At 41.4% G+C, this 576,716-nt stretch overlaps 10 protein-coding genes, 2 long non-coding RNA genes and 2 pseudogenes across 52 annotated transcripts in view; 6 read left to right on the top strand and 8 right to left on the bottom strand.

The window, feature by feature from the left end:
• Positions 1–203: 203 nt before the first annotated feature.
• Positions 204–4,908, bottom strand: LOC138990380 (uncharacterized). The gene is made up of 4 exons (XR_011466435.1): positions 4,867–4,908; positions 3,680–3,749; positions 652–712; positions 204–559 (listed from the first exon to the last, which is right to left on the bottom strand). It is a non-coding gene; the product is annotated as an uncharacterized lncRNA (long non-coding RNA).
• Positions 4,909–8,150: 3,242 nt separating this feature from the next.
• On the bottom strand, positions 8,151–16,033 carry LOC138990379 (putative ankyrin repeat domain-containing protein 19). Its single transcript, XM_070380926.1, has 4 exons — positions 15,826–16,033; positions 15,489–15,662; positions 10,305–10,411; positions 8,151–8,807 (listed from the first exon to the last, which is right to left on the bottom strand). Exons 1-4 carry the CDS (start codon positions 15,829–15,831, stop codon positions 8,666–8,668), a joined length of 429 nt encoding a protein of 142 aa, XP_070237027.1. The 5' UTR covers positions 15,832–16,033; the 3' UTR covers positions 8,151–8,665.
• Positions 16,034–26,308: 10,275 nt separating this feature from the next.
• YME1L1 (YME1 like 1 ATPase) lies at positions 26,309–59,548 on the bottom strand. The gene is made up of 19 exons (XM_005906489.3): positions 58,699–59,548; positions 53,056–53,187; positions 45,892–46,054; positions 45,337–45,435; positions 45,005–45,114; positions 43,552–43,702; positions 43,068–43,151; positions 41,682–41,764; positions 39,321–39,411; positions 38,666–38,818; positions 37,958–38,090; positions 37,148–37,210; positions 35,944–36,056; positions 34,953–35,108; positions 33,890–34,041; positions 33,130–33,256; positions 32,964–33,037; positions 31,838–31,924; positions 26,309–30,483 (listed from the first exon to the last, which is right to left on the bottom strand). The coding sequence occupies exons 1-19, from the start codon at positions 58,729–58,731 to the stop codon at positions 30,340–30,342; spliced, it is 2,148 nt and encodes a 715-aa protein (XP_005906551.1). The 5' UTR covers positions 58,732–59,548; the 3' UTR covers positions 26,309–30,339.
• Positions 55,469–56,078, top strand: LOC102285109 (cytosolic iron-sulfur assembly component 2A pseudogene; annotated as a pseudogene).
• Positions 59,549–59,714: 166 nt separating the features above from the next.
• MASTL (microtubule associated serine/threonine kinase like) lies at positions 59,715–83,334 on the top strand. 4 transcript variants are annotated; one of them, XM_070380927.1, is made up of 13 exons: positions 59,715–59,996; positions 65,797–65,934; positions 67,600–67,739; positions 68,453–68,541; positions 70,317–70,423; positions 70,617–70,767; positions 72,306–72,478; positions 73,421–74,566; positions 75,616–75,757; positions 76,769–76,783; positions 79,127–79,240; positions 79,335–79,436; positions 82,164–83,334. In XM_070380927.1, the coding sequence occupies exons 1-13, from the start codon at positions 59,811–59,813 to the stop codon at positions 82,319–82,321; spliced, it is 2,661 nt and encodes an 886-aa protein (XP_070237028.1). In that variant the 5' UTR covers positions 59,715–59,810; the 3' UTR covers positions 82,322–83,334. The 4 variants fall into 4 exon arrangements, with proteins under 4 accessions (XP_070237028.1, XP_070237029.1, XP_005906548.1 ...); XM_070380928.1 differs by having other exon boundaries at positions 75,619–75,757; XM_005906486.3 differs by lacking the exon at positions 76,769–76,783.
• Positions 60,010–63,308, top strand: LOC102284832 (chromobox protein homolog 3 pseudogene; annotated as a pseudogene).
• A 6,110-nt stretch (positions 83,335–89,444) lies between the features above and the next one.
• Positions 89,445–120,519, bottom strand: ACBD5 (acyl-CoA binding domain containing 5). Of its 3 annotated transcripts, none has more exons than XM_070380930.1 (14): positions 120,445–120,519; positions 118,954–119,122; positions 115,082–115,202; positions 113,560–113,632; positions 111,224–111,338; positions 111,094–111,126; positions 106,580–106,714; positions 105,472–105,675; positions 104,327–104,433; positions 103,112–103,379; positions 101,133–101,332; positions 99,768–99,812; positions 98,790–98,899; positions 89,445–90,955 (listed from the first exon to the last, which is right to left on the bottom strand). In XM_070380930.1, the coding sequence occupies exons 2-14, from the start codon at positions 119,027–119,029 to the stop codon at positions 90,943–90,945; spliced, it is 1,500 nt and encodes a 499-aa protein (XP_070237031.1). In that variant the 5' UTR covers positions 119,030–119,122; positions 120,445–120,519; the 3' UTR covers positions 89,445–90,942. The 3 variants fall into 3 exon arrangements, with proteins under 3 accessions (XP_070237031.1, XP_005906546.2, XP_070237030.1); XM_005906484.3 differs by lacking the exon at positions 120,445–120,519 and adding an exon at positions 119,312–119,498; XM_070380929.1 differs by lacking the exons at positions 111,094–111,126; positions 120,445–120,519 and adding an exon at positions 119,312–119,494.
• Positions 120,520–137,948: 17,429 nt separating this feature from the next.
• ABI1 (abl interactor 1) lies at positions 137,949–225,812 on the top strand. 11 transcript variants are annotated; one of them, XM_005906473.3, is made up of 11 exons: positions 137,950–138,213; positions 170,632–170,799; positions 200,094–200,270; positions 202,328–202,342; positions 203,076–203,176; positions 204,324–204,464; positions 207,851–207,951; positions 212,558–212,731; positions 215,677–215,763; positions 219,596–219,781; positions 223,973–225,812. In XM_005906473.3, the coding sequence occupies exons 1-11, from the start codon at positions 138,097–138,099 to the stop codon at positions 224,146–224,148; spliced, it is 1,443 nt and encodes a 480-aa protein (XP_005906535.1). In that variant the 5' UTR covers positions 137,950–138,096; the 3' UTR covers positions 224,149–225,812. The 11 variants fall into 11 exon arrangements, with proteins under 11 accessions (XP_005906540.1, XP_005906535.1, XP_005906542.1 ...); XM_005906472.3 differs by having other exon boundaries at positions 137,951–138,213; positions 212,555–212,731; XM_005906478.3 differs by lacking the exon at positions 215,677–215,763 and having other exon boundaries at positions 137,949–138,213.
• An 89-nt stretch (positions 225,813–225,901) lies between these two features.
• PDSS1 (decaprenyl diphosphate synthase subunit 1) lies at positions 225,902–266,110 on the bottom strand. Of its 5 annotated transcripts, none has more exons than XR_011466437.1 (12): positions 265,952–266,110; positions 259,542–259,606; positions 258,327–258,447; positions 255,337–255,467; positions 244,858–244,999; positions 242,425–242,536; positions 242,197–242,306; positions 235,139–235,219; positions 234,931–235,044; positions 229,645–229,725; positions 227,448–228,758; positions 226,219–226,356 (listed from the first exon to the last, which is right to left on the bottom strand). XR_011466437.1 is itself a non-coding variant. In XM_070380940.1 (11 exons), the coding sequence occupies exons 1-11, from the start codon at positions 266,108–266,110 to the stop codon at positions 226,216–226,218; spliced, it is 1,257 nt and encodes a 418-aa protein (XP_070237041.1). In that variant the 3' UTR covers positions 225,902–226,215. The 5 variants fall into 5 exon arrangements, 3 of the variants coding, with proteins under 3 accessions (XP_070237041.1, XP_070237043.1, XP_070237042.1); XR_011466436.1 differs by having other exon boundaries at positions 227,448–228,846; XM_070380940.1 differs by lacking the exon at positions 227,448–228,758 and having other exon boundaries at positions 225,902–226,356.
• A 15-nt stretch (positions 266,111–266,125) lies between these two features.
• LOC102285665 (protein adenylyltransferase SelO) lies at positions 266,126–299,145 on the top strand. Of its 6 annotated transcripts, XM_070380937.1 has the most exons (21): positions 266,636–266,756; positions 268,307–268,824; positions 270,696–270,814; positions 271,442–271,570; positions 273,168–273,232; positions 273,318–273,374; positions 273,481–273,579; positions 274,197–274,264; positions 275,179–275,266; positions 277,891–277,960; positions 280,637–280,709; positions 282,439–282,522; positions 283,289–283,418; positions 284,415–284,459; positions 284,560–284,641; positions 284,747–284,839; positions 287,743–287,822; positions 288,855–288,898; positions 291,490–291,594; positions 292,941–293,020; positions 298,852–299,145. In XM_070380937.1, exons 2-21 carry the CDS (start codon positions 268,800–268,802, stop codon positions 298,972–298,974), a joined length of 1,659 nt encoding a protein of 552 aa, XP_070237038.1. In that variant the 5' UTR covers positions 266,636–266,756; positions 268,307–268,799; the 3' UTR covers positions 298,975–299,145. The 6 variants fall into 6 exon arrangements, with proteins under 6 accessions (XP_070237034.1, XP_070237036.1, XP_070237037.1 ...); XM_070380934.1 differs by lacking the exon at positions 268,307–268,824 and having other exon boundaries at positions 266,263–266,756; XM_070380933.1 differs by lacking the exons at positions 268,307–268,824; positions 291,490–291,594 and having other exon boundaries at positions 266,126–266,756.
• Positions 299,146–299,392: 247 nt separating this feature from the next.
• APBB1IP (amyloid beta precursor protein binding family B member 1 interacting protein) lies at positions 299,393–376,992 on the bottom strand. 2 transcript variants are annotated; one of them, XM_070380932.1, is made up of 15 exons: positions 376,578–376,992; positions 376,143–376,259; positions 338,311–338,382; positions 336,138–336,225; positions 333,743–334,029; positions 332,072–332,149; positions 327,641–327,800; positions 325,280–325,401; positions 318,901–318,987; positions 317,256–317,399; positions 315,146–315,256; positions 310,314–310,412; positions 309,464–309,578; positions 303,510–303,613; positions 299,393–301,869 (listed from the first exon to the last, which is right to left on the bottom strand). In XM_070380932.1, the coding sequence occupies exons 3-15, from the start codon at positions 338,380–338,382 to the stop codon at positions 301,360–301,362; spliced, it is 1,977 nt and encodes a 658-aa protein (XP_070237033.1). In that variant the 5' UTR covers positions 376,143–376,259; positions 376,578–376,992; the 3' UTR covers positions 299,393–301,359. The 2 variants fall into 2 exon arrangements, with proteins under 2 accessions (XP_070237033.1, XP_070237032.1); XM_070380931.1 differs by having other exon boundaries at positions 299,394–301,869; positions 376,143–376,355.
• Positions 376,993–401,734: 24,742 nt separating this feature from the next.
• CCNY (cyclin Y) lies at positions 401,735–511,694 on the bottom strand. 2 transcript variants are annotated; one of them, XM_070380943.1, is made up of 10 exons: positions 511,162–511,694; positions 439,274–439,348; positions 435,624–435,658; positions 428,445–428,545; positions 414,856–414,891; positions 413,067–413,124; positions 412,855–412,974; positions 408,158–408,324; positions 404,557–404,719; positions 401,735–403,927 (listed from the first exon to the last, which is right to left on the bottom strand). In XM_070380943.1, exons 1-10 carry the CDS (start codon positions 511,313–511,315, stop codon positions 403,811–403,813), a joined length of 1,026 nt encoding a protein of 341 aa, XP_070237044.1. In that variant the 5' UTR covers positions 511,316–511,694; the 3' UTR covers positions 401,735–403,810. The 2 variants fall into 2 exon arrangements, with proteins under 2 accessions (XP_070237044.1, XP_070237045.1); XM_070380944.1 differs by lacking the exon at positions 511,162–511,694 and adding an exon at positions 480,099–480,227.
• Positions 511,695–511,901: 207 nt separating this feature from the next.
• Positions 511,902–519,371, top strand: LOC106701355 (uncharacterized). The gene is made up of 2 exons (XR_011466438.1): positions 511,902–511,986; positions 516,867–519,371. It is a non-coding gene; the product is annotated as an uncharacterized lncRNA (long non-coding RNA).
• A 19,082-nt stretch (positions 519,372–538,453) lies between these two features.
• Positions 538,454–576,716, bottom strand: part of CREM (cAMP responsive element modulator) — a 67,715-nt gene continuing 29,452 nt past the window's right edge. For 2 of the 15 annotated variants that reach the window (XM_070380945.1, XM_070380947.1), the window contains 7 exons: positions 569,569–569,715; positions 566,403–566,500; positions 566,119–566,261; positions 557,696–557,884; positions 547,252–547,287; positions 543,312–543,468; positions 539,059–539,622 (listed from right to left, as the gene is read on the bottom strand). In XM_070380945.1, the coding sequence (XP_070237046.1) occupies positions 539,478–539,622; positions 543,312–543,468; positions 547,252–547,287; positions 557,696–557,884; positions 566,119–566,261; positions 566,403–566,500; positions 569,569–569,715 (915 nt within the window). In that variant the 3' untranslated portion in view covers positions 539,059–539,477. Of the gene's footprint in view, positions 539,623–543,311; positions 543,469–547,251; positions 547,288–550,672; positions 550,811–550,832; positions 551,271–551,568; positions 551,721–557,695; positions 557,885–566,118; positions 566,262–566,402; positions 566,501–569,568; positions 569,716–576,716 lie in introns of those variants that run through there. The other 13 variants (XM_070380946.1, XM_070380949.1, XM_070380948.1 and 10 more) reach the window with 13 other exon arrangements.

A 576,716-nucleotide genomic window follows, 5' to 3' on the forward strand; every position in this document is an offset into this window, starting at 1 on the left:
ACTGAAATGAACTTCCAGAGGGAACTATATTCAATATAGATACATACATACATGTGTGTGTGCTAGTCCCTCAGTTGTGTCCAACTCTTTGTGACCCCATGGACTGTAATCCACCAGGCATTCATCTAGCTGTTTTTCCTAATTGCTTTGTAATTTTTTTCTTTCATAATGGCATACTTAGTATGACAACATTTATAAATCTGAATCATGCAGATATATTGCTCTTATTATCACATCATTTTGTATCATGACTTTGAAGTCTTCCATTTCTGCAGTGGGATCCTTTTTGTCATCATAAGGATCAAGGGAATGGTGTGTAAAAAAGTACAGGGGAAAAAAGAGTTAAAAACAAAACAACTTACCTTTGCAAGACCAAGGCCTGCTAGAGTCTTGAGTGGTTTTGGAAGAGGATCAGGCCTTGGGAAGGCAGGATGAGAGAAGCCCTGGACTCCAGGTGATGGTTTGGGAAGGGTTTCAACCACATCTTCAATTTCACTATCAGAATTATTGTTCTCAGAGAGGGTGGTACTCTCTCGTCTCACAATGCCACATTCTGCTTCTAATACAGTGAAAACAGGGGAGAGTACATGAGAACCTCTGTCATTTCAAATCAGTGAATAATACCAGGAGGACAGTCTTCAAATAACTTACGGTTTCTCTTGGATTGCTGAAAAGCCTTCATTAGCTTTGCTAAGTTTGGTTTTGGTTCCTTCTGGAGAAGAAAATAAGAGCTTGATGAATAACAAGTATCAACTTGAATAAAAGAATTATAACCTCCCCCATTACTATATGATCTAACACAAAGAACACAGGCTCTGGAGTCATTCAGATGTGGATTCAAATCCCAGTTCTGCCACTGACTAACCTTCTCATAGGGTAAGCATTATGACAGATGACATCAGAAACCCCAGATGTTCCTCTCCTTACCCCTAATTGACTGCTGTACAAATACTATGACACCCACTAGATTATTTCTCTACCAAAATGTTCTAGAAAAAAAATTTATCCCTGGCAGTTTAGAGTACTATTGAAAAACTAAGACATTTAAATTAATTACTATATTTTGACATATGCTTGCATGATTTCTATATGCATGAATTATCACTTGGGAAGGGAAATATGAAAGTTTAGATTTTAGTAGAACCTTATTTAGATAGGTTACAAGTGCAAACAGGATAAGCTACTTCTATTCTGTTTGTTAAACAACTAAAGACAAATGATTGTTTCAATTTGGCTCTTTCAAAGAAAAAGGGGGAAAAAAACAAGAGTAAACCTGTAGGGAAATGATCATGAATGAAAGCCACAAACACACTAAACAGAAAGCCATAATCAAACATGTTCACAATAGAGGCAGAGAGAGATGGACTGAAAGAACAGACACTGAAGAAAAGTATTCTGCAAGGAAAAATTAGGTTAACAGTAAAAAAAAAAAAAAAAAAAAAAAGGTGGGGGAGGAAAAGAAAGCAAAGAGAGAGATATTCCTAGTCAAGTACAAACTTAAGGGAAAAAAATAAGTATAATAAGGTTTGTGGAAAAACACATATATTTAAAATTCATATACAATAGATCAGTAATATATCAGTATTCTTAAGGATATACTATGAACAAAGCCTCTGTTTTATATGCTTTTATTAATATATAAATTATGCATCTATATTGTTCTTCAAATTTTATGAAAATATCAACATACATTGTATATAAAACATATATTTAAGACAGAGGCTTTTGTTCATAATATATCCCTAGTATAGCAGTCAGTATTACTCTAAAACTTTTTGTTTATAAATACTACCATATTAGAGTTGAATTTTGCCACTATAAAAAATGTCATTTGATTAGCCACACATGGTCATCTATCACTACCTGAATGTTGTAAAGTATTACTTGAGAGAGAGAAAATTGATTAAGAAATATTCCTAACTATTTACTGGGAAAAAGAACTGGTAATCAAAATTCTGAGGAGAATGTATGGCTTGAAAAGAAACATTTAATGGAACACAAGATGGGGCTAAAAAGGTCAAAAATTTTAACCTAAAATTCTCATCTCACAGTTGGTGGACACTGAAAAAAATACTATAACCTTTTACTTTTCATGTATTTCTTATTTATTTCCTTGTTATGCAGGACCTCCTTCCTCAACATAACTCAACTGAACTATATTACCTGTAACATTATATAGGATACCATTTCTCTCTTCATTTATTCACATTCAAAAACTATTAACAGGATTCTTACACTCGAGACCTATGCTACATGCTCCAGGAGATGCACAGTTGTTTCCTGAACTCCACTAGCTTACACTGATACGGGGCTATAAGATGAATACTTCAATCACAGTAATACAAATGTCTGAAATCTGAAGTTTTAGAATGTGACACAAGAACTTGGAGTAGGTTTTTTTAAAACTACAATAGAAAAAAAAACTCAAGTTGTAAGTTTTATCTTACGGTTATTAAAAGTCTCTGCTTCTATGAAGTGAAAGTTGCTCAGTCGTGTCTGACTTTTTGCAACCCCATGGACTATATGGTCCATGGAATTCTCCAGGCCAGAATACTGGAGTGGGTAGCTGTTTCCTTCTCCAGGGGATCTTCCCAACCCAGGGATTGAACCCAGATCTCCTGCATTGTAGGCAGATTCTTTACTGTCTGAGCCACAAGGGAAGCCGCTTCTATAGCTGGTTATTATTTTAGGCAAACATGCATTCTTCAATGAGATGAAGAGTTGTGAATATACTCTTAATGGAATGCTTGAGAAAACACAGTGGAATCCCTTTATAATATGGATTTTGGAGAAACAGAATTTTAATTTCTAAATCTCTGTAACTTCAACTTTTATTTTAGTCTTAATGCAGAGCCAAGACAGAAACAGAGAAAGAAAAAAAAAAAAAGCCCTCCTAACAACTCTGCTGCTGCTGCTGCTAAGAAACCAAAATAGTGTCTAGTCGTGTCCGACTCTGTGCTACCCCATGATATAAACAGCCCACCAGGCTCCCCCATTCCTAGGATTCTCCAGGCAAGAACACTGGAGTGGGTCGCCATTTCCTTCTCCAATGCATGAAAGTGAAAAGTGAAAGTGAAGTCACTCAGTCGTGTCCGACTCTTTGCGACCCCATGGACTGCAGCCTACCAGGCTCCTGTGTCCATGGAATTTTCCAGGCAAGAGTACTGGAGAGGGTTGCCAATGCCAAGAAACCAAAATAAAGTGTCCAGGGGTGGTGGGTAGTGGGGGGGGCAACTAGATGATATATGCTATATAGTTTTGGAACTGAAAGGCTCCAGGAAGATTCCATGATTATTAAAATAAGTAATTATATCCACTAAAGACATCATTATGAGTGTTGCAAAAGTCATGTCCTTATGGTTTAAAATTCACAGTAAGACTCTGTCCTTGACCAAAATTCATATTTCCTTCACTGTGGGAAAGCTTTTCCCAGTACAATTTTCCTGTCACTCTATATTTTCCAGCCCATTGTTTTCTTCACCCACCTTCAGTATTTACCAAAGTTAAAAAAAAAAAAAAAAAATCAACTAGTCATATTTTTATAAAATAGTTTGCTCTGAAAAACTTTCCATTACAAACATAAAACAGTGAGAGGGACACCATTGCTGAATTTAAGAGTAAACACTACATGAAACTGAATTCAGAGCATGAAAACTAATTTCACAAGAGTGCACTTTACCTTGGTTTCAGAACCTAAGACGTCATCATCTGATGTAGGCCATGAATCCACACCAGGTTTGTTGGAAAACCTTTAGAGCATAAACACAATGAAAATGAGTGAGTTCATTTCTCTAAATGAAAAAAAAAAAAAAAGAAGTAAGTGAAAGTTTGGCTATCTATGTAGTAAACGAAGTTTCTTGACATAATTAAAATTTGGCCTCTGTTTTAAAACATTTTTTGAAAGATATTTTGATGTGGACCATTTTAAAAGTCTTTATTGAATTTGTTGCCATGTTGCTTCTGTTTTATGTTTTGGCTTTTTGACCCCAAGGCATGTGGGATCTCAGCTCCTCCTACCAGAGATTGAACCCACACCACCTGCATTGGAAGGAGAAGTCTTACTAACCATCTTAACCACTGCACCCCCAGAGAAGTCTCCAAAAGAGATTTTAGTTACCTATTTCTGCTTCCATCTCTCCCAACCTAGGACATATCTAGGTAAGACTCATTCTTAGTTTCCATAACAAAGACTGACAGCCAATATATTGGCAGAGCCTGAAAATAATATGTTTTCACCAAGTCCTAATAGCTGAACTGAAAATCTAACTGATGGACTGACGTAACTTTTGTTTGCCCAAACTGCAATAAACCTGGTGACTTAAAGCAGAAGGACATACTGCTCCTTCTCCATTGTCTGTCCCTGGTTCAGAGCCTAAACTGTGTCCATCAAAAATGGCAGTCTTGGTCCTTCAGCAGGGAAATCACTTATGGAGAAGGCCCCATTCCTCCCCTTCACTGTAAAGGAATACAGGAGTTCCCCGCAATGTCTAAAACTTAAAATGGACACAAGTCAAAGAAATAATTTATATGTTTCACTTATATGCTACACGGGTACTTCTCAATCTCTGCTGAGGGACAGGAGAGTGGATGTTGGAGCCAGGCAGGCCAGCTGTCAAATCACAGGTCAACTCATTTTAACCATGGAATCATGGTCATTCATCAACCTCCCCAAACCAGTTGCCTAATTAAGTAAAAGAAGGACACAGTTACTTTACAAAGCTGTTCTGATGACTCTATGAGGTCACAAATGTTAAGCACATAATGCAGTCTCTAACCCAGAGCAGAACACTCAACAAACATTAGCTTCTCTTCTCTGTGTGTTCTCTTAGTAACACATACAATTTTTAAAAATCCGTCAAATCCTACCTGCTTAAAGAGTCTTCTTCAGAACTCTTAGCCGCTATTAAAGAAAAAAGTAAGACACATTTTAAATCAACAAAAGAAAAATACAGACGATTAAAACCTCAAGACTGATGTTTTGTTTAAAAGTGTTCCTTTGGGACCACACCTGGAGACCACACTAGAGGGAGTAGTGATTGTATTATCCTCATGGGCCACTAATACCTAAGAACCATTGCTCTCCTTATAGTCATCAAATGTAGAACAGAAGGAACGAAGGAAGAACTGCTGTTTACAATGACCATAATCCTAACCAAACTCCAGGAGACTGACAGAAAATGATACTGCACCATTAATAGAATCAGTGCGATATGCTGTCAATAGCACGCTGAAACAGCACAGTGTTCCTGGACTTCCACTGCCTGGAGCAGTGAACAGAGGAACAGGTGTCTTGCTGGGACACAACACAAATTCTCTGGCTCTTCAGTTCAGGATGAAAACGCCCTCTCACAGGGAAGCTTGGTCTACAGGCACTGAACTTCAGAGCGTGGGAAAACATAGGAAACAAAGTCTTCCTGGCCCTCTTTCCAGATGTAAGAGAAGTATGGGAGATGTAGTGATTCCAGATTTAGAAAGGATGATCTCTTGAAAGGGAGGTGGGGGAGGGCAAATGGGTGAAGGGGGTCAGCTGGGTGGTGGGGATGAGGACTAGACTTGTGGTGAGCAGGCAGTAGGGTACACACAAGCTGAACTTCTTAATGTTTTAAATATATGTGTATACGTACTAATACATGTGAAAAGTACACTCTCTTGAGACTATTTCCTTCCATTGTTCAAGGGGATCTGGACCACCTAGAGCAGGATGGTCTAAACAGTGCTCTGTTCTACTGAGGATATATCATTATATCAATCCTCCCATTATATGGCAAATGTTGATAGAAATCATGCTTTTTCAGCTTGGAAGGCATTCGTCATCAGATCCTAAGCTGATGAATAAGGGGAGGAAGGGAAGGATGGAAGGAGCTACAGACTCTGGTGCTGTTGGACAACATTTCACATGTGTCGTCATGATCTGATGCTGGAGGGATGACTCACATGGAGGGAGAGGGGTCCTCCAAGCTCAAGCCTGGAGGGCAGGGGCAGTGATTTTTAAATGTTTGCACCCTGTAACATCAGAACAATGCTTGGTACGTAAAAGACACTTGATAGTTATCTCTTCAGTGAACAAATGAACAAATAAATAAGAATGATTTCCTTGAAAAGTCTGTTTAGAAAACTATAGAAAGTAACCAGGGACAACTCTATTCTGTTCTGAGCATATCGAAGACCAAGACTCTATGTCATCTCTGTATCTTCTCTAACCTACAGAAGTCCTTTGATGGATGTTGTTGTTGTTCAGTCACTGAGTCGTGTCCAACTCTTTGCGACCCAATGGACTGTAGCTCACCAGGCTCTTCTGTCCATGGGATTTCCCAGGCAAGAATACTGGAGTGGGTTGCCATTTCCTTCTCCAGGGGATCTTCCCGATCCAGGGATCAAACCAGTATCTCAGGCATTGCCAGGCAGATTCTTTATTACTGAGCCATCTGGGAAGCCCCTTTTGATTAGATAGAGGTCTACTAAGTTTAAAGGTGTTCTCAGACAGCTTGTACAATGTGCTAGATGCCACATCAAGGGGACATAGTGGTGTTTTTGCTAATGTGAAGTGTTTGGGGTCTTTTGTTAGAATCTGCAGAGTCCCAAGTTGATCTATTTGAAAATCTATTATGATACTCTTTTAAAGAATGGCAACAGAACATGTTGTGCTTACAAAACTATACTATCGTGACAATCATCCAACACACAGAAGGAAACATCTGGTTCTAATGAAGCCAACCTATCTCACTCTTTTTGGATCTGTGAGGAATAAAGTTGGTAATAGAGACCTTGTTGGCACAATAGGCAAAATAACCGGTGGTTCTCAACTAGGCATTGCTTTTCTGATCTGTACTATTCCAAGGTATCTTTCGAAAGTAATCTCTTCCTGGTACGCTGCACACTGGCTCAGCATTGCAGTTCTTACTGTTTATCATTTCTTATCCTACCAGGAAGGGATTGTTGAGGTTTCCAGTTTAAACGATGGTAACTTTTTTAATGAGACTAATCACTACACAGTAACTGATAACTATTCATTCACTAAATGCAAACTATTTGTAAAAGTTAAAGTTCCACTTTTATAAGAAGTCCAATGTGTTATAATATGATTATAGATGAAATATATATCATACTAACAAACATTTTTTCTAATTTACACAAAAATCTAATACAGGATTTTAGCGGCTGTGATTAAATACATGGAATTCTTTTCAGACAATACTGTCTCTGATGTTAAATTACCTACAATTAACTTCTTTAACAATTCTGAATACTAGACTATTAAGATATTAATTTAAAAATAAAATACACGTGCATTTTACACTAATTTTATCATAGTTCTTTCATTATTGAAACTTCCTCACTCCTACTTTATCTATGGTAGAATCACCAAGAGTAATTCATTATTAGCAGATGACGTACCTGGGTTGCTCTTTTCGGGAGTAGTTTTAGGCCTCTTTTCTTTATATTCAGAGATCAGTTCGCAAATGCTATGTGTTAAAAATGTGATAAATAATATTTTAACACTAATATGAAAAACAACTACAAAATATGTTAAATTCTTAGATTATTTCAGACAGACAATGTCAGCGATAATATCAAAACTACAATTGTCCCATACATTTCAAGTTTCTAAGTTCTACAAAGTTTTACTTAGTATGTATTTAAAGGAGAAAGAAAAAGAAGATGAAGTAGTCATGAACTGAGGGCAATATAGCTCAGTAGATTAACTAGATTTAGCTTGGCATACGAAAACTCTTTCAAACTTGCAAATCCTAGCTCTGTAACCAACTGCTCTTTGTTTCTAGAGAAGTTGCTTCTCTTGAGTTCAAAGTCTTCCTCTACACAACTGGGATCTTACTGCCTTATTTCACAAGGGGATTAAGAGGATTTAATGAGATAATATATCCCCAAAATGCTTGCAGAATGGAATAATTTGTTCTTGAACTTTATTGCTGGAACTACTTTGAAATCCCAAATAAAACCAATGTCTGTTTTCTTATATGTTTAGCATTCAAGGGCTGCAGGAAACTGTTATTAATTATGGTGATCAGTTGTTCTTTGTGGTTTGTAATTTAGGGAACCTCAGCTCTTATATAATTTGTACCTAAATTTATTTATAAAATATGAACTCACTACATTAGATAACATAATTATCCCCCATTATTGCAGCTAATCACACCAAGTGCAGAAAACTAATCACAATCAAGACCTGGCCTGGACCGCTACTCTCCATTCTCTACCTGCTCAAACTCTCAACCAGCAGATCTTTCTGACAATGATGCTTAATCTCCATGTTCATCTCCGATTCACTTGGAAGACATTACCCTACTCTTACAATGGATCCTGGCAAGTCCTAGGCAGGGCTTACCTCTCTAAATTCCTCTCTGAACTAACTTACTTGAGATTTAAGGATTTCTGGTAAATGAGGCAGATAAATCCTTTGGAAGATTTTCATTCTTACAGGAAACAGATCCCATGAGGGGGCCAACTGTAACTATGGAATCTCAGGCAAGTTGACACCCACTACTCTGGGAAGGATGACAGGGAACCTATGACCTAAGGAAAGGTGCCCCCACAGGATAGAAGCTGCCTGCACCAAACAGACAACTCTCACTGGTCATGTAACAAGTAACAGTTAAAATTCTTTTTGGCTGCAGTTTAGTGATAACTGGCATTTTAATGTAAACACTTACATATTAAAACCACTAATAGCAGCATATTCTTCCGCAGTCCGTCCAAAGACATCTTGAGAAAAGACGTCAACACCTCGCTGAAGGAGAAGACTGACTACATCGGTACATTCATAATTGACAGCAAGTATGAGGGCGGTTCTAAAACAACAGAGAGATGACGTCACCCTCAGGAAGTTGAGTTAACTTACAGAAACAGCTCGTTTGATATGTTTTACCAAGTTAACATCTTGCCCTTCCATGAAGAACTGACCATTTACATGCTCAAGTCTACATCCTTGTAAATTACTTCCACGGCTAAAATGAAGGGATGGAAAAGAAGCCTCCTGCCCCACTGGGATGGCACGCAGCAGCAGTTACTATTTCAAAAGTCCCTGATGAGGACTCCCCTGGTGGACCAGGGGCTATGACTCCAGGCTCCCAATGCAGGGGGCCCAGGTTCCACCCCTGGACAGGGAACCTCATCCCACATGCTGCAACTGAGAGTTCCCACAACTAAGACAGCACGCAGTCAAATAAATAAATGCTTTAAAAAAATAATAACAAAGTCCTTGATGGACAAGAAACTATGCTGAGGTCACTTATCTGAGGCAGGTGAGTATTTAAAGGACAAATCCCCCGTTTCCTCCTTAGTCTGATATATTATGCTTCAAAGTCAGCTAGAGGTTGGGTTAAGCAAAGGCTATTTGCAGGCTTAAAACAAAAATATTAACAATAATGGAAATAAAAATAGTCACCGAGGCACTTAATGATGTTGACAAGCATGTGCTCTTCACTAAATGAAATGCTATATATACACACAGCCGCCTTTGAAGGATGCATTACTATTTGCCTTTTTGTACCAGGAAACTTATTTGCTGATGATAAGTACTGTGCCCAGGGTCATAACCCTAATAGGCAGGAAAGCTAGGAGTTGAACCCAGTCTGAATCTAAAGCCCATCATTTTCGTCTGTATCATCCACCTCTGACTTATCTTTGTTAAAGGAACTGTTTGTCCAATTAAACCTATCATTCTTCCTTCTACCTTCATTTAAAATGAAAACATCAAAATGTACTAGAAATGAAAAAGGATAAAAACTGATGAGCCGAGTATCTGGTGACAGTGATTACTCATCACTTTTTTGTTGCTGTTTAGTCACTAAACTGTGAAGGACTCTTCTGCAATCTAATAACATCAGTATATTTCAAAGAAAGTAACTGAAAGCAAAGAGTCATCCAAAAGACAAAATCAAGTCCTTTATGTTTAGTATGCATCTTTTAAGGAAAAATATATACGAAGTAGAGGTTAAACAATCGTTATAAAATAATTAAGAAATTCAATGCTGTCATAAGGTAAACTGAAAAGCAGAATCCATATTTTATAAAGCTAATGAAACTAGTATGAAATCCCTCAGCTACTACAAGATCAACCAGAAAAAAGAATAGGTTGCATATGACATCACTCGATATTATAAAGGAATATGAATCCTGCTATATATTCCTGCTATATAGTTTTTCACGATTCCCAGTGAGAATAATTGATTTTCTACCTAACTGATGAAGTGTTGATCACAAATGAAACCTGTTATTAATTTAATCTTGATCTTAGCACCCGAGAACAGCACTAAGGTTTTTAAAAAGAAAAAGAACAACTGTACCTTTTCATCTTATCAACCGCATGTATATCTGCTTCTTTTTTTACTAAAAATTCCACCATTTGCTGTTTCCTTTCACTTATGCCAAGTAAGAGTGGTGTAAGGTCATCCTGTAAAACAGGAAAAACCATTTGTAATGTACACAGTTAACCTATTTCTAAAGTGAACGGAAAATCATGCAATAGATTCTCTGAACTTAAACATATAATTCAGAAAGTAAATAAAAGGAGCCCCTCCTCCTCATCCCCTGGCGCGCCTTCTATCTCTTCAAGATGCTCCTCCTCCTGGCCTTCCCTGGGGGTCCAGGGGCTAAGACTTGAGTTCCCAAGGCAGGGGGTCCAGGTTCCATCCCTGGTCAGGGAACTAGATTCCACGTGCCGAAACTAAAGATCCCACGTGCCACAACTAGACCCAGTGCAGCCAAATACGTCTTTCAAAAAGATAACTAATAAAATGCTCCTCCTCGACCTCTTCCAAAGATGAACCACAGAGTCATTCTCTAAAACTCACTTTCAACATTTACTGGTTCCAAGGATCTTTGCTTCTATCATAGTATTTATCAGGAATATTGTAGTATTTACTTGCTCTATTACTAGTCTCAACACTCCTCCAGAGAGAATCAATCAGCTACTAAATCAACTGCATATTTTAGGAACAATGCTGAGGCAGGACTATATAATATTATCTGTAGCATGCATAACCTATCCAAGGATGACCAGGAGTAACCTCATGAGGTTTACAGACATTCCAATGGGAATATTATCCTCTACATGAACACGCAAAGAGAAAGGTTGTTTTGTGTTTTTCTTTCTTCCAAAAAACCAACTGTAGGCACCATGTTTTTTGGCTTTCTCAGCAAAGTCTCCTGAAATTTAATCTTACTCATTCTCCTTTGCTTGTTCCTTCCCCCGCCCTTAAGTTAACCTGACAGGTCAGCTTTAGCTAGATGCTGTTTTGACACAGAACAACACTGCTTCTCTTCAAAGACCTTTCTTGACGACTCTCATGTAATTACCTCCAGACCTCCAGGAGGAAGCTTCCTTAATCCCAGTGTTCTGGTCTCTGTCTTGCTTTACTGTTCTTAGTTAAAGATTACAAGGTCAGTTCAGTTCAGTTCAGTCGCTCAGTCGTGTCTGACTCTTTGCGACCCCATGAATTGCAGCATGCCAGGCCTCCCTGTCCATCACCAACTCCCAGGGTTCACTCAGACTCACGTCCATCGAGTCAGTGATGCCATCCAGCCATCTCATCCTCTGTTGTCCCCTTCTCCTCCTGCCCCCAATCCCTCCCAGCATCAGAGTCTTTTCCAATGAGTCAACTCTTCGCATGAGGTGGCCAAAGTACTGGAGTTTCAGCTTTAGCATCATTCCTTCTAAAGAAATCCCAGGACTGATCTCCTTCAGAATATAAGTTACCAATAAATATGCACTCAGCATTTTCTCAGGAGTTGCTCTTCCATGAATTCTCCCTGCGCTCTCTCTCATAATCCTGTGTGTTTGGGAGACTCATTCAGTGTGAAACTGCCACAACCAACTTAAAATTCTAATTTGAAAAATTCAATCCCATCCTTAAGAAATTCTTTTAAAATATGAAATCAATTATAGATTAATTAGACTGTATTTAAAATCTTGAAATAGTTATCAAAATAAACTATAAAACAAGAATTGGAAACTCAAATGCTTATGGAGGGAAAGCTGGTGGCCTGAGTAAGTGAAAAAGCCAGGTGAGGCTGGCAAACCTGCGAACACACGCCCCATACAGAAGGGGAGGCCTCCACACGCAGAGCAAACAGGGGCGGCCTCCACACGCAGACCAAACAGTAGAATGGGCTCAAGGGGGACCAGATTGAGTTCTCCAAGAAGCCTGAAATGCAGACTTCCGCATGAGTTTGCTAAGTTTTAAATGTTGACTCAGTCTGTGGAGGTAGGTAAGCTAAACATATCCAAGGACCACATTTGCTCTGTAGCCCACTTGTGGTTTCACGTTTTGCCGTTTCCAAACAGGTGGGCATAAAGCAAATATTTGTATGTGAAAGCTTTCCTTTCTTTAGTATCATGTGTTTCACAAGAAAAGTGGGTCTCAATATGTAATAAAAATTGCTGTTGACTCATAATTTTATTAAAATAAATTTAAAAAACAAGACTCAAAATTCCCACTTTAAGAATGTTTCCACTGCTTGTTAAAACTACAATCTGTTTCTAGAATTCTCCCAGATTATTAACCAAATGGATAATGAGTTCCTAAGACTGCTGAAACTAAATCATTAAAAGAATCCCCATCTGTACTAACTTCATGGGTTTTGATGTTTAAAGCTGTCGTCTTGCTTATGCCAGGGCTCAGCAAATCTAACACACACACTGCAAGAGTCTGTCCTGCTGACACCAAAAGAAGGCTCATGAGTTACTATTACTGCAGTCAGGAAAACACTGTTGGTAACAAACATCTGTTGACCTCATGACCTGGTTGATAACAGAAGGTGTAAAATTCTTAAAGGGTCAGACTCTACAGACGAAGTGACTTCGCCATGAGCAAATCTCTAAAGACTCTTGGAGTGTCACTGAATAATTAGTGGTTGGAAGAAAAAGGAGTTATATTATTCAAGCCAATAGATTTTGCCAAAAATATTCCTTTTAACTTCTCAGTCACAGAGGCAGAGGAAAAAGTCTGGCTAATATTGTTGCAAAGGAGGGAGCTGATGGAAGTAGCCAGCATTGATCAAACTCCAACTCTTCTATCGATTACTTATTTTTGAGATAGGTGCACTTAGAAATTATCCTTAATCACTCCATAGTTCTTCACCAAGGATCGTATCAGAATCTCAAGGAAATATTTCTAAATACACATGTCCAGGCTTTCCTCGATTTATTTCATCAAAATCTTCAGGGAACAGCCTAGGCTTGTAAATTTTTTTATAAACTTTCCCAAGTGATTGTGGTTTTCACCAGCACACTCTAGCTGAGAATTAGCACAGCAAACATTCCAGTCTCATCTCTCACCCACATGGCCAATTCCTTCTCTTACTTGAGGATTTGAAGAAAAAAGAAAAGTATAAGAGATAAGAGTCATCAAAACAGAATTAAATTTTCCTGGGTAAATAATGGTAGAACAGGGACTAATCAAACACAAAAGGCAACCTGATCTCATTGTTTATAAACCCCTTACTTTCCATCAAGACCTTCTAGATTGAGAGCAGAGTCCAGACTCTTGTCTAACTGGCTGTTTCTGCCAGAATAGGATAATATTTCTGTTAAATATTTGTTCTTCTCTTTTTTTTCCCAACTTAATCACCACCTGTTCACTGCTGATCTGATTTCTGCAAAGTCTTCCTAAAATTGGTATCTAGGCAAGTCTCCAATTCACTCAATCTCTTTCTCAAAATAACAACTATTGTCCTGAGACTGAAAAGCACCTTACCAAAATATATAAACTGAAGGGGAAAAAAAAAAAAAAACCAAAACCTTGGGACTTCTGTGGTGGTTCAGTGGCTGGGTCTCAGTGCTCACAGTGCAGGGGGTCTGGGTTCAATCCCTGGTCAGGGAACTAGATCCTGCATACTGAAACTAAGACCCAGCACAGCCTAATAAATATTTAAAAAAACACCTCTTCTTGGCATACCCCAACTGCCAAAATTCCAACTTGATCTGCATTTTTCACCTGCTCGCTCCTTTGCCTTTCCTTTTAGCCTCTGAAGCCTTGGGCAATGAGAGAGAAATCATTTTTATATAAATCATTTTTTCATAAAATTGGAATGTGTTAGCAGCAGCAAGATTTCTATTATGTTGTCAAATGCTTGTTTGAGTTTTAAGACAAAGTCTATTTCCAAGGCAAATTTTGCTTTACTGTGTTATTTTAGACTAATTAGAAAAAAAAATTTTTTTTTCAATAAGGGAAAAATACTTGGAAAAAGTTTTACCTTTAAAAAGTGCAGTGTTATCACAAATATCTGCCATTAACACAAAAAAGAATGCTTTACTCCCTAATGCTTCTTGAGCAATATCGTGATTTAAAGTGATATCTTAGACAATCAAGTGCTTTCAAAATATTTTCACTCAGGGAAGGCTGGAGCTTCCAAACAAGGAAAACTGAGCCCACCTGTGAGAGTTGGGGAGCTCTCTCTGCAGCTCCAGGCGGGGCTGCAGCCACAGGAGAAAGAGCAGGAGGGCAGCTTCACCATCATCAGCTGCCCACACTCAGCTGCAACCCCACTGAGCGCCCCCCAGGGCTGAGCGTGGGAGACCCACTTGTACCTGGAGAACCAAGTGGTCACCAGCACAAGTGAACACCCTTGCTGGGTGTCAAACGTGACCTGACCCACGTGACCGGATCTCAGAACCGGGGTCCTGGAGGGCTCAGGGCTCCAGGCCTGCTGCCTCCCAGCCCACTTGCACCCCCCAGCTCCCCCTGCTGGGCACTGGTTCTCCTTCCTCCTACCCCCATCCCTCCTCCAGCAGCTGAGCCCATTCCCTGAGCCGCTGGAAGCAGCCACCCATCACATCACTTCACTCCCCCCAAGCCTTCATTTTTTGTAGGACTGAGCACCAAAGAATTGATGCTTTTGAACTGTGGTGTTGGAGAAGACTCTTGAGAGTCCCTTGGACTGCAAGGAGATCCAACCAGTCCATTCTGAAGGAGATCAGCCCTGGGATTTCTTTGGAAGGAATGATGCTAAAGCTGAAACTCCAGTACTTTGGCCACCTCATGCGAAGAGTTGACTCATTGGAAAAGACTCTGATGCTGGGAGGGATTGGGGGCAGGAGGAGAAGGGGACGACAGAGGATGAGATGGCTGGATGGCATCACTGACTCGATGGACGTGAGTCTGAGTGAACTCCGGGAGTTGGTGATGGACAGGGAGGCCTGGCGTGCTGCGATTCATGGGGTCTCAAAGAGTCGGACACAACTGAGTGACTGATCTGATCTGATGTGAGCCTACCACCCACTCCTGAGCACGTTCTAGTGGGAAAATCTTCCTTCTGGGGTAGAAGGGTGGCTGAGGGAGCTTTGCCCTTTCTGTGGGCTCTGATATTTTCCACCCACCTGCTGGCTTGACTTTGGAGTTGTTTCCATGGTAACAGGGCCTGCTGGACACTACTCAGTCTACCTATTTACATACTGTTATCAATAAAACACTTCTGGTTTAGAAAAATGGTTTGCAAATATTTTGTGAATAAAGTTAGTTGAGCTATACCTCGTTCCTGGCTTCTATATTGGCATTATAGGAAAGCAGCTTTGCTGCGAGTGATACATTCTGGCAAAAGACAGCATAGTGGAGAGCGGTGTTGCCATTGACATCCGTGACATTTGGGTCGGCACCATGCTCCAGCAGAAGAGTCGCACACTCCTCTTCTTGACATTCTATGGCCTGTCAGTGTTGTGCCAAGAAACAAGAGTGTGAATTCTAGGAATTCAAAGTAAATAGTCCACAAGCTTCACCAGTTCCCTATATTTCAATGAGATACATTCATTTTTAGTCTCAGTAGTTAAATCACATCCATCTCATGTGGACATGGCTCGCTGCCCCATACCTTCATCAGCGTGGTCTTGTTTTCACTGTCACCGAGGTTAAGCTGGCATTTTCTCTCCAGGAGGAGAGCTACCACCTCTGAATGGCCATTGGCACAGGCCAAGTGGAGCGCAGTCCTATGAAAGCAAGACAAGTTTTTAGGAAACTGTAGTGTAACTGTTTCAAAACAAATAACTGTTTGTGTGATTGAAAACACTCAATAGCATGGTACTCCTATCCCTCTGAAACAAATATTTCATTTTCTTCTGGAGAAAGAGCAGCATATATTAGTTTAGCTCCTCTTACACAGTAAAGAAAGAACAGTCTACTTGAATAGAATGCGTGAGACCTTGAGATTCAGCTCAACTTGGGTTTAAATTTGACTTTGTCACTTATTAGCCATCACTCACCCTCTCTGTACCTCAATTTCCTCACCAACAAAATGGAGAGAGAGTAGTAGTTATCTCACAGGACACTGATGCGATGCTTAAATGAGATCCACGCACAGGGTTTAGAACCATCCCTTGCACAGATAACAGCTAGTAATTGTTAGATTGTATTATCATATTTACTACTATTACTACTATCTTACAAGGACAACATCTGAATGAAGTCAAAGGATATTACACCTCCTTTGCAGATATGTTTTGAGGATTAGAGACAACATTGTACTTCAATGATTCTAATATGCTCATTTTCTCACATTTTAACATCTCTGACATTGGAATATAATTTATAATTCATAGTCTTTACAACTATAAATTGTAGCATTTTTGTTTGTTCATGTCTCTTTTTTCCTGTTGGTTAATTCCCGTGAGGTGTTTCCATCTAAGCTTGCTTTAGAGATGACGTGTGTTATATATTATTATATCATACAGTGCACCACACAGTGACCCACAGCTGTTACAGGTTACACTGCATTTAAGGGACTATAACATCTTAGCTATATTCACCATGTTGTACAATATGTCGTTGTAGCTTGCAGGACTTTAGTTCCCTCACCAGAGATCGAACCCTGGGCCCAGAGCAGTGAGTCTTAACCACTGGACGGCCAGGAAATTCCCAAGATTCCCTCGACTTCTGAAAAGACTGAAAGTGTCACAGGATACCAATCCTCACAAAAAATTCTAAATTAAATTGAAAATGACAAATTATTTTTATCTGTGCCACATTCCTATTAGTGCCAGAAAGACAAGTCCTGTCTGCTCATCCAACTTCCCTACACACAGCTTGATCTACAGAGATTTTTAAATTTGAGGGGTTGCTAAATCAACTTTCAGATTTCTTTTCTTCTTTTTTGGGGTGGGAGGTGAAACCCAGGAAACTCCAGAATTCTTGCCTTTGAAATCATTCTTAGAAAGGTCTCTGGGGTGGGATATACGTATACTTACAACTGATTTATGATGTTGTACAGCAGAAACCAACACAACATTGTAAAGCAGTTACCATCCAATTAAAAAAATATTAAGGTTAATAAACAGTAGAACTAGAAAAAAAAGGTCTTTGTCAGCACACAAAAAATGTATAGATAGGAATTTCAGTTTTCTTCTGGTACTTTTCTCACCCTGTGTATTTAAAATTTTTGATCCATACTCCATCTGAAACTTTTGGTGAGATAAAAATCTAGTTACTTTTCTCTAAATAGTTACCAGGTTATTTCTCCCACATCTACACATAATTTATCTTTCCTAATAGAAAATGTCACCCAGCAAATTTTGATATCTAAAAGGGCAAATCTTTGCCTATGTTTGGGTAGTTTAATTTCATTTATCTATTAAAGACAGTCAATAAATGAATACTTTGTATTTACAGCCATTCTTTAAAACCACAATCTTTTTATTTGTTTAAAAATCCCATGACCAGAGATCCTGTTGGACTGCAGTCCTGTTCAAGGACACAGCCACTTTCATTTTTCACTTTCATGCATTGGAGATTTTGTTCTCCTTCAGAAGGAACAAATGGGCTGCTGTCTATAAGTCTACTATATCTGAAAACTTTGTAATTTTATCACAACAATCTAGAAGGGCAAATCTTGTCTACTATAAAAACTATTTTTCTCAAAATAGTTTTGTTTTGGTTTCTTTAAAACCATATATGTTGAAGACCATACATGAAAGAAATCCTAAGAAAATGTTTTCCTATTCAAGGACACAGCCAGCTCCCTACTTCAAAGCTTCTAAGGTCCTTCAGCAAAGAAAATATATACCTAGGCATACACTGATATAAAACAGATATTGAATTGTATCTTAAGAATTTTTAATCCAGAAGTTGATCTGGCATGGGAGTTATTTTGTTCACTATGCAGTTTTCTATAATATATAACCTTAAGGTATAAAAATGTGTACATTAAAAATAAGATGCTAACAACATCAGAAATCTGTCCACTGCCATGATCCACAATAGGCAATCCATAAAGAAGTATTTTCATAAATCATATGAGAAAAAATGTGAGAGCCAGGAGATTCCAGATTTCTTGAAAACTATATAACTTAAGAGCTCTTACTCATGAGTACATCATGCTAACCCATGCATAATAACAAATAAAAAGAAAGATGAAGAAGGGAAAAAAAGATATTTATGTTTCATTTCATTACTCTGATTACCGACATTCAGTTAAATGACTTCAAAACTTATCAGTAAAGTGCTCTATAAGGGAAATTATAAGTGGGTCCTAAATGAGCTAAGGCTTTTTGCTGCCTATAAAGTCTGCAGGGCGCTGGATCCCAGGAAGGTGTCCAGGAGCCTTGGAGAGGAAACTCACAGGAGGGACCTCTGCCAGGCCCTTCCACCCCGCTTACCTGTTCATCTTGTCCCTGTCGTTCAGGCCATTCTTCCCCAGCAACAGAATCTGCTGCACTTTGGCTACGTTCCCTACAATGGCAGCTTTGTGGATCTTTCCAAGGTCCTTGTCTCGTCCTTGTCTCGGATGCGATACCCAGGCTGGAAGTGGATTCTATGACCGCCTGTCTCTCCCCGGACTGATGGAGGAGCCTAAGGGCGACTCGCCCTTCTTACTCCCGAAGCCAAAAATCTTCTTCATCACAGAGCCCACGGGCTTCAAACACACCTCACCTCTCCCTCGGCTCTTCCCTGTCCCCGAAACCCAATATTAATGCTACAGATAGCCTAAGCAGTTCCCCTACAATATCCCGGTTGGGAAGCTCCGCGGTTTTCCAATTTTTCAGCCCAGAAGAGTCGTAGCTAAGCGACGCCGGGAAACACAGTGCCCTGCGCGCCTCGGAAGCGGGCATTCCCACGTGTAAGCACGGAGACGTCGGGCCATACTGCCCAGTGCGTATGTGCTAGGTCCTGCGGCTCAAGTCTGAGATTGACTGTGGGCGGTGCTAGGCACATTTCAATCAACTCAACAACAACTCTAAATCTACTTATCCCTCAGCTTATTCATTTCCACATCCCTCTTGGACCAGCGAAATTTAGCAAGTGTAACTACAGAAAACTGTTTTCATGGTTCCAGAATTGTGGTAACAGGTATTATCAAGTGCAAATTTAGTGGAAATCAACTCAGGTTCTCCAGATGAAACGAAACCGTGTTTCCGCATCCCTCTGATCCTCCCGTGGGCCAGCCTCCATCTACACATTTTCTTCATTTTAATTTTTTGCTTTTATTTTCCCCAAATCTTAAATCAACCTGTCAAGCGAGTGTATGCTCCTCGGTTCTTTGTCTCGTCACAACAAAGATTTGGAGTGACGGACATTAAAGGCCCCTCGGAGTGTCAGAGCTCTGAACCCTTTGGCTCCTCTTTTTATGTTTTTTTCTTCCCCCTGGGCCTGCCCTATGCAAATTGGGCTTAGTCAGGAGTGCTGTTCTACCTGAAGTCCTCACCCCGGTCCTCAGACCTTCCTTTGACCTTCCTCTGTTCTATTTTCGCAGGCTTTTCCGTTGTCTTTTAGCCACCGCCATTTTGGACTCTTTTTCCCTATTCTAACTAGCTAACAAACCCAAGATTTATTTTGGAGCATAGTGTAACATTTGAGAACTTTTAAAAAAAAATTATCATTCACGTGTCTGAAATAATCCATCTTTTCTCATCTAGTTTAAAATACCACTTTTTAACTCTGATGTTCTGTCTCTGGGTTTTCCATTCTGTTCCATTGAAGGGTCTGCTGCTTCTAGCATAGGCAGTATATAAAATATATTTTAATATCCTTTATGGGTCCAAAGTTCCTCCCCTTATTTGTCCTTTCCAGCATTCTCTTGGCAATGTTTATTTCTACTTTATTTGAGATGACTTTTTAATCACCATGCCAGTTAAAGAGAATTCTCAGTGAAATTTGTATTAATTAGGTTAAGAAAAGTAATTTTAACTTGACAATCACTTGTATCAGTGTATCCAGGTAGTTGTTATGTCTCTGTCCTATTTTATGTCCTTCATTAACCTTTGGAAGCTTTTTTTTTTTTAATGTAAATCCTATACCCTTCTTGATGTATTTATATCTGGGCTTTTTAAAATTTTTACTGTGATGGTACTTGATTTTTCATAATTTATGAATGATTACTGTTTTGATATCTGGGTATTCTTTTGACAACCAGAATCAAGAACTTTTAAAATTATAATCTTGTCATAGGAAGAGTTGAGTTTCTGGTGGTACTTAAGGAAGGCACAAACTGTTGGTACAGATTTCACCAGAAAGATGTAATACTGATAATATGCAAGATTGTAAAAAATCAAGCAAATGCAAACAAGATGGGCTTTTTAAAAAACTGAAGTGTAAGACCATTGCAACAAATTAAAAAACACTTAATATAGCTAAATTTCACTAAAATCCTATTAGCCAGATTTTTCAGTAATTTGCTAACTAATTTGTGTGTGTACGTGCTCAGCTGTGTCTGACTCTAGGGACATCTTTTTTGTTTCCTCTTAATAATCTCTTTGTTCATTTGCTTTATTCACCCACATCTATTTCCCACTCCGAAGTGTGTGTAGTCATCATAATGGCCTTGCAGAATATTATCAACTCCATTTTTATGAGGCATCTTATGCTCTATACTTGTTCCATCCTCTTTAACATTTCCCAAACTTTAAATCTTTTCTCGTTTCCATCTGTCTGCAACTTGTGTGTTTCCATCTTTATTCCATTTCTTAGAAATAAAGCAAAACAGGTTGAATGCATACTGCCATAAACAGGTGAATATACCGAAACTTCTTTTAATGTAGTTATTGATCCAGTAGTTACAATTGGACTAAACCCGGTATTGTGGGTGAAGCAGAAGCAGGCTCACAAGTTAATAGAAAACAGGCTAACCCAAAACTCACCAAGTTCCTGTTCCATTTATTAATGATTTGAACTTAATGACTTTAAAACTTTTGATTAACCAAATTCAAAAGGAACAGATACCTCCATTGCACAAGATGCACCAGCAAAATCTGAATATATGGCAGCCTTATTTTACAGCAAAACAAATTAATTTATGTACTTATTCTTCAGAGGCCATTTAATGCCATTTTGTTCTTTGTAGACTGAATGAATTGACAACAAGTTTTTGGGATTAGTGACTCAGAAGCCAAGTGTTCAAACCTTCAGCAGAAATTGCTGCTGGAATGCACCAAAGAACTCTGAAAAGAGGCTGGGTCCCTGTTGAAGTGATGTTCCAGAATAGTGTTTTCACTGATTAAAGAGCAATGAACAAAAATGAAAACAAAAAAATATTTCTCAGGGCTATCCAGCTTAGCCACACCAAATGGTTTTGGTGTATGTGACTGGTATCAATTCTTGATCACCAAGCATTTGCTTCCTACAATAGCCCAACCAAAAAATTATCTTTTGTCTTCTGCCTTCACAGTATTCTCCAGGGTGACCTATGAGACCAGTAAAAACTATAGTGGTATCTGAAAAAGACTCCTGACACTTCCTGAAGCAGCCTGGAATGAGGGTCAAAGCCACTACCAAGCTGCAAGGAGATCAGAACTACACACCAGGACTTCAGGTAGGTTGTCAAGATTTGGTTTACTCTAGTGTTTTTGTATGGACCAAGATACTCAAGGAGTCATTAGGTCATCTCTAAACTTCTCTATCTCCTTGGTCAAATGCTGTCTGGATCCCCAAGCAATGGAAACCTAAGATTTCCCATTCCCAATTTCTATGGAAACAGATGCCCTCTAGAAAGCTGTTGCCTAGAATACCCACAACTAAAACTCCTACTAAGCCTATCTAAGATTCAAATAATACCCTGATGGTGAATAAGCACATTACTGGAAAACAATATAGAATTGAGAACTTATTAATATAACAAAAACTACACAAATCAATGAGAAATGATATGGATTATTAATAAATGGTTTGGGAAAAATCAATTATTGATAAGAAGTAACTACACATCTCAAGGTATCACCAAAATAAACTCCAGGTTAGTACATGTTTAGTCTTTTTAATAAAAACCATTAAATATTTTAGAAGAAAATATGGATGAGTGGTATGATGTTTAGAAGATCTTTCCAAAAAAATGGAAATTAGAAAATATCAGTACATTTGGCCACATAAAACTTGAGACCAAAAAATTCAGTATAAATCCAAATATAGAAAAGGAATGAAAAGACATAACTAATGAAACATTCTTAGCTTACAATTAAGGAACTACTTGTTTTTTTTTTTTTTTTAATGATCAAAGGATACCATCGGTTCACAAATTAACCATCAGATCAGATCAGATCAGTCGCTCAGTCGTGTCCGACTCTTGGCGACCCCATGAATCGCAGCACGCCAGGCCTCCCTGTCCATCAACAACTCCCGGAGGTCACTCAGACTCACGTCCATCGAGTTGGTGATGCCATCCAGCCATCTCATCCTCTGTCGTCCCCTTCTCCTCCTGTCCCCAATCCCTCCCAGCATCAGAGTCTTTTCCAATGAGTCAGCTCTTCGCATGAGGTGGCCAAAGTACTGGAGTTTCAGCTTGAGCATCATTCCTTCCAAAGAAATCCCAGGGCTGATCTCCTTCAGAATGGACTGGTTGGATCTCCTTGCAGTCCAAGGGACTCTCAAGAGTCTTCTCCAATACCACAGTTCAAAAGCATCAATTCTTTGGCGCTCAGCCTTCTTCACAGTCCAACTTTCACATCCATACATGACCACAGGAAAAACCATAGCCTTGACTAGACGGACCTTTGTTGGCAAAGTAATGTCTCTGCTTTTGAATATGCTCTCTAGGTTGTTCATAACTTTCCTTCCAAGGAGTAAGCGTCTTTTAATTTCATGGCTGCAGTCACCATCTGCAGTGATTTTGGAGCCCAGAAAAATAAAGTCTGACACTGTTTCCACTGTTTCCCCATCTATTTCCCATGAAGTGATGGGACTGGATGCCATTATCTTCGTTTTCTGAATGTTGAGCTTTAAGCCAACTTTTTCACTCTCCTCTTTCACTTTCATCAAGAGGCTTTTTAGTTCGGGTACCAGAAATTTTCTACTCTTACTTGACATGGATAGCAGTTCAATTTCATCATCTTGCCTCAAGACATTTGCTCTTCAGTTCTGTGATAATTTAATCCACTGGGATCTTGATATTCTCACTGCCTTACAGCTCACCAAATTTACCCATTAAGTGGATGACTTCATACTGATGGTACTAGGTGCATAAGAAATAGGATATAGTTTGAAAGTCCTGGTAAAAATTTATGTGAGAATTTATGTTAACCCACTTTTAAAAAACAAATCAGCATTATCCATTTAAAGAAATACCCCCAAATTAAGCACAAAGCTAAACTATCACCTTGGTATCACAAATTTTTATAAAATATATATTTACAAAATATAATGTTAACAGTATAATCAGTTCTAACAGTGACCAACAGCTTTGGTGGATAAATGAACTTTGTGATTTAGGATACTGAGAAGCATAGTAACAGATCACTTTTCTTAAAAAAGGTTTATTTTAAAAAGGTCTATTTTTTTAAATAAAATCTAACCAAAGGAGATAATTTTCTATGTATTCCTCCAACAACTGTTTCTTCAAATTATGTATGAGGATTTGAGATTTTATGACACCAAGAAGCAGCATGAACTTAAGAATATTAAAATCTAACAAGGATGAAAAAGTATACAGAAAGTGGAACCAAACCACAGCACAGGTAAGCACTTGCCCATCTGTCAACTTCCCAAACAGGAAAAAAAAAATCACATTGAAAGTGAGTGTTAGTCGCTCAGTTGTTGCAACTCCATGGACTGTAGCTTACCAGGCTGCTCTGTCCATGGAATTCTCCAGGCAAAAATCCTGGAGTGGGTGTGACCTTTCCCTTCTCCAGGGGATCTTCCCAACCCAGGGATCGAACCCAGGTCTCCTGCATTGCAGGCAAATTCTTTACCATCTGAGCCACCAGGGAAGGCCAAAGTTTTGCTAAATTTTTAAGTTAGTTTTCTTTGTGCTGTAACAGTAAACACTATCTTTCACCAAAGTTAAAAATTAAAAATTGTGAACCTTTTGGCCTCGCATTGTTAACACTGACAACATGCTTCTACCTGGCAGGTGCTATGCTTTCTCCCCACCAGGGAACACTGCACCAGGCTTTGCAAAGTTTGACTCACAAATTTCTTAACAATCATTCAGTTATTTCGTATTTTTTATTATAGTGGATTTAGGTTTCTTTTTGAACAATGATGCATTTCCTAATAATATAAAAAGAGTCTCTCTTGTTCTTCCTGAAATCCTTTAGCAACCATCTTCTTCAATCCTATTTTGTCTTCTTCCTCCATCTTCTCTAACCTCTGCGTCTTTCATCACCTAGTTCAGAATTTCTAGGAGAGCTATACAGACATTACTAACATCTCAAGTTTACTAACAACTGGTCTTTAACATGTGAAAGGAGGAAACTGGTTGATCAAAGATGAAATACCTCTTGTGTGAATCAACCCATAATACCTTAAGGAATTTCATATGCTACAGGTCTTGAAGTTATTATTTTATCCACTTAACAGATCCTTCTATGTACAAGATACTGTTAACCTGGCACTCGATCCTACCTTGCATATTTTATCTTCTACTATTATATATAAAATAAATAAGGACTTACTGTATAGCACAGGGAATTATACTGTATCTTGTATTAACTTATAATGGAAAAGAAGCTGAAAAAGAATATAGATATATATATATAACTGAATCACTTTGCTGTATACTTGAAACTAATACATTATAAATTAACTATACTTTGTAAATTATTTTACATTGTAAATTAACTATACTTCAACAAAAACTTAGAAAGTACAAAGACAGCAGAAGCTTTGTTAGTTTTTCACACATGTATCCCATACATGATTATGATGGAATCTACCGATCCTGAAAAATCTTATGAATTGTATGACCCAAGAGTTTTCAAACAAAAATCTGTTAATGTATGTAATCACTATTTTTGACTCATGGAATATAATTAGAAGGCAACACCATCTCCTACTACCCTTTGAAATTTTCAGAGGTTCTTTCCTCAACCCAGGTTGAAAAACCTTACTCTCAAATAAGAAGAAGTCCAGAATTGCTTTCACTCACAAAGTACTTAAAAAGAATGTCCAATCTCTAACTATAAAAACACCAAGTCAAGGTTAACCAGCTCAGCCACACTACAGGATGCCCACGTGCAGTAGGGGTGGAAGGCAGGCATGGTCCTCTTTAGCTTTCCTGCCTAATTCCATTCTTCCTCCTTTAGATGGCAGTTTATGGTTTCCGACCTGCCAGGATCAAAACTGCAGGGAGTAGCAGAGTTATGTGAGATGGTTTTGAGCAGTCTGGATCTGGCAGTTATTTTAAGCTATTACTCTCAGTGGTATTTCTGTGCCCACAGCTTTCTCACCTGTAACTCCATTGACCTAAGTGTATGTAATCCACTCTGTTGACTTTTCTTCTTCGCTCTTAAGGAATCCAGAGCACCATTTCAGATTATCCTTTTCTGGGGCCCGTCCACACCTCTAAGTGCCCTTTTGTATAGTATCTAACGTGGATCCCCCAATATGGCTCACTTTCTCGCTAGACCAACATTTGGTCCTCCGTAAGCATTCAAAAGGAATTTGTCAAAGCAAATGCAGAAAATGCAGAATAGTCTCAATACATTAGCAGTTCTTCTCCCGTCCTGAGCCAGAGTTACAAGTTTTAGATTCCAGGTTCCCTGGGCATGTTACACACCTGCTTCCAGAACTGCAGAAAATTAGATTCCTAACAAGCTCCCCAAACTAGGTTTTACATCCTCTCTCTCTCTGTAGCCCTCCCTCTTTGACAGCTCTGTAACCTTTTTTCATGAAATGCATTCTCAAACTCATAACAGATTAGCCACCCATTATATTCTTGTATGAAGCACTGACACAGAACTAAATTAAGTTTCTATTTTAAAAGACAGGAGGGGGTATAGGGGAATTACATTCTTGCCTATAAGAACAGGGATCAGTGTGACAGAATAGGGGGCAAGGGAGAATTTGCATAGAAATAAAAACCTCAGTTCAAACGTATCAACTCTCCAAAGTTTATGTCCATGACTAAGTGTTGTTTCTTTCAATCCAAAGATCAAGTCTACATTCCAACACATTTTATTAAAATATTACATACTTACATTAAAAAATGTTTATAACTAGGCAGATTGAAATAACTCAGTATTTACTTTTGAAATGAGTATGAACAAATACAAAGAATATCTAAAAATAAAACACATATCAATTATCAAAAGTAGGTATAGGTTACTTGTAAAACTCTGGCACTGTGGTAGCTTTGAACAGATAGCTTTGAAAAGTTTGAGTCCTCTTGAAATCTATCCTTATGAAGTTAATTTGGGTGGAATGTGATTCAGAATAAGTTGGAAAATTCATGTTCAGCATGATGAGGGGAGGAGACTGATGAATCATTTCAAAAAAGCAGCTATAAATCTGGACAAACTGTTGAATAAAATAGCCATCTCAGCACTCTGGAAATGAACTGAATATCTACAACAAACTAAGAAGTGCTTACTCCTGACAACCAGTTCAGGGAAGAACCTGTGAGCCTGTGGGCTTCCTGTGCTGCCGCATCCTGGACCTTTGCGGGCAGTGGTTCAACCAGCGTGATGGCAGATCCTGGGAACAAGGTCTGCTGCCACTGCCAGAAAGGACTCACCTGACTTGACGCACTATAAAACGGTGAGCTCAAGTTGTCAGCAAACAGGGTTCGCTGAGGTTATAGTCCCATGTGGGGCAAACAACGGAGTAGCGAGGGATTTCACTGCAAGTTCTGAGAGGGAAGACAGCCATCTGCGTTTTATAAGCACTTCTAAATACTCTGGGTTTACAGGCATGCAAAGCGGAAACAGAGGCCATCCACATACTCACAGTTGCCCAAACCTGCACACATGCACAAGGGAGAGGAAAAAGCCCACCAGAAAGCAAAGACCAGACAAGACTTGCAAATGAGCTGAACACTGAACGTACTTGCCAGCCCACACAGATCCACTGGCAGAGTGGAGGCCTGACTGATGGGGTTTGAACACAACCTCTGTCCAATCCTTTGGCTAAATACTAAGCTATGCAGTCACAGCAGAAACCGTTAGGAAGCAAGAGTTAACATTTTTTAAAAAAAGGAGCAGACACACTCGTGGCTGTACACTGTCATGGAGACAGATTTCACAAATTTACTGATGGCAAATTACTAAATAAGAACAAACCTCTAGGGAAAAATTTCAGAATCAGTAATTGCTACATTATCTGAAATTCAACAAGATTACAAAGAAAGAAGAAAATGTACCCTTAGTGAGGAAGAAAAGTATTCAGCTGGAATTGAGTATCTCCAGATGCTGGAGTTAGCAAAGATTTAAAAGCAGCTATTATGAGCATGCTCAAAGAACTAATGGAAGTCATGTTTAAAGAATTAATGAGACCTATGATGAAAATGATGCAATGCATAAAGAATCTCAATAAAGAGATACAAAATATAGCAAAGAACCAAATACAAACTCAGAGCTGAAAAATATAAGATGTAAAATGAAAAATTCAGTTGAAAGAAGAATCAGTAAAGCTGAAGAATCAACAGAAAGTATTCAATCTGAAGGAGAGAGAGAAGCAATGAAAAAAATGAACAAAGCCTCAGAAACCACATCAACATCAAGTACATCAACACATGTGAAAAAGAATCCCAGAAGAAGAGAAAGGGTAAATAAATATATTTGAAGAAATAATTGCCCCAGACTTCTCAAATCTGATGAAAAACATTTTATCCAAAGATCCAGGAAGCTCAACAAATCCCAAGTAGAACAGCGTCAAGGAGATACACACTTAATACCCATCAAACTGTTAAAAAGACAAGGCTAAGGGGAACTTCTTGAAAGCAGCAATAGCTATTTACTATTAACATAATCATACATAATCACTGACACTGACCTCTCACCAAAAATAATGGAGGTCAGGAGTTTGTAAGATGACATGTTCGAAGTATTTAAAGAACAAACTTAATTAATCATGTACTCCATATTCAGCAAAAATATTCATAAAAAAACAAAAGGCAAATAAAGACTCCCCCAGATAAAGACTGAGGATTTAAGATTATATAAAGCAGTAGTTATGTCACTGTACTGTCAAGTTGCTATAAGACATACAAATGTAACATGACAACCACAGCACAAAGAAGAGAAAAAAAGGAGATATATCAGAACAATGTTACTATATTTTTACAGAATTAAATCTGTATTATTTTGAAGTAGGCTCTAATTAAGAGTGATAAATTCATATTGTCATCCCTAGAGCAACTGCTAAGATAGAACTCAGAAGAGGAGGGAGGGAATTCCCTGGTGGTCCAGTGGGTAGGAATCTGTGCTGTCACTGCCAAGGGCCTGGGTTCAATCCCTGATTGGGGAACTTATGGGGAAGTTCCCATAAGGCATGTCACACAGCCAGGAAAGAAAAAAAACACAAGATTCATGTGATAAAGGACCTGTCTTCAGAATATGTGATCTCTTACAACACAGAAGACAACAAACCAAAGCAGGGAGGGAAGATCTGAATGGACATTTCTCCAAAGAGGACATACAAAAGGCCAAAGGTCTACCAGAAGATACTCAAAATCACCAGTCCAAGGGCAACGTAAATTAAATCTACGATGAGACTCTACTTCGTACCCACTAAATGACCGTCAAAAGATAAGACTGTAAGAAACGTACAAGATATGGATAAACTGGAACATTTCATACACTGGTAGCTGGAACACAAAATTATATACTTAAATAGTTACTTCTAAAACAGTTCATCAAGTTCTTATGAAGTCAAACAGAAACTCAGCACCTCAGGCAGCAATTTCTGGAAGTCTACCTATGGAAATGAAAACGTGTCCACAAAAAGACATGTATACACATTCGTATAAACAGACAGGGGGCAGGGAGAAGAGGAGAAAGGGAGGAAGGGCCAGAAGAAACTGAGGCAAATGAAATCAGTTGGTGAATCTGAATCAAGAGTATAAGGGAGATCCTTGTATTATTCTGATAATGTTTCTCTAAGGTTGAAAGTACATCAAAATTTTAAATTACCCAAACAAAAGGGCAAGAGTATCATGCAGCAAGCTCCCTCCATCAACCTCAATGAAGACCATAAACAATTTAAAAGTTACTAGAAAACTATAGGTAATTTTAATAAAATCACTTCAAGAATATAATTTGGTTGTAAAACCAATACAATGTGCTCTAAAATAATTTTTCTACTGAGCTAAAGTCATCTGTAAATCCTGTAACAACACATTAATATTCACAAAATCGGACTGAAAAGTAAACACAACTTTCCATTTCTAACACAGAGTAATTCAAAAGTTCACTCTGAAGGGGACTGAGTGTTTGGTTTTATTTTGGTTTCACTGCCAAGCATAATTACATTATTATTCGGAATTTGAGGTGTGTTACTTGTTTATTTAACAAAATACTGTTGCTCTGAAATAAGCTTCATTTTCAGAGTGATAGTAATGTTTTTTAAAAAAAATCATGAAAATGCAAGCTGGATTTTTTAAAAGTTATAATCATTCAAATTCTGATTGTATCCATAGGTTCATAATTCTCTACTCTTATTTTTTTAAAAAAACACTTTATATACGATCAATCTAGATCATAATTAAGTGCATCTTAATGAAGTTTCCACTAATGAACGTAGAACTACGATGTACTAATAGCCAAACAGCATCATTTCTTTATCAAAGATAAATGGTACTATCTAGAAACAAAGACAATCCTTCATGAATTTTTACTTTGCTAAGTAAAAATACCTCCCAAGAGCTAAAGGCACACTTTCTATTCACATCTAACACTGTAACCAACCATAAAATCATTACTGATTTTCAACTTAATAACCAATTAACACTTCTCAAACAAGCTGTTTTCAATCCTGATAGCTCTTTATTTTCTTTAATAAACTTGCTATTTGCAATAGGTGTTCATCATGAGAATAATCAAAATTAGATGAATGTGACAACAGAGTGACAAAGTGTTTCACACCTCTGAATGATACCAGGTCAAGAATGGGAGAAAGAGTTGCAAAATAAGACTACTTCAATGCTACTTATGGTCTTGCAATAAAACCAACAATACATCCAATTCAAGAGCTATCATCTCACTTCCAACTTCTTCCCCTCAAGAACAATTTGAATCTCTTTGGCATCCAAAGTCTCGTAGGTCAACAAAGCTTCTGCCAGATTCTTGTGCTCTTTCGCATGAGTCTTCAAGATATGTTTTGCTCGCTCATATGAATCCTGAAATACAAAGCAGATATGTAAAAGGCAGAAACTTGAGAAGCAAAACCATAAATGGGAAAAAAAAAAAAACCCTTTACATACTCTAAAAAAATATATAAGATCTACTGATTTCTATCTATAAAACATAAAAGCATTTAAAAGCTTGGTTCCCTGACAATAACTTTCATACTTTCCAGTGCTGTATTTTTAACCTCCTAATCTATCCTATAGATAACCAAGGTCCACTTACACAAAAAGCTACTGAAGAAGTAAAAGTATACACTACTCATTTGCATTCTAAGTAAGGTCTATAAACACAGAAATCTATTTCTTTATTCAATATACATGCTAAAAGTAAAGGGAGTTTGTTCACTTTGTCTCTTAACATTTCACCAATTTACTCAATCTAGAATGGCCAGAAAAGACACAGATTTTCATTCTTTTACTTGGTAATACACTCACTTTGCAAAACTGTAACAGTCTATCACTAGAGGTGACCTTTGACTTTCATACTTATTTTTTTTGCAACCCACCTTGAACTTATCACTTAAATGCTTCAATTCTCCTTTCAAAGCGAGTCTGAATTAAGTTTATCAGTTTATGAATAACGGCAATAATAACAGTTCATTTTTGACAGTATCACATTTGCCTGTGCAAATGTCAACATTTGAATAACTAATCATTTTTGCCCTTATAAAAATGGATAGAAAACATAAAAATGAATTTACCAAAACCAAGAAACACAGGTATATAAATATAATACAATTACTAGACATTGTGAACATAACCATAATGTCCAAATGAAATAACCACATTAAATATATAAATTATTAGAAATATATTATGGAATATTATAGCTAATAATCAAGGATTAGCAGAAAGTTTAAAAACTTCCTTGGAATGAACCCCTTACTTTATAACATGTAAAACTATCAGGTTTCACACTTTTAGGCTCATGTACATTTGAACCTGGGGCTTCCCTGGTGGCTCAGATGATAAAAAATCTGCCTACAATGCGGGAGACCAGGTTCAGTCCCTGGGTTGGGAAGATCCCCTGGAAAAAGGAATGGCAACCCACTCTACTATTCATGCCTGGAGAATCCCATGGACAGAGGAGACTGGCAGGCTACAGTCCATGGGATTGCATTTGAGCCTAATACAACACATAATACCCAAGTAAGCCTGCCATCTAGTGGAAAGAGTACCTACTGTACTTCCGGTAGCAATGGTGCCCGTATTAACTTTATGAGCTATATCGACATTTCTAAAGAACTGTGGAACTTTAGCTATTTTGCATGCACCCAAATACTCAGGCACATTTTGACTAAACAGATAAACAAACATTAAAAGAAAAAAAAAAAAAGATTATTACCCTCAAAAGGATTCTGATTTCCTGTTCAATAGCAGATTGAGTTTCTGGACTCAGTTTCCCTGTATCACTGTAGGTCATAACTCCAAGCTAAAATCAATGAAAAGAAAGAAATTCAACATAAAAACCTCTAACTAATGTATGTAACAGAGGGAGGACTATACCATATATAAGAAAATAAGTATCACGGGAGCAAGGAAAAATTACAATACAAAAATGCCCTTGAGGGCAAAAAAAAATTCATTCTTCTTCTGAAAGTAGAATAAGTGAAGTGAAAGTCGCTCAGTCGTGTCCAACTCTTCGCGGACCCCATGAACTATACAGTCCATGGAATTCTCCAGACCAGGATACGGCAGTGGGTAGCCTTTCCCTTCTCCAGGGGATCCTCCCAACCCAGGGATCTAACCCAGGTCTCCCGCATTGCATGCAGATTCTTTACCAGCTGAGCCACAAGGGAAACTATAATACTAAAATGTACAGAGAGAATTTTAAAACCCAAGTATGGTTCTAAGTGGGCTTCCGGTTGGCACTAGTGGTAAAGAACCTGCCTGCCAATGCAGGAGATATGAGACATGGGTTCGATCCTGGGTCGAGAAGATCCCCTGGAGGAGGGCATGGTAATCCACTCCAGTATCCTTGCCCGGAGAATCCCATGGACAGAGGAGCCTGGTAAGCTACAGTCCCTAGGGTTGCACAGACTCAGACGTGACTGAAGCAACTTAGCATGCATGGTTCTGAGTACCTTCTTGGAAAACTTTAGCAGCTATTCTAGTCCAGAAATTCACAGTCACAGTATATTGGAATTGCTTCACGGAGCCACAGTGATAAAGCAGATATATAGAGTATGTGGAAAGGGCAAATTAAGCAAGCTCACAGAAAGAGCTAAATAATTTATATTATCATTTGGTTAATTCATGAATAACTGTTACTGTCTGAGCAGCTGGAATAGAAAGAATGTGTGCCATTTCTCAGAAAATGAGATTTAATTTATAAAGTACGCTTTGTCAAATCCATTTGGAATGAAACAGGAAAATCTATCAATTTATAATAGAACCCTCTCTCAGAAAGAGATACTACACTCTTCACATTATCATGTGATACATGAGGGAGGGTTAAAATTAGCTATTACCTTTTCACTCATTCCAAATTTGGTGACCATGCGCTTTGCTATTTTGGTTGCATTATCAAAATCACTGGAAGCACCTAAAATTTTAAAATATACATATAACTCAAGTTAAAAAAAAATCTTTAAATGAATGAACACAATTTGAACTAAAGTCATTATTTACAGTAACCTGTTGTAATATGGTCACTTCCAAATATAAGCTCCTCTGCCACTCTTCCTCCCATGCTGACATCCATCTGGGCAAGCAGCTGAGCTCTAGTTTCATTCCACCGATCATTCTCAGGCAACAGGGACACCTAGACAATTGAAAAGCAAAGAGAAAATTCACACACAGTTTTGAAATACATATTAATAACCTGAATTATCATTTGTCTCTCTTACTTAATACCATGATGCTGAAAACTCAGCAACATTTCATAGAGACAGTCATGGTGACTGATGACCAAACCAGAAATGTATAAAATGAGGAAAGCAGAAGTGCATTTTATAAATAAGTAGTTAATGGTGCAATACAGCTGTCTGTCCTTCACTGAATAAAAATATTTAAAATGTCTATAATTAGAAAGATATGAAAATGAAATGTATGCTCAATGAGATAAAACTTGGAAAAACTGAACCAGTCATTATGATACATAATTTCTTCTGGGGAGAAAACAGCAACTACACATTTACGAATTATATTTTGTTGTCATTCCTGAATTAAATGTCATAATTTAAATATACTATCTGAAATATTAAAGATATCCTTTATTAGCAGATAAATTTCACACATATGTCTGAATTCAAGACAGTTGAGGAAGTTAAAGAAGAACATATCAACATACTTAGGAAGTAGCTGAATTTTCTTTTGAAATGTTTTCATCAGTAATTTCCTTCATAAGGTACTAGGGAGCATTATCCAAAAGAAAAGAAAAACTAAAGGTACTCACGTGTCCAAGTGTTGGCCCTCGAGGCATGATTGTAGCTTTGTTGATAGGCATTGCATCTTTAGTGTAATATGCAATAATAGCATGACCAGATTCATGATACGCTGTGATCGTTTTGTTTTTGTTATCAATTTCCACACTTCTACGCTCAGGGCCTAAGAATAAAAATTTACTTAAGTAAAATACTCCATTAGGAAAGAATATTTAAGTGAATGAAATTCATATGCCTCAAAGTCATTCTTAGAGTAATATGATTTAATATCATTAATATTTTAAAACATCGTGAAAGTTTAAAAAATGAGTAGACTCCACTCTATAACACATGTAAACCATAATTTGTCAACTGAAAACCAAATTCTAAGAACTATAATTTTACTTCTTATATCAAAAGGAAAAAACTATTTCTAGAAAATAAACTTCTAACAGGAATAACATAACAACCTGTTTTGAAGCCAATTTAAATAATCTTTATTTTACTTTATTTTTGGCTGTGCTGCGTCTCTCTGCCGCGTGGGCTTTTCTCTAGTTGTGGCGAGCAGGGACTACTCTCCGGTTGTGGTGCACAGGTTTCTCAATGCAATGGCTCAGGTTCTATGCTTCAGTAGCTGTGGCGTGTGGGCTCAGTAGTCGTGGCTCCTGGGCTCTAGAGCACAGGCTCAGTAGTTGTGGCACATGGGCTTAGTTGCTCCATGGCATGTGGGATCTTCCCAGATCAGGGACTGAACCTGTGTCTCCTGTATTGGCAAGTGGCTTCTTTACCATTGACCCACCAAGGAAGCCCCCTGAAGCCATTTAGGGTTTAAAATAAAACTTAAATACTGAAAAATAGTAAAAAGTTAACTATTCTTTAATCAGCAATATCAGATAAGAAGAAAACCATGGGCACCTTCAAAGAGTATAATATACGGTGTATTTGTTCTGTAAGAGGCCAAACTTTGTGCTATGTTTGAGTATATATTTGCATGTTTCTATACCTTTTGTTTTTATAACCTTTCTTTCAAAATTAAGAATTTTTTCTCTAACACAATGAACAGCATAACATAGGAAAAAAAGAAAAGAAACCTACCCATTAGGATTTTATCTTTGGAAAACTCTAGTTCCTTCATAGTAACCATTTCTTTTCCATCAACAGCTGCCTTTAATGCAGCCTGGTTTACAAGATTCTCCAACTCAGCTCCAGAAAAGCCAACAGTACCTCGAGCTATGATTTCTGGATCAACAGCTATATGCAGATAGAACACAACATTGAAATTTCAAAAGCAGTAATAAAAAGCTCTGCATAAAGAACTCACTTTGCAAAAGAAAAAATAAAATAGCAATCATAAACTATAATTTAAAAAAAACTTTACTAAATTCTAAGAGGAAAAAGGAAAAATTGCTACTGAACAGACCATAAAAATTGTCACTGGGACAAATAACATAAGTTCTTGTACTTAAATAATTTTGTGAAAAACAAAGAAAGGTAAAGTTGTCAGATAACGATTTACAGACTTTCAGTTATCACCCAACCACAAATTGAAAAAGCACATTATCAGTTTCATCTTGAAATAACTCTGGACACAGAAGTCCATGTTACAAGAGGAAACATGTTTGATTTTCTGAACTGATTCTGGCATCTCTGAAAATACTGCAGTTTAATAGCTGCTTTTACTACTCAGGTGGGTCCATACTATTTCCATGTATTTTGTTTTATACTTTTGCTTCCCCTCTTTTGGCCCCAAAGTGATTACATCGTGAGGTACTATGCTCATAATATAGAGGTACTTGTTCTATTATTTTATATTTTAAATTCACCTAGAGAAACATTTATACATAGATTCATCAATTATCTATCTCAATATTCCAAAGAAAACTTTCTTTCAAATCAGGATTGTAAATTATAGAATCTCTGATACACACTACTTAAGAAATAGACTTTAAGGACAAATAAAAGGAGAGAAAAAAAAAATTTAAAGAAATTTGTCTTTTAAGACATCCTGAGTAAGGACCACAAACAGGGTAAATTGATATATTACCATTTCACAGAGATAATGTTTGTATCATAGAATTAGACTTACACTGATCAAACTTTATTTTATTGAGGTACCACTTCAAGATTTCTGTTCGACCTTTCACATCTGGCCTTGGAACTGTAACCTGCATGTCAAAGCGACCAGGGCGTATTAAGGCACTACAAGGAGAATACAAAAAGAAAATATAATTAATAAACTGTGCTGAGGATCTGGTTATAAAAACAGGACTGACATCCTATTCTGAACATAAATATTCAGATTAGTTCCTTGTAAAACATGGTTGAAATAATAATTTCAAAAACTGGAAGGCTAAACAAAGGTTCATATAGATAAATGTGTGCATCAGGATAGTATACAACCCTTCAGAGACAAAGACAAGCAAGTCTGTCAGTAAAGGAACAAATTATTCTATAGCAGCCTATTGTGTGAGCCACACACCCATCTTACTGTTGTATTCAGTTCAGTTCAGTTCAGTTCAGTCGCTCAGTCGTGTCCGACTCTTTGCAACCCCATGAATTGCAGCACGCCAGGCCTCCCTGTCCATCACCATCTCCCGGAGTTCACTCAAACTCATGTCCATCGAGTCGGTGATGCCATCCAGCCATCTTATCCTCTGTTGTCCCCTTTTCCTCCTGCCCCCAATCCCTCCTAGCATCAGTCTTTTCCAATGAGTCAACTCTTCGCATGAGGTGGCCAAAGTACTGGAGTTTTATAAAACGTTAAACTAGACTCTTAAGCAAGAACCAACTATTAGATCAAATGAAAGTATGAATAACTTAAACAGTAAAATCAATAAAAACCTTAACTACAGTAAATTTTACTTTTAAAAATGTGCTGTCTACCACCCACCCCCAAAAGCTCTGTGTTTAAGTCATAAAAAGATTCTTTTAGTAGCTTTACTGAGATACCATTCTCACATCATAGAATTTGAAGTGGACAATCCACTGGGTGTTAATAGATTCAGAGTTGTCTAACCATCACAATAATTTTAGAGAATATTGATCCCTTCCCCCACTTTCTCCAGCCAAATGAAACCCCAAGTCTACTGGCAGTTATTTCCCTCCTGTTTGCCCAACCTCTGGCAACTGCTAAATTACTTTCCATTGCTATGGATTTGCTTATTCTGAACATTTCATATAAAAGGAATCATATAATATGTAATGTTTTGTGATGGGTATTCTTCACTTAGCACAATGTTTTTAAAGTTCATCACTCTTCTAGAATATATCACAAAAATTTTAATACTTACTTATCTAATGCCTCTGGGAAATTTGTGGCACCTATGATGATAACTCCTTCATTGGGTTTAAAACTATTAAGGAAAAAAAGTATCTTTTCACTGAAAGTTAAAACAGCACACACACAGAAATGTTCCTCACAACTGTTTATCTTCAATTTTATTAACAGCAAAGAAAAGGAATTGTCTTTTTAATGCCCCAAATACGAAGACATCACTCACTGCTTTTTAAAAGGTCAGTGCACTTCAATAAAACTTGTTAATAATACATCACCAAATCATCTGTGGTTTCACAGTAAATTTTCTACTTAGGAAGAGATAACCTGACACCAAAGCTTGAGTTCCTGACTAATTTTTTGAAAAATTATTTTCAAGTTTACCAATTCCAATTATTTACTCTTAAACTTTCAGAATGTCTTGTATGACGTTAAGAAACTTCTCTGCTTCATTCAAAGCAAGTCCACCTCTTTTTACATTATGGAAACTGATGCAAGCTTTTGATCTACAGCAACACTCAGAGCTAGTCACAAACAGTGAAGGAATGAGGGTATTCTCCTTGCACATCTCCAAACAGATGACGACTTTCAGCTAGAATCACTGCTTTTCTGTCATACTACAGTAAATGAAAATTTTACTTTTCAATTTGAGAGTAGTTAATACATCAATGACCAATGATCCCATTAGTAAAACAATACAATAGTCAAAATAGCTTGTCTTTACTCCTTGCACATAGGATATTGTTGCCTATAAACTTAAATTTTTCCTATCTCTGAAATGCTACTAAATATACCACCAAATTCTCAAGACAGAAAAGTCAATTACCCATCCATTTCAGCCAGAAGTTGATTTATAGTCTGCCGTGAATATGGATGCATTGGAGATTCAATTCGCTTCCCACCAACAGAATCCAATTCATCAATAAATATAACACAAGGGGCATTTGCTTTTGCTTCCCCTAAAGACAGAAAGGATTCAAATAAGTTTAATAAAATCAACACCTTTAAAATAAAATTAAATAAATAGTTAACAACGTGTACGAAAATTAAAAAGCCGATAAAAGACACTCATTAGGGAGCAAATACATAAAAGAAGGTCTTTCTTAACTGCTTTAAGAAGAGTAGTCTCAAATGAAAAAAAAATTGTAACACTGAGTATTCATTCTTCCTAGTCATACAAACCATATATAGTCAGATTTGAGGCAAATAATTTTTAAATATATACTACAGAATTAATAAATAAGGTGAAAACAAAACACACCAAAAAAAACAAAACAAACGAAACCACAGGTTTTCAACAGACCCCAGCCTCATCCAGCAACCTAGTGATTCCACAAACTCTTCTGACTAATTGGAATGAAAAGTAATAGTTTTATTTTAGCCCACACACTAAGTTACCTGAGATTAGCATCCTACAATGGCTATTTCAGCCAACTATCAAATCAGAAACAAGAAGCAAAGACAGAGTTTAAGAAACCCTCTTTTCCTAACATTAAGAGAAATTATTACTATATAAAAGATCCACTAGACCTACTAAAAAGATTTCTTATACGGCTGGCTCCCACACCCACAAACATCTCATCAAATTCTGATCCAGAAGCATAATAAAAAGGAACATCAGCTTCTCCAGCAACAGCTCGGGCAAGAAGTGTCTTCCCTGTTCCTGGTGGTCCAACTAAAAGAATTCCTAAAGAAAAAAAATAAACAAGAATGGTTCAAATTAAAAAACAAAAACACAACCTGATAAGAACTTAAAACAAATAATTATGAATTAATAAATACAGTGCTGTGGTTGAAGGCACACCAATGATCAATATTTTCAAACATGGTGAAACATATTTGTCTCTATAAATGATTCACTTTAGGACCTACTTCGTAACTAATTTTCCTGTATTATTTAAATACTATTTACACATTGGGATAAATGCTGGTATCTGAATATGACTTTGGATTAGATAAAGTTGGAATTCTTTGTACTATTTATTGTTGCAATTTACTTAAAAGTTTGAAATAACAAACTTTTAAATTATCAAAGACAAAAGATAACAAAATAGTATGTTCAGAATGAGCACTTGTAAAATAGCAATTAAGAATTACTAATAAACTTTCATCAGGTAAATCTGATAAAAGTCAAATTAGTGATATATTACACTGTTTTGTCAAGTCATGGGAAAGCGAAGATACCTTACCTTTTGGAAGTTTACCTCCAAGAACAGTAAATTTTTGTGGATTTTTCAAAAATTCAACAACTTCCTGTAATTCCTGTTTAGCTTCCTCCACCTGAAGTGATATAATTTACCAAATAATTTAAAATGTTAATTATCTTACTAAGACACCCTCTTTGAATATTGTAAATTTAACCTGATATTAATTTGGCTTTTTGTCTCAGTGAAAGTATACAAAAAGGCCCCTTTAGAAATACTCACACAAAGGGTTTTCTCCTGACCCTCAGTACCAGATACATGAAATCTCCTTACATATCCCAACAAAACCCCTTTCCAATTGCTTCCTTTGGTTAAAAAAAAAAAAAAGAACAAAAAAACCCTGTTACATTCAAAATTCTAGTTAAATGTCTCAGTGGCATTTAATATAGAATTGCCTAATAAGTTTCAAATCTAAAACTTTTTTGGACCCGGTTATAAGCTTCAAGGACAAACTATCTGGACTTACTATATATTAATAAGTGAGTCTGTGTTTAAGTTATAACATTAATTTTTGACTAGTTATGAAGTCATTTTTATTATAAAGAATTACTACTAGAATATAAACAATTTAGTTCCTAACAAATGCCAAAGACAGTGACTAAAATTAAGCTATAGTGTACTGCTTTACGTACTAGAGAAGAAGATGGCGACCCACTCCAGTGTTCTTGCCTGGAGAATCCCAGGGACAGGGGAGCCTGGTGGGCTGCCTTCTATGGGGTCACAAAGAGTGGGACACGACTGAAGTGACTTAGCAGCAGCAGCAGCAGTACTGCTTTATAAATAGTTGTGGTAAAAAAAAAATTTGAAGATTTAATTCCCCAAATATAAAATCTTACAGAATTGAGATCCCTAGCAAAAAAAAAAAAAAAATCCAATCTGGCCAACAAAAATTGCAATCAGAATATTAGATCATCTTTAAAACTCTGATAAGGATTAAGAAAGCTATCTATTAGAAACAGTGAGCAATTTTCCTAGTCAGCATATAAGCAGAAGTCACAAATGCAAATTCCTAGTGGCAAAATGGTATCAATAAATGAGTGAAGAAGGCCAGATGTAGAACAGCACTGGTGGAAATGTGCTCAACTGGAAAGCAACAGTCCCTTAAAGACAACCACAACATGGCTCTGCCAAAGAATACAACCTGGTGTTCCAGAATTCCATTTTCAACAAACACTGGAAATTTTTTCATGGGTGCGAATTCAATTTAAAAATGTTGGCCACCAGTGTAAATGAAAAATACCTTTTTTGTATGTATACTTTCATGTATTTATTTTAAATTACCCTCACATAATAATATATTTGTAGACAACCTACAACCTCATACCACACAACTTTTAATAACTCATTGAGAAAACTCATTTACATTGGGCAGTGATAAAAAGAAAGTACTTGGGAAGGGGCGAACAGGAAACATGTTGATGGGCCAAAGTCCCACAAGACTTACCCCTCCCCCCTGCCACACACCCCTCAGATGTCAATCCCACATCTAGGTTGTCATCTGTGCTTCTGCCTATTGGCTATAAATTGGAGATTCTCAGAATCCCTCCTTAGGTTTAATTTGGTAGAGCAGCTCATAGAACTCAGGAAACCAGGTTAGGTACTATCGGCTTATTATGAAAGGATATACCCTAGAACAGCCAGAAGGAAGAGGGAGGTAGGCAAGGGATACAGGAAGGGGTACAGGCCCTCCACGTCCTCTCTGAAAATGCTACTCTCCTCACGCCTCTGTGTGTTCACTAACTAAAAACTCCTCCAAACCCCAACCTGTTGGGACTTTAATGGGAGTGTACTCACATAGGCATAATCAATTATTAACTCCTTTCCAGCCCCTCTCCCCTCTCTGGAGAACAGAGAGTAGACGTGGAAGTTCCAAGATTCTAACCACAGCTTGATCTTTCTGGTGACCAGTCCCCCTCCAGGAGCCCACTCAGAGCCACCTCATTAGAACAAAAGACACTGTGGGACTTCCTTGGCGGTCCAATGGATAGGACTCCATGTATCCACAGCTGTGGGCCCAGGTTCAATCCCTCATTGGGAAGCTAAGATCCCATAAGGTACAAGCTGTGTAGTCAAGGGGACAAGGAAAGAAAAGAACAGAAGACACTGCCATCACCCAGGACATTCCAAGGAACTCAGAAGCCCTGTGTCAGGACCTGGTGTCAAAGACCAAACAGTAGAACAAAAGATACTCCCAGTGCTCTTATCCCCTGGGAAATTACAAGGGTTTTAAGAGCTCTGTGCCAAGAACTGGAGGCACAGACCATACATGTATTTTCTATTATTTCAACCTTTCTAATAAAAAATACAATAATGTTTGAAGAGACCAAGGTAAACTTTTTAACTTACTCCTTTAACATGTTCAAAGGTAACATTTTTCATCTGTACAGGATCTACAGCAGAATCAAGCCCTGTTGTTGTCCGGAAGCGGACTAAAGGGACAAAAAAAAATGCTTACATATTTGATAGATTCATAAAATTTTAACTACCTTATTTTTCAGATGCAAGAAAGTCCAGAAAAATTAAATGTCTAAGATGACAATGCGAGGAGTAGGAATTAGGTCTTCTGGATTTTGAGACAATGTTCAAGGAATGAATGATTCTCATTAAAATGACATCTTTGCCTTTCCAGTTAAAACTAAGAATTTTCCTCTTCTCCTTATATCTAATAATAAAAACGTAAACCAATGGTTCTCAAGCTCCATTGTGTGCAATTAAGAAACACAAAAGAATAATCATCAGAGCTCTTCCCACTCTTCCACCACCCTGCTGATACCACCTATCAATCCATACACTGGTTCCTTTTTTTGAAAAAAATAATTTAAAAAAAATACAGAGAGAGACAAGAGAAAGCAGATCTAGATATAAAAAAGGCTATTCCTGGATGTTAAAACCTCATCTCAGGTTTGATAACTTTTAAAATAACTGTACATCAAGTTCTAGGAATAATTTCTGATCCAGGTCAATCAATGTTCTTAACTGTAAACCATTTTTTTTTCCCTCTCAAGGTAATCATCATAAAGAAAGGGGAAAACATGGTATAAACACTGAATGACAGCTGGAAAAGTCAATTGGATCCACTTAAATCTGACATTATTACTTCATTTTAGACTGGCAAACTGAGAAAACCTGGGGCTGTAAAGTAATTTTCTGTGTGTTAATTTTAAATACATTGAATTTATTACTGTGCCTTTGAAACAGATGTTTATTTTCACTCTGAATTGCTATTATAAAATTCTTCTGCATGTTCTTAGAATTTTATCATTGGTTAAATATCATTTCCTAAAAATCTGGGGAATTAATCACGTCTAGAAGTAAATTTAAAATTACTACTCTAATATAATCCTTGGAACTTTAAAAAATATTAGTTATATCCTTTAAAAAGTACAGTTTAATTTATACAGTGTCTGAAGGAATTTTTCTTATATCCATCCTTAAGATAATGCAAATATAGTAAGTCCTCTGACAAGGTGGATGATACATAATCATAAGAGATTAAAATTTTTCTATCTCAATGCAAAAAACAATCTCAAAGTAACCCAATCTGAGAAGTCTCAAATTTGGATTAAAGACCTAGACTCTGGAATTATAAATATAAATGTTTTCTTATCTCTAAGTCTTAGACTAAGGAAAAGAAATGAGTATATAAAAAAGATTTTTTAAGTCAAATGTAAAATATATTTTAATATATAAATTAAAAATATAAAAAATAAGTCAAATATAAAGAGTCTCTACCAGATAAAAATGGGTTCTTTAAGAGTCCATAAATGCCAACTACCAGCAGAATAAAAACAATCAGACGAGTTCTTCTTAAAGAATCTGGAGGAAAAAGAAAAAAGCCTTTAATAAAATGTTATCAATGAGAAATGACAGCTCAATGAAATGCAAACATGAGGTTACTGGTGGTAATCACATTTCATAACACACAGTTCTGGAGCCAGCTATATTTTGCATAATCTCCATGATCGCCTTTCAGCACGTGTTATCAAAAATCTCACAAAGCCTCTTGTACTTCTATCACTGACTTAGGTTCACTTCAGACAGTGAAAGTACCAGGACATATTCTCTTTCCACACAGCTTAAGATACAAACATAAGGAAATGTAACCAATAAAAAGTTGCATAATTGTTAGAAACGTTATTATAATCACTTAGAGGCAGGACTATAATTTCCTTTCAGATATTCCTCTCCAAATATGGATGGTGTCTAATCAACTTACCATTGGTTTTTTGTGTTAGCGCTTGAGCTTTCAGGAAACCCTCTGCAAAACCAGTTTTAAATGCATCTTGGTGAGCTTCAGGTATGTTTTTGGTTTTCATGAGTTTATCCAAACTCTCAACGTCTGATCCTCTGTCTCGCAAAAGAAACCCCTAAATACACAAACAACACATCAGTATCGTTGACTATAGGTAATATTCCCCCCCAAACATAACAACTACTCACAAAAAAAATTCATTAAAATTCTACATTTTAAAATTTTTATTGTCAATGTGAAGAATTAAGACTCAGCAATAAATAGCCAATGATTAGGAAACTAACACTGGCCCATATACTTCTAGCGGTTAGTGAATATAAACTATGTAAACCACTAACTACTGAATAACAGGTCACAAATTGACTTAGGGTTTGATAGCTTACAATAGGTCACACTCCGTTATTCCTGCTGGAAGAAAAACCTCACTCATTTATTAAATGTTTACTTAGCACCTTTCATATACTAATACTTGACCGTGTGTAAGTTCTGAAGATGTAAATACCAATGATCGGAATGTTTTCAGTCTACTGGGAAAAGATACACAAATAACTAAGTTTTTGAAGTTATTTTGATATTAGGTTAGAGGAACTAGGTATGGTGGTAAAATAAATGCTGTCTAAGAAGTCAGGAAAAACCTTACAGAGGATGGGATAACTAAACCACAGAAACACAGGGCAGACACAATTTGACAGTGCCATGAAACAGCAGCCTCTAGTACTCAAGAGCGATAAGCAATCTTGTTTGACAGGACTTTAAAACACCAAGAGAGGAGAGGATAGAGGGAGAAAGGAGGTGGTACACTCAAGGATGAGAAGTTAGGCAGAATGCCAAGTGATGAAATGTTAGGCAGAATGCCAAGTGATGAAATGCCTTATGTGCCATGGCAGAAATTTGACAATACAGCAGAGGAATACAACCATTACACTATTACATTTTAGACAGTCCAGCGGATGGCAGTCTGGAGACTGGACTAAAGCTACCAAAAGTGAAGGCAGGGAGACTAAGTAATCATCGTCTGTCTATGCAGTGGACCTGGGGATGAAGAGATTTAAGAAATATTTAAGAGGCTGGATTAATAAGATTTTAGTAATTATGGATGCAGGAACTGAGAGAAGATGGACAAATTATAGTTAACCACAGTGTTTCTAGACTGGATGGATGCTACTTATTAACATAAGAATACATAAGCAGGTGTAAATTGACAGAGGAAAAAACAAAGGAAGATGTCTAACAGGCTAGTGAAAAAATAAGTTTGGAATCCAGAAATGTTGTAGATATGACTGCATAGAATATTAATCCATTATCCTAAATGAAAAGATGAAAGAAAATCAACTAGCCAAAAATATATATCAGATATTGAACATTCTTTCTGAAAAGTACTGCTTTTTCAAACAACAACAAAAAAAGGTCTAATTACCTTCACAAATGATGGCGCTGTGTGCTGGGTTTCTGCTAATCTTTCAGAGGTGGACTGCAGACGTCGTGTCCTTGATTTCAAAGTTTTAAAACCCCGAGACTGTATGAAACCTGAATGAAACGGTATCACACTCAGTTTTCGTTTTAAATTTTCACAAGGAAAATGTCTACTAAGAACCAAAACTTTGACACTAGTTATTTCCAAATATTCTGCAGATTCTACTGTGAGCCACAAATGAATGTTTCTAATCATTAATATCACTAAGAAAGACAAATCAGAATATATTAAACAAATCTATTTTTTTCAATATAAATATAATTATTGCTTCATACCTGGCCAGTACTGAAGATCTGAACAAATTCTTTTAAGAGTTCTTGAATGTTGTCTGTACAAGCAAGAGGAACGTAAAGTACTAAAAATATCTAAGCAACCTGGAAAGAAATTGTAAAAACTAAACTTTCTAATTGTCAAACAATCAAATCATGAAATACAACAAATGATTTTACCAAATATTAGAAAAACCAAAACAAGTTATTTCCAAGAGACAATTTCAAAACTAGTCTACAATGTGATGAAACACTGGAAACCAGAAGTATGTTAATAAGTAACATGAAAGTGTAAGTGGCTCAGCCATGTCCGATTCTTTGCAACTCCACAGACTGTAGCCCTCCAGGCTCCTCTGTCCATGGAAATCTCTAGGCAAGAATACCGGAGTGGGTTGCCATTCCTTTCTCCAGGGGATCTTCCTGACCCAGGGATCAAACCCGTACTGCAAGTGGATTCTTTACCATCTGAGCCACCAGGGGAACCCCCTAACCTTGTTATCTATTAAATTATCAACAGTACTAAAATGGCTTACTTTCAAAACATAAAATATATTAACTTACCATATTTATTTTCAAAGAAGGACTGTGCAGATACATGAGATGTATGCCAATGGGAAGAAACATTTTTGTCCTTATAAAATCCAGGAAGTAGACTGTCTACCAGTTGATCAATCTGTCCAATTTTTAATTCAGATAATCCAAGGTCCCTTAAATTAAGTACAGGCTGTAAAAGATTGAGTCAACCATATAAGCATTATTATTTTTTAACTTTTTATTGACATATAGTTGATTTACAATGTTTCCGTTGTTTAGTCGCTAAGTCATGTCCCACTCTTTTGTGACCCCATCAATTGTAGCCTACTAGGCTCCTCTGTCCATGGGACTTTCCAGGCAAGAGTACTGGAGTGGGTTGCGGTTTCCTTCTCCAGGGAACCTTTCTGACCCAGGGATGGAACCCACGTCTTTTCAGTTATATATATACATACTCATGTGTATATATACACACATAAACACACACATATGTGAAGTATGTGTGCTCAGTTGTGTCTGACTGTCATTCCATGGGACCTCCCAGGCAAGAATACTAGAGTGGGTTGACATTTCCTTCTCTGGGGCTCTTCCTGACACAAAGATAGAACCTGCATCAGCTACATCTCCTACATTGGCAGGGGGAATCCTTACCACTAGCTCCACCTGGGAAGCCATATGTATATATATGGCTTTCTACCACATATAAAATTTTATATATATATATAACTTTCTACCATAAGTTACTACAAAACATTATATAGTAGGTCCTTGTTGTTTAGCTCAGGTAGGCATTATCACATCAAAGTATTTAACTTAAAGAGTACTTATTAACTAAAATAATGTGAATTTTTAAAATCTAATAAATGTATTGATTCCCTTTTCCTTCAAATATTTAAAAAATAAATTGGTATGCATATTTTTATAGTTCTAGCTTTACTGAAGTCAACCATGTGAGATCTGACAAAGCTTTAAAAAAAAATCATACTCCCAATAGTATTAGCAGTCCATGGAGCTTTAATGGCCATAAACAAAAGCCCATTCAATAAACAATTGCTGAGATCCTTATCTGAACCAAAAGGTTCTATAAATTACCCATATCTAACTCCTAGTAAAGAGAAATATTGAACAAAGCAAAAGATGTGTGAAAACCAGTCAAGAGAATACATTCACTTTAAAACCATTCTGAAATAACTAGAAATTAAATAGGAGTGAGCTATTTTCTTGTTCAAACGAGCAGACAGGGAGCCACTAAGGACAAGTAACAATTTAAAGTCCCAACAGCTAAAACTTGAAGTCAGTCAGTCAGTCAGTTCAGTCGCTCAGTCGTGTCCGACTCTTGGCGACCCCATGAATCGCAGCACGCCAGGCCTCCCTGTCCATCAACAACTCCGGAGTTCACTCAGACTCACGTCCATCGAGTCAGTGATGCCATCCAGCCATCTCATCCTCTGTCGTCCCTTCTCGTCCTGCCCCCAATCCCTCCCAGCATCAGAGTCTTTTCCAATGAGTCAGCTCTTCGCATGAGGTGGCCAAAGTACTGGAGTTTCAGCTTGAGCATCATTCCTTCCAAAGAAATCCCAGGGCTGATCTCCTTCAGAATGGACTGGTTGGATCTCCTTGCAGTCCAAGGGACTCTCAAGAGTCTTCTCCAACACCACAGTTCAAAAGCATCAATTCTTCGGTGCTCAGCTTTCTTCACAGTCCAATTCTCACATCCAAACATGACCACAGGAAAAACCACAGCCTTGACTAGATAAACCTTTGTTGGCAAAGTAATGTCTCTGCTTTTGAATATGCTATCTAGGTTGGTCATAACTTTCCTTCCAAGGAGTAAGCGTCTTTTAATTTCATGGCTGCAGTCACCATCTGCAGTGATTTTGCAGCCCCCAAAAATAAAGTCTGACACTGTTTCCACTGTTTCCCCATCTATTTCCCATGAAGTGATGGGACCGGATGCCATGATCTTTGTTTTCTGAATGTTGAGCTTTAAGCCAACTTTTTCACTCTCCACTTTCACTTTCATCAAGAGGCTTTTGAGTTCCTCTTCACTTTCTGCCATAAGGGTGGTGTCATCTGCATATCTGAGGTTATTGATATTCCTCCCGGCAATCTTGATTCCAGCCTGTGCTTCTTCCAGTCCAGTGTTTCTCAAGATGTACTCTGCATAGAAGTTAAATAAGCAGGGTGACAATATACAGCCTTGACGTACTCCTTTTCTTATTTGGAACCAGTCTGTTGTTCCATGTCCAGTTCTAACTGTTGCTTCTTGACCTGCATACAAATTTCTCGGGAGGCAGGTCAGGTGGTCTGGTATTCCCATCTCTTTCAGAATTTTCCACAGTTTATTGTGATCCACACAGTCAAAGGCTTTGGCATAGTCAAGAAAGCAGAAATAGATGTTTTTCTGGAACTCTCTTGCTTTTTCCATGATCCAGCGGATGTTGGCAATTTGATCTCTGGTTCCTCTGCCTCTTCTGAAACCAGCTTGAACAAAAAACTTCAAGTAAGAGAAGTAAAACTAAACAAAACAAGTAAAATATCAACTTTTTATGACTGATGTAGTCAGATCCCTGGATTACATAGCTCTGGATTGATGTTCAGGTGCTAGACAATTATAAGCTTTGTAACAAGTCCTTCACATTCTTAGAATTCCTTTCCTCGTTAGGAAAATGATTATAAAATATATCCTGATTATTTCACAACAGGATAGTATGGATCAATGGATGAGATCATGCCTTGCCCATCTACATAGCCTAATATATACAGTAAGACAATTAAAGTCAGAATGAAATATTTAATAAGTGCTTTTTAAGGTAATAAAAACTGTACAATATAAGGCACATTATTATAATGGAACCAGAAAGACTACAATATTTAAAAGCTACAAAGATATTTTACCTTCTAAAATGGGGAAACCAAAAAGTCTATTTACAATACAAAAAGAAACACAGATTTTTAACTAAGAAGATTATTCACCTTACTTATTGGGTATCAGGTCCTAGGAACACAAAGAGAAATAAAGTACATATGAGTATGATAATTACCATACTACATGGTAACTCCTCTTATAGAGGTATTTTTTTTTAAGTGGTAACAGAACACAGAACAACCAATTTCCTAAGTCAGATAAGGTTTCCCAGAATTAACACTTAATTCACAAATGATGGGGAAACTTCGGGGAAGAGGACAAACAAAAAGTCATCGGAGGGCCTGGAATGTTTGAGATGCAGTCAAGTTCAGTGACTGAAGAAAGCAGTAGAAAGAAGGGCTATGGCCAAATTGTGAGGAGCTGTGTTTGAATCTAATTCTATACCTAATATCATTAGTTTTGTTTTAGAGGAAGAAGACAGAAGATAAAGATGATAAGCTGGAGAAAAGAAAGCTGATATAACAAGAGAAAAAAGGCATGAACCTGAACTGAGCCCTAAGAGGGATGCAAACACCAAGTGGCAGACAACAGACATCTGAAGAAACCGGTGAAGTGCAGGATTATGAGGGAGGGGGGTTCTGGACGGATGCGCTGGTTATTGATCTGCTGTCTCTCGGCTCCTCTTGGTCCTCTCTCTGGCTCCACAATCATGTATCTGGGTCTCTTTAAATAGTCTTCCTTTGTTGGCCAGAACATTAAGTTGTCAGTAGAGGGCACTGGAGAGACTTCGTAGGAGCAGTTTCTGTTCCTGGTTCAGGCCACGTATTATGTTCACTCAACAGGCTCCTGGGTGCAACACCCATGGTTTCTCCAGCATCTGGCTCCTGCAGCTTCTCTAAAGCCTGGCTCCTGTGTGCACAGCTGCCAGCAGTACTTGGCAGCTTTCCCACAAAGAGCTTCTCCTGGTACCCAGGTGGCAGATTTCCATCAGGTTCAGATTGCACAGCACCAGCGACTTCTATGCCATTTAGTGAGCCAAGGCCATACCCTCTCCAACAACCTCAGAACCTCAGCCCAAGGGTGGAGAACTCTTCGTGGGTAGCTCAATCCTGGGAGTATTAGCTGCTCCTTGAATCTGCAAGTCCTATATATTTCAAGTTCTCTTTACTTATTATTAGCCAATCCCTAGTTATGCCAATCCCCTGTAAGACCAATGTTTTTAAAACAGTCAACTAAAAATACTTATTCTGTATATTAAACTTGCACTGTTCAAATGACTATGTGGTCTCTCTCTCTTGGTTGGACCCAGACTGACAAAGAGGTGCTAAAACCACTGTAAGATCAAATACACTGGAATCTGAAGAAGTAGTTCAGTTTTAGACATCTTTATTTTGAGGTCCTTGAAGTCTGTCCAGAGGGTATTTTAATAAGCCACCAGATGACTATTTTAAAACTTTAGAGATACTTTATAGAGTTGAAGGTAGATGTGGGAGTTATCAGCATATAGAAATATATAAACATTAAAATAGATAATCTGGGAGACTGTGGAGAATGAAAATTGGATTACAGGTAAATGCATCCACTATTTAAAAGGCTGGCAATAAAAAGAAGTCCAGCAAAACAGAAAGAGGAAAAAAAAAAATCAATGCAGTATCACTCAATTTCTGAGTACTCTGAAAACAGTGGGTATTCTTAAGGAAAAGTTGAAAAAGTTGCAGATTTTTTAAAATGCCTGTATTTATTGCTAAGGAAAGCAACAAAATACACCAAGCCTTCAAAATGGTAAAAGTAGTAGCCAAACTACAATGGGAGATGGTATAAATAAAAGCAACAATTTAAGTTCAGAATACTACTTTTTTATAAGTCTGAAAGCAAAAGGCACAGAAGTCAGACAGCTTGGAAGGAAGTTAAAAAGAAAGTTTTTTTGCTTGTATTGTGAAGTGGATGTCTGGATGAGTAAGACTTGATGAAAGCAAAGGCATCGCAGAACAAAGGAGGTCAGAGTAGAGATGAGGAAGGATGCTTAAGAAAAATGGAAATGTTTGTGAAAAAATAACAAGCAGTCACCAGTGATAAACCACAGGACTAATGAGGGTAAAGCAGAGGATAAGACACCAATTCCGTATCTGAAACCATCAGTCTTAAGCTCAACTTTGGCTTCTAGAATTTAGTTACTGTTTAAGCTAAAATATACTTCACCATGGATCTAGCCATTTCACTTAATGAAATAGTCAAGTATTTAGTACCATGGAAAGTACAAGTGGTGCTGTTTATAGCAGAAAAAATTGGAAACAGTACCCAACAACAGACCATAAAATGAACAGTCTGAAGTCATAAAAACTAACGTATGGTATAACGAGTTCATAAGACCATTAAATGATGAAGGAAAAATCTTAATCTGCATATACAGTATGATCCAACGATTACAAAATATAAAAGTACAAGGGAGAAAAGGAGAAGTAGGATCAAACATTAATTTCTCCCACTTACATAATATTTTCCAAAATTTCTGAAATGAACATAGTAGTGCTGCATGTAGCAATTTTGACACACGCAGTCATATCATTGGGAAAGCTCTCTCAGACTGTAACTGAGAAGGGTGTCACAAAACAAGAACGGACCACCTATAGAAAGATGCAATAGGAATTTGGCAGATAGTATAAAAGCAAACATAAAGACAAATTTTTCACCTACATAAAATTGTATTTCAAGACTTAACCTCACAACCATCCCCTCATCCCACTCCCACCAAAAGCAAATATGGAAACACTGTCAGATTTCATTTTCTTGAGCTCCAAAATCAATGCAGATGGTGACTGCAACCACAAAATTAAAAGACACTTGCTCCTTGGAAGAACAGCTATGTCAAACCTAGACAGTGTTAGGAAAAGCAGAGACATCACTTTGCTGACAAAGGTCCGTCTAGCCAAAGCAATGGTTTTTCCAGTAGTCATGTATGGATGTGAGAGTTGGACCATAATGAAGGCTGAGCACCGAAGAATTGATGCTTTCAAACTGCGGTGCTGGAGAAGACTCTTGAGAGTCCTTTGGACTGCGAGGAGATCAAACTAGTCAATCCTAAAGGAAATCAATCCTGAGTATTCATTGAAGGATTGATGCTGAAGCTGAAGCTCCAATACTTTGGTCACCTGATGCAAAGAATTGGCTCACTGGAAAAGACCCTGATGCTGGGAAAAATAGAGGGTAAGAGAAGGGGGCAACAGAGGATGAGGTGGTTGGATGGCATCATTGACTCAATGGACATGAGTCTGAGCAAACTCAGGGAGACAGTGATGGATAGAGAAGTCTGGCTTGCTGCAGTTCATCGGTTTGCACAGAGCTGGACACGACTTAGCGACTGAACAACATATACTATCCTCTGCCACAGTCCCTCAAATGAGGACTAAGGATATAAGCCATTTACGGGCTAAAGAAGCTTCTGTGAAACTTAGCCACATATTAGAGTGTCTACTATGAAAAATGTATTCTGAGCTACAAGCAACTATCTTAGTAACAAGTCTTGTAAACACAAGTTCCTACATTAGCAATTTGGTATATACCAGACCACGATGATTTTACAATTCTCTGAATACGCAAAGCACAGTTTCATAGCTAATACATTTCATTTTCAGGTATCTGTGTTTCAACTGTTCAATTACACTGAAAGCTTCTATAAGGCAGCATATAATAATGTCTTGCTCTTCTGTCTTCCCTGAGACTTGTGGGGCAGTTGTGGAGTTAACTGTGGGATCCCTGCTCCACTGAAGCAATACAAAAGAATACTGAAATGGTATCACACAAGTAGTAACATAGGAAGTGAATACGAATACACTGCCACGTGCAATTTTTTATAAGATAAATGTTAAAAATAGGACAAAGTAATATTCTACACATACAACAAAGCCGGAATTAGATGTCTTTAATCCTACAACAGAGATTAAGCTGAAGACAGAAGTCACCCTGCTACAAATGCCTAAACATAGAAAGTTATTTCAGGCATGTTTACAATGTACTAAACCAGAAGGCAATGGCACCCCACTCCAGTACTCCTGCCTGGAAAATCCCATGGACGGAGGAGCCTGGTAGGCTGAAGTCCATGGGGTCGCTAAGAGTCAGACACGACTGAGCGACTTCCCTTTCACTTTTCACTTTCATGCATTGGAGAAGGAAATGGCAACCCACTCCAGTGTTCTTGCCTGGAGAATCACAGGGATGGGTGGGCTGCCGTCTCAGGGGTCGCAGAGTCGGACATGACTGAAGCGACTTAGCAGCAGCAGCAGCAAACCAAAAAAGCTTTCTCACACATCCAGGGTAAAAACTCTTACCTCATTGCTGGGGGCCTCGTGCTCAGACACTACATCTCGATGCTGGTTTTGCGAAATGGATGCACTGACAGAAACTGGTGTGGTTTTCGGTGAATGGAAGGCATTGATGAGATGACTCAGAGGAACTGTAACCTAAAAAAAGATAAAAGCTGAAAATCAGCAGTGCTTTTTAGAATAAAAACAGCAAAAAAAAAAACTTTTATCGTCAGAACTGGGGACTGTACAAAGTTAAACATACATTCTTTATCAAAACTATACATTAAAAATTGTAAATACTCAGATTATTGCTGGTCGAAAACTACTAACTTTCAGGACAGCATTGGGGCTATATACAGCAAAAGTACTAAAAATACATATATTTCATTGTTGTAGCAACCTAACTCTAAGGGATTTATTCCAAGGAAATAATCTGGTAAGTAATAATCTATGCTTGCATATGCCTAGATGACAATTTTCATCAAAGTATTTTAAAATTTATGGAAAGCTAGAAATGTCCAAGAATAGGGGAGTGGCTAAATAAACAATACCACAACAAAAATGAAATATCTCACAGACATGAAACGAGCAAGCATATATCCAGAATTTTGTAATTTTCAACTTCCCTACTACACCACCCCACCCTATTCTGGGCCACCAGCATCTCTAAGTGGATTTTTTTTTTTTGGTATGTGGATTTTTACAAACAGCAACCTAACTTCTCTCCCTGAATCGCCTCTATTAAAGCCAGTCAGATCTCATCACTCCTCCACTCAAAACTCTCCAATGGCTTTTCTCACAGTAAGAGTTGATGTCCTGACAACGATGACGCCCTGGCTCTCTCTCACTTCTGTGACCTGATCCACTATTAAGTTCCCCTTCAGTCTCTCTGCTCCGGCCCCCTTGGCCCCCTCGTTGTTCCTGGAGCACGCCTGGCAGGCTCCCACTCAAGGATTCTGCACTGCTGTGTATTCCCACCTCTCCAGTTAGTCAGAGAGTCTGCACTCATGCTTCCTTCAGTACTTAACTCAAAAGCAACCTTTTCATGTGTCTTTTCCCTGGCCAACCTACTAAACAACCCTCTCCTAAGAAATATTCCTTACTGCCTTCCTCTGCTCTATTTTTCCTTCTTGACATTTATGTTATCTAACACACTTTATATATTTACTTGTTTATCTATATATTGTTTACTAGAAACCTCAACCTAAGTCCCCTTATTAGCATAAATCCTGGTGGGTGATCCAAACAGGGGCTTTAAGAATAAAAACACGCCTATTACACAGGAAATTTCAAGGGCTTCAGGAGCTCTGTGCCAAGAACTGGGAACAAAGACCAAATATTTTTATTTATTATACCACATTCTCCCACTGGAACATAAGTTTCATGTCACAAGGGATTTCTTTCCTGTATTTTAATATTTTTCTCTTTTATTTATACATTAATTTACTGTAAAGTGTTTTTACATAATACTTACACACCTTAGATTTTATTTTTCTCTAACTTCTCTATTTCATTCAATACTGTATCCCAGTGCAACAATAATGTACACAGTAGTTGCTAAATAAACATTTGTTGAGAAAATGAATGAACTAAATGGGCTCTTACTATATGACAGGTTTTATACTATATGCTTTACTTAACTCTCTCATTTAATCCTCGTAAGAGACAAACACGTTAGTTACTTCTATTTAACTGATGAAGAGAGCAAGAAATTAGATTCAATGTCATGTTCCACGTCATTCAGCAAGAAAGTATAATATTAGAGGAACGATTCTAACCCAGATAATCTGACTTCAGGTTCCACTTAAAGATTTTTCATCCCATGGTTACTGATGCAGAAGTAAAGTCATAATATTGTTATATGAAAAAAGCAAGCTATAAAACTTTATGTAACTTTTTTTTTAAATTATGCATACAGAACTTTCCTGGTGGTCCAGTGGTTTGATCCCTGGTCTGGGAAGATTCTACAAGCCACAGGCAACTAAACCAGTACGCCACAACTACTGAGCCCAAACGCTAGAGTCCGTGCTCCTCAACAAGGGAAGGCCTCACTCGCTCCAAGTAAAGAAAGCCCAAGCACAGCAATAAAGACCCAGTGCAGTCATGAATAAATGAATAGTATGCATACACATATTTGTATAGAGTTAAAGGGATGAAAGAAGTTATTCTAAAATGCAGTCTCTTGGAGTTGTGGAATTATGGGTGATCTTTATTATCTTGTATTTTTCTTTTCAGCATTTTTGGCAATGAGTGTGTATTAAGAGTCAGTAAGAAATAATAAGCTCTTTTAAAGCTGCAGGAATCAAATTAAGATACATATTTTCTGCCTATACCTTTAAAAAGTTTTATTTTACTTACTTATATTTCTTCCCATTCAGTAAAGAATTTAAACTGCTGTTTCCCTAGGTCCTCTGGAACAATGCATCTGGTCCCACCTATTACCTGCTTCCCTGGACCTTTAGGCTTGTCTTGGCTCATTTGAAGACCAGGCAGTTGATAAATCCTGAGGCTAGCTGCTCAGACTGACTCGGGTGGAATATAAGAATGGGGCAAGTGTCCGGACTGCTCTCCTGGACACTGAGCAGAGTCCTGTAGCTCTCAGATCTCTCTGAGTGGTGAGCTGACCAGCAACCCCGCATCATGGAAGAGAAAAGAGCTAGAAGTTTATGACCTGATTCAAACTTTCTGGGACCCAGAGAAGCCCAATACTTTAGAAGAAATGGAAGTGGTAACAGAAAGTTGTGTGGAGGTTCAAGAGATAAATGAAGACGACTATTTGGTCATTATAAGGTTCACACCAACAGTACCTCATGCCTCTTCAGCAACTCTTATTGGGTTGTGCTTAAGAGTAAAACTTCAACAGTGTTTACCATTTAAATATATGTTGGAAATCTAAATTTCTGACGGAAACCACTCAACAGAGGAAGTTATGAACAAACAGATAAATGACAAAGAGCTAGTGGCGGCTGCAATGGAGAAACCCAACTTAATGGGAAATCGTGAAACAGTGTCTCCTTGCCCCTAAGAGCTGTTTTAAGAGCCACTAAACAGTAATCATTTGATATATTTGTTTAAACTCTTTGTAAAATGTAGAAGATTCATGTTTAATACATAGGTGATTTGTACCTCAGAGCATTTTTTAAAGGATGATTTCCAAGCAAGACTTAATTATAAGGTAGTAACCTAAGTCTGTTCAGTGTCCAACATTCTCAGGATTTGTAGCACTTAAATGATCAGCCAGAAAAATATTTTTTAGTTATGTTTAAGATGAGTCGCTATTTTTCTGATCCCTATTATGATATACCTGCTTTTCATGTCAAATATTTACCATGCCCAAATGTATTAAATCTAAATCACTCTGTAAAATAAATAAAATAGACATGATTCTTGTTAAAAAGAATTTAAATTGCTAAAACATGGTCTGATCTCTTCTCAATGAAAAACTTGACCCTCTGTCATACAATTTAAATTCAACTGTATTAAACCAATTAAGCAACCAGGAAATACAAATTGTGTTCTGGGCTTCCTGGTGGTGCAGTGGTAAAGAACCCACCTGCCAATGTAGGAGATGCAGGTTCGATCCCTGAGTCAGGAAGATCTCCTGGAAAAGGAAATGGCAACCCACTCCACTACTCTTGCCTGAAAAATCCCATGGATAGGGGAACTTGGCGGGCCACAGCCCACGGGGTTTCAAAAGAATCAGACGTGACTGAGTGACTAAACGTTACTATCTTCCACAGTATAAAATGCCTAAGAGTCCTACATGGCCCAGTTAGGACTGCCTGTAGTACATACAGCTCCTTCACTATCTCTACCAACATCACACACCACTAACTCCACTTAGCAATGATAAATTCTCCTAATATGGGATCTTCTTGATACCATGGACTTCCCCGGTGTCTCAGTGGTAAAGAATCCGCCTGCAATGCAGGAGACGCAGGAGTTACTGGTTTGATTACTAGGCTGGGAAGATCCCCCGGAGGAGGGCATGTCAACCCACTCCCGGATTCATGCCTGGAGAATTTCATGGACAGAGGAGCCTGGCGGGCTACAGTCCATGGGGTTGCAAAGAGTCAGACATGACTGAAGCAACTTAGCATACATGCACACTTGATACCAACTTCCTGCAGGTTCCAAAAGGTTTAATATTCAGAAGACCAAGTCAAATTTTTTTTCAAGTGATTGGCAGGACTCCACCAGACACTAGTAACACCTTCTTGCAGCCAGCTGATCAAACCAGAAACATCTTTTTCCATCATCCCTGATGAAATTCTATTCTTTTTTCAAAATAAATCTCATACCCTCCTTTTCATAAACACTGTCACCCCTTAGCAGTGCATTAGCCCCTCTCTGGATTACTGCAATAACATCCTTATCTGAAAACACCTCCACTCTTGTTCTTCCACATTCTCCACACAGCAAGAAGCCAGTATTACTCTGTAATAGACTGTTTTGTAAATCTGATCATGTCACTCCTTAACATGTTTAAAAAAATTCAGTCGTTTCCAAAAAATTGTAAATGAAATTCAAAGTCCCATATAACTCCCTGTATGATATGTCAAGTCCTCTTTCCAACCTCCTTTCTGTCATTGGCCCTTTAATCACCAACCAGGCTCTAGCCACACTGGCCTTATTTTTGTTCCTCCAATCAGCTAGGCTTGTCAGGATCTCAGAACCTCCAGAGGTTCTGTCTATCTGTTCCTGTCTATTCACCGGGCAAACTCCTACTCATGTTTTATTTCACGTCATCATTAAAGTTCCATATTTTCTTTGTCCACCTAGTACATTACTGAAGCCCTATAAATAAATTACTTTTTTTTTAACCCAACGAGTACTAGCAAAACAAAAGCGAGTGGAGGTTACACAAAGGGACATAATTATAATCTTAAACCAAAAAAACTAAAGAATGTCAAAGATATTTTGAAAACTGAATGTATACAAAAACTGTTTATTTGCAAAACTGTGAAGAACTCTCAAAAAAAAAGTTATCATCAAAAATGATTTTTAAATGAACTAAGAACAAAACAGTCACAGGTGATAACTCCTGAGAGAATTAAAAATAAAAACCCTTGGAATCTTTTTTCTCTGCTCTTTTGCTTCATAAATGGAAAGATGACAAGGAGGCTGAATCAAAATTTTAACTGCAAGTAATAACTTAAAATATATGTATTAGTTATTGTTGATAAAAAAAAAAAGAGAGAGAGAGACAAAGCATTCATAGAAGCTTGCAAATTTCTTCGCATGTCTGGGTTAAATGCCATTTAAAAAAGAGAGTCTGGGTTGTGAGTACCAGTCTCTGAAGACGCGGAAAGACAGAAAAGAAACATCACTTGCTCCCTCTACAGCTATGGTAGACTTTCCCCCTACCCACTCCCCAAACCCCACCCCAGAAATGCTTAGCACTAAACAGTGCCAGATGAATTTCCAGCAAAAATTCCACGCAATCAAATCGGTAAGCCAAGATCTCCATCACGTTCGTACTATACTTAGGGTTCTTCGTCAGCCTTTTACTCAGCGTCGCCCGATCTTTTCTCAACACCAAGACTCCAACTGGATTAAACACTTTCCTCCTACGACCCCTTAAGGGAAACTGCTTCCAAGAAACGCAAATGGCAAACAGCCCGGAGCAGGGCTGGGACAGAAAAATAAACTGGATGCCGGACCCACCTGGGGCTGCACGGTGCTCGACAGGGAAAACATCTTCTCCAGGCCGTCAGCGACCTCACCCGCCTGCCAAAACTGTCCCTCTTCTCCGGTCCGGCGGGGAGGCGCTGAGCCCTCTTTTCCCTTCCTTTTCTCTCTCCGTGCCCTCACTCTTCCTAGAAGCGGAAAATGGCCTCCCCAACCTACAGCTGCTGCAACGACAGACAACCCGCCCCGGAAGGCAAGGCGCTAACGCACCAGTACTTCCGGGGCAGGTGAGGTCGCCACCCTGGGCAGCTGACGTCCCCGAAATAGTTCACTTTCACATTAAATAATACACGCGCCGGAGCCCCAAAGCTTTCTGGCTGTTGTTTTCTTTTTAAAGAGGAACGGCATCCACCCCGTTAAATCTTCCTCCAGCTTTCTTATCAATACTTCCGATATATTCTCCTGTTGTGACTGGGCCTTGAGCCATAATAAGCTCTTTTGCTGCAATTTAGTGCTCTTTATCTTCCCCACAATAAATAAAAAACTTCCTGTTCCAGATAGGCAAGTTACACCCAGTTAAAATGCAAAATTACAGGACCAGGCATGCGCTTCCTGCTCTCCACATGCGCTTCCAGTTTCTCCACATTCTATGATTTCACTGGTCACGGATTCACTGACCAGACCGAACTGGTTTACATTTCTCCCGCGGGTGAGAGGCCCCAAAGGAGTCTGGTGGGTTAGTGCAGGCCCCACCAGCCTCCTTTGGAGATCGGGATAAAAAACTCTTCAAGTCCGGTTATTCAAATTACAGCCCCCAAAGTCCCTTTCCCCATAGGCCAAAAACTGTCGTGCCGTCCCCAGTCAGTGCGAATGAGGTAAATCAGCCGCCGTCAACCTGGGGCAGCCTGTGGTAGGTTCAAGAAATTCCCGGAAGCCCCGCCTTCACGTCCATCGGTTTCTGCGTAGGCAAAACGCAGGTGACGGAGGCGGAGAGGCGCATGGATGGGCGTGGCGTGGGCTGCGACGTAGTGACATCACTGAGTACGTGCGGCGTGGGTGGAGCCTCACTTTGAACCTAGTTGGCGGGAGTTGCGGCTCTGGAAGGGGCCTTCCCCGGTGATAGAACCTTGCATCGGGGGTGGACTGTGATGGAGCCCACCATGGGCGGTGAGATGGAGAGTGGAGGTGGCGCGGCAACAGGAGAGTGCGTGAATAGGATCCCGGTGCCAAGACCTCCCTCCATTGAGGAGTTCACCATAGTGAAGCCTATTAGCCGCGGCGCCTTTGGGAAGGTGTATCTGGGACAGAAAGGTAACAGGTTGTATGCGGTGAAGGTAAGAGTCGAGGATTAAAGAAAGCTAAAGAGGCTGGTCCTTCGGCCCTACTTCCCGCCCTCTGAACTGGGCAGGCTCCAGGGCCGCTGGAGCGACTAGATTGGATGCCTGGCTCGCTGAAGCCTCCGGGTCCCGCGAGATGATTTTCTTATTTGAGGAGACAGCGCGGGCAAGTCGCTGTTGCCTCTGCCCCGCCCTTCTGTTCCCACCGCATAAACCTTAAAAGATCTAGGACTTCTGAACCCTTTTTACTAATTTGGGCTTTGCCAGGATTAAGGTTGAAACTTTAAATTAGAAATAGTTATTTCCAAATTACATTTTAACTACCAATTTGATGTAGATTCATTTCTATTTTTGTTGAGGCGTAATTGACATATACCAATTTCAGGTGTACAACTTAAGGATTCAGTATTTGTCTATGTGGTGAAATGATCGTCATCATAAGTCTAGTTAGCCATGATGAAACAGCTGCATATTTTTTTCTTGTGATGAGAACTTTATCTTGCTGCTGCTAAGTCGCTTCAGTCGTGTCCGACTCTGTGCGACCCCATGGACTGCAGCCTACCAGGCTTCTCCGTCCATGGGATTCTCCAGGCAATAACATTGGAGTGGGTTGCCATTTCCTTGTCCAATGCATGAAAGTGGAAAGTGAAAGTGAAGTCGCTCAGTCGTGTCTGACTCTTAGCGACTCCATGGACTGCAGCCTACCAGGCTCCTCCATCCGTGGGATTTTCCGGGCAACAGCACTGGATTGAGGTGCCATTGCCTTCTCCCATCTTAGCAGCATTCAAATATATAATGCAATATTGTTAACTATTGTAAGCATGCTATGATATAGATGAACTTTTGACCTGTATAACCAAAAGATATCATTAAACAAACCCCACTTTTCAAGCCTTTCATTATAAATCTGGAATGTAATTTTATTTAAAGACCAAGCTGAAATATTCCTGAATCACTCCTTTATCCTTACAGTAGCATGTGCTGTGCTTAGTGGCTCAGTCCTGTCCAACTCCTTGCAACCACATGGACTGTAGCCCTCCAGGCACCTCTGTCCATGGGAATTCTCCAGGCAAGAATACTGGAGTGGGCTGCCATGCCCTCCTCCAGGGGATCTTTGCAACCCAGGGATCGAACCGGGGTCTCCTGCAATGCAGGTGGATTCTTTACCAGCTGAGCTACCCGAGAAGCCCAACAGTAGTATATATCATTCCAAAGCATTCAAGACTCAAAGTATTCGAAGCTGTTCAGGCCACTGCTGATTCTCAGCTACTCCCGTAGCTTCAAATTAGTCACATCTCAGGAGTGAGTGATAGTAATAAAAGAGAAGCTAGTAGACTGAGTACTGATGTGGTTTCAATTTCCTGTTGGACATTACCCTGTGAACTAGCAAGCACCTCAAAATTATACTTGCCCAGGTTTGAACATGGTCCTCTCCACCTAACCACCTCCTGGATTTCTTCTCTCCCTGTAATAACACCACCATCATTCAGGCTAGGAACTTGAGTCTTTTTAAATTCCCTCTACTGCATCTGTATATCCTCTCTTCAACTCTGCCTGTCAATTCTGTCTCATATTCATTTTTAGTACCCCTTTCATTCCATTCTCAAGTTTGCCCAAATACAGACTTAATTTTTTCTTTCTTTTTTTTCTTAAAGTACAACTTAGTTTTTAGTAAATCAAATATTGGGTAACCATTAACACATTACAATTTTAGAAAATTTCCAGTACCTGAAAACTACGTCTCTTGGTTATCTGCAGTGTCTCCCCACTTAGCCACAAGTAACTTTCTATCTCTATTGGTTTGTCTTTTCTGGACATTCCATATTAATGGAATCACACAATACATGGTCTTTTGCATCCAACTTTCTTCACTTCCTTCACATGTTTTTGAGGTTCCTCAGGCCTTCACTGGGCTTCCCTGTGGCTCAGCTAGAGAAAAAAAAAAATCCTCCTGCAATGTGGGAGACCTGGGTTCGATCCCTGGGTTGGGAAGATCCCCTGGAGAAGGGAACGGCTACCCACTCCAGTATTCTGGCGAATACTGGAGCTGTATAGTCCATGGGGTCACAAACAGTCAGACAGAACTGAGCAGGCTTCACTTTCACTTTCTCTGTAGCCCCCGCCTTCAAGCTTTTCCTAACCTTTCAGACCCACCCTATTGAAATTAATTCTCCATCACTTCATATTACAAAGATTTCTTGCTTTTCCTTCTGTTATACTAAGCAGTCATTATTAGCTGTTGAAATGAAAATGCCAGTATATTTTTTCATAAGTATTTATGAATATCTACTTTGTGTAGGATATGGATACAGTGGTGAACAAAAACAAATATGCCCTCATGAAGCTTCCAGTCTAATGGAATGATAAGGAAATCATGTTTTAGACTGGCTTTGTCAATTTTCCTCATTTTTCTTATGGGAAGGCTCTACAATTGGAATTTACAGTGTATTGATGATTTTATTAAATGCTTTAATGAATCTTTGGAAGAAATACACCTTTTTTTTCTTTGTAATCTTCCTGAGAATTGATCTCAGTGTTCCTAACTATTCAGTTTAGCGCTCCAATTTTAACATAGACTATAGTTTTGCTTCCTTACCAATTACCTTGAGACTTAAAAAGAGTAATTAGTTGTTTTCTGTAACAAAGCATCTGACACCTAAGTGTGAGTAAACTCTAACCATTTTTAAGAATTTTTCCGGAAGATGCTGCAGACCCGGGACCCAGAGAAGCTCAGAGGCGGTGAATAATAGCTCTTTAAGTCTGCAATAAAAAATGGCCTCCAATAAAACTACATTGCAAAAAAATGGGAAAGAAACAAATTGGAAAGAGTAAAAAAGTTGAAGAGGCAGAACCTGAAGAATTTGGACTGCTGTGTAGTGAATGAGAAGGTGTAGTATTTCCTGAAGTGGAAGGGGTTTACAGATGCAGATAATACTTGGGAACCTGAAGAAAATTTAGATTGTCCAGAGTTAATTGAAGCATTTCTTAATTCTCAAAAAGCTGGTAAAGAAAAAGATGGAACAAAAAGAAAATCTTTGTCTAACAGTGAATCTGATGATAGCAAATCAAAGAAGAAAAGAGATACTTCTGATAAACCAAGAGGTTTTGCCAGAGGTCTTGATCCAGAATGAATAATTGGTGCCACGAACAGCAGTGGAGAATTAATGTTTCTCATGAAATGGAAAGATTCCAATGAAGCGGATTTGGTGCTGGCAAAGAGGCAAATGTGAAGTGTCCTCAAATTTTAATCGTAAATTTTATGAAGAGAGACTAATTTGGCATTCTTGTCCAGAAGATGAGATTCAATAATTGTTTGCATTGATTTTTATGTATATTTTTATATATATATATATATAAAATGTGGGTCTTGGTTTTTTGATTTATTAGTGTGAAGAAATAACTACATTCTAATGAAAATCGGGTTTGATATGTTTGTTTTGAAGTAGTATTGGGGAAGTTACACTAGGTTGTTTTTTTTTTTTGGTCTGTAGCACTAGTTGCTTTGGACAAATAAAAGCTTTCTATAGTTGCTTCCTTCAGCAGAAAAGAATTTGATACCATAGTATATTATTTCCTCAGCATTAGAGAACAGCTTTTCTAAATGTTGGGGGATATCTCCATAGTCATTACTTAATCAAAATTTAGAATTTGCATTTCACTCATATATGCCTAAGGATCATTCTAAGTTTTTGTATGTGTATACATAAAATACATATGTAAATTGTTTGGGAGCTTTTTTTGTTGTGGTGGTTTTTGTTTTGGTAAATATATTTAAACAACAGCTTTTCATAACCATGGATAAGCCCATGTTTCTGTAATTCCATCATTTTGAGCAATATAAGAAATCCCTTCAACTTAAACTGAAAACTTAAGTCTTAACCTTTCAAATTAAATAGTTTTGTAATTAATTAGGTAAATTAAGCAATTTAAATAAGGTAATTTTTTAAAGCATCCCTATCAGAATCTGCATCCATATCTGCATATAAATCAGCATATAAATGCAGAAGCCCTGGAAGGAAAATTTTTATCACTATCAACAACCTCCCCAAGCAAATGAAAAAAGTAGAAAAATTCTGGTGTGTTTTAAATAGCAAAGCAAAACTTAGTAAAGTGGACACTTGATGGTTCCTTTGTGTGAACCATTGTTTTACAAGAAATTGAAGTCCCTTTGCTATATTTAGGAAAGGTTGTGATATATGGATGTCTCAGATTTGTTCATGGAAACCTAATCAAATAGTTTTAAAATACTGGTAATTTACGATATACAGGAATATGCCCTACAGAAATATGTCCATAGGGCATATGAGATCTTAGTTCCCTGACTAGGGATAGAACCCAGGTCCCCTGCAGCGAAAGGGCAGAATCTTAACCGCTGGACTACCAGGGAAGTCCCAAGAATGTGTAAACACACATCCTGTCCTATAGTGCTTCCTGCATTTTAGCTGGTCCCAGTCTGTGAAGCAGACTCCCTGGTAGCTCAGTCAGTAAAGAATCTGCCTGCAGTGCAGGAGACCTGGGTTGGATCTCTGAGTCAGGAAGATCCCCTGGAGAAGGAAATGGCAATCCAGTCCAGTATTCTTGCCTGGAGAATCCCATGGACAGAGGAGCCTGGTGAGCTACAGTCCGTGGGCTCGCAAGAGTCATGACTAAAGCGACCCAGCACAGGAATAAATGAGCAAACTTTTCTAATCTACACTTGACCTGCATGTTTTTTCAAACTTTACCCCAACTCATTCCTTACATGAAGGCTCAATTTTCTCAGTATTTTGGGTTACTAGTTGAGCAAAAACCAAGAAAAACAACTTTGTAGTAATCAGAATGTTATTCAACTGTGTATTATGTACTTTATTGTAAATACTGATGAATAGTGGTCAATAGTTTTATATTCCTTAAAAAAAAAGAATTTTTCCAGGGGGAAAAAAGTACATTCTTTCTCTATTTCTATCCATCAAGGAACCAAAAAAATTTTTTTAATGGATTGGCCAATTATTTCTCTATGCCTACATTCCTGATTAAGTAAAAGTCACTCAGTCGTGTCCGAGTCTTTGCAACCCCATGATCTGTACAGTCCATGGATTCTCCAAGCCAGAATACTGGAGTGGGTAGCTATTCCTTTCTCCAGGGGATCTTCCCAACCCAGGGATTGAACCCAGGTCTCCCGCATTTCAAGCGGATTCTTTACCAGCTCTGCTACCAGAGAAGCCCTACAGTCCTGATTATCTGGGAGCATATTAGGAACTATTTTATGACTTGTAAGAACGGCAGAAGTGAAGAAGTGAAATGAAGTCGCTCAGTCGTGTCTGACTCTTTGCGACCCCGTGGACTGTAGCCTACCAGGCTCCTCCGTCCATGAGATTCTTCATGCAAGAATACTGGAGTGGGTTGCCATTTCCTTCCCCAGGGAATCTTCCCAATCCAGGGATTGAACCCTGGTCTCGCGCATTGAAGGCAGATGCTTGAACCTCTGAGCCACCAGGGAAGCCAAGAACAGCAGAACAGAATTTATTTTCTACTTACTGGTAGGGTAGACGGGGAGCATTTGCTTACATCTTTTTCCTTCTCAAAAGGGATGTGATACTTTTACCACTTGATACCAAGATGAGAGGTTCTATGTTAAAGAAAGTTTTATTTTCACTAGCTGTTTTCCTAGCAGAGTTTCCTGCTGGCAGTGTGAGGGCCAAACAACATGTCCATGCTTTCTCTCTGGTTGTTTTCATGGTGGAAACTTGGAAACCTGAGACCACTCTGCGATAAAAAATAAAAAACTATCTGTCTGTTGTCACATTATGTTATACAGGTTGTCAAAAAGGCAGACATGATCAACAAAAATATGACTCATCAAGTACAAGCTGAGAGGGACGCGCTGGCCCTAAGCAAAAGTCCTTTCATTGTCCATTTGTACTATTCCCTACAGTCAGCAAACAATGTCTACTTGGTGAGTAAATGACATGTTTTTCTTCATTCAGGAACCACTAAACCCAGTGACTTAAGAATTACTGTCTTTGGGTTCAGAGTACCTAGGTTTGAATTCCAGCTGTTGAACTTACTAGCTTTATGACCTTGGCCAAGTTACCTTACCAGTTCTATTTGTTAAGGTTCTTCAGGGAAAAAGAACAATAGGGTGTCTGTGTCTGTGTGTATAACGGGGGATTTACTTGAGGGAATTGTCCTTCATGGTTGTGGCAATGGCAAGTCCAAAATCTCTGGGGTAGGCTGACAGGCTGTAGACCCAGCGAAAATTTGATGTTGCAGCACAAGCACAAAGGCAGTGAAGAGGCAGAATTCCCTCCTCTTTGGAGGAGAAAGACAGGATCCCTCAAACTTTTTTCTCTCCAGGCCTTCAGCTGATTGGATAAGGCTCTCCCACATGATGGAGGATAATCAGCTTTTACGCAGAGTCTAATGGTTGAGATGTTTATCTCATGTAAAAAATACCTTAACAGCAACATTTAGATTGGTGTTTGACCAAATATCTGGGTGTCATGGCTTAGCCAATTTGATGCATAAAATGAACCATCATGCCTCAGTTTTCCCCTCTGCAAGGTGGGGATAACAATAGTACCTACCTCAAAGGTTGTTATGAAGTTCCAATAGGTTGATATAAACCTTGTAGAACAGTGTGTGGCACATAGTGCTAAAAATATTTCCTAAGTAAAGGATGCATAATAGAAATACTATATAAAGTTTGATGGGTAATAAGGAAATGATATTAGGAAGTGGTGGATTTGGGATCTATGTACTTAGCAAGTTGCTTGCTTTTCACTGAACATGACAGCTTACACTCTTAATTCTAATGAGGAATTTGGGTAGGGGGCAGGAAGAGGTGAGGATGGCAGGTATTTTGACTTCCAAGTTCTAGAGGTTCATGAGGAAATAATCAGATGTTGTGGAAGACCATTCTGTGCCCCACTCCCAGTCCCACCCACTCTCCAGCAAATAAAAAGAAGAAAAATTATTCCAAATTAAAGGAGACTAAAGAGATATGGTAACTAAATCCCATGCATGGTCCTGGCCTGGGAATGAGGGACGAGGAGAGAGGCCGTCAGGAACAATATGGAATTATCAGAGAAATTTGAATACAGACTAAACAGGTAATAGCGTTATTTTAGCATTAAATTCCGTGCATTTTAAAGATTAATACCAGTTGCTAATGTTGCCTTATTTAAAGTATTTGCATAAAAATACATGCACATAATGTATTTATGTTAATGTTGTTAATAACTTATGTTTATTATGTAACATAATCATGTTAATGATTAGCATAAATAAGTATTGTTATATTCATATATGTGTAGAAGAAAGCAGATGTGGCAAAATGCTAATGATGGGTGAAAATAGATGAAGAGTACATGAGAAATTATTCTGTTCTTCATACCTTTTTGGTAAGGCTGAACAGTTTAATTTAAATTTTAAAAAGTGTATGGGGAAAAAAAAAGTGTATGGGAGCATGAACAAACCTGGTATTGATGTGTACTCAGTGACACCAAGAAAATGTCTGTTACAGAACCATGCTAAATGTATAATCATTAATGCTCAAATAAGATATTTTTAAGTAGTCATATTGGTTTTATTTCACAGTATTTCTATTTCATTTTGACAGGTAATGGAGTATCTCATTGGTGGAGATGTCAAGTCCCTTCTGCATATCTATGGCTATTTTGATGAAGAGATGGCCGTGAAATATATATCTGAAGTTGCACTGGCTCTAGACTACCTTCACAGACATGGAATCATTCACAGGTAATGACTGACTTTTCTCCCAACTATTACTTAAGCACAAGTAATCAAATTATGTATTTACTATTTGAGTCTTAGATATTTGCATAACCCCCAATATATGGGTTATCTTAAATTTAGTAGTAATTTGTGCGAATTTAGAAATTCCATCAACTCTTTCATCTCCCTGCGTGTGTGAATGTGTTGCTTTGTCCATGGATATCCCATTTTATTGTGGAGAATATTCACTCTTTTTTCCACTCTTTTAGCTGTACATCATGCAAAAGTACAATAGTTTATAATCCCAGCTGATTTACAGTGCTTTCCTGTGTTCAAAGAAAGGTTAAGTGACTCTTTTTGATTAAGGCTTAATCTCACACTCTCTTAATCTCACAGAAAGAGGTAAGTATGATTTGACCTGGTTTGAGGTTTATTTTACTTAATGAAATTTATTTTACCTAATGAAATTTATTTTAATATAATATCTAGTGAATAATGCTGAAGATAATCTAGCATTAAATATTTAACTCCTTTATATTCAGATATTCAAATTTTAGTTTGCTTTTTTTTTTTTTAAGTTTGCTTTTGAGAGTTCTTTTCTGTACTGTCAAAGCCACCAATAAGAGACAATAAATAGGGTTTGATTCTTCTTTAACTTTCTGGTTTTTTTTGCTGGAAATTTTAAAATCAACACTAGCTCTTTTTTAGTTATCTGCTACTTGTCTTTTTATGTGCAGGGATTTGAAGCCAGACAATATGCTTATTTCTAATGAAGGTCATATTAAACTAACAGATTTCGGCCTTTCCAAAGTTACTTTAAATAGAGGTAAGAAACATAGCAAGTAAGTACCTTTTTAAAAGTCGAACACATTTTAGACACTACCATTTCATTAGTTTATATTGTTTTCTGTTAGTTAAAAATGAATAAAATGGCTTTGGGTGTGTACCCAGCAGAAGAATTACTGGATCATATAGACCAAATTCTATTTTTAATTTTTTGAGAAACTTCCACTGCATTTTTCATAGTGGTTACACAGTTTTACATTTTACAGTTGACCAGCAGTGCAGCAGTGCACAAGAGTCCCAATTTCTCCACATTCTTTCCAGTACTTCTTATTTTGTTTTTTGATAGTGGTCATCCTAACGGGTATAAGTTATATTTCATTGTAGTTTGGATTTGCATTTTTCTATTGGTTACTTATGTTAAGTGTCTTTTCATAAGCCTCTTGGCCATTTCTATATCTTCTTTAAAGAAATGTCTATCCAAGACTTTTATTCACTATTTTAATTAGATTACTTGGATTTTTTTTGTTACTGAGTTGTAGTTGTCTTTATATTCTGTATATGAACCCCTTATTAGATAAATAATTTACAGATATTTCTCCCATTTTGTAGGTTGTCTTTTCATTCTGTTGCTTGTTTCCTTTGATGTTCTGAAGTTGGTGAGGTTTGAAATAGTCCCATTTGTCTATTTTTGCCTTTTTCCTGTGCTTTCAAAGTCATAACCAAGAAATCATTGCTGTAGCATTTTTTAAATTTGTAAAATATATTTTAAGAAGTTTATTGTAGTTCCTACAAGCTTCCCTTGTAGCTCAGTCAGTAAAGAATCTGCCTGCAGTGCAGGAGACCAGGGTTCAAACCCTGGGTTGGGAAGATCCCCTGGAGAAGGAAATGGCAAACCACTCCAGTATCCTTGCCTGGACAATCTCATGGACAGTGGAGCCTGGTGGGCTGCAGTCCATGGGGTTGCAAAGAGTTGGGCACAACTAAGCGACTAATATTTACTTACAGTTTCATCAGTGTGAGGTATAAGTGAAGTTTAAATTCAAACTTTCGACCTACATTTTAAAGTCTTACACCACATACAAAGTATTACACTTCTCTTACTATTTTTGATATCTAAAGAAAACTGTACAATATTATGTGTGAGTGTTGAATCATTTTACAGTGTTACACATTGAAAGCTGATAAAAATCTGCATTACTTTCCATCTTGCTTACATAGTAAATTAACATGAGTGGTCCATAATTTGTATTAATTCCTTAAATTGATTCTGCTGTTGTTGTTTAGTCACTCAGATTCTGTTATTGAAATTTATTTTGTATTCTTAGTACATTGATTCCTCTCTTAACTGTTTTCTTTTTACCACCTCCTTTTCTAATGCTTTATTTACCAAGAATTATTTTGTTGGCAGTTAGGTAACACTCTTGTATTTATCTCTTTTTTTAAAAATTTATTTTTATTATTTATTTATTTTTACCTTTTGACCCCTTTCATCCATTTCTTCCAACCCTTAATGCCACCTCTGGCAACCACAAATCAATTCTCTGTATCTATGAGCTTGATTTTTTGTTTTGTTTTTTAAATTCTATATATAGAGAAAGCATATGGTATTTGTCTTTCTCTTGTCTGGTTAGTTCTACATGTTAACTGTATAGCATGATGGTTTTCCTGGCTGTGTTTGTCTTGCACAAGCCAACTTTGTAGTTGATGTTAATAATGTGGAAAGTGGGGCAAAGTCCAGAACAAATAATTGTTGACTTTAGTCAATGACAGTTAAAGTTTTAAAAGAATATCATATACTTTTCTTTCCATACATAGATATCAACATGATGGATATTCTTACAACACCATCCATGGCGAAACCTAGACAGGATTATTCAAGAACCCCAGGACAAGTATTATCTCTCATCAGCTCTTTGGGTTTTGTAAGTACTCGATAAGAAAAAAACTCACATGATATGCCCTAACATGATTGCCATTTACACGAATTCAAATATTAAGCATGTTGCATTACTTCAGCAGTTCATCTACCTAGATGTCATAACAGTCTGTGCGTTTAGGTGGTGTTTTTGTGACAACAAATCGTAGCATTTGTTTTTGTCTTCCTCTTTTTCATAGCACACACCAGTTGCAGAAGAAAATCATGACACTGCAAATGTTCTTTCCACTCAAGTATCTGAAACATCACCACTTTCTCAAGGACTAACTTGTCCTATGTCCGTAGATCAAAAGGACACAACTCCTTATTCTAGCAAGCTACTAAAATCATGTGAGTATAAAAGAAAAGGTAGTATACTCCATTAAATGTGCCCTTGAGGAACAAAGTATTTTACCATTTTAAAATTCTGAGTATCAGTAATTTTGAAATGCAGACATTCAGATAGCCTGTGGATTTGCTCTGTTTTGTCACCCAAGTGCCATTTCTGCCCAGGGTTATTGCAGATCTTTGTTGTTGTTGTTGGCTGCACTGGGTCTTCAATGTTATGCACAGGCTTTCTCTGGTTGCAGTGAGCTGGGGTTATTCTGTAGTTGCGGTGTGTGGGCTTCTCATTGCGGTGGCTTTTCTTGTTGCCGAGCGCAGGCTCTAGAGCCCTCGCTTAGTTGCTCCACAGCTTGTGGGACCTTCCTGGACCAGGGATCGAACTGGTGTACCGTCCATTGCAAGGTGGATTCCTAACCACTGGACCACCAGGGAGGTTCCTGTTGCAGATCTTTACATCAACAAAATAAAATGTCAAGCTAATTTTTCAATTAGCTGCAACACTGTAATGATCATTGGGTGAATTTCACTGTACTGAGTCTATGGAAATCTTAGTGGAGAGGATATAGTAATACTGTGTGCCTTTATAAAATGATTTCTAAAAGGTTCTGAAATAAAATCAAGATGATATAGTTTTAGTTATTACACAATAAAAGACAAAAGTCAAAAGTAAAGGAAGCAAGTGGAAAATCTGTATGGCACTTAACTTCACCCTCTAACTTATCAACAGTGGACAGTTTAGTTCTGTGCATGCGTATTTTCTTCATCTTAGAAATGTGAATAATGATCCTCTAAAGAGTAATTAGTGTTCGTTGTTTTCATAGATGCTATTTGTTGTGAATTTGGTCCTCAATTCTGTATATCTCTTGGATGGATAGATAGACCGAAAGGAAGAATTGCCTCCTTTTTACAAATGAGAACAAACGAGTCTCACTTTAAGTTCAGGAGCAAAAAGTTTTAGCATCATTACTTGTTTCTAAGATACAGGAACTTGTATTATATAGATGGTGCTGCTTTCTGGCACTGGCTCACACTTAGCAAAGTCACTATTATTTCTTTTACCCAGTAGTATAAAGAAGTCCCTATGGATGTATATAATTCCACACTGGTAAGCATGTAAACCTCAACATTAAAATAAAGCTCTGGTTTTAACTAAATACAAATTGAATTGAGTAAGAGTAGTCACATTCCAGCCTTTTAGCACACCCAGATTTAGCCCATCAGTAATGAACCTTCATCGAGAAAAGTTTCAAATTGGATAATGGATATTCAAAATGAATTTTCTCCTAATTATAAATTTGCTCCCTGTCCTGATTTCTACTTTATAAATACTGAGTTTTGTCTATTAACTTTCAGAATAGTACTTGTTTGTCAAAACAGCCTGAAGCTATCCTTGTAGACGAGATAATGTTTACATAGAAATAGTTCTGATACGAAATATTTACATACTACTTACTTAACCCAATTACCTGTAAAGATTCAGGATTCGCAGGGAAGTAGGAAAGATGTGACATAAGTTAAGCCTCGGTGTTTTCTCTTCCCCACAGGTCCTGAAATGGTTGCCTCCCACCCGGGGATGCCTGTGAAGTGTCTAACTTCCCACCTCCTCCAGTCTAGGAAGAGGCTGGCAACATCCAGCACCAGCAGTCCATCCCATACCTTCATATCCAGCATGGAATCTGAGTGCCACAGCAGTCCCAGATGGGAAAAGGATTGCCAGGTCAGAGTGCCACTCACCTTACCCAGAACCAACTGTGTGTGATGATAGAAACACTTGACACCTTTTCATACAAGTTCTATAAGGACATGAAACCGTTATGTGAACAGCAGTGAAGATACTCTTCATTTTCCTGTATATTCTGTCAAATTCTTTTGCAGTATTTCATTTCTCATTCAAATGTGAAATTATTCTTGTTCAGTATATGAGATTACAATTGTTTTTTTTTTTTTAATTTATGTTTTGGTCATACTTCGAGGTATGTGGGGGTCTTAGTTCCCCAATCAGAGATTAAACTCATGATCCCTATATTGGAAGCATGGAGTCTTAACCGCTGGTTCACAAGGGAAGTCCTCCAATTTTTTAATTTTTGCAGTATATTAATGGTAAATGTTTGGCTTCTAGGCATCTAGATGGAATTCTTTTTTAAAATTCTCTACCCAAACACAGACATTAGATTGTTGAGTTTTTTTAACCTTTGTCTTATTTTATAACTTATACTACCTCCTTCTATAACTGTTTACTGCCAGTTTATCACTTAATGGAATGGTAACTCTTCTGAATCAGAAATAACTTCTAGACCACAAAGGTGATACAGATGTGTCTTTAAAAGTGTCTATTCTAAGGAGATTGCTTGCCAAGTGAACAGATACTGAAAGTTATTTTACTTAATTTATGTATTCTATTCTGGGCTTTTAAAAGCTATTAAAGCTGAGAGGAACTAAAAATGTGATAACCTTTCCTATATAGACTGTGGATAAAATGTTAGATTAGAATTATATTAATACCCAAAGGAAAAAATCTTTCCACTTGATAAAATAAATTGGACTCTATTTGCTCCTTAATCTCAGTAATATGATTTTCTTTATTACAGTGGCTAAGTCCTAATCACTGGGCCACCAGGGAAGTCCCCTAATTTTTAAAGTGTTTTTTCCTCCCTCTTAGGAAAGTGACGATGCAGCAGGCTCTACGATGATGAGTTGGAATACAGTTGAAAAGCCTTTATGCACAAAATCTGTAGATGCCATGGAGACCAAAAGTTTCAATGAAAGGGATCTTGAGTTAGCTCTTTCTCCCATTCACAACAGCAGTGTCGTTCCTGCCACTGGAAACTCTTATGTTAACCTTGCTAAAAAATGTTCTTCAGGGGAAGTTTCTTGGGAAGCAAGAGAACTAGATGTAAATAATATCAACATGACTGCTGACACAAGCCAGTATTGTTTCCATGAGTCAAATCAGCGGGCTGTGGATTCTGGTGGGATGACTGAAGAGCACCTTGGGAAAAGAAGTTGTAAAAGAATTTTCGAATTAGTTGACTCCAGTCCTCGTCAGGGAATTATACCAAATAAAAAAAGTTGCTTCGAATATGAGTGTAGTAATGAAATGAGAGATTGTTATGCAACTCAAAGGACAGGCTTCGCATTTGAAGTCCAGGACCTTAAGCTGTTGGTATACAGAGATCAGCAAAATGACTGTGTGAATAAGGAGAATGTGGGCAGTTCTTTTACTGATAAACACCAAACCCCAGAAAAATCACTTGTCCCGATGATAGAGAAAAACCTTATGTGTGAGCTGGATGACGATTGTGACAAGAATAGTAAGAAGGACTACTTAAGTTCTAGTTTCCTGTGTTCTGATGGTGATAGAACTCCTAAAAGTATTCACATGGACTCCGATTCATCTTTTCCTGGAATTTCCATCATGGAAAGTCCCTTAGGAGGGCAGTCTTTAGATCCAGATAAAAACATCAAAGAATCCTCTTTGGAAGAATCAAATATTGAAGACCTACTTCCTGTATCTCCCAGCTGCCAAGAAAGTACCTTGCCAAAAGGTGTTGAGTGCCCTACCATCCAAGACAGCAATCAAAAAATGTTGGCTCCTTCTTCAGAGGTCTTAAAACCATTAACCTCTAAAAGAAATGCTGTGGCATTTCGGAGTTTTAACAGTCACATTAATGCTTCCAATAGCTCCGAACCTTCTAAGATGAGCATCACTTCTTTAGATATGATGGATGTTTCGTGTGCCTATAGTGGGTCATATCCCACGGCTATCACCCCTACTCAGAGAGAAAGATCTGACATGCCGTATCAGGTATGTTACCACTGGACACTCCATGCTGTATCAGGTGTGTTATCACTTGCTAATGTGTGGCCCTCTAGATTTTAGAAAAATCAACTATGACACTGATCTATCAGCTGGACTATATAATATTAATCAAATGGTCTTGTTCTGCTTATTGGGAATCTGTGGCTCTGTGGAGGTTTTACAGAAAGGTGAAGCGGGTAGCAGTGTTTAGCATTTTTAATTCCAGTGCCTCCTTCATTTGTATTGTCGTGCATACTTTCACATATTTACATTTCACATGTTTACATATTTACAATCACATTTTCACTTGATCACAGTAACTCTGAGATACAAAATTAAAATCCATCTACTTTACTGCCTTCTAAGAACATATTTAGATGATCTCTTTTCTTTGTAGAAGAGAGTTGAAAAATAAAAATTTTTTTTCCCTTAAACTATTATCTTTTAAAACCCAAAGTTTCTTTTTTTTTCTTCCTTTGGAGAGACATCTTAATATAGAAAGTACACACCTTGAATGTAGGGTTACAAGACTTGAGTTTTCTATTTAGAGCTTAGTGAGGGACTTAGAAATTCTTACCCTCAGAGCCTGTGTCTGCCACCTGTCCTGCTGGTCCAACAGAGTCCTTGTGAGACGACAAAATATCTTAAAAACATAAATGCCAATTGGCACCAAAGGTTATTTGCATATAGTTCCATCTTATGCATTGTCCTAGTAATTCAATCATTTTTCAGCTGTAGCCTCCCTCCAGGACACTTTGTAAGCTTGTATTGATCCATCCTATGAAGAAATTTTTCTCATGGATTTTTTTCATTGTTTCTTGCATATCCAGATCTTACTGAAATAACTGATGTTAGCTAAGCAATTGAATTGCATTAGTATCATTAGGATTTTTTAAGTAAGACGTTTCATAATTAGTTCTGAGACCATTTCCAAAGCTGATCAAGGATTTGACTATTTTTCATGCCCAGCAGCCTTGCTTTTCTTTGGTGTAAGCATTTCTGTTCACTGTGAAAGGAATGAAGGTATTCATTGTGCCTTAAACTCTTGAAATTAGCAGACCCCAAATCAGGTCAAATCAGAAACTCCATACCGAACTCCAAAGAGTGTGAGAAGAGGGGCAGCCCCAGTGGACGACGGGCGAATCCTGGGAACGCCAGACTACCTCGCACCCGAGTTGCTGTTAGCCAGGGCCCATGGTAAGACGCACGCGTCTTGAATTTTTGAAGTATCTATCATTATAGTTTCTTTTGAGATAAATTGTGTTAAATTTCTTTGGAACTTAGATTGCCTAAAGTAAAACAAGATGAGATCATGCAGTACTCTTTTTCTCACATACATGGCATTTATTATAGTAAATAAAGACACACAGCCATTCATCCTCAGCCTGCAGGTTTAGTCTCAGTGACCCAGAGAAGCCTCACCTTCCACCGCCTCTACTGTCTTTGTTCTAAATGTCTTCCCAGGTCTATTCTTATCTGGTTTCAGGAATACAAAATTGGTCCTGTGCTTCTGTTCGGTCTGTAGATGCCTCTTCCTGTTCAGAGGCTGCACTCACTATACCCTCAGCAGGAGGGTCCAGCCAGAGAGGAACCATCCCTCAAAAAGCAACTCAGAAATAAAAGTTCCTCTGGGCACTTAACTAGTTTTTGGACATTGTCCCTTTTGCTAAGTCACAGCATTGCTAGCTCATTTCCTATATTATCATTTGTACATTTTCTCAAATCAATACAGTATGAATGGAAACCTCAGATGGCAAGGTTTACTTGATAAAATCTTGCCACTGTTTTAGTGGCAAGATTTTTATTTATCATAGCTAGCTAGTGAAATGTTCTAAAATTTTTATTTCCCATAAAAGTAACTTGACACATAGTTTCAAAAATAAATAATAGAGAGCAATTTATCATTTTAAAGACAACAATAACAGTTCCCTGCTCTCTTAACTACTAAGGGGAGTTAGGGACCCCAGCCTGAGTTTCCATAGCTTCTTCTTTTAATACATATGCTTGTTTCAGCTCTCTTATATTTGTAGTAAAATTACCTGAATTATTGCTCCCAGAGTAGGCTGTTTTCTACTTGGGATAAGCTCTCTTCTTCATCTGTTATCTCTTGTATCAGGCACACTACCTGGTTTCTAGTTCAATTAATGACATAATAATGAACTTATAACTTTCAAACAATGTACCTAACTCCTGTTTTCTTACATGCAGGATTTCTGACTTCAGGTGAGTGAATTTCTGCATAAAGGAACGTGGCAAAGCACATTTATCTGAACAGTCAAAGTCTAACTAGATCACATTGCATGAAAAATTTTTCTTAATTTAAGCTCACTTATGAAATACAAAATGAGCTTCCCAGGTGGCGCTAGTGGTAATGAACCTGGCTGCCAATGCAGGAGACGTAAGAGACACAGGTTCGAACCCTGGGTTGGGAAGATCCTCTGGAGAAGGGCCCAACAACCCACTCCAGTATTCTTGCCTGGAGAATCCCATGGACAGAGGAGCCTGGTGGGCTACAGTCCATGGGGTCACAAAGAGTCAGACATGACTGAAGTAATTAGCATGCACACAGCGTGTACATGTTTATCTTTATCCCATGAAATACAAAAATGAACTGTCTTCTGAGCAAGAAGACATCCAGAGAGATTTCTCTTCTCTGTGAAAACAAGTGTCGGCATGTGGAATTTTTTTTATTTCAACTGAAGAAATAGGCTTGATAAAAATATTAAAGTTAATAGCTACAAAAGGGCTTGAATTTTCTAAGCCTTTCATTCCATTATTATTAGAAAACAGAGAGGAATTAACAGTATTAACATACAAATTACAGACGTGGATTTTAAACTAGAAAGCCAATCATGTAAAACAATTCTGTTTTATAGTTCTAGCTATTTATTTTATAATTGATAATATATCACAATATGTGATCTTTTTAGACTCTGACTCAAGTGTATGGGTATGTATGACATATCCATGGAGAAGTCATGTATGTTTCTGACATGAGTACATTTTTGGCTGAGCTGGCAAAAGGGTCCTAATTTCTAACCTAAGTAAAATAAATTAAAATGCAGGGTTTTTCCTGATTTCCTCCTACTTTCCTATATTTGGTTATCTAATCTGTTGAAATAATTCTTTCTCAGTGCTGCTTAAAAGGCCTACTAATGGAGGTGGTTTGTGTATTTTTATAGTGATTACAATAGAGATAGAAGCCTGTAGACTGTTTGTACCTTGTGTTCCATAGGAAAAATGGGATCATGTGGCTTGCAAATGGAAAGGTATTCTAAATGCATGCGATTATTTTTTCTAATGGCAGAGTCCACAACGCTTTTCTATTGTTTTTTGTTTTGGAGGCTTTTTTGTTTGTTTTTCTACTTGTTTTAAAATGAAATGGTATTTGCTTAACCACAGTAGTGAATTTTGTGAAACTGACTTTAAAGAGTTAATTTTCAGACAAATTAGTTCTAGACTAGAATCTCAACTCTAAATTTATATTGAAGTTAATCATTTTTGGACTGAAATTAACTTTCGCTTAGGAAACATTTTGTTCATTCGTAGACATAACTAAGCAAAAGTAAAAACCAGATTATAAGGTCTTGTTTAAACATCTAAAAAAAAATCTTTGTAGGGTATGCCCTGGTGGTCTAGTGGTTAGGACTTGGTGCTTTCACTGACAAAGCCTGGGTTCAGTCTCTGATTGGGGAACTAAGATCCCACAAGCCTCATAACACAGCCCAAAAAATAAAAATAAAAAAACATCTTTGTATAGAAATGATGCTTTCATTGAAGGTTTTATTTAGAAGTCAGTTTTACCTACTTATTAAGACTTATCTTCTAATTCCCTCCTCAAGCTATAGTCTAAAAGGGTTTTTTTGTTGTTGTTAAACTAATTTGTCCCCCTCTGTCCTTAAAAAGAGTATAGCAACATTAAAACACCCTGTAAGTAAGGCTTCCCTAGTCACCAGGTTATCCTCCAGTTACCATTAATATTACCTACTCATCTCATTCCTTTGTAAAACAAGTAGATACAGAGTCATCCGAATGTTATTATTTCCTGATCTGAAACTGAGGAGTACTCTAATTTTAAAGAATAACTTTTAGATTAAATGCATTTCTTCGTTGTGTTTTAGGATTTAGCACAAATAAGTCTCCAGGATATTGGAAGTAATTAATAAATGGCAAAAGATAACTTTAACTTTTTTTTTTAATAGCCACGTTAATTGTTAATCTATATTCAGGACTTCCCTGGAGGTCCAGGGGTTGACTCTGCACTTCCAAATGCAGGGGGTACAGGTTCAATGCCTGGTTGGGGAACTAGGATACTGGATGCCACATGGTATGGCAAAAAAATTTTTTTAATAAAAATAACAAAACTACTATTTTCCAAGAAAATAATTACCACACTGCCTAAAGGAAGGTAATTTGGGGTTTTATACCTTAAAGAGCCAGAGGGAAACCTTAGGAAGTAAGTCTTTGGGCCTTCATTGTGCCCAGATAAAAACATATTAATGTTTTAGTTGATCAAACATTTGTAGAAAATGCTTGCAAGTTCAGCTGCTTCTTCTTAAATTCCAGGTCCCGCAGTAGACTGGTGGGCCCTTGGAGTTTGCTTGTTTGAGTTTCTAACAGGAATTCCCCCTTTCAATGATGAAACACCACAGCAAGTATTCCAGAATATTCTGAAAAGAGGTGATTCTTTTTCTCCTATCTATGAAGATAGATTCATTTATCTCTGTGTATTGTTCCTTTGACCAGTGATGAACATGTTAATTTGTATCTGTAGATATCCCTTGGCCTGAAGGTGAAGAAAAGTTATCTGATAATGCTCAAAGTGCTGTGGACATACTCTTAACCATTGATGATACAAAGAGAGCGGGAATGAAAGGTAAGGTTTGGAGTTAGTCACCAAACCGTGGTGACTTTACCCTTGATTTGCTTCAGGGATGAATGTTAATAACATCAAGTTCTAATATAATACTACTGATAGTCTGACAGCTAAACTTAGTTGATTTTAAACTTTCAGTTTATTTTTGCCCTCTCAGTATTCATTGGTATATTTGTCCTTACTCAGAACATTAAAATTCAGTGCAATCAGGTTGCAGTCTTGAATTTTATTACTCTCAAGCAGGTTCTCAAAACAATCTCATCTTGTCAATGTCTTTAAGTTTTTCAGAGCCTGATAAAGTTAACCATCAACTAATATAGGAAATTCTTTTAGTCAAAACTTCCTGTTCTGTGATTTCTTACTGCTTCATTTCTGACATTATTGATTGACAAGTATTTTTATGTACTCTGGCTCCTTGTTGCATTATCTTCACAGCTAAGATGCCTCAAAGACGACAAAATGGGCTCATCATGACCCATTCAAAGGTTTTTTCCAGTACTGGAAACTCGAATTAATTTTAAACTCCAATTTTGAAACTCCAGTAAATCTCATTAGTAGTTGCCTTAAAATTCTTTTTGTCACACGGTATAGATAGAGACGGCTAAGCACTTATGTCTCAAAATACACTTCCATGTGAAGTACGATATATTAGGAAAATGGACTTTAGCAGTATGTCATTTGTATCAACTTCTAGTTTTCCCTCTAATCAGATCAGCAAACCCTATAGAGTGACTTCTAGGTGTCACTGTTGTTACCTGAGGCACTGGAGGTAACCTAGGGATGAACCAGACTGCAACTCCTGTGCTTAAGTTCTAGAACTACACTCTAGTGAAAAGACAAGAAGTAGACAAATACAATCATAACGCCATCCAGTAGTGACTACACAAAGAGAGAAAGCAGAGAGGGTACAAAGTGAAGGCAAGAGATTTATTTTTTAGACTGGATGGTCACGAAGATTTCTGACAAGTGGAGTTTGAGCAAACACCAGTGTAAAGTAAGGATGCAGACATTTGAAAACTGAGCTCTGAAAATTGCTTTAAGGGACTTCCCTGGTGGTCCAGCGGTTAAGACTCCAAGCGTCCACTGCAGGGGCCACGGGTTCAATCCCTGGTCGGGAAACTAAGATCCTGCATGCCACATAGTGTGACCAAAAATAGTAATAATGAAAATTAAAAATTGCTTTAGCGCAACAGTTCTCCTCGGGAATGATTTTGCTCCCCAGAGAACATTTGGTGTTGTCTGGAGACATTTCTGGGTTGTTACAGCATTTGGGGTCATCTAGTAGGTTGAGGCCACGGGTTCACTCAGCATTCTACAATGCTCAAGGCAGTCCCTACAACAGAAAATTATCTGGTCCCAAATGTCAATCATAACAAAGTTGTGAAACCGTTGTTTAGTAATTTGCTTAGCACATTCTTACCAGACCTCAGATACTGTTCATTTGTTCAATGAATAGTTGACCTAGTAAAGCAGACGGGGTTATTCTTCAGTTTAGTTAATCTTAACCTAGATTAGACTTCCTTTGCAGATGCAGCTTAAATAAAGAGATACAATGAGAGAATCATGAAACATCATATCACATCCAATATTACAAGTAACTCTAAAGTAACCAATGCTCAGTTATTTATTTTGAACAGTTGAGACAAATTCTCTAAATGTGAATTACTGTTGCTATTTTATCCTTTTTCCTACCAGTCTTTTAGTTTATGGTAAATCCAACATATACACATACTGTTTTTCCAACCCACTAGCCCCAGCACAGACACACAATTCCCTACTGTATGCGTAGTCATCTTCTGATATTTTCCTCAAATTTGATTGCTCTTTTGGTTTGCATACTGCCTTAATTGACACTTTTTTTTTTTTTTTTTTTTTGCCATCTTTACTGTTGCCTGATGAAGTGAATAGTTGAGGAGAGGGGACCTTTGTCTACCAACTGAATACCTGTGTGACCAAAAAAAGCAAATTCTTATTTTAGTCGACAGAGGAAAATGTAGTGAAGATGTGATTTTGTAAGTGGAAGTCATAGACTCAGATGTGCCCATACTGCTGGGTGGCCAGTGTGTTGTAGAGATGAAAGTTAGCGAAATCAAAGAACCAGGAAGAGAAAGAATGTGTCAGAAGTGTCATTGGTGTGTATGCTGAAATTAGCAGGAAGGATAAGGATGGAGCACAGGGAAGACAGTGTGGGAGTGGAGGATGACCTTCCTGCTGAAGTGATGTAGGCGGGCGATGCTGAGCTCCAAGCAGTCAGCAAGGCCTTGAAATAAGAAGTGGGGCATTAATCACTTAAGATCAGTGATGGAGGAACAGGAAGTAGGCCAGGTTCCCTTATCTCATGAAGTGTGGGATTCTTCCATCAGGTACAGGCAGTGAGAAAGAGAGGCTCCTGTTAAGGCCAGTCATCATTCACTCTTTGGACCAATTCAGACAAGGCACCTGTCATATGCCAGGCGATACACAGAATAACATAGCATGTGCTGTTGGGAAGCGTGTGGTTGAAGAGAGGGATGTTTTTAAAATGTCTCTGAAACGGGCATAGTAAACCAGGGCAAGGTCCATGTGAGACAGTCTGTCCTCGATGCCTGTAAAATATTGGGTTAGCCAAGAAGTTCACTTGGGTTTTTCATACTATCCAATGGGAAACCCAGATGATCTTTTTGGCCCACCCAATAGTACTTTGGTAATGGTGTCATAATATTGTTTTGTTTGATATTTTTTCCCAAGAGCTGAAACATCATCCTCTCTTCAGTGGTGTGGACTGGGAAAATCTACAGCATCAAAAAATGCCTTTCATACCCCAACCAGATGACGAAACAGATACATCTTATTTTGAAGCCAGGAATAATGCTCAGCACCTGACTGTATCTGGATTTAGCCTTTAGCTTTAATCTATTAAATTTTTCCCTTTAATCTAACCTTGCCTTATAGCATGAGCTAGCATAATTACATACACCTTAGTACTAGATTGATCTAAGTGGGAAAAATCATTATTTTACCTGGATCAGTGAGCTTTTCATGTGTGTTACAGCTTCCACAGCATTAAGAAGGCTATCAAGAATGTAATCAGTAATTTATCTTAGTCCCAGAGTTGTAAATAGATCTTCAAAGCTTTTTTCATCTTATTTATTTTGTTATTGCACTTTATAAAAATTAATGTTTCAGTAAAACTGTTAGAAATATGACCTCTTTAGAGAAAGAGTAAGCCTCGAGCTTGATTTTCTTTCTCATCTATTCATGTCGGTCTACCATTCATTTGGTGTTAATACAACAAAACATTATAATATAGTTTTATTTTATTGTAATTTATCTGTACTTGATTGCCTGCAAAAGCTGTAGTCTTGAGGGCAATCATGTAAAGCTACCATTGTGACCTCAAAAATGCAATTGGAAAATTCCTTCACTCAGTACTATAACTCCTTATGGGAATGAGAAATAAAAGGATTAGGGTTTTGCCTCACTTTGCTATGAATGCAGTTTTGTTGCGTTGGCTGCTTCTGGTGCTTTCTCTACAATACAGATTACTTTAAAATAGTAGTAGAAAGCTTAGGTGAGATATACTGTAGCAATTTTAACAGCTTGTTCAATTTTAACAAAAACATGATGGTTTACATTTTTAAATAATTCATTTAAAACATAAGCAGCATTACCAGAATAGCCTGATTCTTTTTTTTAAAAAATAACTTACTTTCACTTAATAAATGTAATTGTAAGATACTTTGATACATTCTCTGTCAACATCACTCTTTTCAATATAGATACACTAAGATTCAGCTTCACAAGTCATTTCTTAAATTCATTGAGGTTTTCTGCATACTTACCCACCAAAAGAGAAAAACTCAAATTTAAATGTACCATGTGTAAATTTTCTGTTAATATATTAAATACTGTTGCTCATTTTGCAAAATGGCTCAAGTGTTTTTACTTTCTATCAGCATCCTGTTATTAATGTAGTTGACAAAGATTAAAACTGTTTAGAACTGTTGCAGCGAAAGAGACACTGTAATAATCAGTGCCATGTAACTGAATCCATGATTTAATGGTTTTACTGAGCTTGTTCTAGCAATGACTACCCAGGTTTAATCCTCCTAATTGTCACCTTTTCTAACAAGAATATGTTCAAAATACAGTTGTTAAACCTTAGTTTAATGTAAATTACATCTTTCCCTTAAATTAGGTAAAAGCTAAGATTATCCTCCCATGGAATTTTCAAGTAGTAGAAAAAACAGTGGTTTTGGAATCAAGCACAAATGGTTTAAACCACGGCTCTGTCACAGTAAAAAGCTGTAGGTGGGTTAAACTCTAATCATCTACCTGTGTTGTGTAGAAAGGAGCTTCCCAGGACACCAGTCTTACCAGGAACTTGAAACATTAGTGAAAGATCAGGGGAGATGTGCAGTGAACCTTATTCAGAAGAAGTGCCCGTAAGTGCAAGAGTTAAGAGAAGTGTGCTATTAGAGCCCTAGCAGGTGCAGCAATGGCCACCTGGAATTCTGCATCCTGCAATGGTGTCTGTTGGGACCAAGTTATTTATTATCTAAACTTAAACCTTTGGGGATTCCCAGTGGCTCAGTGGTAAAGAATCTGCCTGCAACGCAAGAGCTACAGGAGACACAGGTTCTATCCCTGGGTCAGGAAGATCCCCTGGAGGAGGGCATGGCAACCCACTCCAGTATTCTTGCCTGGAGAATCCCATGGACAGAGGATCCTGGTAGGCTACAGTCCATGGGGTCGCAAAGAGTCAGACATGACTGAAGTAACTTAGCATGCATGCAAACCTTTAAGACACCTGTCAAGATGTTCTGGGTTTAGATACTCATTAAGAAAAAACTTGAGACAGAACAAGAATGAAAAAAAAAATGGAAGTGTTTTGGCAACTGTGTGGATGTGTGTGTCTTTAAAGAACACAGATTGCTCTGCCAGTAGAAATCTGTGCATCCATTACTGTGTATAATTTTTATTAATTAAAAATAATTTTCTCCCCACTTACACTAATTGTTAAACAAATACAGAAAATGCATTTACTTTGGTGTACCTCTGTCAGAATCAAATAACACGAAGTACATGAATACCAAGTACAGACTCAAATAACACGTTAAGTACATTAAATGGTATTTAATAAATGATCACTATGGCGCTAAGTACCGTACTACTCAGAATATTTGTCTTAATTTGGGGTTTGGGAAATAGTCGCTGTATAAAACTCTGCTATTATTCTCCAAAACATCTTGAAGACCATTTTCAGGTCTGGTCACTCTTATTTGTCAGGAAGAACCATCTTATTTTTAACCAGTTCCAAACAGACTCAGAGTCCAAAAGACTGTGCAAATATTTACCGTTTCCACCTGGCCTCCTTTCAGTTAATACCATGCCAGCCGTGTGTGGGTCATTCTAACTGTGCAAAGTGGAAGGGTCAGGGCAATGTTTAAAGGAGGGAGACTGAACAGAAGGCTATTGGACCAGCCCATCTGGATTCAAGACAATTTTAGAGGTAGAATCAACAGGACTTACTGATGGATGGGATGAGAAGGGTGAAAACAGGAGTTCTGAGCCTGTTTATTACACAGCAGCATTGTAGCCGATACCTTTCTTGTACATACCAAGTTATGTGGAAAAAACATACTGCGAGCATCCAAAGAGAAAAAAGACTGGTAAGAGATAATAGAAGATACATCTATTGGTCTCTGCCTCTTATTCCCAGCACAGAGTTCCTAAAACCTTTTAATCTCCAAAGTGATAAGAACACCAGGAGCATTTTGTTGTTGTTGTTCTCATATTTGATCTTTGGCTGATTCCTCACCCAGGTCTCCTAGATCCCTTGGGATTTCCTGGGTGATAGCAGTGCCTTTTGTTCTAATGAGGTGACTCTGGGTGGGCTTCTGGATGGGGGGAGCAGAGGGTGGGGGGAGGGGGGTCACCAGAAAGACCCAGCCATGATTAGAAGCTTGGAATTTTCTGGGACTTCCCTGGAGGTCCAGTGGTTAAGACTTGGAGCTTCCACCGCAGGGGGCAAGGTTTTGATCCTTGGTTGGGGAACTAAGATCCTGCATGCAGAGCAGCTCTCTGAACCCTGTACTTGGGGGATTCTGATGGAGGCTTAGTCACATAGGCAATATCAAACATTAACTCTGTTTCCTTTCTCTAGAGAATGTAATTTTCTGCCCCACCCTGCATTCTCATTGATGAACACAAGGAGGCACTGGGAGAATGGTGCCCCTAGAGAGGCATGGAAGCTCCACACCACTTCCTGCAGCCCTTCCATCTACAGGTTCATCTGTATCTTTTACCACATCCTTTGGAAACAAAGTGATAAACGGTAAATTATTTACACATGAGCTGTGCAAAGGGAGGGGGAAAAAATAAAATCTTCCATTTTCAGTAGGTGGAAGTAAACAGATAATTCCCAAAACAGAAGTATCAAAAAGTAGCAGTTCACACATCTAGAACCTTGGAGCTAAGTTCCAAACAGCCAGAAGTGCTGAAAGTAGTTGCCTCCAGAGCAGAAATCTATGACACTTTTTAAGGGAGGGAATAGTAACCAGAGGATAATGAAACGACTAGCTATTGTTAAAAAGGAAAAAAAAAATTGGTACATTTGCACCAACATTACCAGTGCCTATCTCTGCAAAAGGGATTTGGATTTTTATGTAATATAGTGAAATAATAACCCAATTATTGGTGTAATATATTGATACATAAGATCTTATGGAAAAATTCAAATGAACTTTTTGGCCAACCCAATATTACTATCATCATGGTAGCTATCAGTTTAAAAGCATTTACTATATCCTGAACTATATCTTATCTATGTACTTTATGCATACATTAACCCTATGAGATATTTTCATCAACATTGTATAGCTAAGGAAGCGGAAACACAAGGTAAGGGACTTTCCATGACTGCACAGAATTTGAACCCAGACAGTCTGGCTTCAGGGCCTGCGCTCAGTCCTGACAACTGCAAGTCATCTACGCTAGTCAGGACTCTGGTCCAAGTATCAGAAACCTAACTTAAACTGTCTTAAGTAAGAAGGCAAATTTATTAACCCATGTAAACAAAACTGTGTAAACCCTATGTGTAAACATAGGGATAGGGTTTTCAGAGTTAACTGGATTAATGGAGTTGAACTCACAGTTTTCTGACTCTTGTTTAAGTTCCTAGGTCTAGATGTTAGCTTATTTAAGCCTTATTTAAATAAGGCTTATTTAGAAGTTGGTTATTTAAGGCTCCTCCAAGTGGCAAGATAGACATCCTCAGGATCTCTCAGTTATAACCTTAGAGGCTGTAATTTAAAGAGAAAGAGAATGCAACAATGAGACAACCACTACACGCCTATCAGAATGGCTAAAATCCAAAACACCAACTCCCAGTGCTAGCAGAGATGTGGAGCAACAGGAACTCCCACTCACTACCGGTGGAAAGGCAAAATAGTACAGCCACTTTGGAAGACAGTGAAGTGAAAGTCACTCGGTCATCTTGCAACCCCATGGACTGTAGCCCGCCAGGCTCCTCTGTTCATGGAATTTTCCAGGCAAGAATACTGGAGTGGGTTGCCGTTTCCTACTCCATTTGGAAGACAGTTTGACGGTTTCTTACAAAATTAAGGGTGACTTTACCATGCAGTCCAGCAATGCTCTATTAGTATTCACCCAAGTGAGTTGAAAACTTATGAGCACACAAAAACCTACTCAGAGATGTTGACAGCAGCTTTATTCATGATTATTAAAATTTGGAAGCAACCAAGATGTCCTTTAGTACATGAATAAAGAAACTGGTACATCCAGACAATGGAATATTAATCAATGCTAAAAAGAGATGAATTACCTAAATCAGAAGGCAGTAAACTACAGCCCATGGGACAAATAGGGCCCCTTACTTGTTTCGTAAATAAAATTTTATTGAAACACAGCCATAAAAACAAAAATGAGCTATGAAGCTATGATATTACATGGAGGAAATGTAGATTGCAAAGTGAAAGAAGCCAGTCTGAAAGGGCTACATACTGTTATGACTCAAACTATGTAAGATTCTGGAAAAGCCTCTCTCTCCAAGCTCTGTGAAATAGATCCGGAGAATAACTCTTATTGCTTCACTGATGGTCATACAGCCCTCCCTGGGATTGTCACTGTGGTCAAGAGGAGAAGGAGATAGACAGGGGCCAGATCTGAGGGACATGCCCATTACTGTGGCTTGGGGTGGAGCAGAATTGCAGGGAGGAAGAGGAGAGTGATGTTTTATCAGCGGGGGGAATTTGTGCTGGGCAGGAAAAATGACAGTGGCTACACCTCACCTGTATTATGGATAAGTTTAAAAGTTGTTTGTTTCTTTGGAAAAAGGAAAGAACACTTACCATTTTTCAGCTTGAAAAACATGGTTCCATTGAAAAGGAGGATTAATGGAGAGAAAGACAAGATCAGGGTGAAAACAAGGAGAGAAAACAAGGACTAAGAAGTAGAAAAGAAAATGAAGAGAATTTAGGACAGTATTAAAGGCCAAAAGACATGGCCTTTCCTGTGTATGGGCAAAACTTATAAAATTAGTATCTCTATAAACTAGAACAATTTTATTCTCAGACAAAGATATGAGACCCAGTTCTAGCCAAGAAGATGGTGAAGGGATGTCCTGTGAGACTTCCAGGAAAGTTACAAGTTTCTTTATTAGATAAGGATCTTTGCCTGCTGGTACTGTAGACATTGGACCGAGATGTACAGCAGTCATTTGGCAAACACAAAGAGAAGACCCACGCCCTAATGATGACAGGACAGAACAACAGACGGAACCTGTGTCCCTGAGGGCACTGCAGGAGCACATCACTAGCCCTGGACTTCCTAACTCCTTGTAGATGAGGAAAACAACTCAAGCTGCTGCAGTTAGGTTCCTATTACAGGCAACAGAACACTGATATCTTAAGGATTACAAACAGCTGTCATCACTTTTATCACTACCTGGAGAAGTTATGGAGAAGGCAATGGCACCCCACTCCAGTCCTCTTGCCTGAAAGTCCCATGGACAGAGGAGCCTGGTAGGCTGCAGTCCATGGGGTCGCTAAGAGTCGGACACAACTCAGCGCCTTCACTTTCATGCACTGGAGGAGGAAATGGCAACCCACTCCAGTGTTCTTGCCTGGAGAATCCCAGGGACGGGGGAGCCTGGTGGGCTGCCGTCTATGGGGTTGCACAGAGTCGGACACAACTGAAGTGACTTAGCAGCAGCAGCAGAGAAGTTACAAGTTATACATTTGTATTAAAAACACCATTTTCTACCTAAGACCAATGGTATGCATTTAAGATGGCTGATGAAGGCTGCACTGAGAGGCTGTGGGAAGCGACTGAGTTGGAATAAAAATTGAAACTTAAGATTTTCACATGATCAACAACATTTTCAACTAAATGAGTTAACCACCACCCCGTTTCTTTCTTTTTAATGATGTGTAATAGCATGGCTTTATTTTGAAAGAGGAACAATTACTTTCTCTGAATCCCTACTATTTATTCTTATTTAAGCCTTAGTATATAATCAACGCACTTCTGACAGTAACAAGAAATAAAAACCATAACAATTCTCATTAACCTTTTATTTTTAACTTAATTTTACAGTAAAGAAACAGAAAAGTATTATCATTAAAAAAATACCATAGCTGTCAATCTTAAATGAGATTCTTGTTAAACAAAGCAGTAACACTATGTCATGTAATTACATCTTTACTTGTATATACAAGAACAGTGTGCAAAGTGCTTTTCAAACTATAAAATAAGACTTTGGAATAGGATACAATTGGTTATCCCTAGGAGCTAGTTACCTCCAACTGCTTGTCACGAATCACAACTGCTTACATTCTTACTCTGCATCTTATTTCCTTATATACTAAGAGGAAAGCCACCATTTTCTGATACCAGATAGAGGGCTAATTTTTTAGAATAATTCCAGATCCACAGGTTTAAATTTTATTGTTACATATAATTCAGTTACTGGCTTCATTTTTTTCCCCTAAATAAATAGAGGACAGCTTTTTAAAAGCAAATAATCAGTAGATCCATTTAGACAGACACATTTTAATCAAGATGGGATTAAAAATTTTAAAAAAAACACCAAGTTACATGTAAGAAAAAAATCAAGGGAAAAAACAGTCTTCAGAAAAGCAAATCATATTCTTTTTCTTCAGGTAAACAAAGAACCACCCTCTATACTAGGACAGATTACTTTCTCTCTTATCAAAAACACTCTGAACACATGATGCTAAAGCCAACATCACACATACCAAGAATATTTAAAAATCATTTGATAGTAAGCCTTTGAATCAGAGAAATCTTGGAAGTATAAGTAAGGTACATCTACATGAGCAGGGAGTTTCAAAAGGTATACAGGAAGGACAATTCCCAAGAAAGCCTTCAAGAATCTAAGTTACAGTCTTCTTCTTAATCTATAGGTGGGGGGTTGGGGAGAGACACTTAAATTTACACTAGTTGGGTGTGTCTTATTCAAATAGAAGCTTATGGCCTGCTAGCTTGCAAATCCCTCCAACACCCCTTGACAAATAGGTACGTCTCCAATATTATACCCCGAAGAAAAACTGAGGCACTAAGAGGTTAAGAGTCCGGTCTGTGTGGTTTATACCAGTTGCAGAAAAGTGATTTTTCATGTGTTTCCTTTTGACCTTTGTAAAAACAGTATAAATAAGTTTTCATTTTATATTTCAAAGCACCCTATGAAGCAGAAACAAGATATTCTCAGTTAAAGGAAAATGATTACAAAGGAATCCATGTATATAACTGAATACAAATCTTATTAATGATCTGCAGACTCAGAACACACTGACAAACCTACTTTAAGCCCACTCTTCATCATTTCCATTAGCCGGTAAGGTCTATTCTGTGAATCATTTGTAAAAATGAAGCCTAGTACACAGGGCTCTGCTTTGTCATGATGCCTGAACACTGAAGTCAGAGCTGTGCATGCCCAAGTGGGATCTTGAGCAGCCCACAGAGTGGATGTGGAGAAGATTCTTCCAGTCTTTTTCTAGTAAACTGCATGGCGGTTCAGTGACTTAAAAAGACGGTTGATTTATTAGTTGAAATTCACTCCTGGTTTGCATACTTTCTCCTATTTAATTTAGAAAGTTAAAAATACCCAGTTATAAATCTGTTCTCATCATCACAACTATACCTGGGAAAAGCAGCTTATCATTCTCTATGGGAGATAATCAGGTAAACATGTTACCAAACAGTAATTAATAATTTAATGTCCTTCGAAGTCAAGGCTAGGGGAAATCTATGCTACTTATCACCTAGTTGAGATTGATTATTCAAGTATCAGCAATATTAGTCCTTAAAATGTTTATCATTTGTGTAGTGCAAAATATATATATATATATATGTACACAAACCAAACTACTGGACAACAAAAATGTAATCATCACAAACTAGGATTTTCGTGTAAGCTCCACAATTGGTATCATCCCGAGGTTATCCAGGGCCAGTAGATTTCTTCAACAAAATGTCATTTTCTTTAGTTCAATTTTCTTTGAAAAGAGGAAAATAAACAAGGTCTTATGAATATAAACGCAACCTGAATATGAGACACATCCATACCAAACAATTTGCTGAATGGTAGGTAACATAATAATAATACTCAAATTCAAAATAAGACCATGAAATTACAAATGATTCTTATGCAGTTACTTCATGTCACTTAGAGCGCAACAAGAAAGATCCACCTGCAAGTGATGACATTACCAAGTTACAGTTTCCAACAAACAATTTAAATGCACCTTCCCTGGGAGAGAGGTTCAAGAGGGAGGAGACATAGGTATACCTTTGGCTGATTCATGTTGATATTTGGCAGAAACCAACACAGTATTGGAAAGCAATTATACTTCAATTAAAAATAAATTTAATAAATAAATGTACACTCCTCTTATGGCTTCTAGAATCTCATCTAGTTGGCTATTCCACAGTTCAGACTTTTGCAAATTATTTCATAATTTTATCAAAATGGAAAAGTTCTGAAACAAAAAACTTACTAAAACAACAAAAGTTTGCTAGATGCACAACCTGAACTGTTCATTTAATCAACACATATTATGTATCTGATACTTCCTAGGCACTGTGCCAGTGACTGAGGATCACCCATCCATAAGGCAGGCTCTCAGCCCTCAAAAAGCTGTTTAATTGATGGGATGGGGTGGAAAGGACACGTGAACCAACAACTCAGATACGTATAATGTGACAGTTTTACTAATAGCAGGGTCAGTTACCAGGGAAGGATAAACTTGTGAGCACAAGACAACAATCACATGTGATCTGAATTCTGGGAAAGGACCCACAGCTGTAAAACTTGTAAACAGTCCTCAGCATTGCAGAGGCCAAAATGCCTGAAACTGTCATTACACATTGATTCCTCTCCTCTGTAGAAGGGCTTCCCTCATTCACATGGCAAAGAATCTGCCTACAATTCAGGAGACCCAGGTTCAATCCTAGGGTCGGGAAGATCCTCTGGAGAAGGAAATAACTACCCACTTCAGCAGTCTAGGCTGGAGATTCCAACGGACAGAGAAGCCTGGCAGGCTATAGTCCATGGGGTTGCAAGAGCCAGACATGACTTGGTGACTACACCACCACCTTTGTAGAAATAATCTTAGGCAATGCCTTGGCAAGGATGACCTTGTACATAACTAGACATTCTTTATCCTCTGAAGAAATCTTATGTACATCTGGGTGTGACATTTTAAATAATCAGATGGATTTTCACATAACAGGAGAAGATTACTCATGGCATGAAGGAAAAAAAACCCTGGAGGAACAGAATCATGGGTGGTTGTAAAGACTGCCTGAGTGAGGTGTTAGCAGAAATGCTGACAGGGAGGTGCCTGAACTCACGTGATGCAGATTGCCATACAAGGTCTTCTAAAGATTTACCAAAAAGCACATGACTTGATGTATGAAACCCCCAATCTTCAACTGTAATAGGGTAATAGACATAAGTCACTATTACTATCTTCAGAATTTGGGGATTTTTTTCAGGCACTTATAAACTTTCTCTCCTTTTATAAAAAATTAACTTGCATAATGGAGGGTATAGGGGGTAAGAGAAGTTACAGAAAATAACAGAAAAGAAAGCAGGAATAGCATCCTGCCTTCCCCCAGCCCACTGAACTCTGCTCTGTCAGGAATGCTGAGATGTTTCTGTGCCCCAGAAACCTAGGCGTGACTTTTGTAAAACACTTATTTATTTTTAATTAATTAAAAATATGCTTGCTTCAAAGTACAGGCTATCACAATTAAGCTAATATCACAATAAAGTGAGACAAGCAAATTTTCAGGTTTCCCAGTGCATAGTTTACACTCTACTGTAGTCTACTAAGTCTGCAATAGCATTATGTTTAAAAATACCTGTACATTCCTTCAATTAAAAATTGTGAAGTCAGTAAGTCATGTCTGACTGTGCAATCATACGGTCTGCAGCACACCAGGCCTCCCTGTCCTTCACTATCTCCTGGAGTTTCCTCAAACTCATGTCCATGGAGTCAGTGATGCTATCCAACCATCTCATCCTCTGTCATCCCCTTCTCCTCCTGCCCTCAGTCTTTACCGGCATCAGGGTCTATTCCAATGAGTCAGTTCTTCACATCAGGTGGCCAAAGTATTGGAGCTTCAGCATCAGTCCTTCCAGTGAATATTCAGGGTTGATTTCCTCTAGGATTGACTGATTTGATCTCTTTGCTGTCCAGGAACTCTCAAAGAGTCTTCTCCAGCACCACAATTCAAAAGCATCAATTCTTTGGCACTCAGCCTTTTTTATGGTCCAACTCTTAAATCCATACATGACTACTGGAGAAACCATAGCTCTGACTATTGGACCTTTGTTGGCAAAGTCATCTTTGCTTTTTAATATGCTGTCTAGGTTTGCCATAGACAAACCTTTTCTACCAAAAATGCTTTATTGCTAAAAAATGCTAACCATCATCTGAACCTTCAACAAGTCATAGGAATAACATCAAACATCACTAATCACAGATCACCATAACTGATTAAAAAAATAATGAAAAAGCCTGAGATATTTCAAGAATTACCAAATAAGACCAAGAGACATGAAGTGAACAGATACTGGGAAAATGGTGCTGATAGCCTTACAACAGGGGTGTCACAAAACTTCAGAGTTTACAAACTAGAATATGTGCAAAGTGCAAAAAAAAAAGGAGACAAGGTCTGCTTGTAACATTTTAAGACTAGTCTTGTGGACTTAAAATGTCTGTTTTCAGTGATTTCCCTGGCGATCCCGTGGTTAGGGCTCAGTACTTTCCCTGACGTGGCCTGGGTTTGATCCGTGGTCAGGGAACTAAGATCCCACAAGCCATGTGGTTTGGTCAAAAAAGAAAGGTCTGCTATCAGTACTTAAGACTTAAGTCATGGACAACTCTAATAGCAGAATGACCAGGTTAGGTATCTGAGGGAATATGGTACCACAGGAAGTACCATCTTAGGAGGCTGGCTGTTCGGGGCCTAATTTTGAACAGGGCTACAGATGTTACTCTTCATAGCATGCAGAAAGAATGTTTTTCAGATACCCTGCAGATTGATATAGGATCTCATTTACTTTTATCATTTTCTAATGTAAGCTATTATATATAGAATGGATAAACACCAAGGTGCTACTGTATAGCACAGAGAACTATTTTCAATATTCTATAACAAAACATAATGGAAAATAATATAAAATGTATATGTATATGTATAATTGAATTACTTTGCTATATAGCAGAATTAACACTAAATCAACTATAAAAAATGTACATTCTTCTATACTGGGGGGAAAAAAATCAAGCAGTGGACCTTAAGTATTACTTTCCATGTAAAAAAAATTTTTTTTAAAAGCTTAACACAAATAGATAAGCAGTTACTTTACATGTGTATAGGATTATCTCAGTGTATGCTTGCATCCAGATGCATATATGTATATACGTTAAATAAAATCAAAGCCTATCCATGTCACATGGTACTTCAGCTGCTCTACCAAGAGTGGGCATTTAACCATGTATTCAGCACATATTTACTGAAAGCCAGATACGTGCCAGACACTGTGCCAGAGCATGGCATACAGAATGGGCCCTCTCCTGGCCACACTTTTCCCATCCTAAGACGATTTTTAGATCTTTGTCTTCATCGCTAACACGGACCTGTCTCCTCCAAACCAAGCACACTGTTCTCTAATCTTCTTTCCTATGACACTAAAAACCTGATAAACACTGCCAGATTCAGTTCAGTTCAGTTCAGTTGCTTAGTCATGTCCGACTCTTTGCAACCCCATGGACTACAGCATGCCAGGCTTCCTTGTCCATCAACAACTCCCGGAGTTTACTCAAACTCATGTCCATTGAGTCGGTGATGCCATCTAGCCATCTCATCCTCTGTCGTCCCCTTCTCCTCCTGCCTTCAATCTTTCCCAGCATCAGGGTCTTTTCAAATGAGTCAGTTCTTCACATCAGGTAGCCAAAGTATTGGGAGTTTCAGCTTCAGCATCAGTCCTTCCAATAAGTATTCGGGACTGATTTCCTTTAGGATGGACTGCTTGGATCTCCTTGCAGTCCAAGGGACTCTCAGCACCACAGTTGAAAAGTATCAATTCTTCAGCACTCAGCTTTCTTTATAGTCCAACTCTCAAATCCATACATGACTACTGGAAAAACCATAGTTTTGACTAGATGGACCTTTGTTGGCAAAGTAATGTCTCTGCTTTTGAATATGCTAGGTTGGTCTAACTTTTCTTCTAAGGATCAAGTGTCTTAATTTCATGGCTGTAGTCACCATCTGCAGTGATTTTGGAGCCCCAAAAAATAAAGTCTGCCACTGTTTCCCAATCTATTTGCCATGAAGTGATGGGACAGGATGCCATAATCTTCATTTTCTGAATGTTGAGTTTGAAGCCAACTTTTTCACTCTCTTTCACTTTCATCAAGAGGCTCTTTAGTTCTTCTTTGCTTTCTGCCATAAAGGTGGTATCATCTGCATATCTGAGGTTACTGATATTTCTCCTGGCAGTATTGATTCCTGCTTGTGCTTCATCCAGCCCAGCATTTTTCATGATGTACTCTGCATGTAAGTTAAACAAACAGGGTGACGATATACAGCCTTGACATACTCTTTTCCCGATTTGGAACCAGTCTGTTTTCCATGTCCAGTTCTAATTGTTGCTTCTTGACCTGTATACAGATTTCTCAGGAGGCAGGTCAGGTGGTCTGGTATCCCCATCTCTTTAAGAATTATCCAGTTTGTTGTGATCCATGCAATCAAAGGCTTTGGCATAGTCAATAAAGCAGAAGTAGATGTTTTTCTGGATCTCTCTTGTTTTTTCAGTGATCCAATGGATGTTGGCAATTTGATCTCTGGTTCTTCTGTCTTTTCTAAATCTTACTTGAACATCTGGAAGTTCACGGTTCATGTACTGTTGAAGCTTGGCTTGGAGAATTTTGAGCATTATTTTATTAGTGTGTGAGATGAATGCAATTGTGCAGTAGTTTGAACACTCTTTGGCATTGCCTTTTTTTAGGATTGGAATGAAAACTGCCAGATTAAAACATGCCTAAATCCCCTCAGACAGCATATTAAAAAGCAGAGACATTATTCTGTCAACAAAGGTCTGTCTAGTCAAGGCTATGGTTTTTCCAGTGGTCATGTATGGATGTGAGAGTTGGAAATGAAACTGAAAATGAAGATTATGGCATCGGGTCCCATCAGAAAGCTGAGCACTGAAGAATTGATACTTTTGAACTGTGGTGTTGGAGAAGACTCTTGACAGTCCCTTGGACTGCAAGGAGATCCAACCAGTCCATCCTAAAGGAGATCAGTCCTGGGTGTTCATTGGTAGGACTGATGTTGAAGCTGAAACTCCAATAATTTGGCCACCTGATGTGAAGAGCAGACTCACTGGAAAAGACCCCGATGCTGGGAAAGATTGAAGGCAGGAGAAGGGGACGACAGAGGATGAGATGGTTGGATGGCATCACCGACTCAACAGACATGGGTTTAGATGGACTCCGGGAGTTGGTGATAGACAGGGAGGCCTGGCGTGCTGCGGTTCATGGGGTCGCAGAGTCGGACACGACTGAGCGACTGAACTGAACTGAACTGAAAGCCCCTCAAAGCCAAACCTTTATTTCTGATTCAAACATGGCTCCACCTCCAACCCCGGTTGGTTTGTTACATGTGTAACCAAACAATACATAAAAACACCATCTCATCAAAATGCAATTACACAGCACTAAATAATTTACAACTTGGAAGGACTAAACACCCAGGATACATTGAAAACTGGATACAGATTCAATAATAATAAAACAGAAAATTAAAAACAGAGCAAAGTTTTCCCATTCAGAGACATCTGTCAACAGATAGAAGGCATACTTAGGAGGACTGTTATATACTTTCACTAGTGAGGAACATTAAAAAATAATCATCATTTTAGAAAAACTGTAATTTTCAAAGACTAAGCAAAGTACAGTTTGTTTTTTCAGTTTTTAATAAAGTGACAAGCTGCTTCAACCTTAAGTGTGAAATAATACTGAAGTAATAAGCTTTATGTTTTTTTGTCCTGTGCCCAGTTTCTCTATTCTCCAGTCCCCAACTTTCAACAAAGGAAAACATGAAAAAGAATTCTTGAATGCACTACAAAATATATACACACTTTCCATTAGCACCACTGTTCCCAGCTGCTTAAATTCAGCATAACCACCTACTGAAAAACAGTTTGACTCTTTTTTCCTCCTGTTTTCAGGGATGTTAGGATTTAAAACACTACATAGAAACCAACCATCACAGTAGAAACATCAATTGTGTGGGAAAAGAAAGGATTTAAACTACGGTCTATATCTTAACAGCTGAAATAACACATATACAGATGGCTTAGAAAGGGGTAAATGACACTGAGAAAGCAGCTTAGGCTTCTGAAATCCCACCTAAGTTTCTGTAAGTCAGCAACTATATTCCAAGAACACTAATGTATCAGAAAACTTACTGAGTTCATTTATAAAGATAAATCAAACTGTCATAACATAAGCAGAGAACAAAGAAGACTAAACTGAGGTCACGTGCGTTTTCAGTTTCTCTACTATGAAGTACTCTCACTAGAGCACTTAAGAGTAGTAAGCCAGTTACCCCTGTTATGTAAGAGAAGGGTAAATATTTGGTTTTTGCTTTTGTTATCATGTGCAGTAATTAGAAACGTCAGTTCTTTGATAGAGATACAACAGACATACAATTATTTAAATTTGTAGGTTTTTTTAAAAATGTGTTTCTACTGCACATGCATAAGAGAACACTTAAAATCTTACCACCAAACACCCCCTGTCTTTTCCCCATTGGTTCTGACCTAATGAGAAATGGTGACAAAACAACAAAAACATAATCAATGAGGCCAAGAACGACCAACATTTGTCCCTCTGCCCATCCAGGGAAAATAATTCAGTTTATGTAGTGTCTCAAAAAATTGCTCTGAAGATTTTCTTGAACCCAATAGTTTTGGCCTCACATTACTCCTCATCTAGACAACCTCAGAGTACTTGCCAATGATTCTATTATTTTCCGTCTTATCTGAATTACTTCCTGGCATCCAATCTGGAATTCTGGTTCTCAAATTAGAATAAGCCCTACTTCTGGAGACAGTCCACCACCAGGGTGAACATTTTCTAAAGTGCCAGTGTCTATATTTCTAAGGTACAGAAAATGAATGCAGGCATTTTTCATCTGTTGTCCTTTAATATTAGCAAAGGGCCCAAAATAAACATCAGATGTTAAGAACATTATTTCTCCATAAAACTTATGCCTGTAATCAATCATTTTCTTGTTGCATGAATCAAAAGTGTGCAAATTCTTTAGATGCTCTCAAGTGAAAAAATTTTAATCTAACAAGTGTCTAGCAACCTACCAGATATCATTACCAAGGTAGTCGCAGTCTCAGATCAGTACAGGATGTTCAGTATGACAATCCATCTGTAAGATGGACCTATTTCCCTGACTACTGCTGAAAGCTCTGCCTGCTGTAGAAGAGTTTGCATACCACTTAGAATACATACTGTGTAGAATTATATACCAGTGTGTAAACTGGTAATATAAACAGGCTTCCCTGGTGGCTAAGACAGTGAAGAATCCACCTGCAATGCAGGAGACCCAGGCTCGATCCCTGGGGCACAGAGATCCCCTGGAGGAGGAAATGGCAACCCACTCCAGTATTCTTGCCTGGAGAGTTCAATAGACAGAGGAGTCTGGTGGGCTACAGTCAATGGGGACGCAAAGAGTTGAACATGACTGAGTGATTAATACTTTCACTTTTTTCACTTTACAATTATAAAACTATCATATTACCTTCTCCTTCTTTGGTAATATAAATGCACCAACCACTGAGCAATAAAAGGCCATATGATAGCGAAGGTTAATGCACCAGGAGACATCTCGAAGGGCCACCAAGATGGTCTCTGAGAAAATAAAATAAGCTGGTCACCAATCTGTTACATGTATAAACTTAAAAACACATCTAGTTCATAATTTTTAAAATATACAATAAAAGATTTCATTCCTCCTAGAGGGAGGGAGAAGGCAATGGCACCCCACTCCAGTACTCTTGCCTGTAAAATCCCACGGGCAGAGGAGCCTGGTAGGCTGCAGTCCATGGGGTCGCTAAGAGTCAAACACGACTGACTGACTTCACTTTCACTTTCCACTTTCATGAATTGGAGAAGGAAATGGCAACCCACTCCAGTGTTCTTGCCTGGAGAATCCCAGGGACAGGGGAGCCTGGTGGGCTGCCGTCTATGGGGTCGCACAGAGTCGGACACGACTGAAGCGACTTAGCAGCAGAGGGAGGGAGATAATTTTAGAGCATAATTCATGTAGACTCTCAGAAGTCCTTCAGACTGACAAGACAAACATAGATATATAATTTTTTAAATCTTCTACTTTGTATAGTAGTGTAGCCAATGATTCAGCCATACATATACATGCATCCATTCTCCCCCAAACTCCCCTCCCATCCAGACTGCTACATAACATTGAGCAGAGTTCCCTGTGCTATACAGTAGGTCCTTGTTGGTTACCCATTTTAAATATAGCAGTGTGTACATGTCCATCTCAAACTCTCCCTTCCCCCCACCCTTCCCCCACAGCGACCAGAAGTTTGTTCTCCAAGTCTATGATTCTCTTTCTGTTTTAAAACAAATATATTTTAAACCTCAAAGTTCAAAATGGTAAATATTATTTTGAAAACTTTAAGAATATCATATAATCTATATTTATTGTAACCTGTTTGAAACCCTGGTGCTTAGCTTTAAGAAAAGAATTTCTTACCGGTGAAGTGGGCTGATTACTGGTCTGTAATGCTGATGATTTTGCCTATAAATACAAACAAACAGTGATTTAGCTTTGACAGAAAGAAAAAATACAGTACTTTTTTCCTATTTCCTGTCTTTTAAAAGAAGCCTGAAATATTAGTTTATTGTCAATTTTTCTGCTAATTATGATTATCCTGAAACTCACAGTAACCAAATTAAAAGTCCCTAAAGTTGCCAGCCAAATAGTTATCTTTGGCATTTTATGTTTTATAGTAGTTCAAATATAAAATTATCAAAATAAAACCTTAAATTAATGAGCCATTACTTCTTTTACATTCTTTTTAAATTACCTACTCAACATTTCTTAATTCCTTAAATTCCACATAAACTACCAACTTACAAACATTCGAGGAGAACTGCAGCCCTGATCATTAAGAATGCAAAAATGTAAAGATCAAGTGAACAATATCCAAGTATTTGTTTTGGAAATTCATGATCAGCTATAGCAAACCACAGTGGAGGTCAAATTATAATTTTTCCTTTCTCTCTGCTTAGAAGTTTTCATCTTAAAAATAATTTACATTAAAGTATGGGGAAGTTAGTATATTGACCCTAGAGCATTTTAAAAAGAGGTCAAAATAGAGGACCATGCTTACTATAAAACGATGACACTTCAATGATGGACTCTAGGACATTAGCTACAGTCTCTGTTAGTGCCTAAAACTGTACTATTCAACAATTCTTATTCTCCTGTTCTTCTTCTTCCTACTTCCAACATGGTACTCCTAATTTTATAGACTGAAAATTTCCTATTACTTTAAGTGGTATTTGGCTTTTGGCACAGTCTTTTCTGAAATAATATTTTCAAAAGTAGATCCTTTTAAAAATCATTAATCTCCACTGATGTGTGTAAATCAGATTTCTTTTTTAATCTAACAGCAAATAATTACTGTGCCCCCTACTTGGAATGAGGCTGCATGCTTAAGCAGCAGTAAATAAAATAGTTCCTACAATCATGGTGTTTAATAGCCTAACAGGAACGAGATATTAAACACACAGTACCAAAAAAATCACACATTCAACATTGAAAAACCATTTTGTAAAACTGTTACTGTGTACCATTTTATGCTTCCAGAATCTCTTTCTTAGCAAAACCATTCAAATCAGTGTGTTTGAATATTTTTCTCAGTGTGTTTGAATACACCTCTTGATAAAACATCATCTGAGCCCTGTTCCCTAAAAATAGATTCTTACTTAGCTGCTAAAATAAGGTTTGGGTATCATTTGTGTGGTCCATTTAAATCAGATTAACGCAGATTGCAGCTGCACACTGTTTGACAGGATCAACAGCAGATAAGACAAGACAAATGCAGAAGCCCACCTGTGATGCCGCCAGCATCTCCAGTTTGTGGAGTCTCTGGAGGACGTTCTGCATGTCCTCCTGCAGGCGCATGAGCACAAGCGCGATCTGCTCGTTCAGGCTGCCCCTTGAGCCTCTGTCCGAACCCCAGCGTTCCCCATCACCTCCACTTCCCACTTGCCGACCCTTGCTTCCTTCACTCAAATGCTGCATCCTGTGCCCTATTTTAAGAGACCAAAATAAATTACTTTTTGGCTCAGTGGTAAAGAATCCACCTGCCAATGCAAGACACACAGATTTGATCCCTGGGTTGAGAGGATCCCCTGGAGCAGGAAATAGCAACCCACTCCTGTATTCTTGCCTGGGAAATTCCATGGACAGAGGGGCCTGGTGGGCTATAGTCCATGGGGTTGCAAAAGAGGGACATGACTTAGCACCTAAACAACAACAACAATCATATTTATAAAAGTAGAAATGGTGGGGTTTGGGTTTTGTTTTGTTTTTTTCATTTTTCCTGTTTCTTTGAGATCTAAATTTCCAAAGTAGAGTGGAAGCAATAATAAAGTACACAAAATAAACTACTAAAATCAAAGAAGTTGACATAGGTGGAAACTTCCATTTATACTTACTGTTTTTTTGCTAAGGTTTTATAATGTACCTAATAAATTAGTACACAACTCAATGTATATAATATATAAATAATATACATATTTGGCTACATTCTTAAGAATTATTTACTAATATAGTAACAAGATTGAAAAATATGAAAACTGTTTCTTTTAGAGTACTGAGAGCTACATCAAATAGCCATGTTTTCTTATTTGGTCATTGTAAGCCTCCCAAAGGTTTTTAACTGATTTTTCTTATAAATGCCATCATAGTTAGACATATGGAAATCTCACTACTATTAACACATGGTTATCTATCCATCCATTTTTTCCCAACACATATATTTACAGAATTGGCATTACCCCTTATACGTAATTTTGTGTACTACTTGTTAAAAGATATTATGAATATTTGTGTGTTCATAACAAATTTTATTTTAAATAATAAAATTTTATTCCAGTCCCAATAACACTGAAATGGCTACGTGAATTCATTTGTAAGACAAAGAAGTAATTTACTCAATTGTTCTCCACTTTTGGATAGTTAGGATGACTCCAAATTTTTACGATTACAAATAACATTGCAATGAATATTTTTGTATATAAATAAATTCTTGTCCAAATTTCTGTTGATTTCTTTAGGTCAGACAAATTCAAAGAAGAATTTCTGGATGAAAGGATAACAACTCTGTTGTGGTTTTTAATAAATGTTGCCAAGTTATTTTTCAGAAAGACTGAAACTTTTGTTTGTTTGGTTTTTTTTTCGGCTGAGCTGCGTTGGGAATCCTAGTTTCCCAATCAGGAATCAAACCCATGCCGCCTTACATGGGGAATGCAGAGTCCTAACCACTGAATTGCCAGGGAAGTCCAAAACAGTTTTATATTGCAGTGTGTAAAAGGTACTACTGTGTTACCTTACCCTTGCAGAAATGGGATATCACAAGTTTTATATGTTTGCTTGTATAATGTGTAAGTTTTCAACATTATAAGGGAATTCCCTGGCAGTCCAAGGGATGAGACTCCATGCTTCCACTGCAGGGGGCAGGGGTTCAGTTCCTGATTGGGAAATAAGATCCTGTATGCTGCATGGCATGGCCAAAAGACAAAAATAAAAAAAGAAGTGACAGGACACACATTTGGCTACCTTAAAGAAGTATATAAAAGATGTGGAAATAGATATGTTTTCCCCCATATCTTCAAAGAATACAGTGTTATGCCCTGTACAGTCAAAGGAGAGAACCAGACATAAAGGAAAATGGTCAGATGTTCTGAGGATAACTCTCAACACTCCCTTTGCCAAGGGACAGTCCTGGTGCCTCTCCTATCGAGAACCTCTCCATTTCATTAATTCCTTTATAAAGGCAGTGAGAACAAAAAACAAGTACCACCTACCTCTCCCTCTCCTAATGTTAGAGAACTCCTCACTTTCTCCAGCCCGTTTCTCGCGGTGCGGGGCTCCACTGTTACTCCCGCCGTCCTCTCCCCCACGCTTTACTTCACCTTTGCCTTCAACCGCTGCGCCCTGCATGTCCTCAGGGCTGCCGTTCCCAGGAAGTCCTTGAACAGCTTCAGGAAAACCAGAACTTTCCAACGGTTGACTGGGATTACCACCCAAGTAATAGGAAAATGGTCCATTGTTTGATATAAAGCCGTCTAAAGACTACAAATGGAAAACAGTTATACATCACCAAGTTCTTATGACAACTGAAGAATTACTGGCTTTATAAAGTGGGTTTTTTTTTAATATTATCATAGAAAATATTATTTTTCTAAAAAATGTCAACTCATTTTCTGCCTCCCATCTGCAGGGAAGAAATGGGATGGAGATGATTCATCTATGAGCAAAGAACTGAGATACTTGGCAATGAACTGTTCTCATGAGTCATTCATCCAAGAAACATTTAAATACCTAGAGTTAATGTGTTCAAAAAGCACTGTGACAACATTGTAAATCAATTATACCTCAATAAAGTTAAAAATAATGAATTAATGAAGTTAAAAATTAAATAAATTGAAAATAATTTTAGAAGGAACTGTGTTAGAATATGGGTGAGGAAGACTGGGGGGTGGGATATATAAACAACAAGCATAAATACAACTGTCAAAACCACCTTAGCTGTTACCAGGAAAAGTTGTCAAAAAGGAAAAATAAAATTCAGGTACTTTAATGGTTTTTCCAAAGTTCGCTTTCAATACCAAATCTTAATTAACTGACATTTTAAAAAGTATTTCCACTCAAAATTTTAGTCTAATACGTCAACATGAAGAACAGATTTATTTAAGTTATTCAATCTTCTTGACTGTTAATGTCTCAGACATAGCATAAGGACTAGCATAAGGAATTCACCTTCTGACTCCCATCTCACCTCTCTCAGAATATTTATAAATGTAAATACATTATAAATTATAATATTTAAATATTTTGAATAGTCAGAAATTTTATATATTTTTAAACTCACAAAAAAACAAAATATAAATGTTTAAACATTTTACAGGTATGTTTTCAAAGTGGTGAAAAGCATACACATCTGTTATTAGCAGAAGTTATGCATGGAATTTGAATATATCACTTTGAAAACTTACCAATTAAAAAAATGTTATTTTTACCTCTTCTTGCCCAAATTGCTCCATGGAATCACAGTAAACTTCACTGTCTGAATCACTTGTCAAATGCTGAATTCCTGAAATATCTTCAACATGATCACTGTTTACATCTAAATATAAACAAATGTCCAGGTAGAATAGTTATTCTAATTGAATAAAAATGCATTTCATTTTCAAAACTTATTGGCTCTATATTATTTTCATATTGGGATAGAAATATGAAAGTTGATTTATTTTAACTTACCAAAAATTTAAATTCAATCTAATTTTATGTAAAAAGATTACAAAGTATTTTATCATGGAATTTTACAAAGACACTGTCCAGATCAAGCTCATAAAAACCTAATAACACGTAAGAAAAAAACTGACTACCTGCTAGGGCCCTAAATCTGGGATGCAACCATGCATATTTGGTTGTTATATTAAGAAATGGTATTTCTTGGTTTCTTGAGTGAACTGCAGCAATGTCAATAATTCACTGTATATATGCCGCTGCTGCTGCTGCTGCTAAGTCGCTTCAGTTGTGTCCAACTCTGTGCGACCCCATGGACTGCAGCCCACCAGGCTCCCCCGTCCCTGGGATTCTCAAGGCAAGAATACCGGAGTGGGTTGCCATTTCCTTCTCCAATGCATGAAAGTGAAAAGTGAAAGTGAAGTCGCTCAGTCGTGTCCGACTTAGCGATCCCATGGCCAGCAGCCTACCAGGCTCCTCCGTCCATGGGGTTTTCCAGGCAAGAGTACTGGAGTGGGTTGCCATTGCCTTCTCCGACTGTATACATACTATATGCTCATCCCTAGAGCCCTAACTTATGAAAAGACTGTAACTTACCTTGCCGACTTGAGAACAAAAGTGTCATAAAATTAGAGTATGAGTTAAAAGAAACATCAGTAATAAAAGCAAAAATTTCCAAGATTTTAGTTTAAAATGCCATATAAAAACACAATAAAAAATGTCTCAAGAAAAATGTAAGCCCCAGCCCTAATTCAGTCTTTCAAAGAGATAACCCTTATAACAGTAATAAACCCTAAGATGTTATTCATAAGAGGTTTTTTAAAATTCTCAGCTACTCCTAAATATCTTAAAATTACTAAGAGTATTTTATTCATAAGCAAGAAGCCAGAGAAACAAATTTTGATGGGGACAGTACCTTGGTGAACGAAGACAACAGTTTTTCCAGTTTGCTCCAAGTTTTCATCTACAGATTTTACTTCCTCAGTGCATCGGCCATTCAGGGAAGGACTGGTATGAATGCTATTCTGTACGTCCTGCACAAAGCTGTCTTTATCATAGCCATTAGTGACAATGATTTCCAAATTCTTATGGTCTGCAGATTTCTTCATCATTTTCTTATCTGTCATGTAAAAAGGGAGAGATTCATAAAAGTTAACTGTAGGAAAACTTCTATACACTATGTTCTAATATTGGGTAGTCATTCCCCTAGCCTAAGATAATCCTTTGGAAGGGCTTCCTACTTGGATCAGGGAGATAGGGTGCTCTTTGAAAATGGGTTAATTATATGCTGAGAGCTCACCCAAACTGTTGGTTTCAAAACTGCTTCAGTTGCATGTGAATCTTCTCAAATCCCTTTCAAGAGTTACTCTCAAGGTTCTTTCACTCTCTCAGGCACAGGCAAATTGCTTTGAAACACGGTCAAACTAAGAGGTCTACATAGCCAATAAAAAGAGCCTTCAAAGAAGGTATTATTTGTCAGACTTTATTGGAAAGTGAAGGCAAAACTAAGCTGTATGGTTTGTTTTAGTGTCTTTCTGCCCCCTTTCTAAAACAATATCCTGAAGAATCACTGGTACTCTTCCTCACAAGGCCCCCCCAGTGCAATACCCCAGGATTCCAACATTCCCTGTTCATCAGAATCTCTGCCTGTATCCTATTCTCTGGAACCCATGCTATTCTTGACAAGATATTGAGGGTTTAACTTGTCTTCTCTCCTTGGTAACAATATGCATATTTATAAATGGAATACATTTCTAATGCAGCATTTCAGGCACTACATTTACAAGAGTGACCTATCCTTAGCCTTCAATTAACATCAGCCCACCTATGCTTAAGGCTGGCTGTCCCTGAACTTGTTGTGAACTTTCTGTGAAGCCTCTTGGTCCACAACAAACCTGGTTAGAGGTCAAGAGTCCAGACCCTCCACGTGCCCTGATCACAGACAATGCCAAGTTAGTCCACACCTCTCCACAGCCTTTCATCTTAGTTAATGCAAAGTGATCAGGCCATCGCCCAAAGATTACCGCTATCACGTGGTTCTGGTCTTTTCGGGTCTTCTTGGGCTGCTTCTTCCTCAGATTCAGCTCCACTATCACTGCTTTCAGCTTTACCATTAACAGTTTTGGCATTTGGAGTAGAAGCTAGAACATTACCAAGATCTAAAATACAAAATGACCGTTTCAACTTTATGCTGTAACACATAAACATGTTGTAATTTACAAATAATACCTTGTGTAATTCACAAATAATAAAATAATCTTGAAGTAAAAAGTTAGAATGTTAATATATAATTAACAGTATTTTCAACTATATATGTGTACATTACATATACACTGTACATATATATATGTACAATATATATACATTATATTAATTCCTCCAGTTCACAACAAAATGATAACACTATCTTAAATTCTTTCTAAACAAGGCAGAGGATAAATTATTTTAACACTGATCAAAATGTAAAGGTAAGAGATGAATGATCTTTATAAACAGTAAACAAAAAGACAGTTATTACATACATTAGAACGCTGAAAACAAACACCTTTGGCCCTAAAAGCACTCATGAATATTATGGTTGGACTGCATTAAAAAGTTTTTTTATCCTTTTATTACCTTTAGGGCTTCAGGTGCACAAATTACATTACTATGTGTTTACACAGTAAATGGAAAGTTAATCTTTTTTTTTTTAAGCATGAGTTTAAAAAAAGAAAAAGGATTAGTTAATGTGATCAATCACCTAAAAGGGACAAATTGTCCTATTACCCAAAGTCATACCTTTAGAGTAAATACATCAAAGGTTCTCAAACATTATCATGGATAGGAATCACCTGAGATCTAGTTAAAATGCAGGTTCTGAATTGGTAAATCTGGGGTAATCTAAGATTCTAGATTTCCATAAAGCTCCTATGTGATGCCAATGCTGATGGTTACTGGACGACATTCTGAGACACTGGGGATTATATTTCCATAACTCTGAGATATTGAAGACATCCTAAGTGGCTCTTGGCCAAAAACAGTGGTCTTCCTCCACAAACATCTGGGCTTTATTTTCAATTATACAGGTCCCTTCTGGATGCTTCCATGCATCTCAAATAACCTATCAAATCTCCACTCATCTTTAACGGTCAGGCTTATAGCCTTATTTAAATCTCTCTAATCAGTAGCAGTAACAAGTAAAACTTCAACTCTATAGTCAACACTGAGCTCTATTCCCTCTCAGAGAATCATGATGATAACACATCTTTTGAATCTCCCTTACTCTGCCCCTGACAACCAGAAAAAATAAATAAATAAAAACTGACAATAAGTAAAATACAGAAACACCCACCACTCACAGGCACCTTCAACAAAGAAAGCAACAGGGAACCACCTAATCCCTCTCATCAAATGGATGTTTGTTAGAGAAACACCAGACAGCAACAAAAGCAGCCCCGTATCACCTGTGATGAGAGCTGCAGAAAGCATGAACAATTATTAATAAGAGCTACTCAACATCCAAAAATCAACATAGTACACCGTGCTGCTGCCGCTGCCAAGTCGCTTCAGTCGTGTCCGACTCTGTGCGACCCCATAGACGGCAGCCCACCAGGCTCCCCCGTCCCTGGGATTCTCCAGGCAAGAACACTGGAGTGGGTTGCCATTTCCTTCTCCAATGCATGCAAGTGAAAAGTGAAAGTGAAGTTACTCAGTCGTGTCCGACTCCTAGCGACCCCATGGACTGCAGCCTGCCAGGCTCCTCCGTCCATGGGATTTGCCAGGCAAGAGTATTGGACTGGGGTGCCATTGCCTGCTCCCATAGTAGCCGACTAAAGGACAAAACCCACGTGATTATCACAATGGATGCAGAAAAGGCACTTGACAAAACCCAACACTCAACAATATAATACTGAAGACATTGAGAATATAAGAGAAATTTCTCAATCTGATCAAGGGCATTTATGAAAACTTACAACTAGAATCATACTCTATGTTGAAAGACTGAATGCTTTGTTCCTAAAACAAGGAACAAGACAAAGATGTACTATAAGTTCTACCTGGGGCTATCAGGCAAGAAAAACAAACAAAAGGCATCCAGATTGGAAAGGAAGAAGTAAAATGGCCTCTGTTTGCAAATGACATACTCTCATACACAGAAAATGCTAAGTAATCTACCAAAAAATCTATTAGAAATAATAAATGGTTCAGTAAGGTTGTAAGATACAAGATCAATACACAAAAATCAATGTATTTCTACAAACTACCAATAAATAATCCAAAAATGAAATTAAAAGAGTCAATTTACAATAGCTGCAAAAAGAATAAAATAACTAGCCACACATTTGACCAAAGATAGTGTAAGAACTATACACTGCAAATGATAGTACATTGTTGAAAGAAATTAAAGAAGATCTAAAGAAACGGATTGGAAGGTAATATTGTTGAGCTGACCATACTCCCCTAAATGATCTATAATTCATTATAATCCCTAACAAAATCTCAGCTAGGCAGTTTTCTAAAAATTGACAAGCTAATTCTGAAATGCATAGGGAAATGCAAGGAATCAAGAACCGGCAAAATAATTTTGAAAAAAGAACAAAGTTGGAAAGCTCTTTCCTGATTTCAAAACTTAATATGTATGTTCTGAAAAAGCCCATGTGACATAGATAATCTGTTCTACTTGACCTACTTTTAATAAGAACAAAAAGAACTACTTAATAAGATTCTTTAAAAAAAAAAAACATAAAAAATTCAAAGATTACAAACTGTCTTGCAATTTGGCAATATCTTACAAAAGTGGACACCCATCAAACGCTCATAATTTGTGACTTAGCAATTATTATTTCTAATATAATTTATTACTTATATAGTTCCACCTATGTAAAATGACATTTGTACATGGTTACTTTCACCAGCAAGCTTTGAAGATCAGAAGAGAAAACAATCTAAATTCCTTTAGAGTGGCACAGGTTAAATAAATTATGGTGTAGGTCCACATCCCTCATAATCCTTGGATCTAGATATGATTTGAAATCCAGAGTTTTCTAACTTTGCAATGGTCATATACTGTATATAATGTATATTATACAATACCTTCAAGAGAGTCTAAGGCAGCTCTCACAAAAAAATTTTAAAAAATAATATTTTTACAGCAAAACATGAAAGTGAAGTCACTCAGTCGTGTCTGACTCTTTACAACCCCATGGACTGTAGCCTACCAGGCTCCACCATCCATGGGATTTTCCAGGCAAGAATACTGGAGTGGGTTGCCATTTCCTTCTCCAAGAGATATTCCCAACCCAGGGATTGAACTCGGGTCTCCCACATGGTAGGCATTGTAGACAGGCACTTTACCGTCTGAGCCAAAAACATAGTAATAGGCAAAATTAGAATAAAAACTTAAAATAGCCTCATGTCATTTCAGATCAAGGTTTGCTCCTCCTATACATATTAGGACAAGTTTTTCTGCCAAATGGGTTAACAAAAAAGCTTTATCAAGCCTTTCGAAATTTTTAATTATAGCTAAGGGATTATGGATCTGAGACGTCATTATCTGAAACTTCATTATTTTTTTCAACATTTGCCTCTGGCTGTAGGCTGGACACAGCCAAAGCAGGTCCAGAGTTATTCCCTTCTGCATCCTACCAACACACTTCAGAGAAAGAAAACACTGATAGTCTTTTCTGACTTGAGTAAGTATTAAATACAAAGAAGGTAATTTGTTAATGCTTGACCCCTCGAGTAGACAAATCAGATACAGAGGGTGTGGTACTGAGTCATACACAGTAAAAATTACCATCAGTTATGATGGTAGACACAATCTGCAGGCCTCATGACAGGACAGAAAGATTATCATTTCCATCAATTAGTAAAAGATGGAATGGGATGCCAGGGAAAAAGAAAGTAAGGATGGCCAAGCTGATTTTTATTTAAAACATATATGACTGTCATTTAAAATGACTCTTACTGGCTCATTTCACTCTGCTTTCTAAAACAATTTGAAGAGCAAATGTTGACAGTTAATACCAGCAAATCTGCAGAATATTCAGCTCCTTCTAGTACATAAAAGATAAGCCTTTCAATTCTTTACTGAGAACATGAAAACAGAATTCTAAAAAAAAAAATGACAAGTGAGGTGAATTCACTGACGTCTTGTTTTAAATGCTCTAAAACTCCAGCTACACTAAAGTTAAACCATACTATAAACATAATCACTTAAAATTAGCTAGCAAGTCATTTCAGCCATAGCACTGCTAATACAATTCATAAAGCAAACAGAAAATATAAAAAATGAATCATAAAATCAAAACCATGAATTCTGTTACAATTCTGTATACAAATGAACCATCTGTCATATTTTAATAACTCAGGGTTAAAAATTAGGGTTTATAATATTTTGGAACTTGGTACAATGCATTTGCTTAGAAAAAAAACTCTTGAGTGAAAAGCTCGTTAAGTTATATAAATTTGTGCAGAATTCTTCTGACATGTAAATTTTGAACAAAAGTTTCACATGGAAAAAAAAAAAAAGTTTCACATGGATTTCATTTATTCCTACCTTCTAAGCATTTAGAGATTTTCTCCAGTCGGACTGGCATGTGAAAGTGAAAAAAAAATTAGACATATAAATATTAATACACACATAATATATCAATCGCTGAATGAAAAACTAGGTCAAAGAGCCCAACCTGAGGTTAAATCAGAACTTCTGCCACTTTTTTTGTCTTCTACAATTTCATAAAATGGACCAATGACATGTAGCAGTTCTTCAACTTTTTCAGTCATCGGCATAGTTTCGAGAATCTGTAATGAAACGAAACAAATCTTGTGAAAACCAACTACTAATGTGATCCACGCTAGGACCAAATAATATATTTATAATTTACTTACTGATAAACTTTGAGAAGAAATTTACAGACTCCTCGAAGTATCTATGTTAATTACATATATTAATGTATATACTACCCTAAAAAAATTTCAGGCTACGATTTAAAAGCGTTCTCATTTTGAAAACTACTTTACATAAACTTCGTGTAAAATTTTACATGATAACCTATATATTGTGCATTAAACACTAAAGGCACTAATGTAAAATAAAATAAGAAACTGTGGGACTAAAGTGAAATTCTTGTGTCCAGTATTTAAAAAGGTACTTAAGGAAGGCAGGAAATGGTAACCACTTTCAGACACCTTCATAACTATGGGCCAATTTAGAATCATCAGAGTTAAAAGGCAAGGTAAATTAAATGAAAAAGCATTCAAATAAATAGTCATAAGCTGGTGACTGACAAATTATTTCTATATGTGGAATTTTTTAAATTTATTTTTAATTGGAGGATAATTTCTTTACAATATTCTGTTGGTTTCTGCCATACATCAACATGAATCAGCCATAGATATACATATGTCCCCTTTCTCTTAAATCTCCCTCCCACCTCCTACCTATATATGGAATATTTTACAGGTATTAAAAAGTCTAAGATTAGTTCTGTGTGTGCTGATTGGGAAAATACCTATAATTTTTTTTTACAGGCAGAAAGCTAGTTGCTGCACAGTATGTTTAATATGGTACCACTATCGGTTTCCTTTCCACTTTTAAATAACAGGATATAAATGTGTACATATATATATATATCTTTTCTGTATCAATCTACAAAACATAATTAAAATTACCACTCAAGAATTAAAATGGAGGGAATAAGGAAAGATCATAACAAAATTTTAAGGAAAAAAAGAAAAGAATGGTATCAAGCCAAAGCTGTAGATTATCTTTCTCTCTGCTTTTGAAAGGCTCCTTTGTTGTTCTACTGATACAGTTAACAACCAAAAGAACTAAGCTCTGACCTCTGTTACAGATAAACAAAGTCCACCAAATAAAACTGAAAATGTAACAAAGTCCACAACTCTGAGCAGTGTAGAAGAGATTACACCAAAGCAAATCAGTCTGAATCTACCAAATAAAGACTACTACTAAGAGATTAATACTGTCGAAGCACCGGCAAAAACTATTCCTTTTTACAGATTTTCTTTATGTTCCAAGGTTATTTTACATTCTCAGACAAATCTAGATTTCACAACTTCTGATCTATCACAACATACAAATATTCCTTTATAAAAAGGCATTAAGATCATCTTTAAAATGACAATTAAAATGATTTCATCAAATTGCTTCTGGAAGAGCTAATTAATAAAGAATGCCCTCCTTACTAGTTACCAGACAAACTAAAAGCATCCTTATCTTATTCTCCTTCTGAAGAATTTTTGCACATAAAAAATCTTGTTAGTAAGAAATCTACTGATAGGAACATCTCAATTAATGAGTCAACACTTGTATGAGAACACTGTTGGGCAGTTTTATTACCTATTTCTCATTAAAAGTTTCAAAGCAGAAAAAATGTTTTAAAGACAGTCCAGGTAAGTCCCAGACTCCTGAGAAAGGGAAATCAATATTTTAAAAGGTTCCTATTCATATACTTTCTGCAAAAGTCAACTATAGAGAAAGACAGGAAAGATGAAAAAAGAAAACAAAATACCATGTCACGATGTGATGTACCTTCAAGAAAAAACTGCACCTTAAGATGAACTTTGATACAGATAAAGCCTTGATAAACTCAATAATCTCAGAGAAGGCAATGGCACCCCACACCAGTACTCTTGCCTGGAAAACCCCATGGATGGAGGAGCCTGGTGGGCTGCAGTCCATGGGGTTGCTAGGAGTCAGACAGGACTGAGTGACTTCACTTTCACTTTTCACTTTCAAGCATTGGAGAAGGAAATGGCAACCCACTCCAGTGTTCTTGCCTGGAAAATCCCAGGGACGGGAGAGCCCGTTGGGCTGCCGTCTATGGGGTCGCAGAGAGTCGGACACGACTGAAGTGACTTAGCAGCAGCAAAGTCAATAATCTAGATTCTATATTCTAATGTAATACAATCTCCTTGTTTCTTAAAGCAGTTAATTAGACTGATATAAAAATTAAGGCGGCCCTGAAAAGTTTTATTTTCTATTATGAATTACTTTCCCTACCTTTTTCATTTCTTCAACATAAGCAATCATGGCTTCCTCTTTGGTCATATCACCCAAAGAACTCCACGCATCCCTAGAAATGAAGATACCCAAATAACAACAGAAAGACACCTGATTTCAATTGCTTAGAATACAATTTACAGTTACTGCTATAGGGTCATTAATTTAAAATAGGCTTTACTTAAAGCTATTAATACAAACATTAACATGTTTCCAAAGGATCTCTTTAAATGCACCAAACTTGAAGAAAAATATCACTGAGCAAAATGGAAAATTGAGTAGTATCTAAAACTTTATTAATAAGTATAAAATATATATAAATATATATATCATAGATTACAGAGACCACATTATACAGACTACAGGCCACAGACACTATACACTGTTGATGATTATTTGCTAAAAACTCTTTAAAGTCTTTATCATTATAAAGAACACTGACAAAAATGAACATTTTTAGAAAATTTTACAAGCATTGTCACAGTCAGGTTTCAAATGAACAGAAGTTTTGGTTAATTTAAATAAGAGTCTAACTTAGACACTTGAAAAATGGAAACGTTTTCTTCTAAAAAAAAATGAAAATGTGAGAGACAAGAAAAATTTAGTCTTAGATGATGAGAAGAGCCTTTGAAATTTTTGCCTAAAATGAAAACCTCTCTTTTTAGAAGTATTTTCCAGAAGCAGTTTAACTCCACCAAAGGTCAATTCTGAGGAAAATCATTAATAAATAAATTTTCCTCAAACGGTTTAAAAACCATATTGCTGTTACCTTTAAGCTAGTATCTTAGGACTTTTCAAAAAGATCTTAGAGGAAAGTACAGAACTAAGAAATCCTCAAAGGAGTTTAAGGACTTTCAGTACAGGGTGAACTTAGCCATCAAAACATATGGCTCTTAAGACTTACTCTGCCAGTTAGCAATACTCTATTCCTGACTTACATGATGTATGGTCATGATATTCTGTTTAAGAACGTCAAATGTTGGTCTGTTGGAAACATGGCAGAGGTATTTTGTGATTCTGTTAAATATATTAAAAATCAAATTTCTATTCAAGTACGGTGGGACAGGAGTGATAGCTGAGATAAAAAGTAAGCCAGAACCTGAGTCATGCTCCTAGTTACTTATTATCTTAAAGGCTTGAAGCAAACCATGTCACCTGACAAGCCAAAGTCAGCCTTTTTCTTGGTAGGTAAAAGCAGCAGGAGAGTTTGTTTTTTTTAAATGCAGTTTGTGAGACAGTCTTGGCATAATAAAAAGAAAAAAAAATTCCATAAAGAAAAAGACTAACTGAAAATGCTTTTTATCTTTGCTACACCCACCTCTTGTGGTTTTATTGTTTTTCTCTCTTCCCCAAGACCTTCCTATTTGTGTGAAATTGTGTTGGAGCACATGGAAGATAAAAATGGATCCAACACTTGGAAAACTTTATGCACAGAATAATACATAACCACATAAATAACAGTCATATGACAATTATGTTATTAAACTTAAAAATTCTTTCATAGCTTTCTTCATAAAATTACCATTTGTATCTTCCAACAGGATCCCAGAAGCCAGGCTTTGACAGTTTACAAGGTCCTTCAGTTGCCTGCTTATAGAAGCTATAGAACTTGAGCATCATTTCATTTGTTGGCTGGAATGAACCTGTTGAAAACATACATTAAGTAAGACCACTTGGAGAATACAATTGATCATTTAATGCAATAAATTAGCTAAGCTATACTAATAGTGATTTTTTAATACTTCATTAATAGTCCAAACTATTCCTATTTTACAGCAACAAAAGTTATGGCTCAGTTTCTTTATTCCTTTGATTTAAAAATAAAATTCCCTGGCTACCCAGTAGTTAGAATGCAATTCAGGGGACACAGGTTTGATCCCTGTTTGGGGAACTAAGATCCCACATAACACATAGCGTGGGCCAAATCAAAAAACTCTGAGATTTTACACTTTCATAACATTGTCCAGCAATTCAATAAATAAAAGAATAAAGGAACAAATATGCTATAAGTGTAACGAAAATAATTGGTAAATGTCACTTAAAAAAACAAAATATAGAAAAACTGTATCATGCAACTATAATTAAGGTATTTTTATCCAAAAATTGTGACAAATCACACTGACTAGAATAAATGAAAAAGTGAAATATATACTCTGCTAACTCAAATTGCAACAGCAAGAGATTCAACTTCTTTTGATTTCCGATTTCTCGATGGATTACAAAGTTGGGCTACAGCCAACCAGCATGTACTGTGGTAGAAAAAGAATTAATCCAATATGAAATACGTTTCTCATTTCCTACCTCCATAGTTTTTAGACACATCAGTTTTTTAAGGATCAGACTTCATACATGTTTCTAGCATATCAGGAAACATTTTTATATTTAAAAATTTCAAATTGTTTGAATTAATGCTGTAAGTTGCAATACTATTTAACAACAGAGAAAAACTAGAATATAAATGTTTTATAATAACAAGCTAAATAATTTTGATACACATATATGACAGGATTATTTATAACTACTGCCCTTAAAAATGTTGCTGTCTTTTGTGTACTAATATGGAATTACGTTCAGGCCATAAATGGAAAGGTTATAGACAATTTTATTGTCTCATTCCATCTTCAAAAAATAAATATATATGCAAATGTATTAGTTGTACATGTGTGTGTAAGATCCAGCTTGTATTCATGCATGTGTGATCTAGATATATACATATCAAATTATTCTTACTGAATATCTCTGGGACTTAGAAATGGGGAATGAGGCAACTTTCACTTGCACTATTTTTATATTACAAAGTACGTGTTATTTTGTAATAAAATTTAAAATACAGAAAATAAAGACAAGTAGAAATCATTTAAAAATTTACTGTAGAAAAATATTAAAAATAGCATGAAAAATGCTTCATGATCTACTATGAAATGAGAACAAAACAGCAGTTTAAAACAGCATAACCAGCACAATCCATTTCTGCAAAATAAATACCTACATACTTAAAAAGCAGAGTAGAAGGAAACACATCAAAATGTTAAAAGAGGATATAGCTAGATCATAGGCATATAGATTACTTCTAGTTTCTTTTTGCTCATTTTTATTTTTTCAAAATTTACATTTAGTGTATATTACTTTTATTCCAAAATTTATAATAAAATTAAAACTGTAAAAATATTTTTAAAACTTCATAGATTGCATAATAAGCTGATAACATGTAGTTATCGAAAGCTAACAGTTTATACACATTGTAATTGAATTGTAATTTAAAATTACAAAACAGACAAGCTGAGAGCTGATGGTTCAGATTTGGCCAGGAATACATAATTAATTCCAAAATTACAATAATCACTAAGTACACACAACATGCTCATTTAAGAATATCCATTAGATAGAGTGCTTCAGTGATACAGTTTTTACACAGCAGAGGGGGAAAAATGGAGAAACTATAGTTTAAAATGGTTACCTATTTCACTAACACAAACCCAAATATAAAACACCAAAAACTTCATCTCATAATATCTTTAAAAAAAAAAAAAAAAATATCTTTAGTAAGTCAATCAACTGAGATTTAAAAGTTTATCGGTTAAGGTGACTAACATATACATTAGGTTACAACAAAAACGAATAACATATACTGAATGTATCCTGTGTATAAGACACTGGATAAAGTATAATCTCTGTCCTCAAGGTGCTCATGCATAATATATTTGATATATATGTGTTTAAAATACTATATAAGAAAACTAATTTCTAAAGGCCAAGAGTATACCAAACAAGATGCTATAGGATTCTTCATAACTTTATACCATAATAAAGATTAAGCAACAAGAAACAAAAAACTGTAAGTTTATTTGCAAAATAATCCAGGACAGATGACATAACTTAAAAGTTTTACTATAAAAATAATTAGTGATTCATTATAACAACAGTTCTGTTTCAATTATTATCAATTTCATTTCAGGGAATAATAGTACAGTACTGAACACTGCCTAACTCTGTTGCCATTTGGCAGAGGTTCTTGACTTTGCAATATCTTCTTAAACGTTATAAAATACAAACTGTATACTTACATGGATTTCCTAATAAGCAATACATGATCCTAGTAAAGATAGCAAACTATCACCAAGTCTATCCTATCAAATCTCAAGAAGTATAAAAACACGTGTTTTAGAAATAAAGATGACGGTACCATTTAAACAAAACTCTTAGCATCATGTCTTCCTATAAACTCTCTCAATCAGACGTTTTAAAAATCAATACCTAAGTTCCTGTTATTTCTTTACATTTTGTTCATTCACTCTTCTCTTTCAATCCCTCATGTGTCCTCCGATATGATGTTTGCAGATTACGAAAGCAAACTTATTTTATGTATAATTGTTTTCAAAACCTTTTTATCTGCACTTAATGAATGTTTGTTAACAGTACTGAACTTAGCCCAATGATTTACTGAACTTAGCCCAATGGATTACTTAGCCCAATGATCATGAAAATAGTGACCATGACATTAAATACTGTAGTAATGCAGTAGTGTTGTATTCAGTTAGTTTTACACTCTGGCACAATGATAGCACTTAAAAGCATCACTTTAAAAATATAAGTTTACTGTGAAAGAGAATTCATATAATGCAGAAAGGTAAGTGAAAAGTCAAAGTCCCCCTCTTCAAGCCTTTCCACAGGGGGAAAAAAAAAAAATCTGAATAATGGCCTTAAACTTCCCAACATTTGTCAAAGACATACAATTACAAGTTCAAAAAGCTCTGCAAAATCCTGAACAGCATAAACAGGAAGAAAACCATACCAAGACAGGTCATAATCAAACCACATAGAGAAAAATCTTGACAAAAAGTCAGAAAAATGACAGGCCAAATATCAAAGAACAACTCCAATGACTTTTCAGCTAAGTGGCCAGACTCCAAATGAGTGCAAAAGAGAGAACACTAGGACAACGAAAACAGTTTTTTTTTTAAAGCAGTAAATATTTACCCACTTTTTAAATAAGAGAAATCGTTTTACATGCGAATACAGTGGTTCTTTTCCTTTCTTTTCCTTCATATGAAAAGTTTTCAGAAAGTAGACTTTATGAGTATGCGACCCCGGGCATCTCTATCCTAGATTTTATTTTACCATACCCAAACCGCAGTCATTAAGTGACAAGATTTTTCAACAATACCAACTACTTAAGATCTGGATACTGTATCTGTTTCAGGCTTGAAAGATCAGCAGGCAGTTAATTCACATCTGATACCTCCCTTCAACTGCATGCAGAAATCAAGGAAGAAAATAAGTAGGTTAAATAAGCAAGACCAGAAGCAGAAAGAAGGTTCAAGGAGGTGAGATTCAGAAAACTGGGGCCTCGGGCCTCTGCAGGAGGCTTCTTCAGCGGGGCCCAAGTGGACGTACCATTTTTCGGCAAGCTCTGTATCACCTTCACAGCCGCCTCAAACCGGGTTTCGTGAACGGATCTCGTGTCCGCCATCTCCAGCCGCCAGCGCCGGCCGCGGTCCCAAGGTCCGTCGCCTGGAATCAGGCAGCAGCAGCAGCACCAGCTTTCCCAGGAGCCTGCATGAAACTGAAACATGGAGCGCAGCCGCGGATCAACATTCCCGAAGGGAGGAGGACTCCAAAGCGCAGCTGGTCAGCTCCCCGTGGCCCTGCCCTCTCCAGGCCACACCGTCCGAGATGGCCCGGCTCCTTCCTCCTCCCCGGGGCGTGACCTACGCTGGGGAGGCCGGGCCCCCCGGACGGAAAAATAACTCACCGAGAGGAAGAGCATATCTAGCAGAAGGCGGAGGGGCCCAGGGCACCGGTGGTCGCGGTGCAGCCGTCCCACCCACAGGACCCTGGCGGAGCAGCCACACCCCCCATCTCGGCGAGGTCCGTCAGTCCGTCCGCGACCTCCAAGCAGCCCCGCCCCAGAGCTTTGGGGGTGGGGGCCCCACTCTCTGCTGCCGCCGCGCAGTAAACTCCACCCACCAGCCCGGCGGCTGCGGCGGTGACGCCTGCTGTTTGCCCCTCCCCGGAGGAGTTGGGCCGGAGAAGGCAGAAAAGGAGAGCAGGGAAACTGGATCGCTGGAGGGCCCTGGGATCGCTGTTTGAACAGGCCTGAGCGAAGTGTCCTTGCCAGCGCGACCGCCACGGGGTGCAGCGCGCGGGGTGGGGGGTTGGAGGGGGGTGCGCTGCGGGACAAAAAAAAAAAATGACTGTGGTCCCCAGCGTCTTAGGTTAAGGTTTGGAGAAAGGTGATGGGGCTTAAGCAAAGTGCTTTAGATCCAGAGAGGCTTGGTGCGAACCTTAAGTTCTGCCATTTAAAGTTCTGTGACCGACCTAGGGGCAAGTCACTTCGCCTCTCCCGATGGCACTCTTCCTAACACCGGTAGAGGAAAGGATTTAGGGATGTTGGGTGGAGGTGCTTAGTAGTGCTTGGCTCGCAGGCCTTCGACAGCTTTAGCCGCCCCGATACAAGGACATCTGAGCAACAACCAAAGGAGAGGGGGAGGTCGCCCGCTACTTAGACGGGGCGGGGGGAGGAAGAACACCTTCCCCGGCATCACCCCCCCGACTTCGAGCCCCAAGGAGCCGGGCACGGTGCCGCTCCAGCCCGCGCTAACGGGAGACAAGGCGTGGGTCAGGGGCGAACGAGGACAGGCGCGGCAGCCCTAGAAAGGGGTAGACCCCGGGCCTTCGCCTTCCTAGCGCATCGAACCGTATCGTCAGGCACCTAGGAAGCGGTCCCAGGCCCACAGTGGAGGCGCTGCTTTGGGTTTTGGGGAATGGAGCCCGGCGGCCCGGAAACCCCAAAGTCGCCAAGGTCCCTCTGTCAGTTCGGGATGGGTTAGGAGGGTGACTATTCCAAATCTACTCTTCCCCTGGAGCCGCAGTGCCAGCCTTTACCTTGATTCTGCGGGGGCAAGGCCTGTCCGTTAAGGTCCCCGATGCCCGCCCCTCGCCGTCCCCCACCCCCGCGGGCTTGTGGGAAATGTAGTCCCCTCTCCCGGCACTTCCGGACACCTCCCTCCCCCCGGCGGGAGTTCTCCCACCGGTTCCGGTTCGGTTTCTCGGTCCTGTAGACCCTGAAGCCGTAGGGCCGGAAATCCCGCCTTCCTATGTTCCTTCCAGAAACACTACATCCGCTTCCATCCGAAGGGAATCGACCCTCTGTGGTGTCTTTCGGAGGAATCCCGGTGGGACTGGACTTGATTCGAAGAACTGGGGTCTCATTACTTGCTCCTGATATTTACTAATTGAAGGCGGGAGGAGAAGGAGATGGCAGAGGGTGAGATGGCTGGATGGCATCACCGACTAGATGGACATGAGTCTGAGCAAGCTCGGGGAGTTTGGTGATGGACAGGGAGGCCTGGCGTTCTGCAGTCCATGGTGTCGCAAAGAGTCGGACACGACTGAGCGACTGAACTGAACTAATGTTTAGTAAACGTTGAGGTCGTTGCTGTTATGTTACCGTCTAGGTAATAAAGACTGCGGCTTACTGAGAGTCTGATAATACTTGCCAAGCGTATAACATATTCCAGAAACTCTGTAGAGTGTTAACCAATGAGGAAATTGAAACATATTAAAGGATTTGTCCAAGAACAAGTAGCCAGTGAGTACAGGAGACTGTAGGGAAGGCTTCCCAGGTGGCTCGGTGGTAAATAATCGGCTTGCCAGTGCAGGAGACATGGATTCGATCCCTGGGTGGGGAACATCCCCTAGAGAAAGGAATAACAACTAACTCCAGTATTCCTGCCTGGGAAATCCCATGGACAGAGGAGCCTAGCGGGCACAGTCCATGGGGTTGCAAAAGAGTCGGACACCACTTAATGACAACAGGAGCGAAGCCAGGAGTCAGTCAATCCCAAAAACTCTTGCTTTACATCTTAAAACTTTTTCTAGAACACTAAAGTGTAATAGGCTAACAATTTTTCTAACTTATTCAAACAAGGAAAATTTTCTGTGTTTAATATCTACTGCTTCCTCTACTCTTTGCTTGCTCTTTTATTTTATAGCCTTTCCACTTTCAATCAGTTGTGCATACTTGGGAAAGGACGTGGGTATTTATTTCACATCTAAGACTTCATTTTGGCAACTGTTCATTAAGGTTTCTATAATAAGCTGTAAGGTTTATGTAATAAGTTGGTCATTAGGTACTGATGAGTAAGAATTTTTCTGCCAGTCACTTCTCTTGTATATCCATTTTCTGGTACTATGGATTTTCAATCATGGAGAATAGCGTAGAGAAAAGAAATTGAGGTTATTCAGTTAAAGGTGTTTAAAAAGTAGCTCATTTATGTAGCTGTTCTGGTTTAGATTTGGTACTTCCTACCGAAATGTAATGATGAGTGTGATAAATTAAATCAGTTCCTAAAGCACCTTCTAGTTATATATCTACCCATGTGTACTTAGTCAATTCAGTCATGTTGAACTCTGAACCCCTACGGACTGTAGCCAGCCAGGCTCCTCTGTCCGTGGGATACTCCAGGCAAGAATACTGAAGTGGGTTGCCATGCCGTCCTCCAGGGGATCTTACCAACCCAGGGATCAAACCAGTGGCACATCTCCTGCATTGCAGGTGGATTCTTTACCACTGAGCCAACGTGGAACCCCTATATAATCCTGTAATTCTACCTAAAATGTATTTCATGGAACACTAATGCCTTTTAGTACTTTCAGTATAGTGACTAATATGAAGCATTCTTTTTTTGAGATATACTGATGTACAACAATCTATTAGGTGTACAGCATAATGATTTTATATTTGTATATGTTATAAAATGATTACTGCAGTAAATAAAGCATTCTAGATCATGTCTTTCTACTAATATTTAATTAATATTTAATTAAGACTGGGCCCACTTCTTATACATGACCATAAGTAAGGTAAAATAGTACATTTAAGGGTTTTAAGAAACATAAAGGAGTAAATATTAAAATAAGTTAAAAGGATTCTTCTAGATGCTCCTTCCTTTACAATTTTAGGGAACCCCCTGGTGGCTCAGATGGTAAAGAATCGGCTAGCCTGCAATGCAAGAGACCCAGGTTCAATTCCTGGGTCAGAAAGACCCCCCCTGAAGAAGAGAATGGCAACCCACTCCAGTGTTCTTCCCTGGAGAATTCCATGGACAGAGGAGCATGCAGGCTACAGTCCATGGGGTCGCCAAGAGGTGGCTAACACTTAACTTGCAAATGTTTTTAAAGTCCTTACTGTCATGTAATGTAATTGACACTGAAGTTACAGAGCATTTTTAAGGTACTCAGTCTAATGTGGTAAACAGATATGTCAATTATACTCAGTAAAACTGAAAGAAAAAAAACCAAAAACAGTACAATGTATATGATCAGCAGCAAGTTTGTTCATATAATGGGACCATAGATATGAGTGAAGGTGAGTCACAGCACTGGAAAGCGATGATTGGAAAGGTGAAAGCGATGATTGAGGCCAACTTGAAGGTCACATCTGCCATGCAAAGGAGTTTGTACTTTGTTTTGAACCCACAAAGACCATTTTTGTATCAGTTGCAGTTTGATTCCACAGTTTCCCTGGTGGCTCAGACAGTAAAGAATCCACCTGCAATGTGGGAAGTGAAGAGGAACTAAAAAGCCTCTTGATGAAAGTGAAAGAGGAGAGTGAAAAAGTTGGCTTAAAGCTCAACATTCAGAGAACGAAGATAATGGCATCTGGTCCCGTCACTTAATGGGAAATAGATGGGGAAACAATGGAAACAGTGTCAGACTTTATTTTGGGGGGGGCTCCAAAATCACTGCAGATGGTGACTACAGCCATGAAATTAAAAGATGCTTACTCCTTGGAAGGAAAGTTATGACCAACCTAGAGAGCATATTCAAAAGCAGAGACATTACTTTGCCAACAAAAGACCATCTAGTCAAGGCTATGGTTTTTCCAGTAGTCATGTATGGATGTGAGAGTTGGACTGTGAAGAAAGCTGAGCGCCGAAGAATTGATGCTTTTGAACTGTGGTGTTGGAGAAGACTCTTGAGAGTCCCTTGGACTGCAAGGAGATCCAACCAGTCCATTCTGAAGGAGATCAGCCCTGGGATTTCTTTGGAAGGAATGGTGCTAAAGCTGAAACTCCAGTACTTTGGCCACCTCATGCAAAGAGTTGACTCATTGGAAAAGACCCTGATGCTGGGAGGGATTGGGGGCAGGAGGAGAAGGGGACGACAGAGGATGAGATGGCTGGATGGCATCACCGACTCGATGGACGTGAGTTTGAGTGAACTCCGGAGTAGGTGATGTACAGGGAGGCCTGGAGTGCTGGGATTCATGGAGTCGCAAAGAGTCGGACACGACTGAGCAACTGAACTGAACTGAACTGGGTTCAATCCCGGGGTTGGGAATACCCCTGGAGAAGGAAATGTCTACCTACTCCAGTATTCTCACCTGGAGAATTCCACGGACAGAGGAGCCTGACAGGCTACAGTCCATGGGGTTCCAAAGAGTCAGACATGACTGAGCGACTTTCACAGTTTGATTACAAAAGCAAAACTACTATGAATTGGGGAGGGGGGAGGGAGGAGGGTTCAGGATGGGGAACACATGTATACCTGTGGCGGATTCATTTCAATATTTGGCAAAACCAATACAATATTGTAAAGTTTAAAAATAAAATAAAATTTAAAAAAAATCTACTATGATTGATACAGTGTAAGAGATTAATTGTGGGGATTAGAGTTTCCATGACTGTGGGAGGCCTCTGGAACACTTTGCCTGTTACTGGACCTGATGCTAAAATGGTTCTAGATCAGCATATCTTGTAGTCAGGAACTGATGTGAAAGAAGAACAAGCTGAAACCCCCTAAGCACAAACTGGAACCCATCAGGACAAACTGAATCCAACATTACCTCTCACTGCTTCTAAACTCAGTGACGTGCACAACCTTCAGAACAAAATGGTACCAGTCTCCATGGAGATGAACTCACCCCTGACCTAAGACAGAGCGGTTGTGTGTCAGGCTGCTACTCCAGCCTGGTGTCCTTCAGAACTGCTTCACTTCTACCTACCAAACATCACATAAATTCATCTGGGAGACACAGTTCTAGCCTCTCTAAGAGTAATGGCCCAAGACAAATTCACCACAATTATTATTCTTGGAGTGGCCAGATTCTACTCCAGAAATACATAGAAAGATAAACATTAAAGACTTTAACATAAATCAAAAGAGAAAATGAAAAGACAAAAATCCGATCTTGACTATTATTCGGAAGTACTGTTATGGACTGAATGTGTCCCCCAACTTCATACGTTGAAGCCCTAACCCCTAGCGTGACTGAATCTGGAGAAAAGACCTATGATAAAGGTTAAATGAGGTCATGGGGCAGAGCCCTAATCCAATAGGTTGGTGCCATTGTAAGAAGAGGAGGAGACAGCAGCCCTCTATCTCTCCCATAAGCTAGCATCTTGATCTTGAGCTTCTCCAAGAACTGTAAGAAATAAATTTCTGTTGTTTAAGCCACCCAGTCTGTGGTATTTGTTCATTATGGCAGACTAAGTGAACAAAGACACCAGGAATACTTCTGAAAGACAGCCAAAGAGGAAGAAGAAATGAGGCATAAATGTAAGAGACAAAATTATTTTTGGATAATAGAATTGTCGATCTAAAAAAATGATATTGAATAAGCTAAAATGCTATTAAAATTGAGTTCAGGAAGATGAACAATTTGGGATAAATATACAAAATCTATAGCTTTCTAATGTTGGAATGCAAAAATTAAGCCCACATAGAGACTTAAATATAAAAAGCAAAACTACAGATTCTTAGAGGATAAGGCAGTCTTAGCTAATACAACAAGAAAGAAAAGTATAAATAAGATACAATGATCAGGAAAGAAAAAGTAAATATTTCATTATTTTCAGATGAGATATTTGTCCACATAGAAAATTTAGGGCAATTATTACAGTGAAGAAAGTGTCCAGCAAGCTTGTTGAACATAAAGTCAATCAATAATGATCCCTTGAGCCAACAATAATCAATTAGAAAGTGTAATAGAAAAATACTGACAATAGCAATAAAATTCAAAATACTCTGAACAAAGAAAAATATGTAATACCTTTATGGAGAAAAATTATAAAATTTATCAATGGGCATGAAAGACCTGAATAAATTGACGCATGATGGTTCTACCCAAAGCTACAAAGATGAAAACTATTCTCAAATTAATGCATAAATAACAATGTAAAGTCAGTTATAATCCTCATAGGACTCTGTGGAACTTTATAACCTGACTCTTAAAAGCCCTACAAGAAGATCTAGAACAGGCAAGATGATTCCAGAAAGAATACGATGGAAGGTTATATTAATCAGAGTGGGCTATCTGCTACAATCAACACCTGCAGTATCTCAGAGGCCTAACACAGTGAAGTTTATCTCTCACTCAGGTAGGGTGGACTCCGCTCCATTTAATCATCCAGGAAGGTAGGATTATCAGCCTCCATCATCCCAAAGACCTCTGAGTCCCCCACTGGATCTGCTGCCTCTAGCCAGAAGACACTAAGAAAGAAGACACAGTCTCAGGGGAGACCTTTAAGCGCCAGCTCTAGAAATGGTGAATATCACCTTACAGCTCTGAAAGTGGCAAATATGGGTCCCACTCCATACAATACTAAACATTTTTAGTCTACTTAAATTTCTCCCTAAAAGAATACTGGGCTTACTGAACAAATAGCCATCTCTACCACAAAATATTGGCACTGGCGAATAGCATACTTAAGAATAATTAGTAATTAATGACTGTGATATTGACTGAGGAAAGCTAGATTAATAGGACAGAATAGAGAAGCCAGAGATAGACAGGAATTAAAAACTAGTGGAGAAAGAATGAACTATTAAGTAGCAATGGAACAATCCCACATGGAAAACAAAAAAATTAAAATCCTTACTTCAGAAATGGGCTTCCCTGGTGGCTCAGACAGTAAAGCGTCTGTCTGCAATGCTGGAGACCAGGGTTCGATCCCTGGGTCGGGAAGATCCCCTGGAGAAGGCAATGGCAACCCACTCCAGTACTCTTGCCTGGAAAATCCCATGGGCAGAGGAGCTTGGTAGGCTGCAGTCCATGGGGTCGCAAAGAGTCAGACACGACTGAGTGACTTGACTTTACTTCAGAAACACACATAATAAATTCCACACAGATTAAGGATCTAATGTGTAAAATGTATCTTTAAAGTCCTTAGAAGAGAAATAAAACAGCTGCTGTGTCTCACAACCCCAGAGGGTACCATTCATGTTGTAATTAACTGATATTGGCTGATGCCCCATAAAGTCATGCAGCACAGTGGTCTTGCTTATGATTAAGTGTTAAGGAAAAGTTTACATAACGAGCCCTCAAAATAGAATTGTAAAAAGAAAATATGGGGACTTCCCTGGTGGCTCAATGGTTAAGACTCCATGCTCCCAATACAAAGGGTGCACGTTCGATCACTGGTAAGGGCACTAGAATCCCACATGCTGGGTCGAACAGTCAAAAATAAATAATTTTTTTTAAAAGAGAAAACATGGATACTTATCTTAGGCTCTCATTAACTAACTACCATAGACTGAGTGACTTAAACAGCAGACATGTATTTCTCACAATTTTGAAGGCTGAGAAATCCAAAATCAGTGTACCAGCAGCCTGGGGCTCTTGGTGAGAGCCCCTTTTCCCTGGCTTGCAGGTGACTACTCTTTTGCTGTCCTTTCCTCAATGTGATGCAAGTTCATAGAGAAGTCTCCTTCCCTTCATCTTCTTATAAGGGTACTAATCCCATCATGAGAGTCCCAAGTTCATGAACTAATCTAAACCTAATTACGTCTCAAAGTCCGCACCTCCAGAACCATCACTTTGGGGGATTAGAGTTTCAGGTTTCAGCAATGAAAGAACAATGGACCATATTAGACTCTGAAGCCTAAGAATTTAATGTGAAGTGGAAAAAAATCAATTTGAAGAATATATAAAATACAAAAACAGAATTGTGAATTATTTATACAAGCTTAATATGTAAAATTAATTTTCAATAAAAAGATAAACATGAAATTCATGTTAGTGATTGCCTGGATGGGTGGAGGGACTGGATATGGTGCACAAAAGGTCTACATTCTTATCTGAATATTTTATTTCCCTTTACAAAACAAATACTACTATGAAAAGTGTAATAATTTTTAATTTTACAGAATTTTACCCAGTTGCCCCACATTGCTTATTGAATAATTCATCTCTTTTCCCTTTCTATTTGAAATAACCCCCTTTAAGATACTAGTTCCCACAACTCAGCAGCAGCAAAAAGAAACATTTAAAAAGAAACAAAGGAGTTGAAGAGACATTTATCCAAAGAAGATAGGCAAGCGGCCAATGAGCACTTGAAACGATGTTCAACATCACTAATCAATAAGGGAATGCAAATCAAGATCACAATGAGATACCACTTGACATCTATTAGAATGGCTATTATCAAAAAACAGAAGATAGCAATTTTGGGAGGATGTTGAGAAGTTGGAACCATTGTGCATTGCTGATAGAAATGTAAAATAGTGCACCAGCTCTGGAAAACAGTATGGCAGTTCCTCAAGGAATTAAATATAGAATTGTCAGGGACTTCTCTGGTGGTCTGTGGTTCAATGCTGCACATTCATTGCTAAGGTCCAAGTTCAGTCCCTGGGCAGGGAACTAACACCCTGAAAGACGTGTGTGTGTTTAGTCGCTCAGTTATGTCTGACTTTGCGACCCTTCAAACTGTAGTCCACCAGGTTCCTCTGTCCACAGGATTTTTCAGGCAAGAATACTGGAGTGGGTTGCCATTTCCTCCTCCAAGAGATCTTCCCTACCCAGGGATCAAACCAGCATCTCCTGTGTCGTCTGCATTGTAGGTAGATCCTTTACCCACTGAGCCATCTGGGAAGCCCAGAAACTGAGACCAAATCTCTCTCTCTTTATATTAGAACACACATATATATTAGAATTATCATATGACCTAGCATTTCACTTCTGGGCATCTATTCAAAAGTATCAAAAGCAGAAACTCAGACATGTATTTGTTCAATCTTGTTTGTAACAAAACTAGTGACAATAACCGAAAGGTGGATCCAAGTGTCCCTGAACAGATAAATGGACAAATAATATGTGGAATATACATACAGTGGAATATGATAAATAAAGGAAATTCTGATGCATGCTACATGGATAAACGTTGAATATGTTGTTGTAAATGAAAATGTCCAGTCACAGAAGGAAAAATATACATCCATGAGGTACAACAGTCAAATTAGTTTAGACAGAAAGTAGACTGCTGGTTGCCTGGGGCTGGGTGGAGAGGTGAATGGGAAGCTATTATTTAATGGGAACAAAATTTCACTTTGAAAGAATGAAATAGTTCTGGAGATGCACGAAGGTGATGGTTGTACATTAGCATTGTGAATATACTTAACAGTACTAAACTGTACACTTAAATTGGTAAATTTTGTGTTACTTATATATTTTGTCACAATAAAAACTCAACTTTATAAGTTATACGCCCTTGGAAATTCTGAAAACAGTGGAAAATGGAGAAATATTACTTCACAGAAATGAATTTTGCAAGGCAAATCTTTTTTTTTTTTAATTTAAGCCTTTGTATTTATTTCAGCAAAGCCAAATCCAGTAAACTGTTTTCATCCAGGATTAATCAGAACTAAAAGGTTGGACTGTTTTTCTCTCCATAATAGGCCAGTGTGTTTTAGATGAGTAAGTGGATCCCCTGGAGGAGGAAATGGCAACGCACTCCAGTCTTCTTGCCAAGATAATCCTGTGGACAGAGCAGTCTGGTGAGACTGTAGCGTGCATGCTTAGTCACAAAAAGAGCTGGACATGACTGAGCATGCACCCATATGCATACAGAAGCAAACAGAGCAACCAACAAGCAAATACAAAGTTTCATTATATTTGAGGGCTTCTTTCTGGACTTCCTATTCTTTTTGTCTCTTCATGTGCCATTACCAAGCCATTTAAATAACAATAGCATCTAAATACAGAGAAGGCAATGGCACCCCACTCCAGTACTCTTGCCTGGAAAATCCCGTGGACCGAGGAGCCTGGAAGGCTGCAGTCCATGGGGTCGCTGAGGGTCGGACACGACTGAGCGACTTCACTTTCAATTTTCACTTTCATGCATTGGAGAAGGAAATGGCAATCCACTCCAGTGTTCTTGCCTGGAGAATCCCAGGGACAGGGGAGACTGGTGGGCTGCCGTCTATGGGGTCACACAGAGTCGGACACAACTGAAGTGACTTAGCAGCATCTAAATACAGAGAAGGCAATGGCACCCCACTCCAGTACTCTTGCCTGGAAGATCCCATGGACCGAGGAGCCTGGTGGGCTGCAGTCCATGGGGTCGCTAAGAGTCAGACATGACTGAGTGACTTCACTTTCACTTTTCATTTTCATGCATTGGAGAAGGAAATGGCAACCCACTCCAGTGTTCTTGCCTGGAGAGTCCCAGAGATGGGGGAGCCTGGTGGGCTGCCGTCTATGGGGTCGCACAGAGTCGGACACGACTGAAGCAACTTAGTAGCAGTAGCAGCAGCAGCATCTAAATATGTTTTAATAATATATAGTGCTAAAAAAATAATAATATATAGTGTTAGATTTCCTTATGTAAAATAAAAACTATTCACTGAAGGGTTGTGGTGATAAAGTTTCAAGACACTTTAAATGTCCTTCCACATGGAACTGAGTGAATAATTATGGCCCATCCATTCAGTGAAATACCATAAAGTATGATGGGACAATTTGAAGGAAAGTTATGACCAACCTAGATAGCATATTCAAAAGCAGAGACATTACTTTGCCAACAAAGGTCCGTCTAATCAAGGCTATGGTTTTTCCTGTGGTCATGTATGGATGTGAGAGTTGGACTATGAAGAAAGCTGAGCACCGAAGAATTGATGCTTTTGAACTGTGGTGTTGGAGAAGACTCTTGAGAGTCCCTTGGACTGCAAGGAGATCCAACCAGTCCATTCTGAAGGAGATCAGCCCTGGGATTTCTTTGGAAGGAATGATGCTCAAGCTGAAACTCCAGTACTTTGGCCACATCATGCAAAGAGTTGACCCACTGGAAAAGACTGTGATGCTGGGAGGGATTGGGGGCAAGGGGAGAAGGGGACGACAGAGGATGAGATGGCTGGATGGCATCACTGACTCGATGGATGTGAGTCTGAGTGAACTCCGGGAGTTGGTGATGGACAGGGAGGCCTGGCGTGCTGTGATTCATGGGGTCGCAAAGAGTCGGACATGACTGAGCGACTGATCTGATCTGATCTGATAGCAAGATCTTCATGATATGGTTAAATGAACAAAAAAGCAGGAAGACAGAACACCATGTACAATTTAGGTAACAAAAAAATTGTTTTTATGTGCATAGAAGATCTACAAGGTCTATAAGAAATTGGTAACATTTGTTGCCTTGGCGGCTGGTTGCTAGGACTCAGGTGGGATTCTCAGTGCATAATTTTTTAAAAATATTTCTTTAGTTGGTTGCACGGGGCCTTAGTTGTGGCACATGGGCTCTTAGATCTTTGTTGTAACACACAAACTCTTAGTTTCAGCATGTAGAATCTATTTCCATGACCAGGGATGTAATACAAGTCTCCTGCATTGGGAGCATGGAGTCTTAGCCACAGGACCACCAGGGAAGTCCCATGTAAGATTTTTTAAAAATTATTTTTCTCTATTCATTTTTAAAATAAAAATATAAGATGCTTAGTGCTTAGTCACTCAACCCTGTGGACTATAGCCCACCAGGCTCCTCTCTCTATGGGGATTATCCAGGCAAAAATACTGGAGTGGGTTGCCATGCCCTCCTCCAGGGGATCTTCCCAACCCAGGGATTGAACCCAGGTCTCCTGTGTTGCAAGCAGATTCTTTACCATCTGAGCCACCAGAGAAGCCCAAAATATAATATACATACAGTAAATTGTGCAAAACACACTGCTTTTAAGAGTAAGTTTGAGCTTCCCTGGTGTCTCAGTGGTACTGGGTTTGCCTGCCAATGCAAGAGACATGGCTTCGATCCCTGATTTGGGAAGATCCCACATGCTGCTCAGCAACTAAGCCTGGGTGCCACAACTATTGAGCCTGTGCCCTAGAGCCCAGGAGCCACAACTACTGATCCCATGTGCCCTGGAGTCTGTGCTGTGCAACAAGAGTGAGAAGTGTGCAACCACAGTGAGAAGCCTGCACAGCGCAACTGGAGGGTAGCCCCTGCTCACTGGAGCTGGAGAAAAGCCTGGGCAGTAATGAAGACTTGGTGCAACCAAAAATAAATAAATTAATTAAATCAAGAGTATAGTTTGATGGTTTTTATTTCCACATGCACCCCTGTAACCTCCAACCAGATTGTGAAGAGATGTAGAATATTCCTGGTGCCCCAGAAGATTTCTTCATGCTCCTTTCCAGCACATGCCTTATAACAACTAACTACAATTCTGAATTTTGTCATCATCCATGACTTTAGCCTGTTTTTGAACTTCATAGAAATGAAATCATACCCAATGTACTCTTTTCTTTTTTGGCAGCACTGTGGGGCATGTGAGATCTTCAGTCCCCAACCCAGAATCGAACCCACGGCCCCCTGCCTTGGAAGCATGAAGTCTTAACCACTGAACCACCAAGGAAGTTCCACCACAATGTACTCTTTATGTCTGATTAATTTCACTTAACATCTTTCATCTCTGAGAGTACACCTAGTGATTCAGGCATCCGTGTTCCTGCATTTATCAGTAGTTTGGTCGTTTTACTGCTGCATGTATTCATTATATGAATTTTCAGTTCAGTTCAGTCGCTCAGTAGTGTCTAACTCTTTGCGACTCCATGAATCACAGCACGCCAGGCCTCCCTGTCCATCACCATCTCCCAGAGTTCACTCAAACTCATGTCCATCGACTCAGTGATGCCATCCAGCCATCTCATCCTCTGTCATCCCCTTCTCCTCCTGCCCCCAATCCCTTCCAGCATCAGAGTCTTTTCCAATGAGTCAACTCTTCACATGAGGTGGCCAAAGTACTGGAGTTTCAGCTTTAGCATCATTCCTTCCAACGAAATCCCAGGGCTGATCTCCTTTAGAATGGACTGGTTGGATCTCTTTGCAGTTCAAGGGACTCTCAAGAGTCTTCTCTAACAATTTATTTAAATCTTTGAATACATTTTTTTCTGCTCTGTTAATAACTGTGATTTTTAAAAATTTATGACAAGAAGTTTATGATAATAACACATGCTTAGTAAAGAATCATATTTGTTTAATTTAGTGGTAGGAAAAAATGATTTTCAAACTGTGGGTTATGATTCAGTAGTGGATCATGAAATCAATTTAATAGTCCTTACCAACATTAAATAAATTGAATTAGAATAGGAAAAAATTGGAATACCATAATTAGTTTGGTGAAACTTTTATACCAGCATGTATATATATATATATATTTATATCTTGGTTCACATTATATATATAATATTATTTTTATTTTGAGTTGTGTCAAAAGATATTGAAAACCCATGACTATAGTATGGTGCTGTGTTTTACAGTTTTATCCCCACAAATCCTAATTTAGTCTTAAAAGAAATATTGTTTTATTACAGACTATCATTATAAGGGAGACTAATTTAATAAAAATACAAGGTTAGTATACTCAATTACCCTATGAGGGATCACTTCATTGATTAGACTTTATATGAACGATAAATATTTTAAGAGATGGTTTTAGCTGGAAAGTAGAAAGACCTCTAATCTAAAAGTCAGAGAACTTGACTACTATTTTCAGGGCCGTTAGCTAAATCTCTTAACCTGCATAAACTTGAATTTACTTTTTTGGTAATGATAGAAAAAAGCTTTAGGTCTTTTATCTCTGAGTTGTAAGCATTAAAGAAATCTTACAGGACTTTGAAAACAGTAAAGTGGCGTCACCTGCCCAATCATTCTCCAGTGTTTTTGAAATGTTGCAGTGTATGGAAATATTTAGTGATTTCCTTGGTTAAATCTGGCTCATGTAGAGACCAAATTAAAGAATATCAAATTTCAATAACTTGGATTAAATGATGTGTGCATTAATGATAAGTAATAACGAAAGACTATTACATCTACCTTGGATTATTGTGTAGAGTACTTCATTTGTTGATCTATGGACCTTAGAATCCTTGATTCTGGGAATTCAAGTGCTGGTGGTCCATTGGTTAGGACTCAGCACTTCCAATACCAGCCTGAGTTCAGTCTGGTTGGGGAACTAACATCCTGCAAGCTGCATGTTCAAAAAAAAAAAATCTGGTGAGTGGGAGTAGTTACCTGAAAGGGTAGGAGACATGAATTTTCCTTGTAGAGGGCTGAATATGTTATGGCCGCTAGGAAAGGAAATATCCAATAAATACCCACTGATGGGTCAATTTTTAAACATTCGGTTGTCATGTTATTATTCTTATAGTTACTGTGGTTCTAAATGACCTCACAGGGAGATGAAAAGATGAACTTTTAAGTGACTTTTAGTTTGTTTTTCAGCCTTTGGACAAAATTTTTCATAGTCCATTATATTAAAAGCATGTAATGTTTCTCTTGAAATGTAAGTTCTTTAAGACTATTTTAAAGCAGTTGATGATTTTTGAAAAAGCAAAATGATCTTACACTATGTACAGAACCTGTACAAAACTTCAAAAGTGTAGGGACATACACACACATTCTCCTAAAGAATGAGAAATTAGGAAGTGATAGCAGTAAAAAATATTATGTTGGTTTTTATTTTTAAAAATTAAAAAAAATTTAATTGAAATATTGTTGATTTACAGTTTCCCTGGAGGCTCAGTGGTAAAGAATCTGCCTGTAATGCAGAAGACCCGGGTTTGATCCCTGGATCGGGAGATCCTGTGGTGGGCATGGCAACCCACTCCAGTATTCTTGCCTGGAGAATCCCTATGGACAGAGGAGTCTGACAGGTTATATCTACAGAATTGCAAAGCGTCAGACGTAACTGAAGCCACTTAGCAGCAGTAGCAAAGTTGATTTACAGTATTATCTTAGTTGTGTAACCAAGCAAAGGGCTTGTGTGCTCATGGCTCAGAAAGTCAAGTTTGCAGCAAAGCAAGGATTTACTGCAGGGCACCAAGCCAGGTGATTGGGAGATGAGCCTCAGATCAAATGGCTCAGATGAGCTAGCTTAGTCTTTGAGTTACAGGTGTTCTAAAGGGGAGGAACAAAGAAACTGGGATTACTCATTGCTCTGTGACATTTCTGTATCTGTGATTTTAGGAGTCAGAATCTCTAATTTATGAGTTTCTGGCCAGGTGACTCCATAGTCTGTGAGTTCAACTTGCCCTAGTGAAACAACCTGAGTTTGTACCTTAATAGTGACATCTGTAACAGTGATGTTAGTGCATCATTAAGAATGTTATCAAAAGCTTTTGCACAGTAAAGGAAACTAGAAGTAAGGTGAAAAGACAACCCTCAGAATGGGAGAAAATAATAGCAAATGAAACAACTGACAAAGGATTAATTTCCAAAATATACAAGCAGCTCATACAACTCAATACCAGAAAAACAAACAACCCAATCAAAAACTGGGAAAAAGACCTAAACAGACATTTCTCCAAAGAAGACACACAGATGGCTAACAAGTACATGAAAAGATGCTCATCATCGCTCATTATTAGAGAAATGCAAATCAAAACTACAATGAGATGTCACCTCACACTGGTCAGAATGGCCCTCATCAAAAAAAGTCTACAAACAACAAATGCTGGAGAGGGTGTAGAGAAAAGGGAAAACTCTTGCACTGTTGGTGGGAATGTAAATTGATACAGCCACTATGGAAGATGGTATGGAGATTCCTTAAAAAACTAGGAATAAAACTATCATATGACCCAGCAATCCCACTCCTAGGCATATACCCTGAGGAAACCAAATTTGAAAGAGACATATGTGTCTCATTGTTCATTGCAGCACTATTTACAATAGCTAGAACATGGAAGCAACCTAGATGTCCATCTACATATGAATGGATAAAGAAGTCGCGGTATATATACACACAATGGAATATTACTCGGCCATAAAAAGGAACACCTCTGAGTCAGTTGTAATCAGGTAGATGAACCTAGAACCTATTATACAGAGTGAAGTGAGTCAGAAGGAGAAAGATAAATACTGTATTCTAACACATATATATGGAATCTAGAAAAATGGTACTGAAGAATTTACTTACAGGGCAACAACAGAGAAACAGACATAGAAAATAGACTTATGGACATGGGGAGAGGGAAGACAGGGTGAGATGTATGGATAGAGTAACATGCTGCTGCTGCTAAGTTGCTTCAGTCGTGTCCGACTCTGTGTGACTCCATGAACCACACACAGCACACCAGGCCTCCCTGTCCATCACCAACTGCTGGAGTCCACCCAAACCCATGTCGATTGTGTCGGTGATGCCACCTAACCATCTCATCCTCTGTCGTCTCCTTCTCCTTCCCTCAATCTTTTCCAGCATCAGGGTCTTTTCAAATGGGTCAGCTCTCCATATCAGGTGGCCAAAGTACTGGAGTTACATAGATAGCCAATGGGAATTTGCTATATGGCTCAGAAAACTCAAATAGGGGCTCTGTATCAACCTAGAGGTGTGGGATGGAGAGGGAGATGGGAGGGAGGTGCAAAAGGGACGGGAGATATGGTATACCTATGGCTGATTCATGTTGAGGTTTGACAGAAAACAACAAAATTTTGTAAAGCACTTATCCTTCAATAAAAAATTAATTAAAAAAAGAATGTTATCGACAGCAGTAACTTTAGTTATCTGACGCTGGTTGATTAGTGTTGTTAGCACAGGATTGAAGTCAAAGGGGAGGAAGAAATGAATAAAGTTTTGGAGAGAGAAATTAATTATAAACTCAATAAGAGATCTTGGTTTTAAGGGGACTCCTTTTCAGTTTCACGTGTACAACATAGTGAATATTTTTAGATTATATGTATATGTTTGCTTTTAAATTGTGGGTCTTTAAAGGTACAGAGTCGGAGAAGGCAATGGCAACCCACTCCGGTACTCTTGCCTGGAAAATCCCATGGACGGAGGAGCCTGGTGGGCTGCAGTCCATGGGGTCGCTAGGAGTCGGACATGACTGAGCGACTTCACTTTCACTTTTCACTTTCATGCATTGGAGAAAGAAATTGCAACCCACTCCAGTGTTCTTGCCTGGAGAATCCCAGGGACGGGGGGAGCCTGGTGGGCTGCCGTCTATGGGGTCGCACAGAGTCGGACACGACTGAAGTGACTTAGCAGCAGCAGTACCTTTGCATGAGTGCTTAGTCGCTCCCCAGGTTCCTCAGTCCATGGGATTGTCCGGACAAAAATACTTGAGTGGATTGCCATGCCCTCTTCCAGGGATCTTCCCTATCCACGAATCCAACCTCCATCTCTTACGGCTCCTGCATTGGCAGGCTGGTTCTTAATCGCTAGTGCCACATGGGAAGCCTACTCTGTACCTTTGCTGCTGCTGCTGCTGCTGCTAAGTCGCTTCAGTCGTGTCCGACTCTGTGCGACCCCATAGACGGCAGCCCACCAGGCTCCCCCCGTCCCTGGGATTCTCCAGGCAAGAACACTGGAGTGGGTTGCCATTTCCTTCTCCACATGGAAAGGTACAGATTATCCTTACTCAAATTGTACCTGCTATGTTTACTTCATTGCTTGGTATAGAGCTGGCAATATCAAGTATTGACTAAATTTTAAGTGAATTGAGGGCAGCAGAAGTTTAGACAGTAAAGCCTGAGTCTCGTTATCTCTAAAAAGATAGAGGAAGTAAAGATTTGGAGTTCTCCATATTTAATCCCTTTAATCCTTGACTCTGATGCTGAGAGGGATTGGGGGCAGGAGGAGAAGGGGACGACAGAGGATGAGATGGCTGGATGGCATCACTGATTCGATGGACGTGAGTCTCAGTGAACTCCGGGAGTTGGTGATGGACAGGGAGGCCTGGCGTGCTGCGATTCATGGGGTCGCAAAGAGTCGGACACGACTGAGCGACTGATCTGATCTGAATCCTTGTCAGAATATCTGATTCCTAGTGAATCAAATTCTGCCAAGCTTCACAGCCTTCTCGGGGAACCCGGTTCATTCTCTAGAATCACCCTGTGGCGCCATCTCCCGGAGCTGTCAAGAAACTTGGGATTTAAACCTCCACCCTCTTTCCAAGTTCTTTTATTACTCTCCTCCCGAGTCTTTTTCGGAGCCTCCCTGGACGCATGCGCCTTTGATGTGCAGCAAGCCATGGAGAGACTACAATTCCCAGAAGGCCTTGCCAAAGTGGGGGGAAATCCCATGGTCCGGAAAAGAGGGAGGGAAAGGCAGGAAAACTCGCGAGAGAACGAGCTTGCCGCGCCTGCGCGAAGTGGGTGGAGGCGGGTGGAGAAAGTGAGGAGGAAGAGGAGGAGGTGCTGTCCCACAATACCAGGCGGGAGGGCGGGCAGGCGGTTTGTATCCGGGCTGTGAGGTGCTGGGAGCCTCCGCGGACCTTGCTGTTGCCTCTGTCTCTTTAACGCGAGAGGAAGCGATGCGGAGGGGTGGAAAATGGCAGAGCTGCAGATGTTACTAGAGGAGGAAATCCCGTCCGGCAAGAGGGCGCTGATTGAGAGTTACCAGAACCTGACCCGGGTAGCGGAGTACTGTGAAAACAACTACATACAGGTGAGCCGCGCGGGCGGGCGCTGCCGGCCGGGCCGAGGACCCGCCACTGGCCGCCCGAGTGACCAGCCCACTGGGCGGGGTGGGGAACTGCCTAACCCCAGCGGCAACCCCAAAGCCCAGACCCAACCCCAAGCTCAGCCGGGGTAGATAGCGAGCGGCCAGGTTCGGGGAAGTCGGGCTGTGATACAGGAAGTGGCTGCGGTGGTTGAAACCCCAAGAAGCCGAAAGAGAAAATGGGCGAGGGATCCCGGAGCCGCGGCCGCCGCAGCCCGGCGCCCCGCTGCCGTCCTCCTCCCGCGCGGGCTCGGCCCCCAGGACCGCGCTGCTCTCCAGCCGCCTTTCACCGCTGGGCTTCCGTCCCGGAGTCCCCCGCCGCCGGCCGAGGGTCTCGGAGCGGCCGACTGAGCGTTTAGCCGAGGGCCGGGACGAGGAGAGTCAGGAGCCGGAGGGGAAGCGGGGGTGCATCGGGGGAGGGTGGGGTGGGGCGATTATGTCAGTTTCAGCCCAGAGGGTGTGTCTTTTATTTATTTTTTTTTTAAAAAAATTGGTCATGAGTCACATCACATAGACCTCCCCGAGGAGAGGAGGAAGCGGGTGGGGAGCGAGGGAGGGCGTAGAGAAGTTAACCTCCGAATTCCCTTTAATTGAAGGTTTGTAAATCTGCCTGCCTGTCGGTTTTCAAGTCGGGTTTTTTTTCCCTCTCATCAATTTCACTTCCGCCCCCACCACAATATATTCTAGAGACTGTTAGGGCGGTCGTTAGTGTAAAACACAAATTATCCTTAACTACTTGGAAAAATGGCTTGAATATTCTCTCTTCCCTAAAAGTTCTTGAACTGGTGGCTTCTTAAGTAAAAATAGAACGGTATAATCGCCGGTTGCTTTTTTTCCCTGAGGTTTGTCTCTTTCCATCCTAAATACATGGACAGAATGAATCTCCGAACTACAAGTGTAACGTCAAATATGTTACTGTAAATTTATTAGAAAATTCTTGTCACTTTTCTATGACAGGGGTTGGTTGTTTGCTTTTAATGTTTGAAAGTGAATTATGTTGTGTGATAGTTTAATTTGTAGATCTTTAACTGCGTAAACTTAACAGTTTGCAGTAGAAGCAAATAAAAGTAGCAGAGTCCTTTGAATCAATGTAATGGCACGAAAAACTTGCTTGTTAGTGGAAAGGCATGACCAAAACGTGCTTTGAAAGGTTGGGGTTATTGCAATTGAGAACTAAAGTATTTATAGAAATGCATCCCATGCGATTATCATTTTTAAGAACCAATCGTCTCTGTGTTGGCAAATACTTTTCCTCTTTATTTTTAGAAGGAGATACTGTTTTCAGAATATTTTGAATATTTCTCAATTCCCATATTAGTAACATCGTATTTTCAGTAGCACTACTAGGAATTTATCTCATAAATTTTTTCAGGCTTTTAGTTTAGAAATTCCACTGATAAACTTGTTGAGTGCCTGCCCCAACTACTGTATTACTTGTTTTTGCAAACTTTATATTTGGCTTTTAAGAAAATATTTTTTTTTTAAGAAAATATTCTTAAATCTAGTAGGAATGTGAATATAGTTTTCAAATAGAAACGCTATCTTACAGTTTATCGATATTAAAAGTAAACGCGTTTTATTTAACTTCACATGAAGAACCTTAAAATTGAGGTGAATCTCAGTTTGCTGCAGATATTAAAGATTTTGAAAGCCAAAGGAAGAGCACAGAAAGTTAAATTACCCACGTTCTAGAGAAGTCATTTCTTTGTAGAAGTCAGCAGACAGGCGCTTCATAAAGGGCTGGTTTCTTTCTGTTTTGCATGTTGGGAAATCTGACAAATACATGGTGTGGTAACTGCTACGTGTTTTAACCTGTCTGTTGACTGTTTCTTTTTCACGTAGTTGTGTGCTGTTTTTTTGGTTTTTTTTCTTCCTTGACCCCTTTTCTTTTCCCTTCTTGCTACCATCATGTAATTTTGAAGCACTGTAAAATTTCATTATATTTGTAAATAAATCATTCTGTTTCTCTTGTGGTCTTTTAAGCATGTTAGTACCATGGTGCTAAGATGCACTGTCACTGGCCCCAAGTTGGTTTTTTTTTTTTTTTTTGTGATCCTCAACACCAATGAGATACTCAGAAGTACTGGAGGGGAGAGGGAAGGATGAAATTCACACACAGCAGTGTTTATCTTTGTACCTTTGGGCTCCTGAAGCTGGTCACTAGCTGCTTTCCCAGGAGGCTCAGACAGGCTCCAAAGATGACATGCACTTTGTGGAAGTTGATGTGGTGGTAGCTGATTTTGTGATCTGCCATGGTGCTGTGGAGAGGGGACAAATAGTACTGGAAATATCCGTTTGGAAATCTTTTGAGATCTCTCTGTATCCCTTCTATGACTGACTGGGTAGTGGCCAACACCCTGTGTAAACATAGCTTCACTTGGAGAAAGTATATGGTCACTTGTGTTTTGAGAATTTTTTTATACCCAAGGTGAGTTAAATTATTGCCTGAGTGATTTTCATCCTGAGAATTTAGTTTTGTGATTTTGTTTCTTTCCTACACTTTGGAAGTACAGTTCTGGTAAGGTGTTTAGCTGGCAAGTTCTTTTGGCTGTAGTGCAGTTGAGTCCTTGAGCACTTTGTTAGCTCTTTTGATCCTGTTGACTTTATTAAATTTTATTATTAATAGCAAAACTCCTCAGAAGAGTCTGCTATCTTTTAAAAAGGACAGGGCTTTTGAATTTCTTAGGGAAAATAGTATTCAAAATAGTGTATTTTATTTAGATATAAAGAAAAATCTTTGCCTTTTTCTACCTTAGTTAGAATTTTCTGGTGGTTATGTCAAGGACAGTCACTGTTCAACTCGAATTCATTTGTTCTGGCCAGTTCTCTGCACTCCACTTCAGGGTCCATACTGCCTTTATCATAGGGACTCTAGGGGAGTAGGAAGGAGATACAAGTTAAAAGGAGCAGAAACTGTTTACGAAAGATTTCTCAGCATAGGTTGAGTAAGGACAGGAAAGTCTTACTTACCTCTCAACTTTTTAATTTTTTCCTCTGGAATCCCCCCCATAGGGGCTTCTTTGGGGTCAACAGGTATATCCTGAAGTCTGGGAGGATGAGGGGATACCATCAGTGAGCTGCTTAGTTTAGCTTGATTTCCTGTACCTGTGATGTTATTTGTATTCATTTGCTCATTAGACTGATAATCTTGGAAGGCAGGTAATTTTTTGAGTGGGAGCACTTTGGAGTAGGTAAAAACTGACTCTTTTGATACTCTATAGTTTATTCCAGTTTATAAAGTGATGTCACTTAGGTATTACAGTAATTCTATGATCTTTTTCTTTCTCCTTTCCTTTTCTTTTTTAAACAAATGAGCAATCTGAGGTACTGAGACATTGAATACCTAGCCTAAAGTTCCATATCATGTATGAGATAGCGCCTGGAATCAAACCCAGATTTTCTGATTCTGCATCCTAAGTGGATAAAAAGAATGTATGAAGAGGGTAATAGAAAAGGGAAGAGTAAGACACCTGCTTTGCTTATTGAGTACCTACTCTGTCCCAGTCTTTGCTGGTTGATTTGTATTATCTTTAATCCTTGCAAAAACTCTGTGATAGACAGTATTCTCTTACAAATGAAGAAATTAGGACTCGGAAAACATAAATCAGTTTTTATTTTATCATACAGTTAGGGATTGGCAGTCGGGATTTCTCTGTAACTCTCACAGGCTCTAAAAGCCATACTCTTTCCATATCACACTGTCTATAGATGCGAAGGAGTCCAGAAATGTCATGAAATAAACAGACTCTTGAGGGTTGTGTCTGGGATCCTCACAACTATTTAACTATTGTTTCCTCTGAATTCCACGCTATACTATAAGAACAGGTATGTTTGTAATTTGGCAACTTGCCTGAATCACAAAATACAGTAGCTTTGGCACTTGAAGTATTGAATTACAGGAGTTGTAGGCTAGTTTTTCACTGAGCTCACTGGTCCCTTTTCCTTTCTTGTGTGTTTTTGCCTTTTTTTTTTTCCTCTTCTGAATCAGCTTTGCAATTGTGATAAGGAAATTTTTAGAAAAATTAGTAGACGTTAACAAAACAAAAAACATCTTGAAATATTTCGAGTAGTTCTGATTTCCACACAAATTGTGTTCAGGTAAAGACAGTCAGAATGATTGCAGAGATGAGGACAGGTTAGAAATGGTAGAAATCTTAATTGTACTTGAAAGTTTGAGTAAAACAGTAGTTTGAAAAATTAGAGAAATTAGAGATGTAGTTTGGAAATCTATAATACATGAATTAGGGTTTAGTAATGCTCAACATGGTGATTCTAGTTAATATTGTGTAATTGCTAGGAGTGTAAATCTTAAAAGTTCTCAGTATAAGAAAGAAAACTTGTAAATTTGTGTGGTGATGTTTAACTGGACTTACTGTGGTGATCATTTTGCAATATATACAAATAATAATGAATTATTATATTGCACACCTGAAACTAGTAGTGTTATATCTCAATAAACAGAATGGAATTTTAGATAATTTTATGGAAATTCCTCAGTTAATTGTTAGATTGACCTATATCGTGTCATAACATTAATTGAACATTAACGGCAACCCATTCTTGCTTTGAGAATCCCATGGACGGAGGAGTCCATGAGGTCTCAAAGAGTTGGACATGACCGAGCAACTAACACAGTGCTGCCACTAAACAGGCAGAATCTGACCTTGCATGTTAGGTCTTAAAGAAAGTCCATTCGTAAGAGTGGAGTTTTATGCCAGTTCTTACTGATGCTCTCAAGAGTACTGAATATTCTTTAGGGCTGCATATCATTTGAATGTTTGTATTAAAACAAACATCTTTTTTTCACTTTGTAACTACAGTACCACTAAGAACTTTACATGTGATACTGTGATCTAGTTCTGGTCTGTGATTAGATTCTCAGTTTTAGCTTGTTTTTGTCTTTTGGAGAGAAGTGTTTTTTTTGTTTTGTTTTGTTTTTTAGAAAATTGTTGAAATAATCCCTTCAAATAAGAACACTTTTCTAATTCCTCTTCTGTGTGTGTGCTTTCTCCAGTTGGTTCTGATAGGTGGTGAATGCTAATACTCCTTAAAGTAGAAAAGAGATGTTTGGACCATTTGAGTTCTGATCAGTGCTATTTATTTATTTATTGACATATAGGATCTTAGTTCCCTGAAGAGGGATCAGCAGTGGAAGCATAGTCTTAAGCACTGGATGGCTGGGGAAGTCCCTCTAGGGCTATTTAGGATAACTCTGTTTATCTTAGGTTAAATTATATTCTAGGAATTAGGCATTTGTGAGTTAGCAGACAAGAATGTATTAGCCAGAGAGGAAGATGCTAATACTGGGACAAGAGGTTGAGTCAAATATTAGAAGAGATACAGACTGTAATTCCATGAAAATAGTGGTAGTACAAAAAGTAAGGTAAAAGTCATAGTTAAAAGCTAATTTTGGAGCATTTAAAAAGTTTGAATTTGGGGGGAGCTGTGTATTTTTTCTAATGCCTTTTATTGTTGATTATAACTTTTACTAAAATTACGGCTTGGTTTTTGAAGAATATTTTGAAGAATAAAGAAGTCAAGCCCTGGAACTAAAAACTTTTTAGACCTTAATATTTATTTAATACGACATCATGCTAAAAATAAGGGATTTTTTTTTTAACTGCAAAATTAAGAAGATAAGGCATTTGGAAAATGGTGATTACTGGATTTTGTTTTTAAAGCAAATAGCTGACACATACTTTAATTCCATAGAAAGGAGACTTGAAGTTTTTTAAAGTACTCAAATAGGTACGCTTAACTAATTTACCAATTTTCTTCATTTACAAAATGAAGTTTTCTGAGATATAGTTGGTAGTGAACTAGTATTTGTGAAAAAAACCTAAAACCAAAACATCCTAAGGAATGTTATGTGTGTTTGGCGCATGGGCTTAGTTACTCCGTGGCATGTGGGATCTTCCTGAATCGGGGTTCAAACTCACATCTCCTGCATTGGCAGGTGGAGCCACCAGGGAAGCCCCGAAGTCTTATTTTACTAATTTTTAGCATAGTAAATTTCAAATGTACTCAAAAATAAAGAGAATAGTATAATGATACCCCCAAATGTTCATCATCTGGCTTTAATGATTGCCAGCTCATGGCCATCTATCATCCTCTCCTGTCTCTTTACTGTTCTGGTAAAGTCCATCTTTGACATATCATCTCATCCATAAATATTTTAATATGTATCTCTACAAGATAAAAGTCTTATTAAATCCACTGCACAACTGCTATATGTGGGGAAAAAGATAATGAATGTTACTATAATTTATTTATGACAGTAAGGAGTAGAGAGCTTCAGAATTGTTAATATATTTTAAATTTACAACCAGTTTTGTTAGTAACTCCTGCCATAGATTGATTAGAATATTGCTGTATTATTTGCTTCATAATGCAGTTTTAGAAATTGAGCTATAAGTCATATAATATAAAACCAGGAATTTTAAAGTATACAATTCAGTGGTATTTAGTACATTCAATGTTATGCAACCACTGCCTTGATGTATTCTAAAACATATTCATTGCTCCTCAGAAAAGCCTGAGACTGTTAAGCAGGTTGTCCCCATCTCAACCACCCTGCCCCCAGCACTTGGGATCCACCAATTTGCCTTGTGTCTATTAATTTACTTATTCTATATATTTCATATGAATGGAATTATACAATATGTGGCCTTTTGTGTCTCTTTGACTTGTATTAGGTGTAATATTTTTAAGCTTGGTTCATTCACTTGTTAGCATGTGTTAGTACTGTATTCCTTTTTATGGCTGAGTAATACTCTAGTGTGTGTATATAATACCACATTTTGTTTATTCATCTCTTGGCTCCTCCATTATGCTTCCCTGGCACCTCCTTACCCAACTACCACCACTGATTGATCTGTACCACGTCCTGTTGATTCTTCCTCTTAAATATCTCTTTAAATTAGTCTTTGTCTCCATTGTACTACCCTAGTGTAAAGCTTAGCAACTGCTCTAGCTTCTGTCTTTACATTACCACATATCCCCTCTGATCACATCCCCATTATCCACACTGTGGCTTAACCGGCACTTTCAAAATGGAAATCTGATCATGTCACTCCCCTGCTTAAAAGTTAGTCAGTGATTCTTCATAAATATGCAGCCTCGCAGTGAGGCCTGTCAGGCCATATATGGTATAGCTCCCGTCTTTCTAGTCTTGCTATGTTCATTCTGTTGCTCTAGTCTTACCAGTCATAACGCCCTTTCAGTTTTTTGAAATTTGATTCTTCTCTACCTTTGCAAACGGTGTTCTCTAACTAGAAAAATTGTTCGTCTTGGTCTAAATATCACTTATGTGTCAGGTCTTGTAGTTCAGGTGAAAAATTACCACATTCATTCATCGTTCTTCATTTGATCAAAATCTTTTGAGTACCTTCCAGGTACCACAGATAAAATAGTAAGTGAGGCCAAGTTCCTACCCTTAGGAAGTTTTCATTATAGAGGGGAGGGGACAGAGGATCCCCAACCCCCCCTCCCTAAAAAAAACCAGACTTTCACATAGGGAGAAGTGCTGTTTGGAAAGTTAAATAGGGTGACAGGATGCAGAAACCTGGGATTGGGCAGGAGGAAGTGACACTCTATGGAGTGACCTTTGAAATGAGACCTGGAGGATAGGGCATCTTCCCTGTGAGGATCTAGGAAAAAGGCAAGTTCAGAGGCTCTGAGATGGGAAAAATCTCTCTAAGGGTAATGTCTACAGGGTAATGAGAAGGAGACTGGTGGGAGAGAGTCAGAGAGATTGTCAGGGGTCAGATCACATGTAGGCTTTGAAAAGTGGTTGGATTTTATTCCAGGTGTGATGGGATTATCATTGCAGTACTTAATTTACTTTTTGAAAGAATCATTCAGGCAACTGAGTGGAAAACATACTGAAGGGAAAGCAAGAGCAGAATTTCCAGGAGGAAGGGTATTATTATACTAGTCCGGGCAGAGAATGAGAATTGCTTGTACTTTGTTATGGGTTGAGGAATTCAGGGGAGAGAGGTTGGCCGTTTTTAAGGCAGAGCTGAATAGGGCTTACTGATGGATTGACTATGCGGTATGAGGGAAAGAGGAATTGAAGGATGACTCCTAGTCGGAATTATTTTCGTAACTGTGTCAGTGGATGGCTACACATGGGCGGGGGGCTATCAAGAGTGCACTTGTGGATGTGTGTTCAGTCCGAATTAGATTTGACAGTGAAGTAGATAGGCTAGGTAGATAGTCCTTCTGGAGTTTAAGGAGGAGTCAGAGTTAGAGATCCACATTTAGGAGTCATCACAGAATAGATTACCACTGCCTCATAGAACTATAATGTGAGTCCCATATCTAATTTAAAATTTTTATAATAGCCATATTAAAGTATAAAGAAATAGGTTGAAATTAATTTTAATAACATTTTATTTACTCAGTGCATCCAAAATATAATTATTTCAATAAGTAATCAACAGAGTTTGTTAATGAGATATTTGCGTTCTTTTTAAAGTACCAAGTCTTTGGAATTTGATGTGTATTTTATACTTGGAGCACATCTTAGTTGCAAAGTAGATAGTGAAAAACTGGGACAATTAGTGAATGGGAAGTCCTGTGAAATCTAAGGATTGTTTAAATTGAGGTGCTAGAGCAGGTGAACTGCAGAGATACAAGAAGAAATTGGATGTTCAGAATACAGGATTTTTAAAAATCTAGATTTTTGAAAATGGTGTAAATACTAGTGATGACCATGGAGGGTTTTGACAGTGATAAAGAAAAAAATGTTTTAGTTCAGGAAGTCTGGAGACTGAGAGGCCAGGGTTTGGGGTGGATTATCTGAGTGAATGTTGACATCACTAATAATAATGACAGGAATGGTGATGAATTAATGAGTCCTTAGCAAAAGAGGGAGTGATGAGGATGTTGGTAGATGACAGTAACGAGGTTACTTTCTTAGAGATCTCTTCCCTCCGAGCTCAATTTATACTCCGTTCCGTGCTCCCCTAGAATCCAGTGTGTTTCCTCTGTGCACGCGTTACATCTGTTTGACAGGACGCTGATCTCCAAGAAAGCAGGTGTGCCAGGTTTGTCTTGTTCATGCCCATGTCTCCAGTGCCTGCCCGTTGCCTGGTATGTGAGCTCGGGAAAGTTTACACGGACTATTCAGGAAGTCTGGAAGGTTAGTTCTCATCCTCATTCTATCACGAATTAGTTGTATTTTAACCAACCTTTAACTCTTTTGTTGTTGATATTTAGTTACTAAGTGGTGTCTGACTCTGCAGTCCCATGGACAGTAGCCCACTAGGCTCCTCTGTCTATGGGATTTCCCAGGCAAGAATACTGGAGTGGATTGCCATTTCCTTCTGCTAACTCTTATCTTCTGTAAAAGGACAAGTTTAAACTAGATTATGTCCAATTGCAGTTCTGATGGTTTTTATTAGTTTGCTTCTGACTTTTTAGTCTTGTAATTCCGGTGCTTTTCATTTGTTTGTTTCTGAGTTATTTCTTCAGTTTCCTCTTAAAAACCCTCTGATTTACTTCCACTTATTCCTTCTGTTTTGTATGTTGAAATGTTTACTTTGTCATTGAATAAATAAGTTCAGTCTTACTGAGGAGAGAAAATATAAGTGAGATTGTGTTAAATTAGAACATCTTTGTCTTTATCTCTTCACAGTATATATCAACTGTATCGAAATGTAAAGGTCTCAGGACTCCTTTATACTCCTAAAAAAAGCTAAAGACCCCAGAGAACGTTTTTTAGATGGGTTATATTTATCGGTATGTACTGTATAAAAAATTAAAATGGAGAAATTTAAAACATTTATTAATTCGTTTAAAATAACGTGATGGGTTTTAACATAAATAATATAAATAGTAATATTTTGAAAAATATCCATAGGTTTCCAAAACAAAAAAAAGTTTGAAAAGAGTGGCATAGTTTTATGACTCCAAATCTCTTTAGTGTGTGGCTGCTGCTGCTGCTAAGTCACTTCAGTCCTGTCCGACTCTGTGCAACCCCATAGATGGCAGCCCACCAGGCTCCCCCATCAAGACTCCCCAGGCAAGAACAATAGAGTGGGTTGCCATTTCCTTCTCCAATGCATGAAAGTGAAAAGTGAAAGTGAAGTCGCTCAGTTGTGTCTGACCCTCAGCGACCTCATGGACACAGCCTTCCAGTCTCCTCCGTCCATGGGATTCTCCAGGCAAGAGCGCTGGAGTGGGGTGCCACTGCCTTCTCCAGTGTGTGGCTGGAAGACAACTAAATTCTTGTATCTACTTCCGCATTCAACCTATTGTGATACTTTATTTTGGTTGAAGTATATGGGAAAAATCTGGCTTCATACACTTATGTAGTTTGAAAAAGAGAAGTATTTTAATAGTCCATGTATAGAACTGTGGATAATTTTGTTTGATATTGTATCGAAACTTAGATAGTAGTTCTTAACGGTTTGTTGCAGTGTGGATTCTGAAACAATGTCAACATTTTATACTCCAGTACATTAAAAATTATTGCATGGGTCATTTGGATGGAAAATATTTGTTCACTTAGTTATGTGGATCCTTCTGAATGTTGACCCATTCCATTATAGGATATTAAAAAAAAAATCACATTCATTAATATCACTGTAGATCTTCATGAGTCTTAAGTATTGAAAAGCTTCCAAGCTCACATTGGTGGATTAAAGGTTTCCAAAATTCTAATGTTTACTTGAAAGCTCGAATTTTACTGTTGGCAACAAACATTGCCAAACAAAACAAACAAGAATTTTCCTTGAAATGATAGGCTTACTTCATTCACTTTAAGGAAGATGTCTGCCAAATGTCCAGTCTGATTAACCATAGTTTGTCAGTTGTCTTTCGAGGTAACACGTAGTTTTTGAAGTTGTTTTTTGAAGTTCCATGGAAAAATTACTTACTTAGCTTGCACAAGTGTTTTTTCCTATTATACGTAGAATGCAGCAGAATTATTTTAAAGTATTTTTCCTTTTGTTACACAGAATATTAAAAGACATCTTGTCAGAAAAACAGGCAAATAGCGTTAGTATTACTATGAAAACAATAGTTTTGACCTTTCGAATCTCCTGAAAGGGTGTGAGGGATCCTCAGTAGCCTGCAGACCACACTTGGAGAAACTTTGATATGAATAGTTGGTTTAGAAGGCTTAACATCAAGTTCCTTCTGCAAGAATTCTGTTAATACAGCATATTCTGTTTTAATCATTTTTGATAGTTTCTTATATTCTGGGTGTTAGTTTTCCTCTGTATATTTTACTTTTCAGCACTAATTTCCAAATAGTTTTAGTTTCATATATCTGTTTTCTCCAAATCTTACCCAAGTCCAAAGTTTGGTAATTTGTTTGAATAAATTTATTTGATTAATAGGAAGTTGTTTACATTATATGATTTTTATAAAGTAATATGAAACACTGATCTTAAATTGTTTATAGTAATCATTTAATTTTTTTCTAATTTGAGTATGTTCCAAATTAGATTTGAAGAAATCCATTGTTGATATTACCTCTGGCCACCTCATTCGAAGAGTTGACTCACTGGAAAAGACTCTGATGCTGGGAGGGATTGGGGGGCAGGAGGAGAAGGGGACGACAGAGGATGAGATGGCTGGATGGCATCACTGACTCAATGGACGTGAGTCTCAGTGAACTCCGGGAGTTGGTGATGGACAGGGAGGCCTGGCGTGCTGCGATTCACAGGGTTGCAAAGAGTCGGACACGACTGAGCGACTGATCTGATCTGATGGTACATATATGCCTTTTCTGTACTGATTTATTTATGTCTTAAAAGAAACCCAACTAAAGTGGGAGAAAAAGTTAAAACAAAAACAAAAACAACAACAACAAAAACTGGCCTTTTGTTTTGTTTCAGCTCTTTCTCTGGCATTTTTCCTCTTAGGCTTTTTTTATATTTTTAATAAAAAAAACTTTGGATTAATCCATCTCTCTTTCATAAAGGTTGAGAAGTCTTTTTGTTTTCAGCTCCATGTTTCATTACAATTAATAATTAATCATATTCAGAGCTTGCTTAGGGAGACAGACTGGTGATACTCCCATTCTTTCAGAATAATCAGAGAATGCCATAAAAATCCTAAAGAAAACAGGCAGATTTTTACAAGTTTCTAAGTTTGGAACCATGGGAATGCCCAGTAAAATGAAACATGCATAATTATATGTAATGTACTTCATTGTATTACAGAATATATTAGTTTGTCCCCTATTTACTTATTCAGCAATTTTTGACTGCCTATTATGCCCTGAGTGTATTTTGCAAATCAGATATAATTTCTGCCTCCCTCACTAATCAATCACGTGCTGTAATAAATTTTATCTGAGGAAACACATGTTGACATGAGAGTGTCCTGTCAGGTGGTTCCACCTAGCCTGGCAAACCAAGGAAGGAACGCTGGGATGGAGATCTGAAGGGTGGCTATATTGATAGTTAACCAAGAAATTGTGAGGGAAGGAACAGCGCTGTCCCTACCAGAGGGAACCAGGAGCATTATATGTGCAGGCCCAAAGGTGAGGGAAGGCAGAATGATTTTGAATGAGTTATTAATATAAACCCTTGTGCTCTAGAGTATAGTGAGCAGAGAGAGGATAGTGATCTGAGAGGAGTTAGGTGAGGACCAGATCATTAAGGTTTTATAGGCTGTGTTAAGGGTGTTGGTCTTTTTTTCTGAAGCTGATAAGAAGACATTGAGAATTTTAAGCAATGGGATGGCATTATCATTTTTACTTTTTAAAGATGACTCGTGTTTAGAGTGGAGAACAGATTGGAAGGAGGCTGGAGTACGTATGGATTGGAAAGAGCTCAAGAGGAGATGGGGGAGGCTGGTCTTGCATGATGATAGTGAGTGGTGGTGAATTATCTGAATTTTCTTGTGCCTGAAATTGTTGTGATAGGCTGTGACTACTTATTTTTCTTTGCTAGAAGGAAGAGTGTTTGAGGCTGTAGAACTGTTTTAAAAGTAACTCAACAAATAGTTATTTCATGCTCAAAAAATAGTTATTAATTGCATTCTCTGTAAAAGACTCTTTCCTAGGTGTTGTGATGTCAATATTATATGTAGTATAGTTATGTGAAAAATCATTGAACCATAGCTTATAAAGCCTTAAATTTTGGGAAGAGGAAACATTCTGTATGGAAGAAAATTGTTGCTTTTGAAAGGTTTTTGGTTTTAGTTTTGGCAGTCAGTAGAATTTTGCTTATGCAAAGAACAAATGTCAAGCAGCATTTTTTTTTTTTAAGGAGCACATAGGTAATGAAAAGATCGCTGTAAAAGATTCTCATAATTCAGTTGCAGTCAAAGCAGAACCGAAAGTCCCCCTTCCTCCTCCTTCCCATTTGCCTGCCTACCCCTCCTCCCAACCACTGTCAGTCTGTTTTGTATCCTTGCACTTTTTGCTCGGAGGATGAGGATGCAGAGTGACCAGGTAGAGGACGGTTGCATCTGTCCACACATAAAGGGTATTTCTTGAATTGAGATAGCTGTAGTTAAGAGAGAAAAGGACGGAATAGGTGCCAGAAGAATCAGGAAGCTTGGTAAAGGGGATACGGTTGATAGGAAAGGGAGAACTCAGAGATGACTTATTTTACCTGGAACCGTTCTCCAGCATAAAGCTAGTACGCCCACAGAAAGTAATTTGCAGTCATAGAAGTGAATCTATAGACCTTCTCTTTTTCAGCTGTTAGTACACAGTTGGTTCCACCACACTCCAGCTTTTACTCCTCCACAGTTGAATTGATTGGCAGAGCAGTGGGCTGGAGAATAGGAATACGGCTTGATGTTAGCTGGCAGCGTGGGCAGCAGGGGAGCAGGAGAGAGGAAAGGGAGGGACCCTGAGTTCTTGGCTGTGTACTGTTGGGTCAGGAGGCGAGGGGCAAGTTTCTCCTTCTGATGTTAACTGATGTTCTGTCATAATCTCCTGTGTTACAGATCGCTGCATTTTTAGACATGTGGATTGAGAACTCCCCCTTTCAGAAAGGATCTTGTAGAGAGAATTTTAAGGAACAGAGCAGTGTTTGGGGGTTTCAGGGAAGTTTGAATGCCTCATAGCGTGAATTTGTCTGAGTCATGAGTAACACGGAAGGGGAGGTTGACAAGCGAGGGATCTAGGTAGTAAGTACAAAATGCGCACCAGGGCACATTTGAAAGAGCTGAAAGTTGTTTGATTTTGATAATGTCAGTTGCCAGGGAGGGTAGTGGGGGAGATGAAGGCTTGGTCAAAAATATCCCTCAACTACTGTCCTTCAACTGTAGAAAACCAGTGTAGTGTTTCCCAGCTTGGAAAACAGAGAAACCACATTTTAAATGTAAGGTAACATTGTTAAGGTGAAATTGTGCTTTTGCTATGTCCTGATATATACTCTGTTCTTTTGTGTGGACCCATTTGGTATAATCAACAGATGTCATTCAAAAGTGGGTAAATGTAGCAGAAGTGAATTACAGGTCTGAATAAATCACTTTTGTATCAACCATGTGTCATAACTTGGGGACTCCTTGCATTAGTGGGCTTATTATTTGTATTTAATAATGTGGAATATAGAGCCACCTTATCTCCAGTTTAGTGGTGCATTTCTTTCACACTCATCCTTATTCTCCCTACTCCTCCTGCCTCACTCTCCACCCCACCCCATCCCAACCCCCCCCGCCAAAAAGAGAAGAAAGGCAGGCAGGGAGCAGGGTACTGTCTGTATGAAATCCTGCCACTCTGAGGATTTTTGTTTGTTTTTTGGGCTAAGAGGTAAGGTGAGAAGAATAAATATGTTCACAATCCAGAGAAAAATTATAATAAAGCTTCCCTTTTACAGTCAGGCTGAAGTCTTAGAAAAAAATTGAGTTTCACCAAAATGTTTTGACCTCACGGATACTGTAAATCCTGTAGTGATCTTGTTTCTTTGCAGACTCGTGGAGATCAGAGCCAGACTTATGGCTCCAGTTTGTCATGTAGTTCTCTGTGGTCTCTGTGGTCTGTGTATTAGGGTCCTGCCTTTATCTTCTGTATTATTGGGTATCCTGATTTTTATCTTGTATATTTTCCTGTTTTATTGTACACATTTTTCTGTTGGTATAGTAATAGCTAATGGTCCTACCCCTAGGCCAATTAAATTGTAGTCTTTTTAGAGGGGAGGTAAGGATTAGGTTGGGTCTAGGGCTCTGGAATTTTTTAAAAAGCTCACTGGGAATGTCATTATCCACTTCAGGTTGGAAATCTCTGTTCCAGAGCAAGAGTGGTCAGTGTTTTCCCAAAGGGCCAGGTAATATCAGTATTTCAGGCATTGCAGGCCAAGGGGTCTGTCACAACTACTCAGCTGTGTCACTGTAGTAAGAAAGCCATAGATGCATGTGAATTAATAGCTGTGAAGGTGTTCTCATAGAACTTTGTTTGCCGAAGGTAACTATTTGGCCTGAGGGTCATAGTTTGTTGAGCTCTGTTCCACAGCCTGCACTAGTTACACTGCTGATGCATCAGAACTGTGCTTGAACTAACATACTGAGGTGAATGGATTTATTTTTTTCTCTTTCACTTTTTTCCCCCAATAGACTTTTTAGAGCAAGTTTAGCTTCACAGCCAACTTGAATGGAGGGCACAGAGATTTCCATATGCTGTCTGCCCCACATATGCACAGCCACCCCATTATCAACACCAAGATCGAATTGTCAGGATGGCATATTCATTACAGTTGAGGAACCTACATGGACACATCATTAGCACCCAGAGTCTAGAGTTTGTTTACGTAGCTTAGGGTTCACTCTTGGTGCTGTACATTCTTTGTTTTTGGTTTTCTTTTTCATTCTTTGGGTTTTGACAAACGTAGAATGACATGTGTCCACCATTATACTATAGTACAGGGTAGTTTCACTGCCTTGAAAATCCTTTGTTTTTCACTTACTCATCTCTCCCTCTTTCCTGACTCTTGGCAGTAAATGATCTTTTTACTGTCTCTACATGCAAAGAGTTGACTCATTGGAAAACACTCTGATGCTGGGAGAGATTGGGGGCAGGAGGAGAAGAGGACGCCAGAGGATGAGATGGCTGGATGGCATCACTGACTCGATGGACTTGAGTCTGAGTGGACTCCGGGAGTTGGTGATGGACAGGGAGGCCTGGCGTGCTGCGATTCATGGGGTCACAAAGAGTCGGACACGACTGAGCGACTGAACTGAATTGAACTGAAGGTTTGCTTTTTAAAGACTGTTATATAGGTGGACTCATACAATTTGTAGCCTTTCAGGTTGGCTTCTTTCACTTAGTAATACTCATCTAAGGTTTCTCTGTGTCCTTTCATGGTTTGATAGCTCATTTATTTTTGGCTTTGAATAGTATTCCATTGTGTGGATATACCACAGTTTATCTGTTCACCCAATGAAGCACACCTTGGTTGCTTCTAGGCTTTGGTAATTATAAATAAAAGCTGCTATACTCTTTCGTGTATGGGTTTTTGTACGTACCTATGTTTTCACCTCTAAAGTGACTGTACAGTTTTGTATGCACATCATCAGTGAATGAAAGTTTAGTTGCTCTGTATCCTCACCAGCATTTGGTGCTGTTAATATTCTGGATTTTGGCCATTCTGATAGATGTGTAGTGATAACTCATTTTGATTTCGATTCCCCTAAGGATGTGGAGCATCTTTCCCTATGTGTATTTGCTATCTGTGTCTCTTCTTTGATAACGTGTTTGTAAGGTCTTTGGTCCATTAACTCGGGTGTCCAAATCTCTCTCCAGATTTGGGAAGTCCTATGCTATTATTTCTTTAAAAAGACTTTATGCCCTCTTCTCCATCTCTTGTTCCTGTGGGACTCCAATAATTCACAGATTGTTTCTTTTAATCATATCCCCCAAATCATGTAGCCATTTTTCACTCTTTTTCATTATTTTTTTTTCTCCAGTGTTTGAAGTTTCTGTCTCCTGTTTCTCACATTCTTTCTCCTATTTGATCCATGCTGCTGTTGATGGTCTCTTGGATTTTTTATTTCATTGATTGCATTTTTTAGCTCCAGAACTTGTTTCTTTATTAGGATTTTTATCTCTTTGTTAAACACATTTTGTTCATGTGTTTACTGATTTCATTAAATGATCTTTCTGATTTCTTGTAGCTCATTGCGTTTCCTTGAAACACTGTTTTGAGTTCTTTATTGGGTAAATCACAGAACTCTTTGTCTTTGGGATTGGTTACTGGAATATTGTGAGCCTTTGATGGTGTCCTTTTTTCTTGAATTTTCATATTCTTTGAATTCTTGTGTTGCTGTCTTCACACTTGAAGTAGAGCTGTCAGCTCTTTCAGTCTTTACTAATTGACTGCAGGAGAGAAATATCTTGTCACATCTGCTAGGAATTCCAAGGCTTTGATAGATCTTCTAAGAATATGCCTGCTCTAAATATCTTGCTCCTCCTTGTGACAGAATTTTTAAGCTTGCTTGCATTCTTTTGATCCTGTGAAGTAACAGGCATTGTTTTTTGCTTTTCTGAGGGTGGTGCTTATGGCTCAAGTTTATGGTCTTTCCCAGGCCACAGGTTCAGTCTGCCTCTCTGCGTGCTCACTGATCTTTTGCAAAAGCTCACTCTGCCACTATCAGGAGCGCTCTCTTGAGCCAGTTATGAGGTGGGGATATGGAAGGCTGGGCACTTTGGGGCACTGTGGGCAAAGCGTTCTCAGAAGCTTGTGGTCGGGTTTCCTAGTGGAGTCTTTGACATGCTCAGTAGGATCCACATCCGTTTTGTTGTGTACCAGCCACTCACCACCTCCTAGAGGTGCTGTTCACACTTCAGAATTCTGGATGGGGCGAGAAAGAAATGGGCTTTGCAGTGTGTCCCACAGCCGGGAAGCCAGGGGCTCCCTCACCTGCCCTCACTTGACCCAGCAGAGAAGTCGCTGGTTGAGAAGGGCTCTCTTGGCACTGAGCTGTGCTGCCTTGGAGGGATGTGTGAAGTGGGTGAAATCAGACTGTTCTTCTTACCCTTTCCAGTGCATCTTATCTCACATTTCTTTTGCTCCAGTGGTGGGCTGGAACTTCTCTATGGTACTCCTGGACTTTCACAGAGGTTCTCTCATCTCTGGGTGATTGTCTAAATTAGTGTTCTCTAGGGGCTCCTGAACTGCAGCTGCAAGGAACTGGAGCTGGTTCACAGGTCAGTGCATGGTTGACCCTTGAGACTGATGTCTGTATATGTATTACCTGATTACAAGTGGGTAAGAGTCCTCCTATGCCCCTGGCATCTGGTGCTGGTGTCAGAACCAAAGCTAACTGGGGCTGTAGCTATGGCCTCTGGTATAGAGCCAGTTTTAAATCCAGCTGAGACCATGGGTACAAGTCTGTTTTAAAACAGCTTTCCTTGATCTTGTACTACACCTGGGTTTTACAGTTTGTTCCCTGGATCCCACAGCTCCCTTTTGCCCAAGGATGGATGCAAAATTGTTGAAGGTAGATGTGACGAAGGACATCATATTCAGCTGTCTGACATCATCCTTCCATATATACTTCATAATCACTTTGTCGATATTCACAAAGTAACTTCCTCGGATTTTGATTGGAGTTCTGTTGAATCTGTAGATCATGGTGGGGAGATGTGATGTCTTGATAGTATCAGGTCTTCTTAGGCATGACAATGGATTCTCTCTGTTTAGTTTTTTTTTATTTCTTTCATCAGAGTTTTGTCGTTTTCCTCATACAGATCTTGTACATATCTTGTTAGATGGCTTTCTTTTTAATATTATTGTATATCCTTAATTGGTATTTAGATTTCTAAATGGTTATTTGGTTTGTATTCAGTATGTGGTATTTTGTTAATAAAATGTCTTTTATCTCTGTTTTATAACTGATGGATGGGAATAGAATATCCCTCTGTCCATGTCTCAGGCTTTTTTTTGGAATACTTGTAAAAATGACTCTGTCTCACATATTTTGGGAATAGCTATAATTTAGAAAATTTAGCTGCTTTCAATAAGACTTGTTAACTGAGTCTTAATATCACTGTAATTCTTACACTTTTATATAATAGATGAAGAAATTAGGGGAAAATATAGTTTGTCAGACTGTGTCATGCTCGTAATTTTTTGGTTTGGAAAATGTGGTCAGTGAGTGAATCAGTCTAGGATGGAGACCTCCAGTACTGATTCTGTGAGGCTGTTTTGTGAGCTGGTGTGAGGAAATAGGCAGTCAGTGGTAGCACAAGTTACTTTTGTCGGTATTTATAGAACCTTGATTTTTGTTTGTTTGTTTTAAAGCAGGAGTGCTTAGTTTTCCCCACTCAGTTAATTAAGGGTGGTGCTGATTGTGATGGTATTAACTACCACTCTACCTTGTAGTTTGTGAAACGATGCTTTGTATTCCTTAAGTAATTACCTCTCAAACTCGCATTTATTTGAGTATGAATTAAAGATATGAATGTGTTCCTGTATGAAGAATAACTTGGAAAAGTGTTAAATGTTTGTTTTTTTCTCCATTTATAGATCTCTTATGTACAGCTTTAATTGTTTCATTGGCCAAGAATGAACTATCTGGAGGAACTATTTCTCCTCAACTATCTGGAGAAAACTTTCTCACTCTATTCCTTTTTCCCTTCTGGTTAATTAAAATTCACGTGGTGTTCAAATCTTGGAGGAAACACTTCAGTGGATTCACTGACATTTTAAAACTGTACTTCGTTCACTCCTAGAATCATAGGCTGGGAGGCAGTGGTCTCCCCCTATGCCATTTCTTTTTTTCTTTTTATATTTATTATTTTTTTTGAAAGATAATTGCTTTACATATGCCATTTCTTTTTAAAAAAGCAGGTACATAGTCATTTTATAACTTGCTTTTATTACTGTTTTATATACCTTTTCTTGTGATGTATACTCCACAAGGTGTATACTTAAGCTCCTGTTTCTTTGCTTCTTCACTCTCAGTCCACGCTTACGGCCTCATGAGGAGTCCCAGTTAACTGAGGAAAAAACAATTTAGGTTTAGTTTACAAATGGTTCTACATGATATGCTGGTGCCAGCATGGGCATCTGTAGCCCTATAGCCACAGTCAGCCGTGACCTGGAGCGCAGTGGTGAAGGGAAATTCCCTCTATGGGCAGATCTTTTTGTTTTAATTGACGTATAGTTGATTCACAGTATTGTGTTAGTTTCAGATATACAGCAAAATGATTATATATATATGTATATTTTTTTCTTTCAGATTAGTTTCCATTATAGATTATTAATTATTACAAGATACTGAATATAGTTCCCTGTGCTATATGGTAAATCCTTGTTGACGCTCACTGGTACATCTTTGAGCAGCACACCTAGTTGTTTTGTCTGGAGAGAGAGATGGTTAGAGATGTGGACCCCCTCAGTTCATGGCAGTAGCTAATTGTTTGGCTAATTGATCATGGGCTTGGAAGGAACATAATTGGAAGTATGGGGAATAGATATACAGACACACTTCCAAATGGACACTAATATTTGGGTTTATTGTGAATGCCCATCAAAGAGCAGCCTCGGCAGAGAAGGATCTTAATGATCAGGTGGACAGGATATCACGTCTGGATTTCAGCCTTTCCCCGTCTACCTCAGTCCTTTCCCAAAGGGCTGATGAAAAAGATATCACAGTGACGGGCATGGAGATGGTGTGTATGCTCAGACACATCACGACTGGCTTAGAGCCCACTACCGCTGAATGAACACCTTGCTAATGGTAGAGGGCCCGCACTGTGACCCCTAAGATGACACCATTCCTCTGGAGGGACCAGCCAGATACCTGGTGGCGAGTGGTTTGCGTTGGACTACTTCCATAACGAAGAGGACAATACTTTGTTCTCCTTGAAAAAGCTGCTTGCCCTGGGCATGTATTTACTTCCCCTTCCTGCATTGTTTCTGCCAAAACTCCTTATTGACTTTCAGAATGCCTTAATTATGTCTTGGTATTTTGTATCACATTACTTCTGACCAGGCAATTGATTTTACAGCAAGTGAAATGTGGCATTGGGCTCATGTTCACGGAATCCCTGGTCTTAGCATATTCCCCATTACCTTGAAGAAGCTGAAAGGATAGAACAGTGGAATGTCCTTCTGAAGACTCACTGTACCTGCTGGTGGCAGTTCTTTGCAGTGGTGGTGTGATGTTCTCTGAGATGGGGTCTGGTCTCTGAATCAGTCACAGATGTGTGGTGGGGTTTCTCCTGTAGCCAGCATTCATAGGTCTGGGGCTCAAGAGGTGGAAATAAAGTGACCTTTTCTCACTTACCCCTAATGATCTGCTGGCAAAAATTTTTCTTCTTTATCTTCGACTCTGGGGCGTGCCAGTATAGAGTTCTGAGTTCCAAAGAGGAGTGCTTTTACTGGGAAATGCAGCATTGGTTCTATTAAACTGGAAATTGAACACCTGGCCACTTTGCCTTCCTTGTGCCAGTAAACTAACAGGCAAAGCAGGAGATTGCTGTATTGGTTATGGTGATTGATCCCAACTGGTGATTGATCCCCACTGTCAGTGGAAACTGGGTTGCTACTACACAGTGGGGTGGAGAGGAGTATGTCTGGAATGCACGAGGTCCCTGGAGTGCCTCTTAACCACTCCCGAGTCCTATACTATAAAAGTTAATGGAAAGCTAATGCAACACAATACAAGAAGGGCTGCTGATGGTAAAGAAGGTTTGAGTCACTGGGCTTCCTTCCCCAGTGGCTCAGCAGGTAAAGAATCTGCCTACAGTGCAGGAGACATATGATGTCCCTGGGTCCTGAACATTCCCTGGAGAAGGGAATGGCAACCCACTCCAATATTCTTGCCTGAAAAATTACATGAACAGAGGAGCCTGGCAGGCTGCAGTCCATGGGATCGCAAAGACGCAGACACAACTGAGCAACTAAGCACAGACACGTCAGGCAAGGAACAGTGACTGGATGAGATGACTGCAGAGGGCAAACAAAATGGTGATGGATAGTGGGAGAAGAAAATGATAAACACTAGCTGCTCTTGGTCACCTCATGACCAGTTATAGAATGAAAACTAGTAGTTATGAATATTTGTTCTGTATCTTTCTTAATATTTATGTATATAGTAACCAATTCTTCCCCCCTAGTCTTCTGTATTTAACTTAAGATATGTTATTACTGGTTAACCTTGTATTTCAGTATTTAAGTCACAAGATATCAAAGGGGAAGTACAACTCAATTAGGAAAGGAAAGAACTTTACTCGAAGAGAAGATAGACTTTGTATTCTGTTTTGAGGAGATAGCATCTTTTCGGTTGTATAAGGGATGGTTGCATCATGTTACACTGGAGTGTGATGTTGCTTTAATTCAGGAGTTGAATATGATGACAGAGCTGTGTGTGTACCATATTGACCAGGGGTGCCATGGTAGTTAGTACTGTGTCAGTTTACTTAAGCTGAAGCTGGGTATGGCTAGAATTGGCCGAAAGAGAATTTGTGTAAGCAGCCCTCACTAAACCTCTGAAGGTTTTTGTGGTGATATGCAGTGAGAGACGTGGAGGTGTTGGTGAGGTCCAGCCAGACTTTGATCTCCTTTGCTCTGCATTCAGCTGTTTTTTTCTGATTGCTGATAGTTTGGTTAACAGATGCATCAGGCCCACTCACTTGGTGGGAGACCTGAGCTTCTCAGATCTCTCCAGGAGTCTTTGCTTTGCAGCCACGTTTTTGTAGCTGAATGTGTCAGATGTCTCAAACAGACTCTCGTTGATGACTCTGATCTTCCTACTTCCCTTTGGGACCTTCACAGCTTTCCCAGCTAGTCCTATAATTGTGTAAGGTAAAATTCTATAATTATTCTGTAACTCACAGTGGTTCTACTTCCCAGTTTGAATTCTAACTTAATGCATTTTCCTTGTTGGTAAATATCTAGATTACTTTTATTGACTGCATGGTATTCTAATACATGAATATTTTAAACACTAATCATTGGCCACTTAGGTTGTTTCTGGTTTTTTTTGTTTTTCCTTTTTTGCTGTTTTAAACAAGGCGTGGACATTCTTGAACATACAGTTTCTTTGCACTTTGCCTTTTATTTAAGTAAATTCCTAGAAGTGAAGGATATATACATTTTATTTATTTATTTTTTTGGATATATACATTTTAAAGAACTGTGATACTTGTTGTCTAATTGCACCCTCCAGCAGAATGTGAAAGTGTGTGTCCAAGCTGCACTCTTCATCATGGCTCTTTCAGTTTAATTCCTTTTAAGAAGAAATAAGATTATATGAGAAGATAATTAACATGGAAGGAGTTGATGGAAGGAACCCAGTGTCTTGGACTCCTATGGAATATATTCTGTCAGTAATACATTTAACTAATTTTTTGTTTAAATGTAGTTGCTCTTTCTAAAATTGGGTTTTTGCAGGTTTTGCCTGTTTTTAATAAATATAATTCATTGACTGAGGCTATAATTAGGGTGAAACCTAAAATTTCAGAACCTAATTATCTAGTTATTGAAAGTGCCCTGGACGTATAAATTGACCTGTGAAGGTTTGAGAACATAATCTACGTTAGAGTTGAATTTGGAATGTTATTTAATGAGGATACTAGTTGTTGGTGGTTTTGTATTTGCTCTTCAGTTAAAGAGCATGCGCCACAACTCAGGTTCCTGCCCATCAGCGCTGTGTGACTCAGTAGGCAGCAGAGGTTTTCCCTGGATTTTGTTGGGAATGAAAGGATCATAGACTGTGAGCAGTTGCTTAAGTGGGAGGTGGTGGGGAGGAGCTATGCTGGGGTTACAGTGACTAGGTTTCAACTTGAATTGTTCTGCAAAAAATTTATTCTTTTTGCTGGATAAATACCAGCTGTAACCTGGTAGGGTTTCTTTTTATTTCCTTTTTACTTTTATTGGAATGGAAATTGTGTTGGAGAAAATTAGATCCTTTCACTGTTAGCTGGGTATTGCGAGTGTGCATACCCTGAGCCCCATGGCTCCAACCAGGATTTGGCCTGTGTGCTCCTCTCAGCCCTTGCCACAAAGGGATTCTGGATTCCCTCTGGAAATGTTCTCAAGCCAGACCTTTAAGTGGCCTTCAGCAAAATAGATGTTTTGTTTTGTGTATATATAACCCTTCCTTACAAGTATCGAAAGCTGACATTTTAAATCCTTAATTGACGGAAACCTTAACCTTATAGAGTATATTTTAGCAGTTCTAAGAAACTTTCTCCTCACCCCTACATTTTAAAATTTCTGTTCTTGGGATGCATTTTACAATTAATGTTGTCCTTAGAAAGCTATCAGCCAGGCAGCAGTTGTCATTGTTCCCACTTGTATGAATTTGGATGGTTTTACTGTTGGGATAACTGGATTATTGCAGCCTGTCATCAAACCATTTGAGGAAGGGCTAGAGTCAAAACGTTTAAAGACCATTTGAGGAAAGAAAAGAGTCTTGGGTTTTGTCTTAATTTTTTTTTTTTTTTGGTTACCCCCTTGTAAGATAGCACCAGCATCAAAGTTTGCAGAATTGGTGTCAGGAGTTTGGAAGAAAATCATGGAAATAAAGATGGAGCCTTATTTTAAAAGATGTATTGCTTATAGTGGGAAGTTTATAGCATCACCTGTTCTTCTAGCCACTCTGCTTAATCTGAATCTAATCATGAGGAAACAATCAGACAAATCCAGATTGTAGGACTTCCTATAAGACAACTGACCTGGAATTTTAAAACAAAGTCTGTGTTTTGAAAGAAAAAAAAAAAGGTCAGAGTTGAAGGGGATGTTCTAGATTTAGAAACTGAACAGACATGACTGTCAAGACTTGGGAGCTGTGTTTTGTTGGATCTTGAATCATACAAAATAAAAGATACAAAGGGTTTCTTTTGGAAGTTGGATGAATCTATAGCTGGTATTACTGTATGATTAAGAGTGACCTTCCTTGGTGGCTCAGACGGTAAAGCGTCTGTCTACAATGCGGGAGACCCGGGTTCGATCCCTGGATTGGGAAGATCCCCTGGAGAAGGAAATGGCAATCCACTCCAGTACTATTGCCTGGAAAATCCCATGGAGAGAGGAGCCTGGTAGGCTACAGTCCATGGGGTCGCAAAGAGTCGGACACAACTGAGCGACTTCACTTCACTGAGAGTGACATACAAAGCTCACCATCTAAATAAATCCCAAAGAGCATTTTCTGTTAAGTATAAAATAAAATTTATTCATAAGAAAGCATTCTGACATAATGGAGTTGGCCGGTTTTTCCCTGAGTGATACATAAAAATGGTGCATCTGACATAGCTGTTTTGTTGGAGTCATTGAAATATGGTGTGTTTTGGTAGATGTGGGTAATTTTTTAATGAATTACCATGAAATAGCTTCCATTCTATTAATATAATTGGAAAAACCTTATTTAAATATTTGAGATATTCTGTGGGAAAAATCACTTACTTTGGAGAAGTTTCTGGCAAGTTTGGATTAGAGTTAAGTTAAAGTTGTTAAAAAGATATGATGTGGTATCATTTCTACAAAGAGTGGGAGGAAAAGTAAAGACAGAAGCAAGATGGAGAAACTTTTTTTTAAAAAATGCGTAAGACCCCTGTTTTGTTACCTAGTTCGGTTCAGTACAGTTGCTCAGTTGTGTCCGACTCTCTGCGACCCCGTGAATCGCAGCACGCTAGGCCTCCCTGTCCATCACCATCTCCCAGAGTTCACTCAAACTCACTTTCATCGAGTCGGTGATGCCATCCAGCCATCTCATCCTCTGGCGTCCCCTTCTCCTCCTGCCCCCAATCCCTCCCAGCATCAGAGTCTTTTCCAATGAGTCAACTCTTCACATGAGGTGGCCAAAGTACTGGAGTTTCAGCTTTAGCACCATTCCTTGCAAAGAAATCCCAGGGCTGATCTCCTTCAGAATGGACTGGTTGGATCTCCTTGCAGTCCAAGGGACTCTCAAGAGCCTTCTCCAACACCGCAGTTCAGAAGCATCAATTCTTCGGCACTCAGCTTTCTTCACAGTCCAACTCTCACATCCATACATGACCACAGGAAAAACCATAGCCTTGACTAGACGGACCTTTGTTGGCAAAGTAATGTCTCTGCTTTTGAATATGCTATCTAGCTTGATCATAACTTTCCTTCCAAGGAGTAAGCGTCTTTTAATTTCATGGCTGCAGTCACCATCTGCAGTGATTTTGGAGCCCCCAAAAAATGAAGTCTGACATTGTTTCCACTGTTTCCCCATCTATTTCCCATGAAGTGATGGGACCAGATGCCATGATCTTCGTTTTCTGAATGTTGAGCTTTAAGCTAACTTTTTCACTCTCCTCTTTCACTTTCATCAAGAGGCTTTTTAGTTCCTCTTCACTTTCTGCCATAAGGTGTCATCTGCATATCTAAGGTTATTGATATTTCTCCCGGCAATCTTGATTCCATCTTGTGCTTCTTCCAGCCCAGCGTTTCTCATGATGTACTCTGCATAGAAGTTAAATAAGCAGGGTGACAATATACAGCCTTGACATACTCCTTTTCCTATTTGGAACCAGTCTGTTATTCCATGTCCAGTTCTAACTGTTGCCCCTGACCTGCATATAGGTTTCTCGAGAGGCAGGTCAGGTGGTCTGGTATCCCCATCTCTTTCAGAATTTTCCACAGTTTATTGTGATCCACACAGTTAAAGGCTTTGGCATAGTCAACAAAGCAGAAATAGATGCTTTTCTGGAAAACTCTTCCTTTTTCCATGATCCAGCGGATGTTGGCAATTTGATCTCTGGTTCCTCTGCCTTTTCTAAAACCAGCTGAACATCAGGAAGTTCACGGTTCACATGTTGCTGAAGCCTGGCTTGGAGAATTTTGAGCATTACTTTACTAGCATGTGAGAAGAGTGCAATTATGGGGTAGTTTGAGCATTCTTTGGCATTGCCTTTCTTTGGGATTGGAATGAAAATGGACCTTTTCCAGTCCTGTGGGCACTGCTGCATTTTCCAGATTTGCTGGCATATTGAGTACAGCACTTTCACAGCATCATCTTTCAGGATTTGAAATAGCTCGACTGGAATTCCATCACCTTCACTAGCTTTGTTTGTAGTGATGCTTTCTAAGGCCCACTTGACTTCACATTGCAGGATATCTGGCTGTAGGTGAGTGATCATACCATTGTGATTATCTTGGTCGTGAAGATCTTTTTTGTACAGTTCTTCTGTGTATTCTTGCCACCTCTTCTTAATATCTTCTGCTTCTGTTAGGTCCATACCATTTCTGTCCTTTATCCAGCCCATCTTTGCATGAACTGTTCCCTTGGTATCTCTAATTTTCTTGAAGAGATGTCTAGTCTTTTCCATTCTGTTGTTTTCCTCTATTTCTTTGCATTGATCGCTGAGGAAGGCTTTCTTATCTCTTGCTATTCTTTGGAACTCTGCATTCAGATGTTTATATCTTTCCTTTTCTCCTTTGCTTTTCGCTTCTCTTCTTTTCACAGCTATTTGTAAGGTCTCCCCAGACAGCCATTTTGCTTTTTTGCATTTCTTTTCCATGGGGATGGTCTTGATCCCTGTCTCCTGTACAGTGTCACGAACCTCATTCCATAGTTCATCAGGCATTCTATCTGTCAGATCTAGGCCCTTAAATCTATTTCTCACTTCCACTGTATAATCATAAGGGATTTGATTTAGGTCATACCTGAATGGTCTAGTGGTTTTCCCTACTTTCTTCAATTTCAGTCTGAATTTGGCAATAAGGAGTTCGTGATCTGAGCCACAGTCAGCTCCTGGTCTTGTTTTTGCTGACTGTATAGCACTTCTCCATCTTTGGCTGCAAAGGATATAATCAGTCTGATTTCGGTGTTGACCATCTGGTGATGTCCATGTGTAGAGTCTTCTCTTGTGTTGTTGGAAGGGGGTGTTTGCTATCACCAGTGGGTTCTCTTGGCAAAACTCTATTAGCCTTTGCCCTGCTTCATTCCGTATTCCAAGGCCAAATTTGCCTGTTACTCCAGGTGTTTCTTAACTTGCTACTTTGTTACCTAAGCAGGATCATTAAACCAATTGCAGTTAAAAGTGCAAGTCACTCAGTCCTGTCCACTCTTTGCAACCCCATGGACTATACCCATATGGTCCATGGAATTCTCCAGACCAGGATACTGGAGTGGGTAGCCTTTCCCTTCTTCAGGGGATCTTCCCAACCCAGGGATCGAACCCAGGTCTCCCACATTGCAGGCGGATTCTTCAACTGAGCCACAAGGGAAGCCTTATGTCTTGCAGTTAAGACATGGAGAAAGATTGTTCCTCAGAGCAAACGTAATTTTCCGAACTTCCTGTCAGAGTTTAGGGAAGGGTTCAGGTGAGTGAGAAAAAGAACACTGTAATTTAACTTAACCTGTTTTTCTGAAATGTTTTTAGACAGGCTAGTACTACAGGGCATGTTCCAGGTCTCTCAGTAGTCGGGCCCTAACTTGGAAATGGTGTTTTTAGCCTTAGCTTACAGGTTAATGTTTGGAAATAATGCCACCTCTTGTTTGGTTATTTAGAGGAAGCTGGATTTGAATCTGCATACATTGATGTCCTGATTAAAATCAGGGTCTTAATATTAGAGGAATTAAAAGGAAAACAGTCAGCTAACAGTTACTGCCATTATTGTGTAGCTATTGAAAATTCTTTTTTGAAAAAGAATAGGAATAGAAGAATAACACATGGGGAAATGCTCATCATACATTTTTAAATGAAAAAAGCAGGGTTAGTTTTGCATTCTTGTAAGATAAACACATGTACTTGAGAGATTTGAAGAACTTATACTAAAATGTTAGTAAGGTCCATTTCCATGATGGTGCATTAATTTTGTAAATTTCTCTCTCTGTTTAAAAAAAGGCAAAAATTAAACCATGCAATTTGTTTTCACCTAGAATGTATTACTTTCTAAGCATACTTACTGCGAGGATGTTCTTAGTTGTAATAGAGGGAGAGAGGTTTTTCTTCTGATCATAGGTGGAAGTTGAGAACGGGGAAGAGGAGGTGGGGTTAAAGATAAATGTATGAGTATGAGAGAGATTGCTTATAGCATCATCATTTCCATTTTAAACAGTGAAAAACAAGAGATTACTTTGCCTGTTTAGTCACCTTGAGGGGCAAGAAAAGGATGTAATAGGAGTAGGTACTGCTTGAAAAGGTTCTTTCCTCCAGCAAGCAGATCTTAACTCAGTAAAACTTGGTTTCCACAGGTGGATATGGGAGGAAGAAGACAGTTTTATATATGGGCTGTTGAGAAAATTCAGTTATCTAAGGAATTTCCTGTTAAGTTCTTGGCCTACATTATTTATTTTGAGTTTAGCTCTTTTAAATAATTAACTTTTCTTTTAAAGCCATATGTTTATTTCCATTTTAAGCCAACTTCCTCAGTGGCATAAGACAGGGATGGCAGATTGATTACAATCACATGTCACGTCCTAGAGTGATTAGTTAAGAGTGTTTAGACTTTTGGAGGAAGGCTGTCGTAATTGATTAACGATGTCTGTTTTAGCTCTGTGGAGAAGTCTTCCGATTTATAATCCATTTTGTGTGATCCTTTGGACATATTAAGGCTGCTTGGTAGATAATACAGCAAAAGTATCAAAGAATGAGGGAGACCAACTATTGGACACCAAACAAGTGAAATAAGTGAAAACAGTAATTCTTGTGCAGACTTAACTTTTAAATCCATGGTTTAAAGAGGAAATTAACTGTGACTAGAACTGCAGTCTCTCCAGTAAGGCCACAATCCATATATGACTATTGAGCTGTTTAAAATGTGGCTAGTTTGAGAATATGAATTTTAAAATTTTATTTAATTTTAATTATTTTAAATTTAAAAATGGAAGCAGTGTACAACGGTTTCTGTTAAGTACAATTTAATTTTTTTGTTTCAGTTCAGTTGCTCAGTCGTGTCCAACTCTTTTCGACCCCATGAATTGCAGCACGCCAGGCCTCCCTGTCCATCACCAACTCCCAGAGCCTGCTCAAACTCATGTCCGTCCAGTTGGTGATGCCATTATACCAATCATCATACCAATTTTTTTGGTAGGACTGCATTTTACTTTTAACCTTTGCATCCAAACAATGCAGGGATGCTTTTATGTCTAGGCCTGGAAGTGGCACCTGTATCTGCTATCGACAGTACTTAGTTAGCACATGCATCACCTCATGTGTATCTCCCCTCCCCGCTTGCTGAGGACATCAGGCCTGTCCTTTTAGCAAATTTCAATTTTACAGTACAGTGTTATCAACTACAGTCACCATTTAGGCTTTTTTTTGTTGGCTATTGGTATATAAAATGTGATACCATAAAAATTAAGTTCAGATTAATGTTTTCAGCTTAAATGCAGAACTACAGGTTTTTCTTCTTACATCAGAATGTCTTTTGAATTATGCCCCAAATCTCAGCTCTCAGTGACCTAAACATATTTAATGACTTGCTTTATTCCACACCACACAAACAGCAGTCTCTGGGTAATAATTCCAAAACTACCATCAGCAATAAAGTAACTGAAAACAGATTCAGTATTTTTCTTCCCTCTTTTAATTGTTTTTGTCCTAAGGATAAACCCCATTAGAAATGTGCAATCAAATTACTGTGCTTTGAAGCCACTTGTAGGATATTTCCTCTCTGGTTAAGCCACTAATTGGATGCACAGTTAGGCTCATTTGATTAATTTGACATTTAATTTTGGGGAATTCCTTTTTAAAATTTAATTTTGTTTTATAATTGTGTAAATTGTATGCATAGTTGCAAAAAGCAAATCTAAAAAACAAGGTATGTTTAAAGAATCTTATCCATATTCTTGCCAACCTGTTGACCCTTGGCCCCATATGCAATTATTTTTTAAAGATGTTATGTTTTATCCTTTTTTCTTAAAAAGTAAAGGAATATGTTTTTGTATCTTTTCCATTTCATAAGTGGTAGCATTCTATAAACATTTTTTTTTTTATTTTTCACCTTAGCAATATTCTGGAGATTGGGTGTGGTGGTAATAACAGTATCTCTCTACATTACTTCTTACCTGAGATTGGGTGTGGTGCTAATAACAGTATCTCTCTACATTACTTCTTACTGCAGTGTAGTACCCTAATGTTTGGAGATCCCATAATTTATTTGACCAATCCCCCATCAGTGGTTGTATTGGTTGTTTCTAGTCTTTTCCTATTGCAAATAGTGCTGTAGTGAATAATTACATATATATTTTTGCCAGTGATTCTTTGAGATTCCTAAAAGTGAGTTTGCTGGGACAAAAAATAAGCCCGTGTGTAATTTTGCTGGATATCACCAGCAGAGAGTGTATCAGAGTCTTTCCCTGCAACTTGGCAGAGTACGTTGTCCTGCTTTTAGATTTTTGCTGGGTGGATAGATGAGAAATATTATCTCATATTAGTTTGTGGTTGCATTGCTTTTTTTTTTTTGAACTCTTAGATCTGTTTCATTTTTTTCTATCCTTGGCCTTTTTGTTTTTAGATTCTATATTAATTGTAATATAAGTTGCTGGCTACCTTGCTTGCTTCCCACTCATCCCCTCCCTCACTCTCTCAGAGTTTATCACTTGTCTTTGAATTTTTCTCTGAACTTAGCTTTGAACTTGGTCTCTGAACATTTCTTACTGTCTGACTGTGCACTGGAGTTTGGGGAAAACGGATGGGTAAAGGATGGGGTCATAAGAGTACAGTAGTTTTTGTGGAGATGAGAAGCTTGGTTGTAATGGTTAACAGGTGGTTTGGTTTCTGATGTTCACTGATGTAAACAGGATTGTAAGATAGAATGGATTTAGTCCATATCATTGTACTAGTGGATGTTGTGATTTTTGTTGTTGTTGTTAAGTTACCATTTGTTAAGTAGAGCCCTGGGGTGTCATGGATGGTGAGCTCAAAGTTCAACAAAAGACTGTAAGGGAAAGTGAAATGGAGAAATTTATTACTCACAGGTCCTGGAGGAGGTTCATAGCTTGCCTTGAGGGGACACATGGGGAGGTCGGGGCAGGCAGAGAGTAAGCCAGCAGGACTTGAGACACCTGCCTTTATTAGGGTCAGAGGATGGAGTGCTTTGTGGTTCATCAAACTGGTCTGCTAAGTTCTTTGATTCAGTTGGGCTTTTCTATTAAAAAAATATAATTCTAATACTGCCTTTCTTTTTTTTTTTTTAATTTAATTTTATTTTTAAACTTTACATAATTGTATTAGTTTTGCCAAATATCAAAATGAATCCGCCACAGGTATACATGTGTTCCCTATCCTGAACCCTCCTCCCTCCTCCCTCCCCTACCATCCCTCTGGGTCGTCCCAGTGCACTAGCCCCAAGCATCCAGTATCGTGCATCGAACCTGGACTGGCATCTCGTTTCTTACATGATATTTTACATGTTTCAATGTCATTCTCCCAAATCTTCCCATCCTCTGGGATATAATACTGCCTTTCTATAGAACAGATGTTTAATGAATGTTAACCAAAATAAATATTGGGCTTTTTTGTTCTTATTTCAGGCTACAGACAAGAGAAAAGCTTTAGAAGAGACCAAAGCCTATACAACCCAATCCCTAGCTAGTGTCGCTTATCAAATAAATGCATTGGCTAACAATGTGCTCCAACTGCTGGACATCCAAGCCTCTCAGCTCCGGAGAATGGAGTCTTCCATCAATCATATCTCACAGGTAACAGCTTGTAAAAACTTTAAATTCACATTTAATTAACTAGCAGCATGGTAGGTAGCCTGGAAATATGGATTCCTTACTCATCTTCTTACTGACTAGTCATTATCACTTTCAACTTTAGCTTTGAGTTCAGTAAGACTATTCTGTGTGTGTGTGTGTGTGTGTGTATGGTAAAATACACACCCAGTGGTTACTGGTCTGTGGCTTTGTGTTAGTATAATGCCGACCTTACCAAATAACATTGGACAGTGTTCCCTTCTCTTCAGTTTTAAGCAAAGTGGGTGTAGAATTGATTTTCGTCTATTAAATTGATTTTCATTCTGGTCTTAATTCTTTCTTTCTTTGTCCTTACCCATTTACCCTAAATGCTACATTTACTATGTATGTTTTTTTCCTGTAGTAAGGGAGTTTTTGAAAGGCAGTAGATTGTATTGTTATTTATTAAAAAAATTCTAGAACTTAGCACTAAACCTGTCATATTCTAAGCATTCAGTAAGTATTTGTTAAAATTTCTCTTTAGGAAGGATTGGTCTGTATACTATTCAGTACAATACCTGGAAATAGTTAATAAACATTTGAATAGAGAAATAAGTCCCATGGGCATGTCTTTTGGGTGGCATTGAAGGAGTGATGTTTAAGTTGGGGTTTGATGGGAGTCTGTGTATTTGATCATACGGACATGGAGTACAAATGCATTCCAGTCGGAGATAATGATCTTAGACAAAGTCATGATGACTTGTTCAGGGTGACTAAGATATCTGTTTTGTTTAGAATGAGGAATGTACCTGGAGCTTAGTTCTGAAAGATAAATCTGAAGTTCTAAGTTAAAATTCATTTCTCTCTGATTTGTTTTCATCGATGAAGCTGAATAATGGCTTGCATTTTGTTAGCAGAGTGGGTGTATCCTTTTGCTGCTTCTCTTATCTGCTTGCTGGGAAATATAAAACTCCTGAATCAGAGCAGCATGCTGAGCAGAAAAAGAGAGTATCCATCTTCCCTCACCATTGTCAGATGGCAGACTGATGTGATTCAGCCCTGAAGCGAAGATGGGAGTATCCTTCGAAAACTGAAGACTCTGTTCTTTACTTTCAAAGCAGACAGCAGCTATCCTGCCTCTGTTCAATATGCTTTTTGGAGAAATGAATCACCCAAACCCACATTCTGCCTCAGATAATCTATTTGGGGTGTTGAGGAAGCAAACCTTCTGTGCCTCTTTTCTGTAATCTGTTTGTCTCCCTACTAATCACAAAGTTTGGGCTAAACCGTATTTTTGTTGTTGTTTAGTCACTGAGTTGTATCCAACTCTTTTTGACCCCATGGACTTTAGCCCACCAGGCTCCTCTGTCCCTGGAATTCTCCAGACAAGAATATGGAATGGGTTACCATTTCCTTCTTCAGGGAATCTTCCCAAACCGGGGATTGAACCTGAGTCTCCTGTATTGGCAGGCGGATTCTTTCCCAGCCATTGGGAAGCCCAAGCCATATTTTAGTTCTGTCCTGATTAATAGTAATAACTGAAGACTGCTCTCATCTCACTTAGAATAAAGGCTGCGTTTTTCTAAAAAGAGGCTGGAGTCTTCCTTTTTCTGGTCTGATAATAAGAGGTTAGTTTGGGAGCCTCTTTGCAGATCTTCTGACCTTTTGGTTGTCTCTAAGCCGTGCCTTAGGCTACAGCTTGAACCTCCTAGTCAATTGCTGAGTCTTTACAGTTGCCAGTCTTGTTTCAAAGCCTGGAAATGGTTTTTTGCTTCCTATGGTTTTAAACCTCAGATGTCTTAGTGTGGTATAAAAGGCCCTTTGGTCTGGTCTCTTCCAACTCGCATCACATTCCTGCCATGCTCAACTTGTTGAAGTCTTCTAAACATAGCATGCAATTTTGTGCCTCTTTTCTGTAATCTGTTTGTCTTACTTGGCATTAACTTTGTTCTGACTCTGTTCTGCTTAACATAAGCACCATCTGAAGTCTTCACTGATTAGCTCAGGGTAGATACTGCTGCTCTCTTTGTGCTATGCCATCTTATTCGTTCCCCCTGGTATCAGTGTCTTGAGGTCCATGTCTGTCTCCCCCTCCTCTCTTTAAAGGTGACGAGCATCCTGTGTAAGTACCATGTGCTGATTGTGCCCCAGGAGTTGTTTATCCGCAGTACATATCCTCTTTTTATCCTCAGTACATAGTTAACTGGCACGTAAGAGATGATTTAAAAAGTATTTTTTGGATGAGACAGTGTGGTGTAGTCTGCTTTGAACTCATAAAGATCTCAGTTTGAATCCTAGTTCTGCCTGCGTGTGATGTGTTCAAATTACCTAACTTTTTTGTGTTTAGTTTTGTCATATGCAGAGTTGGCCCATTAGTGCTGATCTTAAAGGATGAAATAAGGAATTGCATGTAAAGAATTTAGCCTAATACCTGGATATAGAATGTTGGCATTATTAGTCATCATAGCTAATCATCTGTTCTCTCCCTTTAACGTTCGGCCTCTCTTGCATTAGCCCTCTAATCAACATTCAGCATTTTCTCTCCATCTTATAAAAAAGCTTTCCTTACCATACCTTTTGAGAGACTGCCTTTTCTTTTTTGACAATTCACAGACTTAAGTGCTTGAATCTGTCATCTTGTGGCAGTTTTCTTCCTGGAAACATATATGTGTGTCAGTCCATTGTGATTTGATTTTGTCTCTTATCCTTGGATGTTGCTTTTGCAAAAAGGAACAATGATATTTTTGTTCTAAATCTAGAAATACTTTTTCCCACCTCTTCCCTATTGCTCTTATTTATGGCATGTGACAAATTTGTGATTGTGTTTGTGTGTTTACCTATTTAATGCGTGTTTCTTCTCTTAGAGGTAAATTTAATGATGAAGAAACCTCATTTGTTGGGTTCATCACTGTGTCTTGTCCCCAGGGTCTCCCTTAGAATCTGACAAGGAGTAGATCCTTGAAACTTTAAGTTACCCCGAGGCACTTTTAAAAATCTAGTCTTCTGTGAAGGAGGACTAATCATTTGTGAAATAGAGGAGAACAATAGAATGGAAAGACTAGAGATCTCTTCAAGAAAATTAGACATTCCAAGGGGACATTTCATGCAAAGATGGGCACAGTAAAGGACAGAAATGGTATGGACCTAACAGAAGCAGAAGATATTAAGAAGAGGTGGCAAGAATACACAGAAAAACTATAAAAAAAGATCTTCACAATCCAGATAACCACGATGGTGTGATCACTCACCTAGAGCCAGACATCCTGGAATATGAAGTCAAGTGGGCCTTAGGAAGCATCACTATGAACAAAGCTAGTGGAGGTGATGGAATTCCAGTTGAGCTATTCCAAATCCTGAAAGATGATGCTATGAAAGTGCTGCACTCAATTATGTCAGCAAATCTGGAAAATGCAGCACTGGCCACAGGACTGGAAAATGTCAGTTTTCATTCCAATCCCAAAGAGAGGCAATGCCAAACAATGCTCAAACTACCACACAATTACATTCATTTCACACTCTAGTAAAGTAATACTCAAAATTCTCCAAGCCAGGCTTCAACAGTACGTAAACCATGAACTTCCAGATGTTCAAGCTGGTTTTAGAAAAGGCAGAGGAACCAGAGATCAAATTGCCAACATCCATTGGATCATCGAAAAAGCAAGAGAGTTCCAGAAAAGCATCTACTTCTGCTTTATTGACTACGCTAAAGCGTTTGACTGTGTGAATCACAACAAACTGGAAAATTCTGAAAGAGATGGGAATACCAGACCACCTGATCTGCCTCTTGAGCAATCTGTATGCAGGTCAAGAAGCAGCAGTGGAATAACAGACTGGTTCCAAATAGGAAAAGGAGTACGTCAGGGCTGTATATTGTCACCATGCTTATTTAACTTATATGCAGAATATATCATAAGAAATGCTGGGCTGGATGAAGCACAAACTGGGATCAGGATTGCCGGGAGGAATATCAGTAACCTCAGATATACAGATGACACCACCCATATGGCAGAAAGAGAAGAACTAAAGAGCCTCTTGATGAAAGTGAAAGAGGAGAGTGAAAAAGTTGGCTTAAAGCTCAACATTCAGAAAACGAAGATCATGGCATCTGGTCCCATCACTTCATGGGAAATAGATGGGGAAACAGTGGAAATAGTGGCAGACTTTATTTTTTGGGCTCCAAAATCACTGCAGATGGTGACTGCAGCTATGAAATTAAAAGATGCTTACTCCTTAGAAGAAAAGTTATGACCAACCTAGACAGCATATTCAAAAGCAGAGACATTACTTTGCCAACACAGGTCTGTATAGTCAAAGCTATGGTTTTTCCAGTGGTCATGTATGGATGTGAGATTTGGACTATAAAGAAAGCTGAGCACCGAAGAATTGATGCTTTTGAACTGTGGTTTTGGAGAAGACTCTTGAGAGTCCCTTGGACTGCAAGGAGATCCAACCAGTCCATCCTAAAGGAAATTAGTCTGAATATTCATTGGAAGGACTGATACTGAGACTGAGACTCCAATACTTTGGCCACGTGATGCGAAGAACTGACTCACTGGAAAAGACCCTGATGCTGGGAAAGATTGAAGGTGGGAGGAGAAGGGGATGACAGAGGATGAGATGGTTGGATGGCACCACCAACGTGATGATTATGAGTTTGAGTAAACTCCAGGAGTTGGTGATGGACAAGGAGGCCTGGTGTGCTGCAGTCCATGGGGTCGCAGAGTCAGACACCACTGAGTGACTGAACTGAACTAACCACTGTTGTGTTTAGAAAGTTCTCCATTTTAAAGGAAAATGAACATACCTTAGTGTACATTTTGAATTATCATTTATTTGATGCAGAATCTTAAATATAGTACTCAGTGTGGTCACTGAATATATTTTTGCCCACTTGTTCCCTGAGAAAGTCCCAAGTATGAAGAATTAAGAGGCTGAAATGGATTAGGTCCTTTAATTAGATATTGTCAGTGTCTGCATTCATCTCCACACTTGGACTCTGCCTTGCAGTTCTTATGAAACAGCCAGGGAGGAGCTGGTCAATAAGTAAGAGCGAGAATTGACTTTTACCATTAAGAGGAAAATCTCTTTGCCTATTACTTTCATTAAAAACCCACCCATACCTTTGTCAAGTGATATCATGTCAGTGCTCACACTTTGCCTGCAGGACAAAGGCTGGATGGTTGATGGTATCAACATAAGCTCCGTCCTGTCTCCCCTTGCCTCTCTAGCTTCATTCTGTCTCTCCCTCCCTCCCCACTGTTGGCTTCACACCTCCTGATTCGCATAGTGCTTTAGCAGTGTGTCTTTGTTGTGGCCAGTCCCTTTGCTTGGAATGGGTACCTACTCGATTTCCTCTGCCTAACTCCCGGTCACTCTTCTGCTTCAGTGTAATTGCCTTGGCCTCATGGAAAGCATTTCATTGGTTCCAGAAGAGTAGATTTGATCTTTCCTAGTACTTCTGTTGGAGAAGGCAATGGCATCCCACTCCAGTACTCTTGCCTGGAGAATCCAACGGACGGAGGAGCTTGGTAGGCTGCAGTCCATGGGGTCACTAAGAGTTGGACACGACTGAGCGACTTCACTTTCACTTTTCACTTTGATGCATTGGAGAAGGAAATGGCAACCCACTCCAGTGTTCTTGCCTGGAGAATCCCAGGGACGGGGGAGCCTGGTGGGCTGCCGTCTATGGGGTCGCACAGAGTCGGACACGACTGAAGCGACTTAGCAGCAGCAGTACTTCTGTGCCTGCTGCTGTATGACAGATAAGTTCTGTTTGATCTTCTTTGATTTTTCTCTCCCCTTTGGTCTTTGTCCTTGGAGGCTTACCGTATGGATTATGTCCATGGGCATCTGTAACTTCTGGCTTCAGAGAGAGTGCAGCCATTGTGGACATGGGCAGGTCAGCAGCAGTGAGGAAGGAAAGCTCAGAACATTTATTACCCTGGTTTCTTCCCAGTGGACTGGCTGTGTCCAGGACAAGTCCCTGTTCTTCTCAAGGTGGCCTTGTCTGGGTGACTTCGTCCTCCTCATTCTGGTGATCCTCCTGCCCTTGTCCTTTTGGATTTAGGATTTTAGCTCTTCCTGCTGAGAACATTGGCTCCTGTACCTACTTCTGTTCCTGTGTCCCTTCCCATTCCTTTGTGTTTAGTTCCTCTGTTATAAATGGTCTTTGAATTTTTCTAATTGGAATATTTCATCAGTTTCTGATTGGAAGTCTGGCTAATGCAGCCCAGCTTGTTATTTCTCATACTGAGCCCATCTCTTTTCTCCTGTTTTTGCCTTTGCTCTCACTTAGGAAAGCAGGAGGCTCAGCTGATGAAGTTCTAGAGCACTCTGTTTACACTTTAGCTAGGTTAGTGCTGCTTTTGTTTATATTACATATTGAGATTCTGTGTAAGCGTTGACTTGAAATTAGGATGAACAATAAAAACGGTTTGGAAGTTAGTGACTGGACTGCAAGAATAAAAATCCTAAAATCTTTTTAACAGCATTTAAGGTTCTTTAAGAGGCCTGGCACCTGCCTTTATTTTTGGCTTTATTTCTTATTACTAACCCATCTAGGATTTTTAAGTTGTAGGGATAAAAGTCTCTCTACATACATGACTCATATTGTTACAGGCATGTTTCATCTGGTCAGGTCCCTCCCACTCATCATTGAGGTCTTACCCTGAATTTTATTAAAGGGTGGTTTTCCTGAATGCCCCTTTCTGCCTTGTCTCTGACCTGTGCACATATTATTAGAATTCTCTGCTGATTGTTTTTACAGCATCCTATAGTTCCCTTTCAAATCATTTATTGTTAGAATTACCTAGTTAATTTGTCCTGTTCCTTTGCCTTCCATGGGGTTCTGCTGTGATCATCCCAGTGCGTAGCATGCATGCATCCATTAATTTCAACAAATGAAAGGAAATTAAAGTGGAAGGTCACAGACTCTCTTTAGAGAAGCTCAGTGCAAGAGACTTTAGAGTCATTGGAATTTGTTACAGTTTTGAATGGGGCCTGTCTCCTTTTAATTTCAGTTGATGGGGAAAAAAATCATTGTATCCTTATCTTAGAGAAATTTTTCTTGGTTGTGTTCCTTCATAGGTTAATGGAACATTGATTGCTAAATACCTCTGAATCAGGGAACTTAAAAAAAAAATCTTGCTCTCATTTTTGTGAGTAAGTAGTAAAGATGACTTCAGAATTTTTTTTTGGAGGGGAAGGAGCGACAATTTTAAAGTCACAGAAAATTGCAAGTATAGGACAAAGAACTTTTTTGTTTTGGACTGTTTGAGAATAACCTGCTGCTGTGGTGCCCCATCAGTCCTGAAATCTTGGGTGTGTATTTTCTAGACACAAATACATGCTACTGGATAGCTGTTATACAAGCATCAAAATCAGGTGATTAACATGGATATATTACTACTCTGTACTCAAATTGCTACTTCAGTCTGCCAGTTTGTTCAGTAACTTTATGGGAAATTGAGCCAGTTCAGAAGCATTTAGTTATCCTGTCTCCTTGGCCTTCTTCAGTCTGCCACTGTTCCTCAGTCTACATTCGACTTTACCTGACCTTGATACTTTTGAAAACTATAGACCAGTTAATTTGTAGAATGTCGGTATGAATATGTTTAATCTTTCTTCATGAGTAAATTCATGTGATAAAGAGACTTTGGAGGCAGTAGCTTCCTATTTAAAAACCACTTTCATTGTCTTAATTTTTTTAAGAAAACTTTTTTGCTTACTTTTAAGTCTTTTTCTAAGTGTTTCTAGCATTAGGGCTTATAAATTCGTAATAATATCTAAAGATAGAGGAATTCTATTAAAGAATCTGGCATGACACACATCAAGGCATAACACTCCTAAGAATGTTTTGTTAGAGATCCAGCAAAATTTATTGTCATAGGAATTTTTATTTCAACTTGTCAAAAATAATTAACTGTGCTGTATTTTGCCATTAAGATCATTGCACATTTAAAAATCCTTTGGTCTCTGAGTTGCAAGTGGTACTTGAGAACTTCTAAGACATAAATAAATGTATTTAATTATGGCAGAAATTATTTCTAAAATAACCCTCTTGGTTAAAAACAAATTGTGTGCATTTTAGCTCTGAAATAATTTGAAAATCCAAATGAAGGCATTAGACCGCTGTTCTAAGCCTATTTTTAGTTGTATTTCCTTTGAGCTGATTTCCTTTCTAGCCACCTGCAGTTTTATGTGCAGTTACACGTGTTCATTTTTTCTAAAATTGTCCCCTCCCTTTTCCAAGCTTGGCATGGAAGTAGCTTCTCTAATGTTTTTAGTTTGTTCTTTTTGAAGAGCAAAGTATAAATTATAAAACCTCCATTGAGTAAATTCATGTAAAACTATTTTTGATGAAAAACAGCATTAGTATGAAATAAAATATTCTCTGGCCCTAGAGTTTTTAAAAATTATAGCCTATTTTGTCTTGATATCATTAATATACTACATGTTAACATATAGAATATATCCTTCCCTTTCTTTTACTTTCCACTTTTTCCTGTTAAGATTTGCCTCTTCTAAGAATAACTGGATTTTATAAAAAATACAGTGTGGGAGTTCACTTGTAGACTAGTGGTTAGCATTCCTCCCAGCTTTCACTGCCATGGCCCAGGTTCAATCCCTCAATGGGGAGCTGACATCCCACAAGCCAACAATAAAAAATTAAAAACAAAAATAGTGTAACATTTCTTTTAACTGGGGCATCTATTGCATATACACTTAGTTATTGAACTGTTTGGATTCAGATGAACCACCATTATTTTGTGCCTTTTATTCATGTCATCTATTCTCTTAGTTTCCTTTCTTCTGGATTAGCATTCTCTTTCGGATTAACATTCTCTGGAGGCCTTACTGTGTAAGTGTGCACGTGTATATATGTGCGTATATGTGTGTATGCTGCTTCCTGCTTATGGTGAATTATTTCCTTATGTGTTTTATAAATTTTGGTTGTGAGCCTGTCTTAAGATATCATCTTTGAGATCTCTCTGCATGCTGAGGGTGATACATCGGTAAGATAAATTGAAGACGTATTCCTAGACAGTTTTATTCTGTTATTCTGCCAAGTGTTCTTGGGGTACGATCAATCAAGGACTGTTAAGAGTTTTGTAGCTGAAAACATGGGAACTTGTTATACTTTCTTGGATAGCTGCCCTCCCCGCCCCCCGCTCAGGGGTGTGTGTGTGTGTGTGTGTATATATTAGTTTCCTAAACACTTTTGTGATGACATGAGCTCATATCAGTAATCCTGGATAATCTGTCTCAAGATTCTTAATCACATCTGCAGAGATCCTTTTGCCATGTCACTTCTACCTTCCCACATTCAGCAAACCAAGACCTTCTGTTTTGTTCCCATTTGAAAGTGAAAGTGTTAGTCGCAAAGTCATGTCTGACTCTTTGTGACCCCATAGATTGTAGCCTGCCAGGCTCCTCTGTCCATGGAATTCGCCAGGCAAGAATACTGGAGTGGGTAGCCATTTCCTTCTCCAGGGGGTCTTCCTGACCCAGGAATCGAACCGGAGTCTCCTGTATTGCAGGCAGATTCTTTACCAGCTGAGCTACCAGGGAAGCCCTTGTTCCCTTTTGGTGTAAGTCTGAAGTCTGTTAGTGGCCAGCAAACCCCTATGGAGTAACTTCTTTGATGTTTTCTGCTCTGATCTTTAGTCCCCCCTTCTCCCTCCTCCCTGGATATTGTTTGCTGTATTTAATATTGGACTCTGAATTTTTAAAGAGTCTATCAAGTATGTTTAGGCAGTTCATAACTGGGAGAGTTTGCAGGTGTCTAATCTGCCATATTGCCTCAGTTGGTATTCCTTTTTTTCCTGTTATCTTTTAATTTTAAATGCTTTTAATTTAGCCTTAAAAAAAACCCTCAACCCCCAAAACCTCAGTGAATCTCATCTTTGAACAAGCTTGTCATTTAACTGTGGCTAAAGTCAGTTTCTTGATGAAAGTGAAAGTGGAGAGTGAAAAAGTTGGCTTAAAGCTCAACATTCAGAAAACTAAGAACATGGCATCTGGTCCCATCACTTCATGGGAAATAGATGAGGAAACAGTGGAAACAGTGTTAGACTTTATTTTTTGGGCTCCAAAATCACTACAGATAGTGATTGCAGCCATGAAATTAAAAGACGCTTGCTCCTTGGAAGGAAAGTTATGACCAACCTAGATAGCATATTCAAAAGCAGAGACATTACTTTGCCAACAAAGGTCCGTCTAGTCAAGGCTATGATTTTTCCTGTGGTCATGTATGGATGTGAGAGTTGGACTGTGAAGAAAGCTGAGCGCCGAAGAATTGATGCTTCTGAACTGTGGTTTTGGAGAAGACTCTTGAGAGTCCCTTGGACTGCAAGAAGATCCAACCAGTCCATTCTGAAGGAGGTCAGCCCTGGGATTTCTTTGGAGGGAATGATGCTGAAGCTGAAACTCCAGTACTTTGGCCAGCTCATGAAGAGCTGACTCATTGGAAAAGACTCTGATGCTGTGAGGGATTGAGGGCAGGAGGAGAAGGGGACGCCAGAGAATGAGATGGCTGGATGGCATCACTGACTCGATGGACTTGAGTCTGAGTGAACTCCAGGAGTTTGTGATGGACAGGGAGGCCTGGCGTGCTGCGATTCATGGGGTTGCAAAGAGTCAGACAGGACTGAGCAACTGAACTGAACTGAAAGTCAGTTTCTTTTCTTTGAGTCCTCTGTTTTGCTCTTATTGACAAACTGCCTTTTTTCTTTTAACTGACCCCACCTGTCCTGGGTTATTCTGATTCTGATGCTCAGCCAGACCAAGACTCTCTCTTATTACTTCCTGTTTCTATTCTTGACTGGTCAGGTGGTTCTCTTTCAATACAAATTTGTGTTTTCTATTTTTCTGTCTCGTTTGAACTAAAGGCGTATAGATATTATTCTCTACTGAGCAGTTATCATTGGACTTTGTTTCACAATTCCCTCCTCCTGTCTGATACTATGTGAGTGTGCCCAGGCCAGTCAGATACTACCAAAGGGATTATAGTTAAAAGCTGAGATCTGTTTTGCCCCTTTCTATACTCAGTCTTGTTCTCTAGAGCACTTGGATAGTAACTACTGGGTATCAGGCCTGCAATGCAGTAGACCCTGGGTTCAGTCCCTGGGTTGGGAAGATCCCCTGGAGAAGGGAATGGCACCCTACTCCACTATTCTTGCCTGGGGAATCCCATGGACAGAGGAGCCTGGTGAGCCACAGTTCATGGGGTCGCAAAGAGTTGGACATGACTGAGCGACTAAGACACTACTGTGTATCAGATGTTTTACACATGTGAACACCTGTGAGTTAATTCACCCTCACAACAACCCCACTTCCCAGATGAAGAAACTGATATTCAAAGAGGTTATTTGACTTGTTCAGAATTATACATTTATTAAATGGCATTATTTGAACCAGAAAGTCTGGCTTTAGAATCTGCTTTATTATCACTATGCTGGACTGCTTTGGTTTTAGAATGAAAATTATTTTCCCTCCATACTTTGAAAGGCAATCTAGTCCATTTCTTCTAGCTTCCAGTATTGTCACTGAGATGTCTGATGTGTCTGATTCTTTGTATGTAATTTGCCTTTTTCTCTCTGAAAACTTCGGAATATTTATTCTTGTTAGCTGTGATATTTTGAAATTTCACAGGGATATAACTTGGTCTTTTGAAAGTACATTATGCTGGCATTTGGGGATATGCTCCTGTATTTTGGGGTGCTATGTGTTATTTCTTTGTTTTCCTGTTATTCTGGGAATATTCATAGATTCATATATTCCTATTTTTTCTAGATTCAGATATTAGACTTTTTAAATTAATGTTTTGGTGCTGTTTTCCTTTCTTGTTTCTTTACCTTTGGAAGACATCTCAAAAATAAATTTCAGTGTATCAGTTACTGTTCTTTTTAATTTTTCAGAATGTTTGTTTCTTTTTCACAAGTTGGGTTTTTGTCAATGAATTACCTTCTACACTTCATATAATACGTACATATATATTTCATGTAATATAAATCCTTTTCAGAAAAGGATTCCTCTAATCTGTGCAGAATTCGGGGGGGGGGAGGTTCTTTTTTTTTTAGTTTTAGTTTTGTTTTAGGTCTCCCCTCACCCTGCCATGCTGTGTTGTCTCAGATGATCTGGTGGTTCTAGTCTGCTTCTGTTTAAGAATGAGGGACTAAAATGCTTAAGTAGAAACTATAAATACGTGATGGAGACTGTCACTTGGTGGTGTGAGCAGGCCTTACCCAAATCTAATAGACAGTTAATTCTCCAGCTTTTAGCTCTGTTCCTCACTTTTTTTTTTTTAATTTTTTTTATTGAAGGATAATTGCTTTACAGAATTTTGTTTTCTGTCCAACCCCAACATGAATCAACCATAGGTATACATATATCCCCTCCCTTTTGAAGCTCCCTCCCATCTCCCGCCCCATCCCACCCCTCTCGGTTGATACAGAGACCCTGTTAGAGTTTCCTGAGCCATACAGCAAATTCCTGTTGGCTGTCTATTTTACATATGGTAATATAAGTTTCCATGTTACTCTTTCCATACATCTCACCCTCTCTTCCCCTCGCCCCAAGTCCATAAGTCTGTTCTCTATGTCTGTTTCTCCACTGCTGCCCTGTAAGTGAATTCTTCAGTACCATTTTTCTAGATTCCATGTATATGCGTTAGAATATGATATTTATCTTTCTCTTTCTGACTTATTTCACTCTGTATGATAGGCTCTAGGTTCATCCACCTCATTAGAATTGACTCAAAGGCGTTCCTTTTTATGGCTGAGTAATATTCCATTGTGTATATGTCCACAACTTCTTTATCCATTCATCTGTTGATAGACATCTAGGTTGCTTCCATGTTCTAGCTATTGTAAATAGTGCTGCAATGAACAATGAGATACATGTGTCTCTTTCAATTTTGTTTTCCTCAGGGTATATGCCTAGGAGTGGGATTGCTGGGTCATATGGTAGTTTTATTCCTAGTTTTTAAAGGAATCTCCATACCGTCTTCCATAGTGATTGTATCAATTTACATTCCCACCAACAGTGCAAGAGCATTCCCTTTTCTCCACACCTTCTCCAGCATTTATTGTTTGTAGACTTTTTGATGATGGCCATTCTGACCAGTGTGAGGTGATATCGCATTGTAGTTTTGATTTGCATTTCTCTAATAATGAGCGATAAAGGACTTCCCTGGTGGCTCAGATGGTAAAGCGTCTGCCTACAATGGGGGAGATCTGGGTTCGATCCCTGGGTTGGGAAGATCCCCTGGAGAAGGAAATGGCAACCCTTTCCACTATTCTTGCCTGGAAAATCCCATGGACGGAGGAGCCTGGTAGGCTACAGTCCATGGGGTCACAAAGAGTCGGACACTACTGAGTGACTTCACTTCACTTAATAATGAGCGATGATGAGCATCTTTTCATGTGTTTCTTAGCCATCTGTATGTCTTTGGAGAAATGTCTGTTGAGGTCTTTTTCCTACTTTTTAATTGGGTTCTTTGTTTTTCTGGTATTGAGTTGTATGAGCTGCTTGTATATTTTGGAAATTAATCCTTTGTCAGTTGTTTCATTTGCTATTATTTTCTCCCATTTTGTGGGTTGTCTTTTCACCTTGCTTGTAGTTTCCTTTGCTGTGCCTTAAGTTTAATCAGGTCCCACTTGTTTACTTTTGTTTTTATTTCCGTTACTCTAGGAGGTGGGTCATAGAGGATCTTGCTTTGATTTATGTCATTGAGTGTTCTGTTTTCCTCTAAGAGTTTTATAGTTTCTGGTCTTACATTTACGTCTTTAATCCATTTTGAGTTTATCTTTGTGTGTGGTGTTTGGAAGTGTTCTATTTTCGTTCTTTTACATGTAGCTGTCCAGTTTTCCCAGCACCATTTATTGAAGAGGCTGTGGTTGCTCCATTTATACTCGTGCCTCCTTTGTCAAAAACAAGGTACCATTGGGCTCATGAGTTTATTTCTGGACTTTCTGTCTTGTTCCATTGGTGTATATTTCTGTTTTTGTGCCAGTACTGTACTGTCTTGATGAGTGTAGCTTTGTAGTATAATCTGAAGTCAAGAAGGTTGAGTCCTCCAGCTCCATTCTTCTTTCTCAGGACTGCTTTGGCTATTCGGGGTCTTTTGTGTTTCCATATGAATTGTGAATTTTTTTGTTCTAGTTCTGTGAAAAATGCCATTGGTAATTTGATAGGGACCACATTGAATCTGTAGATTGCATTTGGTAGTATAGTCATTTTCGTGATACTGATTCTTCCTACCCAGGAATTTGGAATATCTGTCCATCTGCTTATGTCATCTTTGATTTTTTTCATTAGTGTCTTATAATTTTCTGTGTACAGTTCTTTGTCTCCTTAGGTGAGTTTATTCCTCAGTATTTAATTCTTTTTGTTGCAGTAGTGAATGGGATTGATTCCTTAATTTCTCTTTCTGATTTTTCATTGTTAGTATATAGAAATGCAAGTGATTTCTGTGTATGGATTTTGTATCCTGCAACTTTGCTAAGTTAACTGATTGCTGCTACTGCTGCTAAGTCGCTTCCATCGTGTCTGACTGTGTGCGACCCCATAGACGGCAGCCCACTGGGCTCCCCCGTCCCTGGGATTCTCCAGGCAAGAACACTGGAGTGGGTTGTCATTTCCTTCTCTAATGCATGAAAGTGAAAAGTTAAAGTGAAATCGCTCAGTCGTGTCCAACTCTTAGTGACCCCATGGACTGCAGCCTACCAGGGTCCTCCATCAATGGGATTTTCTAGGCAAGAGTACTGCAGTGGGGTGCCATTGCCTTCTCCGAGTTAACTGATTAGCTCTAGTAATTTTCTGATACTATCTTTAGGGTTTTCTATGTCCAGTATCATGTCATCTGTAAACAGAGCTTTACTTTTCTGATCTGAATTCCTTGTATAGCTTTTTCTTCTCTGATTGGTGTAGCTAGGACTTCCAGAACTATGTTGAATAATAGTGGTAAAAGTGGACACCCTTGTCTTGTTCCTGATCTTAGAGGGAATGCTTTCAGTTTTTGACTGTTGAGACTAATGTTTGCTGTAGGCTTATCATATATGGGCTTCCCTTGTAGCTCAGTCGGTAAAGAATCTGCCTGCAGTGCAGGAGACCAGGGTTCAATCCCTGGGTTGGGAAGATACCCTGGAGAAGGAAATGGCAACCCACTCCAGTATCGTTGCCTGGAAAATCTCATGGACAGAGGAGCCTGGTGGGCTGCAGTCCATGGAGTCACAAAGAGTCGGGCACAACTGAGCAACTAACACTTACTTACCATATGTGGTGTTTACTGTATTGAGGTAGGTTCCTTCTATGCCCGTTTTTTGAAGAGTTTTAATCATAAATGGGTGCTGAATTTTGTCAAAATTTTTTTCTGCATCTATTGAGATGATCATATGGTTTTTATCTTTCAATTTGTTAATATGGTGTATCACATTGATTGATTTGTATATATTGAAGAATCCTTGCATTCCTGGAATAAACCCAACTTGATCATCAGCTTTTTGATGTGTTGTTGGATTCTGTTTGCTAAAATATTATTGAGGATTTTTGCATCTATGTTTTTGCATTTATGTTGCAATACATTGATACTGACCTGTAGTTTTCTTTTTTGTGTGTGTTGTCTTTGATGGGACTTCCCTGGTGGCTCAGACGGTAAAGCGTCTGTCTACAATGCGGGAGACCTGGGTTCCATCACTGGGTCGGGAAGACCTGCTGGAGAAGGAAATGGCAATCCACTTCAGTACTATTGCCTGGGAAATCCCAGAGGATTTTCCTGATAGGAGGACAGAGGAGCCTGGTAGGCTATACAGTCCATGGGGTTGCAAAGAGTTGGACACGACTGAGCGACTTCACTTTCACTTCATAGAATTGAGTTTGGAAATGTTCCTTCCTCTGCAATTTTTTGAAAGAGTTTTAGAAGGGTAGGCATTAGCTCTTCTCTAAATGTTTGGTAGAATTCTCCTGTGAAGCCATCTGGTCCTGGGCTTTTGGTTTTGGGGAGATTTTTGATCACAGCTTCAATTTCAGTGCTTGTAATTGGGTTTTTCATAATTTCTATTTCTTCCTGGTTCAGTCTTGGAAGAATGAACTTTTCTAAGAATCTGTCCATTTCTTCCAGGTTATCCACTTTATTGCCATATAGTTGTTCATAATAGTCTCTTATAATCCTTTGTATTTCTGCATTGTCTGTTGTAACCTCTTCTTTGTTACTCACTTTTAAAAGAAAAACAGTTCTATTGAGATAGAATTCACATACCATACAGTTTTGTTATATTCATGGAGTTGCAGTGCATCACCACAGAAATTTTAGAATATTGTCATTACGTCAAAAGAAACTTCCATCTTCCTTAGCTCTCACTCCTCAGTCCCTGCCTTCTCTCTCCACTTAGCCCTCAGCAACTGGTCGTTTACTTTTTTCCCTATAGATTTGCCTGTTCTGGGAATTTCATATAAATGGTATTATGTAGTAAGTGGTCGTTTGTGATGTCTTCTTTCACTTAGCATGATGTTCTCAAAGCTCATCCATATTGGAGCATGTGCCAGTGCTTATTCCTTTTTACTTCCAAATAGTATTCTATTTTGTGGAAATAGCAAATGTATCCATTTATTAGTTAATGAATATTTGTATTTTTTCCAGTTGGGGGTATTAACGGATAACACTGCTATGAACATCTGTGTACCAGTTTCTGTGTGGACATATGTTTTCAGGTACATTGGTTATATACCTATGAGAGGAATTGCTGGATCCTGTGGTAACTCTGTGTTTAACCCTTCAAGGGACTGCCGGCTGTTACCCTAAGTGGATGCACCATTTTACATTCCCACTGGCAGTGTGGCCCGGGTTCAGTTTCTCCACGTGCTCGGAAGATCTGTTCTATTTTTTTTAAACAGCCATCCTAGTGGATATCAAGTAGTATCTCATTGTGATTTTGATTTTTTTCCCTCACTTTTGTAGTCTAGAGAACCTGTTGCTTCTGAATTCTCAGGCTCTCAGGGATCATTTTTTTTCTTGTAGAATAAATTGCCTTGCCATCTGAGGGTGTTTGGGGTTCTAGCTTCTCCTGTTGTTCTGTTCAGTTAGTTCACGTTGCCTCCATTTGCTTTCTGATATTTAACGATTTGTTGGACATTCTTGTCCACTCATTTTTCTCCTCTTATATCCCTTTAACATTCTGGAGAAGAAAAAAAAATGTGTATGTGTGTGGCAGGTGGTACATACCTGCCAGGTGCAGAGTGGTAAAGAATACACCTGCCAGTGCAGGAGACGTAGGTTCAGCCTCTGGGTCAGGAAGATCCCCTAGAGAAGGACATGGCAACCCATTCTAATATTCTTGCCTGGGAAATCCCATGACAATCCATGGACAGAGGAGCCTGGCAGGCTGTAGGCCATGGAGTTGCAAAGAGTTGGACACAACTGAGCACCTAAACAGCACAGCAGCATGATGTGTGTATGTGTATAAATATATAAAACCAGTGTAATCAGTTCTCTTAATCTACCAACTTGTACCTTTAAATATTCTTTCTTTATGAATATCCCCAAATGATGTCCTTTCTTGTAAGAATTACAGGACCAAAAATATTCCTGTGATGAATATGAAAGAAATGAGGCTCGGAAGGGGTTATTATTAAGTACACTCCAAATCCCTTTGAAGTGTTGGGTTTAACCCTTCTGATTATACTGATTCGATTTGTACTCCTTATTATATGTTTAATGTAGCTGGAATAACATAAATGAACTAAGTAACAATTTTTAATTTCTAAGATTGCTTGTAAGAGTTGTGTTTGGTATAGGCTATAAGCTTTAACTGGTTTAACACCATCTGGTAAACTCAGTTAAACACTTGAGTATGGATTGGGGAACAAAGAATAACAACAAGAAAAGCTAACGTTAGTTTTTTCCAGATGATAGATAGTGTTGAAAATCCTTTATCCATATTAAAACCTTCATATTAACTGTGTGAAGTTGATAAAATTATTTGTTTTTAAACCTTGTCTGTTTGATAAGAAAACTGTGAGGGCATGGAATAGTTAAGTAGTTGCTCCAGGCTACACAACTAGTAAATGGTAGAGTTTACTTTTACATCTATGCAGTTTGGTTCTTGAGTCTGTGCACTTGAAGTCATTATATTGCAATGCCTGAAATTTCTACAGAATTTTTAATGTATTATCTTTTTGAGAGGATAGGGATACTCCTGAAATATTAAAACATTTTTCGGGGCTCCAAAATCACTACAGATAGTGATTGCAGCCTTGAAATTAAAAGATGCTTACTCCCTGGAAGGAAAGTTATGACCAACCTAGATAGCATATTGAAAAGCAGAGACATTACTTTGTCAACAAAGGTCCGTCTAGTCAAGGCTATGGTTTTTCCAGTAGTCATGTATGGATGTGAGAGTTGGACTGTAAAGAAAGCTGAGTGCTGAAGAATTGATGCTTTTGAACTGTGGTGTGGAGAAGACTCTTGAGAGTCCCTTGGACTGCAAGGAGATCAACCAGTCCATCCTAAAGGAGATCAGTCCTGGATGTTCATTGGAAGGACTGATTTTGAAGCTGTAATTCCAATACTTTGGCCACCTGATGTGAAGAGCTGACTCATTGGAAAAGACCCTGATGCTGGGAAAGATTGAGGGCAGGAGAAGGGGACGACAGAGGATGAGATGGTTGGATGGCATCACCGACTCAGTGGACATGGGTTTGGGTGGACTCTGGGAGTTGGTGATGGACAGGGAGGCCTGGCGTGCTGCGATTGACAGGGTCGCAAAGAGTCGGACACGACTGAGCGACTGAACTCAACTGAACAACGAAAAGGAGTACTAGTTGGGAATAAGTACACGTTCATGACCTGACATGTAAAAGATGAACTGTGACCTAATGTTCTTTTTTTTAAAAAAATTTTTTTGGGAGGAGAAAATTTCTTTACAGTGTTGTGTCAGTTTCTGCCATACAACTCAAATCAACCATAGTTATATGTATATCACCTCCCTCTTGAGACTTCCCCCCTTCCTCCCTAATGTCCTCTTGAAAGTTCGTATTTATTTTAAATCCTGGTTTGGATAAAATGATTAAATCAACCACATAACAAAAAATACATATTTTTGAGGTGGACACATAATTGCCATGTAGAGTGTTGTAAAGTGTGCATTATATTCTTAAGCAGGAGGTTAGCGGACAGAAAAATGTCCTTGGGTTGTACTAAAAAATTGGATGCAGGCCAGAGTATTAGTGACAGATTCAGTCTTTCTCAGGATAAAATATTTTGGAATAATTCTGAGTGTTTTATTATATTATGTTTTTCCACCAGAGTCTTATTTTGCAGCTCATCTTTTCTAAATAGATCTTTTTTTATAGTGTGTGTATATATAGGTCATTCTGAATCAAGTTAACTTCACAGTTGATTGGGACCTTGTTCCAGGCTTATTGAACAAAGGCTTGTAACACAGAATTTTGGGCAGTGGGCCATTTCCAAAGTCTGCTCCAAAAGAAGCCGTAACAGACAAAGATTGTCTCTTTCTCGGCTGAAGGCTTTCTGTGTGTGGCTTGTCTCAGGCCTCTTTTACACTTTTTCTACCCCTTTCATACTCCTCCTTTTTCTATTCAGGGCAAAAGTGTTTTGGTTTTCATTCTGTAGTTACTCTTTCAGTGAGCATTTATTGTGATTTTACTTACATACAAGATTCTTTGCTTGAAACCTATAATGCCTCCCTCTATGGGCGCGGGCATTTATGGGGACAGTAGCCCTCCCAATATGATAGTGTAGAAAATATGTGAAATATTAAGTAGTTTTGCTGCGTCATATTCTTTCCAGTCTGTCTTTCGATAATTAAAAAGGATTTTTTTTCTGGAGAATATATTTAAAAGGAGCATATGCTTTCTTTCCTTCCTTCCTGACTTTACCCCCTACCCCCTTTACCACCCTGGAACTTCCTAAAGTGCTAAGGGGGAGTATGGTTAAAACAATGTATTTCTGTACAATAACTTTATAAATAATCATGTCTTAAAAGGGAACAAGACAAAATGTTAATCTGTATTTAATCTGAGTGGTGTGTATGTGGATGTTTGTTTTATCATCGTATGTTTGAAGCATTTCATAATTTAAAATAGTTAAACCTGAAAAAAGGGCAATTTTAAATCTTGTCTACTTGTGAAATTTTTCTTTTTTATTTCAACATTCATTTTAGAAAACTTTTTCTTTCTAGATAGAATCACTCCTGGAATACTGTGCATGTTCTTTTCTTTGAACCTTTGCCTTCTATACAAGTTATTTTACCTATTCCTATTTACTTCCCCTTCCCGTTTTATTAAGGGCTCACTATTAAGGGCTCACTCGACCCTTTAAAAAGAAACCATCAAATTTGGTTTTCCAGTTTTTTAGCCTTTCTTTAGTACCTCCTTAATATGAGTACTGTTCAACGTATTTTTATTCATGCTCTTTTAAATTGTCTCTTATCTCTAGGCAGATGTTGTGTTTTCATGCCTTTTGGCCTTTTTTTTGTTCTGTTCCTTTTGCTTGTTATCCCTCTCACCTCCACCTCCACTCCCCCACCGCCCCACCCCCAGTCTGCTTTCTTCTGTTTGGCCTGCCAAATACACCTGGCTAAAGTGAGGTTTCTTTTATGGAGTCTTATGATGGTGCTCCAGGAATATTAGTCATTTTTTTTCTCCCTGCTCTGTTTGTGCTTTTTGTGCAATTAAATACTTCAAAAAGTTATACTTAATAACATTCAAAAGAATAATGTGATGTAACATAAAATTTATAACAAAATAAACATGTGGTTCTACCACCAAAGTTTACTGGAAAATGGTCAGTTCTACCTGTGTGCTTCAGTCTACTCCCAAGGAGTGTTGTTATTTTCTTGCCCTTTTAAAGTTTATCATATATATGTGTATCCTTAAATAGTTTTGTTTGGGTTTGAGTTTTATAAAAATAGATTAAGGCTATATGTAGTCAAAACCAAAACCCTGTATATAACTTGCTTTTTAAAATTCAGCATTATGTTTCTACTATTTATCTGTAATTCATATATTTTATTCATAGTAGTTCATTCTCATTAATGTAATAGTTCAAGTATAAATTTGCCACTTATTTGCATTTATATTTAATTAATCTGGAATTGGTTTTTCCTTCTAGTGAGTGTGAGATAGGGGTCCATTTTCTGTGTTTCTTTCTATCTGGCAAACAAGTTGCCCTATTTAAGTAATGCATTCTTTGGCCCTGTGCAGACACTGTAAGGTAACAGGGTTCCTTATGATCATGAGTTTGTTTCTGAGCTCTGTCTTCTGTTGAATTGGTCCATTTATTTAACTCTGTTTAAGAACCCTGCTGTCTTACTTACTTTGGCTTTATAGTACATCTGGTTTATTGTAGTGGTTTCACCTGAGCTTCATGGGACCAGAGATTGCTGTAAGGGTGCTGCAACCTGCTAGTCCCTCTCAACTTGGGAGACTCTTGAATTTTATGTTTATTAGAATTAAAAATTAATTTTCTTTATATCAGACTGATTCTTTTGACAGCTAAAGTGTGAAAGTAAGGAAATTCAAGTGTGAGAAGGAACCAGTCTCCCTGGAAAAGCTGACTTTGGCCTGGTGAACATAATCGTGCTGTCATACAGACGTTTCCGGCTTGTTCCCCTCCTGCTGCTGCCGCATTCACTCACCCTGCCATTTGGAGGGCTGTATGCCACTGGTGGGGTAATGATGTAGACTCTCCTTATTCCCAGTTAGGAGACTGGTAAGGGAGTAAACTCAGAAAAAAGTTTTCAGGTAATTGGAAATAATGTCCTGAATAGTTCTACAGTGATTGAGGGAAATAAGGATTAAAAAAAAAGATGATTTTAAAGGGAGTTGTGGACACTGTGATATTTGAGCCATTTTGAATTTTTTTTTTCCCCATGAAGACTGGAAACTAAAATGGGATGTTCTTTTAAGAAGGATTAAGCAGATAGCTTCAGATTTTTTCATTTTGTCTTCGCAAGTTTAGTCTTTTTGGTGAAGATCACAGTGGTTATACTATGGGGGAACAGTTGGAAAGAGGCTAGATTGGCTGCAAATGGACCTGTTAGAAGACAGATGCAGTAGCCAGGGTGAGAGATGATAGTAGATTGACTAAATTGAAGTGTTGGAAACAAGGAAACACATTTCTGTTACTTAAAGGAAAATGTGACAAGATTTAATGATACTGGATATGAAGTGAGTTGTAGATGTCTGAACTGTTTAACTTGATAGAGAACTGAAGGAGGAAGGCTGGTTAAGGCAATTCTGTATATTTTGGGCACATTCATTTTGAGGTACCATTGAAATATCCAAGAGGAACATCACCGGTGTTTGTATGATTCTGTAGTGTAGAAGAGAGGTCTAGAATGGAGAAGAGCTTATGGAAGTGTAGTAGTAATTTAGACCTGAATGTGGATGAATTTGTCAGGGGTAGGTTGTAAAGGGGAAGAACCTATGACTAAACATGGAGGCACCTTACCTGTCAGATGACCTTGTAAAGGAAACAGAGAATGAGCGTTGATGGGATCAGGAGCAAACCAAGGTGATCTATCTTTTTTAATATTCTGATGAAATCTCAGTATTTTCCCTTCTGTGGAGTAATAAGTAGCAAAACTTTAATTCCGTACCAAGCAAAATTTGTACTGGTTAATCTTGTGCTGGACCTGCTAGAAAAGAAAAGTATGTAAGACATGTAGGGGTACATGCGGACATGTGCACACACACATGAACACACACACACACACAAATGTAGCTAACTCCAGTTTAACAAGTTAGCTCCCTCCATAGTTTCATGGATGTTGGTAGAAGACACAGGATTTCTCAGTCAGAGACATAAGACTTGATGACTCATGACAGGGGCAGGAGCCAGAGTTGGCATCCGTGCTGCTTTTCCCAACCCGGAGCTCCATAGACTGTGAGGAGGGTGGGTGATGCTTCCGGATGTGTAGTATAGTCTCTTACAGGAGAGGAGCCCCCCAGACTTCCATAATGGGCAGAAAGCCTGCCTGACCTTAACCCTGGTGGGAGATGACATCTTTTTGCGTGAGACAGTGAGCAAACCTGCCTGTTGTTCCTGAGGGTGACGTTTTTGTCCTTCTTGGCTGTTTACTATGTAGACGTACTTAAAACAGTCTGGGACAGAGAGTGCCTCTACCTACAAGACGTACAGAAATGCGATGGGTCCGAGGGTAATTGCCTTCCAACAATATTCATTCCTCATTTCTCTACCTTCTTGGCTTCTGGCAAAATTTCCTATGATTGACCACCCTGAGTAACCTGTCTAACAGAACCTGGGACCAGAGCCATTGAATTTGTCTCATAAAACATGTAATTCAGTTTACGTACTATCAACATGGTACTAGAATGAGGCCAAACTGCAATATTGACCTCAGTTTGGCTCCCCAGGGTCCTCGACCAGCCAGCTGAACAAATACTATAACCCTTCAGGGTCTACTCTAGAGAGCCAAGTGGCTTTCTCTTCCAAGTTTCTGCACTGACTTTCTACCTGATGCAAGTACTGCAGGAGAATGCTGTAGTGCACAGCCTTGGCCTGGTCTGCAGGAAGGAAGTCTGGGGCGGTTCTGTCTCATCCATAACAAGACTGGCCTGACCTGAATAGTTGACCCTGACCCGAATGGCTCCAGGGCTGATATGATGTCATTGTTCACCTCAGCTTAAGTCAGGGACAGTTCAAACCACCCTTTCTAATTAGATAACTCCCATTTTAGGGTTAAATAGTTTGGAACAGACTACACATAATTAAAAAATCAGTTATGCCTCTGGAGAGCTCTTCCTACTTAGTCAAGAATAGCTATACTTTGGAGAGGTCATAGCTGTCTGCGGGTATAGGATCTACTGGTGGTGCTTCCTTAAATGCTTGAGGATCTCTTAGAATCACCCCTAAAGTACAAGTCACCACATTTCTGGAGGGAGGTAAGTTAATGCCTGACTTCCGCTTAAGTACTTCTGTAAAGAGTGTCCTCCCCGTCCCCGCCCAGCACAGGTGTTAGGGAGCAGAGGCCAGCTGTTTCTCCAGTGTCCTCTCCTGCACAGATGGTAGGCATCAGGGATCCCAGTTCAGTACAAATATCTGAATCTAGGACTTGTTTTATTTTGGGAGGATTACCTGAAGGTAGTCAGTCAAATCTGTCTTACTTGTCTATGCCACCAGTGAGGTGGCATTCATCTGCCCCTTGCGGTGACTGAATGAAAAGCTACAGGAATTGGGGGTGGTGGTTGGAAAGACACCTGGAGGAATTGGCACCTGGAGTCAGCAGATTGGATCGGGATTGTAATACCATAACATGAAAGAGTGCCTTTGATGTGAGGCACCACTGATGGTCTGAAGATGGGGTTAAAGGTCTGTAGTTAGTAGTTAGTCTGCCAATAGTGGGAGATGTGGCATCTCTCTCCAGGAGACAGATGGGTCTTTCTCCTGGACTCACAGTGTGGGATGCAGTGGTTACCTCTGCATGAGGAACAGAGTCCTTTACTCTGCGTCTGTTCATGATGGTCCACGTGTTGACGCATCTGGAATGGTGATGGATCTGCCGGCAGTGATGGCGGCCTGGGCAGTGCAGGCGTCATCAGCAGCTGGACTGCAGCTGGCCTCGTCAAACCATGGGCCCTTACCGTGGCCATGTGTTAATGACCCACATGGTCTCATCAGCAACTGTGATTTGTCTCCACAATTTATATGGCCCATGTTTAAGATGTCAGTCTGTCATTTTCCAAGTAGCAGACCCAAACAGCTATTCCCAATGGGTACCAGCCTCAGATGAGTAAAAATCTCACAGGGTTTATCACAGGGAATATCGGCCAAATCTGTGAGAACATCCTTGAGCTCCGCCCACGGAGCATAGCAGCCATACCGACTTCTCAATTCTGTGTAGCTGTCTCTGAGGTCAAACAGCACAGCGGCCCATAGAACACCACGGGGTGTCAGCTTAGTTGAATTATTAATGCACCAGGCCCAGGCATTTAGAGGATCCTCTGTGAATCAATGGGCTTCCCTGGTGGCTCAGAAGTTAAAGCATATGCCTCCAATGCGGGAGACCCGTGTTCGATCCCTGGGTCGGGAAGATCCCCTGGAGAAGGAAATGGTAATCCACTCCATTATTCTTGCCTGGAGAATCTCATGGACGGAGAAGCCTGGTAGGCTACAGTCCATGGGGTCGCAAAGAGTCGGACACGACTGAAAGACTTCACTTTCACTTTCTGTGAATCAACAGTGTTGGTTTAGGTAGCAGTATGGAAGAAACATTTTCCCTAAAGATGTAGCTGCCACTCTTTCATGTAAAGCTGGGATGTCATAGGAGCTGGACTGGCTGGATTCTTGAATACACCAAACCCAAGGGGCACCTCCAGTGGAGGCTGTTCCTCTTGCCAGAGGCTCCAGTCAGTACAATCATCCATGCACAGAAACTTGTACTCAGAAGGGTCCTAAGGATGGTGGGCACTGGGACCACTAGTGCTTTTCTACATGCCACTCTTTCCCAGTTGGCAAAATCTCCTCTGGCTCTTCAGAGCATTCACTGTGCAAGCATGAAGAATATCAATACCAATTATACATTCATTGGTGGAAGCATCACAGTAATCCATTGAGTTGGTCCCAAGAACCCCACCCAGAAGGGTGCATTAGCTTCTGTTCCCCACTGTGAACCACACCCAAAGCTGTAGGTGAAAGCAGGTACCCTCTCCTTCCACAGGATGGGGACGTGGGCTCCAATATGTTTATATCAGCCAGCTATAAAATGTCCTGCCTTCCCCAGAGTGCTCTCACACACCCAGGTATGCTTGGTCTTCAGTTTCTCTTGGGAACCTGGAGAACTTGGCCCCACCCTTAATCATCTTTCTCTTAAGGGTGTATGGGGAGGTTGGGAGAGAGTGGCTTTCAGTAAACAAGGTCAGTTTATTTGTTTTGAGCAGTGCTGTGGCTGGGAGCATTTCCCGCCCACCTAAAGGCCTGCATTCTGTTTTCTGTAGCAAGGTCATCATTACTGATAGACACCATCCATTCTGTTGGGAACACCTTTATTCAGCAGCTATAGCCTTATTACTTTTTGGCGGGGGGCCTGAATTTGTACTCTTTGGTTGACTTGGGCTTGATGTGCACGGTGGCATCATTGTTTTTAGGAGTTCACCTTATGTGGGCTCTTGGCTGCTCCATTGTCAAAAGACCAGCTCTATAATTCTTGCTTGATATCAACGTAGGACTGGGAGTTTTCTGAAGCTGGCAGGGCTGACAGAATTTAATCTTTGGGTGAGTTTCTCCTTCTCTGGTGAATTACCTTCATCATCATTTAAAACCCAGTTGAGGATGGAAGAGCCTGCAGGACGAATCAGTGCCCTTGGGAGATTGTTTCGGGGAAAGTTTCCCCAAAGGGCCAAAGCTGTCTCAGCAGACAGGGCCCACTGTCAAAAATGCCGAGGTCTTTGCCTCATCTCGAATGAATAGAAGGTTGAGAAGACAAACTGCAGGAGGGACTGAGCAGGAAGATAGCCAGCTGTTGCCTTTCTGCTTTAACAAACGTTATGTGTCCCCTCCGACCCCTCAGTCTCCCAGGCAAACTAGCCAGAGTTCTAGGTTCTCCTGGTTCTGTTTAGAGTGGTTACAGTTTTCCTTCTTTCATGCTCAGTATAGATACACTGAGAGAACCTTATATACCCTTGCCTCCCTCTGCAGATAAATATTACTAGTTGTTTTCAGGGTCTACCAGGTGAGCTTAGTGAGTAGCTGACAGTAGCCAGGGCATCATTCAGGCTGCTGTTTTTGAAACTACTTCCTGGTACTCGTCCTGAAGCTGCCGCCCCAGTTCAGCCTCATTACTAAGCCCTGAAGTAGAGGACCAGAGACTGCCTGGAGGACCACACGAGTTGATCATGTTCACTCACGATTCCCAGGGACTTCTCTCAGTTTTCATTAGCTATCCTTTCATTCTAACTCTAAAAAACTTTGTCTTTGTTAGCACTCCATCTTCATTACCAAAGCTTCAAACATTGCAAGGGTTTTGAGATTTTACCCTTAGCGGATGCTCACAAGTTAAGCCAGCCACAATTCCATAGATGTGAGGAGAAGACGTGAGACTCCAGGTTAGAGACAAAGGTCATTATTGTCATAGTCAACACTGTGTCAGACACCAGCCCCACTTTCTATAGGATATGTCCGAGACAGCCAGATGGTGCCTGGCTGTACACAGTCAGGTGTGTTCCAGGAAAGGAGCTCCCAGCTTAGGGGACCAGCTCTTTTATAATGGGCAGTAAGCCTTCTGCGGAGAAGGCAATGGCACCCCACTCCAGTACTCTTGCCTGGAGAATCCCATAGATGGAGGAGCCTGGTAGGCTATAGTCCATGGGGTCGCTAAGAGTCGGACACGACTGAGTGACTTCACTTTCACTCTTCATTTTCATGCATTGGAGAAGGAAATGGCAACCCACTCCAGTGTTCTTGCCTGGAGAATCCCAGGGACGGGGAAGCCTGGTTGGGCTGCTGTCTGTGGGGTCTCACAGAGTCGGACACGACTGAAGCAACTTAGCAGCAGCAGCAGCAGCAGTAAGCCTTCTGACGTTATCTTTGTTATACTGGACAGTAAGCCTGCCTTTTGTACTTTGAGGAGACACTATATCTTCTAAGGCTAGGGAATCAGCATCTCTTCTCACAAGGTGTGCAGAAATACACATAACATTAACCTTTATTTCCTGACAGTGCCCCCACCTCCACTCCCTTTCAGTTCATTTCACATGCTTCTGTTTTCTTACTGCTTTCTAACTGGTCTCATCCCAGTAGTCTTCTCTCTGTCCTCCTGTGCAAGAGGGATCTTTTAGAATATAGACCTGATGATATTGCTCAATTTGAATTTTTTATTGGTTTTTCATTACTATTGGGACTTCACTGATGGCTCAGATGGTAAAGAATCTGCCTGCAGTTCAGGAGACCTGAGTTCGATCCCTGGGTCAGGAAGGTCCTTTAGAGAAGGGAATGGCTACTCACTCATTACTGTTAGGCCAAAGCTTAAACTGTTGAGTGGTCGTGTAACTATTTCTCATGTGCTGACTACTGTCCAGCTTTTTTTAAAAATACTTACAGTTAAATAAGAAAAACAAAAACCTACCTTCTTTAAAGCTATAAAGGCCAGTACTAATGACGTGCCAGACATCACCTCAGATGAGTGTGGCTCCCCTCGCTCCCAGGCCGCAGCCTGCCCCTCAACACCCAGAGCCCCCGGTGCACCAAGCCCAGGTGCCCATATGAACCTCTCTGCCCCAACTGAGGGCAAGACTATCTTGAGGCCAGAAGATGCAGAAGCCAGAGTATGAAGTGGAATGAATGCTCCTGTTTTGAGAAGCACACTTGTAACTGCATCTTTTGGAATCTTTTTGGGGGGCAGGGATTTCTGTACTTTTATTTCAGAGATTCTCTGGTCACAGGTTTTCCCCAGGGAACTTCTGAGAAATTTGCAGTTTCTTACCAGATGAAACATGGAAATTTTGCCCTTAGTTCCATGCATCCCCACATCTCCTTCGCCCCCCCCCGACCCTTTTTTAGTTTTAATTTATTGGTTAAACTTATGGTGGCAATCCGTGAGGTGTGTCAAAGAGTGTACAGATGTATGTGTGTATATTGTATGTATGCTAACATATTACTGAAGGACACATTTTAATAAATAAAAATTTCTGTCTTAAAAAAAAAAAAAGGCCAGTACTAGGTAGGCTGCAGATGTGTGGGCTCCTTGCTGCCAAATTGTAACCCCTGGTTTTCTCTGGTCTTCTTTTTTTTCCTTCTTAAACCTTTGTCTGTAATATGCTGTTCTTCTTGCCTTAAATAATTTCCATAATTTGCCTCTAATATTTGTTTATTTTTTAAAATGTACTTACTCTATTAAAGCCTTCTCAACCTAGTTGGATATCTTGCTCTGAACACCTTTAGAGTAATTGCAAATAAATTGTGCGTGTGTCACTATAGTAGTTACTTCATCTGGTTGTAATTTCTGATTTCTTTATCTGGTCTGTATCTACGCAAAATAAAGTGTAAGCGACACAGAGTAGGAGCCCTCCCTTTCCACACACACCAGGTCTTTGGGAGAGAAAATCGCTTCCCTCAGAATCACTTTGGAATCAAAACCAATAGTTTAGTTGGTGCTTTTAATCAGCTTTAGAGATCCCATGTTTCAGCGTCCAAGATATTAATTTGCTTAATTTTGAAGGGGAGCATGTAGTAGTATTCACTGAAAAATAGACATGTGATACATTCTTAATATGTGGACATTATATATATTATTTACTCTGCCAAACAATATTTTCTTGCTTTGTTCAAATTTAAAATATAGACTGTGGACATTCATAAAGAGAAAGTGGCTCGAAGAGAGATTGGTATTTTGACAACAAATAAGAATACATCAAGAACTCACAAAATAATAGCACCTGCGAACATGGAGCGACCTGTAAGGTATATTCGGAAACCTATTGACTATACAGTTCTGGATGATGTGGGCCACGGTGTCAAGGTAAGTGTCTTCATATTGTATTCTCTTAAAAATTTGCAGGCTATACAGTTTCAGAGTAAACTTGAATACATAGTAGAAACATTTAAAATTATTTGTTGATAATAACAGCTATAGAGCCTGGTTCATAACTTGTGAAGGATTTTCCACATATGTCTTTGTTTTCAAGCTTTGAAAAGATCATGTGATCTAAGGGTTGTTCTGTTTTATTAATGGAAACACTGAAGCTTTATAATACATAGGAATGGTGTTTTTAAAGGTTTCAGTTTTATTAGAGGAATGAACTGTGGAATCATTTCAAAGAGGAACTGGCATCTTACAGACTTTCATTCCTGTGGTATGCGAAGCTTATGATCTACTTAGGGCCTGCAGAAAGGGTGGAATAAGAGAGTTCTATTGTTTTCAACCTTAGAGTCCAGGGAGCTGGTAAACTGACTCATCCATAAATGTAAATGTTAAGGAAATGAAGTGAGATCTTAAGGAAATAAAAAGCCTAGTTTTATTTCCTTAAGATGTTTTAGTTCTAAAACGTGCTTGGGAGACACTGAAGTGGAAGTTTTTAAGTTGCTAACCAATTACATTTTGAGTTGTAAGGTATAGAGATCATTTCCTTCCAACACTCCTAACATCTTTGTGTAAATTTACACACACTTAACAGAGGAGGCTGTGCTCCATAACAGGTAAAGGTTACACCATTACACAGTAGCAGAATTCAAGTAGAATTTTTATTCCCAAATAAATTATCCTTTCACCCTTTCATTTGGGACTAGTTTATACTTGAGTGCTATTTTTTTGTTTTCTCTTTCACTTGAAACAGCATATGAGGGAAGATGTATGGTCATATTTAGAATATTTCTAAGTTACTTTAGAATAGTATTTAGTGTATTTTAATGCTATCACATTAATATGTCTTTTCTTCAAAGATAATGAGGTTATTCAAATTTAATTTCTAAATCCAATTGTGAAATGTAGTGGCAAGGTAGGATTCCAGACATTGTTTAATCTAGATAATAATGAGCCGTGTTATTCTAAACAAATGTTAAAGAATACCAAAGTTCTGGCACAGTTTCTAGCAATAAGAATATGGGTCAAGCAAGGTATATTCCGTTTTTGGATGCTTTCCTTAATGTTGCTTTTATGGTCACTTGAAAAATGATAAGATACAAATTTAGAATGGCAAATGAGATGGAAAGAACTTGAGGGAACCCCTTTTTCCCCAGTGTAGAAAAAGTCTTCAATCTGAAGATAATTTTCCTTAAGTGGCATGTTGCAAGTAGGCTGCTTTGGACACATTAGTTCATATATATAAGCTGGCCAGGTTTTAAAGATGTAGCCTTTAGGATCAAAGCAGCTTTTTTTCAGTTCTGAATTTTGATCAGACTTGTTCAGAAGGAAATTTAGAACTAAAACAAACTCTATTTACTAGTGCTGGCCTCTTAGGATTTGGATTCTTAAGCTACACATGAGAGGGTTTCCAGACCCTATTTGTTTGTTTGTTCCTTAATTAGAATTTGGCTAAGATGTTGTGGTGCATTGTAATTTTGTTTTAAACCCTGAGCTGCTAGGTCCTTTTCTGAATTTGGAAGCAACCTGTAATTTTGGATTTTAACATTTACAGTTGATCACTCTTTAAAATTCTGTACCATTCCAATAATGAAGCATGAGCATCCATTGTCCAGCAGGCTTAAGGTCTGTGCACTGAGGCATTAAAATAGCCATACGTTTAATGAGCTATGTGTTTGTATTTAAATCAGAGTTTGTTTTTTATCATCCATGATTCAGTTGAATTAGTTTGATAGGATAAAATACTGACCTAAGAAATTACATAATTTGCATGAGATTGGCATAATTAAGTGGTAATTTTCTTATGAATATATTACTTTGAATAAATATATGATACCTATGAATATTTCCCTACTGCTTGTGGATGTCTTTTCTTTATAAAATACTTAAAATATGACTGGGTAAAAGCTTATTAACATGAATCAAGTAACTGTCCTATCAGATAAGATATCTAGAATTAATTTCTACTTTTTCCCCCCTTTTTTGCCAACGTAAAGTGGCTAAAAGCCAAGGTAAGAGATACTACTTATCACTTGATCCACGGTATTCCTTCTGTATTGATAGAGGCTGCAGAGCCACTAAAACTTGAAAACTTCTCCTATGTCTGTCTGCTTTTTTCCCCATAGGATTTATATGGGTTAAATATACTCAAACCCAGTTCAAATCAGCAACATTTAGCTTGGATGTGTTAATATATCAAAGATATATTGACATCTGCATTTATATAGGAACATTAATTTTGCTAACATTTATTGCTTTGCTCATTTTTTGATAGTTGCCTTGCTTTTATTGACTTACAATTAGGAGGTTTCCCAGACATTACATGTGACTTTGTTACTGAGTTGTTGGGATAGAGATGATTTTTCAGATGAATATTTTAGCAAGTTGACACTGAGATCTGTAGTTTGTATTCATGCACACGTTTCGAAAATTTCAGGAAACCGAATATTTGAATTGCAGAAAAGTTAGATCTCAGTGAGCATGTATAACAATAAAATAATATATAAAATTGAGTAATCTCACCTGTATTTTGCAATTAATTGGCATGAAGGGCGCAAAATAATATGAAAAGCCAAGTGCAAGTGGTATTTTGACTTTTTAAAATATAGTATCAAAGTCTGTTATTAAAGCTGTCTGGGAATCCTTATTTCACATTCTGATATTTAAAAAATAATAATACATGGTGTCAAAACACCAAGAGAACAATTTGATATAAAAATAAAAGCGTTTCTTTCCACATTTTAGCATGGAAATAACCAGCCTGCAAGAACTGGCACGCTGTCGAGAACAAACCCTCCTACTCAGAAACCACCGAGTCCTCCCATGTCAGGCCGGGGGACGCTGGGGTAAGCACTCAGTTACATCTGTGTTCTTCAGATCCAGTGAAGGAAATCAAAGTGAATCCAAAATGAATCTGCCTGTTCTGTAATTTCTCTGAGGAACTCTGTACCAGAAAAGTTTTTTGTATGTGTATAAATGAGCATTGTCTATTATTTTCCAATTCATTATAAAAATTTTATATACATATATATAAATCTGACCTTAAAATGAAATATTTATTAAAATGAAATAACCAGAGGTTTCCGTATATATTGTCTTTACATGTATTTGCAATATTTATATTACAGAACTTTGAATAAGTGGCCTGTTTTGCATACTTGGTTTGGTAGCTTGCAGTTCTTCCATTTCCCCCATTTCTGCTTTCCCTGACACTTGGGAATCTTTACTGGGAATCCTTCTAACTGTGCTTCTGCTGGTCATTTTGGGGCCCTTCATTCTATAGTAGCTTTATGAGAAGGCCAGTGCAGAAGGAGAAAAGATAAGTTTGTGCCTTCTTCCTTCCCAGTTTTCAATGCAATGCAAATACTGAATACTTGGTAAGACAGTCCTGAAAGATTATTCACGTTATTGTAGACTATAGACTCCTTGTTTTGGGGGGAGGGGTGGTAGAATCGTTACTTTATAGTAACAGGAATCAGTAAGCAACATTTTTTGTAGGCTCTTAGTTTCAATTTTCATTTTGTGAACCCCTTGCCCCTGAAAAAAACCATGAAGTTGTTAAATAGAAAAGTTAAATCGTGTATTGAGAAATTAATGGCATCACTACTGGGGCCAGAATGTACTTGCCCATATATTAATATTCCCGTATTGAGGTAGGAATAAACTACAGAGGAGATATTTAGCTTCCACAATATATAAGGACAGTGCCTTGTGGGTTACTGAGTTGGGAATCATATGTATTTCAAAGTTTCATATTACTGAGCATTTAAAAAATTATAACTATTATTTTTAGAAAGAAAAGGTAACAGATTTTAGCTTTTGTTAAAGTAACAAAATTCATATGTTCCTATTAAAGCATTTTCTAAAAACAAACTTTAGTATTTAAAAAAAATTGTGTTATACTTGGTAATAAAGGGATAGTCACAAATTTGGGGGGGAAATACCATTTTATCTTTCTTATCCATTACTCCTTTCTCTATTATGCTTCTTTAGACGAAATACTCCTTACAAAACCCTTGAGCCTGTTAAACCTCCAACAGTTCCTAATGACTACATGACAAGTCCTGCAAGGCTGGGAAGTCAGCATAGTCCAGGCAGGACGGCTTCTTTAAATCAGAGACCGAGGACACACAGGTAAATTTTTAGATTGAGCCTTTGAACAGCTGAGAGTGTATGTTATTGATTGGTGACAGACTCCTGTAGAATTATAGGTAAAGGGCTCCTCTGATGCTAACATAGATGGTAAGGTTGAGGATGATAATACTGTATACATTTCTGTAAAGTTACATCATGACTTCTATTTTTTTAGATTTTTTAGTATCTATACTCCTAGCAGATTGCTAGTATTTCTTCTTTTTGACAAAGGTACATATGTACATTTGGATGAAGACTAAAGAATTTTTTTTTTATGGTCATTTAGGAAAAAAAGATCAAGATAACCACTGTGAAATTTTTTGGGTAAATGGTTAAATATCAGAAACTATCCAATGAGATTTAAACTTGAAGCTCTGAGGAAGAATTTCTTAGGAGAGTTGATAGACTGCAGAGTATATTATTATATAAATTGTTTTTTAAAAAAGTTCTAGAAATCAACTACCCAGTGGATTTTTTCCCCCTTTGTTTTAAAAAATGTATTAATTTTTGGCTGTGCTGGTTCTTCGTTGCTGTGCGGGTTTTTCTCTAGTAGAGGTGAGCAGGGGCCGCTCTCTAGTTGCAGCGCACAAGCTTTTCATTGTTGTGGCTTCTCTTGTTGTAGAGCATGGGCTTTAGTGGTGGCGGCACGTGGGCATAGCAGTTGTGCTTCTCAGACTCTTGAGCACAGGCTCAGTAGCTGTGGCGCCCTGGGCTTTTAGTTGCCCTGCCGCGTGTGGGATCTTCGCAGATCAGGGATTGAACCTTTGTCTCCTGCATTGGCAGGTGGATTATTTACCACTGAGCCACCAGGGAATCTACCCAGTGGATTTTTAAAAACTTGATATGGAACATAACGTGCATTTCAGAAAAGGAGATAATTTATTAATATAAAACTTGATGTATTAATAGAAACTGAATATAGTCAAGTAACATCACGCAGATGAAAAAATGGAATAGTAGCAGCAACCCAGAAGTCCGCTTCAGGCCTTTCCCAGTGATTGCTTCTACTTCCCTCCCCCTAAAGTCACTACTTTTTTTGGGGAGTACTTTATTGTATAGTTTAATTTTTTCGTTTAATTTTTTACCTCTCTTTTAATAACTTGGGCAAGGAACTGCTCTTTCCCTTGATTTTTTGGTTGGTTTTATTAGAGATATAACTTGGTAAAATTATTTTGAAGGATTCAGTTCCATAGGGTATACCAAGCTCTTAAATGCTATGTAATTGTTATTTGTTGTTACTATTCCTGTTAGTAAATAAATTGCCATATTGATGTCTGCAGTTATAGTATCAGTTACAGTATGAATTCAGTGAGGACCAAAATTGTTTTTTAAATTGTTTCTTTATATGTTTATTATTGAATTATTACATCAAAGTATGATTTTTCTCTGTAGTGATATAGTAATAGTTTAATCATATTCAACAACTAAGTTACTTCATTATACTAGGGATATATACCAGTGAGATAACGGTTTTTTTTTTCAGGAACTTGTTCTATTAGAATAGGGATCAACAAACTATTTTATCAAGGGCCAGGTTGTCATTACTTTAGGATTTGTGGTCCATATGGTCTCTGCTGCAGTTACTCAGCTCTGTCATGAGAGCAGCCACCAGCAGCATGTAAATGAATGAGCATGGCTGTATTCCAACAAAACTTAATATATGGCACTGAAATTTGAATTTCACATAATTTTAATGTGTCAAAATATTATTATTTTGATTTTTTCCAACTAATTAAAATATTAAAAAGTGTACTTAGCTCATGGATTATAAAAATCAGACTATGGGCCACATTTGGCTTGTAGGCTGTAACTTGCAAACATCCATGTTAGAAAAAGGCATACAGATTAGTTAATCATACAAGCACATAAGTGCATCTGTCTGTTATATGGTGGTGGCACAAAGCAGAGTATTGACTAGCTTGGGAGGAGGGAGGCCTTCACATCAGACCTTTTTTTGTTATATAAATATTTTTTCCCCTTCTGTTAGTATGTGACAGTGTAATTATAGATGGATCATATTAAGGAAAATAAATTAGACAGTGTAGATTATTACTCTGCTGGGTTTCTGGGCCTATTGAACCAATGATGTTGAGTTCTAAAAATATAATATGGAGCTTCAGGCTACATGGGTACATATGTATATTTGCATATGTGTACATGTGTACTCCTAAAAGGAATCAACCCTGAATATTCATTGGAAAGACTGAAGCTGAAGCTCTAATACTTTGGCCACCTGATGCAAAGAACTGACTCATTGGAAAAGACTCTGCTGGGAAAGATTGAGGACAAAAGAAGAAGGTGGTGGCAGAGGATGAGATGGCTAGATAGCATCACCGACTCAATGGACATGCCTTTGAGCAAATTCAGGGAGATAGTGAAGGACAGGGAAGCCTGGCATGCTTCAGTCCATGGGGTCACAAAGAGTCGGACATGGTTTAGCGACTGAACAACAACATGTCCACTCTACATTACTGAAACTGGTCAGTGTGAGGTTGTATACCTAAAGGGACAGTAAGTCCATAGAAGTTAAAATTTAATAGTATCCACTATTCTACAATGTTCCTTGGTGAAATTTCATTATTTTCTTTCTCATTTGCTTATTTTTCCAAAAGTTTCCCTGTCTTATTACTGTTCTTTGAGATTAATTAGAGATTAATTAGAGATTAATTAGATTAATAAATTGCATACTAATTTCAGACTAATTGGTTACCATTTTTATTCACTTCCATAGCATCTTTTGTGGCTTCCATCCCACTATTTTTTAACTTCTGTTTTCCCATTCTCAGCCAAGAGGTCCATGACAGTGTAGTTCATGTCTGCTTTGTTTACTGCTGTTTATACTAGGTTTTAAATAAATCCTTGCTGATTCATTGTATATGAGATTGTATTGGTCATTCATTTCTCAGTGATCTCTTAACAGTTCTGAGTACTATGTGATTATATTGGTTTTCCAGTAGATGGAGAAACATAGTGAAACACATGGACTTCCCTGTAGCTCAAACAGTAAAGAACCTGCCTGCGATGCAGGAGACCAGGGTTCAACCCCTGGGTTGGGAAGTTCCTCTGGAGAAGGAAATGGCAATCCACTCCAGTATTCTTGCCTGGAGAATTCCTTGGAGAGAGAAGCCTGGCGGGCTACAGTCCGTGGGGGCACAAAGAGTCGGACACAACTGAGCAACTAACACAAAGTCAAACACAAAAACCACTTCAGGTATTAGAGTTAAAATTTGTATCGGACAGTTAAAACGTTTCTTTCTATGTAAGCGTGTGTATATATATCCACACACACATCCATCATAACAGTATCTGGTGGCTTTGAATTGATAATATTTTTTGAAGGAATCCCTAGAATTGCTGTTTTCATGGTTTTTCTCTCCCTTTTGCAGTGGAAGCAGCGGAGGAAGTGGCAGCCGAGAGAACAGTGGCAGCAGCAGTATTGGCATTCCCATCGCCGTGCCTACACCCTCACCACCCACCATTGGACCAGGTATGTCATCTACTAATCCATTGTCATATGTGGTAGTATTTATGAGCTTTATTATGGAAGTCTGAAGCAATTTAGTTACGTTAGATGAAACTATTAAATTTATGTGATTGTTGCCAGAATGAAAGCTAACACTTAAAAACAATTTTTGATTGGTTTTCAGAGTTTTTAGAGTTTTGCAGCTGTTTCTCCTTACTTATAAAAAAAGCATATTAAATAACTTTTGGGCCATTTTGCTTCAGAAATACTTGGTTACTAGTCAAGAATGATAATTATTATTTCAAGAGCAAACCAATAATTGTTGATAATTCAACTGAAAGATCAGTGTCTTTAATGTGAATTATGCATCACTGAACCTTGATGTTGCCTTGTAGGCTGCTAGGTGTATCAACTCTGGTGATAGCTGGTTGTGACCTTCCTGCTTTTATGTATGATATTCGATACATATGTCAGTAAAATGCTCTGAATGTAATGTGGGATTAAACTAAGAAAAGCTCTTTTACTTTTTAGATTATATAAAAATTTAAGAAATCATAGTAGAGCTATGATTAGTCCCTTGATTGTTTAGTAAATGAAAGGAAGACTTTTTGTTGTTAAAATATACATTTGAAAAGTGAGTTTGATAATCAAAACTGGGGAAAATTCTTAGTTTCTCAAGGATATTGTTGAAAAAGGAGAAAAAGCTACTTATAAAAACAGGTGTATTTTATAGTTAATGAAAGTGTGAACTCAGTGACCTTTTTACCTTGTAAAATTCTTATTCTTTGGAACATATGCTTTGCATATGGGTATCTTTCTCTCTTTTTTTCTTCTTTCCAAAGCATTGTACTTTCTTACTGTTTCAGAATGATTAGTTCTCTTTCTTGCACTCTGACCTGAATTATAAACTATTTTATTAGAAAACATTTCTGTCCTTCCTCCTTCTGGAGCTCCACCAGCACCACCTCTTCCACTTCCCCTCCCTGCGAACACTGTGATAGGTGAGACTGCATAACCACTGGAGTGATTTAACTTACTGTGCCTAGTTCATAGTCAGCTCCTGTCAGACGGTTAGCTTGTGTAGTTATTAGGGGGTAGGTGGTAGTACAAAGTTTTAAGTATTAAATCTAATTTACACTAATTTCTCCTTGTGGAAGGCCTCTGAAGTTACACAGAAACTTCTCTGTGATGTCAAATGTGTCTCTGCCTTGTTTATAACCAATTTAATGTGGTTAAGCTTTTGTTTTGTTTAGATCTTTCTAAGAATATTATAGCAGTGATTGTTCAGAAAAAAATTTTTTATTAGTGATGCAGTATTTTTTAAAGTGAGACTTGATTTGGAACTCCCTGGTGTATACAACAGTCAAAGGAGTGGGGTGAAGGAAGAAAAATGGAAAAGAGAATGATGTGTGGGGTGCTCTGAGGTTTTCCTGTGGCTCACAGTTGTAAGACTCTGATATAGTCGAGGATTTATGGCATCTGAGGGTGCAGTGAAAACAGTTTTTTTTTATCAATAAAATACAGTTAAATTGTTCCCAGGTTGAGGGAGACTGGATTGAGCATATAAGAATTCTATCTATATAAAACCATTCAGCCTAGAAATGCACAGTAGCATTTGGGTGGAAATGGATAAAGAACTGTCTCAAATAATGGAGCTTAGGTGAAATAAAACCATCTAGCATCTTCTTTTAAAAACATTGGCACTTGTACTCAAAAGAAAAGGAAGTAATTAAAAAAGGCCCTAGTAATAGAAGTTGTTGGCAGAAAGTTCATCTGGAAAAAATAAATGCCCTCAACCTAATTAATAATCAGGAAGATAGAAAATAAAAACCAGTGGATACTGTTTTATAGCTACTAGATAGGTAAACATGTCAAAGTCCCCTAGTACCAAATGCCAGTGAGGGTGCGCAGTAACAGAAAGGTGCATTGCTGGGGGGAGTTTGTTAGTTAATATGCTCCCTTTAGAAAGTAATTTGTTGTTACTCAGTTAAGTTGAATCAGGTTTCTCACCTTAGATTTATCAATTTAATTTCTAGATATTTCCCCTAGAGTACTGGTTCTCAAAATATAGGTATGTGACTCCTGGGTGTTGCCAAAATCCTTTCTTGGCGTTTTTGAGGTTAGAATTATCTCCATAATAATACTAAGACTTGTTTGCCATTTTCATTCTCATTCTGGTACAAAGACACAGTGGAATTTTCCAGAGGCTACGTAACATTTGATAGCATCATTTTTGACAGCTAAAGGAATGTGTATTTGTGTATTTATGTGTTTTAAAGATAAATAAGTTTTAATTTCTAATATGGTAATTACCTATTCCTGTAACTCACTTCAATAAAATTTTTTTGAGGTTCTCTAATTTTAGAGTGGACCCTAAAGACCAAAAAGTTTAACCACCACTGTATTAGAGCAGTGGCTTTTGAAATATGATTTCCAGATCAACAGCATCATTGTTGTGGGAGCTAGTTAGGAATGTAAATTCTCAGGTCCCATTCCAGACCTCCTCATTCAGAAACTGAGACTGGAGCCAAGCAGCTTGTATCACAATACGCCCTTAAGATAAAATTCTGATCAGTGTTTGAGAACCACTGTTTTCAGAGAAATTGAGGAACCATAATTAGGAATGTTCATAATGGTGGTATAATAATAGCAACAATCTAGATGCAATTCAAATGTCTAACAGTGGAATGGATAAGTAATTGTAATTGTGGCATGTTTGTATGTAAATAAAGCAAAAAAATGAATGATATATTGATATACTTATCAACGTGAATGAATCTTAATATAAAAGGAAAACAGCAAACCAACAGAATATATAATCCTATATAATCAAATATACAAGTAATATTTATATATATAAACAGATTATATATAACTATTGTAAATAGTTATATATATACATTAGTATATATATTATTTATATGTACATAGCATATATAATTATATATACATCAGTCACATACGCTTTTTATGACTTATTTCATAATAAAATACTAAATTAAATTCTAAAATTGGCCTGGTTTGGAACTATATAAATAGGTCTATTTGGTTTTCAATCACCAAAAAAAATAACCTGGATTTTATATAGTTTTTATATAAGTCAAAGAAATATAAAAAATCATTTTAAGATTTCTATTAAAAATGGTTAAAGGATTACCTCTTAAGCTCCTTGGAAAACTTAGCTGTCCAGAATTACTCATTCTCAAAGGCATTTGAATAGACTGTTATTTTAAAAGTGTGTCTCTGTTTAGAAAATGAGTGTGTGAATGATTTAATTAGTGACTGCCTATGGCGGAGAAGGCAATGGCACTCCACTCCAGTACTCTTGCTTGGAAAATCCCATGGACGGAGGAGCCTGTTATGCTGCAATCCATGGGGTCGCTAAGAGTCGGACATGACTGAAGTGACTTAGCATAGCATAGCATGGCTTGGGAGCTCCAAAATGTTAAATATTAGCACTTCTTTTAATGAACAGCCTCTGCTGTATGATTTTTCTAATAATTTGTATGGCCTCTAGGAGAGGTTAAATGAAATGACTGAATGAAAGGAAACCAGGATTCTGCCTTTTTATTTCTTCAGTCGTGATTAGATGTTTGGGAGAATGATATAAATCCTGAAGTTGCCTGGAAGATATAGTTAACTTTAGAGGCTTTGAACTTTATATTAACCTTTAAAATTTTAAACTTTGAAGATGTTGGTAAAGATGACATTGAATAAAATTTTAAGTATTGTTAATACTTTAGTTAGTTTAAATATGTTTGAAATTAAAAAGTCAAGATTGCTTTGGATGTACTATGGGGGAAAAAAAGCCCTCCAAATATGTGGGGAAAGATAGTGGATTTTCTACCCAAAGCTGCCTTAAAATGTCCATATTTTACAGTCTTAAAGTTTTTTTCAGTTTTATCAGTCACAGAAATTTAAGTGATAGGGTAAAGTGTGGAATTCTTAAAAGTTTGGCGATATACAACAAATCTGACACAGGTGCTTTGAAGCTAGAAATTGTGCTTCTCTAAAAAAATGATTCCACTATAATTTGCATTGATAATAACTGCTAATAACAGTAAACAGTCAAATATAGTAGTAAATGTGGAAAATAAGCTTACCTGTTTAGACTTTATAATTTAAGCGGGTTTGGCTGGCTAGATTCTTAGACTGTTGCTATAGACTTGCCAGTGAAAAAGAAGTGTACAATCCAGATACTAAGGTATTCACATCTAAAAACAATGCTTTTCACCTCAGACTGTCATTTGGTACTTATCTTGTTGGAGAGACACAGTTGACATATAAAAACTATACATTCTGAAATAACAAAGAAAAAGATTATACATTTTATTAGCAAAATACCACTTGGGATTATGCTGAATTAAAAGGCTGAAGAATGTTTCATACTTAACTTTTGCACTTTCCACACAGTATCTGTTTTTTCTGCTTTTTTGTAAGTTTTTTTAAGTTCAGAGATAGAGCTATTTGTGTTGTATCTTTACTTTTTTCTTTATTTTGTGCTGTGGACTTTAAAAAGTGATAAAAAATGTTTCTTGCTGAGAGTCTGCTTCTCTTTGTTCTGCCATCGGAGGTTACCCGCGATGCTCAAGTTCTTTGTTGGTTGCCTTTGACTAATGCTTTCCAGCAGCCCCGGGCTCAGCTCCTGGTTCCCAGTATGGCACAATGACCAGGCAGATTTCTCGGCACAACTCTACCACTTCCTCGACATCTTCTGGTGGATACAGACGGACTCCCTCTGTGACGGCTCAGTTTTCTGCTCAGCCTCATGTTAATGGAGGTCCACTTTATTCTCAGAATTCAAGTAAGCTTGTGCTTAGCAGGCGCACGCAGCAGTGGAGCTCCTTTTGAAGGAAATTATTTTAAATTGTTCTTGCCAGTGATAGACAACAATTGAAACCATGTTATTTCATGTTTGTTTTAAGAAGTTAGACCTTGAATCATATAATTTTAAAAATAATTGCTTATCACTTTGAAAACCTTCCGATTCACTGAGTATACTGTAAATAGAACTAAAGAGGCAAAACTCTGAAATGAATTAGGCTGAATTTAAAAATAAGGGCATGTTTGATACAGTTTGATAACAGTAAAATTAAAAATATTGTGACAATTTTTCTTTTCAATAATATAACAAAATTGCTGGCTATCACTTTTAAGCTTTTTAACCTATACTGAAATAAGTTCCAGACCATTAAAAACCATTCTTGATGTCTGCTTATTCTGTCTCTAATAATTATAACAGTGGGGAGGACTTTCTTTTGATAAATCCTTTCTGTTCACCTCAGAGTGCACATCTCAACACTAACTGCAATCAGTGTTTAAAGGCTGATAAGATTAGAAAATAACTTTGGCATAGAGTGAGTAGTCATTAATTTCACTTTCCATATCAGGATGCTCAATCCAACCAGGAGAAATCTGAAATGAGCCAGTTGTTCAGTATTTGTTATTGGCTTGAAACAGTGATCACCAGACATAGACTCAGACATGCTTTCTCATGTGGTTTTTCTGGCTACTTTCTGGAGCTGCTTGTTATTTTATGTTACCTAAAAAATACTGAACACTCCATATTTACACAGGAAGTTGGGTTTTAAATTCTTTTTATTTATGATGCATGTTTTCAACAAGTGTTTTAAAGTAGAACTAAATTCTCTCTTTTTTTGGTTAAATTTTAAAGACTTAATTGTGGTTATAAGCAAAAAGCCTTCTAAGAATTGAAAATCACTTTAGCAGAAATATCATAATTCACAAGTAATCCCAAAATTTATATTATAGAACCCTTTTCCAGACTGAAATTCTCATCCAAGCTCCTGAGAAATGTTCCGTTAGAATTTTACCTCACATTTCCCCTGTTCTCCTCTTGGTAAAGAAAAGTAGCTGGTGGCTGAGAATCCCGCAGTTAATCTGATCATTAGTCTCACTACTTTCATGAACCTTTTTTTTTCATATTATGCTGCATTTTTAGATCTCATCTTTGTGTTTTTTTTTCTTTTCCACACTTAGACATTTACTGTTGACTCCGCAAATAGGGCTTCTGGTGACTCTTCACCTGATACCTGTTTGTGTAGTTCTGTTTTAACACGCTTGGGTTGGTTGCTTATCCTCAAAGAAGACACTGTCATTACTGATTGTCCATATTTTTGGATATTGTAAAGCAAATTTGCTTCACATTTTAAACATACGATTATGTATTGTCAAATCAATTGTCCTTCAACCCGAGTTACTGTTGGTGTTGTAGTGGTAGCATGTGAGTGTTTTTAGTGTTTTGATGTGCATATTCTGTGCATATGATTAGTATTATTGCAGCATAACCTTTCTTTTCTTTATGTACTAACCAGCATGGCTAGTTACTAAGGGTTGTTTTTTTAAATTTTTAGGTTTGTGGAAGTTTTAAAAAAAATTTTTTTACATTGAAAAGGTATATAATCTTTTATTTATTAAAACTATCATATATAAATGTGTATATACTGGAACATTATATACACACATGTATATACAAGTATATACACACATGTATATACTTCTATATACAGAGTATCAGAACGAAGCAGGACTAATTTCATAGTGAATTCAATGTTGTTTTTAGCCATACAATGGATATAAATACACATACATTGCTTTGTTGTTTATTTGTACACACTGAACCTCTTTCAGATTTTTATGCTTACCAAACAATTTTTAGATTGGATTAATGGAAACAGTCTTTCAATTAAATGATCTTTGGGAGCCAATAAATTTTCCCTGTCGATTTAGTGTCATTTCTTGGTGACTGCCAGTAAACAGAATTTTGTGATACAAAAGGAAGAAGGTCCCTTGAAATATCCCTTGAAATTCAGTAAACAATTAACATGGTATATGGAGCATTCTTATTCCCTAGTAAATTTAAGAGTGATGTATTTAAAATTGTCAACTTAAAAATAATAGTAACCTTTTTTTTTTTTTTCCTAGAGAGCTGATATATAGAATATATTTAGCTACATAATGAGATTATATTACTGTATATAATAAGATTATATTATATAATCATACAATTGTTATATAATTATAATCATAATTTATTAAATCATATGCAATTTACATGATAAATCATGATTTTATACTATCATGTAATTATATAATATACATTATAGTTAATCTTATTATACATGCATGTTATATATAATAAGATTATATTATATAATTTAGATGTATGCTATAGATACATAAGAACTGTTTTTAAAGGAAACCTATAACTAATGCATTTATTTATACATGGAATAAACAGCTATTCCATAACATTTTTGTTTTGTTTATGTGAATTCTCATTTACAGCATTACCCTTAAGCTAGACATACCTCTTAGGGTTAGAGAGGTAAGGTGAACTAACAGTATCCTAGAAACCTTTATTGGTATTTTATTCTTACCTGTTTTGTTAAAGTCTTTTCTTAGAATTCAAAATTTTCATTGCATAGAAGTGAAGGTGATGGTAAATCTAAATCTTCCCCAAACACTATAACAGTAGGATTAAAATAAATGTATTTGTTTTTTAATAAAACTACCAGTTGGCTAAGCACAACTCAGCTTTAGGTTTGTTTGTGGGAAATGAAGGTTCTGCAGGTTTTTGTTTTGTTTCTTGTTTTGTTTTGTTTCATTTACAAACTGTTCTTTGCATACTTATGTTTGTGGTCCTTGTAACTGACTTCTGCTTTTTGTTTGTTTCCTTTTCTTTCCTTTATCTGTTTTACTTCCCCCATTCTGTGTTGTCATCGCCAGTTTCTATTGCTCCACCCCCTCCCCCTATGCCTCAGTTGACTCCACAGATACCTCTCACAGGCTTCGTGGCCAGGGTGCAGGAAAACAGTAAGTTTGGAAAACCTGAGCTGTCCAAGAGTAGAGGCTGTCTCCTTATAGCATGCATGGCTGATGAGTCATCATTTTCCTTACTTTTGTTGAGAAGCTAATCTTACCTTGAAAATAGGTGCAGATCCGTTATTGAAACTGAAGAGCACGATCTTCAGTTTTCCTCTGTGTGCATGGTTACTGACTCAGATGAATGTCACAACTGCAATTTCCTCTGTATTCACATGCTCTAAAACATGAAATCAGATCTTTGCAGATTCTTAAGGAAAGCATAATCAAAGCCTCAAATTAAAACTGTGTTGAAACTACTAGCTTTCAATAGTTTTTAGGGGAATTAGTTTTCTGTTGCCAGCTAACTCATCAAGATGCATCGTTACACTGTGAGATTAAATTTATTAGGACAGGTGGTTTGTTTTATTTTCTTTGTTTTGGTTTTTGGGTGGTTTTTTTTTTTTGGCATTTTCTCCTTTAGTTACAAAACATTTTTGAAGAAAACTTTGTAGCCTTTGATTTTTATACATAAACAATTTTGAACTTATATAAAGATTTGTTCAAATTTTTATGCATAAACAGTTTTGAACCTATATAAAGATTTGTTATTAGGATAAACAAGGATCTGCAAGAATAAGTAAATTACATCCATGCACTCCATTTAAGTGATGATCCATGTAGAGCCCTCTTTATGTTTTGGCCCATGAGGATGATTTCTGAACAGGCAGACTTGTTACCTTTTTTAGATCTTTTTGAAGGAAGGTCAGATTGACTAGGAAATTCTTTTGAATATATGAATTAGGATAGAAGTTTTTATTTTTTAATTACCACCTGATTACTTTGACGTTCTGGGAGATACATAATCCTAACTACATGATAATAGTGAATGTTATTTGGCAAAATGGAAAATACTGCTATTATTGAATTATATTACGCCAAAAATGCTGAAGATGGTAAGGTGGTCGCGTACTAATTCACTTCATTTGGCATCATCACCATGCACATAAATCTCAGAAAGGTTTGAACAAGATGTGTAACTCAAATGACCAGCCCATCTTCCAGGAGAAAACATTGTGGCAAATTCCATCCTGCAGCTTCTCCTGACCTTGTTGTGTTATTCTCCACGTTTCCTCCCTTCGTCCAGTCAAATATTTGTTTACTCAGTGTTATGTCCCAGGCTCTGGGAGGAATATACATAGTCTAAGACAAAGTCCCCATCTTTAAGAAATGTGTGATTTAATAGACTTTCTATAAAAGTTTCATGATGCTGAAATTTCTGAGCCTAAACCAACCTTATCACTTACATTTGGTTGGAAACTCTTATGTGTTTAAACATGTAAAAATAAGCGAATCTTCTTTTTAAAAAATTAGTGGATAAAGGTAAATTGCTGATTCTTGGTGCTCCAAGAGTTTAAAAATTGTTTGCAAGAGTTTAAAAACAAAGCCAGTTCAACCTTTGAACTGCCTAATAGCCGAGAATTTTTAGGAAATGTTTTAAAATAGCCATAATAAACATCCATTTAGTGAGTCCAAAGCTCATTGATTAGATATTTGGTAATCCTTTTTTTAAACAGACATTCAGTGTAATGTACATGTATGGTCTTTGCTCTAGAAGCCATGGTACTGTTTCAGTTCTTTTCCCAAACTTGTGATCTTGAGTCAGTAATTCTCTTGGTGCCACAGAATGCCTCGTTTCGTTTTATTTGGCATCTGTTTTCTTTGAAAGCATGTTAGGAAGATTGTTGTTAAATTGGTATCAGTATATTAAATGTTTTATGAATTACAAATTTTATATGTTCTTTAATATTCACTTTCTTTGACAGAGTGGTAATAATGAATGCACAGAGCAGTTAACCTATTAGTAAATGTGTTTCAGTTTAAGACATGAGCATCTAAAAAAGCAGTGTGTTTACATCTGTTTATGATTAACATCAGAAAGCGTTTTTGAACTAATTATACATGGTGTTAGACAGAGTATTATGCACAGAGAATTAGATGACAAGACGCTTGCCCCAGTGTATGCAATTTGAAGATAAGCCAATGTAAATTAACAGCAGTTGGGTATAAAGACAGTTGAATGAAAAATAGACTAGTAAGTTGTATATAAATCAAGAGTAAATGCACTTTAAGAATTCAGGCAAACATACATAATTTATTCATTAAGCCATATTAAGGATATGAGCTATGACTCTTTACTGTCAGAATGGATTCATATGCATTTTCTTCTCATCTCAATAATATTAGCAAGCTTTATGGAGAAGGGATTGGTAGAAATAAAATGGATCCTAGCATTTGTCGGAAGAATAAACTGCACACCTGTGTCAGAGCTGTCCATTCGAATGAGCATCAGCACACAGGACTTATTTCCTAATAGTCTTCTTTCTCACCCCAAATAGGATAAAATAGAAATCACAGAATTAAAGTGGTTGTCAGTAGGGCTCTTATGTGCATATGTTTTGCATATGTTTTAAATCTGGGTTCTTTGGTTATATTCTCAGCTCATTACTGCAAATAGGGTGTTGAAAACTTTAACACTATCTTAGAATAGATGATGACCATTTTCTTTGATCATATAAATAGCCCCAGAAATTGGCAGGTGAGGTAGTATGTTGGAATTATTCGTATGTTCGAATTCTGAATTCTCTCAGATACTGGAGACTATATAATTCTTTGTATCAAAATATTTTCATTTTTTTTTTTTAAGAAATTTGTGGATCAGAAATTTAAGAATTAGTTGTGCTTCAGCTCTGAATTCGTTAATATTGGGAGCATTTGTTACCTGGTATCATAGTAATTCATTGAAACAATTCTAGCATGACATTTTTTCCATTTCACTGTTTACACCTTTATTTAAATCACACATATACATACCACAGCCATCTAGAACTTGAGGTGTGAATCGTTTTTATTGTTTTGCATGATTTGAGTTTTTTCTGTTTTTTTTTTTTTTTTTAAAACATCTTCCTGCAGTACTTTATTTTTAAAATCTTTTATTGAGGATATATTCTTAGGAAATTGGATCTTTAGGATCTAGTCTTTCCCTCATTCCATTCTTAGTTTTATAAGCAATAATACAGAAGTCTTAGCTTGCTTTCTACATTGAAGAAGCTGATTATCTTTTTTTAAAGTTGATTATGAATACAAACATTAAAAAAATATTTAATGAGATTTTCTGCTAGCTTAGAATTATTTAACTTTAGATTTTTCTAAATCTTGTTAAATTTTCTTTTGTTAAAATTTAAATAATAGAAAACCTGCACACATAGAATCATACCTAACACCACAGCTTTTTTTTCCCCTTGCATAAAACAAATAAAAATCAACACATATCCACCCACTAGAGATTTCTTTGAAACTAAAGGTAACTAAAAGCCAAAATCGGGGACATGAATGTGCACAATAAATGGTTATCAAACCATTAAACTAACATTCATAATGTTTACCATAGTCCAAATGACAGATACGACATAAGGCTTATTTAAGGAGAGAGGCTAACTAAAGAGTGACATTTGTTGCGACCTGAACCTTGGAGTAAGGGAACTTCTTTCCTCCTGTAGTCTTATTTAAAAGAAAAAAGCAAAAAAAAAAGACATATTGTCTCCTAACCTCTGCATTCATTAATTTGTAGTACTTCCTAATACCTTTAATTTTAGCTCATTTTATTATTGCAAAATTATTCTTAAAAGTAGTAGAAGCTTTAACACACCAAGCTTTTATTTCTAATCTTGCATGTATTATTATAGTGCATGCTGTATATGATAGAGCTTCCTTAAATTCTGTTAACTTAGGAATTTCCATCTAATCTGATTTCTGACTTCAATTAATTATCTGAATTTTTTAGTTGCCGATAGTCCAACTCCACCACCACCACCTCCGCCAGACGACATCCCCATGTTTGATGACTCGCCACCTCCGCCACCGCCGCCACCAGTGGATTATGAAGATGAGGAGGCCGCAGTAGTTCAGTATAACGACCCATACGCAGATGGGGATCCTGCTTGGGCCCCCAAGAATTATATTGAGAAAGGTAAGGTACAGTCATCACTGAATTGCTGTAACAGGAAGGAACCAGCGATGATCGTATTTTAGAGCTGTAAGGAACACCTAGTCCAGTATGTCTCTACCTTTTGAACACCCTTATTCAGCCAAGATGATTTAGTTCCTACACATTTCCCAATATAAAGCAAGGATTCTTTATTTTCTATTTATTTTTTAATTGGAGTATAGTTGATTTACAGTGTTGTGTTAGTTTCTAGTGTACAGCAAAGTGATTCAGTTATATGCCGAAGTGTATGTGTGTGTATATATATCTGAATTCTTTTTCAGATTTCTTCCATTATAGTTTATTACAGGATATTGAATATAGCTTCCTGTGCTATACAGTAGGTCCTTGCTGTTTATATTATATATAGTCGTTTGTATCTGCTAATCCTAGACTCTGAGTTTATCCCTACCCTACCCCCTTCCCCTTTGGTAACTTAAGTTTTTCTATGTTTGTGTGTCTGTTTCTATTTTTCTTTAAAATTCATTTTGTATCATTTTTTTTATTTCACATATAAGTGATATCACAAAGTATCTGTCTTTCTCTGACTGCTTCCCTTAGTAAGTAGTAAGTAAGTGAGGTAATCTCTAGGGCCATCCATGTTGCTGTAAACGGCATCATTTTTGTCTTTACTATGGCTGAGTAGTATTCCACTGTATATATTAAATACATATACCACATCTTTATCCTTTCATCTGGAGAGACATTTTTAATTTTTTAAATTGAAAATATAGTCTGTTAATTGTGATTTTTCAAATGACAAATCTCCAACTTGACTGCGATTTTTAAGATGATAAACAGATAAGGCACAGAGAAGGAGTTAAATGATTTACTAGTAAGTTCATGTAATTAAGATTTAAAACCAAGTTTCTAAGCTGTTACAATAAAATTAGAAAACTTTCATATCTAAATATTTTAAAATATATTGGGAGATATATGAGAAAAAAACCTCAATTAAGGTTTTCAGCTACTTGATCTTGTAAATGAGAAAATAATCACCAGAATGTTGAAATTATGTGTAACTCTGATGTCCAAATTCACCTGCATTATCTGACATTCACTGTAATTATTAAGTAGTAGTGGGTGGGAAGGAAACTGTTTTTTGTGAGTTTATTTGCTTTTTGTCATCTACTTCTATGCCAATAAAAATGTCTTTGTAGAGTTCTGAAAAATGCATGCTATGTAGTTGATCACATTTGATTGCCACCTTAAGCAAATACCTGTAGCATTCTTTCCTACCCAAGTTTTAAATACATGGTTGAAGTAAATAGGCTGTTTTCTTTTTATATTTTTAAACAGTAAATATTCTACATATTACTGAGGAAGTCTTGAATGTTCTACTTCATATTTAGATTCTCATGTACCTTCAAATAGATATGCTGTTGTTATTATGAGAGTGATAAATGTGAGCAGTCTTGAATTGTGTTTTGACCCATATTTTCTGGTATGGAAGAGCAAATTTAAATAACTATGAAAATGGGACAAGTTATATTTACGTAACAGATTTGGAATGATATAATGGTTAATGTATTTGGTAATAGAGCAGGATTAAAGAAATTTCTTCACAAGTTGAATGAAATAATGAGTCTTAAACCAGGAGTCACCATATTTTTTGGAAAAGACCAAATAATAAACTTTTTAAGTAATCAAGGTATATTGACATATTAGTTTCAGGTGTACAACATAATTCTTTGATATTTGTATATATTTGCAAAATGAAATATCTTAAACTTTGCTGGTCATTCAGACTTGTCACAGCTACTCAACCCCACTGTTGTAGCGCAGAAGCAGTCGTTGAGAATCCCCTGGCGGTCCAGTGGTTAGGACTTCACGCTTCCGGGCTGAGGGCCCGGGTTCAAACCCTGGTTGGGGAACTGAGATCCCACAAGCCATGCAGCGCAACCAAAGGGGGAAAAACAAAACAAGCAGTCATAGACGGAACACAAGTGAGGATGTGGCTGTGCCCCAGTAAAATCTATTGACAGAAAGGCTTTGGTTTGAATTTGGTCATGGGCCATTGTTTACGGACTCCTGGTCTTAATCAGAAAGTTGGTATTCAGTAGGGTTATATTTAAAGCCTTTAATAGTCACCTTTATAAGTCACAAGATGATTAAAACCAGGTTTAATAGGATTTCAATTGAATATGTTAATCCAACAGTACGACATGACTGTTGCAGAAGCCAGATTCAGTCATTTATATTAGACTAATAGTATGTTTAATTTTGAGGATGATATTCAGGAGGCTGAAATATTTTAATAAGACAGTGTATCTATAACGAGTTAAAAGCATTGTTTCTAAGTTGAGGAAAAAGATGATTTCAGAGGGACTAGATAGCTATCTCCAAATTTTTATCATGTAGACAGATGTAGGGGTTCCCCTGTTGGCTCACATCTGCCTGCAATTCAAGGGACACATGTTTGATCCCTGGGTCTGGAGGAGGCATGGCAACCCACTCCAGTATTCTTGCCTGGGAAATCCCATGGACAGAGGAGCCTGGCAGGCTGCAAAGCATCCATAGGGTCACACACAGTTGGACACGACTGAAGTGACTTAGCATGCATGCATTCATGACAGATGTAGATAAGAATACTAGATGTCTAGGCCCACAGAACCCTACAGTGAGTATATAGAGAAGGGAGAGTTCAGACCTTTATGTGGACTAGGCTCCTACACACTAGGATGGACGCACATTGTTAATGGTTAAATACTCAGCAGTGAGAACTGTTACATGAGAATATATGCATTGGGCAAGGGGAGGGGTGACTAAGTTTCATTTACAGAGGGGGTTTGGCAAATAGAGACAATGAGTTGGGTGTAGTGTTTTTTATCAGCTCTTAGTATAAGTGGAACTAAGAAGATGAGGAAATACTATTTTAATTTTGCTGAATGACTTTGAGGATATCAGGCATTGTCATGATCAGTTTAAAACTCATCTATACCACTAAAAATGTGACGGAATACAAAAGAAAATGTTTCTTTCTAGCAGTCACTTGGTTTTCTTGGGTGGTTATTTAGCCAAAAATACCAGAATAATTAATGTTATTTATGCTGTATGTTTTGGTGTTTTGAAACTGGGCATGTTAATTGAGCCTCTGATTACGCTGTGATTTCACTGCAGGATTATAATGGAGGAAAATGTACTTGTTGAGTTTACTTCATATACTGTTTTGTAAAGGGGAAAAAAAAGATCGCCTGTTTTACTTTATCAAATGATGCTGTGGATCAGTACTTCGGGTCTCTTCCTTATTGTAATTTATTAATTCAGAATAATTATGGAGCATAGCCACCTTTCTTAAGGAAAAAATGAATTCCAAAATATCTTAAATGTCTTAAAAATCCTCTTTTAAGAAAAAGATTACATGAGGTAATGAAAAAAATTTTGTATGACATACTTTCACATATATTGGAAAATTGCATATTCCAGAATGATCATGTTATAAAGCCAGAAAGAAGGAATACTTAATAAACCAGTGGTTTGGAAAGCTAGTGATTTTTTGATGTCTTTCCTCTCCACAACACTGTTTGCAAGGAAATGGATATTTTGTACTCAGCATAATCACAGATAACACAATAAATGGCAAAAATGTTCTCTTAAGTCTTATGTGAGTCTTTACTTACCTATTTCTCCTTTAAAAATAAAGAAAAATTCTTGCTGACCTCTAAGGTGTATATATATATTTAAATCTAGATATAGCCCCATAAATTATATGAACATATGAGTATTTTTCTGGGATGAGCAGGATGAGATTTACTTCACAATATATGTATATTTTTAAATTAGATAGCTCGGGCTGTTACCTGGTTTACTGATTGGCTCTGCAGCTTCACTCAATAGTTACTTTGATAAATGGTGCTTTGCATATGGTTGGCACTTAGTAGATATTTGAACAAATGAATTGAAACATGTAATAAATACTAAAATTCAGAGACCTTTCCGAAATAGGTTGGTAGAACTCTTGACTTCTCAAGTTATTTGTCAGTTTGGCCTGAAGATCAAGCTAGTGATTTCGGCACACAGTTGGGTACGTGACTTACCTGGATATATAGATTTAAGAATTAAAGAGTATTCATAAAAAGCTTGGGTTTGCTATACTATTTGTTGGCATTACATTTAAAAATTCAATTAAACTTTGGATATAATGCACTCACATGATCTTCCAATTCTTCTCCACAGTTGTGGCAATATACGATTATACAAAAGACAAGGATGATGAGCTGTCGTTTATGGAGGGTGCAATCATCTATGTAATAAAGAAAAACGACGATGGCTGGTATGAAGGAGTCTGCAATCGAGTGACTGGTCTGTTCCCAGGAAACTATGTGGAATCAATCATGCACTATACTGATTAAATTTTTGCTTTTAAAGTAGATTCGTATTATCACTCAGTCATACTGTGGGACTATTATGGTTAACAGAATTGTCTTAAAATGTTTTAAAATGTGCCCATATTTTCAGAACATGCTGTTTTATTGGTATAATTGAATGTCTACTTATAAGCATAAATCTCTGAGGCAGTTTGTGGATTGCTGAGCAGCATTCTACACGAGGCTGCCTGTCACAGATTATGCTTACATACTTACTTACACATTGTTAACCTGATGACCAGCCTAAATATTCTGGGGGTGTGGGGTCTATTTAATAAATCGTGATTCAGATCGTGCCATCACATGTCTCAGTGCAGCATGGTTACTAACGCTCTGTCAAACTAATACTAAAAATCAGAAAACTTAAATGCTGGTGCTGGTCATACTTTTTGTTTAGACTCTCTCATTCTTGAAATATAGTTTGTTTAAAGCATGCATACAAATTTATGTATTGAAATATACTTAAAAAAAATCCAAGATGCTTCCAATTTGTGTAATACTTGGAGTACACGTACTTAGGTCTCTTGAAATGAACTGAGTCTCTAAGTTCTCCACGTAAAACAAAAACAAAGGGTTACCTGTAATGTTGTAATTGGTACCTAAGTTTTTTAATCAGTGAATTTGCATTATAAATTTTTTCCATTCATAAATACGTAAGTGAACCAAAGGTTTTTTTTGTCGTTTCCTTCACTGGTTTGCTTTAAAAATAATGATAAATAAAAGATACCGATTTATTGCAGAATTATGGTTCTATTTTCTCAATATATTAACTTGGAAAAAAATTTAGCCTTATCTCAACCTATCCCAATAGCAGTGGCTGATTTTTGCAGAATTTAAAATCACAGATGGTTATTTACAAGTCAGTCTACTGAACTCCTTTTCTAAAGTAGCTTTTTCAAAGCTAAGATAATATGTCAAAGTGCACATGCTGTAGGTGAGATTCTTAAGGACTGCTCCAAGTCCTCTGGTTTTCCAGTGGACTGTCATATACTGATTCAATGATAGGAAATGCTAATTATCTTTTACATATTTTTTTTTTGGTAGAAGTGAACGCAATGGATTTTTGAATAGGCACTGTTTAACCCATTACCTGGCACTTGCAACATAAAAAGATTTTAAATGTACAGTAATTGGGGGGAAAAGGTGCGCCATGTATTAATCATTGAACAGGGATATACCTGGCCAACAGATCTGTGCTGTCTTTTGACATAATTGAAATGCAACATGTGCACTTTGTGTGTCTCCCCTTAAGGGAGGGTTCGAGGGGTGTTTTCTCATCGTGTATAATTCTCTGTTGCCTAGGACACTGAAGTAGAGCACTCAGTCGTGGGTTTCTGTGTTTCAATGATTTGTTTGGATTTCTAGTTATGTACTACTGGGCGCGTTTCAGACTTACCACAGTATAGTAAATGTTAAGACTAGTGCAAGATGTTTATTTCTGAAAATTAAAGGCCATTATTGCTACCAAATCAATGTGACTGTTGCATACGCATTTTGCCTTTGTTAATCTTAAACATGATTTTAGTATCACTGGTGATCAGCTACCTTCTTCATTTTTTTCAAGTGGACTGTTCTCTTAATTTTGTATATAACCTGTTGTCTAAATTTTATGTACAGTCTTTTATAATAAACCATTCTCCTATATGAAATTTTGGATACTGTTAAAATCTAACGTGGACTGAAATGTAGACTTCAGTTTTATGATCTTTACTCCTATGGTGAAACAAGATAAACCATATGAATTTTAACATTGATTATTTATTTGTGTAATGGCTTTACATGTGGCTACTATAACTGTGTAAACAATACCACATATAACCATCAAGATACCTCGATTAGAGTTTATAGGACTAGAATGACAGATTCAGATGGTTTAAATACATTTAGAAAGTTTTCTGAAAAACTTTGCCAATAAAAAAAAAGTCCCATTAATAAGGAAATGATCTTTTTAAATGATTTTTTTGGTTATCTGCACATGAAGCAAAGTGTATTCCACAGAATTTTTGAGGCACAATCTGGTAAAATAGCTGCCAGAAATACCAGAAAGAGGTGTCATTTGTCTCTTGTGAGCACCATCTCTGAAAGCTGTATGAGGGCGTCTCTTTCTGGGGATGGTCGAAGTTTACTGATCTCGCTCACCGCTTTGTGGCAGTACCGCTGGGCGAGGTAGGTTGTCTGCTGCACACCGTCACTCTACCGGACGCGGAAGAAAATACAACAGAACAGATGCACGTCAGCCACTGGGGTCAGCTCTTTAAAGTCCTGCTACAGTGAGTTAAAACATCCTCTGGAGATCTGATTAAGAGCTGGACGTTGTTTCTAATGTTCTCTGTGTCTCTCCCACTTTCTCAGACTGAAGCACATTTTTATTCTATTACCATGCCAAGCAGTGAACTCATTAATACCAAGTAGCCATCTATTTTCCCCCTATTTTTCATTTAAGTATTAGTTTTTAAGTTACACATACACTAAAATTGATACAGTAAAACTCTTAAGTGCAAAACTCTTAAGTGCAACTTAACATAATACATTTATAATATAGAAGAGCTTAAATGAAAATCAAGTTTCTTCTTCCAAAGGCACCAGTTTTGTCTGTTGGTTTTAATTATCTATTGCCTTTCTGTTAAGACGGGTTTAAGCCCAGCCGTACTGTCTCCCAGCTTGACCAGACTGTTTGTCTTCAGTCCTTCTACTGGTCACTGTTGTCGTCATGTAGCATCAGCTTCTGACTTCATCTCATCTGAGACGAGGAAACCACTGCTCCTTCTCTTTCCTCTATCTTTACCCTATAGAGATTTGCATTCCATTTTGTAACCATGTTTTTATGTTGGTTCTTTCAAAAAGCTAAACACTAGTAAAATAATTATATTTACTATTTCTATTATGTCAAAATGTTTATGGAAATATCAAGACATATAGTTGATTTTATTTTCTTCTGCATGGTTCCCTGTCATTCAGAACAAGATATCTGTAGCATCATGATTGAAAGGACTCAGATTTTCTTTACCAAGTGTTTCAAAATATGACACATTTTAGACACAAAAATCCTCAACAAGGTACTACCAAACCGGATTTGACAACACATTAACAGGTTTATACATCATGACCAAGTAAGATTTATCCCAGGGATGCAAGGATTCTTCAGTATATGCAATTCAACCAGTGTCACACACCATATTAACAAACTGAAGAATGAAAACCATACGATCATTTCTAATAGATGCAGAAAAAGCTTTTGACAAAATTGACAGAAACTGCAGAAAGTGGACGTAGAGGGAACCTACCTCAACATGAAGGCCACCTATGATAAACCACCAGCAAACAACATTCTCCTTGGCGAAAAACAAAGCATTTCTGCCAAGATCAGGAACAAGACAAGGATGTCCACTCACTGCTATTACTCAACAGTGATTGCCTCGCATAGAAAAGTAAAGCCATCATGGTCTGTAGATGATATACTATACTATACATCAGTCAGTTCAGTTCATTCTGTCAGTCTTGTCCAACTCTTTGTGGCCCCATGGACTGCAGCAGGCTTCCCCGTCCATCACCAACTCGTGGAGCTTACTTGGACTCGTGTCTGGGGATGGTCCATTGAGTTGGTGATCCCATCTAACTATCTCATCCTCTGTTGTCCCCTTCTCTTGCCTTCAATCCTTCCCAGCATCAGGGTCTTTTCAAGTGAGTCAGGTCTTCGCATGAGGTGGTCAAAGTATTGGAGTTTCAGCTTCAGCATCAGTCCTTCCAGTGAAGATTCAGGACTGACTGCTTTTAGGATGGACTGCTTGGATCTCCTTGTTGTCCAAGGCACTCTCAAGAAGCTTCTCCAACACCACAGTTCAAAAGTATCAATTCTTCAGCACTCAGCTTTCTTTACAGTCCAACTCTCACATTCATACATGACTACTGGAAAAACCATAGCTTTGACTAGACAGACCTTTGTTGGTAAAGTAATGTCTCTGCTTTTTAATATGCTGTCTAGGTTGGTCATAACTTTTCTTTCAAGGGGCAAGCGTCTTTTAATTTCATGGCTGCAGTCTCCATCTGCAGTGATTTTGGAGCCCAAAAAAATAGTCTGTCACTGTTTCCATTGTTTCCCCATTTATTTGCCGTGAAGTGATGGGACCAGATGCCATGATCTTAATTTTCTGAATGTTGAGTTTTAAGCCAACTTTTTCACTCTCCTGTTTCATCAAGAGGCTCTTTAGTTCTTCACTTTCTGCCATAAGGGTGGTGTCATCTGCATATCTGAGGTTATTGACATTTCTCTTGGCAGTCTCGACTCCAGCTTGTGCTTCATCCAGCCCAGCATTTCTCATGATGTACTTTGAATATAAGTTAAATAAGCAGGGTGACAATATACAGCCTTGACATACTCCTTTCCCTATTTGGAACCAGTCTTTTTCCATGTCCGGTTCTAACTGTTGCTTCTTGACCTGCATACAGATTTCTCAGGAGACAGGTCAGGTGGTCTGGTATTCCCATCTCTAAGAATTTTCCACCGTTTGTTGTGATCCACACAGTCAAACGCTTTGGCATAGTCGATAAAGGAGAAGTAGATGTTTTTCTGGAACTCTCTTACTTTTTCGATGATACTATACATAGAAAATCCTCAATATGCCACCAGAAAATAGTAAAGTTGCATGATACAAAATACATATAAATCTCTTGCATTCCTATACACTAACAATGAAAGATCAGAAAGAGAAATTAAGGAAACAGTCCCATTTACCACTGGAACAAAAAGGATAAAATGCCTAGGGATAAACCTACATAAGAAGGCAAAAGAACTGTATGCAGGAAACGAAGATACTAATGAAGGACACCATGAACACAGGGAGAGACGTACCACGTCCTCGAAAGAATATTGTCAGAAGGACTTCTGTTACCCGAGACAAGCTACAGATTCAGTGCAATCCCTATCAAATTACCAACAATGGTGTTTTTCATAAAATTGGAACAAAAAATTTTACAATTTGTATGGAAACACAAAAGACCCTCAATAACCAAAACTATCTTAAGGAAAATGAAGCTGGAGGAATCGGGCTTCCTGACTTAAGACTGTACCTACTCTACAGCTGTAGTAATCAAGACAGTATGATACTGGCATGAAAGCAAATGCAGGTCAGTGGCAGAGGATGGAAAGCCCACGCACCTATGGTCACCTCATCTCACAAAAGAGATGAGACTATACAGTGATTTTCAGTCTCTTCAGTAAACAGTGCTGGGAAAACTGGACAGCCTCATGTAAAACTAAATTAGGAAGGACACTCCCTAACACCACACACAAAAATAAACTCAGAATGGATTAAAGACCTGAACATAGGCCAGACATAATAAAACTCTTGGAGGAAAACATAGAACACTCCCTGACCAAACTTGGTCTTGCGTCTAAAACTCGTTACATTAATCTGGTTACCAAAGGACTCTTCCACTGCGCCACCCCTACTGTTGCCACTCTTCCTTTTGAAATCGTCTCACCTGTAATACGTACTGTAGCGCTCTGTCCACGTCTCCTGGTGAACCGAACCGTCTCATTATCATAGCATTCATTTCTGGGAACTAACCAGAAAGAAAACCTACTTAGAGCTCTTGGGAGAAATCAAATGTTAAAGCTTCAGTTTGTAAGAACAGGTTAAAAAAAAAGGTGATCAAAGGTTTAAATGATGGGGGTGGGGGAGCAGCAAGCTGTACCAATTACAGCAGCAGAGTGAAGAGGATGCCTCCTTCCAGGCCCAGCGACGAGCCACGCCCTGAGAGGTGCCTCGACCAGTGCTCACTCTGCCGCGTGTTCTCTGCTGGGTCCAACGCTGAGTGAGAGGGGAGGAGCCAGCGTGCACCCCGACACCTGCTGGCTTCCCTCAGGGTCTCAAGCTCTCGGCTGCCCAAGTCACTGGGGGCCCACTGGGCCTCTCCCCTGAAGTTTCTGAATCAGCAGCCATGGGGCCTGAGGGTGCCCTTCTAGTGCATTCCCAGGGGATGCCAGTCCTGCCTACAAACTACGAAAATCAAATCACTGGCCTAAGATGAGGATGAGCCTTGTGCTTTTTAGTCCTAAACTGCATCTCACTTGAGAGAGACACCAGTCTCTGAGCAGAGGGACTCCCAGGAAAAGCTCAGCTCATGGATGGACCAGGGCAGCACTGCTAGATGCCCACCGGCCCTGCAGTCAGCTGGGGAGGCTTCCGGTGCAGCTGCCTGGATCTGCTCCCTAAGGTTCTGACTCAGCTGGCTTGGGGTTTGGCCTCGGCGTCATATTTTAAAAACTTCGGGCATTTCTAATATGCAGCCAAGGTTGAGAATCATGGAGTTAGAGGAGACCAAGACAGAAGCGGCAGTCAGGTTACTGGAGTGAATTCTAAACACCAGTTTAAGCCGATGGCAGTTAAGAGGAAAACAGAAAACAGGTCCAAGGTGCAATGAGGAGAAAAATCTGTCCTGTAGTACTTAGCAACCAGGTAAGGGTACTGTCACCAGGAACAGAACCAGGAAGCCAAGACACCAAATCACTTCCTCCTCTAGACTCAAGCTCAAGGCCTGCCGCTGCCACAGCTGAGTTCCTCCACCTCGTCTATGTTAGGAAGGAGCCAAGCTACACGATCAGAAACCTGTTCTAACAGCTTATAGTCCGTGAAATGAGGTTACAAGGTGTGTGGTTCCGGCCAGGCAGTGCTCAGGGCAGTGGCCAGTGCTCCCCTGGCAGGGCGCCTGGGGGATGAAGTCAGCTTTGTCCTGGAACCACCATGGTGTTAGTAATCCTGGAAGGGAAAATAGGTCACACAGAAAAATCTCAACTAGATGGCAGCAAATGACGAATGAAGAATGTTCCTTTCAGAACAAAGTACGTGTCCAGACAAAGGAGAGGCGGCTGATAACTTTATGAAATGTAAAGAGCGGCACCTGCTTAGTTCTTAAATGAAAACCAGTGATTAGTTTCAGGTACTGGTCTTTTAAGAACAAAAAATGTAAGTTTCATAGGAAAGCTCCCATCAGTCAATTTTAGTGGTAAGAGTCAAACCAAGTAGGGTCTCAGTTACTTAACACCACATTTCACAACTGGATTTCTAGAAGGCTGTGTATCCTCAAAGCTAATGTGATACTGGTCCAACAACTGGTAAAACTGCCTTTTTTAGGGGAGATGAGCATTTTCCTGCAGTACCAACAACTGGAGTAAAATATGCTGATGGGATGGTTTCTCTTGATTCCTTTTACTATGAAAAGCACTGAGAAAGCAAAATTTGGGGAAAAAAATTTTTTTTTCCATTGAGTGTTGACTACATCTTTCCTTTGAAGCATGAAGTATATGCAGTTTTAATATGCAAATATCAAACTCTTCCCGTAGGCGTTCCTGTTCCAGAAACTTGAGAGAAGACATGAGAAATGCACCAGGCAGGAGGAGTGCCGGCCTGCCTGCAGACGCACTGAGACAGGAAGGTTCTTCTTGCCTGAGCTCTGATCTTAAGAGGATGTCACCTGTGGCCGAAATCAGAGTCTTGACTGTGAGGTCTGTCCGTAAACTAATGACAAAAGGTGGTCGGTAAACTGTGGTGTACTTGTTACTCAAGCAAAAGTTGGGGGTGACTCTAAGGCGGCAACACTTACAACAATAGCAGAAGCCCGTGCAGCTGGTGCGGGGCTGGTGGTGGTGGTGTCGGCAGTTGGAAGCATGACTACAGGTTGACATTTAGGTCTGCTGACTGATCACAGAAGGAAGAGATGCAGAAGAAGGAAGGAGAGAGCTTTTCAAGGGTATCTGGGAACAAATATAATCTCACCAAAGAAGAAAACAACTTCCATTTGGTTTCTGAAGATCCTGAAATCCAACCTCTATTCTTTAAAGGTTTACTTTAACGTTAAGGTTTGTGTCTTTTATAGATAGTAGCATGTGTACACATGCACATGGAGCGTGCTGCCATCTCCGGGACTGCCCCAGAGTTTGAAGAGTTTCTTCAATTCCCAGTGGACTGAAAAACCCCTTCTGAGAGATTTTAAAAATAGTGAGTTCCAAACAGAAGGGGTTTCTATCAACAAACTCCCAATTGTAAGACAAGTCAGCATGCTAAATGAAAGGAATAGTGGTCTCCCAAAGTTGCTTGTCTTGGTGCAATGAAACTCAATGTTCTTAAGTGGAAAAATTCAAAAATTAATCTGCAAATAAAACACACCTACCTATGGAAAAAGATGACAGGCATCTTGGAATTACTCCACTAAATGGGCAAATAGCAAAGGCTTGACACGGACTCCTGAGTGTCTTCAGAGCCTTTCCAGCATGGGAGAAGCCAGTTCCCTGCTCTAGGTGGCCTCTGGGGGCTCAGACGGGCCCTTTGGACACCAGCGCTGATCCCCACAGGCAGCAGCAGTAATACTGAGCGTGTGGGGACACGACACTGGTCTGAGAGGATGCAAAGCCTGCTGTACCATTTACCCGAGGCTTCATTCTGGCCAAGTCTGAGCATCACTTTCTTATTTGCAGAAGGGACATACGACCTACCCACAGAGGAGCTGTGAGATCAGAGGTTAAGAGCAATGCGTTTGCCTTCAGTGGAGATACTGCACAGTCTCATGTTATTTTATGGAAACTGTTTTATCCCAAGTCAATTTTAGGCCCACAAATCTTGACAAATTTCTGACCAAGAATCTTAATTTTTGACAGTGTGAACTAGTAGAGCCTAGACGTGATGTTTTATTTGAAAAGAACATTTGACTAACAGTAGGCCCGTGCGCCTCAAAACAGAACAGTCAGTCTGCTCAGGAAACAAGTCCTGTCTGGAGCGTCATCCTGCTCGGCCTCACTCCAAAGGCTGTGCCTTAACTCCTTTTCTGGGCAGGTGGGAGAAGCCTGGCCAGTGAGGGTGAGTCGCGATGCTGGGGTGTCCCCGTGATACACAGCTGTGCTTTTGTACACTGCATGCTTTTGTTTGTCCCTTTTCCTTTTTTAAAAAACCATCACTTAATCTCGTAGACAACTGACAAGTCCATCTGTGGGAGTGCTCCACTGCCCTCCGATGTCACTCCCTCCATATCTGCAGGCAGAATTAGTGATACTCCTTCGAGGAGAGGAAAGTAAATGTGTTTCTTCTGAAATAGATTCGTGGTCAAACACAATCAGAAGAGGCAAACACTCCGCATCCTAAGGTTGAAGTGGGACCCCGCTGTTAACTGAGTCCCAGGGGCTCAGGACAGTTAGGTAGGCTTGGGGAGACTTCTGACGGCACAGCCCCCTGAGACTTTCAGCAGACTGCAGGCTTCTTTAGGGAGAGGCGCGTTCCCCAGGCATCCTGATAGCCCAGGGACCAGGGCAGCAGCTCAGAGTGCCGGGCCCAGCTTGTGGCTCCTCACCCTCGTTTTCCTCACTGGGGCCCGGGAAGGAGCCGCGGGTCTGCAGCCAGTGCTGCCTCTTTCTAATCAGAGGCGTGGATTACATGGACGTGGCTCGTGAATCCTCTGCTTTTTTGAGCTCAGAGTTAAAAAAAAAAAAAGTCCCTCACTCACGCTTTAATGCACACAAGGTGATCTGGCAGATTTCTGTCAGAACGTATTGCTCTGAGTTCTGGCTGGGCAAGTCAGAAGAAAGGAGCCACTCCTAGCAGCCCTCACACTTCTCACCTCTGCCTCAGCTTCCCGAGGGGCCGCCCAGAGCCTGTCCCCGGCCTCGCTCTTCCGTCCCCTGCTGCCCCCAGGCACCCGCCTTCTCTGAGTATCTCCCTGTGTATGGCTAAAAGATAAGACTGTTTTCTTATACCAGAAACTGAGCGAAAGCAAGGTCACTGGTTTTTAGAATATCAAAATGGATCCAATTTTTAAAAATCTGACCATAAGAAAACAAACACAAATGGAATCACCGAGGTCTATGGAAAACAGGAGGGATCCTTGTAAACTGAGAGAAATGGAGGCAGAATCTTCAGCAGACGACAAGTTACAACATTCTGGACCACAGAGCTAATTCTAAATTTCACAGCCTGGTGATGAACATTTAGCTTTGCTAAATAATGAATTAAACATGAAGATGAAAATCTATTAGAAAGAAGTCCAAATACCAGCTAATGTCCTACTTCTTTCAAAGAGAGCATTTGGCAAGCCAGAAGCAGCGTGGCCGGGGGCCAGAGCAGGATCTGGACGGGTCCGCCCTGCGAGTCACTGAGGCTTCTCCGAAGCTTCCAGTTTTTCATGCATATTAAGGGGAAGATGATGGAAGCTTTACTTCCTTCCTTAATAGACAGCCCCTCAATCTGGACCAAGAAGAAACTGTGGTCCCAGTGCATCCCTCTGCTCTTGACATTTTTGAGGCAATGGCAGAGGCTCGCTGAGAGCAGCCAACAGTCCGGTTAAATTTCTAGAACTGGAGAATTACTCCTGCTGGGGGCCTTCCTGTGCCTGTTTAACGGGCTCTGATGCACAAAGTCCAGCCCTATAATGGAGATGTGGAAACTGCCTACCCTGTCAGTGCCCAAGACACACAGAAATGATCGCAGTGCTTCCTTAAATGCACACGGCACTTAATGCACACAGTATCTCCATGAATATCATCCTTACAGTGGCCCTGGAAGGAAGCTTATAATCTTCTCCATGTTACAGACAAGGAACCAGAGTTCAGAGGCAAAAATGACTGGCTTGGATGCTTCAGGCCTGTACTTGGGATCACATCTAGAACTCTGGTCTATTAGAAACGCTCCCACCTCATCTAACCTTCCCATCAGCTATGCCCGGCAGGTACCGGTCTCACAGGGCCTCCCGGAAGTGTGTCCCAGGCAAGTGCATAAAACCTACCTGCTGACATGCAAATAAGACGGGGCCAGTGGCTAACCCGAGCTTCAGGTCAGCTGAAGTCGGTTTGCCCATCTGTTCAGAACACGAGGTGAAGTCCAGGACGTCGTCTATCAGCTGGAGAGGAAGAAAGGGCTGTCACAGCCCCGCCACACCAGTATCCCCACCGCCATGCCCGCTGGACCGCACCCCTCCAGAGCAGCAGACCAACCTGAAAAGCGATGCCCACGTTCTTCCCATACTGATAGGCAATCTCATGCACCGCTGGGTCAGGGCATCCCAGGACAGAGACCTGAAACAGAGGATCCCGAGGTAAGCTGCTGGAGGGCAGACGCAGGGTGGCGGCCCCACAGGGATTCACACCACCTCCTCAGAAAAGGGGCCACGAGGCTGGGTGTGCAGCCAGGAGAGACTGCTCTCAGGAGACCAATCACAGAGGGCCTGTGTGTCTGACCTATGGAATAAAGGACTTCAGTCTCAGACTGTTTTTTTAAATTTCAAGAAAACTCGCCTTTCCCACCTCTTTTCACTAGACAGGCCATCTTTCCCACCACTTAGGGAAAAATGAGATAGGACTAGACCACTTCTGCAATGCGGGAGACCTCGGTTGGGAAGATCCCCTGGAGAAGGGAAAGGCTACCCACTCCACTACTCTGGCCTGGAGAATTCCATGGACAGTCCATGGGGTTGCAAAGAGTTGGACACAACTGAGCGACTTTCAAAAGAAAAAAAAAGACCAGTTCTGCTAGTCAGTCTTTCTGACGTGCAAACCAAACAGCCTACAGTATCTGAAATGCTGTCTTCCAGTGCCTGGCAAACCTGGCCCAACTGCTGGCATTATTTTTATTTTTCTACTGACTTACCCTTATTTTAGGAGTAGAGATCTGATCTAATCGTACACAGGATGTGGCCATACTTCATTTCCCCATTTGTAGTCCTTATAATCATTTTTGTTGATTTCACTTGATTCTGAAAAGCTGTTTTTTCTTGGTGTCTGTACCAGCCTCAAGCCTCACGCTTCAGACACAGGTGTGGTTCTTGCGTTACCTAAGGACAGTCCCCGGTCCTACCGTTTCCATGCTTCTCTCACAAGAAGTCAGGTAACTGTATAAAAGCTTTTTTCCCTGGTCACTGAGGGAGTAGGACTTCTAAGTCTCCTGTAAAACTCAAAAAGCCCAGCTGGCACTGGTTACTCAGCACTTTTCCCACTGCTCTGCTAAGCATGCAAAGCAGGCCCAGCCACACTTCAGAGAAGGGGGGTGGGGTCGGGGAGAACACTCCTCCAGGGGAGAGAGGGCCTGGACTGGCCCCGAGAGCCAGACAGAGCTCTTCTGGGCCTCCCGTCTGACCTCAGCCCTCACCTTTGTCGGCCTCTGGGGACACGGGGGACCCTGCTGGGCACAGGCAGGTGGGCGCCACAGTGAGCCTGGGGGGCGCCACAGTGACCTGGGCCTCCCGTCTGACCTCAGCCCTCACCTTCGTTGGCCTCTGGGGACACGGGGGACCCTGCTGGGCACAGGCAGGTGGGCGCCACAGTGACCTGGGCCTCCCATCTGACCTCAGCCCTCTCCTTCGTCGGCCTCTGGGGACACGGAGGACCATGCTGGGCACAGGCAGGTGGGTGCCACAGTGACCTGGGCCTCCCGTCTGACCTCAGCCCTCTCCTTCGTCAGCCTCTGGGGACACGGGGGACCCTGCTGGGCACAGGCAGGTGGGCGCCACAGTGAGCCTGGGGGGCTGCGCTTCTGCCCCTCAGTTACCACGTGACCTTCGTGATCCTGTCTGTGCTTCAGTTTCCTCGTCTGTAAAGCCAAGGCTCACAAGCGCCCACAGCAGAGGCTGGAAGGAGGACACGTGACGCCACCCATGCTCTCTGCACACAGCGGGCGTCTAGCTGTAACCCTGAGTGTCTGCCGAGACTGTGACCAGCCCTCCTCCTCCGCTGCTGTGCCTACAGGAGCCGGGGAGTGTCCTGGTCTGCTGCCGCAGCCGGAACACATAACCTGAGCAGGTTTTCAGGGACTGAGTGAAGCCCATGCCTGTGTCATGTTTGGTCATGTGTCCTCGATAAAAACGCACACGTGGTAAAAGGCCAGGCGGCCGCTCACTTGAGTGAATGAAAAACTCAACTGCTCTCAACAGCAGAGACCTTACCACCGGCAGGCACTGACCCACGGTGGGCTGTAGGGAGGGATCCATGAGACCACCGGGGGAGACAGTGCAGAAATTGTGAAAGAAGTCAAGAAGTGCATCAACCTGGCTGAGAGAATGAGTGCGTAGCCAGGCTCAGGCAGCCTGGGACATGCTGAGCCCAGAAAACAAAGACATCCCCTTTCTAGACAGAAATAACTCGTAAAGCAGTTCTGTAGAGGGTGATGCTATTTCCTATGCACAAAGCAGCACAGAAATACAAACTTCCTTCCTGAGAAGTCGATTTTTAAAAACGCCATTCTATTTCTAAACTCAATGGATTAAAATGTCTGGAGTACATAGGATAAGCACTGTGCCTCATCTTAGATCTCACAACAGCCTATAATACCTCTTCTGGGGCTGATAAGGGTAAAAGTCAACAACCACTTAGCACTCTGCTGGGCACTATCCTGAGATTTCTCACGTTGCCACTCACTGAGGAGGCCGGCGCCGAGACACAGCGGAGACCAGGTGTCACAGGATGAGGAGGTGGCGAAATCAGGACCGAACCCCAGGCAGTCTGCCTCAGACTGGTCCCGATCACATGGATCTGCTGCCTTTAACGGGCCTCAAAGTCGAGGCTCAGAGAGGCCGGTCATGGCGCTCAGGAAGCAGAGAGCCCTGAGTTCGCCTCACCGCCCCCGCAAAGCCAGGCAGTAAAGAGACACTGCTGCTCAGATTGCCCAAGATGGCGTGAAGAGCACCCCTCCCCTGCTGCCCCTGCCCTGTGAGGCCTGTCTGACCAGGAAAGTCAGAAGGTACACAACCCAAACCAGAAAGGGGGCAGGCTGACATGCACGCGTCTCGTCTCAGCCTCAGAGTCGCCCCCCACCTGAGTCCTGGGGAGGGTGGAGCGGAGCTCAGCTAACTGTTCTGTCTGAAGCAGGTCCACAGCCAGGCCACAGGGTGCACGAGTCGAGGGTGGGCGGTAAGGACCACACCTCTCAGGAGACTCCTCTGCACCATCTCCTCAAAACCACCTCAAAAAGATCACATCGACAAGGGCACAGCCCTTGACATCTATCCAGCATCTCTGTCTTTAAAGGGTGTGTTTACATCACTATGAGAGTTAATATACGTACTGTGGTCTTATTTATTAAAAATAATGGAGATTATTGGAGCTCCACCATTATATTAAAAAAATACCAAAACAGGTGGTTGTCAGAAACCAATGGAAAACACTGGGAGAAAACTTTTTCAACATAAAATCACAGATAAAGGGTTAATGTTCTTCATATATAAAGAACTTTTTAAAACTGAGGAGAAAAGACCAACCACCCATCAAGAAAATGGGCAAAAGACATGAATATACAATTCACAAAAATTAAAGAACTGAAAGCAGCCCTTCAGCATCTTAAAAGGAGTTCTACTTCACCAGAAAAGAGAGGTGTAAATTAGAACTCCATTGTAACACCATTTCTCATCTGTCAGACTGTCAAACACTCAAGTCTAAGGCTACATTTGGTTAGCGTGGCTGTGGGAAAACAGGCAACCATGTTAACCATGGGCCTTGGGCAGACAGCCCCTGGGAGGAGCACACAGCGGTTCAGTCCCCAGCCTACAGCTCTGGTTTGCCCGCCTCACACCCCTGCTTGGAGCTGGATCTGGGCCAACAGGTCCTGGGAGAGGCCGGCCACAGAGGCAGCCCAGGTCCCAGGCCACAGCCCAAGCTCCGCAGCCACGGTGCCCAGGCCCCAGCCCAGCCCACTCCACACCATGGCCTAGCACCACGTCTGCAACACACACACACCCAGCGTGCATGGCAGCAGCCTTACCAAGCCAAGACACGGAAGCAACCCAAGTGCCCAGCAATAGAAAACTGGTTTAAGAAGATGTGTATGTGTGTGTGTACACACACACACACACACACACACTGGAATATCCTTCAGTCACAAAAAGGAATAAAATACTGCTATTTGCAGCAATATGGATGGAACTTGAGAATACTCTACTAAGTGAAGTAAGTCAGAGAAAAAATATTATACGATGTCACTTATATGTGAAATCTAAAAAATAATAAGAATGAATCATTAAATACAAACCAGAAACAGAGGCACAGCAAACAAACTTATGTTTACCACTGGATACAGGGATAAATTAGGAATATGGGATTAAGAGACAGAAACTACTATAAGTAAAACAGATAAACAACAAGGATTTACTATACAGCCAGAGAATTATATTCAATACCTTATAATAAGCTATAGTGGAAATAATCATATATATATATATATAATCACTGAATCATTTTCCTATATGCCTAAAATACAACTATATTTCAAATTGAAAAAAAAAGATTCTCGACAACTAAATGCAACATGAGATCCTAGACTAGATCCTGGGCCAGAAAACAACGTTCCCACTTGTTCTAACAATATTATGAGAGCTACTAACATTTGAATAAGGACTACGTGTAGACTAGATAAGAATATCATATAAAAAGTAGGCGTTCTCCAGCTCTGACTCACAACCCGAGGCTCTGGGGCGGCCCTCTGCAGCTTTGACAGTAGCTCACTGATTCCAGGCCACATGCAGCACTCGAGAGAACAGAAATTCAGGGGAAAAACAAACGAGAAAATGAATGAATACATGAATCTGCAGGGTTATCATATCCAGTTCTGGTTCAAATCTCCGCTCAGCTACCGTCTGACTGGAAAACACTGGATGGGCCGCCAGACCCTCTGGCCTCATTTCCGTGAGGCTTTCTGGGGAACAAGGCACAGTGCTCACGGGTAAACTACATAATGTATTTTGCGTGACTATGTACAGAAACAAAGAGCCAATCACCTTTTAAGATTACTTCTATTTTAACATCAGTCAGTGTCCCAAAACAATCCTGAACAGCCCTCTCTTAGATTTAATACCATTTTTCATTAAACAGTCCTTAGGACAATGAACTGCAAGCTGTGAGGTTTCCTTCAAATTGCCATGACGTCCTGAGGTTCATTAGTTCTTCTCTAATGCTTCTGATGTTTAAATTCTTACCCCTTCTTTTTCATGTCTCTAATTTGCTTTGCGTGTGTTCTCTCAGAGCCCACGTGTCTGCGTTTAAATACCAAAACCACATAAAAATAGTTTTGAATATATAACACCTCTGGAACATCTCTCCCCATAGGCACTTATATATAAAAACTTTTATTCAGGGAGCTCACACTAGCATCCTGCTTTATTAATTCTAACAGCTCTGGAGCTCAGGAATAAATCACAAGAAAAGTGGCAGTTCAGGGCTGATGGCAGCCTGCCTCCTAGTGGACAGCCTGAGACATTTCATTTTTAATGAGGTCCACCTGTACCTGCCTACCTGTGAGGGACCAGGCCCTCTTTATGAACGAATACACGTGCGGCCCTGTCTTTGGCTTCCTAAGCAGAGGACAGCGAATGCAGTCTCTCCCCGATGGCGTGGCTCACTGAGTGCGCGCTCCCGTTCTGGCTCCGGGGCAGCAAGCGCCGCTGCCCTGTGGAATGTCCACTCTGCGGACAATGACCCTCAGTGTTTCAGATCCAACTGCCCCACTAACGGCTGTGCTTCTCTCTCTGCAGCCTCAGGCCTGGGACGATTTCACTGTCACCTAACACACTAGTGAGCCTGGGTCTCCAGCTGCATGGAGACATTGCCATCAAGGGTATGATGAACAATGAAACATCAATGTTCTTAAGATTAATTAAGATTGAAGGCCACCATTTAAAATTTTTCTTTTTTCTAATTTAGCATTCTCGGGCCTATCCTATTTTTGTCTCTCTTTTTTTAGAAAACCACACTCACAATTTCTGGGAAATTAAGAAAAAATGCTCTTTCAATAAAAAGACAAAAATGGCTGAGATTGTGGCCATCATGGTCTACATAATTCACATTCCTTTGGGTTTTAATTGGGTCTTTTTAGGAAGAAGTGTTGTCTTCATTCTTTTTTGGCTCAATTACAATTACACATTTCTTGATACTTTTCCAGACACATTACTGGCAAGGGGCTTTTTCACCTAAGAGGCCTGAGAAAAAGCTCTCTTCAACTGTAATTATGTTAAGAGTGTATCATGAGAGCAACTGACACGTGCCCCTTAGCAGTCTCCCCTTCTTGCTGCTTTAATCACAGGGACTCTTACTTGGCCCAGTTTTCATCCTGCGTCTCTGCTAGGCTGAAAGACGGTCAGATGAATAATTCTAGGCAGAGAACTGTCTCTCATCCGTGGGCTAGCACTGAATGATTAAAGACAATATTGATTTTTAAAAAAGGAAATTATGTGAAGAGTGGAGGGAAGGCCATGAGAAAGCAATGGGTACAGAAAAGTTATGGTGCAGGCTCAGCTTATACTCAGAAGCACAAGGACTTTTTTATAGTCCATAGAACTGGGAGGGGTTTATCACTCATAGAAAAGGACACAGAACACTGGTACAATCTGTTAGTCGGATATTTTCACCCAGGTCAATATTTAAGAACACAGCAGAGCACTTTATAACTTTTTACATGTAAAATGTACAAAACGGGGTGTGGTAACCATGAGGGAGACCATTTAGTTGTTCAAAATGTTGCACCCATTTGGAAATCAGGTTGGGGAATATATTAGAAAGCTTGTCTTGATTCGACTCCTAGGAGGAAAGATAAAAAGTTGATGCCTAAACAGCAAAAATGAAAACCACAGCAGAAGTTCTCTGCTGTCTGGGGATGCAATTCTTTTCTCAATTACCCTTGGGATTTTGGTCACTATTTTAAGATTTTCCAGTGCAACTTTTTCTATGAGAATTAGCTCCCAAGAAAGAGCTGCTCCTGCTGCTAAGTCACTTCAGTCGTGTCCGACTCTGTGCGACCCCATAGACAGCAGCCCACCAGGCTCCCCCATCCCTGGGATTCTCCAGGTAAGAACACTGGAGTGGGTTGCCATTTCCTTCTCCAGTGCATTAAAGTGAAAGTGAAGTCGCTCAGTCGTGTCCGACCCTCAGCGACCCCATGGACTGCAGCCTTCCAGGCTCCTCCATCCATGGGATTTTCCTGGCAGGTGTACTGGAGTGGGGTGCCACTGCCTTCTCCGAAGAAAGAGCTAGAAAGCTTTTTTTTTTTAACTTGAAAAGAAACAGAACGTACATACTGCTTTACAACTGTTGGCGATCAGACTTGCAGTCTTCTTGAAAGTCTTCTCAAGGTAGTGTGCAAATCTTTCATTTTCATTTTCTTTTGACCCGAGCTGAAGAAATTCACCTACAAAGAAGGAAAGTGGCCAGGTGAGGGTTTTGTTTTGTTTTTGGCAGGGGGCGGGGGGGGGAGAGCTGGTAAAATACTAAGAATGAATAAAGAAGAAAAGTCAGAATTAACCTACCACGCACCAAATCTTCAATCACTTGGGTTAAAATAGATATAACAGTTGTATTTCCAATTCGTGCCAGAGCTATTGATGCTGCAGAAAGAATTAAGTCACCAGCAAGGACAGCCTAGAAAAGAAGAAAAACCTTCAGAGAAAAGTGTCCGAGCACTGGAGCCAACAATGAAGTTTCTCAGGAGAGAAGTCCAGAATGGGAGGGAGAGAGGGCTCATCCTGGGTCTCCGTTTTTCCTCTTCCTCAGCGGGATTATTTTACACGTTTGGGACCCTGTTTGAAATCTCTTGGCTCTCAGAGATTACCCAGTCTGTCTCTCCAGTTGAGAGCTGAAGAAACGAACGCCTGGAGATGGGAAGTGCCTGACGCCCTGGCTTCATCCTTGGCCACCACAAAATGCATCCCACTGCCTTCATTTAGTTCTGGACCATTCGTTCTCCCATCACACCGTGTGGCTACACCTCTGCACTTACTGTTTCTTCTGCTCAAAAAGCCCCTCCCCTTCACCTGGTGCCTCGTGTGCAGGGTTAGCTCAGGCGGTACCTGCAGGAGGTCCACTGAGACCCCTTGGTCTGACCTGTGAGCACAGCGCCCCTCCGGCACTGCTCTCTTCCCACTTTTTTCCTATTTGCCAAACCCCTAAGGACACAGATTGTGAATCACCCAGCTAGTACTTGGCACACACCATGGCCCCACGCGTGCTTTGCTCAATGAAACCTAAACCAAGGAACCCTGGCTCCAAGTTCAAAGCTCTTAGTACACTATTACACGGCCTATCATTCCAGAACAAGACATTTTTTCACTGAACATGCATGGATACTTTTTCAATCTTCTTTAGATGATGAGTTAAATGTTTGCACTGTTTGCCATTAATTATAAACCATATGATTGGATTATATGCAATAATCAAGTATACTAATTTGCATACTTAAAGGATATGCATAAGTGTTAAAGAGTAGTTATAAATGATAGAGTTCATGGAAATTTTAATCCCTAGAATATGCAACATAACCACATTTTCAGTCTTTATTCCACACAGCACGTGGGACCTAAGTTCCTCAACTAGGGATTGAACCCATGCCCCCTGCAGTGGAAGCGTGGAGTCTTAACTGCTGGACCACCAGAGAAGTTCCAAGTTTTTACTGTCTATTAGTCCTCCGGCATTTAAAAATTAGTGATGTTCAGTTTGTTTACCAACTAAACATCATTTTATACAACATACACTGTATGAGGTACCCTGACATAACTGTAAATGCACACTGATAAAGTCACTGTACACATCGTGACTTACAGGCTCACAACATCCACCTCCACCCCACAGCTCGAGCAGCTGAAGGCTCAGGGTCTCCCAGCTCCTGCCTCTTTCCTCTCGGCCCTGGGGATCCCTGCGGCCAAAAGGGAAGTGAAGCTGCCAGACTGGGGATGGCTGGGATGAGGGGTGAAAGCAAAGCGGCGCTAGAGACACAGGCAGGGAAACCAGGGCTCACGGAGGCAGTACTGTGTGGATGGACCTTTACTGGTAACACGCGGTCTTGTCTGAGGGCCAGGGAAGGGGAGGTGGCTCCGGGCAGGGCGGACCAGCCACGCAGCTGAGAGAGGCAGTGAGGGTCGAAACACGGTCTCCCGTTTGCACCCAGGAGGCCCCCAACAGCAGAGGCACTCACGAGAGGGGCCAGGCAGGAGAAAACGCCAACTTGTTCACTTAGCCTCCTCTGCCCAAGCGCTCAAGTGGCCCTGAAAATGGACACAGCAAACTGCAGGCCACGTCACAGGACACAAAACCCTTTCATCTAAAATTGGCGATAAGAGGCTTACAATTCAAACTGTGGACTTGATTATACAACAGAATTGTGTATACTACAGCAAAACTGGCATGCAAACATAGTAATTAAGGCATTATTTCTTCTTTGAATACGACTGGCAAACAGGTGGGAACCAGGTACTACAGACATGTGAGGGATGGGAAGGAATGGAGAGGGAATACGTGTGTGTGTGTGTGTGTGTGTGTGTGTGTGTGTGTGTGTGTGCGTGCTTGGGTATTTATACTTTTTTTTTTAGTTTTATTTACTTGCCCTGACACTCTCACATGTGGTGGTTAAGGAATTCAGGTGAATTTGAGTAATCTGAGCCCGAGTAAAAGGTGTGACTCCTCATAAGAGACACTTTTTGGATAACTACAAATATGCTTTCCTTAACCGAATTCTATGTAAAACTGTGATTAAATAGAAATAGTAAGTTTATCTTTCTATGGTATTATCTACAATCAAACATCTATATATAGATGAAAGCTATATACAAGAAACTATTTTGAAAGCTAGAAGACCACATTTGATGAAACACATTTTCATCATTTGAGACAAATCTGAAAAATAAATGCAATCCAAAGAGTGTGGCATTTAATATGAAAGATGAAAAAACCCAAAAAGCTGCACGTACCTTCTTTTCACCCCAGATCTTATTAACGGTGTGTTTTCCTCTCCGAGAACTTGCATCATCAATGATATCGTCATGCACCAGACTGGCAGTATGGATCATTTCTGCAATTAAGGCAATGGCACGCTGGCTTGCTTGCACATTTCTAGTTAACAGAAAGCAATGCTTTTTAACAGAGATGCCGCCTAATAACCTTCTCAGCAATCATCTTGTGAAAAGTGGACATTGGATCTAGGATAAAGAATTTTATTTCTCTGAAAGAAACTGTATAAAAACTTCGGCTTCCCTACACAGCCAATGCTATCATTTGGAGAACATTTAAAAACACAGGAGATACTGTGAATCAAGATTATGCTTTCGGGACACCACATTAAGAAGTAAAATTTGTATAATGAACAACAAAAGGAGGATAAATAGCTTATAAGTCTGGGCACTGGACTGATAACAATTGTCTTTATGTCTTGTAACAGCGGTCTTGGTCAGTTGATCAAGTTTACAATTAGATTACAACTAAATTTCAGAAATTGATGGGGAAGATAGGCGAAAAGCAACCTAGAGAATCGTGTGTTAAAGAACCACCAATCACTATTCAAACCTTTTTATACCATCTTACACATTTAGTATGGAGAAGGAAATGGCAACCCACTCCAGTATTCTTGCCTGGAGAATCCCATGGACAGAGGAGCCTGGCGGGCTACATTCCATGCGGTTGCAAGAGTCGGACACGACTTAGTGACTAAATCACCACCACCACATGTTTAGCACTAAGACCTCCATAACCAAGATAGCTGGAATTCATAATTCCACTTGGCTACTGACACTGGTTATCAATATGAATTGATAATTCATTCATACTGGAGTATGAGTTCCAATTCATGTTTAACCTGTGCATTTGAAATTTAAACTTTCATTTCCCATATTTAACAGAAAATACAGGAAAAGCACTCCAAGAAGATACATGGATGTGAGTTCTACAGCTAGAAGAGGACTTCAATTTCTTTTTAATCATGATTATTATCACCATAATCTTCTAGGGAAATTTAAAAAAACCGAATTTTGAGAAAATCAAACTGGGAAAATAACCAACTGAATTTTCTGAACCTAAAAACAGAAGCCTGGATCAAACACATGCTAACCAAATGTTTCACTTATTCCTCTAGCTTACTTTTCAAATATCACGTTCTCTCAGGAGAAAAGTGAAGGGGATCCTGAAATGTGATGTTTTCTTTAAAAATCTAACCTGAAAATCTACAAAAGCCAGTGCTCCTTCTAATGCCTCAGTTCTAGCAGAAAGCCATGAAAAATGATGTACAGCTACAGTACAGATGCTAGAATTTAACTACTGAATCAGCCTGAAGACTATCTTCCCATTTTGCCTTATATATAATTTTAAAATATAGTACTTTGCCAGCAACTCTTACCTAAGATTTTTAGAACTAAACCTCAGAACCTTCCAGCTGCTTTTAGCTTGGAAACAAACTGTCAAGTGCGGCTTATTATTTATTAATGTCACACTTATAACTGTTCTAAATACTTCTGGATCACAGCCTCTTTCATAGTAGGGAGGGACAAATGATCTGTTAAGACCACTTTAGTGAGTGAGAAAATGGAGCTTCAAAGGGCTTCCAGGAGCTTGCTCCAAATTTCTCAGTGAGACACTCACAGACCCTACAGGAAGAAGCTTGGACCTTAAATATTTTCCAGGTACATTTACTGGATCCTATCTTTTTTTGAGTTGAATGCACAAAAAAAGATGTACACTTTTACGGTCATTTTTTAAATAGACTATTTTTTTAGAACACTTTCTCAATGAATTTCAGTCTGATGAAATATGTACTTGCTATTGGTTAATAGCAGAGTCACCTTCAGGCAACTGGGAGAGTCATCCAGCCTCCCTCGGGCGCCACTGCCATTATCGCAGCAGCAGGCGGGGCCCTGCCGAGAAGCTGCAGCAAAGTGGCAGTGCTCACTGAGACACTGGGGTGGCTTTTGTTTTGTAATTTTTAAATACTTAAAAACAAAGATTTCTTGAAATATTTTGAAATTTCATAGACTCTTCATGTATGTAAAAATGCCATTTTGCATGCCTAAATTGACGAAACCAGGATTCTTGCTTAGAACATTCTGTGGCATCATGACACAGCCCCTATGTAGGATGAGCCTCACATTTTCGACGCTTCCTCATTTTATCTGATATACTTTTTCCTGCACACGTAGGCTTTCGCGTGTGTGAGATTCTATCTGGAAAATGCTGCCACTGCATACCCAAGCACAGCATAATAGTCTGGAAGTCAAATTTACAGATTCCGGAAACGACTCACACTGTGTGAAGACGAAATCTTACAAGTACTGAACCGAATCATACCTTCAAAAAAATGGGCACCGTTTCTACTTCCCGCTGTGAAAGAGCGGCCACACTTTCCCAGCTCCTGAGAGAGGTGCTAGGAAAACCTGCCAGGCGAGACAGCAGGAGAAAGGAGGCCCTGAACCTCAGAAAGCAGAGGCTCTTGTACCCTGCACTCCACACCTGCAAGAGCGAGCGATGACTCAGCCAGCCCCTCACCACCATCAGGGTCCCCTCACCAGACTCTAAATATTCACCTGCAAGAGCGAGCGATGACTCAGCCAGCCCCTCACCACCATCAGGGTCCCCTCACCAGACTCTAAATATTCACCTGCAAGAGCGAGCGATGACTCAGCCAGCCCCTCACCACCATCAGGGTCCCCTCACCAGACTCTAAATATTCACCTGCAAGAGCGAGCGATGACTCAGCCAGCCCCTCACCACCATCAGGGTCCCCTCACCAGACTCTAAATATTAGAATGAAGAATTAGAAGCACAGATGGGATAGATGGAATAATGACCTCTCCACGTACGCTTCGCCAAGCTGACATATGACTGAAATAAAACACTTTTTCCTCCCATTCATGCTGATATATAACGCCAAGTCTTTAAATGACAAGCAAACCCTGAGAGTGAGGTTGTCTCCAAAAAGAAAATCAAACTTTGTCAATGGATTACCCTGACTTGCAACAAATGAGGAGGCAGATAAATTTAAATAGTAAATGCGGTTTTCACTTTAACAGGGATAGTGGCACATCTATTCCTAAAACTACAGGGACTGTATGAAGACCAGAGAGTTCTCAGGTGGGTTACAGGAGGCTCTACTTCTAAATAGTACACTATGTTCTGTTTATCTCTTCTGGCAATTCTAAAGAGAAGCGTTTCACTTTGCTTGTTAGCACTAGCTTACTATTCCTTAAATCTCATCTCTGGCCCACCTCGTCAAAAACCAATTGTCTTGAAAATGCAGACTGAAAGTTCCTCAGACACAGCAATTGGGATCTCTCATGATGGGGCTCAGGAACTGGGATTCTGAAGTGGCAGACCCACTGAGTCTGACGCAGAGAGTCAGGGAAATGCTGATCTGTGAGTGGGGGGCATTCACCTGCCTTACCGCAAGCCCCAAAACGAAGCGGCTCCTAAGGAATTTGACAGAAGCGTGGTCTCTGCTGCCTCCCTGTGGCCAAGCCTCTAAACTGCAGGCATGAGAAGTCTCTCCAGCCTGAAAGGCAACCTGAACTCGGCGGCTCAGTTCAAGCAAGGTCTTGTGCCAACTTCTCTCCAAGTGTCTTCACAGCTTGCGGGCAGGCAGTGCCCCCTGCTCTGAAGGGCGCAGTCACAGGAGGGTGACCTCTCCTCTGACACTTCATGTCATCTCGAGTTTTAAAGGATAAGAATGGACACGATCAGTTTGGTACTGAAGAAATTCTCTATTTAAAAGGCAACAAAGTCTCTGTCTCTAAAGTTCTTCAGGATGTGAACTGTTATCTGATGAAAGTATATATAGCCACGTTTTCAGTACACTGAACAATATATCCGCACAGACGCACTTTAGAGTCTCTTATCTGCCACTGAGCCGGGTGGGCCCGCAACGAGCGACACGTGGACAGCGTCCCGCTTTCCTGCTGGGCCTGCGCTGCCAGTCCTGGCGCATCCCGAAGAGGCACCTCCAGAGGGAGGGAGCAGCCCGCCAGGCACACTCCCCGCACGGACAGGACACGATGCGAACAACAGCATTTGTGCTAGTTTCCTGGGCTCTGAGACAGGTCACCACAAACGTGCTGGTTTAAATGGACAGAAATTCTCCCACCGTTCTGGAGACCACAAGTCCAGAAACAGTTCCCGTGAACTGGAACCAAGGTGTTGGCAAGGCCAGGCTCCCTGGAGGGCCTCAAGGGCAGGGTCCTCTCCTCACTCCTTCCAGTTCTCCTGGCTGCTGGTGACCTTTGCTTGTGGCCACAAGCTGGAAGGCGCCCCTGCAAGCCCCTCCATTTCGTCTTCACATGCCCTTCTCCTGTGTGAGGCGATCTCCTCTGCCCCACTCTTTAGGGCTACCAGTGACTGCATTTAGGGCACGTCCGAAAACCCGGGATGATGCCTCCATTCCACAATCCTAGCTGAAAGCACACCCGCAAAGACCGTTTTCCTGCCACAAAATGCAGCACTTTATAGGTCCCAAGGCTTAGGACGTGGGTGCCTTTTGTGGAGCCATTTTTCAGCTTAACACAGTGCCTGCTTTCGCCAGCCTCTTCTGTTGATGCTCAAATGTTTCCTTTTCAGTGATCTCATTCCTAAAATTACTTGATTTTGCTGCTTCTGTCTAAAAGCTTGTTTTTCCACATTACTGATACAACCTTGAAGTGTCTCCCCATCTGCAGCGGCACTCAGGGTGCAGGCTGAACTTGGGGTGAGGGGGCCATGGAAGGGTTCCTCACCATCTCTCACTCGCCGCATCTCATCCTCTACCCCAGTCTCTTGGCCTTGGTCTCTGGCCCTGCAATCTGCTCTTTCGCTGTACTCCTCACTGGCACAATGGGGACACTACCGGCATGAACGTCAGAGGTGCCCTCCATCGCAGGGACAGCAGAGGTGCCTGCGAGCTCTGACTCGCTTTGCAGGTCACTGTCCTTGGTCACTGGCCACTCACCTCTGAAAACTCAAACAAGCACACCAGACTAGTATCAAGACTGTCTTTCTTTGAAGGGAATGGCAGTTTTAAACTTAACCCTACAGTCATGAATCCATTAACAGTTTTAATATCAGGAGAAAAGAACTGACATCCAAGGGCAGCAGCTCTTGAATATTTCAGATCTCCAGATAAAAATAGATGCCTGCAAAGCTGCCTTGTAAATGATGCAGGACTCACGCTATTGGCTGTTTTCTTGCCTCTGAAGCACTGCATTTAGAATCCTTAGACATGTGGAGAGTGACCCCCATGGTGATATCTCAGACCTGCAGTTGTCCAGGATGGCTTTCTCCACAGGACCCACGGTGACATCGAATGATGCAGTGCTGGGGTTTTGCAAATGGATCCAGCTGATGAAGGTGCAGAAGGTGATTCCTTCAGTGATGGACTCAGCCTCCCCTGGGGGCCAGGAGCCTGAAGAGCGAGCCCTACAGTCGTCCTGATCTCAGTGATGTTCCTTTCGGTTGGAGCTTGACCTCACCCATGAAGTGGACAAGCCTCTGGTTACTAAAGCCTTCTCTACCTCAGTAGGTGTCCTCTGTTACAGACTTTACTTGTAGATCCATGTTAATAATGAGTATGGACACATGAAAAGTGCCATCTCCTGGCTTAAAGACAAAAACATTTCCTAGGGCACCAAACTTCCTAACCCACAAACAGCCACGGCAGTACCTGGCTCAATGATTCACAACACATTCTAGACCAGGAATGGGTCTAGAATCTTTAGCGGCCTGACCCTAGAAATCATTCAAGTGAGCTGGTGCTCTTATGACTATTTTGTTACAGCTTTCCTACAGTAAGCTTTTGTAATTTCCTTTGCTGTCATGAGGATCATAAGTTACTTCCAATGAATTTAAGACTTTTTCACATTTGGAAGCTTGACCTGTTAACTAATGTGAAGACTGCGTTATTTAAACACACACACACACACACACACACACACATCATCCGATCTGTTCTATCTAATCAAATGTCTGGCTTTGCAAAGTGCAATAATAGGATTCAGGGGCACTTGACTGCCTGTACAGTCGCGATCAATAGATCTGTGCCCAGTGTAACTGCAGTAGGCCTGTTATCTCACTGGTCCTGATACCCACTCTCCAGGGCTGCAAGATTTCCACGAGAAACAGGTGGTGTCAACACCAATGGTAAGAACAGGTACCTTTAAGGAGGTCTCTAAACAGGACAGGTTTGGCTCACTGGAGAAGAGACACTAATCGTGCTATGGTCGGTAAGCAGAGCATTTCACAGAAATCTTCTTTCTTACAGAGCTCGTTTTTCAACTGGATTCTCTGATAAAGTGAGCTCTGACTTACAGGTAGCTAGCTGGGTTTTACTGAACCCTTCTGAGGGCATGGTGCTCCAGGAAGCAGACTCTCAGGTTCGGAGCACAGGATGTCTGCTCAGGACCCCTGGGATGAACACGTGAGGCGGGGAGGGGTTTCTGCGAGGCAGGCCTGTCCGAAGCTGCTGCCATTTCACCGTGTGTCGTGGCGCTAGAATGGCCCTTCATCTACCAGTCCCTGCATGTGGACGGGCTCAGGTGAGAGGACTCTCGGCTGCCGGCACAGCCCTCGAGGAGCCCAAGAAGCAAAGGCTTTCCTCCAGCAACACGGGTTCAGCAGTGTGGCCAGAAGGTCCTTCATTTAAGGCGGGCTCTGGGCACAGGGCTCGGAATCCACCACAACTCTGTGTTCTGGACTCTCAAGTCTCATTATCTGCTATGTGCATTCTACTTTACCTGGCCAGGTGCTGTGGTTACCAGGATACACAGAAGAAACCTGAAGATTAAGTCTTAAGCCTCTGGGGCCATATCACCCTTTGACAATATAAGCCATGTATGCCTTTCCCTTAGAAAAGGCAGAGGGACCAGAGATCAAATTGCCAACATCTGCTGGATCAGAAAAAGCAAAACAGTTCCAGAAAAACATCTACTTCTGCTTTACTGACTACGCCAAAGCCTTTGACTGTGTGGATCACAACAAACGGTGGAAAATTCTTCAAGAGATGGGAATACCAGACCACCTGACCTGCCTGAGAAATCTGTATGCAGGTCAAGAAGCAATAGTTAGAACCAGACTTGGAACAGACTGGTTCCAAATCGGGAAAGGAGTACGTCAAGGAGAACGTCACCCTGTTTAACTTATATGCAGAGTACATCATGTGAAATGCTGGGTTGGTTGAAGCACAAGTTGGAATCCAGACTGGAGGCAGAAATATCAATAACCTCAGATATGCAGATGACACCACCCTATGGCAGAAAGTGAAGAACTAAAGAGCCCCTTTATGAAAGTGAAAGAGGAGAGTGAAAAAGCTGGCTTGATACTCAACATTCAAAAAATGAATATCATGGCATCCGATCCTATCACTTCATGGCAATAGACAGGGAAACAGTGGAAACAGTGACAGACTTTATTTTCTTGGGCTCCAAAATCACTGCAGATGGTGACTGCACCTATGAAATGAAAAGACGCTTGCTCCTTGGAAGAAAAGTTATGGCCAACCTAGACAGCACATTAAAAAGTAAAGACATTACTTTGCCGACAAAGGTCCGTCTAGTCAAAGCTATGGTTTTTCCAGTAGTCATGTATGGATGTGAGAACTGGACCATAAAGAAAGCTGAACACTGAAGAATTGATGTTTTTGAACTGTGGTGTTGGAGAAGACTCTTGAGAGTTCCTTGGACTGCAAGAAGATCAAACCAGTCTATCCTAAAGGAAATCAGTTCTAAATATACTTTGGAAGGACTGACGCTGAAGCTGAGGCTCCAATACTTGGGCCACCTGACGTGAAGAACTGATTCCTTGGAAAAGACCCTGATGCTGGGAAAGACTGAAGGCAGGAGGAGAAGGGGACAACAGAGGATGAGATGGTTGGATGGCATCACCGACTCTATGGACATGAGTTTGAGGAGGCTCCGGGAGTTAGTGATGGACACGGAGGCCTGGCATGCTGCAGTCCATGAGGTCACAAAGAGTCGGACACAACTGAGCAACTGAGCTGAACTGATACCATTCCCTAGAAAAATGAAAAGGTACGAACAATTTTGCATACGATTCCAAGGGGCTCACAGACTCCCCAACAACTTCCACAGACCTCAGGTTAAGAATTCCCAATAATCTAGTAGGGAACATATAATGGACAAGGAAAAAAATAAAGCAACAGAAGGTAGTTTTCCCCCTATTTCTTACGGTTTCTGTTCTGTTTTCTAAAGTCCCCTCCAGGATTACCCTTAACTTATTTAATACACAGAAGCAGGAGGAAAATGTCTGACACTCAACTTCAACTGTCAAATGATGAAGCAATCCTGACAACACTGACAAGGAGGTAGTTGAAGAGGGGAACAGGTTCTGGGGCCTCTGCTGCAAACAGGCCCGTGGGGCCCCTCCTGGGATCGTCAGTCACCTTCGCTCACACTGTTCTCATAAACCTCTTACAGCAAAAGCACAGATGGCCCCTGCTCTCCAGAAGCTCTCCCCCTGCTCCCAACCCGCTCCTATAAGTGGGAAGACACCCGGTCCATTAAGTGCCTGATCCACAAGGGTCCTTAGGCAGTGAGTATTCCCAAGAAGTTGGGGCTCAGAGAGTAATCGTGCTAGGCTACTGTGCCAAGAATGACACCAGTCATGAGGCACCTCTCAATGCTGGACACAGCTCTGTGCTGAGTCTTCAGTCAGCCCTGCTCCCACCACGAGAAGAATGAAGCTGGAGCCAGGACATCCCCAGGGAAGGCAGAATGGAACTTACTTTTTAAACCAGCAATGCCTTTTCTGTATCATAGTCTCCTATTTATTCCTGCAAACCAACAATTTCTATAGTTTCAATGACATCAACTGAAGGCTCTGACAATGGGGATAACAGCTGACAGGATTTAAAGCAAGCAACGCAGAATATTTTCCTTCCCATGTCATCTCTGAGGGTGATGAGCTGTACCAGGTGTTAAATCTGAGGAATTAAAGATATAAACACTATCTCTACACCAGAGGTTCTCAGCCAGGGATAATTCTACTCCTCAGGGGACACCTGGCAATGTCTGGAGACATTTTTTGGTTGTCATCGACTGGGGAAGGGGTACCACTGGCATCTACTGGATGGAGGCCAGGAATAGCTGCCAAAAGCCCTACAAGACCCAGAATAGTCCCCATAGCAAGGGACTACCTGGCTCCCAAAGTCAGCAGAGGCAAGGTTGAGGAACCCAGTTCCAGACCTCATGAGAGGTATTTCAAGTTTGGTTCAGAGGGAGTATTTCTGCTGCTCTGCCTTCTAGGTGAAGTGGTCCTGATGATGGGCAAACAGCCACCCCCAGAGACCCCACTGTTTGTCCAGACTCTCCTGTGAGCACTTAGAAAGTCTCAGGGCAAACGGGAGGCACAGCGTCGTGCCCTGGAGCTGACACAGAGGGCACAAGCAGCTGAGCATGTGCCAGGAAGCGACACCTGACGCCCACTCTTACAACGTCCTTACATTTGGTGCTGGCAAAGCTTTGCTGCTGTTGTTCAGGTGCCAAGTCTTGCTCGACTCTTCGCGACGCTATGGACTGCATCATGCCAGGCCTCCCTGTCCCTCACCATCTCCCAAAGTTTGCCCAAGTTCACGTCCACTGAACTTGGACAAAGTCTGCGTGATAACATCCAACCACCCATGGTCCGTCACCCTCTTCTCCTGCCTTCGGTCTTTCCCAGTATGGCAAACCCGAGGCCCTCCCTAAGGGCTACATCTTTTCTTGAGCTATCTACAGATAAAAGGGAGGAGAATGCAAACATTCAACACCAGGAAGACGTGCCAGCACAGTATGGTCCACTGCAGTGTCCGTCAGTAGACTGCCTGATGTAAAAATAAACACAGTGAAGAGACTCCAGTAACATGGCAGAGTTTTAAGAATAGTGGCAATGGGTAAGTCCTCTGTCGTTTCAACGTTTCTTTTAAAGTTAAAACATGGCAGTTGTTTTAATAGTTGAAAATTTTACATATATTTGCAACACAGAAGTTGAGGACCAAAAGTCAAAATGCCTTCTTTTAAGAAAAATTTTCTTTGGCATGTTTCTGAAGGCCACAGGAAGTCCGGGCCTGCAGGGGGTGTGGTGGCCAGAATCTGGGCCTAACTCATGACTTCATAAGCATCAACCTTCGGAATAATGGCCCCGTGTGTACGACAGTTACAAGTAGGCATACGTGCTGGCATTCTTTACTTCTGCATGAGAAAACTCAATGTAGCTTTGAAAATTCTTTCTAAAATGTTTATTTGCTGCTGAAGTTGCTCTCCCGTGGATATTAAAAAGCGTGGAAAAGGAAGATGCCCAGACTAGACTCCAGGGTGACCTTGGGAACACAAAGCTGGAAATTACTCACCACAAAGTAAGTTCGCAGACACAAGTACCAAGAAAGTAAACAGTAACCTTGGGAAGGAAGGTTTGCCGAATAGAAAACAGAGGAGAGAACGTAAGTAACTCACCGGGCGTTATTGTGATGAATGTTACAGGCTCGGGCCATTAGCACCACAATAATTGGTCGAAAGGCTTTTCCTTTTCCATCAAAATGGTATTCAGACATTTCCCTGAGTTCTGCTGTAGATATGAAGAGCTCCTGAAACAAAGTTTCTCTGCATCAACAGGGTGGCATAACTACACAAAACATCAGTGGAATTTCTTTCACACAGCTTTGATTTTAGCGCATTCATTTCAACGGGGAAATCCAACACTTGGTAGGAAGAGGTGCCGACACCATGTGGCCACAAAGCTGGCTCCTGCGGCTGGGCCTCAGGCAGCGCCTGGCCGCCCCCGCCAGGGGCCTAAGTGCTGGGTGGGCCTGCCGCTGGCGGAGACCCTGCGCGACCGCGGAGGAGGGGGATCGCCAGATGGCTGGTGACAGCTGGAGAGGGAGGGAAACAGGGCTGCTTGCAGCCTGGAGGGTGGAGGCAGGAGGACAAAGAGGCGGGGTGCAGGGGAAGCAGAAGGTGGGGGGGGGGTGGCAGACGAGATGAGAAGAGAGAAGGGCAGCGTCAGCGTCTGGCTTAGGTGTTTCTCAGCCACACAAGCCAAAGGTTCACAGGGAAAGTGTACCACACGCTATGCATGATTGCAAGGAGCTTACGATGGCATTAGGGAAGCAAAATTTTTTAAAATATGAAATATTCAGTGAGTGATACGGTGGCAACTTGAACAATGGCCGTATGTTAAATGCATTAAGGGTCAAAGAATGGAGAGATCAGTGTGGACAAGGAAATTTGAGCAGTTCACGGAGGAGACAAGCTATGCCTGGCGAACAGAAGCTCAGGAGGATTTTGCTTCCTGAAGAGGAGGGAGAGCTGTCCTGGGGATGGGCACTTGTGTGTCCTGTCTCTCTCAGGGACTTGCTGGGAAGAATCAGAGCTTGTGTCCCAGGAGCAACAGACGGGCCCAGCAGCCCTTCACAGGGCTCAAGCGCACACGATCCAGCAGGCCCGGCACTCCCCCGTCGGTGCCAAGGACGATAAAAAACGCAGAGGTTTCAGAGATAAATGGGACAGCCTCTCGTCTACACGGAGCTCAGAGTCTAGGCAGGGGAAGGGAAACAGGACTGCAGTGTAGTGTGGCAGGGTGAGGACTCCTGTCCTGGAGCTGAGAGCTGCTGCCTGGGAGCACACAGGAGGCACCTCTGGCTCAGGCTGAGGCAAGAGCCGGGGCAGTGGGGTGACAGAAACCCAGGGCTGGAGAATGAAGGCCAGATTCCGAGGAGGGACTTCCCTGAGGGTCCAGTGGATAAGAACCTGCCTGCCAATGCAAGGACACCGGTTTGATCCCTGGTCCGAGAAGATCCCACATGCCTCGGAGCAACAAAGCCTGAAAACCACAGCTACTGGATCCTGTGCACCTAGCACCCGGGCTCTGCAAGAGAAATCACCACAAAGAGTAGCCTGGGCACTACAGCTAGAGAGGAGCCCCTCTGCTTGCCGCAACGAGAGAAAAACTCTCGTGCAGCAACAAAGATCCCACACAACCAAAAATAAATAAAAACAACTTTCAGGAGAGAGAGAGAGAGATGAGATGAGGAGGGTATGGAGGAGAAGGAGAGTGCCAAGTTGAGGATCCTCCCCAAGGTCCTGGGTGATAACTTTGCATCAACAGGATAAACAAGAGAAAAAACAATTTGTAGGAAAAAGCGGAGCTTCAGATCTGCCAGTGTGAAACAGCGATGGACACTCCATAGAGCTGCCCAGGGAGCAGGCAAGAGTTTAGGAGAGAACATTCAGTCTGGGCCAGAGCCAGTACATGGGAGTCTTTAGCACGGAAACGGGGAAACTGAAGACAGAGCAAGAAGAGGAGCAAACAACCCCAGGGAACAGCTGGAGGGGACGGAGAGGGGCCCAGGAAGCCGACTGAAGCATGGCCTGAGAAACACAAGGGCAGTGCAGAAGCCAAGGGCTGGGCTTCGCGGAAGGGCTGTGGGCAACAGGGTCCAATGTTCAGAGGGTCTGGAAGATTCAAGCCAGCAGTGCCTGTCGGATTTAGTAGAAGGGGGCAAAGGCAGTTTCAGGTGAGAGGCTGATAGGAAGGCAAAGGGCGGTGGTGGAGCCGTGATGAGGGGGCAGAACAGAGAGAGAGAGGCTGGCAATACTGGAGCGGAACCGGGAAGACAGAGGGTGAGGGGATGGTCCTTTAAATGATGAACAGGAAGAAGCTGGAGCATCTGAAATGGATCCAGAGGAGAATCAAGAGGGCAAGTCTGCAGACCTTCACGGAGAACAGGGAATTGGGGGAGAAGAACCTAGGGCCCCAGGGGGGAGGCAAAGGGCGTGGGACTTAACCAGACACAGGGCCAACGCTGGAGGAGGCAGGCACTGCAACGGCCGGGGCAGGCGTTCAGGAAGCTCCTCCTCCACAGCTTCTGCATGGCTCCTCGGACAGGAAGTGCTGGTGCCATGCGGACAGCAGAGTGGGGCGGGGGCTGGCGGGGGAAAATGCAGAACCTTGAAAGGGGAAGGAAGCTGACCAGGGGAACATGAGCATCTTGGGCAGCAGAGGAGAATCCACGTGAGGCTGGGGGCCACTGAAAATTTGGGCAACAGAATGCCTGATGAAGAAAGTCCTGTAGGGGGCATCCCAGCACTGATATTCAGAACTGGAGACGAGGACAGTGGCAGGAGGCACTGGAGGCTTCAGAGCCGCACCAGGCCCAGTGCAGGGGGCCGATCTGGGGGGAAGAGTCAGAGGACTCTGTGCACATGCACTTGTGGCTGGAACCTTCTCTTTTTTCAGTTTCCCATTCCTGCCATCGCCCGCCTCCGGGCGGTGACTTGTATCGCATCTTCCACACTGCCCCATACTCACGGCTCAAGAAACATTTAAAACCAGACATTTGGGAATCAGGTCTGCAATGGCATGGCACACATGGGAAAACCTGCACTGTTTTTTCATAATTCAAAGAAATCAACCTAACTTCACAGTATCGTCAAAAATCTCTTACCTTCCTGATGTCCTCATAGAGACCTTTCAAGTCTCTCCAGCCAATCTTAAAAGGGTCGGTGTACTTCTCACCGCTCAGTGTTTCACTGAAGCAGCAAGCTACTGGCGTCGTGTGATGGAACCTAAGCAGAAATGCACACAATGGAAGACTGGGCACTGTTTTACCGAGTTACTTCATTTTAAAGTAAGAATTACACAGACCTGGAGGATGGCAAATTGAAGCCTAGACACTTGCTGGGAATTAAGCATGAATGCAAAAAGGTAATTATAATTTCAAAGATCATATAAAATTCTGATCCTGCTCAACACTACACCAATTTTCATAACCAGGACCTAGGGAGCCACAAAATGAAAAGAAATATAAACCATGTTCACTGTGTTCTGACTTTAAAATTTTTTTTAAAGGTCGGATTTTTTTTTTTTTTTTTTGGCTATGCTCGGTCTTCAGTTGCTGTGAGGGCTTTTCTCCAGGTGCAATGTATCAGGTTGGCAGTGCAGTGGCCTCTCTACCTGCAGAGCATGAGCTCTAGGGTGCACGGGCTCAGCAGCTGCAGCACAAAGGCTCACTGGTTTCCGCTTCTGGGCTCTAGAGCGCGGGCTCAGAACTTGTGGTGCATGGCTTAGTTGCTCTGAGGCGTATGGGATCTTCCCCAATCAGGGATCGAATCAGGCGGATTCTTTACCCTGAGCTACCAGAGAAGTCCAAGTTTAAATTTTATTATACAGTTGGGCCTCTCTGTCTATGGGTTCCACATCTCTGGATTCAAACCACCTCATTTTGAAAATATATATGTGTGTGTGTATATTTAATTCCAGAAAGTTTCAAAAAGCAAAATTTGAATTTACCATGCTTAGGCAACTATTTGGCTAGCATTTATATTAGGTATTATAATCATCTAAAAATGACAAAGTATAAGGGATGATGTGTGTAGGTTATATGCAAATATTATGCCATTTTATATAAAGGACTTGAGCATCCCTAATTTTGGTATCTGAGGTGAGAGTACCCTAGAACCAATGTCCCCTCCCCCGCCCCCACCAATGGACGACTGTTTTTTTTTTTTAAGAAGACCAAGATCACACAAAGCAGGTATTATGGCACTTAAATAGCACAGTCAATTTCCTGAATTGAATAGCCCACCGCAATTTAGAATAGACATTTACCGGCAATATATATAACTAATAATTTTAGCTGCAATATGGATAATAAACTTACCGTGATACACCATACATATTTCGAAAGGCAGATGTTAAACTCTTCATAAGATTACAATAGGACATCTATAAAATAAAATATTAAGAAACTTCTAAAAGAATATTCATGAAAAACTTTTATAACACTACATAAGAATTCCCATAATTTATAAAAAATAGTAATCTTTTATCTTTTACAGTCAGCAAAAACAAGACTGGGAGCTGACTGTGGCTCAGATCATGAACTCCTTATTGCCAAATTCAGACTTAAATTGAAGAGAGTAGAGACAACCACTAGACCATTCAGGTATGACCTAAATCAAATCCCTTATGATTATACAGTGGAATTGAGAAATAGATTTAAGGGACTAGATCTGAAAGAGTGCCTGATGAACTATGGACTGAGGTTCATGACATTGTACAGGAGACAGGGATCAAGACCATCCCCATGGAAAAGAAATGCAAAAAAGCAAAATGACTATCTGGGGAGGCCTTACAAATAGCTGTGAAAAGAGGAGAAGCGAAAAGCAAAGGAGAAAAGGAAAGATATAAACATCTGAATGCAGAGTTCCAAAGAATAGCAAGGAGAGATAAGAAAACCTTCCTCAGCGATCAGTGTAAAGAAACAGAGGAAAACAACAGAATGGGTTAAAGACTAGAGATCTCTTCAAGAAAATTAGAGATACCAAGGGAATATTTCATGCAAAGATGGGCTCGATAAAGGACAGAAATGGTATGGACCTAAAAGAAGCAGAAGATATTAAGAAGAGGTGGCAAGAATACACAGAAGAACTGTACAAAAAAGATCTTCACAACCCAGATAATCATGATGGTGTGATCACTCACCTAGAGCCAGACATCCCGGAATGTGAAGTCAAGTGGGCCTTAGGAAGCATCACTACGAACAAAGCTAGTAGAGGTGATGGCATTCCAGTTGAGCTATTTCAAATCCTGAAAGATGATGCTGTGAAAGTGCTGCACTCAATATGCCAGCAAATTTGGAAAACTCAGCAGTGGCCACAGGACTGGAAAAGGTCCGTTTTCATTCCAATCCCAAAGAAAGGCAATGCCAAAGAATGCTCAAACTGCTGCACAATTGCACTCATCTCACATGCTAGTAAAGTAATGCTCAAAATTCTCCAAGCCAGGCTTCAGCAATACATGAACCGTGAACTTCCAGATGTTCAACTGGTTTTAGAAAAGGCAGAGGAACCAGAGATCAAATTGCCAACATCCACTGGATCATCGAAAAAGCAAGACGGTTCCAGAAAAACACCTATTTCTGCTTTGTTGACTATGCCAAAGCCTTTAACTGTGTGGATCACAATAAACTGTGGAAAATTCTGTAAGAGATGGGAATACCAGACCACCTGACCTGCCTCTTGAGAAATTTGTATGCAGGTCAGGAAGCAACAGTTAGAACTGGACATAGAACAACAGACTGGTTCCAAATAGGAAAAGGAGTACGTCAAGGCTGTATATTGTCACCCTGCTTATTTAACTTCTACGCAGAGTACATCATGAGAAACGCTGGGCTGGAAGAAGCACAAGCTGGAATCAAGATTGCTGGGAGAAATATCAATAACCTCATTTATGCAGATGACACCACCCTTATGGCAGAAAGTGAAGAGGAACTAAAAAGCCTCTTGATGAAAATGAAAGAAGAGAGTGAAAAAGTTGGCTTAAAGCTCAACATTCAGAAAACAAAGATCATGGCATCTGGTCCCATCACTTCATGGGAAATAGATGGGGAAACAGTGGAAACAGTGGAAACAGTGTCAGACTTTTTTTGGGGGGGGGCTCCAAAATCTCTGCAGATGGTGACTTCAGCCATGAAATTAAAAGACTCTTACTCCTTGGAAGTTATGACCAACCTAGATAGCATATTCAAAAGCAGAGACATTACTTGGCCAACAAAGGTCTGTCTAGTCAAGGCTATGGTTTTTCCTGTGGTCATGTATGGATGTGAGAGGTGGACTGTGAAGAAAGCTGAGCGCCGAAGAATTGATGCTTTTGAACTGTGGTGTTGGAGAAGACTCCTGAGAGTCCCTTGGACTGCAAAGAGATCCAACCAGTCCATTCTAAAGGAGATCAGCCCTGGGATTTCTTTGGAAGGAATGATGCTAAAGCTGAAACTCCAGTACTTTGGCCACCTCATGCAAAGAGTTGACTCATTGGAAAAGACTCTGATGCTGGGAGGGTTTGGGGGCAGGAGGAGAAGGGAACAGAGGATGAGATGGCTGGATGGCATCACTGACTCGAAGGACGTGAGTCTGAGTGAACTCCGGGAGTTGGTGATGGACAGGGAGGCTTGGCATGCTGCAATTCATGGGGTCGCAAAGAGTCGGACACGACTGAGTGACTGAACTGAACTGACTGAACTAATCTTTTAGTTGTCCATTTAGAGACTGCAACCAGAGAAAATGGTAAGAAAGTTTCCCTTCCATATTACAAAAGCAGTATCTGTCATTACAGAAAATATAAATATGAAAAAAAGCAGGAAATAGAAAACATCTATTATCTATGCCTTCCCCCAAAGACTGCTCCACATTTATACCTATCTTTCCAGATCTGAAATTCCCTTCCATTTAACTAACACTGGACAGAGAGTAGTAAGGATTAGTGTGGCTTACACTCTTAAAATCTTAAATTGGTTTAAGACAATAATCAAGATCCCCAAAGCACCTGCCCAGACAGTGAAAGAGGATTTCAGTGTTAAGAAATTTAGTTACACAAACACTGCCTGTGTCAAGCCACTGTTCCTGAATATACTTGGAAATGGTACTTCTTGAAAAGTAGTATTAACAAACAAGCTCAGCAGCACACTTTGATAATATTAACTTAATCAGAGATCAAGAACAACAGAAGATGGCCTCTAGAAGACTCAGAGGTTGTGGTGACAATTGCTGTGCACTATTATGGGTCAGGAAATGTGACAGGCCCTGGTGACCCAGAGATACAGCAGGCAAACTTGAAGAATTCAGGGACACAGGCATTTCAAAAACTACTAATCTGATGTAGGAAGGCCTCTTATAGGATATTTAAAGAAAACATTTTCACCAAGGACAGATTTAGCACTAGCAAAAAGAAAACGAATCCACTGTATTGGTCTTACAACCAAGACTTTACAATAAAGTTCTACAGTGTGGGCTTGACTCTGACAACTACGTGTTATACAGCCAGGGAACTTGAAATTCAGAAAAGTCTGAAAAACTGATCATACAGATATGTTTACAACACATCGATAGAGAAAAGCACCTACAGAAGAGTGTGCACTATGTGATTCCACTAAAAATTTGTATAACTATACAAATAAAATCCCGGGTTTGGAATCACATAAGGGGGGTATTAAAAATGGTTGTTTTGAAATAAATCAGATCATGGGAGTTTTTCTGCTTTTTGTTTTTAATTCATATTTTCTGAATTTTCTCTAGTGAACACATACTGCTTTAGATGTATTAAAATGACAATAGGGACTTCCTTGGTGGACAAGTAGGGGAGAATCCACCTTGCAATGCAGGGTACATGGGTTCAATCCCTCATCAGGGAACCAGGATCCAACATGCCTTGAAGCAAGGCATCCTTCCTATGCTGAAAGGAAGGATCCCATGTGTTGCAACTAAGACCCAAGGCAGTCAAATAAATAATTTTTTAAATGGCCCACTATTAAAAAAATAAAATAAAATGACAATAAATGCTGACTTTGCCTGGCAGGTAGTGGCCGAAGAAGGTGGCCCAGAGTTGTATCTTCTCCATGGCATTACATATCCATTAATGACGTCCCAGGCATTACAATGTCCTAAAGAAAAAAACTGACAATCCTCCTTTGAATTCAACCTAACGTGACACTTAACCTACTTCTTCAGCCTTCACACATAAATAATTCACATGAATTTAGTATTTATTATAATACTTATTCAATTTGAAATCTAAGCTCTAAGTGCAGTGAAGAGTTAAAATTACACAGCTAGCATAGACGGCTCTTAATTACTGGGCAACATGTAGCTTGTTTAAAGGTTAGAGGGTGGGTCTTGGCTCAAATCCCAACATTTCCTAGTAGTTATCTTGAGACAGCTTTCTGATAAAATGTATGCCAAAGATGCTGGGACTAATTGAGCGATTACAGGTAAAGCTCTGGGCTGTGAAGATTTACAGGATGTATTCAGCCAAGCTATCTTCTGCTTTAGAAGTATCTTGGGGTGAAGTTTTTTGAAGTGAGGTTAGAGATACACAGAAGAGCTGTATTCAAAGGGTGTTGTGGAACCAGGGCCACCTAGGGGCCACGACTAGTGCGAACATCAACCATCTCCCAAATCTGATTTTCTATCTTCCATCTCATACTCTCCCCTGAAGTTCAACTTGCCTCCCACGAAGCTACTTTAAAAAAAGAGAGAGAGAGAGAAAATGCTGAGTAAGAATCAAGACATACCGACTAGTGATTTGGCACAATCGGACACAGCCTGGTTTCTGTACTATCACAAGATACATGAACACTCTCAGTGAAGAGGTCGAGAGAACGTACAAACATCAGTAAGAGTGGAGCTTTGCTGGGAGAGCCGGGCGTGGCTTTACTGTTGCTGCTCTTTGTCCCCAAGGACCATGAGGCCCTATGAGACTTGAACTAGCCAAAACACACTCTCTCCTAAGGCAGACACCAGAAGGCTCCCGTATTAATTTACAGTGAAAAATACCACTGACACAGAAATCAGAAATATACGGGATTGGGTTTCCCTGCTGGCTGAGAGTTAAAGAATTTGCCTGCCAATGCAGGAGACACGAGTTGGATCCCTGGTCCCAAAAGATCCCACATGCTGGAGAGCAACAAAGCCTGTGTGCTACAATTATTGAGCCTGTGCTCTACAGCCTGGGAGACCAACTACCGAGCCCACGTGGCACAATTACTGACACCTTCACGCCCTAGAGCCCGCGCTCCGCAACTAGAGAAGCCAGTGCACTGCAACTGGAGAGTGGCCCTGCTCGCTGCAGTTAGAGAAAAGCCCACGCAGCAAGACCCAACACAGCCAATAAATAAATAAAATTAATAAAAGAGAGAGAGATACGGTACTGGGATTATCAGCAAAGCTCCTCCAACAATTCTCTCCAGGAAAGCACCCTTTATGTACCTAAGATAATTGCTTAACAGGCATGGGTTTTTTTTAAAAACCGGAGCGGCAAAGAAGAATCAATGTCATCAGTGGTGGGTGCATCCCTCTCTGCAAATCACATCCTCATTTGCAGTACTAGGAATATCTGAAGCCTGGCTAGGACAGCACCTACACGGATCCCACAGTCTCTCTATTCCCCATATTCTCTCTTTACTGTCTCTTCTGTAGACCAGCCCAACTGCCTTTCTCTCTTCAAGTGTCTGTTCTGAGTAAGTTGTGATTTATGTACCCATATGTATCCAAAAGCAGACACTTAGAAATGCTACATATTTCATACTGGGAAATGGTATTTGATGGGTACACGGAAGTGTACCAAATCTGAGAAGAAAGCCCTAAATTCAAATAAACTTTTTAAAAAAAATGAGTTTTGCATATGAGAGGCAAACACATAACAATAGCTATGTGACGGGAGACGTCTCCAAAAGACAGCGAGCCCATCGATCTTGCGTGGTTATACTATCCAATATGAGCTTAGCCTACAGCAAGTTAATCACTAGAGTGCAGAAAAGGATTCACAGAGCCACAGAAACTTGTCAATACACAGGAGCTAAACTGACCACAAAGGGAGAAAGAGATGGAGTCCAAAGGCAGCAGGAGAGAACACCAAAGTTTAGTACTCAGATTCTGACTCTACTTCAAGAAGTCAGACTTAAACATCAAGGTTTCTCCACTTCTGCGGCATCCTTGGGCCTCTTCTTCCAGCCCGTCCAGTTAGTTGTGCCCTCCCTCCGAAACAACTACCGCACAACCGATCTCCGGTTCACTCTGAGCATCATCCCTGCGTTCTCCACGAGACCTATTCCTAGGCTACCCCGGCCCTCCGCATGTCTGAGCGCTCAGAGCACCTTTTGCCCTGAAATCCCAATTAAGTTCGGTTGCCCCCGAAGCCTTGACTGTTAACTCGAAAGGAAACACCTGCAGGCGCTCTCCACGCGTTACACAGACTCCAGGAGAAAACTGGGCTACACCTGCGCTGCCCAGGATCCGGCTCCTCGTCGTCCCTTCCTGACACCCAAGATGCTCCCCGGTCCCAGGACATCGCTCTACAGACCAGCGTGGGGCACCGTTAATTCAGGCGGCCGCCAGGCGCCCAACCCTCGGCTCGGTCCCATCCTCGGAGCTCCGCCAGCCCAGGGTGGCATCCCAGCGCGGCCCCACGGTCCCCGCCCGTCGCGCGTGCAGCTTGCTCCCCATTCATTCCGCGGCGCCGCTGTCATTGGCGCCGTGACCTCTGAGTCCGGCCGCGGCGTGCGCTCCCCAGCCTCACCTGCGCGCGGGCGACGGCGACAGTGGCAGCGGCGGCGACGGCGGCAGCCCGCGGCGCATACAGTGCCGCGCGGCCGGCGGAGTTGGGCCCGGGGCTCCGCGCCGCCGGCCTCCAAGAGCAGCCGCGCCGCCACCGCCACGGCCACCAGCACGAGGCCATGGTCCGAGTCTGAAAGTCGCGGCAGGGGGGCGGCTCCGCCTCTGGCCCGGCGGCCCCGCCTCCCGGGACCCGGAGCCGGAAGTCCGGAACCGGAAGAGCTTGGCGTCGCACGCCCCGCCTTTTCGCTCTCCTGATGGAGGACCTTCTAGCTGGAGAGCTGGAGGGACGGCCACAAAGGTTACTTTGCGACGGCTGGACCCTTCGTACCTCCGCCGGCCGCTGGGCCGGGAGAAGCCAGCGGGATCTTCCTCCCGGGAAGCGGCCTCTCCCGATCCAGCTCGTGCCTCCGGCAGTCACCGCCACAATCTACCCCTGGCGGAAACCAGCTGTCACCTGGAAATGCTACGGGGCGCCCGACGAACAGTCCTTAACTTTCCTTCTCCGTTTTTAGGCGAAAATTGGACGCAGAGGATCAAGTTCCCGTTTTGCTGCCTAATTTGGAGGCTCCACTTTCCGCCGCTGCTTCTCTTGGGCGTCACCTGCCACGCCGTTGTCGGCTCCTTATGGCGACCTAGCCTTCAGGGAAATGCCAACCTTTTGCACCTTTCCAGAAACAGGTCAAACCCCGAGCAGGGCTATTGTGAAAGAGGAGCTAGATTAGTCTCGTCTCTCGACTTCTGGACTCTCTCCTCTGAAAACCTCATAGGTATATCGTGGTCTAGTTTGGCGGTCTTGCTCACATCTGGATGTGTGAGCCCCGCGCGTGGGTGTACTGAGCTGTGTGGAGTTATTTCCTATTTGATAATGTTGAAGCTACTTGTAAACAGCCCAGGGGATACTGGAGAGTGGACAAGACTAATACCGAGAAGGGTTAGAAAGTCCTTTCCTTAATCCTATATCCACATCTATTCTTGTCATGGTACTAACAGGGCGTCTTTGGACTGTAGACCTCCAGGTTCTTCTGTCCATGGAATTCTCCAGGCAAGAATACTGGAGTGGGTAGCCATTCTCGTCTCCTGAGGATCTTCCCCACCCAGGGATCGAACCCAGGTCTCCCGCATAGGCAGATTCTTTACCGTCTGAGCCTTTATAACAGAAGTTGTGATACAATTAATCATTCAACACAAGCACATAAACGCACAAAGCTGATCAGACAGTGTAAGCATCAGGGATACAGAAATGGAAACTTGCTCTGTCCTCCTCAAAAAGAAACAAAAAATAACTCTCCTATGAGGAAGTAGACGAGCAAGCAGACAACTGTGATTCTCTGATATTTTTTTCTTATTCTTCTTACCCATGCATTTTGCACTTAAAAAAACGTAAGTACCCAAATAGCTGAGCACAGTATTTTTAGATTTATCTTCAAAGTGTTTCTTCAACTGAATAAAAGAATAAAAAAAAAATTTTAATGTCCATTTAATCCAGGTGTTCTCCCACTCCAATCTTGAAAATTATGTAAGAGATGTGTCAGGTGCTTTAGATTAAGGTTGTTACTATGTACCTGGTGGCTTATCTTGACCTAGGTTTACATATTAAGAAATAACCAACAGGTAGAATTTGCCAAAATAGAGTTGCAGTAAACCCTTGAACTTGTAACAATCCTGTGACATCAAATAGGGACAAAAAATAGCCCTTTTTTTCTAGATAGGGAGACAGATAGAGAGGAATTAAGTGTCTTGCCCAAGCTCACATAGTTGGTAGAACAGGATTCTGCATGATTCTGTTAAGCTGTTTTCATTGAGACATTGTTTGCCAGATTAAAAAACAACCTGGCTGTTACAAAGGTGTAGTAATGGCGAGGCTCAGTAGGGAAAGCAGCTGAAATTAGTCAAGGCCTCTTTCACTTTTCCCTTTCATGCACTGGAGAAGGAAATGGCAACCCACTCCAGTGTTCTTGCCTGGAGAATCCCAGGGACGGGGTAGCCTGGTGGGCCGCCGTCTATGGGGTCGCAAAGAGTCGGACATGACTGAAGCGAGTTAGCAGCAGCAGCAGCACCAACATTATAACTAAACTTCTGATGAACAATAACCCACCAACTGGACACCCAGAGTATACAAAGTAGTTCTTTTGACCCAACTAAGTCAAGCAGAAAGAGATGGGAATACCAGACCACCTGACCTGGCTCTTGAGAAACCTATATGCAGGTCAGGAAGCAACAGTTAGAACTGGACATGGAACAACAGACTGGTTCCAAATAGGAAAAGGAGTACGTCAAGGCTGTATATTGTCACCCTGTTTATTTACTTTCTATGCAGAGTACATCATGAGAAATGCTGGGCTGGAAGAAGCACAAGCTGGAATCAAAATTGTTGGGAGAAATATCAATAACCTCAGATATGCAGATGACACCACCCTTACAGCAGAAAGTGAAGAGGAACTAAAAAGCCTCTTGATGAAAATGAAAGAGGAGAGTGAAAAAGTTGGCTTAAAGCTCAACATTCAGAAAATGAAGATCATGGCATCTGGTGATGGACAGGGAGGCCTGGCGTGCTGCGATTCATGGGGTCACAGAGAGTCGGACAAAATGAGCGACTGAATTGAACTGAACTGAAGTCAAGCATGAGTCTAGGAAGTTAACACACAGTCTATGCCAAGCAATTAACTGCCAAAGAACAGGCTCCTTTTGTGTAGTCTTTTTCACTACCCTTAAAAGAAACAACTAGCAATACTGATAAAAATGGAATAAATGGATTGCTAAAAACGTTTTCAAAGTTATCTTGATATTGCAGAATTGGCAACATTTCCATCATGAAGATACTGTTGATAACACTAGGTAGGACTAGGCTTTACAGCCAAGGAAGGATTATACATATACTATATATGTGTTAACCATATATTGTTTCATAGTACTGCATAGAAGTACCTTATTTTGAGGTTATTCAATAACTGATAAAATTATCAATATAACTGTGATAAGAACATTTACTGAGAGAAGCGTTTCAAACATGATTGCACTGAAAGGTTAGCCATTTTTGTACATTTCATATTCCGAGGCCCCACTGAATTCTGAAGAATTGAAACGATACCCTAACTTCTATTACTAGTTTCTCCAAAACATTAAGATAAAGCGTTAACATATATTTGGAATTTTTGCTGGGGTCTTGGTCTCTGACTGATGAGTTGGCTGAATGTAATAAGGGTGAGGACTGACTGCCTGTGAAAGTCTTTTTTTGTTCCATGGTCAGTGATCACAGGTATTAGCTGATGAACTACCTTGCCAAAGTATGAGTCCATCTACAAAATCACAAATATCAGTTAAACATCATATACTTGCCATGCTCTACTGAAATTGTATAGCACCATAAAAGAAAATGCCTTTATTATATAATTTAGTCTGTTTCCACACAGTGGCTCTCCTAGAGAGAAGAAAACAAGCTATTGGATCATCTAGTAATCAGAGGTTTTGTTGGTGGATAATTTCCCATGATGCTGCCTTATTTGCCATGTACTTAGGGAAAACTATGAAGACCTAAATCTGACCCACATTTGCCTGTTTTTTACTCCCATGGAGGAGATATAAGAATTCTCTTGTTTCTATTATAACTGATACTTAGTTCACCTAGGCTTGGGTGGAATAATAGGAGTTATTCCAAACAGTTTAGCAAATCAACCTGATGCCACCTTTCTCCACAGATTCAAAATAATCATTTTCATTATACAGGGAACTCTTACATTACTTTTACTGTGCTTTTGGTGTCCCATTGATTTTTGCATCTATTTTGGGGATAGCAATATTTTTATAAGTTTGAAAATGATAAGGAAGCTCCTATCTCTCTTATTTTTAAAAAAAGTCTTTATTTTCCTATATTTACAGTTTGTTTCTTCAAAAAAGAAATTCTACTAGGATTTTGATTGGATTTCCATTATGTTTGGTAAATAATTTGGTGACAGTGGTAACTTGATGATATCTTTATCCAGAAACATAGATTTTTGTGTTTCTTATATCTTAGTAATACACCTAGTCTCTTTTATATTTTTGTTTTAATTGCTTTAGATTAGGAGAACATTAAGGTTTTAAGAATTATACTTAAAAGTAAGCATGTTCAAAGCTCTCCCTTTTCCTCTACAGCTTTTAAAATATGTAGTTTAGTGTATGCTGCTGCTAAGTCACTTCAGTCGTGTCCGACTCTGTGCGACCCCATAGACAGCAGCCCACCAGGCTCCCCCATCCCTGGGATTCTCCAGGCAAGAACACTGGAGTGGGTTGCCATTTCCTTCTCCAGTGCATAAAAGTGAAAAGTGAAAGTGGAGTCGCTCAGTCATATCCAACTCTTAGTGACCCCATGGACTGCAGCCTACCAGGCTCCTCCATCCATGGGATTTTCCAGGCAAGAGTACTGGAGTTGGGTGCCATTGCCTTCTCCAAGTTTAGTGTATGGACCTTATGAAACATAACTCTTTAGAGGCAATTGTTAAATTTCTAGCATTGTGAACAGGCATGTATCAAATGTTTTGAAGTTTCTCACTGAGACTGGAATCAGAAAATGGTTGAAAATAATGGGATAGCTTTAAATAGCAAAGTGTGAACAAAATAGTAGTTCAAGTCGATTTTCTTGAAGAACTGTAGCCTTTCTAAGGATTATTAATGCTGTATATGCAACAAATGAGAACATTAAGAAGGTCTTTTTTTTTTTTTTTTGTCAGCTGTGTTGCCAACTGATCCTGTTAAAGAAAATTATGTGCGTAAAGTGAAAAACTGTGTTTTTTCAATTGCCTTCCCCACTCCTTTCCAATCAAGAGTACGTCTTGTAGCAGTTTCAAAGGTTAGGCTTTACTTTTTCACAACACAAATACTTAACTCACTATAATTTTGTCTAAAAATTAGTAACAGTTTTTGGAGTTAACTTGTTAGTCTATTGATAAATGATTTGTGTTTAAACTTTATAACTTGGAAAATGTCATTCTTAGAAATCACTTTTGAATACTTATTCCTGGGACTGATACTTAGTTTCATTTTAAAATTATCTTACAAGGAAAACACACTTTTGTGGGAAAAAAAAAAAAGAGGTAAATGAATTAAATTCTTAGAAAGGGGCTCTAATAACAAATTCTAAATTGTTCTCTCAAGATATAAATGAATTTGAAATTTAAAAAAAAGGACATTTACTTTTTTCTACTTCCTTGAAAAAATATGTGCTAGGAAGAATATTATTTTACCATGCATAATAAGAAATCCACAAAAATTTTAGAACTATCTAATAGAACTAATTTTCCCAAGTAGCATAAATAATCCTAAAAAGTATGGTACATCTCTTCTGGGAAGATATTAGTCTAATTTTGTAAGAAGTTTATTCTTTTAATTTTCCTTCTTCCATAAAGTTTATTTTGTCAAAAACTATTAAAGGATTACTTAAGTTTGCAAGAAGTTTTTTTTTTTTTCCCTGCCTCAGGAAGTGCTAGAAGATATTTTGGACCTTGATTTATCTGTCTCAGAAACAGATGATTTTATCCAGCTTGTAAGTGGTGGAAAGATAGTATTTGGATCCATTCCATTGGCTCACAGATATGGCGGCCACCAGGTAAGAATAGTACCAGGACTCTCCTGGTGGTGCAGTGGCTAAGACTCAGCACTCCCAAGGCAGGGGGCCTGGGATCGAAGCCTTCTTAGGGAACTAGATCCCACACACCACAACTAAAAGATTCCGCAGCCACAACACATTGAATATCCCAAGGGCCTAAGACCTGGCACAGCCAAATTAATTAATTACAAAAAATAGTACCAGTATCACTTCCTTATGCAAATATAAGCAGCTGGTGGAAATGCTATCCCATTATAGAAATGTGTGCATGCTAAGTCACTTCAGTCGTATCCGACTCTCTGCAAGCCCATGAACTATAGCCCATCAGGCTTCTCTGTCCATGGGATTCTCCCAGTAAGAATATTGGACTGGGTTGCCATTTCCTTCTCCTTGCATTAATTTATCTAATATTAGTATATTGAAACTTCACCAAGATGTTTCTAGAGCAATGTGTCATGAAATGTTTAATCTATTAGCTGATGTGATTTCCTAAGTTTCTCTGATAAAACTGAGGAAACTGAGGCAGCACAATATAATAGATGTGTGAATTACTGCAAAAAACTCATTCTGTGGAGCTCTTGGCAAGAGATTTAAGTGAAGTCAGGTTGCATGATGCATCAGTATAAAAGCCTCAGAAGGACAAATAGAATACAATTTTGCCAGAATCGCTGTAAAGCAAAGTTTTAGAACTGCTTTTAATAGAAACTGGTAGAAATTAAATCGGGATTAATTGGGGATGTTGTACATGCAAAAGCAATTGGAAATAAAGCAAAGATGTTGCTTTATATCTAATGTTGTCTTCTACAAGTAAAGCAAGATGTTGAAGCAAGTTCAAGGTGTGCAATCTGACTGATTTAAAAAAAAAAAAGGAGGACACAGAACCAATTGTTGAAATTGCTGTGACTTTCTTGTGAGTTTGATTAATTTAAGAAAATAGAGTGATCTTTAACTTAGCAAGTAACCATTAGCAATAATAATAATTACCATTTTTTGAGCACTTGGGTGCGTTGGACATAGTGCAAGACATTTTTCATATATTAATATTCATTCTTACAACAATCTGGCAAGGGTTTTCCCATTTTATGTAAGTGAAAAGTCAGTCTCACTGAGATTAAGTAACCCAAACAAATTTCCACAGCTAGTAAGTGGCATAGCTGGGAGCTGAACAACCACAAACAAATCTTAATGCAAAAGTCTGGAAACAGTTAATCATGTCCATTCAAAAGCAATTTTTTCCAGGTACAGTATGTTCCTGGTTTTATATTGTATATGTATAGTACAGGCAAATTTTCTCCTGACAATTATTACTAGTTCATGTTCTGGAATTAAATAGGTCAGTTGTCAGTATTCTACCAAACAAGCTTGAGCTCAGCTATAAAATGATGAAGAAATTAATTATATGTCTTAAATTTATAATTTTAAAATGAATTTGACTTATGGATTGAATTTTATTTTCACCTTTATTCAGGTTGTTGATTATTATAATCTTAAAAATGCACTGTTCCAGTATCATTTGACAAAGTAACTTTGAATATAAGATTACAATAAACACTTTAAAGTTTAATAAACATGAATAATTTTCTCTTTTCCCTTTTAGTTTGGGATATGGGCAGATCAGCTTGGGGATGGAAGAGCCCATCTTATTGGAATTTACATGAACAGGTACTGCATGTTTTCTTGTAGAATAGCTTTTCTGCTAAATATTAACACAAATCTTCTAATATTTAGTTTTTTTTTTTCCCCTAAGGCAAGGTGAAAAATGGGAGCTGCAATTAAAAGGCTCAGGAAAGACCCCATATTCCCGGTACATTTTGGTTTTGTTTTTTTTTTTTTTTAATTTTAGTCATCTAAGTAAAAATTAATGTTATCTGAATTATAACTGAAAATCTTTTTTATCGTTTTACCCATAGAAATGGCGATGGCAGAGCCATCCTTCGTTCCTCTCTGAGAGAATTTCTGTGTAGTGAAGCTATGCATTATCTCGGAATTCCCACCAGCAGAGCTGCAAGGTAATTCCTTTCCTGTAAGCTAACTTTCAGCACTGCGTCACATTACCTTCAGAAACACATCAGTGAAGTGAGCAGATAAACCCCCAAGAGCGTGACTTCTCATTATTTCTTACAGTTTTCAGTTCAGTTCAGACGCTCAGTCGTGTCTGACTCTTTGCGACCCCATGGACTGCAGCACGCTAGGCTTCCCTGTCCATCACCAACTCCCAGAGCTTGCTCAAACTCATGTCCATTGAGTCAGTGATGCCTTCCAACCATCTCATTCTCTGTCATCCCCGTCTCCTCCTGCCTTCAACCTTTCCCAGCATCAAGGTCTTTTCCAATGAGTCAGCTCTTTGCATCAGGTGGCCAAAGTATTGGAGTTTCAGCTTCAGCATCCGTCCTTCCAATGAATATTCAGGACTGATTTCCTTTAGGATGGACTGGTTGGATCTCCTTACAGTCCAAGGGACTCTCAAGAGTCTTCTCCAACATCACAGTTCAAAAGGATCAATTCTTCAGCACTCAGCTTTCTTTATGGTCCAGTTCTCACATCCATACATAAATAGGTATAGCTTATAACTTCATAGCTTGCTAGCAGTTAAAAGTATAACTTGGATGGTTCTCCTACCTTTCAGTCTGGTTGTGAGTGATGATGTGGTATGGAGAGATCAATTCTACAATGGAAACCTTGCAAAAGAACGAGGTAAGACAGTTCTTAGAATGCTTACATAAAATCACTAACTTCTTCGGGAATAACAGATATTGGGCATCTCAGCAGTCTTCGTAAAACATGGCCTGTGGGGACTTCCTGATGATTTAGTGGTTAAGACTTTGCTTTCCAGTGCAAGGGGTGCAGGTTCAATCCCTAGTTGGGGAGCTAGGATCCCACATGGCTTGCAGCCAAAAAGCCAAAATATAGAAAGCAATATTGTAACAAATTCAGTAAAGACTTTAAAATACTAAATAACAAAAGATCAAAAACTTGAGCTGTGGATCGTCATGATGTAAGTTCAGCGTTATGATATTATAATAGAATATCCTTTCTCATATGCTTATATCACTAAGCCATCCTTTTGAAATAGCAAAACATCTGGGAAGTGAACATGGGAAATTCATGGACAACCAATACAAAACATCCCAGAACGTCACAAAGCCAGTGCACCAACATTCATATACTTCCTTCCCAGAAGACGCCCCCAACCCCCAATTGCTCTTACTTCCTGTTTACTTCCAGTAAGTTTGGTTACCTTTCCCCTCAGCTGTTAGTAGGTCAGAAGTAAAAAATCAGAAAGTGCCATAGAGCAGTAAAAAGAGAAAGAGCAAGGGAAACCTTGTCTCTAAATCTCTGGCGAGGGAGGAGACCTGAAAACCAATAATAAACATATTTAACTAGTTATAAAGCAGAGCTATTGAGAACGGCTGACAGCATTACTTGCTTTATTAGGTAAAGAAAGAGATAAAAGCCTTGGCCCTTTGTAGGATGTAAATTAATTGTTTTTCTGATAAATTCAATCACTCTATTTTTTATTAAAATAATTTCATTTTTAAGAAGAGCATGTTGTGCTGTATTTGCACTGTTTAAAATAGTTTATGCTAAAATAAATGTTTCTTTTCCAGGCGCAGTAGTGCTGCGTGTTGCAAAATCCTGGTTTAGAATTGGATCATTAGAAATTTTGACTCATTCTGGTGAACTGGATTTACTAAGGTTAGAAAACCACTTTTGTTTTTTTTTTTAATGGTAGAAGACAGTGGAAAGAAATGCTTGTTTATGTGCTGTGAAGTTAAAATATTTTTGGTTTTCTTGTAAGACTTCAAATTTCAATTAATAGATATTTTTAACATCTATTAGATACGTGTGTGTCTACTATCGTGTGGGTTTCTAGGAGGCTGAAAAAGATGTGTTTAGACTCAGTAGACTCTCTTCTCAAGAAGTGTTTTTATCTAGTATGAAACCCAGTTGGAACTGAGGGCCTCTGTGCCACCCAGACACCAGGTGGAAGCAACTCGAACTCCTGAATTCTGCAGCCTCACGAGGTTCCAGAGCTCTCCTCCAACATCAGGGGTTCCCAGGATGAGTGCTCTGGCTCATGTGTCTTCTTTCCTGGGCTCCAGTTTTGACATGTGTGTGATGCCTGTTACATACTGGGTTGACCCAGTCCCTTCAACAGGGCGAGAGCAAACAAACGGTAGACTGAAACTGCACACAGCATTTATGAACAAATCTTACTGAAGATTTCTTCAGGTAAGACAGAGGAACAATGCCCTCAAAAGATCAAAAGCTCTCCCCCTTGTGTCACGCAGCGTAGCTTCCACCAAACTCCAATGTCTTGGGGCCTACGGAATCAGCACTCACAAAATTCTGTCTTCCTCAAAGCTGACTTAGCAGGATGTTTCTTCAAACAAAAACATTTCCTCCTTTAAGAGGAATTCTGTTTCCATTTGTTAAGATCATACAGTTTTAAAAAGCCACTAGAAATAATATAAGAAAATTCTCTTGGACAAACTAGAATCATTTGGATCATGAATCCTCACTGTAGTTATCAGCTTGAAAGTGAAGTGAAAGTGAAAGTCGCTTAGTTGTGTCCAACTCTTTGCGACCCCATGGACTGTAGAGTCCATGGAATTCTCCAGGCCAGAATACTGGAGTGGGTAGCCTTTCCCTTCTTCAGGGAATCTTCCCAATCCAAGTATTGAACCCAGGGCTCTTGCATTGCAGGCGGATTCTTTACCAGCTGATCCACAAGGGAAGCCCAAGAATACTGGAGTGGGTATCCTATCCCCTCTCCAGCGAATTTTTCCAACCCAGAAATCGAAAACCAGGGTCTCCTCCATTGCAGGCGGATTCTTTACCAACTGAGCTATCAGGGAAGTTATCAGCTTAGTAAGTCCAAATTCCTGGTCCACGAAGAGTATGGGGAGAGAGAAAAGCAGAGAAGTCATCACCATTGTCATGACTCTTCTCCCAAGTCTCTTTAGCAAGTGTTTACTGGACTCAGTGGTGCTGGAGAAGACTCTTGACAGCCCTTTGGACTGCAAAGAGATCAAACCATGTCAATCCTAAAGGAAATCAGTCCTGAATATTCGTTGGAAGGACTGCTGCTGAAGCCGAAGCTCCAATACTCTGGCCACCTGATGCAAAGAACTGACTCATTGGAAAAGAACCTGATGCTGGGAAAGATTGAAGGCAAAAGAAGGGGACAGTAGAGGAGGAGATGGTTAGATAGCAGCACTGACCTGGTGGACATGAATTTGAGCAAATCCCAAGAGACAGTGAAGGACAGGGGAGCCTGGCACGCCTCAGTCCATGGGGTCTCAAGAGTCAGACTAGACTTAGTGACTGAACAACAACACTGAACTGAGGGTCATCCGAGCTTATTGAGAGAGGAGTCTCCTCTCAAAGGGCGCTGTTTCTAACTTTTCATTTTTCTGGGGGGTGGTCATTCCACTCAGATTTACCAGATCACTGAAATTGTTCCATCTGGTGTTCATACTTCAATTATATCTCACTCACTCTCTCTGACATTTGATGTATACTGGTGACCAGTTTATCCTGAAAATGCCTATGTTGGCTACCACAACCATGTATATATTCCGTTTTGTTTCCCAAGTGCCTGAAGCAGGTCTCTAATCCACTCTAAATAAACTCTAATCCACTCCTATTGTTTTGTTTTTTTTTTCACTCCTATTGTTTTGAATGGGTTTTAATAATTCCCAAATCATATCTGCAGTCCCCAGCTTTTTTTCAGGATTCTCTCTCATCCAGTGCAAGAAACACTAGTAGTCGACTAAGCAGAGTAGTCAGTTAAAGTACAGAATGGAACATGATACACAACTTTAATATTTTAACTTCAAACACTGACCAATTTCTTGGAAACCTTATTTGTGAAGCCTTACATGACCTTCTATACATAAATAATCATTCCCTACTCTGTTATCTTTGTCCTTTTTATATATTTCTATGATTGCATGTATTAGACAGTGAGGTCGTTATTTCTTTGGATGTTTTTCTCCCCAGTAGACTCTGCTCTTTAATGTCTGGGTTTGGCTTTTGTCATTTTTCCTAGCACTTGGAGTTTCTCCATAGATGTTTGCTGAACCGATCTGAGTTGCATCATAAGATGGCATCTAATATGATCTTAGAAACGTATTTCCAGTTGTGATTGGCATTGAGGAAATATTTCTCTGTGGCTGGGCATAAAATCTTATTTAATTTTTAAAATGATAAGCATGCATTCTAATGAATTCATGAATGTTGGGAGTGGGCTGAGATGATTGATATTCGATACTGTATTCTGAGGAACACTGATGGCTATCTCCCCTTATCTCTAGGATGTTATTAGACTTCATCATACAGGAGTACTTCCCCTTAGTAGATGTCAAGGAACCTAACAGATATGTGGTAAGTTTGTTTTTAAAACAAAGGGCAATACTCTTTTTCTCTATTGCCTGGCCACCATCAAGGTTACAACCTAGCGCTTAAAAAACTAAAGTTAAAAAGGAAAACGTAGAGCACTTTGAACATGTTGTGAAAGGAAAAGATGATGAACTACCTTGAAAACAAGACTTGGATAAGGAAGTTGTAAGACCATCCCCATGGAAAAGAAATGCAAAAAAGCAAAATGGCTGTCTGGGGAGGCCTTACAAATAGCTGTGAAAAGAAGAGAAGCGAAAAGCAAAGGAGAAAAGGAAAGATATAAACATCTGAATGCAGAGTTCCAAAGAATAGCAAGAAGAGATAAGAAAGCCTTCTTCAGCGACCAATGCAAAGAAATAGAGGAAAACAACAGAATGGGAAAGACTAGAGATCTCTTCAAGAATATCAGAGATACCAAAGGAATATTTCATGCAAAGATGGGCTTGATAAAGGACAGAAATGGTATGGCCTAACAGAAGCAGAAGATATTAAGAAGAGATGGCAAGAATACACAGAAGAACTGTACCAAAAGGATCTTCACGACCCAGATAATCACGATGGTGTGATCACTGACTTAGAGCCAGACATCCTGGAATGTGAAGTCAAGTGGGCCTTGGAAAGCATCACTATGAACAAGGCTAGTGGAGGTGATGGAATTCCAGTTGAGCTATTCCAAATCCTGAAAGATGATGCTGTGAAAGTGTTGCACTCAATATGCCAGCAAATCTGGAAAACTCAGCAGTGGCCACAGGACTGGAAAAGGTCCGTTTTCATTCCAATCCCAAAGAAAGGCAATGCCAAAGAATGCTCAAACTACCGCACAATTGCACTCATCTCATACGCTAGTAAAGTAATGCTCAAAATTCTCCAAGCCAGGCTTCAGCAATATGTAAACCATGAACTTCCTGATGTTCAAGCTGGTTTTAGAAAAGGCAGAGGAACCAGAGATCAAATTGCCAACATCCGCTGGATCATGGAAAAAGCAAGAGAGTTCCAGAAAAACATCTACTTCTGCTTTATTGACTATGCCAAAGCTTTTAAGTGTGTGGATCACAATAAACTGTGGGAAATTCTGAAAGAGATGGGAATACCAGACTACCTGACCTGCCTCTTGAGAAATTTGTATGCAGGTCAGGAAGCAACAGTTAGAACTGGACATGGAACAAAAGACTGGTTCCAAATAGGAAAAGGAGTACGTCAAGGCTATATATTGTCACCCTGCTTATTTAACTTATATGCAGAGTACATCATGAGAAACGCTGGACTGGAAGAAACACAAGCTGGAATCAAGATTGCCGGGAGAAATATCAATAACCTCAGATATGCAGATGACACCACCCTTATGGCAGAAAGTGAAGAGGAACTCAAAAGCCTCTTGATGAAAGTGAAAGTGGAGAGTGAAAAAGTTGGCTTAAAGCTCAACATTCAGAAAACAAAGATCATGGCATCCAGTCCCATCACTTCATGGGAAATAGATGGGGAAACAGTGTCAGACTTTATTTTTCTGGGCTCCAAAATCACTGCAGATGGTGACTGCAGCCATGAAATTAAAAGACGCTTACTCCTTGGAAGGAAAGTTATGACCAACCTAGATAGCATATTCAAAAGCAGAGACATTACTTTGCCAACAAAGGTTCGTCTAGTCAAGGCTATGGTTTTTCCTGTGGTCATGTATGGATGTGAGAGTTGGACTGTGAAGAAGGCTGAGCGCCGAAGAATTGATGCTTTTGAACTGTGGCGTTAGAGAAGACTCCTGAGAGTCCCTTGGACTGCAAGGAGATCCAACCAGTCCATTCTGAAGGAGATCAGCCCCGGGATTTCCTTGGAAGGAATGATGCTAAAGCTGAAACTCCAGTACTTTGGCCGCCTCATGCGAAGAGTTGACTCATTGGAAAAGACTCTGATGCTGGGAGGGATTGGGGGCAAGAGGAGAAGGGGACGACAGAGGATGAGATGGCTGGATGGCATCACTGACTCGATGGACATGAGTCTGAGTGAACTCAGGGAGTTGGTGATGGACAGGGAGGCCTGGCGTGCTGGGATTCATGGGGTCGCAAAGAGTTGGACACCACTGAGCGACTGATCTGAAGTGTGACTACATCCTGACTACATATGTTGTTTTTTGTAACTTGTCACATATATTCTTTTCTCACACATTTGATATATAGATATTTCTATAGTAGTGGCTGTAAAAAAAATACATACATCATATGCAAATGAGATTTTCTATTCATATGGAATTTTGATCTATTCATATGGAAATTTTTTGATCTGCATAATCTTTTTCTTTTAACAGCTACAAAGAAATTCCATTATTTTTCTTGGTGACTTATTTCAAAGTTTAATAACTCATTTTGTTTACATTTAACTCCATGTTTACATTTAACTCAGCATAAAACTTTATGCTGAATTCTAATGTTTTTCCTTTTCTTACTGTGCATGGAGAAAATCTGATCATAATACTGTGCCTGAGCCTTTTATATGTTATTTCTGGGTCAATAATTCTATGTTCTTCCGTTGTTTTCTTACACGTACTAATTTCCATCCCTTTAATCATCTTTTGGCCCACCTTTGAGGGGATCTTTCCGTGTTGGAAACAGAAAGATCCTAAAAGCATAGACACTACTGAGGAGTCTGAAAATTTTCTAAATTTTATTTTAGGATTTCTTTTCTATTGTGGTGTTTGAGACGGCACAGCTCATTGCCTTGTGGATGTCTGTTGGTTTTGCTCATGGTAAGTTATCTACTGATGTTTCAGTCTTCTGATAAGAAAGTAGAATCAATCTGTTGAAGCCAGAAGACTTCTTTTTTGTGTGTATTTTAAATATTCCCACCAGTGAGCAGGAATAACATTTATAATATATGAATTTGTTTTTAGCAAAAGAGAAACAATTCTCTCATGTTTAAAATGATTTTGAATGGAACAGATACACAAAATAGAATAAGCATCCTTGATTTGATGGGGGTATTGTTACCTGTAAAGCTTTTTACCCTTGTGAGTATATATTATATTAGGTCTTTTAAAAGCTTTTTAAAAAAAAAAAAAAAAAACCTTAATCATAAAAGCACTATCTGCGCTTATGGTAAAGAATTTAAAATATACAGAAGTGCCTGTGAGTTCTGTCTTCCAGGATATTCTTGATCTTCCAGGATCATTAGTAATGATTTCATCTCAATTCTTCTAGACTTTTTTTGGATGGTATTCATACATCTATAAAAACAGGGCTGGCTTGTGTGTGTTGTAAGCCATTCACTGTGTGGGGTTACACTGGAAGGAATATCTGCCTGAACTGGGAATGCTATGCTATGCTAAGTTGCTTCAGTCGTGTTTGACTCTGTGCAACCCCATAGACGGCAGCCCACCAGGCTCCCCTGTCCCTGGGAGTCTCCAGGCAAGAACACTGGAGTGGGTTGTCATTTCCTTCTCCAATGCAGGAAAGTGAAAAGTTAAAGTGAAGTTGCTCAGTCGTGCCCAACTCTTAGCAACCCCATGGACTGCAGCCCACCAGGCTCCTCCGTCCATGGGATTTTCCAGGCAAGAGTACTGGAGTGGGGTGCCAAAAGCAAATCATATATATACTAAGATCTCTGGCTAAATACCAAAGAGGGTTCTCACGTTGCAAAACCTCTTGAACTCTGCCTTAATTACATACTCACTATGTCTCACTTGGGATGGGTTGGGGTGGTGAGCAGGGAGGTGTTTCAGAGTTTTTGCTTTTACGAATTATGCTGCAGTGACCACAGTGCAGCTGTATCTGAAGGTGAGTTTCTGAGGATAAACTCCTGAAAGTGGAATGGCTGGATTAGAGAGTATATATATACTGAACACTTTGACAAGCTGAGTCATCCTGCTCTGAAAAAGGGTGAAACCGTCTACCGTGGACACTGCTGCCACCACATCCAATTCTCCTACATTAGGCTGGTGTATGCACGCCCAGCCTCCCTCCTTCCCCGCACTCTGCCATGACCCCCTCCCCTAGGAGGTCACACTCCCTCCCCACTCTGCTGGTGGTCTGCAGCTAAGGACTGTTAGTTATGGGGTACATGGATATGTACCAATATGGATATTTTTACCTTTCCCCCACTCTCACAACTTTTGAAACTTAATGTTACTTTAGTAGTCTCAGTTGCATTCCAAACTACATATATTTTCAAATAAATGCTAGAAATTCAGGACAAATGAGAGGAACTTTTATTTCTTGGGGCTTTTATTCCTGTAGTATTTGAAATCTTTGGGGAGGGGAAGTATACAACAAAAGGCTAAATTTAATTTTAAAATACAGTTTTAATATATATTAAGCTACTTGACTTCACCAGTTAAACTTTCAATTGATAAACTGATTTTGTTTCATTTCTAAAACAGATGCATCTTCATGACCTCTCCTATTCTGTATAGTTTTATACAGTTAAAAATGCTTTATTATTTTATTATCATGCTTTTGGCATTTTGTTGTTGTTGTTAGGTGTTTGTAATACTGATAACTTCAGTTTGTTATCCATTACAATTGACTATGGTCCATTTGGTTTTATGGAGGCCTATAATCCAGGTATGTATGATTTATATGTATATTCTTTATTTCACTAAAAAAAATTATCACTGGTTTATTTTAGATAAACCATTATGGCTAACACAAGGCTGAGGTAGTAGAAAGAATTGGGTTCATTGATTAAACAGTTGTGTTATGTGCTACTCAATCTTCCAGGTGCCACAGGGAGATAATATTGAGTCCTCAAAGATGGGAACTCCCATCCATGGGTGGTGCAGAGATTAGGACTCTGAGCTTTCACTGCCAAGGGCACAGGTTCAATCCCTGGTCTGGGAACTAAGATCCCGCAAGCCCCTAGGAGTGGCAAAAAAACCCAGAAAGCCAAAAAATTACTTATTAAGAGAAGATGCCATGAAGGGAGGAAGGGCCTTCATTGTCAGACAGACATGAGTCTGAACTCTGGCATCTGATCGATCCTTAATCTGTGCCCTTGGTCAAGTAATTTAACCTCCCCCTTACTAATCTGTTATAGGATCAGGGTTGGGGAACATGCTGTTGAGATGGAGTGTGAAGTACATGTGATAACCCAGAAATTCTTGTAGGTTAGAAATGTGTGCCTTTATTAGGCAAATATTCATATTTTAAAAGATTTTCATGAGCATGGGTATTAAGTATTTACATTACTCTTGAGTTAAATGTTTAAATGTCAGAAATGTTTTTATCTAATAAATATAAATTCATTAAGTTTAAATGTAAACTTAAAAATGAAGAAAGAACTATTATAATTGTCATCATTGTAAAACGGTTGTATTTTTGTTCTAAACAGATTTTGTACCAAACACATCTGATGATGAAAGAAGATATAAAATAGGAAATCAGGCCAATATTGGGATGTTTAATTTAAACAAGTTATTACAAGCACTAAACCCATTATTGAATCCTAGGCAAAAGCAACTGTGAGTAAACCTAAAATCTACTAATTAAATCAGTGTGAAAATATATCTGTATAGTGATCACTTTTTTAAAACCAAGAAACATTTTAAAAACAATCTTTAATATTTAATAATGAAGGCTTCCAAACTATATGTATGTTTATATATATATTTTTTTTTTTGGGGAGGGTACATTGTTGGCCTTTTTCCATACTTATAAGGATAAAATGTTCTCCTATTTATTGTTTTTTAGGTGTTGTGAAATCATAGTTTATTTCTTCTTTGATCCAAAGGTTATTTATTACTGTTTTTCTGAATTTCTAAGTAGTCGGGCTTTTTATTTAACAGACATATATAGGCTATTCACATTGACTATAATAATTGATATATTTTATTCCTTCTGTTTTATGTTGTGCATTATCTTTAACTTTCCCCCTACTTTCCTTACCTTTTAATGATTTGAGCAGCTCACTCATTCCTCCCCCACCCCATCCACTTTGATTTGGAAACTACTACATTTCCCAACCCCACAGTTATCTTCCCTTCTCTGCCACTTTCTCTACTGTTAAAAGAGAACAAGTTTTTCAGATATTTTCCCTCACTAAACATCTATTTGTGTGTTATTTTCCCTTCCATCCCATTCAGGCAAATAAAATGTCATTGTACTGGGTGAGGTATCTAATGCATTGTTTGGGGTCTAAGATAAGTTTTAAAATACACCAGATTCTTTTGGTATTATGGAGACATATTAGCATTTATCCTCTAAGCTAATTGTATATAGTGATATTTCAGGAGTGACATGATTTGACCTGTACTGTCTTCAAATCTTTGAGACAGTAAATTTATATGGACAATTTTCTCTAAGATATGATATATAATTAAATCACTAAAATAGAATCAGTAGACATATCGAACATCATTTAATATATGAGAAGGTTCACTTTGTTCACATAAAATGTAACTCAAGAATGTGAATATTAAATTCAGGTTTACCTATGCTCTCCTTTCTTCTCCCTACAGTGCCACTCAGATCCTTAAGGAGTATCCCGTTCTTTACTATACAAGGTTCGTTTGTTTGAACACATATTAAAGCATCCTGCTTGGTTTGAGGGCAATTCTTAAAATAGTGAGAATTTTAATAACGAATTGGCGTTTTCCCTTTTAGATTTAGAGAACTGTTCAAAGCCAAATTGGGATTACTTGGAAAAAGCGAGGGTGATGATGATTTAATTGCATTTCTCTTACATGTGAGTTTATTATCGTTTTATCTTTTTTTCCTGATTAACATTTGACTGAAGACACTGTATATTCTTGGAATGACTGAGGTTACTAAATGTAATTATTTTCATTAGCTCATGGAAAAGACAGAAGCTGACTTTACAATGACATTTCGGCAGCTCAGTGAGATCACTCAAAGCCAATTACAGGAACTAGTCATTCCTCAGGTATTTATTCATGCCTTTTGGCTTTTTTCTTAACTCACTTTTCTTTAACAGGTTTGATAAGGCATAATTTACATACCCTAAAATCCCATTCATTTTAAGTGTACAATTCAGTGATTTTTAAATAATGTGCAGATTTTTTGCAGCTATGCCACAGTTCAGTTTTAGAGCAATTCCATCACTCTAAAAGATCCTTTGTGCCCATTTGCAGTGAATCCCTTTTTTCTGCTTCTGTTCTCAAGCAACTACTAATCTTCTTTCTGTCTCTTAAGATTTCCTTTCTAGACATTCTCTGTAAATGGAATCATATGATATGTAATCTTTAGTATCTGGCTTATTTTTGAGGTTCACCCATGTCATAACCTATATCAGTGGTTCTTTCCTCTTTATTACTTTTAAGATCTCTTAAGTATATCTTAAAATATTATTTTCTGTTTATTACTTTATAACTCCCTTATAAGGATAGACCACGTTCTGTTTATCCAGTTACTAGTTGATGGACATTTGGATCATTTCCATTTTCTGGCTATTGTGGATATGGATATTAACTAGAAGTAATGCTCAAAATTCTCCAAGCAAGGCTTCAACAGTACACAAACCAAGAACTTCCAGATGTTCAAGCTAGATTTAGAAAAGGCAAAGGAACCAGAGATCAGATTGCCAACATCTGCTGGATCATCGAAAAAGCAAGAGAGTTCCAGAAAAACATCTACTTTTGCTTTATTGACTACGCCAAAGCCTTTGACTGGGTGGATCACAACAAACTGAAAAATTCTTCAAGAGACGGGAATACCAGACCACGTGACCTGCCTCCTGAGAAATCTGTATGCAGGTCAAGAAGCAACAGTTAGAACTGGACATGGGACAACAGACTGGTTCCAAATTGGGAAAGGAGTACAATATACAAGGCTGTATATTGTCACCCTGCTTATTTAACTTAAATGTAGAGTATATCATGCAAAATGCCGGGCTGGATGAAGCACAAGCTGAAATCAAGATTGCCGGGAGAAATATCAGTAACCTCAGATATGCAGATGACACCACCCTTATGGCAGAAAGTGAAGAACTAAAGAGCCTCTTGATGAAAAGTGAAAGAGGAGAGTGAAAAAGCTGGCTTAAAACTCAACATTCAGAAAACTAAGATCATGGCATCCAGTCCCATCACTTCATGGCAAATAGATGGGGAAACAATGGAAACAGCGACAGACTTTATTTTCTTGGGCTCCAAAATCACTGTAGATGGTGACTGTAGCCATGAGATTAAAAGACACTTGCCCCTTGGAAGAAAAGTTATGACCAACCTAGACAGCATATTAAAAAGCAGAGATATTACTTTGCTGACAAAGGTCTGTCTAGTCAAAGCTATGGTTTTTCCAGTAGTCATGTATGGATGTGAGAGTTGGACTGTAAAGAAAGCTGAGCACCGAAGAATTGATGTTTTTGAACTGTGATGTTGGAGAAGACTCTTGAGGGTCCTCTGGACCACAAGGAGATCCAACCAGTCCATCCTAAAGGAAATCAGTCCTGAATATTCATTGGCAGGACTGATGCGGAAGCTGAAACTCCAATACTTGGATGCGAAGAACCGACTCATTGGAAAAGACCCTGATGCTGGGAAAGATTGAAGGCAGGAGGAGAAGGGGACGACAGAGGATGAGATGGTTGGATGGCATCACCGACATGATGGACATGAGTTTGAGTAAACTCCGGGAGTTGGTGATGGACAGGGAAGCCTGGCATCTTGCTGTCCATGGGGTCACAAAGAGTTGGACACAACTGAGCAACTGAACTGAACTGAACTAACCAGAAGACTCCTACTTATTATAGATTTTTATAAATTAGATCTACTTATAGGGTGTGAATCTTTTATATTGATCATTTTTTTTATTATTTTCAGATAAAAACATAGCCATATTTTTAAAAATTTGTTTCTTCATTATATTTTATGATCTTTTCTGTGTTAACCAAAGAAATATATACATATATACACACATAAAATTATGTGTGTATATATATATATATAGTACTCACAGGTGTGAAATAGCCATAAATTATGTTTTTAGAAGTGATTTGAATAAAAGAATGTCTACTTATACAGTAAAATATTAACTATTAAGCATCTTGGATATAATTTTAAAATTAGAAATGATTTGCCTATCAGAACTAATTATCATATAATGTGTAGAAAACTGACACAAAGTAATGTTAACGTGATCTGAACAAGTTCTTGACAAATGTTAATATTTAAATTACTGAATATTGGGAAAATCTAGGAGAGTAGATCATAACGCCTTTATTTAATAGTTCATTTCTGTGTCTTCTGAATTTGAAATTTTTTCAACCCCGTTAACACTTAGCTAGAGCTAACTGCTTATTTCTGTTCCCTTAACCATTATGTATATTTCTGTAACACTTCTAAAATGGCACTGAAGTATCTGTTTACACATTTTCCTTTTTAAAAGCAGAGGCTATGTCTTATTAATTTTTATATGCTTCCCAACTAACATAGTTCCTAACACATAGCTGACATAATGAATTGATAGATAAATAAATAAAAGTTACAGATTAAATTTTGAAAGTAAATAATAAATTAAGCAAGTTAAGCATTAAGCAAGTTCCCTATTTAAAGGAAGGGTTTTGATAAGTATTCACATGTAATGTCTATTTATAAGAACTCTGTATATTTTTTTATTTCTTTTAAATCATTCCATGACATGGATTTCCATGAATTAGAATTTGAGTTGAATGTTATATAAAGAAAAGGAAAACACTGTTCCTTTTTACTGCTTCTGCTTGAAACAGAGAACCTCAAAAGAAATCTGGATGTTATAAATTATTAATATTGGAACGTACAATTTAAGGAACATACAGTTAAAATAAGCAGTCTATTACTGTATTTTCTCTAGGAATTCTGGGCACTGAAAATGATCTCAAAGCACAAACTCTTTCCTGCCTGGGTGTCCCAGTACCTTTCGAGACTCAAGAGGTAAAGTAACCTAATCTTACTTCTTGAAAGAGCATGTAATGTGTTACTTTAGCATCATCAACCCATCAGATTCCTCACTTCCTTTCCATTTTCCAACACTTCCTTCTAACTCCCGGGAAGTCTGCTCTGGATGAGGCGTGTCTGCTAACATCTCACCCACACTGAGAGCACCCCTCTGTTCACCTCAGCTCTGCTAACACCGCCCAAGGACCAACCCCCTCAAAGCCTTGAAGCTCTGGAGAGAGCACACCAGGATTTCATCCAGTGTCTCGTAACTGTCCTCACATCTTCTACAATTGTCAGAAGTTGCTCTGCTTCATAACCATCACAATGAATCGGAAGCAACAAACAGCAAAGAGTATGCAGTTGTAGGTGGCACACGAAAAAGTTGAAGAGGGAGACCACAGCATGCACAGAAGCAAATAGCCTTTCACAGTTTAATGACAGCTGAGGGTTTTCATAAAGCTGACCGTGAGTAACAAAGAACAAGTTATTTTCAGAAAACTGTGTTTAAGATAAAAATAGGTGCCAGGGAGTTTAAATTCTTTTTTTAAGACAAAATTATTTTTTTTAATTGGTAAAAATAAAACTTTTGGGCTTATCTCAAATAACTAAATCGGCTTCCCTGGTGGCTCATACAGCAAAAAATTTGTGGGCAATGTGGGAGGCCTGGGTTCATTCCCTGGGTTGGGAAGATCCCCTGGAGAAGGGAATGGCAACCCACTCCAGTGTTCTTGCCTGGAGAATCCCATAGAGAGAGGAGCCTGGCAGGCTACAAGACCATGAGGTTGCAGAGTAGGATACAACTGAGTGACTAAGCACAGCACAACACAAATAACTAAATAAGGCATTATTTTATGTATTGTTTAATCAAACAGTATTTTCTGTCTTCCTTTCAGGTACTGATTCAGTGTAATTACAACTTTTTCTTTTCAATATTTGTCTTGTGAAATAATATTCACCCTTTTGGAAAAATGATATGATTTGGGGAGACAGTGATTAATTCCGTCCTTTGTTCTGTTCATTTTTTAGTAACATCAGTGACTCAGATTCTGAAAGAAGAAAAAGAATGACAGGTAAGTAATCCTTTTGATTTTTTTCATCTTTAAAGATTCTTATATAAAAGTGATAAGCTTTGGAACCTGGGAAGTAATTACTTGAGGGAACTGAATTTGTTGTTTTGCTTTTAACTACAGTAACTTTAGATGAGTGTATTTTCATAGAGCTGAAGTGTCAAATAGAAGCCTTTCTGGTTTGAGCAGGTGACTTAGTTTGAGTATGATACCCCTGCTTTCAATACATTTGCCGATTGATGTTTAAATAATATGGTCTTCAAAGATGGTGGAGAGACAAGGAAGATGATGTGGTTTATGGCAGAAAGAACATGAGTTTTAGAATCTGACAGATGACTCTCATCTTGCCACTTTTTTTGCTGTATAATATAAAGTTTCAATGCTCTCAGCTATTTTTAAAGGGGGCATATTTTGTAGGAATGTTGTAATCGTGAGTAATAATATTTGTAAGTTATCTTGTTACAGTGCCTGGGCCTTAATACACATCCACTAAATGACGGAGCTAAAAAAAAAAATCACCTTTATATACTGCTTTCAGTTTACCATGCAACATCATGCTTGGTAAAAGAAATGGAAGAAAAAAATGGAAGTTAGTTCTTTCTGCACTGTGGGCTCTAAAGGATCAAATAAGTTAAGACAGAAGGACTCCAGTCCTGGAGAGGAGAGCTAGTAAGTTGGTATCATCAGGGCGGCTGATCCATGTGGATGAAATAAGGGGATGCTAATATCCCACATTAAGTTAGTGGATGAGATTGCTTCTTGACTCAGGACATCATTGTAGAAATAAAAGCAAGCAGAGTTTTTACAAGGAAGTGAATAACCTATTTGGGGCTCAGCATGGGTTCAGTTGCCAGGCACTTATGTACATTGATGCAGTCATACAGAATTTATAGGGAAGCTCAGTATGGATACTCTCAGCAATTAAGAGAAAAAAAGAAATTGAAAGAAGAAAATATGCCTGACAGGGAGGCCTGGCGTGCTGCGGTTCATGAGGTCACAAAGAGTCAAACACGACTGAGCGACTGAACTGACTGACTTTAGGATTTGGATTTGTTTGGTCATGACAGGATGGATGAGATGGTAAAATGAAAGATATTTAAGTGAATTCAAGGCTGCAGCTTTGAGTAAAAGAAATAATTAAGTGTTGAACAGTGTACTTTTAATTTCCACAATGAGCAATGGTCAAGTTCCAGACCAGATTTTACAAATGTATGGAATTAGGTAGCTCTTCAAAGAATTCTATAAGCAGATATACAATTTTCTGATTTCAGATAGTTTGTATGTGTATAATTTGATCCAAGCTACTTCTGTTTGCAGCTGCAAGTCCTAGTATATTTTAACAGTATTCCATTGCCAGGTTTCTATAGTGTTAAGATTGTCAGACTTTAAATTGGGTGAGCTAATTTAAGATAACTACTTTTAAGATAACTACAAGATAACTACTCCCTCTGCCTAAGCTGACTGCGTCCACAATTTTCTTTGCATGCCAATTTCCTTTTCATCTATGGACTGTATATATTTATTGTATGTATGTGTTCTTATTTTAAAAGGGTTCTCTATGAATTCTTTATGTTTTTATGTATTCTTTAAAATTTGGAAAATGCAAATTTGTGGAAAGAATAAAAACACTTCCATCACTCAAGCACAACTGCTATTCACTCTTTGATGCATTTCCTTCTGGTCTCTCTTTTTCTGTGTGTATTGATTATGAGAAAATATTGTAGTAATCATATTATGGTATAATTTTAGATCTTTTTTAACTAAAAATAAACATTTTTCTTACTTCACCCTTTATAATGTAACATTTTTAGTGACTGCATAATGTATCTTTGAAAGGATGTGTATTGTTTCACTTCAGTTCAGTTCAGTCGCTCAGTCGTGTCCGACTCTTTGCGACCCCATGAACCACAGCACACCAGGCCTCCCTGTCCATCACTAACTCCCGGAGTCCACCCAAACCCATGTCCATTGAGTCAGTGATGCCATCTAACCATCTCATCCTCTGTCGTCCCCTTTTCCTCCTGCCCTCAATCTTTCCCAGCATCAGGGTCTTTTCAAATGAGTCAGCTCTTCACATCAGGTGGCCAAAGTAATGGAGTTTCAGTTTCAACATCAGTCCTACCAGTGAACACCCAGGACTGATCTCCTTCAGGATGGACTGGTTGGATCTCCTTACAGTCCAAGGGACTCTCAAGAGTCTTCTCCAACACCACAGTTCAAAAGCATCAATTCTTTGGTGCTCAGCTTTCTTTATAGTCCAATTCTCACATCCATACATGACCACTGGAAAAACCATAGCCTGGACTAGACGGACCTTTGTTGACAAAGTAATGTCTCTGCTTTTTAATATGCTGTCTAGGTTGGTCATAACTTTCCTTCCAAGGAGTAAGTGTCTTTTAATTTCATGGCTGCAGTCACCATCTGCAGTGATTTTGGAGCCCAGAAAAATAAAGTCAGCCACTGTTTCCCCATCTACTTGCCATGAAGTGATGGGACTGGTCTAAGATGCCATGGTCTTAGTTTTCTGAATGTTGAACTTTTTAAGGCAACTTTTTCATTCTCCTCTTTCACTTCTTCTTCACTTTCTGCCATAGGGGTAGTGTCATGTGTATATCTGAGGTTATTGATATTTCTCCTGGCAATCCTGAGTCCAGCTTGTGCTTCCTCCAGCCCGGAATTTCTCATGATGTACTTTGCATGTAAGTTAAATAAGCAGGGTGACAATATATAGCCTTGACGAAGTCCTCTTCCTTTTTGGAACCAGTCTGTTGTTCCATGTCCAGTTCTAACTGTTGCTTCCTGATCTGCATACAGGTTTCTCAAGAGGCAGGTCAGGTGGTCTGGTATTCCCATCTCTTTCAGAATTTTCCACAGTTTGTTGTGATCCACACAGTCAAAGGCTTTGGCGTAGTCAATAAAGCAGAAATAGATGTTTCTCTGGAACTCTCTTGCTTTTTTGATGATCCAGGGATGTTGGCAGTTTGTTGTTTCACTTAGTTCCCTATTAATAGGTATCTATGTTGCTTCTCAGAGAAGGCAATGGCAGCCCACTGCAGTACTCTTGCCTGGAAAATCCCATGGATGGAGGATCCTGGAAGGCTGCAGTCCATGGGGTGGCTGAGGTTCGGACACAACTGAAGTGACTTAGCAGCAGCAGCAGCATGTTGCTTCTAATTTTCCATAATATAAATAATGCTTTTGAATGTTTAAATTTGTTTCCAAAGACTACATTCCTAGAGAAATAGGATTACTTGGGTCACAGGGAAGTTCTGTTTCAGAAGTTGTTTTCCAATTTAGATTATCTGTCATGTCTTGGCAGATATTTAAAACCAAGTTGAAATGGAATTTGTATGTTCTATCCATTCAAGTAACTCAGAAGAATGCTGTTGAGAATCACAAAATGGTGATATCAGGAGTCTTCTCTGAATTCCCATTATGCCACTGGGGAAAAACTTGCCTCCTCTCCACCCACTTGATAAATTATTTTGGAAAAGGTTCACCTCAAATAAAGACATAGTTTCTGCAGTGTCCCAGTATTATAATACTTTTTAGTATGAAAAATGCATGGTTACCGTAAAAAATATAAATTTACAGAGAGTTTTGCTTGCATGTAACCCATCCTGTTTGTCATTGGCAACATCAGCATTAAACAGTCTTAGAGTCAGACCTTAATTCTGTTTGAAGATGTTAAAAGCAACAAATTTTTTCCTTTCTTCATGTGGGCTACAGGATGAATTTGCTACTTTCTCTGCACTGTATAAAATGCTTAGTGAACTGAACATGGTGAAGAACCAAATCGATGAAGCACTGAGAAGATAAACCATAATATTGTTCATAATGCTAAACAAAGGTTTTTCTGTGCCACAAGGTCAGAATACTGTGCATTGTTTGTAAACAATCAGAATTGACTGACACTGATCATTGTTCTCATTTGGGCCTTCCAGCAAAGTTCTTAAAGGTTATCTCATTTCAGTGGTAATTTCTTGTGGCCTGTGTGGACTTAGTAATCATTGTTCCACGATGCACCTCTCCCTCTTTGTTTAAGCTGTTAATCCTAGATATGTGCTGAAGAACTGGATGGCAGAATCCGCAGTGCAAAAAGCAGAAAGGAATGATTTTTCAGAGGTAAGGTCGTTGACTTTTCTGGACTTATTTTTTTTCATTTTTAAATGTATCATCTTTTAAACACACTTATTTTTTTTTCTTTGCAGACTTACTAACCACGTCATTGCTAGCACTAGCTTCCCAGGATTCTCATTGCCTGGTCTCTCTTTCTGTTTTCAGTGGAGCATTTTCTTGTATTTCAAAATTTATTCTTTAATGTGTTTAAAAATTTTAATATTCATTTGATATCACATACCTACATTATTTGAACTCCTGAGGGTCTGGGTCTGCTATTCACTGTTCACGTTGGGGGTTTTGGATTTTAGTCTCAGAAATCTGGTGAAGCCTGATTTGAGCATCTCTCCAAAGGGAGTTAGGTTTTGTTTTCACCAGGCTTCCATGGCTCTAGTGACCTGGGTCCACTGAAATGAGTCTTGACATCCATGAAGATGAAGGTACCATCTACACTCTTCAGCTTGGATGAATCTCACATATAATATTAGCAAAATAACCAAAGGAATACATATAATGTGTCACCACCCCAATTTCATGTAACACATGTAAAATCATATGTTTTTAGTGGTACATGCATATATAATAGAAGTAACAAAAATGAAGAGAGATGATAACGTCACCTTTGGACGGTGGTTGCTTAGCAACAAGGAGGAAGTTTGGGTTAGGGAAGGATACTCAGGGCTTGAGCCATACGGGAAGCATTTTATTTCTGAAGCTGAGTAGAGGGCACACAGGTGTTTATCATTCTGTATACCTTCTGTGTCTTAAATATTTCCTAATTGTTTAAAAATGCATCACACACAATGTATTTTTTGGAAGAGGAATGGGCCTGGCACTCGTGCTGTCGCTCTTTGGGCCTGCAGACACTGGTGATGGTCACGGCCCTCTCCTGCCCACATGGGTCACAGCCTCAGAATCTTCATCACAGCATACTGGGTAGCCACCACAACTCACCAGAGCCGGCATGACAGAACTGTTCTTGCCATTTCTGATGTGGAGCTTGCATTAACTTTTCATTTCAGTAGTTCAATTAGCCTGACAAAATACAGGTTTTCATCTTAGAAAATAAAATATTTTAAAGTGTAACCTTCTTAGAGTATTAGGGAGAAACAAAGAGAAAGGAGTTGTCGGTATTATCTTTAGATAAATCAGTCTAAGCTGGGGAACTAAACAGTGTTTAATAAGGTGTTTTGTTGACTTGTTTTGCCTTCCTTCCCTCTCTTTTGTTCACTCCCTCTTTTCTCTCTCTCCTCAAAATTATATTTAAGTAAGGATGCAGTGTCCACCGTGGGAGGGGAGGTGTCTTCCTAGGTTCAAGTAAACATTCAGCGTCCTAAGATTATTACAGGCTGCTCTTGGCCCTACTTGATTCAGAAAGACATAGGACAGAAGCACAGCTTACCAGCAGGCACCAGCAGGCTCCTCTTTGCAGTTCTCGCAGTGTCCCCACAGGCAGGCAGGGACAGTGGTAAAGCTCGGGTGCAGGAGGACACGATCCACGCTGGGAAGATGCAGGGGTGGCCCTGGCTGAAAAGCTGCATGTTCCACACAAACCAGTGGCTCCTATAACTCCATGGGCATAGTTTCCAATATCCCTGCAGAGACCTGCCTTATCCCACACGTCCTCACACTCAAGGAAGCCCGGCGTTCTCTCAGGTGTTTACAGTTCTCCCAGGCCAAGTGTTGTCAGTCATGAGCCATGTTGTAAGGTGATACAGTGGACAAACCACTTAGCAGGTTATTAGGAAACAGACCCAGAAAGTTAACCAAGGGTTAAATTCTAATTGCAGGAAAAGAAAAAGATTCTGTCAAACCTTTAGACCTATAACCCTTGACACATACCTCTTGTGTTTACCTTTCTGCATCAAACATTTCTTGAGAATCCACTCTCTGCAAGGTGCTGTAGAAAAGTATAAACATATATTCAGTTCAGTTCAGTTCAGTCGCTCAGTCGTGTCCGACTCTTTGCGACCCCATAAATCGCAGCACACCAGGCCTCTCTGTCCATCACCAACTCCCGGAGTTCACCCAGACTCACGTCCATCAAGTCAGTGATGCCATCCAGCCATCTCATCCTCTGTCGTCCCCTTCTCCTCCTGCCCTCATCCCTCCTAGCATCAGAGTCTTTTCCAATGAGTCAAGTCTTCGCATGAGGTGGCCCAAGTACTGGAGTTTCAGCTTTAGCATCATTCCTTCCAAAGAAATCCCAGGACTGATCTCCTTCAGAATGGACTGGTTGGATCTTCTTGCAGTCCAAGGGACTCTCAAGAGTCTTCTCCAACACCACAGTTCAAAAGCATCAATTCTTCGGTGCTCAGCCTTCCTCACAGTCCAACTCTCAGATCCATACATGACCACAGGAAAAACCGTAGCCTTGACTAGACGAACCTTTGTTGGCAAAGTAACGTCTCTGCTTTTGAATATGCTATCCAGGTTGGTCATAACTTTCCTTCCAAGGAGTAAGCATCTTTTAATTTCATGGCTGCAGTCACCATCTGCAGTGATTCTGGAGCCTAAAAAAATAGTCTGACACTGTTTCCACTGTTTCTGCATCTATTTCCCATGAAGTGATGGGACGGGATGCCATGATCTTCGTTTTCTGAATGTTGAGCTTTAAGCCAACTTGTTCACTCTCCACTTTCACCTTCATCAAGAGGCTTTTTAGTTCCTCTTCACTTTCTGCCATAAGGGTGGTGTCATCTGCATATCTGAGGTTATTGATATTTCTCCCGGCAATCTTGATTCCAGCTTGTGTTTCTTCCAGTCCAGCGTTTCTCATGATGTACTCTGCATATAAGTTAAATAAGCAGGGTGACAATATCCAGCCTTGACGTACTCCTTCTCCTATTTGGAACCAGTCTGTTGTCCCATGTCCAGTTCTAACTGTTGCTTCCTGACCTGCATACAAGTTTCTCAAGAGGCAGGTCAGGTGGTCTGGTATTCCCATCTCTTACAGAATTTTCTACAGTTTATTGTGATCCACACAGTCAAAGGCTTTGGCATAGTCAATAAAGCAGAAATAGATGTTTTTTGGAACTCTCTTGCTTTTTCAACGATCCAGCAGATGTTGGCAATTTGATCTCTGGTTCCTCTGCCTTTTCTAAAACCAGCTTGAACATCAGGAAGTTCACAGTTCACATATTGCTGAAGCCTGGCTTGGAGAATTTTGAGCATTACTTTACTAACGTGTGAGATGAGTGCAATTGTGCGGTAGTTTGAGCATTCTTTGGCATTGCCTTTCTTTGGGATTGGAATGAAAACTGACCTTTTCCAGTCCTGTGGCCACTGCTGAGTTTTCCAGATTTGCTAGCATATTGAGTGCAGCACTTTCACAGCATCATCTTTCAGGATTTGAAATAGCTCGACTGGAATTCCATCACCTCCACTAGCTTTGTTCGTAGTGATGCTTTCTAAGGCCCACTTGACTTCACATTCCAGGATGTCTGGTTCTAGGTCAGTGATCACACCATCATGATTATCTGGGTCGTGAAGATCTTTTTTGTACAGTTCTTCTGTGTATTCTTGCCACCTCTTCTTAATATCTTCTGCTTCTGTTAGGTCCATACCATTTCTGTCCTTTATTGAGCCCACCTTTGCATGAAATATTCCCTTGGTATCTCTGATATTCTTGAAGAGATCTCTAGTCTTTCCCATTCTGTTGTTTTCCTCTATTTCTTTGCATTGATTGCTGAGGAAGGCTTTCTTATCTCTTCTTGCTATTCTTTGGAACTCTGCATTCAGATGCTTATATCTTTCCTTTTCTCTTTTGCTTTTCGCTTCTCTTCTTTTCACAGCTATTTGTAAGGTCTCCCCAGATGGCCATTTTGCTTTTTTGCATTTCTTTTCCATGGGGATGGTCTTGACCCCTGTCTCCTGTACAATGTCACGAACCTCATTCCATAGTTCATCAGGCACTCTGTCTATCAGATCTAGGCCCTTAAATCTATTTCTCACTTCCACTGTATAATCATAAGGGATTTGATTTAGGTCATACCTGAATGATCTAGTGGTTTTCCCTACTTTCTTCAATTTAAGTCTGAATTTGGCAATAAGGAGTTCATGATCTGAGCCACAGTCAGCTCCTGGTCTTATTTTTGTTGACTGTATAGAGCTTCTCCATCTTTGGCTGCAAAGAATATAATCAATCTGATTTCGGTGTTAACCATCTGGTGATGTCCATGTGTAGAGTCTTCTCTTGTGTTGTTGGAAGACGGTGTTTGTTATGACCAGTGTATTTTCTTGGCAAAACTCTATTAGTCTTTGCCCTGCTTCATTCTGTACTCCAAGGCCAAATTTGCCTGTTACTCCAGGTGTTTCTTGACGTCCTACTTTTGCATTCCAGTCCCCTATAATGAAAAGGACATCTTTTTTGGGTGTTAGTTCTAAAAGGTCTTGTAGGTCTTCATAGAACAGTTCAATTTCAGCTTCTTCAGCGTTACTGGTTGGGGCATACATAGACTTGGATTACTGTGATATTGAATGGTTTGCCTTGGAAACGTACAGAGACCATTCTGTCATTTTTGAGATTGCATCCAAGTACTGCATTTTGGACTCTTTTGTTGACCATGATGGCTACTCCATTTCTTCTGAGGGATTCCTGCCCGCAGTAGTAGATATAATGGTCATCTGAGTTAAATTCACCCATTCCAGTCCATTTTAGTTCGCTGATTCCTAGAATGTCGAAATTCACTCTTGCCATCTTTTGTTTGACCACTTCCAATTTGCCTTGATTCATGGACCTACCATTCAGGTTCCTATGCAATATTGCTCTTTACAGCATCAGACCTTGCTTCTATCACCAGTCACATCCACAGCTGGGTATTGTTTTTGCTTTGGCTCCATCCCTTCATTCTTGCTGGAGTTATTTCTCCACTGATCTCCAGTAGCATATTGGGCACCTACTGATCTGGGGAAGTTCCTCTTTCAGTATCCTATCATTTTGCCTTTTCATACTGTTCATGGGGTTCTCAAGGCAAGAATACTGAAGTGGTTTGCCATTCCCTTCTCCAGTGGACCACATTCTGGGAGCTTTTAAACTAGCAGGTGAGATTAGATAGGTTTAATATATGTTATCCATACTTTTTAAATTGAGGTATAGTTGGCATGTAACATTTTATTAATTTCAGGTGTACAGCATAATGATTTGATACTTGTGTATTTTGTGAAATGCTTACCACAGTAAGTCTAGTTGACATCCATCGCCATACATAGCTACATTTTTTTTTCTTGTGATGAGGACTTTTGAGAGCTATTCTTTTTTTTTTTTTTTGAGATTCTCTTAGCAACTTTCAAATATACAGTACAGTATTATTAACTATAGTCACCATTCTGTATATCCCCATGACTTAATTATTTTATAACTAAATGAAAATACACATTTCGATCCCAGAATTTATTGTTGAAAGAGGTGAGTTCTTTGATGCCGCAGTTTACGTCACAGGGCAAAATTGCAAGTGAGGAAGCAGCGTCAGTTGGAATCCATACCCTTGATCTGGAAATAGTGTAAATCACTGACATCCTCTTATTTTTATAAATGTTTTAGAAAATTATAATTTTCTTAATGCTGTGAAGGAATTAAGAAATGATCAGGATATATACGTATTCTTCGTGACACTGTACATATTCACTCTCCTGTTTTAGCAAAAAAACTAGTACCTAAGGAACTTCCTGTGGAACAACAGAAATCTTAAGTAACAGCCATAGTTGTAATGAAACAGAAAATGTTTAAGCAGCTTCATATACATTTAAAATTTACCTAGTTGTTTTGAAAATTTAGAAAATTCATAAGGGTCCTAAGTAAGAGAATCTGTATTTATCTAGTTTAAATTGTTTCCCAGGTCCACCTCCTCCAGCAAGTTCTCCGCCATCCTTTCCAGAAGCATTCTGCAGCTGAGAGAGCAGGCTATTCCTCCCCAACTCCTTCCTGGGCCAGAGATCTCAGGGTTAGCTGCTCATCTTAATTTGGGGCAAATCAATTAAGGAATACTTCTGTCATCAAACCCAGGATAGAACAATCTATTTGATAAGTTCTTAATGACCACCTACATTTTCTTGACAATACTGCACTCTATAATAATGGTAATGTATACAAATATTTTTTTAACCAAATAAACTTGGCCTATTCTCTGGAACATCTTTGTGATCGTTTTTGTTTTAATTAATAAATTTAATAAATAATAAGCCACCTGAGTTATTTTCAATAACTAAAAAAAACATATGACAGTCTTTTAATGAATTTATAAGTTTTTTCTAAAACTAGCAACCTAACACCATGTACCTAGAAATTTGAGTTATATCAAATAATATAATTTAATCGTACTCCTCAAGCTTTTTTCGTCTATTATGGTAATTTCATTTACCAAAATAGAATAGTTTAATGAACCTGATTTACCATTCAACCAATTTATTATCAATGCATGATCAGTCTTGCTTCATTTATACCCTTACACACTTTCCATTTCTAGTTATTGTTTTCATTGAAGTAGAATTTACATATCCCCAAGTATTTTAAAGGAATTCTAACATAGTTTCACTTAATCTATGAATATTTCTGTATCTCCAAACATTAATGACTTGACACATATGTATAATACCTTATCACCTTAAGACACTTTTCTGTCTGTACATAAACTGAATAACAAATATTCAGTGATCAATCCCTAACAGGCATTGAAAGAAGGGATTTAACTGGTCACTGATCATGATACATATCTGTTACTTATATAGTGATTTGTGGGTTGAAAACCTAACAGCAAAGTTTGTACTCCATATAATTACTTACTGGTTAAAACTAATTACTGATTAAAATACTATGGCAGCATATATGAACCATGTTGGGGGTCTAGTGTTATTTAACTAAATTGTGCTAATTGCAACTCGTGCAGGCAGAACTATGCAAAGCAAGGGCTGTCTGGACCATCTGCTTCCTAGTGTTTTCATTTACATCCTGTAACAAAGGCAGGGATAGAGAGAAACAGAGCATTCAACCTTTTGGTCCACTAAAACTGCCTCAATATTTTGACCACAAAATCAGCTAATTCTCTTCTGTAGTTTTTAAAAAATATATATCATCTAATACTAAAACTCAAGAACATTTTAAAGTTTGCATTTTTATATTTCTATATGTTTGAATTGATGGTTTGGGGGTCTCCACTGAAGCCCGTAATAAACACCTCTCTCCCTCTCCCTTTCTCAGTCCCCTGGTCCTGCTCTCTGAGCCCTTCCTTTCCATGGCCATTGGTCCCAGTGTTTAGGAAAAACTGAGTGCACCTTACCAGGTTTAATGATTAAATATTTTGGTCTGAAAAGCTGAATTTGCTTTTTGTCTTAAATGTCAATTTAGAGCTTACTTTTATCCAAATAGTAAAATATCAGGTTAATCATCTTCCTTAAGTAGAAAATAACACATTAATTATTATTTTCTACCCACTTTAAGAAGATTTTGAGGTGTTTTACGTTTAAAAAGAAAATAAAACAGAACCATGGAAATAAAACTAAAAAAATCTAAAAGGATTCTCAGCCAATTACAAAGAGGAGATAAGGGTAACAGGAACTTAGGATAAATTGGTTATTAAAACAGCATTAAGTTTATCTGAGGGAAAACATTCCACATTGAAGAATATGATTGTCTATTCCTGTCTCTAAATTTTTATAGTAATTTATAGCATCATAACAACTTATAGCAAATAACAGTATAACAGAGAATCCAAAAACTATCTAAAAAGCTTCCCCTTCAACCAATTACTATGTTATTCAGCCACTAGAAGACCAAAACCAAGTTAGGGTATGTCCAGGACTTAGGGTATGTCCAACCAAACAATGAAATCTCAAAGAAACTAAATTCACTCTACGTCTCCTGGTTTTTTCTTTCTCCTCTTTCGATTTTCTGAAAATCCTGGAGGTTACTGAGGCAGAGATGGAACATATTTCGAAGATCAACAAGACTTTAGAAGGCCTAGGATTTGTAAAAGGTCAAGTATATATTATAAAATAGGATTGATATTGCACTAGATTTATACTGATATTTCTAGAAATACAATTTTCAGATAAAACATTTTAAACTTTTATTAATTTGATGGTTCAGAACAAAAACGGAAGACAAAAATCTATCGAGATGTAAATACACAGAAAAGAACGTACATTGACGTAGATAGTCTCAATTCTGTGCAGGTTAAGGATTACTAATGTACTTGAGCAACTGGGAGAAGTTTACATTTGCATTTCCAGTCTGAATACGTCAACACTGTATCTAAAATGAACATGATGTCATGGAAACAAACTAGCAAAAATGCACTTCAGGTTAACAATGTTACGCCCATCACCCAAAAGTATTTCTAAGCTTCCCTTTAGGACACGTTGCCTCTCTTCTTCTGCAAAGCTTTCATGAGATCCGACATGAAATCTTGCTCCCCGCCTCCCCCGCCCGGTGGTCCTGGGTTTTCCTGCCTCTTTGGCGGAGGCGGCGGCCTTTTGACGACAACCGGGGGCGTCCTCACGGATTCGGGGGCGAGGGCGGGTGGGGGTGGCGGCGGCGGCGGCAGATCCTCCGCAAAAGACGGCGGCGGAGGAGGCACGAAGTCCGGGGGCGCCTCGTTAAAGTCGGGGGGTGGCGGGGGGAGTTCGTCATCCTGCAGGGGCGGCGGCGGCGGCGGGGGCGGCGGCAGGAAGTCGTCGGGCGGGGCGGGGAAGCGAGCGGCCGCGCCCTTGGCCTTGGGGGGCGTCCCCGGGCTGCCCCCGCCCACGTCCGAGGACCGGCGCACGGGAGGAGGGGGCGGGGGCAAGCTGGACTTGGGAAGGGGCTGGGCCCTGGGCGCTCCGGGGTCGTGGCTGCCGAGGCCGGGGCCGGGCTTCTTGTCCTTCAACAAAGCGACAACAGCGTTATGCTTGTGACCACAGGGCCGTGCGGATGTGACATTTACCTGGACAGCTGAGTCTGCGGATTTAGGAAGCATCTGTCCCGCCCCCCAACCCCCGCCAGGGGTGGCCCCCAATCTCTCAGTCTTGAGACTCCAGGTCGTTCCTGAGCTCTGTGAGCACGTCCCTCTGTGCTCTGGGCCACAGAACGACTCCAAATGCCCTTCAACAGGATCATCAATAATAAAACGTTATCACCTGGTGCTGATCTACCTTGTATTCCCTACATGGAAGACTTTGCCCTATTCCACAGGTATTTATTATAATACTAATAACGTATCTTCTAGGAACTGCTCGATACAAGGTTGCCAGTGTCTTAGAGCTCTAGTGGTACAGAGTTTAGTTTGGGGTTACCTCAGTCTTTACCCTTGTTTTTTCAGTTGCTAAGTCGTGTCCAGCTCTTTTGGGACCCCCTGGACTGTAGCCTTCCAGGCTCCTCTGTCATTGGGATTTCCCAGGCAAGGATACTGGAGTGGGTTGCCATGCCCTTCTCCAGGGGATCTTCCCCACCCAAGGATGGATCCAACTCAAGCCTCCTGCTTGGCAGTTGATTCTTTACCACTGTGCCTAGAGAAGCCCTGCTAGGGTTGTAGGCATACACAGATACATTTTTCTTGGTCTGAGTTGAGCTGGTTGTGAAATGCAGTCGTCAGGAGCGGGTGTCTGAAATTACTTTGCTCCTCTACCACACATACACAAGGGCTTCCTTCCCAGGTGGCCCTTTTAAAGACTTAATTTTTTTTCAAAAATTATAAGCAGCTCAATAACTATATGACTTGTTTCCACCACTGGCTGATGGGACAAAGTAAAAGGGGAGAGTGAGGTGGGAAACTTCTGAAGGTACATTTATAGTTGGTTTGAGTCACATATAAGATACATATTCAGTGGAACTTGTATAGTCAATTGAGATGTTAACAACTGGACTAGTAACTAAATTATAACTTGTAGCTAAAATTTTAGATTTAAATAACTCTTCATTATATCTCCTCTACTGAAAAAAAAAAAAAAGTTATGGAGAATGTTATACAAATTTGGCTATTATTTTCAAATGTGTTTTATTCTCCATTAGCCTGAAGATGTACGTAGAACATTAACAGAAAAATACAAAATGCATATTTTACAGTGGAGCCTTATCAGTGGTTTGGGGCCCAGTTAGCATTTAATAAAGGGCTTCTGACTATCACACTGCTCTAAGTTATTCAGAAAACAATAATTTAAAATCCCAAGGGTTTAAAATGTAGATGCCACTTTCAGAGAGGGCTAAAACCACTTGAATTAAACAAACAAAAATCACTTCAGTCAAAATAAGTGTAGCTAAACTAAAAATAGTTACCAATCCTCAGTATTAAAAAAGATTCTTACATTTTCCTGAAGCTGTGTTGGTTTTAATTTTCCTTTCTAGCCTATGTAATTTTAAGATAATATATATATATGGAGCAATTGTCTAAATCAAATTATAGTGACTTGAATTGCTGGAACTGTATTTTTTCTTTTTTAAAGAAGCAGTTACTTGAACACAGTGTAGAATATGGGCCTACAAGAGACAGTCTGATAGAAGTGGGTCAGGTACCCCTAGTCTTACCTTGGTTGTTTCAAGCTGTCTCCAGTCTTCTCCGAGAGCAGTATTCATAGACTGTGTTGCCTGGGGGAGCTGACCATTGGCTTGGGTGGTGCCTGTTTTAACTCCTAAGAGGCAGAGAAGAGTAGATAATGGGGGAGGGAAAGTTAGGAGTATGGAATCAATAGATACAAACTATTGTACATAAAATAGGTGAGCAACAAGGAGTTACTGTATAACATAGGGAACTATATTCAGTGTCTCGCATTATAATAACCTATAATGGAAAATAATCTGAATAGAAAACTGAATCCCTTTACTGTACACCTGAAGCTAATACAATATTGTAAATCAACTATACTTCACTAAAAATAAGAATAGTCGGTGAGGTATTTTCAACATTCTTGAGAGTTAATCTGAAAAGATAAAGCAGTTTGTCTCCAAAGTGAAAGGATTCACAGGTACACAGGGTTTACAAAAAAATCTGAGCTTCTATCACAATACTTCATAAGGTTCAGCAAAACATGCAGGGAAGTGAATGCTTTCTACAAGCCACAGAATCTGGATTAACTGGGGTCCCAAACAATAGTATGTTCTGCTTTTAAAATCCTTTTGGTAACTGAGGAATAAATTTCAAAAACCTCCCTTCTAAAAGAATTCTTCCTGTGGGTGATTTTTCCTGAAATGGATGTATCTTGGTTTGCACCATGCTGTGTACAGAAACAACTTTTGAACGTTATCCTCAACAAAAAAATACTTTGGGCACAAAAACAGTAGACAGAGGGGACTGAGCAAAATGTACAAACCTTGAATATACCCTAGCATTAGGTTTATTTTCCCCAGAAAGTTCTGGTATGTGCTTCTTTTCCTGTCTTTTTTATTTGCACTTTCGCACAAGTGTGCCTAGCTGAGGTTTCACAGTTCTAAGAGAGTCAGTCAGAGAGAAGCAGTTGTGTGTTGATCTCCGGCTCCTAAGAGGCATCCTGGGGTGGGGTGGGGGGCAGGTGGGGTGGGGATGGGGGGGTTGCAGGTGGCTGCTCCTCCCACAGCTGAACTGCCTCCTAGCCCGAGACATGAGGTCTCCCATTTGAGCGCATCTGAGCTTGCCTTAGCTCTCTGCTCAGGACCAGCTCTTCTGTCAAACATTTATGAAATGACTGTGTGCTTGCTTCTTCATATATTTTCCCAATATTTTGAAAAGCCCATAAATCTACAGAACAACTCAAAGAAGGTCATTAAGCACTTCAGGAAAAGGGGAAGAAGGGAAAGTTTGATACGGACTCAGACACTTCTGCTGTCTCCAAGTATCTGCACAAATTATTAAATACAACACGAAAAAGCTGCACAGGAGAGAAGCTGGACAGCGCCTTAGCTAAGCGGCCAGAGTGAATGTTCCCGGGGGGCCACAGACACCACAGGCTTCCAAAGGCAGCACCCCGAAAAGGACCCAGCAGCTCAGTCCTGCCCCAAACGCATCACTTGAGATGAGTTATTAGGAAACATCAGACACATCCAAACTGAGGGACATTCTATAAAATAAATGGCCCTTATTCTTTAAGAAAAGTTAATGTCCCGGCAGACAAAGAAAGGCTGAGGAAATGTGCCAAATGAAAGAGGAAGAAAGAAATATGATGTCGAAATGCAATTCTGGAGGGAATCCATGCTAGGAAAGAGCACCGCTGTAGTGGCACCACTGAGACATCTGGCAAAACGAAATACAGGCTGTGGTTTACCTAAAAATACTCTTTATCAACATGAAAAGTTAAATTTCCACAATTTGATAACTGCACTGTTGTTAGTAAGAAAATGGCCTCATTTTATTTTTATTTTTTAGGAAATACAAAGGGAAGATTTAATGGGCCAAGGGACACGACAGTCAATCTACTTACTCTCAAGAGGTTCCAAAAAAATAATAAGCAGGAACACTCCCAGTATGGTTTAACATCTCAGCACATTTGTTCTCTGTAGGGCTTATTTCTGATAAAACTCTACAGCAGAACCAACATGGGTTAATTTACTGTCTACTAACAGATTTTCCATTACAGGAAAGATCCTTTTTTTTGATCAATGGACATCTCATCTGACTGCTGTGATAGTGTTCTACAAAAATTGGATTTAAGCAATTCATTTAGGAAAATGGATTGAACATGTATCGAACATTTAGTATTGAGTGTTTATATTACTTCACTTTCAGAGAAACCCTACAAGGTATTAATTTATTGTCATCCCAACCATGTTCAAATTCTAGCCTATTGTCTGCCAAGCATTCTGCTTCCTTCTGGGAAAACTTACCAAGCTGGCTTTAAGCTCAACATTCAAAAAGCTAAGATCATGGCACCTGGTCCTATCACTTCATGACAATGGAAACAGTGACAGACTTTATTTTGGGGGGCTCCAGAATCACTGCAGATGGTGACTGCAGCCATGAAATTAAAAGACGCTTGCTCCTTGGAGGAAAAGCTATGACCAACCTAGACACCAAATTAAAAAGCAGAGACATTACTTTGCCGACAAAGGTCCGTCTAGTCAAAGCTATAGTTTTTCCAGTGGTCATTATGGATGTGAGAGTTGGACTATAAAGAAAGCTGAGCGCCTAAGAATTGATGCTTTTGAACTGTGGTGTTGGAGAAGACTTGAGAGTCCCCTGGACTGCAAGGAGATCAGTCCTGAATATTCACTGGAAGGACTGATGCTGAAGGTGAAACTCCAATACTTTGGCCACCTGATACAAAGAACCCACTCATTGGAAAAGATCCTGATGCTGGGAAAGGTTGAAGGTAGGAGGAAAAGGGGACAACAGAGGATGAGATGGTTGGATGGCATCACCGACTCAATGGACATGAGTCTGAGCAAGCTCCGGGAGTTGGTGATAGACAGGAAGCCTGGCGTGCTGCAGTCCATGGGGTCACAAAGAGTCGGACACGACTGAGTGACTGAACTGAACTGACCATACAGAAACAGTCCCTGACAGCATGGTTTCCTTCAGTTTCTAGAGGAGGTAACAGATAGTAAATGAACAGTTACACAGATTATTAATTATGACTGACCTACAAAGGACAATTTATTTGAGATCTAAAAATGGGCAGAAATTAGCTGCAGGAAAGAAAGAGCACCATAGGGACTTGCAGTGGCTAAGACTCTGTGTGCCCAGTGCTGAGGAGGCAGGTTCGATTCCTGGTCAGAGAACTAGATCCCACATGCTGAAGCTAAGAGTTCACCTGTGTGCTGGGTCACTTCAGTCGTGTCTGACTCTTTGCAACCCCATGGACTATAGCATGCCAGGCTCCTCTTTCCATGGGATTTTCCAGGCAAGAATACTGGAATAGATTGTGATACCCTCCCCCAGGGGATCTTCCCAACCCAGGAATCGAACCCACATCTCTTATGTCTCCTGCATTGGCAGGTGGGTTCTTTACTACTAGCGCCACTTGGGAAGAGTTCACATGCGGCCACTGAAAGATCCCACTTAGGAGACCCTGGTTTGATTCCTGGGTCAGGAAGATCTGCTGGAGAAGGGAAAGGCTACCCACTCTCATATTCTTGGGCTTCCCTTGTGGCTCAGCTGGTAAAGAATCTGCCTGCAGTGCAGAAGACCTGGGTTGGATCCCTGGGTTGGGAAGATCTCCTGGAGAAGGGAACAGCTACCCACTCCAGTATTCTGGCCTGGAGTACGTATGGGAAAAGATTCCACAGGATACAACTAAAGACCTGGTATAGCCAAATGAATAATAAATAATAAACATGAAAAAAAAAGAGATCTAGTTAAAGAAAGAAAGTGAAAGTGAAGTCGCTCAGTTGCGTCCGACTCTTTGCGACCCCGTGGACTGTAGCCCAGCAGGCTCCTCTGTCCATGGGATTCTCCAGGCAAGAATACTGGAGTGGGTTGCCGTTTCCTTCTCCAGGGAAAGAAAAGAGCCTCATAAACAAGGAAGAGCATCTGTGAAGTCCCTAAGAAAGGAGGGTGCTTGGGGCTTTGAGAAATTGGGGAAAAAAACAACAGATGGGTTTTGTGACAGGAACAGGAAGACAGGTGGGGAAAGAGGTGAAATGTGCGAGGCTCATTTCATGCAGGTTCTGGTGGCCTTGCTGGGGACCGGGGACTTATCTGAGAGCAGCAGAAAGCGTCGGGAGGACTGGAGCACCAGCCTGTGGGGCCACGTGAAGATGGTGGCAGTCTGGATTTGATGGCAATAGAGACAGACAGGCACGGACAGATTTGACCAATACTCAGAAGGTAGAATCAACAAGATTGAGGAGTGATTGGATTTGAAGGTGAATGAGCTTTTCTTAGTCAAAAGCTATGGTTTTTCCAGTAGTCATGTACGGATGTGAGAGCTGGACTATAAAGAAAGCTGAATGCCGAAGAATTGATACTTTCAAATTGTGGTGCTGGAAAAGACTCTTGAGTGTCCTTTGGACTGCAAGGAGACCAATCACTCCTTTGGGAAGTTAACCCTGAATATTCATTGGAAGGACTGATGCTGAAGCTGAAGCTCCAATACTTTGGCCACCTGATGTGAAGAGCAGACTCACTGGAAAAGACCCTGATGCTGGGAAAGATTGAAAGCAGGAGGAGAAGGGGAGGACAGAGGACAAGATGATTATATAGCATCACCGATTCAATGGACATAAATTTGAGCAAACTGTGGGAGACAGTGAAGGACAGGGAAGCATGGCATGCTGTAGTCCATGGGGTTGCAAAGAGTCAGACACGATTGACAACAATGAGCTTTTCTTGCATGTTTCCTGCAGGAGTAATTGGGCAGATGATGATGTTATTTGTGGGAACAGAACAATCACGGGGGAGCAAGTTGGGAGAGGAAGAGGATGGGCTCAGTTTTACAGATGTTGAGTTTGAGGTCTGGGGTGCATTCAGATGAAGCCACTGAGCAGACAGTTGGATACATGGGTTTGAAGGTCAACAGAGAAGCCTGGATTGGATTTATGCAGTTACAGGTGGTCAACGTGTAGACAGTGCTGGGAGTAGATCAGATCACTTAGGGAGATAGTATGAGAGTAGGGTTAGGATTGACTCGGCCTTGGGTAATTTAAGTTGGGGTAGAAGAAGAATAAACCTGCTCTAATAAAGAGCGCGTTGAAAAAGGGTGGCTAGAGAAGTTAAGGTCGGGTGTGGGACTTGGAGTAATACCCCAGAGAAGGGGTTGGCTCCAGGAGGAGTGGTCAGTTGTGTTGGGGTTGCTGAAAGGTCAGCTAGAAGGAAGGGTTTATGGGACTTCCTTGGTGGTCCAGAAGTTAAGACTCTACACTGCCAATGCAGGGGACTGGGGTTTGATCCCTGGTAGGGGAACTGAGATCCCCATGCTGTGGGGGTATAGCTGGGAAGTTTAAATTAAAAAAAAAAAGAGGAGTCTATAGTAGTTTGATTTAGCAAGAGCATTTTCCATGATGTACTAGAGGCAGGAGCCTGACTGAAATGGTTATGAAGAGTGAACAGTCATTGCTGTTTCCACACTAAGTCGTGTCTGACTCTTTTGCGACCCCATGGACTGTAGCCTGCCAGCCTCCTCTATCCAGAGGATTTCCCTGGCAAGAATACTGGAGTGGGTTGCCATTTCCTTCTCCACAGGATCTTCCCAGCCCAGTGACTGAACCCAGGTCTCCTGCCTTGGCAGGCAGATTCTTTACCACTGAGCCACCTGGGAAGCCCTGGGGAGTGAACAGGAAGTAGAATAACAGAGACAGCAAATACAGTCCACTCTTTAGAATAGTCTACTTGTCCGATGGAGCAGGAGGGGGATTTAGAGTCATAGGAGGGTTTTAAATTTGTTTCTTTGAAGAAGGGATCGGTGTTGATGAGAAGGACACAGTAGAGCAGGAGAGAAAGTGGAAGAGAATGGCATAATAATGCATCCAGGTCTGGTCTTTGTCCTGGGATTCTGGCATACAACTGCGTATCTTCCAGTTGAGCACAAGCTCTGAGCTTGGAACAGGTGTCAGAATCTCCCCCCGCGTGGTACCTGTGGAAGGCGGGGCTGGTGGCACTGCGTTGACTGTGCCCAGGTTGGTCCACCGAGAGGCAAGCCCTGCCCTGGCCATGGCCCGCTGATAGTTATCATAGAGCGTCTTGCCATACTAGAGAGAGAACACAAAAGAAGCAACAGAGCAATCCATTTATCCCAAACTCTGCACTCCACTGCAATCTACAAATTCAGAGAAAAGAGGACCTTGTGACTATTCCTTTTACTCCTTTCCTGATATACTTGTAGTAGAAGTATTTCCATTAAAAAGAAAAATCTACAAACCATGTTTTCATATGTGAAATAATATTCCAGATTAGCAAAATCAGGTAATATTTGTACCTCCCCACGCAAAGGGAGCTTTAGCTCTGCAATGTGGTGACACATGTCTCTATGTAATTTTGCCATTGCTTGTATCTCATGTTTCTTTATTACGCATAACACTTGCAAAGCTCTCCAGAAATCAATATCTGCAATGGCTCATGTGAAAATAAATCCCTGCTTCTCAGGTCATGGGAAAGGTCCATGTGTCAACCACTCCCACTTAACTCAATAAAAAACCAATAGGCAAACAAACGAGGTGATAGTGGTGGCATTGATCCATTAATGACATTGACTTAGTGAGAATGGATCAGGTGTTGGGACTTTCCTCGTGGTCCAGCGGTTAAGACTCTGAGCTCCCAGTTTAGGGGGCCTGGGTTTGATCCACAACTAAGATCTTGTGCAGCCAAAAAAAAAAAAAAAAAAAGAATGAATCAGCTGTTTCTGAGTAACACAAAGATTGGACCCACGTCAATTTGCCAGGCTAGCTGGCAAATTCAAGGTCGGGTGAGCCCACCCATTCTCTCACCTTGGCGATCCTGATTCCCGTGACCCACTGGCTTAGCGCTCTGGCATCATCACAGCACAGATACTTGATATACTGGGACTCCTTCTGAATCTGGGGATGCTGGAAAAGAGTCATTCCAAAGACCATTTGTAAACTCTTCACAAATTAGCACCTTTCAAAAAATGTTTAGAAAATTCTCACAGCGTCTGAAATTTCCTGAGATGGTGACCAAAATCACTGGTAGCAATTTTAGAATTAGGAACAGGGGTACTTTTTATAGAGGCTAAATTTGGAAAGAATTGACATGATTTATCACAAGCACTTTTTACTATATTATCAACAGTCATGTCCATTCCTGCTTTTTGAACATCTGGAAACCTTCACATCTTTCATGCTTCTAGCCCTACAAGAAATCCAAATCACTTCTCCATTTATCAGATAAGGGAACTTACGTGCTGTAATTCTCATGTCAAGGAATCAATGCTTTTGTGACTCTCATGCAGGCCTAGGGTTATTTCTGCTACGAGGAATTCAGGGTTTTGCCCTGTCTTCTGTCATCTCTTCCCCACATGGATGGCCCAGAGAAGGAGTATTTCTGTCTAACTTTAAGTGGCAGTGAGCTGGGTGCTGCACTAGGGGGTCACCCAGGCCTTCCAGGAGCTCCCGGTCAGAGAGAGCAGTGATGGGCAGGTGCAAAGGGGATGGAGTGTTCAGGGTCCAAGGTCATACAGAACGTTCTTGTCTTTCAGCACCAGAAACACAGCTCCCTGACTTCCAACCAAACCTTCCAACTGAACCAGAACAGAACTTTCTGGTCTGGCCCTTGTGTAAGAGGGGCAAAACATGGGTGTCCCCAGCAATCTGGTGTTTATAATTGTTCTTAGAAAACAGCTATTTTTTTTTTTCCTCCTGGAGGAATTAAAAAAGTTGGTTTTTGTGACCTTGGGCTTGGCGTATTAAAATTTGTGTGTGTGTGTGTGTGCATGTCATGTGACGGGAAAGCTGGGTTCCCAGGAGCAGACTGTGAATCATTTGTGCTTGGAGTGAAAGGCAGGAAGCAACTGTCTGGGTAGAGGGATCCACTTAAACAGCACTATCAACAATCTCTTAAGTGTGTTCATCCAGAGTAAACTGTGGTTCTTCCTTTAAACACAGAGGCTACTGAGCACGAAACACAGGCAAGAACACTTGACCTTGAGTTCTAACCACCGCTCCTCCTGTGATGAAGAGGTTGATGTACAGACTTTGGTTCATTCTCCCCAACATGAGTGGGGTGCATCTCACCAACTTCCTCATATCATAAGCATACCAGGATTGGATACAGGAGAATTAAACATCAGGTGATCTTGAAGATGACCTCAAAGATCACTTGTGAGCCTCAGATTTTATGATTCTAAGACGAGCTGCCCGGTGGGCTCAAGGCTCCCTTCTGGCTCCCCCATCAAGGCAGGAACCCCACAGGCTCCCGGGACGTCACTCAGCAAGTCCCTGGGCTTAGTCCTCTGTCATGTCTTGGGACCTTGCCAAGGCGTTTACTCCCTTGAGCTTTTAGCCCGAAAATATTTGCAAAGAAGTTTAAGGAAAAATGCCAGTTCCATGCCACTGGCCAGCCTCTTCTGCCATTGGTTTGGTTGCTCCTGACCACAGAAAGGGAGAAGCTCCCGCAGACATGCCATGCAGCACACAAAGGTCAAGGCAGCTGCAGACCCTTGTCCAAAGGGATCTTACGGATCCTCGAAACAGTGGGAGACTAGAGAGGTTAAGCTATGTATCCAAAGTCACACTGAGAGGCAGAACCCTAATGAGAACCAAGGGCTCGTGCGTCCAGTAGATACCTCTGGGTGGTTAGGCAGAGATGAGGAAGAGTGGCTCACATCGTACTTAGGAAGTGGTGGCTGGGGTGTTGCTGAGGGAGATGTATGTAAACAAATGCATGATCACTCAATGACATGGTAAAGTCTGCAGCAAAAGTTGGAAAACAGAGAAAGGTTCTTTGAAAAGGTGACAGATGTGGAAGGAAGAGGCCGATAAGAACCTGGAAGCTTGGTGGACGTGCAAACTCCTGGGCCAGATCCTAGACACACAGAATCAGAAGCTCTGGGGGCCCAACCACCTGTCTTAACAGCTCTCCAGGTGAGCCCCATGCAGTCTCAAGTTTGAGAAATGCTGGTCAACAGACATGTTTAACTGGTACTAGAGTGCAGTAAGAATGACTCCAATTCTTACTCACTGGTTATGTCTGTCAACATTGCACTAATAGTCTTACGGGCAGAGATGGTTTAATCTGCACGGGAAGTGTTATTTCCACTTCTTAGCAGAGGGCAGTGAAGCTTAGGGAGTCTTGACACTGTGCCAGGAAACAGAGCCAGGACTCAAACTCCCATGTTCCTGGCAGCACCCTCCATGGATGGTCGTAATCCACATGTTCATCCTGAGTAAGAAGCTCCTGGGTTGAACTTCTCAGCCTGTGGGTGTCTGTGGACTCACACGATCTCTTAACATGCTACTCTAATCCTGAACCCTTTCTGCAATGTATGTGCATATGCTTTGAATTCTGTCAATCTGCTCACCTCATGAAATATGTGCATATCCAGAGTTTCTTCTGCCCTCCAGAGTGGACAGAAAGGGAAATAAATGACCAAAATGTTTGTAAAAAAAAGTAAGTTCTCCAAAGGATGACTGACCCTTTTACTCAGCAAATGCATAAAAATTCCCAGCATTTTGGGAAGGAAGTGAGAAGTGTGCCTAAGCACAAAACGAGCAGGGCGACTGCCCATAAGGAACCTGGCTTTAGAACAGAATCTGTCATCATCATTTGAGAAAAGGGAAATGCATGTTCCTGGTGGGTTGTTTGTTTATTCTGATTCTTGTTTGTTCTCGAATCATCAGACCTGCATTTTTCTCCACCTCAGAGCCCTTGGCCCCGTCTGTGGGAGGCCCTCCGCTGGGTCTCAGCATCGCCATTCTCAGTGCAGCCCAGGGTGCCCACGTCCCAGGCCAGATAGTTCAACACATGATCCTGGGACCTAGTCCCAAGTTTGTGAGTCAGCAGTAGAAACCACATTCCCACCCGGCTCACTGGGTCTAAATCCTCAGCCTGGAGCCCTCTAGGTCCGAGATCTCTGCTTTCTCTTGCTGAAAATCTCTGTTCCAGCCTCTGGCCATGGGTTTATGGGCCCTTCTGACAACTTTCATTATATTTGTCTGCTCTGAAGTGTATTTCATCACCAGCAGAGAAGCCCTGACTGTTGATGCTTAGAGCCAGAAGACATTCTTATGCTGTGCAGGCATCGGGATGCCCATGTGCAAAGGAGGGCCTCTGCGTTCCTAAGTTCTGAGTCTCAGGGTTGCAAACGAGGGCCCCGAGGGCTGACAGCAACACAGTGAAAACACAGTTCAAGAGCAGCTGGGGCTGGGGTTAGGGGAGGCTGAGAAGAGATTTTGTGTGCCAGCTAACAGTGTCTGAGAGAATAGCCTCCTCACACCGCCCTCCCCGCCTTGGCTTCTCATCCTGGTTCAGCTAGTTCCTGGCTGAGAGTCTCTGTGCCCAGATTCCACATCTACAAACTACGGAGAGAGGCTTGCCTGGTGGCTCAGTGGTAAAGAATCCACCTGCCATTGCAGGAGACACAGGTTCGATCCCTGGTCCAGAAAGATCCCACATGCCATGGAGCAGCTAAGCCTGTGCACCAGAACTACTGAGCCTGTGTGCTCTAGAACCTGGGAGCTGCAACACGAGACGTCACCACACGAGAAGCCCGTGCGCCATAACTAGAGAGTAGCCTTCGCTCTCCGCAACTAGAGAAAGCCCGTGCGCGGCAATGAAGACACAGCACAGCCAAAAATAAATACAGAAATCAAACTAGGGAGAACTGGGCTCTTACCACAGAAGGCTGATAAAAGATTAAATGAATTCATCTATTAATTAACATATGAAAAGTGCTTAAATCACTGCATTGCAGATGCGATGTATAATGTGTTTGCCGCTGTTCTCATGGCCCTTTCTATGCCAGGATTTTATTACTGTAAGTGGAGTATAACCTTTAAAAATGGTGAATCACTATATTGTACCCCTGTAATTTATATAACATTGCACAGCAATGTTTATAATTTAATAAAAAATAATAAAGTATATTTGCAGGAAAAAAACAAATTCTGCACACAGCCTTGCACCCGAGCCGAATGGAATGAGATAACCTGAGTTTTTCTGGTGTGAACTTGTGAAGGGGAATTTGTGGTGTTGGAGGCAATGACATGGCCAGAGGAGCTCCATATATTCCTTGAGTCCATTTCTAGGAGTCAGTTGTTACATTTGGCAGAGAAAAGTTACTTCTGCCCAACCTTCCAAAATATGGTGCTAATGTCAACCTTACCAGACATCTGATAATACATACTGTCTTTTGATAATGTGCACTTTAAAAAGTTTCAAGACCCACTAATACTATTTTTAGAAAAAGATTTTTTTTCTATTTTCTATATTTTTCTAGGAAGTCTTGTCAACTTTCTCATTTCTCAAAATATCTTACAATGGAATAAGGACCTGATAAAGAACTGAACAATCAATCATTTTGTCAATAAAATTAAAAATAAAATCTGTCCAAAATGTAGAGCTTTTATTCTCATAAGATGAGAAGAAATCCAGACAGGCTAACTTGAAAGTTTTAGACTCAATAACAGACTTTGGGGAAAATGATCTGAATAGGGTAGAAATGCTTTCTCCTTTCCTACTTTGGTTTACAACAAAAAGCTTCTTATGTTATACTTGTAGTTAACTATATAACACTGAACATTTCTAAAAAGGAAATAACTGATTCAAACTGCTTACAGATGTAAGGTAAGGACTTAAAACCTACCTTTAGAACAAAGCAGTAGTCAGTGGGTGCTTTGTATTTCATTTTACACTGAATCCCATAGTAAATGTTGACATTTTCAAACTGTATAAAACAGGCCAGATCTCGAGATGTCTGAAAGAGAAGGAAAAAATAACCTCAACCTAGCTGACAGGTAATGTTTTCCCAAGGTTGTTCACGGCACAATGAAGGGTTACATTTTAGTAGGAAAATACAGAATTTCAGGTGTTACTTAAGCATTTACCATGTAGTCTTCTAAAAGCCAGGCCTACATTTTAAGAAGTGAAAGAGCACATCTAAGGCAGAACAGCGGCCACACGTGGAGCAAAAGATTACACTGCTGTCCTAGCTCCTCACATGGACCCCTAGAGACGACTGGCTGACCTGGAGACATCATTACTGTATTGATGTGGTCCAGACACAGTGACTGAGCACCTTGTCAGACGTTTTATTTTGGCTTTTGCCATTCTAAGTCACTGATGGATTTCTGACTGAGCATTTAGGACAAAAGTCCTCGTGGATGAACAATGAGTGGTATTTGATGCTCAGAAAATCAGCACACACTTCATGCATCTCTTCTTGAGGAGAAAAGATTCCTTGCATGCCATCTCTTTAGGGCTGGCAGTGTTGCTATGGAAACAGAATCCTCTCCTTACGTATAACACACATCGTGAGACCTCTAATCTACATATTGGTGACACATCAACTACAAATCTGTCCTATTACTTCCCCCCTCACCTTCTCTTTTTAATCAATAAAAAATAAAGGGCAGAATTACTACATCTCAATGCACAATTATTCTTTTATATATGGCAGTACATTTTTTTCTTGTGAGAGCTTTTCTTCTGGATTTTCAAAGTTTTAGTATTTTTAATTAGAAAAATAAAGCATTCTTCATAATTTAAAAATAAATATATACTTCTATTTAAAGATAAATATAAATATATATTTAAAAGAAAAATGAAAATCTTCCTTCACTCTTCTCTTCTCATTTCATTTCTGTTCTCCAGAGAAGAGATTCTTCCAAATGTTTTTGGGAATATATTTATATGCCTATGTATGTGTAGACATATTCACATATAAAATTTTAAAAATATATATGAGATCTTACTCTTAATATTTTTTCATGAATTTATTCTTTTTCTTAACATTATATCTTGGAGTCTATGTCAGGATGTATGAAAGGCAATATCGCATTGTATAGCTGCATAACATTACACTGTAGAGATGTAATTATTTATTCAATCATCCTACTATAGAGGACCAGAGGTTATTTTAATATCTTGCTATTACAAAAAATACTTAAAAATACTCTGTGGGATAGATTGCTAAACATGGAGCCGGCCTTTGAAGGGGCATTCCCTTTTACATTTGCCTAGATCTTGCTAAACTGTCCCCCAATTTGGCTATACCCATATGTATAATTCCAGGTAAAAGAAGTCTTACTCTTATGCCTACAGAACAATAGAGTAAAAAGGGAGGGAAAAAAGTCCTCTGAAATCAATATGTTAAAAAATGAATTAATCTTTAGAGAAATGCTTTGGTCATAATTTCTGAGACCTGATTTTTAAAGTAGATAGATTTCTTTACCTTTAAAAGAAAGCAACTGAAAGATTCAGAAGGATTTCTGAAACTCTATCCTAAAAGTATATTTATTTGAATAAACAGTGTCATCATATGAATCTCGCAGCAAAAGGCAGAGTACTGAAATTTCCACCTGAGGATTTCTTTAGTTTTTCCCTGGTAGCTCAGCTGTTAAACAATCCACCTTCAATGCAGGAGACCCCAGTTCAATTCCTGCATTGGGAAGATCTACTGGAGATGGGATAGGCTACCCACTCCAGTATTCTTGGGCTTCCCTTGCGGCTCAGCTGGAAAAGAATCCGCCTGCAATGCAGGAGACCTGGGTTTGATCCCTGGGTTGGGAAGATCCCCTGGAGAAGGGAAAGGCTACCCATTCCAGTATTGGGAAAGGGTACCCACTCCAGTATTCTGGCCTGGAGAATTCCATGGATTGTATAGTCCATGGGGTTGCAAAGAACTGGACACGACTGAGTGACTTTCACTTTCATGAAATGCCTTTTTTATAAGCATATTTTTTTTTCTTTCTGACCTTAGTCTTTCCTTTGGGGACATAATAAATTCCAGAAGCTCGTAAAAGAAAATAGCGCCTTTTCCAGGATTTCTTCCCATCTTCTTTCAAATACAGAGCTCCCTCGAGTTCTGGCACAATGACGGATGTTCCACAGAAACTCTCCTGAAATTGAGATTCCAATGATATAAAACCCATCAGAGATAAACATACATTTTGTTCACATTGAAATAAACTGTGGCAAGCTAGCCTGCAAGCTAAAAATCATTTTGTCTACAGCTCTAATTGAATGCATATATTGACACTGCATACTATTTGCCAAAAGACAGGAAGAACATGGTGATTGAATTTCAGCTCCAGAGTTCGACTTCTAGGCTCCTTGACCACTTAGCTCTGTGATTCCGAGCAAGTGACTCAACCTCAGTGCCTTTACTTGCAAAATAAGAGTGCTGACAGCCCCAACTTCATAAGGAAGGTAGTGAGTACAATCTTGGTACATATTGTGGAAGTATTACATAAAATCTATTTCTGATACTGTAGGTAGATAAATATATAACTTATTCCTTTACCTGTAAGTGGAAAAGTTATGATTTCACTGCTAGTAAATAGAAAAATTTTTATCATTAATTCTGTACATAAAATATGTATAAATTAGTATTTTATTTTTGGCATACTTTTAAATCGAGATACAGCTGACATAGAAAATTGCATTAGATTTAGGTATATGACATAATGATTTGATGTATGTATATACTGCAAAATGATCACCACCGTAAGTGCAGTTAACATCTATCACCCCACATAGTTATACATTTTTTTCCTCATGATGAGCCATCAGTGAACTGGCTCTGGGTGGGAATGTGGGCCCAGGTGTCACCAGGTCTTCTGACTTTTCAAGAGAAGCCACAAATCTCCTAATTCAAAAGGTCATCATGTTGTTGGGGCAACAAAAATCTGGGGCTTCCATGCCCGTTTGTGACCTGTGGCCTGGCAGGTATTTGCATTATAGGCGGGGACCAGGGCCTCAATTTTTAGCAAAGTTGCAATGCGAAAAGTCATTCTGAAGTTTCAAAAGAATCAAATGAACTTCAGCAATACAGCCTTGAGTGATACTCAGACATGTGCCCCATACTTTACACATGGTGCTTCCACTCTCTTGCTAAATCTTTGTAATAATGCAATACGATACAGGAAACCAACGTTCTTGAACTCGCCCAATAACACATGAATCTCAACAGGCAGAACCAAACTTGGATCAGATCTCCAACTGCCATCTCAACTTTCCACCACACCTGCCTGCTGGAGGGGCACCAGAGAATTCACTGCAAAGAAGCCACGCCTGACTTCTGTTAAGAGCATGTAAGCAATGACATCTATGGAGTGTTAGAGACGAGTTTCATGTGGATTATTGTCTTTTAGTCAAGACTTACCAATCCAACTTCATGAAGAGTAAACTATATTGTCTAAAACAATACTTTTGAACAACCAACTCCAAGAACCAGTTTAATGATCTAAATAGCTATAATTTAGTAATAATTTGATCTTAAAACCCCAAGTTAAAATGTCAGTGTGTCTCTCAATCGTCCATTATTCTAGGAAGCAAATAGTTTAAAAAGATACAGCTAATATTCCTCTCTTTTCTACTGCTCTGCAAAATTAATCTTACCTCAAGCAAGGATTCCTTGTTCTTCGCATTCATTTTCTCATTTGTTTCCTTGTTTTCTTTTTTTCCTTTGTTATCCAGGTAAAAATTCTAAATAAAATAGTAAAAGATAGGATCAGTAAGGGTTCATCACCATGGTAGCCACTGCACAGAACCCACGGTCTTGCTGGAGAGGGACACATACGTGGAGGAGGTAAACTGAGGACCACAGTGTATGGTCTCTGTCGACTAGTGCTTACTGAGGGGCTTACCAAGTGCTGAGCACTGCCCCACTGGCCAGAAGTAACACCTACCCTTCCCTGCACGGTGTATAATCAATGAGGAAACAAGCACAAGAGAGAAAACACTAGCAAAGGATACAACTGTCATTTAATTTAACCATGGTCTAGAATTCCATGTCAAATGCTGGAAGCCTGGAGACCCCAGGGCCCTTGGAAAAGCCCAGAACTGGAGGATAGTGGAGCATCCCAGATCCCAGGTCCTTGGTCACCATGTAGGGTCCCTGAGGACTAGAGACTCTGGCTTCTCCAGAGAAGTGTGAAATCTGGACTTTTATCAGTGTGGGCAACCAATTTTAATTTTTAAAAACTGCATGAGTCAGTCAAAACACAGAGTTTGCTACTTGGCAACTTGCAGAGACAGAGAGAAGCAGAAAGGACATCTCTGGAAAGAGAACCAGCTTAGCAAATGCAAGGAAGACCACCATTTAGAAGCACTCACGATTTGGGGGGAGCACCTACTATATGGCATATCTTCAGTCAGGTGCTTCACAAACACCACCTCCAATCCTAATGACAAAGCTGCGAGGTAAGTGACAGTCCCCTCCACTTTACAGGTTCGGACACTGAAGCTCAGCCAGGTTAAACAGCTAGAGCACTGCAGTGCGAATGAACACCAGAGCTAAATGTATCTTATGTGTGGGCTCTTACCACCACAGTTACCCCTGAAACTGAAGGTCAGTGCAGTTCAAGGGCAGAGAGACCAAACCTACTCTAATTCCAGCAGCTCCTGACTCAGGGAGGAGGCAGGGTCCTCGCCTTTCCCATGATTATCCCTTTGGAACATCTGCTTGTGGACTATGTCAGGCAGAACCATTACCATAGTTAAAGCATTTAACGACTTTTAGGTGGAAACAACGGAGAAGGCAATGGCACCCCACTCCAGTACTCTTGTCTGGAAAAGCCCATGGATGGGTGAGCCTGATGGGCTGCAGTCCATGGGGTCGTGAAGAGTTGGATACAACTGAGTGACTTCCCTTTCACTTTTCACTTTCATGCACTGGAGAAGGAAATGGCAACCCACTCCAGTGTTCTTGCCTGGAGAATCCCAGGGACGGGGGAGCCTGGTGGGCTGCAGTCCATGGGGTCGCACAGAGTCGGACACGACTGAAGCAACTTAGCAGCAGCAGCAACAGCAGGTGGAAACAGTTTATAAAATAATGCCTGAAAAAAAATGTATTAAAACTACAGTATATAACCCTGGAGGGTAGTAACTAAGTTAAGGAGCCTCCTGAGTCTAGATACAAATGTTTATTTACATGATGAGAGTGCTTCCCCAAGTGTGACCCCCAGACCACCCCAGTGCTCTGTTAAATTCATGTTCCCGGGGCCCCCAACCTACTGAAGTGGACTCTCAGGGGACCTGAGAATCTGCATTCCAGCACACTTCCTGGATGATTTCTACTTACATTGAAGTTTGAAAATAAAGAGGAAGCAAACTGCAAAGCAAACTTTGCAGAATTAGGAGATCTCCTAGAAATACAATGTACCACGATGACAAATTGTTACCAGAGGAAATAAGCCAGGTACAACTCCTTCCATAAATCTTACTGAATTATCTTTCTGTGTTGTTCAGTCACTCAGTCATTTTCGACTGTTTGTGATCCCATGAATTGCAGCATACCAGGCTTCCCTGTCCTTCACTATCTCCCCAAGTTTGCTCAAACTCATGTCCATCGAGTCAGTGATGCCATCCAACCATCTCACTCCTCTGTCGCCCCCTTCTCCTCCTGCCCTCAATCTTTCCCAGCATCAGGATCTTTTCCAATCAGTAGGCTCTTCTCATCAGGTGGCCAAAGTATTGGAGCTTCAGCTTCAGCATCAGTCCTTCCAGGCAATGTTCAAGGTTGATATCCTTGAATTATCTTTTAATGCATTTTTAAAGACAAACTTTTATGTATTATTTCAAAGGATAGCATATTGTGAATTAGTGTGGTTATTCTATCAGTTCAGTTCAGTTCAGTTCAGTCGCTCAGTGATGTCCGATTCTTTTGAGACCCCATGAATCGCAACACACCAGGCCTCCCTGTCCGTCACCAACTCCCGGAGTTCACTCAGACCCACGTCCATCGAGTCAGTGATGCCATCCAGCCATCTCATCCTCTGTCGTCCCCTTCTCCTCCTGCCCTCAATCCCTCCCAGCATCAGAGTCTTTTCCAATGAGTCAACTCTTCGCATGAGGTGGCCAAAGTACTGGTTATTCTATAGGGTTTGGAAATTATTCTAATTTTATGTATTTGGCTTGCAGACTGTGATTAATGTAATATGGAGCATATACCACCTGCCCCAACTCTATACTAAGACTTTACAGGTACACTTTTCATTTCATCCTCACAGCAACCCCACAATGTAGGTGTGACTGCTATTTCACAGATAAGGAAACAGATAAGTGACTGCCCAAGAACAATTAGTGCCAGAGCTTTGAATTTGTCATGATCTTTCTCAGTATTAAACTGCTCTCAACACCACAGGAAAGAATCCAGTGTGGCAGAGTGGATGGACTTACCACCACTGAACTGCACACCAAAAAGTGACTAAAATGGTAAACCCCGTGTTATGTGTATGTCACCAAAATTTAAAAAAAACGTGATAACTTAGCCCTGACAATGAATACAGAGTGTGGTGCTAGCAAGGACACTTGCTTTAGGGCCCTGGAAAAATGTGATCATGTATGCATTGAAAGAAGGGAGAGGAACAAGAGGAAGACTGCAGAGCGTGTGTGGGTCGTCATCATTTGAGAAAAGGAGAGCATGTTTCGCCCTCTGCAGGACAGACAGGGAAAGAGCCTTTCTAAACTATAGTAAGTGTTAGTAGTAGCTCAGTCGTGCCCGACTCTTTGCGACCTCATGGGCTGCAGCCCACCAGGCTCCTCTGTCCATGAGATTTTCCAGGCAAGGATACTGGAGTGGATTGCCATTTCCTTCTCCATTATGAACTACGAAGGGTCTCCTTTTATGAGGGTATTGTGAAGCCATTATCTTTTCTGAGACCCCTCTCACTTTTTCAGCTTCTGAATACCTTTTCCCCTTCCAGGTGGTAGTACTATACTATGCTTTTGCTTTAATGAAATTCCAAGCTGGAGATCATGCAGGGCAATCCTTACAAGGACTGACTGGTCTTGGGTGAGAATTTGGGGGGCTCTGTAGCAAGTGGCAGAACTTAATAGTTAATCCATTATCTGTTAGGGACAATCTGAGCTGAAAAATAAAGGAACTTTAAAATGGGAAATGAGACTTTCAGCTGCAGTCTGCCCCTCTTTCTCACAGCTTCTGAAAATGCAAGCTTTGAGAGCAGCAGGATAGGAAAGAAATGGCAAATCCATTGTTTAAAATCACCTTGTTGGGATAATGAATAAATCAAGCAAACACTTACCAATCCATGAGTAAATATTTGTACTTTTCACATGTAAAATATCACTGTTTTAAGAATCATTTTATCACACTGAGAAGATAAATATAAGTAGATGGCTATATATCTATAGATGGGGGAGCTGTATAAGACTGCACAAATTAAAAATGAGCCAAGTTCTGTAGGTTTGCAGAGAGGAGGAAATTACTGTGGGCTGAGATGATCAAGGAAGACTTCACAGAGGAGGTGTAAGTTGTAACTGTGCCTTGAAAGATGTTTATCTTCAGATAGAGGAAAAGAAAGAAGGAGAGCATTCAGGGCAGGAGGAACAGCGTAAAGGCCCAGAGGTGGTTAAACACTGGGGCTCTTTGAAGCAAACAATGTCCATGGACAGATGAACAGATAAAGAAGATGTGGTATATACATACAATGGAATACCACTAAGCCATAAAAGAATGAAATAATGCCATTTGCAGCAACATGGATGGACCCAGAGATTGTCATATTAAGTAAATCAGACGAGAAAGAAATATCATATACCATTTATATGTGGAATCTAAAATAATGATACAAGTGAACTTATCTACAAAACAGAAATATTAACAGATTCACGGACACAGAAAACCAGTTTACGGTCACCAAGGGGAGAGTGGGGGCAAGGGGAGAGAGAAAGTCGTAGCCTGGGATTAACACACACACACTGCTATATATAAAAGAGGTGAACAATAAGGACCTACTGTACAGCTCAGGGAATGCTACGCAGTATCTTGTATTACCTGTAATGGAAAATTATCTGAAAAAGAATATATATGTGTGTGTGTGTGTATGACCAAATCACTTTCCTGTACACTTGAATCTAACACAACGTTATAAATTAACAAATTTTTAAAAAATTTAACAAAATTTAAAAAATTACTGGGTTATCTTTGGGGCACTGGTGAACAACCAGCCTGGCTAGAACTGGGGCACAGCTGATGCAGCCCAGCCCATCACCCCAAGCTCTCTTCCATCCTGTGTCAGAATTCAGTGATGCCTGTCACCTGTGCAGTGCCCGCCCCCCGGGATGGCTGGAGCGCACGTCCTGGCCACCTTATGCTCGCTTTGGCCACGTGACTTGCGTGGGCCAGCAGAATGTGAGTGGGAGAACAGGATGTGGGTCCATGGGAGCAGAGGGCCTGAGAGTTGGCAGGGTGTTTTTCCACGGCTTCTCCAGCACGCTTGCCCTTCACCAGGAGGAGAGTGTTTCACAGGTGGCTGCTGGTCTAAGGACAGTAAGAGGCATGTGGAACTCTCTTGATCTGACTCACACTGTGGAGCCAGGGACAGAGGACCTGCTGACCTGCAGGCCCTGGAGAGAGGAGATACCTGCTGCTAGAAGCCACTGGGACCCTCAGGTTGTGTTCACAACCCTGACTGATACACACGCCCATGCTGGCTGGGCAGGGGCTCTGGGCACTGAAGTCGAGAGAAGACTTTGTTTTAAAGGAGAAGCCCCTCCCAGGGACTTCCCTGGTGCTTGAGAAGTTAAGATTCCACCCTTCCAAAGCAGGAGGCCCGGGTATGATCCCTGGTCAGGAATACTGCATATGCCGCAACTGAAAGCCTGTATGCCACAACTAAAGATCTTGCTGCAACTAAGATCCTTAGTGCTGCAACTAAGGCCCAGGGTAGCCAAATAAGTAAAATCAATCAATAAAAAATAAAATAAAAGCCCCTTCTGGAAGTTGTAAATGTGATGCCTGTATGACTCTCCTTCCAGCTGGGCCTGGTCCCAGATGGTCAGAGATGAACCTTGGCAGGAGAGAAAGGCTGGAAAGGAGGGGAGAGACCATGAGGTCATTTTCCCCCATGGCGGTTGGTGCCCTTCTGCACCCAAGGGGAAGCATGCCATTGTGGTTCCGTCTCTGCTTCTTACTTATGCAACTAAATAAACCACCACCACTACCAAATTTCGGTTAAGAAACAGAACAATGGAACGAAAATTGCCTGAAGTATCAATAGTGATGATCACTGAACTGTGGGAATACTTAAATTTCCTTTCTTCTACTTTTCAGTTTTTTTCCAATAAATTGATATTAATTTTGAAGTCAGAAACATAAAAGATGTTTATAAAAAGAAATGAACAGCAATACAGCAAGCAGGTGGCCTTAATTTGTTTTCACAACACGTTCTCTGAAAAAGACATTCTTCGGGGCTCCTGGCAAGAAGGTCGGCTAATGTTAATACCAAGGTGGGTCACCCTCTCCAGACACAGACCCCAGGCCTCACACTTCTGATTTTGGTTTTGGGCCCCACTGGTCTTCGCACAGTGGGGGCTACATGTAGGCACAGCTGGGAAAAGAAAACTCTTTGGGTTACAGCTGAGGTTCATGTGTTCATTTGAACACCTGGCATTTTTTTAGGAGGAGCAGACCACCCTGTGACCACAGTTAACTGGGAAGAGGCACTTTCCCAACGCCAACTGGCCTGAGAAACTGAGAGAGACTCAGCTGCTTCATCAACAAAGTTGCTCTAATTAGGACAGTAAGGTTGTACTGCCCCAACCTACTTCACCCCAGAGAGGCAGGCCCACATGGCACAAGGGGCCCCTGTCCTGACCCCTAAGCGTTGAGTTTGTATTTCTTTGAAAGGAATACATTTGTGATATTTTGTGAGATAATGAATAATGTGAAATTTTGTGAGGTATCTTGTGAGGACACAGCTGACATTACAGAATGAATATTTTATATGGTTTAACAATATACAAATTATCTTACCTGGGGGTTTTTAAATACAGCATACTTTTCCTCTTTCTCCAAAAATAACAGTTTATTTTCTGTGTCTCTTGTCCAGTCTGATAAGATTTCAACAACATTTTCATGGTCTTCAAAAAACCTTTCTGATGTAACAAGAGAAAGCATTTTTTCAGACCCAAGACAGCAGGGTTTCCAACAAAGAAATAAGTTGGTACTGAGCTAACACAATGCTTCATACTTCTCATTGGTTTTAGAAATTCCTAATTCTTACATTAGAGAAGGCAATGGCACCCCACTCCAGTACGTTTGCCTGGAAAATCCCATGGATGGAGGAGCCTGGTAGGCTGCAGTCCATGGGGTCACACAGAGTCAGACACAACTGAGCGACTTCACTTTCACTTTTCACTTTCATGCATTGGAGAAGGAAATGGCAACCCACTCCAGTGTTCTTGCCTGGGGAATCCCAGGGATGGGGGAGCCTGGTGGGCTGCCATCTATGGGGTCGCACAGAGTTGGACACGACTGAAGTGACTTAGCAGCAGCAGCAATTCTTACATGATGTCATACTGTAACATCTCTGTTATGTCTATTCTTCAGTCTCAGGTCTTCAACTTATTTCCCATAAAAAAACATGGCAGATAAGCCTATAATATAGTGGTAGTGGTCAGCCATTGCTCCTTTTTTGTATTTGGGTTTTTTACTATTTTAAATAGCCCTCCACCCTGTCTGGAAGGAGGACAATTAGGCAGTAATTGGGTAAATAACGTTGAATGAAATTGTGAGATAACTGCTGCTGCTGCTGCTAAGTCACTTCAGTTGTGTCTGACTCTGTGCGACCCCATAGACGGCAGCCTATCAGGCTCCCCCGTCCCTGGGATGCTCCAGGCAAGAACACCGGAGTGGGTTGCCATTTCCTTCTCCAATGCATGAAAGTGAAAAGTGAAAGTGAAGTCGTGTCCAACTCTTCCCAACCCCATGGACTGCAGTCTACCAGGCTCCGCCGCCCATGGGATTTTCCAGGCAAGAGTACTGGAGTGGGGTGCCATTGCCTTCTCTGGTGAGATAACTAATAAGCACTTATACAAAGGTCCTCAACCTTTCTGGCATCAGGGACCAGTTTCATGGAAGACAATTTTTCCACCCACCGGAGATGGAGGATGGTTTCAGGATGATTCAAGGGCATTACATTTATTGTGCACTTTATTTCTATTATTATTAATACATTAGCTCCACCTCAGATCATCAGCAATTAGATCCTAGAGGTTGGGGGCCCCACAAAACATTGCTCCCTAAACACATATAAAATACATATAAAACACAATGTATTATACGAATATCGAAACCAACCCTAAACCTTCCTTCCTGTCTTTTCTCTATCTGACTCTGAGAACTGAAGAAAACTTGGAGGATTATTTCCTTGTAGATCATTTCCTCCAGTAAGACATATCCCCAAAGCTTCTAAAACAGGCAACCCTGTATCCCAACAATTCTGTATCCCAGCTCTTCCATATCCCAACTCTCCCGGGAGACAACTGTTCTGTGAGTGGATTAAGAATGAGAAGTAGCAGAATCTTTCTTTAACTGCTTTTTTAGTTCATCAAATTCTATCAACTGTCCTTTGCTCTTTGGGGCTGAGCCTCTTCCACTAGACAAAGTATCAGATACTACGTGAGTGAGCCGTGGAGGAAGAAAAGTGGACAGGGACATGAGGCCCGGGGCAGAGTTACCCAAGAGCAGGGGTCACCAGCTCCTGGGCCACAGGCCGGTACTGGTCCATGGCCTGTTAGGAACCCACCTGAGCAGCAGGTGAGCGGCAGGCGAGTGCATGAAGTGGCTTCATCTGCATTTACAGCTGCTCCCCATTGCTCGTACTGCTGCCAGAGACCTAACTGCTCCTGTTCAGTGAACTCAGTAAATGTAACACGTTTGAAATATCCCAATACTATCCCGACCAGGTCTATGGGAAAACTGACTTGCATGAAACTGGCCCCTGACATCAAAAAGGTGGGGGATGACTGCCTTAGAGTTTAAAGAAGCAAACTTTAAAGAGACATTGGCTGATCAGCACCCAGGCCCATCGGCTCAGCTGGCTAAACAGTAAGAAGCATCATCTTGTCACTCACTTTCCTTTTGGATCTGCTAGAGAAGTAGCTGCAATAATGCACACCCTCCCCCGGGTCTGGCCACCTGCTTCCATCTGAGTCTCTTCACCACACATCAAGCAAGAGACAAGCACTGAATCCAAAATAAGGAAAGTGATGGGTGGGGTGGTCTTCACAGCCTTGAACAAAACTCTTCTTCATAATTAGATCAAAACCCATAATATAATAAAGCAAACCACAGGTTTCTGGAATACAGCCTGCCGTTAGGACTGGGACTTACCGATTTGCAGCTCTGGATATATTTCATAAAGACACCAATCCACGTTACAGTCACAGTGGGTTTTCTCAAAAAGGTTGTCGAGAACATCTCGGGCTAACTGCCGCTCATCCACCATCAGTGACTTCGAGCTGTTATCATTCATAAGTATCTTGACAACAAGCTGAGGATAAAGCCACAGGACAGCTAGTAAATTCCAGCAACTGGAGAAGGCCACTGAGAAAGGTTCAGGTTTCCACTTCTATTGCTTCTGCATATTTAGGTAAGAAGGTATCCCACAGACTCATTCATGTGCCAAGAATACAGACAGGTGCTGGAGAAACCAATTCACAAAACCAGAAATAATACACAATAAGCAAAGTCCTTGCCCAGTCCTCAGAGACTCCATTCTGATAAGGGAGATCTTGACTCTGTGACCCCATGGACTGTAGCCCACCAGGCTCCTCTGTCCATGGAATTCTTCAGGCAAAAATACTGGGGTGGGTTGCCATGCCCTTCTCCAGGGAATCTTCCTGATCCAAGGACTGAACCTGGGTCTCCTGCATTGCAGGCAGATTCTTTACTGTCTGAGCCACCAGGGAAGCCCACCAAAATCACTGGTCCTCCCTGATTCAGAGTCTATCTCTGCCACCTGGGATTGTCTTTCCCTTTCCAGACCATCCCCATCCAACCTACAGCCTGCAGTGCTTGAAGCTACTCCACACACCACCAGCAGAGCATTCCTGAAGCAACATCGTCACCCAGAACCCCCAGACACTCTTGCTTAAATTTCTGTTCTAGCTTGAAAAGAGAAGTGTGGGATAGAGACAAGTTCTGCCTATTGTTTGTCTAAGGTTGGTCCTGGTTAGTCACATAGGAAGTGCATCTTTATTTAAAAAGTATTGGGACTTTGCTGCTGGGCCAGTGGCTGGGTCTCCACGCTTCCAATGCAGGGGGCACAGGTTTGATCCCTGGATGGGGAACCAGATCCCATGTGCCACAACAGGAGTTCTCATGCCACAGCTAAAGATGCCCGCATGCCTCAGCAAAGACTGAAGATCCTGTGTGCGGCAACCAACATCCGGTGCAGCCAAACAAATACACACATTTTAAAAATAAATAAATAAAAAGTATTTCGAAAGGATGGAAAGAGAAGTCATACAACTGGCAACATTTCTTCCTCCCCTAAAGTTTGGGCCACATTCTGAGCAGCAGGTAAACTGCCTCGCTGGACCCACGCAGTTGGATCCTGAAGACACTGTGCAGTGAATGGTGACGGGCACACAGTGCCTGCGGACTGCTGTGCAGAGTTACTGAGAGCAACCAAGGGTGTGGGTGGTGATAAGAATCTGGGTGAGGAGCAGCAAAGACCACATGAAGAAGCGCACCTAGTATCTCCCCTTCCCCCACTTGCACTCGTGAGACTCAAATGCAAACACTGGGGCAGTAAAGTGCGTTTCCTCCTGCAGAGGCCATTTGAATCAGGCTTTTATTCCAGGCTTGGCCAAAGAATACTTTTTTCCCTTTGAAACCTGTAGTCCAGGAACTTCTAGTTGGACACTTTGTTTCTGTTGTCTGTTCATCTTTTGATGTATTTAACACAACAGGCTCAAATAAATACCACAGTGTCACAGACATTCATCTGGGGATTTTCCTGACAGTTCAATGCTTAAGACTCCACCCTTCCACTGCAGGATACAGGGTTCAATCCCTGGTCGGGGAAGTAAGATCCCATATGCCATACCACATGGCCAAAAAAACCCACACAAAACATTCATCTGACCTGAGAAATCACGCTTGGAGGGGTGCCTGGAAAAACAGAAATTCCTCAAATATCGGAATGACCGTGGCTTATTTTCCATAGAAGGCATACCCATTGCTCTCTGCTGAGGATTATTGCTATAAAGTAGCTACGGGTCCTAAGAAACCCTACCAATGTTAGGATTTAGAGGACAGTGTTCCCGATGGGAAAATCAATAACTTTTGACCACATTTTTTCTCGCTTAGGAATTCTTGAAAAAACAAAACATAGCTTGGTGTTATCTTTTGTTTTTAAAGAGAGAAAAAAACCAAACCGCACACATAGTTTGACAATGATGCAGTGATGGAAAGGGCTTGGTTTTGGTTTTTCTTTTGGCAGAAACTGCAAACTAAATTTAACGCACATGTAGTTACAAATGTCCACAATCATGAAACTTAGGGAAAAAACCAAGAGAAGGCAGGTGACCTTTAGTGAAAAGAAACCATGTTGACTCTTCTTCACAGCTCTCTTCCCATTTCCAAGCTGAAGGGTAGTTCTGTATCAGCACATGACACCCTAAAGCACGGTTACGTGATGTAGCAAGCTGAGTACTTCTCACATCAATCAGTTTAGTTCAGTCGCTCAGTCATGTCCGACTCCTTGCGACCCCATTTCACATCAATACCATATCATATAGGGCAAAATGATTCCAGAATGAAAAGACTTCCCCTTTCTGACCCATTGTAGTAAAGACCATGGGATTTTCCAGGGAAGAATACTGGAGTGGGCTGCCATTCTCTCCTCCAGGGGATCTTTCTCACCCAGGGATCAAACCGACACCTCTGGCTTCTCCTGCATTGGTAGGCAGACTCTTTACCACAAAGAAACAAATACAGTCAATGAGTGAGTCTGATACTCTTTCCAGTTCTAAAAACGTTGCACCACAAACTACGTATATCATTCCTGATCCAAAAAGATGACAACACCCAGCAGAATATTTGAGGACAGAGTACTTCAGGTCAACTTGATTTCCAGCCTTTATAAAACATGCTGTAGATTATGTGTTAGTATACCTTACTTACTTTATTAACAGATGAGTATGACTCAGTTATTTTTTAATTATCTGTGCCACACAGCCTTTTATTTTTAGAAATAAGTCTCGAGTACCTCAAGTGAGAAAAAAATAAACACCTTGGCTTCTTAATTTTCTTCTCTCTCCCCCCGATCAGAGTGGCTTCTGTTTCACATACACTTTGCTGACTAGAGGCAGGTGCTGCTTTTCGCTGCCGCTACAATTCACCTCAACTGAATTATGGCAACTTTCTCTAGCTTCTGGTCTCCAGCAGGAAATACTGCTCGCTCGTCCCTGTCCTCTTCATCTCCGGTTAAGCACACGAAGGAGCCGGTTTTAGAAACACGACAGGCCATCCACGGGACAAGACTATGGACCAGCGGCCAGAGGTGCAGGCGGGCAGGAGGCCATTGTGTTAGGAGCTGGTAGAACCTTTCTTTGGGTCGCTTCTATTTCTCCGCAATGGGTGGCAACATCACGAGGAAGAGGAGGGAGGTATTGGAGGTTTTCAGGGAAAGGACAAGGTGGAAGCAGTTCTCTAGGTTCGTGAGACAGAGACTGGAGTGGCAAGCTCTGGCAGCACTGAGAGCCCGGGCTGAGCAGAAGGGGAGCTGGATTTAACCAGGGATTCACAGAGGCATCAGCTCAGTAACCGACCACAGAATGTAATTACACATAGAGAACAGGAAGGGAAATAGTAAGAAGGTGCATGCATGCTTGAAATGAAAGGAACCAGGCTGATCTGGAAACATTCTCACAGATGAACCTTGACTGTCTGGATCCCGGGGTAATGAAGGAATATTTATTAAATGTCAATCAGCATGTGTTGAACTCCTTCATTCAAAGAACCATGAGAGAGGCTGCAGGAACATAAAATCGAACACCCTCTATGAAAAGAATAATTCACCCAACTGTAATTAAAAAGCTCTTAATGAGTCTCAGTCATAGCATATGCCTCAGGGGTCGAGGTGAGACTTTATCTTTCTCTTAATTTACCAAATTAACTATTATTAACACTTTATTATTAGGCAGATGCTTTTACTGAGGTTAAATATGTGTGTTTCTGATACAATACAGTAAATGCGTCTCTGGAAAAAGCTACAGAAAATGCACAATAAATTACACACTTATTGGGACCACAGGGTTGGGGCAGGTCACTCAAAACCTATGCAACTTTGAACGCACAGCACCAGCCAGAATAACATTTGGAACTTCAGGAGAGAACTCAGACACCCAGGGCAGTCTAGGGGCTGCCCCAGGGGGTATATGACATGCACAAAAGCAACTGTGGGAATGAGGTGATGCCAGTGGAAGCTGAACTCTAACCAAATTGAGATGGGCCCAGAAGAGGATGCCACCTGCTATTACCCAAGAGTGAGCAGAACCCAGAGGGCATCCTCAGGGGAGGGAGCCCTGGGGGTAGAAACCTGGAAACGTCCACATTGACACTAACATAGGTTCCCTATTTATCAATCACAAATGAGCAATTGATGTCATGGAAAGAATAATTTATCTTTGTCCTTAAGCTAAAAAAAATACAACTCATTGGAAAGTACCACTTGAATGTAAAACTTTTTTACCCTTAAGCATATGAAGAAGTTGTTAATTTGACTGCCCCGTGTAAAAGTGATTCGTAGTTTACCTTCTTGACCTTGGCCTCCTTCAGTTTTTCCAAAGCCAGTTTTATTTTATCAGCCTTGGCTTGAGCTTCTTCTTCTTCCTGTAAAACGTTATGACGTCAACACAGTCCATTAATCATACAAGCGAGTAAGTATTCCCAATATCGCCAGTGTCTTAGTCACTTTCTGTTGATAAAAGCCTGTATTGGTACTTGCCTGGCTGTCCAGTGGTTAAGACTCATCATGTTGTGTAACTTAAACTTGTATAGTCGTGCTTGTGCTCAGCTGCTAAGTTGTGTCTGACTTTTGTGATCCCAAAGACTGTAGCCCGCCAGGCTCCTCTGTCTGTGGGATTTCCCAGGCAAGAATACTGGAGTGGGTTGCCATGTCCTTCAGGAAATATTCCCAGCCCAGGGATCGAACCTGCATCTCCTATACTGGCAGCTGGATTCTTTACCACTGAGCCACCAGGGAAGTCTTATGTTATTGCATATGTGCATGCTAAGTCTCTTCAGTCATGTCCAACTCTTTGCGATGCTATGGACGTAGCCCACCAGGCTCCACTGTCCATGGGATTCTCCAGGCAAGAATAATGGAGTGGGTTGCCATGCCCTCCTCCAGGGGATCTTCCTAACCCAGGGATGGAACCCATGTCTCCTGTGGCTCCTGACTTGCAGGCAGATTCTTTACTGCCAAGCCACTGGGGAAGCCCTATGTTACTGTATCTTGCTGTAAATAATATAAATGTACAAAATTCTCTCTGAAAAGTTTTTTGGACTTCAACCAGGCCCTTTGAAACTTCTCTAATATTATACATCAATTATATCTCAATAAACTGGAGGGAAAAAAAAGCCTCTGATCTAAATGGATCACCAATTTTCAAATAATTTTTATACAAGAATCACACAATACAGCAATGAGTAGTATTTGATATTTGTTTATATTTCATATTTATTCATCCAAAAGATATTGTAGGGATTTTCAGGGTTACTAGTGTTGTATTTATAAGTACTGATCAGCATACAGTACAATAAATGTGAGAGCCACAGGAAATAGAGCTAGGTTATTTCTCTGAAATATTTTAAAAGTGGCTTACCCTAGGCAAAATCCTTAAAGAACCCTTTTTGCATTGATGAGGGACATAAACTGACATCCCAAATAATGACAATATGAACTTCCCAGAAATCTATTAATATCAAACACTTACCACCTGCTTGCCCATAACACCCCTTCCAACTTTGACCTTACAAGTGATATCTTTGCCAATGAACAAGGCTGTCAAATTCAGCAAAATTCCATTTAGTTCAATTTAGAAATATGTAAGGAATGCCTTCTATTCTTTATGTACTGGGCAAGGACCAGGGACACAGCAATGTGTAAATCATTTCCACAGCTCATACCAGGTTAATCATGTATGACCCCCAGAGGTGAGTATTATCAGGAAAAGCCACGTACAAATGTAGACTTTAGCCAAACTGTACTACTTCCTGAATATGGCCGTAGTAAGTTCCTTATACTCACCAACGTGTCCTTTCATGGCCATTTTATGTCTGACTGCAGTGAACACATCTGGGATCCTTGTTTTTTGAATCTTAGAGCTCTGGGCATACACATTTATGAATGGAACTGTCACTTTGAAGAAAGTCAGAGATCATGGGTGGCAGAGGTCAAGAGTCCTGACCCCATGGACTTACCTGAGAGATGGGTCCTGGAGGGGGTGGTGGCAGAGGAAGGTCTAACATTGGATCAGCTGGTGGAGGTGGTAAGTCATCATCATACTGACTCGGTGCAGCAACATTTGCTCCGTAACCAAGAGAGGCTGTATCACTGAAACTTGGCACACACAGGGATGCTGAAGGAGGCTGCTTCTGAGGGGACTCTTTCTGGGCCTGGATTGTCCTCTGCTCAGCTTCACTTATGTCTGCTACCAGATCTGCCATGAGAGCATCTAAATCTTGGTCTTCCAGTGCATTTAAGGACTCTGATAGGGAAAATCACATTCATGAGCAAGATAATGATGTGTACCTGGAAAAACTAAATGAAAGTCATTGTAAAGAGTCAGTTTTTCTGTAAAGCAATTACCCTTCAATTAAAAAATAAATTAATTTTTTAAAAAAGATTAAATTTGAGTACAGGTTGCCAGGGACTGGGGTTGGGGAAATAGGATGAGGTTGGTGAAAGAATATGAACATTTATAAGGCAAATAAGGTCTGAGGATCTAAGTATACCACGATGACTCTAGTTGCTAACACTGTGTGGTATAATTGAAATCTGCTGAAAGAGTAGAACTTAAACATTCTCACTAAAATAAGAAGTAAATATGTGAGGTGATGGATAGGTTAATTGTCTTGATAGGGCAAATCTTTTCACAATGTATATGCACAGCAAATCTGCATGTTGTACACTTTAGGTATCATACAGTTTTATTCATCAGTTAAACCTCAATAAAGCTAAAAATATCCTTTCCTTCCAAAAAAAAAAGAAAGGGAGGCAAATGCCTTCCCTACATTGAGCATCCTCACAGGCCACCTATAAAGTCAAATCTAAGTGCTGACTGGATGCCTATGGAGGAAATTCTTGTGCATTCTGGTGCAAGATCTTAGAGTTTTACAAAGTAGGGGATGGGGGAGGCTGGAAATGGATGGAAAATTCTCCCAGGTCTTTGGACAGCAGCAAACAGAGCAACACTAATGAATATACTTGGAAGAGAGTCGGTCTCCACCAACTGGGATTTATTTAATATGCCTTGAGATTTGGGGTGAGGATTGAGTTTCTGTGGGCACACCATCCAACTATAGGAACTCTCACATCTCAAAAGAGCAACTAATGATAAACAGCAGGAAACAAAGCACAAAGGGCATTAAGGAGTGAAAAAAATGTTTTTGAAAAATTGGGATTAACTGGTGAAGACTTCATAAGACTGTGAGTTGGAAGTTAATTCTCTCTTTTTTTAAAGAATTTTCTCTTGTTGTTTTCAAGACTTTCTATACATTAATACTGGTAGTTAAGGATTGTTTTGTTTTTTTGACTGCACCACATGGTTTGTGGGATCCTGACCAGGGATCAAACCTGGGCCTACTGCATTGGGAGCACGGAGGAGTCTCAACCACTCCACCACAGGGAAGTCCTGGGAGTTAACTCTTAAAGGAAACAGCAGACCCAGATTTTCAGAGTGAGCGGGAGGGGGGATGGTTTCGCTGGAATTTCTTCCACGTGTGAGATTACTGTGGTGATCAGACATGGGATACTGAAAACTAATGAGACCACATGCACCCAGGGAGCCATGGCCGTGAATCAAGCTGGGACCGCACTTGGCTGATCAGGCAGTCACCGGATGGTGAGTGTGATGAACACAGGGTGAGCAGGGTGGAAGCGACGATGAGGAAGACAAATCTAGCTGCTGTGTGCAACGTGAACGAGATTGAGGAAATGGGAATGGGGGAAATACAGCCTTCTCAGGAACAAAGGATCAGAAAGCATGGGGAAATCATTTATTGCCCAACATCATCAGCATGAACACCATGCAGCACATTATTACATTAATGCTAATGGTTCAACCCTGAATATTCACTGGAAGGACTGTTGCTGAAGCTCTGATACCTTGGCCACCTGATGCAAACAGCTGAATCACTGGAAAAGACTCTGATGCTGGGAAAGACTGAAGGCAAAAGGAAAGGCGGGTGGAAGAGGATGAGATGGTTAGATCTCATGGACACCAACCCGATGGACATGAATTTGAGCCAACTCCAGGTGATAGTGGAAACTGAGGAGCCTGGCATGCTGCAGTCCATGGGGTCGCTGAGTTGGACATGACTTAGTCACTGAACAATGGCTCCGTGTACAGCACCTGGACTGAAGGCTGGATCTCCCAACTATGTAACAAGGGTTTATTTCCTCCTAAACCAGTGTTGTTTTGCATACAACTTCTTCATAAAATTAAGTGAAATCAATTTTTAAAATCTCAGAAAGAATATATGTAGAACTAAGGAAGTGTATTCCTAGTTTTCTAGTGCTGCGAATTACACTCTGACAGATTTTAGTCATTGCTATGATTTCAAATTACTCAAGAAAACAAATGATGATGCTTACCATTTAAATCCTTAAACCCCACACTGTAGTTAAATTCAGCTCTGGGCGGTTTAGGATCTGGAGGAGGGAGAATGTCGACTCCTAAACTCTGTGAAAACAGAGCCCCAGCCCCAAAGTTATTCAGGATACTCACATTTTTGCAGGGCAAATTGTTCATTAAGTTAAGAATCGTCTACTGTTTACCCATGTTCTCTCTAAACATGTTTTCTAAAAACTGTATTATTTGCACATTTTAGGTGATTTTTTCCCTACAGAAAATAAGTTAAAAATTATTCTAGAAAGTACACTTTGAAACAAAACAGATCAACTGAGACTGATGAGAATGAAGTTGTTTGCTTTTATAAACAACAGAAAAAACTTCTGGTAATGGTGCATTTGTGACACATACACTATATATATAATTCATTAAGACTTAAGTTATGACATCAAAGAAAGGAATATTTAGTCACTTGAAGAAAAGAACTGTTCAGGATGCAATCTTTTATTATACAGTAAAATGTTAATGCTGTTGCTCTTATTTAATAAAACTCATTAAAAAGAAATGAAGACACAGTAAGTTACTAATTTTGTAAGTAACATTATTTTTTAAGTGAAAAAGTGACTTCTTGTATGATTTAAAAGCTAATATTTAAAAATATTTTTACATCCGTAGTTTGAGAAGTGATTTCACCTGTTCCTACTCATGAATGTTTTCATGACAGTAAGTGTATTTTTTATGTTAATTTGATGTAGTAAATCCTTGTTCACGTTTTAAATTTCTGAAAGAAGCAATCATTATACTTTTGAGAATAAATTAATGAGATACTATCAGTTATAAGTAGAAAAAAAAAGACCATTAATCAAGAAGCTTAAAAAAATGAACCAAAGAAAGTTAGAATCAAGGATAAAATGTAGGGAAGAGTGACTGCAACCCCAGAATTCATTCTAAAAACCAGAATAAGCTTGCAAAAATTGCCAAGAAAAGGGAAGGTTGATAGAGAAACTATGGGGCAGATACCGGAGCACAGAAAATAGAGAAAGGAAGTGCACACACACACACAAATGCTCATTAACTAGTTGCTTTTTAAACACTATAATTAGGAAGTATAACATTGCAATTAGAGGAGCCAACTCATTTTTTCTCAGGAATATATCAGGCTACTTAAAGAAATTAGAAATAGTTCTCTATCAAAATGTGTATCTATGAATGTGTGATGTAACAGGCTTTGAGTAAAATAGAGAGGGAAAGAAGAGCAAGGAATAGTTTTAGGAAGAAACTCCTTTAATCACTTTTAGCCAAGCAAACCCTGTGACTGGGCTCACTTGAGCACAGTGAAGATCAAAACTCAGAAAGGCTCTCAGTAAAGGCAGATCCAAGACACTCTGAGGGGTCCCCATCTTACTCTGGAGGTTATACCAACAATACTCAACTATGAAAATCCCAAACTGACCAAACAGGATAGTCATTCCTCTATGGAGCAGAAGTGAGTGGACAGAGACAAGCAGACGTTCAACAAACCCTCCCCCTTCACAGGTGGAAAAAAGTCCTCATATCTACAGAAATGTGGCTACCATCCCTCTGGTTTTTAGTCAGCACCCCTTTTCTCTAAGCCTGTTGTCTCATCTTTTGTCTCTTCCTTCATAGAGTCTGAACTTCCTTGAATTTCATATAGAATATAAAGTAGATGCTAACTAGTATTGATTTATTTTTCTAAAATAAACATAAAAAATAGATTAGTCTTCATTTATTTTGTAGAAAACTTTGGGATCCCTGTCTTTCTTATTTAGGAATATTGGATGATTCTTATTTTAGTGCTTTATGCAGAAAGTCATGAGCTGATTAGCCTTTACATAAAGGTAACTGCCAGGGAAATTGTTCAGTGAGGGTGGTGGTTGCAGAGGGTTTGCTTGGGGAAAATTCCTCCATTGGCATTCCTAAGTATTGGGACACCATGAGCATGAGAACTGCCATAACAGAATGTGTGTGTGATCCATGTATTCAGTTAACTGAACTCAGAAGGGTATAATCAGGAAAAAAGCTTTATTTTTTTCCCCAACTACAGTTAGAGCAGGACTATATAACATTGTCAATTTCCAGTCGTTAGAAAGATAGCTCTCTTGTCATATTAGAATCAAATTCAGTAACACTGTGTTTTTTTTTTCCCTAATTTGAAAGTTAAGAAGGAGAATTTACCTGAGTCAGGAGATCCATCTCTCCCAGCAAATTGCTGAACATTTGGTCTATATCTTCGTTTGACTCACCCATCTGAAAAAGGAAGAAATCCAGAAATAAACAGTCTAATAAAAGCCTGGTCCTTGGGGATAATTGTCCCATCTCTTTTTTTCCTCCAAAAGGCCCATCAATGGGCAAGTAAGTCAAGAAGAAAAGCTTGTGGAGAGGAAGGTTCACTTCAGCCTGCACGTCCATGCCTGACCTCTCTGCAATTTGCTTGGTCCAAGATTGAGCCGAACTCCAGGGACTGTCTCAGAGTATCAATGGGACTGTTTTCCCAGACAGAACTAGTCTCCTTGGGGCCAACTGGACAAGTGGGTGACATTCAGGAATTCACAACCAGGTAGGACACCCTGATTGGAAAAAGAGAATGCCTCAGGTCGTGGGCGATGGCACCAGAGCCACAAAGAACTTCATTTCCACTTGAAAACGAACACAAAAATGATGTCAGGTGTGAGAGAGCAAATTTACCAAAAAATTCCTTGCTTTACAAGTTTTTATCTGAAACAGCAGTTTTCAGCACATTTATTTGGAAATATTAGGATGCCACACAGTTAGAACTAAAACGGCCACATGATCAAGTGATAAGAGATGGAAATAAAACGTATTTTACATTATAACCTTTCTCTACCTAAACCAAGTGAAGGAAGTGGCCACGGGAGAAAAAGTGCTTCCGTAAAGTGTGAGGAGGGACGCCCTGGGAGGTATAACTAATTGCTTTGGTCCTGACATTGTTGGTGAGGCTGGATTAGGACATTAGGAGGCACAGTCACAAGGCTTAATTAGTAATGTGTTGTTTGGCAATAAAGACTCAACTGCTTCATCTGTAAGATAAGGACTTTGTTGCAGATAATTTCTAAGGGTCACAAATGCTCTAAAACACTAGAAAATTAGTGCTCATTACAGTTCAAGCTAAGAAGTCTGGTGAATGGATGAGATCAGCATGGATTACTTAAACCAAACAATATGTATGTGTGTGTATGCATGTGTTTGTATCCATTATTTTATATGAAACTTAAATACATACAAAAGTTGAGAAAATAATGTAATTATCTTCATGTACCCATTGTCCAGCTTTAACAATGACCAACTCATGACTGATCTTTTTAACGTAAATATCATATATGTAACATTAAAGGTTTTTTTTTCCTCACATAACCATAATAATATTATCTCTGCACACACACTTGTGTGTATTTGTATTTAAAATAAATTACTTGAATTGCCAAGATACAGAAGCAACCTAAGTGTCTATCAATAGATGAATGGATAAAGAAGATGTGGTAAACGTACACAGTGGAATATTACTCAGCCATAACAAGGAGTGAAATCTTGCCATTTGCAGCAACACAGATGACTTGGTGGGCATTATGCTAAGTGAAATAAGTCAGGCAGAGAAAGACAAATACTGTATGATATCACTTATCTGTAGAATCTAAAAAAAGACAATAAATTAGTGGATAAAACAAAAAAAGAAGCAGATTCACAGGTGTTGAGAACAAATTAGTGGTTACCAGTGGGGAGAGAGAGGAGGGGAGGGGCAACATAGGGGTGCAGGGTAAGAGGTGCAAACAATCTGGTATGAAGTAAACTGCAAGGATGTATTGCACGACACGAGAATATAGCCACTGTTTTATAATAGCTATAGATGAGGTATAACCTTTAAAAATCGTGAATCACTATACTATATACCTGTAACTTACATAATACCAACAGCAACTATACGTCAATAAAAAATATTTGGCTAAAATAGGCAAAGTCAAGGTGAGTTTATCTTTCCATGACTAAATTATCATGAAAACTTATAGTTCTCCCTTTACTATAACCTCAAACTAATACTTAAGCAATAATACCTTTTCATATTTACTAGCTTTAGTTAATCAGGATTTAACTAAACCCTCTGTCTCTTTATATGTAGCTAAAAGACCTCTGTCATACTGACTCTGCTTATTTAAAACTGACCTAAATGATTAAAAAAATCAGTTCTTGAAAGTACAGAGATGTAATGATGACAATGATGAAGACATATCTAGCACTTAACCTTGTTCTAGGAACTGATCTGTAAGCCAGGTTGATATTAACAGTAAACAGCTAGAACAGCACTGACACTGAGAAATCAGAATGAATGAGTGCTGTAAAAACCATCTGGAGTCCATCAGTGCATATCTGCCAGACATCCACCCTGTGGACTTCCCTGGTGGCCCAGTGGCTAAGACGTGGCATCGATGGGTCAGAATATCCATTGAGCCCAAACACCTTAGATTTTCAGACTGTATACACCACTGATACAGAATGGGTTGAGGCATACACACACCACTATATATAGAATAGATAACCAACAAGAACCTACTGTGGAGCACAGAAACTCTACTCATATTCTGTAATCGCCTATATGGGAAAAGAATCTGAAAAAGAATGAATATATGTATAACTGAATCACTTTCTTGTACACCTGAAACTAACACAACATTGTAAATCAACTATACTCCAATACACAATAAAAATTAAATTAAAAATTTAAAAAACCAAAACAGGTTGAGGACATGCCAGAGTGAATCATACACCTAATGTGGAAATAACCTGAAACAGCAGCACATACTTGTGACCTCTGCTGACTCCCCCGATGTTCATCAAAGTAGAAAAATCCTCCCCCTGCCCTCTCATTCCTTTTCCCTAGAGTCTGTTGATACTGAATTACTTAAAGGAGTTAACATCAAAATTATTCTGTAAATCTTGTTTTAAGCAAAGTAGGTTGCTGAAATTGACTAATGTCCCTACTTGGAGAAGGAACTGGCAACCCACTCCAGTACTCTTGCCTGGAGAATCCCAGGAAGGCGGTTCTTGCCTGGGAGAATTGGACCAGGAAGGCAGAGCCTTGTTTGGAGAAGGAACTGGCAGCCCACTCCAGTGTTCTTGCCTGGAGAATCCCAGGGACAGAGGAGCCTGTTGGGCTGCCGTCTTTGGGGTCGCACAGAGTCGGACATGACTGAAGTGACTTAGCAGCAGCAGCAGGAGATAAAGGCATCTTCTGAAAAACAGGTGACTTGGGGAAGAGGGGCACTTATCGGAAAACAAATAACATTTCAGAAAGATAAATGGTACTTCAGGAGGATATATGGGAGATAGGGGAGTTTTGTGAAAATGTTTGTCTGGTGCTTGGAACTTTCCTTAATTGTAAGACTTTTTCCAAAACTCAAACAACAATGATAGGTTGATAGGTAAAGAAAAGGTGAAAAGTCTTTGTCAAATCTTATTTATCTATGAGGAACTTTTCTCTAATTTTAAGACTCTTTCCAAGAGTAAATCAAAAGTCAATTAAAATGGACTTAAATGCATTCCTTTTTAGAGCTGAATAATACACAACTTCTTTATCCATTCATCTGTTGATGGACATTTAGGTTGCTTCCATGCCCTAACTATTATAAATGCTAGGAAATACGTAGAATGAAAAGAATGAAAGAAATCCATAGACTTTTTTTTAAAGCTATGAACATAACTGCAATGAACACTGGGGTACACGGTTTTTTTTTTTTTTTTGGAATTTGCTGTATGATGCAGAGAACCCAAAGCTGGTGATTTGTGACAAACTAGAGGGCTGGAATCGGGAGGGAGGTGGGAGGGTGGTTCAGGAAGGAGGGTTCATATGTATCTATGGCTGATTCAGGTTGATGTATGGCAGAAACCATCACAATATTGTAAAGTGATTATCCTCTGATTAAAAATAAAAATTAGGACAAGTTAACTCATTTAAAAAAATAAAATAAAAGCGTTGTTATTCTTGGTGAAAATCCTGAAACATTTAGTTAAGAGCTATTAATAACATAAATGTGTATTAATGTGTAAATTCAAACCAGATTACATATTTATCTTCCCTACAAGAAAACCTTGCTTTTGGAATGAACAGAATCAGAGTTCCATGGATATATACAGTGTCCACACACACACACACACACACACACACACACACACACACACACACACACACACACACACGGACAAGAAAATAGGGCTGTGTCTATTTATATGTGCATTATTTCCTGAAGGTCAAAATCAAGAGTAAACAGACAGAAAGAGAGAAAAGAAACACCCAGCCCTGAGCACTCAAAGTGTTGCATGGGTTAACAGCCAAAAGAGAAAGGGTGGAGGAGCCTCAGTGAAGCAATGGATTGTGAAACAAGCAACGTGCACATAGCGACTGGGTGGAACTAACATCTTTTTGTGAGTATGTCATCTCTGAACTCCTTTTGTGTGAGTATGTCATCTCTGAACTCCTTTTGTGTATTGGGGAGGAACAACACATTGTTGATTAAAAACATTTGGAATCATTCTTTATCAGATAGATTTTGCTGGTTTGTTTTTTTTTTGGAGGGCGCAGAGAGTTGGATAGGAGTGGGATGGGGTGGTTGAGGCTGTACATTCAGGCCGAAATTCTGCCTTAGAGTCCCTGAATGACGGTGGGATTTTCCCTAATGCTCTGTCTTTCCCTAAGGCTCAAACTTCTGAGCCTGTTTTTATCTACAGATAGTTTTTCTTCTCCACATATATACATTTCCTATAAAAGCTTTAAATATGCGTATTTAAAAAAATCTGCCTGTAAGAGAAAACATGGTGACTCTAAGGAGGTGTTAATGCAACTTGTGATGACTGTTTCACAGTGTATACATATACCATATCATTATGGCGGATGCCTTAGTGTTAGATGTCAGTCAGATCCCCAGAGTGCAGGAAGAAGTGTATCCCGACAGCATTCTAATATATACTTATGTTGCATGTTATATAATATACTTATATACAACTTATATAACATATATTATGAAAATATATATCTATATATTGCTTAATAGGACATCTGTTTATATCTATGGCAAAGTCAACCTTGTCTATTTAACTCAATTTGGACACGGGTTTCATTGCCACTTGGATGAGCAATTCCAGCCATGATTTTGGACCTGAGTGACTCACCTAAAGCAGCCCATTCAATATTCCACAAGCTTTTCCATCATTCTTCCCCCTCTGGTGCGTTCTCCTCCTATATGCCCTAGCTTGACTATTGGTCATTATCCATCTATTAGTCTAATTTAGAAACCCTGGCACAGTCCTCAGACTCTTCCCATTTTTCCACCCCTATCAGTCAAAAAAAAAAAAAAATCCCGTCGGTGGTTCCTGCAGAGAGCTTTCCTTTCCTTCATCCTCAGTGTTGAGACTCTCATCAGCTCATCAAGCCTCCAGAATTCCTCATCAAGTCCCATCACTATCATTTCAAATTTGAAATGGGGATCTGAATGTTTCAATCTTCTGTTCTGTGGCTGATCACGATGAAGCAGGGAGAGTTCAAGTCTCGCCACATCTTTAAGTCCTTCGTAATTTGCCCCAACCTACTCTTCAGGGTTCAACTCTTGACACTGTCTGAACAGGATTTTAAACATTCTGTTTTGGTACACACTATTCCCTTCAAGTAGCATCCTCCTCTGTCCACTCATCCTTCATATAACCCTACTGATCATTTGGAATCCAACTTTCATGGATGTCAGCATACCTCGTGGAGAGACTTGCTGTCCATTGCACTTGGCAACCCTATCAGTAAATCCAGATGCCAACAACAACCTGGATAAGGTTTTTAAACCTCCCTGGGTTAGTTTCCTCATCTGTAAAATGAAGAGATTAACATGTAATTCGTAGGATTTCTGTGACATTCATATTGGTGTGCAACCATGACCACCATTCATTTCCAGAACCTTTTCATCTTCCTCAACTGAAATTTCATACCCATTAAATAGTAACTCCCCATCCCTCCCACCCCCAGCCCCGAATCCTAGGATCCATCACCCTACTTTCTCTGTTTATGCATCTGGCTACTCTAGACATCTCATGTAAGTGGACAGAAATATTTGTCCTCAAGATTCACCCTGGTTGTAGCACTATTGTGTACCGCGTACTATCGTGTATCATGCACTATTGTGCAAGTGAAGTGGTGTCTGAGTCTATAGCTAGATTGCCAGAATTAAACTATAACTATTAACAGAATTCATGAGAAAGAAAGTTGGAAAATCTGAGGTTCTTTCAGTATCAATTTGCTTTGATATTTTTATTATTTTTAAATTAAAAAAACCCCAACTGGCTGTGTTTATTTTTTCCAGGGAAAAAAAATCAGCCCACACATTGTTGCTGTTTAGCCATTCAGTCTGTCTGACTCTTTTGTGACTCCATGGACTGTAGCCTGCCTGGATCCTCTGTCCATGGGGTTTCCCAGGCAAGAATACTGGAGCGGGTTGCCATGTCTTCTCCAGGGGATCTTCCTAACCCAGGGATCGAACCATTTGGTCCATGGATTATTTATCACTGAGCCACCAGGGAAGCCCCAGCCCACATATGACAACTACAGATACAAAAGAGGAGATAATTTTTAAAAAATCTGTTGGTGATAGGAATCACACTTGGTATGGAATATGTAGTGCAGAATCCAGGTCCTCAAATGCTGGTGGAGATCGTGAGGTAGCCAGTGTATGTACAACTGGAAAATAACAGACAATATTGCATTTTACCCAATTCCTGCTGTGTAGTTTTTTTTCAAAATGCAATGAAAGCCCTCCTCAAGAGGAAGTGGTTCATGGAACAACGCAGCCCGTGGTTAAAGGTTCTCGCAATGTGTGGGGGAGGAGGGAGGTAAAACTTCTGTGTAGCATAAAACAGGAAGCAGAAACATCTCTAAAATTACACACAGGATCAAATAATACTCAACAAAGAACCATAAGAAATGTCTTGGGTCAACTTAACTGGCTTTGCACAGTATACTTGAGGTCAGTGAAAAAAATGTTTTTATTGGAGTATAATTGCTTTAAAATGTTGTGTTTCTGCTGTACAACATCATGAGTCAGCTACATGTATACATATACCCCTTCCTCTGGAGTCTCCCTCCCAACCCCCACTTCCCACCCCTCTAGGTCATCACAGAGCACCGAATTGAGCTCTCTGTGGTATACAGCGGCGTCCCACTGGCTAGCTATTTCACACATGGCTCTGTGTGTGTGTGTGTGTGTGTGTGTGTGTGTATCAATGCTTCTCTCACAGTTCGTCCCACTTTTCCCTTGCCCTTCCCTGTGTCCACATTTCAGTTCTCTATATATGCATTTCCATCCTTGTCCTGCAAATAGGTTCACCTGTACCATTTTTCTAGATTCCATATCTGCCTTAACATACAATATTTATTGTTCTTTCTGACTTACTTTACTCTGTATGATAGACTCTAGGTTCATCCACATTACTACAAATGATCCAATCCCATTCCTTTTTATGTCTGAGTAATAGTCCATTGTATATATGTACCACATCTTCTTTATCCATTCGTGGGTGGAAGTCAGTTAAAATTTTGAGAACTAGGCTAACAAACTGTTATGAAGTTAACAGGATAATCACTATGGTCATATGAACAATGCAGACCAATACAACAATCAATCACAAAGGAAATTCATGGGGGTGTCGTTAAGTGTGTGTATGTATGACCATGCAAAAGGAACAGCCAAGACAACAGGATTCTTTGGTAGGCAGTATTGTGATGGCAGAAGTTTGATGGAAAAAACATTTGTAAATGGAAGAGTGATCATGAAATGACATATTTTATTTAATAATTAAAAAAACACCAAAGGGGTATTTGAAAAAGTCTTAGAATTTGTTGACAGTGTAGACATACACATGTACATAACATGAAATGGATTACTGTATTTTTTAAAAGATATGTTTTTTAAATATTTGTATGTATTTATTTGGCTGCACTGGGTCTCACTGGTGGCATGCAAACTCTTAGTTGGGGCACGCGGGCTCCAGCTCCTGACCAGGGATTGAACGCAGGCCCCCTGTGTTGGGAGTGTGGTGTCTCAGTCACTGGACCACCAGGGAAGCACCAAAAGTATGGTTTTTAAATGGACTTCTTTCCAAATTGTTTTAGTTTTGAGTGAATGCAGGGTGGAGTGGGCAGAGTAATAATGTACTCTGCTAAGTCAAGCTCCAGGGAGGTGAAAAGTGAGATGGCAGAAAGAGACCCAAAAATATTCAACAGCATCAAAAGTTAACCACATGTGACATGGGGGAAGGGCAGCTTATATGAATGCAAATTCTCACTTGCATCTACTGACTTTTCTATATCTTTAGAAGACAAGAAGTAGATTAGTGTCACTTGTATATACTTGGGCTGAAAAGAGATCTTGAGATTTTCTTAAGTTCCCTTTTTATTCTAATTTGAGCATTTACATAAAGTATGGGGAACTGCTTTCGTATTTAGAATCTACTGTGGCATCAAACAAAAGTGACAACATAATTTAGGGCTTCTTGAAGAGATAAAAATAGAAAAATGTATTATTCACTCATTTGTAAATAAGAATAATGGGAACTAAGTTTCATACACACAACGCCTACAGATAGTTATATGTATTGACTGTTTCCTACTTGTCCCTGTTTTCTCTTGAATTTACCCCGCGATGGCTGAATGTTTGTGTCCCACCTACCCCCTGTCCCTGCCCCCAAATTCATTTGTTGCAACCCTAATATCCAATGTGACGGTATCTGTAGATGGAGCCTCTGGGAGGAAATTAGGTCATGAGAGTGGAGCCTTCATGTTGAGATTACTGCTTGTATAAGAAGAGATTTGAGGGACTTCTGTGGTAGTCCAGTGGCTAAGACTCTTTGCTCCCAATGCAGGGGGCCTGGGTTCAATCCCTGGTCAGGGAACTAGATGTTACACGCCACAGCTAAGACCTGGTGCAGCCAGATGAATGAAGAGACACAAGACAGCTTGCTTCTCTCTCTCTCTCTGCCATGTGAAGACGCAGCAAGAAGACGGCCATTGCAAACCAGGAAGAAGACCCTCACCAGACACGGGATCTACTCACGCCTTGGTCTCTGACTTTTCAGCTTCCAGAATGGATGAGACATAAATGTCTGTTGCTTAAGCTGCCTACTCTATGGTATTTTTGTTCTAGCATCTCAAACTGACGAAATGAAGTGTGTTAGTTGCTCAGTCATGTCTGACTCTTTGCAACACCATGGACTGGGGCCTGCCAGGCTTCTCTGTCCATGGACTTCTCCAGGCAAGAATACAGGAGTGGGTAGCCACTCCCTTCTGCAGGGGATCTTCCCAGGGATCAAACCCCAGTCTCCCGCATTGCAGGCATCTTCTTTACCATGAACTTTTGTTTCTACCATGTCACCAAACTGTGTCAAGATCACCAACAACCATCACATTTCTAAGTCCAATAGTTAATTCTCAGCCTCTTAAGCAGCATTTAACACCATTCACCGATCACCTTGTTTTGGAAATACTTTTTTCACTTGGCTTCCATGAATGCTTTCCTTCCTGCTTTTCCTCCTAACAGAGATCAACTGAACTTGAAGTTAGTAAAAGTTAAGTTTCAGGGATTCCAGGGACTTCTGGTGGTCCAGTGGCTTAGAATCCACCTTGCAATACAGGCGACTCGGATTCAATCTCTGGTCTGGGAACTAGGATCCCACGTGCTGCAGAGCAACCAAGCCCATGAGCCACAGCTGGGCCTGTGTGCCACAGTGAAGGTCCCACGTGCCGCAACTGAGACTGACGCAGCCAAATAAGTAAACTTTTTTTTTAAGTTTCAGGGATCCTCACTTACAGGCTCTTTCTAAGACTGTACTTCTCTTCTGGCCCCCAAGCCACAGCATGGAACACTGCTTTCTTGCTGAGACAGTGGTAGTGGTCTCAGGGCTTGGAGTGGGGCTAGTGGGCTGCCAGCATCACTTCCACTTCACCTGGACTCCAGCAAGAGCTGGACCTAAGGTAAATCTCACAGACTGTGGATGCCATCCTCTATCCCAAGGAGAATCTCTGAAGGAAACACTGTTCTGCTCTGTTACTTGCCTGGAGTCACCTTGACCCAGGCTCCATGGCCACCTGACCTCACCAGCAGGACCAGCTTAGCAGTTGGGAGGGGGCAGGAGCTGTGTGGTCCCAGCTAAACTGCACCAGCTGCTTCTTGAGCCACTGGGAGCCATGGGTACCACGTTGTATCTAGCGAAAGCAAGTGACTCAGTTCTCTGAGATCTTGCTCCTGGGCAAGAAGCACCTCCAGTGGAAGAAACCACAGAGCAAGTTACAGATGAGGCCTGACAATGGAGAGTTATGCGACTGAAGCAAAACTTTTTCTAAATTACCAGTAACACAATTAATGTTGAGTAACCAAGCTGGAGGAAAGACTAAATTAGCTATTTCCACTACAGAAGATTGTATTTCAAATCCATCCCCATATGGAGAGCTGATCAGAGAATATGCAGTCTAAAATGCAGGAAGACATACGTCAGGCAGTTAGTAATAATAAAAATAAAAATGTGCTTTGGGGATACTATGATATTTGTGGCATGTATGTTCTTTTAATGGAGAAGGAAATGGCAACCCATCCAGTATTCTTGCCTGGAGAATCCCATGAACAAAGGATCCTGGTGGGCTACAGTCCACAGAGTCGCAGAGTCGGACACGACTGAGTGACTTAACACACACACACGTTATTTTAAAACTGAAATACAGTTGACTTACTGTAATATTTCAGGTGTACAGCACAGTGATTCAGCTTATACATATATATGTATAGTATATATACATCGTATTACATATGATGCACATATATATGTATTATTTTTCAGGTTATTTTCCATTATAGGTTAAGGTATTTAATATTGTTCCCTGTGCTATGCAGTAGGTCCTTGCTGTTTGTCTATTTTATATATAGTAGTGTGTATCTGTTAATCCCAAATTTCTGATTCATCCTCCCCTTTCCTTTCCCCTTTGGTAACCACGGTTTCTTTATTTTTTTAAATTTTGATATATTTAATTAAAAATTTTTAAAGTTGGAGTATAAGTGCTTTAAAATGAAATCAATCAGCCATATGTGTGTGTGTGTATATATATATATATATATATATATATATATATATATATGTATACAGCCCCTCCTACTCCGCCCCTGCGCCATCCCACCCATCTAGGTCACTACAGGGCACAGAGCTGAGCTTCCTGTGCTTTATAGCAGGCTCCCACTAGCTATCTATTTTATTCATCATGATCAGTCACTCAGTCGTGTCTGACTCTGCAACCCCATTAACTCTAACCCACCAGGCTTCACTGTCCATGGATTCTCCAGGCAAGAATACTGAAGTGGGTTGCCATTTCCTCCTTCAGATGATCTTCCCGACCCAGGGATTGAACCCGAGTCTCCTGCATCTCCTGCTTGGCAGGATTCTTTACCGCCAAGCCACCTGGGAAGCCCGTTTTACACGTGGCAGCGTATAAATGTCAACCCTGATCTCCCAATTCCTCCCACCCTCCCCTTTCTGCCCTGTGACCACGTCCGTTCCCTACATCTGTGTCTGTATTCCTGCCCTGCAAACAGGTTCACCTGTACCATTTTTCTCGGAGAAGGCAATGGCACCCCACTCCAGTACTCTTGCATGGAAAATCCCACGGATGGAGGAGCCAGGTAGGCTGCAGTCCACGGGGTCTCGAAGAGTTGGACACAACTGAGCAGCTTCACTTTCACTTTTCACTTTCCTGCATTGGAGAAGGAAATGGCAACCCACTCCAGTGTTCTTGCCTGGAGAATCCCAGGGACGGGGGAGCCTGATGGGCTGCCGTCTATGGGGTCGGACATGACTGAAGAGACTTAGCAGCAGCAGCAGCAGTACCATTTTTCTAGATTCCACCATAGGTTTGTTTCCTATGTCTGTGAGTCTATTTCTGTTTTGTAAGTAAGTCCATTTGTATCATTTTTTTTTTTTAGATTTGTGGTAAGTACTTTAAAAAATTAGCCATTTGTTGTGATTCCTTTCTCACTCTAAATATTTACTTTCTATTTTAAATTTTATTCATCATTTTGTACTCTTTTTTTTTTTTGAAGGGAATGTCCTCAAAATGTGTAAGATTCAGGAACCTCACTGGCTTCTCCTTTCAGCCTCTCCCATCAGCCCCTCATTTCCCAGATCTCCTGGTCTTCCCTCTGGTCTCTGTCTACACTCACTCCGGTCTGATCTCACACCGTCTTGTGGCTTTAAACTCTACATACAAGCTGCCGAAAACCAGTGTGCATCTCCAGCCCAAACTTCTCTCTTATTTCACATATTCAACTACTACTTAGCCCCGCCCCATCCCTCGAGTCTTTGATTTTATCTTCTTTACTTCTTCTGCTCCTGGGAGCCCCCCAGCTGCTTTAGGGACCCTACCTGCATCTGCACATGTTTTTCTCTTTATCTGAACACCTGTTTCCTGCTGACCTAAATGGCTTGCTCCCCACAGCCTTTAGGTGGTTGCTTAAATGTTCCCTCAGTGTTCCCCGACCTCTTTCAAAATCAACTCTTTACCACAAGCCCACTTCTCCCTGTTTACATTCTCTTTCCACTTATCAACTAGGATGTAAGCTCCATGAGGGCAGGGATTTGACTGTTTTTGTTTCTTGATGGGTTCCCAGGAAGCTGAGCAATGCAGAAACACAATGGACACTGAGTGAATACTTGTCACATGAATGAATGAAAAAAAAAGTAAAATGCTATACATTCATTTAAGTTTCACGAGGGCAAGGATTACTTCTGCGTTCCTAACGCCAAACATAGTGCCTGTCTTGGTCACAGAAGACCTACAAAAGTCTTCCCTGAATGGATGAATGGCTTCAAGGGGAAGCAGTGGAGGCGAAACAATGAGAAGGGGAGACAGATAAGAAAAGGGAAATGGGGACTTACATGATGGTCCAGTTATTAAGACTCTGTGCTTCCGCTGCAGGGAGTGAGGTTCAATCCCTGGTCAAGGAACTAACCTCCCAAATGCCACACAGTGTGGCCAAAAACATTTTAAAAAAGAAAAGAGAAGGAAAACGTTTCTACAGCCACCGTAGTGGGTGGTAAGAGTGAACAGGAGGGAATTCCCTGGGGGTCCAGCGGTTAGGACTCTGAACTTTCATTGCCAATGGACCAGGTCTGGGGAACTAAGATCCCATAAGCCTTGAGATACAGTCAAGAAAAGAGAGAAAAAAAGAGAAGGAAAGGAAAGAAAAAAGATGATGCTCTGCTAAGTCAAGCTCCAGGTAGGTGAGAGGTGAGATGCATGAATAAGACCCTAAAATGTTCAACAGAATTTGGAAATAGTAAGTGACACAAGAGTATTCTTTAATGCTTTCAAAGGGGATACCTTTAAATGGAAAAATCTGGTGGACACACTTTCAACCAAATAATCAAAGACTTAGGATCACCACTGATGGGACAACCTGACATCACTGCCCCTGTGGTAATGCCCCCCGAACGTGGCATCACCTCTACACTAACACACCAGAGTATTTCACTGGAGTCTAGTCTGGAGGGGTCAATCCAACAAATCTCCATTGAGGGACTTTCTGCAGAACAAACAAAATGACTTGTCTAGACTCTTCGGGGGGAAAAAAAAAGATGTTATTGGGATAATTTGGAAAATGTGAATATGAACTGTATCAGAAATGTGAATATGAACTGTATCAGAAAATTATTAAGTCAATGAAATTTCCTGGGTGTGATAACTGTGGTTTGTGTTTGAGAAGGTCTTTGCTCTTAAGAGATAAATGGTGAAAATTCTTACTTTTTTGTTGTTGTTGAAGTATTGAAACTTTTCAAGAGAAAAAGTTGAGGAGGAAGGAAAGAACCAAAATCTTTTAAGTCCGGTGGATCTGAATTTAAAAAAGCAAAGCAGGGACTCCCCTGGTGGTACAGAGGAGAAGAATCCGCCTGCCAAGTCAGGGGATGCAGGTTTGATTCCTGGTCTGGGAAGGTTCGGAGCAACTAAAGCCCATGTGCCACATCTACTGAGCCCAAGTACTGCAGCTACTGAAGCCTGTGTGCCTAGAGCCTGTGCTGCACAAGAGAAACCAGTGCAATGAGAAGCCATGCACTGCAATGACGAGTGGCCCCAGCTCACTGCAACTAGAGAAAGCAACTTTGTTGCTGTGCGCAGCAACAAAGACCCAGAGCAATAAAAAAACAAACAAAATAAATAAATAAAATGGTACTCCTTTAAAAAAAAAAAAGCCGAGCAAAAAAAGAAAAGAAAGAGGAACAGGGAGAGAATGAAATGTGAGATGCTGGCAAAGACAATACAAAAGAAAAAAAATATCTATCCTGAGCAGAGCTGATTTGTTATCTCATCTAATTATCATAAAACCCTGCGGGGGTGGATAACCCTACTTACTCCCATCTTCATAGATGAAGAGCTGTTTGAGTGACAGGCCCAAGATCACACAGGACAGGACTCAAACTCAAGTCCTGTCTCTTCCATCGTGCTGCTTGCTCCTGCCTTATGCAGAAAACAAGCCACATAGTCAAAAAGTCACAGCATGGGAGTCGTAGTGAAAGAAAAACGTAGGTGCAAAGTACACCTGGATACTCGCAGCACGTCTGCCTAGAGATGACACATGGTCACAGGTGCCAGGAAAATGTAAGAGGAGAAAAAGGCACATGCAGTATAGGAAACCAAACTGAAATAGGATTTCACGCAGTAACATCTCAGCTCAAAGGGAGGCTCTTTCACATCAGAGCTTCTAAAGACTCCAGAATGGGGTTTTGTCTTCATAGACATGACTGTGGGTGCTATCATAGCATCTCCCTGCTCAGCTATGCTAAGCTAGGGTCCCTGTCTGGCCATGGTCCTGACATCCACCCCTTAGGATAGATAGAAAGGGAGGGGCCGCCTGGGTCTTAACGCTGTGCGCAACAAACAGGTGGAAACAAATTATCTGGCAATCACAAGATTTTGATGCATGATTTTAAAACAGTAATATTCCCTTCTTCCAACTCCTAGTTGAAAGCGGAAAAGGATGAAGGGAAAGAGGTCAAAACACTTTGGCTTCAATTTCTCATTTTTGCTGTGGCAGTGAAGACCAATGTGTTCTAGTGCAAGGAGGATTTCCCTGAGCGATTGCTGAAATTCTTAAATATCCAAGCATGAGAATATTAGTGTCAGATGGCTTTTTAATTTGCAGGAGGGCAGCGGGGATATTTCCTAAAGATTCCTAAGAATGAAGAGTCATGACCTAGGCCATAACTGGAGTAAAAAGGACCAATGTCCCCTGAGATGCATGGAATAGTGCCCAGCAGAGCACATGTTCCAGGCTTTGCTTAGAAAGCAGTAAACAGCTCCTCAGGGCTGAATCTGCCACAACAACACTCTAAGACTATTGGCCAGCTTTGTGAGTCATTTCTTATAGCAAAATAGACCCACAGGTTGCTATACACCATAAAAAAAAAATCACTGAAACCAAAAGAAAAACTAAAGGCAACTTATTTCCTCAACTCAAAAACATATTTTGACATTCAAATACTTCTGAAGCCATGATTCATATCGTCAAATATGAAATCTGGCTACCACCAGTAGGAATCAGCTATGACATAGTATTCCTTAACCACACACGTGTCAACTGAGTGGAACAGAAAAGGTGTCTCTTTATCTTATCGTCATTTTATTTGTTATCTGCATTGGTAGTAGAAGACACACTTGATTTAAAAAGCTATCAGGGATTCCCCTGGTGGTCCAGTGCTTAAGAATCCACACTTCCATTTTGGGTTTATTTTTGTGTATGGTGTTAGGAAGTGTTCTGGTTTCATTCTTTTACATGTAGCTGTCCAGTTTTCCCAGCACGACTTATTGAAAAGGCTGTTTTTTCTCCACTGTATATTCTTGTCTCCTTTGTCAAAGATAAGGTGCCCATATGTGTGTGGGTCTATCTCTGGGCTTTCTATCTTGTTCCACTGGTCTTTATTTCTGTTTTTGTGTCAGTATCATTCTGTCTTGATGACTGTAGCAATTTGAGTCTGTTCTAGTGAGGTGGATGAAGCTAGAACCTGTTATACAGAGTGAAGTTAAGTCAGAAAGAGGAAAACCAACATCGTATATTAATGCATATATATGGAATCTAGAAAAATAGTATTAATGAACCTATTTGCAGGGAAGGAATGCAGATGCAGATACAGAAAACAGACTTGTGGACACAGTGGGAGAAGGAAAAAGGGCGACAGAGAAAGCAGCATCGACATACGTACCCCACCACCTGTGAAATCGACAGCTGGTGAGAAGCTGCTATACAACATAGGGAGCTCAGCTTGGCGCGCTGTGATGGCCTAGAAGGGTGGGATGCGGGAGGGAAGGAAAGCTGATCTGCACTGTCGTAGGGCAGAAACCAACACAACATTGTAAAGCAATTTTCCTCCAAATAAAAAAATAAATTAAAAAAAAAAAAAAAAGAATCCATGTTTCCATTGCACTGGGTTCAATCTCTGGTTGGGAAACTAAGATCCTGCATGCTGCACAACCAAAAAATAAATAAATAAAATTAAAATTAAAAATATATAAAAAGCTTAAAAAAAAATTCAGTGATGCAGCACTGAAATGTAAAGTTAAGGTCTGGCGAAGACTGACATTCATAGACCAGGACATACAATTCATGGCAGCAGGAATTACTAGAGTGCTCAGACTGTAATTTTCAAACTCAAAAGAGATGGATTTCACAGATTTATGTATCATGAAGAATTAGCATTTAGGTACCAAAGGCCTACCTACTAAACACTTGTAATTGGAATCCAAAAGCTGTTTCGCTTCCAAAAATATTTAAGACAATGAAGAAAAATAAATCTTTGTATTTAAGCAAATAAATATTTTTAAAATTCATGACTTTTTTCATTTCAGTCCCTCGGTTGTGTCTGACTCTTTGCGACCCCATGGACTGCAGCATGCCAGGCCTCCCTGTCCATCACCAACTCCCAGAGTTTACTCAAACTCATGTCTGTTGAGTCGGCGATGCCATCCAACTATCTCATCCTCTGTCGTCCCCTTCTCCGCCTGCCTTCAAACTTTCCCAGCATCAGGGTCTTTACACATGAGTCAGTTCTTCACATCAGGTGGCCAAAGTATTGTCAGTCCATCCAATGAATATTCAGGACTGATTTCCTTTAGGATGGACTGACTTTTTTGGATGAGCCTAAAAATTGCACTGTGAACTCTAAAGGTTGAAAGGAACAGGCTTGGCTAAGTGTCTGGCACGCTCAGCCTGTCTTAGAATCTTAAGATTCTCAATATGAAGAGGTAAAGGCTCACATTTTATTTGTAATACCAAGAAGAAACAATATGAAATTCTATAAGCAACTGTATGCTGTTATGTCCTAAAATGTCCCTGAACATTTGATGCAGTGTCTTCCACCTCCAAAAATAAACTGTTAAGGAACTGATCAATGAAATAGGATAAGGATGCTGAATGTTCTCAAGATGAGAAGTGAACAATGACCTTTGGCTTTAACCACATAAAAGTCACTGGTTATCTCTGGAGAAGCGTTGAGGGTGGAAACCAAATGGAGCCCCTTCAGAAGAGAATGGGGAAGAGAGATAAGACAAGACAACCTATCTGAGAAGGTGAGTCCATTCAGTCAGTAGCAATTATAACGTGCGTTCCTGTCACTCACAGTTCTTCCAATTTCACGGCTCCAAACATCTTTCTTTTAAACTGAAATTTTATTTTTATCTACTTATTTTTTTCTTTCGGCTACACCACACAGCATGTGGGATCTTAGTTCCCCAACCAGGGCTCAAACCCATGGCCCCTGCAATGGAAGTATGAAGTCCTAACCACCAGACCCCCAAGAAGTCCCCCACAGATGTGCTGTGCCATCATTTAACCACTTCTGTATTGCTGGAAATGGATTATTTGTCCTTCTTTTCAAGAAATAATGTTACGAGCCAGATGTTTTCCTTTGCTGAAAAATTATTTGCAGCAAGGCTTAAGGATAAAACTGGAAATATCAATTAATTCTTGTTGCCTTTCTGTGGGGTAAGAAAATCTCTGGTTTTGGATCCTGGTCAGTATTCTGCACCTGGTACCAAAACCCCCAAAGGACTGGGGCTGTTGGTAAAAATAACAGTCAAGGGTGGTAAACTCTGCATTAATGAGCTCAAGCAGTGTGTGTCCCCACCATGCATGCCCTGGCCTCCTCTCTATTTTCAAGTACTTGTGGCCATTTCTGTGAGTGCGTGTGTCCAAAACATGATATACCATGTGCCATGGAAAATATATCAGAAAAATCTGAGGTGCATTTAAGAGTTTTCAGCGGCAACCCAGTTCTAATTCTTTTTCTATAAATTTTACTAAAACCTTTTGGTAAATTCTAACGTATTTTACTAAAATTTTAGTAAATGAGTAAATTTTTACTAAATTTTAAAATTAGTAAATTCTCTCTCTTTTTCCTCAAAGATGCACTGAAAATGTTTTTTACTCTATTTTGAAGTTAGAACTATTTTTTTCAAGATAGGAGCTGAATTTTTACTCCCACACATTCACGATGATTCATCCTTTAAAAAAAAAAAAAAAAAAAAACATCTATTAACAGTATTTTTCTCCCAAATCAGCTTCCATAAGTAGTTGGGGTGCAGTGTGTGTGTGGTGGTGGGGCGCTCCTATTTTGCTCACATTTGCCTTGAGACACGTGGGCCCACCCACGGCCGAGGCTGGGGGACCACGAGCCAGCTGGGGCAGACAAGACCCTTCCCCAGGGACAGAGCAGAGTCTAGATCTCCGAGACAAAACCCAGCACTGTGACTTATTGGCTGGGTAACCTTGGGCAAGTTACTTAAACTTCTCGGCACTTTAGTTTTCTCATCTTCGAAAGGTGTGATAACTAGCTGCCTCGTGGGGTCCAGGTGGGAGTCTATAAATGAATGCATGTACAGGGATGGGGGAGCCTGGTGGGCTGCCGTCTATGGGGTCGCACAGAGTCGGACACGACTGAAGTGACTTAGCCGTAGCTGTACAGTCTGTACAACAGGCCTGGCTGAGCTCTGTGCACTCAGTAACTGTAGCCCCAGTACATAAGCAACTGGAACTGAAGCCTTCTTTAGCCTCTGAAAGGTCTGGAAGGCTGAAGACATGCCGATAATAATCCTTTAGAAGCTGGCATTATTTTTGCCTATTTTACAAAGTTTAAGCAACTTATCCTAGATCAGAAAATTAGTTAGCTGCAATAGTATGGAATCACTAATTACTTTACTTAAAGTAAGTGCCACTTTGAATCACTGCCTTAGATCCATTATTTAGAGTCTTATTAGCAGCTTAGGGTTTAAGGAGAGAGATTTTAGGTGAATGCAGTAGCTTTGGTGCTTGAGACTCAGCTTAAATGCCACCCCTCAAAGAAAAGCAGGCCCCCTCAAGATCTCCACCAAATCATATTGGATGCTCCAATGCTCAAGAATACGGGCTGATCGGATATTCTGATCATGGTTGTGGAGAGAAGGGTGACAGTGAGCAATGCACGTCACACTGTTCCAGCCAACAGTCTCCTGACCAGGAGCCTAATGCTCAGCCCATCCTTTCCCCACCAAGAAAACCAACTGGCTCCACAGGCATTCTTGGTTGTAACTGGCAGGGGTGGGAAAGTCATGAATGGAAAGAAAAGGGAGAGTGTTTTAAAATATATACATATCTTTTTTTTTTCTTTTTACAATAGCCTCTTTAAAGATTCTTTTTTTCAGTTGGAGTATTGTTCATTCACAATGTTGTGTGAGTCTTAAGTGTACAGCAAACTGGTTCAGTTATACATATACAAATTATTTTTCAGATTCTTTCCCATATAGGTTATTACAGAGTATTGAATATAGTTCCCTGTGCTATACAGTAGGACCTAAATAGACATTTCTCCAAAGAAGACACAAAGATGGCCAACAGGCTTGTGAAAAGATGCTCAATATCACCAACTAGACAAAAAGTGAAAGAGAAACCGTTAGTCGCTCAGTCGTGTCCAATGCTTTGCAGTCCCATAGACTGTAGCCTGCCAAGTTCCTCTGTCCATGGAATTCTCCAGGCAAGAATACTGAAGTGGGTAGCCATTCCTTTCTCCAGGGGATCTTCCCAACCCAGGGATCAAGCCCAGGTCTCCTGCATTGCAAGCAGATTCTTTACCATCTGAGTCACCAGGGAAATGAAAATCAAAACTACAAATCCAAATAGTCAGGATGGCCATCATTAAAAAGTCCACAAATAATAAATACTATAGAGGGTATGGAGAAAAAGGAACCCTCCTTCACTATTGGTGGGAATATGAGTTGGTGCAGCCTCTGTGGTTATCAGTATGTACATGCATGTTAAGTCGCTTCAATAGTGTCTGCCTCTATGCAACCCTATGGACTGTAGCCCACCAGGCTTTGGGGATTCTCCAGGCAAGAATACTGGAGAGGGTTGCCATGCCCTCTCCAGGAGATCTTCCCAACCCAGGGATTGAACACACGTCTTCTGCGTCTCCTGCATTGGCAGCTGGGTTCTTTACCACTAGCCCCACCTGGGAAGCCCTCAGATATCAGTATGGAGGCTCCTTAAAAAAATAAACCTAGAGTTACTGTATGATGCTGCAATCCCACTCCCGGGTATACATCCAGAGATCATTCTAATTTAAAAATGTACATGCACAACCCCAACTGCACTATTTACAATAGCCAAGATACGGAAGCAACCTAAATGTCTATTGACAGATGGATGGATAAAAAAGATGTGGTATGTATGTATGTATCTATATAGGTATCTATATACACACATACACATGATGGAGTATTACTCAGCCAAAAGAGAATGAAATAATGCCATTTGCTGCAATATGGATGGACCTAGAGATGATCATATGAAGTGAATTAAGTCAGACAAAGACAAATATCATATAATAGCACTTATCTGTGGAATCGAAAAAAATGACACAAAACAGAAACAGACTTACAGACATAGAAAATAAACTTTTGGTTACCAAAGCGGATAGCAGGGCAGGGACTAGGAGAGAGATAAATTGGAAGTTTGGGATGAACATATACACACCACGATATACAAAACAGGTAAAAAACGAAAAGTAAACAGACTATCTTTTGTTTCCCTACAGGAAACCAAGAACACAGGTCTGCTTTATGGGGCCATTGAGTAGGTGCTGTTATAATAACGATATTTCTTACTCATTCTCTTAGGTTGGGATGACCTAGAGAAATGGGTGATACAAAGACAGATATACCTAGAGACCACTTGTTTATTTTCGCATGAACTCATTGAAGTACACAGTGATAGGTCATAGCTTTAGACCATGATTCTTTACTTCCTAATTCATTCATTATCTCAAGAAGCAATAATGGGATGCAAGCTCTCTGCCAGAATTTATGGTAATGCTAGAATCTACACCTTGAATATTTGGTGAATGGATGAATAAAGTTCAGTCTAGACAGGATGGCAGACGTGAAAATAATTTAACACCATGTAACAATAATTTAAGGGCTCCCCCCAGGAGTAAAGAATTCGCCTGCAACGGAAGAGCCACAGGAGACGCAGGTTCAATCCCTGGGTAGGGAAGATCCCCTGAAGTACGAGATGGCAACCCGCTCCAGTCTCTTGCCTAGAGAATCCCGTGGACAGAGGAGCCTGGTGGGCTATAGTCCACAGAGCCACAAACAGTCAAACACAACTGAGCGGCTGAGCACACACAAACAATAATATGAAAGATATAAAATAATAAGGGATCAGAGAAGAGAGATCACTCACTGTGTAGGGGTGAGAAGTTGTTCTCTGCAGCCTGAGACGATGGTGGGATGCACAGCAGCTAAGAGCATGGGCCAGCACTTTGGATTCTGGAAGACCTGGGGTTCAGCCCCACCTTCACTGTGGTAAGATCTGGGGTTCAGCCCTGCCCTCATTGTGGTAAAATGTTGAGAAACTTGGCCTTAACAGTGTTGGTTTCTCAACCTATTAAACAAAGATATTTCACTGAATTTTTGTAAAGATTAAATAACACCGAATGCCTATACATGTGAGATGCTCAGAAAGTGCTAAGAGTGATCACATCACCATTGCCCTTTTGAGTCGGTACGTATATCCTATGAGAAGAATGCCAGACTCTGGAAGCACGTGGTGGGTTCACAGAGTTGGGAAATCTAGTGAGGCCCAAGCTCATCTTTTTGGATTTGGATCTGCACTTTCTTTGCAGCCTGCCTGCTGCCCTCTTAGTCTCTCAGTCGTGCCTGACTCCTTGCAACCCTGCAGACTGTAGCCCTCCAAGCTCCTCTGTCCGTGGGATTTTTCAGGCAAGAATACTGGAGTCCGTTCCCATTTCCTCCTCCAGGGGATCTTCCTGAATCAGGGACCGAACCCAGGTCTCCTTCACTGCAGGTGGATTCTTTACGGCTGAGCCATCAGGGAAGCCCCTTTTTTTGCAACAGTAGTTCTCAAAGTGTGAGTCTCAGACCAATAGCCACAGCATCACCCAGATACTTGGAAATGCAAATTCTTCAGCCCCACTCCAAAAATTATTGAATCAGAAACTCTGGGGGTGAGGACTGCTGCTGCTAAGTCTCTTCAGTTGTGTCCGACTCTGTGCGACCCCATAGATGGCAGCCCACCAGGCTCCCCCGTCCCTGGAATTCTCCAGGCAAGAATACTGGAGTGGGTTGCCATTTCCTTCTCCAATGCATGAAAGTGAAAAGTCAAAGCGAAGTCGCTCAGTCGTGTCTGACTCTTAGCGACCTCATGGACTGCAGCCTTCCAGGGTCCTCCGTCCATGGGATTTTCCAGGCAAGAGTACTGGAGTGGGGTGCCATTGCCTTCTCCAGGGGGTGAGGACTAACACTCTCTATTTTAAAAAGCTGCCCACGTGATTTGTTTGCATGCTAAAGTTTGAGAACCACTGGTTTACAAATAGATGGTAAAAAAAGTATGGGAGGTGGGAGGAAGGTTCAAGAGGGAGGAGACATGTATATACCAATGGCTGATTCATGTTGATGTATGGCAGAAACCAACACAATATTATAATTATCTCCAATTAAAAACAAATAAAAATGTTATAGGCAAGTACAGGGTGTATGAAGATTATGAGAATTAAAAGTTTTAGCCAAGACAAAAATGGCTTGTGCTTTACGTCAAATGCAAGGAAAGAAGGCACTTGCCATGTGCCATGCCCTGTATTATTTCTGTGTTAAAAACACATAAGAAACTGTCTATTTACTGTTTAAAGGTACGGAATGAGGGAATTCCCTGGCGGTCAGTGGTTTAGACTGCGCTATCACTGCCCAAGGGCCCAGGCGCGATCCCTGGTTGGGGAACTAAGCTTTGTGGCATGGCTGAAAAAAAAAGATTTAAAAAAAACAACAGTATAGAACGAAAAAGAACCTGGTTAGATACTGGAAAATCCAGCTTATTTTTATCACTACCTAGATAGCATATTCAAAAGCAGAGACATTACTTTGCCATCAAAGGTCCGTCTAGTCAAGGCTATCGTTTTTCCTGTGGTCATGTATGGATGTGAGAGGTAGACTATAAAGAGGGCTGAGCGCAGAAGAACTGATGCTTTTGAACTGTGGTGTTGGAGAAGACTCTTGAGAGTCCCTTGAACTGCAAGGAGATCCAACCAGTCCATTCTGAAGGACATCAGTCCTGGGTGTTCTTTGGAAGGAATGATGCTAAAGCTGAAACTCCAGTACTTTGGCCACCTCATGCGAAGAGTTGACTCATTGGAAAAGACTCTGATGCTGGGAGGGATTGGGGGCAGGAGGAGAAGGGGATGACAGAGGATGAGATGGCTGGATGGCATCACTGACTCGATGGACGTGAGTCTGAGTGAACTCCGGGAGTTGGTGATGGACAGGGAGGCCTGGCGTGCTGCGATTCATGGGGTCTCGAAGAGTCGGACACGACTGAGCGACTGAACTGAACTGAATGTTCCTTTCCTGGGCAACATGTAACCTCTTGAGGAAAATGTTCTCTCAATTGCTATGGGACTTGGAAGCACTTCCTTTCCTTATTCATAAGAAGCAGATTCACAGTGTAAAGATGGCAATGACAATGATGGTTTTAAACAAGGCATCCTGTTCTTTGATGTGGGGTCTCTGTCCCCTCCCCTTGACTCTGAGCAGTCTTTGACTGCTATGACGGATGCAGTATCAGGGAAGTGACGCTCTGTGTGCAGGGCAGGCCAGGAGAGGCCATCCACAAGGTCACTTAGAACTCCCCCCATACACTCCCTGTGCAAGCCCAGCTGTCACCCTGTGAGAAGCCAGAGCCACCTGGAGGGGCTACAGGAGACACTCTGGTTACCAGTCCTGGCCCAGCTCAGGGGCCAGGCTGGTGAGTAAAAAATCCTCCAGGTAAGCCCAGTCTCCAGCAGTTTGCACCACCTCCAGCTGTTCAAGTATCCCCAGCTGAGGTCACAGACATCACTCGGAACTGAGGCCAGCTAGCCCTGTGGTGGCGAGTCCTGACCCACACAATCCGTGATCACAATAAAACTGTCTGTCACGCAGCACTGAGTTTGGGGTAGTCTGTTACACAGCTGTTGATAGTGGAGCAAATGATCAGTGCAGCTACCACTCCAGGGTACCTTCTACAACTCCAGCATGGTACTATGCTCTTATGCTAGATTCTGGCTTGTTGCACCTGCTCTGCAAAATATGTTAGTCCCATCTGCAAGAGAAGAAATGGAGGCTGTGAGCAGAAAAGTGTCATGCAAAGGAACACGCGGTAAACGACTGTTTATGTCAATATTCAGTGCATTAAAAAAGAGCCAAAATGTCAGTATTTATCCAAAAATAATAATGAGAAAACGGCAAAAATTGTGGTGGTCATTTTGTAATGAATAGAAAGATCAAATCACTACGTTGTGCACCAGGAACTAACACAGTGGTTGAAGGTCAACTATACTTCAAAACAAAGAAATTCATAGAAAAAGATATTAGATGTGTGGTCACTGGGGGTGGCATGGGGATTGGAAGAAGGTGATCAAAAGTTATGAACTTCTGCTTATAGGATAAATGAGCATTAGGGATGTAATGTATATCATGATCGGAGAAGGCAATGGCACCCCACTCCAGTACTCTTGCCTGGAAAATCCCATGGACGGAGGAGCCTGGAAGGGTTCAGTCCATGGGGTCGCTGAGGGTCGGACACGATTGAGCGACTTCACTTTCACTTTTCACTTTCATGCATTGAAGAAGGAAATGGCAACCCACTCCAGTGTTCTTGCCTGGAGAATCCCAGGGACGAGGGAGCCTAGTGGGCTGCCATCTATGGGGTCACACAGAGTTGGACACGACTGAAGTGACTTAGCAGCAGCAGCAGTACATCATGATGCATATAGTTAACACTGCTGTATGTTATATATGAAGGATGTTAAGAGAGTAAATCCTAAGAGTTCTCAACACAAGGAAAAAAAATATTACTTAGATTTTATATCTATATGAGATGATGGATATTCATCAAACTTATTGTGGTAACTGTTTCATGATCTACATAATTCAAATCACTTCAATACACTGATAGGGGCTTCCCTGGTGGCTCAGTAGTGAAGAATCCGCCTGCCAATGCAGGAGACACAGTTTCTACCCCTGATCCGAGAAGATCCCACAACTAAGTCCACGCACTACAACTACAGAGGCTGTGCTCTAGAGCCCAGTAGCTCTAGAACTACTGAAGCCGGTGTGCCCTGGAGCCCATGCTCCACAAGAGAAGCCACTGCAGTGAGAAACCCGCCCCCACCCCCCTGCAACTAGAGAGGAGCCCCTGCTCTCTGCAGCTAGAGGAAAAGCCCACATAGCAATGAAGACCAGCATAGCCAAAGATAAATAAAATCATTCTTAAAAAAATAAATGCACTGATAACTTCTGATCAGTGGGCAGTGAATACACATCCTTTCCTACGATTCAAGTGAAATGACTCCAGAGCAGTCTGGAAAGCAAGGAAGGATGCCGCTGCTAGATGAAAAACCTTGAGGAATTTCTGGAAGATGTTAAGGAGAAGGGACTGTATAGAGAACCACTAGAGCAAGGGAAGCAGTGGTCCAATGTGGGTCTGGAGGAGGGCTGTCAAACCCAGAGCCGAGGAAAACGGCCCAAACTCGGGGTCAGCAAAGATGGAAGTCCATGGACAAACTGGAGTAATTAAGGACCGATGCTATGGGCCATTTGACTCCTCTGTCACAAGGAACAAAGAGAAACTACACCTGCCCTGGGTCTAAAATCAGCAAGAACCCTTGCCCTATACACTATGGGAGAACTGGCTCACAGGTTCTTAAGGTGGGACTTGAGCCAGGAAAACAAAAACAAATAAAGCAGTTTGGGGCTCTGTAACAGACATGAGATCCCAGTTCAATCAGCCAACTATTCATCCATCCTTCCATCCATTAGAAGGGGTTGAGAAAAGAAATGCCCACATTCAGTGAAATGCACGAAGAATTCTTAGGAGCTCCACTTTCAGCATAAGTGGAGGCCAGCATATTGCTGACCTCAGCAAATAGCCCCCAAGGAGGGCTGAAACTTACACACATGATCTTTATCCAAACCAAACAGGAAAGCTGCCTTCTGTCAATCACCACATCCATCTATAGAACCTGTCAGCCTCATAGTCAAGAAAGAGGCTGTTCAGCTGCCAAGTAAGTCATACCACCTTCTTATGTTATTCTAGCCTTTCAATAAAAGTATGAATCAACAACCAAGATTTCAAAAAATCTTTTCAGCTATGCTGAGAGGGGCAGCATTTTATTTATATTATATTTGTATTGGACAGGGCTCCAGAGAACCACAGTCTTCTGTTTTTACAAGTGCCTAAGCATTTTGACCCAACTCTCCCAGTAGCTGACACAGTGCTATGGTTGAATAACAGTTCAACTATTGGAACCCAATGGATAACAGTTCATGTATTAGCACCTTTAAAAAAGAATAGTAGGAGTTATAAATATGGGACAATTACTATAGATCAGACGCATATAGGATCTTATTTAACTCTCAAAGCAATCTTAGGATGTAGTGACATTATTCTAATTTTATAGGTTATAAAACTTAGGGCTGGAGAAAGTAATCTGCACAAGCTCACGTGAGTGGAGGACTGGACTGTGCCCAGGTCTCAGTTGAAAGCTCATGTTCACAATCATGCCACACAGCCTTCTGAAGACACAGACTGACGGTGATCATTAAGAGGTAGAATTTGGCAGCTATTTTGCTAATGGTGCTATTACAGTATCTATTTGTCCAGTTTGAATGCAACTGAGTTCGTGACTGTCTTTCACACCACACTGAGGTTAGGCAGAAAATCTTGTATTTTCATCCAAGCCTGTGACACACATCACGTACTCAGTAAATGTATTCAGCTGTTGGGTGATCCTGGCTAAGTGATTTAACCTGAGTCTTTGGTATAGTGTCTGATATACTATACTAAGCCATTATTATTATCCCCACCATCATCATTTTTGTTACTGTATCTCCCTCTAAAACCACCATGTGCTAAAAACTACTGTGTACTGTTGAGTCCGACTCTGCGACCCTATGGACTGTAGCCCGCCAGGCTCCTCTGTCCATGGGGTTTCCCTAGGCAAGAATACTGGAGTGGGGTGCCATTTCCTTCTCCAGGGGATCTAAAACCACAGGTGGAAACAAGTGTCCGTCACTTACTCACACACCACGTACCGGTTCCCAAGTCCCAAGCAGGACTTGCTTACTTCTGCCTGTTGCATTTTTGTGTACCTGAACTGCCATTTTCCCATAGACTAGGCACAGTTTTAAAATACCAAGCTACTGGAAAGGACATCTGTAAGTTGTGTTTCTAGGACAGAGATTGTTATTTTATTTATTTTTTTTTTGCCACGCCACACAGCATGTGAGTTCTTAATTCCTCACTAGACCACCAGGGAAATCCCTAGGACAGAGATTCTTAACCATTCGGAACTATAGAGGAACTGCATCTGGAATCTCCCTAAAGCTTTTTCAAACTGTACCCATGGCACTTTTACAACTCCACAATCCAAATCTTATCACTACCTTCCACGCTGGAAGTGAAGTCGCTCAGTCATGTCCGACTCTTTGCGACCCCATGGATGGTAGCCCACCAGGCTCCCCCGTCCATGGGATTTTCCAGGCAAGGGTACTGGAGTGGGGCTGCCATTGCCTTCTCCACCCTGGAAGGGAGGTGTATTTTTGGAGTTGAAGACCATCACAGAGAGCTGCTGTTGTGAGGGTGTGTTATGCTTGTGAGCTAGCAGATGAAAGCTAAAGAGAAAAAAAAAAAAGAGTTGACAACCACCGTTGCCTAGGGCAACCGATCTTATTTGCCGGATGTGGGTTTAGGGTATCCTGCTCTACGTTTTACTTCCACTCTTTCTCCAGTGCCTGTTACTTTTAAGAAGAATCCAAAAAAATAAGGGTGAGGATGGGAGGGTGGGCAGAGGGGACAATAAAGAATAAAAAGTAAGCCATGGCAATTTGTTGTTGTTTTTTTTGCTTAGAGGGCTAATGAAGCATTTTGGGTGTAGGCTGAGCTATGCATTAAAATCTGGTTCCAAGGACACACCCCACAGTAACAGAAAATGCTTTTTGTTTCTTTTTGCCCTTAGTTTTCTTCATAAGGCATCTAGTATCCTCCCAACAGCCGAACCGTCAACACTTAGTTAGGATACAGTATTTGTGCAATTACCTAGAGCTGCACCGTCCAGTTCAGTAGCCACTAGCCACAGGTGGCCACTGAGCACTTGAATTGTGGCTCGTCCAAACTGAAATGTGCTCTAAGTGTAAGACACGCTGGATTTCGTATGAAGAAAGAAAAAGAATTCATCCACAATTTCAATATGACTTACATTTACTGTAATTTAGTATAATTAATATTAATTCATTAAATGGTCATTTTGGATACATACATACTAAATAAAATAGATTACTAAATTAACACCCTGTGTTTCTCTTTGACTGTTTCTAGTGTGGCTTCTTGAAAATGTAAAGTTATTTATGTGGGGACTTTCCTGGCAGTCCAACGGTTAGGATGCCGCACTTTCACTGCAGGGGGCATGGGTTCAATCCCTGATCAGGGAACTAAGATCCTTCATGCCCCATGGCATGGCAAAATAAATAAATAAATAAAAATAATCTATGTCGCTTGCATTATACTTGTGTTGGACAGGGCTCCAGAGAACCAGAGTTTTCTGTTTTTACAAGTGCTAAGCATTTTGACTCAAAGGTGGTAGACTGTGGGGATTGTACCATATAAATGTGATCTGAGTACTACGCACTAAGATTTAAACCAAATCTCCCGTTTCCCTTCCCCCTGCCCTGTATGCTCCAGCTCTGCCGAACAATTTCATGCATGTAGTGCCTGAGGTAGCTTTCTTCCACTGGGCCTCCTGGAAATATCTTTATCCTTCAAAATGCCTTTGGTTCCCCCCATACTATGTCTTCCCTACAGTCACTCCCATCACCATCTTATGCTCATCACAAACTGGAATGTGTTTATTTGCAGGCCTGGGTCTCCCAGTAGACCAGAAGCTTCTGGAGCTTTGGTGCCATATCTTATTTTGTTTTACACCTTCTACTCTGTCTGGCACATGATCAGCCCTCGACAGATATAAGACTGGAGAAAAAGTTCCAGTGTCAGCGTGTTCAGCAGAGTGTTAATTCAACTTGAGTGTGCATGTAAGCACAGAGCTCCCTTCTGTGAATCTCGAATGAGGGGTGCTTTTCTGCTCTGATGGTCAGGGCAGTGAACTCCCTGGACATTTCAGCCTTTCTCTTCTACGTTAATCTTGGGAGCCGCTTGCTCACAGCATCGCACTGTACTTACCCACGTCCCGGGCCCAAGCCACTTCATTTCTGTTTGCCACATACAATGGCAGAAATTTAAGTACCATGTCAGTCAACAAATAGTCTTGATTTGCTAAGAAACAGTCTTGACTTGCTAAGCCATATCATCTAGGAATTTAACTAGGAGGGAGTCATTCCCCTTAAAAAATAATAAAATAAATGATTTTTTTAATGCCACATCCCAAACTTCATCAGTTCATTGACCCATCAACTGGGAATTTTATGTTAGCAGCAGAGATGAAAGAGTTCATTAATACCATAAATACAGTAGCCTTAGACAAATTCATTTAGTCAGCTCACTGAATTGAGATCATTCTGTAAACTGCCTGAAAAAGATTTTGTGGTATTTTTTTCTGTCAATAACTGATTTGTTCATCCTTTTCTTTTTGAGACAAAATTCTAATAATGCACTTAACTGAAAAACAAACTTTCGCTTGTGGGGGAAAAAATAGTCTACGATATGAACTGTGATGCAGACAATGAAGTAAGCAGAATTCCACTAAGTGCTACTATGTCATAATTATACTGCCCTGACACCTACTGTAGCCAAAACAAATGAAATGTCAGCTATCTTGATCTCAGTAGTTACTTCCTAGAAGCCACTTCCAATGTCAGGGCAATGTTACCTACCACTCTTCAACAGCTGCTAGTGAAGTCTTGGTCCTGCTCTAACTCGTGCATCCATTTAAAATCCATCTGGTTTTAGATTTTGAAAATATAAGTATCTTAACCTTGGGGCACAAAAACCTCCTTTGTGCAAAGGGCCGTTATCTTCCCTTCCTCAGAATCCTGATGTTAAACTCATAATCTTAGAGGTGACTTCCCTGATGGTCCAGTGGTTAAAAATCCACCTTTCAGAGCAGGAGACGTGGGTTCAATCCCTGGTCCGAAAACTAAGATCCCACAGGGCACAGGGCAACTAAGCCCACGAGCCACAATTAGAGAGAAGCCTGCATGCTCCAGTGAAGAGTCAATGTGCCGCAACTAAGACCCAACACAGCCAAATAAATAAATAAATTCCCAAAACCCTCACAATCACAGAAACCTTTTATAAGGCCCATGTCACTGGTTGTGAATTCATGTATAAGTATGGGGCTTTTCAATATTCATTTCCTGCTCTCTCCTTTATTAAAAAGAACTCTCACTGTCTTGAGTTTCAAGGGCATGAAATATTACTGATTAGCTGACTATATTCTTATTTCATTTATATGATAAAGATTGCTGGTCAATTCTTTCAGCAAGTTTCAAAAGAAGAGTTTAAAGCATTAGGATCCTAAAGAGCTAGTTTTACATCCCAGTTCTTAAAATGTAATCTTGGGTAAAATTCTTAACACTCTCTAAACTGTCATTTCTAATCTGTACAATGAGAATTAATGATAGTACCTTCCCCAAAAGTTACTTAGGCTGAATGACTGTAGCCTTTTATGTAATAAGCACATAGTGATAACAAGTTGACATTTCATATCCATGTCCAAAACTTTCTTTTTCCAGATTTTTCAATTTATTTTTAATTGGAGTGTAATTCCTTTACAATGTTGTAGTTTCTGCTGTACCACAACATGAATCAACTATATGTATACATGTGTCCCCTCCCTCTGAAGCCTCCCTCCCCAAAACTCAACTTGTCACAGCTTTCCCTCTAAACTGCCCACGTGGTTGATGCCACTTCCATCCTTCTCATTGTTTGGGTCAAGAAATTTCGAGACATCTTTGGTTCCTCTTTCTCTGAAATCCCACATCCACTTTGCCAGGAAATCCTGTTGGCTCTACCATTAAAATATATGCCGAATCCCAAAGCTTCTTAATAGATTTCTGACTTTATCCAGCTTTTTGTCAAGCAATCACAGTAAGCCTTTGACATGTAAGTCAGATCACATTATTCCTCTTCTCAGAATCCTGTAACGGCCCCTCAGTTTAACTCAATGTAAAAGCCAATGTTTTCATGATGGGTTACAAGACCCTACGTGATCTGCCATCTCTTTACCTTCCCCCTATGTCTCCAACCACACCTCCTATTACCCTCTCCCTCCAGGCCACACAGGTGCCTTTTCCCTCGAACGCACCAGGCTTACCTGTGCCTTATGGCCTCAGCACTAGCTGTTCCCTCTGCTCAGAACACTGTTCCCTCAGACAGTCAGCTCCTTCAAACCCTGGCTCAGGTCTTCCCAATGAGGCCAAGCCTGACCATCTTATTTAACCCTGCAATTTTATTTCGTTCAACTTTACCTTTTTAAATGGGACTCTTCACTCACCAATATTATTTACTTATTTTTGATGCTTACTGATGATTATCTGCGTCTCCTAACTGGAATACAGCTCCCCAAACGCAGAGATCTCTGTCTCTTTCATTCACCTGGAATCAGTTCAGTTGAGTTCAGTTCAGTCACTCAGTCGTGTCCGACTCTTTGCATGAATCGCAGCACGCCAGGCCTCCCTGTCCATCACCAATTCCCGGAGTTCACTCAGACTCACGTCCATCGAGTCAGTGATGCCATCCAGCCATCTCATCCTCTGTCATCCCCTTTTCCTCCTGCCCCCAATCCCTCCCAGCATCAGAGTCTTTTCCAATGAATCAACTCTTCGCATGAGGTGGCCAAAGTACTGGAGTTTCAGCTTCAGCATCATTCCTTCCAAAGAAATCCCAGGGCTGATCTCCTTCAGAATGGACTGGTTGGATCTCCTTGCAGTCCAAGGGACTCTCAAGAGTCTTCTCCAACACCACAGTTCAAAAGCATCAATTTTTCGGTGCTCAGCCTTCTTCACAGTCCAACTCACCTGGAATAGTGCTTGGCAAATATTTTTTTGGATGACTGAATTCTATTTAAAGTAGAAATTGAAGTCATATGGAAATTAGCAGTTCCTAACTTACGTATGCTTTACCATACTTAAAAGTTACAGTTATCCTCTGATATCTTGGTTACTTCATTAATAACTAAGATTCTACTACTTCCATGGTACTTCCTCTTCAACATTTGTAATCCACTTTGTTTTCATGCTATTTAAATTAAAATAAGTTCTCTTTACTTTATAGGACACTCTATTTATGACCACGCTTTGAGTCAGTGAAGATTCTAATTTCAGTTTCCCAGGAACTTCCCTGGAGGTCCAGTGGCTAAAATTCTGTGCTCGCAATGCAGGGAGCCCAAGTTACACACCTGGTCAGGGAAGTAGATCCCAGATGCGGCAAGTGAGACCCAGTGCAGCCAAATAAATAAACTAATAATAAATAAATATTAAAAAATAATTTCAGTTTCCCAAGTACCAATATACTCTAATTCCCAGTTTGATATCTTTGTAAATGCATTTACCTGCTTTCTAAATCCTTTTCAAATAATCAGCACAGTCAGAATAATGATGACCTCTATCAAGAAAAAGTGAAGTGAAGTCGCTCAGTTGTGTCCGACTCTGCGACCCTATGGACTGTAGCCTACCAGGCTCCTCTGTCCATGGGCTTTTCTAGGCAAGAATACTGAAGTGGGTTGCCATTTCCTTCTCCAGGAGATCTTCCCAACCCAGGGATTGAACCCAGGTCTCCCACATTGTAGGCAGACGCTTTACCATCTGAGCCACCAGGGAAGTCCATCAAGAAAAAAGGGTAATGCTATTGAGAGGAAGTCAGAGGTACTAATATTATTTTACTTCTTAAGCTAGATGATATGTACCCTGATGTCAGTTTTATTATTATTTGCTGTAATAATATGTATGGGCTTGCCTTGTGGCTCAGCTGGTGAAGAATCCACCTGCTATGCAGGAGACCTGGGTTCAATCCCTGGGTTGGGAAGATCCCCTGGAGAAAGGAAAGGCTACCCACTCCAGTATTCTGGCCTGGAGAATTCCACAGACTGTATAGTGCATGGGGTCGCAAAGAGTCAGACACAACTAAGGGACTTTCACACACTCACGTATGTATCTTACATCATCTACTGTATTTATGGAATATTTCATAGTGAAAAAGGGAAAATAAATCTAATGTTTGCTTGTTCTATCACTCTGTATTTTCCCTCCAGTTTGATATGATCTATGGACATAAATCTTCTGGCCAGTTTGTGCAAACATAACTATTGTGTGATTTAGCATTTATCCCTGCTCCCAGCCTGCAGCCATTTCACTGATGAGTCTGTGATATGAGATCAAATCAGAAGGATCCCCAGCAGAAGTAGGAAAAAAAAAAAGCTACTCACTATTCATTGATTTAATTAACACAGCCCATTATCAAGAGGATTGGAAACATAATAAAGCTAAAAATGAAACCACATGGGGACTTCCCTGGTGGTCTAGTGGTTAAGACTCCATGGTTCCAATGCAGAGGGTATGGGTTCAATCCCTGGTCTGGGAACTAAGACCCCACATACTGTGCAACACAGCCAAAAATTAAATCAAATGGTTGCTGCTAAAGAAGATTATTTTTTCGAAAGACATGTTTTCCCACTCTAAAAAGGCATGTTCTTTGCTGGGCCTACCTTCACTTCATCCTCCCTGACCCCCGTGCGGTGTAGGAATCTGATGGGTGCTCACACAGCACAAGGCCTTGGTCGTGTGTGGGGCTGTAATTGCCCATTTATGTCTCCCCTAGTAAACTCGAACTTCACTGAGGAAAGGCCTCCTGTTCTTTTTCACCATTTAAGCCCTTGCCCTTGGTATAGCGCCTCAGTGCTGGTGTTATACTGACTCAGTTCAAAGGTCAGCTCTGCTTCTCACTCCCTGGGTAAGCTTCTTAACCTCTCTGCACTTTCATTTCCTCAACGATAAAGGGTTAACAGTGGTATAAGCCCACGTGCGTGCATGCAGGTACGCTAAGTTGCTTCAGTCGTGTCCAACTCTTTGTGACCCTATGGACCGTAGCCCGCCAGGCTCCTCTGTCCATGCAATTCTCCAGGCAAGACTACTGGAGTGGGTTGCCATGCCCTCCTCCAGAGATCTTCCTGACCCAGAGATAGAACCCAAGCCTCATTATGCTTCCTGCACTGACAGGCGGGAAACAGCGCCACAGGGGAAGCCCCATAAACCCAGCATGTGAAGCTTACTGAAACAACACATCCACGTTAGTTAACACAGGGTCTGGTACAAAATATAAGCTAAATAAATATAATAACTGTTTATGATGACCAGTTGGTGATAAAGAGGAAACTGAGTTGACAGAGAAGAAAGACTAGCTCTTATAATATGATTCTTGGTGATTCAAGTGCATAGATGATGTTTAGAAAATGTTTGGAAATGGTGTCAGGAATTCAAGCTTTAGAACAGGAGCTGAGCAGGTGTGGTGCCTTGGGGCGATGCTATAGGTCTGCCTGCTCAAGCGTCAGGGTTGGTAGGGGGCCAGCTGGGTCTCAGGGCTTATACGGATTGATGGTACCACCCAGAAGTGGTACTAATATCACTGGACATTTAGTAAATGTTATTTGAGTCCCAACTACGGTGCAAGGAATTTGGCTAGGTGATGGGGATGCAGTGCAATTGTAAACGTTTTGGTGTGACAGACTATGGCACACAATTTATTACAAGCTTCTGCACTACTAAAAGGTACTGAGCATAAAAATAATTAACACTGAAGAGGATTAGAAGTAAATTAAAATCATGTTTGTGAAAGTGGGATGGTTTAAAGAAATTGGAAGTGGTATATTAAATATAGGCATTTTCGGCGATGCATTTTTAAAAGGCTTTTTATGTGAACCATTTTTAAAGTATTGAATTTGTTACAATACTGCTTCTGTTTTATGTTTTGGTTTTTTGGTTTCAAGGTATGTGGGATCTTAGCTACCTGACCAGGAATGGAACTGGTATGCCCTGCATTGGAAAGGAAAGTCTTAACCATTGGACCACTTAATCAAGTCCCAGCAATGCATTTTATGAGCAGTTCATTCTAATAGTAATATGAAGATATCTAGAACTTTTAATTTGTTATTGAAAAAAGTCAAAAAATAGTAGGTGATTGGTATACATTCTCAGGATATAAAAATACAAAAGATTTAATAGACACTACAAAATTTAGTGTTAAGTGTTAGTTGCTCGATCATGTCCAACTCTTTGCAACCCCACGGACTATAGCCTGCCAGGCTCCTCGGTCCATGAAATTTTCCAGGCAAGAATACTGGAGTGGGTTGCCATTCCCTTCACCAGAAGATCTTCCCATCACAGGGATCGAACATGGGTCTCCTGCATTGCAGGCAGATTTTTTACCATCTGAGCCACCAAGGAACAAAACCTAGTAAGCAGTGCTTAAGATTTAAAGAAACTGAGTCATAAAGTAATCCATATTACAAAGTTATATTTCCTGAGAATTAACACTTGAAAAAATTTGAAATCGATTATATAGACCTACCCAACCTTGGGGTCATCAATTTCCTATTGAAATTTTTCAATAGAATGGAAATGCGCCTTCTTACATGTTGACCAGAAATCTACTGTTTCTTGAGGAACTTCTCAGAAACAAAAGACCTCAAAAGATTTGACTCTAACATCTGTTATCATCATTTTCTCCATTCTTTTTTGTTAGTGATCAGCCATTCTTTGTCAGCATTCAAGACAGGACAGATTCAAAGAATTCTGGAAACTCCTCAATTGCTATTTTAATGATAGATATCAGGTAGGCCAATAATCTTTACTGATAAGGTTAGAGAGATCAAAGCAACTTAATTAACATCATTTTTTCTCTAGCTAAAGGCAGGTCTGGAAAAGAACCCAAGTCTCCCAAATATCCGGGAAAGATATAAATATCAGTAATAATGTGAAAATGACTAAGAATCGGAAAGAAAGTGAAGTTGCTTAGTTGGGTCCTACTCTTTTCGACCCCGTGGACTGTAGCCTGCCAGGCTCCTCTGTCCATGGGATTCTCCAGGCAAGGATACTGGAGTGGGTTGCCATTTTCTTCTCCAGGGGATCTTCCCAACCCAGGGAACGAACCTGGGTCTCCCACCTTGCATGCAGACTCTTTACCATCTGTTTCCCTGGTGGCTCAGAATCTGAAGATGACATTAAATTTCTTAGACCTTTCACAACACGTTGAGCAGACAGGAAACACCACCATGAAGACATTACAGAAATTTCCTAGTAGATTCTCTGTTAATTTTGCTAGCCAGCGTTACTGTAAGGCTGCCCATGGGCTGTCCCAGTATTTCAGTATTCGGGCCAGAGAGAAAATTGACCCTGAGGTTTACTCAAAGAGGCAAAGGCCTGGAAACCTCCATTCGGAGGCCTAGACTTTAAAATCAGTAGTAGTTAGTACTCTTGCCTTTGTTTAAACCACGTTATACCTGAGCAGTAATAAACCCCTGAGCCTTTTCTGTTTGTTATTTCTGCTGATACTCCATTTCTTTCTATAACAATTGCATTTAAAGTTATTTTTGAACCGCTTTGCAGTGAGTAGCACCAGGAACAAACACATTTAGCGTTCCACAACGGTCTGAACGATGAGATACACCTTCCCTGAAGGAAGATAAGGGGTGCGCTTGGATGAGGTATTCTGGGGGACCCCTACCCGAGATCCTCCTGGATATAACGACATCCTGGTTAATTTGCTTCGTGCTTCTAAAAGGACGCTCTGGATATTCATTCCAAACAAAATTACAACACCTGTGCCTGGTGTCCAGCTCGTTCCTCTCTGCTGTTTTAAAGCGAAAAGGACAATAATTCGGATGCAAAGTTATTTTTAAAAAGAAGAAACAGCCGTCTGAAAGTTTTCAAGAAAAGAAACACTAGGACGCGACAGACTTGTGACCGTCACTCTCAAATTCTCACATGACCTGCACTCAATGCACGGCGCCCGGAAATGCCCCCGGAAATGCCCCCTGAAAATGCCCCCTGAAATGCCCCTGGAAGCCCTTCAGCGCTGGTCAGGCTGCGGCTCCCGGACCCGCTGGACAGGAGAGGGTACACCGGTTCCCCGTCTGACTTTGGAGCAATTTTCTGGGCAGGAAATCAGTCAAATCTGACGAAACCCAACTCGGGGAAGGCGAACCCCAGCCCCAAACCCCGCGGAGCTGAGTCAAGGGCAGGGGTCGGCGAAGGGCACCGCCCTCCAGGGCCCAGCGGAGCCGCGCGTTCACCCGGCCCGGCCTCGGGCACGACCCTGGTCGGGAGACATCCCGGGGAGGGGAGTCGGGGGCCGGGGCGGCCCGGGTGCCGCTCCCAGGGCTCCCGGGGCAGGCGGGCCGGCGCCACTTACCTCGACGGCTGCTCGGGGCGCGCGGGCACTTGGCGGAGACTCGTGCGCGGGGCAGCTTCGGGGCGGCGGCCGGGAGGCTTCGCGGAGCGCGGGCTGCGCCCCGGCTCGGGTCGGCGGCTGGGGAGGAAGTGGTGTCAGCCCGGCCCGGCCCTCGCGGCGCGCAGACGTGGGGCGCTCGGCGCGCGGCTCCGCATGGAGGTGCGAGGAGGGCGCCTGGTGGGAAACACCCACGGACGCGGATACAGACGCCTGAAGCCCCGGGGCCGCTTTTTCCGACTCGAAGGCTCTGTGCCTCCGCGCATCTTACCCCTCCCCCTCCCCACCTCCCACGGCCCAGCTCCCCCTTCCTCCTCCTCTCCCCCCCCTCCCCAAAGAAGACCACAACTTGGGTTGCAAACCGGGGGAAAGGTGCGCCTTCCTCTCAGCCTCCCCTACCTGCGTCGCGGGCCCTCCCCTCTCGGAGGCGTCCTCTGGATTGTCGCCTCGGTGTTTCTATTACCGGCCAAGGGATTGGGGCCCAAACGGCGGTTCCACCAAAGCCCCAGAAGCCGGTTTCTTTTGCAGCGGTGTTCGTAAGTGTCGACTTCAGCCCTTCTGGGGCTTCCTCTTTTCGGGCCAGTTGTGCAAGGCCCTGCTTGCAGGCCGCGCGCCGCCCGCGGTTGGGCGGTCTCCGTGGTAGAGCTGGGGCGGGGAAGGGTGCGCTCCGCAGGGGCAGTGTCTTGATTATCGGGTTGGCAACCCCCTAAAGACTAATAATGACACTCAGTTGGCGGGCGAGCCTGTGGCCTCTCCCATATAGCTGTGGAAATCCAAAATAGCCAAAACCTTGTGCACGGGGATTCGGCCACAGAGATTTAACTTACATCTGCAGTGACCCTTTGACCCAGCGATCTAAGATCTAATTTAACACATACTAAGAATGGGCTACAGATACGCAGTGATGCGCACCCGCCAGGCCACTCTTAGCCGCAGGATTTGTAATCTCAAAGGACTAACTGGAAAGAACCCGGTGACTTAATCTCCAGAGGGAAAGTGGGTGAAATCTGAAAACACAGCAGTTAAACCCAAATTTGGAAATGTGGTTGAAGTCACCTCCTCTGTCGTTCTACAGCTGGATCTGTGAGGAAGGTGGTAGAGACCTGATGGCATAAATTAGACCCATAAATTCATTAGGTAATTTCAGATAGTTCAGCCATTAAATACTTAAGGAAAAACTGTTTACCACCTACCCTTCTAAGAACAAGCAAAACAGTAGTGATGAGAGTAATTCCTGCTCTCATGGAAGGTACATTCTAGTTGGGAGAAAACAGACAATATACAAATTAATATTTAACATGTCAAGTACTGTCAGCATTTTGACAGCAATTAAAAGGGGAGGAATAGAGTGGGGATGGAGGTGCTGTATTAATTAGTGTCATCAAGGAAGATCTAGCTAAGTGACGCTTTAGCCAGACCTAGGAAACTAAGATCACGGCATCTGGTCCCATCACTTCATGGGAAATAGATGGGGAAACAGTGGAAACAGTGTCAGACTTTTTTGGGGGGGTCTCCAAAATCACTGCAGATGGTGATTGCAGCCATGAAATTAAAAGATGCTTACTCCTTGGAAGGAAAGTTATGACCAACCTAGATAGCATATTCAAAAGCAGAGACGTTACTTTGCCAACAAAGGTCCGTCTAGTCAAGGCTATGGTTTTTCCAGTGGTCATGTATGGATGTGAGAGTTGGACTGTGAAGAAAGCTGAGCGCCAAAGAACTGATGCTTTTGAACTGTGGTATTGGAGAAGACTCTTGAATGTCCCTTGGACTGCAAGGAGATCCAACCAGTCCATTCTGAAGGAGATCAGCCTTGGGATTTCTTTGGAAGGAATGATGCTAAAGCTGAAACTCCAGTACTTTGGCCACCTCATGCGAAGAGTTGACTCATTGGAAAAGACTCTGATGCTGGGAGGGGTTGGAGGCAGGAGGAGAAGGGGATGACAGAGCATGAGATGGCTGGATGGCATCACCGACTTGATGGACATGAGTTTGAGTGAACTCCGGGAGTTGGTGATGGACAGGGAGGCCTGGCGTGCTGCGATTCATGCAAAGAGTCAGACACGACTGAGCGACTGAACTGAACTGAACTGAAATGGATGAGAGAGCAGTCCATGTGGATTTTTGGATGAGAATATTCCAAGCAAAAGGAGAAGCACATTCAAAAGCTTGGGTTAGGAGGGCACTCAAGATGTTAGAAAAGGGCAAGGAAGGGACTGTTCTGGTCTAGTAGAGGTCTTGCTCTGAGTGATGGGCAGCCAGTGGGAGGTTCTGAACAGTCTCAGTACTGGGTAAAGAGGCAGAGCCAAGCAGCAGAGTGACTTTCATGGCAAAAGAGGTTAAGGAACACCTCTGCAAAATAATGGAAAGGGGCAGCCATTCAGAGACTTGGAAAAGCATTCATAGTGAAGAAAGCAAGAAAAGATCTTGAGGAAGGAACGGAGAGGGTTAAAAAGGCAGGGTAACTGGAATATGGCAAAAGAGTCGGGCAATGGTAAAGGCTGGGGACAGAGAGGTAGGCAGGTGCCAGACCAAGCAGGGCTGGGAGTCAGCCTTGAGGACGTTGGGTTTTATTCTAATTGTAGCGGGGAGATATTGGAAGGTTTTTAGCAAGTGATTCGATTTCTGCTGTGTGCCATCGTGCTGGCCCGTGATTGGAAGCTCAGTCAGATGGGACAAGAGGAAAAGCAGTAAGAGGACATTTAGGAGGCTGTGGGGACCATCCAGATGAAGGATGGTGGTAGCTTTGATCAGGATTTGAACAGTGGGGATAATGAGAAGAGTTTGGATCCAAGATACAGTATGAAACCAGAACCTGCAGTATTGCTGATGGGCTGGGTTGGGGGTGGGAGAGGGGCAGAAGGGATTAGAAATTAAGTGTAAACCAGTGAGACTGGCATCCTGGGAGCACTGGTATGAGGCAGGGCTAGTGAAGAAAGATCAGTAGGGACAAGCCAGGTTAGGACCATGGGGACCATGTCCAGGATTGTTTTCTCATCCATGAGATTGTGTAAAATAGTATCTGAAGCCTCTAGTTTCTTTGTAAAGTAAAAAAAGAAGTAGGATCATCTGCTGGGGGAGGGGGTTGATAGGAGGTTAGCAGGTCATAGATTTAGGGAGCTGGAGAAAGTTTAACAAGGGCATTGCTAAGAATCCAAGAGTGAGTTGCTTAGAAGAATATAATGGGATTTCCAGGCAGCCTGAGTCTGAAATTGGTGATGGTGGCAGAAGCAGTCTGCTCATTCATGTGGCCCTCCTGCAGAGCTGGTTACCTAGGTTTGGAGAACATTTAGCTGTAATAGGAGTGGCCAAAACAAGCCACCTGGAAGGATGGGTCATTGTGGTCAGAAGGGAGGCAGTTTGAAGTTTGCTTCTGGAGGCAGTGAGATTATGGATGTTGACAATGTCCAGGGTGTGACCAAGGGCCTGGGTGTCTGAGATGGTCAAGGAAGTAAGATGCCAAAAAGTAGCAAAATGTTAAGTCACCCAGGGTTAGGGTGATCACATAGAACTGTTGATATGGGACACTTTTGAGGGGACCAGAGTGCCAACTGGATGAGAAATTGGGAAACAGGTGTAATGCATGACTCTTCTGGACAAACAGAATGACGACAAGATTTAAGGTCATCTTAAAGGAAGATTGGGAGTCAAGTGTCAGGGTTCTTGTGAGAGAGCAGGAGTGACTGGAATTCCGGGAGATGGCTGTTCTGAAGAGGTAAACGGAATAGTTTACCCAAATGGCATGAGCCTTGAGAGAAACATGTGTTTGCTTTTTGTATTATTTTAAATAAAAAGTTGAGCCACTAGAATGTCTGCAGGTAGCAATGGGGAGCACAGAGAACAGCAAACTCACCCTCTGAGCTTAAGGTACATAGAGTGTGAGAGAATAGACCACCTACTATTGAGAAAGTTGCAGTGGCAAGTCTGCAAGGGCAGAGTTAATGCCCCAATAGAGGGACGCTCCAGAAATAGCTTCAGGACACAGGAGTGGCAGTGACTGAGTTTGGAAGATGGGGAAGAGAATGCCTGATGGAATTACAGGCAAGGAAGAACTGATTATCCTGGTACGATGGAGTGGAAGAAAATTCTCCAGGTGGCTTCCTGTTTGGGGAGGGCCTCCCTGGAATATCTCTGCAGAGGGTGGTTCGTGGATAGAGAGTGCAGGGGAACTCGGTTTCACTGAGCTGGATTTTCAGTTTCTTACAACCTTGCTCTTTGGGCACATCCACCAAGTCCAACTTGTGTTTTGGCTCATTTCCTTCCAGCTAAAGGGCACTTTCATCTTCTGGCAAGGGGCCTGGGTTGACCTGAGGTAAAAATCTTGCTACCTTTGTTTCCTCCAGGGGAGAGGGATTTTTTTTTTTTCTTTTGGTTTAGCATTTTGTATAGTTTTGCCCATTTATTTTATTTGCCTTGCTCTTAATCATAAGGAATATCTGTTTCTGATATAAATGTCTAACTTTTATGCCCCCTGCAGTGGACTGTATTTTCCAAAAATGGCCACAACCATCTCTCTCTTTCCCCATGAAGAGGTGGAATCCATTTCTTTCCCTCCCCCTTGAATCCAGGCAGGCGCTGTGACTGTTCTGACAGATAGAGGATAGCAGAAGTGGTGGCGGGCTTAGCCCTTCACGGGCTCTTTCAGCCCGCAGTGGGGTGAGGCCATTTGGAGAAACACAGAGGCACTAGGGATGAGGTGAAGGCACCCAGCCCCCTTATCTAAATAAAGCTGCAGGAGAGAGACCAGGGTGAAAAAACCACCCAGCGGAGTTCAATCAACCCACAGATTCCCTGAGAGATAATGATAAACAGCTGTGTGAGCCTCTGACTTTTCAGCTTGTTCACAGCCAGAGATGCTCAGGATATCATCTTGGGTATCTGCTTCTCCTTTTTCTGTCCTGGTAAAGGTGTACTTACAAATGGGTAGTAAAAAAAAATAACTCTGCTCATGATTTCTATTTTAACCATAACACCTATGTGTAATTAGGATGCTATTACTAGGGCTTCCCAGGTGGGGCTAGTGATAAAAAAAAAAAAAAAAAAAAAAACCCACCTGCCAAAACAGGAGATGTAAGCAACTCGGGTTCGATCCCTGGGCTGGGAAGATTCCTTGGAGGAGGGCATGGCAACCCACTCCAGTGTTCTTGCCTGGAGAATCCCATGGACGGAGGATGGGTTTTCTTTTATAAAAATTTTAGTCGCACTGTGTGGCATATGGGACCTTAGTTTCCTGACCAGGGATCAAACCCATGCTCCCTAAAGTGGAGTCTTAATCCTTGGACTGCCAGGGAAGTCCATATATGTTTTGTATATAGTATATATCTTTCCTCTTCCTTGTTAGTAAAACCCTCCCTCTGCCTGACCACTTAGTCCTCTGACCTTTGTTCACATCTTTCAGCCAACCCTTTCCTGCTCCACACCCTGGTGCTAGTGAGTGGGAGGAAAACCAGAATAGAAGAGATGGAAGAATAACCCCAGGAGGAGAAGGATGGGGAAGAAGACAATGCCCAAGAAAGCTTGGGAGAGAATTTTTGGTGGGGAGCTGAGAGCTAAGCAGGGAGAAGGATGTTTGGGGACACTGCAGGGTAAGAGAGAGGCAGAAAGTGAGAAGAAAGGGAAGAAGGGGGGTTTAAGAATTGTAGGCTTGGTTTAAAATTAAATGTGGTTGTTGGTTTCTTTGCATTGACACTGCACAGAGACTATGCCCATGGGAGCCTAGTGTTCAGTTACTTAATAAGCATTAACATCTGTGAAATACTGAGATGCGCGCATACACTGTGCCTCCCTAGACCTTGTGACTCTGGAGCCGTTATCATTGCCACCTAGTATCACTGATTTATAAGGAACAAACTCCATTCAACGTGGCTCAGGCATAAAGGAGAAGTTCTTGGAGAAAAGCTCTGATGGCTCATTGAACTTGGGAAGTATAGCTGGGTATTTTGAGGGACTACACTAAGAACCAGGGGACTACCAGGAAGGCTCTGAATCTCTCTTTATTTTTTCCAATTTTTAAAATTGTGGTTAAAAAAATATGTATCATAAAATTTATCATCTTAAACATTTTAAAGGGTACAGTTAGGTGGTATTAGATAGCATCACCAACTCAATGGACAGAAATTTGAACAAACTCCAGGAGGTAGTGGAGGACAGAGGAGTCTGGTGGGCTGCTGTCTGTGGGGTCTCAAAGAGTCAGACATGACTTAGCAATTCAACAACAACAACAACAATTAAATGCATTTATAATGTTGTGGGACCATCGCCACCATTCATCTCCATTGCTTTCTTCATCTTGTAAAAACCAAAACTCTGTACCTATTGAACACTAACTCCCTAGTCTTCCCTACCTCTAGCCCCCGGCAACCACCTTTCTGCTTTCTCTGTGATTCTCACTGTTTCATATAAGGAGAATCATACAATGTTTGTCTTTTTGAAACTGGCTTATTTCACTTCCATGTTGTCCTTAAGCTCCATCCATGTGGTAGCATAAATCAAAATTTCCTGCCTTTTTAAGGCTGAATAATATTCCATTCCGTGTGTATTCACATTTTGCTTATCTGTTCTTTTATCCATGGACACTTGGCTTACTTCTGCCTCTTAGCTTTTGTGAATAAAGCTGCCTCAATATGGGTGTACAAATATCTCTTTGAACCCCTGCTTTTAATAAATTCGGGTATATACCCAGAAGTAGAATTGCTGGATCGTATCTATTTTTTATTTTTGAGGAACTGTTGTGCTGGAATCCACAGTGGCTGTACAATTTTACATTCCCATTAGCAGTGCTCAAGTGTTCCAATTTCTCCACACCCTCCTTCTTTCTGCTGCTGCTGCTGCTAAGTCGCTTCAGTCGTGTCCGACTCTGTGAGACCCCAGAGACAGCAGCCCACCAGGCTCCCCCGTCCCTGGGATTCTCCAGGCAAGAACACTGGAATGGGTTGCCATTTCCTTCTCCCATGCATGAAAGTGAAAAGTGAAAGTGAAGTCTCTCAGTCGTGTCCGACTCTAGCGACCCCATGGACTGTAGCCCATCAGGCCTCTCCGTCCATGGGATTTTCCAGGCAAAAGTACTGGAGTGGGGTGCCATTGCCTTCTCCGTCCCTCTTTCTAGTAGCTGTTAATCAGTGTGAGGCAGTAGGCACCTCATTGTAGCTTTAATGAACGACATGATAATTCAGTACATGAATATGTTGTGAAATGATCACCAGGATAAGTCTGGTTAACATCTGTCACCACACACAGACACACAGTTACAATTTTTTTTCCTTGTGATGAGATCTTTTAAGATCTACTGTATCAGTAACTTGCAAATAGACAATCCAGTATTATTAACTGTAGTTATCACTCTATACATTTTTTTGCCTTCTCCATTTTTGTTTGGCTTTGTTGTATTATTGTTGAGTAATGAGTTCTTTGTACATTATGAGAATATTAAATTTTTGTGATTAAGTTTTTTAAAATCAAAGTATAGTCAATTTACAATATTATATTAGTTTCAGGTGTAAAATATAGTAGTTCAGTATTTTTACTTAGCAGCAGCAGCAGCATACACCATTTAGATTTATTATAAAATATTGGCTGTATTCCCTGTGCTGTACAATATACCGGGTAGTTTATTTGTTTTTTGTTTTAATTGAGGTATAGTTGATGAACAATAAGTTTCAGGTGTGACAGAAGTTTCACAATTTTTAAGTTTATACTCCATTTAAAGTGATTGTAAAATATTGGCCATATCCCCTGTACTGTACAATATATCCTTGTAGCTTATTTATTTTATCTGTTCTGGTTTGTGTCACTTAATCCTCACCCCTATATTATCTCACCCTCTTCCCTCTCTCCAGTGGTAACCCTAGTTTGATCTCTATATCTGTGAGCCTGTTTCTGTTTTGTTAGATAATTTTACATTTTTAATATCCACTTTCTGCTCACTCAGTTGTTAACTCTGCTGCTGCTGCTGCTGCTACTGCTAAGTCGCTTCAGCCATGTCCAACTCTGTGCGACCCCATAGACGGCAGCCCACCAGGCTCCCCCGTCCATGGGATTCTCCAGGCAAGAACACTGGAGTGGGTTGCCATTTCCTTCTCCAAAGAATGAAAGTGAAAAGTAAAAGTGAAGTCGCTCAGTTGTGTCCAACTCCTAGCGACCACATGGACTGCAGCCTACCAGGGATTTTCCAGGCAAGAGTACTGGAGTGGGTTGCCATTGCCTTCTCAGTGTTAACTCTAGCAAAACCTAAAAAAAAAGAAAAAAACAAAACACCTGTTCTTCCACACCATTTCTTTTCACACAGTAATGGCAAATGGCAACATCCAGCAGTCAGCTTTTGTATGAAAGAGCAAACCTGGTGAAAAGTGGTTTAGGGCTGTCAAAGTAAAATGTGTGAAAATGCAAGCTATAAAACCAATATTTAAAGTCTTTCCTCTGTATGCTTCATCCAGTTTGATTGCCACGCCTGGGTGTAAATGAAAACCACGAGCAGAACCCTGAAAAATACTTATGCCTTAACCAAAATCTTAAAAAACTTGTTGATATCAAAACTGCTGCACTGACTAAAACCATATGAGGCACTACTACATACTTATCCTGCTGCTGCGTCGCTTCAGTCGTGTCCGACTCTGTGCGACCCCATAGACGGAAGCCCACCAGCCTCCCCCGTCCCTGGGACTCTCCAGGCAAGAACACTGGAGTGGGTTGCCATTTCCTTCTCCAATGCATGAAAGTGAAAAGTGAAAGTGAAGTCTCTCAGTCGTGTCCGACCCTCAGCAACCCCATGAACTGCAGCCTACCTGTCTCCTCCATCCATGGGATTTTCCAGGCAAGAGTACTGGAGTGGGGTGCCATCGCCTTCTCCCATACTTATCCTAGTATGGCTAAAATTAAAAAGATTGATTATAGTAAGTGTTGGCAAGGGTGTGGAGGAAGTGGAACTCTCTGATACTGCTTGCAGGAATGGAAATGGTACAGCCTTGGAAAATGGCTTAGCAGGTGATTACAAAGTTAAACACATACTGTGCTGCTGCTCCTGCTAAGTTGCTTCAGTCATGTCTGACTCTGTGCGACCCCAGAGACGGCAGCCCACCAGGATCCCCCATCCCTGGGATTCTCCAGGCAAGAATACTGGAGTGGGTTGCCAGTTCTTCTCCAATGCATGAAAGTGAAAAGTGAAAGTGAAGTCGCTCAGTCATATCCGACTCTTAGTGACCCCATGGACTGCAGCCTAACAGACTCCTGCGTCCATGGGATTTTCCAGGCAAGAGTACTGGAGTGGGTTGCGTATGACCTGGCTATTCTACTCCTAGGTAGAGAGATAAAAGCATATGTCCACACAAAGACTTGTACACAAATATTCATAGCAGCTATATTTTTTATAGTCCCAAGTTGGAGACAACCCAACTGTCCAGCATAGGTGAATGGATTAAAAAAAATGGTGTTAAAAAAATCATACTGCAGAATATTATTCAGCCATAAAATAGAACAAACTTCTGATACAACAGTGTGGCTGAATCTCAAAATAATGCTGAGTGAAAACAGGTTAAAAAGAAGACATGTTGAATGGTTGGTCTTATTTCTTTAAATTCTTGAGAATTCAAACTAACCTGTAGTGAGTAAAAGAACTGGAAGGGGTGGGAGGAAGGAAAAAGGGAGGATTGCAGAGGGGCACAAGGGAACTTTGAAGAAACTTTCTAGGGACTTCCCTGGTGGTTAAGACTCAGCATTTCCACTGCAGGGCACAGGTTCAATTCCTGGTCAGAGAAATAAGATCCCTCATGCCCTGCGAGGCCAAGAAAAAAAGAAAGAAATTTTCAAGGGTGATGAACATGTTTTGGTGATGGTTTCCAAACGTATGTATATACGTCAAAAACTGACCAAATAGTACATCTTAAATATGTGTCATTTACTATATATGTCAGTTGTATATCAACAGAGCCATAGAAAATATTTTTGTACCTTGGACTGTTTTTCAATTCATGATTTCAAAAAGCAACTTCAAAAATTTAAAAAACAACCCCACACATAATTTTAATAATCTATATACTACATTTTAATTAGAATCTTACTTATCAACAATAAAGGAAAATTTTCAGTCTAAAATATTAACATTCTTAACAAATATTGATAATTATGAAAGAATCACAATGTTTTGCTGTAGGAAGCCTTTCTGAAATATAAATTAGAAAATTCAAAATTTTGTGGGAAGAAATATGAAATTAAATGCTACAGATTTTCCAGAAGCTCTGTTTGATGCCACTGGCTACAACAAGCTATTGGAGGTGGCAGAGGAACCTTAAATGATCCTACAGCAAAGAGGGGTTTGTCCCACAACTGAAAAGAGTACAAGATTTAAGAAACACTAGTGTTACATATTTTTAAAGTTTAAAGCACAAACTTTATTAAAGATCTTTTGTATCCAAAGTTTTTTTTAATCTGCTTTTTAGCTGGTGCATATGTGTACACTAAGTCGCCTCAGTCTGTCCGACTCTTTTTGTGACCCCGTGGACTGTAGCCCACTAGGCTTCTCTGTCCATGAGATGCTCCAGGCAAGAATACTGGAGTGGGTTACCGTGCCCTTTTCTTTCCAACCCAGGGATTGAACCCGGATCTTCTTCACTACAGGCAGATTCTTTACCATCTGAGCTACAGGGAAGATCCAACAACTTGATTAAGGCAAGAAAAAAATATACGAGAATTTATTACAATTGACCCTGTTCTGTATTTTAGAACATCAAATTAAGATTTAGCAGTTTTTAATGGGCACAGTCATATTTTCTATTTTTGGCCATACCTTGTGGCATCTTAGTTCCCCCACCGGGAATTAAAACCACATCCCCAGGATTGGGAGCCCAGAGTCTTAGCCATTGGGCCACCAGAGAAGTCCCTACAGAGTCACATTTGAATGCTGGTCTTCAATACTGAGCTGGATATACTGCTACTGCTAAGTCACTTCAGTCGTGTCCGACTCTGTGCGACCCCATAGACGGCAGCCCACCAGGCTCCCCGGTCCCTGGGATTCTCCAGGCAAGAACACCGGAGTGGGTTGCCATTTCCTTCTCCAATGCATGAAACTGAAAAGTGAAAGTAAAGTCGCTCAGTCGTGTCTGACTCTTCGTGACCCCATGGACTGCAGCCTACCAGGCTCCTCCGTCCATGGGATTTTCCAGGCAAGAGTACTGGAGTGGGGTGCCATTGCCTTCTCCGGAGCTGGATATAAGATCAATACAACTTATTTCCTTAAGGCACTGGGGTTACCAACAAGGTCTTATTCAATAGAACCATTTATGTTATGCAGTGGCTAAGACTGTGCTCCCAAGATTCTAACAGCTTTGACTGTTACATTTACCTGGTTTTACATAACTGTTTTATTGACCTTTCCACTTGAATTTTATTTTAAAGTCTTTATTGAATTTGCAACAAGTTGCCTGAAACTTATTTTGGATAAAATAGAAATTTTTATTTTCCCTTAAACCAGTGCTCCTCTCAGTCTTTCTCATTTCAGTAAAATCTATCTCTCCCCTTCATACCTCAATCCTAAACCCCAAAACCATTATTAATTCTGTCTTTTAATTCTTACCCTTTTCGAATGCAGCAGATGTCCTTCTGGCTCTCCCCAAATGTATATCCCTTTGTCTCTTGGACACCTACTTAGTCCAAGCCCCATAAACTATCCCTTGGGCCATTTCAATAACTTCCCAGCTGACCTTGCTCCTTACCCACTGCCCCCAATCCATTCTCCAAACAGCAGCCAGAATAATTAAAAATAAAATAAAAGCAAGTAATGTTTGTGGCTCAGACAGGAAAGAATCTGCCTGCAATGTGGGAGACCGGGGTTCTATCTCTGGCTCAGGAAGACCCCTGGAGAAGGGAAAGAGGAGCCTGGTGGGCTACAGTCCATGGGGTCGCAGAGAGTTGGACATGACTGACAACTAACACACCCATACACAATGTTTACCGATGCTTTTTAGACACGAGGCACCATTCCAAGTGATTTACAGTGAATCATTTCAATAGAGTCCTATGTTGGACTAGTGTTACCTTTATTAAAGAGGAAACTGACATAATGAAATTAAATAATGTCTTCATTTAATGGTAGAAATGGTGTTTGAATCTACATAGTCTGATTCTTGGAGAAGGAAATGGCGACCCACTCCAGTGTTCTTGCCTGGAGAATCCCAGGGACGGAGGAGCCTGGTAGGCTGCTGTCTATGGGGTCACACGGAGTCGGACACGACTGAAGCGACTTAGCAGCAGCAGCAGCAGACTGATTCTAGAGCTTGAATTATTAACCATTATATATCACACCTCCCTGAACATGTCAGATTTGTCATTCTTTGCTACAGAAAATTTAAACTTGCCTTTGTACTTAGGATAAAATCTAAACTCCTTGCCATGACCTCCAAGGCTTTACAAGATCTGATGCCAGAGAATTCCAGTGGCGGTCCAGTGGTTAGGACTCCGTATTTTCACTGCTGAGGGCCTGGGTTCAATTCCCGCTCAGGGGAACTAAGATCTCACAAGCTGTGTAGCCATTAAAAAAAAAAAAAAAAAAAGATCTGATGCCAGCTCCACCTCTCTAACCTCATCTCATAGCATCTTGTATTCTCGTCCAAAGCAAGCTGAGTCCACACTACACTGGTGTATTCCTCTCTGTTCTTGATTGAGGAACTTGGAATTCTTACCTTCTGGCTTTTCCTGAATGGTGTCTTCACATCCTTTCAGTCTTAGCTTAAAGGTGGCCTCTGCCCTGTTAGGAAAGATCCAGGAAGACATGGAGGTGTTGCTGCACTGTGGGGAAAGGGGTGGTTTGAAGGTAGGGACAGAGGGAGCTTAGGGAGCTTTGTTTCTCCAAGTACAAAGCTACACTGCTACACTGGTACCTTTTCTAAGAGAAATAGTTTGAAGTGTTCAGTTTAAATACGGAGATCAGACTGTGAAACATAAGGAGGTCAGAAGTTGGCATGTTTATGTTCTCACCCCACCCTTAGCTATAAAATGAGACTAATAATGATGTCTTCCTGCCCAAATCACAGGGTGGGGATGCAGATAACGTGGGCAAGTTTGCCTTGAAAACTGTAAACAGGAACCACCAATGCTTCAGGCTAATGTGGTCTTCACATCATGGCAGTGCCTTCCTTTGTGAATTCTGCCAAGGACCAATTAGAGAAGGTCAACAGGCTAGAGGAGATGCCCTTAGGATCATTTCATCGCCTGCTCTGGGGGCCTCAAGGGACCCACTGCCCATCATGCAGCAGCCTTCAGACACTAAGTTAGTGACAATATGTGTGTCTTATTTCAAAGAACACAGCAAAGAAATACATTTCATTTGATGTGGGCCATTTTAAAAGTCTTTATTGAATTTGCTACAATGTTGCTTCTTTTCTATGTTTTGGTTTCTTTGGCCAGGAGGCTTGTGGGATATTAGCTTCCTGACCGGGGATCATACCCACACTCCCTGCCCTGGAAGGTGAGTCTGAACCACTGGAGTACCAGGGAGGTCCCCCAAAATTAAATTTCAAATGAGAAAAATTTATCTAGCTAACTTAGATCAGAATTCCCTTTTTCCCTCCCTCATTTACTGTCTCCCCTGTTTCCTTCCCATCTTTGTCAAGATTGAAGCAGGACACTGGTCAAAGTGGAAAACTTCCTATGAACAAATGAATGGCAAGCACAGTAAAATAGCTGGCAGTAGATATTTTAGTGTTACCCATTATTGATATTAGAGAATGTTGGTGTAATCAGATGACCCGGGGGAGCTGCTGAGGCCCCACAGAGGCTTCTTCTGTTTGCTTTGCTTCATTCAGTTTTATATCCTATCATCTAAGATGAAAGTTTAAAAAAATCCATCACTGGATATGTAAATTTCTAATTAGAACTGTGTTGGGGGTGAAGTCTCCATCTTTTAACTGTAATTTATTCAAAATAAGGGACAAAGTCAGATTCTTTCTTTCCTAGAGCCATGCTTGCAATCAGTCAATTAGATGGTATTTGGTATAGCCATCAATGCATCTGTCAACAGGCTCCTTTATTTTTAGTTCCCATCCTTATTTTGCGCGATTCTTAGTGATTTTATTATTATTTTAAAAGGAATCTTACTCAAAAAAATTTCCCCCAATAATATTTCATGTTGATGTGATCTGCCTTCCTTTGAATCTTGTGAAGCTAATCCTGGCAGACTCCCACGAGCAGGGTCCCACAGGCTGTGTCCCTGGACTCTCTGCCCCTTGAGTGAATGGCTGCTCTCTTGACTGAAAGCTCCCAGTGCCCTGTCTTCACCATTCTGAGCACTCAGGAGAAACATTTGTCTACTCCCCACCTCATGCTGAGGCTTGGGGACTGAGCTGTATTTTCTAACATATCTTCTTCAGCTTTTTGCCATGTAGCTGTCTTTACTCTCTGAGCCGTGGACATGCGGGGGACAACGGCTCCCTCCACGGGCAACCAGAGTTGAGTCAGGGCACGGATCCACCTGATTCAAAACGCTCACCCCTGCAGACCAGCCCAAAAGGCTGGGCAACCCATACCAGCTCCTCCCTGTTCCTCTTCTCTTGGACTCTCTTCTTCTACTCCAAGCTTTGGAAGTACAAGTAAAAAATCAATTCTGCTCAGTCCTGTGTTATTTAAAATCTTTTCCTTCTCTTTCTTTCTTATGAGAAGGTGATTTATAACTCAGGCAACGTCTTGCTCACAACTCCTCTCTTGTTCCTGTAGATAGTATTTGAGGAAAAAAAGAATGCATGGATGCAAAGGAAAATATCTCATCAGGCTAAATCATGCAGACGTTGTTAATAACAAATTTATAATGTATTCAAGTACAAATAAGCAGTATTTTTAGAGTCCAAATTGCATTTGCACAGAGAAGCTATTTAGTAACATACAATTAAACTACATCAGAAACACGTCGAAGTTAAACTAGTCACACATAGACAGTGTCACAGTTCAGTTCACATAACACTTTATTGAAAATAAGCCACCTGAAGGCCACATCCTGGTCTGAATCTATCAAAGGCTCTCACCAGCGCAGGCTTTACTTTTTCTTGTGATGCGTGGGCCAAGGAAGCCTTCCTGTCCCCCTTGATGAGGGGCTGCCTCTGTTGTCAGACAAACCCAGTTACTCTTGTCCCCCTCTTTTGCTCCTCACTTTCTGGGACTCTAACTGTGTGTTAAGTGTTTCTGCTGTCTTACATGTATCTCTTACGCTATTTCTGTAATTTTGAATCCTATTTTTTCTTTCCGTGCTTTAATCTTCTGAGCTGTGTTCTGGTTCACCTGTTTGTGATCTACCGTTAAACCCAATTGATTTTGCTCATCGTTTCAGTTCTAGCATTTCCATTTGGTTCTTTTAAAAAAAGAGTTTCCAGTTCTCTACTGAGATTTTTCCATTGTATCATCTAATTTCTTGAACATATTAATCATAGCTGTTTTTTCCCAGCGTTCTGGAAATAAAATCAACATATAACATTTGGTAAATTGAAGGCGTGCAGTATAATGATTTATACACATATATTTGCAAAATGATTACCACACTAAGGTTAGTTAACATATCCTTTACCTCACATGGTTATCATTGTGGTGGTCTTGTGGCGAGAAAATTTAACCTCTCCTCTTACAGATATTTTCAAGTATATAATACAGGATTGGTAACTGTAGCACCATGCAGTACATAGTTCCCCAGAGCTTACTTATCCTATACCTGGAAGTGTAGACCACCATTCTCTTCTCTGTTTCTATGAATTTAATGTTTTTGGATTCTATATATAAGGGAGATCATGCAGTAATTGTCTTGCTCTGTCTGACTTGCCCTCAAGGTTCGTTTTTGTTGTTGCAAATGGCAGGATTTTCTTCTTTCTCATAGATAAATTCTATTTTTTCTCTTCCCTTATATCTATCACATTTTCTTTACCCATTCATTAAATCAGTAGACACTTAAGTTGTTTCATGTCTTGGCTATTGTCAAAAATGCTGCAGTGAACACGGCAGTGTAGATACGTCTCCGAGATAGTGATTTCATTTCCTTTGAAAATACACCCAGAAATGGAATTGCTGTAGCATAGGGTAGTTCTAGGGGCTTCCCAGGTGGCGCTTGTGACAAAGAACCTGCCTGCCAATGCAGGAGACGTAAAAGATGCAGGTTCAATCCCTGGGTCGGGAAGATCCCCTGGAGGAGGGCATAGCAACCCACTCCAGTATTCTTGCCTGGCGAATCCCCATGGACAGAAGAGCCTGGTGGGGCTACAGTCCTTATGGTCGCAGAGTTGGCATGACTAAAGTGACTTAACACACACACACAGGGCAGTTCTATTTTTAATTTTTTTGAGGAACCTCCATACTATTTTCCATACTGGTTGCACTGTACATTCCCAACCAACAGTGCACAAAAGTTCCCTTTGCTTCACATGCTCATTAGCATGTTATCTCTTGTCTTTTTCATAATAGCTGTTCTAGCAGGCGTGAGATATTTCCTCATCGTTTTGATTTGCATTTCCCTGATTAGTGATGTTTATATTTTCATGTACTTTTGGGCCATTTGTATATCTCCTTTGGATAAATGTGTATTCAAAGCCTTTGCTCATTTTTAACTTGGGCTGTTTAATTTTGCTGTTGTGTAATTTCTTCATGTATTTTGGGTATTAACCCCTTATCGTTTCCCTATGTGGAAACTTTTTCCCTTTGATGTAGTTTCATTTGTTGAATTTTGCTTTTGTTGTTGGTGCTTTTGGTGTCCAAATCATTTATTGCCAAGACAGATGTCCAGATTTTTCTCCATGTTTTATTCCAGTTTTGTGGTTTCAGTTTTTACACTTGAGTTAATTTTTTGTAAAAAAGAGGTTGAATTTCATTCTTTTGCAGGTGACTATCCAATTTTCCCAACACCATTTATTGAAGCTTGCCCAGTGCAGGGGGAGATTGTGGCCCCAAGTCCCGTGATGGTCGTTAGCTCAGGCTGCTGGGCTCCACAGCACGGACAACTGTGTGGTCCTTGATGAGCACTGCAGAAGGAGGGGAGGAAGGTCTACAGAGGCTGCGGGGCTGGTGGGGTCCTCAGCAGAGCCTCCAGGCTCCGTGGACAGGGGCGAGGGCAAGCAGCAGGGGGGTAGGGGGGTGGGGAGGTTGGGGTGCGGCACTGGAGGCGTGGGCACATGCTCAGCTGTGGTGGCCAGCTGCAGGTGCCTGTGGAATGGAAGCCAGTGACATCTGCGAGGAATCTCTTTAGTAGTGAAGGCTGCTGGGTTTGTCTCCAAGACAGGTCCCTGAGAACCCATGATCATTTCTGCCACGTGGCTGCTGCTGGTAGCCTCCTGATTTTGTTGTTCCTAGTTGTCTGTATATATCTCAGCTTTGCCAGCCTCTGGTTGTGGTAAAACTGAATGGGGTCTTTCTATGGGGCTAAGAGAGACTGGGAAGCTGGTTGCTCACCCTGCTCTTCCTCTTCTTGTGAGGGGAACTGCTTCTAACTGGGGACTTCTCTCTCTCGATGCAAAGCTGGCTTGGGGGATGGGATGATGTGGGCAAAATGAGCTGTCTTCCTTCCCTTTTTGTGTGGTTATTCTCAGGTTTTTTGGTTCTGCTGTGTTACTAAAGTTTCTTAAGTGAACTCCAGAGCTCTCCCAGGGAGTGTGTTTGTGCGTAGCTAATGGATCTTTGTTGGGATATGGCGACTTAGGGTCCCCACACTCCACCATCTTGGTGACATCATTCTCCCTGATAGATGCTTAAATATATGTAACATATACACACGTATTAGATACATGAAAAGAAAGCTACCTCCCTTTCTCATACCATAAACAGAAATAGTAAAGGTTTAATATTAGAAAACAATAAAGAATTACAATGATATTTTGGAGAGTAAATTTGAAACGGGAAAAATCCCCCAAACAGACCAAAAATCCTGGTAATCAGAGAGGTATGTTTTTTAACATATATATTTTTTTAAGTTTATGGCAAAAAAAATGATAGACAAAGTTGAAGGATGGACTGGAAAATATATTTTCAATAGATATGACAGACAAAACTATTAATATCCATAATAATAATTTCTCTGAATAAGAAATAGAAAACATAGGGGCAAAGGTGACCCACTGAAGGTAAGATTTGTATGAAAAGATACTCAAACTGACTAGAAGTCAAGCTGGTAAAAGTTAAACAAGGAGTGTGTGTGTATATGCATATTTATATATATTCTTTGTATTTTTTGGCTGTGCCTCACAGCACATGGGATCTTAGTTCCTTCACCAGGGATTGAACCTGGGCCCCCTGCATTGGGAACATAGTCTTAGCCCCTGGACTGCCAGGGAAGTCCCAGGAGTTAAAGCAATAATTCAACAACTATTTTTAAAATTATAAAGAAATGTTCTGATGTCAGGTGGGTGCACGTTATATCGGCTCTTTTCAGAAGGAATATTTGATAATGTGTATATTTTACAAAGTGCTAACAATCATTAAATTAACTATAAATCATCTAATTGGCAGGAAAAAGAAAGGAAGGGGAAGGATCACGTTGTGTGCCGCTGTGCTGCAGAAAGCGGATGTTCTCTGCCTTTGCTTCTGGAGGTAGTAAAGTGCCGTGCCTTTTCTGAATGTAATCTGACCGCATCTACCAAAAGAAAAAAAATTCATTCTCTTTGGCGGAGGAGTTCCACCTTAGAAATCTGTCTCATGGAGATAGTGGCATAGAAAGCCGTATGTTCCTGGATATTTGGTAACAGCTTTGTTTGTAGTGGCAAGCAAACAAAAAATGATTAAGTTGTCAGTTACTGAATGACTAATTTAGAAGGATGTTCAAAAGCTGGAGAGCAGGGAAAATACTGATATGGACCCGTGTTGTGTGACCTTGGTTCTGTAGCAAACACTGTAGGGGAGGGAGTGCCTCGACCTTGATTTCAGGATTTTACAAGGTCTCCTCCTTTCTCAGACTTTTCTACGTGAAAATGTTTAGGTGTTTGACTTCATCATTATCTGCTCTGCTTTGCTTAGGTATGGAGTTCAGAAATTCTTTCTGATAGAGGAAAGATTGCCTGGATGAACAGTTAAATAACCCTGGGGCCTTGTACGTGCTAAACAGAATGTGATTTACCTCTACAACATTTTTGTGTGTACTGATATATAATTTTATAACTTGGTGTATCGATATATACGATATTGGACATAGATATGATATAGATGTGGTATGTATTGACAAAGGTGGAGAAATCTGCATGATTATTATTATTAAATGGCAGAGGCAAAGTGCTGAGAAATATCAATAACATGATCTTACTGTTGTAAGACCAGATACACTTCCTGTATATTAGCATTTATTCATTAATTTGGGGAAATTTGTTGAGGAAATACCATCAGCTTTTATTAAAATCAGTTTTTTCAGCACATAGTATGTCTTTCACTTTACACATCTCAGATGGTTTCTTCTGTTACAATGAGCACATATTACTTTTTTATAAAACACACAGGCTGTTAATCTTTGCTCACCTGCAAATGCATTAGCAGATTTCCGGACTTCTGAAGGTAAATCCTAGTTCTAAATTGCCTTCCCTTTACCCATCACTATTCTTTTGGGCATTCCTCAACATCTGCCTGTGAGTTCTTAGGAGACACAAAGGTTTTAATGTTGGATTAGCCAAAAGTTTCATTGGGGTTTTTCCATGAAATGGTTTCCATTAAAATCAGCGGAGTCAGAAGAAGGTTTCCTTAGTCCATTTTGTTTCATAACTGAGCACTTTCATTTAACCTATAATTTGACGGGGTCTTAGTTGTGGCCTGCATCTGCGTGGCTCAGAGGTTAAAGCGTCTGCCTGCATCTGCCTGGAATGCGGGAGACCTCGATTCGATCCCTGGGTCGGGAAGATCCCCTGGAGAAGGAAATGGCAACCCACTCCAGTATTCTTGCCCTGGAGAATCCCATGGAGGGAAGAGCCTGGTAGGCTACAGTCCATGGGGTTGCAAAGAGTCGGACATGACTGAGCAATTTCACTTTCATTTTCACTTTAGTTGTGGCACACGGGATCATTGCGGCATGTGGGATCTTTAGTTGTGGCATGCCAACTCTTAGTTATGGCACGTGGGATCTGGTTCCCTGACCAGGGATTCAACCTGGGCCCCCGGCATTGGGAGGATGGTCTTAGCCACTGGGCTACCAGGGAAGTCCCTGACCTTTCAAGTATTAATGAAACATGCTTATCACTCATATTTTGAGAACATTTATAGCTAGTTAGATAACCAGAAAGGTGAAGTTCACAAAAAGAAAGGAAGTCAAAAGCTTGAAATGGATTTTCTCTCACATCCACTGTGCTGTTTTGGCGTTTCTTTGCTTCCCCAGTTGAAGAGCTGACTCATTGAAAGACTCTGATGCTGGGAAAAGTTGAAGACAAAAAGAGAAGGGGGTGGCAGAGGATGAGATGGTTAGATAGCATCACCAACTCAACAGACATGAACTTGAGCAAATTCTGGGAGATAGTGAAGGACAGGGGAGCCTGGCATGTTGTAGTCCAGGGGGTCGTAAAGAGTTGGACACGACTGGAGCGACTGAGCAACAACAACAAAAAGTTGAAGCAGAATGGACTTACGGTGTTACTGGCACCACCTGGGAAGTGAAAGGATTCTGAGGACTGTTTACTTGTAAGTTGCAGATGGAAAAGGAAGGATCCGAAAGAGTAATTTTGCCTGCACTGTTATACCAGCACTGAGAGACCAGTAGATGTCAGCATAAGGACACAATCCTCCTGGTTTCCGGTTCTCCTAGATGAAAAGATTTGGTCTTGTTGCTCATACAAACAGGAGCCGCTGGGGCTTCCTCCCTCATCCAGATGCCTGCTTCTCCCTCTAGGGATGTGGCAGCTTTATGGTCATTTGTGGAAGAATTACTTCATGCCCTTTGCAGAAGAATCACTTTGTGCCCTTAGAAGTCACCTGTTCCCGACTCCCACATGAAAAGCCCCCACTCTTAGGATTCTTTGTCTACATTTCTAGAGTGACATCTTGGATTTTACACTTCGAGATCACTCTGATCCACAGCCAGGGTTGAGAAGTGATGTCTGAAGGTGTAATAAAAAAGACATTACTTTGCTTCCGTGCATACTTGTTTTATCTAAATGTGTCCTTGGATTTTACTCTGTTTTATGAAATGTATTTGTGGGTCTATTGTCATTGATTCGTTTATTAATTCATCTAGTATTTGAAGAGTCTGCTATGCCTCAGGAATTGTGCTAAGTGTAGTTAAGGACGGTACCCCTAAGTTTGGCAGGGGAGATAATGAGACACCTATGATAAGAGTTTACTCAGCAGTGAGGAGAAGTGAGAAGGAGCTCTTCACCTAAGGAACACAGGCATGGCACAACTAAAATATTGATGGGGAGGAGGGCAGGGAAGAGAGCCTGGACAGGCACAGGTGCCCTGTCCTTGGTGCTGACTCTTCACTGGCTAAGATGAAGCTTTTCCTAATACCTGGCTTCTGATAATTTCTCTACTATCTGTCCCACTAATTCTGAACCAAATGAGGAAAAGGGGAGGAAAAAAATGAAGGGCCCCAAATGTAAATGATTAAAGAATTTATTGAAGAGACAGCCACTGAGTTACTGACTTGGTGATGTGACATTTGAGGGAGAAGGGAGCAGAGATTTCAAATAATTCCAAGACGGAAGTTTCTCCTCCAGAAAGGAGGAGAAAGCTCTCCAGTACTTTCTGCAGTGTTATACTTATGAAAGCAGAGGCTTTCTAGAAGTGTTAACAATGTGAAATGGGTCCTGAAATTCACCTCTAGGTGAAGGGGGCCTGAGAGGCATTCAGGCAGAGACAGCATTATTAACAACAAAAAAACAAACTTGTTTAAGGACCCACATGTAACTTAAAACAGCAAGAACACTTAGTGTGATATGATATCATGATATACTAGTGAAGATGTAGCTAGGGGTTATGGCAACCCCTCCTCATGGAGGCCAGCAAGGTGCCTCCCTCCCTCTCCCTAAATGACTCCCCCTGGGGCTCTTCCACAGAGACCCCCACTCAAAAGCTGCCTCACCCCACTACTCAGGCCACCCGACTGTCTTCATGACCCTGATCACAGTCTGAAATGTGCTACTGACACAGTGACCTACTGATTGCCTGCCCTACTGCCCCACGGACGTTGCCTGTCTTGTCCCTGGTGTCAGTAGACCCACAGATAGCATCCGGCACAGTTCCTGCTCCGTAAGTATTTGCTGAATGAAGTAATTGTGTGAGCTAAAGCCTTCATTCACATCTACTCCTCACAAACGAACACCTGTGTTCTAGAGAATATTCTGGAATAGAAATTTTGTTTCCAGTTTTTGCAGTGTTAGAGGCTGGCACTCTTTGCAGGATGTGGCCGAGAACCATGGAAGGGAGTAAATAGACACGTGGGATGCTAGAATGCTTCAGGATAGGCTTTCCTAAATTGTTTTCCTAACACTGCAGGGGTGAGTAGATCTCTCGTTCTGAACCCCGAGGCTGCTCCTGGAAATCTCAGAATAAGTGGTTCATAAGATAACTAAGTTTTAGAAGTGAAAGGATCTTAGGGTGATCCAGGGTTTGACCCATTTCTCTGCTCTAAAGATGAAGCTCCTGGAAGCCAGAAAAGTTCTAAGACTTGCTGGTCAGACCAAATGCCCAGTGTACCCTGGTGAGTCCTCGTATGTGGGTGTCCTGACCCTGCAGAGTCTACTGTTTTACCTTACACTGTCCCCCAAATATGGCACTTTTCTTTGCAATGGACCCCAACTCTTCTGCACACAATGCCCCCCGCCCCCAATGCAAGTCCTTTGCAGTAGAACCAAGAGCTGGTGAGCAGAGGTTAGATCTGAGAAGCTTGCAAGTGGCCGAGTTCCATGGGAGTGCCACAGGAGAGGAGGGGGAGAGAATTCCTTCTCCTCCATGGTGGCCCCCAGAGCTTTGGGTCTGCAGGTCTGAGGATAAGCATTACTTGGGGGTTAACCCAAGAGGCAACACCCTTCTCAAGACAACCACTGGGGAGGATTCCTATACCAGCTTCTCTGTCGCAAGATTTTCATTGTCCATCTACGTGGAAAAGAACCACAAGGTCCAGTAAAACCCAATTGGACAAGCTGAGGATTCAGGTGCATGAGGGCAAACCTGGGGAGGATGGACAGCAGCTGAATTCTAGATACCCACATCCTCCTCCTAAGAACAGCCGTATCTGCTGATGCCCACCCTTCTTCCACCCTGGCCTTGAAAGGGACAACCAATTTCCCCGGGGAAACTCACAGATGAGCTTGGACTTGTCTTTCAGTGGGTCCAGCCTTCCTACATACACACAGAGCAGCATCCAACGATCGTGATGTAAGAATGGCTGAGCAGTGTGGGTTTAGAAACAGAGTAAGACAGGTGGAGAAAACACGAGGAAGTCGGTCTCTTGCCAGTGAAGTTTGCTGAGTGATCCAGAGAGGTGATGGAACTTGTCCAAGGTCACAAAGCAAGTTAACTCTGGGCTAAGACTGAAACCCAAAGTTGTGTTACAATATAAATGAATAACGTTAATATAAATGTTATGCCTAAGTTCTAGCTACATTTAATATTTTTGCCCATAATGGCAGTTGTTCTGGAATGCCATTCTTTTTTTAATCCCGTGTTCTATTTAAACAAAGCTCTTTAAGGAAATAAAGCTCTCTACCCAGACCGAGTCCCTAAAGGACACAGGCTCCTCCACAATTCTTGCTGCAAAGACCTACGATGGGCATTGTGGGCACCAGGACCACCCAGTCTGACCCACGGCCCAGACTCACAGTGATGCAGACAAAGGCCTCCGATGACCCTTTCAAATCAGAGATGAACGTTTCTAATGGAAAATGACACAACTGACCTTGAGCAGCTCCAGACATGCAAACTTAGTGAGAAAACCTACCCGAAGTGGAAGGAAGCCGCTACCCCACTCTAGTCCGAGTCCAGCAGCTTGGTGGCCGCAAGCCCCTGCTCACCTCCCTACTGCGGACGGGGCCGCTGGCCCCTGCTCACTCCCCTGCTGCAGACGGGGCCATTGGCCCCTGCTCACCCCCCTACTGCGGACAGCGCCGCTGGCCCCTGCTCACCTCCCTACTGCGGACGGCGCCGCTGGCCCGGCGGGACGGTCTGTTTCCAGTGCAGTGGGGCTAGGAAGGCTTGGCGATCAGGACGCTCCAGTCATGAACCGAACACAGTTGTGTGCGGGGCCTTCCTTGTAATTCGCAGAGCTTAAAATATGAGTCCCAAATTAATCCTTCAGTACCCTGTTCCCATTTTACTTGAGGTATGTTCCCTACTTCTCTTTTTTCGTAAGGGCAGGGAAGGGCTCCTGTGGTTCAGAAGAGACCCGTGTTGCCACAGTCCACTCATTGGGAGTCTTGAGATGCTAATTCTAGTAAAGTCAAAGCGGATGGAGAAGATCCAGTCCTTCTGAGGATCACTTAACACCTACAGAACCCATAATACTCTCCACTGCTTTTCATCATGTAGAAAAGAACTGGTTCACTCAGCATCCTCAAAACCCGTTCAATTCTATCTCAATGTCATATTCAAAAAATGCAGCAGGAAGGCAAAGCACTATTTGGTCTCTGTGTTTATTTAACACTTAATAAGTACCTACAATGAACCAGGAATTGTATCTTATTGTTTAAAAATGTCAAAGCTGTAAAATATGGCCCCAGGTGAGAGGTTACCAAAAGTAGCCTGGAAGGATCAAAATCACTTACGTAGCAAATTCTGCTCTGCAGCTCGGCCAAGCATCAAAACCCCTAGACCCAAAGGAAAGCCCAGGGTGGAGATGGTCTTGCCAAAGACCAAGAGGAGGAGCTTGGGGGGTGGTGTGGGTGGGCCACCCGGGAGAGGGGCCAGGTGACGGCCCCAGCGGGTGCATTTAAGGCACAGCAATGTCTGGCATCTTAGCGGGACCTCCCATCTTGCCCTCCAGTTGGTTTTAAATCCGACTTTTTTGCCTCTCCCAGTTTAAAAGAAAAAACGTAAAACAAAAAGGGAAAATTCATTGGCATACTTATTCTCCCAAACGACTTTAAGTCAAATCTAAACTTAAAGGCAATAAATTGTGTGGTTTTCTTCACCCTTCATTAATGAAAACTGCCCGTTCAAAAACTACACTAAGACAATGTATTCCTAAATAGCAATCCGGCTTTAATTGTAGGGCATGAACCACCTTGCAAACAAATTACATCACGATGATTTATCAATAGGTACTGTACTGGGTGTTGTTGGGCTTTTTTTTTTTTTTTTTTTGCAAACTTAGAACAAACCAGAGAATGTAATGTTTAAGTCTTCTTCATCATGTAGAAAAATAAACCCAACCTAAATTACCTTCATGTCAAGGGATCCATTCTGCAAAAGCAAAACTGAAATCTACACTTACAACAGAGTTTTAAAAATCCTCAGTGCAAGAAACATAACCAATTAATACAGATCAATGCTCAGGAATATGGAAAATTTTCCTATACAGAGGTAGAATCCAGTGCACAAGGCTAAAACAATATTCAATAGTCTAAGCAAGACCGAGTCAGGCTTTACGGAATCCACTTTAAGTCAGCAGACTGTATGCACATACATACAATAAATAGACTATACAATTTTTTAAAGTAGTTTAATAAACTCCACAAAATAATAGCAGATGCATTGAAATATTTACATAATTCAATTTTCAAATCTCTCATTCAAATGAAAGGGATAAAAATAAGATGTCTGCTTGAAAGGCAGCAAAACCTCTTTCCTGAAATGGATCGGTAAAGTAAGATACTCTACATGGGAGGAACTAATTTATTTGAGAGGTATTCATAGTCAGCTAAGAAAATATGTCCCTTTTTAAGCTATATAGTTTAGGGAATATAAAATGTTATTTTCTACATTTTTGGGGGGTCTCTATTTCATGTTCTAAATCCAAATCTTACTTGAAGAGAGCAGCTGATTTTGGAACCCATATGGAGTATACTGATACACAGTTACAATGGAAAGATAATTAACTTTTCATGTTCCACTTGTTTGCTTTTGAAAGTTTAAGCCAGAAAGAATCTAACAGTATTTCTGGCCCACACAGTTGGGTTTACACATGCTACAAACTTCAGGGCCATCTGAGTAGCACTGGCCTTTGTGTTCTTGGGCTGCTTGGCTGTTTCTGAGTCCCTCCCACTAACAAAGCATGTCTCCTCAGGGGCAGGCATGTCTGGGGAGCAGGTGTATGAGTTCAGGGCACAAGACAAATAACGTAAGATTCCAGAGTTTTCCAAGCTCACACAGGAGGGTGGTAAAACACAGATTTATCTACTGCCATTTGCCTCAAAGACCTGATCAAAGAAAAACTTAGAAACCTCTGTCATTGTGACCCGAGAAAATATGCAAACCCCAAAGCACTGTATGCTTCACTGACCCAGATTCTTAGACTTAACTGTGAGGTTCTGTCATTAACCCTTCAATTTTCCTTGCTACAAAAGCTTTCCATTTGGCCCATAAGGAAATGAAGAAGAGTCAGAAATGAAAAAGGACGGTCATAATTAATGACATGTAAACCTTCACAGCTTTAGTTTCATATAACTTCACTAAGCACCCACAATGAAAATGCAAGTTGTTTTTTATTCAATCATTCTGTGAAAAATACCTCAGTAAATAGGAACATTTTGCCCTTCAGTGATCTTCCATGTGAATACCCACCCCACCCCCTTTTTTTTTAATTTTAGATTTTTAAAAAATTTTTATACAAATAGACTAACTTTGATTTGAAGTAAACATATAAAAGTTGAGAGGAATATTGCTTGCACAATGGACGTGGAAGTAGAGGAGTGGGGTGGGCGGGCGAGGAAGGGGCTGCCCCTCGGGGCAGGCAGAGAGAGAGACCACCGCAGGATCAGAAGGCACAAGCACCCATGTGATCTAGAATGTTCCTGGGGGAGGAGCTGGGGGAAGGGAGTCGTCTGGTTCAGCACTACAGTCAAGCTGATTCCGCCACTGTGGAGAAAACCGGCTAGGATAAAGGTGCGCAGACACGGGACAAGTGCCCCCCTGGAGAGCAAGAAAGCTCAGAAGACAGCTCGCAGGAGTGGTGCAGAGAAACAGCCAGTGCTATTTATTTGGATGTCTGTGCCATGGTGGGTACAAACTATATTCTCTGCTCTGTGGGATCAAAACCAAAACAGAATAAAACAAACAAAAATCCCCCCCAAATCCCCGAGAAGCAGCAAGAAGGAATGCAAGAAGTCTTAACGGGACATACTGATCCGGGTGGGGTGGTGAACGCGGCGCGCGCCTTTAATGCGCATCCAACTTTGTCACCTATGCCGGGCTCTCCTATCAGGTTGGTTCGGCTACTGACCGACGGGGACTTAGGAACCAGGCCAAGCCGCTCCCTGCCTCTATGCGACTTCCCGTCCCTTCCCTGCCTCCTCCAGGGTTAGAGTCTTTTTCCTCCACGAAGGAAGCGCTGACCCGGGGCTGGGAAGGCGTGGACGGGATCCCATGGCACCGACTTCGCGTCCTCGGAGCCCTGCTGCGCGTGCGCGCAGCCCAGAGGCGCTCATCAAGGCAGCCTGGCGGAGCTATGAATTAAAAAGAAAAGGAGAGGGGAAACAAAACAAAACCACCCCACGTCTGTCTTTTCTCGAACTAAAGGAGAAACTGAGGGGTGGCACGGCCTCCGGCAGGGACGCCCACGGTTAGGAGATGATGGCCGGGGACCACCTGGGCAGAGTCAGATTGTCAGCACTTGCTGACCGCTTCCTCGTGGGTCTTCTCAGGTCCTTGTACTTGTCCTCGCAGAGGCGGGAGATGGCCTGAGGGGCAGGAGAGAGACACTCAGATCAGCCCCGGGGCCGGCACCCTGCCCACACTCTCCATCCTTGCAGTGGGCCAGCACCATCCGCGACACTGAGGATGTGCGGGGTGAAGGTGCTGAGGGCCCCGCACCTCCCCTGGAAGACGGCTCTGACCTGTGAGCCTTCTCCTCCCCACACCTGCAGCCGCCAAAGTCGGATGGGAAGAGGCCGGTGCAAGTGCAAAGCCGAGCTATACGTAAGACACAAGTGTCACACAGCTTCACAGCGACGGCCCTAAACCCAGGTCAAGACCAACAACAAGGCTGTGGAGAAAACAGCTTCAAAAAATGAAAAAAGCGGATTCAAACCTTTCTGGATTGCCAATCATAGGGTCATCTGGTATCTTTTCCCTTATAAAAGTGAATGCTGGTTTAAAACGGGTTTTAAAAAACTTATTTGATTTAAAAAACAGAATCAATGCACGTTAAATAAAAACCAGTACTGAGAAGGTTATTAAAAGTATGAGGTTGTACCAATGCAATCCAGGTCATCTGGTCCTTATTTTATGATGACCGGCAATGGCAGAACGAGCCTGAGCACAGAGCTCTGCCGCAGGAGTGTACCCGCGGGACGCTGGTGCCTCTTACCTCCAGCTTGTGGGCCCTCTCCCTGCTCAGGGGCTCCAAGGGGAAGCTCAGGTTGTTGGCTTCCGCCAGAGAACGAAGATCAAAATAATACTTGGCATAAACACTGGAAGGAACGTTGATGTTGAACTGGAGCAATTCAAGGAACTGTCGCTCTAGCTCGTTCCTGCAGAGTAAGACAGAAATGCACAGCTCGGCCGCCGTCCCCACCGCGGACAGCCCAGGCAGGCTGCCGGACACGGAGGCCACAAGACCGCACCCTCCAGGGAGAACAGCCATCTCACTGGCGGCCCGCTTGGACGCAGAGTTGCCATCTCACCACCAAACTGGTGATAAAAGCCAAGCCCATCTGACCCAGTGCCCAGAGGATGAGGCCTGATTAACTGGGATGATCAGCACCAGGAAGTGCTTCAGGGTGACCCCAACACTGAGACCAAGCACATGTGTGTGTGCACACACATACACATGCAGCGGGCTCTGGCCTCACCTCACCACATGAACCATCAGTTCAAACGGGGCAGAAGACACAGTTAGGAGCTGTCAAACAGAGTCCAGTGAGACTGGACGGCTGCCTAGAGGACAGGCCTCCGAGACCCAGAGGATCGCCTTGCGGGGAGGGAAGGGTGGGGAAGCGATGAGCAGCTTCCTCAGGACCATGGGAGTGCAGGAAGGAGACCACCAGTCTCAGCATGCACCCACCTACCCCCCCAAACCCTAAGCCTAACCCATCACCTGCAGGGTCTGTGAGGACCCACAGCTGGGCCACCCATCTGATTTGACAGGTCTAGGTGGGCCCAAGAACATGCATCTCTAGTACGCTCCTGCTGCTGAGCCTTCCCTCCTGCCTTCCCTCCTGGATAACAGTGCCTGGTCCATAAAGGAGCCAATCCCCTTATAGCTGATGAAGGCTGGAACACATTGTAAAACGCCCCCAATAGCAGGCCCACCTCTTGGTAGTCACTGCCGGGGGAAAAGCATCCTCAGGGACAGGTCTGTCTGTCAGCACTGGTCCTGGGCCAGATTCTCAGTTCTAGGCCACCCCCCGGGCAGCACCCTGGACTCACTTCTGTCCTTTAACACAGTCTCCCCTCCTCCTCTCCTCCGAGACAGAAACCGTGACATCTGACTGCAGCCTGGCCCCAGCACAGCACCTGACACACAGGTGGTGCTCAATAATTAGTTATTAATTATTGAATGGAGTGGACCAAGCGTAGCCTGGGTGGAGGGATCAGGGAAAGCTTCCTGGAAGTGACAGCTGAGCTAAGTCTGGGAGGCGGTAGTGGCTGGTTCCCTGACAGCAGCTCCTAGGCAAAAGATAACTGAGGAACCTCAGCAAGTTGTTATCGAAGGCCTGAGAGCTTTGGAGGGAAAGATCAAGACATCGAATTCAGTTCATCTAATCAGAAGGGCTGCTTCCATGCAGCTTTGAGGAAGAAGTTAAGCCCCAAATGTATATGTGATGTCAAAATTTACACTTCTAATGACTTTTATTTATGCCTGCTTTAAGTCAGACTTAGGAGATCATCCTGTGAAATAACAAGAATCCAGGTAAGATCTTAACAAGACTTGGGAGCTGCCTGTGGACACACTGCCACCTAGTGGCCAAGTGGTGACACTGCAGCTCCCATTCTCCAATGCCAGGAAGAAAAACCAGTGAGAGAGCCAGGAAGCTATTCCCACCCCAGATGGTATCTAGACACCACTGCCTTTTGTTGAGGGTATAACCAGGATTAAAGTCTAGAGGAATCTGGTTTCTAACAAGGCGGCAGTTTCCCCAGGTTCCTTAAGGGAAAAACAGCCCTTCTGAATATTTATTTTTTTAATGTTTCTGTTTATGTTGTGGGGGAAATAAAGATTTTAGAATGGCTGTGTTTTCAAACTAGGGCAATATTTAGAAAATAAAAATAATTCCCCAAATTTGAATTTCCAAACAATAGCAGTACCTCCTCCAGGGATACCTGACAGCTTGTTACATGATAAATCATCAGAAAACTAAGTGATGCAGAGGGAATGGGCTTAATGGATTTGCTACTCTCAAGGGGGTGTGTGTGTGTGTGTGTGTGTGTGTGTGCATTTAGTTGCTCAGTCGTGTCTGACTCTGCATCCCCATCAACTTTAGCCCGCCTGGCTCCTTGTCTATGGGATTCTCCAGATAAGAATACTAGAGTGGGTTGCCATTTCCTTCTCCAGGGAATCTTCCCCAGGACATCGAACCTGAGTCTCTTTCGTCTCCTGCACTGGCAGGTGGATTCTTTACCATTAGCACCACCTGGGAAGCCTAATTACCAGTATATAGTTCTGATGTAAAAATTTATAATAAATAAATTCAAGTGAATAAACCAAAACATTTCCGAAGTATTTGTTGCATTAGGTCATCACTGTAAAGAAACCCAGTTGATTGATGCCACTTAGCAACTTTCGAATGGGGCTCTACAATGAAAGAAAGTTGTTTTCATCACCTCATGGCCTATCGACTTTTCTAGAAAAATGAGCCCACTTTAAAGACCAGCTATTAAGGGGCAATCCCACTCCTCGGCACAGACTCCAAAGAACAGAGAGTAGGGCCTCAGGGAGGAATTTGCACACTGGAGTTCACGTTTACAGCAGAGTTACTCAGAGCAGCCAAAAGGTGGAAGGGACCAACTTACGGTCTGTATGACGATTCTCTTAATAACTGTTTTCAGCTTGAAATAAAATCAAGACTTTAAAAAATTTTTTAATTTTCTAATTCTTGCTATCAAAGACTTCATATTTTTCTTACTTTTTAAGGATAAAGAATGACAGGTGCAGGAAAGAGTCTTACTGGTCTGTAGTAGGAAAAGGCTCTGTGGCAAAAGATGCAAGAACATAAACAAGTGTCCCCAGGGCAGCAAAAAGAGGGGGGATGCCCAGCCAGCCAGCAACCGGAGGAAGGGGCAGGTAGGGTCCAAGGACATGGATGGGGTCTGGGACACAGTGGAACCTCCTCTAGCAAGAAGCGGCTGTCCGGCTTGAGGAAACCAGACAAACAAGGTGAGAAACACGTCAGTAAGAACTGGGTCAGCAGTGCAGAAGTTCATCCTGATTGTTTCCAAAGCAGCTCCTTTCGTCCTGACCCCACTTCCTGTACATCCAGCCCCAGGGACCCCAGGCCTCGGGCTGCAGGTGAACCCAGAACGGTGCCCTGAGAGAGGAGTGGCCCAACCGGGAAGCACAGGAGGACCCTGAGGGACAGAAAGTTCATGTGAAGCCAAGTGAACTTGCAACACGTGTCAAAAAGCAGTGATAATCTTCTTTCTGAAACTGAACAGAGGCAGGGAGCATTTTAGCCTGTCTGCTGCCTGTCGTCAGTCTGCAGTGAGTACAGAGTGGGGATGAACCCCACCGCAGACGGGGAGCAGAAAGGTAAAGGAAGGTTCCCTGGAACATGGTTTCAGAGACTAGATTCATAAGCCAGAAAGCTTGTCCCAGTACCCATCTGGACCCACAGGACAAGACGCACAGGTTTTTGTAAATCCTATCCGCAACCGTGTCCTTGCTCAGCCAGCTCACAATAGATGCACAGCCATGGTCACTCACTCCTCCCTGTGCACGTCCACACGGGGGCGCCCCCGCCCACACTCACATGTCCTCCACCGTGATGTCCTTCAGGATCTGGCAGTAGTCCACGTTCCACACCGCCTGGTCATCCCACACCTTGGAGGCCAGCAGGATGGCCCCCAGAACAATCCGCTTCCAGTTGGCTGGACAGATGTCAATCTCTGCGTATGTGAGAAGCCGTTCGAGGTACACCTGGAAGACACGGCCACACCAGCACCCTTCAGCCCTAAGCCACAGACAGAGGGAGGGTCAAGGGCTCCCTCCCAAGCCCGGCAGCCAGTCTGTGCGGCCTGTGGTCTGTGAACGGGGGCCCAGGTGGAGAAGCCCAGGGAAGCTGACCAGGGCCAGCACCTTGTCTGCCTCTGCCACTCAAACAGGAGCTCTCTGCCTCTGAGATGAGGGCTGGCACTCAGCTGTCTGCTAAGTCAGTAAACAGACAAGTGATGATGGTTCTTTTGCTTAAAACATTTCATTCTGCTTCCAGTGCTTTACTAATGAAAAGTCAGTTCTTTCCATCTTAAAAAGCAGGATTTTTATGGATGATCTCAGATACCAAGTACTCCTCAGACCGGATGAGGGGCACAGTATGAAAGACAAAATAAAAATCATGAGAAAGAAATTATTAATATAATCACAAAGACAAAATAGCCATACCCAATGAGCTGCCAAGAGGCCCTAAGTTTCCTGAGAGGTGATGAAACGGGAAGCCATCATGTCCACCTTACTGCCCCACCCTGGTCCAGTGACCCAGCCCTGCCACCGTTGGCTGCGTCTCTCCCCAGGCAGGGCAGCTGCCCTCCTCCGGTCTCTCCCCCGAGGAAGCCAAGTCCCCTGAGGACCACGCCCAGGCCTCACTCCCACCATGTGCCCAGCACTCAGCACGCTGCTGGTTCAGGGAGCGGCCCCCACGTGCTGGCCTCAGGGACACAGGGCCCTGCAGGAAGGACGCTCTGGATGTGGAATGCGGCTACAGGAGAGCAGGTCTAGGGAGGCCTGAGTGGATGAGATGACCACAGCAATGGCATTCAGGAAGGAGCCGCGGTCAGAAGCAGGCGGGAAACTCAGGCCCTGGATTTAGAGACAGGTGCGGGGGGAATGGGGGGTCAGAGGAGACCACTCAGGGAAGAGCCAGTCCCCTCTGCGGTGCTCAGCACTAAACATCTGAGAGGCCTTCAGAGAGGCCTCTGGGGTCACGACACGTGCCTGCCAACCGTGCTCTATGGACCTTCGGGGCGCTTCCAACGTCCCTCAGGGACAGAACAGCACTGGGCTGTGACAACCACTGGTGAAGAAACGTGGGTCACTCAGCAGAGGTCAGTCATCTTTTCCATTGTACAGATTTTAGTTTTTAATGGCATTTATTACATTCAAGGAGCAGGAAGAGTAAGCTAATGTTTTAGATCATTATTTTTGTGTGAAAACTGAAATCCTTCAGCGAGAGATCCAGGCCAGGCTGAGGGGAAATTTAATTAGACACCGACCTCAGGAGCCCAGACTACATGTATGTTACAAAGGTTGATGACTAACTCTTCTTATTCCACCAAGAAAAGAATTTTTTAAATGTGCCACAAAACTGTACTAGGAGCAGAAAACTGAGGCTGGATCTAACTCCAGATTTTTTGAAGCAATCATTATGGACACTCTTCAACCAGATCCCTAAGACGCTACTCCTTTATATAAAGGAGCTATGTAAACCTCTCCAAGCTCCCCAATGAAATAGCTTCTTACTGACTCAGTACAAAAAGGTTACTCAAAAAAAAAAAAAAAAGTTACTCAATTTTGTTCTTACTTAACCACAGTAGATATATATTAATAGGTACACTAGGTAACATTTAAAATAATGTTTGGAAAAAAACAAGCCATCTACCACATCTGATATTCCACTAAGATGACCTGGAGAAATTAGATATGATAACACAGTCCATTACCGAGGGGAAGCAGATGTTATGTTTGGGGAGAAGGAATTCATAAAAGCACCACATAATAGCATGCAATTTGGAAGAATTTGCCAAGAAAGCTATATTCAAGGATCAGCTGTAATTTCTTTAGTAAACTCCCACTTGGCTATTTTAATTTTCTGCCAAGTAAAATAATATACGATTGATTTTTTCTGAACACCATTCCCTACACCATTGCTAATAGGACACTGCTGCTCAATTAAATTTTCAGATTTAATTTCCTAAGAAGGACCATCTTGAGAGTCTCTAGAAAATACAGGTTAGTGACCGCTTACAGAGCATTCAGGTGACTGTACAAAATAAAACTGTTCGAAGGCATGGCGTGGGGGAGGAGGAGAGGGAGAAAGTGCACAGTCACGGAGTCCGGGGTGCACGGGACCACACTTCTGAGGATGCTGGGCTTCCCTGTCCATCACTCAGAGCAGCCCCGGGGGGCAGGGAGAAAGTGCACACTCACGGACTCCAGGGTGCACGGGACCACACTTCTGAGGATGCTGGGCTTCCCTGTCCATCACTCAGAGCAGCCCCGGGGGGCAGGGAGAAAGTGCACACTCACGGACTCCAGGGTGCACGGGACCACACTTCTGAGGATGCTGGGCTTCCCTGTCCATCACTCAGAGCAGCCCCGCCCACACTTCTGAGGACGCTGGGCTTCCCTGTCCATCACTCAGAGCAGCCCCGCCCACACTTCTGAGGATGCTGGGTTTCCCCGTCCATCACTCAGAGCAGCCCCACCCACACTTCTGAGGATGCTGGGCTTCCCTGTCCATCACTCAGAGCAGCCCCGGTCCGTGCACTGTAGGCCCTCACCCACAGCTCAGCTGACTGGGCCTCCCGAGCGCTTCCTATTTGCTAATATTTGAGGTAGCTGGATTCCTCACTGGACTTTATCTGAACAGCACTTCTGACCTCGGTAGAAACCACTAATGTGCCCTAAAAAGGGGGGTCTCTGGGGTCAGAATGGATAGATTCCACAGTGGCCTCTTCACCAGAGCACCGGCCTCCGAGAGGCACTTTGGGGCCAAGTGACAGCCCTCAGGGCCGCCAGGGGGGACCCAGCTGAGCTGGCATACCTGGTGCTCCTGGACACGCGCAGCAGCAAGTGGCTGAAGGCTCTAGAAGCGTCTCCCACAGGCAGGCAGCGGTCTGGTTCCCCATGGGGAGCGGGGCAGAGCTAACTGTGGTCCTCCCTGCCTCCTCTGGGCAACGGGCCAGGCCACCAAGGGAAGGCCCAGGAGAAAGGCAGAGAGGGACGCAGCCCGCCAGCCCCAGCCCAGGCCTGCTGTGAAGGGTTGTTGTGAGCCTGGAATGACGGGTGGGACCATCACACGCCGGGCTCGATCGCAACACAGAGTTGGCTGCCTGGGCCAACCAAGCAGACCCCGGAGACTCAGTCTGCAGAGCTGTGCCTGTTGTGAGGGCCCCTGACGCTGCCCACCTGTCAGCTATAGCCAGAGACGCTCATCTCCTGCTAAGCCGCCAGCTGATGTCCCAGGACAAGGGAGGATTTCAGCAGCTCCCACAACTGACAGACACACACCACTCCCACAGCACTCCCAAGACAAACTAACCACCCACGTCTGCTTGGAGACAGGGGAACAAACTACATGTTCTCAACAGAAGTCTCTGCAGAAACTATGTCTTTCACAGGACACAAAGCTTCTTCACGCTGATAAATCCAAACTGGAAGGTGCTACAGGGCAAAGTCAGGTCACCATTTTCTTCAGAACAGAAGGCAAAAAACCCCACCACATCTTGAAACAGGAGCTTCAATAAATCTTTCTTCAGGGCGTCAAATAAGTACTCATTATCTGATTTTCTTCCTCTTCTCCCCCTTTGTCACAATCTCCCTTCATTAAAATGTCAACCCTGCTGCCTGGAGGGGGTTTTTTGAGGACTTGACATCCTTTGGAGGAACAAAGCTGAGCCATAAATATGCTTCTCAGTCATGACCTCAGGGTTTATCAGCAGGCCACATCACCTGAGGAAGACTTGCTGGATGTCTGTTCACCTGTCAGGGGGCAAGTTCCACAAGAGAGGAATTCACAAGCAAACCGGTCACTGTGCCATGAGCTGAGAACAAGGGGCTCTCAGTGTGGCGGAGATGTGGATGGTCCTTACACTCGTCGTCATACCACAGGGTCTCTTCTCAGGGAACTGCATGGGCCCACGGGACAGCCCACGCACTGGCAAGCCCGTTTCTTATCTGAGTGGTGCACAGTGGGAAAGGTCAGTGACAGCGGGCTCCGCTGTCAAAGCTGCTTCCCCAATGAGATCGGAGCTAAATCAACCATCCCTAAGGTTTTAAGAATCTAAGGAAGGTTATAGGTTTTTAACTTGAGTCAATGTGCAGATTATGTCCACGCTGTCTCTGAATGTCTCATGAATGTCTCAGAATGTAAGATGAATGTCTCATCTTACAGACACATATTTACACAAAAATCACAGAGGAGAAGGCAGCAATTACAGCAGTCCTCGCGACGTAGGGAACCAACACCAGAAACCTGGACATCAGTGAGGTGGCCCTGGTCCTTCTCAGCACTGTGGACCCTGCATGGGTCGTTTCAGCTTTCCTGCTTCTGAGTGTGATCTGACAAGGGGCTTTAGGTGGGACTGCGGAACAGACCGCATGCTCTCTTTTGGGAGATTCAGTTGCTATTCTGGATAAAAGACAACCCTGAGGTGGCATTGGGGTTCCCAGGTCTGCAGTGGACACTCCCACCTGCACCCCACTCGATGGCCATGTCATCCTGCGGGCACTCACCAGGGTGACGATGGCACATTCTGCAGTCAGCTGAGCAGCACTGAACAGTGTCCGAACAAACCGGTAAATCTGCTTCTGCTCTGGGTTGTGTTTGTCATAATCTGGTGGCACTTCGGATTTCTGGGGAGGGAGACATTCTCCATGAGTAGCCGCCCCACAGGAGCCACAGAGACATGACTGGACCATACCCTGGGACCCAAGGGGAGGGTTACCGAAAGAGGGTGAAGGTTTTCATCGAAAATATCCAAGAGCATCCTTCCATCTGGGTCCCTGGGGAGGAAAGTAACAGAAAACGGAGTTTCCCTTCTGTAGCAGAGTGCCAGTCAAAATGAAAACAAAATGTATTTTGATTCAACTGTTATTTCAAGAAACAGAGGCAGTACTGTTAAGAGATGCTATTGATTATTCATGAATTATAATTTGCTTTTCTTGGGGACATTACTTAATCACTTTTGAATAGTCCATAAAATAAAGGTTATGAATCCCATTTAGTAAAGTAAAAATCAAAGATTTTCATTTCTTGAGTTTTCAAATGCACCAAATCTAAATTTCTTTAACATCTTATTTCTGAGCAAAGTTTGATGGATCTGTTTAAACTATCACTACGTTGTCAACACAAAAGAAGTCTGAGGGTGAGAATGAACACGCAGCGTGTCCTGGAGATTAGTCTGAAATTCTCACAGCATGCAGCTTAACCACTTCACTAATGAGGGGCTTCACGACTGTATTTTTAAAAAATAATTTAATGTATGTATTTATTTTTGGCCGTGCTGGGTCTTCGCTGAGGCATGGGCTTTTCTCTAGTTGCTGTGCAGGCTTCTCGTTGCGGAGCACAGGCTCTAGGCACGTGGCCGGCAGCAGTTACTGCACGTGTGCTCAGCGGTGGTGGCTCCTGGGCTCCATGGCACAGGCTCAGTAGTTGTGCATGGGCTTAGCCGCGCTGCAGCACTCGAAATCGTCCTGAATCAGGGATCCAACTTGTGTCTCCTGCACTGGCAGGCGGATTCTTTACCACTGTGAGCCATCAGGAAAGCCCCACGACTCAATTTTGAAAAACAACAGGGGCCATGTAGAAAAGTGCACCTGGCTGTTACCAGCCGGTACCCACACAGACCCACTTAAAGGGGCGGCTCTCTCCATGAACGCGGGCAGAGGGGGCGCTGGGCTTGGGGGGCCACGGCCATGTAGAAAAGTGCACCTGGCTGTTACCAGCCGGTACCCACACAGACCCATTTAAAGGGGCGGCTCTCTCCATGAACGCGGGCAGAGGGGGCGCTGGGCTTGGGGGGGCCACACCCCGCTAGTGACGGCTCTGCTTCCACCTGACTTATGTCATTTGAGTGTTGCCTAAAAAATTTTCTTTGGAAACTGCTGCTTTGGTAACAGCAAGTAACGTTCCAATGTCAGTTAGGCTCGCGATTATCAGAAGCTGCAGATGTGCCTCTGCCATGCACCCCCATGGGACACACCAGTTTCTGCTCTATGACTTACTGTCTGCAAAAAGACGAAAGAGAGCTCGGCTGAACAGCTAACTTCTTATATGATTTTTCCATGATTCACTTCTAAAATTAACTGAACTATCTCCAGACTCCCATCAGAAAGGATTGCTACCACCTTAAAAGAGTTTATGACTAACTTTACAACAAAACTGTTTCTATGAACTTCTTTTTCATGTGAAAGCTGTGCACAGAAACTTGTTAAAATATTTTATAAAAGACAGAATGTTTAAGTGAATGACACAGAAAATAAAGTCAAGAGGAGGCTGAATACTGTCAAGAAACTCTGTTCTCCTTTGCTGACTTCCTTTGGTTTCCTCTGACTCAGAAGCAGTTCAGTACTTCTCTGGGAGGTGTGGGTAAACTGTGTTACCTTTACAGATTCTATGAAAGTGAGATAAGAATACAAAACTCAAAGGCTGAGGCAACTAGAACGCAATAGGAAAAATGTCATTGCAGATAAAATGTGATGTTTTCAGCACAAAATTAAACAAAATCCACATACCTGTTTTTGATGTGGTAATATATTGCGAGAGCTACACTGTAAAATAAAATGCAGGAGTTCAGTGTTTCATAAGCATATTCAAGATGTTGCATTTTCTCTGACATTAGTCTGATCATAAGTATTTAGAACTTAAGTAAAACGATCCATCTGAACAGCCCCCATTTAATTCAGAATGCTGATTAACAATATGCACTCTTCAAAGTAAATCAATCAGATATTTATATCCAGCAGTTATTAAATCTTTTCCAGAAACACCAAAACTTTGTGATAGTCAGAAATAAATTTCTCTATCTGAAATTTTAAGCTTTCCTCACTTTATAATATAGTCATTATGCAAAAATTAAGTGATTAAATTAAACTCCTCTAAAGGTCTCCCAATTCAGCACCTGCTATTTTAGGCAATCAGTGGTTTCTTTATAACTGCCAGAAAAATGTGAATATTACCCACAGTGGTTTATCATTTTTTCTCTTAAAATCAATAACCTATTGGCAATCTGCCTAACTTATTCATTCATCTGCTGAAATGGTACTTACCTCTTATTTGTAATACCTTATAGTTTAATACCTTAATATTTCATTTTACATTTTAAAAGAATTTAATGAAGACATTCCCATCCCCTGAATTTTCAAGTACTGTTTCTCTGATTATAAAATGAGATATATTCATATTGTAGAAATTTTTGGAAAATAAAGTATACAGAAAATAATTCCTCTGCCCAAAGATGATTACTACCAGCTTGAGATATAGAGACATCTATTCCTAGTTACCTATAAATTATGTGTGTAAGCAAGCAGGCTGGCATCCCACTTTCATCCTCATTAACAAGTTTCTTACCATTAAAATGTTACTCAAAAATACAACTTTAAATGGCCGACTATATTCCATATTCCACCATACTTTATTAACCATTTCCCTGTTCTTGAACATTTAAGTTGTTTATAGTATTTTGCAATTATGATTAACACCATAATATTCCCACAAATAAACATTTTGTGACCTATTTCCACAAAACATCCTGTAATTGGAAACAGGAGGTTTCTAAGGTTGTTAATAATCGTAAGGCTCCCCCAAACATACCTCCCAAAATCTTTGCAGAAAAGCTGTACCAGTGTACACTTCCTCACCAGTGTCTGTCTCACTTCACCTTCACCAACGCTCACCTTGAATGTTTTGAAAAAATGTTCTCCAGCTGGATAGAGTAAAAAGGGTAACTGCTTTCAACCTGAGTTTCTCTGATCACCTATCAAGTGGGCAGGGTTATTCAGGTTGAACTGCCCAGTCTTTTTATTACTTCCTCCTTTGTAACCTGTCTAGATCCTTCCACAATTTTAAAATTTGAAGAGGCCAATTTTTTTTTTTTTTAAGCTTCTAAGAACATAGCTAACTGGCTGCATCAGTTTGTGCTCTGGTCTCTGAGCCCAGGAACTGCCAGCCAGGGCCCCAACATGGAGCAAGCAGACTGAGCCCCAGACACCTCTTCTCACTCAGTGGTGCCCACTTAGAGCCCGGGCGTGCAAACTGGACTCCAAAAGGCCCAGACATTCACCCACGACCTGACACAACAGCTCATTTCACTCTGCCGAAAGAGAGCACGTTCTCCCAAATCTCTCTTTCCAGATCTATGAATTCAAGAGATTTTAGGTAAGTGTGAAAAGTATTCCTGAGCAAGTGTAATATATTAGTTCTCCTAAAATCCTAAAAAGCATCTAAGCTGATGAAGGAATTGTAATTGGAGTGAAGGGACTTCAAAAGTTTAAAAAATAATGGTACACTTTTCCAAGTACCTTCACATGTACCTAAAAAGCCCTGCCATGGGAAATAATAAATGTTACCATTTCTATTTTATAAATGAGAAAATTCATGTAAAGATATCAGATGTCAGGATTTCTGACTTATATAATGGTTTTGTGCACTTTCATTCTATAATGCTGGCCTCTGGAAAAAAGGAAGAGATACTGTTTTATTCATTTAAAAGTCACGCTGTGATGATTAAATTGAATGTTTCATATGATTGGGTTTGGTAAAGTGATTACTTTAACTGCTTTAGGAAAAAATACGGTCCCTGTGCTCCCTGTGAGGAAACATGTCATAGGAAAAACATCACTGGACTGAAGTCAGACCAGCTGGGCTCAAAACCTGGCTCCTTCATCAGTTAAGAGTTCATCCACCCCTCAGAGCCTTCACTTCACATTCAGACAATTCAACCTGCATTGCAGAGTGGTTATTACAATCAAACGAAGTAAATAAAAGCATGATCTCAAATATAAAGTTCTCAAATGAAAGTTACTATTATTACTGCTGTTGTTGCCCAATGAATGATTCCATCTCTGGAGGTCTTCCAGCCTCTGTGGAGGGAAAGTCTCAGGGCCCCAGGTTACTACTATCTCCCATATCTCTAGAACCCAAAGCCAGGTTGGACGTTATCATGACTCACACCCCCGTGAAACACAGGGATGCTCGGAAGGCCAATGTCCACTCAAGGTCAAACCCCGAAAGTGGGAAAACCAAGCTGAGGATGCACGTGTGGTCTAGCTCTACTGGCCAGTTCAGCAGGTCACGGTGAAAGCAGCAAGCAACTCTTGGGAGCAAAGCCTGGCCAGCTGGAAATGGAATCAACCCCAGGCTTCACTCCCAATGGCCAGCTTGGGAGGCCTGGCCAGTCTGCCACATCCTCAGAACTGGCGAGGTCTCCAAGGACAGGCCGACCAGAGGGCTAGAGCAACTGCCCTAGTTGCAGAACCAGGAGGAAAGGAGAGCCTGGAAGGAAAAGAAGCTATTTTCTTGCCCAGGAAAACAAACCCCATTTCTGACAGCTAGCACCACCCTTGCCTTACTTCTGACCTAGAGCTAGGTCAGAGGTGCCGGGTTCTGGAAGGTGTACGAAGCTGCTCTGATCCTGAGGCCAGGGGCCATGGATGGTGGTGTTGCTGCTGCTGCTGCTGCTAAGTCGCTTCAGTCGTGTCGGACTCCATGCAACCCCATAGACAGCAGCCCACCAGGCTCCCCCGTCCCTGGGATTCTCCAGGCAAGAACACTGGAGTGGGCTGCCATTTCTTTCTCCAGTGCGTGAAAGTGAAAAGTGAAAAGTGAAGTCGCTCAGTCGTGTCCGACTGTGTGCGACCCCATGGACTGTGTAGCCCACCAGGCTCCTCCATCCATGGCATTTTCCAGGCAAGAGTACTGGAGTAGGGTGCCACTGCCTTCTCTGATGGATGGTGTGGGCAGCTGCAAACAGCTCCTCACCACCTGCACCCATCCTCTGAGCACCAGCCCCATGCTTGTACACAACTGGGGGCCTGGGGTGGTTACAGGGGCACCGGGGTGGATGGCAAACTCTGAATTCATACCACAGCTATCAGCATTCAGGGGAAAAATCAAGTTCTCAGGGAAGATATCATGCCTGTGAAAAAAAAGGAACACAGAATTGTGTGCAAACCTGTCACACATCTGCTTCTTTGACCTTTCAACCCTCCACCCATTCCCTAACCAGAATGTGCAAATATGTTTGCTCTTTGGGCAATCCCCAATTTACAAAAGAGTTTTCTTTTTTTTTTTAATACGAATTTTATTTCACAGTACCTTTCAGTTCCTGGATTTCCAATTGGGTCTTCTTGTAATTTTATTCTTTTTTCTGGCTGCACCGACTAGGTATTGAACCCAGGCCACAGCCATGAAAAGCCCAGAATCCTGACCACTAGGCCACCAGGGAACTTCCCCGAGGGTTTTCTTCTAAAATTAGCTTACAAAGCACTTGTAAGAACCCAGAGCTTTTCTCAAAGGTCAAACGTGGTTAACAGAAGATGAGTTCAGCCCACAAATGCCCCTGCCCTGCTCTGCCCACAGGAAGCTGAATGACTGATTAGTGAGTTTGTATCAATTTTGACATCTTGTGGGAGGAGACCACAGGGGCCTTGGCAGGTGGCAAAATTTCAGAACAGGAGAGCATTCAGACGTCGCACACCCTGCCCTTCATGACATGCATTCCCCTTGTGCAGGCAAAGGCCCTGGCTGAAGTCTCCCAGGCCCACTAACACCTCAAAATGACCATCACCAAGTCACGTGTGACATACAAGATTTACAGGGAAGGATTCTGATGGTATGTCTACAGTTAGGGTCCACCCTGCCAAGCTCTCAGATCCAAAATGGACATTTGTAAAAACAGGGCACGTTTTAAACAAATAAGCTATTGCCTGAAGGCATCTCAGATCTGGGTGGTGCCCAGGGAAGCCACAGCGTCCACACTGGACTCTTCCTCTGGACACTCAACCCTCACCACTGCCCTAGCTTTCCAGCTTCTCGTCCTCTTTTTTTTTTTTTAACATTTATTTTTTATTGAAGGATAATTGCTTTACAGAATTTTCCTGTTTTCTGTCAAACCTCAACATGAATCAGCCATAGGTGTACATATATCCCCTCCCTTTTGAACCTCCCTCCCATCTCCCTCCCCATCTCACCCCTCTAGGATGATACAGAGCCCCTGTTTGAGTTTCCTGAGCCATACAGCAATTCCCATTGGCTATCTATTTTACATATGGTAATGTAAGTTTCCATGTTATTCTTTCCATACATACATTCTCTCCTCCCCTCTCCCCAAGTCCATAAGTCTGTTCTCTATGTTGGTTTCTCCACTGCTGCCCTGTAAGTAAATTCTTCAGTACCATTTTTCTAGATTCCATATATATGCGTTAAAATATGATATTTATCTTTCTCTGACTTACTTCACTCTTTAATAGGTTCTAGGTTCATCTACCTCATTGGAACTGACTCAAAGGCGTTCCTTCTTATAGCTGAGTAATGTTTCGTTGTGTATCTGTACCACATCTTCTTTATCTATTCATCTGTCGATGGACATCTAGGTTGCTCCCATGTTCTAGCTATTGTAAATAGTGTTGCAATGAATAATGGGATACATGTGTCTTTAAATTTTGGTTTCCTCAGGGTATATGCCAGGGTCATATGGTCGTTTTATTTCTAGTTTTTTAAGGAATCTCCATACCGTCTTCCATAGTGGCTGAATCAATTTACATTCCCACCAACAGTGCAAGAGGTTACCTTTTCTCCACACCCTTCTCCAGCATTTACTGTTTGTAGACTTTTTAATGATGGCCATTCTGACCGGTGTGAGGTGATATCTCATTGTATTTTGATTTGCATTTCTCTAATAAAGAGTGATGTTGAGCATCTTTTCATGTTTGTTAGCCATCTATATGTCTTCTTTGGAGAAATGTCTGTTTAGGTCTTTTTCCCACTTTTTGGTTGGGTTGTTTGTTTTTCCGGTATTGAGTTATATGAGCTGCTTATATATTTCATAAAGCAATCTTTTGTCAGTTGTTTCATTTGCTATTATTTTCTTCAGACAACATTCTGAGGGTTGTCTTTTCAGCTTGCTTAGTGTTTCCTTTGCTGTGCAAAAGCTTTTAAGTTTAGTCAGGTCCCACTTGTTTACTTTTGCTTTTATTTCTATTACTCTAGGAGGTGGATCACATAGGATCTTGCTTTGATTTATGTCATCTAGTGTTCTGCCTATGTTTTCATCTAAGGGTTTTTATAGTTCTGGTCTTGTATTTAGGTCTTTAATACATTTTGAGTTTATCTTTGTGTATGGTGTTAGGAAGTGTTTTAATTTCATTCTTTTACACGTAGTTCTCCAGTTTTCCCAGCACCATTTATTGAAGAGGCTGTCTTTGCCCCACTGTGTATTCTCGCCTCCTTAGTAAAAAATAAAGTACCCACAGGTGCATGGGTTTATTTCTGGGCTTTCTATCTTGTTCCACTGGTGTATATCTCTGTTTTTGTGCCAGTACCATACTGTCTTGATGACTGAAGCTTTGTAGTATAATCTGAAGTCAGGAAGGTTGAGTCCTCCAGCTCCATTCTTCTTTCTCAAGACTACTTTGGCTATTTGGGGTCTTTTGTGTTTCCATATGAATTGTGAAATCTTTTGTTCTAGTTGTGTGAAAAATGTCATTGGTAATTTGATAGGGGTCAGAGTGAATCTGTAGACTGCGTTTGGTAGTATAGTCATTTTCACAGTATTGATTCTTCCTACCCAGGAACATGGAATATCTCGCCATCTGTTTAATGTCATCTTTGATTTATTTCATTAGTGTCTTATAATTTTTTGTGTACAGTTCTTTTGTCTCCTTCAGTTCAGTTGCTCAGTTGTGTCTGACTCCTTGTGACCCCATGGACTGCAGCATGCCAGGCCTTCCTGTCCATCACCAACTCCTGGAGTTTACTCAAACTCATGTCCATTGAATCGGTGATGCCATCCAACCATCTCATCCTCTGTCGTCCCCTTCTCCTCCTGCCTTCAATCCTTCCCAGCATCAGGGTCTTTTCAAATGAGTTGGTTCTTTGCATCAGATGGCCAAAGTATCGGAGCTTCAGCTTCAACATCAGTCCTTCCAATGAATATTCAGGACTGATTGATTTCCTTTAGGATGGACTGGTTGGATCTCCTTGCAGTCCAAGGGACTCTTAAGAGTCTTCTCCAACACAACAGTTCAAAAGCATCAATTCATCAGCGCTCAGCTTTCTTCACAGTCTAACTCTCACATCCATATGTGATGACAGGAAAAACCGTAGCCTTGACTGCTGCTGCTGCTGCAAAGTCACTTCAGTCGTGTCCGACTCTGTGTGACCCCATAGACGGCAGCCCACCAGGCTCCCCCGTCCCTGGGATTCTCCAGGCAAGAACACTGGAGTGGGCTGCCATTTCCTTCTCCAATGCATGAAAGGACTGGATGGACCTTTGTTGGCAAAGTAATGTCTCGGCTTTTTAATATGCTGTCTAGGTTGGTCATAACTTTCCTTCCAAGGACTAAGCATCTTTTAATTTCATGGCTGCAATCACCATCTGCAGTGATTTTGGAGCCCCCAAAAATAAACTCTGCCACTGTTTCATTGTTTCCCCAACTATTTGCCATGAAGTGATGGGACCGGATGCCATGATCTTCGTTTTCTGAATGTTGAGCTTTAAGCCAACTTTTTCACTCCTCTTTGACTTCATCAAGAGGCTCTTTAGTTCTTCGTTTTCTGTGGTAAGGATGGTGTCATCTGCATATCTGAGGTTATTGATATTTCTCCAGGCAATCTTGATTCCAGCTTGTGCTTCTTCCAGCCCAGCGTGTCTCATGATGTGCTCTGCATATAAGTTAAATAAGCAGGGTGACAATATACAGCCTTCACGTACTCCTTTTCCTATTTGGAACCAGTCTGTTGTTCCATGTCCAGTTCTAACTGTTGCTTCCTGACCTGCATACAGATTTCTCTGTATGCAGAGGCAGGTCAGGTGGTCTGATATTCCCATCTCTTTCAGAATTTTCAACAGTTTGTTGTGATCCACACAGTCAAAGGCTTTGGCACAGTCAATAAAGCAGAAATAGATGTTTTTCTGGAACTCTCTCACTTTTTCAGTGATCCAACAGATGTTGGCAATTTGATCTCTGGTTCCTCTGCCTTTTCTAAAACCAGCTTGAATATCTGGAAGTTCACAGTTCACGTATTGCTGAAGCCTGGCTTGGAGAATTTTGAGCATTACTTTACTAGCATGTGAGATGAGTGCAATTGTGCAGCAGTTTGAGCATTCTTTGGCATTGCCTTTCTTTGGGATTAGAATGAAAACTGACCTTTTCCAGTCCTGTGGCCACTGCTGAGTTTTCCAAGTTTGCTGGCATATTGAGTGCAGCACTTTCACAGCATCATCTTTTAGGATTTGAAGTAGCTTAACTGGAATTCCATCACCTCCACTAGCTTTGGTCATAGTGATGCTTTCTAAGGCCCACTTGACTTCACATTCCAGGATGTCTGGCTCTAGGTGAGTGAGTGATCACACCATCATGATTATCTGGGTCGTGAAGATCTTTTTCGTATAGTTCTTCTGTGTATTCTCGCCACCTCTTCTTAGTATCTTCTGCTTCTGTTAGGTCCACACCATTTTGTCATTTTGTCCTTTGCATGAACTGTTCCCTTGGTATCTCTAATATTCTTGAAGAGATCTCTAGTCTTTCCCGTTCTATTGTTTTCCTCTATTTCCTTGCATTGATCACTGAGGAAAGCTTTCTTATCTCTCCTTGCTATTCCTTGGAACTCTGCATTCAAGTGGGTATATCTTTACTTTCCTCCTCTGCTTTTCGCTTCTCTTCTTTTCACATCTATTTGTAAGGCCTCCTCAGACAACCATTTTGCCTGTTTGCGTTTCTTTTTCTTGGGGGTGGTATTGATCAATGCCTCCTGTACAATATCAAGAACCTCCGTCCATAGTTCATCAGGCACTCTATCAGATCTAATCCCTTTAATCTATTTGTCACTTCCACTGTATAATCGTAAGGGATTTGATTTAGGTCATACCTGAATGGTCTAGTGGTTTTCCCTACTTTCTTCAATTTAAGTCTGAATTTGGCAATAAGGTTTTCTGTGTTGTCTTTATCTCGTTTTGGTTATCAGGGTGATGGTGGCCTTGTAGAATAAGTTTGGAAGTATTCCTTCCTCTGCAATTTTTTGAAAGAATTTTAGAAGGATAGGCATTAGCTCTTCTCTAAATGTTTGAAAGAATTCTCCTGTGAAGCCATCTGGTCCTAGGCTTTTGTTTTTGGGGAGATTTTTGATCACAGCTTCAATTTCAGAGCTTATAATTGGGTTGTTCATAATTTCTATTTCTTCCTGGAAGATTAAACTTTTCTAAGAATCTGTCCATTTCTTCCAGGTTATCCATTTTATTGCCATATAGTTGTTCATAATAGTCTCTTATCTTATAATCCTTTGTATTTTTGCATTGTCTGTTGTAATCTCTTTTTTCATTTCTAATTTTGTTGATTTGATTCTCCTCTTTTCTTGATGAGTCTGGCTAAAGGTTTGTCAAGTTTGTTTATCTTCTTAAAGAACCAGATTTTAGTTTTATTAATCTTTACTATTCTTTCATTTTTTTTTTCATTTATCTCTGCTCGGATCTTTATGATTGCTCTCCTTCTACTAATTTTGGGGGGGTTTTGTTTTTCTTTTTCCAGTTGTTTTAGGTGTAAAGTTAGGTTGTCTATTCGATGTTTCTCTTGTTTCTTGATGTAGGATTGTATTGCTATAAACTTCCCTCTTAGAACTGCTTTTGCTGCACGCCATAGGTTTTGAGTTGTCATGTTTTCATTGTTGTTTCTAGAAATTTTTTGATTTTCCTTTTGATTTCTTCAGTCACCTGTTGGTTATTTAGAAACATAGTGTTTAATCTCCATGTGTTTGTGTTTCTTACAGTTTTTTTTTCTTATAATTGATATCTAGTCTCATAGCGTTGTGCTCAGAGAAGATGCTTGATACAATTTCAATTTTCTTAAATTTACTGAGGTTTGATTTGTGACCCAAGATGTGGTCTATCCTGGAGAATGTTCCATGTGCACTTGAGAAGGTGTATTCTTCTGCATTTAATGTCCTAAAGATATCAATGAGACCCATCTCATCTAATGTATCATTTAAGACTTGTGTTTCCTTATTAGTTTTCTGTTTTGATGATCTGTCCAATGGTATGAGTGGGGTCTCCTACTATTATTGTGTTACTGTCAATTTCTCCTTTTATGTCTGTTAGCGTTTGTCTTCGGAGATGGCAATGGCACCCCACTCCAGTACTCCTGCCTGGAAAATCCCATGGATGGAGGAGCTTGGTAGGCTGTAGTTCATGGGGTCTCTAAGAGTTGGACACGACTGAGCAACTTCACTTTCACTTTTCACTTTCCTGCATTGGAGAAGGAAGTAGCAACCCACTCCAGTGTTCTTGTCTGGAGAGTCCCAGGGACAGGGGAGCCTGGTGGGCTGCCGTTTATGGGGTCGCACAGAGTCAGACACGACTGAAGTGACAGCAGCAGCAGTGTTTGTCTTATGTATTGAGGTGCTCCTATGTTGGGTGCATAGATTTTTACAATTGTTATGTCGTCCTCTTAGATTGATCCCCTGATCATTATGTAGTGTCCTTCCTTATCTCTTGTGATATTCTTTATTTTCAGGTCTATTTTGTCTGATATGAGGATTGCTACTCCAGCTTTCTTTTCCTTCCCATTTGCATGGAATATATTTTGCCATCCTCTCACTTTGTCTATATGTGTCCTGAGGTCTGAAGTGGGTTTCTTGTAGACAGCATATATATGGGTCTTGTTTTTGTATACATTCAGCCAGTCTGTGTCTTTTGGTTGGAGCATTTAATCCATTTACATTTAAAGTAATAATTGATATATATGTTCCTATTGCCATTTTCTTAATTGTTTGGGGTTGATTTTGAAGATCTTGTTCCTTCTCTTGCATTTCTTGACTATGTAAGTCCCTTTAACATTTGTTGTAAAGCTGGTTTCATGGTATGAGTTCTCTTAACTTTTGCTTGTCTAAAAAGCTTTTTATTTCTCCATCAATTTTGAATGAGATCCTTGCCGGGTACAGTAATCTTGGTTGTAGATTTTTCCCTTTCAGTACTTTAAATATATCCTGCCATTCCCTTCTGGCCTGCAGAGTTTCTGCTGAAAGATCAGCTGTTAAACGTATGGTGTTTCCCTTGTACGTTACTTGTTGCTTTTCCCTTGCTGCTTTTAATATTCTGTTTAGTCTTTGTTAGTTTGATTAGTATGTGTCTTAGCATGTTTCTCCTTGGGTTTATCCTGTATGGGACTCTCTGTGCCTCTTGGACTTGATGTGACAATTTCCTTTTCCATGTTGGGGAAATTTCAACTATAATCTCTTCAAAATTTTTCTCATAGCCTTCCTTTTTCTCTTCTTCTTCTGGGACCCCTATAATTCGAATGTTTGTGCGTTTGATATTGTCTCAGAGGTCTCTAAGACTGTCCTAAGTTCTTTTCATTCTTTTTACTTTATTTGCTCTCCAGAAGTTATTTCCACCATTTTATCTTCCAGCTCACTGATTTGTTCTGCTTCAGATTCCTTCCAGAGTATTTTTAATTTCAGTAATTGTGTTGTCTCTGTATGTTTATTCTTTAATTCTTCTAGGTCTTTGTTAATTGATTCTTGCATTTTGCCCAGTTTGATTTCAAGGTTTTTGATCATCTTTACTATCATTATTCTGAATTCTTTTTCGGGTAGTTTGCCTATTTCCTCTTCATTTATTTGGACTTCTGTGTTTCTAATTTGGTCCTTCATTTGTATAGTATTTCTCTGCCTTTTCATTATTTTTTTTTTTTAAACTTATTGTGTTTGAGGTCTCATTTTCCCTGGCTTCAAGGTTGAATTCTTTCTTCCTTTTGGTTTCTGCCCTCCTAAGGCTGGTCCAATGGTTTGTGTAAGCTTTGTATAGGGTGAGATTTGTGATGAGTTTTTTGTTTTTCACTCAGCCTTGATGGGCAAGGCTGAGTGAGGTGATAATCCTGTCTGCTGATCATTGAGTTTGTATTTTTGTTTTGTTTGTTGTTTAGATGGGGCGTCCTGCAAAGGGTGCTACTGGTGGTTGCGTGATGCTGGATCCTGTATTCAAGTGGTTTCCTTTGTGTGAGTTCTCACTATTTGATACTCCCTAGGGTTAGTTCTCTGGTAGTCGAGGGTCTTAGAGTCAGTGCTCCCACTCTAAAGGCTCAGGGCTTGACCTCTTCATGTCCTTCTTCATCAGAGTCCTTGAGTAGTTTCATTGCTTGTTTCAACAAGAAGAAAACCCACCAACAGGGAACTATGAGCACCTCAGTAAGAGGGTGTTGGAGTGTAGAGCACAGGGAACTGCACCTAGTGCTCTCTGGTGACCACTTTAGGCACGTAGTCAACATCACAGTGATGAGACAAACGGATACCATAGACCAGTTGTCAGTGTTTACAACGAGAGACCAAGTCGATGTGATGTTTTCTAGAAGAGTCCAGCATCTGTGGTAGTTCTTAAAACAGGTTAAGTTTTCATTTTTTTTGCAGATACAAGTCACGACCTGATGAGACTGAGGGTGTCAGGTTGGACGTTCCACCCTTTGCGTGGGAGACCCTTTTCTTTATCTTGGTATTAACCATAGGTGACACCTTCGAGAGAATTGGAAGGCAGAGGTCCACAGATGTCTGGGGTCCTCAGCTTTGGCTACCCATGAAACCCTCCTGGAGGGGCTGACAATCCAGATCCTGGATGTGTGGGGCCAGACACATCTCATGGAGCCCTTAAGCCCCTGCAGGGGCCTTGCAGGTGCAGTATGGCTAAAACTGCTGATGCACAAACCACACACACGACTTTGGAGCTGGCACCTCTCAGACTCAATACCGAAGTATCCAACTGTCACCCAGATTTCCTGCTGGACCCCCGAGTGTCTGTGTCACAATCAGGGGCAGTGTGAAGTCATCCCTGGAGGAAGTTCTGAGCAACAGAGTCGGAGGCCCAGGAAACCGACTGGCCCCGAAAACGGGTCTCAGACCCCAGGGAGGCTGAGCTCCAGGGCTGGAGTGGGTGCTAGCTACCAGGTCTCCAGGCTCCCACCCCCCAGCACCTCTCATTCCTGGCATGAAGCTCCCAGGGCAGAGTGGCTTGACCAAGGGCCTAACAGGGGTGAGGGCACACATGGTCCCCTAGCTGTGAGTGTCCACCATGGGGTGATGCCCACTGGTCACCACCACACCCTCCATCACCAATGGAACAAAGGAAGAAGCTACATTCCCATTTAGGTCTTAGAGACATGCAACTCACCCAACTCTCCAGGTGGGCCCACCTCCCACCTTCCCCCTGGAGGGGACACTGTCCACAGAAGACTATCCCAGTCTCCACTGCCCAGCAGGCCTAACTCACTGTCACATATGGGCATGTGCAGGAAAGGGTTTCTAGACCTGAAGGCCTGGCCCAATGGAACAGAAAGCATCTTATTTAGAAAGCAAACACTCACTGCACACGATGGCACAGAGAGTTGTTAAACATGGATTCTCCTTAAATGAGTACAGAGGCAAAATATCCCAGGTTTTTCACAGTGAAGCCTAGACCAGATCCCGAGCAAGTGGGTCTCTGTAACCTCAGTCAAGGCTTCCTACTACAATGCTGGGGGGCACACTTCAGGGAAAACCAGTGCTCCAACCCTCCCATTTCCCACTTTAAAATAAGGGAGCTGAAGCCCAAAGGGAAAGATTTTAATCCAAAGACTCCCCTTCCTCCCTTAAACCCCACTTTACAGCAGAAGCCCAAAGTGAAGGGTCTTCACTCCCACCCTCCCCGCTGGGGAGGGAGCCAAGGTCAGAAACCTACTGTCCTTGCTCCAGACAAGCACCCTTCCACAGTGCCAGGCCTGCTCTCTACTGCAGCCCCAAGTCAAAGTGGGACCCATCACATTCTGACAGTAAAATTCAAGCAGAGTTAGGCTGGGATGGAGTCCATACAAAGTGGGAAGGTAGAAAGCATCCACAAAAACAAAACTATGCTTAACTTACAATTTCAAGTCATTGAAAATTTTGGTCTTTTTTGTAAATAGTAATATACATAAATATTTTGAACACCTCTACATTTTAACTCCCCAAATCACATTTTTAAAAGACTCCCTGAGTATCAGTGTCCTCCCCCTACCCAATCCTACCACTCACAGATCCCACAACCAGTTAGCCAGCAGGTTAAGGAACAGAAAAGACATTCAGTTAAGGAAAAAATGTGTATACCCACCATTTAATTGTATACTTGAGGTTTGGTTGACTGACTGTGCTATCATCTAGGAAAATAGTCGAGCAGGAGCTGTATTTCCTCGCTATTTGTCCTGGAGGATGCTACAAAAACAATGGCAACAAGACAAGAACAATTAAAAAGGGGCTCAAAATTCTTCCAAGGAACATCATCCCCTTCACCTTGAGACCAGCCTATAGAGGAAAAGTGTCTTACCGAGAAATGTTAATACTACCAGCAAGTACAGCACAAAACTCACTTTCTTCCTACCATGGAATTCCATGTTCTTCCATATAAAAAAGTCACCACCACCACTCCCGGTCCCAAACCTCCATCAGCTCAGCACACTCCCAAAATCGAGCATCAAAGGGTGTGCTGCAGAGTCCATAAAAATCACTGAGAAACAAGAAGCATGCACTCTTCTCACCAGCAGAAGCCCATGCTTCGGGGGCAACCCCGTGTGAGGTGCCAGAATCAAGACAGGAGTCCAGAGCACCCATTTTTTCCTACCCCTGAGGTACAGTCGATTTGGGGACCATGGAAGATACAGCCACTGTTAATTTAGAATCTCCTACTCCTGAATTGAAGACAATTTCAGGAGGTGAAGATGTAAAGAAAAAAATACTCCTTCTTTAAGGGGAAAATACATTTTAAAGGTGCAAGTTATCTGATGCTTTTGAAAATATGACCAGTGGATGAGTTTCAGGTGGGGTGCCTGTGGCAGCTGTGCACCTGGTTCTCTTAGGCTGTGTAAATTTTGAGCTCTTTGGAAAACTTTAGAACTGAGAACTATAGTTTTAGAACTATATTCTAAAACATACTGCTAAGGAAAAAGAATTTAAATTACACGCAGCTGACATCTAACTGAATAGTAAGTAGATTTCTGGCAATTATGTGGGCAATGTGATTAGTAGATATCAATCTGGATCATTCTTGCTCAAAGCATGCTAAAAAAAAAAAAAAATCAAATCATCCAAACAAGTTTCGACTGGCCTGGTGCTATGTTAACAATCAAAAGTTGTCATTTTCAGCAACCAAAACAATTAATTCCTTAAGGATAATAACACTGCCCTAACTCACCTGCCCACCCCCAGGGAAGCCCTTAGTACCCATGGTTTATGAACATGAAGGGAGCCTTAAAGCTCATCAGAGACCAAATGCCCTGTTTAACATTTACTTCTTATTTAATAAGGTTTCCCATGTAATAGGGCTTCCCTGGTGGGCTCAGACGGTAAAGCTTCCGCCCGCAATGCGGGAGACCCGGGTTCGTTTCCTGGGTTGGGAAGATCCCCTGGAGAAGGAAATGGCAATCCACTCCAGCATTCTTGCCTGGAAAATCCCATGGACTGAGAAGCCTCATAGGCTACAGTCCATGGGGTTGCAAAGAGTCGGACACGACTGAGCGACTTCACTTTCCTGTGTAATAAGGGCTTCCCTTGTGGCTCAGCTGGTAAACAATCCATCTGCAATGCAAGAGACCTGGGTTCAATCCCTGGGTTGGGAAGATCCCCTAGAGAAGGGAACGGCTACCTACTCCAGTATTCTGGCCTGGAGAATTCCATGGACTGTATAGTCCATGGGGTGCAAAAAGTCAGACACAACTAAGGGACTTTCACTTTCACATGTGATAAAATTATAGAAATATGCAACAGCCTGAGAAACAGAAGACAGTGTTATAAACAATCTCCCCTCTTGCTGATCATCACTCCTTGGGGCATACAGTTCCTAAAATCCCCACCAGAGGGCACTGCACCACTGAATCACTACAACCCTCTGGAGCGCTGCTTTTGCGAAGGGCATGTGGGTCAGGAGGAAATAACCAGAGTCAGGGAATTCAAAAGATAAGGCTTGTTCTTGGCCAATGTGTTTAGGCACACATTGTTCTGTGCCTGTGTAAGATAATACGCACAGTCGTGTCTGACTCTTTGCGATTCCATGGACTGTAGTCCGCCAAGTCCTCTGTCCATGGGATTTTCCAGGCAAGAGTACTGGAGTAGGTTGCCATTCCCTTCTCCAGGGGATCTTTCCTTCCCAGGGATCGAACCTGGGTCTCCTGCATTGCAGGCAGATTCTTCACCAACTGAGCTACTAGGGAAGCCCTGTGTAAGATAAGGACACCAAAAAAGCCTGTCAAGTTCAAGTTTCTGGAGTGCAATTTTAACATGGCATTTTTCACGTCTATCAGATTAATCACAACAGTTTCATTAAGACAAGCCAGAGACATTAAAAACCATTTTGATCTCTTTTGTAGGTCAGGTAGCAATCACACTTAAGTCACAGACAAAAACTTGCAATCTAATAATAGATTATTAACGTGTGGCAAGTTTTAAAGAAAATTCTTATGAAATTTTCCCCACCAATGGAAAATCTACTATAAACAGAAACCTCAACAGATATACTTAACTCAAAAATTCAGTAATTAGTTGATATATTAAAGAATCTTTAGAGATACAAGAGAATTATTATTTAGGAATAATCACAACAGTGAGGCAAAGGACAGCAATGACTGGCTTCTATTTTTTTTTTTTTTTTTTTTTTGACTGGCTTCTATTTATGAGGTTTCCACTGTTTCCTCTGACACAAATTTCCTAAGATGAAAACATGATGGGCACAGCCAAGAGTAAGTGGTTTCCCTAAGAAAACATGAGCACTAGACTTAAGGAGAGGAGGTCAGTGATACACCAGGTCACAGAGTGGGCACTTCCTCATCCTCCTTTCAGGAGTAGCAGTACCCTTTGGGTTCACAGGGTTAACTGGAAACCAGCATCCCCAGGGGCTGGTCCTGGCCTGAGGATCCCCCAGCTGTTAGTCTGAGCCCTCTATCACTAAGGGCTGGTGTGCCAAAGGGGGATGCCAACTTAGCTTTCTGACTCTTTGCAACCCCATGGACTGTAGCCCACCAGGCTCCTCTGTCCATGGAATTCTCCAGGCAAGAATACTGGAGTGGGTAGCCATTCCCTTCTCCAGGGGGTCCTCCCGACCCAGGGATGGAACCTGGGTCTCCTACAGTGCAGGCAGATTCGTTACCATCTAAGCCATCGGGGAAGCCCCCTTCAAACTATTTAGTAATTTCTAAATTGAATAGAACTCCTTGGCATTGTTATAATGGGGTTATGTATGAAACCTTATTTGGGCATTAAGTCATTTGCTGGATAGAAGGGCTACAAGGTTCACAGAATGTATACTTCTCTTGATCTGACATCCACCCCCACCCAAAAAAAAAAAAAAAAAAGCTGAGAGAACAAGGATCCCTCCACAGAAAGGCTCCTGAGCTCAGTCAGGGCAGCGCCCCTGCCTGGTTCCTGGTTTGAGCTCTTTTGTGTGGCAGAGGCAGGCAGGGACCGTGCTCAATAAATTTGTGTTCTATTAGGAGCAAAGCTCCCAAAGAGACAAAAGCAAAGTTTACAATTTTTAAAATTTCAATTCCTGGATCACATTCACTTCATTCCTTAAGTTCTATGGCTTAATACTTATGAAAAAACTATATCCGTACTCAAAATACCAGAAAGACTTTGATCAGTTTTGCTACTGAACTTGGAAAAGTAAACAAAATTTATTTACAAATCTAATGAGCAATAACAAAAATAACATCAACATACTCAGATGGTGCTAAAATCACCTTCTGTTCAGTCCACTAGGTAAACAGGCGGACCAGGAGTCATTCTACGAGATCAGACAACTATGACTTCAAGACTTTTTCAAGGTCCCCCTGTATCAGCTGGTAGATTTAGGGCTTGAACAAAATTCTTTTGGCTCCAAGTCCAGCTACAAATGTGGCTCCTGCTAAACTGATAAAGAACGCTCTATATTCCTTCACAAAGTTTTTACAGCTACCACCTGTCTCAATATTAAGACAAATAACTGTGATTATTTTGCCGAGGGTAAAGAAGGCTGGCCATTCAACTCCTGACTCACTCTGTTTTAATTTTTTCTTTAACTTAGAATGATCAATTCCCTTCAGGTACGCTGTCATCAAGGGGAGGAGAATGTCATGGAAAAATTAGGCTAAAGCAAAAGATGTGCGTTTTCCTTAAGTTTCAGGAGAGAGATTCCAGATTCTCAGCCACTGACAATGCCACCCACAATTTATAATCAGAGACTACCGCATTTTAATTAAAAGATTCATTAAAACAGCTAGCTCAAACTTCAGCAAATTTTAAGCTGCTGCTGCTGCTGCTAAGTCGCTTCAGTCGTGTCCGACTCTGTGCGACCCCATAGACAGCAGCCCACCAGGCTCCCCCGTCCCTGGGATTCTCCAGGCAAGAACACTGGAGTGGGTTGCCATTTCCTTCTCCCATGCATGAAAGTGAAAAGTGAAAGTGAAGTCACTCAGTCGTGTCCGACTCTTAGCGACCCCATGGACTGTAGCCCACCAGGCTCCTCCATCCATGGGATTTTCCAGGCAAGAGTACTGGAGTGGGGTGCTACGAACTTTAAATAAAGCCCTTTACACAATCTTTGCTAAAATACCTAAGTGTCTCTATTATAATGTATTAAATTTTCCTCTAACTGTTGATCTGATAATTACATCTAAAACATAGCGCTGATTAGAATATTAATCTTTATAATTTGCCCTGGTTTAACTTACTGTTAAAACTCCCCCAAAGGGTTTATCCTCAAATAGCTTCAAGATTTAAAACCTATAATAATTCTTTTAGAAGAAGCTCCTTTTACTTTGTAAGTCTCTCTTGGCAGTTCTCAGCCAGTGAGCAGTGCCCTCTTTACCAGCCAGGGGTTCCTTCTTTTGGCCCCTTCCCTGGAGGCTGTATCCAAAGTCAGCTTCCATCACTTGCTAGACTGTGTTACTGTCCAGGAGCCAGAAAAGGCCTTGTTTCTCTCCACCTGGTGGAAGCTATTTCCCTGTTGTGACCATCACCCCTCACCTTTCCTCACACGGCTGACCTACGTCCACTGCTTTTTCTTAAATAGCAGCCTCTTTACTGTCTTAGCAGCATGTACTAATAAGCAGGTTCTTCAGAAACTTGAAGGGTAAATTAAGAAACAACATCCCTCACAATAAAGCAAATAAAAAACACAACGGATTTTATAAACAAGGGCAAAGAATAATGGTCATTCCAGAGTTCAACAACAAAAGAAACTACAAATGTTAGTTGGGGCCCCAATTCAGAAAACAGTGTTCTCTGTCTTCAGATGAAAAGCTAAACAACTTGTGTCCGGGTGGCGCTTGGTATGACCGTCTGAGGACTGAATGGCCCGGGCCAGCCCCCTGGGGCCCAGGCTGGCTCCACTGCTCGGATGGCTGACTCTTTGTGCCTCACTTTCCCCACATGGAAGGCTGGAGTGACACGCAGTTCCTCCTGGGCAGAGTTACCCAGCACATTAGACTACAGAACAGCGTCTGGCACAAACACGGTATAAAACGTGCACCAGACTGTACTGACGATTACTATTACCACTTGCCGTCTCCTTATTGCCCTAACTTATGACACTCGAGGGTCTCAAAACTTGAAAAGCACAGCTGGTTTATTAGCCTAATTGAACCTGCAGGTCCTTCCACTCCAATTCTACTTCAGTTGGTTGAAACAGCACATTCCAGTGGCTTCTCCCAGCGTGCGCAGAGCTGAGATGCCACTGTGCAATGTGGTCTGGAGGGCACGCTGTTACCCGGGCATCTGTTACGTAGCTCAGAGATTTCTTCTATCGGCACGAGCACATCTGAGCACATTCCAACAACTGTGCTTCCGCTCTTGGTGTGGGGGGGCAAGAGGGCTGGCAGGGGTGAGAGGACACGCTGGGTCAGGGGCACAGCGCAGGGCAGGTGCCAGGATGGTGCGCTGCAGAGCGTGAGGCCGTGGGGCACAGGGGAGATGTGGGGCGTGCAGCTGGCACAAGGGCAGGCCTCCCCTCCAGCCACTTGAATGGGGCTGCAGTGACCAGCAGAGGTGGTCTACAGGCTCCTGGGCAGACGTGCTGACTGGGGGGCAGTGTTCCAGTGCCCCTGGCATGTGAAGAGGCGGGAGTGAGACTTACAGAATGGGGTCAAACCTCTCATCTCTCCAGGTCCAGGCAGACACAGCTTTCAAAAAAATCAAAAAGGGCATAGCAGTTTTCCACATATTTTCCTTAAGACACAGATCGTAATTTCACAGATGCTTCACACTGCTGTGGCAAAACTGGAGAGGGCCAGGAAAAGGCCGTGAATTGCTGTAAGAATCTGATAAAAACTACAGGGCATCTCTCCAACCCTGAGACCACTGCCTACGAAGGACTCACCAACCTCCTATGGGCCGAGTGTGGAGCCCTTTGGGTGCAAGGGTCCGGCTATGAATTTCCTTTCAACTGCATTTTGCCCAGATTTTCAAAGAGCAGAAGAGGCAATACTATGGCTTTAAGTCTGTTTAGCACAAAGCTCCAGCGCCTAGTACTTCAAGATCTACAAATACTTAAATGCAGACAGTTTAGAAATCCTGAGAAAGAACCCTGAGAAATCAAACACATCATTCTCGTTTTGGATATGAGAATTGATGGCATATACTTATTTGGTAACATACCTGCTTCATCAAGAGGCCTAAGTTTAGAGGATTAGGATGTGTGGCCATAGTTCTGGTGGCTGGGCACCACAGTCCTGGGGGGGGCAGCTTGAGATCACCCCCGGGCAGGGTGGAGGGAGGCTGGCTGCACCCACTGATTAAAGGAGAAAAGATCAAATATCTTTATGCCTGGCCAGCAGGGCAGGGAGATGCTGCTCAGAATGGCTGAAAGACTAGAGCTGGGTTTTTTTTTTAATTCATTTTAAAATTCAAGTGTTGTTAAGTTCATCCTTTCTTAGAGCACCGAAGGAAAATGCAGACTCTACTGCACCTATAAACAACAAGGGGGAAGAAAACATGTGTTTGCTTATTCAAACGGGACCGAGTTAGGAGACAGTCACTCGGGGGAAGGGAGGCAGGAAAGGACCTGTGGGATCTGCTGCCACCCTGTCCACGCACACCAATCCAGGAGCAGCAGCAGCCCGGGGCTTCAGGTCACACAATGGCCCTGGCGATAAATGCCAAGCCGTGCCCGTCCAGCCACAGGCCAAACAGAGACTGAGTGCCCTGCAGCCTTCTTCACACTCTTCCACGTGCAGACAAGACTCACAGGCCACTACCCCACTGCACACACAGTGTGGTGGTCTCTGGACAGTTATTATGAAGAACACAGGGGAACAGCTCCACTTACATGGTTAATGAAGAGACTCTTGCGCTTTTCTCTCACTGTGAAAACAAAAGATGCAACAGAAATGTTACACGCCTGTGTGCGAACCCCTGGCAGGTTGCTGAGGATGGGCCTCTGTGTCAAGGTCCGTCCTTCCACCAACCAACATATCCAGCTGCTTGATTATGACTTAAGAAATGCGACCTGCTCATATGCAGATGTGACCTCTGCTAAGAGAGCAGAACATGAAACCACGTACATCACAGCACCCAACAAAACCACTGCACCATAGTTAACTGAGTGGTAACGGCTTCCCAACTAAAGAAAACAGTAACTAGTAAAGCTCATAAAATTCTGCAGGCGTCCACTAATTAAGATGGTCAACAAAAAGCAGGACTATTTATTTCTAACCAAAACAGACCCATAAAGGTCCATACTACTAGGGTGAAATAAGACACGACATAGTGACTAGACAACAAATGATAACAATACTATCCATAACTGGATTGAAATACAGAACACTGGACGTCGGAAGCATCACTGGAAACCAGTTACTCTCCGCGCCGGTGCTGGGGGCCTCCCAGAGCATCCTGCCCCGCAGGGAGGCCGAGCAAACTCACAACAAAAGCACCCCTTTTCAGAGGCTGTTCTCACGCTGCTGGCTGTGTGGCAGGGTCAGCACCCCACCTTCGTTTCCCAGACCTCAGTGTTTCTCAAAATGGGGGCCTCTCAACCTCAAAGATGTAGAAGGGGGAGATAGGGAACCCAGAGGAGATTTTTAACAACCTAGTATCACTGAGTTTTGCATTTTCTTTCCTGAAAACTCCCTTTTGAGAGTATATAGAGTGAGAGTTCAGTCAGGATGATCCCCTGGAGAAGGGACAGGCTACCCACTCCAGTATCCTGGGGCTCCCCTGGTGGCTCAGACGGTAAAGAATCCGCCTGCAATGCATGAGACCCAGGTTCAATCCCTGGGTCAGGAAGATTCCCCGGAGAAGGGAATGGCAACCCACTCCAGTATTCTTGTCTGGGAAATCCCATGGACAGATGAGCCTGGTGGGCTACAGTCCACGGGGTCGCAAAGAGTCAGACACAACTGAATGACTGTGCACAGCACAGAGTAATAGTTGGACCATAAAGGAGGCTGAGTGCTAAAGAGGTGATACTTTCAAACTGTGGTGCTGGAGAAGACTTCTGAGAGTCGCTTGGATTGCAAGGAGATCAAACCAGTCCATCCTAGGGGAAATCAACTCTGAACATTCATTGGAAGGACTGATGCTGAAGCTGGAGTGCCAAAACTTTGGCCACCTGATGTGAAGAGCTAACTCACTGGACAAGACCCTGATGCTGGTAAAGAGTGAAGGCAGGAGGAGGACGACAGAGGATGAGAAGGTTGGATGGCATCACTAACTCAATGGTCATGAGTTTGAGCAAACTTGGGGAGACAGTGAAGGACAGCAAAGCCTAGCACGCTGCAGTCCATGGGCGTCGCAGAGTCGGACGGGACTTAGTGACTGAACAACAACAACACAGTAATCAATCAACACAGTTAACAAGCAGGTCACTGGAGAGGACAGAGATATATTTAAACCAAAAGGAACATCAGCTGAAAGGAAAAGGGCAGGGGAGGCTCTTTGACTGAGTGTGGATGTGAGGTCCTTGTCTGGGAGGTGCTGCGCCTGGCGTGGAGAAGAGACCCGCGGCTGCTCCAGAGGGCATGCAGATGCTGCAGACCCCTTGTCCACTTTCTGCAGGCTCCTGAGTGTGTCAGGTCAGCCCGGGTGCCACCAAATAGCAAGAGCACTGGACACGAGTGACAGTCATTCACAGGCTTTAGGGTGTACTTTCCAGAAACTCCTTACTTTTAAGGAGCTCCCACAACCAGGCGAGAAACTCTTAGAATTAAGTGGATTCTAATTCCTTACTGTCAACAGAACTGAAGGAGAATAAGACTGAATTGCAGCGATGAGGAGGGATTCTGGATGATAAATCCCTTGGAGATTCTGACACATACACCAAGTAGCGTAGAACCTATGGATTCTTCAGTGTTTCACTGCAACACATCCCCTGAGTGGGGATGGTGGGAGGAAGAGCCTAGCGGGCAAGCGGAGGGAAAGAGGAGGAGGAGGAGGTACAGGAGTGTTCGCTCTGCAACCTGGGAGACAGGACACCGCACAGAGATGGGTGTCGGTTCCTCTTCCTTGTTTTTAACCTGTGAGACTCAGGTAGATCCTCTACACTCAAAGGGAAGACCCAGCATTTGAGGAATGAAGGAAAAACAGAAGGACGAGAGTTGCCAACACACCAGTGATCGGTGGAGGAGGGGAGGGTGAGAGGGAAGGGGTAGATGCGCGCCCCTGACTCACACCCGGGGATCCTGTGAGGTCGGAGGACCCTGCCATCCGTTTCCCCATGATAACCAAGCCACGTGTCATCCACTTAAGAGGCTCTAATGCCATTCCATGTGAATCTAGGTAAAAAGCTTCTGGCTGATGTTGGTCTGTGCCCTGAATTCACAGGAAGCGAGAACCGAATCTGAAAGTGTGCCAGATTCGTGCGACTTGTTTTCACAGTACTATATTAAGTGCAAAGACTTGCTTTTGACTCTCATTTTTCATTGTCCCAAACCTTCACCCCACCAGCACTTTCCTGCCTGGCAATAACCTCCCCTCTCCATGGGCTCCCACTTCACCAGGTGAAGAAAAAAATGTCCTGCTTAGCTTCCACCCAAAACATTCAAAACTTATCTCACAAGTATTTGATGCCTACAGTGGTTTCTTCTTATACACTTAAAAAAAAAATGCACCAAATTCTCTCAGATCTCATCACTGGCCTGCTTAAATCAAGATCACCAATATTATATCAGCATTATGCTACATCAAAGTTGTCACCTAGCCATAACTGAGGAGTTATCAGTTCTTAAAATGAACTGTCTTAAGTATGCTTGATTACTTTTCTAGTCAACTTAGGATCTCCTCAAAATGAGAGCTTAGCAATTTGACCAGAGTCACGGCTAGAACCCCCAGGACCTCAGCACTGTCAGTACAGCATCATGTAACAGATTCCTCCACCGCTCTTTTCTGCAGGAACAGGCTGTGTCCACTGTATTGTGTCTTTTATCTCTCCTTTGTAGCCAAGAGCCAGGGAACAGTGACATAAGTCAAGGGCTGGAAAGAGGGGAAAATCCTCCAGAAGAAATTCCACGCCACAGAACAAGCAGCTGAACACAAGTGTGACACAAGGAAAACATCTACCCCTAGTGTGCAGGTCAATCTGGCTCTCAAATGACACAACTGAGATAATGGTGTTTTTATTTAGAGTTGTATTATGATTTCTTTTTATATACTATCCAATACTTCTGATCTTTAGAGAATTTATGCAAATAATAAATTTTTAAAGGAAAGTCTCTGATTCTCAGGGTACAAACTGCCTTGAACTATCCCAACTGATTGGCAAAATGAGGACAGTTGCTTCAAATAGTAAATTCTAAAAATATGACTTACTATAGAGAAACCCCAAAGGGTAACCACCCAAACATCCTTCGTGGTCACTAAGGATGACCACTAGGATTCTATCTTTATCCTGAGAATCACAGTGACTGGAAAATCAAGACAGGCTAGTTACCAGCATAAGTCTTAAAAAAAAAAAAAAAAAAGAAAGAAGAAAGAACCTACCGTCTGTTTGAGATTTACTGAGGAATATCGTGCTGGCCCGAGGATGGTCTGAGGGATTGAATTCCATGTTCAAATCTTTAAAGAAAGAAAAAGAAGATATATGAAAACCCACCAGATAACTAAAGGGCATCAAGATTTTCCATTTTTTAAACCTTAGATTACTAAGACATTCAAGGATTCCGGAAGAAACCAACAGTTACTGTGTTAATAGATTTTTCCAGGTTCCACTTTGAACACTTGACTATTCAGAAACTTGATAAAGTCATACATTAAAAATTAGACACCTGGCTGGAGATCTATTAGCCGAAAACTCCATTTTCTTTGTAAAAGTCTGTTCTGCACCAGTATAACTACAAAATAGCAGGACAACGTCCTAACACGTAACTAAGGAGAGGTACGTGCTAAAACTGACTCATCTAAATCCACAGTTAAGCGAGTGGTATCTCCTCGTTAAATGTGATCAAAATAGGATATATCTCAGCCAAATTGGTATCTACACACTCTGCTTAATTAAGACGGTTATTTTCTGAAAAGGCAAAATTAATTCTTTAGAGCAAAAGCTCACATTGCCCATCTGTGGGCATAATCGGGGCCACAGATGTGTTTTGTCTGATTCATTCATTTTCTTTCTTTTTTAATAAATTTGAACCCATGCATAATTTCTGTATTTCAAACACATATCACAAAGGGAAAAAAACTTATTTCCAGCTTCTCTTGAGAAATCAGATCATTTAGCAACACCAGGACCCACCCCAATGGTAGCAACTGGCAGGACCTAAGACCCCAGTGCCCAGTCCTCACCCTCTGCCCCACCACCCACTCCTTGGGGCCGTTCCTCAGTTCCTCCCGGCTACTGGCATATGCCTTTGTAATCCTGCCTTAGAACAGTCTCCAAGGGCTACAGGCTTGTCCAGTATAAACAATCAGAATCCCATCACAGGGGAGTTTTTTCAATTAAAAAAAAAATTCCATACGGAAAGAATGGTTAAGCAAAACAAAAGAATAAAGATACAGAAGAGAAGAGAGAGGACCAAAATTAATGGAAACTCAGAATGGTCTTCAAATCAGCTTCTAACATCACAGTGAAAACTTCTGAGTTCCATCATTTCAATAAATTTGCAAAGAAATCTAATCAACACCAACAAAAAACACAAAGTATCTTATCCTTAGCTTTAATAGCTAATCTAGTCAAAGATAAAAGCAAAGAAAAAACAAGGATGGTCACACGTTGTTGTTGTTGTTGTTGTTGTTGGGGGCATCCAGGGCCCTTGCAAAGTAGCTCGCTGGGCTCAGGGCAGCCTCAGCTCTGGAGGGTGTTGGCGTGTCTGTGCTTGTGAGTTTTCTCTGGAGCCTGCCTTGAGGGAGAGAATGACTGTGTCTCAGCCTGAGGTGCCACCTGCATTAAGGTGTAGCAGCTCATGACCTGGTGAAAGGTGGGCATTTGTGACTTGCTGGTGGAAAGAAAGAGAATCAGATCAGGAGAGCCCTCATGGTGCCTGTGGCTCATGTTGGCTGGGGCCCTGACTCCTTGTTTGTTTTTGTGTTCTATCGCTTCATTTTAAAAATACATATTGTATTTATTATTTATTTATTGGGTTGCCTCAGATCTCAGCTGTGGCAGGTGGGATCAAGTTCCCTGACCAGTGATCCAACCTGGGGAGCACAGAGTCTTGGCCCCTGGACCACCAGGGAAGTTGCTCTTTGCTCATTTTAACTTGAGGATCATATCCCCTGAGGAGATAAGTATCTACCTGCCAATCAGGAGAGAACATAGGGGGAATGGCTTCAGAGTCCATTCAGAGTGGCAGGTTAAAGCCTAGGGCTTGCTCTAAGCCAGTGGTCCCCAACCTTATTGGCACCAGGGACCAGCTTTGTGGAAGATAGTTTTTCTACAGATTTGGGTGGGGAGGATGGTTTTGGGGTGATTCAAGTGCATTACTTTTATTGTGCACTTTATTATTCTTTGTTGTTGTTCAGCCACTAAGTCATGTCTGACTCTTTGTGACCCCATGGACTACAGCATGCCAGGCTTCCCTGTCCTTCACCATCGCCCAAAGTGTGTCCAAATTCAAGTCCATTGCATCGGTGATGCCATCCAGCCTTCTCATCCTCTGATGCCCTCTCCTCCTCCTACCCTCAATCTTTCCCAGCATCAGTGATTTTTCCAATAAGTCGGCTGTTCACATTAGGTGACCAAAATACAAGAGCTTCAGCTACAGCATCAGTCCTTCCAATGAGTATTCAGGGTTGATTTCCCTTAAGATTGACTGGTTTGATCTCCTTGCTGTCCAAGGGACTCTCAGGAGTCTTCTCCAGCACCACAGTTGGAAGGCATCACTACTTTAGCTCTGTGCCTTGTACCCTGGAGGCAACACCTGATGGCTGTCACAGAGACCCCTTTGAGGTGACTGCCTCAGAGAGAAAAGGCAACTTTAGGAGATGTCGAGTCCCTGGAGTTGACTTCAACCCACTGCTTCTTTATGATGATGATACTTATTAAGCTTTCCAGGTGGCTCAGCAGTAAAGAATCCAATGAGGAGACGCAGATCCGATCCCTAGATTGGGAAGATCCCCTGGAGAAGGAAAGGGCTGCCCACTCCAGTATTCTTGCCTGGGAAATCCCAGGGACAGAGGAGCCTGGCAGGCTACAGTCCACAGGATCACAAAGAGTCAGACATGACTGAGCACCTCACACTAATAGAACATTATAAGAGTCTACAGCCAGACTTTCAGGTGAAAACAGAAATACTCGGTCACAATGCTTTCAGTCCACGTTTCGGCCGAGTACAAGGCATGACAGGATCCCTTTATTCAGAACTGAAAAGAAACTGACAGAATTTAATACAGCAATGCTGTGAGCCTTCCATGTCTGTGGGAACTGCACCTGTGGGTTCAATCAACCTTTAGTCAAAAATAATGCATTTGCCACACATGGGCATCTATTTAAATAACATTCGTATTGCATATCTACAACTCTGTATATAAAATTTACATAGCATTAGGTATTACAAGTAACCTAGAGATGACTTAAGGTGTACAGGGAGATGTGGTAGGTTATATGCAAATCCATGCCATTTTATATGAGGGACTTGGGCATCCACGGATTTTGGAACCAATCCCTGGTGGTTACTGAGGAATGACTATATTCTCCCATGCCACGTAGCCTAGTTTTTTTCTGTCCTTCCCACAGATGTCATAGCCTTGTTCATCTCAGCTTTTAAACTAGCACCAATGCTATAAGGATCCCTGTGATGGTGCCTAAGAGAAGTGGGAGTCATAATCCATGACTGACGGTCTGGAAAACCAGAAAAAGAAAAACACGACGGTGCAGCAAGGCCTAAACAGTGCTGGGTCTAATTAGGATAGATGAGGAGACATAAAAGACGAGCTGCAAAAACCAGAAACTTTCACCTCCCACCCACTTTCTCCACACTGCCTGGCCTCAGGTTGGTGGTGTTCCAGTGACTCATCCAAGAGATGAGCTTGACAGCATCAGTGAGTAGAGGCCGAAGGACTCAAGGACCCTCTGAGCACTTGGTAGTGTTTTAAGACCAACTGTGGTCAGCTAACCACCCCAACCCAACCTCAGATGACTCCATCAGGTCTGTTTCCTATCTTTAGACAAATGTATTTGACATGATCATAATCTTAAACTTCTGATTTCAATTTTAGGTTGTCACATTGCTAACTGTGACTAGGATCTGCAAAGCAATGATGGAAAATCAACAAATAAAGCCTGTTAATTTTAAATCAGTTTGGTTTACTTTTATTTTTAGTCACTACTGACCCACTGCCTGAAGATCAGTGACTCTCTCCATTCATTAGTGCTCCATTCATCAGAACCTGACCCCATTGGTTTGCTCCATTGGTTGCCACCGGGCCAGCCCCAATCCCTGCATCCCGCATCAGCACCCCTATTTATAAACCCTGCTGCTGTTGCTGTGGCAGCAAACTGCTGCTACCACAATTCCGACTGATTCCAAAGCCATCTTTTGTACCCCCGCTGACTTCATGTTTTTTTTTTACAATTATTCTAACGCGCTCACATTTGGTCATTTTCTGTTCTCACTCTCCTGGGGGCACACCTATGCATGGTGGGCCTCCAGCCTAGGTCTGTGCACACATCTGACTCACACTCATGTGCTCTGTCTCTCCATCCACCTCCTTCCAAACTGCCTATCTCTCAGTCTCCTACTCACTCTTGTTCTCTTCCTGTATCTGTCTCCTCTTTCCCTCCCGCACCCTCTCTCCAGTTTCACCACTGCCCCTTTCAAATATTTTTTGTTAAGATGAATCAAAGGAGAGAAAAGATCCTAATGTTTAAGGCTAAACAGAGACTGTTCTGCCAATACAGCAACTAGATAACCTATAAGCTCTCACACTACAAGCACCTAGAAATCTGAGATAAAATACAAGACATGCATTTAAAAGCCTAGACAGTGAGGCAAGGGAAATGGCTTGAGCCTCTAACCGAAGAGTGGAGTGGAGTCTTCTGGCAGAGCAAAGGCTGTCTGGCTATGTGCCCTGGGTCTCGGGTTTCAACCAAGGTGACCACATGTCTTGGTTCACACCGATTATTCTGCCACAACAGCCAATTCTATCCTCTTTACTTATAATGTCCTGATTAGGAAGTTAGCTTACTTTAGAAAGAAAAACACCAATACAGTATACTAATGCATATATATGGAATTTAGAAAGATGGTAACAATAACCCTGTGTATGAGACAGCAAGAGAGACACTGATGTATAGATCAGTCTTATGGACTCTGTGGGAGAGGGAGAGGGTGGGGAGATTTGGGAGAATGGCATTGAAACATGTATAATATCATGTATGAAACGAGTCGCCAGTCCAGGTTCGATGCACGATACTGGATGCTTGGGGCTGGTGCACTGGGACGACCCAGAGGGAGGGTATGGGGACGGAGGAGGGAGGAGGGTTCAGGATGGGGAACACAGATATACCTGTGGCGGATTCATTTCGATATTTGGCAAAACTAATACAATATTGTAAAGTTTAAGAGTAAAATAAAATTAAAAAAAAAAAGGAAGTTAGCTTATTTTAATGTCCTGCAGGATAGGATATAAGCCAGTATAGGGGATACAAGTTAGAACAGATGCTTGTATATGTGTCTGAAACCCTCAAAGAGATACAACTGCAACAAAAACTGAATTAGAAAACAAAGTTATCTATAAACCCAAATGAAAAAGGAGCTAGGCCTCAGAAGGGGAAACATCTCCCAAGGCCCCCTCCCCTGCCCACAGTGACTGGTACCCACTGGTCTGTCCGAATCTCCAGCATGGTTCTGGAGTTCCACTCTACTCTGCACATATAGTCCAGGGAACCCTGTGACAAGACTTTTACACCAAATTGGTCACATGCCAGTGAGACCCCTGTGTGCCTGGCAGAAGTAACTGCAAACCACTGCCTCTCTGAGCCCCTCCAAAGACAGGCTCCCCATCCCAAATGACATGACTCAGAGGAAATGATCCACTAGAAGTGAGAATCAAGAGACACAACAAATGATGTGACTAAAACCTGGATAACAGAGCTGGTGAGAGACGGCAAAATAAGCACGGGCTGAGGTACTTAAAGTCCGGGAGAGAAAAAGATTAAAATGTACAACTGAAAATGACAAGACTGAATTCTGGCTTCTCCTCGGCCACGTGAGCAAATCACTTAAAGATGATGGTGACACTCTGACAGGCCACCAGACCCTGTGATGATCAGAGACACTGCTGCTTAAAGCTAGTGGGATTCGGGGGCCCCGTGGAAAAGCTGAGTGGGGCCCTCAGCCCCACAGATCAGCACTGAGGACAGAGACCACATGTACAAAGTCCAAATGCTCAACAATAATCAACAAACAAGCTGAATAATGGAAATACATAAGAGAATGATCAAGTGAAGCAGCTCTTCTCAGCTTTTCTTTTTTTTTTCTTTAAAGAAAAACTGGCAAGAACCAACCATTAACTCACATGTAGATTAATTCAAAGAGAAAGAATCTCCTAGCAACCAGCCTCTCCTGAGGCCTGAATCAATGCTATTACCAAACAGGAAAACCACCACTTGGAACATTGATATTTTAATATCAGGCAAATAACTAGGTCTAGTATGGGCAATATTGGTAAAATTGGCCATTGCAGACAACTAAAAAGTGTCTGAAGTGACACACTGAAAGTCAGCAGAGACACTTGAGTCCCAATTATTACTTTATTCAATGGTCAATAAATATTTACTCAGAATCAACTTGATGCAGGCATTGCATGCAAGAAATACAAAGTGAAAATCCCGTGGCCCCAGGAATGCTGAGGCCTGGAGGCAGGGAAGCAGTCAGGGCGGGGCGGTGCCACAGAACCCAGGAGAGAGCTGAGGCTGCTGTGAATTGAGTCACACTGTGTGCTGAGTGAGGGGAGAGGGATGTGGGGGTGCTGGGGATAAAAACAAACGCACCAAGAACACTCAGTCCACAAAAAGATTCACCTCTGATTTTAGAGGCAGGTGGGACTGAGTAACATCCGGGACAAACGAAGTCAGTGATACTGAGATTTCCCAATAACAGATCCGACAGTATTTCCACTTTCAAACACAAAACCACCAAAAGGCACAGGTGCCGTAAGGAACACAGAGCACAAGCAAGAGGTGGCAAGAGACTCTCTGATCAATTGTCAGCGAGCGATCCGAAGCATTCCCCAGGCACCCCACACATGCAAATGAGGGCCACATCTACAGCAGCAGCAGAAAGCGCTAGAAACAGAGACTATGGTTATATAAATCAGGAATTATCTGAAAGCACTTTAAAGAGAGGAAATAAACCAAAGAAAAAATGAAAATAAGATTACAAAAGGATATCACGTGAAAGACAGGAAAACAGAAGATATAACTCGGGGCAAGTGCAGTGTAACCTATGTGTGAGGAGAGCTGTTGGGTGAGAGACACCAGAATGTGGGCACCGAGGTGCAACGCCCCAGAACCGTCTGAGGGGAAGAAAGACCTGGCTCCTACTCAACGCCAACAACACGGGAATAAATGACAGGAAAGGAACCAGTCTGCCTCTCTTACAGCAATTCTACTCCACAGACTCTGAAGACTGTTCTGTCAGTTCCAATATGTCAGCCGAGAGCACGTCTACAATTCCAAGAGGTCAAACTCACTCTGCAAATGAGATCACCCTTCAGTATAGACCTGATCTATATCTTATATTCTAAGAAGAAAGTTAAATTCAGAATTCACCTCCTACTTCAGTCTATAACTTCAACCTGCCAATTCTGGAGAAATACATAGAAGGGAATACTGTGGCCCTCTGAGAGTCCTACTTGACTCAGACACAAGGAAATGGGATGCATAACTAATAATAAAACCTGAGAGGCAACTGCCAGGGCCGAGCCGTTCTGTATTTAATGGGGTCTGTCGAGCTTCAGAGGGAAAGAAAACAGGCAGCCAGCCGGACAAGACGTGCATTCAGAGGAGCCACACCGGAAGATCAAAGTAAATAAATGTGCCTCCGAACCTGCCATCACAGACCTGCTGCTCGGTTCACCAGCACCGGACTGAAACAATCACATTTCGTTTTTGAAGCTGAGTCAGCACCAAGTCCAGCAGGAGAGAAGCGCGGTGCGGGCTCTGCTGTCCCATCTGAGGGCTCAGCACTGGGCGCGCCAGGCTCCAGTCCCAGCGGCATCGAGGCGCCGCCAGGTTTGGTGAAAATGCATTTTTTTGTCCTCCCTGCACAACCATCTGGCCAACGGTGGATGCAACTGAACAACTCTCAGCACACATGAGTGCAAGCACACACGCCAGCACACGTGACACCCCTCAGTCCTCTGCAAAACCCGAGACACTGAGACAGGGAGGACAGGCAGCCGAGTGCCCAGCCAGCTACTAAAACAGCCATTGCGACGGCAGAAGAAAACAAAGGCACATTTGACTGGGGCAGGTCACTTGGGGTCCCTGGTTTGTTAGCCTAGTAAACAGTGTTCGACCAGTACGCCAGAACCAGGGGCTCAGCACCCGTCCTGTTCCTCTCCTGTCTAGATCTGGTGAGAGATCAGGCACCAAGCCTGCTCGTGTCCCCAGGCCCGAGCGGGACAGCCAGGGTGTCGGGCATCTTCTCTGTGCTGGCAGCATGGTGGCGACCTCAGGGGGAGCAGAATAGGAGCAGGCCCTCTGGTAGGTTTCTTGTGACGGAGAAGAGGAGGCGAGAAGGTCACATTTATTACATTTTTCCTACCACAATCTTCCAGGTTTGGTGAAAATGGATTTTTAAGCCAAAATTTTTCTCAGCATTCCAAGAAATCCATGATCAACCACATACCCTGGTGACTATGTTCAAAATAGGAAATGTCACTTGTTTGCATGATACAATGAACTGCCCTTTGAGAAGAGGAAAACACTAGCAGGGATTAGCTTTGATTTTCTTCCATAATTAGAATGTCCTAGAGCATTCACTGAAAGGTCATCCTGCCATGGTTACCGCGCCCAATGGAAGGGGACAGTTCCAGCGACATCAGGCCCTCGGAAACCCTCGGGTACTATGGTCACTGCATCATGCTTCTTAGGAGTCGGACTGGTGAGAGGTTCTGAGTCACTGACAGCCTCCTCCTCAAAGCACCCAGCGGCCACCTCTGATCCAAGCAGGGATCATACTGCTTCATGGGAGTTTGTGAACAGAAAACACAGATTTGGACAGGTCACAATCGAAAAACTGATAAGGGCCACAAGTACATCAGTAAAACGCCAATATTATTATTACTAGAGAGCATGCACAACTGCAAAAAGCCTTAAATATACCAGATCTTCTTTTACCTGATTAAACTCTTTTAAAAAGTCTAGTCACTGGAGAGAGAAAAAGTAATTAAAAAGAATTAAAATAAGCTACGCCTGCTCAATTTAGACATCCAACGAGTAGCTTTTGCTAGTTACATTAAATATTAGTATTACGTACTTTCTCACATTGTAATTTCAGACTGCAATCTGAAACTATGAGTCATTCATTTAGTTTTGGGACTCTATCCTAGTGATATGATCTCACATGCAGACAAGGCTTTAATAAGCCCAAAGATGTTCATTACTGCATTATTTATAATAGGAAAAACAAAATTATAAATAATCTAAATGTTCACTAATAAGAGACTGAATAAAGCAGGTGGCAAATTTACAACATTTAAATTTGTAGCTATTACAAATAATAAGTGTTTATAAAATGCATAATGCGTTTATAATTGGGGAAATGCTTCTATATATCATGCTAAATGAAAATGAAAATAAAAAATTTGTACACAGTGTCACCACAATTATATGTCACCCAGGTTTGGATTTTATTGCTTTGGTGGTAGTGGTTTTAAGTAAATCTAGCTTTTAAAAGTACTAAAAGAAACTACACAAAAAAATGTTCACAGTACTTCTTTTGTATAAGGCAAGCATAGGAACTTTTTCTCTTTTCATTTTCTTTCTACTTTATTTTTTTAATTGAAAGATAACTGTTTTACAGAATTATGCTATTTGCTGTCAAACATCAACGAGAATCAGCCCAAGGTACACCCATATCCCCTCCCTCCCAAACCCCCTCTCCCATCTCCCTCCCCACCCCACCCCTCTAGGTTGATACAGAGCCCCTGTTTGAATTCCCTGAGTCATACAGCAAATTCCTATTGCCTATATATTTTACATAGGGTAAAGTAAGTTTCCATGTTACTCTCTCCAGACATCCCACTCTCTCCTCACCTCTCCCCGCGTCCCTAAGTCTGTTCTCTATGTCTGTATCTCCACTGCTGCCCTGCAAATAAATTCATCAGTACCATCTTTGTAGATTCCATATATATGCGTTAGTATACGATATTTATATTTCTCTTTCTGACTCACTTTGCTCTGTAAATAGGCTCTAGGTTTGTCCACCTCATTAAAAGGGTGTGGAAAAAAGGGAACCTTCTTGCATTGCTGGTGGGAAAGTAAACTGATACAGCCACTATGGAAGACGGTATGGAGATTCCATTAAAAACAAAAACTAGGAATAAAACCACCGTACGACCCAGCAACCCCACTCCTAGGCATATACCCTGAGGAAGCCAAAATTGAAAAAGACACATGTATACCATTGTTCATTGCAGGACTATTTACAATAGCTAGAACATGGAAGCAACCTAGATGTCCATCGACAGATGAATGGATAAAGAAACTGTGGTACATATACACAATGGAATATTAGTCATAAAAAAGAACACATTTGAGTCTTTTTTTTTTAAAAAAAAAAGCTTTTCTATATGTTCCAGTTTTTCTCTGTGGACATATTTTGCACATTCAAAATGAAGAGAAAGTTAGAGCTGCCCTTTATATCATGCTACAGAGCGTTAAATCTTACCATTAAATTTTCAGCATCAACAAAGACAAAAAAATTTACTCTAAAATGGTGGAAACTTCCATAGTCACTTAGATGAAAAACAAAGAGTTGGTAGTAATTTCATATATTAGATGGGAAGTTAAACATTACAAATTAAACAAGGTTAAATTTATTTACTGCTGAACAGGAATATTGTTTCATTCCAGATAAGCAAGGTTATGATTGGTTTAAAGAAGACCAATACCACTGTTGAGCTGATATAAACTAAAAGGCTATTTTGATATCTGAATAGGAGGTGTGCATGAAAAGTGTGCATGTCATTTCTTATCTCAGCAGCATTTAACCTAAAGGTATATGCAGAGATGGGGCTTCTCCTGTCGCTCAGCTGGTAGCTCAGCTGGTAAAGAATCCACCTACAAGGCAGGGGACCCTGGTTCGATTCCTGGGTTGGGAAGATCCCCTGGAGGAAGGCTAGGCTACCCACTCCAGTATTCTTGCTTGGAGAATCCCCCAGGAGCCTGGTGGGCTACAGTCCATGGGTTTGCAAAGAGTCAGACATAACTGAGGGACTAAGCACATACGCAGAGACAAAGTCTCACAGAAGAGTGGGAAGCCAAGCAGAGCACCCAGGGGCACCCTGAGTAGCTCAGTGCCCCAAAGAAATCCCAGGATAGACCTACACATTTGGGCTAAAAGCCTATTAATTGTTTCCTGCCTGTTACTTCCTTATCCAATTATCTGTGGTCCCAAATCACAGACACAGCACAAATAGCCAACTTTGGCTAAAAAGACTGAGCAAAACCAGTGAACAGAAATCACATGAAGCCTGCAAATGCCCCAGCGTCAGACACAATATTTCTGGCATTTCATGGTAGACACACTACATTTGGATTATTATTTATAAAGCTTTTAAGCTACTGAAACAACACTGCTACTAAATAGCAGTGTTAGATATCTTAGAAATTAAAATTTTATATTACTTCCAGTCTTGCCATATTTTTTCTTTTTTTAGGATTCAGAGTTAATTTTGGGGGGGCCACACCATGCAGCTCCCACCAGGGATCGAACCTGGGCCATGGCAATGAAAGTGCCGAGTCCAAACCACTAGACCACCAGGGAACACCCTTGTCATATTTCTTAAGAAACATGAATGTACAGTGTTAGAAATAACTGAGATGTAGACAACGATGATGATGGTGATCAATCATCGTCACCACCATCTTCATTATCATCATCACCATCTCAGGCCCAGAGTGCTGGCTTTTATCCTCTGCTTTTAAATATAAATGAAAACCAACCTGCTTCTTCCCCTCTAACCAGCAGAGCAGGGAATCATAAACAGCCCTGGGGAAACATCGTGGGCAGGGGGGTGGGGGTGGGTGGTCATCAGCTTCACAAATCCCACAAGGGGCAGAGCAAGGACAGAAGGCTGTCTCTCCTCACCACCAAACAAAGATCCTGGCAAAGAGGGGAAGCTGCTCGAGAAAGACGATCTGACACAATTTTATGATAATTCCTGTTTCTGAGTTTTGTGTTCCAAATATATACTATCTGTGGCAAATATACACCACCCATTTTCACTCAAAGCAGGGAAGGAAAGGGAATGACTTCCTGCACACAAACATGGTCCAGAGGGCAGCAGGTTTAGGACAGTTAAGTACTATTTAAACGAACTAAAATATTCTGTATTTGGAGGGGATGGAACAAACTCACATTTTCCACTGGGCGTATATATTTGTCCAATGTTGAAGGGGACAATGCTTTAGAGATTGATTTGACACGTAAGTATTTTGAAGGGAAGACTTTTGAACCTCACTAATCTATCTCATGCCAAAGAATGCTCAAACTACCGCACAATTGCACTCATCTCACATGCTAGTAAAGTCATGCTCAAAATTCTCCAAGCCAGGCTTCAGCAATACGTGAACCGTGAACTTCCAGATGTTCAAGCTGGTTTTCGAAAAGGCAGAGGAACCAGAGATCAAATTGCCAACATCCACTGGATCACGGAAAAAGCAAGAGAGTTCCAGAAAAACATCTATTTCTGCTTTACTGACTATGCCAAAGCCTTTGACTGTGTGGATCACGCTAAACTGGGGAACATTCTGAAAGAGATGGGAATACCAGACCACCTGACCTGCCTCTTGAGAAACCTATACGCAGGTCAGGAAGCAACAGTCAGGACTGGACATGGAACAACAGACTGCTTCCAAATGGGAAAAGGAGTACGTCAAGGCTGTATATTGTCACCCTGCTTATTTAACTTATATGCAGAGTACATCATGAGAAACGCTGGGCTGGAAGAAGCACAAGCTGGAATCAAGATTGCCTGGAGAAATATCAATAACCTCAGATAGGCAGATGACACCACCCTTATGGCAGAAAGTGAAGAGGAACTAAAAAGCCGCTTGATGAAAGTGAAAATGGAGAGTGAAAAAGTTGGCTTAAAGCTCAACATTCAGAAAACGAAGATCATGGCATCCGGTCTCATCAATTCATAGGAGATAGATGGGGACAGTGGAAACAGTGTCAGACTTTATTTTGGGGGGCTCCAAAATCACTGCAGATGGTGACTTCAGCCATGAAATTAAAAGACGCTTACTCCTTGGAAGGAAAGTTATGACCAACCTAGATAGCATATTCAAAAGCAGAGACTTTACTTTGCCAACAAAGGTCCATCTAGTCAAGGCTATGGTTTTTCCTGTGGTCATGTATGGATATGAGAGTTGGACTGTGAAGAAGGCTGAGCACTGAAGAATTGATGCTTTTGAACTGTGATGTTAGGGAAGACTCTTGAGAGTCCCTTGGACTGCAAGGAGATCCAACCAGTCCATTCTGAAGATCAGCCCTGGGATTTCTTTGGAAGGAATGATGCTAAAGCTGAAACTCCAGTACTTTGGCCACCTCATGCGAAGAGTTGACTCATTGGAAAAGACTCTGATGCTGGGAGGGATTGGGGGCAGGAGGAGAAGGGGACAACAGAGGATGAGATGGCTGGATGGCATCACCGACTCGATGGACGTGAGTCTGAGTGAACTCTGGGAGTTGGTGATGGACAGGGAGGCCTGGCGTGCTGCGATTCACAGGGTCACAAAGAGTCGGACACGACTGAGTGACTGCACTGAACTGAATCTATCTCACTTCTCAATTAATAAAATTAATAAATAACACAGTGTTACACTGTGGAATCAAACATTTACTATTTTTTGAAAAAGGTCCAAATAGCCATCATGTTCCTCTACCTTTTCTGCTGACTGGTTACCAGTCAAGAAAAATCAATATCTAAAAGAATATTTTTTATTTCAGAACTTTATAATATAGTCCAAGTCCCACACTTTGGAGGAGTGGCTTAAGCCTCCCATCAGACAAATAACCATAAAATATTTTAGGAGATGGTAGGGTGTCCTAATTATTTTCCAACAGAGTGTCTCAAAAGCCTTTTCTTATGAGAGTAAAGGGTATTAAACAGATTATATAACAAATGTGAGAGTTCTTAAAACATGAACTATTTAGAAGTAAAAGTACCTAATGTCTGCAACTTATTTTCATATGGTTCAGGAAAAAAAAAGTATGTAAGAAAGAAAAAATAATAACGCGATTGTGGCAAAATGTTAACTACATTTTGTGGTAACGTTAGTACTATTCCAACTTTTCTGTAAGTCTGAAACTGTTTACAAATAAAACATGAAGGAACATGTATCAGCAGGTTTAGTACACAAAAGAAGAGTTACTTAGGTTATGAACTCTTTCCTACAGACTCTCTACCTTTCCTCATTTCTGGTTCTCATCCAACCCTCCCTAGTCAGACTTGTAGGAAGGCAGGCTTTCTCGCCCCACTCCCGGCTCCAAGCCAACTCCAAACACGGCTTCTGTTTCTTCTCACCTGAATCCTTTCTCAACAAAGTCATCAATGACTCTCATTCCCGACACACTAGCTCTAAGCAGACTCCAGCTTTTCTGGTAGAGATGTGACTCCAACTACTGCTCTGCTGTTGTCTCTCCACGAAATTTTCTTCCTCTGACTCTTAAGACTTCCCTTAGACTTCAAATACGATGCACTTTTTGCCCAACTCCTGTCAATTCCCAGTGCTCTGCCCTGGGAAGGATCCTGAGGCTCCACTGTAAACCCACGCAGGGCAACGGGCCCTGAATTCACGGTTTGCCAAAGTCCAACCTCAGCACGTGACCTTACACAACAGGGGCGACACCGATGCGCTCTGCTGGGCACGTAACTGGTCATTTAGTGCTGGTCATGGAGACAAGCTGACCTTTCCAGCCCTTGGGTTATGCCCAGGGACACTTTTCATATTGCTTTACTCAGACTTTTAAACTGTTGTTTAAAACCTTTCTCTATAACTGTTTCACTGTTTAAATTTTTTCTATCTAAAACTATAAATGGAAACTTTCCCTTTCACAGATTTTCTTATAAGGTTGGGTATTCTCAGTATCTTCAACTCTGAAGCCAAGTTTATTTCCTGAGAAACACATTTTCTTTCTCTTCTAATTTTACAGTGAGTCATTAACCGAAATTAACTTTATATAAAAGGCATCTCCACTGTCAAATGAGACACAACAGATAAACTCTTACCAAATGTATAAGAATAACCTCCTGCTTTTTCCATTTAATAGCCTAATTTCTGGGTACAGTCTATTTATAGACCACGAAGATAAAGAAAACAAGCAGCGCACATACGGCTGATGCGCAGAAGAAGCACTCTATGTAACCACCCAAGGCCACACACACACAACATCTGGGAAAGCTCTGGCTCTTCCTGTCACCGTCCCTTCCACAGTGAAAGTCATTTCAAACAAGACTGTTGCTGCTTCTACGCTGACAATAGTCTAAAAGCCAACTTGTTCCACACTCACAATGGCGCCTTTCTGTGAGACGGTGGAACGGGCTGTGTTCTGAAGGAGGGGGCCCGACACCTGTCGGAGCTGAAGAACCCGCAGCCCAGCCCAGCCCAGCCCATGACGCGCTCCACAGGACTGCCGGGAGCACAGAGCCATCTTTCAAAGCATGGAACGTTACACAACAGTGCTCTTCTCAGATTGTTGTATAATTGCAGCACTTGGGACTCAAAATTAAGTTCCTATATTATATTTCTACTGCTACATTTTATGTCCCTTTAGTAAAAGGAGAACTTTTATGAAGTTGACATTTTGGGAAACTTTACACTTCAAGCAATTTCAGTCTGATCTGTAAAACATGACTTTCCTTAATAAAAAAAAAAAAGGCGGGGGGGGCGGGGGGGAGAGGGGGATTTCCCTTCTTGTCATGAACATTTATCATGTTTTCTTTTCTACTACAGGCCTTGTTGTTATTGAGCTGCTAAGTCGTGTCCAACTCTTTGGGACCCCATGGACTGCAGTTCACCAGGCTCCTCTGTCCATGGGATTCTTCAGGCAAGAATACTGGAGTGGGTTGCCACCCTCTTCTCCAAGGAATCCTCCTGACCCAGGGATTGAACCTGAGTCTTCCCCTTGGCAGGTGGATTCTTTACCACTGGGTCACGAGGAAAGCCCATATTATAGGCCTAATCTCAAGTAAATAATCTAATGTATGTTATTCATTTCAGTCTGGCTTCTTAAGAGACTCTGCCTTTAAATTTCCAGCAAACGGGGTCTTGTCAGGGAGGTGCTAATAATATAGCATGAACTCTGGATTAGCAACCACAACACTCTAAGTGGAGAAATAGCACAGCTTTCTGCAATGTCTCAGGCCACAGCTATACAACAGAAATAAGAGCACCCATCCTTAAAAAACATCACAGGAGCACAAGCCAAAATGATGTGTAAAAAGAGATGTTTTGACTCAGCGACACTACGAGCAAATGCAGACATGGTTCAGCTGAGTTGGATGACTTCTGTGGGTAGCATCACTAAACACGCTGTGAACAAGCAAACAAGTGTTTGTCATGTCTACCGCAAGTGCAGCTCACTAGAGACTGGTCCCAGTGTGCTTGAGTGTGTGTCAAAAGCCCCAGTCAGACACCCCAAAGAAGCTTCTGGGAGTGTTGGAGAAACAGCCGTAGGAGGCATGGGAAACAAGAAGGGTCTGCAGCAGGGGGACCGGCTCAGGTGCAGCTTGTCTGCGGCTGTTTCTGCAGCTCTTTGGCGGAGCTGAGTAGGTGAGACGCAGACCATGTGGCCTTTTCAGAAAAAGTCAGCTGACCTCTGGTCTAAAGCTAAGGAAGAAGACCAAGGCTGGAAATACATGTGAGGGAATCTCTAGATAGGGGCATAGAGGTGTCACTCCCCAGGAGAACAAGAATGTCTAAGTCAACTGACGGTTAAGTAGTGGGTAGGACAAGGAAGCTTCTAGACCAGTCCCACCTGGTCCTTACTCTTGATCCCCCGACAGCATACACTCTGCTAAGTAAAAAGTACGTGTGCAAAAGTACATGTGTTAGTTCTCATAAACAAGTGACAAGACACACCACAAAAAACAAAGAATTATTATGCTTAGCTTTTTGAAAATGGTGATTTCTTTTTATCCATGTAAGGAATACAGGGACGTACCGTTTATTCAAGTCTCTTACCCTTCAATGTTAATTATCAGTATCTCAAAAAAAAGTCAAAAACTCTTAAGTGTTTGAAAGGCATTTATATAACCCAAATTATGCTTCAAAAGATGCATGCACTCTGCTGACACGAGAACCTGCTCTGCCCCACCAACCTGCCTTCCTCTGCCCACTGTTGCACCACCACAGACACAGAGTGGGTTGAGCAGGTTATGCACGGTACAAGTTAACAGTCTTAATGTAGTTAGTTAAAGCAACCCTATAAATATGGTCTTTTAATTCCTATCTTACAAATGAAAACTGAGGCTGGTGCGTGCGTGCTAAGTCATTTCAGTCATGTCTGACTCTTTGCGACCCTATGGACCGTGGCCCGCCAGGCTCCTCTGGTCCATGGGATTCTCCAGGCAAGAATACTGGAGTGGGCTGCGATATCCTCCTCCAGGGGATCTTCCCAATCCAGAGATCTAACCTGCGCCACTTACATCTCCAGCACTGGCAGGCAGGTTCTTTATCATGAGCATAACCTGGGAAGCCCAAACTGAGGCTGAGAGAGAACTAAATAACTGCCCTAGTGTCTCAAAGCTAGAAACTGGCAGACCCGATACCCAAACCTAGCTCACCTGACCCCACAGTCTATAAAGCATTTTCATCTCCTGCAGATGTAAATCGTATGTGAACTCAGCACACCAGGGAAGCATAAAGCTACTTCCCTGTAGAGCTGCCCCTAGGGAGCAGTGGATAAGGACAGCTGCCCCAGATTCTCTCTCCATAGCCTAAGACAATCCAGGGAAATGCAATCGTAGTCAGGAGCGGAGCTGGCAGTTTCCTCAGTCCACGTTGCCAATCCCTAAATCTGCCTCTGCAAAGGCCAGGCGAATGCTGCTTCATTGAGGCTCTGGCTACCCGCTGCCCTATGGCAGATTCCATTCCCCTCCAGGAGACACTCGTGTTCATTTCAACAGTCAACTGTCCTTATTTTGATTGAAGAAAAGGAGAGAAGGTCCAGATGCATTCAAAACGCTCTCCTCCAGGGTTCCCTGAGTTTGACGAAGCACCGCGCAGTGGCTCAAACCAGTGGTTCCCTCCCCTCATGCATCCAGCAAGTGCTGCCAATGTCAACACCTTAACCTTATCTCCATGACCTCTCTCTCACCTGCACAACTCCCCACTACATCGCCTCTCTAGGTTGTTCTTGTCTATTCTCCAACCCTGACAAGTGTTCCACCCGCCCTCCCTCTCTTCTCACACCCCATCACTGGCTTCTCACTGCTCAATGTAAACACAGAGAGGATTGCCACAGCCTGCTTGCTGTGTTTCACGCTTCCGGGCCCACCCTCCACCACCCCCCTCCCTCTCATGCTCCTGTTCTGGCCACGTGGGTTTCCTGCAGCTGCTGTGGCGGGCAGCGGTCCACACGCTTACCTCTCCACTCAAAAGTCCTCGCATCACCACTGGTCCCTGCCGAGCCCTCGGGTCTCAGACGCGCCCTGGCCCCGTGGTGCAGCTTCTCCCTGCAGGCTCTCCTGAACGCCCCCGGCATCCATCGTAGAGCGCCACCTTTCCCTCCTGACTGTCAACCACTGGCAGCAGTGGCGACATCTGCTTTGCTCACCATTTTAACCCAAAGCTCGGCATAGATTAAGAACATAATAGACAGCTGTCAGATAAATAAAAGCCAACATATAATCAGAACGTGCTGATACACGCCCAGAAAGAACGAGCCGATTTACACTCTCACAGGGTGTGAAAGTGACTTTCCCCACCTTCGTCACCAGGTACTAGGGAAGTTTCCATGTCCTGGCTAAGTGGTAGCTGCCAGGCCCAGGAGGGGCAGTGGTGAAGGACACAGCAGCGTGTGGCACCCTCACAGCTGGCATCCGTCAGCGCTTGGCTGGTTGCTGCTTCTTAAATCTCAATGAAGGATGTAATTTGAGACTGGGTTTCAGCCTCTTTTACGAAGACCTCTGACAGACTCCCGCTGACACTACACATATTTGGTCCTGGCAAATCCAAGACACTGATCTCTACTCCCTTGCAATCTATGTTCTTTATTTACACATATGCTTCCATGGGTTGTAACAAATTTATCTCATATATATACATGGAGAATGTATGTACCAGTAAGTATTAAAATATTCACACAGATACACATATTCATTAACATTTATGGAACACTTATTATGTGCCAGGCACAATAACAAAGGTTTTAGATGCATTATTTCAGTTACTTACTAGAAGGCTTTCAAGAACATTCTATGATCATATCCATTTTAAAATGAGGAAACTGAAGGTTAGAAGGCTGTATAGCTGGCCCAAGGCTACATAAAGAAGGATGAGCCCCGAAGAACTGGTGTTTTTGAACTGTGGTGCTGGAGGAGACTCTTGAGAGTTCCCTGGACAGCAAGGAGATCAAACCAGTCAATGCTAAAGGAAATCAACCCTTAATATTGGAAGAACTGATGCTGAAGCTGAAGCTCCAATACTTTGGGCATCTGATGTGAAGAGCCGACTTATGGGAAAAGATCCTGAAGCTGGGAAAGACTGAAGGCCGGAGGAGAAGGGGGCGACAGAGGAAGAGACAATTGGATGGCATCACTGATTCAATGGACATGAGTTTGAGCAAACTCCGGGAGATAGTGAAGGACAGGGAAGCCAGGTGTGCTGCAGTCCATGGGGTCGCAGAGAGTCGGACACGACTGAGTGACTGAACAACCACAGGGGAGAGGCAGAGCAGGCGTCTGTCTGCTCCAGACCCGCCATCCCTTCCCCCAAGCTCCCTAGGCTTCTGCCAAACTACAGCTAACCAGCAGGAGCTTGGAAAGGAAAACGTTTTGGCTCTTTTAAGAGAAGAAAATACCATCCTTAGCTTAATGAGTCTTTCCATGCCACGGCAGGCCCTGACCACACACAGAGCTACAACAGGGGGTTTATTCGGAGATCCATCTCCCCCACAGAATGGATTCTCAGGCCAGATGGAAGCACATACAATCACACGCATCAGAGAAAGGCGGGGAAACTACCAAGGGTAATACCACTTACTTAGTACATTTCTTAAAACTGGCTCTTTTGATTCCGCCCTTGCTGGCCTGGATGGAAAACTACAACATGCCCTTAGGAAGCATATATTTTAACTACAGAGAAAATGACCACGTCCCTCCCTGGAAGAACACCCATGACGTACAAACCCTGAGAACAGCAATGCCAGGGCCCTCCACTCACACTGCTGCTCCTCACCCACCTTTTTTCTTGTCCACTTTTTAAAAATAAACTTTATGGAGGTGATCTACAGGGAATTAAACATACACCCATTTTGAATGTACATCTCAGGGCGTTTTGACAAATTTATACACTGTATGACCACCATCACAGTCAAGACACAGAGTATTTTTGTAACTTCAGATCTGCTCCTGTGCCCCTTCCCAGACCACACCCTACCCACAGCAGGCCCTGATCCCCGGTCACTCACAGTGACCTGGAGGCATCTTCTCTAGACTTGCACACAAACAGATGCACGGAGTATGACCCTTGCCCACCCCTGACTTAAATCTTCTCCACAGTGCACTGTTTCATACATCCTGGTATTTACTGAATTCCAGCTGTGCTGTCTGATGCTCTGTTCAATGAGACACAGTGTGGAGAGGCAAGTTCATGCCACACTGACGCACCCAGAAGTGTGCATGCAAGCAGCCGAGCCCTGGCACAGTGCCCTACCTCCCAGCACCCCAGGCAGGCTCAAGGCATGGAGCCTGGGAAGCCCTGATTTCCTGTGAACCCCAGGAAGAGTCCCCTGTGACTCTGGCTGCTGCAAAATGAGCCCCTGGCTCACAGCAGGTCCTCAGGCTCTCTGGAATTGTGTTCAGCATCACTTCTGTTTCATCTTATGCTTCCATCACAGTTTTCCTTTTTCTTTCCTTCCCTTTTAAACTTATAGTATTTTCCTGCGTGTGTAGGTGTCACAGACAAGGTGGAGCTGGTTCCCTGACTGGACGTGAGGGCAGGACTGGGAGAGACAGGTAACCACCTCCTTTTCCCTCGAAGGAGAGCTCCTCTCCTCCCACTGATCCATCCCAAGCAATCATGCTCACCTAGCTTCAGGTGAGACTCACCTGGGAAGTTTACAAAATACTGATGCCTGGATCAAATCCCTTATGATTATACAGTGGAAGTGAGAAATAGATTTAAGGAACTAGATCTGATAGACAAAGAGCCTGATGAACTATGGACAGAGGTTCGTGACATTGTACAGGAGACAGGGATCAAGACCATCAAGACCATCAGAGCCTGATGAACTATGGATGGAGGTTCGTGACACTGTACAGGAGACAGGGATCAAGACCATCCCCCAAGAAATGCAAAAAAGCAAAATGGCTGTCTGAGGAGGCCTTACAAATAGTTGTGAAAAGAAGAGAAGCTAAAAGCAAAGGAGAAAAGGAAAGATATAAGCATCTGAATGCAGAGTTCCGAAGAATAGCAAGGAGAGATAAGAAAGCCTTCTTCAGCAATCAATGCAAAGAAATAGAGGAAAACAACAGAATGGGAAAGACTAGAGATGTCTTCAAGAAAATCAGAGATACCAAAGGAACATTTCATGCAAAGATGGGCTCAATAAAGGACAGAAACGGTATGGACCTAACAGAAGCAGAAGATATTAAGAAGAGGTGGCAAGAATACACAGAAGAACTGTACAAAAAAGATCTTCACGACCAAGTTAATCATGATGGTGTGATCACTCACCTAGAGCCAGACATCCTGGAATGTGAAGTCAAGTGGGCCTTAGAAAGCATCACTATGAACAAAGCTAGTGGAGGTGATGGCATTCCAGTCGAGCTATTTAAAATCCTGAAAGACGATCCTGTCAAAGTGCTGCACTCAATATGCCAGCAAACTTGGAAATCTCAGCAGTGGCCACAGGACTGGAAAAGGTCCATTTTCATTCCAATTCCAAAGAAAGGCAATGCCAAAGAATGCTCAAATTACCCCACAATTGCACTCATTTCACACGCTAGTTAAGTAATGCTCAAAATTCTCCAAGCCAGGCTTCAGCAGTATGTGAACCGTGAACTTCCAGATGTTCAAGCTGGTTTTAGAAAAGGCAGAGGAACCAGAGATCAAATTGCCAACATCCGCTGGATCTTCGAAAAAGCAAGAGAGTTCCAGAAAAACATCTATTTCTGCTTTATTAACTATGCCAAAGCCTTTGACTGTGTGGATCACAATAAACTGTGGAAAATTCTGAAAGAGATGGGAATACCAGACGACCTGACCCGCCTCTTGAGAAACCTATATGCAGGTCAGAAAGCAACAATTAGAACTGGACATGGAACAACAGACTGGTTCCAAATAGGAAAAGGAGTACGTCAAGGCTGGATATTGTCACCCTGCTTATTTAACTTCTATGCAGAGGACATCATGAGAAACGCTGGGCTGGAAGAAGCACAAGCTGGAATCAAGATTGCCTGGAGAAATATCAATAACCTCAGATAGGCAGATGACACCACCCTTATGGCAGAAAGTGAAGAGGAACTAAAGAGCCTCTTGATGAAAGTGAAAGAGAAGAGTGAAAAAGTTGGCTTAAAGCTCAACATTCAGAAAACGAAGATCATGGCATCTGGTCCCATCACTTTATGGGAAATAGATGGGGAAACAGTGTCAGACTTTATTTTGGGGGGCTCCAAAATCACTGCAGATGGTGATGGCAGCCATTAAATGAAAAGACGCTTACTCCTTGGAAGGAAAGTTATGACCAACCTAGATAGCATATTCAAAAGCAGAGACATTACTTTGCCAACAAAGGTCCGTCTAGTCAAAGCTATGGTTTTTCCACTGGTGATGTCTGGATGTGAGAGTTGGACTGTGAAGAAGGCTGAGCACCGAAGAATTGATGCTTTTGAACTGTGGTGTTGGAGAAGACTCTTGAGAGTCCCTTGGACTGCAAGGAGATCCAACCAGTCCATCCTAAAGGAGATCAGTCCTGGGTGTTCATTGGAAGGACTGATGCTGAAGCTGAAACTCCAATACTTTGGCCACCTCATGCGAAGAGTTGATTCATTGGAAAACTCTGATGCTGGGAGGGATTGGGGGCAGGAGGAGAAGGGGATGACAGAGGATGAGATGGTTGGATGGCATCACCGACTCGATGGACATGAGTTTGAGTAAACTCCAGGAGTTGGTGATGGAAAGGGAGGCCTGGCATGCTGCGATTCATGGGGTCGCAAAGAGTCGGACATGACTGAGTGACTGAACTGATACCTCGATCCACCCCAATAGCTCCTAATTCTACAGGTCTGGGATGGGCTCAGGCCAGGCGTATCTCAGAGTTGGTTGGGGAGACCGCGGGGTAGCCGGAGGGAGGGGTGGGGTCCTGGACCAACCTCCCTCCGGCAGCATGCCACCCCCAGCCCCCCACTACGAAAAAGACCCATAAGGCACCCGAGTTCTTGAACTCCAAGGCTTTAATGCCTTAGTCCATCCAGGTACCAACTACGTCCCTGACAAAATTCATGTTGCGTGTCCTGGTGTGCAGCTTGAGCAGTGGATTTCTGTGATGCTTAATAAATCTGTGATAGGGGTCACTGCATTTAATTACTAACATAAAGCCCAAGATATTAAAGGGATCTTTTTTCTGCTCTGCTCAAGACACCAATATACTTTTTAAGAGTGCACAATGGATCTTAGAAATGGTTTCTTCCACTGTGGCTACATCTGTCTGGGTCGAGACAGGAAGCCTCAGGGGCACAATGGCTTCTCCTCATTACAAATTCGATCGAACAGTAATGAAGGGACCACAAAGCCTATTGTGACACACAGACGGGTAGAAATCTGACTTCTTCCTCAGAACAAAATATCGAAGTCTTTTCTGTCAGAATGCTTGTCCATGTAGAAATGATAATTCAGCATACTCTAATACTCTACCAGGGTGGAAGGGTTGCTAGAAAGATTTCTGGCCTCAATTTAACATTTTATTTTTGAGACAAAGAGTTCCAGGGAGATGGATATTGTCTTTAAAAGTCAGTGAAACCACTGGTTCAGCATCACAGAATTTCCAGGTAACTGACACTGTATTATACCATGCTGTTAAAGAAATTCTAAGAGTGTTTTAAAAATGTACTGCGTACCCTCCTGCCTTCCTAATCAGAGTATCTGAGACCGCATCTTGCCTGTTCTCAATGCCTGCCCCAAGTCATCTATCAGGATAAATCCTCAGGGACAACACTTGAAGAGGCTACTGAGGATGCTGGGGTCTTTGCACCAATGTGGAGTTTGACTTGGGGTGTTTTTTGAGGTCTTGGTTTATTTCTCTATAGTTCTGCTGTCTCCTTCCTCACTATCATACCTTCCTAATAACTTGCTTCCAACTGGGAAAGCAGGCAACACAGCATGTCTGTAGAGAAGATTTCAGAGCAAAGGCTTAAGTGCTGCTCACTGTGTGTGCAAGTGTGTAAGAATGGGTGTGGGTGTGTGCGCACGGGTGTGTGCTGGGGTAGTGGAGCGGGGAGGAGGAAACAGGGTTTTAACTGAATGAAAGAAAAAAGTGATGTCGCTCAGTCATGTCCGACTCTTTGCAATCCGATGGACTACAGCCTATCAGGCTCCTCCGTCCATGGGATTTTCCAGGCAAGAGTACTGGAGTGGGTTGTCATTTCCTTCTCCAGAGGTCCTTCAATAAATAGTTACTATGAATAATGCTGTGATGAACGCCCAAAAGGTGGTAGTCGCTCAGTCATGTCCAACTCTGAGACTCCATGGATTTTAGCCAGCCATGCTCCTCTGTCTGTGGGACTTCCTAGGCAAGAATATTGGAGTGGGTTGCCACTTCTTTCTCCAGGGGATCTACCAGACCCAGGGACTGAACCCAGGTCTCCTGCATTGCAGGCGAATTCTTTACCATCTGAGCCACCAGGGAAGCCCAGATGAACACCCTAGACCTTTGCAAATGCATACTAGTAATAAATGCCTTTAAATGGAAATTTCTTGGTCATAGGGTTCAAGTAAATTTAAACAGATATTGCCCAGTCACCTTCCCAACAGGTGTGACAATTCACAGAACTTTTAATCTCATACCAATGCAATCATCGCTAGGCCTTTCCAAGGTCCCTGCCCCTAATAGGAGAAAACAGTAAAGAGTAAGTCAAATACATGGGAACTGCGATCCCAAAGCCCACGCTACTTGGAAGGAGCCCCTCTTACAGCAGTGCTTTCCTGCTGACTCAGCAGTAAAGAATCTGCCTGCCAATGCAGGAGACAAGAGTTCGATCCCTGGGTTGGGAAAATCCCTTGGAGAAGAAAATGATAACCCACTCTAGTATTCCTGCCTGGGAAATCCCATGGAGAGAGGAGCCTGGCAGGCTACAGTCCATGGGGTCACAAAGAGTAGGGCATGACTGAGTGACTGAACCACCACCACCACCACCTTTCGGGGCAGCCTGCCATCTCCGGAGAAGAGGACTGCCATACCTTCTCAGGGCCCAGGCTGCACACCTGGCTGTGCATGTGACTGTACACACGTGGAGTGAAAGCAGGGCACTCACGTCACACCTGGAACACAGCACACAGCATCAGGACTTCTGTAGAACCAGAGAAAACCCCAGCCAGTTTATGGTGTTGAGAAGAAACCACAGTTCTACTTGTTTTAGAACCAATCCTGTACCTGACGTTTTTACTTGCACTTTCCAAGCTCGTGTAGCTGGAGGACAATGCAGATTAGACATTTCTCTAGACTGTGCCTGAGAGCAGATTATATTCTCAGCAAAGGGAATTTCTACAATCACACAAGGCATGAGTTTCAAAGCATGAATTCTATAAACTATACATGTCTCCTCAGACACATGGTGGAACACCCACCTTCGTTCTCAACACTGGACAGCTGCAGAGCCAGCCTCTGCTCACGCCCCTTGAACACAAGGTCCAGCGTCACTGACAGCAGACAACCCTTTCTGAGAAGATGCTGTGAACCTCAGATGAGAGAATGTGTGAGGCAACACTCTGTAAGCCACTAAGCACTGCAGAAACGCAAGGGGTTATTTACCACAATCAGAAGAACTAACATCTGAGAGCGTACAGTGGGCTCTGCATGCATTAACTCGTCCCACCCTCACAGCTGCTCTGAAGGAGGGGCTCCTACCCGCGCTGGGCAGCTCGGGACGTGGAGAAGCCCAGGCAGTCTGACTGCAGGGCCCGTCCTTGCTCTCTGCTCTGCCCCCTTGTTCTGGGCACATTACTGCCCCGGTTTCCTCATCTCCATACTGAAGGGGGACTTGGGGGCCATCTGAAGGGCTCTTTTCCAACCAGCACGTTCCACTGCGTGAATTCTGTTAGGTGACCAGAAAAGCAACCTTTGGATACGTGCAGCCTCGCTGGAGTTTCGAAACAGCAAAAATGTGAGAATTTTCAAAGGAGGACGTCTGTCAAAGAGGTCTGCTGTTTTTAATCATTTGCCTGATCTGGCCACGGCAGGAATTTCTGCCCAAGGAATTCAAGCAGGCCGAAGTTCTTGGATAGAAGGTTTCCTTGCACGATCTCCAAGAGGTCTCAGGTGTCGAAACCAAACTGACGCATCTGCCGCCGTCCAGCACATGGGGGAGAAAGCTTCTTCCCAAAACAAGAGTTTCTACCAAAATAACCCACTGCTGCAGTCAACCCCTCAGTATGCACGTCCCCTTCCCCAAAAGCCTCTTTCAGTAGAAAATGATTAAATAAATGAAAGAAGACTATCTATAGAAAACCGAACTGAATTAAAGGCAAGCATCATGCTGACGAAGCAGCACCCAAGGAGGGCCTGTCTTATTTTAGGAGACTGAGGGAGATGGGGGTTTGGTGGCTCAAAATAGAGGTTCATAAATCAAGGGGGTTTTCCTCCCCATTAATTCGAGCACTAAACTGTGGATGACTTAGTGCCATCTAACAACATTTGGAGTCAGTTTCAAAGGCTGCAATTAGATGAAAGCAGAGACTATTTTATTGTGCTTTTAGAGAAAATTTTTATAAGGGCCTTTACCCTAGCTATAGACATTAAATGAGTCAATATTTTTTAAGAGAGAAAGTAAATGGGAAAAAAGTATGCAAAATATAAATCAGTATCTTCAGACTTAACTATATGTGAGAAGTTCTCTCCTATCCCTTCAGCTCTTAACTGGAAAAAACAACAACAAAAAAAGCCTTTTTGTCCCAAACTGAATGTAAACTGCAAAGTCTTTTCTGGGTCCCATCCATCATAAACCTGAACTAACTGCAAACATTGAACTAGCGTCTTTCTCAAGTTAATAACAGTTCACCGCTTTTTCATAAAGGACATAATATCTACCATTTTCTGAATATCTAGTATTGTGCCAGGAACCTTGCTACTTACTCACATTTAATCTTCCCAAATGCTCGTGAGTTAGAGGAGGAAACAGATCAGGGAGGTTAGGAACCTTGTCCGAAGTTACACAATTAGGTGAGTGTTGGAGCCAGGACCCCAGATCTAATCCAAAGCCCGAGGCTGTTTTCAAAACACCACACCCGCCTGTGTTACAGGGTGGCTGAGGACGTAAGAATGAGCTGACCCATCTGGGACCACTGGGCCAGATGGAAAGAAGATTTCAGAGAATGGAGGAACCAAGACCTGCAAGCAGAATAAAGCAGTGGTATGAGATCTGGCCACAGAGACAGAGGTCTAAGTTCAAATCCCGCTTCCCCGACTTAGCAGTCTTGACAACCTGGGGCAGTGACCTACCTTCTTTGCGCCTCTGTCGCCCAACCTGCAAAGCAGGGATAATGCACCTGGTTAAGACCGTGATGAGGAATGGGGTAAATGTGCCCCAAACTGAGAACCATGTCTGGCTACAGCGAGCACTGAGCTAGGGCTGCTGCTGTGAAGGGAGACGTCTGGAGGCAGGGTTACCCCACGGACAAGGACAGAGCACAGAAGAGAAGACAGAGCAGACAGGAAGACACAGCTCCTGCAGGACGACAAGCAACTGTGCTCAGGGACACAGCGTGGGCTGCCCAGACCCAGCGGGAAGGGTCGCTCAGACTCTCGGAGAGCGGGGTCCAGCCGGGAAGACACAGCAGCATCTGTGTAAGGCTAGCAGGGTGGTTTTGGAGGAAAACAAAGCCAAGGGGGCATGAAACTGAGTCTCTGACATGAAGAGCTTGACTCTCTGAAATACCAAGGGAGTCAAAAGCCCTTGGCTGCAGGCTGCAGACAGGACACCGAAGGCACACTAGCAAGTTCTGGGCCGTCAAGGTCGGGGGCCAGAATCAGAGGGGAGGGCTCCTGGGCAGGGCTGCACGGCACCGGCCCTGCAAACCTGAGCAACAGGAGACAAGCGTCGGGATCTACTGAAGTAGAGGGACAGCAGCATGAAGCCCCACACTGTCTGCCCAGTAACTCCCAGAGAAGTCAAAGTAAAGACATGTCCGTGAAGCCAGGACTGCCAACCTAAAGAAGAAATGCCCTCTCCTTACACTTGGCCTTCCAGAGATCACCCGAGCAAGGCACAGGCACGGGCTCCTGGACACCTGTGTGGCTGCTCCATGTCCTCAGCCAGGTTCCCTGGGTCCCGTACCCAAGGCCCAGCCCCCGAGCCGAGCAGGCCTCAGCACAGCCTGACTTAGATGACAGGCCTGTCAACCCAGCTGGCTGCGCTATTAAGAAATAAATGGAAACAGGCACATTTACATTTGATGAAGACAGGCTCAGATTTGGCTTAAAATGCTACAGGGTATGACTCTGAATTAGTAACACAATGACACATTTTTCACCGTGGTCGACCAAGTTAGATTTTGAAATGAGAATTCAGACTCATTTTCATACAGACTCCAACAAATTAATATTGAAATAGTTAAGAATTATTCTCCACTCACACTCAGCCTAGGCAAGCACCTGCTTTTGCAGCATGGCAGCTAGTTGTCTCATTTTAGAGCTGACTTAGCATTCAGTTTCTGTTTTTTAGGTGAGACTTTGTTTTTACTTTCAAATGAGATTTTGAGGTAAAGTAGTTGATTTTCCTTATGATTCGATTATCAGGGACCAGATAGGCTATCCTGGGTCCCACACTCCACTCCCTAGGGCCTCCACCCGCAGGTATGGGTCTTTACCTCATTCCAGTCGCACTCCACACATTTTAATCTTTTTTTAACCTCAAATTGAAGATACGCTGGAGGAGTAGGTGTAAACTCACCAAAAAGCTACCTATGCCAAGTCAGAGGCATAAAAATATCATCACAACAGCTTCACATCTTCTTGAGAAATAACAGGCCACCAGTGAGAAAGACCCAGAATATTCAGGCGGACCCAGATTCCCAAGCTAGCTCCCTCCTCCCCATTAGGAAGGACCACTGGGGCCAGATCCCAGCAGCCCACTCCACCGTACACAAGGCGAACAATACCAGAACCTTCTCGCCCAGAGCAGGACATGTATCACTCAGGCACGGCTCTACACACTCCCACACACAGACAAAAGATGAAGCAGGATGCACATTTCTCTAGGGAGTAAAGTGGTTCAAAGGAAATTTTCTGCAATTTATATACATGACAACACTCCCACTATTTTAGCTAGGAAAGAGAGACAGTACAGGAAGAATCAGGCGAGTACAGGCCTAGGACCTCAACTAAGAAAAAAGAGAAGATTAGGAACAGGGGGCACCAAACTTTTCCTACAGAGAAAAACTGAATAAGGAAGAAATCATTTGCAGGACCAAATAATGACAGCCATATTTCTTATTTCTTTTAATTAGAAAATTTATCTAGGAATTGATAATCAGTCAACCTACGTCCTACGTTCAGAAGAGTGAAGATGACCACGATGATGGGAAAGTATCAAAACCGAAAACACCATGTATACACCTATAATTCACATATATATGAAATCCACACACACATAGGAATGACTAAGGATCAAAGTACAGCGAGTGCTGTGTCTATGGGGACCTAGTTTTGGACAGTCTCCAATTGAGCTACTCAATCAGTCTCTCGACCTCTAATTTATCACCTGATACACACTGCAAAGAAAGGGAAAGGACCAATGCACCCCAGCTCCCTTTATGTCTCCACGGATACCACCCAGGTGCACGCCTGAGGCACACCTGCATTCATTATTTCACGAGGTTTCCAGTGAAACCTCAGGTCCATCATGGATGACTCTGCCAGTGTTCCAACATCTCCGAAACATTTCTCTGTGACATTGCTTTGCTTAATTTTTTAAAGACTTACAGGACAAAGTCCAACTTATTTAGCATGAAATCACTTTCAAGGTGCCTCACAATTAACCTCAATCTACCTTTTATTAACTTTCCTTCGAGAATTCCCAAGTAATAGAAATAACACAACAGAGCACTGGAGGTATGCTGAGTTTGTGGTGATTTGTCACACCGCAATAAACAACACAGAAGGGACAGGTGAAAAAGGGAGAACTCCTTGGACTGAAAGATCAGTATCTGCACCTTGACTCTGTGACAGAGGCTCCATGGCAGAAGGGAACTTGAGAGGTCAAGTTCACCGCCACTGGCTCCACATCTCCCCAAGAAAGCGGGGTGAGGGTGGAGGGGCGCCTCTGTCCTGAGCGTCACATCTCCCCATGTCTACTCTCATTCTCAGCCCAGCTCTGCCCGGCTGAGCAAGCAGAGCAAGGGGAAGCAGGAGAGAACCGGACTGCTTGTTTCGTGTCATCTTCCATGCAGGGAGCCTGTCTCTAGGATGGTCGTGCTCAAGGCATAAGACCATTTTCACTGTTCTGTCTCTAGCTTTTGTGAAAGCCTCTGCTTATTTTGGGTTTTGACACTGTTCTGAAAAGTCAGTGCCTCTCCTGTATCTACGGTTATCTCTTTCTAAGGGAACAGGTCAAGGCTGATTTTTTTGGTTCCTTTGTGTTTCCGTACCATCCAAGACGTATGTAAGAATCACAGACAACTTCATCACACGGGGGCAGAGTATCTCTTATCTGTAACATTTTAGTATTAATTTCAATTTTATTTTAACATGACTTCTTCAAGGTGTTCCCTATACTGTGTCTTTATTCCCTAGGAATCATCTATGCTGTGCTGTGCTTAGTCGCTCAGTTGTGTCCAACTCTTTGCAACCCCATGAACTGTAGCCTGCCAGGCTCCATGGGGATTCTTCAGGCAAGAATACTGGAGTAGGTTGCCGTGCCCTCCTCCAGGGGATCTTCCTGACCCAGGGATTGAACTGGGGTATCCTGCATTGCAGGCAGATTCTTTACCAGCTGAGCTACCAGGGAAGCCCAGGAATCATCTGTACGTCTGTTTAAATTAAAGCAATTTCTCTTTGCACTTTAGAATTACAGTACATTTTCTGTTCCCGGCTGTTTCTCTTCTCTTCTCACTCTGGCCCAGCCTCTGGAGGGCAGGAGACCAGCTGGTCCTCAACAGCAGCCGTTACCTTCCGGCTGCTGGCAGTGACTTCAGTGACTCTCGGAGCGTGTGGCCTGGCCACCCTGGATACAGCTGCCCCGCTTCAGATGCCCGGACAGCAGCTGCAGCCAGGCCCCCTCAGCCAGCGGGCTCTCCCAGCACAGGAGCTCCAGAAAAGGCAGCAAGGGCGCTGGAGCCATCACTGCAGTGCCCCGGGGACACCACAGCTGTGGGGCTGGGGGGTCACCATGGCAGGCGCGGGGCTCGCCCCCACGAAGGCACCTGGCTACACAGCATCACGGCTCCCGACCTGCACTTGGGCTAGAAGCCTGGCGACTCCTGGTCACAATACACAGCCAGGCAAGTCCGTGAGGGAAAGACAGTCCTCTCAACACAGTTTGCTTCTCATAATGAGCTACGATGTAGGGTCACTGATTTCTGCTTTCATCTCTGTGCCTGGGTTCAGGGAAAAGAATAATTATTTTTTGTTTTTCTCCTGGAAAATAAGAACAAGTTGTTAAGCAGGGTGGCGGATGGCAAGAACATAAGCTGAGCCATTCACGATGAAACAATACAGTTTGCTGGCCTGTGTTCATCAATTTCTCATGTCAGGTCCTGAATTTTCACTTATTTTGAGAAAAAACACTTCAGAGAGAGAAAAGCAGGTGCCACTCCCTCCCCCTCCCCTGCAAAAAATTTAGAATCGTGCTGGCTTCTGGCAAAACAAATTTCTGCTATAGCTGTCTGAGGAGAGGACTGGCAGGCAATCGTTCAATCCAGGAGCGTGGAGCTGGAAGGGGAAGTACTCTGTGGTCCTCCGGTAGCACCAGGGTTTCGTTATCACCTCCCAGGCAATGAGGGGGTCACAGAGGAACACGCCGCAACCCCCTCGGGAGTACATGCTCTTCTTCACAGGCCTGCCCTCAGCCCTGCTTCCACTCCTCTCTCCACAGCTGCGATGGAGCAATCACAGGGCAGCCGGGGGCCAGGGATGCGAAGAGGCACATGCCTCTCACAACAGAACCCCCCCAGACACGAACCCCCCAAACACAAGAACCGCCCACAGGGGCCTGCCAGTCCCGCACCTTCCCTGCCAGTCCCGCGTGCCCTTCAGAGCACAGCTCACTGCAGTCCGTTTTCTAGAAAGTACACGTGCAAAAGTCTCTTTTCTTCACCATTTTCTCCTTCTCCCAAAAGAAAGTGCCGATTAAAAACAACAGATCACTGCCACAGCATGCCTACTAAAAGAAAACACAATAGTCTGGAAATCCATGCAGAGGTTGCCACAGCAACAGTTCCACAGCCCAACTCGCAGCATCAAGCTTTCAGTGCCTCCATGCTGCAAAGATTCCCAGGGCAGGGAGGGCTCCCTTGTTCTGTGATCGGAATTCTCTCCACTGAAAACACTGTTTGGGCACCTACTGCACCATTCATACTCCTGCTCCCAGTCATCTAACCCACAGCTGATGACTCTGGAGACATCTCCTGATAGTTCTTTCAGCTGGAGGACTGGGAGATGTCAGCCAGGAAAATCTCTTTCAGTTCTTAGAACAGAAAACATACTTTCTCAATAAGGCTTATTCTTAACCAAGCACACAAGGTTACTTCAAGTAATCCAATCAAGTCGGCAACTATAAGGCTCCAGACTGTGATGCCAAGTGCCCCCCTCCCTCCAAGAGACCCACTGAAGTGCCCTGAACGTGCATTCCCAAAGCAGGAGGATGGGGTGAGAAGGTAACTGTTCAGCTTCTCCTCCCAGAATAAAACCCCAGCACCGTACCAGGGAGATTCTGAATAAAATGACTATTCATTGCATGACAAGGATGACTTATTAGTGTCTCACAAAGGCTACCAGACTTCCTCTGCAAAACTACCCACATCAAATACATGTTGCTGGAAGGGAATCCAAATAGAAAGGAAAGTTATCCACGTGGCTGGAATCAGGCGAGAGAGAGTATCCAAGAGGCGCTGGTGAGCGAGCCTCTGGTTGCACGTGTTTTCTGAGAGCCCCTATAAATAGGAGAACACATGCCTGGCCTGCTGTCCCAATAAAGCCCGATCTTCAGCCAAGGCTACCATTTACTGAGAGCAGCCAGACCCGAGGCTCCTGATAAGCATAATCTCATCTTGTCCTTACAACCACCGCGTGGGGTGGGGGGCACCACTGGGGTGGTGGTGGTGGTGAAGGGGGAAGGTACAGCTATCATTCCCACTTTAAAGATGACAAAACTGAAAACCAGGGCGACCTGCCTGAAGCACACGTCTAGTAAGTGATGGAGTCTGTGCTCTCTCTACTCCACTACCACTTTCTCGAGAGGGTACTGTGTTACCAGCGAGCTCCTCAGACACTTGGCCTCAGTCTCCACACTGAGCAGGGAAGGACCTGGCCCCCTTCAGTGTCACCTGAGCAGTTCCACCTGTACCCATTTTCTGTATCTTCAGGATGTAAGAGAACATTAACAACAACAACAACAACAACAAAAAACAGGAGTTCTCAGTGCTTCAAAAAATAAACAGCAGTTTGAAAACCACTTTCCTTTGCCATAGTGCCAACTACATGGGCCCTGAGGGGCTGAGACGTATTTGGCAGGTATGCTGGGCAAATGACACGGGGAGAGGAAGAGGCGTGTGCTGGAAACAGAAATGAGATGGAACGTGAGGGCCAGGAAGTTCCAGAGGACCTGGAGCAGGACAGAGGTGAAGGAGCCTCTAGGGGTGACAACCATCCACACCAAAACCAAATGTGCAGGTCACTCTCAAAGCAATAACGTTTGATACAAACTTCAAAGAGCCTGCTGTTCTGGCATAGCCAGTTCTGATTTAAAAACTCAAATACCAAGACAAATGAAACAGATGTGTAACTCTATTTTAAAATCAACTGAATGTGTGCCAATCTTGCAAAAGAAAGTGAGCTTTCTCAGCATTCCTGCTCCTGGGACAGTCTCACTAGGTATTCTGGGCAAGTTTTGGGGGGTGTTACTCTATCCAAGGTGTGCCTCCTACAAATTAATCACTAAAAAGGTGGCACAAAGGGCATTCAGACAAAGTCAAAATTAATGGACAAGAATTTATCTATACTCACCTGTAATATAAAGAAAGATCAAATCATGCTTTTTTGCTAACTTATATGGTACATTTAATACAAAAATAATCTGAAGTCCTCACAGTTTTACAATATTATCCTTAAGAGCAAGAAAATAATGAATGTGTGGTTTGAGATTTTCCATTTTCCATGATTTATTACAAAGCGATACTCGGTTTAGCAAAGAGCAGTCTTCAAATAGACAAGCAGTAATTCATTTTGCACAGTTGGTTTCACACTCATGACCAGCATCAGATGATGCGTTCCTGAGACATGGCTACAATAATGAATTCTACTGCACAGGTAGGTTGTCTGAGCCTTACACTCAATGGTTTTCCAGAAGTCAAGAGACAAAGGAGTTTTGAGTTCTTACTGGTTTGCTATAAAAGTTACAATTCTCTAGCTATTATGTTTGTTCTTAAAATCTGGGCCAGGGTGGGGTGGGGGTATTGAAACAGTTCTGTTTAGCTTGGCAAACACTTACTGAGCACCCTATATTGAGTGCCAGGTGCTGTGGAAATGCTGGGAATTCAAAGGTGATACAGACAACGTGGTGGCCCTAGAGGAGTCTGGGAAATTTAGTAGGAATGAAATATATGTAAACAGAGAACTTCCATACGACTTAGTACAGATCAGGGTACTATGGAAATACAGAAAGCAGAAAAAGCCTGTGGTGGGTAGAATAATGGCTCCAGAGATGTCCACACCCTAACACAGGAACCTATAAACACGGAGAACAGAAGACATGCAATGAGAGAAGCAAGTCAAGAGATGTGAGGCTGCTGTCTCTGAAGACAGAGGGGACCACAAGCCAAGGGATGCAGCTGGAGAAGGCAGGGAGAGAGGGAGCTCCCAGAGCTGCACACAGGGCTGCATGATGTCAGCCTGGTGATGCATGTGCACTTCTGAACCAGAGATAATAAATATGTCTGTAGCATTTCAAACCACTAAGTGTGCAGTAATTTAAGGTAGCAACAGAAAGTTAATCAAGAGCCCTTCAGTGGGAAGATACTATTTACATGTGAACGAGAACACTCACTCTTACTTCATCAGCTTCATCAGCCAGGCTCAGCAAGGAGAGAGAGGCTGTTCAACCTTGACGCTCCACCCAGAAGCACAAATGGTCAAGCTCCACAGTTCATGCTGCTACAGTAGGTCTCCGGGGCCTGCTCTTGAAACACCCTTCACTCGTTCACCAGCCAGAGAACTGTCATTTGGGAGACAAACTACTTGACAAATTACAAGGCCACAACCATTGGGCTGGCACCACCACTCTGAACATGTGCATGCCACGCATCTGACGCAGGTCTTCTGAGGTGCTTGCTAGCTGAGTCTACTTTGCAGCAGCCTTGGTCAACAGAGACTATGCTGCTGCTGCTGCTAAGTTGCTTCAGTCGTGTCCGACTCTGTGCGACCCCATAGACGGCAGCCCACCTGACTCCCCCGTCCCAGGGGTTCTCCAGGCAAGAACACCTTCTCCAATGCATAAAAGTGAAAAGTGAAAGTGAAGTCGCTCAGCCGTGTCCGACTCTTATCGACCCCATGGACTGCAGCCTACCAGGCTCCTCCGTCCATGGGATTTTCCAGGCAAGAGTACTGGAGTGGGGTGCCATTGCCTTCTCCGAACAGATACTACAAATGTTGCTTATTATGGAGCACAGTATTTAAATGTGATGCCACAAAAAGCTACAGAATCAGGGGCCACAGAGTCTGCTTCTCTGAAACTGCTCTGCGAAGGAAACAGGACCCAAGTCTCCTGCCAGGCTGGACGTGAATGTGGACAAGCACAAGGCGACAGCTTCCCCTGGGTCCCAGCCTGGAGTGTGTGCGTGCCTCAAGATGACTCTGGGGAGCATGGTCTCAGGAGGACCGAGGCCAAAGAGGAAGGGCCATGCCTCAGCGGGTATTTTCAGGAAAGTCAGGCTTCAGTATGAAATCCCATAGCTGTCCAGAATCCATCAACGATCTGTGACTTAAAAATTATTCTGTGGATGCTGGCAGCAAGTTGCATTCAATGTGCTGTATATTAACCACTAAATTTATTACACTGTCCAAAATTTTGTCTTAGTTTTTTGCACTTAGAATACTTCCCATAGTAAATTTTTAAAAACAAGTGAACTGTGTGAATACAGTCCTTTTAAGAACATGTGCATCCTCCCCTCCACTCATGTCTAGAGTTCTTTCTTTTTCCTGATCTCCTCATAGCTTCTCAGAGGTACCACCCAGTGTCCAACTTTGCATACGTGGTCAGCAGGCTGATTAAAGCTGCTTCCCATCCCACCACCCTGTCCCACATCTGCACCAGATGGGACACTGAGCAGATAGCAATGCAAATTATCCTATTAAAGGCTCAGCGGAGGGCTATACGAAAGATGTCTGCTTTACTCTAAACGATGAGCTTCCCTAGTAGCTCAGACGGTAAAAGCATCCTCCTGCAATGCAGGAGACCTGGGTTCAATCACTGGGTCAGCAAGATCCCATGGAGAAGGAAATGGCAACCCACTCCAGTATTCTTGCCTGGAAAATTCCATGAACAGAGGAGCCTGGCAGGCTACAGTCCATGGGGTTGCAAAGAATTGGACACGACTGAGTGACTAACACACACGCATTACTCTAAACCACGGTTTTCCAAACTCACTGACAAAGGATCTTTTCCGCCCTTAAAAGGACTATTCCCCAAATTTGCTTGATCGTAAGACTCACCTAGGACTACTGTTGAAACTGAGGATTCCCATCACATGACTACAACCCTGGTCCCTTCTTCTAACCTCTGAGTCTTCGAGGGGAGGATTTTGTCATGTAACAAGCAACCCAGATGGCTTATCATCAGACCAGTTCAGGAAAAGACTGACAAGCCAGCATTTGGCCAGAAACACTGCTTCCTGTTCAAATGTTTCTAAGTGATTTCCAGTTCAATTTCCTAATTTAAAGGCAAGATCTTGGGAATTTCCTGGGGATCCAATGGTTACAACTTGGCTCAGTGGCCTGGGTTCAACCCCTGATCAGGGAGGGGACTGAGATCCCACAAGCTGCACAGTGCAGCCCAAAATGAATAAGTATCTAAGGCTGGATCCTAAGCATCATCACCCGTGGACAGCACCTAGCATGCAGAGTGGAGCGTTTCTACTGCACCTGAGCCGTCACAGCAACAGGTTTCCATCCTACATGTCTCCCCACCAAATTAACCATCATTGTTATTTATGCCACCAAAAATTGGCCTCTTCAAGGTATCATTTTCCACAGTTTGCCACAAAATCACTATGAGAAAAGCACTAATTCTTTCCCATTTCAAGGAAATGAAACAGGCTAGGGAATTTTACTTTATTTGCCCTAAGTCAAAGTTTCTCAGCACCGTGGACGTTCTGGGCAGACAGTTCTTTGCCGTGGGGGTGGAGAGGCTGCTTCGTGCCCTGGAGGATGCTGAGCTGCATAACCCGCCTCTACACACAAGATGCCAAGGTAAGATCCCCTCCAGCTGTGACCATGAATGTCTCCAGTCCTCACCACACACCCCTGGGCACACAATCAGGTAGGGACCACTGCCCTGAGTGATGCTCCAGGTCAGAGCAGAGGTCTCCACCAGCCCACCACCTGGGCGGGAGCAGCCTTGATGCCATCCTTTGCGGCTCCATCCAGCTGGCCCTGTAGGAGCCCTCAGTGCTCAGCCTCACAGGCTGCAGGCCCGGGAGAAGTTCGCAGAGGGACAGAGTGAGATAAAGGTACAGCGCGTGCCCGCGGTGATTTCTGGCACAGACTCCTCCCGCAGTGGAGTCCTGAGTCTTTCTTCCTGTCCTGCCAAAGGCTCAGAAAAAGAATTCTGCCTGCCAGGATATACCTCGTGTATTCAACAGCCAGGAAGGACCATTTTTAAAAACACTCCCTTCATATGAAAACACTATTTTCAGTAATAATTATGTAAAAATCAACTATTTTCATGATTTGTTCTTCAGTATCAGAACCACCCATTTTAAAATAATACATTTCAACTTTATTGACATTAAGCAAATTTAGTAAAACAGTTCATGTATGACCTAAAATTTGAACTTACCGAAGAAAAAATATTACACCTCCAGATCTGCTTTAATTTTTAAACAGAAATAAAAACTCCACATGGTCACAAAGAATGACAGAATTACTCAATAATACCACTATTGTTCACTTCAAATCTACTGTTTAAATACAGAAATACATAGTACCACAGGGGTTAAGTAGGGGAAGAAGGTCTGAAGCAAGCTGGAACAATTCCAAACTCTTGAAAATCTCTCGAAATGAATGCACATAGCTGAGTCCCTCACCACATGTTAGCAGCTAACTGTATAATTAGCAGTCTCTGATTTAACTTTCATGCAGTCTACGATGTCTACTAAAGGCTAAGTAATCAAAAAGTACTCGTTTGAGGCTTACACATATATTGTTAAAACTCAAGTTACCATAGCAATTATGCAGAACACACACCAACAAATTTTTGCTGGAGGAGTATGCCATCACTGACATTCACAATTACATGCACAATTCTAGACTTTAGGATTTTGCAGACAAACTTTTGGATGGTTTTATTAAACTGTATCAGAAAAGCTAAGAAGCGTTCCCAAGCAGTGCAGTTGAGAGAGTCCGCACACAGGCTGCCAAGGCTAGCTGCTGCTGTGTGACCCTGGGTAAGTTACTTCCTATCTCTGGGCCTGTCAGTTTTCTCATCATCAAGATGGAAATAAATAATACCTGCCCCATGGGGCTGTTGTAAGGTAATAAAAGCAGAGTTAAGTGCTCTAGACATAACGGGCAGCTGTACCCAGGAAATACCTTGAAATTACTGAATCTGGGGGATGAATCTATAGGGATACATCATACTATTCCATTTCAGCATCCTACACATACTCGCCTCAATAACTGGATGTTGGACTGACTCCAGGCTTTCATTACAAAATACAAACCCAAATGGGACCAGCACTTTCAGATCCAAGCCCCCGATGACCCAAGACTGGTGCCTGAATCTTCCTGTTCTTCACAGACCAGAGCACAGCAAAGGACACAATGATGGGGGCTGTTGCTGGAGGAAGGAAATACCCCCTCAAAAGACTGACTGAGCTGAAGGCAATACTACACCACAAATGACTCTAAGCCTTTCTGGGGGTGAGCTGGGAAGAAAGCTGGGGACCCCTTTTAGCACTCGCAGGACTTTCAAACCAAGGAAGCCTTCAGTCAAGCTCACCCTTGAAACACAAAACCATGCCATGTCCTTCCCCTGCTCTCCTAAGACACCCCTCAGTATGCCTGAGAGCCCGCTCGGTGCTCCCCATAAAGCTTCAGATGTGACAACACGCCCTGTGTGTGTGTGGCTTCGTGAGCCCCTGACCTCTGAACCAAGCTCAAGCAGGGGCCACCCTACTCCCACATGTCTCCAGGTGCTCCTTCCAACTTCGGCCCAAGTCTTTTCCATGGTCGCCACTCGGTATGCCAACTCTGTGGTCACAAACCTACAGGCGTCCACAGGAACAGAAGGCCTGAGGACCAGGGCCCACTCCACCCTCGACTACCTAAGAGTTGTGACTGGCAGGTGTGAGTCTCACTTTCACACTTATAAAACATGGCTGGCCATCCTGCCTGCCCTTTGATGATGCTGAGGAGCAGAAGGGGTGGATGGCACGCTGCAAGCTGCGGTGCTACACACTCAGTGGCTCCCCGAGATGATGACCCCCCCCCCGCCCCAGCACCTGCTCTGCTCTCTGCCCTCCTCCGCTCCCTTGGGCTCTGCTCTAAAGGCTTAGATCACTGAACACAAACAACAAAACCCCCAGCTCTCCTCCTACCCGAGCAGTAACGGAGGACTTCCAGGGAGTCATCCATGTAAAAAGGCTAACACCAGGCACAATTTCTCATACTGCCAAACACTGAATATCACACGTCTTATCACAGCCCCCAAGGCCAACAGCAGGGGTTCCCTCTTAACTTCTGAGCCCCTTGGAGGAAGGGAGTATGTTGATCACACCACAGAGAATCACTGAAAAAGAAAAGCCACTTCTCCCACTGACGACAACACTGGTAATAAGGAAGAGCTCAGAAGTCAAGCAGATGTCGATTTTGAAAAATCTAAATATAACAAGTCACCTCCAGGTTAATTATCCAAGTTTCAGTGTTAGGATAAAGAATACCAAAACCTCTTTAAGGCAATGGCTCCCATACTCAGAAACTTTTCGTCATCAAATTGAAAACAAAAACAAGAAACAAAACAAACAAAAACTGCTCAAAGTGCTGAGAAAGCAGGTCTTAATGCAGAAATGGATCCAGGTGGAACTCAGCCTCCTGTGGCCCCGCTGCCCCCTCCCTGCACTGGCACGGGCGTTCCCCGTGCACGTCCAAATGGACACTGGGGCCAATTCCTCCAAAGGGGTGATGGCTGGAAATCACACGTCTATCGCCTGCCTGAAACATCTTCTTGAGCTCAAACATCACCACAGAGACTCCCGAGATGGATGTCTCAGCCAAACGTCAAATATCAAAATCTGCAATTATCTGGTACCCTTGGGCAAAACATCACTCACCATCAAAGTTATCAAGAAAGCACCAAAAGATGAACTACTTGTCCCGGAAAGCAGCCTCCTTCCCTTCAGCATCCGGCACAGCAGGCAGCTGCTGAACGCGACCTCCTCCAATACCAACCCGCAGGAGTTCATGCGCTAATCCCAGGTTCATCAGTGCCCTGCTCTCTCTGGGGCACTGTGCCCAACACTGGAGATGGAGCGATGAGAGCCTAGATCAAAGAAGATAGAGCTATGAAGAATTATAACATGAGACCACAGTAGTTGATGTATACACTTAACATCTACTATGTGCTACTCCAACGGACCTCAAAATGGGGTCCCTGCAAAGAAGAAAATCCTGCCTTTTGCTACAGCACAGACACACCACAAGGGCATTATGCTATCTTTATTGTATCTCAGAAACTCTGAAGAGTGGCTTTTGAATCCACCTCTCCAAGTCTGTGCTGCAACAGGTGCTCAGAGAGGGGCACAAGCACAGCGCTGTCTGCCTGCTGGTGCCTGTCACGGGCCATCTTTTATGGGAATCCAAGAAGTACAGCAGATGAGAGAAGAGAGACACTTGGGATGAAAGTGAAGGAGAGACGAGTGTGGAGAGGTGGACAGGAACCCAGAAAGCAAAGAGAGACCGGCCCCACACTTGGTATTGAACACAAGGTCATCACTGGGGACTGGCTTCTTCCACTCAGCCCAGTACTCTGGAGATGCCCCCAGGGAGCTACATGTCTAGGTGGTATGTTTCTTCTGATTGTTGTGTAGAGTTCCATGGGGTACTCACTGACCTGTTTAAGGACATCTGTGTGGTCTCTGGTTTCTAACTATTCCAAATAAAGTTGCTGCAAACGCTGGGAGGGCAGATAGGGATGGGTGGAGTGAGGAAGGAAGGGGCTCGGACCTACCCATGCTCTTTCCCTGGAGCTTGTCAATGTCCTTTCTTACAATGGGAACCCTCATCGTAACCCTTATTTCTTATCTGTTGAATGACAAACATCAGAGTACCTGCTCAGCACCACTTCATCACAAGTACTGACAATACGCTTTTGTCTCCTTTGCATTCTGGTTTTAACAATCCAAATCTCTTCTGTGGGCAATGACTTCATTTCCCCCACCCTTTCTGTCAGGGTTCACTTTGGCATATTTACCTATTTTCCAGAGATCCACGTGTTAGACCTCCAGTTAGACCTCTAGTATGCTATGAATATAAACTGTTTCAGAATGCCCATCTTAAAAACCAAGAAACACTTCACAAAGGTCAAGGATGCATCAGCATTCAGTGAGACGCTTCCCATTGGCTCATTTGTGAACCACCACCCCATTTGCACCTGCAAAACATCTCAACACAATCTCTTGGTTGGAAGTGTCATTTGTCACCAGCCTCCATGTCAGGAGACAGATTTTCAGCACTAAAAATTAATGTGCACTCATTTATCACGAAGATGGATGAGAGATAAAACCTGGTGTGACTGGCTATGGAGAAGAACAGAATACTCTTAAAATATTTATATTGGTTTATCGAGTTCTCATAGAGCAAGCTTCCTTTCCTTTCTCTGTTAGGAAACATTTGTATTCCTACTGAGAAAATGGAAGGATCAGCTACCCACAACCATGTCAAATACATTAAAAATTTATAGGAAAAAACGAACCCTGTGGTAGTATTTCTTCTCTGGTTTCATAAGCGATATGGTATGTACACTTTATACAGCTGCCCTACTATACATCTAAGCCTCAGCATTTGTTCTGAAAAGGAGAGGGCCAAAAACCAAATCATTTCAACACGCCCAGAGTTCTGTGGGCAAAGGAAAAACAGAGCAACTTCAATGGGGAAACTAACTTTCCAGGTTGTACCTCCTGCCATAAATGTTATAAATGTCGAATTGTGTGATACTCCTAAATAGCTGCCAATCAAATCTTTTTTAAAAAGTACAAATTGATGCTATTGACTGCAGTGTACACTGCTTTCCCAGAATAAATATGCGCTTCCTTCTATGCAATCACCAGCAGAGACAAATGAAACCGCTATTAGCATAGGACGCTCTAGGAAACAAGGGAGCACAGTCATGAAGAACACCCACCGGCTCTTTATGACATGTGTCACCCGATGCGCACAGACACGGGAAAGGAGGTTCAGAAGGGCAGAATCGCGCACGCCTTCCCCCGCCATCCTGATGAGGAGCAGGGGGCTCCCTCACCCACTCTCCTCTACCTCGTCATCCCCGCCCCCCGAGGCGCAGCCAGATGTTGTTGGGGTGTAGACTGCTGAGTACTTAGTGTGTGCCAGGCCTGGGCCCCACATTGCTAAAAGGTCAGCTGCATGATCCCCACTTTGTAGGTTAATAAGGTGACAGGATGTAACCACCCCAAACCACACCAAGGGAGAAGCAGAGCCTGGATTCAAACTGAAGTCAGCCCAGTTAGGGCTTGTCCTCTGATACTGACATGCATGTTCTCACTACATTTTATTAACATTAAAATTATTCCTGGATTTAAAAATCCTTTCAGTCACAACCTAGCAGAGGAAATAAAAGCATGACTAAAAATAACCATAGTTTTAAGGAATGAGTTTCCATTCTCTATGGAGTGAGATCTACAGTTAACTGATCCACAGCACAGTGGAGGAAAGAGAGCAGGAAAGGCTGATTCCGGCCAAGGCCTGAGCCTGTGTGAGTGAAGGCACGTCGGCAAACAGCCGGGTGTGTTAGGGGAACAACACTCGCAACAGAGAGGCTGGGCAGGCAGACAGGCAATGGCCTGGCCACCACAGAAGTCGCCCGGGCTCACGCCAGCAACAGGGAATCACCTAAGCTTTGTGAAGAGAAAAGGATGACACAAGACAGACCTTTGCCAGACTAATCTGTGCAGGCTCACCTCAAGCTGCCCCAAGTGGGCGGCTAACAGAGAGACTCCTCTCCTCCCAACAGCAAAAGGGACAGAGCTGGACGGAGTGCCTCCGCCTGCCTCGCGCCCTTCTCCTCCTTCCTGACTGCCCCAGGGGAACCCGGTCCCTTCCCCCATCCTCCACGACAGCTCTTTATTCTGAATCTTCTCCTCTATACCAGCTCCACCTTCTGAGCCTTCAATACACCTAAGAATCTGCCATTTGGGGGAAAAAAAAAAACCTGTCTTTTCATTTTTAAATCTCACAAAAGTGTGTGTGGTCTGGCTCCTCCCTGCTGTAATTTAACCTCCGTTCCTGTTGAAGCGCTTTCAGAGCACACCAGACTGTCATCATTCACTCATTAAATGCAATGGAACTCCCTCAGTCTTCGCCCACTTGCCTGAACATGCAATACTCTCAATTATCCTCTTTACCTGGAAATTCTTTCTTCCCTGGACTTACTGGCTGCCTCTCCTGGTTCCTGTCTCAACTCTGACCACCCTTTTCCACTTGACTTCTGAACCGGAGCTGTAGCCCCACGTCCCGTTCTGGGCCCACAGCCTATGCCAGGAGAACACTTCCACCACCTCGGCCCTGTCCTGACCCTGATCAGCATGAGCCCTACATTTAAAACTGGGGAGGATGAAAAAGCCGATCCCAGCTGGTACAGACTTGCACTGAGGAGGGACGGACTCAGTCAAAGCAGTGTTCACACATCAGCCTGGCAGGTAGGCGAAGATGGGTCTTGACCACAGAGGAGGAGGCCAAGGAGGCCACCGAGTCCAGCCTTAGGAGATGAGGGCAGGAGCGAGTGTGGCAACAGAAAGGAAGGTCTCACCAGTCAACATCACTAACTCAGCACCGTGTTCCTACTGCTTCCCCCTGTTGCTGTTACCAACACCATCCATATACAGTCCCTGCTGAGCAGGCTAGGCAGGGAGGAAGGGAAAGAAATCCAGCCTTTTTTAAAAAAACCTCACAGCACAAAAAGTGAAATAAGCTACCTAAGAGGCAATCAACGAGGAAAAGAGTCTAAGAGTTTCTTCCAAGATGAGACCAGAAACAGCTGAGCAGAAGAAGAAAAGCAGTGACATGACCTGGCCAAGTCTCCGGATGATCAGCAATGGAAACAGAGCAGAAGATCGCTGTTTATGGGCAATGTAACTCGCTAAGTCAGAACAACGTTCAATTCAGGCTTCATAACCAGAACACCTCCAGGCACACAGCAAATACATGTCAATGCCCAGAGAATATGGCCTGGGTGACAGACAGGATTCACCTCCCCTCTTTGAGCATATGCCCTCACCAGTGAAATCATGGGGATGCTGTGAGTCTTGGAGGAGCTAAGGCTTTAGGACAAATCACCTGGGCAATTTCCTAAAAACACATATTCTGCAACTCCATTCCTGCAAATTCTGATTTAGAAATCTGTATTTTCAAACAGCCACCCAGGGAATTCTGATCCAGAATAATGTACAGTCACCCTTTTCAATATTCTCAAAAGTGGTCTGCCAAGTCTACAGCAACACAGGGCAGAATTCAAATACGCTTTATATCTGGCCACCTCTAATCTAATGAAGATATTGATTTCTCTGGGGTCCAACTGACGAAATACACACAAATGAGAAGTAGAAAAATACTCCATTACACACTATTAGGCTTAATCTCAGAAATATATTTCAACTGCAAATTTTTATATACATTTAGCTCACCTAAGTTGGTTCAGTCCAGTGAGAAAAATGCTATGAAAATCTCGAGCAAGATAAATTTAATAGAGGATGGCCTGATGGAGCAGTTTTCTCAAAGGGTATATAAAGCTATAAAACAAAGAATGCTGCCCGCATTCCAGTTCCACCTACAGTATATCACGAAAGGAATTCAGGGCAAAGATCAGGAATGAGGCACTTCGAGCTTCACACAGGTATTTTTAGGAGAAAATGTCATGAACCCAGTTCCTGGCATCTTCCCATACTTAGAAAAACACTAATATCATTAACTGAGATATCTGTTCCTCGTGACGAGCAGCAACCTTCTACCAAGAGGTGTGCCTGATCACATGTTGCTGTCTGTTGTTTAGTCTCTGAGTCCTGCCCAATTCTTTGTAATCCCACAGACTGTAGCCCACCAGGCTCCTCTGTCCCTGGGATTCTCCAGGCAAGAATACTGGAGTAGGTTGACATTTCCTCCTCCAGGGGATCTTCTTGACCCAGGGATCAAACCCACGTCTCCTGCATTGCAGGGGATTTTTTACCACTGAGCCACTAGGGAAGCCCTAATTACACATACTACCCTTCACCAGAATCACACACATGATTCTGTCTGTGGAGCAGTTCCTCAGAGCTATCTGAGAGGCTGTCTCCCAGGCTGAAGTCCTTAGTAAAACCACCGCCGTCCCCAAATCAAACTGAAACTCACAGCTCTAACATTGTGCTTTTTTTCCAAGTCAACAAAGCCAAGAATTTATTCTTTTAATTTACATTTTCATAATTATTTCCCATAAAGAACTGACTGGAATTTGTTCTGTGTTTTCTGACAGCAAGAATCCAAGTTTTCAGGGATTACAGAAATGGTTCTGTTTAGGACTTGCCAGAGATCACAACCTCCCTGAACTCTGCTGAGCCTTTCATCCTCAGCTTGGCAAATGTGATTAACAACAACTTTACCCCTGAAACCAAACAATGTTCATACCCTAACAGTTTAGCTGATGCCTCTGGTGGGATGAGATACAGTGCTAATGAGTCCAAGGTCACGGGCAGGACCTCTGTCAAGATTAATCTGTCCTGCTCTATCCCTCTATCCGCTGACACCCGCAGGGGGACATCAGTTCCCACAGTCACCAGCACCTTCGTTAAGATAATCTTAACTAATCTTGTCCATGACACAGTGCAAGGCCATTTGTACCTGATGATGAATTAGTCCAGAACGCTATTTGTATGTCTGGCACTGAACCACTTCTACAAAGCAAGCTGGGCGGTGTCCATGATGTCAGACCAGCAGGAAGTTCCACAGGATAAAAGGCAGGCTACTGCTGCTCTTTCCTACACACGAGAAAGTGGCAAACACCAAAGAGTTTCTCAATAGAATGATAAGTTCTCAGAATTCAGTAGTGGAAAGTACACTGGCCTGGAGTCTGGAGAGCTGCTTGCCCAGCCCACTGAGCAGACTTTTAGCATCCTTGTCAGTTGGGACAACTCTGAGCCTTAGTTAAGGAGATAGTAAGATGTTCTGTGAGGCCCCTCTGAGGATCTAAAATCTAGGATTTTATGACTCTTTACTCCAAACATCATCTGTAATCCCACTGGGAAGGGCCTGTGCAGGGCAGTGAGTGCCCCAGGGTAGCCCCCGATCTCTGGGCAGGGGTACAGATGGCTCCATGGCAAATTGGGAATGGTCTCACCCATACAGACTATGCCTCTGACAGCCTACGAGAGGATATGATGATGACCACATTTGTGAACAGAACAAGCACATATATTATCTATGAATGCTTGATACAGGTGAAAAGAAGCAAAAGAGTATAAGATGGGGGCTTCCTGGTGGTCCAGTGGATAGACTCTGTGTTCCCACTGCAGAGGGCTCAGGTTCGATCCCTGGGCCTGAACCAAAAAAAAAAAAAAAGAAGTATAAGACAATTTTATATAAGAAAACTCAGAACAAAGAAAAGCTTATCAATGCAATTTTAAAAGCTTTCTTTTTTTCCTTTTTGCAAATTAGGAAAAGACTATGATTTTTCCATTTTTTGTGGCAGCGCAGTTTCTGCAAATGAAAGACACTAGGACATGGCCTACCGATGGATCCTAAAGATGAAGGTTAAGCACCTGAAGCCCAGAAAACTCACAGGACTCGCCCAAGGCCATGCAGCTAAGAGCGGCTGGGTGAACATTAGGGCAGGTCTCCTGATTTCTGGCTGCAGAGCTGCTTCCCAATGGAGCAGCTCTCACCTTGGTTGTAAGGCCCCCCAGGCAAGACTGTGCAGCCTCACCTGTGACCAGTTCCAGCTCTAACCTTTCTTACTTTTAAGAGTTTCCTTAGCACATGCACCTAAATCACTCTTCTGATAATTTTACCCATTTCCCTGTGCTGATTATAAAAGAAAAAAAAAAAGCTAGTGGCCTTCCATCTAGGTAGTAACCAAACTCTTTAAACCAGCACCTACACTCTGAAGCTTTACAGAGGAGTGGGAAGGCAGAACTTGTGTGTGTAACTATTCTCTGTACCCCATTACTCAGGAGACTAGGCAGAATGAGAAGTCCCCAAGAGTAGGTTTTATCTTCAACTTCTGGTCATTCAGACACGCCTTGTTCTAGTTTGTTCCTTGTTCCTAGTTGTTCTAGGAAAATCAGTTTCAAACCACAGACTTGTGAAAAAAATATAGGCCCAGAGGTGCCGTGATGACCCTGCCCACCTCCACCATTCGGCTCTGAGGGGAAGGTGCCCTCTCACAAACCACATGACTCCCCCAGAAGAGGCTGCCCGCCCACCCGGGAAACCAGCCTCTTGGAGAGCAGCATTCTAGAGATGCCGGACTAGCTGGTTCCAAGGTATAATGGTCAGCACTTGGGACTCAGAATCCAGAGATGCCTAACCTGTCCCAAGTTTTCTGGTGTTTGTCTTATTCTATTAAGATTCATGACATTTGAGCCCATGTCATTTCACAAGAAACAACCTTTACCTAGTAATATAATTAATAACAATTAGTATTTGTTGACTCCTTACTTTGTACCAAACAAAGCAAGTGATCTTGATTCTTTTTTTTCCCATGCGAGCCCCAAACACTTTCTGAGGTAGGTATTTTTATTATCCCATTTAGCAGAAGAGGAAAATGAGGTTGAGGGACATGAAGTAACAGGCCCAGATAATCACAGCAGGTGCTCCATGAATGTTAACCCATTTGCCTCTTTCACTTTCTTTCGATCTAATAAAGCCTTCTTGTTTTGTGACTTTTCCTTATCTCCCACATCACTCTGCTCTCCGATAAGCAAGGGCTGTTATTCCCACCCACATACAGTCCGTTAAAGAAAAAGCTTTCCACCATCCATTCTAAAGTTCAGAGATTTCATCTCTGTGCTAGTGGTCCTGCATTTCCCCAGGTTTAATTCTAGCAGAGGTCAGTTCTTACCACAATTTTTAAATTATCACTTTTTCTAAAATGCAGGCAAATAAGCACACGTCATCAGGGAAATGTAAATTAAAATGAGAGACCACCACAGTCCTATAAGAATGGCCCAAATCTGAACACCAACACCACCAAATGCTGGTGAGACGTGGAGCATCAAGGACTCTCATTCATTACTGGTGGGGATGCAAAATGGTACAACTACTGCAGAAGAGGGTTTGGCAATTTCCTACAAAACTAAAGGTACAACTACATGACATTCTGGAGGAGGAATTATGGCAACAGTAAAAAAGATCAGTGGTTGCCAGGAGCTGGGAGGAGGGAGGGATGAACAGGTGGAGCACAGAGGATTTTCAGGGCAGTGAGGATACCATGTATGATACTATAATGATGGATCCGTGTCATTATACATTTGTCCAAACCCAAAGAATGTACAGCACCAAGAGCGAACCTTAACGTAAACATGAATGGTGGGTGATAACGAGTAGGTCCAGCAACTATAACAAGCCCCATTCTGGGAGGGGACGTTGGCAGTGGGGCAGACTCTGCAGCTGTGGGGGAAGGACATGTATGAGAAACTGCTCTGCTTTCCTCTCAATTTTGCAGTGAACCTTAACTGCTCTTTTAAAAGTTGTCTTTAAAAATAAGAATGAGCCAGGCTACTTCCTTTCAACAAGTCTCTGAACTTGAGGCCTTTTTCAAAAGGAAGATAAGACAGAATCGTGAAAGAAAACGGTCCCCTTTTGTCCCAAATGTCAAATAACACCTGTTTTCAGCACTGGACTGGCAGCACTGACCTGACCTGTCTCAGCTAACTTGGTCCAGAGAGAGACATGCCGGCCATGAACGCGGCATCACCGCTCAGCCGGGGCTTCCATCCCGGGGCAGCAGCGCCGAGGAGAGAGAGCTGAAGGCTCCAGGCCCACTGCTGTCCAGGAAACGGCTTCTCTACGGGGATACCCGACAGGCAGCGAGAGCCATGGCGAGAGCTCCCCATAGACCCACCAGACAAGCCCCAACCCTGCTCCCCAGGAGGTGCCGCTGAGCCACCACCCTGAGGTCAACCAGAAAGCCAAATATCTAACACGACACCATGTTCAGGGTCATGGCATCTCTGCCCTGAACACGGTAGAAAGAAGAGACGAAGATTCAGACAAGTGCAGATGTCACCTCAAAGCCGCCTTTATTTCAACACATGACACCTAAAATGTGTCTCACTCTGATGAACCTTCCACAAATGCCAGTTCAGAGTAAACTGGCCCAGCCTTGAGGGACAGGGGTGACAGCAGGGCCACTTTGGCAATAAATACCAAGCCAACCTAATATACCCGAGCTTTGACTATGAAACTGTAATCCTAGGAATTTCCTGAGGAACAAAGTGAAGATGTATCCCCTTCCAAAGTGAATGTACATAATTAATCTCCTAAGAATTGCATGTAACATAAAAATTGTATGTAATATTTTAAAAGAATAAATAGGTGCCAAGTAAATGATGACAGTGCCATAAAATAGAACACTACAACAGTGATTAACAACAATGAGTGTTATGTTTACTGACCTGGGAAAAAAGTTTGTGAAAAAATAATTATATTTTAAAATGGTACCCAAGGGGAATTCCCTGGAGGTCCAGTGGTTAGGACTCCACACTTTCACTGCTAGGCCCAGGTTCAATCCTTGGTCAGGAAACTAAGATCCCACAAGACATGTGGCATGTGATCCCCTCCCAAAAAAGATAGGTACCCAAAAGGTGACTTTCTCTAAGGTACCCCTAAAGCAACAGAAGAGAGTCAACATGGTAACATCATTGCTATGTGCTTTAATGGAGATTTTATATCAAAAATGGAGAACTGAATGTCTGTATCTTTTCTTTTATACTTAAATTGGCATTCAAAGTGGACCACTTAATGAACAAGCACTTGCAGCCACTAGCTACATTTCTTTTCTTTTCTAGCCGAGTATCAAATTTATGTTACTCTTGCTTTCAAATGTCCCACAGAGAAGAAGATAACCTATCTTATTTATACTCCAGAAACCTCACCAGCTCAACAAACATTACTCAGTAAGTGTGAGATAGAACTGACTTTAAGGTATGAAACTCAATGATAAAAATCTTTCACATGCACTTGGAATTTTCCACCTTCCAAAGCACTAATGTTCAAAGTTCAACATGTTACAAAACACATTTGTTTAAATTGACTGATTGTTAAACATATGCTAATTGGCTAGCTTCAAAAGCATAAACAAGGTAGTCTTGAACTTAAATGAGCACTAGAAGAACTCAAAACATCCACATTTTGACAGCTAGTGCCCAATTCTAACTAGGGACCGTTCCCCAAATCAGATTTATACAGCCTTTGCTTTGGCAAAGACCTCAATCTGTAAAAGAAGGTGGCTTATAAAAAAAAAAAAAAAAAGTGGCTTTTAGAAGTTCAAAAGTTGTAACAGTTAACAGGCAAATCTGTAAAGAAACCGGTTTAGAAAAAAACACAATCAGCTGGAAAAAATGAAGTATAAAAACATACAATTCACAGAGGTGAAATGTCTAATAAGCACATCAATGTAGGTAATGTTCCTTTTGGTAATGTTCCTTTTAAAGCTGACTTTCACATAAGAATTCAGAACTCTTCAGAAGTATGCTGTCTCTTGATATTTTATACCACTATGAACACAAATTCAAAGATCATCCTAATGTGTGGAAGAAAGGAAACCCTTGGACACTGTTGATGGGAATGTAAATTGGTGCAGCCACTATGAGAAACAGTATGGAGGTTCCTCGAAAAATTAAAAATAGAACTACCACATGATCCAGCAATTCTACTTCTAGGTACATATCCAGAGAAAACAAAAACACTATGTCTATCTGCACCTCCATATTCACAGCAGTATTATTTACAATAGCTAAGACAAGGAAACAATCTGTGTGTCCATCAACAGACGAGTGGATAAAGAAGATGTGGCATACTAATAAAACAGAGTGTTAGCCATAAAGAATGAACTCTTGCCATTTGTGACAACATGGATGGACCCGAGGGGATTCTGCTAAGTGAAATGAGTCAGAGAAAGGCAAATACCATAGGATTTCACTTATGCGTGTGTGTTCAGTCATGTCTGACTCTTTGTGACTCCATGGACTGTAGCCCTCCAGACAACTCTGACCATAGAATTTTCCAGGCAAGAATACTGGAGTGGGTTGCCATTTCCCACTCCAGGGGATCTTCCCTACCCAGGGATTGAACCCGCATCTCTCACGACTCCAGCAATGGCAGGCGGATTCTTTGTCAACTGCGCCACCTGGGAAGGCGGACGCATAAAGCAAAAAAAAAACAACGAACACAAACAACAAAACAGAAACAGACTCATAAAGAGAATAAACAAGTGATTGCCAGAAGAGAGGGGAGTGGGGTGATGAGTGAAATAGGTGAGAGAGCTTAAGAAATACAAACTTTCGGTTATAAGTCGTAAGGATGTAATGTACAGCAAAGAAAATATACTCAATATTATTTTAATAACTTTGAATGCTAATAGATGGTAACTAAACTTATTGCAGTGATTGTTTTGTAATGTATAGAAATACTGAATCATTATGTTGCACACCTGAAAGTAATATAATATTGTAAATCAATTATATTTTAATACTCAATATTCTACAATGGTCTATATGGAAAAAGAATCTAAAAGAAGAGTGGATTTAAAGTATTTAACAGACTCATTTTGCTGTACACCTCAAACTAATACAATACTGTCAATCAATTATACCCCGATAAATTTTGTTTTAATAAAATTAAAAAATCATCCTAATGGTACTTCTGACCATTCCACCACATCGTATTTTTAAATTAGTTAAACTCATAACATTATATTGAATCAACTTAAAAACTATGTCTGGGGGTCAGAAAGCAATCTTTTGGTATATTTAATTACAAGTGAGACAAACAGGACATAAAAGTCAACTTTCTATCATGCTAGCTTGAATAACTTAAAGGAATAATCAAAAGAACCTTTAGTTAAACCTGAATACTTGAATTTCACCCCTACTTGCCTCTTCTCTTGTTTTGAATTATGGGTGAAGGGCTACAGGACCCGAAGTTCCATGAGAAATGAGACCAAAGGATTCCAAACCACCAAGAGCTGCTATAAACACACACCTTCATCAAGTGAAATGACTATAAATCTTGATCCGTTCATCATCCCTTTGATACCAATCTGAGGACAAGAACATTCAGATCTTAGAAAATTACATTCTTAACAGGAATATATGAAAATGAACTGTGAAAACTGATTATCACTGAACACTGAGAGAGACTGTATGAAACCTGTCTCTGCCCCAAAGCTTGCCCCCTCCTTCCTCAAAGCCAACTCCTCCTCTCCTGCAGTTTCCACTCACTAGCGTAGCATCCTCCCATCTCCAAGGACCCAGGGGCAGCTCTGAATCATCACTCAGGCACTAAACTCCAAGACTGCTCCATTCATTCTCAACAAAGCTGGTCGAGTGAGCGATGCAGGTGTTCTAATGGACTCAGTCTGCATGGAGCTGGGGGTTGTGGCAGGAGGGCACTTCCACAACTTTCAAGACCACTATCCCACCTCAGACTTTCCACGTGAACCCATGGGCTCCAGTCATTTCCTATTAGCAACTTCTCTGGCTCCACAGCTCCGACATACTCATCTTCCTGAACGACTCTGACCAGCTGAGCCTGCTGCCCAAAACCAGATGCTCCTGAACAATGGCATTCAGGACAGCCTGACCTGGCGTTCTCAAACAAATGCCATTCATGAGTTTAGACTGGATCTAAAGAGTAGAGTAGACAGGAAAAAAAAAAAAGCCCCAAGAACAGCCTGATACATATGAGAGCCAATCACAGAACAGATGTGTAGCCAGGTGGATCAGGACTGGGGGAAGTGGAACAACCAGGTAAGCGATAATCAGAGGTCCCATGACTATCTCCATGTGGCGATATCAACCGTATTGCAAAGTGAAAAAGTGCAGAAGGATGGCTCCGCCGTGATGCCCCAGCGACCCTGCACTCATCTACACAGTCCCGGAGGCAGAACCGCAGCTGACCTGTCCTGGAGGAACACCTTGTGCCCGTCCCGGGACATGAGAGGAGGGGGCCTAAGGAGTGCCTGGAGCCTGCCTTAGTCTGCTCTGGTTGCAGATACAAACAGCCTGGATGGCTTGTAAACACCAGAAACTGTATGTTTCTCACAGTTCTGGTGTCTGGAAGTCCAAGGATGGGGTGCCAGCACGGTGGGGTGAGGGCCCTCTTCGGGGGTGCAGACTTCTGACTGTACCCTCTCCTAGTAGAAGGGGCAAGGGAGCGCGCTGAAATCTCTTTCATGAGGTGCTAGTCCAACTCATGAGGGCTCCACCCTCACAACTTAAGCACTCCCAAAGGCCCCAGTTGAATACAAACACAATGGGAGTGAGGATTCCAACATATGAATTCTGGGGAACATACACTCTCAGACACAGCAGAGGCCACTTCTCACCGGCTGCCCCTGCTCTCTGGCAGCTGCCATGAGACAGCTCTCTCTGTCCCCGGGGTTCTGGTGAAGTGGGGGCCTTCTGCACACCTCGCTCTGCCCCGAGCAGACATCCAGAACATAAACCCACTGACGTGTGGCTTCATGGCAGCAGGGTTCTGCGAGTCACACAATCATGGGTCCCTTTTATTTCAGTGCACCCCTGCTGGTGTGCGGGACAAGGATTATGCGACACCGGCTCCTTTGTCTATGTAAGTAATCAACCATCTAAATCTGAAGGTGACTGGCCATATATTTATAGTCAAAGGTCAGGCCCTGGCCTTGCCTTGTCCTGTGTGTGTGAGCAGGTAAAGAGGACTGTTCATTACCAAAGTCCAACTTTCTGATCTCACTCATTCTTCAGCGCAGTCTCATCTTCCTCCACTAAACCATCCATCCCCGGGAGCAGAGCCGGCAACTGTCTTCAATTTTTTCAGCTCCAGATAGAAGGCTTCACACACTGGCTTGTGTGCGCGCTCAACTGTGTCTGACTCTGAGAATTCATGGACTGTAGTCCGCCAGGCTCCTCAGTCCATCGGATTTTTCCAGACAAGGATACTGGAGTAGGTTGCCATTTCTTCCTCCAGGGGATCTTTCCAACCCAGGGATCGAACCCACATCTCCTGTGTCTCCTGCACTGGCAGGCAGATTCTTTACCACTGAGCCACTGGCAGTACTCAATAAACACTGTCAACATCTCACTGAACTCTCTACTCTGTGAGCTACCAGCAGATAAGCTGCCTCTCTTTGATTTCTCAGGCCCAGCAAGCAAAATTGTGTGAGTTTACAAGCGACTGGCTTCTAGTCACATTCTCAGGCAAAATGATTGGCTACTGATGTTACTGTGATGTTCTGGAAAGGAAAATATTGCATCTGTATTTCTTAAGGGGGAAAGCTTTTTCCAAACTAAGAGAAAAATTACTTCTAAAAGGCAAATAACCTGCTGGAAATTAAGGAAGTGTTCAAGGAATGAGGAAGACATAGCAAAATGACACAGCTTGTAAAGAAACAGTCTGCAGTTTGAAGAGGCTTCCACCAACCAAATCTGGGACAACTTGAGCAACAACAACGACAAAAGAAGAAGACAAGGGTACTGCAACTCACTGAATAAAAAAAGAATCTATGACTCCACACTGGCAAATATATAAGTGAGAAGGAAGAGCTCATCCCCACAATAGATGCCTACCCCAAACATGGAAGGGGCTAAGTCACCAATGGACACTGCAGCTCGCAGAAAAAAAACTCATCAGAAACAGGGTGTCAACACAGTCTCAATCTCCCCACAAATCACTTATTACTATTAACTACAGCTAGAGTGCTGAAGAAACCTGGATGACATCATCCCTTAACCAAGGGTGAAGTCAACATCAGCAGCACTAGGATGAACAGGACACATGTGCCCCTGGGTGTGATGTGCCAGTCAAAGCAGGCTAATACATAGTGAATACTTAAGCCTGTACATCTTAGGATGTTGCTCTGTTGGTTAAAAATTGAAACTGGCAGAATGATTTCTGGGAATGCTAAGCCCTCACAGGTCCCTGGGTGGGGGAGCTGGCACTGGTGGGTACCCAGAGGGTATTTGGAGTGTTTCAGGGTCCACTGATTTCTGCAAGGTTTGCTGGCTGGTGCTCCTCTGGAAAAGTCTCCTCGCTCTATTTACTCTAATATATTCCTCACACAATACTCCATTACTGCAGTTGGTGTGTGTGTGTGTTTGGTCACTCAGTCATGACTCTTGGCGACCCCATGAACTGTAACTCTCCAGGCTCCTCTGTCCATGGGATTTTCCTAGCAAGAATACTAGAGTGGGTTGCCATCCCCTCCTCCAGGGGATCTTCCCAACCCAGGGATTGAACCTGGCTCTGCTGCATTGAAGGCAGATTCTTTACCACTGAGCCACTGGGGAACCCCTATTGCAGATATAGATTTGGTAATAATGCTGCTATTTCCTGTTAGAATCTAGAAAAAGCCCTGCTGCTACTACTGAGGCCATTCAAATCAAACTCTGAGAAAACTCAAAACCCACCAACCAACTTGTCTACAAAGCCAAAAAAAAAAAACCACCAAAAAACCTCTGGGAGAGGCTTTCAGTTCCCATCTTACAATAAAATTTTTTTTACAGCTAAGTCAAAGTGTACATCATTTTAAAATTTGTGAAAGTAAGTAAACAAGCATGCAAAAATGTGGATAAGAACCTTCTGTGCATTTTTATAATTTATTGAAATCAATTAAAGCCCAAAACATAGTGTTATGAAGACACTTAAGTGGGCAGTTTTAGAACAGAACAAAAATGCTTATTTCAATTCAAGTTACATAAACTCCTAAAAAAAAAAATCTAAGATAGGAAAGCTGACAGATGTTCACAGTCTAAGAACATTTTTTTTAAGTGGATAAACCTGGAATTTATAAGGGGCAAGCTCAGAAAGAGTGAGAAAGAGAAACAGTAATTTTAGTAACCAATAGATTTTCCAGCTTTCAAATTAACAAAAGCCTCAAAGAAATTTTTTAATTTGTTTCTTAATAGAGATACCCATGCTTTTCTGCTAAGGTCCCTCTTTTCAAAACTACTTGCAAACTTATCCTTAGCTTGAGTTTTACCCAAATCAATTTATTTTAGGTCTACTAGGGAATTTCTTTTCCTACTAAGAAAAACTGAAATATGGATTAAAAAAATATACCTATCTGAAAAAATTATTTCCAAATGCCCTTCTCTGAAATGTGCTTCCCCCAACCATTCACCAGCCCCTGCATCCTCATCCTTTTATCTGTTTCCACAACAACAGAGATAATGCTTCTATAGTCATGTCCAGATTCTCATCTCGACCTTCACACACCATAGCTGACTGCACGCCTTTCACAGGGGAGCCACCCCATTAATTGGGCTGAGTGAATGCAGTCCTTTCTCCTGGGAAGCCAGAACACTGAGATCCTAGTCAGTCGGTGGGGGTCTTAGAACTGAGGGAGGGAAGGAGGAAGGAAGGAAAGAAGAAATTTTATAGAGAATAAAAATTGACACAAGAGTAAATCTGAGACATGGAGAAGGATAAGACCAACTAAGCTTGACAAGAAAATTTGATAGTAAAATACTGAAGAGAAAGGCACACCTGTCCCAACAGGGAGTCCAACTCCCAACTCCAGTTCCCTGTGAGACTCAGGGTGCTCCTGGCCTCGCTTTCCATGAAATATCCTCCCATGCTTGCAACAGCTCTTCCCTCTCGCACTCCCCACCCACCTTGCTCTCATGGTCTCAGTGGACTTCTGTTACATACAAGCAAGAGAATCTGGTCTAACGTTCATGGTAAGCCGCCTCCAATACAGCCCCCCAAATACCTCCAGAGATTCGCACTCCTGTGGATCACAGGCTCCTTGGGTGTGGGCCAGCCTTGAGCAATGATGAAATGCCATTTTTAACTTAGGTACAGAAAGGCTGTGACTTTTACCCTAGGGGTCTCTCTTGCCCTCCCAGACCACTGGTTCCAGGGAAGGCAGCTGCCAGTGTGAACTGCCCTGGAGAGGCCCGCAAGGCAAGGAAATGATATCTACAGCCAGCACCTGAGGCCCAGGGAAGAGATTCGATTCCCCTGGTTGAGCCCTAAGAGGATGGAGGCCCCAGCTGACAGCTGGACTACAATGCCACCAGAGGCCCTGGGCTAAGCTAGGTCTGAGTCCCGACCCACAGACACTGAGGATAAAGAATGCTGTTGTTACTAAACTTGGGGGTAGCTTGTTACACAGCCTGATGACTAACACAATTCTCTAAGACACAACTCTCAATCAGACTAACATCATGTAAAGAAGGAATATTAAGATGGGTCAAGATTCATCTCCTCCGGGTAAATCTTTAATCTGGTGGCGAGAACCAGGGTGAAAGGCTCTGACCCCGTCAGGAGACAGCTCCCGCCTGCACACCACCCAGCAGGAATCGTGGAGTGCTGGGGAGGAGCAGCCCTCCCAGCAGGCCGCCTGGCCTAGAGCTCAAGGATCTCGGTGGTCCCTGATGGTACAAACATCCTGTGATTCTATGAAGGTTAACTTCAACAAGCTCAACAAAAACAGTTCTCAAGACGTTATTCTGTCTTCCACATTACAACTTTGAGTCATCATTTTCCAGAATCCAGAGTATGTGCAAAATACACAAGACACTGCTCCCCAATGAATATCCATCCATCAGGAAATCTTTTAGAACAAACATCCCCCTAACAAGCATAATCCATTAAATGAGATGTCTGGGGACTAAGCCACCAAGTCCAACATCATCTACTGACTTTACACCATCCCGTGACCAATTCATGTGCGATCTTTCTAAAGCAGTTTCCCTGCCCACTTCCTGCCTCTTCCCCACTCCCACTCCTCTTCCCTTGCCACCCAGGATGCCTTGCCAAAGCATCCCCTGACCACATCCCCTCACCACCTAGGTCAGAGGTCACCACTAGCCTCCCTTCTACCTCAGCATAAGCTACTGCAATCATTTATCTGCATACCTGTCTCCCTTAAAGGATCATCAGGTCCTTAAGGGCAAAGTCTGAGCTACACTGTTCTTTGTAGCCAGGGCTACAATGTAGCCAGTAGCCAGGGCTCTGAGCTGGCACCAGGAATTCCCCTGTAAGTGGACCAGACATCTCTCAGCCAACACGTGCTACTGAATTCCACGTTCTCTCCAATTCTGTGGCTGAAGAGAACACATTCTAGAAATACTTTCTCACAAGGAATTTACCACTTGCTAGACATATTAGTTTAAGAGAGAAAGAAGCTCCCTGACTTCTCAACATTAGCATTTTGCCCACATGGCCTGCTTTGTCTATAGAGAGAATTCCAAACTGTCACCACAGTTCTGAACTCTGGGGGAAAAAAAAAAAGATTTGTGACCAGCTTTGTGATGGGATCGCTGATCCCATTATCAACAGTGACAATCATTTCAAATAAAAATGGTACCAAAAGTTGTGTATTCTAGGTAGACTTCAGGGAAATGAAGGCTAAAATGCCACACACCAAGTGTCTTCTAATGATACCTGAAAATTAGGTAAATTACCTGCACCCCAGGAAGCAAACCAAACAACATGGCCAACACAGATCTCAGTGACGGCGCCCAGCTGGCTGCTATGTTAAACCACCAACAGGTAAAAGGAAAAATAGTCCCACGAACTGTTGGGCTGTAGACACTTGCTAGGCACACTGCTCTTTACTAAAGGAACAGGATGAAAGTCCATACTGGACACCCCTTTATATCCTGGTCACCTGCTCACTGAAAGAGTCTTGTGAGGGCACCTAATAAGAAGCTCTTCTGGTCATACTGCCCCACGGTTTTGTTTATATGCCAAAAATAAAAATACTTAAAATCCTCTATAACCACAATCTTCTGTCTCAGAGTTCCCACACATTGCTAAGCACCACTCTGTAAGTGGTGCAGGATGCGTTTTGCTGCTTCTTCTTGTGCAAAGAGACTCGATAGCCGGCCTGCTCGTGAAAGGAGCTTCAAGAACTACGACACACTTCGCCTGGGAAAGGCTAGACCTTCCCTTCCTGAGAGATCTCTTATTTCATGCACACAGGCATGTGCTGGGCTTAGTTAAACTTAGGAGTCACTCTGAAAACAATACTGAAGGTCACTTTGGGGGACTTTAGAATACAGAAAGAACTGAGAGAAAATGACCAAGCTCTGGCTGCTTCCGAGGCTCATCTCTGCATCACGTCCAGATGTGTTCTCCAAACAGTGCTGCTAAATGGCACACTGCGTGTGCGCAGAGAGGCAGCCCCAGACGCAGTCCCAGCCTCAAGGCCTCGGTCTTCCCATCTTTCTGCTGGGATCCTTTTCAATCCTGCAGTCAAGGTCCAGGCAGCCGGCTTCCCTCCTAGCTCTGTAACAAGGGTGCTGACCACCATCCCTCTAACCAGCAGCTGCACCCTGACCACAAGGATGCTTCCTAACCAGTGATCTGTGCTATGTGGGCACTGACCATACACCTTCAACCCCCAGGCTCTGGGAGGACACCTCTAATGTCAGGAACCAATACATACATACAGACACATACTTCGTTTGTATCTTTATAAGGACTTTTACAATGGAGGGACTGACAGCTTGGGTTCAAATATTCATAGAAGCAAGGTTTAATTGTCAGGAATACAGCATCACCATATTTTAGGCGGCTTTCTTCACCTAGGCAAGCTACAAATCAAGACCTCAATTTCTAAACTTCCACCTCAAGAAACCCAAACTCCACTTCCTCATTCCAGCAGTGGTGTGCTTGGGTAAAGAAACTTCTTGAAATCAAATGACTTAAGTGGGTTCATCTCTCAACTTTTTTCCTTCAGAGTGTAACAGTGCAACAGAGATCCACGCCCTGAGGGTTCCCCCTCAAGTTTTCCACTGAGCATGACCTGAACACCAGACCCTAAATCAAACACCCACCCAGTTCACCCAGATTGTCCAGCTGCAGAGATGAGATTTGATAAGGTCCACAAAAATACAAAACTGCACTGAGCACTCAAACCAAGCCAGAATGAAGCAGAAAACACAGATCAGAGCTTTACCAACTTGAACAATCTTTACATTTCTCTTCAAAACAGAGTCTCAGAGGAGAGTCCACTGTAAGTATTGATAAAATATGAAAAACCCACACAAAAAACTAGCTGATTTTGAAGTTGAAGTAAAAAATAAAACTGCTGGCTAAAAGAAGAAAAATGTACCACGCCTCTCAGTATATTGCATTAAAAAGGGAAAAAAGAAGTAAAAAAGGAAAAGGCACAGAGAAGAAAAACACATGACCTTTAATCTGAGTAAAGGAATCACACACCATTCAGTGCACCCATAATGCCATGGCACCATCAGAGTCAAAGGCACAGATTTCTATCCATAGCACCACAAGGAGCCCCAGCTCAGAGCCTGGGCCAGTTCCACGGAGTCCACATGAGTGCAGAAAGCAGTCCTGTGAGGGAACAGTGGCATGGTCCACACGGTGCCCCAGGAGGCCCGCACTGTAGCCTCTGGTGTGCACAGAACCGCCACCGTGTCAGTTTCTCTGTCACTTTGACTCGCGGAGCCTGGCAGCTCAGTGGTTCTCAAAAGGGACAGAGGGGAGCTGCCCTCTGGGGAAATGAGATTTAGCAAAGTCTGGAGACATGTCTGACTGTCCTGAGCAGTGGGTAGAGGAAGGGGCGCTGCTAAGCATGCTACCATGGACAGGCAGCAGCAGCACCACCACCAAGGAAGGATCCTGCCCAAAATGTCAATGACGCCAAGGCTGAGAGACCCAGTGGGCCTTCGCTGAGGACGCCTGCTTTACTGAATGTGACCCTGATCTTCACCCCAAGAGGCCAGGCTCCATAAATATCCCCTCACACATGAATACAGCTCATCAAGACAGAAACCCATTTATGAAAATCAGCTTGAGGTCCTTCTTGGCTGGATCTCAGCACTACGTTCCGGACCCAGAAGGCGGAGGACAGCACTCACCCGGTGCCCCGGCTACCACCCTTCTGCATCCAATGTGAAGACACAGATCGAGCCTGAGGCCCCTGGGGGCTGGGTGGCCAGGACGAGGGTGACTCAGCCTGGCCTCAGTGGCTGGGGCCCACGCTTATTCGTTCCGCCCTCTCTTGTCCTCACACTCTGTCCACAGCTCCTTCTGTCCTTACCTCTGAGCCATCACAGCACCATTTTATCCCAGACACAGGAATAACTTTTGTTTTCAAAAAACCCGACTCTAGATTCCACAAGGGCTCCTCCCAGAACATTCTTGGTTAAATGAGAGAAGACAATGTGGTCCAGCCATCCAGTCTCCTGGTTCCACGCCAGAAGCCCACAGGGCCCCAGTAGACCATCCCCACCAACTGAAAACCACGGCCACACTCGCCATCCAGCCCCAGCCATTCTCAAAGGCTCAGAGACACACAATGTGGCCCAAGAGCAAAGCCACTGACGACTCCTGGGCCACCGTGGGGGCTGTGCTTGTCTGGGGGTCTTGTGCTAGGTCTCCTCCCCCATTCTCGAGGCCACTGCAGCTCCTTCACACACACTCTGCTCACATCCTGCACTCCCATCACCCAGGGGCCAGTGACAGCTGCAAAGCCTGCAACAAAGCCACACCACTCTCGCTGCAAAGGAGCAGGTCCTGCAGCCGGGCCAGGGCTCCGAACAACCAGCCTCTGGGAAGAGAGCGGCGTGCAAAGCAAGGACCGGTCCTCTCCTCCTCCAGTTCCGGGCTGTGTGGTTAAAACCTAAACTCACACTTCTGAAGGCCAGCTCTGCTATGCTTCCTCCAGATGTCTGACAAAATGCAAGAAACAGAAAATTAGACATTAGATTTATCTTAAGAGTCAAATGTATGCTAACATTACAGTGAATGAACGAGTCCCCATTGCAGCTTGCAGAAGACAGAAGGCATTCTCCAACGCTGCAGAAACTCTGCTTACTAATGCCTTTCAAGCAAAGGAGTAACAAGGACTATACATTAAAATAACCACCCATCACTTACAGCTTGAGGGGAAAAAAGATTGTCCGCATAAAACTGGCAAAAGCAATGTTAACTGTAAATGAAGGTACTGCTTGATTGTTTTGGGAATTCAAAATTTTTGAAGCTGAATTCAAACACAGCATCATGACTTCGACTCTTGTCCTAGATTTTGGCAGGACGCATGGGGAGCCCTAAAACCTGGACTGACAAGCAACTCTACAAAATCTAGATCCACATCTAAAAACAAGAGCGTGTTTAAAAGACAATGACGATTACACTTAACAGAACAGCTGTCATCAACTGGTATCCTGAGTCAGAGGTTCATTAATGGATAAAATTCTAAGTGTGGAGCAAAGTCTTCTCTTGAAGTACAGGCCTCTCAACCTATCAATCCATGAGCCAATTCCCCAGGTTAATGGTCAGTTTGCAGAGTGAGACAAGATTCCCCAAATATAATCAGAATATTTTTCATAGCTTTTCTTTCCCCACCAAGGAGCAGAATCACCCAGCCACAAGAAAGAACTTGCTTTCAGAATGTTTCAAGCACTACACTCATGGCTATACTACGTATCAACCAACTCCCATGCAGAGTGTTTCCTATTCACCCTCCTCAGAGTCACAAGGTCTATAATCAGAGGCATCCAAAATAGAAGTGACTTGCATTTCACCATCCAACGAAGATTTCTGCAAAGCTCATGGAGCACACTGGCAACGATGTGACTGCAGTGGCTAACAATTATCTTTAGTGTACTCCAGCTGTATTCCTCTCGGTACCAGGAGCCAGCTGACATGTCTGCGGAGGCTGGTACATCTCTGCTGGGCACGGCACTCATTTGTCACACCCAACGAGCCCCCACTATACAGCCCGAGTAGGGGACAAAGACCGCAGAAAATGACCCAAAAATTAAAATCACACGTGCCAGGTGATGTATCTATAGAATAATGAAACCAGGTTGAATTTTTTTTTTTAATCCAAGCAGTATAACCAAGGGAGACTAGACACTTAGCCCAGAGGTGTCGCCATTGCTGGAACATTTTAGAACTTCCTTTTTGGACTCTTTTCAGTCCAACTTTTGATCCATATGAAAAAACAAATAATGAAAACAAAAATCTCTTTAGAGAGTCTAAACCAATGTATAGAATGTTAGTATTCTGACAAAGGTGAAGAATAAAGGATTTCAAGGCTTTCCACTCCAGTATTTACATGTTAAGTAACCTCCCAGCAAAGCAGCAGAGAAGCCAGCACGCTGCTGATTGGGACCAACCGTCCCTGAGATGACCTCTCTTCTAAGAGCCACCAACTGACTTTCTAGGCAGAATCTTGCCAACTGAGGAGCCTGCCAAGTTGTCTGCTGTTGGGCCGACCACTCAATTTTAACTTCAGCACATCCCTCTCTCCAAGCTGGCAGAGAGCAACAGAAGCCTCAAAAAGAAGCCAAGGAAGGGACCACAGGTCTCCTCTGACCTCTGCAGCTGTAGAGCCAGCGGGTCAGACTTTTCCGTGAAAGAAATGGACACAAACCATCCCCCAAATTTACTCAGGGCTGCCTGTGCTTATTTTTCAGCCCATCAACTCCTATTTAGTTAGAGCAGTACTTTAATAAAATAAAACATCTGTATGCAGGCCTCTAAACCTTATTCTTTGAAGAATTTTTTTGTTTTTTTAAATCTCTGGCCTCACCCTCTCTGTCAGGGCACAAGCTGATGTTCCAAGGATGAGAGTGGATGCCGGCTGGGTGGGCCCGGCACCCACGGGAGAATTGCCTCAAACACTCATCCTACCCTCTACGAGCGGCATTATGGTGTGACTGTACAGAGATGCAACCTAGAAGGGCAATAAATGCCAAGAAGAGGAGGATTTGCAGTCCAAATTCTACTGCCAGCAAGTATCCACTCAAGTCACAGAGCTCTATTTAACCTCATCCCACCCAGCTCTCAAATTCCACTTATCTTTCCAGGACTGCCTTGAACCCTCGATGTGTGTGCAAGACAAGCCCTCTGGCTTCTGGCTTCTCTGGCTACAGCGAGTTCACACACAGGCTCCTGTAGCTCTTACCACCCACTGCATATTTAATTCAAGAAAATCAACCTGAATGCTACGTTCATAATGACATATATCCATCTAGCACCTCTGGTTTATTAACCATCTTAGTCTAATTTCAGGTTCCTTGGGTCACATGTCAAGGCAGTATGTTTAAGCAGAGATCCAGTGAGGCTCAGTAGGACAGACGATCCATAGCCAAGGCGGGGTCATGGCCAGACTTCAGACTCCTGACTTCTGGGCTCTTCACCCTCCACCCACTTCACATAGCCAGAGGCATATTTTGAAAAATATTCAGGGAAGAGCCCTCCCTCTTCTTCGGGAAAGGTAGGACAGGCTAACAGTGAGTCTCAGAGCACACAGAGGAAATGATCTCCTACCCAAGACTTGCAGCCACAAACTCAACATTTCACGATGAGGCAAAGGCTGCAGAGAGTGAGCTCTCTCTTTCCTTCTAGCTCTCTGCTGAAAACGATGCTGAAAGCATGAGAGGCCCTGACATCAACTGCTGGTGCCATGCACTAACCCTGGGCGCCCAGATGTTGAATCATTAAAGGATTTGTACTTTGAAGTATGACAAGTGTAACACTGTCAATAGCTCTCTTTTGAAAAATACCAAACACTGCTTCCTTACAGACAAGTCCAACACTATACACTTGGAGCTACATCTCTGACCCTGCATGATTAAAACAGGATTTCAAAACTGCTCACGTGGCTTGTCTCCCATATTTTTCCTTTTGGTTCTGCCCTTTCCTGGGTAGGAATGGATTTCATCTTTGTGTTGTTAAGTTTCATCTAGCCAGAAATGTGAAAGCAATTCATCTAAAGATGATAGAGACAATCAGCTTTGTAGAAGAGGGTGAGAAAATCTATTCAATACTATTTCACAAAATTATTTAATATGCACTCCTCTCAAAAAGAAGCAGAAAAGTAAAACTCCTCATCACAAATACTGCTAGCCAAAAGTGCACAGGCAACAACTTAATCTCCAAAAACAAGGCAAGTGTGGGCCAGGCACAGACAACCCCCCACCTCAAACTAGCAGTCACAGCGCAGCTGAGGTGGGATCCTCTACCAAGTGAGGACAGGCTGGACTCCAACTCTGCACTAACCAGCTGCGGAAACACGAGCAAATATCTTAACCTTTAAGACTCGATTACCTCTCCTGGAAAATGAAGACAAAGACATGAAGAGATTCACTGCCCTTGTCCAGGATCTGCAAGACCAGGGCAAGAGACTGCACCTTTCCAAGATTCAGTTTCCTCATGCATAGCATGAGGGGATGGGAGCAAAAGACCCCCTACTCTAAATCAGAGAGGAAAATTAAGTGAGCTGGGTGGTGGTCAGGGAGCCACCCATATGCAGTCAGCCCACACTTGGTCAGAGCATCTTCACAACCTTGCAGGCAGCACTGCTAATAAATTTTAGTTTGTAAGCAAAGTCTACAGGCATGGTTTTGCCCACCAAGCTGGAAAGGTTAAAGTGGGTTAAAGCCTGAGAAAAAGAATGCGTAAGAGATGAATTTCCATAGGCTGCAGACAGCGTGGAAATGGACTGCAGGAGTCCAAGCTAATATGCCCCAACAGGCACTGCGGTCCCTGGAGTTTAAACACTGGACTTTGCTGTGCACCTCCCGTGCCCGAGATGAGCCCTTCAGATATCAGTGCTGTACAGCCCAGAACACACTTCACATTAAATACATGAAAATCACCGTGAGTGGCTATGTCCCTAATCAAAAATGTTTATATAGTACTTTTTGGTGTGTTAAGCATTTGAGACTCTTTTTGATCCTCAAAGACGTGAGACAGCTAAAGTCATTCATCTAAAAAGACAAGGAAAGAAGACTGAACAGTATCATGTTGTTAAAAAGATTGCCACTAGCCACGGTTTCCTTTCAGTTTCGTTTGGGTGTTTTTTCTTTCGCTATATGCTTTGAAATCTTTCTTAAGTTTCATTTTCAGGACATGACCCTATCTGCTTACTTCTCAGGTAGAAACGCACACCAACCAAAAAGTTTCCTATCCCAATCTGCTTTCATTACTGCAAGTCTTACACATTCTCTACTTCCTCTCAATAAACACACACGCTGATGCTCTGACTAATGACCTTCAGTGGGTAGCGTCACTCGTTCATTCAATAAATAGAGCATGTCTGCAAGGTATCAGACAACCCAGTATTGTAAGCATGTGGGTTACATCAATGACTAAAGAGTTCTAGAACTCACATGCTAAAGTAAGTAGAAATAATTATGGTTACAGTTGTATATATGTACAAAAAGGGGCTTCGCAAGCGGTGCAGTGGTAAAAGTATATATACAATGCACTATAGTTGACATGCAATAAAGAAAAATGGTGGTGCACAGAAGGCATGTTAGGTTTGCTGATGGGATGACAAGAGGGTGTCTGGGAAGGATTCACTGAAAAGTGAGGCCTGAATTGAGACTGAACGTGGTGAGGAAGCTAGCCAAGAGCACATATGGAGAAGAGAACTCCAGGCAGAGTGACAGAGGTCCTGGGGCAACTGCATGTCTGATGTGTTCAAGAAACAGCACTGAAGGGGCCAGTGTGGCTGCAAAGAGCAAGTGACTGAGGCAGGTAGGAAGACTGCAAAGGACCCTGGGGTCCCCTGGAAGGCCTGCGTTGTCAAATTCACTGTAAGGCTTTTATTCTATGTGACAGAAGGAGTCACTGCAGTTTTCTGAGCAGAGGAGTGATGTGTTAAAGTTCTCAGAAGGATCTCAGTGCAGCAGCAGTGCTGAAAACAGACTGCGGTGGGTAAGCCTGGAGAGAGGCAGGGAGACCAGTCGGGCTCATTACATGGCAACAGCAGGAGAGGTTTTAAAGTGGTCAGATTCTGCACCAGGTCTTGGTTGTGGCACATGGAACCTTTGATCTTCATTGTTGTATGTGGGATCTGGTTCCCTGGCGACTGATCAAACCTGATCCCTTGCACTGGGAGTCTTAGCCACTGGACCACTAGGGGAATCCCTCTGGATGTGCTTTGAAGGCAGAGAGTCATGCCTTCCTAGCAGATCGAACAGGAGATGAGGAAGTGATAGGGTGGTCCAGGATGACAGCTAGTCCCTGGATGAAGTGGCTCTCAATCATTTTAAGATTTCAGTTTGTCAACCCAAACTGACATGCCAGGTGCAGGTATTATAATTATCCTGATTTATTTGGCCTCACTGAATTTTAAATTCTCTTTAGTCTGTTCCTCCTCTTCTTCCATAAAAAATGATCCAATCAGTTAAGACCAGTTGTTACAGATGGAAGAAGAGAAACCACAGACATGACCCAGTGACCCACAGCCTACCCAAAGCGGCAACCCCAGCCTAGTTATTATCTGATGGCTAGTCAAGCAACACTGGAAAGTTTCCACTCATAATTTAATGGCTCCATGGCTTTGGGCAAGTCATTTCTCCTCTCTGCCTTGTATCTGGTTGTAAAGTAAGGATGATATTGTCCCCAGGGTTACTGTGACTAAATGTTACTAAATGAATGAATTACTAAATGAAATAAATGTTACTGTCACTAAATGTGACTAAATGTTACTAAATGAATGAGCTGATGTCAAGCAACATGTAAGTGCTGTACTTTATTATCATTGTTGCTAAGTGTTTTTGTTACTTCTTAATCTCAAATAACTTTATCAAAAGTAGCATCTATTTCAGTTCAGTCCCTCAGTCCGGCTGACTCTTTGCCACCCCATGAACTGCAGCACACCAGGCCTCCCTGTCCATCACCAACTCCTGGAGTTCACCCAAACTCATGTCCATCGAGTCGGTGATGCCATCCAGCCATCTCATCCTCTGTCGTCCCCTTCTCCTCCTGCCCCCAAACCCTCCCAGCATCAGAGTCTTTTCCAATGAGTCAACTCTTCACATGAGGTGGCCAAAGTATTGGAGTTTCAGCTTTAGCATCAGTCCTTCTAAAGAACACCCAGGAGTGATCTCCTTTAGAGTGGACTGTTTGATCTCCTTGCAGTCCAAGGGACTCTCAAACATTTACTTAGTGACATTTATTTCATTTAGTAACTCATTCTCTTACCTAATGAGTCTAACATAAATTTCTAAGACAGGAATAACCTAACATTGGGTGTCAACTGCTCAATCATGTTCGACTCTTTGCAACCCCATGGACTGTCCTCTAGGCTCCTCTGTCCACGGGATTCTCCAGGCAAGAATACTGGAGTGGGTAGCCATTCCCTCCTACAGGGGATAGCGTACACTAAAAATAAAAGGAGGCAAGTTCCCTTTGGGCATCATAGAAGCCTAATACAATCACTGAAATTCTACGGACAAACATAACCTGCCGTATTTGGGTGTGGAAAATATGAACCTAGTATCCTTGGTGCTCTAAAGAAACTAACCTAACCAAGCTCTATGAATTTCTCTGACTCTTCCAAGTCTAACTATCTGGAAGGTCTTTCAGGACAGAAGAAATACGATACTTAGGCACTTCAGCTTTTGTTATGTACTAAAATTAAGAACTCTTGAGACACAGTTTTTAAAAGTTTAATCGTCTAACAATTAGAAGTTAAAATACAAATATATATACACACCTATACACTACAACTTAAACAAATCTATTCTCTTCTGCCAGCTTCTGACACAATGAGTTCCCATGGAAAATGCGTCTGAACAACAATGACAATTCCAAGACTCATCCCAGCCAGTGATTTTCAAACCAGCAGCAACTCAGAATCACCTGGAGAGCTTTACGCATACTCATGCCAAAGCCCAGTCCTAGATTTCTGGTCTAACTGAAATCATTGAGAACAGCTGAATAGGTAAATACTACAAGTATTATTGACTGAATGTGGTAGACAGAGAGAACACTATTTAAATAGTGAACGAGGACTTCTAGGTTTAAATTAGCATCATAACCAGTGGGTTCTGGGGCGAGAAGACACTACAGCCCAGATGAGAAATCCTCTTAACCTGCTCTGCTAGTCTCTCAAACCAAAGCTCCAAAAGAAGAACTAATGATCTTCCAAATGTTTCCTCAAAAACAAATGATGACCAAAACTTAAGACTTCTTCCAAATGAAAGAACACACAACATCATTCTACATTTTTCTGGCAAAATCCTTCAACACCTTATTGCCAAATAGCTGATTACAGTTACTTTTATTTTCCCCTTTCCTTATTATAGTCATAACAGCACGCAGCCTGGGTCTAAGAAACGTGAGTCTTCCTTTTCTTTGTATTACTTTAATCCATTATTTAAAACAATGTCTCTACCCAATATTAGGGCACAACACAAGGGAGAAGTTATTTCCAATGTTCCAACAATGTATATGAGTAACGATATTCTACAACAAAGTCATTCATTCCTTTATAATACCAGTTATTCAGTCTTTATTACATGCTGCACACTTCTTTCAGGTGCTTGGGACCACAGAAGTGATCAGGACAAGTGGGACTTAATATCTTTCTGCTGTGCATGTGTGCTAAGTCGCGTCATTCATGTCCCACTCTTTTCGATCCCATGGACTACAGCCCACTATGTTCCTCTGTCCATGGGATTTCCCAGGCAAGAATACTGGAGTCAGTTGTCATTTCCTTCTCCAGGGGATCTTCCCCACCCAGGGATTCTTTACCACCGAGCTACCAGGGAGGGCTTCCCTGGTGGCGCTGCTGCTGCTAAGTCACTTCAGTCGTGTCCAACTCTGTGCGACCCCATAGACAGCAGGTAAAGAACCCAACTGCCAATGCAGGAGACTCAAGAAATGCAGGTTTGCGCCCTGGGTCAGGAAAATCCCCGGGAGAAGGAAATGGTAACCCACTCCAGTATTCTTGCCTGGACAATCCCATGGACAGAGGAGCCTGGCTGGCTACACTCCATGGGGTCAAAAAGAGTCAGCCAGGACTGAAGCGACTTAGCACCCATGCACCCAGACCACCAGGGAAGCCCAGGCTAACATAATGGAAGTTAAAATAACACCATTAGAAATGTCATACTGAACCCTAACTTACTGGCTACTATAAACCAGATATTAGTCTCTCTTTACATAGGGTACCCATTTAATAAAGTTGTTCTGAATAGATGAATTTACTATTTACAAGAAATTAAATGACGCCAAACAATGAAAAAATTCTTCCCCGTGGCAGAGTTTAAATTTGGCTTTGCATACTAGATGGAATGCGCCATTCTAAAAGTGACAAGAATGAATTATGACAGAGTTGTGCCAATTCATTCACACAAGAAATTTTTTTCAAATTAGTTCAACCACATCAACTGTGAAAAGAATCCGTGGTTTAAAAAAAGTCAAGATTTCATAAAAATATATTTCCAATTTCAAATTTTTTTAAGTTGAAAATTACATAAACTGATGCATAAACTACCCATTTATTAGATACTAAATCACATAAGCTTATTGATAAAACAGTACTAATAAATACTGTAAGACCAATAAAATAAACAATCATTACTAGGAGCAGCGATCAGTCTTTTAACTTCCTTTACAAATCCTAGTCCAGAAGTCATTGAAATCACTCAGAAATTCACAGGACTGTAATTCAACCTCAAGCAAAAACAAGGGGACTTATTCCAAAGCTGTCTGCAAATCACTGCGACAATACTGTAAAGAAAAAAAAATGTTAAAGAATTCAGGTGACGTTATTTGACTGCAATCTCTCAACATTCCCCCACCCAAAATCCTTTTTGTTGTTGGTATTTTGCGAGAGGGCTGTGGGGTTTTTTTTTGTTTTTTTAAAGAAATGGGGTCAGGGCCAGCAAGTGGGCTCAATTCGCGAGTTTCCGGGGAGCCGGCCCAGGCATTCAGTCCTCGGCCGTGCCCAGGGTCCCCATCTCCTTCGCCTCTCGGGATACAAACAGGCTCACCCTTTCGCGCGCAACTCGACAGGCAGCTCCGCCGGACAGACAGCCGGAGCCCGGCCTGGACCCCGCCCCGGCCCGCTCTTCGGGGCGAAGACCCCGGTCCGCTCGCGGTAACCGGTCGAGAGCAACGGCCGCCGGGCGGGGCGCGGGGTGCGGGGCGCGCGCGCAGGAGGCTCGGGGCGTCGGAGGAATCAGAGGGACCCCCGCCCGCCAGCCTCACCGTCGATGTTCTCCCGGTCGCTGATGTGCTGCAGGTTGCAGCCCGTGTCCTCGCGGCTCAGGTCGGCGTCGGGCCGGCAGGACTCCAGCCGCGAGTGGGCATTCCTGCGGAGCTTGGGGCTGGACGACACGCAGCACGAGGCGGTGTTCCCCATGGCTGGCGCCCCGGCCCCGGCGCGGCCCCGGGTCAGCAGCGGCGGCGGCGGCGCGGCCTCGCCATGGGCGGCCCGGCTCCCCTCGCCCGGCCCGGCGGCCTGTCCGCGGCGGAGGAGCGCCCGCGCCCGCGCGACTGCGGCCGCCCGGCCCGGCTCACCCCGCCGCCGCCATGGCGGGCGCCGCGCAACCGCCTCCGCTTCCCGATCGGCCCGGCTCTGCGCCGGCGGCCGCAAGCGGTTCCGGTTCAGGGGGCGCGGCCGTTCGGGATGCGGAGACGCGGGGGCGAAAGCAGGCGGCGGGGACGCGAGAGGCCGTGGGCGACGAGAACGCGGGCGGCGGGGAGGCGCGGCGCTGGGCCCGGGCGTGGGCGGCCCGGGGGACGCTGGGGCCCGGCCCCGCCCTCCGCGCCCTCCGCGCCCTCCGCGCCCCCCGGCGCCCCGCCCACCCGCGGGCCCGGTCCCGCCCCGCGCCCCGCCCACCCGCGGGCCGCCCCGCCCACCCGGCCTCGCCCCGCCCACCCGGCCTCGCCCCGCCCACCCGGCCTCGCCCCCGCCCACCCGGCCTCGCCCCGCCCTCTGCCCTGGAAGCGGATGCGGAGGAGGGGGCGGCCTTCCGCCCGCTCGCGCCGGCGGTGCAGTGGTGTCGCGAGGAACCGGCGCAGGGAAGAGAGGTGCGTGCGGCGCCTGGGCCACTGGCAGCGGCGGATGGGAGTCGGGGTGGAGGGTGGGAATTTTTTTTTTTTTCTCCTTTAAACTCTCAGAGGTCAGAGTTAATGGGCAGGGTTGGGGCGCTCTCCCGTCCTCAGCCGCCCGTCGTCAGCCCAGAATGTACCTTGGGCCGGGGCCGCGCCGCGCTCTCAGCAGGTTTATCGTCAGGTGCGCCAGGCTCTCCTGTTCACCCCACCACGCAGTCGGCTGTGGGTGCGAGAACTTTGCAGGGTGGTCCCCATCCTGCCACACACACACACACACACACTGCAGGGTGGTCCCCATCTTGCCACACACACACAAACTGCCGGGTGGTCCATACACACACACACACACACACACACACACACACACACACACACACACACACACTCTGCAGGGTGGTCCCCATCTTGCCACACACACACAAACTGCCGGGTGGTCCGCATACACACACACACACACACACTCTGCAGGGTGGTCCCCATCTTGCCACACACACACAAACTGCCGGGTGGTCCGCATACACACACACACACACACACTCTGCAGGGTGGTCCCCATCTTGCCACACACACACAAACTGCCGGGTGGTCCGCATCCACACACACACACACACCCCCACACTGCAGGGTGGTCCCCATCCTCACACACACACACACACACACACACACACACACTGCAGGGTGGTCCCCATCCTCACACACACACACACTGCAGGGTGGTCCCCATCCTCACACACACACACACACACTGCAGGGTGGTCCCCATCCTGACACACACACACACACACACACACACACTGCAGGGTAGTCCTCTCGCCTCTCGGAAGGACAAAATAAGGCAGCTGAAACAACCCTTCCCCCCCTTTCCAAATGGCCGGGGAAGGCATCCTGAGACCGGGGACAGAATGCTTTAGCGGGTGGAACCTGGCGTGACCCCATTCTCCATACAAGGAAACTGAGGCCCAGAAACACGACGTGTCGACGCAGGTGCTAACTGGTAACAAAAGGGAGCAAATGCTCGGCATCCGCAATGTGTGTACAGCTTGCCAGAGGCACTGTAAACATGGTATTGTCTAATTCTGGACGAGTTTATTCTTTTTTAAACTTGTGTTTTCCCTTCTGTCTTTTTGTTACTCCGTATTTTAAAAGCTCCATGTCTGAAGTGTATTGTTGCCGTTTATTGGAATAAGTGGTCGGTGTCCTTGTTCTGACTTGCCCGGCTGTGCCGTCCCCAGCCCACCCACGTCTCTAACGCGACTGTACTAACTGGGGATTAATGGGCGGCCAAACGTAAAATGATTTACACCCCCTCCCCTTTACCTGTGAGTTTGCAGCTGGTGTCATCTCATGTCTCATTCTTTTTTGTATATGCCTGAGTGGCCTCTTCCCCGCCTCAGAAGAAATTTGCTAAATAAACTGGGAGTTAGTATACTCTTACAACCAGGTAAGAGCCAAGAAGACAGAAAATCAGAACAGAGAATGCATTTGTTAGTAGCCCCAGATGCCCCACCCATTAGTCATGAAAATATTCCCCAAGAAATTAGGGAACAGGTGGATCCTGTGGTTTGGAACTATATCTGTTCCAGAAAAGGCAAAGCTTGTTCCCTGGATGGAGATAGAGGTCAAGCCTGTGGGAAGATACCCCTGGTAGAGGCACTATCTTTTAAAGCCTGAGACCTTGTCAGGGAGGAGGGGTCGCAGATCAAACTGCTGCTCTGCTCACCAAATTCCTAAAACACAGGCCCACTGACCCCAGTCAGTCCTATTACAGCACTCGAATTCTCCCATCCAAAAAGCCTCACAGGGATATGTTTTGGCCCCGGTTTGTACAAGACTTATGGGTCATCCACCCCATTCACCCGTTAGTGCCAAACCCATACATACACCCAACTCACCTAAATGCCAGGGGTGCTCAGTACTTCTCTCTCCTAGACCTCAAGGATGCATGTTCTTTGTCCCCCTTCATCCAGACTCTCACACCTTTCTGCCTTTGAATGGAGGGAACTTGATACCCTGGAAGCACTTGGACAGTGCTTCCCTGGGGCTTTCTCTAGAGCCCCCATCTCTTTGGAAATGCATTAGCAAAAGAACTGATGGAACTGGGCCTGTAATGTGGAAGGCTGTGTTCCAGTATGTTGATGACCTATTAATTGTTGTTCAGTCACTAAATCATGTCCGACTCTTTGTGTCCCCATGGACTGCAGCACACCAGGCTCCCTGTCCTTCACTGTCTCCCAGAGTTTGCTGAAACTCATGTCTGACCATTAATAAGTTGTGAGATAAGGCAAGATTCAGATCAGAATACTGTTAAGGTCCCAAGTTTCCTGGCAGAAAGGGGATATAAAGTCTCCTCAACAAAGCCTGATCTTTTACAACAGGTTCAATGTTTAGGGTTTGTTTTGACCCCCTGGCCATAGATCAGAAAACAGCAGTTCGTGCATTACCACCTCCAGCCACAAAGAGACAACTCCGAGGCTTTCTCGGAATGTCTGGGTTCTGCCGTATCTGGATTCCAAGCATGGCCTTATGTATGAAGCTCTGAAGGGAGAAAGGGAACCTTTTCAGTGGAGTAGGGAGCACCAATAGCACTTTGAGACTCAAGACTGAGTTGAGCAAAGCACCAGCACTGGGGCTTCCAAATTTAGACAAACCCTTCACCCTATCCATGAGAGGGCAGGGATAGCACTAGGAGTCCTGACCCCAAAATTGGGAGCAGATCAACGGCCAGTGGCTTACTTCTCAGAACAGTTCTACTCAGTAGCCTTGGGATGCCCCAGCTGCCTTCAGGCGTTAGCAGCATGGCCCTACTGGTCAGTGAGGCTTGCAAGCTCACCCTGGGACAACATCTAGATAAATTAACCCTTCATCAGGTGCAATCTGTGTTAGAAGCCAAAGGATACCATTGGTGAACCAGAGGGAGGTTAGCAAAATACCAGGTTCTTCTAATGGATGCCCCTGATATTACTTTAAAGGTGTGCCAAGCCTTAAACCCAGCACTTCTCCCAGCTATTGAAAATGGAAATTTATTGCATCAGTGTACAGAGACAGTAAAACAAACTTATTCTGTCAGATCCAGTCTTCTGGATGAACCTCATGACAACCCTGAGGCTGAACGGTTCATTGACGGGAGTAGTTTATAGAGATGGGAATCCAAATGGCAGGCTGCTATAGTTACGGCTTCCCTGGTGGCTCAGATGGTAAAGAATCCACCTGCAATACTGGAGACCTGGGTTCAATCCCTGGGTTGGGAAGATCCCCTGGAGGAAGGCAAGACAACACACTCTAGTATTCTTGCCTAGATATCCCCATGGACAGAGGAGCCTGGCAGGCTACAGTCCATGTGGTCGTCATGGGTCGGACACGACTTTGAGACTAAGCACAGCACACATAGTTAGCTTATATAAAATCAGCGAAGCCAAGGCCCCACCACCCAGATTTCAGCCCAGAAAAATATTTTTACTGATTCTAAATATGGATTCCATATGATATGTACATGCTCATGCTGCCATTTGGAGAGAGACAGGAATGTTAACTGCTAGAGATTCTGCCATCAAACATGAAGATTTAATCTTAGCTCTTTTAGAAGCAGTGCAGTTCCTGACCCAGGCGCCAGTAATTCCCTGTAAGGGCCTTCAGAAGGACAGGTCCTTTATAACCCAAAGAAAGGACAAAGCTGAGCAAGTCCCTAAACACACAGTGCAGGTGCAGAGCATCACCAAATCATGGCCCTAGTGATTGTCTCCCCACCCTGAATGGCCTGCCTTCCCCAGTATTCCCCACAGGAACAAGAGGATGCTGAAAAATGGAGCTATAAGAAGGCTGGAACAAGCTGGTATAGAAAGGATGACAACTTTCTTATCCCTGGAGCCTAACAATGAAGGTTCATTAGGGTTCATATGATGCCACCACCTATGGGAGGAGTGCACTGTGGGACTTGATACTAAGGACTTTTTCAGGAAAGGGGCTTAAAGGAACAATAAAACAAGTGACCCTTGTTTGTGATTTGTATCCCCGTAATAATCTGCAAGGCCATGCAATCCCTGGTTCGTTACTCAAGCCAGTTCAACACCAATGGATAGACCTGGGGGAAGACTGGCAATTGAACTTCACCCAGATCCCCCCACAGTCAGGATAAAAGTATCTTCCTGTGTCCATCAATACTTTTGCAGGATGGTTGGAAGTCTTCCCCATTCAATCTGAAAAGGCCACTGAAGTCTGTGAGTCTTTCTTAAAGGAGACAGACAGTTGCTTGGTTTAGACTTCTAAAATCCCTCCAGAGCCATAATGGGCCCTCCTTCATAGCAAAGGAAGGCCTAACGAACACCTTGGGGATTAGCTATAATCTACACACCTCTTGGCACCTCCAATCTTCAGGAAAAAGTAGGGGAAAATGAACCATACGTTAAAGAAAACCTTAACAAAACTTTGCCAAGAGACTCATGAGCCCTGGTTCCTCTTGCACTCCTTGGGGTACACATTGCTTCCAGGGTATCCTGAAGTTTAGCCTATTTGACATGACCTAGCAGAGGCCCTTCCTTACCACTGGTGTGAGGAATTGAGCCAGTGCCTACAAATGTACTGTTAACCTGGAACAGGATCACGAAGCAGCCTTGGCTAGTGCCAACAAGGCACCACCAGCGCCCACTAGGGATACAACAGAGGGGCAGCTTCTTTATGACTTAAGTTTGGGGACCAAGTTCTTAAAACTTGGAAGGAGGGAATCCCCTGAAGATCAGCTACCAAAATGGAAGGGCCTCTAAGGAGTAATTTTAGCTACCCTCACTGCCAGTGAACTACAAGGAATACCTAGTTAGTTACGTTTAACTAGATTAAATCTCTTGCCTCCAAAAACCCCACAGGCTACAACGGAAGAACACACCTGTGAGCCAGTTGAAGACCTGAGATTCTTATGCAGAAGAAAAGCACCACCAACTGATGAGTAAAAAGTGATGCATTAGGCTGGACTTCTGGTTGCTAATTTTGTCATTGCATTTTCGGTCACATATTCCTGGTTTGCTCAGCCACCCCCCCCCAGATAAGCAGTTTTGGACCCTCAGAGCCTAGAAGACCAGAACCAATGACAGGATGGGAAACATGGACTCTTCTCCTGGCCCTTCTCCTAAGGAGGGGTTGGGGACAAAACAACGAGGAGAGGGGAACCTGGAGAGAGAACTCAGTCGTCAACTTCTCCAGCATTTTGGCCTCAGGAAATAATCTCTCCAGTTGTTGGACCTGTCATCCCCACCCACAAGAGGGGATTCCTCAGCTCCAAATTGTGCCGGTAGATGAGGATGTCAATCTCACCCTGACTTCTGAACCGGTTAGGAACACACTGCTTCTAATAGTGGATCTTGAAGATCACGAGGAAATGGGGTGTGTAGAGCTTACAGACCCTTGGAACCAAACGGGTCTCTGGATCAAGCGGCCCTTTCTCTGCACAGGGCAAGGAAAACCCTGTTGCCCCTGCCAGACAGATGCCTGCCTTATTGATGCAGGAAGCTCACTGTCTATTTATCCAATGTCATTTTCCACGTTAAGCTCCTCCTGCACCCCTAACCAGACTCACTGGTGTGTGGACTCATCTCTGCTCTCCCCAGGCACCCAGCCCAACACATCTTGTACGCATTGGAGAGGAACAGCAGCCCCGGCCTGGAGGCTCACCTATCAGACCCCCTCTGCTTTCAGTGATGAGGAGGAAATAGAGGAAAACTCAGAACTAGATGGGGGACTGCTAGAAGGAGGGCCTTTGTCCCCCAGGTGCAGTAATGCCCCTCGTTGGGGTGCCCTTTTACGTCGATGGTTTAATTCTACTTCACCCCGCCAAGCTTGTACCCCTGCCGGATATCTATTCCTCTGTGGTCCACCGCAGAATAAACTACCCTTTGAAGGGAGCCCAAATTCCTCCTTCTCCTGGCCTCTCCGAGCAATGGCCTACCCATGCTTAGACAATGTTCACTTCCGAGGAGAATGCACTTTGGGCCGATTGGGCGCTAAAGGACAAAGCACCACTGCATATAATAATGCCACCTCTCAAAACAGACATAACTGGGCACTCAGACTAGTCCTGGCAGGAATTTGGGCGGCCATAGGTCTGGCTGCCCCTTGAGGGGTTTTGCCTATCACGAAACAATCTTAAGAAACCTCACACAGGCCATAGAAAACCTGGTCTCAAAAAACGGTGATGGGAATTCCCCGGTGGTCCAGTGGTCAGGACTCCATGCTTTCACTGCCAAGGGTGCAGGTTCAGTCCCTGGTCAGGGAGCGAAGATCCTGCAAGATATGCCTGGTGCAGCCAAAAAAACAACTGGTGATGCCTTTAAGGGGTCTCCAAGAGTCCCCAGATCCTTAGCCAATGTTGTGTTTGACAATAACCCTGGATCATCTTCTGGATGAACAAGGGGGTGTCTATGCAGTGATTAACAAAACTTGTAGAACATGCATCAACAACTCAGCGGGAGTTGAAGTAAATACTCAGGAAATTCATGAACAAGTTAAATGGCTATGTGGGTTCAGCTACCCCACTGCCCAAACTATATGGGACTCAGTCAAAGGCTTCATCCTGTTACATTCCTTGGTTCTTGCCTCTCCTGGGCCCTCTAGTGGTAGTAGTTCTTTTGCTATTATTCAGAGCCTGCCTGTTTAATCTTTAGTTAGATTTGTGTCTTCCATGCTTCAACAGTTCCAAGTGAGGCTCCTGATGGCCCAAGGATTTAAACCCATTCCTAGAAGGTGACCCTGGTCCCTGTAGGTCTTTGGAACAGTCAGCGAGGGACTTCTGCACCTCTCAGCTAGGCTAGGGTCTCGGCAGGAAGAAGCTCCAGTAGAAGAGACATTCGGCTCCTTGACCCTTAAGAACAAAGGGTGTAGAACCCCTCAAAGGAAAATGAGATCAGCTGGGATCTTGGGTCATCTGCCAGGACACTTGCCCCTGGACAGCGCCTCCTTGAACAACAGGAAGCTGGCATCCGTAGACTGACCAAGGGGTGAAGCTTCCTTAAACAACATGGTGCTGAAGGCGATAAGTTAACTGCAAGTGATTAAAAACGACCTCCCGCCTATGCAGTAGGCCGATGTTGACCACTACACACCCTTCCCAGTGGCGGTAGTCGGCAAGTCTGCCATTTTGAAGTGCTAATGCAGAAAGCAAAAAACTGCACAATTTATTCATATGGCACTGCCAAGGAGGAGGGACAGACCATCTGAGCCATGCCCCCTGCCTGGACTGCAGATCCATTCTCACCGTCACCCCATGTAAGGACCCAGGGAGCTCTGTGAAGGAGCAGATAGGCAAGGACACCTGATCCTTGCCTTTCTTCCCTTGTGCTGCAGTGTGAGCTGCCATAAAACCTTGTCAGAAATTCTCATCTGGTCTCATGTCAATGTCTGTTGATTAAAGAGTCCAAGGGCCCAGGTCAGTAGTACTGGGAAAATGAATGACAGCAAAGTGCTAATGCCAAGATGAGGAAGGAAAGTTCTAAAGAACTGCAGTCACATAGAGGTGCGGAGGTAGCAACAGGATGAAATGACTTCTCTTTATTAAGGCAGTTCCGACCCTTTTGCTTCCCAGGCAAGTTTGACTGGAATGTAACTGCAAGTCAGTGAATATTCAGATTTTCAGGGCTGCGGTGCATGGTTACTGTGTGATCTGTTCCAGTTGCTGTTTTGTGATGTGGGTGCTGTGTGAAAGGAAGCATGCAGTCATTCGACCCTATGTGTGCGGCATGTCCATGCAGACACATGAACTTTTTATTTAATTGTAACAGTTAACAGATTTATATTAGTGATGTGGGCTGAAGGGCTTACAAGGAGACACAGAATGGCACATAGGAGACAGCATGACTTCTGCAAGCTTTCCGTGCTGAAGGGTCATTGGCAGAAGAGAATGGCATTGTCAACTGAGAACACCATCTGGGGGAGCGCGCAGACACGACCAGGGGGCAAGGCAGCCACAGGCTGTTGCCCAGTGATGGATGGCTGCTGGTCTACAGCGACTTTTGTGCACTACCCGCCCCCATCCCACCTCCTCCTCTAATGTTCCTGCCATATTCCCCTTAGCAATGTGTCTGCAGGGCTTATTCAGAATATGACTTTGGGTCTGCAGGCCTGGAAAGGAAAGATAAGTATGAAGGCCTCATCAGTAATTTTCCAGAGTGCCAACCCCCTCCCACTAAAACATCACACGCACATGAAAATCCTCAAGACAGAAATGACTCCTGCTTGACACCTGGTGAGGGTTCCAGGAAAGGCCACAGAAGCAGTGTGATGCAAAGATGATGATGAAAGGCATCTCTTACTGAACACCTGGTGCATGCTAAGTTGGTTGTTTATATATATGTATATATACATATATGTAAAACCAAGCCTATGCTTTTATTCTCCATTTTACAGAGAAATGGTGCCAATATGATGGTGAAAGGTGTCATTTATTGAACACCTGCTGGATTCTAAGTTTTTTTGTTTGTTTTTACTACCAAGCCTATGCTTCTATCCTCCATTTTACAAATAAAGACACTAATTCTGATCATTAAATCTGTGGAAGGTCACACTACTGAGAAATGGCCAAAGTGGGGATCTTGTCTGCAAGATCACCCTCCTGCCCCACCTCCAGGAATCACTGAACAGGAGCTCAGGAAAGCAGACTGGAATAACGAGAGAGGATTCTGCAGATGTTTTGAGTGGAAAAGAGACACATTCTAGTGAGCCTTGCTTCTCTCCTTTCCTCTTTTTGAAGTGGTTTGGGAGTGACTGCTTAGGATTAGTTCTAGACTTGAAGAGAGGGGAGCCTTGTTATTTCTGTGGAACTCAGCCCTCCCAACCAAAGGCAGCAAGGTTGAGAGGCGTTATTCAGGAAAAACCCATGCCTTTAGCCCCAGCATCTCCTGTGATGTAGCCCTTGGAAGTCTGAATGCAGGGGCACTTTCTCACATGGATCTGGCCCAGGTGTGGGGCTGGAGGGGGCGAGGGGAGGTAAGCAGTGCAGCCTGAGACCCTGTCCTTGAACACTCAGCCTTCTTAGAAAGCTTCCAGCTGGATCAGCTAACCCCACCCTGCTCTCAGCAGACAGAAGTACTTGGGAATTTTTTTTTCCTTCATCTCCATAATCGCTGTTGAGGTTTTGGTTGTTGTAGAGAAGTAAATATGAAACTTGGGGGGATGGCTTATTACTGCTCTTCAAACTTTTTAACTACAGAAGCTGGGTATTTTTAAGCAGAATTTTTAAGGGAATCACAGTACTGAAAACATGAGCAATATCACTGTCAGCTCAAACAATTTATAAATATCTGCTTATATAAAGAAACCACCTCAACTGAATCAGGGAGCCATAATTACACAAACCAGTCATTTGCACAACTCCCTGAATCACCTCCTAGAAGACAGAAAACACTGAGCCAAGTTAACCCAGGACGTGGACCTTTGTTCAAAAGAAGGAAAATGGCCCCAAGCTCAGGCTAAGTACCTGCTCCGAGTGTGTGTGCTCCACCCACCCGGTGGCCCGTTTCCATGGCAGCCGCTGGCATTTGTAAGGCCGTTGTGGGATAACCAAGACTCTTTGTTGTGCCACCAGTGCTCTTCTGTCACTTTATTTTCCAGTGACCCCTCCCCCCACAGGCCCCTGGAAAATCTAATGATAACCAGCTACAGGGGAAGTATTGACTCTGATAGCAACTTAACCTGGACCAAGGTAAAGTGCTTCATTTATCCGTAGAACAAAGCTCCAAGGTTATTTTCTCTACCATTGAGGTGAGTTAGGAAGTAAGGGAGCCCACTCCACCTAGCGATTAATTGTAAGTATACATCCTAAACTGCACTTGTTTGCAGAACATTCTAGAATACTTTAATGCCTTGAACTGTTTGTAATCAACAAGTGGTAACTTAGGTTTAAAGATACAACTAGTGAATAAGGGAACTTAGAGTTGAAAAAGAAAATGTGGCCAAGATTCATTCGCTACCAATCCAGTTAATTTTTTAAAAGCCTTAAATAACATAAGCAATCTCAGTAGTCTTACATTTGAGTGATTTTCTGAAATATTCACTGAAGTGTCAGATGTACATGCAAAAGCCATTGCTTCATTGCCTGTAAAACAGATGAATACCTTCACCTAGATAGAAATCAGGGAGAAGGCAATGGCACCCCACTCCAGTACTCTTGCCTGGAAAATCCCATGGACAGAGCAGCATGGTAGGCCGCAGTCCATGGGGTCGCTAGGAGTCAGACACGACTGAGCGACTTCACTTTCACTTTCCATTTTCATGCATTGGAGAAGGAAATGGTGACCCACTCCAGTGTTCTTGCCTGGAGAATCCCATGGACAGAGAAGCCTAGTAGGCTGCAGTCCATGGGGTTGCACAGAGTCGGACACAACTGAAGTGACTTAGTAGTAGATAGAAATCATCAGTCCAGCCAAGGATTATTGGCTAGTATGGAATCTGTACTGAATAGAAGTCTCAGTGCCAGCCACCAAAAATCTAGTGTCTCTAAAAAAGACTTTTCAAAAACCAAGTCACCTTAGTTTCAGGCCACCTCCTAAAACTGCTGAGGAAACCAGGGTACTAACCTGCAAGTTTGACTGAGTTTGCTACCCTCCAGGCTTCACAGCCCACATAGTGGGCAGTGTCTTAGAAACAAAAAGCTTTTTTTTTTAAATAGAAACAAAAGCTTTTTCTAGGAAGGAGAAGATGTTTAGCACTGGAAAATAACAGGACCAAGGCTCACCTGGTGGCAGAAAGCTCCAGGGCAGGGAATTCCAGTCCCAGTTCAGCTCCTGACATGATGTGACTGAAGAGACGTCGGGCTCACCGCCCAGTTTCCTCACCGTGACCCTAAAATGACAACACAGCCGACTTCACAAAGGGGCCAGGATGTGGGGCAAACAAAGGACAGCAGCACTTTTCCCATTTCAAGATGGGAAAACATTAAAAAAAAATGGGCACGCACAACCTCATTATGTGAGATGTCCCCACACGCCTCTGCCGTTTTAACTATCAGGGCACCGTATTCAGTCATGTCCAACTGTGCGAGTCCATGGACTATAGCCCGCCAGGCTCCTCTGCCCGTGGAATTTTCCAGGCAAGAATACTGGAGTGGGTTGCCATTTCCTACTCCAGGGGATCTTCCCAACCGGGGTCAAACCCGCATCTCCTACATCACCTGCTTTGGCAGGTGGGTTCTTTTACCACTGTGCCACCTGGAAGCCCATTAACCATCAGTGACTTATGTAGTCTCAGTCACAATACCTTCTGTTCGGGTTACTCTGGATTCCCTAATCTTGACTTTGATCTCTGATGGTGAGCCCTGAGTAAGCTTTCCAACAACCATTTCATCTGCCTCCCAGCTCACCCTGCATCTCCAGGACCCCAGGCCTGGCTTGCCCGGGATAAAGGGCACACCTCTCTGACCACCCCCTCTTCCCACGTGCAGCCCACACACTGTAATAATGTCCCTTGTGTGTCATAACTAGGTCATGACCCTTCTCAGGCCATATGTCACCTCCTCACTTCTCTCAGACTCCTAGTGCTCTGTACATAAGACAGTTCAATATACACCCCCAAATGGTAATTATCTGTTAGACCTGTTGTTCTCCAATGGTTTGGAGAATGTTTTCCCAACTCAACGGATTAGTGCTTTCCTTAATTAATAAACATTTCACTACCGTACAAACACGGTTACCTGAAAATATCATTCTGGCATAGTGTATGTCCTTATTACATCATGGTTTAAGTTTGAAAAGGCCCCTGTATGATCATTATACATGGAAACAGCAATGTCTCACTGATGTGGCATTATAGGAAGAGGTCCATTTTAAGTAAACTCCTGGGTAAATGAAAAGACCTCCTTAAAGGACCCTTGGAAAAGTTTCACCATTTTTGATAGCACTCTTCATTTCAGAAATAATATAATCAAACGTTTCACTACTTACATATTTATCAGTGGCTGTTTTCTAAAATGTGTATAGATGTCTGCCTCCTTGTGAATGGGAAATCAGACATAATTTAAGGTTTTCATTACATTCCAAAGCATCGTTAAGTATACATTATTGAATATTGTAATAATCCAAAGTGCTAGTTTTGCTTCTTAGAATTCTTGTTTCTCAGCCAGATGACACTATTATTTCACCTGCTGGTCCCTTCTAATTCACTGCTTCTGATCTACTCCACAGGCTTCCCAGGTGGCTCAGTGGTAGAGAATCCACCTGCCAGTGCAGGAGATATGGGTTTAATCCCTGGGTCAAGGAGATCCCCGGAGGAGGAATGGCAACCCACTCAGTATTCTTGCCCCAGAATCCCATGCACAGAGGAGCCTGGCAGGCTACAGTTCAGAGGGTCGCAAAAGAGTCAGACACGACTAAGTGACCAAATAAGCAATCTACTCCAGACCAGCACACCAGGAAATCAAACTTAGGAGTAAGAAACGTGTTTGTGCACTGCTGGTAGGAATGTAAACTGGTGCAGCTGCTATATAAACTAGTATGGTGGTGGTGGTTTAGTCGCTAAGTTGTGTCCGACTCTTGCAACCTCATGGACTGTAGCCTGCCAGGCTCCTCTGTCCATGGGATTCTCCAAGCAAGGATACTGGAGTGGGTTGCCATTTTCTTCTCCAGAGGAATTCCCCCAACATAAAAATAAAATTATTGTGTGATTCAGCAATCCCACTTCTGAGTGTACTCCCCCCAAAAATTTGAAGGCAGGGTTTCAAAAAGATTTTTGTACATTCCTGTTCACAGCAGCAGCATCTACAGTAGCCAAAAGGTGGAAGCAACCTAAGGGTCCCTCGACAAATGAGTGGATCAACAAAATGTGGTGTGGAAAACGGAATATTTTCCAGCCTTACAAAGGCTGAATTTCCCCTTGAGAATCCCTATGTTGTCCTGGGCCTAGTGAGTTTACTTCCCTCTCAGGCTTTCCCCGCCAGGCCATGACCTCTGCATGTCATGACTGACAGCTCACCCTGGTCCCTCCCTCTCTCAGTTCCTAGGAGGGTCAAAAGAAGAGAAAGGAAATTGAGTAGGGGGAGATGGGGTACAGGGGAAAACCATCTTGAGGGGACTAGCAGGGGAGACCTAACAGCCCCTCATCCCCTCTTTTGTGCTAGGCAGTGGGCACATGAACAGGTATATATTATGACCCAATCTTACAAATGAGGGAAATTGAGGCCTATTTCCAAAAGGTGAAATTAAGAGAAATAAGGGCACTGCTGTGAGTTCATTATTCTCAGATGAAATCTTCGCTAATTTTTCTCAGGGAGCAGCAGGTGGAGGGGGGGGCTGTTAAAAAAAGGAAGAAAGGAAATTCTGACATATGCTATATATGAACCAACCTGGACATTGTGCCAAGTGAAATAAGCCAGTCACAAAAAGACACATATTTTAAGATTCCACTTATATATGTGAGGCACCTGGGAAATCAAATCATAGATAAAGTGGAAGCACAGAGTCCTAACCTTAGGACCACCAGGGAATTCACATTATGATTAAAATTTTAATTTTTATCTCTCATCAACATCTGAGTGTATCTGCTTAGTTTTTTTTTTTCTGTTACAGATTAAGGAATGGAATGGGAGAGACTGAATGTACAGAAACCCAATGGCCAGACCATCAGAGCAATAGGTTGACCCATGACCTGCAGCCACCTACCCCAGAGACCAACCGCTTATCCATAGTAACCAGCCCAAGAAGCCAGCCTCCTTGAAATCAAACTTAGAGGAAGCAAGATTGCTGTCTCTAGCAACAAGCCAGGAAGCTAAATAGTAACTTCTGTAACAATTGGCCTCAGATGGCTAGGGCTTGATGAATAACGGACACACCTTCCTAATTTTGCCCCTGCTTCCAACTTAAAGCCAGCCAGAGGGAGTCAAATCTGACCCCCAACCAATCACGTAAGATCCCTGGTTCTAGGTTATCCACCCTCAGCTGCCCCCTGCCACCAGCCTCTGGTCAGGCACACCTGAAACCTCCCTTTCTCCATCTTACAAAGTTTTCCCAACTCCTTGCCCACCTTTGAGTCTCCACCGAAACACCAGTGACGGTGGCTGGCCCCCTTACTATTGCAAACTCAGAATAATGGCGTTTGCTTTTCTCATTTTGTTCGTTTGTCTTTCTGCAGATGTATAGTTTCTGCTGTGTAATGGCAAAACACTATTCAACTTTCTGCAACACTTAACTACCAAAACATAACTGTTACAACCCCAGTTTCCTAGCAAGTTCTTTATTACAGTGCTGAAATTTTTAACAGTGGGTAGTCATTTGGAAAAATTCTTTTAGAACAATTATTTTGCCACTTAGACTCTTCTATAATACTTCAGCCACTGAGAAACAGAGAACATCTGTTTGTTCTAGTGTTTGTGGATGGCTGGAGTGGCCCCAACAGATGACCTCCAAATAGCAGGGATATTTGTCCATCTCACTTGAAAATGTACATGTGTTAACTGAGTCCAAGCTTGTACTGCTCACTGCATGACAGACCAGTACGTCAAGAGATGAGTTGTTGGGGCGAGGAATAGCAACTTTAAGAGGAAAGCCAGAAGCCTGAAAAAAATAACGGATGTGTTCCAAATAAGCAGCTTGTCTGGAGTTGGCATTCAGGCTTCTTTTATACTAACAAGGGAGAGAGTAAAGTCAGACATTTCCTGTTTCCGGTCAGCCTTTGGAGGGGATGTGTTAATTTCTTTCTCCCTGAAGTCATTCACAGATGGGTCTGGTTAGGATGTTTCCTGGGAGCTAAACAAAGGTATTTTAGCATAATGCTCATTACCTGGGAGGCAGGGTTCCCAGAGATGGGCCATTATGTATGATTTAGGTTTATAGGCAATATCCCTTTAGTGATTAACTTGTAATAAAATTAAAGGTAGGATGTATTTCTGTTTGCTTGGATCTGAATAACTACTGGCTAAACATCAGGTGTTAGAAAGTACTTGATAAAGCTGGCTTCACTGTCATGCTGAAAAATCATAATGGATATTACTTTTTAATTAGATGATGTCCTTCTCTCCCTGTACCTCCATGTACATGACCTCCCTATGCCCTGTTGGTAGCATCTATTTGTCTCAGGCAGAATTATGATTCTTCTAGAATACAAAGAAAAACATGTTTGTGCAGTCTAGCCTTTGCTATCGAAAATTTTTAAGATCACAAACTTGCAAATCAGGCTTTCAAAAGAGACAGGACTTTCTAAATTCCAAATGCTCTTTGTATTTCCAGGGGCAAACCCAGGCTGGCTGGTACATTATTACAAGAGCTTGATTTTTAACACTAATGATCTTGTGGGAAAATGCAAGGGTAAAACAGAAGTTTACTTTAAACCAGAGTGCCAGGGAGTCCCTTGAAACAGGAAAGGAAAATAGAAAAATCCCATCTCTTCCAGGTCTGGGGAGAGGAAGCAACAGCAAAATGAGTTGGTTCGCCCTCTAGTCAGAGGACTGCCGGGAAGGTAACATCCCACTGGTGGAGAGAATGGAGCTTGGCGATTTCCTACACTGTTTTCCTGGTATTTGATTCTGATTTGCAGTTTTAGGTTCAGTGCATTACATCGTCAGTCTTAGGGCTTGTTACCTGGGTATTTCCTGTGACTTTGCACCTTCTCCCTTCTCCTCCCCATCTCCATTCAAGGCAAATGGGAAATGTTTAACGCAAAGCATACTCTTGTTGAAAAGCATATGTTGTCTGATACCTTTTTTAGACATTGGATATGTTAATTATGTTATTTTGAGGAAGTTAAAAACCCATCTCTTTCAGAACAGTGATTCTCAAATAGGGTTCATTTTGACATGCCATTGAGACTAAGCGGACCCGGGGATGGGCTGTTATTTCTGTTTAACAATTTGGCTCCATCTAGTGGACTGCAAGGAGATCCAACCAGTCCATTCTAAAGGAGAGCAGTCCTGGGTGTTCTTTGGAAGGACTGATGCTAAAGCTGAAACTCTAGTACTTTGGCCACCTCATGTGAAGAGTTGACTCATTGGAAAAGACTCTGATGCTGGGAGGGATTGGGGGCAGGAGGAGAAGGGGACGACAGAGGATGAGATGGCTGGATGGCATCACCAACTCGATGGACATGAGTTTGGGTGAACTCTGGGAGTTGGTGATGGACAGGGAGGCCTGGTGTGCTGCGATTCATGGGGTCGCAAAGAGTCGGACACGACTAAGCGACTGAACTAAACTGAACTGAGTGGTCAGTTTTGGAATTTTCATAGGCTCTCATCTGTTCTTTAATAATAATATGCAGTAGTGTGTGCTTTCCTGTCTTGACTCTGCAATCCCATGGACTGTAGCCCGCCGGATCCTCTGTCCATGGGATTTCCCAGGCAAGAATACTGGCGTGGGTTGCCATTTCCTCCTCCAGAGGATCATCCCGACCCAGGGATCAAACCCGTCTCTTGTGTCCCCTGCACTGGCAGGCTGATTCTTTACCACTCGTGCCACCTTTAAAACTCCTCTTCAAACATAGTCATTTTTCCTAGGAAGGTTTGGGGGGGTGGATAACTGACTAAGAGAATATATGCATTTTTAGCAAATACGACAGTCATGTTTTGAAGAATGACTAAGGTTTTTTTTCAAGTGGATAAGGAATCTTTTCCATTTTAAACCTTTTGTTTTATATTGAAGTACAGCCACTCAACAATGTTGTGGTGGTTTCGGGTGCACAGCAAAGGGCCTCGGCCACACACACACATGCTATCTATTCTCCCCCAGACTTCCCTTCTATCCAGACTGCCACATAACATTTTTTGAAGAATGACTAAGGTTTGTATATATGGTTGGCAGGTTTAGCAAATAAAAATACAGGGTACTCAATACAATTTAAATTTCAGATTAAAAATAATTTTAGTATAAAATTTAGTAAAATTTTTTTAGTATAAGTATGCTCCAAATACATTAATCTGGCAATTTATGTGTTTCTATCATATTTTGCATCTCATTTGACAAATGAGAATTCTAAGGATCAAAGGCTCAAAAAAATAGTAAGTATTTTTCCCATTTTACTATGGCCTGTCCTTTTTTCTTTAGAAATTTTCCTCTAAGTTTCCAGAAGAAATCAGATCAGAGTCTGATCAGATAACACTTCAGTTTAAGCTCCAAGTATCCTGAGACATCTTTGTTTTAACTTGACCAGGTGAAATGATCACTATGCAAGTTCCCAGGGGACCCTCAACCTCTCCCTGAAGCTTCCCTACCTGGCCCCTGGGGCTCACCTGTGGGTTCCAGTCATTTGTGAGGACACAGCTACTACATGAGGGCAATCTTTATAATGAAACTCAGCCCAACGATAGGCTGCCTCAGGTTCTCTCCTGCAACTCCAGACTGTCATCATAAAATACATGGGGACTTCCCTGGTGGTCCAATGATTAAAACTCTGTGCTTCCACTTTCCACAGCAAGGGGCATGGGTTTGGTCCCTGGTCAGGGAACTAAGATCCAAGAAAGTGTGTGATGCAGCCAAAAAAAAAAATTATCTCCTGGTTTTGATGAAATCCCAAATTACAAATGATATCTTCAGTTCAGTTCAGTCGCTCAGTCATGTCCAACTCTTTGCGACCCCATGAATCGCAGCACGCCAGGCCTCCCTGTCCATCACCAACTCCCGGAGTTCACCCAGACCCACGTCCATTGAGTCAGTGATGCCATCCAGCCATCTCATCCTCTGTTGTCCCCTTCTCCTCCTGCCCCCAATCCCTCCCAGCATCAGAGTCTTTTCCAATGAGTCAACTCTTCGCATGAGGTGGCCAAAGTACTGGAGTTTCAGCTTCAGGATCATTCCCTCCAAAGAAATCCCAGGGCTGATCTCCTTCAGAATGGACTGGTTGGATCTCCTTGCAGTCCAAGGGACTCTCAAGAGTCTTCTCCAACACCACAGTTCAAAAGCATCAATTCTTTGGTGCTCAGCTTTCTTCACAGTCCACCTCTCACATCCATACATGACCACTGGAAAAACCATAGCCTTGACTAGACAGACCTTTTTTGGCAAAGTAATGTCTCTGCTTTTGAATATGCTATCTAGGTTGGTCATAACTTTCCTTCCAAGGAGTAAGCGTCTTTTAATTTCATGACTGCAGTCACCATCTGCAGTGATTTTGGAGCCCCAAAAAATAAAGTCTGACACTGTTTCCCCATCTATTTCCCATGAAGTGATGGGACCAGATGCCATGATCTTAGTTTTCTGAATGTTGAGCTTTAAGCTGACTTTTTCACTCTCCACTTTCACTTTCATCAAGAGGCTTTTTAGTTCCTCTTCACTTTCTGCCATAAGGGTGGTGTCATCTGCATATCTGAGGTTATTGAGATTTCTCCCGGCAATCTTGATTCCAGCTTGTGCTTCTTCCAGCCCAGCATTTCTCATGATGTACTCTGCATAGAAGTTAAATAAGCAGGGTGACAATATCCAGCCTTGATATACTCCTTTTCCTATTTGGAACCAGTCTGTTGTTCCATGTCCAGTTCTAACTGTTGCTTTCTGACCTGCATATAGGTTTCTCAAGAGGCAGGTCAGGTGGTCTGGTATTCCCATCTCTTTCAGAATTTTCCACAGTTTATTGTGATCCACACAGTCAAAGGCTTTGGCACAGTCAATAAAGCAGAAATAGATGTTTTTCTGGAACTCTCTTGCTTTTCGAAGATCCAGCAGATGTTGGCAATTTGATCTGTGGTTCCTCTGCCTTTTCTAAAACCAGCTTGAACATCTGGAAGTTCACAGTTCACATATTGCTGAAGCCTGGCTTGGAGAATTTTGAGCATTACTTTGCTAGCGTGTGAGATGAGTGCAATTGTGCGGTAGTTTGAGCATTCTTTGGCATTGCCTTTCTTTGGGATTGGAATGAAAACGGACCTTTTCCAGTCCTGTGGCCACTGCTGAGTTTTCCAAATTTGCTGGCATATTGAGTGCAGCACTTTCACAGCATCATCTTTTAGGATTTGAAATAGCTCAACTGGAATTCCATCACCTCCACTAGCTTTCTTCGTAGTGATGCTTTCTAAGGCCTACTTGACTTCACATTCCAGGATGTCTGGCTCTAGGTGAGTGATCACACCATCATGATTATCTGGGTCGTGAAGATCTTTTTTGTACAGTTCTTCTGTGTATTCTTGCCACCTCTTCTTAATATCTTCTGCTTCTGTTAGGTGCATACCATTTCTGTCCTTTATCGAGCCCATCTTTTCATGAAAAGTTTCCTTGGTATCTCTAATTTTCTTGAAGAGATCTCTAGTCTTCCCCATTCTGTTGTTTTCCTCTATTTCTTTGCATTGATCGCTGAGGAAGGCTTTCTTATCTCTTCTTGCTATTCTTTGGAACTCTGTATTCAGATGCTTATATCTTTCCTTTTCTCCTTTACTTTTCGCTTCTCTTCTTTTCACAGCTATTTTTAAGGCCTCCTCAGACAGCCATTTTGATTTTTGGATTTCTTACCATTCTTTATATCACAGGAAGCAAAATAAAAGCAAGTTAGTTCACTATAAATGGGCATGAACCATCTTAGTGGAGTGGTGGCAATGCTCTAACTTATAGAGTGTGGTGATGATTACACAGCTAAAAGTCACTGAACTGTACACTTGAACTAGATGAATTGCAGCATGTGAATTATATCTCAATAAAGTTACTCCCACACGCCAAATTCATTGCAGTACACTATATGACCACAGAGTGTCAGCCAAGACAAACATGAAGGATTTTCCCATAAACCTATCTCCAAAGATCTCCATCAAACCTATCTCCATCACCAACCATGCTGACTGTGGCTGCCTCTCACCACAGAAATTCCTGTGTCCTGGGCCTCAGGGGTTTGAAGTTACCAAGCACCAAAGTCAGGTAGCAGGAATAAGGAAATTTTTTCAAATATTTGCTTATGCAAATCTACAGTGATCATAGCTATCAAATCATTTAACCGATGATATTTGCTGAAGCTGAAACTCTACCTGATATGAAGAACTGACTCATTGGTAAATACCCTGATGCTGGGAAAGATTAAAGGCAGGAGGAGAAGGGAACAACAGAAGATGAGATGGTTGGATGGCATCACCGACTCAATGGACATGAGTTTGAGCAAGCTCCAGGGGTTGGTGAAGGACAGGGAAGCCTGGTGTGCTGAAATCCATGGGATTGCAAAAAGTCGGACATGACTGAGCAACTGAACTGAACTGATATGCAAGTAAAAAAAAAAAAAAAAAACCCTCACACCACAATAATCTTCAATAAGAAAACTAGAAATTTAGTCCTATTGGAAATATTCAGTTCAGTTCAGTCGCTCAGTCGTGTCCAACTCTTTGCGACCCCAGCACACCAGGCCTCCATGTCCATCACCAACTCCTGGAGTTCACTCAGACTCATGTCCATCAAGTCAGTGATGCCATCCAGCCATCTCATCCTCTGTCGTCCCCTTCCCCTCCTGCCCCCAATCCCTCCCAGCATCAGAGTCTTTTCCAATGAGTCAACTCTTCGCATGAGGTGGCCAAAGTACTGGAGTTTCAGCTTTAGCATCATTCCTTCCAAATATTAAAGTCCTTTAAAACTGGTTTTGGACTAGTTATATGTTCTGTTATATAAACTTTAATTTGTATAGTTATTATACATTAAAACTGTAAATTTAAAAGAATTTTTAAAATGTCCATCTAATTATATAAAAATCAATAAAACTATTAAAATAACAAATTTGATTTAAAAAATCAGATAAAATAATCAATAAAACTTTTCAAATAACTAGTTAACATGGAGAGAAATCTTCTAAAAGGAGTATAGTCTCTCTTATTTATGACTAATTTAGTCCTTTGAAGAAGTAAAATCAATAAGTCGGGTTATGGGAAGGTAAATCTTCTAAGGCATTGAAAACCACAGTGGTTTCTGGGCTGGCAATACTTCCTTTTACTCAGTGCAGCCGTGTTAAGATTGAGCAAGGCAGAGACTTGTGAGCTGGAAAATTTTCAGTCACATTTTGAGCATATTCATAAATAACTGTAAGTGAAGTAACATTTGTCTAAATAAAGTCTTCAGGTGTCAAAATCTTAACCTACATGATCCGGATCAAAGTAGACACCCCTTCCTTCATTAAGGCCAGTTTCAGTCTAAGGGCATTTTGCTCATGAATTCTGTACCACGTCAGAGATGGATGGATCCAGCAAGGTCCGGCAGCCTCCCACTGTTTCAGGGGTCATAACGGCAAATGGTTTCTCAGAAAACTATGCTTTCACCAAAAGCTGGTAAAAAATCCAGTTTATAAAAAAAGAGAGGCATTGTGGTAATGGAGTTAAGAGTTCTGAGTATTTCTAATCTCACCATTCCCAGTAACTATCAACATTTAAATAAGTCAACCTGAAATCTGGTTTCCTTGTCTATAAAATGAAAGCAGTAAGTTACACCTTTATCACCTCTTTTTAGCTTGGGGATTCTATTCCAATGTGTAAGTCTGCAGCTTTGATATCCCAACATCTAATCCTCAATCTGTAGTACCATTTTCTCCTGACTGGCTTCATGGATTTTAAACACCAGAGAGAAATGGATGCATGCTCTCAGACGGATAACCAGCAAGGGCCTCCTGTCTAGCACAGGGAACTCGGCTCAGTGTTGTATGGCAGCCTGGATGGGAGGGGAGTTTGGGGGAGAGTGGATACAGGTCCATGTATGGCTGAGTCCCTCTGCTGTGCACATGAAGCTATCACAACAATGTTAATTGGCTACATTCCAATATAAAAGAAAAGGTTTTAAAAAGCAATGGATGCATGCTCTTGTTCATTACAACAGGAAGGGTTCAGGCGTTCTTAAGTCTACCCAGTGGGGCCACAGAGTGTCTCCAGCCACCACCCACCTGGCCAGCACGCGTGCCCTCCGGCCACCTTCTTGCTTTGGGTCCTGGCTCCCTTGCTCGCTGCCGGGTTTGCTCTCGGCCCTGAGCTCTAGCAGTTGTGTGACCTTGGGCAAGTCACGCACCCTCTCCAAGTCTACTTCCTTGTCTGCAAGATGGAAGATGGCGGTGATGGTAAAAGCACCAATACTGATGAGAATTAGGTGCGATAAGCCCGTGTGGCATGCAGTTTGGTGCTGGGCACAGGGACAGCACTCAGTGAATGGCAGCCATTGCTTTGGATAACAGCTGTGTGGTTGGAGCCTCCACAGGACTCGGGATGTAACAGAAGAGTCCATGAAGTGCCAGTGTTGCCACGGCCCTGACCCTCTCTCCTTCCAGACCCTTTCTCACTTGTAGCGACGAACATCCTGCCTGACCCCGCAGGTCTCTTTCCAGAAACCTCTCATCACAGTCCTGAATACGGCACAGCGACCTAAGGAAACAGGAGGCATCATCCATGAATCTCTTTCCCAAAAAAGAAACTGGTGACCGCAGTTGCCTCCCGGGTGACGGGAGCCAGGGATGGGAAGCAGACTTTGCACTCTATACCTTTGTATCCTTTGAATTTTCAACCTCAAATATGTCTTACCTATATTAAAAACTAAAGTTGATTTCTGAAAAGTAAAAGGATACAATTTATTTTTTAAAGGTGACACCTTCCCTCCGGACAGTCGGGGAGCTGAAAGTCGAGCCTCACAGGCTTCCTCATCCCCCGCCCCAGACCTCAGGGTTGTGGGCAGAAGCCATGGGGGCACAGAGGGGAGGAGAAAGGGTGTTAAGTTCAGACTCTGACTCTTTCTGCACAAAGATCCAAGGAATTCATAGATTCGGAGCAAGGCTTTATCTCCAAATCTGATTGATGGCCCAGGAAAGGTAAAGATCTGGATTAAAAGCAAGAACATGGACTCCCTGGTAGTTCAGTGGTTAAGACTCCACACTCCCAAAGCAAGGGTCACTGGTTCAATCCCTGGTCGGGGAACTAAGATCCCTTGGCCAAACAATAAAAAAAAAAAAGTAAAAACAAATGGTAATGAAGTGTGTGCAGTGCAACCCACACTGAGCTTTGGTACTATTTACAAACAAGCAGACATTTTTTTTTTTTAATAAGGAAATCTGAAAAAACAAAAACCTCTATCTTCCTGAAAACTAAGACTGGCTTAGAAATAAGAAGGGTTGCATTTTATTTAAGCACATACAACCTACTGTAACAGAATGCAAGGTTACTTTTATTAGTTTTCCATCTTTGATGAGCTTCCCTCGTGGCTCAGATGGTAAAAGCATCTGCTTGCAATGCGGGAGACCTGGGTTCAATCCCTGGGTGAGGAAGATCTCCTGGAGAAGGAAATGGCAACCCACTCCAGTACTCTTGCCTGGAAAATTCCATGGATGGAGGAGCCTCGTAGGCTACAGTCCATGGGGTCGCAAAGAGTTGGACTGAGCGATTTTACATCTTTGATGGAATTATGTGTGAAGAGACTTATCTTAAATCTCGTCATAAGTCATCACACAGTATCCTGTGGCAAAATAAATCTTTGAAGTACGAACACTGTGTTAACAATGGTTTGTGTTTTAAAAAAATACATTTGTAATTCTGAAATGTAGGAATATGAAATGTGCTTAGGAGAAAATGGATTTATAGAGAAGCTTACCCACAAAGCATAAAGATTAAACTGTGCCATGCTTGAGTAGCTGGCGTGGGGTTGGGTGTCTCTAGGACCACCTCAGATGCGGCACCTCAGATCTGGCACCTCAGCTGCCGAGAAGCTTGTGAAGTGCTGATAACTCAGCAGGGCTGGCTGAGTCTCAGGGGCAGCCTGTGCCGCACATGTGCCCAAATCACGCCATGATTTTTGGTTGAGGACTAGAGAAGCAGTGTGTTGGTCTCAAGAGTCCTCATACTTTAAAAATGTATTTTAGGCACAAAGGCACAGCCTTACTGGACATAAGAAGAGCTGATGAAGGAAGCAGAGAGGCGAGGCTGCTGATACAAATGGTGCTACTTCGGGTAAGTGCAGAGCTCCTGGCCACACACCCAGCAATGTCCTCCCTCTATTCTTCCATTTTGAGCAATTTCAAGTCAAAAGCCACCTAGTTAAATCTGACAAGGTGGTGTAATCCTCCAACCTAGGGTCAATAATTTCTATTTCAAATAGTCCAGGTGCAGAAACTCTTAGGATTAAAAGAATAAAGTCACAGACACAGTGACAGCTCTGGATTCCATGCAGCACTGCTGCATGAGACAAACGATGTTCACACAGCTTCCAACTTACCTCTGGCTCCATCTACCAGGAGGCTGCAGGCAGTATCTGCTAATGCTGGGTGGAGAGCTAGCACATTGTGCTAATCTAGCAGCAAAAGATGAGGTTCCAAGGTACAAATCAGATAAGCCAGAATCTGGGGAAGTCCTGTGCGACTCAGCCTCAAGTCCCACCAAGGTCCCCAACCCCTGGCCAGCTGCAGCCTCACACATCACCAATACGGGAGACCCCATTAGCTGCCCACACCTGGCTCTTCTGGAATCCAGTTCTATTCAACACCAATTGGCCATATGCTTCACAGAAGCTGGCCGCCCTCCCAGCCCCAGAGGTTGCATCCTCACTAGGAATCCAAAGCTTTTAACTCCACTCTCCAGGCCAGTGAGCAGCTGCGGAAGGGGGTGACGAGCGTCTGGCAGGTGAGACTCAGCTGGTGAGACCTGCAGAAGGTCTTCTGTGCAGGTTTTCTTTGCTCTGAAGACAGGACAACCAGAAGAGGTGCTGCCGGCTGCCCTCTGGTGCTTGTATCCAGGCAACGATACCAGGATTGAGAGGCCAGCCTATACAGGGAGCTGATGCTCGTGAGGCCGTGTTGAGCCACTGAATCTCCCACTGAATCTCTGGGCCTGGTGTCTCATGAGATGATAACATTTCCTCATGTTTAAACTACTGGGGAAAAGGGGGGGGGCATTGGCTATCTGGGGGTCCCAAGTAGTCAGATGCAATCTCCTTCCCCTGAAATGACAGAGTGGGGTACACATGTATACGCACAGCTGCTGTCGAACCAAATGGACTCCCCCTCCATGAGTCCTAATTTCACCTCCTCCATCTCCTTGACTCTTCTCCTAGGAGGGGGTCTGCTCCGTACCCCATCTAGATACACACACCCTCACCGCTGCATTTCCAGTCACTCCCAAGTCTGCCTCCTTCAGGAAGACCCCGTCTGGCTTCGCCCACATCTGCCTCCCCTTCTGACCTACTGCATCTCCTGCATCCACTTGTTTACACCCTGTCTGCCAATCCCTGGGTCACCCCCTCAGTGTCCACACTTCTGAACATACATCTCATTTACACAGACTCTGAGCAACTGAATGAAAGGTTGAGTGATGGAGTGAATGGTAACTGCATGAGTACCAAGCACCCTTCTCCTTCACTTGAAACCTGGGGTTTTCCTTTCCTCTTTTCTTTCTTATCTTCCTTCCTCATCTTACTTCTCTGTAGAATGAAAGACAAACATTGAGATAAAAGAGATTCAGAGCTCAGGCTCTGTTGGGTGGATTAAGTATTTCTAGAGAAAGCCGCAAACGGTGCACCTGGCCTCCTGGGAGTTACAGATAAGGGATGATGACATGGGGTGGCACTAAGATGCCACACAGCGGCCTCCTATCCTGCACCCCACACTGCACACAGAAGCCAGCTCCACTGCTGAAACTGGGGGAGGGGCAGCCTTCACAGGTCGGGAGTTACAGCAGAAACTAAGCTGAGTCCAGCCCACAGGAGGCCTTCAGCAGATGTCCCATGAGTGAGTGAGGTGACAGAGTATCTTGCGGTCAGGGCTTTGGGCTTACACATGTCTTCGAGGTTTTTTATTATAAAAGTAGGATGAGATGTGAATACCAGTAATAACCCATTCGACGTAATGAACTTCATCTGAAAGTGCTGACTCAAAAGTATTTGATCTAACAAGTAGCTATCTCAAAGTGAAAAATAAAATCTTGAGTTGTCCTAGATTTTCCTTTCAAATTCCTATGGTGGGACTTCCCTGGTGGTCCAGTGGTAAGAATCTGCCTTGCAATGCAAGGGGCTTGGATGGGATCCCTGATTGGGGAACTGAGATCCCACAGTCTGTGGGGCAACTTAGCCCATTTGCTACAACTAGAGAGTCCATGAAGCAGCAAAACATCCCGTGTGTCGCAACTAAGCCCTGACGCAGCCAAACAAATAAATATTTAAAAAAAACAACAAAAAACCAAACCCTCCCATGGTTGTTAGCCACAACTCACAATAGAGGATCACCAGCAGGAGATTTCCAGACCATGTGCAGAGAGGCCTAGTCCATCACACCAGCTGAATCTCTCAGAGCTACTCCGCTGTATACAGCTAAGCCCTGGGGCTGGGTTTCTGAGACGATGGCAGAAAACACATGGCAGAAAACACGGCTCACTGTGGAAATGGGCAGTGGAGCCCGTGAAGGTCTGCAAATACAATTTGAACTTGTAACTCGGCACAGGTATTAAAATATGTGTCACCTTTCATCACCTTAAGAGCAAACCAACACTAAAAGCTTCTGCAAGATCTTTTATATTACACCGTAGAGTAAAAACTGTAGTCAATGTTCGGATAGTTGAAAGAGCACAAACACTACAAAGTGTAACCAACATGGTTCTATTAAAAACTGTTGTCAACTCTGGCATTCAAGGACAGCAATACAATATTTTCTTTACAAAGCAACCAATATAAAAATCTGCAAATGCCATAAATTCATTTATAGGCTATTATTTTCACATAGGCATGTCACTCGATTCTTTCCATTCCTTCTTTCTTTCCATTCTCTCCTGAGGTATTTTTTTGTGGTTTATTTTTATTGTACTGCTGGATGCATTTATCTTTGATCACCCTTTCCTAAAATGATTTTTAAAGATCTGCAAAAAGTTTTTATTGCATAGGACACTATTCATGACACAGAGATTGGGAACTGCAAATATGTGGCATTGGAACAAGTCTTAGAAATATTGCATTTTAAGAATCTGTTACAGACTTTTTTTTACAGTTTGTCTCTTTTAAAAAAAAATTGAAGTTACAGCTAAGAGTTAACTACGTACAGTGAAGCAGTTTGGGAATGTTAGAGATTAGAAAATACGCTGAATGATACAAAGGAGGAAAAAAAAGCCATAATTCTTGCTGGCTATATATTGTATTGCCTTCAAAAGCAACTGTACAGGTTGTAATCAGTTCATAGTTAAATATTTCTACTAATCTGTTTTGGGAGAGCAAATGTCTTTCAAGGTTTCCAGTTCCTCTATAAGCTTCTTGTTTTGAACTTCCAGCACCGCGACTCGACTCTCCAGACACTTGACATATTCTTTCTTTCGACGTCGACATTCTTTAGCAGCTTCCCTGAAAGAAAATAGAAAGCAAAAGGGCAAACAAAACATTTTTTCGCATGCACGCTACTGACAAGGAGGCTGAAGGAGGCTTGGGAAGTGTGATCGTGGTTGCATTCCCCATCCTGGGACAAGAGGTCTCGTTCAATTTCAAACACTAAAGCCAAACTGGGTTCTCAAGGGTCACCGGGGTCCCTTCCACAAGTCATTCCACATGGCAATTAGTAGCATGGCTGCACCTCCTGCCTTGATTAGAGTTCAGAGCAAACAAGGTCCGAGTCAAAGACAGTTACTCTGCTTTATGGCAATAAAGATCTTTGAGGGCCTTGAGTTCCTCAATGAGGGTCTTGTTTTGGTTTTCAAGCACAGCCACGCGGTTTTCAAGACACTTGACATATTCTTTCTTCTTCCTGCGACACTCCCGGGCAGCTTCCCTGGAACCAACACAAGGCAAGTGACAAGGGGAACAATCTCTCAGCGCAGTCCAGAGCGGCCCCCCGGGCTCAACCACCAGGCGGTCCTCGGTCAGGTCTGGAGAGAGCCGCACGACAGCTGTGACCAAGCACGTGCCTGGGCGTGTGGTCACCCTCAGCCAGCAGGAGCGATGGCAGAGCGACAACAACTGGCCCGGCATCTGTGGTACCAGGTGTTTCCTTAGGGCGCATGGCCCATGGTCACAGGGACCAGAGAGGTTTTCAGTAACCAAAACGATAGGAACACATCCCCACATGAATTTCTACCAAAAAAAAAAATTACAGATCTGTTCAATTCTCTTAACTATCTTTGTCCACCAAAAGCTACATGTTCCATCACGAGTTAACTTGGATCAAAAATGATTAAAAAAATTAATCCTCAGCAACCTTAAACCTCAGTATGGGAGGTTATTATTCTTCAAGACTAAATCTCAGTTAAGACAAGATCAACTGGGACGGCAAGCAATAATTTATTGGCTGGAAAAACAACACAGATAAGAATAACAGGTCATGCACATTCTCATAAACCAAAATTAAAGGGACTCAGCTTTTGAAAATTAAAGGAGAGAAGACAGGGTACAGAATACAACCCTCAGTAATTCAGACAACTTAAACCTGGAAATGTGAGAATGCCATGACAGAAATCATGGAAAGGACATGAGACATACATCTGCAAACCAGGACTGCAAGCAGTGCAGACACGCCCAGAGGAAGGCCAGACCAGCAGCCAAAGCAACACACACAGATGAACCCACGAGCCGAGTCAGCTACTTTCACGCGTAACCCCACCAAAAAACAATGGACACAGCCAGCATTTTCTCTCCTCCTCTTTTTTTTTCAAGGAGGGAGAAGGTGGCAACCACATCATTTAACTCCTCTGCAGAAGATACCCTTTGATCACAGCTTTATTTTGGAGCATTCCTTTGAGAAGAACTGCCTTTCGGGTACTCATCGTATCAAAAAGCCTACGTTGAAACAGATAATTCAAATATATAAACAAAAGTTGTGTCGAATGTCTAATTACCAACTACGGTAATGCCAGTTACTTCTGCTGCAATCCTGAACTAGGATTGACATATGCAACACACTTGGCCGATTCTGTTTTATGTTTGGGGATAGTTGATGCTCACTAACAACTGGTTATCTGTGTTTTCTCTGTGGGAATTAAGGGTCAGCAGAAGAGAGACCTTGAAATCCCAATGAACGGCAGGAAAAGATCAAGCCTTACTGCCTAGCTGGGAACAATGCCGTCACCCTGTGAATTTAAGATGTTCTCAGACTTCTCAACCAGTTAACAGAAAAATTAACAGTGTAAAAGTGAGCCCAATCTGATAAACACAGATTAAGTTAATCTAAATGATTCACATGGCAAAGTCAAGAGTAACTCCAATCACACTTGGCAGTTTGGGAGCATAATTCAACTCTTTCACAAAAAAATGAAAATATATTTCTGAATACCAAGCTTTTCATGATTAAATCATCATATGGAATTCTAGATCTGGAAGGAAGATAGTCATTTTATAAAACAAGTTACCATGAAAGGAAATTTTAAATATTGAAGAGCAGTGTCGTGGGATGTCTAATTTTTCAAGTTTTATTTACCAAGGTCAACTATTTCTAGTGAAATGTCCATACTTCGTGTTTCATGTGTCTGCCTGCATGTTACCAGAGTCAAATGTTCTAGGCACAAAGCTCTGGATGGTCATACCAGTAGGTGGTACATTCCTAAGTTGTCTCAGCTACGGAAAACACCTGTTTCTTCTATTAATAGTTAGCTCAGCTTTCAGGTCTTGCATTTGTCTGAAGATATCCTTGGCGTGGAAAAGAAATACACAGCAAAGAGGAAACGCTGACAAGCTTGTTAAAAAAATAAAAACCGTCGTGGGATTGGTAGAAATACAATTAAGTATCTATTATGAATGCCAGCCAAAGAATTTAGTCTTTTTAGAGAGAGAATGTGTAACAGGTCTTTTACATGAATAAGTCAGTCCTACGTGTCTCTACATGGTGGGGCTATGGGTAATTTTAATTCTTTCTGTAAGGCCATACAACTAAATGTGCAGCTGACACCAAGGTCTCTTGCAGGTGACCTCAGTGTTAGTGCTGTGTGGGCTCTGGGTAAAGACAACCTGAACGCACTTCCAGGTTCTGGGCAGTTTGGGCTGTGTGATTTTAGCCAGCTTATTACCTGACCTCTCTGAACCTCAGCTGCTCATCTGTAAAGTAAGGAGAATGTGTATGTGTGTATGCTCAGTCATGTCTGACTCTTTGCAACCCCATGGACTGTAGCCCACTAGGCTCCTCTGTCCATGGGATCTCCCAGGCATGAATACTGGAGTGGGTAACCATTCTCTTCTCAGAGTATCTTCCCGACCCAGGGATCGAACCTAGGTCTCCTGCATTGCAGGCAGATTCTTTATGGTCTGAGCCACCAGGGAAGCCCATGAAAAGTAAGGAGAATAACTAGACCTATTCTCATGTGAAAGCTATGTGCCTGCGAGTTAAAGAAATGGTAAAAACAAGCATTGAAAACTTGCTCAAAGCATTTGTCATCTGCTTTTCTCTTGTCCTGCTCTGAAACTGAAATCTCAAAGCTAAAATAGACCCTTCTCAGAATTCCTCGCACCTAGAGACTGTCTCAGTTATTTCAAGCCCAGAAAATATGCAAGAACATGTGAGAAAATGAGAGAGGGAACTAGAAGTATATGTACTACAGGAGGTATCTCTACGTGGTGGGGCTGTGGGTAATTTTAATTCTTCCTCTTGCTTTGTCCCTGCACTCAGCGAGAATTTTTCAGAATAGACTGTACTTTGGTATAATAGAGAAAAAACGAAGTTACAAAATGGATAGAAAACTACATGTAAAAGACTTAGAAAATTCTGAACTCATACTCAAATTTATTTTGCTCATAAAGAAGCTTTTTTTTTTTTTTTTTTTTTACAGGATCTTTAACAAGTCAGAGGGGTGGGATGGGGTGGGATGGGGTGGGAGGTGGGAAGAAGGTTCAAGAGGAACAGGACATATGTATGCGTATGGCTGATTCATGCTGATACATGGCAGAAACCAACACAATCTTGTAAAATAATTATTCTCCAATTAAAAAATAAATAAAAAACAAGTCAGGCAATCGTTTTATTTCAGTCTTTTTGTATAAAGTATAGAAGTACTTCATTATCATCATCGAACCATTTTCTAAGGTTTTCATTGTATCTGAATGTCTTATTTCATAATAATGATAATTATATTGACCATACTAATTGACAAATTAAATAATGATAATTTTTTAAAATATTGATTATTTTAATTTTTATTGAGTATAGTTGCTAAGAAGCTTAAAATTACTTATCACCTATTTCACAAAGTAAATACCAAGTATAAAATGAATCTTTATTTGTAATAAAGTCCTTCTGTTGTCATTAAAAAAATTTAATGTTTCATTTAGATATTACCCTACAACACAGGGGGATGTACCTCGGCTGATGAAAGAGTTTCACGGCTGGAACTCTGATTAGAAAACTTACCTATGAGCACAAGCAGAGCAGGAGTCTACACAGAATGCCACAAAACACGTAACATGGGAGAAATAGCTGAGGACTGTAGGAAATGACAGGTCCCCTACGTGGCCGCAGTCCCTGATGGGACGCCTTACCTGTTTTTCATTAGCCTCAGCTCCCGTTTGCGTGTCGCTTCCTCTGCTAGCTGCTGGGGACTGTGCAGGCTTCCGGGGGAGGCAGCCATCACCACTCCCTGTGGCAAAGCAGTAGTCGGAGCTCGGATCTGGTAAGTCGGCATGTCGCCAGTGGCAGCTGCAAGGAAACAAAATGGCACAAATCATAAACAATTTCCCACTTGATATATTTTATATAAAGTTTACCTGGAAATAACCACCTTCTTTTTACAAGTTGTGAGAGGTGATCTTGCTAATGTTTAAGATGACTGTTCAGGGCATTATAGAAATCTTAGGTATGAAAGATCTCATGAGCATTTGGAACAATGATACTCAGGATGGTCTATACATTTAATAGAAAAATGCCCTAACACTTTTTAGAAAGTTTTTTTTTTTTAAATCAAAGGCTAAAGTAGGGAGACTTTTGAATTAATAGTTCATTTAGCCTAAAATCAGTGGTATGCTGATACGTATTTAACCGCAAGCTCTCCAGGAGGGAAAAAAAAGCCCTGGTCTGTAGTGTTTATCGAATCCCAGGATGTGAACACTTTCACCATGGCCAGTTTCAAGCTACCAGTGTGACTTCACTAGATGTAGAAGAGGAAAGACATACTATAGTAAGGGGCACACCATGGAGACAAAACAGATGTAAATAACCTCAAGATCATGGATATAATTATTAGAAAGGATGAGTTTTAAGTGTTTATTAATGTACTTTATTTGTTAAGTTTATGTGTATTATCAATACATCTAATTTTTACTGATAACTATTTTTGCAGTCAGTTCATAAAAATCCTGAAAATGTAATCATCGGTACCAGCAAACCAGTGGGAGCTGCCCCTTGCACACTTTATTTAAGCAGAACATCTGTATCCTCTGAATAGCCCAGTGAAGAGATTTTCCCATAGCCTACATCATACCTGAAACAGTTCCTGAAAATCTTTAAGTGCAAGTGTTATTAACAGATGATGACTAACTGGGCTGCTGGAAGGAAAATACTCGCTTACTGTATTTTCCGCTTAAAAACAAGAACAAAATAAGAAACAGGAAAGCTCTACTTAAAACTGGTTTCTCTGCAGAATAATAATTTTTGTCTTTCCTAGGTTCCTTGGAATAATAACACATTTCTAAGCAATCATTTTTTTAAAACACATTTTCTAATTATAATATAATCATAGCTAAGTGATAAATTTAAATATTTAGTATTCAGACTGAATACTAAAAGTCCTCAAAGTGTCCTGATTTCAAAGTTTGTCTATCCACTGCCATAAACACAGCTTCCTAGAAAGGACAGATGGATTTAAGTCATGAAACATTTTTTTACCACCAACTTTTCAACTTTGAGAATGAATGGTCCATAGTTAATCTGACATTCATTTTGATGAGATATTGCAAAATGCATGCTCTCTCAAAGTTAAATGCAAGAAAGGTTTAAAAAGTTATCAAATTCTATAAAAATTGGTCTGAACCTAGTGCCAATCAAAATATGAAAGGCATCATCACTATGTGTCATTGAAATGTATTATACCCATTGAGTAAGAAACAAAATTTTACCCTAAAGGGAGACAAAGACTTTTTCACTAAAGTGGAATATTATCACTGAAAATAGCCAACCAGTTTAAAAGCTTCATCAAAAATGATCTATGTGCTTCTTTTGGATATATACCAGGGTTTTTTTTCCCTCTAGGGCTTGAGAATTAAGTGAAAGAATAAAAATATGGCTTTGAGTGAAGATAACAAGGTCTTTGTAAGATTAACAAAACCACTTATAAATTTCTCCCTTCTGTATATAGTTTAATAAACAATCATGATAAACAGGAACTGTGATAGATATAACAATCAGTAGCAAAATTCAATATTAGTAAACTTGGGAAAAATCCTAAATTTATTTTTGTGACTATTTAAAACACTGTATACACAGATGTCTTATTATATGTCGCAGAAAATTTTGAAATATTTTGAAATTATTTAAGAAGATATTTTAAAAAATCAGTTGTAAACTGTTAACTTCCTTAAGATTTTTAAGAAAAACTTCAAATCATATTGCCAGGGGAACTAGAATGGTGCACAGAACACCACAGTGGTCTCCTTTCTCTGTACTCACATCAGGGGAAGGTGGTTAAGGGTTAATAAAGGTTAAACAATGGAACAGCTGGAGGCGACAGAGGCTTTCTAAAATTGGAACAATGGCCTGTGACGAATGAGAAGTTCTTGTGTCGTCCCTGTGCTGACATTTGCAGGCGGCAAGGATGCAGACCTTGGTCTAGAGTTGCTCTGGCCAAACACTGCTCACAAAGAGTGCAATAAAAATTAGCAGCAAGGCACAGAGGGGTTCAGGATGCTTGCTCTAGTTTTGTATATATCTGCTATTTTTGGTACTGTAAGTTAGAGCAGACTGGTTATGTGATATACAAAAGTTAAAGAGCATCCATTTTTTAAAAAAGGAAAAGGAGTAGAGGGAGGAATATTTTGCAGGTGAAAAAATAAAGTTCATTCACTGGTCTTAAAGCCAGAAATGTTTCTGAACTTGTGCCTGTTTCCAAAAGCTGAAACTACCTTCCAAGGGCCAAACTTGGCACCATGAAGAAGAGCGGCACTTTTTAAAGAAGTATTCTTAAAACATTTTGAGCAACAGCTCAGGAAAAAATACAGCTATAAAATGATATCTTGGAAAGGAATGTTGTATTTGGATGTATTAGTTGTAGATTATTCGCTAACAAAACTAGGTTTTATTATACTTTTTCAGACCTAGAATATATTCATTCTATCTCCTTCAACAAAAAATCACCCTGCAGTGCATTAGTTCAAGCCACAGATAGGAATTAATGTAAATTAGTAGGAATTAGCATCAATTCCTATAATATCCCCAATAATTTATGTGATGGTGCTATTCTAATGTCTAATGGTTACTGAATAAGGATCAAAGATGAATTCCATATATTGAAAATATGATCTTATTAGTAAGCATGTTAGTAAGATATGGGCAAAGAGAATCTTTTGTTTTAAGGAAATTCAAATGTCAAAAAGTTTTGTTTTTGAAACAAGTTATCAAAAAGTTTTTGTCTTAGCTTTACTTTTCAGCGAAGTGATTCAGTGGTAATAAAGCAGGTCAGATGTTGAGGATCACAGTTCAAAGAAACCTATTAGATTCTTCGGTGTCACACTCTGATCCATGGATTCTTACAAAGGCCAATTCCTATTCCTTCTAACTACTAAAAGTGCCCAAATTATTTTTTATTCCAGAATTTCACTGTACACATTATTTCTGAAAATAAGTAGACCATGTGTGGGGGCTTTAACCTCATGATCAACGAAAAACAAGGAAAAGATATTGATACACTAATTTTATTCTAAGGCTGCAAACTTTAAAGACAAGTCAGGGACATCTTTTTTACCTTGGTATCCCCTAGAATCTAGCTCGGTCTTTGATACTGTAAGTGCCTAGTGAGTTTACATGTGTACCACACGGAGTAAAATGTAAACTTCCTGGGGTTTTGCAAAAGTCCACTGTCATTTAGAATGTCTAACATAAGCAATATTAATTATAAGACCATAATGAGCTATTGTTATTATAGCTAAGTCTTTAACACTAAGCCATGGAAAGCCCGATAAGGTGCCATGTGTTGATTCAGACTTCTTGATAAAAGGCACTATTTCTTCAGTCTTCCCTTAGGTAGTGGTCATCTAACCTGGCATTTTAGAAGGAGAGAAGTTCTATTTATAGTGCGATTCCAGCCATCTAACTCCTGACATGAAAAAAAGAAATGTTTAGGTTTAGTATCAATATTTCATGAGAAAGAAAATTCCTAGAACTCTCACTTCTGGTCAGTAACTTCATACCTCTCTTCGTAAGCTTTAAACACGGTACAGCAGAAAAAGCATGGGGCTTGGAGTTGGGGTTCTAGTCAGCTCTGCCACTTACCAGCCATGTGACTTGGGGCAAGTTCAGTTTCCTCATCTGTAAAATGGGGATACATGGTCTCATTTAATACTCACAATAAACCCTGTAATGTATGTCAAAGTGTCTAGCACAGTGCCTGGCACATGGTAGGTTTTCAGCAAATGTTAGTTCCCTTCCTCTTCCCTTCCTTAAGTTCTGAAAGACAATATTCCAGATTATGCTTATACTGTATATTAGTTCAAAGGCATATAACAACCATAAATATATTTCCCCCTGGAGTTTCCCTTCTAACAAACCTGGGTAATAGAAATGGTTGAAATGTGTGGCTCTTATTCCTTATTGTGCTTTTTAAAAAATATGCCTCTTAAAAAACTTTTAAAATTTCTACTATAAAAATTTATACTATATATTCTATCCCCTTAGAGAACAAATTATTAAGCAATAATAGAAAACATCCTTCTTAAGGTGTATAGTCATTTAAAAGAGAACCTCAAAGGTGGAGAATCACAAATAAACAGATGGTACAATCTTATCAGCCTGGTGATGAGAAAACTGTCGAAGGTGCTTGTTTCTTTCTAACAAAGAAAAGAGGAAACCCAGCCAAATGCCTAGCTTGATAACTTCCAGAGTGAAACGATTTACCAACACCCCTATTGACGGTGATATCATTTGCTTATTTATTGAGTTCTCTGAGCACATTAACTGAATAAAGATCTCTTTTTCTACACACAGCTCCTACCTTCATGTGTCACGTTGCTCTATGTGCCCAATCCCAAACACACTGGAGAAATGCAAGCAATGGAGGTGACTTAGCAGTCATACTGGTTAGCACGGGTTGCTTGCCCTGGCTCCAGCAAAGCAACAGCATCCTCATTTTCCTTTTCTGGTCCTCTTCCTCCCTGCCACCACACCAGGACTCAAAATGTCCAGACCAGGCGTGTCCTCGCCTGCTGTCTCACACCACCCAAAACCTCCCCTCCTCCACTGCCCCCCACTTTTCCCAGGTAAATGAAGTCCTATGTAAATGTAACTAAATACTGAACACTTTCAAATTTGTTATAATTCCTGTAACACATAGACCCCATAGAATTGAGCCAGTACTATTTTTCATTAAGTTATCCATAAGGGACCTTCCTGAATTGTTTATTAAGTAAAATTCTTCAAGTGAAAAAAAAAGTCCATGTAAAAGATGAAATTATGAATATTAAAATTTAAAGTTCTATACAATAGCAAATATATACTCTATCATCCTAGGAGAGTAAGAATAAATATTCTAGAAAAAAACAACATGATATGGTGTGAACAGGACCCAACAAGGAGTCTGAAAATCCAAAGTTCATCGCTTGCTAACTCTGTGAGCTAGAAGAGCTTCACCCACTCTCATCCCTGTTCAGTTAGATGCAAATAAGGGTAACATCATCCGCAGTCAGTACCTCAATGACAAAGCATGGAAAGTGCTTCTCCTCTCACCTATCTAAACATGGTTTCCTCAGTGGGGACTTTCCCGATCCCTTAACCCTGTTAGCTGCTTCTTGTGGTCTCTCATGCTCTGCCAGCTTTCTTATAGCACTCGCCACATTTGTATTTATTTGTAACAGTAACTTACAGATTGTTTTTAAGTTTACATAAATGCAAAGTATCATCATAATTATTTTATTAGGCAACATATTCATATAGGCATATAAAACTGAGCAAAGTGAAACAAGCATCCAAAATTGTATTTCATTAAAATGTTTTTTCAAAAATAGTGGGAAAATAACACAATGGCAATTTCTATATACTTTCCATGCAGTTACAGCCTGATCCAAAACATTTTTTCATGTGAAAATCTCCAAACAAAAACCTTTTCCAGCAGCCCCTTTTCACAAAGGTGAAATATATCCTTATTCTCATGCATCAAATATTAATTAAGATACTATTTTCCAAATTTGAATAAGTTGTAACTTTTTAACAATTCAGAAATCCAGGCTGAATACCATGACAAAAACTATTTCTGATAAAAATTTAAAGTATAACCAACAGAATCAATCATATAATTCTATAAACCATGGATATTCACTCTCACATTCAATTCCATGATCCTCCTAAAACCTTTTCCAGGCCAATCATTATTCTGGAGCCTGATTCTGGTCTAGATAAGCTTTTCAAACTATAAGTTGTAGACCATAAGTAATTCATTAGTTTCATGGGTCAAGAATGGCATGAAAAAAAAGAATAGAATACACAAGTATATCACAGAGCGTAAGCACTATTTTTGAAACTGTTTTATATAAAGGTACTTGTTTTATATAAACACACACACACACAAAGTCTACTGCAGCATGATGTCAAATGTGCATCATGGTCAAACCGGGTGGGGATGATCCCCTGGAGAAAGGAACAGCAACCCACTCCAGTATTCTTGCCTGGAGAATCCCATGGACAGAGAAGCTTGGTGGGCCATAGTCCATAGGGTCACAAAGAGTCGGACAGGACTGAAGAGACTTAGCACACGTGGTCAAAAAGTTGGCAAGTCAAAGATCCAGTTCCATCCACTCCCTTCAAAATCCTAATGGAGAGGGGGTGAAACTGGGAGTCCAAAGGTGGGGCCCAGAGCTGCACTACTGCCTTCAAAAGGCCCCTTAAACCCTGGGTTTTGGGAGCTCCTCAAAAAAGCAAATAAAATACGCTTTTCATTCTCAAATAGCATTTTAAACAGAACTGATTCTGTGAGAACTGACCAGATTTCCAAAAATAATGATTTCTGAAGACACAATGAGGTCTTGTGAAAAACGTTTGAGATTTTAAAAATTTCAGCATTCTGAAAATTTTAAATTGGAATGGGTAAATCAGGTATAAGCATTGTGGGGAAAACTGTGAGAAAAAAATCTTTTCAAGGATAGTAGTATGTTCACTGTAAACATAAATGTTCTCTTATTTACAAGCAATGGTTAAAAATGTATGCACATTTTTACTTTAAAATTTAATGTTTAAATATACTCTAGTTATTCTCCAATCATTTAATTTTATTTTTTGCTATGATTTGTTTCCCATGTTTGGACATGAAAATTGGAATTAAAGGCTTAGTAAAGAAAAATACACACCAACTAATGATTTTTAGAAAATAAATGCATGCACAAAAATGCCTTTGGTCCTAAAATCATAATGACATGCAGTGTTTGAGGTTAAGTCCATCTATCTCTTACAATAAGTCTGTCATCTGAGGGCTTCTGTAATCTATAGCACTTCCAAAACCTCAACCTCACAAAAACTTCTTTGAGAAAAACAATTTAACACAGGCTTTACTTGCTCAAGACAATGGAATGTTCCCTTTGGGAAGAGAGCGAGATCCACCGAGAGAACAGCTAAAAGGTGTTTACAGTAACCCTGTCTTAAGAAATTCGGCTGCAAGTTTAGTATGGGTCTGGCACTCAACTGCAAGTCACTGAATCACAAGCATTACCTGTAACTGAGAGCATCAACCCCGGGAAGAAGTGAAGGCGGGGGTGGGGTAGGTGGGGGGCGGCCAATCAAAGACTTGCACTCCCCGGGCCAAGCACGAGCGGGCGCTCGGTCCCCAGGCACCTGCGCAGGCTGCTTGGCCCCGCCGGGCACACGCTTACCTGCGGCGCAACGTGATGGCAAGGCTCACGGGACCTGCTGGGAGCTAAGGGCGCCGTCGGGGAGGGTGGCCGCCCCCACCTGCGCGCGGCCGAGCGGAAAGAACTGAGTCAATTACGGCGTGACTCGGACTGACGTCAGCGTGCAGCTCGCCTGCAGTTTAACTTTCCACTCCCCGCTGCACCGATTCCAGGAAATGTAATGACGTAGGCCCTCTGAACCCGGTGAGCTGAGCAGCAGACCGTTTTCCACAGGACGGAAGGAACGGCAGGCTCACCAACACCCTTGACGCACTGGGTTCCTTATTCTGTTTTGCAGCTACATTTGAACACAGCGTGAAAAAAATCGGAAGCTGACTTTGACTTTTTTTTTTTAACAACTTGAACAGAATGTGTGTTTCACTCGCAGCTGCATTGGATCTGCAACAGGTTGCAGATGAATCAACAGCTTATTTTAGTAGAGCAAATGGAGAGAGAGAGGGGGGCGTGGGGTGGGGGCTGGGGGGCGGCGGATTACCGCTTTGGCTAAGGAAGCAGCTCAGTACTGAGGAAAGAAGCAACTACACTCGGATGCCTTCACAGGGTGCCGAGCAGATACGGTTACAGATTAGAAGAAACATCTTACTTCTCAGCTACTAGAAAGTTGATACTTTGGGAAACACTGAAGAGGTCCCTAAATAATTTTTCTAAACTTTAAAAACAATTCTGCGGAATGTAAACCCCTCTTTAAAATTCTTACCTGTTTCATCCCCAGTTACAGCCATGATGGGCTTCTGCATACAGCACCGCCTGGCTTCCCCTGCCGCGGGTCCACATAAAGTGTTCCAAACCAGCAAGCTCGTGCGGTGTGAGTAGGAGTACTGACATCACAATGACATCACTAGCCTATCACTGCCATCAATTTGCTTTGTCACACACGAGCTCACTGAAACCAAACCCTATTAAAACCCTTCCTGTAATAAATCATCTCAGTGTTCTAGTTCCTCATTTTACATAAAAATCGAGTTGGGCTCTGGCAAAAAAAAAAAAAAAAAAAAAAAAAAACCATTTTATTAGCATTAAAAGTTACCTGGTTGTTTTTTATGGGGCTACTTTTAATTATTGTTATGTCCAATGTTTCTAAGTAAGCAAAGTAGGCATAAACCTTAAATATTTTTCTTAACTCATAGATAAAAAGCACTTAACAGATTAAAAAAAAAATTGACAATCAGTCCAGAAAAATGCTGTGAAATACACAGAAGTGTATTTCATTGACGCTTCTAAACTCACCAGGTAAGGAATACCCAGCCACCTTAGTTGACTTAATAAATTTTTATTTGCTACAATACCATAAAATCCAGCTGTTCCTAGGATGACACAGAATTTGCTAATTTCACTTGAAGGAAATGCATACTGAAATTTTAAAAATTCACTCTGCCAAAAGTATTATATAAATTCCTCCAGAAAAATTAGATTGAATCATATGAATTAGCTGATAATTAACCTTTTTGGCCCATAAAATAGCAATTTCATGTGGCTCAATCTAATATGCTATTTTGCTCAATTAAAATCCCTTGAAAAGAATTTTGTGGTTTATAAAGCTCATAAATAAATCACAATTACTATTCATACATTTAAAAAAATACATCCAGTTTTATTTGGATCACTTAGTAAAGGTTCAGCATATGAAGAGCTGGATCATTGCTGGAAATTTAACAATTACAAAGTTAGACAAAAGACTGGCACATGTTCAACAGAAAAACAGACTACAGCCCTGGGGAAGAAAATCATCTACATCTCTCCTGCACAAAAATAAGTGATCTGTCACTGATCTTCTACCCTTATCAGTGGGCTTACAAAGTCCATTCCCTGTAGGACTAGGATTCAATTCAATGTTACCTCAGTGAAAGGGTATTCATTCCACTACCTCCTTCTTGCTTTATTCAATGAAGTACTTCTAGTAAGGCAGAGACTTCACATTCAGACACTTGGGAGGCAAAACATGATGAAGGATCCATGGTTCTAGTAATTTTCCGAAGCACATAAACTAAAGACATCCTGACGAAGTAAGAAAGTCTGGAGACCAATGGAGAGTCCATGAGGGACTCTTTTCCATCCCAGCCATGACTGAGGGCTTGGGTTCAGGACTGTTGATCAACTTTTATTTCAAATTTGAGAAAGTTCACATTGATTTTAATCTCAACATATCTTTAAATTGGCACTTGGTTGCTCAAACCTATCTGTGTAAAAAAAAAGTGTGGGGGTACATCCCTGGTGGTCCAGTGGCTAAGACTCCCAATACAGGGGGCTTAGGTTTGATCCCTGGTCAGGGAACTAGATCCTGCATGCCGCAGCTAAGACTCAGAGGAGCCAAGTAAATAAATAGAAATATATTTTTTAAAAAGAGTAGAGGAAGGAAAGGAAGAAGAGGGGTTGGTTGCTTGGCTGACTACTGCTATTGGTACAGTTTTAATAAATCCCCTGGACTAGATAAACTTGGTTAATCAGCACATGGAACTAGTTAGTAACATTTTTACAGAGAGAGACTATTTCGCTTTCGTTCAATAAATGGTTATCGAACATTACACGTCAGGGGTCCCAGCAGCCAGATGTAGAAGGTTGAGGAAGGCTGCCTAGGAAAGTGTTTCTCAGCATGAAGTGATGGGGGAAGTGCTCCTGCCAGGGTGAATGGCTTGAGGTGAGGCCCCTAGCGGGGAGAGGGCACATGGCACAGGACAGGAAAGGAAAGGAACTCTGCACAGAAGAGGGACAAGTGTAGGGAGAAGTCCAGTGAGGAAGGAAAGCCTGGATCAAGCAGAGGCTTGGGCTTTGTTAGGGACTCTGACTCTAACAAGTAACAGGGTTACTTGTAACACAAGGGTTTTGAGCAGAAGAGGTTGACGTGCTTACACACTTGAAAATTTTACAAACACTACTCTGAACTGCAGAAGGGAGAGCAGAATGGGAAAGAGGAAATGCTGGAGACAGAGACTTTTGTTTCTAAGAAATATTAGTAGCTCCCAAAATCACTGGGAAGGATGAGTAAAGGGAGCCTAGCTAAACTTTCAGGAGCAATCCAAAACACCAGGTCAACAAGGGAGCTGCTGCTTCTGGCATGAGGAAGAAAATCAGGGTGCTGCTCCATAGCCGCCAGCTTCAGGGCAGCCACTGGGCAGTGGCCAGGGATCGCCAAGGTCCGGAAAGAGGACTGTGTCAGTGGACGTGGGGAGGAATGAAGAGATGGGCTCTTTAGCAAGGAGGAGGGATGAAGACGGGGCGGGAGAGTGACAGGTGACACCCAGGATTCCGCATGAAGTAACAGGATGGACAGTTACTGAATGAAATAGGGTAACAAGGGGAGGTGGGGTGGGAAAAATTAATCTGGGGTTTTGGACTTTAGGCGCCAAGAGATGTGAGCCAGGAGCAGGAATGAGGTAATCCAGAGAGAGCACTCAAGCCAGGCGGAAGAGGGCCCAGGATGCAGCCTGAGAACCACCACAACCACCAGCACCTGGGAGCTGGGCGGAGGGGACCGGAAGAGGGGCAGGGCTACCCAGGAAGTGAAAGAAGCAGAGGTCAGCAGTGCTAAATACTGCAGAGGGAGGGGGCCATCGAGATGACGCCAAAGACAATAAAACTAGTACTATTTCTATCTAACACAAGCAAAGTAAAAAAGTACAGGTAATCAGCATAATTACAGGACCATAGGTGTAGCTTATTAAGATGATCCAGAATGCCTTTGTATTATTATTAAATTTTTATCTAAACTGTTTAGAAATAAAAGTATGAAACACTGCCAGACCCCTGGGATCTAGAAAGCTGTTTAAGAAGTAGTCATTTATAAACTTCTGTTGTATAGGAACACTTTGCATTCAAAAGCATTATGTGGCATACTGTGGGGAAAAAAAAAAAAAAAAAAGATGAGGACAGAGACTCACAGGGAAACTGCTGTGACCTTTCAAGGGGCTGACAGGGTGGAAGGTGGACAGAGAGTAAGACAAGAACGCCCACGGACCCTGCTATGTTTAAGGAAGAAGTAGAACCCCTGGCCACCATTATTTTTCAGATGAAGAAGGAGAAGATAAAAGTAAAGGCAAGGAGAAAGAACAAGAGGAAAATTTATTTTTATCTTATTTGTGTTTGATATAAACATTCATGTAGGATCACAGGGAGATTCACCAAGAGTCAGAATATTATTAGCAGTAGAAGTAATTAGAGTTTTAGCAAGGTTCATAGATAAAAGATAAACTTAAAAAAAAAAAAACACAATTATTTCTCTATACCAGCAACCAGAAAATGTAACAAAGAGCTACCACTCCTAATAACAAAAACAAAAACCCAACCCCACCAAGTATTTAAGAATTGAACACTGTTCAGAGTATGAGAGGACCCTGCCCCCATGGAGAAAATTTTAAACTGTTACAAGAAGTTAAGATCTGAATAAGTTATGCTCTGTTTGGTGGGAATATAAATTGGTGCAGCCACTATGGAGAACACTATGGAGGGTCCTCAAAAAATGAAGAATCAAACTACCCTATGATCCAGCAATCCTACTTCTGGGTATTTATCTGAAGAAAATAAAAATACTATCTCAAAAAGATATCTACACCCTCATGTTCACTGCAGCAATAATTACAATAGCCAAAACATGGAAACAATCTAAGTGTCTATCGACAGATAAATAATTAAATAAGATGTGGTATATGTGTATATATATATTTTTTTTTTTCAATCAACTGTAAAAAAGAAGGAAATTCTGCCATTTGTGATAGCACAGATGGACCCTGAGAAGAGCATTATGCTAAGTAAAATCAGTCAGACAGAGAAAGACAAATGCTGGATGATACCACTTATATGTGAAATTTAAACAAACAAAACTCAGACTCAAAGACAAAGAGAGCAGACTGGTGGATGCCAAAGGTGGGGCATGGGGGAGAGCAAAAAAGGGTGAAGGGGATGTCAAAAGGGACAAATTCTAGTTATAAAATAAGTCCCAGGAATGTAAAGTACAAATTGGTGACTAGAGTTACTAACATTGTGTTGTATGTTTGGAAGGTACTAAGAGTAAGTCTTAAAGGTCCTCAGCACACACACACAAAAAAGTCTGTAACTATACACGGTTAAGTATGTTATAATAAATAGCCTTAACACAGCGATCACTAGCTGTGACTGTACAAATGTAGGATCATTATGTTGTATACCTGAAATTAACAAAAATGTTATGTGTCAGGTATACCTCAATAAAAAAAAAGACTTCAGTTCTCCCTAAGTCAATTGATAAATTAAGTGTAATCTCATCATTGGTTTTCTTACTGTATTATACTATTAATATTTAGAAATTCAACCTTATTCCCAATGCATATGAGAGAACTATAGTTCACAAAAGCAAAAATAGCACTACAAACAGAAAGTTAAAAAGACAAAAAAGGGGCGCTTGTTCTGTGACAACAAAAGCAGTGTAGTGCTGGCATGCAGCAGCGAGAGTGCTGAGACATTTCACGACTGCACAAGGCCTACTTGCTGCACAGTTAAGACAGCGCATAACTGGCTGCGTATGCAGAGAGAAAAAAATAAAAACAGGTTTTCACCCAACGCTACACACAGAGGTGGATCACAGGTAGATTAACAACATAATGTGAAAGGTACCATAAAGCTGACAGAATCAATGCAGAAAAATATCCTTTGTGACTTATTGAAGAAAAAGACTTGTTAACACCCCCCCCAAATATAAGACTTATGTGTGTATTATTGATGCACAACACAAAACATTTAAAAAAAACTCTCCTTCTTAAAGTAGCAAGTTTTCAGTAGATTTTCCATATTAAAAAAAGATAAAAGGAAAAGAAATGAGAGCATTCTTTATGATTTTTCATTTAGGTATAAAGGATTTATGAGTATCAGATAAATAGAATGGGTGCTTTAATTTTATATTTAAAAGAAAACATTAAAGCACTGGGTAAATACTACTGATTTTTTTAACTCCATAAATATCACCAGTTTAGCTTTTCATACACTTTTATTATACTCCATACAGTGCCCCAAATACTTCAGAGTAAATCTAAATTATCAAAAGACTCATCGATTGTAATCTTCTGTTTTCTATACTTGCAAAACTTTCAAACTAAAAGAACTGATGTTACTCCCCACCCTTAAAATTAGTGCAAATAGACCAAGGGGAGTTTTTTGAAAGTTGCATTGAACACATTATAGTTATTTGAGCACAACTGAATGAAATAAAAAATACTGTATACTCAATTTTCATTGAAATCTTAGTTACCCTAAAAACTTAAGGGTATATATCACATACCCTTAAGTGAATGAAGAGTGCATTAAGAATACCCTTAATGAAGAGTGCTTCATTTCACTCCTCTTAGCTTTAACGAGAGATAGAATAGGTACCTCAGAATTCAAATGTACTAAAAATGCTCGAAAGAAAGCACAAAATCAGCATTTGTTTTTGAAATAAGATGTCTAGAAAGTAGGCTTGAGTGTAACAACCAGGGAAAAACCCAAATTCAGTGCATTGTGGACTGAATACTTAAGTCTTCCTAAGACTAGGTACTAAAAACATATTCGGTACATTTCTAATACCCAGAGGAAGAATATTTACTTAAAAACTTCATGTTTCCAACTTCTTTTTTTCCATTGTTACTCTGAATTTAACTTTAGAGCCAATAAAATCTGCTAAAAATTGAAAACTGTATAGTTTATTTAACTTTTGGTTTAGTATGCTAAAATACTTCTCCAAGCCTTTTTAAGTCCTCTCTACCCCCACTCCCTCCCCAAATCTACATCCTGTATGTTTCAGAGAACTATGAAATCACCACTAAATGGCGTGCTCTAGTAACCCACAGGTATTCTAAATGTATTAGATGAATGACATATACCTTGAACCACCACCTGGCTGCCTGGGACAAAGAACTGCTGTGTGCCATCTGCTGACTGTGCTGCGTACTGCACAATTGTAGCACCTGGTGGAGGAGCTCCTGAATTTGTCATTGTTAATGCCTGCAGTCCCTGAACACCATCAGATCCTGGGTTAGAAATCTGGATTGTTCCACCTTGGGCTATAGCAACTTAACAGAAAAAGAAAAGAAGTATTAGAGAATTTCAAGATTTGTTCTTAACAACCCCATATTGGAAGAATATATACTCTGGACCTATATATGACCAAAGCTTCTCATTCTTAAGTTACCCTTAATTCTCTATGCTAGATTGATCAAGGGACCCTCCTTCATAGGACTACACACTGGAAAAGCTCAAAACACTTGAAAATGTCTTATATTCAGAATTGCCTGAAATACACAGAACTCAAGGAGTTCTTCCTCCTCCCTGGCACCCATATATATATATATATATATATATATATATATAGTTTTAAGAGGAAGAATGGAGATGCTGGCAGGGATAAAGTCCAGGTTTTGACTTCTTTCTCATATATTATTAGTTATAAACAACATTCTTCTAAGATTTAAGAAATGGTCAGTTAAATTCCATCAAGCATCATAATTACAATAAAGTTGTACCTTCAGCTAACTACTTGTCTAATTTATCATCAAAAGTACCTTTTAATGGAATATATATTTAATATATAGCTTTAAAGCCTATATGTATTTATTAAAATATATGTGTAATTATATATTTAATAAAACATATGTGTGTGTATATACATTTAGACATGAGGTTTTAAAGTGCAAGTCTATAAAACTGTAACTTTTTACCATTTTGATTATGTCAGGAGAATCCTGAGATATAAAATGCTAAGTCGGAAAGAACCTTAAAAGGTAACTGTATGGAAAGAATTTGTGCTACAGTATTTACCTCTACAAAATATCTTAAATAACTGTAGCTATGGCAAAAGATATGAGGTAGACTTCCCTTAAATATAGAGGCTTACCAACCATGTTTAAAAGCTGACATATTAACAGAAAGTTTCAAAAGAATAACTGATCAAATGTTATGTTTTAAAATTTTACTCTAATAGACAAAGAAGTACTATTGAAAATATCTGAGAGCTCTATATACTTTAATATAAAGATGACTCCGTGTTTTAGTTTAGACACTAGAGGTTAAGTGGAACAAGGGCTAGTCTTTAAAAAAAAAAAATCACATATAAACCAGCTAACTAGACTTTACAATGAAGATAGAAGTTAACACATAATCAGAGTAACATGACCCTTATAATTTAATGTAAGTGCCCTTCAGGAATGCTGTGGTAGTGTCTAAGGTAGATTCTGAATATTTCAGAGTCATTTTCTAACTCTGTTATGGCATCTAAGCAAAGGTGACAATCTGATCGGATAAACCTGTCAGAACTATTAGTAACAATAACCACCACCACCACCACCACATCTTCAGTTCTTTGACCTAAAGTTCTAGGGCCAACACAGAAAGATGAGTTAACATTTTAAAAAAAGATTTCAACACAGAGGCACTATCTGGTTTTAGCTCACTGGCAGGCTACCACAAGATTGATAGAAACTGAAGAATCAGTTACCAAAATGTCAATAGTTGAGAAACTCTGAAGCAATCTCACTTTATTTGTCTCGTTCATCTACAGCATTATATTTCGTACACATTTTCAAAACAACATTTCACCATGACTGTCCAAAGATTTCAAGGGTCTCAGGACTCACTCTTAATAATAAAAGGGTTTGAGAGAAATCTAAAAAAGAAGAGATATCGCCTCCTTGGATCTTCATGGCTGGACATGAATGAATGTCATATGTTGTTATATATTTGAGTGCATATTTTCAGTTGATAGTTGGATGTCAAAGAAACAGTGCTTTATAAAGAACAGGCACAGGCAGTGTTAAGAAGCACAGAGCCTAGCACACAGCACGCACTCAATAAATATGATTGATGAGTGAATGGCTATCATTTCCTCAAGACAGGACAGATTAAAAACTTAAGCCACATGTGAGTGTCGAAGAGTTAAAGTATGGTTTCAAATTGTAATTACAGAACTTAATTTTCCATATTGACAATATTATCAAGCTTTTCAACTAGTAACAGATCTGAGTTGTTACTTCCAAGGATAAGAACCATGAAATAGGTAGATAAAGATCCTTTCTTTCTTCTTTTCATACTTCCTTTTTTTTACTCTTTTAGTTTTCAATGTTTTCCCAATAGATCTAACCAAATTTCTTTGCTTTCACGCTGTGAAAAACTGAATCTGTTCTTATCATTTTATTTTTCTGATCATATAATTAGACATGAAAAACAAAAAGACAAGCAGGCACACAGAAGCTGGCTCTAGAGAGAAAATGTTTCTACTGATGAGTCTTGTCCTTTAGCCTTTTATTTTTTTTATATCAAAGGCACTCTTGAGTTTGGCATAAGCAAATGACAGAGGGCTCTCCCATTTAAAAATATTATCTCTTAACTGACAATATCCCCAATGCTGAAAGATTTCTCAGTGCTTCAGGATACCGGAAATAGGCTTTGTGAGCATGTGTGTATATATTCAAAAGATGTGAGGAGGAAACTTTTTAGGTTACAGAAATTTTCAAGGATAGCATAAGATGTTTTCAATAAACACATCAATATAAATTAAGTAGTAGGAAAAACAAAAATGAAATTAACTGAGTGAGTTTAGTCATATCTTAGCTAATTATTAACTTTATAAACTTATGGAAATTTTTTAGTGAACATAAAAGGTAAAAGAATTTTGTGTCAGTTATTTGCCCTACCCGCTTATTCCAAACTTTTTTTTTTGTGGGGGTGGGGAGGTCTGGAGTATTTTAAAACCAATCTCAGACATCAGGTCTGGCAAATCATTTTAAAATAAAATCACTGGCCCATATCAAGGCCATTAGGAACCAATGAAAATAAAATAGCTTTGTATTTCCTACTGATTCCTAGGTCCTTGGGGACCTAGGTTTTACTGATGCTCTTTTGGACTGAAAGGGCTGCCCTGGTGGCTCAGACAGTAAAGAATCCACTTGCAATGCAGGAGACTTAGGTTTGATCCCTGGGTCAGGAAGATCCCCTGGAGAAGGGAATGGCTACCCATTAAGTATTCTTGCCTGGAGAATTCCATGAACAGAGCAGCCTGGTGGGCATGCAACTGTGGCATAAAAGCTTATACTTATGGCCACTTTATTGTTCGTAATGGAGAGCCTACACGGGCCTGTGTATAGTGGTTAGGATGCAAGCAGAGGTAAAGTAGTATGTTATTTTAGGCCACTTAACACATGCACACTTATTTTCCTCTTCTAAGTAAGCCTTAATAACATTACGATTTGATGAAATAATCTCAACTGAAGGAAAACTGAATGGTTAGATTCCATGATCAGTTAAATTCTGCGTCACTGTCCTTTCTGAGCTGACTCAAGCCTGATGTATACTACCCGCTCATAGTCGTGGCGGCAGAGGTTAAGCTCTGGTGTTCCAGTTGCTCTGGGATACGCCTAACTTTCTGTCCCCTAAAGTCTCAGGTGAACTTCACCCCATAATTAAGTAGGTCACTCTACTCTACACCCACAGACTGAATGTTGAACACACTGACCTTACATTAAAAAAAAAAAGTTTGTCTACAGAGAGTTTAATTCATTAGTTAAGAAGTGTTTTTCCACTAAGTCAGTTTTAGTGGTTACACTGATGTCTTCATATACATTCTGACATAGCCATGATATTTAGTTTCAAATCAGAATTAACAAGTATGGTCTCCCTAACTCCAACTTACCATATCCCATGGTAACCAGGATGATACCATACCAACTAGTCTAGGCAATGAATTCTTTAAAAATTCTTGGTATAAAAAACTGTTTTAAAAAATCTGCTACTTCTACTATTCACTGCCATGGCACACTTCTCTTCTTAGAGGAAGTAGTATCACTGAAGCAAGGAAAACACTACTTATAGGATGAAAATTCAAGAACTTTGGTAAAAAAAATTTAATTAAAAAATAAAATTTTAAAGGCATATATAATCAATAAAGGAGGAAGAGAAAAATAAGGATGGAAACTGAAAAAAAAAATTCATGACCAAATGAGGAAGAAGCAAAATTTAAGATTTCATCTGACCTCTTTTCACATGATACATCTTTTTAAATCTAAATCTGTATATATGAGCTAATTCAAACTACAGGATCTTCCTTATAGCTCAGACGGTAAAGAATCTGCCTGCAATGAAGAAGACCCAGGTTTGATCCCTGGGTCGGAAAGATCCTCTGGAGAAGGGAATGGCAACCGACTCCAGTATTCTTGCCTGGAGAATCCCATGGACAGAGGAGCCTGGCGAGCCAGTCCATAGGGTTGCAAAGAGTCGGACACAACCGAGCAACTAACACTACCACTACTACTATATATGAGCTAATTCAAACACATAAACATGTAAATGTTTAATTACTTACAATTTACAATTTAAAACCATCTTTATTCCAACTGCATTGAAAGGATTCATAAATAAAACCTCATTGAATGAACTTTAAAAAGGAATAGCCAAAAAAAAAAAAAAAAGAAAGAACAGGCCTTATTCCAGTGAATTCTCAGAATGAAATTCAAAAAGTGAGCACAACACAGAAACTGTGAGTACCTGAAAGACTAAAACAGCTGAGTGCTACAAGAACAGCAACACCAAAGTTAAAGAACCAGATTTACACTAAACAGATACCATCCAAAGTCTGCTTTGAAAGGTACCTTGGGAGCACAGAAGCAAAGTCATTCCTAACAGTAATAAATGCAACTGCATTTACTTTGGAATGCACAAGCCGATCATGCCAATTCCTCTATGAAGAAATGGAATGGGTGTTTATTCATTCGAGCTTCCTGAGAATTCTGAATTCTTCAAGCAGGCCACAAAGGTCACAGAAAACTTTCTTCATAATGGTGGATTCAGGATGGACTTACTTACCGTTAGCATACAGATGAGTTAATAGAGACTCACTCTAACAAGATTCCTAGGAAAACAAAGTAGGAGCAAGAAAAGAGACAGAGATATTTAGGAAAAAATAATCTGAAGTCTTGGATGATAGCCCTTAACTGGTAAGGGAAGAAGTAGGGTTAGCTTGACAATGGATTAAAAAAAAAATTGTCTTTAGAGAAAATTTAATGAAGAAACTTCAAACATTTAAATTTCTTTACCTGCAACAGCACAAATAGAATAACCACAACTTCTGTTCATGAATTCATTCCTACTCAATGCATGTCACGCAGCAAGTAACATTCTTTGCTAATTCTAAGACAGTCTGAACCACCATTGTTCAGAAATAGTCTCTTGAGACAAATCACAGTTTCTTTGACCAGAATGACTTAATTGGCATACAGCAAACCTGTGACTAACATCAGTACTTCCAGTAAAGTTTCGAAAGTGTAGCTCACTTTCTTGCTGTTGCAATAATGAATCCCTGCCTATTTTAAGTTATTTTCCCTACTCCTGGAAATAGCCTATTCTACCTTTCACTTCTTGCTTTTGTCATTTAAAAAATAAGGTGAAATAATAAGGCCAACTTCTATAAATATCTCACTTTCAACTACTAAAAATGCAACTGCTTGTATATGAGAAAACTTAAGCACACTTCATTTTTTTATTTTTTATTTTATTTCCTCAACTTTTACAGTTCCTTTGTTTTTAACACCAACGAACTCACTGTATCAAATTAAAATAAATAATAATTAGTATAATAATAATTATAATTTATATATAATAATTTTTTGAAGTTTTTTTATCCATGGATAAAAGTTGAAGAAAGAATTAAACTCTTTTTATAATAAAAGTTTATAAAACAATCTCAAAACTAGGTACATATAAATACACAGAAAAATCTCCAGAAATTCTAGTAAAATAAACTCTAATCTAAAAACCAAAGGACACCAGTAACTCTATTTCTAGATATTTAAGAACATTTAATCATTAATTTCTGTTAAGCTACTGCTAGTAAGAAATGGTTGATGAAAATGGATCTTGTATAAATATACATCTAAAGCAAGGTCTTCTAAAGAAAAACTTAAATATTAGTATTCACTTGTCAAATGAAAGAATTATCAACATAAACAAGTGTCACTAAGTATCTAAGAAATTCGTTTTTAACATAGGCAATATCCCTTTTTTGAGAACCAATAAAATGGCAGTTTTTAACCTGCAGACAACACATATTGGACAAACACAACTTTTTATTAAAATAACTGCCAGGATCATACTGTATGGGTCCAAATTAAGAAAACTAAGTAACAAACTGTCCATGACATCTTATGGAGAAACTATATGGTAAACAGTAAATAAATATGCCTGAACTTCTATGCTAAGGAAAAAAAAAATTGTCCATGACTTCTAATGTGGCAAATAAATATATACCCTAATTTCTAAACATTTGATTTTCTAGTTCTCAACCAGAACCCTGACTCCACTCCCCCACACCCACATACTCCACACACAAGGTAGTGACAGCAATACTGAAGCCCAGCTCTGAGCGCACGCTAAGAGCTCAAGAAATGCTGCTGGAGAGGACAGTTTAATGACTGAGTGAGACACTGCCACAGCTGGCTTACCTTTCTCTGTTTCATGTCAAAAGCAGTATGTCTCTTCTGACATGCAGAGTCAAAAGATTTTACCCCCACAGGTAAAATCTGTTGTCTCCTTTTGTTCTCACATTAACCCTGAGCTTGGAAATTTAGTGTTAGTCACACTTCAAAGACTAAAAACCTGAGATGTGAAATTATACCAAGCAGTGACTGGCAGGACCATGTACCACCACCTTCCCCATATCATCGCCAGCCTCAACATCCTCTCAACCCAACATGTTCTCACAACTCCAAATTCTCAGCTAATAATCTAGGCAAATTCACCCACAGCACCCTTGCCATGTCACTTAGAAACAGATCAATTACTGAGCAGAGTCAAGATACGCCAGAGAGATTTGTAAGATGCCAGCATCTTAATCACCCTTCAAACTTTAAGATATCTTAGCATAATTTCAGCAGTAATTTCCAACATTTTCCCTGTCAAGACACAAAAGAGACATGACAAGATGGTAACAGCCCACTGCTCAAGGCCAGAGCTGACTAGCTAGGAGGTTTCAGCATCTCCAAGCCCCACCCAGTCACACTGGTTCTAAATTCCCACCATCTACTCCCATGGGTCAGATAGAAAAAGGCACATAAATCAGAGAAGTGATAAAAGATAAATGAAGGGGAAAACCTCAAGGTCTAATTCTTACAGACCGTGGAGAGTTCTCTTTTCCTGACATTGACTTTGGACATGTCCAATCAGCGCTCTGTACAGGTTGTGGACTAATTATATTATAGCCCAGTTCTGCCTAGATTCAGGGTAGGAGTTACCCAAAGAACCAGAATCACCAAAGCAGAATTTGCTTAATACTGCAGATCTACCACCACTAAAAGAAAAAAACTCATGACTGTGTAAGGCTTTCCCACAGATTACAGCAGCCAGGTCTTAAGTTAAGACTTGAGATTTTTTTGTAGGTATTATTACTTTTTAAAGGGAAAACAGAAAATATATCTAAAATATTAACACTGTACTTGGATCAACACAGTCATTAACATCAAACATATTTCTGTACCTAACTAGCTTTTTTAAAAAAACTTTTTCCCTGCCCTTTTCTCCCTTTTCCTCCCCACTTTTCTTTCTTTTTTTACTAAAGTATTTTTTGTATCAAATGTTCTTGATTTAGGGAAAGACTAGTGCTTTAACTGGAGCACAAAGCACAGAACTAACAGCCCATTAAAATGCACAAGACTAAATTTGAATGTATCTGTTTATTTACAGCTTTTGGTGCTTAAAATTTCAAATAAAATGATCTGTCCAATTGCATTAGTTTAAAAAATAAGTCATTTTTCCATTCTCTTCTAGAAAAAGCTGCAGCACAAATCAACACAGTAGAGAGTAGTGAAAACAGAATTACATTTAAAACATAGTTTAGAAAACATAAGCACCTCTTTTAGATTAGTAAGCATAAGATGTAATTGTTGGTGACAAAGGTCAAGAACGAAATACAGACATTTATATCTTATTGTGTTCACATGCATCATAGAGACAAAAACAGTAAGTTTTAAGTGTTTACTAGATGTGAATACAAACATATAAATTAGAAAAACCTTCCCTATATTTTGACCCCAAAGTTTTCTTCATTTAGTAAACAAATTTTTTTTGTTATTTTTCAAAAGTATACGACAACTGTCAGTACAAATCTCTCACTTCTTTAACATGTACTTTTCACACTGTGATACACAATTTAGGTATTATGATGCAGTTTTTAAATGGAACAGTTTAGTGCCAAAACCCAAGCTGCTTCAGGGAAACAAGAGCCTGAAAACTAGCACTACGTCATATGGAATTGCCGCATACATACTGTATTGCCCCGTGCTAGTCTGATATATGCTAGTCGGCACTGCCATAGCAGCGATGTTAGGCGGTGTTCCCTCTTCCTCTGATTTTTCTTCTTCAATCTTGGGTACACCAGGCACATCAGAGGAAAGTTCATTCAGTATTTTTCTAAAATATAATTCAACAATACAAAGAATTAAGATACATGAGTGAGATTTAAAACAGAAAAGCTATCACAGGAGAATCTGAGGTATCTTTATTTCTCCCTTTTTGGAAAAACTTTTCATGACTGTAGGAAACTTAACTTACCTGTAAGAGGGTCTTCGTGAAAGGATTTCTCTACGTTTATGAGAATCAATTACACCTTCTGATTCTGCAGACTCATCTGTTTCTGCAATGGTTGCTACCTATAACACAAGAATTCCTGAGATGCATCATAAAACCCATGGTATCTCCTTCATTCACAACCCGGTGTCTGAAGGGGCTCTGCGTGCAGCACAAAGCCGGCACTGCCAACAGAGCTCACTGAGCCGGGCTAGCCGTGCTCACAACCTGGCTCAGGACAGGAAGTGCAGACACTGACACTTGGCTGTAAACCAGCCTGTGTGCCAAGGATGACACAGACGACACGTGCTACAGAAACGCACAGTGCCAGACAGGCTTCAGGAAAACACTGAATGTAAGACACACAAGGCCTAAGCCCCAGCCCTGAAAATGTCTCACAAATCCAGCAGAAGGTGAGCTAGCAAGTGACAGAGGAGCAAACACCACTGCTGACTTAGGCTGGGTCTTCAAATTACACATTAGATAGACCCAAAGAAGAAAGAATATTAAGTAGGTAAATACTTGTGTTAACAAGCCTGGTTAAAGTTATGATTTATATTACAACAAGTAGGTTGGGCTTGATGTCAGTAGGTCTTGTCAAAATAAGGAATTACTCCTTAAAAGAAAGAGCAGTTTTAAATACAATTTCATTTTTTGAAGGAATAGTATAATAACGTGAGTATTAAAGAAAGGAAACTAAAATAATAAATCTCTCCACAACATGACTGTTCTCAATATATTCAGCCATCTATCACAGGTTCTGAGTTTACAAAACTACCTATTAATATCATCTATCATCTAGTTCTGAGCTTACAAAACTCCTCCAATGAATATGATAAGGACATGGGATTTGATCTGGGTATAATCAAAAAATCATATTAAAATACCAACAATGTAAGCAGGAACATATACTTCCCAAGGTACATGGATGTGCATGTATGTTTGCCCACACGTATGATCATGCATCTTTGGTCATGGATACCTTATACATAAGCACACTCAGGCATGAAGAGAATCTTTAGAGAAACTATTGTTGCAGTCAGACAACCACACATCATCACCAACTATTTATCACTTTCCATTGGGCTTTCACACATCTCTTGTATAATCATAACCACCCCTTTGTGTAAGGTAGGCTATTACTGTAGAAAGTGAAAACTGAAGTTCATCACTCACCAGGTTGGAATTCTAAGACAAGATCCACAGGCCCCTACCTCTGTAAAGATAATTAAGTCACCCATTTAACAAAATCCAAAACAGCCTATTGAAAATGAGATAATACTCTCTCTTCCAGTGCCACCAAGGTTAAAGCTAAGTAGAAATATCTGCATCCTAATAAAAGTCACAAAAAGGAGAGTGGAAAGTCTTGTTTTATAATCAGAGTCAGAAAGAGTCAGAAGCTCCTAGAATTAAGGTCCTCACAAGAAAGGAAAAAAAAAAAAAGACACTACTGAGAATCACTCAAACTTTTGAACAACTCGGAAGAGACATCTGTGCCACAAAGATAAACAGACTTTTATTGCACATGAATTTATTACTTCAAGTATCGTGGTGCAACCCTTATCCTTATTTTGCAACAAACTGGATTCAAATACACAGGAAAAGGACAAGACCAATTAAGTATAAGCAACTACATTTTCTTCACAGATCTTTTTGTCATCAGATAGGTTCAAATAATTTCAATATTTAAAGGATAAAGACAAACTGATCTTAAAAAGGAACAGAAATAAATTTAGTAAAAGAGAATAGTATGCTTTAAAAATGCATACTTAATAATTTATATCTGTTGATGCAAAAAAGAATGTTTTTGCTTAAGAAATGTTAAGAATTTATGACCAACTTTGGTGACAATAAATAACAAAACACATCTCTGGATTACAACCACAATACTAACCACATCTAAAAAAAACAAGGTTTAATCTGATGTATAAATGCAACAGCAATTAACAATGATATCATGGCACACATACTGAATGAACAATAAATCTAAATTTCTACACTTTACTGTGAGTATTGGTGAAAAGTGTTAGTACTAGAATATTTACATTACGATGTTTATCAGACATCTCCAAAGAAGCCTCAAAGTACTTTTAAGCATTTTTGGAGAGCTTTGCTAAATGAATCTCAGTTTGAGCAAAGAGAAACCTTATTTAAAGGAGACTGACTGGGCCTGCAAATTAGGAGCTGACAACGAAACTGCAGCCCAAGTCAATCTCTGTATCCAACAGGGCACCAAGCACTTCACAAAGAAAAAGGAATCTGCCTGCAATGTGGGAGACCTGGGTTCAAAGCCTGGGGTGGGAAGATCCCCTGGAGAAGGGAACAGCTACCCACTCCAGTATTCTGGCCTGAATTCATGGATAGAGGAGCCTGGTGTGCTACAGTCCATGGGGTAGCAAAGAGTCAGACATGACTGAGGGACTTTCAAAAAAAAAAACTTCTACAGGAATAAAAAGGAAATTCTTACAAATGTTTAATAACAAGAGTTGAGCATCACTCTTTTCCATGCCCACCAGTTCAACCACTTAGAATTTATCTTAAAGAAATTTTTAGGCAAATGCACAAATATAGCTTATGTACATATATTTAGATAAACACAGGATGTGTATAAATAACATTTCTCAAGGTATTAAAAACTTAAAAATACTTTAAAATATGGAAATTGTTACGTTATATTGAATTACATTAAAATAATTTATATTGGGTCATCTATGACTAAAAAAAGACACTACATATAATTGGTAACATTACTACATTATACTTTGGTAATAATATAGTACATATAAATAATAGAATACTAGCATGCCATTAAAATATGTTTATGTATGCACATAGAAAACATATATGGAAGACTTTCAACCAAATGTTAACAGTACTTATATCTGAGTGCTGAGATTATTTTTACTTTCTTCTTTTCTGTATTTTATAATTTTTCTCTCAATGAACGTAGGCAAATGTGCAATTTCAAATTAAATAAAGAAGCCAGTGTTGACATAACAAAAAGAAATTACCACCATACTAATAGATTGCTCCTTATGTGGTTAAAAAAAAAAAGAGAGAGAGCATCAAATCTACAGGAAAAAAAAATGATAAATGAATTAGTAAAAAGCTCAAGAAAGTCAAAGAGAAGTCATTGAGGAAGGAGGCTAACCTGAACAGTTCGTATTTGTGGTGACTGAATAACGGATGGCTGTGGTGTCTGAATTACTCCCTGGACATGGACGGTCTGGCCGGAAGGTAACTGTACTAGAGTTACAGCTGGGGAGCCTCTTCCGGTGCTGGATCCAGCTACAGAAACCTGCAAAAAACAGCATCATTGAGGATTAAGGCTGAACGTTTTTTTTTTCTCCCACTGTTACAATCTGCCTATTTTCCCTGCTTTTAAGAAATGACCAGCAAGCCAAGGTACTCACCATTTGGAGATGGTTACTGTGCTGGAATAGTCATTCTCTGATGTGACAGATATTAAAGAACCCATGCGTCTCACTTTCAGTTCCCATGCTTCAGTGGCTAAGAATGTTCCAAGCACAAAGTTCTAAAGCAGTTAAACTACCTCACTACGACCTCAAGACTAACAGTGAAGCCTTCTTTAGGCCAGAGTATAAACCACTCTCTCTAACTTAAGAGCAATTGGAGACAGAACTTAAATATGGTAAATTATTTTTTCAATAAGTGCAACTTCTGACATGTGATATTAGAGTATTACTCCAGATACAAGCTAATGCCTTGTCTCTATACTGATGAAAATTGCAGTTACTTTTATGCCCCAATAGTCATAAAAAAAGGCATAGGTCAAAGAAATCCCAGGACCTCTCAGGCCCTTAGCATCTCCAAACCAGAGAAAGCTCATCCCCTGGAGACTGTGTGGTCCTTGCACACTCCCCTCCCCACAGCTTGAGCATGCAGAACCATCACTTGGATTGCACAGAAAGGAGATACAGCTGTTTCCCACCACCTTGGGTGCTTGCAACAAAGAGCCCTGCCAGCAAAACACATTAAAACCTGTTTTGTTTTGTTTTGTTCACTTCTCTGGACTCAAAACCTGCTAAGTTTCTAATTGGTAAACAACTCAGTCCTAAGAGCCAGCATAATCTTACAAACTCTGCCTCACTTTACTAAGTTTCACTATTGATTATGACTTCCTTGGAACAGACAGAGACTTTGGACGTGAAAGAACCTGCTAGTTTCTATCATGAGCGGTGGCAGACCACAGAATCTAAAAAAAAATTTTGAAGAAAGCCTCTGTGGGCCCTCAATTGAAGGAAAACCAATCATTTCCAACCAACTTACACAAATACTTTTTAAGAATTACTAAGAACCGGGTTTATAACAAATAATCAGATGTGTTTACATCATTCCCTTGGAAGGCAAACTTCTTTGGCAACCTAGAAGTAAAGTCTTCTATCCATGCAAGAGAACCTACATGGAGAGCACTGAACTAGGTGCACCGGGGTGGAAAGCAGAATTGGTAAAACCAACACCTCAGAAACAACAGCACACACACAGTAGAGGACTAATTGCTCCATTGTCCAGGTCATGAAAACCACAGGAGTACAAAACAGACAGATCAGCAGGAGTCTGAACAAGCGGAGGTGTTGTGTAGAAGCTGCCCCTTGAGCCGGGCCTCATTATGGTCTGGATAACAGCTGGACAGAAAAGTGAGAAACCGGGGCAGAGACCACCAATATGGAGCCCCATGGGCAAATTCAGCCCATCTGCCCTTGGAGTGTTATTGCCAACTTTAGATTTCAGGGGAAAGAAAAAGGGCATCCCATAATGGAGCCCTCAGATTTAACATCCAGAAGTTTAAAAGCCACTAGATTTATTCTACAAATGTTCCCTGCATGAACTATATAAAGGGATCCTTCTCTTTGTGAACCAGTTGCCCTCCCCACAAAAAAGGTATTCCTCTGCCAAATGACTAAGGCTCAGACTTTTTAGTCTCAGGACACCTTTACTGAAAATGACTGATGACCTCAGTTTTGTTTATGTTATATCCAGCAGGATCCTGTAAATGTACAGCCAGCTCCTGGGAAGGGAAAATGCTATGGGTAACTTTTGCAGATTTCTGTAATGAAAATACTCCTACTATGCAGATTTTAAGTTGCCAATGGGTGACACTGAAGACAAAGCTGGAAAAAGATGTGTGCGACTGGCTATGACAAGCCTCTCAGCTCTTATATATATAAGCTGTTATATGTTTTTATATATATAATATTGATATTTACTAAATAGAAATTAAAACAGAAAATTTTAAAAATACTTAGTAATTAATTTAAAAACAACAATAATTCTATCATATGCTAACATAAATAGCGTTTTCTGAAGACTGTTTTCAAAGACATAATAATTAGTGACAAGAATGTCAATGTTTTACATTTTTACAAATTCTTTTAATGTCTGGTTTAACTTAAAACAAGCTGGATTTTCATACCTATTTCTGCACTGAATCTATTGTAATAAGTTATTTTAATTGGTATATGAATATGCCTTATACAGATATATGATTAGAAAAGGTGGAGTGTATCAATAGCTTTTTCATAAAAATGTGGGTATTCTTCTGGATACTACCCCAAAACTCAGCAAGTGGTTGTTTTTCTCAAAGTTTAGTGGCCATGTGGAATCTGAAAACTTAGTTACGTTAAAATCGATTGATCTGGGACTTCCCTGGGGGTCCAATGGCTAACACAACGCACTCCCAGTGCAGGGAATCCAGGTTCAATCCCTGGTCAGGGAACTGGATCCCACACACTGCAACTAAAGATCCTGCGTGCTACAACTAAGACCTGATGCAGCCGAATAAATAAATGCTAAAAAAAAAAAAAAAAATCTATTGCTCTGTCTTATACTTCAGATGGTTCTTTAGCCAGGCATGATTTTGTAATGTCATGTAGTAGCTACTTGGAAAATACTGAGTTATTGAATTAAGTAGATCTCCCAAATGCTGATAAATTTCATGATACTCTATCAGAAAACTACATTCATTAAAATCAAGATCAACATCATCAGAAAACTATAAAATATTGGCATGTTATCAAGCTCAAAATGGCAGATGAAGAATTTCCACAATTTGAAACTTCTGCTAAAAGCCTGAATTTTATCATCAGCAATAAACACTGTTAACTGTTTTCCTTGATGTGACAAGCTTACTTCATTTGCTTTTGAGAAAAGCTTTCAAATACTCAAGTTTGAACAGACATAGATATAATTTAGTTACTTGCGACTGCTTTAAGAAAAATTATATCCTGTGGCAGGGGCGGGTGTGTGTGTGTATGTGAATGCAGCTAGTTCATCTTGTCCCTCAGACAATAACTTGTGTTTTTTCTCAAGATCACCACTGCTCTTCAGTAAGTGGCAGAAATGCTTTCAATGAATGTTCCACTTCCAGAACACAGAATATTAAAACAACATGTACTTGAGGGTCAAGATTTAATATAATTGGTAATGTTTACTGCTTCATCAGGGACCATCTTAAGTGGAACAGACTTTTTTTAAAAAACTGCAAGTGAATGCAGTGAAGACTGTAATGACCACTAACAAAGTTTGGCACCACTTACGTGACTGGGATGAGGCACCAACACTTTTAAACCCCCACTGTTTTTGTGCCATCAGGGCAAATGCCAATCCAGAGGAAAAAAAAAATACATCTTAGTATTATTATGAAAATAGGTTTGTCCTCCAAAACCTCCAGGCATGATTGTGTAACATCATGTAGTAGTTATTTGGAAAATACTGGGTCCTTGGAGTCTCCTCCAGGGTTCCCTGAATCACACTTTGAAAACTGCTGCTCTGTCCTCATGCAGCCTCTGGGCCCTGCTCACAGCTCAAAGCGCAGAGTGCTGAAACGGGCTGCAATTTTAGCTCCACCACAACAGGATGGTCAAAATCACCACCCACAGTAATTTTGATAGAACATTCATATGTCAGAGACTGAGCAAAACAGAAGGTACATTATACCCAAGAGCATCACCAGTATTCCTACAGATGAGACCTGTGGCTTGAGATGCAGTTAGTGCTACACACACTTTCATGGAAATGACCTGCTGGAGAAAAATTAGATATTCTGGAGAACAACTCAAGAAAGATTCATGGGGGTTTTGATAAGTATAAATCATGCTTAGAGTCACTCTAAATGTTTTTCAAGTGTAATTTTCAGGACTTTACATTATTAAACAATGCTCCATCAAAATGGCTTAGTGAGAAGAAACTCTGCTATAGAAAACAGAGCTATACCTACTAGAACAAAACTGAATTCCCAGAATTCTGGAGATGAGTTACATGAATCTGTATCTGCAGTGAAAACTCAATGTCCAAACTCTGGGCAGTGAAGGAGGTCATGTGTGCATGCGCTCAGTTGTATCCAACTCTTTGTGACCTCATGGACTGTAATCCACCAGACTCCTCTATCCATGGAATTCTCCAGGCAAGAATACTGGAGTGGGTTGCCATTTCCTCCTCCAGGGGATCTTCCCAAACCAGGGTTCGAACCCAAGTCTCCTGTGTCTCCTGCATTGCAGGTGGAGTCTTTGCCCATTGAGGCACCTGGGAAGCCCCATTTTTCTTATAAACATCATATATTCATTCCAAGAATTTTTAATAAGTCAATCTCACAGAAACAAGTCATACTTAAAAATTAACTCATTCTTTTGTTCCCTCAACAAATGCTGGAAGCCTGCCTTGTGGACCAGTCTAGACAGCAGAGATAAGGCAGTAAACAAGAAAAGTCTGCTCTCCTAAATCAGGAGATAGAAAACAGATGAAGAGACTAAAACATAATTTGGGAGAGGCACCAAATTCTTAAAAGAAAAATAAAGAAGGGGAACTAGTGAGGTGGGCTTCCCTGGTGTCTCAGGGATAAAGAATCCACCTGCCAATGCAGGAGACATGAGTTTGATTCCTGGGTCAGGAAGATCCCCGGGAGAAGGAAATGGCAACCTACTCCAGTATTCTTGCCTGGGAAAATCCCAGAGACAGAGGAAACTGGTGGGCTACAGTCCATGGGGAATTGGACACAACTAAGAGACTAATCAACAACAGCTAATGAGGTAGAGGGAGGATGGAAGGAAGCTACGTTAAGGTATACCTTCTGTGGGAAGCTTCTCAGAGGAGGGAACTTCTGTGCAAAAAAAAAAGTCTAAAAGAAAAGTAGGAAAGAAGGCCAAGGGAGGATCTATCAATACACTCATCACATTCCATCAATCAAGCAGGCAACTGCCCAAAAAACAAACACATAAAATGGGTGTGTTTTATATTTTATAATTTTACACCTCTATTTATGAGGCTCTAAAAAGTGTAAAAATGAACTCATGCCAGACAGTTTACCTTTTTTTCCAGATCCCCTGAAGAATAATCCTCTTCTATAGGATGCCTGAAACATAGATTATGCTGAGGCCACCACATCCACCAAAAACCCCACTAGAGACAGGAGTTAACGTGATGAAATAAATGAAGATGATGCAGTTGACAGCCTAACTTGGCTTTGCAATTAAAAAAAAAATCTAATAATGACACTTATAACTGGTAAAACCTCACAATGTTGTCACACAGCATTTGATTAGCACCTAGTGGACTGGCACCAATGCGTAGCTAGGTTCCCTTATGATGGGGTTTATGAGGTCACAGTGCAGCTGAACGTGTCACACAGTCACTGAGCCTGCATTCCAGACAGTTAATAAAGGATGAGAAGAGGTGAATGCATGGTCTAGCAGACTTCACTATCAATTCTGCTGCCTGAAAAATCAAATCTATACATTATCTATTTTAATTCCAAGGACTCCAATGAAAACCCAGTAACACCCTATGGGAGAAGCTGGAAAAATATCTTGATTTCTGTGTATTAAGACAAGATTCTCAAAAAGAGTCTGTTGATTCTACAGCGAAAAAAGAAGTGTTTAAAGAATAAGGCTGAAAACAGGCAAATAATATTATAAATGTGTACACTTTAAAATAGACATAAACTATTTCACTTCACTTTTTAAAAAGTTGTACTTAGGGACTCCCCTGGTGGTCCAGTGGCTAAGACTCCATGCTCCCAATGTAGGGGGTTCAGGTTTGATCTCTGGTCAGGGAACTAAATCTCACATGCCACTACTAAGACCTGGTGCAGCCAAATAAATAAATAAATAAAAATGTTTTTAAAAGTTGTTTTTAATCACATTAAATGAAGACAAACACAACATGAAAAATACAGAATTGGTATCACTGTAGTGTCTTTACTGTTTTTCTTTCCCATATTGAGGTTCTGGTTTTTTTAAACAATGTGACTAACAAATTGCAAAAATCAATGGAGTTAAATTTTACCTTGTAAATATCAACTGAAAGCACTGATAACAGAGTTGGACACATGAGACTGATATTTTTATATCTATGTTAAAATTATAAGGAGAACTACAACATGATCTTTGAATCCTTTCTGTGTATAGGGAATAAACAAAAACTATCTAAAATTTATAATCTGAATTTAAAAAGGAAGTAATTCGAAATGGCCAAATGTCTCTCTTAAAAAATTCCCCTTTTGAAAGCAAAGCAAATATCAGAATCAAGTCATTCTTAATTATATAGTCTATTCTGATAATACTTCCAATAAGCAGTGGTGATCACTGTGGCGACTGGTGATGACAAAATTAGGGTTTCTTTATGCTTTGAAAAACAACGCTCTAGCGGACTTTTTTCTCTAGCTGATCCTTATCATTTCCTATTAACAGTACTTGGAGCATCATTTTATATTCTAATATGATATGTGTTTTACTTATATAAAGACTGACTATGAACATGATCTTTAGGGAAGTCAAAATTCTTTTAGCTCTAGACTTTTAAAAATCAGTCTTATATATTGATTTCAATAAGACTGAAACTAAAACTGATCATAATTTTCTAGCCAACTCCATTATAAAGTAATAAATGCACGTAGTGAAGTAGGTTGCTATGAGATCCTGAGCCCAAAATGACATTTACCCAACAGATGGCTTATATGGGCAAACAGTGGATATTAAAACTACTCTTAACAATGATATAGATTAGATTCATTTTAATACTGAGGAAGAAATGTACATGCCAAAAGCCTGAAGCTACAGAATGAATGCCTAAAACCACTTACCTTTATTTCTGACCAGTATCAACTTATTGGGATCTTCTCTCATAGCTCAGTGGGTAAAGAATCTGCCCGAAAGGCAGGAGACCTGGGTTCGATTCCTGGATCAGGAAGATCCCTTGGAGAAGGAAATGGCAATCCACTCCAGTATTCTTGCCTGGAGAATTCCATGGACAGAGGAGCCTGGCAGGCTATAGTCCATGAGGGTG

The sequence above is a fragment of the Bos mutus genome, chromosome 13, assembly GCF_027580195.1.
Source record: "Bos mutus isolate GX-2022 chromosome 13, NWIPB_WYAK_1.1, whole genome shotgun sequence".
Lineage (NCBI taxonomy): Eukaryota > Metazoa > Chordata > Mammalia > Artiodactyla > Bovidae > Bos > Bos mutus.

Excerpts from the sequence above, each read along its gene's own strand:
- MASTL (XM_070380927.1), top strand. The coding sequence starts at position 59,811 with ATGGAGCCCACCATGGGCGGTGAGATGGAGAGTGGAGGTGGCGCGGCA. Across the intron at positions 59,997-65,796 it reads ACAGGTTGTATGCGGTGAAG|GTTGTCAAAAAGGCAGACAT; the intron begins GTAAGAGTCGAG and ends TATGTTATACAG. Across the intron at positions 65,935-67,599 it reads CAGCAAACAATGTCTACTTG|GTAATGGAGTATCTCATTGG; the intron begins GTGAGTAAATGA and ends TCATTTTGACAG.
- YME1L1 (XM_005906489.3), bottom strand. The coding sequence starts at position 58,731 with ATGTTTTCCCTGTCGAGCACCGTGCAGCCCCAG. Across the intron at positions 38,091-38,665 it reads CCGTATAAGAAATCTTTTTA|GGGAAGCAAAAGCAAATGCC; the intron begins GTAGGTCTAGTG and ends TTCTGTCTTTAG. Across the intron at positions 33,038-33,129 it reads AAGTGACCATATTACAACAG|GTGCTTCCAGTGATTTTGAT; the intron begins GTTACTGTAAAT and ends TTAAAATTTTAG.
- PDSS1 (XM_070380940.1), bottom strand. The coding sequence starts at position 266,110 with ATGGCCTCGTGCTGGTGGCCGTGGCGGTGGCGGCGCGGCTGCTCTTGG. Across the intron at positions 242,537-244,857 it reads AGATCTGGGGTGAAAAGAAG|GCTGTCCTTGCTGGTGACTT; the intron begins GTACGTGCAGCT and ends CTTCTTTTCTAG. Across the intron at positions 242,307-242,424 it reads GATTGAAGATTTGGTGCGTG|GTGAATTTCTTCAGCTCGGG; the intron begins GTAGGTTAATTC and ends CCTTCTTTGTAG.
- ACBD5 (XM_005906484.3), bottom strand. Across the intron at positions 113,633-115,081 it reads CCTGTTGGAAGATACAAATG|GGATGCGTGGAGTTCTTTGG; the intron begins GTAATTTTATGA and ends CTTCATTTCTAG. Across the intron at positions 99,813-101,132 it reads AGATGCTGGCGGCATCACAG|GCAAAATCATCAGCATTACA; the intron begins GTGGGCTTCTGC and ends TTGTATTTATAG.
- ABI1 (XM_005906472.3), top strand. The coding sequence starts at position 138,097 with ATGGCAGAGCTGCAGATGTTACTAGAGGAGGAAATCCCGTCCGGCAAG. Across the intron at positions 203,177-204,323 it reads TCAGGCCGGGGGACGCTGGG|ACGAAATACTCCTTACAAAA; the intron begins GTAAGCACTCAG and ends ATGCTTCTTTAG. Across the intron at positions 219,782-223,972 it reads CAAGAATTATATTGAGAAAG|TTGTGGCAATATACGATTAT; the intron begins GTAAGGTACAGT and ends TCTTCTCCACAG.
- LOC102285665 (XM_070380934.1), top strand. The coding sequence starts at position 266,450 with ATGCTACGGGGCGCCCGACGAACAGTCCTTAACTTTCCTTCTCCGTTT. Across the intron at positions 274,265-275,178 it reads AAACCTTGCAAAAGAACGAG|GCGCAGTAGTGCTGCGTGTT; the intron begins GTAAGACAGTTC and ends TTTCTTTTCCAG. Across the intron at positions 293,021-298,851 it reads AAAGGAATGATTTTTCAGAG|GTCCACCTCCTCCAGCAAGT; the intron begins GTAAGGTCGTTG and ends ATTGTTTCCCAG.
- LOC138990379 (XM_070380926.1), bottom strand. Across the intron at positions 10,412-15,488 it reads ATATAGAAGCCAGGAACGAG|GATGACCTTACACCACTCTT; the intron begins GTATAGCTCAAC and ends CCTGTTTTACAG. Across the intron at positions 8,808-10,304 it reads GCGGTTGATAAGATGAAAAG|AACCGCCCTCATACTTGCTG; the intron begins GTACAGTTGTTC and ends CTGTTGTTTTAG.
- CCNY (XM_070380943.1), bottom strand. The coding sequence starts at position 511,315 with ATGGGGAACACCGCCTCGTGCTGCGTGTCGTCCAGCCCCAAGCTCCGC. Across the intron at positions 412,975-413,066 it reads AAAACCTTCACCCTCTTTCG|AAATCCGAAGTGCCACCAGA; the intron begins GTAACCCTCCCC and ends CTCCCTCCCCAG. Across the intron at positions 408,325-412,854 it reads AATGTGCCATCGTCACCCTG|GTGTACCTCGAACGGCTTCT; the intron begins GTGAGTGCCCGC and ends CGTGTCTTCCAG.
- APBB1IP (XM_070380932.1), bottom strand. The coding sequence starts at position 338,382 with ATGGGTGAGTCAAACGAAGATATAGACCAAATGTTCAGCAATTTGCTG. Across the intron at positions 327,801-332,071 it reads AGGAGGCCAAGGTCAAGAAG|CTTGTTGTCAAGATACTTAT; the intron begins GTAAACTACGAA and ends CTTTATCCTCAG. Across the intron at positions 325,402-327,640 it reads ATATCCAGAGCTGCAAATCG|AAAGGTTTTTTGAAGACCAT; the intron begins GTAAGTCCCAGT and ends TTGTTACATCAG.